Source organism: Macaca mulatta, chromosome 2, assembly GCF_049350105.2.
Source record: "Macaca mulatta isolate MMU2019108-1 chromosome 2, T2T-MMU8v2.0, whole genome shotgun sequence".
NCBI lineage: Eukaryota > Metazoa > Chordata > Mammalia > Primates > Cercopithecidae > Macaca > Macaca mulatta.
Window position 1 is genome coordinate 197585894 of NC_133407.1, and position 576716 is coordinate 198162609.

The 576716-nt window shown below is 36.3% G+C and overlaps 1 protein-coding gene, 1 long non-coding RNA gene and 1 pseudogene across 6 annotated transcripts; all 3 read left to right on the top strand.

Annotated features, from left to right (window-relative positions):
* Nucleotides 1-91863: 91863 nt before the first annotated feature.
* GBE1 (1,4-alpha-glucan branching enzyme 1) lies at nt 91864-355012 on the top strand. 4 transcript variants are annotated; one of them, NM_001266287.1, is given in 16 exon segments: nt 91864-92225; nt 142782-142951; nt 178030-178145; nt 199258-199383; nt 200193-200328; nt 202713-202803; nt 206210-206419; nt 252709-252824; nt 255892-256019; nt 260824-260922; nt 265696-265806; nt 268896-269067; nt 311161-311345; nt 312932-313062; nt 345534-345651; nt 354246-354761. In NM_001266287.1, coding segments are annotated over 16 exon segments (2109 nt in total). In that variant the 5' UTR covers nt 91864-92082; the 3' UTR covers nt 354303-354761.
* On the top strand, nt 233962-234871 carry LOC144339553 (protein SET-like; annotated as a pseudogene).
* Nucleotides 355013-395816: 40804 nt separating the features above from the next.
* Nucleotides 395817-410534, top strand: LOC114676464 (uncharacterized). Of its 2 annotated transcripts, none has more exons than XR_003727537.2 (2): nt 395817-396025; nt 410322-410534. It is a non-coding gene; the product is annotated as an uncharacterized LOC114676464 (long non-coding RNA). The 2 variants fall into 2 exon arrangements; XR_013414601.1 differs by lacking the exon at nt 395817-396025 and adding an exon at nt 405450-405572.
* Nucleotides 410535-576716: the final 166182 nt, after the last annotated feature.

Genomic DNA, 576716 nt, shown 5'->3' on the forward strand with positions numbered 1-576716 from the left:
GAGCCACTGCACCCGGCCAAGACTGGGTAATTTATAAAGAGGCTTAATTGACTCACAGTTCAGCACGGCGCGGGAGGCCTCAAGAAACTAACAATCATGGTAGAAGGAGAAGCAAACATGTCCTTTTTACAGGTGGTAGAAAAAAGAATGAGAACAGAGCAAAGGGGAAAGTCCCTTATAAAACCATCAGATCTCGTGAGAACTGACTCACATCATGAGAATAGCATGGGGGAAACCATCCCCATGATTCAATTACCTCCCACCGGCTCCCTCCCGGGACATACGGGGATTATGGGAACTACAATTCAAGATGAGGTTTGGGTGGGGACACAGCCAGACCATATCAGTCACCATGTACATGGGTTATTTACTAAGTCCTGCTCACCAAATCTAGTATGTGTGATACCTTTAGGTGTAGCAGATCAGCATGATGTTCTAAGACATGGCAGACTAAGCAAAATCCCGTTAGTTTATGACAGAAAACCTGACAAGTTAGAATTTAGACAGAGGAGGTGCTATGTATAATCTGAATGTTTGTATGTTCCCAGATTCCTATATTGAAATCCTAGCCCACAAGGTGATGATATTAGGAGGTGGGGCCTTTTGGAAGGTGATCAGGTCATGAAGACAGAGACTTTATAATGAGATTCGTGCCCTTATAAAAGAGGCCGGCAGGGCGCGGTGGCTCACGCCTGTAATCTCAGCACTTTGGGAGGCCGAGGTGGGTGGATCATGAGGTCAGGAGTTCAAGACCAGCCTGGCAAGATGGTGAAACCCCCGTCTCTACTAAAAATACAAAAAAATTAGCCGGGCATGTTGGCATGTGGCTGTAATCCCAGCTACTCCAGAGACTGAGGCAGAGAATTGCTTAAGCCTGGAGGGGCGGAGGTTGTAGTGAGCCAAGATCATACCACTGCACTCCAGCCTGGGTGACACAGTGAGACTCCGTCTCAAAAAAAAAATAAAAATAAAAAACAGGCCAAAGATAGTGAGGCATAGTGGCACACTCCTGTAGTCCCATCTACTTGGGAGACCGAGGTGGAAGGATCATAAATTTAAGCCCACTCAGAGCAAAGTAGTGTGAGCCCATCTCCAAAAAAATAAAAAGGGACCTAAGGGAGCTTTTCCTCCTCTTCCACCGTATGAGGCTGTAGCAAAAAATATGTCAACTATGCAACAAGGAACAGGCTCTCACCAGACTTTGAACACACTAGTGTCTTGATCTTGGACTTCCCAGCGTGCAGAACTGTAAGAAATAAGTTTCTGTTGTTTTAGGCTATCCACTTTATGGTATTTTGTTATAGCCCAAATGGACTGAGACAGTAGGAGTACTGCTAACTCTGCCAAATGAATTCAAAACACTTTTGGTAGTCTTTAAGCATAGAAAATAAAACATTCCCTAACTCAGTAGTTGCTTACCAGTTACCAGATGCTGCACTGATTTGTTCCAATAAAGAGAACAGATCTAGAATAGTAACAGAAATTGGAATTGCTAGTGGTTATGTTTATGATAACCCATTGTCATTCTCCAAAATTCATTTGACTTCTCTGCCAAATAGGCAAGTTAACAGATATGTATCTTATAAGTCTTTGTTGGAGGCATAAATACATGCAATCTTACTTAGAATGTTATATTCATTTTTATTTGCTATTTTGGGAGGGAGAGGAAGTTCTAGATTCCAGTGGCTTTTTTTTTTCTTTTTTAGCACTCATCTTACCATTATAGCCCTTATGCCATTTTTCAGGGAATAAAAATAGTTATTTTGCCAGCATATGGCAACTGATTAAGGTTTAATATTGGAGTTGACTTTCAGCGCAGCCAGAATACAGAAGCAATACCAGATCTGGTGGGTTTTATTTACTTTTGTGTGTCTCACCCTGAGACGTACTCTGGTATTAATATCCTAGACCATCCCTCTTCCCCTTTTCCATATAACTTTCAAAATCTATCTCTTAAACACATCAAAACATATTATTTGTTTTTTAAATAGATGAAGAGCTGTATGAATCTATCAGTCCTTACTCATTCTGTGCATATATTTTTTCGTTTGGTTTGATTTGGTTTGGTTTTACTTTTCTCAAAAACAGCATAGCAATCCAGCACATATAATAATGCCGATAATAAAGTAACATTTTTGACTAATTACTCTAAAACAGGTATTCTGTTAAACACTTCATGTTGGATACATTATCTTACTTATTCTTCGATATAGTGCTGCTACCAATAATAGCTAACACTCATACAGTCTTTCCATGTGCCAGACACTGTTATGTTTATTCACTTATTTAATTCTAACAATAAATCTTTGGTACACTATTATTATCAGTAGTTCGTAAATAAAGAAGTAACACATAATAAATATCTGTTAGTAAGTTCAAGAAATTTGCCCAAAATCACTCAACAACTAATTGGCTAAGTTGTAATTTAAATGGATGTAATAGAGAAACACTATTCAAAACGAATACATTGTACTGTTTCTGAATCTTACATCTAGCTTTATAAAATGTATTCCTGTTCAATTTATATTCTCCTTAATTTGTTTGCCATGAACTTTCCTGTACAGTAGCTGTGCTAAAGGTGCTCTGTATTCTGTTAATACGTTCTTTGAGAACATGGCATGTAATATTTATATTCTTGCAATTAACACAATACTATTGTCATATTTAAGGTACTCGATAATTATAGTTATTAAATGGATTAGCCAATTGTGCTCATCTTCAAAAATGCTGCAGAGAGAGGGCTGGTGTCGGAATGGATGTTCTTGACAGAAAGGATCATATTATGGGGATCTACCAGCTCTGAAAGTTAACAGATGTCATTAAAGATCGAGCAGTAAGTCCCAACTTACCAACTGGAGACTCCCAAAGAGTTTTATAGATTAACAAATCAGATAATGTAACAGTGTCAGTACTTAAACCAGAAAACAACAATTTTGTTATTTTTGCTACTGTAACCAATCAGGCGATTTGGGAATCCAGGTATTTGATTATTATATAATAATTTCTGAAAAGGAGAACTGTCTCAGAGCTGCAGAACCCAAAGTTCCTATATAATAAAGAAGCAATGGTTGAATAAATATAGACGAGATAGAGGCTTTGAGTAAAAGGCTCAAAGAGTAAGATTTAAAATTTTAAAAATATGTATATTTTATAGTATGTTTAACCCCCAAATTTCAAATATGTAAATCTTTCTCCACCATTTTAGCTATAATTGTTATTTCTAATCTGATTCATTATTTAACCTTATTACACACATTTATTTCCAGAAATATTATCTATAAATGCTTGATCATATTCATCATTGCTCCAAAGAACTGAATTAAAGAATGGCTGCAGTATGACAGCCATCTTTTATAAATATGATCTCATTTATAAATACGATCTTTTATAAAAAGTGATATAAGGATGAAAAATATAAGCACTTAAAAGCTAACATTTGCATTATCCAATTGAGATCTTATGTAATAATTCTTAACTTATAAACCATACTGCTTTTAAAAGTTCAAACTAAATAACATATTCTTAGCACTGACATTAGCAATTTCTAAGAGATCCAGAGGAACTAGACAGATTTCTATTTTAAGATAGATTTAAAAGTATGTTAGAAGTGTGTGCTGAATGAACCTCCTACATGCAGAATCTTTTTTTTAATACCATCTCAAAACAGCAATAATGCTTTTTATCGTTTAAAGCACAGAAATTTAACTCACAGCTTCTCTAGACACTAATAGGTTGGCATAACCAATATGATCTTTTGATCAAAATGAAAGAAGGGCTGTAGTTTGGGCTCAGCCACTGGCTGCAGAATGAATTAGACAAAATCCTGAAGGGGTAAGAGCTTTATTTTCTCTGACTGTAGATACAATTAGCAAGGCATGCTGAGAACCTTGGGTAAAAGGAACAAATAGGTGTTATTATTCTTATTTCCTGTGTTAGTGCATTTACTAGTGTAGTAAAATGGAAGGGCATTGATCTGGAAGTCAGTAAACCTATGCCCTAGTTCTGACTTTCCACCCAAACTTGCCTTAATAACAAACTCTCTAAGCATCACTTTCTTAATAGGTGAAAATAAATTTATTAGTCTTTGATCTGACTATCTTGCTTATTACTATTAGAATTTTTAAAAATTAAGTAATTCAGATAAAATATTGCTTATTTATGCAATGTCTTCCTTGTATTAAAATAGTAATGATAAATATATATTGTAGATATATGTACACACACACGCATATACATATACCTACATATATGTGTGTATATATACACATATTCATATATATGTATTAAATATATGTCATGTATTTTGTAAATGCATAAACTATAAACTGTCAGATGCTGCATATTTATTTCATTTACTTTACTAAATATTTATTGGATGCCTTATGTAAGCCTGATTTTGTGTTAAGATTTAGCTAAACAGAGAATAAAGACACTGGCTTTAGGGTGCAAGTCTAGATAAGTTAGAACATACAAAGAAATAAATAATACAGACTAAAATGTTTCAACATCTATGACAGAATTATGTACAGGCGAAAGAAAGGCACAAGCAAAAGAACTAAATTCATCATTTGAGGGGTCACTGCTGGACACCTTCCAAGAACTCGGCAAACTGTAGTTATGAAAAGGACCCTGTAATAAGACTGTCTTATCTCCACAGCAAACAAAGAACAGATTTCAGAAAGCAGAGGCTCCAGTTAACTAGAACTCACATATAATGAATTGTCCACTCATCCTTGTTATTTCTTCATTGAACCTGAAAACTAATTTCATCTTAATTATCTGTAATATATATTTGTTCACATACTTGTTTTTCTCAATTGGTCAGTAAGTTCCTAGAATATAGGGACTGTCTTCTTTATCCTCAGTACCTAGCAGAATGTATAAATGAGTAAATCATATTTATGACTGTAGAAATCGAAAGATGCAACAGGAAAAGCAGGAATTTTTATTATGTAATTTTTAACGTAGTATTGATCAACCGAGAGAAATCTCTGGTGCCAAAATTGTTCCCCGAACCTGAAAGAAAATTAAACCTCTGTGTGTGCGTGTGTGTGTGTGTGTGTGTGTGTGTGTGTACATACATATACATGTATGCATAAGTGGCCAGGTAAACTTTAATACAGTGAAGTGGAAAGAATATGGGTTTGGAATTCAAATAGACTAGAACTGGTGTCCAAATGAAATAAGATCTAGGGTTAGAGCTCTCAGAACTTTAGTTTCCCTTTGTAATTTAGTAAAACTAAAATTGCAAATCAGAGGCCTTTGTTCTTATCTCACTTATAAGGCTTAGCCATGACAGTGCAAGACTATTGAAATATTGTACATTATCATGGATATAATTTATTTTCATTTACTTTTGTAAATAGTGGCCTTTACCACTATTTTTCTTCAACTTCTGGCCTTTGAACTTCTCTACTTGCCAAAGCAAAAGTAGCAGTAAATTTGTTACAGTACTTCCATGATTCTAATTTGAGTTTTTTAAAATATGAAACTACATTACAAAATGTGCATGATTTCTTATTAAGAAATATGGTTGTGCAATAGAAAAAAAAAAAAGGGGAGTCTAGTTCTCAAAGTAATACTAGTGATACATTCAAATACATGTCAACCTGTGCCTGGGGAAGCCTTTTCTCACAGGACCAATGAGCTCAAACTGTCTCTTTACCTAAGGTACAAGTGCAAGGATAGTCTTTCTGTAAAGTCGTCTTTAAAAAATCTCTACTTATTCTATATACTAAAATTATAGAAAATATCATTTAATACAAAAGACCTAAATGAGTGAAATATATAATATATATTTAATTATATATAATTAAATTATATAATTAAATTAAAAATATATAATTGAATATATTGATTATATATAATTAAATATACATTATATATATTTCACTCATTTAGGTCTTTTGTATTAAATATTAATATATATTTTATATATATGTATTTCACTTATTTAGGTCTTTTGTAAATGAGTCTTGGATATGTGGCTTGTGTCTGTAAAAGGACTTTGAGGGCAAGTGTCACAAAACATATGCCATACCTAGAAGAGTGTTTGCATCTGAATATTTGTTGATAATGGTTTTGTCACTTTGAAAAAATAGCTAATAAATTTTCCTCTCAAAATTAGTTTCCTCTAAACTAAGTCTGCCTTAGTATCCTCAAAGCACTGTGCTATATATTCAGGAGACAAAGAGATAGAATACGTATTTCCTCCTCTAAAGAAACCATAATTTAGCTAGGAAGACAGAAAACTTCATCAAAAAGTATACTCAAGGTGACACATAATTGTCAAATGAGGACTTAGAAAGAAAATTAAACCTAGAAAGAGAAATCTATATTAAAAAGATATATGTGGAATTTAAGAATGTGAGATTTTCTTTATCATAACTTAGACATTTGTGCACAAGATATTCTAGTTTTATTGAATCCATGGCTAAGAAAAGCGCTCTGCTATAAAAATGGATGGGAAATTTTACACATTCAGTTTAGAACAGAATTTTCAAAGATAAATTATCTTAGAGACAGTAATTCATCAATTCTCTGCTCTGATGAATTACTCCACCTGCAGATATAGTAATTAATCTTATTTTTATAAATTTCATAGGTGTAGAATTCTTTATATTTTTATTAAAAATACATAAGATAATCAAATCTAATATTAATAACTGAAATCTACTTATTTGATTGACTTTCTGCCCCTCTAAATGTTCACATTGTAGTAAAAAATGTACATGACTATGAAATTTAAATTATAAACCTATAATCTTCTGAGTTACTAACAAGTTCAGTGACTTAACTATATCACAGATCCATATTTTAAATTATATTATTTTATCAAAGTAATAAACTGAAAGACTGTCAATAATGTAACAAAGCCTAGTTAAGATAGTCCAGGGAATGTATGAGAAGATTCATGGATCCAAACTAGCCTTAGGTGAACTGTGGAGTCCAGAGGTCTGTTGCTCTCTGGCTTCTCATATCTCTACGTGTTCTTCTCTCCTAAGAAATTCTCCCCTCCTGCATGGTTTGTATTCTTTCCCTGTCAGAGGCAAATATAATTGAAGAAGGAGCAAAAAATGAGTTAGGCTAGTACTATGGATATCAAATTTAGTAGTTTGGGTTTATCTCGTAGTCCAATGGGTTTTTAACTGTAGTATCTTGATATACGATTACGTCAATAATTTGTTAATAATAGCAGTAAGTACAAATTTGTTTACCGTTTCTAATAAATGAGTTCTAGTCTTACATCCCTTTCAGTTTCTTGCATTGCAATATGATTTTTTGAGTGAGTAGGAGGAAAAAAGTGGAGTAAATAGCTAATGACACTAAAGCTCTGTATGTCCACGCTGTTTATCCTTTGTATGAATACCAGCTGTCTTGCATGTTAAGGCAGAAAAAAATTGTAGAGAAACACTCCTTTAGGAAATGGGAGTCTAACAATTTATTTTAAACAACAACAAATGTTAACTGATTTGCATTTAAAAATAATCTGTCAGTATAATGATGGGTTCATTAGAGGAGAGCAACATTGAAGTAAGGGAAGTTAGGAAAAAAGAAGGTATTGTCAAAACCCAGTTGAAAGATGAAGGTTTGATCTAGACAGTGTGAATAGAAACTGAGAGATTCAAAACTGATTCATCTGTCAGTCATTTTTCTAAGCGCTGGATCAATCCTGCAAATAACTTCAAAAAAGAGAAAATAAAACAAGTTTCACAAACAGCTATTTGCACAGATTTTATTTACTAACTGAAGGTTGCTCAGAATCACTTTTTTGAAACTGTTCTTTGTAGCTCAAACTTTATCTTCACTACCACTACAGTAATGTCCTGTTTTGTCCTAGTCTTTGCTTTCTAAAATGGAGGACAGAAACTCAGCTTTCTAATGGGCCAAGACAGCTAACCAGTAGAATTGAAGTATTATTGCCCAAATTGATTTCAGAAAACAAAATCCACTCAAGTCATTACAAAAATCTACTTTTGACAAATCATGGCAAAGAGGTTTTACCTAACTCGAGTTCACAACCCAAACAGCATGGCTGAACTAGTAAATATTTAGATTTACATGAATAGATATTTCCTTTTTATTAATGTCTCCAATGAAGACTCAGACAAGGAAATAGAAACACCGAGAGCCTTTTTTAAGTGACGCATCTAATCAACCTTTCGAATAATGATTGTACGTCTACTTGAACCATTAGAATATATCTGCCAAGTTTTCATTTCTGATGAAAAACTTTTGTCTAACATTCTTAATAAATTGCACAAATCGTAGTTAATATTTATCCATGCTTTGATTTATCTTTAAATTATTGGTTTGACATTAAATAACAGCCTTATAGGTACAATTATAAATAGACTAATTCTTGCTTTAACATCTTTGAAGATATGGCTGAAGGTCTTGGTGAATTTTTTATTCAACTATGATCGCTTTGAATTTGAAAGTTGTATTTTTACTTATAATAATAATGTTTGTGTTCAATGGTGATTACTTTGATTACCTAGCAAAATGGCAGATATGTTCCATTTAAACCAACTGCTTCTTAGCTGCAGTTTCTTTGAAAAAACAATTGGTTTTAGGCTTATTATTGCTCTTTAATAAGCACGATTCAAAGGGTAAGCTGAAGACCAAACTTTATTTTTTTGAACCCACTTCGTCTTACTGTTTCTATTGCAGGTCATTTTCCAATACTGTATGAAACATTTGAAGGTTTCATGATCTTTTACTGGTTTTAGGGGAAATTTCCTCAATCCATTCACGTCACAAGTACAGTCTTGTTTCAGAAATGACACTGTTCGGTCCACAGTAATCAAAACTACGACCTTGAACTTTCCCCTCTTCCGTCAGAGCCTGACTGTAGACTAGCCATTGCAGTGGTAGAGGATGGAGGGAATGGGTCATTCTAACTCATCTCCTCCTCTACTCACCTGTTCATGGAAATTAAAAGGAATGGAGGCCAAAGGCAGACAGGGAGTTTTTACCTGGGCAGGTACTATCACAAGATGGTATTATAGGAACTTGGCCTGGCAGATGTTCAAAGCTTTTGCAGACCTTGGAAGCTAACCTTCCCTGGCTACAACATCTGTGACTGCTTGTTCAGTACCTTTCCTTCAGATGCCTACTTCTCCCTTAGTTTTAATTCCCCCATTGTCCTCTTAAACACAGACGCTAGCAGTTAGAGTACTATTTCCTTATCCTGGAAGTCCCGCCAAGCGTGACTGCAAATGGCTCTAGAATGCACTCCCACTCTTGTCATCTGCATCCGGTGTACAGGAAATGCAAATGGGTTTTTGCTGTGTTACTAGTGGGAATGCGATTATTATACAAACAAACTCTTCTTTCTTTCGAACATGCTACCTCAGAAGTCATGACCTTCCCCTGAAGAATGTTGGGACATTTGTCAGTAGGCCAGAGTTCCCTGAATTATGGAACCATTTCTCAAGCTTTCCAAACACTCCCAATGAAGCTCCTCTTTCTAAGTTTCAGGTTGAGGAGGATGGACTCCCACTCCTCACCCTTGGGAGGGGTGGTGAGATTTAGAGCCCAGCACCAGCTCCCTTCAAGGAAATCTCTCGCAAATATATATTTTACTTTACTTTCTTTACTCAGTCCTTTTATTATGGGAATTAGAGCCTTCTAGCCAGTTATTTTTCTCAGAGGATTTGTTTTTCGACCTGGCATCTCACTTCAGGACTTTATATCTGTGGAAATATGGTGCCTCACTCTAAACTTCCAATTTTCACATGCTGTTACAATAACATTGGTCATTTTAATAATAAATCATGCCGGTTACGTTTCTAAGTAACAAATGAAAATAAAGATCCTCTCATTACACACACAAAAACTGTTCGTGTCCAAATTTTACATGTACTATAAGTCCTTTTGCAGAGAAATGAGTGCACATTTACAAGCATGCCTGCTGCAGTTTTACTCTGACTTAAGAAAGATGTGTCTTTTACTCTCTGCTTCCTCTTCTTCCAAACCAGCTAGGAATCAATATGCAGATGCTAGATTTACAGACTCTCTTAGGATGACAGATCAATAAAGAATCCGATTGAAAAATGCTTGCCTGGAGGAGGAGAATATAAACTTTTTCCTTAATCTCGGTAAGGCTTTGCTCCCAGGACCAGACGCTTCTTGTTCAGTGTTAATAGTACTGAGTTTTCTTACTGCTTTTTCATGTGAAAGGCACTCTTCAAATATGTACTTAATTAAGCCTCTCTTTTAACAGAGGTGGCCCGGTTCTCATCCCCCAGCCTCGTATTCCTATCTCCTGTGTGGAGAGTTCTCTTTGAAGTCATGCAGGAGAGATGTGCAGGCATGAAGGAGATGAGAACAGAGCCAAGGGCACTTGTAACGAACTTTTGATGGAAAAGAAGTTTAGATTAATTCAGCTATTCTAGCTACCCTCTATTTAGAATTCTTATAAGAGGAAATACTAAACTACAGAAAGATAATGAGTCCGATTTTATGTTAGCGCTGAAAGTCCTGCCCTCCAAATGCATTTGCAAACATCCTGTGGATTCCTAAAGATTTAGAACCCTGCAAATTTCCAATTTTATAGGACTTATTTATTTTGTATTATGCCAGGACTCTTTATGTTTATTTCTTATAATTGCCTTGAAGTTCACAGCTGGAACTTGACTTGTTAAAAGGCACCTATTTGTCTGAATTCCTCTCCTTGAATTGATTCTTGGAAGGAAGTCCATGATCATTTGTAACTATGCATATTATCCATAACTACAATTTTGGAAATAGATGTTGATCATTTGAGAAAGTGTTTTCTAACTGCTCACAATACAGAGACAATTTCAATAGTAGAATTGAATCTGATGTTACTATACAGTGGCTGCCAAATAATTCATTTTAATTTCTTATCTCTGGTTATCTCAGTCATTTCCCAGAAAATTATTTTCTTAGATTGCTTATTTAAAGGTCTACAAAAAAGAGGCAGCGAATATATACAATGTAAGTAACTAAATGGTCATAAGTTTCATAATTAGAGTAACTTTTTCTTCACTGTATTCTTGTTCAGACATGCTGAATCTTTTTTGGGACATTAAATTTCATAGATTGGCTCATGTTGTGTTATTGCAAATATCATTTTGATATTTTCATGCACTGCAGACAGGATATAGAGGTAGAGTAAGTGCCATATTGCATACTTGATTTCCAATTTACCTGAACCTATTAAAAGAACTGTTGAGAGTCATTTTTTGTAATCCTTATATTGTTTTCCAGGTCACAGATACTCTACTCAGCAGTGAAATTGTCCTTACTAGTTTCTACAAGATACTGATTACATTTCTTGTGATATTTTAATAGGTTTCTCCTCAGAAGAGCTAAAGTTCAGGTTTTTGGAAATTTTTACGGAGAAACAGTTTATGTATTTCCAGCATGGGTTTTCAGTGATTCCTAATAAGCACTGCTCAAGAGGGACTTCCGATTTTCCTCCTTTTGCTAAGTTACTGTCTGTATTATTTAATTACATTTGTGTCTATTAGATTATGCGTCAAAGCATCAGACCTCTTCAGCTTTTTATTATTCAATCATTCCAGCCTCTTTCTTAGACTCAATCAAAAGTAAAATCACAACAATTCATGAGATTTTACTAGTCAAAGCCAATTACTTCCTAATGGTACCTGCCAAACACAACCTGGGGCCTACATTTTCCCACTAAAAATAATACAAGTAAAATAAACTATTATGGCAAACAAGATCCCTTGTTTGAATCCACATTAGATGATAACCCTTTGCCAGCAGTTAGGAAACTGGCATACCTGATTCTCATAGCGTCTAATACTAAACCAAGTGAAGACAGAGGTCTGAATATTTCAGTTGTTGCTCTCTACAGAAATAACAATTCCCTGGATTCTTATTTCATATCACTAACATGTTATTTAATATTAGATGATTGGGTAAATAGCATATATGTGGAATCTAAAAATGAATGTAAAGATTTCTAAGGACTTGAGTACCTTAGCAGAGGTCTCTCTGCCTAAAACACTCTTCCCTTAGCTTTCCAATGTCTGCCGCTCTTTGTTATTCAGGACATGGCTCCATATGACTTTCTCAGAGAGGAATTTGGGGGCACCCGTTCTAAGATTGTTTCTTTCCATTGAGTCACTCTCTAATTTACCATCCTGCTTCTATTTTCTTCATATTATTTATCAATACCTAAATATTTCTTATTTATTGACTTGTTTGTTTACTTGTATGTGCTTTTCTCTATGCCAACTGAAATACAAGTTCTACCAGGGAAGAAAACTTGTCTCTTTGATTCATTGCTGAATCTCTGGTTAACAGAATGATGCCTAACTCATGATAAACTCAATCAGTAAATACCTGTTCATTCATTCCTCAATCACACATCTGTTGAATGAATGCGTACATTATTAACTGGACTTCATACCTGTCTGCTTAAAGTCAGGCAGATGATAACTCATACAACTGCCCAGAGCAAAATAGAATTGATAGATAGCGTCAGGGTTGAGAAGACCATCAATCATCTGGAGTTTCTAGGACAAATGAAGTCAAGACCATGAAAAGTACCAAGTCTTTTTTTGGCTTTTACCTTTTAGTATCACTGTTGGAGAGCAGCACTCAGTGGGAGATCTGCGCTGTGTAATGCAGGAACTCTCAGTATCTTACAAGATGGAATCTGTTTATACACACCTGACAATTGTTAAATAACCTAAATATTTTCACCTCAACATAGGCTGAAATTCCATTCAATAGTCACTACAAACTAAATATTGTTTTCATGTGGCCACTGCTTAAATGAACGTATCACCTTTAATATGATGCACTAATCAATAGATAAAAGTAAATCTGTTGATTTTTATTTCGGAAAGAAAAGTGCCAGCATGTAAAATAATGAGTTTGATTGCATCCTGAACTAAGATGAGTTAAAACTTTTGCGGGTCCAACTGATTAGTTAGGATGAAGACTAAGTCACTATAATAAAACTGTCCAAAGGATAGAGGTTAAAAAATATAACTCTAGTTCTTTCCTATGTCACAGGTAAGCAGACAGCTCTGCCCCATGAGGTCATTCGGAGATTCATGTTCCTTACACTGTGATTCTGCCATCGAAAATGCTGTTGTTCTCACCTGTATGGCCATAGCTAAATCCCAGAAATGGCCATGTTGCAGCTCACAGGAAAGGGAACGTATAAAAACATTTGCTTGACTAATATTTTTAAGGCCTATAGCTGGAAGTGTCATTTTCACTTTTAGTTGCATTCCGTCAGTGAAAATGTAGCTAAAGGACCACATCTAACTGGAAGAGGGTCTGAGAAATGTTGTCTCTAGCTGGGCAGTTACAGGCCCAATAACAAGTTTACTATGAAAGACTAGGAGAAAATATTTTGTTGGACATCTTTCTATTTCTACCCTCAGGCAACAAGAGCATGAAGATGTTGGTTGCATTGAACTGAATGTTTGTATCCCCCCAGAATTCACCCTAATCCCATGTGATGGTATGTGGAGGTGGAGCCTTGGGGAGGCAATTAAGTTTTGAGGATGGAGCCCTCATGCATGCGATTAGTTCCCCTATGAAAGAGACCCTAGAGAGCTCTCCTCACTCTTTACACCATGTAAGAATACAACAAGAAGTCATCAGTGTGCAATCGAGAAGAGAGCACTCACCGGAACCTGACCATGATGGGACCATGATATTGAGCTATCACCTCCAGAACTGTAAGAAATAAATTTCTGTTGTTTATAAACCACCCAGTCTATAATATTTTACTACAGCAGCCTGAACTCATTAAGACAGTGGTCCGTGAAAATAGTATTAGGTGAGTGCTAGGGGTATGATCAAAGAAGAAAAAGAAAAATCAAGAATAAGATTTTAGAAACAATACACTGTGGATACCAATTTCATATTTAGTTTTTATGAATATTGAAACTGTAACTTATGCAGTAGAAAACCTTTCTTATAAATAGGTCAGAGAATCAAATTGAGAATCTCTGCCACAATGTCATACACAAAAGCACTTTTGTTTGTTCTATATAAAAGAGGTGTAAGGCAAGCCATACTAGAGCAAAAAGCCAATTCCCATATGTGAAGTGTGTTCCTTAATAAATATCATGTCATGAACTGTCATATTTTAAGTCTATTTCTAAATATAACTTCCTGTTACTCTATGAGTTCAGTGACTCTTGATCTCGTCAAAAATGTAGTTGCCTAGTATTTTCTGATTTTTTATGACCCTCCCTCTCTTTTCATATGAGTGGAATATACATGAAATTTTTGTAAAATAAAATTTTTAGTGAGTTTAATTTCTAGTTGGTGTGCATTTTAAATTTGATGCTATTAGTTGAAACCATTAGGAAGTACTATGTTACTATTCATGTATTTCTTCTAAAAGTATTTGCTAGTTTATCATTTGTACCCAGCACTGTGCTGGGTACAGAGAATTTAAAAATAAATGACAGGAAACCTACTTTCAAGAAAATCAAAATCATGGTCTTTTATAATGGGAAAAAGTTTAGTGAGGTCAGAAACATGGTCTTTTTCAATTGGGGAAGCAATGTTTACATATACCTATATGGCAACTGAAGGAAAGAGAAATTTACTAAAAAAAATTTCAACTAACTTTATTTTTTAAATTAAGTAGATAATCTCTATATAGTAATCCCAAATATATCTTATTTAAAGATCCTAAAATTAGATTTTGTGTCATCAATCATTTTTATTATTTATTAGATAAGAATATATTTTAAAACATATATATCATTTCAATTTCTATATGATCAATAATAAGTGTAAAACTGTACCTGGTAAGCTATTATCAGTACACTAACGAGAGTGTTCCTATATGGCAGATGGATGAAGCATAAAGCAGAGAGTAAAAGCACACTAAAAGTTTATGATTTCATTGTGAAAACTTATAATTCTCCATGCTGGGGAATATAGTCAGTCATAGCAGGGAAGTTCATTTTGAAGTTTAAAAAGTCAATCCTCTTATCTTCTTAACTTGAAAATAATTCTTGTGGCAATTAAACTCTTAACGAAAAGAAAAAATAAAGAAGAATCAATTTCTAGGAGTACCATAAACACCATCATCTTCAGCCTCTGAACTTCAGATAGGAGTCCATTTTAAACATTTATAGCATATTTTGGCGACCACTATAGTTTTAAATATCTGGAGAGATACTCCTACAGACCTTTATTTAAGGATTTTCTGGCTTAAAACCTTCCATATTTCTATGGATATATTTGTATCTATCTTCCCACTCAGTGTCTTAATTCTAGATACTCCTGATAGGGTAGTTTTAGATTAAGTCCCAAAATACCACACCCAATGCACTATGACATCATAGGTTAATTCAGGAACACATACCTAATATTCTTACCAGTGTCAAAATTGTCTTTAAAGAAGGATAGGAGCATGAGCTTGCCCCATTTTCTTCCCAAGTATTTGTTGAGAGTAAAAATAATTTTTAGTCATATATTGCTGAAATTGCAAAAGAACCCAGAGTGATGTGGAGAATAAAGATTATTTCTTGGTTCTCCAGGAACTCTGCCCTTAACTCCAAATATATAGGGTTTCCCAACCAGATTGAGCACTTAGCTTCCCCTAAATGCCTGCATCATCTTTTTTTTGACTGTCAACTTAACAACACATTAAAGATGCTGTAGTTAGAGGGACAAACTTGGTTGTCCTGGGTAAACTGTGGAAGAACAGCCTAATGAGATTTTTGTTAACAGAGTAGGGATGAAGGCTTCAAGATTCCCCTTGAGCTTTTTCTATGAGAAGTGACTACCTCAATATAAAACCACATGTAACAGGATACTTATACTAAGGGGGAAATATTCCAGCCAACTCAGCCATATAAATGTATAGGAATCCTGACTATCAGCGTAAACAACTGGTAGTTTACAGACTACGCAATCTATTTCCACTTGGGAAAAATTCCCCTGGCTATTTTTAGATGCCATCTTACATAAGGTACTAAAATGTACCCTATTAAATAAGTTAACATACCTACCAAAATGCTTTTTTATTTCCGTAGAGGAAATTAAATCTCTTGCAGTTTGTGACTAAGAGTCTCATGCTTCATAAAGTATCATTATCTTTTCCTACTTCTAAGTATTTTTTTCTTACTCCTACTTCTTCCCCTCCCCCATGAGTTAAGACTAGAAACTTAAAGCACTATTTTTATTCTGCCCTTCATCTTAGAAGACAGTTTCTTTGCACTAAGCTGATACTTAAAAGTTTTCAAATATTTTCTGGTTGGCGTACTGGGTGATTAGTCCATTGAAATGTGTTTCCACAGCCCTCGTTTGTAGTTCTCTATTGCTACGCATCTTTTTTAATGTTTGTCTGAATTGAACTATATTTGCCATCTGCTGTTTCAGGCTCTCAAATGATCTGAAACCTTTGAATTTTGTTAAGTCATTCCTCATTATTGCTTTTTTAGTGGTATCTATAAAGTCTATCTCTTCCCTTCCTCACTATTTCCTTATGTCTATCATTTACATGCTCCAGAGTCACTGAGGTACTAAGACACCAAACAACCAGTTTCAAATGTAAAATCCTCAGCTAGAGTATGGCTGATCTTCTATTTTGAAGTAAACTTTCTTTATCACTTTGCTTCTATTCCATGCTTTTTAAAAAGTTTATTCATTCAGCTCTGACATGAAAACCATCGATGATATTTTGGTAGTTTTACTATATTGGTTGCTTTGAATTTGTTTTAGCTATTGTTTAAGAAGTCCTTTTCTCCCACAGTATAAAAGTTATACTTCCCATGTCTTTTCTTTCAAGGCTTTAGGTTTCCCTACCTTATTTTTTTTAATTACTTCAATATTTTTTAGAAATGAAGGGTTCAAAAAAATAATAATGGGCATGATATTGCTCTGAAAAGAAGTAATTAAAAGAAAAGAAAAGCATCTGGATCTAAACCTTTGGGGGGCAAGTCAACAACACTCTTTTTCTCTCTCTTACTTTTCTCTCCATACACACAAAGGTGCAGAATTTTTCCAAAGCACCTTGGTGTCTATAGGCAATCCCAGGTATAAAGCCTCACAGAACGTACAAGCTGGGGAGGAAAAGGTAACACAACCAGTAATAAGATCTACCTCCATTTATAGAGATGTTTCTTCTAATCATTTACCCTTTCATTCTTCCATGTATTTATTCACAAGTCTTTCAATTATCAATTGCTACATAATAAATGATCCCCAGATTAGTGGCTGATACGCTTTGGCTCTGTGTCCCCACCCAAATTTCGTCTTGAATTGTGATCCTCACATGTCAAGGGAGAGACTTCTCGGGAGGTGATTGGATCATGAGTGCTGTTTCCCCCATGCTATTCTCATGGTAGTGAAGTTCTCACAAGAGCTGATGGTTTTAAAATGTGGAACCTCCCCCCTCATTCTCACTCTCAATCTCTCTTGTGACCCTGTGAAGAAGGTGCTTGTTTCTCCTTTGCCTTCTGCCATAATTGTAAGTTTCCTGAGGCCTCTCAAGCCATGCGGACCTGTGAGTCAATTAAACCTCTTTTCTTTTTTTTTTTTTTTTTTTTATTATACTTTAAGTTCTAGGGTACATGTGTACAATGCGCAGGTTTGTTACATATGTATACTTGTGCCATGGTGTGCTGCACCCATCAACTCGTCATTTACAGCAGGTATAACTCCCAGTGCCATCCCTCCCCCCTCCCTAAACCTCTTTTCTTTATAAATTACCCAGTCTCAGCTAGTTCTTTACCATAGTGTAAAAGTGGACTAACACAGGAAAGTGGTACTAAGAGAAGTGGGACATTGCTATAAGGATACCTGAAAATGTAGACAAAACTTTGGAACTGGGTAACAGGCAGAGGTTGGAACAGTTTGGAAGGCTCAGAAGAAGACAGGAAGATATGGAAAAGTTTGGAACTTCCTAGAGACTTGTTGAATGGTCTTCACAAAAATACTCATAGTGATATGGACAATGAAGTCCAGGCTAAGGTGGTCTCAGAGGGAGATGAGGAACTTATTGGGAACTGGAACAAAGGTCATTCTTGCTATGTTTTAGCAAAGAGACTGGTGGAATTTTGCCCTTGCCCTAGAGATCTGTGGAACTTTGAACTTGTGAGAGATGATTTAGGGTATCTGGCAGAAGAAATTTCTAAGCAGCAAAGCATTCAAGATGTGACCTGGCTTTTTCTGAAAGCATATAGTCGTACACATTCACAAAGAGATGGTCCAAAATTAGAACTTATGTTTAAAAAGAGAAACAGAGTAAAAGCTTGGAAAATTTGCAGCCTGACCTTGTGGTAAAAAAGAAAAACCCATTTTCTGGGGAGAAATTCAAACCAACGCTGCAGAAATTTGCATAAGCAATTAGGAACCAAATGTTAATAGCCAAAACAATGGGGAAAACGTCTCTAGAGCATGTCAGAGATCTTCATGGCAGCCCTTTTCTTCATAGCCCAGAGACCTTGGAGGAATAAAAGATTTCATGGGCTGGGTCAAGGGCCCAGCTGCTGTTCTGTGCAGCCTTGGGACTTGGCACCATGTGTCCCTGCTTCTCCAGCTTCAGCCCTGGCTAAAAGGGGCCAAGGTACAGTTAGGGCCCATTGCTTCAGAGGTGGCAAGCCCTAAGCCTTGGTGGCCTCCATGTGGTGTTAGACCTGTGGGTGTGTAGAGGTCGGAAGTTGAGGCTTGGTAGCCTTCACTTATATTCCAGAAGTTGTATGCAAATGCCTAGATGTCCAGACAGAAGTCTGTGGCAAGGGCAGGGCCCTCATGGAGAACCTCTGCTAGGGCAATGCAGAGGGGAAATGTGGGGTTGGAACCCCCACACAAAGTCCTCACTGGGGTACTGCCTAGTAGAGCTGTGAGAAGAAGGCCACTGTCTTCCAGCTCCAGAATGATACATCCACCAACAGCTTGCACTGTGCACCTGGAAAAGCTGTAGGCACTCAATGCCAGCCCATGAAAGCAGCCACAGGGGCTGTACCCTTCAGAGCCACAGGGGAAGAGCTGCCCACAGCCTTGGGAGCCCACTTCTTGCGTCAGCATGCCCTGGGTGTGAGACATGGCGTCAAAGAGATTATTTTGGATCTATAAGGTTTAATTGCTGCTCTACTGGGTTTCGGAATTGGATGTGGCCGCAGCCCTTTTATTTTGGCCAATTTCTCCCATTTGGAATGGGAGCATTTACCCAATGCCTGTACCCCCATTGTATCTTGGATGTAACTAACTTGCTTTTGATTTTACAGGCTTATAGGCAGAAGGGACTTGCCTTGTCTCAGAAGAGACTGTGAACTTGGACTTTTGGGTTAACACTGGAATGAGTTAAGTCTTTGGGGGACTGTTGGGAAGACATAATTGTGTTTTGAAAGGCGAGAAGAACATGAAATTTGGGAGAGGCCAGGAATAGAATGGTATGGTTTGGCTCTGTGACCCCACTCAAATCTCATCTCAAATTGTAACCCTCACATTGTCAAGGGAGAGTCCTGGTGGGAGGTGTTTAAATCAGTTTCCCCCATGCTGTTCTCATGATAATGAGTGAGTTCCCACAAGAGCTGGTGGTTTTAAAGTATTGTACTTCCATCCCCCTCCCCCACCCCCGCCCCTGCCGCTCGCGCTCTCTCTCTCTCCTGCTGCCTGTGAAGAAGATGTTTGCTTTTTTTCTTTTTGCCTGCTGCCATAATTTTAAATTTTCTGAGGCCTCCCCAGGCACGTAAAACTGTGAGTCAATTAAAACTCTTTTCTATATAAATTACCCAGTCTCGGGTAATTCTTTATAGCAGTGTGAAAATGGACGAATACAGCGGTTTAAACAGTAATAATTTATTATTTCTTATCATTCTATGGGTTGCCTGAGGTCAACTGGGCTGTTTTTCTGCTCCAGGTAGCATTGGCTGGCGTCACTTATGAAGTTGCATTCCACCAGGGGATTTGCTGGAACTGGAATCTCCAAGGTTTCTGTGGCACAAGCCCACTAAGAGGCAAACGTGGAAGCGTTTAACTGGTATATGACCTTCCTCTAGGAACACTGGGCGGGTAAGGGGAAAACACCTCAAGTGAGCATTTGTACGACTTCAGTAAACACACTGTGCACAGGGCCCCTCCCAAGTGCTCGTAGGCCACTGTACTGGGAGACAACCCAGCCCATGGAAAGAATCAGGGGAGAAGTAACACAGACCCCAGAAGAATGCCAACACATAAAACCCCAATTCAAAAGTCAAAACACACACTTGTGATTGTTTAGTCGCTCACTCAGCCCTCTTCCAAGTGTACTTTACTTCCTTTTGTTCCTGCTCCAAAGCTTTTTAATACGCGTTCACTCCTGCTCTCAAACTTGCCTCAGTCTCTCACTCTGCCTTATGCCCCTCAGTCTAATTCTTTCTTCTGAAGAGGCAAGAATTAAAGTTGTTCCAGACCCATGTGGATTCACTGCTGCTTGCAAGGGCTCCAAGAAAGCAAACATGAAAGCTTTCAGGCTTAATAAGGACTAGGTTCAAAAGTGGCCCTGCGTCATTTCTCCTGCATTCTATTGATTTACAAAGGACATAAAGCCAGCCTAGATTCAAGAAGGGGAAGATAAGACTCCACCTCTTCATGAGAGAAATGGCATGCATGCCTGGGCTTGGGAGAAACGGTTTCCTGGCCAAAATTCACATTCCTCCCCTATGCAAAATGTATGAATCTCCAAATAAGATCCCCAAAGTTTTATCTAATCACATTATTATCGTTTGACTCTGACTCAAAATGCAAGATCTTATGATTTAAGCTAGGCACAGATTTGGATGAGGCTCATCAGATGGAACTCCTTTTAGCCTAAAGCACTTTGAACTCAAAAATATAAGTCATCTGACCTTTAAATAAGCAACATTGAATAGCAAGACAGGAACATAGCAACCGCAAGAGATACTTCGGTGCAAAGAAAAAGGGAAATAGGAATCACAGTCATGAGTTCATAGCAATTCCAAAACCGCAGGTGGGCAAACAAAAGGAGAAAAGAAAAGAGAAAAGGACAAAGAAAATAAAACAATAAAACAAAATACAGCTGGGAACATGTTTTGGGTTCTCCAGATCCATCAGAAGCAAAAACTGTTTCTTGATGAGGCACTAATTCTGCTCTCTACGAGTAATTCCTTAATCCATAGTTCTCAGCTCTGGAGTCTTAGCACCTCCTTCTGAGATATCTTTCCTTTTCCCTAAAAAATGACCCATCTTTTCATGTGAGAAACTATCTCAACCTGCTTCCTGCTTATGTAAAGTTGGGGCCCAAAACCTTCTTCTTAATTTGAACTGTTTCTGTCATTTTGGGTTCAACTACATGGTATGTTTTGTAGTCAAGTTCCCTTTAAAACTTTGTGAGTTTTCTATAAATATTATTGATGCTCACTCCTTACTCCAAAGTCTCATGGTTTAGTTTCTGTTATGGTGCATCCAGTTTCAGATACTGATTTCTTATCCCTCAGTATTCAATAAGAGAAACCGTTATAGAGATGGGATAAGGGAGTTATCATGGGAATTAGGCTTCACACAATTGTGAGAAAAGCGAAGGTAGTGGAGATCCAAAAGGGAAAGCTGGATAATCAGAAGAATTATAATCGCCTAAGGGGTTCATCTTGCCTTCTGCCTAGACAGAGCCGATTCATCAGGATAGGGGAATTGCAATAGAGAAAGAGTAATTCACGCAGAGCAGGCTGTGTGGGAGACTAGAGTTTTATTATTACTCATCTTGGATAGGAATCAGTACTGGCAGTGGCATGTTAATACAGAGATACCAGCCTCAGACATATGATGATACTGACATTGGCCCCAGAATGATATTCATCATCATCCTCACTAGCAACAGGAAATAAGATTTCAAGTATTTTTTAATGTGCAACAGACCATTTAAAAGCAAAGAGAGACTTATGATGTAGTGAAATGTGTGTCTAGCCAAGAACAAAATCCACTGTGCTGAACTGTATTTGTCTTTATAGAAAGAGAACACTATTATTCTCTGAAACATCTGCCCAGGTGTTTGATTATTAGAGACTTTAAACAGCAACCCGCTGACACTATTACAAGCATAGTCAGAACAGATTGAAGGCGATTCTATGTGAAATGAGAGGCAGTGCTTCCATGACGGTTCAACATGAAGAAAGATGAAGGATTAAAATATTTTGACTGCTTTGAGAGGTATCTCTACCCTTTGCTCACACTTATTATTTGTAATGTGTTGAGAAGTAGTGTTATTCAAATACAAGGGAGTTTTTTGCTATGAATCTCGTAGGGCTATCCTGAGAAAATCTCAGGCGGAATACATATTTAAGCAATTTTTAAAACTAGTATGTTTACATTTCGGAAATGACTCATCATATTCTATTGTGTAAATACATATTTAGACTAGTAAAGCTCTTTATAAAGCTATGAATTAAAGCCAAATGTAAGTATTGGAGATAATCTTTTCTGCCTGCTTTAAGCGCCATTTTGAATGAGTAAGGTGAAATTGGACATTGTATGTGTATAATGATGAAAAATGGTGGGCTACAATGAGGAATAATTCTTTTGATTTCCGAAGCATAATGGCCTATGAATTATGTTTAAAATTAATGAAAGAGAAGATAGAGAATAATTTGAATCTCATCAGTAGCTATTTTTCTCTCTTTCTGAGACGGCAATGAGCCATTTTCTAGGGGATTTGAACCTTTGTGAGCAAGTTCCTCTAAGCTTCTAAAAGGTCTTAATTTGAAGCTGAACCTTTTAAATGATGATTTGTTTCACTTGAAAGAACAAACAAATAAGCAGTTGGACTTCCTGAGGGGTTTTCATTGTATGAAGACAATTTCTTTGCAAGTCAAAATAAGTTTTTAACATTTGGGAGGACATGTACATTCTAGCATATCTTCTTGCCATGAAAGATTCTTCTTCTCTCAACTTTACAAACAGCCATGAAAGGAGAGGTTATTTTCCCATGGAAAGCAAGTTATATTTCAAATGAAAAAAAAATTGTGATTTGGAAAAATTTCTTTATTTGTAATTGCATTCTTTGACATTACATAAAGAAAACCAATTTCATGCAATGCAATTAAATTAAATTTTGAACTACTGCTTTACACTATAGATTGATTTGTTTAGTCTTCTACTGGAACAGCTTTTATTTTTTTTGTTCAGTGAAAGACACATTTCAAGAAGACAAATTTTCCAGTGGTAGTGGGAAATTATTATTATTAGTTGTGTCAGACATACGACTATATGAAATGCAAAATTTTTACAACATGCTTGAAAATAAAAGTTCCATCTCTCAGAGATTCTGATGCAAATGTCCAAACTCCATGCTTCAGCATCAGCAGGCCCTCAGTTCTTGTTTCTCAAAGGTACCTCCCCCATTCTTGGTCCTATAGTTCACTTCAAGAGCAAACCAGCTCCCAAATAATTTAATTTTTTTCCTTAAAACTCAACTCCATTAAGTATTCACTATCTATCAAGAGTGGCTTCTCCTAGTCTTGAATTTCCCAAAATGTAGTACATGAACCACTGATTGTACAGAAGTCAATTTTCAGTGATATATTATATTCTCTAATTTGTTATTAGTAGTTTTCTATTTATTTTATAGAAAAGGTGTCCATATTTGTAAAAGATTTGGGGTTTTTCACAATGTGATACCATCTCACACCAGTTAAATGGCGATCATTAAAAAGTCAGGAAACAACAGGTACTGGAGAGGATGTGGAGAAATAGGAACACTTTTACACTGTTGGTGGGACTGCAAACTAGTTCAACCATTGTGGAAGACAGTGTGGCGACTCCTCAAGGATCTAGAACTAGAAATGCCATTTGACCCAGCCATCCCACTACTGGGTGTATACCCAAAGGATTATAAATCATGCTGCTATAAAGACACATGCACACAGATGTTTATTGTGGCACTATTCACAATAGCAAAGACTTGGAACCAACCCAAATGTCCATCAATGACAGACTGGATTAAGAAAATGTGGTACATGTACACCATGGAATACTATGCAGCCATAAAAAAGGATGAGTTCATGTCCTTTGTAGGGACATGGATGAAGCTGGAAGCCATCATTCTGAGCAAACTATTGCAAGGACAGAAAACCAAACACCGCATGTTCTCACTCATAGGTGGGAATTGAACAATGAGATCACTTGCACACAGGGTGGGGAACATCACACACCGGGGCCTGTCTTGGGGTGGGGAGATGGGGGAGGGAAAGCATTAGGAGATATACCTAATGTAAATGATGAGTTAATGGGTGCAGCACACCCATTAACATGGCACACGCATACATATGTAACAAACCTGCACGTTGTGCACATGTACCCTAGAACTTAAAGTACAAAAATAAAAAATGGGGGGTTTTCTCTTTTCCCTGAAAATATAGAAGATTATTTTTTAAATGTGAAGGTGGAAACTGAAATTTTAATAATGGTTTACTTAGCTAAATTTAAAAAAAAAAGTTAGAAAGTAGGTTTATTACAGAACCCACTCTCAGATATTCATGTGTATATTACCTAATTATGAAATAATATTTAATAATGTTAGTGACTCACCAGATAATGTAAACAAATGTTAGTATTAATTAACTAAAACATAGAAAGTTAAGCCTGTGATAGAATAACAGAACCGAAACGAGGCACCTTGCCCTTCTGGACATGCTTCTGAAGACTTCCCCTCACTTACCCATGTTGTTATGAAAACAAGACACCAAGACTGAGAACAATATTTGACATTTGTTCTGATTATTGAAACACATAGTGGAAATATTATTTTCTGTGACCTGGACACAGTTTCTACAATAATAATAATAAATTCTAATAATCATGTATATTTCTGTAATGTTATGGTTTTCATGGTACTTTTTTATGTGTGCCATTAAAGTCCCTCAAAGGTCTTGGTGGTAGGTGTAGAAATCTACATTTTTAATCTTTTATGTATGTATAACACCTACATACTATTTAAAAACAATAACTGTTTCCTTGGATCTTATAAAAAATCATAATGTCCTAATCATCAGCAGCAATTCTTCTACTGGATGTTCAGAATTTTGTCTTAGGTTCTAGGTACTAAGAGAAACTGACAGACCTCTGGAGGAGGGTTTGTTGGAGAGTGGAGCTGCTCATAAAATCACAGAGAGATGAATTTTGAGAGATTATCGGAAAATACAAGAAACTGCATCAGATTTTTAGGCTAGATAAGAGATTGGAAAATAGTGTGCTGAGAAATGTTCAAAACTGGCTCTCCAAAACAAAACAAAAAAAAGAGAGAAAGAGAAAAGTAAAAGTACTAATTTTTAGCATGTGTTAATTTCCATGGTATAAATACTCCAACCATAGCCAATTTCCAACCATCAGGATGACATCACTGATCGCAGGGTTGGTAAGAAATAATCAGTGCTACAGCGTCTTAGTCCTTCCAGACTGCTATAGCAAAGGACCATAGACTGGGTGGCTTATAAATAAAAGATATTTATTTTTAGGCCCAGCACTCTGGCGGGCCTAGGTGGGTGGATCACTTGAGCTCAGAAGTTTGAGACCAGCCTGGGCAACAAAACAAAAACCCTTCCCTACAAAAATTACAAAAAATTAGCTGGGCATGGTGGTGTATGCCTGTAATCCCAGGTACTCAGGAGGCTGAAACAGGAGGACTGCTTGAGCCTGGGAGGCAGAGGTTGCAGTGAGCCAAGATTGTGCCACTGCACTCTAGCCTGGGTGACAGAGCAAGACTCCATCTCAAGCAAGCAAGCAAGCGAGAGAGAGAGAGGGAAAGAGAGAAGGGGAGAAGGAAGGAAGGAAGGAAGGAAGGAAGGAAGGAAGGAAGGAAGGAAGGAAGGAAGGAAGGAAGGGAAGGAGAAAAAGGAAGGAAAGAAAAGAAAAAAAGGAAAGAAAGAAAAAATAAAGAAAGGAAAGAAAGAAAGAAGAAAAGAAAGAAAGAAAGCCCACCTAAGATAAAGGCACTGGCAGATACAGTGTCGGGTGCGAGCCCACTTTCTGGTTCATAGGTGGCCATCTTCTTGTTGTTTCCTTACATGGTGAAGGAGCAAAGGAACTATCTGAGGTCTATTTTATTTTATTTATTATTTTTTGAGACAAAGTTTTACTCTGTCACCCAGGCTAGAGTGCAGTGACACGATCTTGGCTCACTATAACCTCCACTTCCTGGTTTCAAGCGATTCTCCAGCCACAGCTTCTCAAGTAGCTAGAATTACAGACACACAACACCACACCCAGCTAATTTTTGTACTCTTAGTAGAGATGGGGTTTCACTATGTTGGCTGGGCTGGTCTCGAACTCCTGACCTCTGGTGATCTGCCTGCCTCAGCCTCCTAAAGTGCTGGGATTACAGGCATCAGCCACTGTGCCCAGTCGGGGGTCTTATTCATAAGGGCACCAACTCCATTCATGTGGACTCTGCCCTCAAGTCCTAATCACCTCTCAAAGGCCCCACCTCCTAATGTCATCACTTTGGAGATTAGGTTTTAAACTTATACATTTGGGAAGGATGTAAGTATTCAGTCTATAGCATGTAGCAATCAATATATAATGTTTCTATTAATACCATGCAGATATAGGTATAAATAACCTTAGTCATAGATAGTGGTAAAATAGCCGTATAATGAGCTGTATTTATGATCTTTGTTTTTAATATAATTTATTTAACAGGAAATTTACATAATTTATTTTTTAATAATGACCAGTTTAACAACCAGCTTGCAAGTTTCTGGAAAATTTTAAAATTGGCTCTTGTAACCTAGTATAAGCCAGTTCCAACAAATGACCACTGCAACCTCTGCCTTCAAAAATCTATCATATTTGAAGATATGATTCCTTCAAATATTGAAAGATACATCACGGGGGAGAGTAAGACTTGAGTATTTTATTCCAGAGGGCATCACCAGGACCGGTAGATATAAACATACAATGGAAAATTTAGGATCAGAGTTAAGCCCAGACTTTGTAACAGTGAAATTGGCTAATGTGGCAGCTATTGGGGCAATGAGTTTTCACTGAAATATCCAAATAGACAGTTTTTCCATAAAAATGTTCCAGAAGAGGTGGAATGACCTTAGATATGGGTTTCGTAAAAGGAAATCAGAACTGCTAAGAAGGGTTGACCTGTACATTGCCTTCCAACTCTAAGGTTTGAATAATAGTCACTTTTATAGTATTTTTTTATTTTTCTCAGACCTTGAACAAGCACTTACAGGTTTTTGATTCATGATTTCAAGTCAAGTATTCCAAAATTCACACTTGAAGTTATTTTTATTGAGCCCATGATTGCAGGGCTGCTTAAATATGAACTAGGTGGAACAGTAAACATCTCTGTACTTTCATTTACTGTCAAAAGCTTAGAAATACCAAAACTACAATAGATTCATCTGTCTGATGTCCCCCACAGGAATAAAAAGAAAGCCAGAAGGTAAATAAACATGTATTTCTCAGTGGTCTTCTAAAGCAAAGACAAAGAAGAAACAGGAGAAGTGAGAAAAATAATGTGCCTGCTCTCCCCTCCGATCTGGTGCTGGCCTTGGCTGTGGGCTTAAATGTTAGATACTCTCGGTGGGAAAAGGTGTGAGGTTAACAAGGTGGAGCCATATTGATAGATTTCTCTATTTGCAGAGATCTCTAAAATAAATGTCAGAAATGGAAAAAGATCACCTGAATTCGTGCCTTTGTCGATGTATGTTCAGATAGAAAATTGAGAGACATCCATAAATGAAAATTAGCTAAAAATAAAGCTGTCATTTGAGTAATTGTAATATGCTTGTACTTTATCTCCAACTTCTTGGTGAGTTTCAGAATATTTTAGTAACATGTAGAGATTCAGCTTTCACAGCCTTGAGATGATAACTTGGAGGCTCACACATGAAAAAAGAGTGATAGGTTACAATCAGTGTGGAGAAGAAAAGCTGAGATGCCAGGCTGGTAACGTACTACACGTAGTGTAATCTAGTAAAGGTGCTAAGGACAATTTTGCATGCTTGAAGTACTTTGGCAATTAAATTTCAAACAGATGTTTGTATTTAATCTATCAAAACAAATATCCAATAAGTATATAGTAATGAGGCTAGTTTATGGCTCGATTTTATCAAATATCTAAAAGATCAGCTTTTAATAAGCTAGTCTCAAAGCAAATTTTTTTATTGAATAGCTAGATAAATTAACCACTAGCATTAAAAACTATTGTTACTCAAACTGTGATAATAATCTGCGTAATGAAGTCAGCATTTTAGATCATACATTTTCACCTACAGATGAGCTCTATGACCATCTCCAACAAATGATAGCAGAGGAGAGGTAACAAGTGCCCCTGGAGCATCATTAGAGAAAATCAGTCCAAATTAGCCCCAAATTATTTTGAAATCTAATGTCTTATTTTTAAATTAATGCAAAATTTGTGGGTTTTACTTTACAATGCAACTATATGTTATAATAGAAAGAAAATTAAATACAAAATATTTTTCTCTCATTATTTTATGTTTATCAACATGGTAGGAAGATGGATCATTGTATTCTAAAACTTCAAATGTTCCCTGGCATAACATTCTGTACCTCTGGGGTTATGCATGTCCTAGTCTGAAAAGCACAGATTTCCAGGATCAATAAGCCATTTCCTCACCTGGCTTCTATATTTCATTTCCAATTCCATATTGCACATGCAGTTTCCTGTGTATTCTGTCATTTTCACACACACTTCACTTACTGGGGATGACTAAGCTTAGCTGCCCACAGGTCAGAATATTAAATGGAAGCTTGGTAGGGTACTTTGTCTTGTCTCTGACCTTCAAGGACAACCACATTTAAATTACGACAGACATATAAGAACAAAGATGATTCCACGGTTTCTGCATAGGAGGAATTCCATAAACTGTTCTGGAAATTCACCCTAGTCTAATATCATGAAGATCTGTTTTCAACATAGGCAATATGCATTTTAACTTTAAATGTCCTGAGATACCTGTAAGGAATAAATTCAGATAATTTTATCTAAAACAGCCACTTGTACTAAGGCCCATCAATTATATCCCACATGATGGCAACAAGCCTATGAGAATATCTAGAACATGCATGGTATTATTGACAGTGAAATTAAAACATCAGATTAATTTTCTGTTGCATTTGAAGCTTCATATTACATCTTATATATTCTTTTTTTAGTGGTTGCCAAGTTAAAATGAAGATTTTTACTGTACAAACAGTAAGCAATTTTTAAACATAAATAAACATATGCTATGCTAATAAGTTAAATTAGCAGAAAGGTAAAGAGAGATTCACTCTTCTTGTGGAAGAATAAAGAAAATCTGTTCTTTATTTGCACATTGAAGTATAATTCTGCTGCTGGCCAGACTGTGTCTATATTTCTTCATAATCTAACATGTCAGAGGGACTGAGCAAGTATTCGATGAATGTATGAATGAATGAGCAATGCATATTCAACTACGAAAAGGAATTTCTTCTGTTGAGGGATTAAATCAACCAAAAGTTTAGAAATAAATCTGTTTGGTGACTGTAGTCAAATATGCTTTAAGGAGAGTAAAAAGAAAGTTTCCATTGTAACAATGTATGGTTTTTAAAGGACAATATAATAGAAAGGAAATAATTTTAAGGTTTTCCAGCTCAAGATGGATGACTAGCACAAGACTTTACCTCTCCCGCTCCCCCTAAAAATTCCCACTGGGAAGAAATAACAAACAATTAGAAAATTAGAAAAATTCATAGCAGTACCAACCAGAAAGTAAAAGAATTTCTGAATATACCAAAAAGCTGGAAACCAATGGGAAAATTTAACAGATCTAAGTAACCATTAGTGCCATACAGGAAAAAGAGAGATTTGCTATGAAGTGAGTATTGCCATCAGAGCTCCAGAAAAATCTAGTGTAAGAGGCAGAAAACTGAGGGAAATAGGTGGTTTAAATTCATTAAAGGGCAAAGGAACAGCCATACCAACCCCTTACTCTCAAATCTGCCAGCCATCACTGCTGGAGAAACCAGAGGTGGTGCTGTCATATTCTAGCTGACCTCCACTTACTAATAAACAAACACATGACCGCTGAGAACAACCTCCCCTCATGTCTTAAAACACGACAGTTAGTTATAAATCTCCCCCCGAGCTCCGTGCTTGCCCCTACAATCTGTACCAATGCTCACAGTGATTTTCAAATGTGCCAACGATCACTGTACTGATGAAGCAGGCACTGAAACTGGAAGAAAGTATCAATTCAAGATGCAGACAGTAATTTTAAAATAAGAATAATTAATAGAGCCATTATTATTCCTGAGACCGTCAGAAACCTAAAATTAAAAGAGGCAGTAAGATAGACTAGGATCCAATAAAAATGCTTAGCTATACATTTAACCAAAAAGTGAAAGATCTCTACAACGAAAACTATAAAACACTGATGAAAGAAATTAAGGAGGGTCCTACAAAATGGAAAGATATCCTACGCTCACGGATTGGAAGAACTAATTTTGTTAAAATTAGTATCTGGGTAGATACTACCCAAAGTGATCTACAAATTCAATGCAATACCAATCAAAATACTAAGGACATTCTTCATAGAAATAGAAAAAACTGTCCTAAATTTATGTGGAACCACAAAATATTCCAAATAGCTAAAGCAATCCTGAGCAAAAAGAACAAAGCCGGAAGCATCACAGTACCTAAACTTCAAAGTATGCAACAAAGTTATAGTATCCAAAACAACATTGGTCTATGTATGTACCTAAAAACACACACATAGACCAATGGGACAGAATAGAGAACCCAGAAACAAATCCATGCACTTACAGCCAACTGATTCTTGACAAAAGTGCGGAGAACATACATTGGGGAAAGAACAGTCTCTTTAACAAATAAATGGTGCCGGGAAAATGTATTTCCATATGCAAAAGAATGAAACGAGAGCCCTATGCAGTACCATATACAGAAGTCACCTCAAAATGGATAAAAAACCTAAATGGAAGACCTGAAACTGTGAAACTACCAGAAGAAACAAGACATTGTTTTGGGCAAAGATGTTTTGAGTAAGACCTTGAAAGCATAGGCTTCAAAGGGAAAACCAGACAAATGAAATTAGGTCAAGCTAAAAAGCTTCTGCATGGCAAAATAAACAATCAATAGAGTAAAGAGACAACCTATAGGATGAGAGAAAATATTTGCAAACTATCCGTCCAACAAGAGATTAATAACCATAATACAAAAGGAGCTCAAACAACTCCATAACAAAAATAATCATTAAAAAATGGGCAAAAGACCAAAACTGACATTTCTCAAAAACAAAACATAAAAATTAAATGGCCAACAGGTATATGAAAGAAATGTTCATTATCACTAATCATCAGAGGTTTGCATATTAAAATCACGATGAAACACAATCTCACCTCGGTTAAAATGGCAATAATCAAAAAGACAAAAAATAATTGGTTCTGGCAAAGTTGCAGAGAAAGGGGATACTGCTTGTCCACTGTTGGTGAGAATGCAAATTAGTACAGCCACTATGGAAGCACAAAACAACTAAAAATATAACTACAATGTTGTATTAGTCCGTTTTCACACTGCTGTAAAAATACTAGCTGAGACTGGGTAATTTATAAACAAAAAACGTTTAATTGACTTTTGTTAATTTATAAACAAAAAAGGTCTGCATGGCTGAGGAGGCCTTAGGAAACTTAAAATCACGGCAGAAGGCAAAGGAGAAACAAGCACCGTCTTCACAATGCGGCAGGAAAGAGAGAGAGGGAGGAAATGTCACACATTAAAACCATGAGCTCTTATGAGGACTCATAAACTATCACGAGAATGGCATGGGAGAAACCACCCCATGATCCAATCACCTCCCACCAGGTCCCTCCCTCAATACATGGGGATTACAACTCAAGATGAGGTTTGGGTAGGGACAGAGAGCCAAACCATATCACATGAGATTCGGCAATCCCACTGCTGAGTATACATCCAAAATAAAGGAAATCAGTACATCAAAAAGATCCTGTACTCTAGTTTTTATTGCAGCACTATTCACAATACCCAAGATATGAAATCAACCATCAGTGAGTGAATGGATAAAGCAAATATAGTGTATATACACCGTGGAATATTATTCAGTAATAAAAAAAGAATAAAATCCTGTCATTTGAAGCAACATGGTTGGAACAGGAGGTCATTATGTTAAGAAAGGCACAGAAAGGCAATTTTCACATATTCGTACTCACATGTGGAAGTTAAAAAAGTGCATTTCACGGAGGTAGAGAGTAGAATTATAGTTAACAGAGGCTGGGGAGGGTAGAGAGGAAAGGGGGGAGAAAGATAAGTTGGTAAGTGGATACAACATTCCAGTTAAAAAAAAGAAATAGGTTATAGAATTCAAAAGTACGGTAGAGAGATTGTAGTTAACAGTAATTTACTGTATGTTTTAAAATAAGTAGAAGGGAAGAATTGGAATGTTTCCAACACAAAGAAAAGGTAAATGTTTGAGACAATTAATATTTCAATTACCCTAATTAGATGATTACACATTTTACATGGATACATGTAAAATATCACATGTATCCCCAAAATACTTACAACTATTATATATCGATTTAAAAAAAAAACTAAGATAGTTTAGAATTTTTAAAGGAGGGGTACCAAAATTCAAATCCTATTAAGTGAGCCTAGTAACAATGAACATGTCAAAGGGCACGGAAAGAAATATGAAAGATTAAAAGAAATACTTCCATAGACACGGATATGCAGCATAGATTAGCCATTTTGTATTGTGCTTTGAAATATAAACTGCATTGTCAGAGTTGCTTTAATAAAAATATATTTGTTTCTAATTTTTAAAAACTTGACATTTGTGGTCATTTCCTAATTCAGAAATGTATGTATACTATCAGCAATGGATGTTCTCAGCATTTTTTTCCTAATTCAGAAAATGACCAAAAGTCATTTTTATTTCAGTAGGTACACATATTACTTTCTATTCTATTATCCCTTAAGAGTAACAAATGCATGTCAGTAAGTGTCATCTAATAATTTCCTTACTTGTGCTTCACAACAATTCTAGAAGGTAGATATCACTATAACCATTTAATATATGAGAAAACTGAGGCTGAGTAAATTGTAACAATCAGAGAGAGAGTAAGTGACCTTTGGAATTGAAATCCAACATTTTTACCCAGTACTTGAGCTGTTTTTCAAATATTCTAATATTTTGAATGCATTATCAAGAGGAATGCAAAATAACATTAAAATTTATACAGAGTTTCAGCTTACATTTTGATAAAATTGTAGAGTAGAAATTCCATGAAGGCAAAATAATACCTGGTTACATTTTAAGCACAAAACGGAGAAGTACAGCTAGTGTTGTCTGAACTGCAGACACAAATACATTTTGTTTTGCTTTCCTTTTCATTTGTTTATTTTTAAGTATTTGATGTACTACATATCACAACTGCTAACAAATTTATTTTAAAATATTATATATAATGGGTTTATTTTGATAATCAGGTAGGAATTATTTTTTTTTTTAACCCTGGGTTCACAGATATGGACAAAAAACAAAGTTTCATAGTTAGAAAAAAGAGAAAAAGGAAGTTAAACTTACCTATGGCAGCTCAAGAAAAAAAGGAATCATTTTTTAAAAAATAAGATATTTCCAAACACAAATAAGTAAAACATAGGCTGCAGGTGTGTACTGTTAACATCTAAATTTTTTCCAGCTTACATTTGAACAGCACTTTCGAGATTAGGATAGCATTTCCCAAAGTGTGTTTCATAGAATATTGCTGGCTGGGAGCCAAATATGTTTAGAAAACACGTCACCTATGTCTTTTCTAAAAGTCACAAAACATAAGAGCATTGTAAAGACTGAGGAGTATTTCACTGAAAAAACTTAATTCCTCATTTAACTTAATGTTTCTCAAATGATTACAACCACGGAAACGTTTTTTTCTGGAAACATCTATTAACATTCATCAGAATAGTGTCAGGAAATATTATTTTATTTAGTTCATAAACAAATCATATGAAAAGAATGACCTAATCCCTACTTTTGTATCATCTACCCAGGTCACAGGGTAATGAGTTGAGCGAAGATTTGCACTCAGGTCTTCAGACGGATCAAAGGTCTTTTCTCTTTCTAGTTGCCTACAGTTCCTTTTCTTTTTTTTTTTTTTTTTTTTTTTTTTACCTATCAGCACGGTCATGCTCCATTTATTTTTAACCCATGAGGAAATTGCTTGTGCTGCCACTTCATGCAGCACTTCAGGATTTTTTTCCAATTTGGAGAGAGAATTCTTGATAACAGAATTGCTGTGTTAAGTATTTGTTTAAAGCTAAAGCAGAAAATCACTCATGAGTGACACAGGCAGTTAAATGGTACCATCTGGAGCAAGAGGTATCTCTAAGTATCCTCCTTTAAGAACCAGTTTACAAATAATAACAGACCCCTGGAATTAAGCAGTTAGCTCCTTTGTCATGGAGAACAGCATTCAAGGGAAATAGCTTTGCTTCATTGATTTTGAATCATCACAAACAGAAATACCAGGATATTTTGGCTGTTTCATTAGAAACACCAAGAGGAGGATCTTTCAAATCAATAATATTGAGAGTAACAGATAATCCAGTTGGTGTACTCTAGTTTAGAGATGCAAACAGCGAACAACATTTCATACTTAGAAGAAGAGCAAGGAGATTAAACTGACCTAAAGAAAGAATGGATGCAGTTTTGGAAAAAGAAGAAGACTTACTCCATAGCATACAGAACTACTGTATAAATTAAACCAAGTTTCTAGTCATTACTTGTCACAGTCACACACTGTTTTTACTTTATGCTTTGCTTATCTGCACAGTATTCATCAAAATCATATTTTGTTTATTTGTACTGTGCCTGGTGTATTGTATATGCTCATGAAATACTTGTGGAATAGATATAGATAAAAATAGAGATAGAGGGGCCGGGCGCGGTGGCTCACGCCTATATTCCCAGCACTTTGGGAGGCCGAGACGGGCGGATCACGAGGTCAGGAGATTGAGACCAACCTGGCTAACGTTGAAACCCCATCTCTACTAAAAAAATACAGAAAACTAGCCGGGCGAGGTGGCGGCGCCTGTAGTCCCAGCTACTCGGGAGGCTGAGGCAGGAGAATGGCGTAGACCCGGGAGGCAGAGCTTGCAGTGAGCTGAGATCTGGCCACTGCACTCCAGCCTGGGCAACAGAGCGAGACTCCGTCTCAAAAAAAAAAAAATTAAAAAAAAAAAAATAGAGATAGAGGTAGATACAACAGACTATAACCAAAGACTATCTCCATAAAATAAAGAAATATAAAGGAACTCTGAAGCCTAGAAAATCAGGGCTTCCTTAGAGCAATGTTTTCCTATCTTAAAATGGTAGTATTTGTATTGCACTCTGAGGTAAACAGACACTGCTCAACACCAAAGTAGACCTGCTAGCGCCTTTGGCCACTCAAGGGCTAGCAAGGTCATACCCAGGCCTGTGGTGATCAATGTCTGCCCAAGAGACTGAAGTATTCTTTTCATTTGTCCTCTGTCACATGTAGACATCACTGAAAGCAGATTTTTTGGTGTGACCTCCCCTGCAGCTCTTTGGGAGGTTGAGGCAGGAGGATGGCTTGAGCCCAGGAGTTTGAGACCAACCTGGGCAACACAGTGAGACCCAATCTTTACAAAAATAAAAATTAAAATTAAAATCTGAGTTTGGTGGCTTGCACCTGTAGTCCCAACTACTTGGCAGGCTAAGGAAGGAGGATCCCTTGAGCGGAGATCAAGCCTGCAGTGAGCCCTGGTAACACCACTGCCCCAGTCTGAGCAATGGAATGAGACCCTGTCTCAAAAACAAACAAACAAAGTGGACCTCATCAGTGTCTCTGAGAGATAAAGAAGGCAAATTATGTGGATTAAAACTGCTGTGAGAACTCCAAGAGAATATGTGAGAAAGGGTCTTGTATAGCAAATGGTCAAATCACCCAGAAGGGTAAGCTTTGTTTTTATATGTATACACATTGTAAATGAATATTAGATTGTTCATCATTCTTCTTTTTTCTCTTACTAGTTAATTTACAACACTTACACATACAAATATTATAATAAATGGTTATTTAGGTAGATATGCAGTTTCATTTTAATAGTAGCTGTCTGCTAACACTTAAGTGTTTTTTCATAGTTTCTGTTGTGTGTGTGTGTATGTGTATATAGGTGTGACAAGATGTTTACCCTATGAACACACCTTCAGTTGGAAAACACTTTAGAATAAATAGCACACCCACGTCCATTTTCTTCTTAAATTCTTGGGGGAAAGAACATCCCTTCTTCTTCTCCTTTCTGATTGCTTGCCCCCTTGGAAAACTCCATTGTCTATTCGCAAGTAGTATAAAGGCCTTTTCAAGCCCCTCTTTTTCTTTTTAATTCTCTATTTACTAAAGACAGTGGTTAAGACTAGATAAAGAGATAGAGAAATATCTTAGCTGTTTAAATGCCACATCTTTTCAGGTTCTGTTCCATCTCTGGGATTGTGTGCTGTCCCATGAAAATACAATCTATAGAATGAAGAGAATACAAGAGGAAGAGTTAACACTCTAAGTCAGCTGCTGTTCAAAATATAGTGACAAAATGGTCTGGAATTTCTAAGCAACTGCAGCTTTGCCCCATTTCCTCTGCTCTGTTTATGATGATTTTTTCCATCACAAAGAGATGAATCTGAAGTGCCAACGGTTACTTTTGGAGCAAGGAAAGTGTAGGATTGGGAAAATTTTTTCAAAGCCTAGTTTTATGAAACCACACTTTCTGTTTGTGTTCAGTAGTTGTGCTTCAGTGACTAGGTGTCCCTGGGCGACTTTTCCATGATATTTATATAGTGTGCCTTTAACTTTTTCAGAGGGCTTTTGCTTCTTTTATTCCATAGTTCCACGTGTCTTTGGGCACCTGGAGTGGCTACACTCTATATTGTACGGCTCACACAAAAACTTTCTATTTTGGTAACATTTAAGATGTCCTTTGTATATTGTGGAAACATTTTGGCAATTTGGGCAAAGAAAAGGAAACCATTCACTAATATAATGTATTTGCAAATAGGTACAATATACTAGCTTTGCATAATGCTCCTAGGAATCAAAGGTTTAATTTACAGAATGAATGACTACATAATGCAGTCTTTAAATATGGAGAAAAAAACCTCTAAAACTGAAAAGCAACTTGCGCATCATTTTTTTTTTTTTGCATGAATTCCTTTGGAGCTTTCATAAACTAATCATTTTCCTCAAGGTAATTGTGTTTAAAAGAAACCCGCAAAAGACAAAATAATCGATCTGTATGAGTTTAAATGGAAACAACTTATACCTGTTCAACATGGTGGGGGAAGATTGTAAATGCATGAATATGACTGAAGCATGTATTATAATTGGAAGGATGATGTTAATGGGGAGATTTCCTGATGTTCATGTGATTTACTTTTGAAGAACAATATATACATTAAATTATTCAATGGTTGATTGTAAGGGATGATTTTGATTTGACATTTTTAGTTCACCAACTCAAAGTTTAGTATTAAATTTTAGCTATCACTAACCCAAATTTTAGAATTAAGTTGTAAAATAGACTTCTAAAATTATATGAAAATAAACTTTTTTTAGTATCAAAATAATGAAATAATCAGTGTCTGATTCTTCCTGAAACCATATTATTTCCACAGGAGCTGATATAGTTTGGATGTTTTTTTCCCCTTGAAATGTGACCTCCAAAATTGGAGATGGGTCTCCTCGGAGGAGTCTGGGTCATGAGGATGTATCATTCATGAATAGTTTCGTGCTGTCCTCATGGTAATCAGTGAGTTTTCGCTCTATAAGTTCATATGAGATCTGCTTGTTTAAAAGAGCCTGACACCTCCTCCCTCTCTCTCTTGCTTCATCTCTTGCCGTATGATACATCAGCTCCCCCTTCACGTTCCACCATGACTGAAACTCCCAGAGGCCTTCACCTGAAGCAGATGCCGGCACCATGCTTCCTGTATAGCCTGCACAACCATGGGCCAAGATAAATGTCTTTTCTTCGTAAATAACCCAGTCTTAGGTACTTCATTATAGTAACACAAAATGGACAAACATAGAAAATTGGTACTGACTGAGAAGTGAAGCATTGCTATAAAGATATCTGAAGATGTGGAAGTACTTTGGAACAGGGTAACAGGAAGAGGCTAGAAGAGTTTGGAGGACTCAGAAGATGATGGGAAGATGAGGAAAATTTTGGAACTTCTTAGGGACTGGTTAAATGGTTATAACAAAAATGCTAATAGAAATATGGACAGTGAAGGCCAAGCTGAAGAGGTCTCAGATTGAAACGATGAATTTATTTGGAACGAAAGCAAAAGTCGTCCTTGTCACTCTGTAGCAAAGAACTTGGGTGCATTGTGTCCCTGCCTAACGTATCTGTGGAAGTTTGAATTTAAGAATGATGATTTAGGATGCCTGGCAGAAGAAATCTCTAAGCAGCAAAGTGTTAAAGAAGTACCCTGGCTGCTTCTAACAGTCAATGATAAGATATGGGAGCAAAGAAATGACTTAAATTTGGAGCTTATGATTAAAAAGGAAGCAGAACATAAGTTATCTTGCAGTAATGACTGAGTTATCACTCTCTGAGCTCACATGAGATTTGGTTGTTTAAAAGAGTCTAGCACCTCCTCCCTCTCTCTCTTGATTCACCTCTTGCCATGTAATATATTCTATCGGCTTCCCTTCTCCCTTGTGCCATGATTGTAAGCTCCCTGAGCCCCCCCAAGAAGCAGATGCCAACACACGCTTCCTGGACACCCTGCCAAAGCATAAGCCAAAATAAACCTCTTTTCTTCATAAAGTACCCAGTTTCAGGTATTCCTTTATAGCAATGCAAACAGATTAACACAGAAACCATGGCATGTATAAATATATACACACTTGCAGGCACCCCATTACACTGGCATATATATACTATACACATATACACATAAACTTGCTTTAGAAACCATTATCTAATTGTGCTAGAGGGAAAGAGTTTATATGAGAACACTTAGTGTCTTAATTATGTCCGGTTTAAGCTAAAACTAAAATTTACATGAAGAAGCTGAATTTCTTTAGTTTATAGGAAGAAGACACATTTTTCTAATTTATATGAAGAAGATAAGTTTATAATAATTAATAGCAATCAATTGTATCACATGTTTTATGTGCCAGGCTCTGAACTAAGCATTTTAGATGTATACACTCATTTTATTATTTCAAGAACTGATGATATATGTTTTATCATCATCCCCATTTAACAGATGAGGAAATTAAAGCACAGACTTCAAAGGATTCAAACTGTGTTAAGCTTATCAAGCAATCCCCAACCTCAACTTCAGCCTCTCTCTATCCCATGAGTTTTTATTTTTATAACACTTATACTTTAAAAAATTTGTTTATGTATTTATGTGCATGTTTATTGCCTGTCTTCTTCTATAAAATATAATCCAAGCAAGTTTAATGAATTAATGAATTTAACAAGAATCAATCATTTACCTAACACTACATTAAGTACTGAGATAACATGTTGAATAAGATCGATCTGTCTTCCGGGAGATCATTTTATAACAGAGGAGAAGCAAAGTAAAGAAGTAATAAAATCACAATATAATAAATGCTCAGAAAAAGTTCTACTGTAGAGAATGGAAAATTAATGCCATTGAAGAGAAGAATATATCGATCAGGAAAGCACCTGGGAAGAGGATACACCATTTACAAAGCTATAGGAGCAATAACCAGTAAGAACGGTCAGTAACTGTATCCTTTGAAACATGGAGTAAATCTGGAGGGAATTTTCAAGAAGTGATACTGGAAAGAGAGGCTGGGAAAAGGTCTCAAAGGAGTTTATGTGCCATGCTAACAACATGATCAGAAACATCATTCCGGCTAGATTGCAGAAGACAGGTTAGTAAACAGTAGGCTTAGTAGGAGAAACATCAATGACCAGGACGCCTTAGCTAGAGTAATGTTAAATGCTGTACAGATAACCCCAGACTTCATTTTTTCATCACAATAGAAGTTTCTTTTTTTCTCACAGAAAGTCCAAAATAGCTCTTTCTTATTGATGGGTGGATCTACATAAGTCAGGAATTCAGATCTAGTCTACATTTCCCAGTCTTTCTTGTTTCGGCTTTGTTTTGCCTTATTTGTTGTTCTTTTTCTTAAATTTGGTCACACTTTCTTTCATTTTGAATAAGGATCTTTTTGTAGACTACTAAGTTCCATAGAGTGGCAGAATACAGCAGTGTGTCTTAATCAACACTTATTTTTACTTCCTAGCATGCAGAGATTAGAAGAATAAGAAAAAACAGTAACACTTCCCAGATTCCCTTGCAGCTAAGGTTAAAGATATGACTTAGGTTTTGCACACTGGCATAAATATCTAATTTAGAACTTAGTCACATGAAAAGGCAGGCAATATAAAATCCATCTTACTGATACACCATATTACTGATATAGCTACTGGCAGAAGTACCTATTCTAGAGCACCTAGTTACAAAAGCAGCTCCCTGGTTCAGCAAATTCTTGATCACAGCAGAGGCAGCAGCTCCCTGGGTACTCCATTTCTGTGAAATGGTTTGGGGAGGTGTTTCAGCATTCAGCCTCAAACTTATTTTCAACTATCCCAGTGATTTATGAGCTACCATTATCTTTTAATAAATCACTTTCTGCTTTCATTAACTAGAGTGGATTCTGTTGTCTGTAACTAAAAACTTGGACCATTATGAATTGCATCAGCTGTAACAGCCAAAATAATACCCAAGACAGTTTCACATGAGCTAGCTGTGTGTTTGTGTGTGTGTGCGTGCGTGTGTGTGTGTGTGTGTGTGTGTACAGGCGGTGAGCTAGCTCCACACAAGCTAGCTCATCTTATATATAAAAGGCTGTAAGGCAACAGCTACATCTCTGAAGAGTAGTGCCTACAGAAACTCTCATCCCCTTCACTGTCCTCTGTTGTGGCTTTTGGATTTCTTTTTCAATTTTCTTTTCTTTTCCACTCAACTAATCCTTCCTGTGACTATCTCTTAACCCCAATTTTCTCTTAGATTTACCCAATAATAGCTGAGTAAACAGCATCAAGATTATGATGAACAACTATGTTCATTCCACATAGCCCAGTCCCCTAGTTCTAGAGTATGGTTCTTATCAGGGAAAGAGTGGCATTCTAGACTCAGATACTTATTCTACCTCCCCATTCTTACTTTTTCATAAACAAGATGTTTGACTCTGATGTAATCAAATTCCCAGGTAAGTCGCAGTCAAGTTTCATTCTAAAATATAAATTCATCTAACTTCAGTACTCAAAGCCATGATTAACATTTATTTATGTGTTCACAGATAGATCTAAATAGAAAATAATGGATCTAAAATTTAGGCATTCATGCATTTTTGGAGAGCGGGGTGAGTAAGGAGTATAAATAACATAGCAGGACCATTTTTACCCAGCTTCCCCATCCTACTTGTACTTATTAGCCACTAAAGGCTCTGGAAAAAAATCTCAAAAGTCCCATGTGCTTGTGTAACCCACATGATATCAGACTGTGTGAAAGAGGTAAACAGTAACACTGGGTCCACTGCCTCCCAGAATGACTGTTTAACGTGCCAAAAAGAAAGGTCACGACCTCCTTGTTTCTGCCCAGTCAAGTAGCTGTTTTTAGTTTGGGTTTTTTTCCACCAAAGAGACCTTAAAACACTGCTCCCATAGCCACAACATGAATAAAGAACACACACAAAGATTTCGGGGATAGGATGACAGAGAATTGTAGCATCACACAGCTCCAGCCAGCATTTGGCAGAGCATAATGGAGAAGACTAAAACCTCCCATAGAATTCAGTTGATAAAGACTCGGTACTTAAAGACTGCTTTGAGGCTGTGTATAATAAAATACCAGTGTAACAGGGAGCCTGGAATGCCTGGTGAGGCAGGACTTTAATCTGTTTTACTGAGCAGAGTACCAGCTGCTTCTCTGTTTAGGCAGAGGTTAAAAAAAAAAAAAAAAAAAAAGAAAAGAAAGAAAGCTGTCTTGGAGCCGATCTTCTCTACTCTGTGCAGTTACATAGCTATGCAAATGTAAGGCATAAAGTCACTCCTAAGTGAACAAATCTTCCACTAGATTTAGCAGGTTTCGCCTAACTCTTGGTAATCAGAGCCCCCAAAATGGGTGCACCAGTTTGCATAAGAAACTCTTGGCAAATAAAGAGAGCAAAATTTCAACCACTCTCCTGAGATTGGAAATTAGGAAAAGCCATTTAAATTAGGAAAAACCCAGGGAAAGATAGCCCTGACTAAATTCTGCTGACACGTAAGATCCCTAAGGAGAATTTGCTGTCTAGAGAAGAGAGAGAGTAAATATGGTTGACTTGGGCTCAGTGGAATTTCCTAAGGAGAGAAACTCCTTATTGTTCTAATTTATAACTGCAGAAACAGTGACAGAAAGCTATGATTTGGGGCTCAAATATGGAGTGCCAGCATAATTTGCCCAAGGATCTGAACCATTTAATGTATTATCACTAGAGAACCAATAATTTTCAATAGTAACCCTACAGTAGCAAAGATGCAATGAACTGGTTATACCCATCTGGTATACTTCTTCCACTTGGCTTTCAGAGCAGGGCTGACACGTGGTAGCCCCAGCCCAAGCCTTAAAGATCCAATGTCTTCTTGGCCTTATTTGTACTTGTGTACAGACTTCTTAGTATTACATTGTTGAAATGTGATGGTACAAGATAATGCTAATGACAAAGTAAAAATTGTAATACAGAACCTGGATCTGGTAGAAATGATAAAGGCAACTTTTGCAATTATATCAGGTAATTATTTCAGAGATGTAGAGTGTGGTTAGGATTTAATAAACTTGGTGTGATGAACAGAACTTAAGGAAAACTCCAATGATTTGCACCTCCTGGTGTCTGTTTGTGTCCATGCCTTTATGTAACCTCCCCATCTTGAGTGTATGTGGGACCTACGACTTGCTTCTGATCAATAGGATAAGGGAAAGGTGATAGAATGCCATTCTCATGATTATGTTATGTTACATAAGACTCAGTGTTAGCAGGCTAGAGAAAGAGATTCTCCTTCTGGCTTAGTAAGTAAGCAGCCATGGGTGAGGAAGCCTACGCAGCAAGAAACTGGACCTTCAGGTGTCCTGTAGAACCTAAGGGTGATCTCCAGATGACACTCAGCAAAACCTGCATCAGTCACACAGCTTCAAGAAGATGAATTCTGCCAAGAAGCTGAAAGAGCTTCCAAACAGATTCTTCCCCAGTCAAGCCTTCAAATGGGAACCCAACCCTTTGAACACCTTGATTGCAATTTTATAAAACCCTGAACACAGGACCTAGTTAAACCATGGTCAGACTCCTGACCCACAGATGTGAGACAAGAAATACGTTTTTAAGCCACTTAATTTGATGTAATTTGTTACATAGCAATAGAAAATTTTTACAATATTACTCTTGATGAACCCCCACCAAGAATGGCCCTGAGCTGGGAGGCTCCACCTCAGACAGGCAGATGACCCTTGCTGGGATCCAAATACATTTCCTGTGAAGAAACTAGGATCCTGGAGAAGGAACTTTCATCAGCATAATATTTTCTCAGACGTTTGTCTGAGAAAGTACTTTGAGCTTACTGCATAAAATGTAATTCTATAAGACATAAGGTGTCTGAGTGCTCTTTTTCATCAGCCCTCAAATCTCCAGGGAGCTCATTCTTGTCCCTTCCTTTAGAGGCAGTGGACACATAGCTACTGCAATTATAGAAGATACAAAATGAAGGTTTAAGTAAAAGAAAACATGTTGAAAGAGCAAAGGAGGAAACATTCACCTAATCCACATTGCTATTTCTTATAGTTATTTTCAGTTAAAAAATCTCTGTGATGTGCTAGAAATCCTCCTCATATTTATAAGGGTTCAGGAATTCACTGGAAATATCATAGAAGTTTTTAGGGACATACTGGATACATATCCTTTAGATATAATTTACATTTGATCAACTATGTATAGTTTTATCACTTTAATAATTTTTGTTGTTTATCACAAGAATTCATCTTTTTCTCCAGATATCCCAATGTTTACTTCATCAAAGATCTTTTCACGTCTCAAGGGCTCTGAGTGGGCAAAGGCCTCAGATCTCTGTCAGTCAACAAAAGGCGCCCCACATCCTCATTGACTCCCTCAGCTTCTGAGGAAACTCCAGAAAAGCCCTTCTCCCCAGTTTGTCTACCTTCCCCCTCCACAAGTTTAGGCTTTAAAGACAGAACAGTCCAACAAAGAGTAGACACAGTTTTCTTTTGGGACTCTGACCAGGTTAGCGTTTGTTCCTGCCACAAAAAGGGGTCAAGACCTTCACAAAGCAAGGAGTTCAGAACTCAGCACAAAATCTGATAACCTTCTCGAGTTTTTGGAAGAAGTGATGAGCAAGACTTCTCATATCTTCCAGATTCATGTGGTGAGAACATAGGACAAATTAATATCAGCAAAATATCTTGCCACTTCATACTGGGTTAAACAACCTTTATATATAGATACTTTAAGTGGTGGCCGATACCGCACCATCAACATCAAGGATGTGGTATTCAGACTGACAAAACCAGGTAAGCAGTGACACCAACACAATACTGTTAGTCCTGCCTAAAAGTGTCACAAGTTAGGAATTCTTCTGGGAAAAGAGAGTAAGACGATTGGTTTATTAGAAACCAACAGAAACAGGCAGGTAAACTCTTGGCACTGAGGAGTAATGGGAAAATAAAACATTTAGCGCTCACCTCCCCACCCCTTTACCAAGCTTCTACCTTTCTCCTGTATTACTGTCTAGCCTTTGACCTCTCACGCTGACTCCCAAGCAACAGGTATAACCATTGCCTTTGGGACTTGGCTTAATAACTGTACCTACTGCCCAATCCTTGAGGGGTGAGAAGTCCTCGATTTTATTGTTATTAGCATAATGATTTTCTGTTTCTCCAAGATGGATCTTTGAATTATTTTTCTCGATTAATTTTTGTCCCAAAGGAAAAATTGTTTTACAAGGTGATTCAATTCTACTAGACTGTACCGATTTTATGGCATTACTGGATTAAATAGGCCTTATGGGCTTACCTTGGGAACCCAGACGCCAACATTTCTGTGGGGAAAATTCATTTCAAGTTCTAAACTACCAGCTCCACAAAAAGCTCATGAGTAAACCAGTTATACACTTCTTAATTTTTAATTTTTTTGTTTTGCCTTGCATTTGCCCATGAGAGAAGCAGCCATACTGGAACAAGCTGCATTCTTTTAACTAACTTCTTTTATCAGTCAGAATGCTTTTGTCTGTAAGTAACAGAAGACCCTGCTAAATGCAGCTTAAACAATAAGAGCGTTTATTATGACATTCAGCAAGAAGTCCAGAGAGAAGTAGATCTAAGAATTGACTCAGCAGCCTAACAATGCCTTAAAGTACCTAAGCTCTTTCTAACCTCCCTGCTTTGCAAGGCTCTGCATGTCTTCAGTCTTCCTCATCCCCAACCCCTAGGCAGTAGGAACTCTATGCATCACGTCCTCATAACAGCATCCGAAGGCAGGAAATGAAAGAGATGGACGTGTTTTCTCCTCATGCATATTTCTTTTATTAGGAAGAAACCTTTCCCAGGAGTCCTGCAATCGACTTTCTCTCAGCTCCGATTGGCCAGACCTTAGTCAAAGGCAAACCCCAAATGAATCCCTGATGAAAGCAGAATGAGGTTGTGACATATATCCTTCATGTTTCATACCCTGTGCTGGGAGTAGGGCACATCTTTGCTTAGCACATTTTCCCCAAACTTGAACAAAATTAGGGTTCAGTTAGGAAATAAGAAGAGGAGGCTTGTTGTTGGTAGATAACAAATAGCATATGTCGTAGTGTAATTTTACCCCTTTATATTTCCTTTTGCTTAAGAGGTTTACTCTAGATGCTAACATATGGCACTGGGCTGCAAAGATGAGGCTTTAATGGGATACAAAACACATTAACAAAATGCATGCTAAATTACAATGCTATGGTTGTGCTGCAAACGTGATGTTGTGAAATTCTATTCCTGATTAGAAAGTATAAATTGTGCAATGCTATTTGGATGTTAGAGTGATTCATTGAGCTTAAAGACATAAAGCATAGAAAGCTCCCTAGTACTAGCAATACTCACTTTTCATTGACCTATGTCCAATGAACCAAAAGATAATCCATGTGGAATTCTCATATAAACAAGAATGTTAGTTAACATGCCACTTACTATACATTGAAATCATGGCAGGTTTTCAATGATTAGTGACACAGAAAATATTTGTCCAGGGACTGTTAGCAGTAGTTTTTTCCAAAGCAATATCCCCTGAATTAGAGCCAAGTACAACCAACAACACAATCACCAAGGATCCTCTTCTCCAGTAATAAGCCCAGAGGTTCTGTTTAATAAAAATGATTACTCCTTTTGTAAAAATTCTACTCCTTATCACAAGGTTATGTAAAAATAATTCGTGGCTTAGAAAACATACCTTAAGTCAATTCCTTTGTCTCAACAAGATTTTGCAACTCCATAGACCCTGTAGAAGAGAGCTGTGTTCCAATACCAACCCAATTCCAGTGAAGTAGTCAGACAGAGGCAAGGTTACAGCCAAACTCAATTCTATCTGTCTGCAACAAAGTTGCAACATTTCAATACATAAACGCGGAAGTCAAAGGTCTACTAAAACGTTTTCTAGGAATACAATGCTGCATGGAAGAGAGGGTAGCCCTTCTAAAACCATACTGCTATTTAGAACTTTACCACAAGATCTTGGTCTGAGAGAGGTCATGTCCTCTCTCCCCTGGGCTGCAAAGGTGAGACTTTAATGGATACAGAACACATTAACAAAACGCATGCTAAATGTTCTCTCTCCTCTAACTTTGAAATGTCATGGAGTAATGCTAACCTTGTGTGATTAGGATTTTCTTTGACTTACCGCTCTTCCTAGATGGAGCCAAGAGGAATGAAGGCTGGAATCCTCAAAACTCTGTGTTGAATTTCAATAGCGTCTTTCTTCCTAAACTTTAGTTGGAGAGTGAGGATCAAAGGATTGTCCAAAAAGGCAGAGTCTTCTCACTACACAGGGTTTAAATATATGTCTGAAAGTGAAGAAAGCAATTCTTAAAGAGCTTATAATGTTGTTTTTTTCTTTTTGCACAAAACCAAAGGAAAAAAAGACAATAAAGAAGTACTCAGAACACACTTAAAAAGAAAAGAAATACTTTTAATTGTAGTGAAAATTGTCTTCAATGGCAAGTAAAGCAACCTTAAAATTAGAAATGAAATAAATAAACAATATTGAGGTGGCCTAAACCTATCCATATCATGTCAATTTGAACCCCTGATGTATTGTTTGCAATGAACATTCTAACACTGCACTGCCCTAGCAAACTTGAATTATGATCTTAATCAATTAATCAATATTTATTTATTGAATGTTCAGCACTAGCCTTCGTTCTTTGTTAAGAGTTAGAGAGACTATAAAATGCAAAGCCTATTTCAAGGAGTTCACACCATTGTTGAGAAGATGACTACTATACTTAAAACAGTAGGGCACAAATGCAGGTGCCATATAAATTAAACGCTAAAATTGCATGCAGTCTAAAATATACACACTTTTATACATTTGTAGAATTTTGTTTTCATCTACCTTTCTCTTTTGACTCTCGGTACATGCAATTCCTTCCCACGACCTTAACAATTGATCTTTTTAATGTGAGTAAATTGCCAAGCCTAATGTGCTGCAGATTTTGTCTAAAGCTGGAGCTTGTGACATTCTCTGACTGCCTTCGTAAAGTCCAAAATAAAACTAAGCCAAAGTACTCCCAAACTTTTTATACTGTGAATACTTTCTGTTTGCTTTAGAATTGTTTGGAATTACTCCTAAGGAAAAAGAAAAAAAAAAAACAAAACAGACTTTAGTGAAGCTGAAGAATTAATTGGGCTTTCTGCAGTTCTGTCAATACATAGGAAAGCTTCTGTCTATCCAGATCCTGTCAGAAAATAACAAAAGGTTTTCACTGATGTGCAAAGCAAGAGTTCATTTAATTTTTCGGAATTCTATTTCTCAACTCTGTATTCATTAGTTGAGTTTGTCTTCTTTGTCCTTAATTATGTTGTCTTATGTGCTGCAAGCTTTATATTTTAAAAACATATATAATTAATTACAAAATTAAATAAATATTTGTGCTTAATTGGAGGATGGAGAGAAGTGGCTTGTTATGATACTGCAAAAAGAAAAACAAAGTAACTATGATCTTCAAATATCCAGGAAAACAATACATGTTTAAAAAGCGAAATATTCAGCTATAATTATTTTCTTTTCCATCCAAGAATTAACCAGCTAACTAAATATAGCTTTTACTAAATCAATTCTACATCATACATAAACTTTAATGTGAAAACCTTACCAAACAAAAATCTTCTACTGAGAACCTGTTCAAAATATTATCAAAAGATTTTCTTTCTGAAACTGAGAAATTTGAATTAGAGATGCTATGTAACAATGAAATGTTAATGAGTCTATTTTGCCATCGATAGACAAGTATGTAGAAAATGGTTTTAATCTCATAGAAAGAAAATGGTCTTAGTATCCCTTATTTCTTCCCATCTTATTGTGAAATAATATTTTATGAGGCTAATTGTTCAACAATTGCTATCTTATCTATGAAAGGAAATTGCTTTTTTTTAAAAAAGTAGGCCAAATAAAATAGGCCAACTTGTTTATGAAGTAAAGTATTTTAATCCACTTACTCATAATTCTTGGCTTTTGACAAGAAGTCTGTGACATCTGAAATGGAAATATTCACTGTATAATTACACAACTTTTAACATGTATATATATATATATTCATGCTAAAAATTTTAGATGAGCTTATTTGAATAGTGTAGGCCATCCATTAAAATCAAGAAACTTATTCAATTGGATTTGTTATTCCTAAACATATCCTCATATGACATTGGAACTATTTCTTGCCAAGCATTGGTATATAGTTTTAAAGTTACAAAATTTTTTCTTCTGCCCACTAATTCTAAACAAGTCTCCAGTAGAACAAAGGTAACTTATACACTGCATCACACTCACTAAAAACTCAATTATAAAGAGATTACAATGTACAGTTGATAAATGATATAATTTTATGAGCAATTTTTAATGCTCCGCTTTAAGATAACAGGAAAATTTATAAAATGTTAGTTTGGAATTTTCAGATGAATTGAAGTTTTTCTATATAAAAACTATGTAGCCCAGTGTTTTCATTTTGAACTTTCTTGTAGGCTTCAAAAGACTAAAAATGGTTTCCTAAGAGGACTATATTTTTAGTCATCAAAATCTTATCATCATTACTGAGACATATTTATACTGGGACATGTAATCAACATTTAATGTAGTATAACAAATCCCATAGTCTTAACGCTTTATTCATTTATTTCTTACCATTATTTGGGTAACTATAGCTATCAAAATATTATAAAATAATATATGTAATAATCAAGTATAATCAATAAATAATCAATAATCATTATGATGGATAATAAGCAACTGCTAACATATCAATGGCTTAAAACCCCTACAGATCCTCTAATTTCATCTGGGCTTCCAGGCAGGACTCGACTAGGCTCAGCTAAACTCCAGGTCTGGGACTGGGTTCAAATCTGTTGCACCTGTCTTCATCACTCTGGGATTAGAGGTTACTCAAGCATATTTTTCTCATGGAGCAGAAACACAAGAACTCAAGCCTAGTCACACTGGCACATTGAAACTCCTGTTCATTCTCTGGCCATTCACATTGGCTAGAACAGGTCACATGGCCAAGCCCAACATCAATAAAGTGGGGAAATACATTTCATCTACCTTAGTAAGAAGGAGATAATACAAAATCACTTTGCAAAGGGGTGTGCAATTCTATAACAAGAAAAGAATGAAGAATTGGGGACAATAATATTCTATAATATTTTTGCAATACATCATAGTAGACATTTTTAACTTTTACTTTCATAAATATATTTGCACACTTTGAGGAATAAGCTCATGATAATTAAGGTAAAATAATCTACTTGTAATAATAATGTAAAAATGAAAATTTAGCCAAAATTTATGCTAGTTTATATTAAGAGTTTAGGTTAAATATACATTTAACAATTAATTAGATTCTTAACATATGAGTGCATTTAAATTACATCTCCCAGAACAAACCAAATGAATATGATAACATCATTTCAAAAGTTATTTAATGATGACACTGTTTGAATAATGTACCTTTTCCTCTTGATGATTGGAAATCACATTTTTCGTAGCATACGTTAGGGCAAAGAGTAGGCAGTAATAGAAATCTAACATTTCTCTTACATGTTAACAAAAAATATTTTCTAATATGATTTATATAATGTTCTACCATAAAATTGTGTTATGTAGTAGATCTAATTTCAGTAGAAACTCAAGCACGCTGGAATGTAAAGTGTGTAACTATTTCAGTACATCACCAAGTGCAGCACTTCTCTGAGTACCCACCTCCAGGGCTAACTGAGAACCATAAATAATCCATTTGATTCTTGACACTACTGCCCAGAGTGGTGAGAAATGAAAAGGCTGTTACACCGTTTTTTATTCTGATTTTGTCTTTGTTTTTGGTGCCTGTTTTTAGTACATGAATTTTTAAACGTTGAAATGTGTTATTTAAGAATCACCCTAAGTCATATTAAAGTATAATGGCTAAAAGAAAAACCAAAGATCTTTTGTAGTACTTCTCTACTTAAAAATCTTCAACGGCTCCCAAGTTACCTACAGAAAGTACTTTTCAGCCATTTAGCTTTCTAACTTTATCACCCCTATTCTCCTATCCTCCAGCCAAATTAGGCCATTCCCTGTTGCCAAAACTTGTCCAAGGCTATCCCACCGTTTTAATTTTTTTCTGGCTGTTCCCTCTATAAGAAACTTCCTTGCCTATTATCCACAGCCCTGCTGACCTCCAAACATTTGCTCCTATCAAGAACTCAGATATAACTTTCCTCGCAAACTTTTTCTGATAACCCCAAGACTGTGAGTTCCCATTGCCTCACCCCATCCCTGCTTCTGGTGGTACTTCAAAGTGTCTACCTTCTGTGTAATTTCTCAGTAGTCATTTATGGAGTACCTGCCACGCGTCAGGAGCTTGTTCCTGCTCTTCATAAGCTCAGTCTACTTTGCATGTTTGCTCTATTGTAACAAAGCATAAGCTCCCTGGGATCAAAGACTGTCTTATTCGTTTTCTCTTCTCTGTGAGGTGCTAACATATTCACTTACACACAGTAGGAGCTCAATAAATATTTACATGAAGAAATAGTAATAGAAAAGTCTCAGTAAATTTTATTTGTTTGGTCGATGACTTCTCACAAAATGATTTAAAATGTGACTTTAGACTTCAGCAAAAACACCTGGATCATAGACACTCAATAAACTGTAGCAGGGTCATTAGAGGTAATTGGATCCATTTGAGCCAGAAAAAGACTGTGCTGTTTGCCTCGAGGCATTTAAAATTAAAGCTAGAACCTTATTTGTATGAAATAGTTTGAGTGGGGGTCTGCATAACAGTTGCAACTTCTCAAGACTATTATAACTCTATAGTAAGAATTTACATTATTCAAACAGTAAACAATCAACTGAAAAAAATGATATACTCTAACCTTTAACACTTTATTTATATAATTAGACATCTCCAGATTAATTAACTAATTTTACTTGCATAAAATAATAAAGCTGCTAAAATTTTGTATTTTTAATGTTTTTCTCCTCTTTGATCTTTTTGCTATCTTCCTTAAGTACAATTTTATATGCCACTAATTGCTCAAAAACATAAAGTAGTCCATTATTTCTTTATAGGCATGAGAGTTTAAAGCTAGCATAGACTGGAAATCGTTGAGTTTTATCTGCTAATTTTACTCAGCATCAACTGAGACCCATAAAAGTCATTACTGAAGCCTCCAAACCTATCAGAAGTTAAACTGTGACTGGAACCCAGGTCTCCTGACATAACGTTCGTTCTGCTTCACCGTCCTACACATTTTTAAACTCTCGTTTTTCAAGATCTCTACAATGATACTTCATATTAAAATTACTTAAACTTTTTCCTAACTCTCTTCCCAAAACAAATCTTCACTCAGGATGACTACCTTCTATCATACTTACTTTTGTCATGAAGAGTCTTTCCTTAAATTCCCTTCTGCCCAAACTCAAAGACTGTCCTCCTTTGTGAAACAGACTCTGTTTTGCCAACTCACAATGGTATTTCCAGTTTTTTAAAAAAGAAATCTCTATTACATGTACAAAACTCTGACAGCTAAGGTGCTAGATGGAAAGACTGTTCTCAAGAAGTTTAAAATATAGTTGGGGAGATTAAGCATGTTCACATAAATTGGGCAAAAGATTGAGTGTTGTAAGAGGGACACGATAGGCAATAGAATCACAAAAAGAGAAAGATTTAGTTAAGGACATCAAATAAGGCTTAATATATCAGTGGTATCTGCATTTAAAGATGGTAAAAATTCTAGAAAGAAGAAAAGACAATCGAAGACAAAAACATTGCACAGAGACAAGAGTGGGAAACTGCAGATGGAAAGCAGCAAGCATCAAAATTGGCAACGCAATAGAGGTTGTTAAGTGATGTAGTAGACTTGGTCATAAAAAGTATTAATTTCCAAGAAAAGACGCTTGGGCTTCATTTTCTAAGAAATGTGAACTTAATGAGAGTATTTGAGCAAGGCAATTTTCTGATCAGAGTTCTGCTTTGGAAGAATAAGCCAGATGGAGTCCATAGAACGAATGAAAAAGGACATAGCTCATGCCAAATAGACTAGTTGGGAAAGGAATGCTATAGTGGAAAGAAGAGTTCATGAGGGCCTGGAGTAGAGTTGGAAGTGGAAAAGAAAATACGGGGTCAAACGTGCAGCAACACTAGAATAGAGTCAGTAGGAATTGATACCTGATTGGATATGGGGAACAGAGAGCGGAGAAACAGTTAAGAGGGGTGGCTATAAAAAGAGAAAGAAGAAACAGAAGGACAAGGAAGTATTTAAGGGAAAATTCTTACAATCTTTTTGAAGCATACTGAGTTCTAAATTGAATTCACAGCATGTGTACTATAATATGTACCATAAATCAACATGCATATGTATTTATTTATTTATTTGTTTATTTTTAAGATAAGGTTGCACTCTGTCACCCAGGCTGCAGTCCAGTGGCATGGTCATGGCTCACTGCAGCCTTGACTTCCTGGGCTCAAGTGATCCTCCAGCCTCAGCCTCCTGAGTAGCTGGATCTACAGGCACATGCCAACATGCATGGCTATTTTTTAATTTTTTTAATTTTTAATTTTTGAGACAGAGTCTCACTCTGTTGCCCAGGTTGGAGTACAGAGGTACGATCTTGGCTCACTGAAACCTCCACCTCCCAGGTTCAAGTGATTCTCATGCCTCAACCTCCCAAGTAGCTGGGACTACAGGCATATGCCACCATGCCTGGCTAATTTTTGTATTTTTAGAAGAGACAGGGTTTCACCATGTTGGCCAGGCTGGGATTGAACTGCTGACCTCAAGTGATCCACCTGCCTCATTCTCTGAAAGTGCTGGGATTACTGGCGTGAACAACCGCACCTGGCCATTTTTAATTTTTTGTAGAGACGGGGTGTTGCTATGTTGCCCGGGCTGGACTCAAACTCCTGGCCTCAAGCAATTCCCCTGCCTTAGCCTCCCCAACTGCTGGAATCACAGGCATGAGCCACTGGGCCTGGCCCCAACATGTATATTTAGATATAGTAGCAATTTAATGCTTACTTACATGTTGACATACATTAAGTCAACTATTTCCATCTTGATGCTTCAATGATACCAGATACTCTTGAGGGAGGGAAAAAAAAAGGAGTAGGGGAATGAGTTGGGATGTAGAAAACACCTATTATATTCCACATTCAGGCACTACAATTGCTACTATTTCCATTTTACAGATAAGGAAGCTAAAATCTAAAAATATTACATTGCTGGAGATAATAACAGTGTGTCCCCAGTCTTACTGACTTCTGAATTTATGAACTTTTTTTTTTACCTTCTATCAATGGGTAGAGAATGTTTTTTACCTTCTATCAATTTGTAAAGGCTCAGAGAAGCAGATTTTAGCTAAATATAAGGGAAAAAATAACTTTCAACAATTTTAGCTGTGAAATTCAGGAAAAGAACTGAAACAAGGAAGTTTTAATGTGCTTAAGAAGGTATGCAATCTGTAAACAAAGAAAATCACAAAAGTCTTCATCCTGAATTATCTGAAGATAACAACTGATAACGTGACAATGATACGCAGAAGCAAACATAAATATTACAGCTTTTTCTTCTTCTTTGTGCTGGTGTACAGTTTTTAAATAGCTGCCTTTTGCTTTTTTCAGACTCAACTAGATTTTTTTTCACAATTTTGTTTGAATTTCATGTATATATGTGGGAGCATCTGTTGTAGTTAAAACTATATGTTTTTCTTAAATGTAAAAGCAATAATCAATTCAGGAATTAACTTCTAATGAAGATTTCAGAAAATGATTTGTCAAAGATTTCTACCTGTTTCTCCATGAATCTCTAATTTCTTTCTTTCTTTTTTTTTTTTTGAAATGGAGATATCTTAATTTCACAGATTATCAGTGGAATGAATAAATGAAAATAGGCTCTATCAAGACATAAGAATGTGAAAAGTGAAAGGTTTTTTTTGACATTAGGAATCCAAGCTTCATTGCACTTGCATGCACCAATTCTCTCTGAGCTAGTTACGAAATACAATGTAAACTAACATTTCAACTTTAAAGCCAAAGTATGAATTCAGGTCTCATCTTTTTGGATAACTACATCCCATTTGTGAAGAATACTCTCTCACAAATAGGCAGACCAACCTGAGTACAAACAATCCAATGGTCCTGCTAAAATCTGGACAAAATAAAAAAAGGAAAACAACAAAATCGAAAAAGAAATTCTACTATTGCCTTCTCGTTAAAGTTGTTTGCTTGATTTGCCTTTCATAAATGAAAGGGTGGGTGGGGTTTTGTAAAAGAGTTAGTGTTCATTTAATTTTATTATTATATATGGAAAAATATGCAAAGTGAGTGTGATTTCCACATGGTGTTCATTAACTGTATGTAGATCAGGTCCAGATTGTTATAGCTTGAAATATAGAAACAACTTAATCCAATATACAAAGGGTATCTGGTGCAAAATGAAGTATTTTGGTCAATAATCAAGTGCATTTCAATAGCTAATGTCCTTGCAAAAACCCACAACAAGGTGGGAGGAGGTAGCAAGATTTGAAGGATTAAGAAATAAATTAGAGGGCCGGGCGCAGTGGCTCACGCTCTAAATCCCAGCACTTTGGGAGGTCAAGGTGGGCGGATCACCTGAGATCAGGAGTTCAAGACCAGCCTGGCCAACATGGTGAAACCCCGTCTCTACTAAAAACATACAAAAATTAAGTGGACATGGTGTTGGGCACCTGTAGTCCCAGCTACTCGGGAGGCTGAGCTACGAGAATCGCTTGAACCTGGGAGGGGGAGGTTGCAGTGAGCCGAGACCACCACTGCACTCCAGCCTGGGTAACAGAATGAGACTCTGTCTCAAAAAAAAAAGAAAGAAAAAAAAAGAAAAGAAAAATAAATGGAAATGGAAATAAAAAGAAAAGAAAAAAGAAATTAGAGATTCATGGAGAAACAGGTAGAAATCTTTGGCCAACATTTAGTCCAAGAATAGATCTTAAACACCGTAAGAGTTCACCAGATTGTTTTTTGAGGAAACCTATGTTTAAAGTAAGACTTATTCACCTGGTTCCTGAAGTTTATCACCACAACAGCTCAGGCTGGGCAGATTGGTGATTGGTGATTGGAAATTCTGGATCTTACATCTTCATAGATTTAAGACCTTGAAGGATTGGATCTAATGTTGCCAGCTGGCTCTGGGAGAACATCTAGAGGACAGGACAGAAACTTACCACTTTCAGTAAGTGTCATGGTCTGCATCAGGGAAGACTGATATGTCTACATGTGAGATAAATGCTGTCCAACAGAATATCCCTATTTTTCAATGGGAGAAACTGAGGCTGATAGAGTCTAAGAAATCTTCCCAATGCAATCTTGCATTCAGACTCCAGAGTTCATAATCTTTTCATTGTATCAAGAAGTTGTGATATTCCCCAGGCAGGTCAAAGATTTTTTTTTAATGTTTTCATAATAGGATTCATCTTTAAATTTCTAATTTGGTCTACTCTTGGGGTGACTATATGTATCATAATATTAGCCTCTGATTTTCTGCTATCTCTTAAACTTTATTTTAGTTCCTCTTGATATCTCTGCCTAAAAGTAGGCAAAATAGTTTTAACAGCAATACAACTTTTCCCTGACTAATTTTTTCTCATAAAATCTCAGCAATCATTTAATTTGTATAAATTCTAATTCTCCTTGACCAAGTCTTCAAAAGAAAAAAATCAATCTGGCAAACTATTTACATTTCGAAATTGACAACAATACAAAAACACAAAGTCAGACACATACAAAGACAAACATGAAAGAGACCTCAGACATCAGGCAACTGTAGAATAAAGAGATTTAAATAATAAGCAATTATTAAAAATATTTTCAAAAGACCATGATACTAGGTTAAATATTGCTACACAAATGAAAGACAGGTCTGATGAGACACTTTGAACTTGGATAGGTTTCTTCTGACCATTTCCAAACACACATACCAAAATTAGGAAGGGTCCATTTGGTGTGAAACAATCTGATCAATTGCGATTAGAGCATACTATTTAGAAAAATGTCCTGCTTTGCCTTTAAGTTATTAACATGAACACACACACACACACACACACACACACACACACAGAAATACATATACAAATGTCAAATATGAATCACCTTTTTAATATGAAAACAATCACTCAAAATCTTCTGTGCATGTGATTCCATACATTTGTGTAACTGAGAATGCTGTACTAGGTATCTGCAGCCTTCGATTCGAAGTTCAAATTTACTACTTATTAAGAGGATGACTGGAGAAGTTAGTAATACTCCTGTGCCTCAGTGTTCTTATCTATAAAATAAAGGAGTTGGCCTGGATGGCTTCTGCAGTCATTTCCAGCTGTATAATTACACATGATTCTCCAACAATTGGGATGAGAAAATCTGCATGGCTATATTGAATTGCCTTTGTCCTTGGTCCTGAACAGCTTAGGACTTCGGGACTGATTCATTATGGCCAGGAAGAAACACTTCCATTTCAATTTCTAAGATAATCATGCCCAAGGTTAACCCTTTCAGATTAAATGTTAATTTTCTTATTTTTCTTAGGCCTCTATATTTGTTAGCCCAGGACTTTCTTGTAATTAGATGTCATTCTTTTGATTAATTCTGTATTTGCTTGAGGAAAGTACCTATTCTTAGCCCCTAGATTATTTCTAACATGTGCACTTCCTGCCCTATCTATGCTTTTTCTTGTGTTTTTATGTCCTTTCCTTGCACCTAAGTAGTACTTTACTTTAGCTAATAATTTCCTTTAATTTTCTTTGTCTGGTCTTGCACTTCAAAATTCACCAATTATCTCCCAATAATATACAGAATGATGCACTTGTAGCTCTATTTCTGATTCAGGCTAGAAACATTTTGTGTCAAATATAGCCAGTCCTCTTGTTATTGCATATTCTTGTTTCTAAACATCTATAATTTTCCCTAAAATAATGTGAATTAGAATTTCCCTTATAAAATATGTTCCAAAGTTTTAATTATCAAGATGAACAAGAATAGACAGGCTCCACTTACACAACTTAAAGATATGTCATCTGCCATAACTCAAAATTAGAAAAGTATAGTCAGATAACTGCTGCAGATGTACAAGTCCTTTAGGTAAAACGTAAATTCAGGTATAAGGTGACTAAATTCAAAGGTTCAGATGGCTGAACCAGGTGGTAATCAATGAATTTGTTTTTCGCACTTAAAAAAAACATATTGGTATCTTAAATGTTTTAATCTGTAAAAGGAATATAAAAATGAGAAAAATAGTTTATATATTTTTTCTCTTTTTCGGTATATCATCTAGAGGTTTTCTCCAGCCCTGAAAGAAGGGGTGGCTGGAAGAGTAAGTCCTTAGAGTATAAAAGTTTTAAATAGGAACTAATTATCATAACTAAAAGTCTCTGGTATCTCCACTGATTCATTCTAAATAACTAACTCTACATTTAATTTATTTCATAATGTCTAAAATAGAATTCCAAGCTGCTGACACTAAACAAGGACCCAGCAAGAGAATAGAGGATAAGAAACTGGCTCTTTCAGGGAATGTTTGCATTAACAAAACCATACAATGAGCATAGAAACACCAATCATCGCCACAATATGATTGTGCCATTATGTTTCTACTTTCCACACACACTTCAGAAGAAGTAGTTTTAGTTCTTTCCTAAGGTCTTTTACCCTTCAAGGCTTTTCTTCAGGAGTCTAGAGGTACAAAGAAAAAGGAACATTAACATCCTCAAGAAAGATTTCTCCAGTCTCCCAAATGAATACATCATGAAGGCTTAAATACATCAATAGTTAAGTCTATAAAAGTTGTCCCAAACGTTAGTGCTTGTATAGAATCTAGTGGATATCTAAATATTTCTACTTGCTATATGAGAAAGTGAAGGCAGATAAACTTTCTTGGACAGCTTTTGAAAGTGATATAAATAGTCAAAATCATTCCCGGCGGGGCGCGGTGGCTCACGCCTGTAATCCCAGCACTTCTGGAGGCCAAGGCGGGCGGATCAACTGAGGTCAGGTGTTCGAGACCAGCCTGACCAACATGGTGAAACCCTGTCTCTACTAAAAATACAAAATTAACCAGGCATGGTGGCACATACCTGTAATCCCAGCTATTTGGGAGGCTGAGGCAGGAGAATCGCTTGAACATGGGAGACGGAGGTTGCAGTGAGCCGAGATTGCACCATTGCACTCCAGCCTGGGTGACAAGAATGAAACTCCATCTCAAAAAAAAAAAAAAAAAAAATTATTCCCCACAACAAGTAATATTTAAAAAGCTATAGATTTTGTAATTTACGTTTGCATTGTATAATTCATGGTTATTTTGATTAGCTAATAGTTTTCAACATATTAAATTTATAATATGAAGTTGTGATTTTTTACTATGTATATATAGCTTATTGCATATTGAGTTCTTTCTAATAATTACTGTGATTAATAAGTATATCTATACCCATACTGTACCCTTCAGCATAAAATTGCAGTATCATACATTTTTCTAGAGTTTTATGGCTGTTAGATGTGAATTTTTTATTTACTAAAAAATATTTACTCAGAGTCTGGTATATGCTGGTGCCAATGATAAAGCAATGAACAAATCCTGGTTTTAACGCTTATTACTGAGAAATAATATCCATACTTCATTGGAAATGGTTATTTCTTTCTTTAATATGGTATGTAAAAATGTTCTGCAGTGAAACATAGTGACTTTTTGTAGTTTAATTATGGTAAGGCAATTTTAAAAATAGACAATCCATTACTAATGCTAAACATTCTCATGACCAATTACCTTCATATCATCTTGTCAGTTAGTTGCATTGAAAATCCAGTTTCCTCATTACTAATAATGCTTTATTGCTCTAATTTTATGCATGATGACAATGAAAAATTTTACATAAATTGTTGAATCTTACAGTTCCACAAGATGGTTCATCTTTCTATTCTACTGTGGCTGGATTGTTCGTTTAGCTTAGCTCCTTCTACTGTAGTCTCTTGTCCCCCTGACATTTGCTATTACTTTTATCCACCCTCTGCCCTATAACAAACTTTCCTGCCAAACCCGATTCCAGAGTCCCTTTGTGCCATCCTGAAAAAAAAACCCACACACTTTGTGAAATATACTTTAGTAGCATGCCCTTGCTGCTTACATAAAGACACACTGTATGTAGAATAATGCTGCATTTTTCTGTGATATATTGCCATATTGTAACATCATTGACAAGGGTCTATACTCTGTTATAGTGTTCCATCTTTTTCACATAAAGCATCTAATATTAAATTTCTCTGTGAGAACATCAACTAGAAAAATGTTCATTATTATGAACTGGGGATTTTCCTATTATTAAGCACTGAGAGTTCTATGATCAACTACATTTTTTCTTGACAGGCCAGAAGCCAATCTTAGCTTAATGGAACCTCAAGTCTTTACAATTTGGGGAGCTGTGTTTGAGAAAATAAAACTTCAAAATTATGAATACAAAATTACGTACGAGGCTGTGAAAGAGCCTCATAAAAGTTCAGGGCTTTGAAGCTTAAGCTTTATTAGCTACACGGTGTATTCACTTCTGCTTAGAACTAAGTTTTATGCTACTATTTTCCCCCCTCACCACTTCTCAGTACACTGGTTACCCTCTTGTTCTTACACAATTGGGATCTTATTGGTTGGTTGACTGCAATTTTTGAAAGACATGGAAATTATAAAATATTACATACATAAATAAGAATAGCTTTTAAACTTAAAACATTAATATACATTTACTTGTCAATCTTTTGGTTGATATTCAAGCCTTTAGGAAATTAATTGGAAGTTATTTCATAGATATTTTTCTGCTTAATTTCCCCTTCTTAATCTTTTACAATTTGATTTTTCTTCTTAATTTTGGACAAATGGTCTTGCATTCCTTCCCTATGCTTTTATTACAAGCCACCTCAAAATTATTTAAAATACATGGGTTAATGACTACCTTATGACTATTTACACATAGATTCTCTATTTTGAAGATTACTGAGGAAAATGTTGGAATGCATGGCTGATTATCTTGGACCTTTCTGAATTGCTTCATTTTGTCAGATTTGGCATATGCTATATAAATAAAATTTAACTTCACCCTACTTAAAACATACAAGGTTTTTATTTTAAATACGTGTGGACTGTCTACATTGCTTCAACTTTCTAAAATCCTAAATAGGTGATAACTGAATATGTATAAGGTATCATTTTTTATACACATGGATTATTTTAGTATACTAAAAAATAATAAAGGTGGATAGATGTGTGGGTTTTTAAAAAATAATCAGGTAAAAGCAGAAATGAGTCAATATTTCAACATAACATTTGTGTTGTAGTTAGCATATGCTTTTAAATTTGCATAGGAACAAACTGCGGAAATATTAATAGCCACTGCCAGTCTGTTTTTTCACACAACAATGAACAGAATATAGAATTTGGTACTTTCATATGACCTTGTGGTACGGAGGTTTAAGAACCAACATTAGTGCACAGATGTGTACTATCCTTTGAAATCTGTATCTGATCTTCTAGGCTCAGTTTTAGCATCAAGTACAACAAAAATAGTTGTTACTTTCATCTGTGCAGCATAACAGAAGAATTTTAATCAAAGTAAGACACATATTCTGAAAGAAATCACTGTTTACTCTTCCACGAAAACACTAAATTTTGATACTTTACTTCAAATTTCAGGGTTTTTTTTGTTTGTTTGTTTTTTGTTTTTTGTTTTGAGACAGAGTCTCTCTGTGGCCCAGGCTGGAGTGAGCGGCGCCATCTTGGCTCCCTGCAAGCTCCGCCTCCCGGGTTCCCGCCATTCTCCTGCCTCAGCCTCCGAGTAGCTGGTACTACAGGGACCCACCACGCCCGAGTAATTTTTGTAGTTTTAGTAGAGACGGGGTTTCACTATGTTGGCCAGGGTGGTTTCGATCTCCTGACCTCAGATGATCCACCCACCGCAGCCTCTCGAAGTGTTGGGATGACAGGCGTGAGCCCCTGTGCCCGGCTTCAGTTGTTAAATAAATTAATTTCACACGACTTATGTTGAGTCATCCAAGATGAAGTCACTTCATTTCTTTTTTCTTTTTCTTTTCTTTTTTTGAAGACAGAGCCTCAGTGGTGCGATCTTGGCTTACAGAAACCTCCGCCTCCTGGATTCCAGCGAATTCTCCTGCCTCAGCCTCCCCAGTAGCTGGGATTACAGGCACACACTGCCATGCCCAGCTAATTTTTTTTTGTATTTTTTTAGTAGAGACAGGGTTTCACCGTGTTGCCCAGGCTGGTCTCGAACTCCTGAGGTCAGGCCATCTGCCCGCCCCGGCCTCCCAAAGTGCTGTGATTACAGGCGTGAGCCACTGCGCCTGGCCTCAGTTGTTAAATAAGTTAATTTCACACAATTGAAGTTGAGTCATCCAAGGTGAAGTCACTTTCTTTTCTTTTTTTCTTTTTTTTTTTTTTTTTTGAAGAGGGAGTCTCAGTCGTGCGATCTTGGCTTACAGAAACCTCCGCCTCCTGGGTTCCAGCGAATTCTCCTGCCTCAAGCTCCCCAGTAGCTGAGATTACAGGCACACACTGCCATGCCCAGCTAAATTTCTTTGTATTTTTTTAGTAGAGACAGGGTTTCACCGTGTTGCCCAGGCTGGTCTGGAACTCCTGATGTCAGGCAATCTGCCGGCCCCCGCCTACCAAAGTGCTGCGATTACAGGCGTGAGTGACTGCGCCCACCACATTTCTTAACAACCAGAAGATTGTTTCTTCATAGTGTGTACCTTACTATGGGTTATAGTAATTTGCAAAATCCATTAATACATTTTTTTTTTTAAAATTTATTTATTATTATTATACTTTAAGTTGTAGGGTACATGTGCATAACGTGCAGGTTTGTTACATATGTATACTTGTGCCATGTTGGTGTGCTGCACCCATCAACTCGTCATTTACATCAGGTATAACTCCCAATGCAATCCCTCCCCCCTCCATATAATACATGAATACATGATTTTTTTTTTTTGTCTGCAAAGTGGCATAACATAAAATGTATTAAGCCCGCATTAATACATTTTATGTTATGCCACTTTGCAGACAAAAAATATATCATGTATTCATGTATTATATGCATGGGAGAGAAAAACTAAATATTTAAAAAATATTTTCTGAGGGCAAGTATTAGTAAAGGTCATTATGAAAATACTGCCTAAATCAAAAGGACTTACAAAACTATAAAATTAATGATTATGAGTTCTTTTAGAATTAACAATCATAGGTTCTTTCCCATACATAACATAATTGTGCATCATTATGAGCTACAGTTTTTGAAACTTGGTCATTGTTTACTTTTTGAATGTTTTACTGAAAATGATGCAAGATTGGAAGTGAATGCCTTATGTTATACTACCTCCCCCCAATCCCCAGCAAATGTATGTGTTGAAGCTGTAATCCCCATTGTCACGGCATTAAGAGGTGAGGCTTTGGGAGGTCATTAGATCAAGAGGGTGGAGTCCTCATAATGGGATTGGTGTCCTTATAAAAAATGGAGGCAAGATAGATGATCCCTTTCTCTCCGCCATGTAGCAATACAGCAAGGAAAAGGGCTCTCACCAGGAACTGAATCCGCCTACATCTTGATCTTGAACTTCTCAGTCTCCAGAACTGTGAGAAATAAATGTTTGCTGTTCAAGCCACCCAGCCTACCGTATTGGTTATAGCAGCTCAAAATGACTATGGCATCACAATTGAGTGGCTATGAATATTTGTGCCCTTAGGTGTGGAAAGTAGAAAATAAACGGGAAGTAGTTTGAAATACATTAAAATGTGGCAAGTAGTAATACGGAATTAATCTACAAGTGGAGAAGACCCACTTGTAGAATTAGATGACAAGTAGAAAATAATATTAAGAAACATTTTTAAGTACTGCTTTTCATAGTAAAGTTTCAAACATAGGTAACTCATCATCCTTAGGAGGTACCACATAGTAAAAATACAAAACAATTCATGCAATATTTAGATATGTGATGAATGATAGTACACAATTGGATTATTGCACAAAATGGAGAAGTTTGAAGGAAGTACATTTCTGATCAAAGCAAGGAGAGCAACCATAACTTGGTGTCCCTGTCAGAGATAGAATTTTGCACAGATGAAGAATAATTTTTCACTATTGTTTCTTTTAAAATTATGACAATATAATAGTTTTCACAAGATGAAAATGAATAATCTAAAGAAATACTAATTTCAGTGCAATGTTATAATTGATTTACATAACAATTCATTCTAGTTCTTCACTCTCAAATTTAGTTATAATCACATGTATATTTAAGACGAAGTTAAACATGTTTTAAAAATAAAGTTTAAGATATTGCATTCATTGTGAGTGCTTGCTTCATAGTGATTACTCAAGTATTGACTTCATAAATCATGGATCCAATTTTAGAATCTAAATTTCTGTGAAACAAAATTGATAGCCTATTGCCGACAAGGATAGGTATGCCATTCAAGACTATAAAAGTAATTTCTTAAGTGTCAGTTTACCTTTTCCATTTGAATTATCACAATTTTTTCATTTGTAATTCTTGTCGTGTGCATCATCCAGGATAGGACTGGTTATGCTGTGGTAACAAACAACCCTGAAAGTCTCAGTGGATAGCACAAATGTTTGTTGTTTTGTTCACTCTATATTTCCAGTGCAGGTCGCTTGAGGGTCTTGCTGTTCAGTGCTTTTGAGAAACCAGGCTGATGGATAGTATATGCACAATCTAGAGTACTGTCAATCACTGTGGAAGCCGGAAAGACAGTTCATGAGGGCTCTTACTCTGACAGTTAAATGCTCTGACCCAGGAGTGACCCATATTACTTTTGCTCATGACTCCATGAGTCAGAACTAGTCCTATGGACTCAACTACGTAAACCAAACAAACAAAAGTAAATAAGGCAGGAAAGAAAATTCTAGTAGGTAGCCAAAGGCTAGACATATTTGCTGAACAGCACTGAGGATTTCTGCTCTGTACTATAGCATCAACCTTACTATTTTAAAGACACTGGTGTTGATTGAATAATTCATTTAGTGTTGATCTCTTTGAAACACAACCATCACTAAAAAGTAGTATTAACAGGTCACTTTTCCTGACTTAGCAGAGTAAAAGAAACCACCTTCTGCTGGAATGTCTTGCTAACATTTCAGTGCACTTCAAAAGCCTTCTACTAATTGTAAGGTTGGATTAAAACTGGTATTTTAAGTGACTGAGTGATGCCAGTTACAAAAACACTTCAGCAAGAGTCGTCAGCTATGGGCAAGCGGTCAGCTCTACTGGGAAACAAAAGTCTGGAGAAGGGAATAGCAAGTATTACACATTGTTATCATTGTTTTAAATTGAGAATGATCTCAGCCTTAAAAGATGTTTTATCAAGATGTCATTGAAAACTTAGCCGTTTTAATGTCAGCTATTCTGCTAGAATGCCTTTTTGTCTGGCTGCTACTAGATAATGTATAACTAACAAATAAACAGACTGAAGTCTTTAATATTGAAACAAATTCCCCTTAAGGTTATGAAAGAAATGGACTTGAGGGATAACTTTAAAAATACAGTATTGTGTTAACTTCAGGCATATTATCTGCATGGAAGGAACTAACAGCAGAGTTCCATAGGATGCCTTAAGTTAACTTCCCCTTTTCTCTAGAATGAGAATAAATTTTGAAAATGAAATAGTGTTTTGAGGATAAAATGGCAAAGCTTTTAGTGGATGTTGCTTTTGATATGTTGTATCTATGACATGTTGATTTTACACAACAGGCCATAGATCCCAAGAAATATTAAATTAAATAATATTTGCATAAATATTCTAAACTTGGCTAATTGAAAGTAGCAAATGCTACTACTTTAAAGTAGTATTTGGAAGTTAGAATGACATAAAATATTTTAAAATTTTTTTTAGTGCTACATGATTATAAAATAAGGATGTAAAGACAGTATCACCATCTTTTGAAATGCAATAGCCTAACAATTATTTTTGTCATTAAACAGTGTTTCTTGGATGTTTACCATGTGCCACACATTAGCATTATAAAAAATTTAAGTGTATTCCAGAATTGTATTTTGACAACAATCTATTGGTGTCGGTATTATTGTTATCAGCATTTCACAAATGAAGGCATTCAGACACAATCTGGTTCCAAAATGTTTGTACTGACATTCTTTTGAGGATATGGGCTTTGGAGACAAAGGAACTGATATTCAAATCTTGCTCTGCCATTTAGTAAAGGTGTCAGTCACTTTCAACAAGTTACTGAACCTCTGTAAACATGAATTTCTTTATTTGCAAAACTCATAAGCTTTTGGTGAGAGAAAGTGTAACTAGGAATGGAAATCACTTTGCGTATTGTCTTTCTCCAGTGTCCAAAACATATCAGCAAATATTATTATTCTCATATTGTTACTGTTATTATTATTAGATACAAAGAAAAACATTTAGCAGAATCTCAGGAATATAGTAGAGGCTTAATAAATATTAGTTTTTAAAAATATATCTTCAAAAGTCATAATAATCTGAATAGATAAAAGACAACCCATAAGTGAAATGAAATCTGACTGTGATAGAATCCACAGGGCTCTGAGAATGTGTCTGTGAATGACCTCGAAATGAAAACCATGGCACTATTTTTAACCCTGTTTCTAAATTTAACTGTGTCATAGTCTCATATCAGTCCCCTTATTGCCAGGGAGTTTGGTGTTCATTTAATATACACTGAGAACATTTCTCAGTGCATCAGCTTTCAAATCTTGGCAGTGAAACAGTTTCAATGACTATTCATATTTCCTATGTAGTAGAATTTAATAACAGATCTGTGGATTGGAGAAGGGAAGTGGGTAGGGTATCAGGGTATGAAAGATTTGTGACAGCTCTGATAAATTCCTTTCCTCCTTTCAAAAGCAAAAATCGCAAAGCCCTTTTAAATTACTGAGAACATTACAACTGAATGCTCGCACTCTTTAAATCCAAGCATCATCAATGACTATTAAAATGAATGTAGTGCTAAAGTATATTTGAGATTCAGTGCTCTAAGAAAAAGTTCACTGGGAACTAAAAGATGCTCTTGCACTGTCTGATTAAGGATATCTGTATGAAGAACTAAATGATGCATCAACTTTGCAAGCTCAAATCAATTTAATTGATTTGTGTGTATTATTATTCTATTTGTTATGTTTGTGTTTCCAATTGTCAAAAGCAGGATTTGCCAACTAAGGGCTGTATTACATATACGGTAGTTAGAGGGTGCTGAGTCTAATCCTTAATCTATATCATATGGTGCTGGCCAAGAACATTAGTTTTCAGAAATGGAGAAGTAACAGTTTACAGAGTAGGTCTGCTGAGACACTAGCTCAGCAAATCCTGGAGGCTAATATGGAGGTGATGTGACAATCAAAGGGCTAGGTTAGTTTCCAGAGTTTTCAAGTAAAATTCCAAAAGTTGACTGAAGGTAAGCTGGCCCCTATTATGTTAGCCTATCAAGTTGAAAAGTGATGTCACAACAATTTCATCTGAATTAACTATGATTTGGGGCTAATTGCCATTAAAAATAATTTTTCTAAAAAGGTATATGTCATCCTTCTTACTTCTAATAAAAAGTAGCCACACATATTAAATTGTTTTTTTCTTTAACATTTGTACTAAGCATCTTGGTGGAGTAAAACACTTAAATTATGAAATTTAATGATGGCATTTTTTCCTTTATTGATGCTAACACATTTGAAATTTAAAATTTACATCTATATAAGGGATTTTAAGACTTTTTTTGGTGTTATCTCTTTGATAAACATGAGAAAAAGAGAACATATATACCAAACTGTTATGGATAAGAAGCATTTTGATTTAAAAAAAAAAACAAAGTAACAACCTTGTATTGGTTGACAAAGGCTGATTACAAAGAATATTCTATTTGCTAATGTTCCTAAACTTTGTTTCACTGGGCAAGATAAATCAATTTAAACAACAAATAAAATTAAGGGCTTCACTTCTAACAAATGTTATTATAATACTTAGCATACTTATATAAGTATACTTAATACTTATATAATACTTAGTGAACAAGCCAATGAGAAGTAATTCTCCCATCTTCCCTAGGCTGGAGTGTAGAGATACAATCATGACTCACTGCAACCTTGACCTCGCAGGCTCAGGTGATCCTCTCAACTCAACCTCCTAAGTAGGTGGGACTATGGGTGTGCACCACAGGCGTGCACCACACCTGGCTACCTTTTTGTATATTTTATAGAGACAGGGTTTCACCATGTTGCCTAGGCTGGTCTTGAACTCCTGGGCTCGAGCAATCCTCCCAACTCAGCCACCCAAAGTCCTAGGATTATAGGCATGAGTCACCGCACCTGACCCCTCATTTCCTACCTAAAACATTCTGGGAGATGAATATGTGAAGAGAAGCCCATTCTTCCAGTGAGAAAAATTAGGGTTACAAGTATATACCAAAATGGAATCCTGCTCTCCTGGTCAGGAAGTGATATCCATACAGGGTGATCTTGCTATTTTGAAAAACCGAAAAAATTAATGAACTACAAGCAAGCAGCTGGTCCAACAGGAGCTATGGCCAGCAAAGCAATCACCAGCCACATGCACAGTGAGGCAAAGACCACGCCTCATGCATTGGAGTATCATGCATTGCAAACAAAGGGCGGACATTAGGGATAATGAACAGCAGGTACCATCATTCTCTTTTTGGTGTTCTGCATCCCAAACAGAGTCTTTATTTTTTTTAAGGCTTATAATCAGTGTTTAATCTAATCTGATTGGAAAAAAGCACGTTTTTTCCCCCTGGACTCAATTCCTCTGCCTTATTCTGGAGCTTTCTGCAATATGTGAAACAAATATTTTAAGAATCTTGCCATTATTTTTCAGAAAAAAAATATATACAAATAACCAAGAATCTACTAGGGTAAGCCATTTGTCAGCTATAGCACACCTTACTGAAAGTGACTTTTGATCAATAGCAACTTGTAAAGTAACGTTATACTGCACTGTAAGGAACGTTTGTGATAGTGCAACATAGAGGGGTTTTTCTGGTGAACAGTTCTTGTTTTGTGTTCATCAAAAGATTAGTTTTTTTTCAAAACTTATTTTTTTAAACAAAAAGCTCTTCTTCCTTCCTCTGAAATTCTTAAGCACCATTGGACATATTTTGATTATTTTTGGTGCCACCAGTTTGATAGTTTTCTCTTTAGGCACAATTCACTGACATACACGGCTTGAGAAGGAAAAGGAATCTGCAAGAATTTCCCGAGACATTCACATATAGCGTGTCTTAGGATTTTCATTTTCATTTGGCATTTTCCCACTCAACCAATTACATTATCACTCAATGTAAACTTTAAAAAAGAAAGTCCTCAGTTAAAAAAAAAACCTTGAATTTCTTCTGCCTAACGACATAGATATTCCTCTCATCTTTAAATAGAAGAAAAGTATATTTGTGCTTTTACATATCTGCAAATCATGTGTTTTTTTCTCTCTTCTTTACTCTCTTTCTCTTTCACTCTTTGTATGTCTCTCCCCACCCACCTCTCTTCCTTCCACCCCAACCCCATATCTCAACCTCCATCTGTCTCTGTTTCTATCTCTGTCTCTTCAATGACTTGTTTCTCTAGCATACAGGGTCTTTACTAACCTATGCAATGATGATTGATGCTGCAGAGTTTATTATCCTTTTCTAGGTTGTTGCTATCCATGGAGGTTTTGGCATGGTGTAATTCTCCATGAGATATACCTATTATATAAGTTTCTCATCTCTTTCTCAGGCTATAACTTATGCAGAAAGTCTGCCAAATACACAAAAGTGGCCAATTGTAACATGATTTGAAAATGTGGTAATGAGCCCATGCTATCAGTATATATTTATAAGCAAATACTGTATTTCATCAATCTAAGATGTCATTGATTAAAAGACACACCATTATGTGTACTACTAAGAAAGAAAACATGTTTCTAATTAAATTGGACAAAATATGAATTGTAACATGCATTCCAATTTCACAGATGAAAAATGTGGAGAAGGGGAGCACCGCAGAGCTGATAAAATATGGTTAGCTTATATATATTTATGTGCCTTTTCCCCTTCTATTACTTTTAGTGTAACTATCAAGAATATTATATTTACTTCACTGCCTTTTTTTCTCTCTACTTTTTTTCAAATCAAATGTATGTGCAAGCAATTCTGCTAATTCTGCCTTGATTTTAGGATGTAGCTTAAGGCCTGTGTTTGGGTTCCCTCCAAACTGTGTCATAGAACTTGGCACCATTTACTCCTGTGGAGTTAATCTCATTCATTCTGCATTTAGTTGGCCAGTGATACGGAACAACAGATATCAGCGAAGCTAGCATATGGGTTCAATATCTTGGAACCACTCTGTTTTTCCAGGTTAAAAGGATTATCCCAAAAATACCTATCAATTTTAAACACATTTGGACTACTTCCACAAAATTGTGAAGGAGGAAAAGTCTTCAGTGTCATCTCTCTTTCTGATGAACAATTTTCTTCATATTCCAAAGCAGCAAAGATTAGAGGGTGCCTTATTATTCTAGGTGAAGACCACAGCCCTTATTAATCGCTGTGTGTTCTTTCTCTGATCTTCTCAGGGTTAGTAGTTTAGCAATTAGCAAATCTCATAATATAATCCTTCCAACTGGCCGAAGAAAGGGAAGTAGGACTCTGCCCCCAGGAAAAAAAAAAAAAAAAATGGCATGCACTTAACACTGGTTTTTCGGAAGGCAATTAATATTTTTATCCTTTAATTAGGGAACCCAGGTGACTGTAGGTAGAGGCAGGTAAGTATTAGAACAAACAGCAAGAAAAAGAAGTTTTGACAGGTTACCAGGTAAGATACTTGGGGAAAGGTGGGCCTTATATCTATCCACAGTATACAGTTGTAACTCTAATCCAGTAATGCCAAGAACCAGCCCAGAATTGGGGAAAGCATTTGCTTAATCTCAAAATGTTTATACTAGTCATCTAGTAGATGATGGGGAAAAAGTCATTTATTGTTTATTCATTCAGTTAATAGTTTTTAGCTGTAATATCAACCTGGCCTGTGATCAATGTTACGAATATAGAAATAAAATAGACTTGATTTCTGCCCTCACGGAGTTTATAATATAGCAGAGAGTACAGACATTAAGTAGATACTTATGTGTTATAGGTATTATAAAGGGTATGCACAAGATGCTATAGAACCTCGCCTAGTATTTGGCAGGGATCAAGGAGATGACATCTTATTTGAGACCTGAAAGGTGGGTGCATATTAGCTAGGGAAAAGTGGGAATGGTTTGTAGTTTCCAAGCTCAGGAAAGAATCAGTCCATTGGAGGTCCCATACTACTACTATTAGCTCTCTGGCCTATGGGCTAAAGCTGAAAAAGAGTAAACATGAATAAAACACAGAGAGGGAAATGCATAAGGGGTAAGGTTGAAGATACAGGTGGGGACCATCCACATTGTGGGAAATCATTTCTTCCTAAGGCATTTAAGAAATGTGGACTTAAATCGAAGAGAAATGGAAAGTTATTAATGTGATTAAACACATGTTTTCCTTTTAGAACAGTCTAGCTGGAGAGTATAGAATTGATTAGAAAAGAGATCAGTTGTATACAGTAGGCTACTAGAAGGCCATTGTAGTAGTCCAGGTGAGAAAATGACACTGGGAATCAGAGTAGGGTGGCTGGCCGTAGAGCTGGGAAAAGTGGATAAGCCTGAGAGTGATTTGGAAGTAGGCTTAAGATTTACGTGGGCAATGAAAAAAAGCAGTCATGTATGCTTTTTCTCTTTTGAGCAACTGAGTACATGGTTGATATGATTTGGTGTGTCCCCATCCACATCTTACCTTGAATTGCAATTTCCATAATCCCCACATGTCTTGGGAAGAACCCAGTGGGAGGTAATTTAATCATGGGGGCAGTTACCTCCATGCTGTTCTCATGATAGTGTGTGAGTTCTCATGAGATCTGATGGTTTTATAAGAGGCTTTCCCTCTTTGCTTGTCACTTCTCCTTCCTGCCACCATGTGGAAAAGGACATGTTTGCTTCCCCTTCTGCCATGATCATAGGTTTCCTGAGGCCTCTCCAGCCATGCTGAACTGTAAGTCAATTAAACCTCTTTCCTTTACAAATTAACAAGTTTGGGGCAGCTGTTTATAACAGCATGAGGACGGACTCATACAGTAAATTGGTACCGGGAGTGGGGCACCACTGTAAGGACACCCAAAAATGTGAAAGCAACTTTAGAACTGGGTAACAGGCTGGGGTTGAAACAGTTTGGAGGGTTCAGAAGAAGACAGAAAAATGTGGGAAACTTTAGAACTTCCTAGAGATTTGAAGGGCTCAGAAGACAGGAAGATGTGACGAAGTTTGGAACTTCCTAAAGACTTGCTGAATGGCACTGAACAAAATGCAGATAGTGATATGAACAATGAAGTCCAGGTGGAGGTGGTCTCAGATGGAGATGAGGAACTTGTTGGGAACTGGAGTAAAGGTCACTCTTGCTCTGCTTTAGCAAAGAGACTGATAGTATTTTGCCCCTGCCCCAGAGATCTGTGGAGCTTTGAACTTGAGAGAGATGATTTAGGGTATCTGGTGGAATAAATTTCTAAGAGCAAAGTATTCAAGAGGAAGCAGAGCATAAAAGTTTGACAAATTTGCAGCCTGAAGATGTGATGGAAAAGAAAAACCCATTTTCTGAGGAGAAATTCAAGCTGGCTGCAGAAATTTGCATAAGTAAGGAGGAACCAAATGTTAATCACCAAGACAATGGGAAAAATGTCTCCAGGGCATGTCAGAGACCTTCCAGGCAGCCCCTCCCATCACAGGGCCAGAAGTCTAGGAGGAAAAACTGTTTCCATAGGCTGTGTCCAGGGCCGCCATGCTGTGTGCAGCCTTGGATTTGATGCTGTGCATCCCAGACACTCCAGCAATGGCTAAAAGGGGCCAAAGTACAGCTCAGACCTTTGCTTCAGAGGATACAAGCCCCCAGCCTTGGCAGCTTCCACGTGGTATTGGTCCTACAGCTATGCAGGAGGCAAGAATTGAGGTTTGGGAACCTCCACCTACATTTCAGAGGATGTATGGAAACGCCTGGAGGTCCAGGCAGAGGTGTGCTGCAGGGGCAGAGCCCTCATGGAGAACATTTGCTAGGGCACTGCAGAAGGGAAATGTGGAGTTGGAGCCCTCACACAGAGTCCCCATTGGGGCACTGTCTAGTGGTGCTGTGAGCAGAGGGCCACCATCCTCCAGACCCCAGAATGGTAGATACAATGACAGCTTGCACCGTGTCCCCTGAAAAGCCACGGACAGTCAATGCCAGCCCATGAAAGCAGCCAGGAGGGAGACTGTACCCTGCACAGTGGTGGAGCTTCCCAAAGCCGTGAAAGCCCACCTCTTGCATCAGCATGACCTGACTATGAGACACGGAGTCAAAGGAGATCATTTTGGTACTTTAAAGTTTAATAACTGCCCTATTGGATTTTGGACTTTCATGGGGTCTTAGCCCATTTGTTTTGGCCAATTTCTCCCATTTGGAATGGGTGTATTTACCCAATGCCTGTAACCCCATTATATCTAGGAAGTAACTTACTTGCTTTTGATTTTACAGACTCATAAGTGGAAGGGACTTGCCTTCTCTTAGATGAGACTTTGGACTTGGACTTTTTGGTTAATGCTGGAATGAGCTAAGAATCTGGGGGACTGTTGGAAAGGCATGATTATGTTTTGGAATGTGAGGACATGGCTGGGTGCAGTGGCTCATGCCTGTGATCCCAGCACTTTGGGAGGCCAAGGTGGGTGGATCATCTGAGATCAGGAGTTCGAGACAAGCCTGGTCAACATGGTGAAACCTACACTCTACTACAAATACAAAAATTAGCTGGGTGTGGTGGCAGGTGCCTGTAATCTCAGTTACTCAGGAGGCTGAGGCAGGAGAATCGCTTGAACCTGGGAGGCAGAGGTTGCGGTGAGCAGAGATCACACCATTGCACTCTGGCCTGGGGCAACAGAGTTAGACTCCATCCAAAAAAAAAAAAAAAAGAAAGAAATGTGAGGATATGATATTTGGAGGGGCCAGGGATGGCATGATATGATTTTGCTGTGTCCCCCCCCAAATCTCATATTGAATTATAGTTCCCAAAATCCCCATGTGCTGTGGGAGGGACTTGGTGGGAGGTAATTTAATCATGGGTGCAGTTACCCCCATGCTGATTTCATGATAGTGAGTGAGTTCTCACGAGATCTGATGGCTATATAAGAGGCATTTCCGTTTTTGGCCCTTCTCCTTCCTGCCACCATGTGAAGAAGGATGTGTTTGCTTCCCCTTCTGCCATGATTGTAAGTTTCCTGAGGCCTCTCCAGCCATGCTGAACTGTAAGTCAATTAAACCTCTTTCCTTTATAAATTACCCAGTTTCAGGCAGTTCTTCGTAGCAGTGTGAGAACAGACTAATACAGTGGTATATCATCTGAAAAAAATTTTAAAGCAGGAAAAAAAAAGAAAAAAGGGGAAGAAATTCCAGATCTCTGACATTTAAGGATCAGTTAGGAAAGACAGAGGTGACAGAGGAGATGAACAAGAAGGTACAGTCAAATCAGGAAAAGGAAAATGCAGAAAACTTTTTATTAAAGAAACTTAAGGGCAGAGTTTTCAGGGTGAGGGTCAATGTTGTCAAATACTGCTGAAAAAAAATTTAAGCTAGATGAAAACTGGGACTGTATTACTACAGCTATTGTCATGGACCTCTCGGGGGTTTCATGGGGAACTCACTTGCCGGTTTTGGCAGTGAGTTTAGGCAAAAACCACTGAGAATGAGTGGGAATGAAACTATAGACTATAAATTCATTTAAGAAGCTTTTCAGTGAAAATGAAGATGTGAAACATGTTTACACCCATATGGAAAGGAGCCAGATGGAGGAGAGTGTGTGTCAGCCTAGCTTTTTTGGAAAGCAAGTAGTAAAGGATCACTTCAAACTAGTCTAGGTAAAAAGAAGAAATTTCACAACAGTATGCAAAGGAATCTCAACAAACCCAAGGTCAGGGGTCACGACTGTCCAGAATCCAAGTTACTGATTAACTTACCAAATGTGCTTGTTTAACTCTAGTTTTAGTTGGCCAGATGTCACTTCAACTACACAAAGTATTTTCAAGGATGTTTATTTTTTATCTCGTTCTTATCTCTATTGCTGTAGTAGGAGTCTGAAAAGCAAAGAAAGATTGAGGGGCAAAAAATAGTATAATCAAAACAATAAATGTATTCTTTTATAAATATATTTCTCTTGTGAATATATTTTAATAAATGTAGTAATAAAGAGTATATTCCATTCCAAGACTTATTCTTATTGAAAATGATATATATTAATGGGAATATTTATATTCAAAACTAAGCTCTTACTAGTACAGCCTCCTCATACCCTCCATTCTGCATGCCTTTATCTTGGTGGTCAGCAATTATGAGAATCATGGGCACCCATGTGTAGGGTTGGGACCAGCAGGGATAGCAACTTGGTGAGGCACCTGGGCAACAGATAAATTTCTCCTCCTGATTCAGAAGTCAGGGACAGAAAAGAAGGAGTCTGGTGAAGTACTAATCTCAGTTGTAAAAAATTCTAATTAGGGTGTGATATCTGTTACTATAACATCATAAGTCCTTAAATTTCTCCGTAACTGTGTGACCCAGAAAAAAGGAGAAATATTTCTATTTTTCTCCTGCCTTTCAGGGCCAAATTTCTCAAGCGGATGTATGGATTTTAATAATAGCTTATATTTATTCAGCTCTTACAATGTGATAAGCTTTTACTTTGTCTTTACAAGAACTCATGATATAGTTATTATTATACCATCCCCATTGGATTAGGATAGAAAGATTTAAAAATTTGCCCACAGTTGCCAGAGTTTTAAAAGATGAAATCAGTTTTCAAACCTGGACAATCTGATTTCAGAACCCATTCTTTTCTTTCTTTTCTTTCTTCCTTTCTTTCTTTCTTTCTTTCTTTCTTTCTTTCTTTCTTTCTTTCTTTCTTTCTTTCTTTCTTTCTTTCTTTCTTTCTTTCTTTCTTTCTTTCTTTCTTTCTTTTTCTTAAGATGGAGTCTCGCTCTGTCACCCAGGCTGGAGTGCAGTGGTGCTATCTCAGTTTACTGCAACCTCTGCCTCCCAGATTCAAGTGATTCTCCTGCCTCAGCCTCTCGAGTAGCAGGGACTACATGTGTGCACTATTGCACCCAGCTAATTTTTGTATTTTTAGTAGAGACTGGGTTTAACCATGTTGGCCAGGCTGGTCTTGAACTCCTGACCTTGTGATCCACCTGCCTCAGCCTCCCAAAGTGCTGGGATTACAGGTGTGAGCCACTGTGCCTGGCTAGAACCCATGCTCTTAAAAACCATATTCCTTTTGAATAGCGTTAGTATAGCATCATTTTTGTATCTTTATATTTAAAGTGAATTCATGTTAAGTAGCACTGAGCTGGGTCTTCCTGTTTCATCCAATCTGACAAACATTGCTTTCATTGGAATGTCTGGACCTATTATACTGAATATGGTTATTAACAGAGTTAGGTCTAAATCTCTCACTTTCTATTTGTTTTCTACATGTCTTATCTGTTCTTGTTCTGTATTTCTTTGTTATAAACTGCCTTCCTTTGGACTAAGTATTTTTTAACAATTGCATGTAATATTTTATGTAAACAATCAATTATTATTATTATTATTATTTTTTTTGAGACAGAGGAGTCTCGCCCTGTCACCCAGACTGGAATGCAGTTGCATGATCTTGGCTCATTGCAACCTCTGCCTCCTGGGTTCAAGCGATTTCCTGCCTCAGCCTCCCGAGTAGCTGGGATTATAGGTGCCTGCTGCCGCCCAGCTAATTTTTGTATTTTTAGTAGAGACAGGGTTTCGCCATGTTGGCCAGGCTGGTCTTGAACTCCTGACCTCAGGTGATCCGCCCGCCTTGGCCTCTCAAGTACTGGGATTACAGGCATGAGCCACCATGCCCAGCCTCAATTATCTTTAGAAGAAATTTAAACTACAAGAAACAAAATCGTCTTATTATTTTTTTACCCATGTAGTTACCTTTCCTTGTTCTCTTCATTGCTTTCAATGCATATTTTAGCTGGTGTTACTTTTCATGCATCTGGTAGATTTCTTTGAAAATTTCTAGTAGTGTAGGTCTTCTCAAAATAAATGTTTTAGGTTGTTGTAAGTCTGAGTTATCTTTATTTTACATTCAGTTTTGAACAGTATGTTGACTGAACATTAGATTCTATATTGTCAATATTTTCTGTCACAACTTTAAAGATGTTGGTCCGCTGTCTTCTTGCTTAAGTTTTATTGATGAGAAATCTGTCTTCCCAATCATTGTCTCTTCATAATATATCTTTTTTTTCCCTTGGCTGCTTTTACAATTTTCACTTTATAATTGGTTTTGAGTAATTTTATGATAAAGTGCCTTCGTGTAGTTTATGTCATGATGTTTGTGTTTAGGCTCATTTACCTTCCTTGAATGTGTGTGTTCGATTTCCATAAAATTTAGAAAATTTTGGCCATTATTTCTTCAGTTATTTTTTTGTGTGCTCTCTCTTTTCCCTCCTTCAAAGATCCAATTACATGTGTGTGTGTGTGTGTGTATGTGTATGTGTGTATATATATGTCTTTATATATATAAAGGCTTATACACATGTCTTTATATATGTATATAAAGGGATATATATATGCCTATTTTATTGCATGTCTGCATATATATATATGTTTATATATTCAGAAATATTGAAGATGTGAAAATAGTCAAAATTCTAGAGATGAATGCTTCAATATCTGAAATGAAAATTCAGGATAGTGAATAGCAGTAGAAATTATCCAAAATTTAAAACATAAAAATAATAATAAAAGAATTCAAAGAACTTGAAGGAGTGTGAAACAACTTTAAGCAACCATATATATATCACCTTACATATCACCTTGTATACATGAATGAAAGTTGTTTTACACTCACTTATGTTCTTTGTGTTCTTTTTTATTATTATTTTTATGTTTTATATTTAGGATAATTTCTACTGGTATTTCTTTGCTACCCTGAATTTTCATTTCACATATTATAGCATTCATCTCTAAAAGTTTGACTTTTTTCCTGTCTTCAATATTTCTACTTAATTTTTTAAACATATGGAAACCAGGTATAATAATTACGTCTTTGGGTCTGCTAATTCTTATACCTCTGTCATTTTTAATTGACCTCCTCAATATGAGTTATAGCTTCCTGTTTAATTGTAGGTGTGTAAATCTTTGATTGAATGTCATGCCTTGTGGATTTCATTTGTTGAGTAGATATTTTATATTTCTATAAATATTCTTAAACTTTATAACTTATATGCAGTTAAGTTACATGGAAGCAGATCCTTTAGGGACTTCCTTTAAGATTAGTTTGGTGGGTTCAGAATATTACCCAGTCTGGAGCAAATTACTTTCAGCTACTGAGGCAGGACTTTGTGAGTGCTCTATCCAATCCTCCAGTCTGGCTGTCGGGAACAGGTGCTTTGTCTGGCCTTGTGTGAATGGTAAGCACTGTTCTCTGTAATTCTTTTGGATGGTGCTTTCACAGCTTCTGGCAGTTTCCTCAAATGAATACAGTGATCAGTACTATGTTGAATACTCAGTGGGTACCTTCTGCATGACTCTCAGGTTATTTCTCTGTGAAGTTTTCTCCTTTCTGATAGTCTGTCCTATGAACTGTAGTCAGCTTGTTCTCTCTGAACTCTTAGCTTCATCAGGCCAGGCTCTCCCTATGTTCCTCTTCCCTGAATGATAGCTTGAAATCCTCTCACTGTAGTAAGCTAAGACATTGACACAACTCACCTCATTTGTCTTCCATCCTCAGAAATCACAGTCTTTGGTTGTCTGATGTCCAGTATCTTGATTTGATATTTTTGTTGTTGTTTCCTTATGCAGTAGGATAAATCCCGTCCTTGTTACTCCATCTTGACTGAAAGCTGAAGTCTCAGATGATCTTAATAATGGAAATGAGCTCTAGGCAGATCAAGACACTCTATATGTAGTTCTTCTATAGAAAATCCAGCTTATGGTAAAATATTGAATCAAAGTTTCTTCTACATACACTTCTACATACACAAAACACATATATATATACACATATGTATTTTTAAAATTTAAACTACAATCCCATACACTGGTGAAGTATCAATTTTAATGAGCAAGAAATTTAATCCTGTTAACTAAAGAAAGAAAGAACAAACAGATACTATAAGAGCATCTGTCATTTAATAAGTAGTGAGAACTTCACAGAAATGTGTACCTCAAATCCAGCCTCTACAATCCTTTTATATGAGAGCTATTCTTAGATCTTACAGAATTTTCTGACTTCATCCTACTGAGGAAAAGTTTCAACCTTCCTCTGTCAAACTTTTTTTCTTTCAAAAGTACAGTGTAACTAATAGAATATTGAGTCAGGTAAAATGATAATCCCTCTTCTGAAATATTATCTTACCAATAAGAGTTAATTTGGTAGGTGTTTTTAAATGTAGGGTATGCAGGAATATCTGCAAAATTAATGATCTCTGATGAAGTTCTTGAAAGAAGTTTTGATATAGGTAAATTTAGACCTAGATTGTTAGTTTTATGTAAGAACAGAATCTTTGGGGAAAAAACCCTTTAATATTCAATATTAAGCCCAATATTCTAGTTTTCACTGCATTCTCTTTGAGCACAGTGAATATTTTCAAGTTTAAAAGGCATTATTACAACTGCTAATAATAAAAAAAAATCTTAAAAAGTGAGAAGTGTTTCTAGAAAAGATGAAAACATTTTAAAGAAAATAGGTGGAAGCAAACAGTGGAAGAATTAATTCAGACGAAAGTAATGTCAAATTGTTCAATGACTTAAGTGATTCAATGTTATGAAAATTTTGTGTCAACTATTAAAATGAAATAACTGTTTAAAAAGATAGGTAGAATGAGTTCTTATTCAAAGTGTCTTAAGAATCAAATAGCCTAAGAATACAATTTCAACAAGTAAAAAATAAATTCTTAAAATTTAGGTCATTTACCTGTGATTTGCTCTATTTCCTGCAGCTCAGCACCTTAAACATTTTGGTATATCACCCAGAGACAGTGGCTTTCCTTCACTGAAGATCAAGTTATCGGCAAAGTACAAAATGGTAATTAAAAATTTCTAGTTCAGTGCCAGGCACACATTGTTCTTTTAATGAATCAGATTATCTCAACTTTGTAAGGATTAATTAGGTACTTGTAGCAGTTCCTTTAAATTTCTCAGAACACTATGCCACCAGATAACTAAGTGGCAGCCTTGTAAATGCAAGGAGTTAACAGAAACTCAGAAAATCCATTACACTTAATTCCACTAGAAGAGAGAAATTTTTGATTAACTATGACATTATTAGAATATTATTATATATTTTCATTTAAATATTAACTAAGGTTTATGTAAGGACAAACTATCATTGGAAAAGGAGGAAATTAGTATTGTAATATCTTTTGTTTAACAAAAAAGTATAGAATAATACATGAAATAATATTTTTCTAAACCTGCATGTATTTTCTCCACAACTGATACATATTAAGATTTTATCATAGTTAATATTATAGGTTAAAATATATTTTGGAATAACTTTATATTTACAGAAAAGTTGGCAACATAGCACAGAGTTCCCATATGCCCTTCACACAACTTTTTTTCTGCTAGCACCTTAAACATTTGTCAAAATGAAGAAATTGACATCAGAACAATACTATCAAGTAAACTATGGACTTTATTCATATTTCACCACTAACCCATTCTTCTCTTCCAGGATCCATTTCAGGACACTGCTTCACATTTACTCATCATGCATCCTTAGTCTCCATCAATCAGTGACATTTTCTGTCTTTTGTGTTTTTCGTACATGAATTTGACCTTTTTTAAAATTTTTTTTTATTTACTATTATTCTTTTTTTTGAGACAGGATCCCGCTCTGTTGCCAGGCTGGAGTGCAGTGGTGCCATCTCAGCTCCCTGCAACCTCTGCCTCCTAGGTTCAAGCGAATCTCCTGCCTCAGCCTCCCAAGTAGCTGGGACTACAGGTGCACGCCACAACGCCGAGCTAATTTTTGTATCTTTATTAGAGACGGGGTTTCACCATGTTGGCCAAGATGGTCTTGACCTCTTGACCTCCTGATCCGACCTCCCAAAGTGCTGGGATTACAGGCGTGAGCAACTGCACCTGGCCGAACTTGACTATTTTTAAGAGTACTAGTTATGTGTTTTGCATAATCTCCCTCAGTTTGGTTTTGTCTGATATTTTCTCATGCGAATCACAAGGTCAGGAGATCGAGACCAGCCTGGCTTACATGGTGAAACCCCGTCTCTACTAAAAAATACAAAATATTAGCCGAGTGTGGTGGCACGCGCCTGTAGTTCCAGCTGCTCAGATGGATGAGGCAGGAGAATCGCTTGAACCTGGGAGGTGGAGGTTGCAGTGAGCCGAGATCGCGCCATTGCACTCCAGCCTCGGCAACGGAGGGAGACTCTGTATCAAAAAAAAAAAAAAAAAAGTATCAATGAATGTCAAGGGAGAATATCTCAGAGGTGATATGTGTTTCTCATCACATCAAAGGTTATGTCATATCATGTCTTATCACTGGTGCTGTTAATATTGACATTTGGTTAAGGTGAGTCTGACAAGTTTCTCCCCTATAAAGTTACTGTTTCTCTCTTTCCATATTCTATTATTTGGAAGCACATAACTAAGTCCAGCCCACAGTCAAGTGAGGGGAGAATTAAGCTCCGTTTCCTGAACAGGGAGGCTCTATATACATTTGGAATTTTTCTGTAATTTTTTTCTTTCTCTCCCATTTAGTTATGTGTTTAATCTATTATTTATATTAGAATATATTCATACATATTTACTTTACTCTTTGGGCTATAATCTAATACTACTGTTATTTATTTTGTTGCTCAAATGATTTCTGCTTAGGCCACGGGGACTCTTTTGGGTTGACTCTTGTGTTCATGCCCCATGTGTGCATGTGGAATAGATACATAAATATGTATAAACACCTTTTACTTTTACTTTCTGTCACTATAAAATCCAAACTCATCTCTCACTTTCCTTACCTAGCCCTAGAGTTAGCCATTTCCTCTAATAGAGTATGGTGTAAAGATCTGGGTGCTGGGTACACTTGTTTTCACTGTTTTGTCACTGCTTCTATACTGTCTCAGTAGACAGAGCTAAGAAATATTCCTATTATACAAACCAGTGTACACACAGCCACACCCACCCACCCATCCACCTACATGCACACACATATTCTGTATTTACCTATTTGTGTGTATGCGAGTTAATACAGCTATGTGATTCTAATTTAGCACCACAGGGTTTATACTATTTTTCTCCTATTGCTTATTTGTCATGCCTATCTTACTTGTCCAACTGTAGTATACTTGAAGAGTAGCTTCTGAATTCCTAGCCCATAGCCCTGTGAAAACTAAATTTGCCAATTAGAATACAGTGTTTATGTACATTTCTTCTTGCTTTTAGCTTTCCAGTATCCAGTCAAAACACTGTTTTCCAAAGTTTACTTAGGTCAGCTTTTTTTTGTTTCTCCACTCCAGTGATAATATAGTTTTAAAAAGAATTATCTTGAGCAAAACACTACTATAAGCTATGTGGAATTTAGAAATGGAATGTTCGAAAGTTGATTCTGAAGACGATTGTGATTCATTTTTCACAGAAGCAGTATTCTAACACATTTTAATCTGTCATAATTATAATTCATCTCAATATTATCAGAGCTGTTTGTCCTTTTAGCAGGCCAATTAGAGCACTACATCGAATCCTCCTATTGGGGTGAAGCAAGAGACGAAGAAGATTACTTGCTATGACTTTTATTAGATATATTAATAGCTCCAATCGGGCAACTCTGCTTTTCCCTCCTACATTCACTGAGTTGCCTTGAGCTGGTACACTTCTACTGATTGTCTTACAACCACTGAGAGCTCATTTTAAAAAGACTAAACACATGTGTTAAGTTTGCTGAGGCTGCCGAACAAACTACACAAACATATTTTCTCACACTTCTGGAGGCAAAAAGTCAGAGATCAAAGTGCTATCAGTGCCACACTTCCTCTGGAAACTCTAGTGGAGAATCTGTTCTTTGCCTCTTCTTGCTTCAGGTTCCTGTTGGCATTTCTTGACTTGTGTCTGCATTCCTTCAATCTTTGATTGTCTCCTAGTCCTCTTTGTATCTGTCTCCTCTGCATGTCTCTTCGGTTGTGATTGGATTTAGACCACCCCTGATCATCCAAAATGATCTCCTCATCTCCAGATCTTTAACTTAATTACATCTTTATACCAAATAAGGTAAGAATTTGACTCCATGGAGGCTTAACCCAACAAATAAGGTAACATTCACAGGTTCTAGAAATTAGAACGTGGATATATTTTTGGGGAACCATCATTCCAGCTACTACAATGAGTGACAATAGTTGGAAGCATCTTCTGATTAGTACATTGAATGGAGATTTAATTCATTCATGGACTTCGTGACTTAAATTTTATGTGATAATTTGCCCCCTGCCCCCCCGCCCCAACAACACACACACACGTACACCATCACCACCACATTTCTTGGATCTTTGCTTTATTCCGGATCGGTTGAGTTTGTCAGGGAGCTGGCCTTCACTCAGGTAAAGTTAATAGATTCATAGTCTTTTAAATTTTGCTTGTCTGACTTTTGTCTTAAATACTTAGCAAACATGCTATTATCTTTCATATTCACCTTTCTGAGAGGCAGTATAAAACAGTTCTTAAGAGCATGCACTGTGCAAAAGATCTGCCTGGGTTCAAATCCTGACTCCTGCTAGGTGCACCACTTTATGCAATTTTCTTTGACTCTGTACCTTTCTCATAGGATTTTACACATACCTACACACATGCACACACACACACACCCTTTTATGTTAAAATACACACAAATATAACTTTATATTAAAATACACAAAAACACACTTAACTTTATATTAAAACACACACACACACAGTTGAACAGTGCTCAGACTGTAGAAGACACTGTGTATTATTAGCTATTATTCTAAAGAGTCCCTCTAGTCTTCTTTCAAAATAACTTCATCTTGATAAGCTCAGTTATCAAATCCATTCTTACATAATTTTATGCCTAAAATGTTTGCAAATATTTCAAAGTAGGAACAACCAAGGAGTACTTAAAATTTCAGATATAAAATAATCACTGGAGATAACAGAGGCATAAAGGAAGCCTGTAACTTTGAGTGAAATAAAAATTGCCAGTTTTTTTCAGGTAGGTTTGAGGTTCAGGGAAATTGTTTCTGTTCTAAGGGAGCGGACCAGACGCTCAGAGGATCTGTCATCCCAGTCAGACCCTTTCACCTTGAGGTTACTGGTTCTCATTCAATGTAGGACAAAAGTAATTGAAAATCATTATCATTTAAAAACTATTCAGTACCATCTCAGGAAAAGGCTGTTTGCTTTACTCTGGCTTTCAGGTGGCAAAAATCCCCATCACCCTGAACACTCGTCACTTGGCCATCTAAGTAGAGATGTTAGAGGGTGAAGAGGTCTCAAGACGGAATGACAGTATCCTTCCCCAGGGTTCTCTTGAGAAGCTGGGTAGGTGCTAGAGGGGAAGGTTAGAGGGGAAGTTAGGTAGTCACAACCTCTGCTGAATTAAGAAAATAAGTGGCTGTTTGTTTGTAGATGGGGAAGCAACGCTTACTAGGCATTAAATCTACTTTCCAATGGAGATTCTGAGATACAGTTTTATGGATAAATTTTTAAAATAGCTTTATGAGGTATAATTTACATACATAAAATTCACCTGTTTTACATGTCTAATTGAAGGATTTTTGGTAAATTTATAGATTGTGTAACCATTGCCTCATCCAATGTTAGACCTTTTCATGGAGGAATGTAAAGGAATAAATACTCAAATTATTTAATTTCAAAGAAGTTAATACATTTGAGAAAGAGAGGGGGGAACAAAAGAGCAAGAGAGAGAGAAAATAATGGGATTAAAAATATGATTAAACCTTAAATACCATTTTAATACAACTGTATAGTATTTGGAGCTGTCATTGTAGACATTTTATTTACAAAATGTCTAATATTGTGAATACCTTAGTGGATTATATCACAGGTCTTTATATCATCATAATGCTTTAACATTATGCCATATACATGGTAGGCACTTAAATATTTCATTTAGTATTTAATATGAAGTATGCAGTACTTCATATTAAATAAAGTTATCCATCCTCATAATTCCTTCATGTTTAAGTATTTCATATCCAGAATCACTGAATAAATTTAAACACTATTATAGGAAAATCTGAGTGTCTGTTATATATGCAGTGCTGAAAAAGCCACGTTTCCTTTTAAAGTAAGTTCATAGTCCATTAATAATAATAATAGCTGACACTTACATAGTATCTACGATATGCTAGACACTATCCTAAGAACTTATTAAATTATTAAATATTCTTATTTAATCCTTACCACATTTTGCAGTTAAGAAAGCGAAACCACAGGGAGGTAAAGTAACTTGACAAGGTTGCAAAGAATGAAGCGCTAATCAGAATTTAGGCAGTCTGGATCCAGAGTCTTCGCTGACATCTAAGAACAACTTTCATTTTACCAACCAGTTTTCTCATCCTTGCTAAATCAATGTCCAGTGCTAACAAAGACTTTCCCCAATTCCTTTATTGTTTTAACCATCCTTACTAGCTGAATTCCATGACTAAGCATTTGTATGGCATGTTCACGAGTGTCAGAAGTTTCTCGGCCCTACTGACCTTCTGCTGTACTCATCCTGTGCATTTCTAACCCTAGTTTCATTCAAATATTTACACTTTGAGTTGACATACTCAATCTATTAAGCAATGCCGAACAAAATCTAGTGATTCAGCCACACAGCACCATTTGAGGTGATTGATGTCCAGTCTCAGCTGGGCTCTCCCCATTGCTCAGGAATCTTCTGTTTTGTTTTCTTTATCCTATCTCACAGTGGCCGTGCATGGCCACAGCCCAGACAGCCCGCAGTGCACTAAAAACTGAAACAGGATAATATCTCACATGCCTGGCAATGAAGAAAGAAGAGTGTTATCATTAAGGGGCAAAGGGGAGAGGGGCAAGAAAGGAAACAAGAGGAGAAAGAGAGGGAGGAAGGGAGGGAGAGAGGGAGACAGAGAGAGAGAAAGGAAGAGAAGGACAAGGCTACTATCACCTACACTGCGCCATTGTGTAGATTAGGAAAAGGTGCCTTCTCTTGGTTAACACATTTTTTTTGTTGTTTTTGAGATGGAGTCTTGCTCTATTGCCCAGGCTGGTGTGCAGTGGTGTGTTCTTAGCTCACTGCAACCTCTGCCTCCTGGGTTCAAGCGATTCTTCTGCCTCGGCCTCCAGAGTAACTGGGACTACAGGTGCGTGCTACCATGCCTGTTTTTTCTTGTATTTTGTGTTTTGAGTGGAAATGGGGGCTTCACCATATTGGCCAGACTGGTCTCGATCTCCTGACCTCGTGATCCACCCACCTCAGCCTCCCAAACTGCTGGGATTACAGGCATGAGGTGCCACATCTGGCAGGTTAATATACTTCTAAGGAATTCATAGCTTGAGAAGCAGGATGCACTTTTGTGGTGTGGCGGGGGTAGAGTGAATGCTTTCAATTGCTGGGCATACCTCATGTAGTATATGGCCTATAAAACTGTAGGGGCCTTGTGTGAGGAAAGGATTTTTAAAGCTAAGGTACATTTTTAATGAAATTAGTTCTTACAATTACAGTGTGTGTGTCTGTGTGACATTCATAGCACTCTGGTTGCAGGAATGGAGAAGGCAAACTGATTAGTCCCAGACGGGGGTTTTGTCATGTGACTATGGCAAAATCACAAGGGGACAACTTAGTTAACAGCACTGGCAAGTTTCATGGGTAGTGGAATCTATGATTAATAGAAAAGGAAAATGTGGCACACATGTTGATTAGCCATCCCTTTTTTTCCATGGGAACAGAACCACCACTTTATTCATATGTTGGATAGTAATAGAAGGCTGTCCCAACTCAAGCAGTGAATCACAATTAGTTTAAGCTACTCAAAGAAGTTACATTACTCTATGCCACTGGTTTCAGGGCAGGCATGTGTCCTAGTTCTGGCCAAAGAGATACAAGAAAGTTTGATAGTGACATCTGGGAAAAGTTTTCCTCTTGGTAAAGACAAAGAAGAAATGCATTTTTCTTTACTTTTTCTGTGGCCTTATGGGGGAGTGATGCGTAGAGCTGTGGCAGCCATTTTATGACCAGAAGGAGACAAACTTGAGGTCAAAAGCATATACGATGAGAAAATGAAACAACCACAGAACCTGTGTCCTCCATCACATTGTAAAAGATAGTAGGGTTATCACTGATCACTCTCTTTTTTTCTGAAAGTTCTCCTTTTTCTTGTTAGAAGCCACATTCTCCTTTATCACCATTACCTTGTTCTTAAAAGTTACTTCTTTGGCTGGGCACGGTGGCTCACGCCTGTAATCCCAGCACTCTAAGAGGCCGAGGCCAGCGGATCACTAGGTCACGGGTTCGAGACTAGTCTGGCCAACATAGTGAAACCCTGTCATTACTAAAAATACAAAAAATTAGCAGGGTGTGGTGGTGTGCACATGTAACCCCAGCTACGCAGGAGGCTGAGGCAGGAGAATCGCGTGAACCCAAGAGGCAGATGTTGCAGTGAGCCAAGATCGTGCCATTTCACTCCAGCCCGGGTGACATACAGTGCTAGACCCTGTCTCAAAAAAAAAAAAAAAAAAAAAAAAAAAAGTTACTTCTTTTTTCTTTTAGCTCTCTGATTTTCTTTTTCATCACTAATGATTTTCAATGAGGGAGATATGTAATTTTAAAAGGTATATTTATATAGTCTAGTTTATCTTTAGTTGGTATAAATCGTTTGCCTTTTAAAAAGCATATTTACTATTATTTTATCCTTCAGAATCTTTTTAAAAACAGCTTTGGGATGTAATTCACATACAATTCACTCACTTAAACTGTACAATTAAGTCATTTTAATATATCCACAGAGCCATGAAACCATAACCACAACCAATTTTAGAAAATGTGCATTATCCCAAGAAGAAATCCCACATCCACTTGCATTCGCTCTTCATTTCCCCTGCCCTCCAGCCCTAGGAAGCTAAAAATCTTTCTTTCTCTGTAGATTTGCATATCCTGAACATTCCATATACACGGAATCATATCATATGTGGTCGTTTGTGAGTGGTTTCTTTCACTTGCTATGTTTTTAAGGTTCAACTGTGTTGTAGCACATTATCAATAACTCTTTGGCTTTATAATGCAAACTACTGAAAAGCAAACATGTGACATGAGACTCAAATATCAAGAAGAAGAGGTTTCAAAATATTTATTGAGCATCTCCTATTTGCCACTGTTAGCTAGTAACCACACATGGGTCATTCTCTAATTGCTATCTTCATTCCTGAATGATCCATTAGGCACCAGAATTACATTTCCAGCTGCCATATTGACTTGGGTATCCAGGAGCTGACGCCTTGAACTCAGTTCTCCCTCTTTCAAGGACTTCTTTATTTTTGCTAGACAGAATTCCCCCAGGCTCAGAAGCTCAATCTATAATTCCCTTTTCACTTTCATATCCAATTAGTTGCCAAATCTTATAAATTCTATTTCTCAAATATTTCCTCTGTTTTGGTGTGTCAAAAATGTTATGGGTGGAATTGTATTTCTCCACAAAAAGATACATTGAAGCCTTAACCTAACAGTACCTCAGAATATGACCTTATTTGGAAATATAATAATTGCAGATATAATTAGTTAAGATGAGGTCATACTGAAATAGGGTGTGTCCCTCATTCAGTAAGGCTGGTGACCTTATAAAAAGAACACTATGTGAAGAAACAGAGACACAGGAAAATGCCATGTCACGATGGAGGCAGAGATCCAAATGATGCATCTGTAAGCCAAGAAATGCCAAAGATTGCTGGCCATCACCAGAAGCTAGGAGAGAGGCATGGAAAAATTCTCCTTCACAGCCCCCAGAAAGAACAAAGCCTGTGGACACGTTGATTTTCAGCCCATAGAACTAGGGTAAGGTGACACATTTTTGTTGCTTAAAGTAGCTAGTGTGTGGTACTTAATCGCTACAGCCCTAGGTAACTAATACAGACACTAAATGACTTCATCATAGTTTAGGCATTCATTATATCATGCATCCCAAATCTTTATTTCATCATTTTCTCTGCTACGCCAGACCAAGCCATCATCATTTCTTACCTAGGCAATGTTAATCACATCCTAATTGTCTTCCTTGTCTCCCACAAGAAGGGCACCCCTATTGCCATCCTTGTATCCTTATAATTCATTTGCCACACAGAATATTTTAATAATGAAACCATATCACATCAGTGTTCTGCTGAAAACTCTCCAATAGCATCCCTTAAATGGACATTAAAGGGGCTGTATGATCAAACACCTGCCTAGCTCTCGCACCACAATTCCTGCTACTCCTCATTACACACCAGGTATGCTAGACTGTTCTTTTTTTTTTAAAGACCAACTCAATTCCTCCATTGCACAAACTCTGCCATTCTGGAACGCTCTTCCTCTCATGGCTCATTTCTTCTTGTCATCACAGTTCAGCTTAAATGTCAGTTCTGAACGGCCTTTCTTGACTACCAAAACCAACACAGCTTTAATTCTCGACAATGCACTTACCACTATCTGACACTGTTTTGTATTATTTTATGTATTTCACCGGTAATTGTGTCTCCTCTCCCTCCTACTCCCAACAGAGTATGACAACTGGGACTTGTCTTATCATTTATCTAGAGTATGTGGGAAAATGGTCAGCACATGGGACTTCAATAGATATGTGCTCAATGGTGAACCAGCCAGGTAGGCAGATATGTAGACTAGGATCCTGCTCGTGGAAGGCCTAGGTTCTAAAGGGAAAGGTCAATAAATCAGAGAAAAACAAACACCTAGATTCTGTTAACTGTTGCACAGAAGAGATTGAAGTTATGTAGAAGACACTGAGGGGTCTATAATCAGAAGTTTCTCAGGTATGAGCTGACATTTATGCTGAGGCTGGAATGAAGGCTGGGAAAAAATTAAGCAAGTAGAGCTCAGCTCCCTGAGAATTTCCAACAGAACAGCAAGCAAATAATCGTAGAGGCTATTACACAACAAATTCACTGAGTTCCGGGAAAGTCAGTGTGACTAGAGCATAGTAAAACTGGAAAATGATAGAAAAGTGGCTGGGAAGGTAGTCAGGGTCCAGATTATACAAGCCTTGTTAGAGAATGGTTAGCTGTTTCTATTTTCCCCTAAGTGAAATAGTATGCCATGTAACTTGCTAAATGACATCATCCGATTTACTCAGTGTAGAGCCTAACCAAACTGTGCCCCCGGTCACCAGCATCAGAATCACTTCTGAGCTTGTTAAAAATGCTATCTGAAGCACCACTCCAGAACCGAATTAAGATCCCTAGGTGATTTGTATGCACATTAAAGTGCGAGCAGCACTGGTACAGAGAACGGAGTAGAGGTGAGAAACAGCAGAAGAAGGGAAGTCAATTACAGAGCTACGTTATGGTCCAAGTGAAGGATGACAGTGGCCTGCATGAGGGACAGCAGAAAGGATGAGAAGACGGATTGGAGGTTATGTTTCGCAGACAGTTGGTTTCGGTCTCCTAGCCAGCTAAATGGAGATCTCAGAGATAGGCAGTGATACAAGCCTGGGTTTCTGCAAAAAGTTTAGGCTTGGAGATATAGATCTGTGGGTCTGTTATTAACAGTTGTCCTGCTTCGTTTTTTTTTTTAATTTTCTTCCTTTAGTGCTTTACATTTTACAAATATCTGCATGCTTTTTGTCATGTTTATGGAAAAGAAGGCACACCTTAAAGTCGCTCAAGCCCTTCACTTTTTCACATTGAGGTCTGTCTACATATCCACTTATCTTTCGTCTATTAAACCCCTTATAAAAACTTTCCTTTGAAATATTTTAAAATTCAAGGCCCAAAGCTGATTAATACTGTTTCTCCTCCATATCCCCTGGAATCCTCCAGTCCTAGGTTTTAAAGAGAAAAATGTCCTCCATCCTCTCCAGTTTCTAGGTGTAAAGCAGCTTGGACCGTCCTGGGTTGGTGGGTCCACCTCTCTTGGTGTCCAATTCTGTATTCTTAAAAACCAACTATTGACATAGAAGCCAGTCAGTTAATGGCAGTAAAAGAAGGGAATTCCAAGTGGGAGCTTCCCAAGCCAGGAGGAAGAGCGGTTTCTTGCCTTATCACTGTAAGTGGCAGAATGGAGTTCCAATTCAATGATATCATTTGTGTTATCAAAGATAGTTTAATCGCTGAAAACCTTGTAACAATTACCAACACAGGCAAATGCCTTTTCCTTTTTGGCCTTAGGGAGAATGAGAAAAGTTCTTCCCATGGTTATAATTCTTAGCTGTTGGTAATGCAGAAAATAGTACCAGAACAGCAGAATTACAATGGCATTCCAGCATTCTGTGTCTTAATTCTAAATTCACGTGACCTGGCAAGCTTAGGACAGCCCTGGTTGTAAGTGGTATTCACATTTTCAGCAGTAGTACTCTAGCTACACTTGACTGTTCACCTCTCTGTGAATTTGTATGTTTGAAATACTGCCCCCCAAAAGTCTCACAACTTTGAGAAATAAGGTCGCTTCCAAAAAAAACCCAGTATGTCCAATTTGAAGGGGGCGCTGTCAGTGGGTGTTTAAGTGGGTGCTTACAAGCGGAATCTATTCCGGAGCCAAGAACAGGTCGGGGTGAGGAAGGCCAAGGCTGAGCGAAGTCAGCTCGGGACCCACCTCCTAGAAGGACCTCCGCCGGCAGGAAAAACCGTTACGGGGAGGAAAGGGCAGGTCCCTGCGGCCTCCAGGTGCCAGCAGCGTGAGTGGGCGGAGAGGCCTCGGTGCCTCCTACCCGCTCGGGACGTGCGTCCAGGCATCACCCCGGGATCCGCTCCTCCCCGCTGGCGGGGGGAGAAAGGGCAGGCGGCCTTCCGCCCCGGCTATAAAGGGCCTTGGACGGCCGCGGCTCGCCTCGGTTCGCCGCGACACGCCTAGGCGCCCTCCGGCTCCGCCCCAGCCCCAGCCGCCACGTCCCAGCTCGAGCTCCAGTGCCCGCTCAGGCCCCACTCGACCCTCTCGGGCCTCGGCTACTTGGACTGCGGTGGAAAATGGCGGCTCCGGTGACTCCCGCGGCTCGGGCCGAGGACTCCGAGGCGGCGCTCAATGCCGCCCTGGCTGACGTGCCCGAACTGGCCAGACTCCTGGAGGTCGACCCGTACTTGAAGCCCTACGCCGTGGACTTCCAGCGCAGGTACCGCCGGACTCCCACCACCCCCAGTCAGACGGGCAGCCCGCCTCCCAGGAGCCGGTTCGGGACGCGGGCAGCCCCTCGGCCCTGGAGCGCCGACCCCGCCCCAGGCGGGGAGGAACCTGAATGGGCGGGGCTCGGGGTGACGCGGTAACCGGGTTCTGTGGCTTCCGCAGTGGCAGGTTGACAGCTCCGGTCCCCGGAGCGGGCGTTTGGGAAACTTCTTTCCTCATCCCCTTTCCCTTCTGTTCTAATCAGCGGTCTTGCGCCATAGGGTACGTGCTGTGGCTCCAACACTGAATTCCCCTAGTGCTGCTGGGGAGTGACTCAACGCCCCTGCAGGTTTTCTGACTTTGGCACGCACTAGCGTGGGCCCGTGGAGTCACGTGGGCATAACTCCTGGCACGTGTAATTACGCATTTAAAACTTTCTAGTTTATTTCATAGCAAATATTGTGATTTTATATCTAACAGGATTCCTTCAGGCAGACACTATATCCTTGCACTAGTTCTTTCCTTGCGAATATTCCTCATTTAGGGGAAGATTACACCTACATTGATCAATTTTTTCTCCCCTTGGACTAACATTGATAACTTCAATGTACATCAACATTTGTTCCTGTTTGACTTTGCCATCTTGAAGAGGGAGAAAGGTCAGGAAAGTAAAACTTTTACAGGCCAATGTCGTTTTAGCTTGTCTTCTACCATTGTGTACCATACCAGTTTAGTTACTGGGCTAATGATTCTGTTAATAAGTTCCACTAAAAAGGTACAGGTCTTTGTTGTTGTTGTTGTTGTTTTAAGTAAAAGAGCTATTTTACAAGTTGTAATAGTTATACTTGTGAGGTTACCCCATTTTGATTTAATAGTTTCTCCCCTTTTAGGAGAGACACTGCAGAATGGAAACTATCCTGGCAATAGAATATACATGGCCAATTTTTCAAGTGATGGAAAACATCCATCTAGTTAACTGGCATGAAGGAGCGTTGAGAGTAATGAAAATGGGTTGATTTGGAGTTTGAAAAAAGCCCAGCAATTTGTTTGTGTCCTAGCATTTTCAGGTATTAAATGCATTCAAATCAGCAAGTGTTTATTGAGGAAGTGCTATAGATAAAACACTGCCCTAGGGATTGTAAGGGATATGAAGTTGCATTCTTGAGCTTGTATATGGTAATGAATGAACCCTTTGTGAAATAATCACGTTGAGCTGTCCCTCACTTAATCAGATGATTGTGCTGTTATATAAACCATTTGGGGAGCAGTCTTATGAAATTGTTTTCAGAATTTACAGTATATACTTTCAAAGAAACTTAGTACATAATTGTCATAGGTGTAAGGTTGGATTTGATTTAGAAATAGAAAAACTTTAGAGAAAAAGATAGTGATTAAAGGTAGTGGTCAGATATATATATATATTTTTGATGTCTTTGTAACCATGACATTAATTTACTTGTGTGCTTTGTAAAATGACACTTAAGATATTTATTAAAGAAGAGTTGTGGAAATGTTTTATCTACACCTCCCTCCTTTTTAAAATGACACACACAGATAAACATTCTTTATTAAGTTTCTTTCATGTACTTTATTTCCAACTCCACTGGGATTGAAGCATTTATAATCTTCTTTCATGGTTTGCCAAAACTAATGAAGGGGACAAAGGCCAAGATAAAGAAGGGAAGAGAATCCAGTGTGCTTGGTGAAAAGTCTCATCCAGTGGGCCCTCATGCCTCACTCTGATCTGGATTTTACTTTTGTCCTTGGTTCTGAGTAATGGCCATTTGCTAGCACACATGTTCCATTTAAGCATATCAAATAGTAATTTGGCATTACTATTTGGTAACTTCTATTTACTATTTGGTATCTAGTTACTATTTGGTAACTTCTATTGTTAACACTCGAAGAATAAAACATTTTTCCTTCATACAGTCTGGTTTTAGTTCCTTGTCCAGTTTTCCATTTATTTCTGATAATCCATTTGGACTGTGTGTCTTTGGCCTAACACAGATACATAACCAGTCAAACACTTAGGTGCAAAGTATGCTTACTAAGGAGTGAAGAAAATTTGAGGTACCAACAACAATATTGATGAAGAAGGAAATTTCTCTTTGATGGACTGTCTCATCCTTCCCCAGCAGACATCTTTTCATTTGATTTTTTTTGGATGTTCCCTTAGGATGTTTCAGATGTTCCTTCCCTTGTTTATCTTGGCCTTCTCCCCTTCTGTATTCGTCTGTTTTCACGCTCCTGATAAAAACATACCTGAGACTGCGCAATTTACAGAAGTAAGAGGTTTATAGGACTTACAGTTCCAAGTGGCTGAGGATGCCTCACAATGGCAGAAGGTGAAAGTCGTGTCTCACACGGTGGCAGACAAGAGAAGAGAGCTTGTGCAGGGAAACTCCCTTTTTTAAAACCATCAGGTCTAGTGAGACTTACTCATTATCACGAGACAGCATGGGAAAGACCTGCCCCCATGATTCAGTTACCTCCCATCAGGTCCCTCCCACAACACGTGGGAATTCAAGATGAGATCTGAGTGGGGACACAGCCAAACCATATCACCTTCATTAGTTGTTCTGTCACCTTCTGTACCTGTGAGAATTTTGAATCAAGTATAGAGGATTAATGAGTTACTCTGCTATAAAATAAAAAGTAGTACATTATTAGCATGACTGACTGACTAGCTCCATGTTGTCTCATTGATGACCTCCCAAAATAGCATTTTCCACTTGATTTTTCTACCTTTTATTTAGTTGTTTACTTCTTGTTACACTACAATTAGTTGTTATAATTCCAAAATTTTAGTGCTTTAAAACATTTAATTGTCCCCATATTACATGTCAGCATGAGTCAGCCAGAGGACTGTCCTCATGGCAGTCACTCAAAAGTCTAGGCTTATGAAGGATTTGTTTTGAAACCTACTTCTGTAGAAGTAGTGGCAGGGCAAAGAGAAGCATGTTGAACTATGCACTATTTCTTACAGCTTTTGCCTAGCAGTGAGTCCATCCTGCTGATAATGTTACACTGGCCAGTGCACGTCAGCTTGCCATGTGGGTGAAACAGAGGATTGGCATTTGTGAACACTGTCAGAACAACACAATGTTAATGATACTACTTTATACCCTCTGTTTAATGTTTTTACAGCGCTTTCAGTTATGGTATTTAATGTAATCCTCATAACAAAACCATGAGGTAGACAGGGTGGGCATTTTTCCTGTTTTACAGGTGCAGAAACTGAGTGATGGGCTTGAGTATACATGGCATAAGTAAGTGCTGCACCTGTGATTAATCTTTCTTTGCTAAAACTGTTCTCAAGCAGTTCACAGATAACTTCATGATAATGTAGGGATACCTCTTTACTCTTCTTTGTCTCTAGCATTGTACATGTTGGACTATTTCTTGGCTCTTTGAAGCCATGATCTTGCTTTTCTTTCATTTTCTCAGCCTCTTTTTGACCATTTAATGTAAGAGATTTTTAGGTCACTTTCCTGGGATCCTTTATGTATTTCTGTTGTATATTTCCTCCCTAGGCGTTCTCATCCATCCCATGGATTCCATCTATCTACTGAGGCTACCCACATCTGTCTCCACTCTAGATCTTTCTCCTTATCTTGGACTTATTTATATCTTCATTTCGATGTTTTATAAATACAAACCTCAACAAGTATAAAACTGAACTTAACAGATTTTCATTCCAAACAGGTTTGTCCCCGTCAACCGAATCACGGTGTTCGGAATCTTCCTCTACCAAGATTCCGAACCTAAAACGTAACGAGTGATTTCTCATTTACTCCCCTCTCCTCCTTTCCTTATACCTCTGAGTCTACTCCATTGTAGCCCCTAACTCTTTTAAGTATGTACCATGCCGCCTTCCTACTGCTGCTATCCTAGTTCAGGTTGCCAGCATCTCTAGTATGGTTTACAGAAACTGCTTCATAGCGGTTGTTCTTTTTCCAGATCTGCACTCCATTCTAATTTCTCCACTCCTCTTCATTCAAAAACAGACTAAGTGGAATGGATTTTGAAATAAACAAATCTGATCATGGTACTCCTCTGCTTAATTAAACCCTTTCAACCATTCCTCATTTCTCTTGAGTTCTGTACAGCCTCCTTCCCATAACTTACAAGATTCTGCATGATCTGGTCCCTGCTGACCTTTTCAGCCGCCCTCTCGGTACCATCTAACCAGAGGGCCGTAAAGGGAGAGGGGCAGCTCGGATCTCTGGGGACCATTCTATAAAGGTACTAGAATACCAGTAAAATAAATTAGAAACGTGGTATCCATTTTCCACATGCATTCCTTTTTTCTTGAATATTGAAGATTTTCATTTCATATTTTGTCCACACACAAGAAATTGTAGTGTCTGGAAAAAATCACTGAATAAAAGATAAGAAAGATGAAGAATTAGAAAGCTTTTCTGATCTTTATCAGAAGAGTGATAGTTTTAGCTTAGTAGGAGTGGGTTAAATAAGTGAATCCTTTCCTGTATTTAATATTTTCTTAATATAAAATAATTTCTCTACCCCATGAAAGAGAAACATTTAACAAATGTTTGAGTATCAGCTGGAAAGTGTGATGACATATTATGCTGTCTTAGATGCCACATATTTTGGTTTAACTCTCAGTGAAGCTGTGCTTTTGTACATGCTATTGCTTCTGCCTAAGCATTCTTTGTTTCTACCTTAGGATAGTTCCTGTACATGTTTTGGGACACAGCTTAGAGATATATTGTATGCCTTCTCTGACTTCGCCCTATCTTGAAGCTTCTTCCGGGCTGGTTGAGGGGTCCCTCTTCTTTTCTGCCACCTTGGACCACTATCCTATGGATGCTCATCCACTCCGTAATATAGTTGTCTTTCTACTCTTTGTATCCCCCACTAGATTGTTTGCTCTCATGAATGGGTACTATGTCTATATTATTTATTCACCGTTGTAGTCCTCAGTCTGTAGAACTGGACCTGCCTTACGGTAAATACTTAGTATAATATTTGAATGAGCCAGTGGCTGACTGAATGTCTTCTGACTTTATTTTTCCTTTGTGGCATACCAGTGAGTCTAAGGTCAATTCACCTGGAGCTAAAAATGTCTGGATTACTTGGGTAGATGAACAGAGAACAGGAGTAGTTACTAGAGGTTTCATGTGATAATCTGGGGAAGGGGAATATATACTCAATTAAAGAGCTAAAGATGGCCAGAATAAAGCAAGAAAATAGTTTCTTTATCAGATACTTTCATACTCATCAGAGACTAAAAGTTTAATCTCTGAAGGAATAGTCAGTTTGAGAGAATCTGATGTCAAGTTGTAGCTGTGTGTGCAAGAATGGGAGAAGGGGTTTTATGAGCCCATGTTAAGTATTACAATTACAGTGAAGAGCTCTACTTGGTTAGAAATAAAATAATTTTCACATTGGTATCTAATTGGAATTAGAAAGTAATTTGGATTTGGTATGTTAGCAACCACCCCAAGAAATTAAAAAAAAAAATGTATTGAGGTAAAATGTACATATATAATTCACCATTTTTATCATTTTTAACCACAGTTCAGTGGTAATAAATATATTTATGTATATTTTCCTCCTTTATCTCCCTTCCCCAATCTCCTTCCTGGCCTCTGGTAACCTCCAGTCTATGCTCTGTCTTCCTGAGAAATACCTTTTTAGCTTCTGCATATGAATGAGAGCATGTGATACTTGCCTTTCTGTACTTGGCTTATCTCACTTAACATAATGGTCTCCATTTCCATCCATGTTGCTGTAATGATAGGATTTCATTACTTTTTATAGTTGAATAATATTCCATTGTATCTATATACTGTATTTTCTTTATCCATTCATCTGTTGATAAGCACTTAGGTTAATCCCATATTTTGGCTATTGTGAATAGGGCTGCAATAAACATGGGAGTGCAGATGTCTTTTCAACATGGTGATTTGATTTCTTTTGGCTATATACCCAGTAGTAGCTTTGGTGGATCATATCATATTCTATATTTACTTATTTGAGGGACCTCTATACTGTTTTTTTTTTTTTTCTATAGTGGCTATGGTAATTTACATTCCCACTAATAGCGTATGAGCGTTCCCTTTTCTGCACATCCTAACCAGTATCTGTTACTTCCTATCTTTTTGGTACAAGCCATTTTGACTGTGGTGAGATGATACTGCATTGTGGTTTTGATTTGCATTTCTGTGATGATTAGTGATATTGAGCATTTTTTCATATACCTGTTGACCATTTTTATGTTTTCTTTTGAGAAATGTCTGTTCAGATCTTTTGCCTATTTTAAAATCAGATTTTTTTTTTTTTTTTGCTATCTGATTGATTGAGTTCTTCATACATTCTGGTTATTAATCTCTTATCTGATAGTTTGCAAATATTTTCTCCTATTCTGTGGGTTGTCTGTTTACTTTGTTGATTGTTTCCTTTGTGGTGCAGAAGCTTTTTAGCTTGATTTATACTCTCATGTCTATTTTTGCTTTGACAGCCCATGTTAAGGTCTTATACAAGAAATCTTTTTGTAAGAGACCAGTGGCCTGGAGCATTTCCCCAGTGTTTTCTGCTACTATTTTCATAGTTTCAGGTCTTAGATTAAAGTCTTTATTTAATCCATTTTGATTTGACTTTTGTGTATGATGAGATACTAAGGGTCTAGTTTCATTCTTCTTCATATAGTTATGCAGTTTTCCTAGCACCATTTATTGAATAGACTGTCTTTTCCCCATTTTAAGTTCTTGGCACATTTGTTGAAGATGAGTTGGTTGCAAACGTATTTAGACCTGAATTCTCCATTGTGTTCCATTAGTCTATGTGTCTGTTTTTATCCCAGTGCCATGCTGTTTCAGTTACTGTAGCTTTGTAATAAATTTTGAAGCCAGGTAGTGTGATGCTCCCAGCTTTGTTTGTACCTTGACAAGAGGTAGGACTCTACATTGTAAAATATGTTATGCATCTTACATTCATTGATTTATTATGTAGAGTTGTAAAATATGTTACACATCTTACATTCATTATTATACAATTCCATTGTAGCTTATTTGACATGATTTAAGTTATGGTAACTAACTTATAAAACTTGATGTGTAAATGATGAGAATAATTTAGACTCTAAATTTAGTTTCTTCATGTGTAGAAATCTCTCTGTGTGTGTGTGTGTGTGTGTGTGTGTGTGTCTGTATACACAAAATATTGCTGAATGACCATGTTCTAAAGTAAAAGCAAGATGAGGCTTACATTTTAGCTCTTATAACTGTTAAATAGCCTTGAGTCCTAGGGAAAGTTAATCAACCACTCTGAACTTGTTTCTTCATCTATAAAAGACGGATGGAATCTACTTTGTAGGGTGTCTTGAGGACTAGGAATATATATAAAGATGCTCAGTAAATAATAGTTTGATGATAATATTAGCAAACTAATATATCACGTTAAATACTTACTAGAGTATTATTTTCAGAAGATTTTATTGTTTGCTTCTTTAACACTATATTCTGAAATGAATTATCAGATAAATACCATGACCAGAAATTCCCTACAGCTCTTTGTTTTACTAGTTAACTGTGCCTTACTTTAGGGGGCTCCTTCTTTTTTTCTTAGTAAGAGTGATTGTGTGAATGAGGTAAGGCAGGTGGTAATTTTAATCATAATCTAATAGAGATGGAAAAGAATATGTTTAAACTTTGATCCTTAATTTAGAGAGGAAATGATAAAGCAATTGCCCGTTTACTATAAGCTGAAGGCAAGATGAGTCCTGGGATATAATGAACACAAAGCTCCTTTTATTGAGAGAGGTAAATGTTAGCCTGCAGAAATTCAAAATCACTCTTCTCTTGATCTTCCTTTTCTGTCTTTTTCTCTTCTTTCATCTGACTGCTAAGTGTTCATATTCTTGGGCATCAAACAGCTGCAGGGATTTTCTTCCTCCTGAACTGTGGATGGTTAGAGGAATGGTCATACTGAGTTTACTAATAGCAGGAGTAACTTTGAAAATAAGACTAATGTAGAAGAAGAAAAAATATATAATAGCAGCATAAAAGTATGAAAATGAAAGAATTATTATAGTGGTATCTGAACATATCGTATGTGCATATTAATTAGAAAACATTTTAAATCCAGTGTTCTGCCTTCTCTTTTTTTTCTCCCTTGCTTTTTGATATTTGATGACTGCAGTTATTTTCAATATGTTTGATTTTGCCATAAGATGCATAAAACAAATGAATATTCATATGTATTTTAGTAGATCCATTGAATGATTAATTTTAATGGGACACAATCTCTGGGTTTATACACTAGTTCTGCAACTCAAAATATGATAATCAGAAACCAAATATACCAATGTATTTCTTGCATGAAGTTGAAGTTTTCCAAATACCCAGCAAAAAGAATTAACTGTTTGTTTTACCGGTGATATCACATGATACTCAATGTCATCAATCTGTTTTTGTTTTCATAAATAACACCTAGCCACAGGTTATATTTAATTATGAATAACTACACAATACAGATATACACACTGTTACAGAAACATGATAAAATTAGTTATGCATTTAGGTTCATGTTATAGAAAACCCAGCACACTTTCAATTAACAGAATATTCCACAAGCAGTGAATTGTAGAAGTAGAGGCTTGTGAAGAAAAGTGAAGGTCAGTGGTTTGGGCTTTAGCATAAACGCATCCTTCTTTATCTTTCTGCTATATTATCCTTAGCATATACTTAGCATATTACCCTTAGCATATGGTCTCCTTTCTTATGCTTGGAAGATGATTGGACACAGCTTGGCACCACATCCATGTTTCTAGCTGGAACATGTGCTAGCTTACTATGTCTACTTTAGTGAAGCATATGTTAGCTTTCTTGTAAACTTCAACTAGTTCTTCCCATTTACAGGTTATTGATCAGAAATGTCCCATCGTCATCCTTAGCTCAAAGTGAGCCTGGATCATCAAGGCTTTCAGTTGCACGCACATCTTCCTGAAATGTATCCTTTTGTCTCATCCATCACAACTTCCCAGGACTCTTTTCCTTTCTCCAGAGAGGAAACTACATCTGGCAGAAGATGAAAAGCCCCAGTGAGATCATGTTGTCGTCCTCTAAAATCACATCTACGCGGAAATCATTCTGTGCAGGATCCAGGCATTCCTGCTCTCCCCGAGAGGAGTCTATAGTAACACCCCTCAGTATTACCAACCTCTGGTTATGGATTTGACTTTGCTAGACCTGATCTTTGTTTTTCTGGGCTCTTCTTTTTGGCGGGGTGGGGGTGGGGTGGAGGGAGAATACAGAGACTTTTCACTGCTCTGGCTTAAACTGATTCAGTCTCTTCAGCTACTTGGCCCTAGCTCCACTATCTTCTTTTTTCACTTTCATGAATATTCTTAGAAAATATAAGAATGTGGCCAGGTGCGGTGGCTGACGCCTGTAATCCCAGCACTTTGGGAGGCTGAGGTGGGTGGATCACGAGGTCAGGAGTTTGAGACCAGCCTGGCCAATATGGTGAAACCTGTCTCTGCTAAAAATACAAAAATTAGTCGGGCATGGTGACATGCGCCTGTAGTCCCAGCTACTTAGGAGGCTGAGGAAGAAGAATCTCTTGAACTGGGGAGGTGGAGGTTGCCGTGAGCCAAGATCGTGCCACTGCATTCCAGCCTGGGCAACAGAGCGAGACTCCGTCTTGGAAAAAAATATATATATATAAGAATATTTTGAGATGAAATTGGTTTGTTAATTACTAATACTTTTTTCATCTTGGGCTCTTGAAAAAATGATCAGTTTTCAGTTATTTGGAGAATAGAAAATTTGTGTGATTAAAAAGGAAAGGAGAACAAAATTTAAAATGTCCCTTAATTTATGCTCAGTCTTTAAAGTAAAGCATGAATTATTTTTTACCTAACTACACACAAGCTTATGAGCCTTTAACATTATACCATTCTGTGCTTTTGTTTTTAAAGCGTAAGATGTGTAAGTATCAGTCTTCATGGTTGTCATTTCTGTGCTTTTTATTATTATTTTGTCTCAGCTTTTCTCTTTCTGCATTAAAATACTCTGACACTTTTGTTTGCCTGTTTGTTTTTTGCTTACACCTTGGAGTCTTCCATCCTCCTGACCATTTTGATTGGCAGTGTTATTTTTGTGGTTTAAGTTGTGCTTACTAGTGATAGGAGTGTAGTGAAACTAACAGATCTCTTTTTGCTTTACTTGTCCAAAGTGCCTTTAATTAAAAACTATAAGGTACCCATGCAGTATTAGGCAAAACTCTACTCACAAATACAACATGTAAACAGGAAGTATATAGATATAAGAGTACTATCAAACCTAAGAGTTGGTTTTAGCAGGTTCCAAGTACCTATAAAGTCAGAGGACATTTGAAAATATAGGGGAGATTGTTTAGACAATTGTAAATCGTGTTAGACTGTATTAAAAAAGAATCATTCTGAAATAATTACAGACTCACAGAAAGTTGCAAAAAGAGTTTAGAGAAGGCTCCTGTACCCTTCACTAAGTTTGCCCCACTGTTAATATCTTGCATAACTGCAGTGGTTGTATCAAAACCAGGAAATTGACATTGGTACAAACTACAGACCTTAATTATATTTCTCCAGTTTTTACATGTACTTATTTGTGTGTGTCTATACTCCTGTACAATTTTATCACATGTATATATTAATGTAACTGATACTGCATTGAAGATATAGAACTGTTCCATCACCACAAAGGAATGCTGTCCTGCTATTCCTTTATACTCACAATTGCCCCTCCCCCACCCATCCTTAACTTTTGGCAACCAGTGAGTGATATGGTTTGCATGTCTGTAAGTTTTTTCATTTGGGGAGTGTTCTATGAATGAAATCATATATAAGTTTTTGACAGTGGCTTTTTTTTTTCATTCAGCATAATGCCCTTGAGATCTCTCCATGTTGCATATATCAGTAGGTTGTTCCTTTTTATCACTGAGTGGTATTCCATTGTATGGATGTACCATCCATCCAGTTTGTTTATTTATTAACCTGTCGAAGGACATTTGGATTGTTCCCAGTTTTTGGCTATTACAAATATTGCAATAAACCTAATATATGAATATTTATGTATAGGTTTTATTTCTCTGAGGTAAATGCACAGGAATGCTGTGATAGCTGGGTCACGTGGCAAGCATTTGTTAGTTTTATAAGGAATTTCCAGATATTTTCTTTTTCTTTTTTTTCTTTTTTTTTTTTTTTGAGATGGAGTCTTGCTCTGTCACCAGGCTGGAGTGCAGTTGTGCGATCTTGGCTCAGTGCAACCTCTGCCTCCCTCGTTCAAGCAATTCTCCTGTCTCAGCCTCCTGAGTAGCTGGCACTACAGGCACGCACCACCATGCCCGGCTAATTTTTATATTTTTAGTAGAGACGGGGTTTCACCATGTTGGCCAAGATGGTCTTGATCCCTTGACCTCATGATCCACCTGCCTTGGCCCCCCGAAGTGTTGGAATTCCAGGCGCGAGCCACCGCACCCGGCCTCCAGATATTTTCTACAGTGTCTGTACAAGTTTGCATTCCACTGGATGCAGTTGATCTGTATCCTTGCCAGTATTTGGTATTGTCACTATTTTTTTTTTTTTTTTTTGAGACAGAGTCTTGCTCTGCCCCCCAGTCTGAAGTGCAGTGGCGCGATCTCGGCTCACTGCAAGCTCCACTTCCCGGGTTCACACCATTCTCCTGCCTCAGTCTCCTGAGTAGCTGGGACTACAGGCGCCCGCCACTGCGCCCGGCTAATGTTTTGTGTTGTTAGTAGAGATGGGGTTTCACTGTGTTAGCCAGAGTGGTCTCAGTCTCTTGACCTCATGATCCGCCCGCCTCAGCCTCCCAAAGTGCTGGAATCACAGGCGTGAGCCACCGTGCCCAGCCGCCACTAGTTTTTATGTTAACTACTCTAATAGGTATGTAGTGCTGTGTCATTGTGGTTTTAATTTGCATTTTTCTAATACTTAATTACATTGAAAAATCTTTTAAGCATTATTTTCTATTTGTACGTTCTCTTTGGTGAAATGTTTATTCATGTCTTTTGCCCATTTTCTAACCAGATTGATTTTTCTTTTTTTAACTTTTTGGTTTTTGTTTTCTGAGATGGCGTCTTGCCCTCTTGCCCAGGTTGGAGTGCAGTGGCGTGATCTCAGCTCAGTGCAACCTCCGCCTCCCCATTTGAAGTGATTCTTCTGCTTCAGCCTCTCTAGTAGCTGGGCTTACAGGCGCCGCCACCACGCCCCAGCTAATTTTTGTATTTTTAGTAGAGGTGGGGTTTCACCATGTTGGCTAGTGTGGTCTCCAACTCCTGACCTCAAATGACCAGCCTGCCTCGGACTCCCAAAGTGCTGGGATTACAGGTGTGAGCCACTGAGCCCGGCCTATTTTTGTGGTTTGAGAATTCATTATATGTTCTACACATAAATCCTTTGTTGGGTTTGTGGTTTACAAATATTTTCTTTCTGTCTGTGGCTTGTCTTTCTATCTTCTAAACAGAGTCTTTCACAGAGCAAAATTTTTAAATTTTAGTGAAGTTAAAAAGTTCAATTTATTCATTAATTTATTTTAATAAATCATGTGTTTGTTGCCATGTCTAAGAGCTCTTTGCCTAGCTCTAGGACCTGAACATTTTCTGTATTTTTTTTTCTAAAAGTTTTATTGTTTTACATATTACGTTTAAGTGTGTGTTCCATTGTGCATTAATTTTTTCTGTAATGTTTTAGGTTTAAGTCCAGGTTTACTTTATTGCTTATGTGTGTTTGCTTCCTTTTAATGATCATAAACTGACAAACTTGTACTGAGAAGTGACCTGACCAAAATTACACTCATCTTTAATCAGGCGTCACTGAAATGTACAAGCAGTGATAATTTTTACACATATTATAGCTTGTTGAAAGCATAGTAACAAACTGTCAGTTTTCTTATTTATGAGATCTCATTTTAAGCTTTGACAAACCCAAAACTTTAGAAAGCCAGGCAAAAATTTGTGATATATGCAGTAATTTATTCTCAAGTAGGTGTCTCGTGTTAAGGTTTTTTCTTTTCAGTTTTTAACTTTCATATTTTTTCTATCATGTCACAACATTGCTGATTTATATTCTAAACGTTTCTTCATATGAATCTGTATGAATGTATGCATTCATGTATATTGCATGACTGAAGTGGTTATCATTTTAATTTGACTTTTTATTTATAAAAACTTCATTTCTTGGCCAGATGTGGTAGCTTATGTTTGTAATCCCAGTACTTTGGGAGGCTGAGGTGGTTGGACTGCATGAGCCCAGAAGTTTTGAGACTCGCCTGGGCAGTATAGTGAGATCCCATCTCTCCAAAAATAAATAAAAATTAGCCAGGTGTAGTTGGCAAGCACCTGTAGTCCTAGCTACTTGGGAGGCTGAGGTGGGTGGATGGCTTGAGCCCGGGAAGTCAGTGCTGCAGTGAGCTAAGATTGTATCACTCTACTCTGCCTGGGTGACAGAGCAAGACCCTGTCTCAGAAAAAAAAAAAAGAAAAAAAACCAAAAAAATTTTATGTTTTATTCTTGGAACCCTCTCATTTCACAGTATCAGTCTTCACTTCTACATTATGAAAACGATTGCCTTTATTTATATCCATTGAAGTACAGAGGAAAAACAAACACCTATTACTTTAAAAAATAAGTTTCATTCATTTTGTCTGTTTACTTGACTTAAATGACAAGTAAATCTAATATTTTGTGTTATGATTTTATTTGTAAGAATGAATTGGTTAAATCTTAACTAATGTCAGTATTTTACAAAATTAGTTTATTTTATCTAAATGAAATTGGCCTTCAGTTTATTCCAATACTAATATTTTCTTTGATGTTTATCAGGGTTCATTATCCCATAAATGTATCAAAAATCATAGCATGCCACTTTCCAAATAGAAATTGATTAGTTGTTGAGAGATGGAGGTTGTTTGTACGTTTATTTGGCAAAATTTAGAAAATTTATGAATAATACAGCTAAAAATTTATCCACCTTTAAACAGAAAGGTAAAGTGGAGTAATTTTTCCACTATTCAACCTAATGTATTCAAAGTATCAGTTCAACATGTAAGTTAAAAGATTACCGATGAGATATTTTACCTGTCGTTTGTGCTAAGTTTTTGAGGAAATATTTATTCTACAATTGTAACTCATTATAATGAATTTGAAGCACTGAACATCCAAAAGTGATCTCTACCAATTGTACTGATAATAATTATCATCATCATCACCATCATTACAATGATTATTATTACAATTTATGTATACATCGTTTTATGTGCCTTAGGGTCAGAGTCTGCCTTTCTAAGAAGCTTCCAGGTGATGCTGGTGCTGCCGTTTCCCAGAGGATACTTTCAGTAGCAGGTGGTCCCATACCTCTCTTCAAAATGGAGTTAGCAAAGGGCTAAATTTTATTCTGTAAATATGTAAGCTATAAGTATGTATTTCAAATTTTTAAAAATAAGTAATACATGTATATACTGATGAGGTTAACCAAGTTACTTAATGTTTTGGTGGTCACAGTAAGTTTTCTAACTCTTATTGTAGGTAAAAAGGGTTTTATTGTTAGTATTATCAAAGTTGCTTTTTCTTACATCTGTACTATGAGTTTGGCTGTTGCAGATTTGTAAGAAATTTATTCCTAACACCCTCTTTGGCACAGACACTTTTCTATATGATAGCAGAACAAATATGAGTAAGATAGCCTTCCTGCCTAACAGGAGCTCAGTTAGGCAAATAAACACAGAGCAGATATTTCGTCACAAAATTCAGTGTAGTACAGATGAAAGCATATCTTCTTCTATTAAGGAAGGAGAGAATACATATATGACAAAGAAGTTCTTTTGAATTGCTTTAAGTTCTCAAAATTATTTTTCTATTAAAATTAGAACGAGTCTTTAAGAATGTGGAAGTCTGTGAGTTTTGTAATAGCTAAGACATTAATCTTCATTAAAACATTTAGTGAAGGTATCATTTGAACTTTTCTACAGCTTTGGTTACTTAAAGTGAAAGTTTACTTGCAAAATTGGTTCAGCTGCAAAATGTGCTTGTTTAAGAATTGCCACATTATGTGAGCACTGAAGCCTCTAAAATAGCTTGTAAATCATATCTGAAAACACAGCAACATGTTTCTCTATAACAGATAAACCCATTTTGGAAGGGATAGTGGACTGTTTTTAATGGGAGTGAGGAATTCCTGAGTAAGCTAAGTGGCTGCATTCCTGAATGAGTCAGGGGGACATTATGAGTGTTGTCTGGAGAGGAGGTTTCCAGAAAGCCAGTGAGTACTGAATGCTCATGCTCCTCCTGATCCCATGTTAAGTGTCCTGCCCAGACCAATGTTATCCGATAGAAATGTAATGTAAATCACACAGGTAATTTAAGCTTTTCTAGTAGCCCCATTAAAAAAGGTAGAAATAAACTAATTTTTACGCTATTCAACTTAATGTACGCAAAGTATCATTTCGACATGTAACTTAAAAGATTACTGATGAGATATTTTACCTGTCGTTTGTACTAAGTCTTTGAAATCTGATGTGTATTTTACAATTATAGCACATCTCAGTTAGGACTAGCCATATTTCAAGTGCTTAATAACAATGTTTGGTTGGTGGCTACCATATTAGACAGTGCAGGTGGGTATTTGAAATAAAAACTTTTGGAAAAAGAGTTGGTATCACTCCACAAAGAGATTCAAGGGGAAGATTAAGGAGGGAGAATGGTTCTGTCAGCCCTGTGTTCATAACAGAGGTAATCAGACACAAAGAGATTCTGACTTAGCCTAAGATAGGGACTCAGCAATGATTGACTAGTGGCTTTTTTATGTTTGAAGGTAAATAAATAGATGATATGTTAAGTGTAAACATGGAGATATGCTGCATACTTAACTGTGGATAAGTAGGTGGTCATGTTTGCCCTAAGTTATTTGGCATGGCTAGTCCACATTGACCTTTTCTTTGAGGTAATTCTTATTTATATCATTTTCTAATGCTAAATGTATCATGTCCATCCTTTAAAGCAAAAACACAAACAACACAAAACAAAAACATGGGCCAAAGTAAATCTGGTCTTTCTTGATAAAATGACTGAGATCAGGTGACTGCTGTCTGCTTTAATAGCCCTAGACCTTTCTGGACATTCCAACTTCACTTGGATTCAGCCCAAATTAACAGCTGTTCCTAACTTCGTTGTCCCAAGAGTCTTGCTAAAGTGAGGTGACTCATTGTGACTTGCATTATTTTTGAGTTGGACTTTGCCTGTAAGAGAGGGAGGCTGGAAACATTGATTCTCTGCTAAACTGAAAACTAGTGATAATATTGTGGGGGGTGTGTGTGTGTTCATGATTATGTGTGTGCCTTGTGTCTTTTTATATTCTTTTCTTCATGACTTGCTTTTCTTGTTTTCGCTAGGTGATAGTTTCTTCAGTGTTTATACTTTTTAATTATATTTGCTTATCTCATTTTAAATACTTAATAGTTAACCTCGTACTCATAGTAAACACATTGCCGTTTGTAAAAGTATTTGCCTTCGTGAGCAATCAGTCACATTCATCCAGTGGAATGTTGCTTTCCTGCTCTCAGCCACGTTGTGTTTTCCACAGTACGCTGTTTAGTATGTGCTGACTCACTGAGCATCTCTGGGACGCTGGCTGTGTGTTTTGAATTTAAGAAGAGAAGAATGTAGTTAGGGAACACATTATTGTCTTTTGATGTTTTCTATAGAATTTAGAATAGAGGTTTGCACTCAGGGGTGTTTTGCAAATATATATTGACTAGGGGTCTGGTCTAGCTTGTTCTGTAATATTAGGAATCTGGAAATATTTATTACTGTAGTTGTTAGAGGGTCCCTAGAAATGGTTGGGAGTAATTCTTTTATCATGTAGTGGCCTGTGGTGGGCAAAACCTGTCTCACATACAGCTTAACCTTTCTCGTGTCTAATACTGCTCGTGAAGAAGATTGTAATTTGTGCATTGTGCTTTTATCAGGTTGCTGTTCCCAATGCAGTTAGTGTAATTTTTCATTTCCTAACAGTCCTCGGGCAATTCCGTTTAACATGCTATTTCAGAACATTCTCCTGTTTAAAAAACTTCTTTTGCCTCAGGCCCAACATGCTTTTCCAGCCAGGCCAGTAGTAATTTCTATCCTTCCTGGCTTCATTCACCTTCACTGTTAAAATTCGACGTGAATTTCCTAAGAGGGTTTCCTTTTTGTGTTTATGGCATAGCAAATGATGAGGTGCCTATGCCGCCTTTGATATTATTTGGTTCACAAAAATATTATTTCATTTTTATTACTAAGGGGAAGACATGCCCAGTTTTCATATTTATTTCAAATCTATTTCAATTTGTTATGTCCTAAACCATCCTTTTTTTTAATGAATAGAATTTTAATTGTCCACCTGAACTTTTAAAATTGTTCATAGCATTTTCCTGAACAACAGTATTCACACTAGAATAAGAGACAGATTTGCTGATTTTTTTAAAAAAATTCCAGTTCATTTAATAGGTAGCAAATTCTCTTTTGAAAGTCATATTTTAAAAGTGAATGAAACAGATTATCTGCCTTTCTATCCCAAATGGATGTGAATTAGTTATGATTCTTGGGTTGAGAGGAGACAGCATTCTAAGTAGAGGCTCTTGAAGCTACTCTTTGGGTCTGAAGTTGGTTTTAATGACATCATCTAGAAGGATTTAGGTTCTTAATGGGGGGAAGTCTGGCAAACAAAAACATACAAGAGAAGGCCTTTGCTGTCTTATTTTTAAGGCACTACTGGTTTATATTGAGGTATGTTTTGAAATATCTTTTTATAATATCAAGATTTTCAAGCGATTCTAGGGAATGTAGATGGGAAGATGGAGGGCTAAACTAAAATTAGAACTCTGGTTATAATATATATTATATATATAAAATACTCTATATTATATAGAATATTATGCATTTTTATGTATCATACATGTTATGTGTGTATATCTGTGTTGCATATATGCCACATATACATATAACTCGTGTGATGTATACATGGCTTTTATATTATGCCTCGTATTATTTGGAATGTTTTCCCATTAACTGTGCCGATTTCTGTGTACAAACATGGGAGAAAATGGGGCTTTTCCTCTCTTTGGGGATACTCATCATAACACTAAGGAGAACGGAAGAGTACTTCTTTTTTAGGTTATAGTTTGCATTTTAAATTTCATTGCTGTTCCTCTCGACTTCCATCTGTGTTGACATTTGGGAATTTTGTGGTTGCTCTTTCTCAAGTGGAGTGGAAATGCTTAAAACAGAATTTACACTTTTAAATGCAACCAAGGCTGTATCACATTGTGATTCACTCCAGGTCTGAATACTTTTTCTTTGGCTTAAAAAAAAAATCAAACGATTTGTTGAACTAAATATTTCTTAAGCTTGCAACCTTACTGATTATTATACATTATTAACAACCATTTTTGCATTAATGGAAAGATCTGGCTGAAAATACAATGATAAATGTTAAAGTTTTAGACACTTAATATTTTATGGCATCAAAGATGTTTTTATACAGATGTTATTGTTGTTATTTGTTAATGACATTGTGGTTTAATTTTATTTTGATTTTTAGTTAATGTTCAGTTATAATCCAGGAAATACTACAAATTTGAATAAGCCATAAATAGCCAGATTTGGTACTGTATCACTTATGTTGGCTCTGTGTTCTCTTTTTTCTTAAGCTTTTAAGTCCCTGTCAGTTGGCGTTTTCTGTATGGGTGTGTGTGAGAGAGAGATTTTGGGGCTGAATAATTCGTGGTCTGGACCTCAGTTCGGTTACTGAGAAGGTGAATTCCCTAAGACTCCTTTTAGCTTTTAATGTTTGTGATGGATTCTTTTAGACAAAATTTGATTTTAAATAAATTGTGTGTGTGTGCGCGGGTGTGGGTGCACGTGCGTGCTTTCCAACATTCTTAGGCAATACAGTAGGAGCTTGTTGTAATTTCCAGATTCAGCCACCAGACAGGTGATATGGAGGCACTATTCTTAGCAGTTTATATAGCTGGAGAAAGACAGCAAAATCTCATAATGGCTTTAGCTGTCTTATACTCCTCATTTTCAATTCTGGGCCTTATTGACTGGCCTTTGCTGGTTATTGTTGCCATTTCCCTCAGTTTTAGTTCTCTTCTCCCTAGTGCGTTTATGAGAAAAATAGTAATTAGAAGTTAAGTGGTCTCCAACATGTGACCGTGTAGTTCATGATTATTTGTTTTTTGTTTTGTTTTGTTTTGGCTTTTGTTACAGGCCAGCTTTACATATGGGTAGATATCAGCTTTTTTTTTTTTTTTTTTTTTTTTTAAAAGAAATCCTCTATGTATAGCTGAAAATCTTATTTTCTTGGAGCTAAGACAAAATTCAGGTGTGAGTTAGACAAAAGTGGAAAAGAATAGATTAAATAATAACCAATACAATGTAATGTGTATTGGTTAATGTATTATTTTATTATTATTATTTTTTTTTTTTTGAGAAAGGATTTCATTCTGTTGCCCAGGCTGGAGTGCAGAGGCAAGATCATAGCTCATTGCAGCCTTGAACTCCTAGGCTCAATCAGTCCTCCTGCCTCAGCCTCCTGAGTAGCATATGCCACCTCTCCAGGCTGAGTTTTAAATTTTTGTGGAGATGGGGTCTTGCTATGCTGCTCAGGCTGGTCTTGAACTCCTGGGCTCAAGTGATCCTGCTGCCTCGGCCTTCCAAAGCACTGGGATTACAGGTGTGATCATCACACCTGGCTCAATTTTTATTTTTAATTGTTTGTTATGGGCTTTGGAAAGGAATTGTAGAAACTTAACCAAAAGCCATGTGTAATTTATATAATGTTTGGATATATGTTTTTGGTTAAAAATAAATGTAAGAAAATTAGCAGAAATACTTTCTAAAGGAATAGAATATATGTCAGTTTTCAAAGGATGATAAGCCAAGGTAAAAACTTAACCAGTTTTGGAAGCCTCGTGGGAAAACTCAAGTCAATAATGAAACCTCTCAATAAAAAAAGGTAACTGGAGAATCTGTGACCATGTTATTGTGTTACCTAAGCTGATGGACAGGGTAAGCTATTTTATTTTTCTATTAAGAAGAGAGAAATTCTTAGGTCCCAATGTTCTTGAGACAGGCATTAACTCACTCAATATCTGCCAGGCAATATATTATGTTCTAGAAAGTACACTCCTGTCTTTTGTTCTTGAGTAATTTACTGGCTAGTTGGAGGTAATAGGAATAATCCAGTGATAAATGATAGTATATAAAATTTACCTGATAACTAAGATGTTATACACTCAAAATAAATTTCTGGGTCTGGACGTCGCACACTTAGAAGTTTTGATGAGTTTCACGTGAAATATTTTGGTTTACATAGATCAGATCACTGATGGGGGGCTGACAATGTAGGCTGCAGTGGTTAAAAGCTGAGACTTGGGTCAGCTGGCCTGAGTTCAAATCCCAGCTCCCTAACTATTCACTGTGTGCTGTGATCTGAATGTTTGTATTCCCTCTGCCCAAATTTATAGATTGAAATCCTAACCCCCAAGATGATAGTGTTAGGAGACAGGGCCTTTGGGTGGTGTTTAGATCCTGAGGGTTTGACCCTCATTAATGGGATTAGTGCCTTCATAAGAGAGGCATGAAGAAGCTCATTTACCCTTTCCACCACGTGAAGAAGCGACAACAGGGCACCAACTATGAAACAAGAGAGATTCCTCACCAGGCATGGAACCTGCTGGCACCTTGATCTTGGACTAACCAGCTTCCAGAGCTATGAACAGTAAATTTCTTTTGTTTATAAACCACCCAGTCTAAGGTATTTTGTTATAGCAGCCTGAATGGACTGACACTATGGGTGATTTAACTTTCCTAACCCTTAATTTTATAATCTATAACATGAGGATAATAATACCAGCTTTATTGACATTTTATGAGGATTAAATGGAATAATCCATGTAAAGACTGGCTGGCAAGAAGTATGTGCTCTGTAAGTATTATTAGTTGTGATAAGGAGATATGGACAGTAAAACGACCCAAGGAATTACATTCCAGGGTATGGAATTTTTTAAGAATTTTTCTTTAGATTTCTCTCTGCAAGTAATTACATTCATTACAATAGCTTTAAGTCAGTGCCTTCCAACTTGTGGTGAAGAGTCTTTTTTTTTTAAAAAAAAAACAAAAACGTTTTTAATCTACAAGAGACTGATACTTATATAAAATTCAGCAAAAATGAGTTACTAGAAAAATTAACTTAAAAAAGAAGACATATAAAAGTACCCGATTTTAAATTAGATTCAACAGATATAAAAATTCTCTGTAAAACTGCTATAAGAGTTTCTAAATGCTTACTCTCAGTTTCAGTACTTATGTTGCCATGGACCAGTGACAAACAGTTGGCGACTCAGCAGTGGTCTGTGGTACACATTTGACTAGTATTGCTTTAAATATCAATATGAAATATATATATTCATTTACTTCAAAATTTATATCTATACCCCAGACCATTTCTCTGGCCTTTCGATTTACATGTGGAGATGACCATCTCTCTCTTAGCTAATGGCATTATTTCTACTCAGTAGAAATCTGTTATTTTTATCTCTTTTTCCTCCTCACCTGTCCAACCAATCCATCATTTATGTCCTATTGAATTTTGCCATTCTGTCCATCTTCACTGCTAGCTTCTTAGTCCAAAGCTACCATCGTCTGATATAACTTAATACCAGCCTTCCTGCTTCCACTACTCCATCCTCTTCCTTCCATTCTGCATAGAGTTACAAGAATGAGTTTTCTAAAAATGTAAATCTGTTTATAACCTTTTATTGGCTTCATGTTTTAATTACAGTTTCCTTGGGTGAATGGTATGTAGCAATTACATTTTCAAGTCATTAAGAGGCAGTACTCCAGATGGGTGGTTTAATAGCTTAGTTGGGGTGGTGGTTGTGTAAATGTTAAAAATTCTAATTTGAGAGATTGCCAGATATTAAGATTAAGAAGGAATAAATCAGAGGCTGGAGATTATTTAAGAAGCTCTGTAGCCAAAAGGATACTATTCCCTTAGTGCTCTAACTGTACATTTACCTCTCATTTCCTTCTGGTTTAAAACTGAACCAGATCCCAGTCTTTCATGGGGATGATTGGCATATCAGGTAGCAGGCTAATTTGTTTTAGCAGCAATCTAGAAGTAATGTGTGGGGTTGGATTCTAAGTAGACTAAGGAGGATGCAACATACAAATATGTGTATACTTAATTCAGATGGAGCCAAATTTATGTATAGGAGTGTTCTTAACAGGAGTCTGGATTTAATGTGTTAACTTCAGCACCTGGATATGGCTCCAGCAATTTGCCTGGTTATTTGATTCAAACTTGGGTTCAGCAATGGCTGACATTTCAATGTGGTTGAGATCCCTTAACATCTCTAGCTGTGCAGGCAGGAGGAAGGCACAGGAAGGTGAAGTGGCAGAATACATTTACTATAGGCAGTCCTCTCCTGTACCTCCTCACTCCAACCCTGTTAGATTCCAGAGGACATACCCATTATTAAGAACTGAGAAATGTATTGGTGAGGAGAGCAGACCTGTATGGTATCTCTCAGCTGGGAAATCTCATTGGGATATGCCGCCGTTGAGCTAGAACTGATTTCAGGGGGGATCATGGGCTCTGGAGTGGCAAAGGGCTTTTTTGGCAGTGCTTTAGCTTCATGGATAAGGTGGCTATCATTTTCATAATAGGCCTAGATGTGGAGTGGCAGTCAGTGTTTTGAAATGCAGCCTTTGGTGGTTGTGGTAATTGGTTATAATGTCCTTAAGCATACAATAAATTGGCCATTTACCAAATTTTTACTTCATCTCTGTAACTGGGGAAATCCTAGCTGTGTCGAGCAGAAACTTGACATTTGTTACTGCTATAGGAGCCCTTTAGAGCCCCTTGATTTAAGGTGAGACTGATTTCCCTTGAGAAAGGACATGAAATACTACCACTAATATATACTTTAAATCTTCCAAGGCTTTCTTAAAGGGACTTGCTGTTTACTGGGAAAAAGCCCAGACTTTTGAAAATTAATAAAAATGGGTCCTGGATTAATCCTTGGGGGACCGCAGTGCCACTGTGGCATATCAGTTCGAGTCAAGGCTTATGGAAGTCACCTGGTAAATTGACTTCGAGCTGCATCTGCATCGCTGTGGGTCCAATGGCTTGGCTGACTAATATGTGATTTTCCTACTTCCTGAGTGCTTGATTTCATCAAGCCTGAAAATTGGCAGAATTTTCACATTGACCCCTTGTGGAGTGAGGACTATTTAGGAAGACTAAGTGGAAGCCCCTGAAACTGTCCTTCACTAACAAAAGACAAAACCCGAAGCAGTACTACATCCCTACAGACTGCACAGAGTAGGGCTGCCTTCAGAGACCTCAATCTCAGTGGAGAATATAACATCTGGTTTGGATTTGCTGATTGGACGAATGGATCTTGGATGAATGGATCTTGGAGATCAACTATGGAGTAACGTAATCCTAATCAGAGAGTGATTCTTAGTTGCTTTACTTTCCAAAAGTCACCCCGTATCCACGGAGGATATGTTCCAAGGCCCCCAAGTGGATGCCTGAAACTGCAGATAGTACTGAACCCTTATATACTATTTATTTGATCTGATAACTGAGGTAGCTACTTATTGACTAATTGGCAGGTAGAATAGACAGTGTAGATACATCAGATAAAGGGGTGCTTCAGATCCCAGGTGAGATGGAGCTGGGACAGTATGAGATTTCATCACACTATTCTCAATGACATACAATTTAAGACTTATGAATGTTTACTTCTGGAATTTTCCATTTAATATTTTTGTACCACATTGACCTCAGGTAACTGAAACTGCAGAAAGTGGGTGACTCCTGTAGTCCTTTGCACCTGGAATGCCACAACTGGTATGGCATCTTTTTTTTTTCTTGCTGTGCCAGTTAGATTAGAGGCGCATTGTCTTCAGCTAGCGGGCAGAACTGAGCACCTTCATTGTTTTAGGGCAGGGTGATAAAAGTCTTCTGATCTCTGTCATCATATGGCTCATGGAGACCTTGATCATCTAGATACGCAGACAATATCATCTCAAACTAGTACCCTAAAGCAAACATGCTTTTGAATCTGATGATCAGGAAGCAGCATGTAGCCTAGGTGGTTTAGTAGGACTCACACATGCCAGATGTTGGATGATAAACTCTATGCTCTCAAGTTGGTAATCTTGCAAAACTTAATACTGTGTCCAAATATCGGTTCAACACTATTGAGTCTATAGGTTCTTTCCCCAAAATGACTAGTGTTTAATTAAATAAAGAAACACAAAGAACTTGATAGTAATTTGAAAAGAGGATGCTTTCTTTGAACAACTTACACAGTATCAAACCTCTAAAATACAAATTTCTCTGTAGCGTTTTGACTCGAGCTTTATTTTTGAATGGTGATTTTTTTAATTGAAGTTTTTCAACTGGAAAATACATTTAGGAAATTTAGTGTATTTATTTTACACACATACATTCATATGTAAAAGTTAACATAAATTTAAAAATACAACTCTGTAGTTTAATGCTCTGTATATAAAAGTAAGAACAAAAGTTATTTTGGAAAACTTTAGAAATAAACCAGAGTTTCTGCCTTCAAGTTATTTGTGATTGATTATACCTAATGCTCTTAATCAAATAAAATCTTGTTTATATTTAGCAAAATAACAGATGGCTTCAGAAAATAAGTACTTTAAGATAGGAAAGGCAAATTTGTACAACTCTCACCTTTTGTTCAAGTGAAGAAACAGAATTCATGCCAGCAATTTATTGAGTATCTACTATGTGCCAGGTACTGTTATAGGTACTTGGAATATAGGTGTGAACGAGGAGACTATAAAGCTCATACATTTGAGGAGCTTACTTTGCAGCAGCAGGAGACAGGTGATACTCAATAAACATCACAAAAATTGGATGATGAATGTTATGGCAAAAAGTAAACATAGAAGAATGTAATAAAAGTGGGAATTGAGTGTGCAGGGGCAGTTTTAAATGGCGTTTTTCAGGTTAGGAACTGTTGAGAAGCTGACATTTGTGGAAACACCTGCAGGGGAATTAGTCATGCACTGTCTGGTAGAAGAGTGTACCAGACCTAAGAAATGGCCAGTGCAAAAGCCTCTACACAGGGGTTTGCCAAGAGCAGGGGTCCCCAAACTTTTTGGCAACCAGGGACTGGTTTTGTGGAAGACAATTTTTCCATGAATGGGGGGCAGGGAGATTGTTTTGGGATGATTCAAGTGCATTACATTTTTTTTGGTGCACTTTATTTCTATTTTATTACATTGTAATATATAATTAAATAATTATACAACTCACCATAATGTAGAATTGGTGGGAACCCTGAGCTTGTTTTCCTGCAACTAGATGGTCCTGTCTGGGGGTGATGGGAGACAGTGACAGATCATCAGGCATTAGATTCTCATGGGAGCATGCAACTTAGATCCCTTGCATGTGCAGTTCACAATAGGGTTCTATGCGAACCCCATTAGATTCTCCTATGAGAATCTAATGCCACCACTAATCTGAGAGGAGGTGGAGCTCAGGCAGTAATGCAAGCAATGGAGAGTGGCTATAAATACAGATGAAGCTTCTTTGTGTTTATTTTTGCTACTCACCTCCTGCTGTGTGGCGCAGTTCCTAACGGGCCATGGACCGGTGGGGACCCCTGACCTAGAGTATTCAGGAAACAGCAAATAGGAGAGTTTGTATGGGACAGAATGAGCTAGGGCCAGAACAGTAAGAGAGGACATTCAGAAAGGTAAGAGAGGAAGGACCCGATGATGCAAGTACTTGTAGATTGCTGTAAAGACTTTGGTTAGCTTTTACTGAGTGACATGGGGAGCCACTGAAGAGTTTTGAGAAGACAAATGACATGAACTTATCACATAAAATGATTACTCTGGGTGACTGTATTGAGAATAGAGTGTAGGAGGCAAGGATGTAAACAGGACAGCTAGTTATGGCCATTATGTGATCCAAATGAGAGATGGTGGTGGCTTGAATCAGTATCTTAGGAGCGATGGTAAGAAATTATAAAATTGAATGCATTCTGGATGTATTATGAAAGCTGAGTCAAAAGCACTTCCTGATGGATTAGATGTGAGAGAAAGAGAAGAATCAAGGATAACTTCAAAGTTTTTGGAATGAACAATAGGAAAAAATTTAAGTGACCTGGGCCGAGTTATCGTTTAGTTAGTTATAGGAACGGTACTATAACTTGGATCTCAATATTTATAACTTGCAGATTTAAATGTATAAATCTCATAGATTGTAGGTACAAAGACCACATTTATTTGTAATATTTTTAATATATTTGAATCTGGGATTTTAGTTGGATGTGGACATGCTGCATATGTTTGCCTAATATAAAATATTATAGTATTATAGTCTAATATATCACATTTTTGAGGGACAGTCATCTTGATTAATAGCAGGCTTTCTATTTCATTTTATTTTTTGACATGGCTTAATGTAATTCGCATAATGTTATGTCTATTCATTGTTGTAACAACTATATTTTAATGCTTAATATATGTCAGACATTGTGTTAGGTGCTGGGCTATAGGAAAAACAAAGCAGACAATTGTCTTCATGGGGCTGTAATCATTGTCTGAAGTTTTTGTTTGTTATTGTTTTGATTTTTTCCCATTACGGTAGTTTTGTATAATAATTAGAAACAAAAATTAGTGTTTTTTGGGGGGATTAAGAAGAGATTTTAGACTTATATATGTAGGGCTTTGTATGTTCTCACACTGCTATAAAGAAATACCTGAAACTGAGTAACTTATAAATCAAAGAGGTTTAATTGGCTCATGGTTCTGCAGGCTGTACAGGAAGCATGGCTGGGGAGGCCTCAGGAAAGTTACAATCCTGGCAGAAGGTGAAGAGGAAGGAGGCACGTGTTACATGGCTGGAGCAGGAGGAAGAGGGTGAAAGGGGAAATACTACATACTTTTAAAACAACCAGATCTCATGAGAACTCACTATCACGAGACCAGGAAGGGGGAATCTGCCCCTGTGATCCAGTCACCTCCCACCAGGCCCCTCCTCCAACCTTAGGTATTACAATTTGACATGAGATTTGGGTGGGTACACAAATCCAAACCATATCAGGCTTCAACAGGAGGCAAAAGACAATCAAAATAGTGTCATCTAAGGAGTATTAATTTATAAAGTGAGTATTGGTAAAGATATGGTAATAGGGAAACCATGGTGGATAGTGCCAGTGGCTTAGCTTTTGAGTTGCTGATACCTGTAGGCCTGAAGGAATAAAAGAAAGAGCCATCCGTCTAATGTGAAACAAGAAAATCATGTACAGTCACCGATTTTGAGAGTAGCAATGATCTTAGTTCAGAGGACACAGTCAACTCAATTGCAGGGAGGGACCTGGAGAATAAGTGTCCTGAGCTACTCCACTTCTCCATGATCTCTTCCTGGACCTTTCAAATAGCCAAACCCTGCTCAGGCTGGAGGTCTGTGATATAGGCTGTACAGGTTGTGTTCCCAGGGCAGAAAATGGTATAGGATGATGGAAAATGGGCTTGAAGGTGTAAATTAAAGATGTCTGGTACAGCCTTTCTCTGTTGCCTCTCAGCCTATGTTACCCTTTTTCAGGGTTAAAAATTTGGAATCCTGACTCAGGTAATCCACAAAGTCCCATCAGCTACGCTATTATCAAGTGATGTAAAACCAGTTATACCTTACCTGAAACAACATATTGACTACCACCAGTACTCTTCATATAAGGTAGAACAGCAACAAAGAAAAAATAACCAACTTAAGTAATATAAACATATTTGCTACAGACTCCATGTCTGTAGATGGTCACAAGGCTCAGTTTGTAATCACAGCTGCTTCTTTATTGGCTGCACAGGGTTCTTTATGAAGTTAACCTTTAGAAGGTTCATTCCTACAGGATCTCAGTCTTCAGCTGTGTTTTTATTAGGTTGCTACAGTTTTCCTTTACTGAAAGTAAAAGGCTTCCTGCTATATTTTCTGATTCTCAGCAGTCCTCCTGGCTTCTATTGTGAAACTGCCACCCAAGTTGCTTTTTTCTTTCCATGCTTCAGTGACGTGAAGAGCACAAAATGGCCACAGAGTAGTGTTAGCTTTCAATTAATTGAAAACATGACCATGTTCCTTGGTGGAAGAATTCTCTCCTTGAACATGAGGACTTCCAAATTCACCAAGCCTAAAACTGGGGAGTGAAGCAAAATTCTTCTAGTAGCTTATCAGTTATAACAGTGAAAAGGGCTAGTCCCACCTCTTGTTTCATTCCTGGACCCACATTCTTCCTATGGGGAGATAACACCATATATTTGCTGCTAGTTTGAAGCATATTCTGTATCTTACTCGTTTGAACCTCAACCCCTCAAGCTGTTTCCTACCCAATATCATTATAATTGAAACTTCAGCAGACTCTTCTACCATTTTATAAAGCCAACTGTTTCTGGGTGATGGAGCACATAGTAATACCAGTGAATTACTTGAGTGTAAGCTCATCATGTATGCCCTCTGGTCACAGGCACTGTTGTGTCATGTAACACAGCAGTTGACAAAGGATAAGTTAAGTCTGTTGATGGTGTTGGAAACACTGTAGGCAACAAAGACAAATCTACACCCAGAATAGGTATTTCTTCTTGTGAGGACACAAATATTCCCCTTCCCTTCATGTGGGGTATCCAGTGGTATCAGCTTGCTCCCAGGTAGTTGACTGATCAATCCATAGAATGGTAGCATTCTGAGGGTTTATAGGGTCATCCTGCTCTTTGTTAGCTGCATACTTAGCATATATGGTAGTCAGATATGGTGAGAGAAAGACCATGAACCCATGTATAGCATCCATTCTTGCCACCCTAGTAACTTTGTACATAAGCAAAGCATGTATTGACTGGGGAAACTGGCTGACTGACATCCACTGAACTGACCATCAGTGTTCATCTGATGTCTAAGAGGCCACTCCTGCCTGTGTGTTCTATGATGGATATTTATATGGGCATGAATGTCATCCTACTCTGTACTTCTTCCTAGAGGTCAATATCTGTCACTGATTTTTAAATTACTTTCTTCCCAAGATTATGCCGTTTGCCAGAACTTGCACTTACTAGCTCATAAGTCAATGCAGAACTGTACTTCTAGTTTACTTTTTATTCCAAAGTGGAAAACCACATGTACAACCTAGTTCTGCTCATTGGAGAGGCTGCCACTGAGTGGGCTTACAATTCACTCTTAGCTTACGCAGGCATACTGTGCAGATGGAGCTGTTCTACAGGCTCATGCATTCTCCTTCCTAACTTCCTGGCCACTGGGACCGGCCCATGACACCAAACCTGGGGGTTTAAGGGAGAGGTGGAAACATAGTAGGAACAAATGACTTTGGAGTCCGAGTCACTTTTTTGGGTGGTTTAGCTTACTTGTGCCTTCTAAACATGCTTTGGTCTGGTCTTGTATATACTACTTCCATTTTATAGTGGAATTTCATTTTGCAAGTCCATTTTGAGGGTTTGTTTGATAGAACAGATAATGCTCAGTTCCAAACAGGCAGTTTAAATAGTCACTTAACATTTAATGGGCAGGTAATTAATCTCTACTAGCACCTAGTAAGCTAAAAACTGCCTTTGAGAGAGAGTAGCTGTCTACAGAGAAAAGCATGGATACTCTAATGCAGTCCCCACATACCAGCTTCTTGAGTCAGAGAGTGGTGTGCTGAAAAAAAAAAAAAGAGGGGTGAATTTGGAGGGGCAAACGGATGATACTCGATAGACTTTGAACACTGAAGAATTTTAATGAGAAACATTTAATTAGCTTTTCTGTTATTATACGTCTTTTTGTATAAGAAGGCAGCAGTAGTGATTTGATTTGGGATTAGAATTTGATCTTTCACATTGTACTCTTTTTGGTCAGGGATATTTATTTCTTTTTCCTTTTCTTCTTGTCTTTTTTTCCACTCTCTCTTCTCCCCTCTCTCCTCCTCCTCTCTTTCCAGTAGTAATTAGAATATATTTTTGTTGTATAATCCATTGCAGTATATGGCTAAACTAAAGGTCTCAGCTCTAGACTAGACTGGTTATCCAATGCTAGCGCATTGACTGTGTCCAGTTTCTTTTCTGTTATTACCTGCCTCTCTTGGCTCTTAGAGGAAAAATCGGATGATGTGATTTTGTATTATTTTTGTTATCTGTCTCTGTTAGGATAGATCTGTGGTCAGAGTAACTAGATAGTATATGACTATAATTTGCTTATATCATTTTTTACATTATTAAAGTTCCTCCTCATGCCTTTCTGTAGGAGTCCTACTTCAGAAATTACTCAGTTTTTTGTATTTCCTTTTACAGAGTTTAAATTACTTTCAATACATTTACTTATCTTTAGGATGACAGACGTTTTTGACTCTATGATATGTATATGAGACAGATTCTTGCTCAAGACATTTTAAATTCAGGAAGTTTGACATCGTTCCTTTTTCCCCTCAGTATTATTATATCTTTTGGTTCATTTGTCATGTTTTATAATGTTAATGATTTAACAGCTAATCTGTATACAAATAAAATAGGTACTGCCAGGCAACCAATTTTTATTGCTAACTTTTTGGTAATTGGGAGGGTTAATTGATAATTCTATATAATTATATAATTTGATTCTAAATAATATTATAGGAACAGCTTTAAAAATAATCTTTTGCCTTGACAATTCTGGCTAGGTGTCAGTTTTAGAGAAAGAAGGCTACATTTTAAGAATCTGTTACTTTGGAGGCCATCAGAACAGGCTGGAATTATGAGAAACCAAATGTCACTTCAATTTATTCAGCATGAATTTATTTTCCAAAAGAAGCTTAAAAATATACTGCCTACTTTTTTTCCTATATTTACTTGGAGTCTCATTTTATATTGACATTCATATTCTCTTTTGTACTTTAGCTTGAAATTTGTTGAAGTTTCTCATAATTTGAAGAATTTCGCTGGAGACATTTGGCTTTACATTATGCAATGAATGCTAATTGACAGCTGATTCAGAATTACTTAATTGTAAACACTTAACTACAGAAATTTGATCGGTGCACTAAAAGCCCAGACTTCACCACTGTGCAATATACGCATGGAAGAATCGGCACTTGTGCCTCCAAAATCTATAAAAATTCAAATTAAAAAAAAGTATAGAAATTTAACAAGTCTGGATTGATAACCCTTCTTAAAAAGTAGCTGTTCTAGGAATGCCTTGGTCAAATTCCCATCTGTTGGATTAAAGATCTTCTGATGCCATATGATTAATGATTTTTTCCCCCTTTCTCATGGTAGATTAGTAATTTGTGTCTCTCGTTTATTCTCTCGTTTATTCTTCAATAGTGATAAGATCCGTGGATCTCTTTTAGGAAGTTTTACAAATATCACATCAAGTGAAGAAAATGTGTAACATTTGCATGATTAAAGGACTTGTGAAGAGAATTTTGCCCAGAAATTAAGCATGTTTGCATTTTCATATTTTTATGAAGGAATATCAAGTATCCTGGACATTGAACTATCTCAGTTTGGACATTAGGTTGACTGGATGTTACTATGGCTATCATTTCTGCCTTAGGGAAGAGAACAGAAGGAAACAGGACCCCTTACCCTCCTCCACCCCTCACTACTAACTTTAAGTAAGTCACTGTGACATAGACACATAGTCACAGTGTCAGCCCCACCCCAGAACTGACACATATCCTTGGTATTAAGTGAAAGTAATTTTTAAAAAGAAATGTGCAATATCAGCCGAGTGCCGTGGTTCATGCCTATAATCCTAGCACTTTGAGAGGCTGAGGCGGGCAGATCAGAAGGTCAGGAGTTCGAGAAAAAAGTCTGCAATATCAAAGATGCCATATTTAAATAAAAACTACCAAAGAAAGAAAGTACAATAAGATACACCATTTATTTTTTTCACCTTAGATTTTTTTTCTTAAAAAAAAAAAAAAACCAGTGAAATACATCTTAAATTACTTCACTGCCTGTTGCACAGAGAGTCCCAGTGATAGATCTATTTTATTATTGTTTGCTTCAATAACCATTTCCTGTGTTCCTCTTACTTCCAGCAACATTCTCAAAACCACGCTCACAAACAATGAATACTAAAAGCAATGGCACTGAAGCATGACATACTCATGTTCAGTTACTACCAAAGCACAAAAGTCCAGCTCTGCGCCCTCCAGAGCAACATCATGAAGGGGGATGTATTATTAGAGATTATAATCCTGAGAGGAGAAATACGGTCTTATGAAAAATAAATATATTTGAATTTTACCAAACTTGGGACACCAGGTAAAACTGAGTTGTTAATGTGGTTCATATTCCTCTAAAAAACTAAAAAAAAGCCTATTGATTACCAGTTCAGGTAACCTTCATTAAGAAGCAATACGGGAGCGTTTCGGGCATCACTTTGTTGGGTGCTCAAAGCCAAGAGAGCATCATGAACTCTAGGGAATGACTGCTTGGAACATTTGGAAGAATCCCTCTGTTGGTACAAGCTTGAAACACCGCTCATGTCATGCCCCAGTGTGGCTTAGAATCTTCTGTATGCAGTTATGACCCACTGAAGATTTGTTAGTCAGTGATGGACCACATCGTCAGGGGTGGTTCCATAAGATTGTAATGGAGCTGAAAACATATTTATCACATAGTGACATCACGATCATGATGTCATAGTGCAGTGCACTAATGTGTTTTTGGAGATGCTGATGAAAACAAACCTACTGTGCTCCCAGTCATATAAAAGTAGAGCATATACAATTATATACAGTATATACTGCTTAATAATGATGATAAATGTTACCAGTTATGTATTTATTATAGTATACCTTAAATTGTTATTTTAGAGTGTACTACTACTATGTATATTAAAAAATTAGTTAACTGTAAAGCATCCTCAGGCAGGCTCTTCAGGTGGGATTCCAGAAGAAGGCATTGTTATCATAGGAGATGACAGTTCCATGTGTGTTACTGCTCCTGAAGGCTTCCAGGGGAACAAGATATGGAGGTGGAAGACAGTGATATTGATAATCTTGACCCTGGGTAGGCCAAAAGATGTAAGGAAAGACAATAAAGATATAAAGAAAGAAAATATATTTGTACAGCTTTACAATGTGCTTGTGTTGTAAGCTATATATTATTACAAAAGAGTCCAAAAGTTAAGGAAAAATTAAAAAGTTTATGAAATAGAAAAGTTATTGTAAGCTAAGGCTAGTTTATTACTGAGGAATAAAAAATGTTTAAATATAAATTTAGTGTAGCCTAAGTGACAGTGTTTATAAAGTCTTTAGTAGGGTACAGAAGCAACACGTCTACCAGCAGACATTTAAAAGAATTTAGTGTACATACTATTGATATGAAAAGGTTTTTGTTTATATGCCTATTTGTAGGCCTTATGTCCAGAAATTGAGTGTAGTAACAGGCATTTTGGCAAGCATCTCAGAAATCTTGATTTTGACAAATAGCTCAGTTGAGTGAGATGCAGATGGACAACACAGAAACACACTTTTTGAGAGTAATATGTAAGTTTAAATGCAGTTGTTGGCTTTACAGACTTTATGTAATTAGCATTTTATTTTAGAGTGTTTAGATATGAAGACATCTTTTACTTTTTTCAAATTTTAGGTTTGCATTTTTAGTAAAACTAATTTTTGCTTTTAGTGAATGAAAATTTTTTTCTTTCAATGAAAGACATCACATTTTCATGTATAAGAATGAAATCATTAAATCACTGTTTGTTAACCTAAGATGTTGTGACTATTAAAGGGGTTTAGAATGATGTAAAGGAGCTGTGGAAACTGGAAATAGAAATTTTGAAATACTCTGTAGTAAGTTAGAGCTTTTATTTATTTATTTTTCTGCAGAAAAGATTTTTTCCTTCCTGAAAAATCTGTGATTCTTTTTATTGACTAGAAAGATCTTGGAGCAGGGGTGAATTTGATTAGAGATCATAATTTTAATACACATATTGGTACTGTAGAACTGTAGGAAATAATTGGTGAACAGTATCTTAGTGCACTTATTATCATATTGGGAAGCATTTCCATCTTTTAAATTTAGAATGTTAATAAGATAATACTTGTAAATACGATCTTTAATGTGAATTTGGAGACAAATCTAGTTCTTTACAATCAGTTATATAAAATATTTTAAAGATATATATTTCCTATGGAATGAATCTTTTGTTGCATTTGGGCTTTTCTCAGTTAGAGCCATGTTCCCTGAACCAGTACAGGAACTGAGAATGGAGTCTTGTGGAGAAAAATGTCAAATACACTTTTCTCAGCAGTTGTGGAGCTGCCCAGTTCTTGATGGGGTACAATTATTGTTTAGGTGTTGATGCTAGTAGCAAGTTAAAGGGAGGGAATTTGAAACCTTGTGTTTTCCAAGGATTAGAAATAAAAACAAAGAAAGCAAAACAAGCAAACACAGGACCAAAGCTCAAGCTTTGATTTTGAAGTTGATTTTTGAGGCCACATGACTAATGCTTTTCCTAGTACTGCATACTGGCCGTGAGCAGGAAGCAAAGCTGATAGAGTGGCTGCAGATATGTCATTACATGGCTGCCTCTGTCTTCTCTGGGAGTTCTTAAATAGAAATAATGTTGCTCTGGAGGGTGCAGAGCTGGATTTTTGGGCTTTGGTGGCAACCAGCCTTAGCAGAGAATGAGTATGTCATGCTTCAGTGCCACTGCTTTTAGTATTTATTGTTTGCGAGCATGGTTTTGAGAATGTTGCTGGAAGTAAGAAGAAAGAAGGAAAATAGGTATTGAAGCAAACAATAATAAAAGAGATCTATCACTGGAACTCTCTGTGCAACAGGCAGTGAAGTAATTTAAGATGTATTTCACTGTTTTTTTTTTTTTTTTAAGAAAAAAATCTAAGGTGAAAAAATTAAATGGTTTATCTTACTATCCTTTCTGTGGTAGTTTTTATTTAAATATGGCATCTTTGATATTGCAGACTTCTTTTTAAAAATTAGTTTCATTTAATATCAAGGATATATGTCAGTTTCTGGTATAGGGTGGGGTGGACATTTTGAAAATGAATAAGGAAGTATCAGAAAGCTTTAGATATGTTATATCCTTGAGGATATGATACTGTGAGCAAATAACACTAGAGAAGCCTTACCAACCTGTAATTTCTTGAAGACAGGTACCACATTTTATTCATTTTTATTTTGTTCCAGCGATATTTTATTCAGGAGTGCCTACTATTGCTAGATATCTGTTTAGGTATTGGAGATTTGAATAGATTATATGTATGCAAGTATGGGATTACATATGTATATATATGTACATATACATATTTGCTTGTACATATGTACACATATATTTACTTGTACATGTGTACATGTACATATATATACTTGTACATGTGTACATGTACATATATATACACACACATGTGTGTGTGTCCATGCATATACCCTAGAGCCTAAACATTTTTGGAATGAGTTAATAAGTGGGTGAAAGGGGGTGGTAAAACTGAATATAGACAGAATCATCGAAGCCTTAAAGGGTCTCATACATTCCATTTCAGCAGAATGGTCAAGTTTAGCTGGCCATATTTTGGATTAGGACAGTTATGACTACTATTATAGTGATTTGAACAGTAGAATTGCTAATGAGATATAAGTTTTCATTGTTTGGCTGTCTTCATCTCTTCCTCATCTACTTTTCAATAAACTTTCAAACTTTCGTTAAAGTAGACAATTTGATTAAACATGTTCTACCTTAAAACTTTTAAATTATTTTTAAACAGTAAATTTTAAAGTAATATTATAGATCCTTTCATAATTTACTTAATATTTTGTCTTTGCATGTTTATAGTAGGAAAAAATAGAGAAATATAGATAAAAGCAAAGAAAAATCTTTGTTAACCCCATTATCAAGAGACCATAGTTACATTCTGATATACAATGTATCAGATAAATTTTCTATATCTTAGTGTACATCCATAATTAAATGGGCAACAGAAAACTCTTTAAACTTGATTATTCACTTAGTGTATTATGAACATCTTTTTCTGTCACTAAATGTAGATCCAACACTTCAATGTTAAATGTATGAATGTCACATACATAGTCAATAATATTATATCCATGATATGCATGGACAGTGCTTAATAATTTGAAGATATTGTACATGAGTATTAATTCTGACAGCTAAGTTTTCCCATAAGAATTTTGAGAATTCTTAAAAGGGATTTGAAATTGTGTTGAATTAGCCACTGTTACAAGTTATTACGATGATGATGATGACTCTTTTTAAGGTACTTTAAAATAAAAAGATCTTTTAAAATTCTGGTTCTGCTAATAACTTGCTGAGTGCCCTTAGTAAAGTAACTTAACTTTTCTGATTCTTGGGTTCCTCATTTGTGCAACAAGTACAGAATTCTTAACATACAGAATAGAAAGAATTAGCTATTGTTTGGAGGGCACTTAGCACAATGCTAGGTATATAGTCAATGCAATCATCGGTATCAGTTATTGAAATCACCCCAGGTTGTTAAGAAATTTTCTACTCTTACAAGCATCTCATGGTGAAACATGCTGAGAGAAACATTTTTTCAATCTCTGTTTCTTAATGGTTGCTATAGTAGATGCTGAGGACATAAAATTAAACAAAACATGATCCTTGGCTTTATGGCACCTATAATCTGGTAGGGAAAATATGTCAGCAGAGAAATTTATAATACTGTATAATTATACTATTGGGGCAGTTTGACCATAGCTCTCCGTGAACTCAGTCTTGGGAAAGGTTGACCCAGAAGTAATGAGGTGCCTGTGTGAGTTCACTGTTTCACTTGGTTTAATTATGAATAGGCCAAAACAGTAATTATCTGTATCAGTATGTCTGGTCAGAGTACGTTGGGATCAGAGAATTGAAAAACTGTTCCTCATAAGCAATACAAGGCTTAGGTGAATTTAAAGTTTCCATTTTACTGATGTTGAATAGGCTCCTAAATTAAGTATCAGTATGACATTATTAGCACACAGATTTAGTTGTACTTACATGAAATTTAACTTTGGGTTTTCTTTTAAACATGCTTGTAGCATTATGCTCTTGGTTTTAGTAGTTTCATTTGGTGAGGAACTTGGTAATATGGCAAGTGAAATTTATAAATGTTACTTTACATTCCTACATTACATTGTTACAAGACCTACAGAGTAGAGTTGCCCAGTAACATTTAAATACCTTATCTCAATTTCAGTTTGGGTAAATAGTTAAAAGAGTAAAATATGCGATGGAGAAGATGTAATAAATTGAGACATGCACACAATGCAGAGGACCACTGTACTTGCCAGACTGTACCTGTGCTTTCAGACCTATTCTGTTTCATCGGTGTTAGGTCATTGGCTGTAAAATCTATGGGTTTGTGTGTATAAGATAGATCTCTCTCTCTATATATAGATATATATACAGTGTGTGTGTATGTGTGTGTATGCGTATGTTATGCAATGTGATATATGTGTAGATAGATATAGATATGTCTTGAATTTTTATAAATTAAAAGAGATCTTGCCAAATGTAGGCAATCACTGTGAAAGCTCTTATGATCTTTGTAGTTTTGTGCCTGACAGAATTTTGAAACCTTTGTCTCTCTCAGTAAAGGCAAAGAACTGTCAGAGTGTTTGATAGATCTTTGATATTTCACCACTATTTAGTCCAAAAGATGTGGATTTTTTTTTGTTGGAAATATATCTATCTCCTGAGATTCTTTAATATATATTAATATAGTGTGTCCTATACCCTTGTCAAAGTGATAACTTGATTCATTTATCCTATTTCTAATATAAAAACATTCACAAAGCTAACATCCATGGCTATCTGGCTATATTTAATAAATTCATAAGTGTGATTGGGTTTGTTGATTTGCAAAGTGTCTATTTATATAAGTTTTCTGATCTTTGATTATTGTTTTAGGTAAAAAAATTAGTGTTAGTTTTTACTTTACAATTGATATAACCATCTTGTTTGAAACTATTATCATAAAGATATAAATTCTTATATCTCTGTTATAGTTTCAAACTACCTATCAAAACAATACTTCAAACTATGTTTTAAACTATATATGCAAAAAGTATTTGTTTCCAGATCTTGCTTCAGGTCAGTTAATTCAAGTTCATTGTGACAGGAACACTCCCCAAATAAAAATTCTCTGGGCAATTAAAATCATATGTATCTCTTTCTCTTTGTTGACTTTAAAAAATAAAATAAAGCCGGGCACAGTGGCTCATGTCTATAATCCCAGCACTTTGGGAGGCCGAGGCAGGCAAATTACTTGAAGTCAGGAGTTTGAGAACAGCCTGGCCAACATGGCAAAACCCCATCTCTACTGAAAATACAAAAATGAACTGGGCATGGTGGCACGCACCTGTAATCCCAACTACTCGGGAGAGGGTGGGAGGATCGCTTGAGCTAGGGAGGAGGAGCTCGCAGTGAGCCAGGATCACACCACTGCACTCCAGCCTGCAAGACAGAATAAAGCCTTGTCTCAAAAAAAAAAAAAAAAAAAAAAAAAAATCCCAAAAATAAAATAAGAAAAGTTAAAATAGTTGTGAATTTGTGCATGTACTGTAAATGATGTATTTTAATGTTTTTCAAGTGAGTTTTCTACCAGTTTTATTTTTGACCAATTGTATCACACCTATAGCAGAATTTTGTTTTCTTCAATGGTTCAACTTATTAAAATTATTTAAGACATGCTAAGTAACAAGTAATTTAAATTTAGTATAGAAGATTAAGTCAGCTGGGAAACTGTAAACTGCAAAACTTATTGGGGTGGGCCGGGCACGGTGGCTCATGCCTGTAATCCCAGCACTTTGGGAGGTTGAGGTGGGCAGATCACCTGAGGTTGGGAGTTCGAGACTAGCCTGACCAACATGGAGAAACCCTGTCTCTACTAAAAATACAAAATTAGCTGGGTGTGGTGGTGCATGCCTGTAATCCCAGGTATTGGGGAGGCTGAGGCAGGAGAATCACTTGAACTCAGGAGGCAGAGGTTGCAGTGAGCCAAGATTTTGCCATTTCACTCCAGCCTGGGCAACAAGAGCGAAACTCCATCTCAAAAAACAAACAAAACAATACAAAACAAAACAAAACAAACAAATGAAAAAACTTATTGGGGTGATATTAAGAATGGTCAAGGACCAGTGCTTTGGAGGTAAAATCTTGGATTTATATTTCAGCTTCACACACATACTAGCTGTGTGACCTTGAGCAAGATTGCTTAATGTCTTCAGTTTTCTCATCTGTGCAATAGGAATAATACTACTTTTCCCGATGTTGGGTTATTGTGAGAGTTTAAATAAGCTTTCATTTGTAAGTTAGAACAATGTCTGGAATGTAGTAAGTGCCCCATAAGGTACTGATTATTGTAATTTACAATTTGTAATATTTATAAATTATTATTATTTTTTCTGTCCATATTATATCTCTTTTTAAAATTCTCTGTGTTGGCCAGGCACAGTGGCTCACGCCTGTAATCCCACCACTTAGGGAGGCCGAGGCAGGTGGATCACCTGAGATCAGGAGTTTGAGACCAGCCTGGCCAACATGGTCAAACCCCACCTCTATTAAAAAATACAAAATTGGCCAGTCGTGGTGGTGCATGCCTGTAGTCCCAGCTACATGGGAGGTTGAGTCAGGAGAGTCGCTTGAAGCCAGGAGGTGGAGGTTGCAGTGAATAGAAATTGTGCCACTGCACTCCAGCCTGGGTTACAGAGTGAGATTCCGTCTCAAAAATAAATAAATAAAATAAAAAATAAATAAAATAAAATTTCCTGTGTCTGTTATATTTCATATGTGGTTTATACCCTGCATTTTATTTTAAGAAAAAATATAAATGTAACATTATGTTTCTTGTTCATGGTAAAATATATACACCTTTTGGTTTATGTGGGAAATGTGCAAAGTAACCTTTGTGTTGAGGTGCTTTTTTTTTCTTCCTAGGTTGGGAAAATTTAGTACCCAACTAAGAATCAAAGAAGTTTAGAGTATGGATTATAGGATGGAACCTTTCAATTCAACTTCTTCATCTGATAGAAGAAGAACCTGAAACTTTGAATGTTTATCTTTCCACAGGTCACATCGCTAGTACCTTAATTGGGTCTAGAATGTGTATCTTTCGATTCTTTAACCTCCCTCTCTATTTTGTTTTTCCCATGGTGAGTATAAAATTTTTGACAATGTTCGAGTAACTGTAGCATTCGTATTGAAAGACAGAAAAGACATAAGCATCCTCACTTTAAAACTATTCATGGTTACAATGAAAGTCACATTTGGAACAATATCCTAGTGATGACTTAAAAGATTGGAATTGCTTCTCAGCAAGTTAGTGGACCATACATTCTCAGGAGCATACTACTGTGCAGGTGTGGTCCACTCTGCAGAGGGCCTAAAGCTTCTGTCTCTCTAGCCCTTACCTTTGGTCTTTGCCACATAATTTTTCCAAAAAGAGAAACCTGAATACAGAAGAGCAGAGTATTATTTGAGCCAGGAGCTGTTGAAACATTAAGTCAGAATTCTTCCTGGAAATCAGCAGATTAAGACTGTGTTAGCTCATGTTTCATATTACACAAGAGAAAATAAACTGAAAGGTCAGTTGAACAGTTACAGCATTGCCCTTTTCCAAGGTAATCAGCAGAGCATGTAGCAAAGACCTGAACAGGAGCGTGACTGGAAAGAGAGTGGCTGATAAAGAGGCCGGCAGCTTAAAGTGCTTGGGACAATACTTGACACTTCCAGGCCTGACCAGATGGGCCATCTCTCAGGGCTTACCTTCAGTAATTCTGATTTATTGTATTCAGATGTGTGTGTGTATATGTGTCTGTTAGGCAGTCAGGTTTTCACTTTGCGAGAAGACTCTGGAAATTTTAATATTGACCATTAATCATACCTCAGTAAACTGTAAGGGCAATATATTATTAATTTATTTGTAACCAAGAGACAAGGCACAGTGATTAAAATTAATTTCTAGTTATATTTTGTTAAATTTATTCTAATTTGTTAAGTCAAAATATGTTTATATTAATGGCTTTATAGTAGGTTCTTTAAGTTGTGTCATTAAACGTGATAGTATTTCCATGATTCTGAAAGTAGAATAATGTAGTATAAATAAATACTTTATTATTAAAAGAAATGGAGAGTTTTAAGGATTTCTAAATGACACCACTAAATGGACTTTGTCTGGTTTTTTGTTAATTGAATAAGAACATTTCTTTTTCTTTTCTTGATTTTATAGGATTTAGACCTAGAAAGATCTTAGCAATGGTCTCCCTTGACCCCTCACATCTGTGGCCTAGTGCCAGAAATTAAGAAAGAATATTTAACAAGTAATAGCCACTACTTACTTTTGGGATACTATTTTAAATAGTAGCAACTTTTAGAAGATAATAGTTTTGAATTTACCTCATACTCCCCCCCGCAAATACTTAATGATCTCTTTATAACCATAACTTCTCTATATATTTTATTAATCTGAGACTGAAAGCAGCGAATTTTCATTGCACTTAACTTTAAGTAAGAACAAAACTATGACTTAATTAGCTTTTATTGCTTCACATCAGAAAATAAGAGACTAAATTTTTTCTTAAATGTGGACTGAGGATGTGTTTATTGGATTGGTCACAATGCATTTGATTGTGTTTTAGAGATGGTACAATGTGAATAAAATTTAAAAAGATTAAAATTAATCACACAGTGTATGCTTGTAATGGGATTAATGTTTAAATTTTATTTTTGTATGAAAATTAGCATAGCAGAACAATTCCAAATTTTTCAAGGTTTTAAGTTTTCTACTTAGAAATTGAAGACTAATGATTTGCTGAAAGTAGTTAATAATTTACAACTAAATGAGATCTTCATTTTTTATTTTTTTAAAAAGGAAAGATGTAACATTTCATAAAATAATCTATTTTTTGTGATCTAGTTATATATAAGCACAGCCACCTTGACATCAATGATATTATTCCATTTTATAAATGAGGAAGCAGAAATTCTGAGATTATTAAGTGAGAATTGAAGGTCAGTTGCTAAGGGGACTAGAAATATAACTCAGTCTTTTCTTTCTAAATCTATTCTTTCTTGTGTAGTACCATGCCTGGCACGTAGTAGGTGGTATATACCACTTAGTCCTAGACATATGAAACAACTCATTTGATAGCTAGTTTCAAATCTCATGAACCTAGGCGTTGATAAAGATTATAATAGTGAGAAGAGTTGTTTGAGTGAAAAACCACAGACCGGCAGTTTGAGCAGAAGTGAAAGGGTGGAAATTAACTGTCTGCATCTCACTTTTAATCAGGAGTTGTTTGCACAGAGTAGTTTGCCGTCATTTTAAAGAACAGTGAGAGGTTTGTGTTTTCGCTTCTGGAAGCAGGTGGTCTCCAGTGGGTCATCATATCCCCAGTTTATTATTCACCTGTGCAGATCTGTATACATTTGATCTTGATACACACCCAAGCTGATGAATTGAATTCTCAACTGAGAGAATACTATCTCCTTTTATAGCTGATCATTTGGTCACACAGGATGTTAAAGAGGAAGAGTGAGGAATTTATCTAAGGACTTCTTCCCATTTTCTGTCTCTTGTTAGTCAAAATTTGTCCTTTGGAGCCTTTATTCGTGTACACATTCATTTTATTTTGCTATGAACTAAATGTTTATATCCACTCAGAACGTAAATGTTGAAACTCTGATACATAATGTGATGATGTTTGGAGATGGTACCTGTGGGAGGTGATTCATTAGATCACAAGAGTGGCCCTCTCCTGACGTGATCAGTGGCTATATAAGAAGAGATTGGGGTGTGTTTAGCTTGTTTCCTGCCTTTCCTGTCTACCATGTCAGGATACAATGAGAATGTGGCCATCGGAAAACAAGGAAGAGTGCCCTCACCAAACGCTGGATCTGCTGGTTCTCAGTCTTGGACTTCACAGCCTCTAGAACTGTAAGAAATTAATGCTTGCTGTTTAAACCACTCAGGCTATGATAATTTGTTACAACAGTTCAAGCTGATCAAGACATGCAGTATCTGGCCTCTTCAGATAGTTGCTTGCAAGCCACAACCTCTATGTACAAGGAGAGCCAGTGGGACTGAGTAAATCAGGAAGCCACCTATATTATGTCTAATACAGTTACAGGAATTATATCTTTTTTATATTCTAATAGTCTATTAATTTTTCTGTTTATCTCATTTCCATCAGTCTTATTGAATACATTGTGTATCTATTCATTATTTCACATGAAAGATATTATGATAAAAAGATTAGAAACATTATTTCATTTGATTTTCAAAGCAGACTTAGAAGGTAAGTTCCATTATTCTTATTTCAGATTAGAAAATTTAGTTACAGTTGGGGAGCAGTAGGATTAGGATTCAAATTCAAACGTAGTAATTATAATCTTAAACCTAACTCTAATCATTTTATCACCATTCCCTAGAAAGAATCTGACAGATAATTGGTGCTCACTAAATATTTATTCATTGAATACTTAACTATGTGCCAATATTTTAGTTACTAGGAAGATATTAGGGTTCAAACTAGATAATTTTCCCACTCTTTGTACAATTTCAAAGCAAAGAATTCCATTTAGTTTAGTTAAAAGGAAAGAATTACTTCAGAATTACATTCTGTTTTCTGATTGTCTTTATCAATAACTTATGTAACGCTTTCCTACTCCTTGCTTTCTCTTCTACGGTCTCCCATATGTAACAGAGAATATCTTCAAGTCATAGACTTTGTAATGTCCTTTATCTCTATATTCTCAGTGACCAGCATAGTACTGGATGTACAGTAGACTCTCAGTAATGCTTATATAATAAATAGATGGATTTCACTATTCCTTGTCACCTTTGCTCAAACAGTTTCATTTCTACTGTTTTCTGATAGATGAAGTGAAGAGTGTATGCCAAGTTGAATACAGATTGGAAATGGCACTGAAAATTTATGTAGGATTTTGAAAATAGATGCATTTGGTTATTTGATAACATTTACATTTTAAAAATAAGAAATAGTTTTCAAAAATAAGAAACCATGTGTACCATGATGTCATTTAAAAAAATCTTTTCATTGCTCACTCTTGTATAACAGGAGGATCTGCCAGTATCTGTGCTTAATAGTCTACTTAATAAATACTTTATTAACTTATGGACTCCGCCTAGTAAAACTCATCCAAAATTCATCCTTCAAACTGCTCCCTGTAAAACATGTCTCTGATCACGTCAGTTATCTCCTCTGTAAAGTTTTTAAGGATTTTGTTTTTTATTCCACATATTATCTGATTGCAGACAATCTTTTTCATCCCAATTGGCCTCTGGAATACTCCACTTTCTCCTGCTCTGACAACACACAGCCAGTCGTCATGTCATCAAGAAGCATCCAGTTTTTACACATGTAATGCCCTTCTCTGGCTTTTCTCAAGCTGTCAAAAGATATTACTCATCCTTCAAGATACAGCACAAATGCCAGCTACTCCCTAAAGCCTTCTCCCAATCTCTTCTTCCAGTCAAAATCACTCGTTCTTTCCTGGTCTTGCTCATTCTTCTGTGAACACTTACTTATCTCAGGCCTATCCTGTCATGAGTTGCACAGTGTTTCCCACTGCACGGATGAACACCTTACAAGAAGGATCTTGTTTTATGTAACTGAATTATTAGCACACAATATATATAAATATGTTTATCCTGCAATAAGTATGTTAGGGTATTTTTGTTGAATAATTGCCCTGATTGAGGAATATAAAATACTCACTTTAAAGTCTCTAATGCTTAACCCTGATTTGACAGGCTTAATATATGAATAATTTTATATATTTTGGTTACTTTTCACTTAAGAAAGTTTCTGCGAGACACCTGCAGTATTTTTAAAGACTGAGTTGAAGAGCTTTTTTATCCTTCCAAAGATTCTCAAGTCTCCACTCCTTTAACCCTATTTCCTCCCTTTGAGCTGTTAAAAATTTCTCTTGAACTTTTACTTCTGTGCTTTTTCTTCTAATCCAAGTCTCCCATAGGAAGCAAATGACAAAGTAAAATCTTAAAAATAAGCTATTAAGAAAAGAATTTTCTTCATGGGTTTCTTGGGTTTCTGTCCCGCTCAGAAGCACTTGAGAATGGATTCTATACACAATACATTTCCAGGGAAGGGATTATCCATCTCCACTGACATATCTCCTGTGTTCACAGCCCTGTCTGAAATTAGAGCTTCAGTGCTGATCTAGGATGAACCAGCTGCCTTCCAGGAGAGCAAAGATTTTAGCTTGTTTCATTTTTTTTTTTCATAACTATCTAAACTGCCCCCCGCCCCTCCTCCCCACCCTGGGTAGTCTAGTCAACTTCATTTTCTTCCAACCTTTCCATAACTCATATGTTCAAATGAATTTGGAGTGTGTGATATATATTATGTGTTGGTATATTTATATTTGTGTTTTTCTATTCCAGGAAAAAAATGGAAAGCATTCTTAAACAGTTTTGGAACTTGAGGGGAAAAATCGTAACGTAGCTAATAGCTAATATGTGTTTTAAAATCTAAGCAAGTGTAATAAGTAAAAGAAAATTGATAAAGTAAAAGTACACTATAGTGTTACCACTTCAAGGTGGAGAAAAGTTCCAGCTACCATTTATTGAACGCTGTGGGGAATGCTCCTACTGTGTTTCATTGATTCCTTACAATCTGTGAGGTTCCCTCGAGCCCCCAGTTAATGTGTTAAGAAAATCAGGAAAAAGGAGATGAAGGGACTTGTTCAGAGTCACATATGGTGTATGTGAGTCTGGACTTGAAAGTAGACTATTTCTGGAAGTAAAGCTAATATCAGCTACCCCTGATTCTCTTAATTATAAGATTAAATTAATTAAATATAATTATAAGATTAAATAGAATTATAAGATTAATTACCTTAAGAGTAAAACATAAATAACTTTCTTTAAAAGTGAAATATGACTTTTAATTTGAGATTTAACTTGAAATCTACCTTTTGTGATTAATGATGTGATGTCCTTATTGCTTATTACCTTCTTGATCTTGGACAATTTATTTATTTATGTTTGCCTCTGTCTCTTCCTATGTAGCAGAGGGTTTAAAACATTGATATAGAGGTCACATCTGATAATTTTTGTAACAGTTCTTTATATCTATACAAAATGCTAGTTCCTATACTAATTTCATTTTATCTTCTTGGTTACCAAAAATTTGACCTAGTTTTTAAATATCCTCTAAATTCATAGCAAAATATTAAGAGAGATGACTATAGTAGGAGAGGGCACAGGCATGATGAGCTTGCTGTATCCTCAGGCATTTTCCTTTTTGAGCCACAGTGATTTCAAAGTGCAATGTGTATTTCTGTATCAGAAGCTGTAGGGCTGACCTTGAGGGAAGTCAAGATACTTAAAGTAATATAATGCTATAATCGTGTTTCCATTGAAATTTTACTAAATGGGACATTTGAAAATACTTTAAGAAACTTTTTTAGAAAATGATTATTTTTTAAACTTAAACTTTACATAAATCTGAAAGTTTATCGTAAGGTATTGTACCAACATTGAAAGTAAAATGATTACATTTGTTTACCCTCCCAATGTTATACCTTTTTGGAAAATCAGTAGTTTTCCTTTTATTATGAGGGTGTATGTGTGTGTATATCTTTTACCCTAAGTTCAATTTTTGTTTTGTTGATTGTTCTACATTGTTTGATCATTTTATTGCCTGTTATTACTTATATAATTTAATATGGATTATCATTTCCATATTCCAAGAAGTATAGCTGACTGATATCTGGAAGAGGTTAAAAAAACCACACACACACAGAACATTTTCTCATATGATTTAAAGAGTTTGCATATGGTGTTCCATCAGGCCTGCATATCTAGTTTGTTTGTCTAGGTAAGTATTTTAAGTATTTTGAAGCAGTTGCCACTGTTTACATTAGGAAGACTTCATAGAAAAATCTGTATTTTTTAATATTCTTGAATAATTACATGATTGGACAAAATATGCTACGTAACAATGAGCTGTAACTATTAAATAGAGGCTGTGCTATTAGATGAGGCTTGTACTTTCCATCTCAACAGTTTCTGCTTTGTTTTCCTTAATTATTTTATCATCAACTTTGCAATTTTTTGTTTCTTGTGTGTTGTCAGCTCCTCATATTTGTTACACCGGCCTGGCTCATTTGGGTGGTTCAGTTTATGTCCCCTTGAATAAAAACTATCTTGTGAGACTGGGATTATTTCGGGCAGGATTCCATATCAGCACATTTTGCCCTACTTCATTATTTTTATGGTTGTCATATAATTTATCATTTGGATATTCCACAGTTCATTCACCTAGTTTCCCATTGTTGCAAAGGTAGGTTATTTTCCATGGTTTTGTATTATAAATAATGCCATAAAGAATAAATAGTATTGTATACATAGATGTCTTTGCATCTTTGTGTGATGTATATCCAAAGGACAGATTTCTAAAAATGGAGTTACTTACTTGAAGAGTGTGATTTTGAAATTTTCAAAGCTGTTGTCAAATTGTTTTCTAATTGATATTTCAACCAAGAGCATTTGAAAATGTCTTTTCTCCTGAACCATATCCCATCCGTATAGACCATCATATGTTTCTGGGTCTTTTAGGTGGAAAATTGAATTTTGAAGTTTAGGTTTGCACTTCTTTAGTTATATATGAATTTGATCATTGTTTCTAATGTTTATTGGCTACCTGTGCTTCATTTTCCATGAACACTTGGACTTATTTTTAAAATATTAAAGTTTACAAGTCTGATCTCTCTGTAAGTTATTTTGTTTTAGAGATCTACTTTTTATGACAGACTTATAGATTTCAATATTTTATTGAATAAGCTATCCTTTTCTTACTGTTTTGAAATGCCCTTTCATCACATATTGAATTTTTACTTCGGCTTAATACTCTTTCAGAAACTCGGATTTGCTCCATAGATCTATTTCAAATGATTTAAGTTCCTCAAATTTTATAAACCTAGTTTTACATACTCAGTAAAATTCCTATAACTATTATATAAAATTATGTTGCTGTTTTAATTATGTGAAAAATTATAGTTTTAGGAAAACTGTACTTCATTTTTCTTTAAATGGTAGTTATTTGTTATACATAATTAGAACAATGCAATGGAGAAAGTAAAAAGAAACGTCACCAAAATAATCCTCACTGATATTAAGGGTATATAATTCTTGATATTTTTATATGCCTATCTTTAGATGGAAGGTTAGAGAAAATGCTTGATAGAAATACTATAATGAGACATGAAAAAATAAATGTTAACTTTAATTTAAACAATGAAATTAAAGTGAAATGAAAAGAAGAAATTATTGGAATTCATATACAACTTTCTTTACTGTAAAGTTTTATTTCAGTGCTCGTCTAAGATTAATAAAGACATGAAAGAGTATAATGATGACAACCTTAAATTTTACTCTGTGTTGAGTGATTCTCTGCTATAAAATTTCATCCTCCTTTCACTCATCTCTTTTTTTAAATACAATGTTTTTACTTTGTCAGCTGAGATCCCTTTTCATGATCACATTCACACAGTTCCACGATTGTCTAGCCAAGGTTCTATATTTAAGGAGTCAGTTCTTAGACATACTCCTACAATAACTGTTCGTTCTTGTGTTTGTTTTTAATTTTTAATTGCCATTTAGAAAAATGGAAAGTAGCTTATTTTTCTTCAAGAATGGTTCATTAGTGTCATTGACTAAAACTCAATTTTAAATTTGACAGTATTTTAAAAAATTCTTTAGATATGAATAGAAACTTGTCTCCTAGGATATTTCTAGATTACTACTTTTCCTTCTTAGAATTGTGTGGAGTTGGTTTTATCTTTTGGTTTTTAATTGATGTTGCCTTTTTCTGCCTGGTTGTCTATAGACTCATTTCTTTTATCTTTTGAATTTCAGTTGCTTAAACTGGAATATATTTTGTGTGTGTTTGTTTCCCAAACTTTTCTTAAAAAATTGTATGCTCTTTTTAACATGTGGATTTAATTCTTTAGGAAAATTTTCCAGTTTTATTCCATCTATATTCATTTTATTTAGTTTTATTTTTCAGTCAGCAGCTATCCATATTTGGATCATATTTTTTTGGTCTATGTTGGGTGTCTCTTAGGTTCTCTTTAATATATTCAAATTCATTGTTTTTCTTAAATTATTTCAATTCTCAATTATTTATTCATTTAATAATTTGCTATTTTTGCTATACTATGTACTTTTTTTTTGCTGAGTCTAAACTTATTCATCATTATCTATTGATATACTTTATTCCTCCATTTATTTCGTTAAGTCTACAGTCTTTTACTTTTCATTCTCTTGTCGTATAATCTTTCAGCTCTTATTCTTTTGAGTTTATTTTTAATTAAGTTGTATAATGTGAAACATTTGTAAAAAGGTCAATTTTCTATGTAGCTAAGTTGAGATATTGTTCATTATTCTGCATCTCAAATTTTGTATATTCCCTGGATATCCCGTACCTAGATTCCTGCCATCTTTCAGGGCAAGATTGCTTAGCCCTGAGGGTATGGGGAGGTATAGAGAAGCCTATTGGCTTGTATAGTATTGTATATAATATTGTATACAATTTTGTATAGTTCTGGAACCTTCACTTCTGACATAGAGCACCAGCCACATGGTTTAGTTCTCCAGTTGTACCAAGTTTTTCCTAGTTTGTTTCTTACTGGATATAGGGGATACCAATGAAAATAGGGTAGTAATTTTGGTATACCGGTACCTGATATAGGGGAACTGGGAAAGGATCAGGAGCAGGCATGCGCTGTTCTTGGTCCTGCTTAGGAATCTGTGATTTCTTCTTGTGGCCACTGGCTTTTGTACTTTGATATGATGTATGTTCTTGCCATGCTCAGTTGCTTTAGGGAAGGAAAAGGCTGCAGGCCAAATCTGGCCCACCACCCGGTTTTGTAAATAAAGTGTTACTGGAACACAGCCACACCCACTCATTAACTTTTTGTCCGTGGCCCCTTTCATGCTTCAGAGGCATCCTTGAGTAGCTGTGACAGAGACCATATGGCTGACAACGCCTAAAATATTTGCTGTCTGCCCCTTAACAGGAAAAGTTTGCCAAACCCTGCAGTAGGCTAATTTTATTTTTCTTGCTGAATTTTGACTGTGTTATTTCATTTCCTTAGGAATCAGAGGAGAGAGATGTAGAGATTCTGTTTCATTACACTGTCTTGACATGGAAGTTGCTATAATGCTAGTTTTTAAAAAAATTCATGAAATAGTATAACCATCATGTTTCGTCTCTCATACCAGTGCTTGAAGTTACCAAAAATGCTAGTTAGATTAGCTCAGTTTATTTTAAATAAGAGTGATTTTATCCTACCAGGTAACCTCTACTAATAAATGAAATTATTTATATTATTCCTCTTTAATAATGTCCTTTTTTTCCCTAAGTAAGACTAAAGCAGTTAATTACAGTAGCTTTTCTAGAAGACTATTTAATTTTCTAACTTATTTTCTTTCACACTTCTTCAAAGGTATAAACAGTTTAGCCAAATTTTGAACAACATTGGAGAAAACGAAGGTGGTATTGATAAGTTTTCCAGAGGCTATGAATCATTTGGCGTCCACAGATGTGCTGATGGTGGTTTATACTGCAAAGAATGGGCCCCGGGAGCAGAAGGAGTTTTTCTTACTGGAGATTTTAGTAAGTACTTGAAAGCATTGAACTAAATAGTGATATCTTATTAACTATTTAATACATATATTTCTTATATTTCATATATTTAACCATACGGACATTAATGATTGCAAATAAATATCAGACTTTTCAGATAGAACCTTCTAATTTATTAAGCTCTTTGTGTGGTGCAGCTGTTTCTGTTATAATATGATACGTGTATTCTTGACTTTCTGTTCTGTAAAATCATGTACTAGAAATAACAAGGTTTATGAGAAAAATGCTATTAGGAAGACAACTCCAAATTTACTCAACTTTGTTAGCAAGCTATGACAAAACAAGTAGCAATCCAGGTAAAAATACTGGCATAGTTAAAGCTCCACTAGCATTCACACCTGGCTGGCTGGAATCATAGTTCTTGGATCCTCTGTATAGCCTTATACTCTTTTCGGAGACTTCAATAAAATTTCGGAGATAGCTAATCTGGTGAGTAACCTCCATCACTCATTTCTTTTTTTCCTTTACCTTGTTTTAGAACACAATGGGAAATCTCTTCTCAGCCTCGTCATTTGCACTGTTAACTGCACTAGACAGAGTTAATGCTATGGAAAGCAAAGTCAGGTTTCTAGCTTAGAGTCTGGTGGGAGGAAGGACTGTAATGTAAATAACTGTAATACAATCTACTAGGTTTTATTCTTGAAGGGTAAATACATTACTAGAATGATGACAAGGAAGAAAGTTCAGTTTTGAAAGTGGAATAACTGGAAAAAAACAGGCCTTGGTAAAGGTTCTTGATACAAGGAAAAGGAATATCAAAATGATCATAATCCTTTAATACCATAGAATGGTATAATATTTAAAATTTGATTTCACTGGGTTCAAAAGTCTATATGCTGTATTATTAAACTTCTATGGCATTTTAGAAACAGCAAAACTGTAGGGACAGAAAACAGATCATTGTTGTCAGGGATTGGGGTGGTGGGTAAAGGTTGATTACAAAGGGACATGAGGGAACTTTTGGGGATAGTGAAAATGTTTCATATCATGATTGTGGTGCTAGTTACCTGACTGTATGAATTAATCAAAATTTATAGAACTGTACATGTATATAGAACAAATTTTGATGCAATGTAAATTATTCTTAAAGGAACTTGACTTAACAAAACTTTGGGTTTTACATTAATATGCGTTGTCTAAGACAGCACTGTCCTACAGAAATAAAATGCAAGCAACTTATGTGATTCAGAAATTTTAGTAACAATATTAAAAAAGTGAAAGGAGAACAGTATAATAAAAGTTAATAATAATAAATTATATTTACCTAGGATATAAAAATATTATCTTTTTAATATTTAATCAATGTAAATTTTATTGATGAGATTTTTATTCTTTTATTATACCACATCTTTGAAATCTGGGTACAGCAAGTCTTAATTCAGATAGTAAGTTTTCATTGCAAATACAGTAATCTTTCAGTAACATTAGGGGACTTGTTCTACAACTTCTCGTGGATACCAAAATCCAAGGATGCTTAAATCTCTTGTATAAAATGATGTGGTATTTGCATATAACCTAGATGCATGTTCTCTTATACTTTCAATTATGTCTAGATTATTTACAGTACCTAATACAATGTAAATGTTGTATAAATACTTGTTATACTATATTGTTTATGGAATAATAACAAGAAAAAAAGGCTGTTTCAGTGTTCAGTGCAGATGCAACCATCCATTTTTCTTTTTCAAATAGTTTCAATCTAAGATTGGTTGAATCAGTAGATGTGCAACCTGAGGGCGGACTGCACTTAATTTAAAGTTTAATAAAATTTTCAGTTTAAAAGTATGTTCATATACCCAGTTTTTTTCCAAACAAAATTAAGAGGTTTCCAGTAACTGACTTGAATAACACTTTGAAAATTTAAATTTAATAAATTAATTAAGATGAAATAAAATATAAAATTCAGTTTCTAAGTTGCACTAGCCTCATTTCAAGTGCTCTATCACCTCTGGTAGCTACTGGCTTCTTTACTGTAAAGTACAGGTCTAAGGACTGAAAATAATTCATGGTGTAGTCCCAAAAATTAGAAGTATCTGGGAAGTTGTTGGAAAATTTCATGGACACTTATGTGAAAGACCATGAGATCTAATAATTCAGATTAGCTTGATGTGGTGGTAATTATTCAACGTATTTTGAGGATAAGAGACTACTCACTTAAATAATGTTTGTTATTAATAATTTTTTCTTTTACATAAACACAGGTACTTCCCCGTCACTGCCTTGACTTTTTGTTACTAGACCACTTAGAAATCTGCCTATAATCAAGGCATTCTATTTTACTAGTTTTCTTCTTTAAAATTCCACGTAGAGGTTGAGGATATTGAGAATGTTTAAGTTAAATTTTTATGTAAAGATACCCAACTACTATAAGAACTACCATTAATATCTGATAGTTGCATTTGGTCTCCCTACCCCCACATTTATGATGAAACCCGATTAACAGTTTCTATAAATATAAAAATATAGAAAAGAGACTATATGAAAACTAGATTTGTGAACTGTCATAATGACTATTGCTCATTATTGAAAGTTGTGCTGTATGTGTTTGTAGAATTGCATTTAAAAATTGTATGTTCTTGGACTTAATGCTTAAATGTTAAAAGTCCAGTAATTTAAAAAATATTGTGTAAATAGAAAACTAAAATTACCTGGCCCATATTTTTATTGCAAAAATGTCCTCTGTTAACTTTTTTTCCCAATTTACATTGATTTTTAAAATTCCACTCTGTATAAAGATGTATTGCGTCATTTAAAATTTCTCCATATCCTTGTGATAACGTTCATTTAATGATTCTCAGTCAACAAATATTTAGTAACTAATGGCATGACAAGCAGCAGATGTAATCAGTGGGCCTTTATTTTTATTGAAGAGATAAGAAAAGACTACAGTAAATGAAATTGTGATGGAAAATAGTTAAGGACAGGCAGTATGCTGGGAAAACTTAAATGTCTAATTTATTTTCTTTTGTAGATGAAAAGATGTCTCTTTATGCCCAAAGTTGTAGGATCTCAAAGTCTCTTTGGGAATTGGGATCTCAACCTTTTTTCACTAATGGGCTTTGACTTTCAAAAACAAACAAATCAACAAACAAACAAACAATTTGAAAATTGAGAGTGGAGTCTGAATTCTGAGCCAATGATGCATTTAGAAGGTTTCTTTGTAAAAAAAAGATATACACATGGGTCAGTATGACTTTAGTGAACACAGAATTTTTATTGTGATGACAACCTACGCGAAAATATACTCTTAGACAACTGAACTAACCATGCCTTACACACACACACACACACACACACACACACACACACACATACACACACACACATATACACACACACACACATACACACACACATATACACACATACACACACACACACACATATACACACACATACACACACACACACATACACACATATACACACACACACATACACACACACATACACATACACACACACACATACACACACACACACACATACACACATATACACACACACACACATACACACACACATACACATACACACACACACATATACACACACACACATACACACACACATACACACACACATACACACACACACACACATATACACACACACACATACACACACACATACACACACACACACATACACATACACACACATACACACACACATACACACACACACATACACACACACACATACACACACACACACACACATACACACACACACATACATACACACACACATACACATACACACACACACACACACACACACACATACACACACACACACACACACACACACACACACACACTTCAGGGATTCTGTATTTCATTTTTCCCTTAACATAAAATCCATTTTTTCCTAATAATGGTTGAGCAAAAAGAAAGATTTTTTTCCTTTTTTTTTTTTTTTGTGCCTACTGACCTGAGACTATTTTAGTTACCGGTACTTAGAATAATCAAAGACAAATGCTATTTAAGAAATAAATTGCCGGCTGGCCTTAGTGGCTAACACGTGTAATCTGTAATCCTAGCACTTTGGGATGCTGAGGTGGGAGGATCACTCAGGTGTTTGAGACCATCTTGGGCAACAGAGATAGACCCTTTACCAGAAAATAAATAAATACAAATAAAAAACTAAATAAATCTTCATGAATTGGTGTGTAAAATAAAACATCATGGGATTTAGAGTTCAAAAACACAGCTGAGTTCTCTAAACAATGGTTCTTCCTCTGGCTCATTGGGGTTTAATGTGATGATATTTGTTTTAACTGCCTAACTAGTTTGCTCCTAACTAGATTGTGAATGTGAGAAATTTTGTACCTTAATCAGTGCTACAGAAATGTTAATTGGCAAGATTTAAAAAAAAAAAAAAACCTCTTATTTGCAAAGGTCTTTTTATTTGTTTCAGAAAATTACTATTAATTTCAAAAGGCAGTTGAGCCTTGCAAAAATAAAATAGTGTGTTTTGCCAAAACTCAGGCAGATTTGCCATCCACATTTTAAAACACTACTTGGAAAACAGCTTCACTTTAAATATAGTACATATATTTTTCTTTATTTGAGAGAAAATACAACAATCATTTCTTTTTCTTCCAGTCATTTTTAAACAACTATTTTTTTTAACTAACAGCTGCCGCAGCAACCTAGAAGGATGGTGTACATATATTGACATTCATCAGGATTGAACTCTTACCACTGAAAAAGTATTTCTGGTTAAACTAGAAACTTCTTTAAAGGGCTGAGATGAATTTCTAAAACTTTGAATCATCTGCAATACAGCAAAGACCCATTCTTTAGAAAATTAAATGTGCTTTAAAATATACTTGGAGTTTTGGTTCTAAATCATGTTTATTGCAGGTTGCTAAATAATTGAAAATAACTAGCTGCTTTCCAGTATCTAGATGATAATAAGAGAGAAAGGCAGTAAACTACATATGTCAATATAAAATAATTGGGTTCCTGTTTGCTATAACGGAAAGCATTTCATTTAAAATTACTAAGTCTGGGAGCTAGGCACCTTTCAAATAACCTAAATGTCTATCACTGATAGACTGAAAGAAAGGAAAAAAGAAATAAACCCTGATTTTTATGCCTACAGAAAAAGGAACCACTGATATTTTTGCAGAGCGGGAAAGATAGCAAGAAGTTTTTACCTGTTTTTTTGGGCCAATTTTGTCTGTAATTTTTTTTTCAGTTATATAAGTTTTCAGTGTCATAAAAGCCTTTATATTTCTTAATCCTTCTTGCACTGAAACCGTGCTACTCAACATGTGCTCTGCGGACCAGCGGGTTCTACGAACTGTAATCTGTTTTCAGTGATATTATCAGAAACTGGGAATAAGCATTTAGGAATGTTGATAGCAAATTTGGCAGGGTCATTTTATTTCTGTAGAATCTAATAATTATAATACAAAAATTTGGGCTTGAGTTTTAAGACTTTTTTCTTTCAGTTTTTGAATAATTAATTTTATTTACATAATTATTAGTATATGGTAAAATTAAAGTGTTTTAAGAAAGTTAATTGGTACATAATCATGGTCTGAGAAACCCTGCTATGAAAATTAGTGATCATTATTTATTGGTTTAAAGCCATTTCTGGTTCAGGGGTGTAATTCTGATACCAGCTTCTTTTGGATTTTCTTTCTTCATCTAATCTTTTGTGTCTCTGTTAGTCAGCTTTCACTGTGGCATGACATTTTACAAACAACTCCGATGTTTTGATGGCTTACAACAACAAAGGCCTCTTGCTTGTTCATGTTGGCTGTAGTTGTCAGCTGTGGCTCTCCGACAACTCTCAAATTCACTGCACAATACAGGTTAATGGAGTAATCCCAATATGGGGATACACGGATAACATCAGAGAGAGAGAAAGAGCAATGAAGAAACTCTGGGATGGCTCTGAAAACATCAGCCTAGAAGTAACATATGTGATTTGTACTTACATTTCATTAGCCAAATAACATGGCCAAGCCTTATGTCAATGAGGCATGGAAGCCAAATCATCTTTTATGGGGAGGCTTGTGATGGTTAATACTGTCAACTTGATTGGATTGAGGGATACAAAGTTTTAATCCTGGGTGTGTCTGTGTGGGTGTTGCCAAAAGAGATGAACATTTGAGTCAGTGGACTGGGGAAGGCAGATCCACCCTTAATCTAGTGGGCATAATATAATCGGCTTCCAGTGAATATAAAGCAGGCAGAAAAATGCGAAAAAGAGATGAACCTAGCCTCCTAGCCTACACATCTTTCTACCCTGCGGGATGCTTCCAGCCTTTGAACATCAGACTCCAAGTTCTTCAATTTTGGGACTTGGACTAGCTCTCCTTTCTCCTCAGCTTGCAGACGGCCTGTTGTGGGACCTTGTCATTGCGTAAGTTAATACTTAATAAACTCCCCTTTATATACCTATCCTATTAGTTCTGTCCCTCTAAGAGAACCCTGACCAATATAAGGCTCATGAAAAATTGGGAATAATAATGTATGACCCATCTTTGTAATATACAGTGTCAGCTTCCCAGATTTTTTGATATTCTAAATATCTTACAGTCTTTGTGGGAAGAGAGTTGTTTTGGCAGGGTAGTGATCCAGACGGATTGTTGAGAAGATTTCTTGACTTGTGAACTCAGATGATCTTCAAGGAGACTTTTATTCGATAGACATTTTCAACTCCCCATGGGTTCTCTGTGAATGCATTTTTGTTGTGTGGCTTCCCTTCAATTAGGTTTATTGGAAATTTTTCCTAGAAAGAAAGTTTTTGGAGGCAGTCTTGGAATTCTAGATAATGTTTCTTTTGGCACAGTGGTAGCAAACTACAAGGTGCAAAAAGAAGGCTTTAGGTTTGTTAACCAAACCAGTACCTATGCTGAGAAGTGACCTCATTGACATATGTGAACCTAAAGTAAGTATTCAGCAAATACTGTTTTGTAGAAGGTTTTTCAGTACTTCCTTTGGCTTTCCAGCCTGATGTTGTTGCTCTCACCACCTTAATCTGTTTTACCTAATGGGTTGTTCACTTTCAATGGAGTATATGTACAACAGAGGTTTACTTAACCAATCTCTGTTTACTAGACGTAGTGAACTTACTTCTGCTTAACAGATTTCATTGTAAGTGCTGCTGACTGATTCCCAGAGAATACTGAGCACAGGTAGTAGACTATAGTCTACTACTACTTTCTCCCATACAGTTCTGCTTCTACCAGTTATACTGTGTATCAGTTTTCCCCCCAATCCCATCAATGCTATTTTTTCACATTATAATTCTATAACAATTTTACATAAAGTGATGATCTATGAATGTAACAGGAACGAAAGTTACTGCATGTTGGGAAAATCTCAGTAAGGATAAGTTGTAAAAAGTATTTTGAATTAAGTATGCTTAAGTGAACTTAAAAAAAAGATACAAACCTAATTGAATTTTACATGTAGATTATTTTACATGAGTCTTTTTGTTTTCGTTCATTTTTGTCCAGAGGGAGTTGGGAATTATAAATGTTGCATTGGAGATGTATGTTCATACAAGAAAGTATGTTACAAAATCCTTATCAGAGGACCCAGACTTTAGTTTTATGTGACAAGATGGGTGAATATATATTTATATTTATGTTTTAAGTTAAAATAACATGTTTACTGTTTTGTGTATGTATGTACTTTATTATTCCCTCTTTTAACTAATATTTTCAACATAGATACCAACTTCTGGGCCCAATTGTGCTGGATCATGGAGCTTTGTTATAATGCCTAATGGGATTATTTTTACTGAAAGCATCTTTACCTTCTGGGATTTTAGGAGATTGCTGTTAGAGATCTTGTGGTGTTGTAAGATATATATACATATCTATATCTATATCTCTATATACCTAATATATATTAGATATAAAATTTTATATATATAATATATAATAGTAATATACCTAATAGATATCATACCTAAGATATCATACCTAAAATATAATATATAATTATATATATTAGGTTTTTATCCATGGTTCCTGGCTCATAACACCCATATCTCTTGTTACAGTCTTTCGTTAAAATGCTGGGTGTGTTAGCCTTTAAGGGTAGGCCTCAGGAAACAGAATCTTTCTTCTGCCTTCCTTCTACCCACTCCAAGGCAGGACTCTAATCTTTCCCCACCTTTCTGATTGTGTTTGCTAAGACTCTACCCTGAGAGGGTCCTGCTTCATACCCTGGGGGGGCATTCTTCCATAAAAACCCAAGAGAACTGGATTCTAAGAGCTTCCTGAGAGCTGAACACCTGGGGGTGGCTTGCCCGGAGAGGGCATAGCAGTTGTCTGCCCTGGGCTGGGCGCGGTGGCTCACGCCTGTAATCCCAGCACTTTGGGAGGCCTAGACGGGCGGATCACGAGGTCAGGAGATGGAGACCATCCTGGCTAACACGGTGAAACCCCGTCTCTACTAAATACAAAAAATTAGCTGGGTATTGTGGCGGGTGCCTGTAGTCCCAGCTACTTGGGAAGCTGAGGCAGGAGAATGTCATGAACCCAGGAGGCGGAGCTTGCAGGGAGCCAAGATGGCGCCGCTCACTCCAGCCTGGGCGACAGAGCGAGACTCTGTCTCAAAAAAAAAGATGTTATCTGCCCTTTCTCCCATACCTTACCCTATGCATGTCTTTGTCTGTATCCTTGCAATGTCCTTTATACAAAACTGGTAAACATAAGTAAGTGCCTTCCTGAGTTCTGTGAGCCACTCCAGCAAACTAATTGAACCCAAAGAGGGGACCATGGGAATCCCAACTTGAAGTACCAGAGGCCCAGGCTTGTGACTGGTGTTTATTGGTGTGAGGGGCAGCCCTGGGGACTGAGCCCCCAGCATGTGGGATCTGACACTGTCTCCTGGTAGATTGTGTCAGGATTGAATTGGAGGATACCCAGTTGGTGTCTGCTGCTTGATGGTGGGGAGAAATTCCCACACCTTTGGTCGCAGAAGTCGTCTTCTGTGTTGACGATTGTTGTGGTGTCAGAGTACAGGAAAAACGTGGTTTGAGAGTTTTTCCTGGTATGGACCTTAATGCTAGAAAGTAGATTTTGAACCGTGTAACATAAATATAAATTTTCTAGCCTCATATTGCTTTTTAAAAATATTCTGTTCGAAATTTCTGCTCTGTAGATAATACAGGGCTTTTTGTTAGGTTTCAGTTTTGGTATTTCACTTGTAGTTAATGTCTGTAAAACTACCTTGTTTATGGTTGTTCTTTAGCAGTTGTCTTTAACTTTTCATCATTTTATCTATCAAGTTGGCTTTGTGAAACTCACCATTTACTTAGACAAAGAAAGTGCATTATTCATATTCTCTTATCAAGTTAGATGTTTTCTTAGAGAAGTGATGTTCTATTTTATAACAGTCACATCTAGCCCCAAGTGTGACTGATTACAACTTATATCAACATTTTTTGTATCTTGATCACAACAAAACTATTCATTTTAAGTTCAGATTGCATTATTCTAAGAAGCTGTCACTTATGATAGACGTTTAAGGCAGTTTCCATTTAATTTGTTGATAATTTCTTTCTTATGCCACGGGTAGCTTATCTGAGTATCATTTTGCATTGTGAAGAGGTTTACAGAAATGTGGTAAATCTGTCACAGGTGTACAGCATTGTTTGTTTTGCTCATCCAGGCAGTTGTTTCATGCAGGTGAATTGGAATTCACTGACTAGTCTTGACGCTTGGTCTGGTTTATTGTCAAGCTTTGAATCTGTAGCTCTCTCTTCATTTCAAATTATTTTCCTCTTTTCCCTATTACTGTCTTGTATTCTTTATATTTTCAACCCCTGTTGAACTATTTTCTTTTAAGAAAAAAACTAGAAGTACTTTTAAGCTTGAATAGATCTTGGGGGGAAAAAATGAAACTTTTGCTTCTTTGTATTATAGCTTGCCAGTTCATCATGTAAAACTATGAAGGTATTCATTTTAATTATGACTGCCAGAGACCCCCCCCCCATTATGGACTCCTGAAAAAATGACTTAGCCATCTTACTCGCTTGTAAATCAGTGGCAGAATTGCTTCAAATGTGTTATTTAGCGATTAGGAAGGTGAAAATAATACCACATTTTTTTTCAGCAAGAATGAATGACCTTCAATATGGATGCCATTGCCTTTTAACAACCATGGACACATAAGTGAGTTTTAACCCAAATCTTGCAGGCCTGTTAATACTCTCGCTTTTTGTATTTATTTTGTTTCTTCCTTTTTCATTTTAATATTTTAAAAGTTAAAGGATATTCATATAACCTAACATTCACTCCTTTAAAGTACACACTTCAGTGGTTTTTACTATACTTTTTATGTTTGCAACCATTATTACTGTCTAGTTTCAGAACACTTCCATCAGCCCAAAAGAAACCTCATACCCGTTAGTAGTTAGTTCCAGTTCCCCTCTTCTTCCTACCAGCCCCTGTCAACCACTAATCTAGTTTCTGTCTCTATGGCTTTGCCTATTCTGGACATATCATATAAATGAAATCATACATGTGGGTTTTGTGTCTGGCCTCTTTCATTTAGCATAATATTTTTAAAGTTCATCTATTTTGTAGCATGTAACAGTACTTTTTATGGCCAAATAAAATTTCACTGTATGGGTAGTCCACATTTTGTTTATTAATTCCTCAGGAGATGGTCATTTGGGTTGTTTCTATTGTTTGTTGTGAATTATACTGTTATGCAAATGTGTGCACACATTTTTGTGTGGATATGTGGTTACTGACAAGGCCAGTCCCCTCCAAAAATGGAGTCTTTCCATGTTTGGCGCTGCCAAGCCAATATGCAAACTTAAAGTGGGTGTCAAGTAGTACAGGCTTTATTCAGTGGCTGTGGAATTGAGAAGAGGGAGCTTGGCTCACACATCAACTTCTCGACTAGTGAAGGATGAGGGGGTTAAAATGTAGTGTTTTTCTAATGAGGGGATTCGACATTAAAAGCAAAAGGAATATTCACGATTTTTCTGGAAGTGGACGGTGACCATTTCAGAACTGGAGTGCTGCCTTTTTTGTCCTTTTATGGCCTCTTCCAGTCATTGTCGTGGCGATTGTGAACTGTCATGGCACTGATGGGAGTGCCATTTAGCATGGAAATGAGGTTATAAGGAAGCCTGAAGTCTTTCTGACGTCCTTCCATTGGCTGTCTTGGTCCTAACCAGTGTCAGCTAGTCTGGCTACAAAGGAAACTGTATCGTAGGCATCCTGTTTTTTAAGGATAAGCAGAGTTAGGGCAGGGTAGAAATTCAGCTATGTCACATGGGCATTACACTGGGTAACAATATACTTTTGATTCTCTTGGGTTGTCTTGGTTATTGATGCTCTTTCCAAATTCATCTGTTTTGCCGTGTTGGTCATTTCCTCATTTACCCTGTGATCCTTTCACTCATCCTTCTCTGCCGTCCTCTCCACATTTCCAAGCCGCACTCCCATGGCTTCTGCTTCTCTTGAGTTGGTTTAGTGGGTAGCACTAGTGGAAGACTGGAGAGTAGACGGAGCGGGGGAGCTGGAGGATTCTCCCCTCCTCCTTTGCTCACTCTTGCAATCTAGAGTAAGGCTGTGCCTCTTGAAGCAGCTGTGTCAAAAGAACATAAATCACCAGAGCCATTTCTGATTTTATTTGCTTCCAAGTGACCCCTGCTTTCTTTAAATAGCTACATTTGTACATCCTGTTATGTATCTTTCTCTTCAAAGAGGAAGAAAACATTTTTGGTTCATTTGTTCCTCTCTCCCACCTTCTCCCTTTCTCCCTCCCTTCCTCCTCCTTTTCCTCCTCTCTTTTTCTTCCTTCTGTACCTCCCACTCCTTTTCTCCCCCCTTCCCTCATTTCCTTCCATCCTTCCTTTTTCTTAGATATCGCTTTGATCATCTTAATCCTCAGCAAGCCTGGTAACTAGTGTTAAAAAGAGTTTCAGGCTTACAAAAAGGCTCTGGGTTCTTAGGGAAAAGAAGATGGTACTTTATTTCTTAATTCACATGAAGTAAGAAATTAACTTTGTAGCAATTATCACAGACTTCTGAAATATCTAAAACAATTTATACATGATTACCAGTACACCTAAACTCTAGACAAGTAATATCAAAGTTTTATTCTGTTCCTTTTTTCCTGTTGTTACAGAATATAATCTTAAAATAAAGTGCTTACTCTGTTAAAATTGTATTTTCCTCCAAATAGTGTTGATATTCACATCTAATTCAGTATACATATAGTTTATATATATATATGATATATAGGTGGTTGTATATGTGTGTTTGTGTGTTTCAAAAATCTGTTAGGGTTCTTGGTATTAGAAGACTATATGAAAGATCCAGAATTTAAATTCAATAGCTTCTTTATCATCTACCCCTGCTTTCCTTCTCTTAAGTAACAGTATTTATTGAGTCTCTTCTGTGTGCCAAATACTGTGCTAAGTCAGTCTTGGAAATTCAAGCAATGCACAAGAGGGACAATAACCTTCTCACCTAGCAGAGGAAATGGGTGGTTTCTTCCTAACCAGCAGTCATTGCCTGAGCTCATGTATTAATACCATTAAATTGAAATTTTGATGTTATTATAAGTAGTTGTGGCCATTATATGATTTTTTAATATAAAAATAGATACAATTTTATAAAGATATGTTAGGAAGTAATTATAAATGGATACTTTCCTAAGTACTTTCTAAAGTCAAAAAATAAATCTTGGAATATAATTTAATAATAATTATAAACCATGTACTCCTTTAGGACACTGTTTTTTGAGGATTGTGTTTGATTGCATTTTTTTTTTTGGGTAATATTTTATGTGTTTATTTTTAAACCAAAACTGTTGAACTGAAAGTTTGAGGTATATTTCCAGAGAATCTGTAATTGATTTAAATGATACATGAGACCTTTTTTGTCAAGCTGATCTGAGCTAGAAAAAAACCTCTTAGAATAGCTGCATTTAGATTTTAATGAAACTAGGCAGAAAGGAGACTAAAGTGAATTTCCTTTTTAGTCTTTTAAATGAAAAAGTGCATCATTTGTCCTATATATCTTATTCATCATCAGTCATAGCAAAGCATTCATTCCCATGAGAGAGATAATAGAGTCAGAGCCGAGAGGAATGGAAGATTGTCATTCAATGCAGATGAGTTTTAGTAATATTCTTATCGTGAAAAATTGGGTTGCAAAACCTTAAGATTTAAAATTAAGTTGCCATAGATATATTTAATTAAAAGTAGATTGCTTTAACCTTTCTTTAAGTTAGAAATAGGTTTAAAATCTTAAATTAAATTTATAGTTAGTTTGTATTGAACTTGTATTCAGTACTTGCCTTTAATAGGAATTCTTTATGAAGTTTAGCCCAAAAAAGGCACATTTTAATTGAATTATTACAATGAACATATAAAGAAAGTTTCTGAAAGCATTTTATAACAGTATATTGGATCAAAATATGGTTCACTTTTTTCCTGATGGAGAACGTTACCTAACTTAGCAAACCAAACTAAAAACTGAGAGCAAAAGGGGGCTCTGCATTCTCAACTCCTAACACCTCGTTAGCACACATAGCTATATTTCCTGGTGTTTTAATGTTTTCACCAGATGGGGTGGGTTTTTATTCATAATACTGCTCAATGGACATTGTTCTTCTGAAGTGAAAGCATATGAAGCATGAAGTTACTGAGGTTGAAAAGCAAACATAAATGAGACTGTATATGGTGCACATTAGTTGGCCAAATTGCAAACTTCCCCTTTATGTAATCATTTTAGGTTAATTAGAAGAAATTAGAGGGCTCCAAACTTACTCTGTGATCCTATCTGATTGAGCACTTTTAATCCAAGGCATTAAAAATAAAAATATGATGAATGTAGAAGGATGTGTGGCCAACTACCAGTCCTCACTGTACTCCTGGCTCTGCATCACCTGGTTTCAGGATGTGGGTCTCCCTTGTTGTGAGAAGATGCTGAAGTCTGGGCTGTGTGGGTCTTGGCAGTTTTGCCACCCGAGTAAAGTCATAGGAGTAGGCATGGGTAATAAACTTCAGAGCAATTGCCACAGCTCCAATCTATGATCACACCCTTGGCTACTGTCCATCAACTCGTTATAGATCCCTTCCTCTAAGAGTTACTAAGTCAGAAGTAGGGTTTTCTCTTTTATTGGTTTACTTTTGCCTAAGATCTACCCAGATGAATAATAATACTACTTTAGGTGCTTGATTCAACTGTACTATTTTATTTACAAAATTAATTATTTATTATTTTTGAGACCTGGTCTTGCTCTGTCACCTAGGAAGGTGTACATGACCACGGCTTAATGCTGCCTCCAGCTCCTGGGCTCCAGCGATTCTTCTGCCTCAGCCTCCAGAGTAGCTGAGACTACAGGGGCGTGCTACCATACCCCACTAATTTTTATTTTTTATAGAGAGGAGTGTCCTGGTATGTTGCCTAGGCTGGTCTTGAACTCCCGGGCTTAAGTGACCCTCCCTCCCGGCTTCCTCCTGCCTCGGCCTCCTTGGGCTATAGGTGTGAGCCACTGCATCCAACCAACTTTAGAATTCAAATTTTATTATTAATTTTTTAATGATTAGGTCATGCTGACTAGCATAACATATCTCAGAGTAATTGCACATATTAAACCAAAATAAACTGTTAAAAGTTAAGTCTATTTACTATAATTTTCATTTCATTTTTAAAGGAAAAGCTTTTTTATAAAATAGTCCATTTTTATTCTCCTTTTTCTTCCTCTTCACAGGGTGAGGAATCACAGACTGAAATCTCCTGTAAATATATTATCATTAACTGGAAGGAAATTGCAACGTTACAGAGTTGTTAATCTTTTCTCATTTAAGATCAAGATTCATTCACTTTCAGAGGCTGAACAAGAAGGCATGGTCATGTTAGGCATACAGAAAACTGGAATCCATTGTTGTTGCAAGCAGATGGATTATCCTCATCTGGACTTTATTTTGTTGCCAATCTTCATCATCAGCCATATAGGAATAGCTTTCTGTGTGCAGTGCTTCAAAATACAATGAAATGAAATTTTGTGTGCTAGAGCTAGCATAGTTCCTAGAATCTAGTATGTTCACATAAATGTTTCTTTACTAATTCATTTTTGCTTTGTGTTAGTAGGACTTAATTATGCTTACAGACAATTGTAATGTCTAGCATAGGACAATAATATAGCAAGACAATAAAGAGAATCATAAATAAAATGAGACAACAATAAGGAAAACGGCAAGATGATAAAGACAATAAAAAGTAGAATAAAATAGAAACACAATAAAGACAGTTATAAATGGTTTAACCCTTTTATTAAACAACAAAACAGCAAAAAAGAGGATTTCCATCATTTAAATTTGTGTTTCATGGTGATGATGCTGTTATGGAATGGCTTGGAGTTATTAATTCTGTTAGGATAAGTGCTAATGATATCCCAATTAATTGATTAGCAAATGTTTCATAAATATATTGGAAAAATTTACTATTGTAGTTTTAAACAGGCACGTACATGTAACTATAAAATAGTGAGTAGTTCTGGTAACTGTTTATTTAATGCACATTTATTGTTTGCTGTGTGCCTGACCCAGTACCAGAGCTGGAGGAGTATCTGTCTTACTGCTTTTTGGTTGGTGTTTTTGTATCTAGCTCTTCCTGTCCTATTTGATTGATAGTGTTACAACTGAGATATAGTTTATTCATTTCTTTGGGAAGCTTAATAAGAGGAATTTAGAGACGAAGTATGCACACACAGAGCTAGCACCGAGGGGATGTACATATGACTTTGGTTGGTGTTGAGTGTCTAGCTGATGTCAGAGAACTGAAGTCCACGTTATTTCTGGAGGACACAGTTATTTCTGGCAGGACTTCATAGTTGTGAAGATCTTACTGTGCTCCTTAGAAACGTGGGGTAGGCGCAGAGGACGCACAGAGTTCTCTGTTTCTAGAGCATTCAGTTTATAACGTTTATGTAGTGGACCTCTTGTTGCATGACTTTTCCTTACTTCAGCTAAAGACAGGGCCTTGTCACACAGCCACAAAAGATTAGGCTCACAGACAATTTGAAGGGTGAGTAAGGCACAGTTTTATTGGGTAAAAAGGGAAAAAATGGGAAACAGGGATCCTCCACAAAGCCAGAATCCCTGCTGGTGTGCTTTGAATTGAATCCCAGGTTCCACCCAGGAAGAGGAGGGGCCAGGCTCCTCCCCACTGCAAACAACACTAACATCCCAGCAGGAACATACCACAGTGCATACTCCTCCCAGGGCACAGACTGGTGGGAGTTTCTCTGGGGACCCCTTCCCCGCTGGCTGCCTCAATATGGCCAGTGGTCAAGAGAGGCTGGAAGAAGCTTAGTTCAACAACTGGTAGAGTGGACTCGCCCGCCAGTGATGGGAGGCTGTGTGTGAGATGATGACGTAGGGCCTTGCGGGCTATTCTATGAAGTAGTTAAAAGTGACAAAACATTTTAATGATTTTGTTTCAAATTTAAGCGTTCTTAAAATCTAATCAGTGGAGTAGTTAAGGAAAACATGACTATTCACTTTGTTCGACTTTAAACAAATGGCTATTACATTAAAGACAGAAAACATGACAATTGTTGGTGCATTAAATGTTCTTTGTTTTAATGGAATTGCCCTAATGGCAGTCAGATTTGTTCTTGAACATGTTAAGCCTCCATATAAGTTGCCAGTATTTTCCTAAAATTGGGTCCCTGATTTCTGAAATGGGAGTGAGGAAAGATGTGAAAATTGATGGCCTCAAGCTTTTTGAAATCCAAATTGAAACTTGTACTACAAAGAGAGAAGTTTAACCTGAGAGTTTATGCCTGTATCAGCATGACACAGAGTAGCAATTGAAGTTTTCTTACACCCTACAGATCTAATAAACACGTTGGTTCATTTAAAAGTGATTCAATTTTCTTGGATTTTAGATTTCAGAAAAAAAGGAACATAGTCTAATAAATTATGTCCTGTATGTCTAATAAATGTAGAAATTACATATAGAGGTTTATTTTAGATGCTGCTAATGTTTGGGCATAGATAATTTGACATTTTGTGAATTTTTAGATTAATAGCATATTGAACATTTTAGAATATTCGTTTTTTAAAATGGTGATATTTAATATGTTGAATGGATATAGTTCATATACATAATAGTAATTGCATGTGTAATTTATATATAGTATTATATATTATATATATTATTTTTGGCATTTAGGACATAAAAGAAAATTAAGATCTGTTTTAAAATACAAGTAAATACATTCATGTCATTCATGTTTTTTAAAATTACTGTACTTTTGCTTTTAAATCTCTGTCAACATAATTTGGTTAGTGACCCATACTAATTGAAAAGGTTAACAAAAGGAACCACCTAGATCTTTTGTGCATTTTAATCATTTATATTATTTGCTAAACCCAGGTATAATTCTTATTAATGTAATCTTAGTGTATAATGGAGTCTTATTAAAAGAATACTATTTATGCTCATTTGCAGAACTAAAAAGAAATGGTTTTTTTGGGTGAATTGTATTCTTTATTACATGTTCAGTTGCCAAGTTAGCTTAATATGATCTTCATTTGGCATAAAAAGGTGAACATTTATTTTAGTAAATACTTGTTGGGTACTTACTCTGTGGGTGATTCTGTATTAGGCTTTGGGGTGCAAAGAAGAATAAAACTTGATGCCTACCTTCAGAAAGCTGGCAGTCAAAGAAGGGAAAAACAAATCAATATAGACAAATGTAGTAAGTGCTACATATAAGCAAATGTATTAAGTGTAGTTAGTAAGTGCTATGGTAGATGTAGGTGTAGGCTACTGTGGGAGTTCAGAGGGAGTTATCACTCTTCATTGATACACGAGTTGGTGATATCCACAGTAGTGCTGAGTAGCACACTATTTCCACACTTTGTGTAACAATAGTAAGCATTTATTTTCCACTCATGCATCTGCGGATCTGCTAGAATGACTCTGCTTTTTTAGAGGTTTTGATATGCTTAGGAAGGGTGATGGAGTAGCAAGCAAGATTTTTTGGTGTGGAATGAGGCTGCTGGTGAGTGATGAGGAGAATTTTGGAAAGCATTATCAAACTTTATTGTGTGAAAGGTATAAAGATTGCTATGGCAGAATTGTTTTGTTTGAAACTCCGTGATGCTAAATACTCCAGACGGAATGGGGCGTCTCCATCTACGATGTTTCGTGACGTGACTACTTTACTTTGATGCTACTCCAGACCCCTTGATCTCTTTTTGAACGTTTCATCTCTTTTGAACTTTGAGCTTCCACCGTGCTCACCTTGTAAACCTGTAATGTTTGATTTTTTTCTCTGCTTTTGCATAGCTTCTGGGAACAGTGAGGGAAATCACATAGAGATGTGAACTGCTGCCTCTACAGAATCATGGCCATCAACATTTCACAGAAATCATTTGCACACCCCGAGCCTGCTCTTTCTAACTTTCTCCATGGTAGCTATTTCAGTTTCACTACTCTCCTCAGAATCCCTGATTTTACTGCCTCCTCGTTTTTCATTCACATAATAGTTGCCTTGACTTCTCAGAGAAAAGACAAGCCACCAGAAAGGAAGATTTTTGACTTTCCAATCATTTTCTGAAAAACGTCTGTGTGTCTCTATTTATCCTTTCCTTGCGCTTTCAAAAGTTGGTAGAAGAAATTACTGTCACAGATCCATACTTTGAATCCTATTTTCTTTTGTGTCCTTAATATTGTACATCTGTTTACCTCTTCTTCTCCCCTCAGCCTCTCCATCTGCTGCTTTATTTCCCTCTGCATATAAAGTTGCTCATCATTCTTCTTCTCTAAATATATTAGAATGAAAGACAATACCTCTTTCATTTCTCTGTCAGATTTCTAGAATGATACCATAGACTATTGGTTACAAAACCTGTGTGTGAATAGCAAACATTTAGGGAGCTTATAAAAGTAAAGATCCACTCCTGGATCTGATTGACGGATCTATAGTAGAGTCTTTATTGTTTTCGAACTTTTAAAGATAACCAGGATGGGGAACTACTGTAATAAATGAATATGTATTAATACGGGTGACACTGACTGTGTAGTGTGTGACAAAAGGTTACAAAATTGTAAGTTAAAAGAAGTATGTATATACTTTTATATATATTTTATACTATATAGACACATGCATATGCATATAAATACCTATATAATAAAAAATGAGGAGATTTTATACTAAGGCATTAATAATGTAGAGGTGGATGTGGTTTGAGTATGTTTTTGTGTCTTTAAATTTTATTTATTTTATTTTATTTTTGAGTCAGAGTTTCACTCTTGTTGCCCAGGCTGGAGTGCAATGGTGTGATCTTGGCTCACCACAACCTCCACCTCCCAGGTTCAAGCTACCTCAGCCTCCAGAGTAGCTGGGATTACAGGCATATGCCACCTCACACGGGTAATTTTGTATTTTTAGTAGAGATGGGGTTTCCCCGTGTTGGCCAGGCTGGTCTCAAACTTCTGACTTCAGGTGATCTGCCCACCTCAGCCTCCCAAAGTGCTGGGATTACAGGCGTGAGCCACCGCTCCTGGCCAGTGTCTTTAAAATTTATCTATATATTTTTTTGTATGCAGAATATATCCTTGTTTTGCAATAAGAAACAAAAATAATGGTAGAGGTTAGTACCCCACATACCTGCATTCGCTATTTTATCTTACTTCCCTGCCTCCTCCATTTAGGTATCTTTTCTTCCTTTATCTTCCTGCAGTAGTAGATGTTGTAGTAGATGCTGTAGATGACTACTTCTAGTTTCTTACAATTCCCTTCTCTCTTACTTTATATTCTCTGTCCCATTTAAAGAACCACACAAGCGAAACATTATTTTTCTCTGCCACCCCTAATAACCAAACAGTCGTCTTACCAAATTTAACTGTGACGTAGCTTTCAAATGCACTCCTTCATTTTCATCTCCATCTTTATCGTTGTTGTTTGAGAGATCCAACTGAGGTGGGTATCACTGAAGCCCAAGGAGGAGGAACCAGGACTTTCAAATGCCAATGAAAATGCACACCGCTTGGAGTCGGCAGAGAACTATTGGGACTGGAAATTTACAAGTGTATGGTGAGCTTTGCCAGAGTATTTCAGAAACATCGTATCAGCTGAAGAGAGATGAGGAAGTGGAGATGGCAGCCAGGAGATCGGCCTGTCAGTGGCAGGACAGCCAGAGAACGGCTTGAATCAAAAAGAGAGGTTTTTCTTCAGTGTGTTAATGTTCTTTAAGCCAGTGCATCAATGCATCATATTTGAATGCTGAGAATAAAGAAGTTGAGAGCATGTTTGAAAACAACAGAACATTAGAAAAAAATTGTACAAAAGAGAAAAGAATGGAATCGGCTGGGCGCGAAGGCTCACGCTTGTAATCCCAGCACTTTGGGAAGCCGAGACAGGTGGATCACCTGAGGTCAGGAGTTCAAGACCAGCTAGGCCAACATGGTGAAACCCTGTCTCTAATAAAAATACAAAAATTTGCTGGGCATGGTGGCGGGCTCCTGTAATCCTGGCTACTTGGGAGACTGGGGCAGGAGAATTGCTTGAACCTGGGAGGCGGAGGTTGCAGTGAGTTGAGATCCTGCCATTGCACTCCAGCCTGGGGGATGAGAGTGAAACTCTGTCTCAAAAAAAAAAAAAAAAAAGAAGAATGGAATCAAATGATTAGCTTTGAACAAGAGAAAAACAAACAAACTAAAACAAAACAACAACGAGAAAAACATGTCTTTCTCACAGACTGAAGGAAAGGAGGTAAAGGAGCCTGCACTTACCAGTTCATAGGTTTGAGAGTGGAAAGCTGAGGAAGTTCTGGTCTCCTGGCTCCAGTTTTCTCTGTGAAATAGAAGACCTGCTGCTGCACGAAAGTAGAGTGTACAAGTCTACCTCTCTGTGGAGATACTGGAAGCTACTTGGTAAAATGAATTATTTTTGTTATTTTCTTCCTCTATCTGTCTATCTTGCTGTCATTCTCTTTTATGATATTTTTGTTGTTATCCTCCACAAGGCTATAACACCAAGATTAATGCTAGGCATGTTGTAAACGTTAACAAAACACTTTGTTGTCATTTAAGGTGGAATATCCAGAGAGTGGCCTGAATCATGCTCTTGTCACTTACTTGGCTGGGGATGGTGACTTATCCCAGCAGTGTGGTTGAGGGGATCCTGTGTTTTGACAGACTGATGTAGCTTTCTTTCTGGCATAGCTGCTATATTGACATGCCTGATGTTTTCAGGGCTTGCAAAAATGTACTAGTGAGCTTTTCTATGAAAAAAAAATTCCATAGAAAAATTTGGATTGCTAAAGCATGCAATTCCTGGATGGCTTTAATTGAGAGGGCAAACATAAAATCTAGTTAAATTTCTGCTGTGGACTGAACGTTTGTGTTTCCTCAAAATTCCTGTGTTGAAGCCCTAATCTCCAATGTGATGAAATATGCAGATGGGGCTTTGGGAAGTAATTAGATCTTGATAGGAGAGCCCTGATGAATGGGATTAGTGCCCTTATAAGAGACTCCAGAGAGAGGCTTCCTGTCTCCACCATGTGAGACAACGTGCAGACAGTACTCTGCAAGTTGGGAAGACAGCTATCAAGAATTGGACTGTCCTGCCACCCTGATCTTAGACTTCCAAAGCCTTCAGAACTGTGAAAAATAAATGTTTTTTGTTTAAGTGACCCAGTCTGTGGTATTTGTTATAGCAGCTTGAGTTGTCTAGGACAGGTATTATCCACATTTCTACCCAGTAGATAGATGCTGGGCTGGATCTAGATTGTTGTATACGTGTTGTAGAGGGTAAGAACACATACAGACAGAAGCAGGAGTCAGACTAACATGACTCACATACTGCCTGTCATGTAATAGCTCTGCGATTTGGTCTTTGTTACTCTCCCTCTTGGAGCATATTTTCTCATCCATCAGATGAAAATTGTAATACTTTATGGGACATTTGAGGTAATTGAATTAGATGTTGAAAGTCAAGCACTAAGGACAATCCATAACTACTGCTACTGGAATCAGTGTCACCACGTCTTCCTATTTTTTGTTGTTGCAATGATTTTGTTATTTCTATCACAATAAGACTCTTCATTTCCATATCATTAGTTTTGAGATGGCCTCTGCTCAAATTTTTTTTTAAAGGGAGTATATTATTTGATATAAAGTTGTTCACAGCTCTCCTTCCTCAAATATATATGAAATGTATATGTAAAATGAAAGAAAATTCCTCTCTCAATTCTTTGTCAGGTTTCTTAAATAATAACATAGGCCATTGGTTACCAAACCTGTGTCCAGATAGCAAAACATTTGGGTGCTATTTAAAAGTTATAGATTTGTGTTCCTTACAGGTCTCATTCAGAGTAAAAGATAAGTTCTTGCATCATCATCGTTAGCTTAAGTTGGTAATCACCTCTAAAGCTACCACTAACTAATCTGGGTTTGAGAAGAGTAAAGAGACTGTTGTTGTTTGTAGTTTCAAATGTGATTAAGTTGTTCTACCTTGGCAAAGCGTTGAAATTTTTAATCATTTTTCTTCATAGAGTCTTCAGCTATCCATCCTGAGTCTTTAATTCTACTTATTGACCAAGCTAACCATTCAGCATTAAATTTTTATATGTCTCACTATGTGGTCTTTTCCTTTACAGTATCTCCAACAGAACCTGATTTTATTCTAGGGCAAAAGCTCAGTGGAAGTGAATGAATAAAGGCTACCTGACTTTTTAAAAAAGTTTTATTTTTTAACAGCCTTATTGAGATATAATTCATGTAGCATATAGCTCACCATTTAAAAGTGTACAATTTGATGGCTTTTAGTATATGTAATGAAAGAGTTGTGCAACCATTATTATAGTTCATTTTAGAACATTTTCAACACCCCAAAAGAAATGCCATACCCTTTAGCCATCATCCTACCATTTCCCCAGCACTAGGCAACCACTGATCTACTTTCTGTGTCTGTAAATCTGCTGGTGTTCAATATTTCATATAAACGGTCTCATATAATATATGTTTTTGGGGTGTGATTCTTTCACTTAGCATGTGTACAAGGTTCCATGTTGTAGTGTGTATTAGTACCTCATTCCTATTAATGACCAAATAATATTTCATTCTATGAATATTCAACATTTTGTTTATTCATTTACTGATGATCATTTGGATTGTTTTCACCTTTTGACTATTATGAGTAATTCTACTGTGAACATTTGTATTGAAGTTTTTGTGTTGACGTGTGTTTTCATTTTAGTTGGGTATCTCGGCTGGGGTGGAATTGCTGTGTCTAATGATAACTCTGCCTTAGCTTTTGAGGAACTGCAGCGTTTTCAAAGGGGCTGCACCGTATTATCTTCCCACCAGTAGCACCTGAGGTTTGAAATTTTCCCATGTCTTTGCTAGCACTTACTATCCATTAGCCATCCTAGTGTGCATGAAGTGGTATCTCATTATGGTTTTGATTTGCATTTGTATTTTCCTAATGACTAATAACGTTGGATACCCTTTTTTATTACTATGTTTATTTTTATTTATTTATTTATTTATTTATTTATTTATTTATTTATTTTTTTGAGAAAGAGCCTTACTCTCCCACCCAGGCTGGAGTGCAGTGGTGTCATCATGGCTTGCTGCTGCCTTGACCTTCTGGGCTCAATCGACCCTCCTGCCACAGCCTCTTGAGTAGCTAGGACTACAGGCATGTGCCATCATGCCCAGCTGTTTTATTTTTTGTAGGGATGGGGTCTTGCTATGTTGCCCAGGGTGGTCTTGAATTCCTGGCCTCAAGCAATCTTCCTGCCTTGGCCTACAAAAATGTTGGGATTATAGATGTGAGCCACCACACCCAGCCCGTGAATATCCTTTTGTAGGCTTATTGTCCATTTGTGCATCTTGTTGGTAGAAATGTCTGTTCAGATCCTTTGCTCATTTTAAAAATTGGATTGTCTTTTTTAATTGTTAAATATTCTTTATATACTCTAGATTCATGTCCCTATCAAATATATGATTTGAAAATATTTTCTCCCAATCTGTGGACTGCCTTTTCACTTTCTTGATAGTGTCCTTTGACATACAAAAATTTTAATTTTGAAGATGTCAGATTATCAGTTTTTTCATTTGTTTCTTGTACTTTTTGTGTGATATTAAAGAACAGAAATTACAAAGATTGACGTATGTGTTCTAGTTTTAGTTCTGACATGAGTCATTTTGAGTTAGTTTTGTATATGCTTCAAAACAGGAATCCAAATTTATTCTTTTTTTTATGTGGAGATCCAGTTGTCCCAGAACTATTGGTTTTAAAGACTATTCTTTCTCTCATTCAGTGGTCTTAGTCATCCTTGTTGAAAACCAGTTGGCCAGAGACACATGAGTTTTTATCTGTTACATTGCTAGCTATATTAGAAACCATTATTTTAACATTATTGGTGTATTTTCATATGCGGCTATAGGGTTAGGAGGGAGATCTATGTAGGTCCCTTCTTGATTACTGTAAACCATTGCCATGCTCCCACACCATGGACTGGGTCAGGTGGGGCATCTTAAGATAGAAGATTGTGTTTTAGGGTATAGAGGAGAGTTCCTAAACTCAAATACATGCTGAAACCAAGGAAGTGATGAATCAGTTAAGTTGCAGTTGATAGTGATATGGCATCGAACAGGGAACTAGAGTGTGCTCCCTGTCTAAAAAGAGTCCCCCTACTGCGTCCCAAATGTTTGGGAAAATGGAGAGATAGCTAGCTACTGAAAACATACTTGAGAGCCATTCTTGGCCCACAGGATGACTGTTGCTACCTCTGGTTATAGACCAAATGGCATTCACAAGTCTCTTACATTTCTTCTCCTTCCTACTTTATCCTTTCTATGTTCTTTCTAAGCAAATAATGTCTCACTTTACAGCTGTACCCATTAGTTTTCTTCTGGTTTACTGAGAAATTACAAAATGAAAGGATAGTCATGTTCAGACCCAAACCAAACCCAAGTATCTTAGTGGGTTTGGGCTGTTATAACACAGTACCATAGACTGGGTGGCATATAAACAAAAGAATTTATTTCTTGCAGTTCTGGAGGCTGGAAGCCTGCGATCAGGGTGCCATCATGGTTGGATTCTGGTGTGGGCCTCTGCGGTGCTGCAAACTGTTGTCTTCTCACAGTGTGTTCTCACATGACCAAGCCTCTGGGTTTCCTGTAATATAGGTACTAATCCCATTCATGAGGGCTTTCCCACATGATTTAATTCCCTCTCAAAGTCCCTATCTCCAAATATTACCACATTTGGGGTTAAGATTTTAACATGAATCTGGGGGGCATACAAATTTTCAGTCCCTAATACTAGGTAAAAAGCGATCAATAATGCAAGGCACAGCAAAGATAAATGTCATTATCCTTAGATCCTAAATAATGTTTATTTTTGGTCAATTATAGATGGCATGAATTGTGTGAAATTGGATTTTTTTTTTTTTTTTTTTTTTTGAGACGGAGTCTGGCTTTGTGGCCCAGGCTGGAGTGAGCGGCGCCATCTTGGCTCACTGCAAGCTCCGCCCCCCGGGTTCCCGCCATTCTCCTGCCTCAGCCTCCCCAGGAGCCGGGACCACAGGTGCCGTCCCCGCTCCTGGCTAATTTTGTTTTTGTGTTTTTAGTAGAGTCGGGGTTTCACCGTGTTAGACAAGATGGTCTCGATCTCCTGACCTGGTGATCCGCCCGCCTCGGCCTCCCAAAGTGCTGGGCGCGCCCGGCCGAAATTGGATAACATTTCAAACTCACTTGTCATGGTAGTATTTAATATACTGTTAGCTTGCAGCGGGTCAAGTAAACTGAAAATAAATGGAGAATTTGAATAAAATGAAATTACATACTTTCAAGGATCTGTGAAACATCTACAAAGATAGATTATACACTGGAGCACTTTTTAGAACTGAGTTCCACGTGGTGGGCTCTGGAGGGAGGGTAAGAAATGAGGAGAAAGCCGGCCAGATAGAGGCATTTCAACCAGCTCAGCTCTGCCTTTATATGCTTTGCGTAGTTTTTATGTTGGAGTTCTCCATAAAATCTGTTTTGAGATAATTGAATGGTTTCTACTCCTGCAAGTAAATAGGTTGGTAAATAAGTAAATGGTTTGATTGCCCCTGTGTTGAACTACAAAGTAAGCCTCCTGACGAACTTCATTTCATTAAAACTACAAATTAATGAAAAAATCTTAAGGAAAATATAATACCCACCATACAGTTTTTCACAAATAACAATAGTATTGGAGAGAATAATCAGAGTTACAATTATAGTCTGTTTTGAAAAGAAATGAAAACTGTATCGAAAGCTACTGGTTACAGTTAGAACAATAATGAGAGGTTCTGCATCTGATCCACAGAACACAGAAAATTATTTGAGTGCCTGTTTTCCAAATTGCAATGACTATATGTAACTAATACGATTCTAGATGCACTGAAGGGGAGTTAATTTATTGCATACAATGGATTCTTAAAACATTAGGGCTTAATTCTCTTAGTGAACCCTGATTGATCAAGGCAGGTATGTCCTGTTATTAAGATGATAATTTTCAGAGTTGGCGAGGTTATGGGTAGTTGAACATCCTCATATCTGGCTGATTGGTGTATTAATGGAAACTACCTATCCAGAAAGTAGTTTGTTAATCTGTATTCAGAACCATAAGTATATTAAACCTTATGCCCTGTGCTTTATAATTTCACTTTTTATAATTGATAGCAAGAAAAGAGATTTGGACACGTATTTGTGCACAGAGACCTCATAACATTCATTTTTAAATTTTTATTACAGAAATATTGTACTCTGTGGAATAATAGAGATAAGGTTCTATATTCTTTTCACCCAGCTTTGACACTTATCAATAGTTAGCTAGTGTTGTTTCATCGCTTCCCTTGCCTCATGTACATTAGTTGTTTTGTTTTCCATAATTTAAACCAAACTGGAGGCAGTGTACAATTTTGTCATTAATACTTTTTTATGCAATTCTTTTTTTTTTTTTTTTTTTTCCTTTTTGTGGAGAACGGGGTCTCGCCATATTACCCAGGCAGGTCTCGAACTCCTGGGCTCAAGCTATCCTCCCGCCTCTGCCTCCCTGAGAGCTGGGATTACAGGCGTGAGCCACCGCACCTGGCCTATGCAATTCTTACTATCAGTAGATGTTTTTGGTAACATAGTAACTTTATCCTTAATAAAATTATCAATACTTTCTTCAGTCTGGAGTCAGATTTGCCTGATATGCTACTATTGATAATGCAATTATGTTCATTTATTTCAGTTTATTTATATTTTAAGGGCTTTTCTTATTTTTTCTTTTTTAACTTACTACATTTTCCCATTTTATGAATTATTTACATGGTTTTGAGTCAAAATATAATGAGTACAATCCTGGAAGACTACTAATCTGTGCATATTCTCATATTCAGAGTAATTTCTATTCATTCTTTGCTGTATTTTATGCTTTTGGAAATTATAAACAAGAATATTTATCACTCTCTTACATAAGAAGAATCATAGTATAAATACTGTTTATTGATGAAACATTATTAATTTCATTTAAAATTACAAGCAATGATGTATATCCATTTATCATCCCCTTTGTTACATAGAAAGTACCATAATGTAAATACTATTTTAGAAATAAAGAAACATGCTTTTATTTAAAACCCACACTTTTTTGATAATAAAATTCTTTTCTCCCATAAATACCTTAAATAACAATTTAGTAAGTGAAGCTCTAGCTCTTAGTCATATGCTACATGACATTTTGGTGAATGAGGGACTGCACATACAGAGGTGGTGCCATGGGATTATAATATTTTGACTGTACCTTTTTAATGTTTAGATACTCAGATATTCACCATTGTGTTATAGCTGCTTAGAGTACTCATTACAATAACATGTCATACAAGTTTGTAGTGTAGGAGCAATAAGCTATACCATATAGCCTAGGTGTGTAGTAGGCTATGCCATATAGGGTGGCATAAATATAATCTATAATGTGTACACCATAATGATGTCATCTAATGAAACATTTCTCAGCATATATCCCCATTGTTAAGTAATGAACAAATTACTGTATTTGATTTATTTTCTAATTTCCAGAAAGCTGGAGATTACATGACTGAGCACTGTTTCTTTAAATAATGAGATATTAGTATTCCATTGGTTCTGAATTTAGTGGCACTCTGGTATACTTTAGAGATTGTTCTTGAAAACCACACCTAAGCTAAACTAATAAGTGTTAAGAGTAGTTTCCCCAAGGTAATAGTGATAGGGAGGGGAAGTGTCTTATTACAGTCCTTCCCAGGGTACTAGCTGCCAGCAGAAGTTGAAGAAGGATGACTCCTTTGCACCCAACTGAGAGGAGGAAGAATTATCTGGAGGGGAAGAGAGAAAATCAAACAGCACAGGGCTATATGTCAGAAAGGACTACTGTCTGTCACCCACCAGACACTGTGTGCTTCCCTCATAATGCTGGGTAAGAACAATGCCATAGGAAATTCCAGCTCTGTACTTTATGACAAGATTTTCCTTGATACAAGCAAAGTCCCCAAACTTCAATCTTTATAAGCCTTTGCATTATAATTTCTTATACATTCTGCCTGATACAAAGTAATTAAATGACATCGTATGGCGAGGAAGGATGTTTCCTTGCTCCAAAGTGGTGATATTCCAAATATTTAACAACTGTTTTGTCCTGAGGATATCCTTTCAGATGGGATGGGATTGATATCTGCCATATGGGCTAGTACTGACTTTATATTAGCCTTTGTATATTAGCCTTGCCTGTTGCATTTGCCAGGCATCTTACCTCACTGCTTGTCTGGGTGTGGCAGGGATTGGCCCAAGTGCGAACCAAACTCTTTAGCACATTGGAATCTTCCTGAAAAATGGAAGACCCTACATACTAAGTTGGAACCATTTCAGTCATGTATAAGGAAAATTTATATTAAACTTAAAAACGCTGCAGAAATGAAGTGGCTAAGTGCTGATGAAGAGTGGTACTCCACTGTGAATCAAAGAGTTTGGGAATATTTGAAGGAAGCTGACATTTGAGAATTTTATGTGAGGATTAGTACATTTGAAAAGGAAAGGTTGTTGGGTATGAGATAAACACAGAGTTTGTGTGCCTGATACAGTGACCTTAGTTAATGTTTGATCACCTTTGCCGAATGTGTGTTTGCAGTTCATATTAAACTGTGCATCACACTGTTTCTTTTCCGTATCTCGATTTAAATTTTGTCAGCTTGTTTTGAGTCTGTGGACAAATAGAATCTTATGCCTCATCACATATGATGAATTTAAGCCTGTTAATAATAAAATACCTATTAAAATGTTTGGTTTAGAAATATATCAGATTTTCCACCATGGCACATATACTTATGTAACAAACTTGCATGTTTTGCACATGTATCCCAGTACTTAAGTAAAATATAAAATAAGAAAGAAAAATACAGAAGGCCAAAAAAATTAATTATTGTTAATTAGCTATATAAGACCTTCTTTAGTAAGAGAGGTTCAAATACTATGTTTGTATGTATTTTTATTTTAAAAGAGTAATTAGTACATATTAATTGCCAAGTGATTCCTAGAAATATTTTACTTTAATTTATAATTGAAATCTACCTTTATTCCAGACTTAAGACTGCAAATTAAAATATGTTGAACTCCAAGAATGCTACTTAGTCACTATCTCAACAAAAACATTAATATGCCGCTCCAAAAGTTTCTATCAAGAGAAACTAGACAGGCATAAGAGTACCAGAATCCTTTCTATATTCTTGGAGTTCCTAAATGTTGCTCCAAGACTATACAGCTGATCTGTGAACGCTGTGGGGGCTAGGCGTGCCTACTCCTCACATACTCAAAATCTGAGTATAAATTTTGACTCCCCAAAAACTTAGCTACTCATATCCTGCTGTTGACGAGAAGCCTTACTAATAATTAGGATGTATTTTGTATATTATGTATCTTATATACTGTGTTTTTACAACTAAGTAAGCTAGAGGAAAGAAAATGTTACTAAGAAAAATCATGACAAAATATATTTACTATTCATTAATGAAAGTGGATCATCATAAAGGTCTTTATATTTGTTTACATTTATCTCAATTGTAAATAGCGCCTGTATGGTCTTTATTTGTGTACCTAAATTTTAATAAATTTTAACATTTTATTGTTAAAACAGAACTGTATCAGGTTTTCTGTACTCAATAAACATCAAATGTTTTAGCAGATGTTGTAATAAAATAATTTATGAATGTAGGGAACATGTTCTTAAAATTTCACCAAAACTGAAAAAATAAGCACACCTTGTTTTGGGGGTACCTAACTTTGAGCCTAGTAATATCTAGATTATGGTAGATAATGGAGAGTAGACAGGAATATGAGTTAATATTGTTAACATTTAAAAGGTTTAATATCACTTTTCTGTGGGAAAAATAAACCTTTAATTTTTTATTCATTTTGTTATCAGTTGCTTATACTTTTTAACCAAGTTATGTTTTGTTGTGAATATTATAGAAAATATTATCTATAGACACTAATAATAGTATATTCAATAATGGTTTTAATGCATGTTGTCTTTTCATGTTCTCATTATCATTTCTGTTCCCTCACATTAATACATTTAAATTCCTTGATCTCTGAAATTGCGTCTTTAATCTGATTCTCCCTGGTCACCCTTCCTGGGCTTTATAACCCCAGTCAATCCTAAATCTTAAATCCTATATATCATGTGATTAACACTTACCTCAAAGGATTACTTAAGACATTTTTGATTTCAGAAGTCCCTTACCTGTTGATATATTATATTATTTGATAGCCTTTTAGTTTAACTTCATCTAGAAAATTACTCACAAAAGTGTTAAGTGGATTTAACCAGGGCAGTTGTTTCTAAACTGTAGTCCCTAGGCCACTGGCATCAACATCACTTGTGACCTTTTTAGAAATGCAAATTATTAGGCCTCACCAAAGATCTCTATAAAAAACTCTAGGACTGGGACCCAGCAATCTGTATTTTAACAAATCCATGTGATTCTCATGTGAGGTATAGTTTGAGAACCCACTGACCTAGATAGAGACCATTCTAGTTCTATGTGTAGTTCTATGCTTGGTAGAGAAGCAAATAATTGTCACACATGATGAAGTCATGTTTGTTTCTATCCTCAGGTCTGCATAGCAATGCAAACTCTTTGCATTACATAATTAATTCTCTCTCGTGTACTCAGCATAAGTCGTGTAGGATTAAATGAAAAATGTTTGAGTGACCTGATTTGTTTTATAAATGTCTTTAGATAGGCTCTGATATGGCTTGGTACAATTTATTATTGTTATTAATATTATTACTTTATTTTCAATTATATTCTGTAGTAGAGTCACATGACTTATTTCACAAGACATGCATTTCCCTAAAATGTGTCTACCAGCTTATATTATTTTGCCTTCTGTGTTTTTCTAAATCCAATTTTACTTAAAATCAATTTTCAGAATTTTTATACCAATAATTTGAAGTTGAATTTTATGTATTTATTTTTAACTGTGCTTCCGTGATTGGTTCCTAATATCACACCTGGATACATCTTAATGATAGTTCCTTCTTTCTTAGCTAAGTGTTTAATGTTAAGTTTATAAGCACGGATCCAAATCCAGTGATTTTCCTGATTATTCTGTTTCTGGATATTGACATATGTGTATTCTGTGGAGTTAAGCTGTTTTTATTGGGTATTTTGAGAAACTCATATTAGGCAGGAACTGGTTTTGCTGGAAAAATTCCTTTGTGTGATGTAGTATGGTAGAAGTGGATATTTTGGTTGGTGCCCATGTTTTTAATGGAAAGAAGAAACAAACACTAATAAAGGAATGAGAGAGAAGAATTTAGGGCTTTGCAATGACTAAAGAAAGAGTCAAGGAGATGGAAAATCTGATGGTAGGGTAGCTGAAGAGGGATTTATTTGGAGAGAAAAATGAGTAATGGAAAAATCTTAAGTAATTTCATACGTATATACTTGCAAACCTTCTTTCTCTCCCATACGAAATCTTTAGAATGCTCTACATAGCTTATGATGGCTAACGTACTGGGTTTTTTTTGGGTGGGGGTAAATATGTGAAGTTGTTCTCAGTCTTGCTTTAAAGATTTGTGGTTGGCAGAAAAGAGTACCTGCAGTGAAAGCCAACACCTGAATTCCCATGAGGAGAAGGGCATTACTAAAATGAAACTCTTGAAGATGCAAAGAAAACATGTTTTTCACAGTGTATAATTACAAATAATCAGCATATGCTTTTGGAGATTTTGTATCATTACACTATTATAAAAGAAAAATATGACACAGTAAAAGATTTTTTTTTTTACCAAATATTAATACTTTGCTTATTTAAATAGTCTTAAAATAATAGTTGATATCAAGCTAAAGAATTAGTTCATCAATTTTCAAAAACTGATATTGGAAGCCATTTTCACAGTGGGGAAACAGCTCTTACAAATAAATCTGCATATCTAAATTTCACCTATCATTGAATTTTCACTTTCAAAGTATCTGAATCTTTTAATAAATTTTTAGTGGATATACCATTGTACTTCTCATTTATATTGGTCTGTTATAGCCCAATTTAACCTTTTCTCTATGAGATAGGACTAATTTGGAATGCTAAATTTGGTTTGGCATTGAACAGGGCCTGCATTAAGCATGCAATACATATTTGATGAATGAATGAATGAACTAATGAACTGTACCCTGTATTTTCAGATCTACCTAACCGGGAAAAGATCTGCTGTTTGTCTTAAGTTATTAGCTAAAAAGAAATGCAGTAATCATATAGTGTTCTATTACCTAGATTTTTATATTCCAAACGTTTGTTATTTTTTTCCTCTAATTATGGACTAAACTCTTTGTTTTGGTAATGAAATGTCACAGCGTATTTAGGTGCGATGTATTTGAGGTTTTTAGGTGAAGAGGAGTATAACAGCACCAAACTTGTAGAGCTGCCCTTGGAGACAAACTGCTGTTACACATTTTCAGACTGTCTTCATGATGGGGAATAGGTAACTGTTTAGAAGAACCTTTATTTAAATCTTATTTCTTACTCCTGTTTTACCCCCATTGTTCAGACTGGCTGAGAGAGAAGAGTGAAAATGTTGGTGTGTAATGGAAGGAAACATGGCATAAGATGAGTTTCCTGATTATTCCTTTATTATGTCCTTAGTTGAGAATGTAGTCTCTTAGCAACAGAGTATATGCCACAAGGCTGCTTGATTTTTTTAATACCATGAAATATTTTAGCATAAACAAATAGCAAATTATGTAATAAACATCTATGTGTATACAACTCGCTTTAACAAGAATATTGCAGATATTGAAGCTTCATGTGTTCCCTTTCTTCTACCCACAGGGAATCACCATAGAATTTGATATTTCATATTCCTATTTCTGATTTAATATTTTTACTACATACATATATATCAGTAAGTTTCATATAATGTTTTGATAGTTCTTGATCTTGATATAAATGCTATTCTTCTGTACCCTTTTAAAATTAACTTTTGTATGTGGGATTTTGCATATGTTGGTACTCTAATCCATTCATTTTATACCATTGTATAGCATCCAGTTGTTTAATTATATTGCAAAGTTTTACCCATATTGTGGCTGTTGAAATTTTGATAGCTTCCAGTGTTTTGGCTATGGCAAAGGATTCTTCAGTGAATAATTTTGAATGCCTTCTTGTGTACGTTTATGAGAATTCCTCTAAGCTATTTCCTAGGAACAGAATTGTTGGGCTGTGGGGTTAAGATGTCTTTAACTTTGCATCACATATGATGTCAAGTTGTTTTTACCAATGATACTACCTTCAGCAGCGATGTTTTATATGGTTGCTGACTAGATGATATTTTTAGACTTTTAATTTTTTCCAATGCCCTGAGTGTGAAATGGTATCTTATTGTTGTTTTAATTTGTGATTGCTTGATTAAACAGTGAGCTTGAGTATCATTACATATGTTTATTGGCCATTCAAGTGTCCTCTCCTGAATAAATTTTTTGTCAATCTTTCTCTTGGTTTGTTTTCTTTGTCTCATTGACTTACAATGTTCTTCATGTATTGTGGATGCTCTCTGTCTTTTGGTATATTCATTACAAATGTATTCTCCCAGTTTATAGCTTGTCTTGTCATTCTGTCGATTCATCTATTTATGATGATAAGTTTACAGTTTTAATGGTCAGAATTACCAGTCTTAAAGTTTTATAGTTTTAAAAAATATTTCATTTAAAAAACCTTTTATATTCCAATATTGTAAATGCATTTCTCTGTGTTTTCTTCTAAGCATTTTATGGTTCTGCCTATCATGTATAAATATTAATCTATGTTCAAATGATTTGGGGACATACTAGTTGGTGGAGATCTGTTTTATTTTATTTTCATAAGGATAATCAGTTGTTCCAGCACGACTTATTTAATAGTGTGTCCTTGACTCACTGGTTTTTAACGCCTCCCTTATGATATGTTAATTTCTGTGTGTGTGGGTCTGCTCTTGTTTGTTTTACTTTCTTCCACATCCTGCATTCCACCTTTTCTTTACTTCCTACACTTTATATAACATTCTGTCTTTCTTGCTTAAGGCATTTCTTTAGATTTTATGTCAACTCTGTCACACTCTTATGAAATTCAGTAAATGTTATATGATTTTAATGGTTCTTCATTGTTTTTCTACCATGACATCTACATTTCTGTTTGTTCATAATGTGTCTTTTTGTTGATGGTGTTTTCTAAAAAAAGGATCCATCGTTTTTCTTTTGCATTCTGTTTATTGACAGAAGCATTAGAGTTGAAACCACAACTGAAAATGTTATAGTCTTAATTTAATTATAAAATGCAAAAGCAGACTTCAAAATGCATATTTTATAAGTAAATTAAGAATAACCTGCCTTTTCTAAACCAGTAGTATTTTGATTAAAACTTTAGAAAACAATTTTTTAGACAATTTGATTTTTTGTGCAAGTAAAACAGTATTTTGTTTTTCTTGAAATTCATTAATTATTAGTCCTATCATGCTGTTGTTAACTGATCTTCTTTATTTTTTTAGATGGTTGGAATCCATTTTCATACCCATATAAAAAACTGGATTATGGAAAATGGAAGCTGTATATTCCACCAAAGCAGAATAAATCTGCACTCGTGCCTCATGGATCCAAGTTAAAGGTAGTTTCCTCCCTCCTGTTTTTTCCTGAACTTAGCATGTTCTTTTTATCTTGTTTGCCAAGTTTGATTTAAACTATTAGAATGTGTAACTGATGAAGGATAAGTGTGGGAGAAACAGTCTAAATGTACAAATGGAGGAAAATTTAGGAGAGGGTCTTGCTGAGTTGAATTGGGTTAGATTAGAATTGTTTGACTGGTAGGGAACAAAACTTAGTTGTATTATTATCACAAGTTTAGAAACTTTATATAAGAAATGATATATTAAAAGTGATTTTGAGTAATTGTAAAACTTTAGCTTGGGAAACAGAAAGTTTAATGGAAAAATGAAACCTGTCTTCAAATCAGCCAAAGTAGAGAGGATTTTTATCTGTAAAGAAGTCGGATGAAATTGATGTGGGAGGGGATGCTGTGTTGGACGCTCATGCATTTTGGAGACTGCTTCTTCTGGTTCTTCCTCTTTCTGACCTCTGACATGGTGGTGCTGCGGTCTTGTTTATCATATTCTTCTGTGATAATGCCACCTGAATTAGCCCAGGGGTCTCTCTGTTGGAGGCAGGCTGAGTGTCCTCCACACTCCCTCTGCCTTGGTTGACCATGTGGTTTTGTATTCAAGGTCTGCAGAGCAATTAGAGTCGGCGCTCTTGTCTCATCAAGGGATGTCTGAGGGATGGGCTCCAAAGTCTGGATTACAGATTTAAGGCATTTGTTTACAAGAGAAGCGATCTAAATCTTTCCACATTTGCTTGATTTTACTCCATGGTCATATAATTATATAATATTTCCTTGTCCCTTGTTTCTTTCTTCCTCGGACATTTACCATGATAAACCCTATGATTGAGTTGTTATTTTTATTGGCATTTGTTATTTAACAGTATTAACTCAGAGTTACTTAAATATATTAAATCAAAATGCACAGTATGTTTATTTTGTAGGTTGTTAAAAATATTTTATAAATAATGAAATTATAAGTGTATATAAAATTTAGTAAGATATTGCCACACATAATAATAGTAAGCAGAGAAGAATATTGTTTGGAATAAGAAGACGTTTAACAAGAGATGGCAGTCAAGGTTCTTCTTAATCTGTAGTGAAAAAGAGAAAAATACCGATAGTCTGTGGTAAGAGGAATTAAAATTTAATATAAATAATCCCCTTCCCATGTCAGTATAAGCTCCATGAAAGCATGGTCTTTGCTGTGTGTTGTTTTTTTTTCTCCTGTATACTCTCAGTTCTTTGAACAGTGCGTGGCAGAGTAGACACTCGAAAAAAAAAATGTATTGAGTGTTAAAGCCATTTTGAGACCCAGTCTTCGAAGGAGTAAATCAAACAATTTGATTCTTCGATAGTTTGTAAGGGCTAATTTTACAGAAACTGTGGCAAGGCAACTATTATTGTTTTCATTGCTGCTTTAGGTCTTAATGGCTGTTTTATTTTTAACCTTTATTTTAGGTTCGGAACTTTTTTTTAAGAACTGAACTTACTACTTTTTAAAAAGTGTTGCGGAAATTTTTTCTGCCATTTTCTTTTTTATTTTTTTTGAGATAATTAGCAGATTAACTTTACTGAGTTTTTACTTATTACAATCAATTAACTAAAGGCACCAATCTAAATCACAAACAGCTGCTTGGCACCAGCTGCAGCTGTGAAATCCCTGAACTCCTTGATTCTGTGACCCTCAGATGTTTTAGCTGAAGCACAGGAAAGTTCCCAATCATGGTGGAGCTTTGGTTGCAGGCCATCACCTCATAAGGTTGATTTTTAGCTGCCGAGTTCTATTTATTCATAGTTTCACTAGTTCAACAAATATGTATTGGGTATCTTCTATGTACCTGTTACTGTAATATGCACAGGGAATCCGAATTATAAAAATTACTTCCTGTAAGGAAATAATCTAATACATTAGTTATTTTTAATGTTTATCTGCTCCAATAAGCCTAAGAGCTCAGACACAGTCCACTCAGTAGAAGTGGCTTCCTGTGGAAGTAACTGCCAAGCTAAGGAGCTAGGTCTGTGGAAGAGGCACGATGGGCTGTTTCAAGTTTTTAAATTGGAAAAACAGATTTTCCTCCTTTGGGTGGAGAATCACTATAATAAACATAACTAAATAGACATAAAGTTCCTTTCCCTCTCAAACAGGGATCTGTATGATTATATTGTTAAACACTCATTACCTCATTACTAGACCCAGCATCATCTATTAAAAGATAAGAATAAACAGCTCACTGGTTTTCTTGCTTTGTTAGCCAAAGTAGGAGGCATGAAAAATACCAACATAAGCACCTACCACTTATTGAATGTTTCCCATTGATAGCTAACTAATTTACATATATTTTGTCATTGACTCATTGCAAGAACTTGATACAGTAAGTACTATTATTACTGGCTCACCCTACGTTTGGCTTTGCCTGAACAGTACCAGTGTATACCTGTTATCTCAATTATTATAATTTTTGATTACTATAGCTTTATTTTTATTTTTTATTTTTATTTGACTTTAAGTTTGGGACACACACCAAAGAACGTGCAGGTTTGTTACATAGGTATACATGTGCCATGGTGGTTTGCTGCACCTATTGACCCGTTCTCTGAGTTCCCTCCCCTCACCCCCACCCCACAATAGGCCTTGGTGTGTGTTGTTCTCCTCCCTGTGTCCATGTGTTCTCATTGTTCAGCTCCCACTTATGAGTGAGAACATGCAGTGTTTGGTTTTCTGTTCCTGTGTTAGTTTGCTGAAAATGAAGGTTTCCATCTTCATCTATGTCCCTGCAAAAGATATGATCTCATTTCTTTTTATGGCTACATAGTATTCTGTGGTGTATATGTACCACATTTTCTTTATCCAGTCTATCATTGATGGACATTAGGGTTGGTGCCATGTCTTTGCTATTGTAAACAGTGCTGCAGTAAACATATGTGGGCATGTGTCTTTATAGTAGAATGATTTCCCTGATGAATATCAATGTGAAATTCCTCAATAAAATACAGGAAAACCAAATCTAGCAGCACATCAAAAAAGCTTATCCATCATGGTCAAGTTAGCTTCATCCCTGGGATGCAAGGCTGGGTCAACATATGCAAATCAATTAATGTAATCCATCATGGAAACAACCAAAGACAAAAACCACATGATGATCTCAGTACATGCAGAAAAGACTTTGATAAAATTCAACATCCATTCATGTTAAAAACTCCCAATAAAATAGGCATTGATAAAACATACCTAAAAATAATAAGAGTGATTTGTGACAAACCCACAACCAATATCGTATTGAGTGGGCAAAAGCTGGAAGCATTACCTTTGAAAACTGATACAAGACAAGTATTCCCTGTCTCACCACTCCTGTTCAACATAGCATATAACTTCTGGCCAGGGCAATCAGGCAAGAGAAAGAAATAAAGGGTATTCAAAAAGGAGGAGAGGAAGTCAAATTGTCCCTGTTTGCAGACGACATGATTCTATATTTACAAAACCCCATCCTCTCAACCCCAAAACTCCTTTAGCTGATAAGCAACTTCAGTAGAGTCTCAGGATACAAAGTCAGTGTGCGAAAATCACAAGCATTCCTTTACACCAACAATGGACAAGCAGAGAGCCGAATCATGAATGAACTCCCATTCACAATTGCTCCAAAGAGAATAAAATACCTAGAAATACAGCTAATGGGATGCGAAGGACCTCTTCAATGGGAGCAACAGACCACTGCTCAAGGAGAGAAAATTTTAATAATCATTGTAAGAAATGGGTAGCATTCTGTCTCTAGTTCAGAAAAATACTAAATTTTAATTTTCAAATAACAATCAGGAGGTACAAATTTTAGTAACTGACATCTGTCATCTCTAAACCTATTTTTCAAAATCTAAATAGCATAAGTACTTTTGGTCTTTTGTCATTTTTTTTTTTTTTTTTTTTTTGAGACAGAGTCTCGCTCTGTGGCCCAGGCTGGAGTGAGTGGCGCCATCTTGGCTCACTGCAAGCTCCGCCTCCCGTGTTCCCGCCATTCTCCTGCCTCAGCCTGGGGAGGAGCTGGGACCACAGGCGCCGCCACCACGCCCGGCTAGTTTTTTGTATTTTTAGTAGAGATGGGGTTTCACCGTGTTAGCCAGGATGGTCTCGATCTCCTGACCTCGTGATCTGCCTGCCTCGGCCTCCCAAAGTGCTGAGATTACAGGCGTGAGCCACCGTGCCCGGCCTTTTGTCACATTTTTATTCTACTATTGAGCTTTCTGTAAAGGAGCTGGAACAGCTTTCATTTTATTATTGTAGATCATATTTTTCATGGATTTAACTGTGCTTTTTAGGCAATTAAAATCATAAGGCCAAAATAAACACATAATTTAGAGTTTTTCCTTAAAATTATTTTCTTGATAAGTTGTGTATTTGAATAGATCATTTATGTATCAAATTGGTATGTTTGTGGCAGTGGAGTTATATCTCCCTCTTTTGGAAAGCCAAGGAATGGCGTTTTGATTGAGTTTAAATTGTTCTTTTCATATTTTCAGTTTATATAATTTCCTGAACATACAGATTTAAAAATAATATTTTTCGAAATTTTTTACATTAATAAAAAGTTAAACTTTCATGTATATATGCACATGTATATTTCTTTAGATGTGTAGAAAACGATAGGACTTTTGACATGTGTTTCAACCCAGGAAAACTTTTTATTTTGATATTTGAAATGCCTTTATTTTTACTTGAAGAGAGTCAGTTTTACTTTTTCTGTAATTATGCAACATGATTCATAATGTCTGTTTGAAAAATAGGACCTAATTTTAAAAAAATGGAAAGAAAAGTAGCCCTTCTTATAATTATTAATGGCCTAGCCCTCTAGGCTACCATCCACTCTTGATAGATTTTATGGGCATTCTTCCTAATCTGTTTTTAGGCATTTATAAACTGTCCTTGCCCTTGTCCTCTGCCTCCCTGTATTTATATGCTTTTTATTATCATAAAAATGTGGTTTATACTGTGCCTATTAGTCTTCAGTTTGCTGCACCCCTCCCAATATATCATGAAAATCTCAAAAGGTACATTATTATGTGAGTTACTTGGGTCAAGTCCATACACATTATTAATAGAGTGATGTCTACAAGGTATAAATTAATATTTATTCTGGCTAAGCATTCTACTTTGATATGAATGACTATTATAAAAAGAAATAAAATTTATTAATATACTTATTCTAGATCACTCAAGTCTGTTTCTTATAAAGCTAACATAATTTTATAACAATTGTATGCTTTCTTGAGGTATTAAAATCAGGGCTCCACCTTCATTACCACTGCTTAGAAGAACAAAATGTTCATTTTCTACCCTCCCTGCTTCCTGCATTTGGGCCACAGAAGTGCTCTGAATTTACCCTGTAAATTGTTCAACAATGTTGAGTATTTTGCTGGATATAGTTTTTGTTTTTATTGTGTACTCCTTGGTAACTTTGCCTACAGATTATAAAGGAGAAGTGCCTCAGATTTAAAATTTAAAAATTAGCCATTGACATATCCCAAGAAGACCACTTGCATGTAATGTGGGAAGAAAATGTTTACAAGAGCCAACAGTAGGTTATTTTACTTTAACAAGTCTCATGTCTAACATCAATCTAGTAATTTTCATTTGTTTAATTTTCATAAATTACTTAACTCATTTAATCAGCGTTTCTAAGAGTTTAAAAACACTACCTCAACCTACAGAAATTAAATGGATGTGTAGTATAATAATATATGTGAATATATACATGCGTATATATAAATATGTTACTATTATGAAACACTGTTGCAAACTTCCTTTGAATTAAAAAATTCTCTCAGAATAGGCATTATTTCATATACAAATTAGAATGTAATGAAATAATATAAGCTGAAGAATATACAGGTGATGGCTTTTGTTTGTTGTCTTTGTAAATAACAATGCCGTTGACATTTGCATATTTATATTAAACAGGGTTTACTCTATCATTATGCTAAATATAGTTAGTTTGTGATTGCCAATTAATTCTATGTCATTGACTTAAGAAGTCACATTTACAGTCATGTTGAGAGGTTTGAAGTGATAATAATAATGAAATAATAATCTGTAATGTTTTGCACTGGTAATTACAGTGGCTGATTTTTGCAAATATCTGTTCATGTGAATAGAACTATAAGCAATCTCATGAACACATTGTTCTCAGCTGAGTAGGAGCTCTTTCCACTTGATCTTGAGACATGAACTCATTTTAAAATTAATAATGAGTTATTATATAAAAATAATTTTAACATCTGAAGAAATTTTGTTGGTTTTCTTTTTCTTTTCAAAATGTTGAGGCATTTTAGGCCCAGATGCTCTCAGGTTTGGACATACCTGTACTATTTGTCTTTGTAGTGCTGGCAGTTTTTGTTTTTGTTTTTGTTTTTTTTGGACACATTCAAGTTTTCTGTTTTTGCCATTTAATTTTCCAGGCTCTGCCATTTCCTTACCATTCTTTATGGCTTCAGTCCAGATTTTGCCTCCAGCTTTTGCTCATGTGTACCTTATTCCAGTTCTTTTCTAAATCTTACTTTGATTCCAAACTTTCTGATATTCCAGATGTGTTGTGTTCTTCTGAAATGATGTCCTAGGTTAAGTCAAATTATGTTCTTATTTTTCATAAAAAGAGTACTGCTTCTCATCTTAGTTGAAATACAGATCCCCCCTCCTCTTTATCCTCTCTGCCCCGAGCGATCCTAGGTATTGCCAACTTCTGTTTCTTTTTGCATGATAACTGTAATAAACTCTGTTTATAAAAAATAAATTTTAAAATTTGAATTTTGAAACCAAAAGCACAGAGAAATTTTTTTTCCATGCACAGCCCCCTTTTATGATTATTTCTCATGAAAAAGCTGATTCAGAATGTGCACATAATTATGTGTAGGAAGGTACAAATAGAAATTATTAGTGTCATGAACTAATTAGTGGTGACATTGAAATGGGAAAGGTTCCCTTGTCCCCCTCACAGGGTGTGCGATGGGGGTGTGGCTCCCTACTTCAGTGCCCCGCTGCTCAAACCCCTGCAGGAACTCACAGAGGGGCAGGCTGTGGGGCTCCAACCCCACGGCAGTGGCTAGGGGTGGACCTTTACAGCTCATGGAGCCCCAGTGGGCGTGTGCTACCATGTGTTTTTAGTTTGCTGTCTATAGGCAGCTTGTGTTAACCAGCTCAGTTAGACCCTCTAGCTTGTCACAAGGACAGAGGGTTTTCTGTGTCCCATGTGTACTGGAAGAATTGGATCATATCTGGACTTGGAGGATGAGTGCAAGGTTTTATAGAGTGGAAGTAGCTCTCCGCTGCTGGGGGAGCTAGTAGGGAGATGGTTTTCCCCTGGAGTTGGGCCCCTCAGTGGCTCTGGCTGTCCTCAGATTGCCCCGGCCAAACTCCGCCTTGTCCCTCAGTGTAGGGCCTGTGGGCGTGCTGGTGTCTGTTAGGGTGCTCTGCGGCTGGCATTCCCCTCCACATCCTCCTGGGTTCCAGCTGCTTATGCTAATGTGGTCCTCTCGACGGCTGGCCACCTGTGTGTCTGCCCGTCGGGGTCCTGGGTTTTTATATGCCCGTGATGGTTCATGGCGGGCCAGGGTGGTATTGGAAAATGCAACATTTGGGCTGGAAGGCAGGAGTGCTCATCCTCACCTAGGTCCATGGGGGTCGAGCCCTAGCCAGGGACCCACCTTTCTCTACCCAGCACTTCCTTTCCCTCGTCTGTATTATTTAAAGGGACCATACTTTTCCCTTCCTCGCACTCCCTTATCAGCTCGATAGTTATCTTTGAGTTTTCCACTCTTTGTGACTATGTAGATAATGGGATTTTATTAGATTCAGCGTCACTCTGCATTCTCAGGCATAAACGATTGATCCCTGTATGATCTACCTCATGTACTTGCTGCTTCCTTCCATTTCTTATATGAGTTCATTTACCATATTGAAATCTAGCGGCAAGGGAGTGAGAGAAGTGTGGTTTTAAGCTTTCCATACTCTCTAATACAAGGAAAGAATGCAGAAAGGCAGTCTGACTGACTAAAGAGCCAGTATCCGCTACAATTTTAAAATAAAAATTATGTATTGAGAAGAAAAATATCAAGTTTTAATAATGGCATTTAAAGAAACATTGATAACTTTTTTTTTTTTTTTTTACGAAACTGTTAATGTTTGGCAAAATGATTGATGTGATGCATAGTATAGAAATTGTGAAATTTTTTAAAAAAATGTTGATGGGTTAGAGCAACAGGGCAAGATGAGAAGCTTGAGTAAATTTACCAGGCTCTTTTCTGATGGCATTCTCAAGTATAGTGGAAACTTTCTCATAAGTAAATGATGTGAGTTTAAGGACAATCATAAGGATGCTCAGGACCACAAATGGATAAATTCTGAGCCAGCATGGAAGCCTTCAGTGATTTAAATGTGATTAACTTAAATTGATAAAGATATTTACATTTTATTTTTTGAGAATAATAAATTGGTAGGAAGGGCCGGTTGCGGTGGCTCACACCTGTAATCCCAGCACTTTGAGAAGCTGAGGCAGGTGGATCACCTGAGGTGGGGAGTTCGAGATCAGCCTAACCAATATAGAGAAACCCTGTCTCTATAAAAATACAAAAATTAGCCAGGTGTGGTGGGGCATGCCCGTAATCCTAGCTACTCAGAAGGCTGAGGCAGGAGAATCACGTGAACTTGGGAGGTGGAGGTTGTGGTGAACTGAGATCGCGCCATTGCACTTCAGCCTGGGCAATAAGTGAAACTTCGTCTAAAAAATAAATCAATAAAATTAATAAAATAAGTAAATTAGTAGGAAGATTAGGCAATGAAGGATTAAATATAGTTGTAAATTTTTGTTAAAACATAAGAAATACATTTAAAATGCAAAGCAGAGATTGAGACAAATTGTATTGCAAAATATTTATGATTTGCAAAAGTATTATTCCCAGGGTTTTAGGAAATATATTCCCTGTAACCTGATGTTTTCAAACCTCTATGATAATCTATTATTTTTTTAAAATACAGATCTATCATTTGATTACTGGAACACTGGTACTTGTAGCTACTGTCTTTTACCTTCTCAGGTCTAGCTTTTATCTCCTAAAGCCCTGGACTGCAGATCCGAGAATCTGAATCAAGAGCGACTGGTAGGATGGTGGCAGTGGTTAGAAATCAGGCTCAGGCATCTTTCAGGTATTCCCCAGGAGTTACTACTGCTTTTCAGGGTTGAAAACTGCTGTCAAAGATACATGTAAAAGCCTAATATTTTCTTACTGAATTAAGGGGGAAGATGTTTGTATTCCAGGCATGTCAGAGTATACAAATCAATCTTAACAAGTGTTTCATGCCACAGGTGGTTATGGGATACATTTCAGAAAAATAATTATAAAAAGCATTCGTTTTCTCTATTTTATTTAATGCTTGTACAAATGAATTACCATTATCTAAAAAATTATACTGTCCATAAAGTTCTGTTTCCTAATTGATCCCTTAATGTAAACATTGATTCCATGGATACTTTAAATGTATTAGCAAACTTATTTTTCTTGTATCTGTGTACTGTGAAATATGTTGTATTTTATCAACTTTTTTTCTTTCTTCAATGTGTGCATAGTATATTTTAAATATGATTATAAAGTCTGGAAAATTGAGCACTTTCTCACATTTTTCTTTAGGAATACTTTTTTTTTTTTTTTAAGTGTTTCATGCTTTTTTCTTCTAAATTATGTAAGCATCCAATTTTTTTTCAAGACAGCTTTTGTTTAATATGTGATCTTTTATTGCCATGCCAGAAAAAGGAAGAAAATTACAGTTCGTGACTGTTTAGTTGGGCATTATTTTTGGTTATATTTAATAAAAGTATTTGCACCTTGGCCAAGTATGCCTCCAAACAATAATGAATAAAGGTATGCCTACAGGAAATATGATAAAGTGCATACTATACAATCTCATTCATGATTTAAACATTTACATTTAAGCTGGGTGCTTTTATTGAATACCACAGTTAAGTTTATGTTAAATGTCAAAATTAATGTTTAACTTTCTTTAAAGTGTGTGGTTTCGTGTGTGTGTGTGTTTTACACTTCAGTTTGTTCATCTTTATCCATCCTAATATGTCAGTAGCATTACATTTCCCCACATAACTAATACTCAAATTGAAAATTGTATCTTCTCATGAACATACAATTTTTTTAAAACAGTCAGCCATAGGTCACTGCGTCTCATCTTATGAACATTCCCCATGCCTCACTCTTTGGTCAGGTGAGTAATTCCCAGGCCTGTGCTTTATTGACTGAAGTATGTTCACTAGTTTATTCAGTAGTTCTCTCTACTTTTCCAGAGAGGCTATCACACTTAGAGATCAAGTTCAAGTTTGCTGCCTTGTGCCTTTGCTTTATCTACACAAGACAGGGGCATTTATGTTTAAAGATTTAGATATACCTGAAGAAGGAAGGATGAAAGTAAAAAGGTTTATTGTGTAGAACCCTATTATTTACCACTGTTTCTTCTCATTATCACTGTTTCCACCTCTAGTGCCTGAGTCCTTTATCTAAAGGTCACTCCAATTCTTGACCATCTTTTATAACTTACTGGAATGCTGTTAAAAAAAATCAGTTGACAAGAAATTATCCAAATGGATCTAGTGCTGCTGGTAGTCATTATCTCTTTCCCATTATACAAACTATTTCATCACTTTCTTATTTCTTAATGGTTGTATTTACTTTAATCATTGTACATACATATCTATTTCCAGTTCTTTTTCCTCTAATATCACCTATACCTTGCAAAAGACAGATTTTTTTTGTAGAAGAAAGGAGAGAAAAGAATGATAGTGTTCCAACCTGTGAGACCTTAATTTGTAAAGAATATTTAAAGATTCAAGAGGAATTCATCTCATCATTAACTGTTTATTTAATAGTCATTAACTATATTCTTGGATGTAATAGTCTTCATGTTTATTAAATACGTAATTGTATGTTTTCTTAAAAGATCCTATAATTTTTAGAATTATGTATTCTGTGTGTAATCTTTGGAATTTCTCTAGATTTCTTTTAGGGGTTATTTCTTTTTTTTCCTCCATGCTGTATATTTTACTTCATTGCAGTGGCACTTAGAATGATTGCTTAGGGGCGGGCGCAGTGGTTCATGCCTGTAATCCAGCATTTTGGGAGGCTGAGGCGGGCGGATCACGAGGTCAGGAGTTCGAGACCAACCTGCCAATATGGTGAAACCCCATCTCTACTAAAAATACAAAAAAAAAAAAAAAAAAAAATTAGCTGGGTGTGGTGGCATGCACCTGTAGTCCCAGCTACTTGCAAGGCTGAGGCAGAAGCATCCCTTGAACCTGGGAGGCGGAGGTTGCAGTGAGCCGAGATCACACCACTACACTCCAGCCTGGGTGACAGACCGAGACTGTCTCAAAAAAAATTTTAAAAATATAAAAAAGAATGATTGCTTGGGAATCATATTCTTTTCTTCAAATGATTGAATTTATCACCAGATAGACTTTTGTAATTATACTTAATAAAATATTTTTAAAAGAACTTCAACTCATCCTGCAATAGTGCTTCCCCTATCCTATCACTTCTGAAAATACTTCTTAGATTTTTTTTTATTGGCTTTATACCAAATTATAACTCTGTTTACTTAATAGAATTCTAGCCTTCACTGCACATGGATGAGTCTCTTTGAAGCACACTTTTTCAGTAATGAAAACTTACTGATTTTTTCCCCTTTTCATAGCTTTTTTCTTTTATTACGATATTGATCTTTCAATATCTTGGATGTTTAAATCCCATATTTTTGTGTCATGTGTAATTCATTCGTTTTCTAGTCTAAGACACCTAATCAATCTTTACATGATTACAACATCTCAGCATTGTTCCTTTTCTTTTCACTTAGGAGTGGTTATTCTCACTTGTTCAGGGATATCGTTTTCAATGCCTGCTTCCTAAATCTCGAATAATCCCTTTGGACTTTGTCTTTTTGTAGCGACCTCACTTTGTAAGGTTTTTGTTCAGGTAATGTACTTGAAATGAAGCAAACACTTTATCAGTCCTACTTAGTTGTTTCTTTATTTCTTTAAAGATTTGTCTCAGTAGAAAAGCAGAGAAAGAAAAACATATTACAATTGTAATACTCCTTAACTAGGCTAGAAGATAGGGAAACTAGGATATAAACCTTGGGGGATAATACTCCCTTTTATAGGTGCAGAAGCTTCTGTCTCTCTAAATCGTTCTAAGTCAGGGCCTGCTTTTAGAAGTGACTACTGATCTTTATTTACTTTCACAATATTCTGCAGTTTCTACTGTCCTATATGTAACTATTACAGAAATGAGTTTGTAATATATTTTTAATTCTTTAATTGGTGTTGTCAGGGACAAAGAAGCTATGTGTATTATACCTCAAAAATAGTCTGTTTTTGTTCTATGCATTGGTGTCTGCTATCCCAAAGTTTCGTATAAATTGATCTGACACTCATTTGTATCACATTACAGATTTCTTTTTCATAGCTAATATGCTCAGTCTTTTCCTTTAATGAAGTTTTAAAATTATGATTAGTAAGTTTTTATTTTTGTCAGAGAAACTCTTTAACTATCCTATTCAAGCTGTTGCTATGGATTCAGCCTTGGAAAGGTTTCTTGTTTTTTATTGAAGAAAAATAATACATTGTGATGGCATGTTTTAAAATAAGAAATCTAAAACAATGGGAGCTAATGAAATTTTGTCTATAGGTTATTGCTTTAGAAGTTTAACTAATTTCGATCCTTTTTCAGTTAAGCTACTAGCAAGGATATCTTCTTTTCTCCTGTGTGGCGTCCAGTCTTGCATAACATAAGAGCTCAGGGACTCAAGCTAATCATTTCATCTCTCTCTATCCACCTCTGTCAATTCCTGAATGTTGTAGATGTAAAGAGCCTCATAAGGATGATTTTATATGCATATGTCTTGTGTAAGTTTATTTGACTAATTGAAAACTATGAACTAAATTATGAGGCAAAGAAAGAGATTTCTAAAATATATGAGCTTTAGTATCCAGATAAAATTAATAGAAAATTAAAATAATTTCAAGAAAACAGTTATGTTTATTTGGTATCCATAGGAGGCTTAATATATAATGTCATTATTTATATAATGTCATTATAAATATATAATGTCATTTGTAGCCTAAATATTACCCTAATTTATATAATCTTACCAATCAACTAATACGATTTTAGAAAAATTCACCCAGGAATTGGTCCTTTATATATCAAGGTCTATTATTATTAGAAAACTACCTTGATAATTTTAATGATGTCTTTATTTTAATTCTCCATTAATAGAAATATAAACTCAAAGTTCACAATGAACTAGCAGTTACTATGAAGAGTGTTTCTGATTTTCATCTTCCTAATTAGGAAATTCAGAATGCAATTTTTTCAATAAGTATATTTTTTTGTTCACTGATTATCTGTTCACTTAAATAGTTTCATCTCTGTTTAATGAAGCAAATATGTCAGGGATTGGGTAGAAAAAAATATTCCCTTTGCTTTTCTGTATGGTAAATTTAGAGCCTTCATTTACATCACGTATGCAGTGATTGTTTTTGTCTAATCTTTGAAAGTACTTACGTTGGAAGAAGGCTAGGTATAAAAACTGTGTATTACAAATTTACTTTTTTTTTTTTTTTGAGATGGAGTCTCATTCTGTTGTCCGGGCTGGAGTGCAGTGGTGTGATCTCGGCTCACTGGAACCTCTGCCTGCCAGGTTCAAGCAATTCTCCTGTTTCAGCCTCCCGAGTAGCTGGAACTAGAGGCACCTGCTACCACATCTGGCTAATTTTTGTGTTTTTAGTAGAGATGGGACTTCTCCATATGGATCATCTGGTCTTGAACTCCTGACCTCAGCTGATCCACCTGCCTTGACCTCCCAAATTGCTTTGATTACAAGCGTGAGCCACACACCTGGCCACAAATTCACATTTTTAAAGGCTCTTTTATCAAGTCTGGAACTCAGCAATGTTTAGTTTGAAGGAGTTTGCTTCACCTGGGAATTGTCAAGGAGACTTACCTTGTTTAGTGAAGGTCACTGTAATGTATTAGTACATATTTGTCTACTTTTTGGGAGTAGGAAATGAATACAAGACAAATGTATTATTTAGACTCTTCATGAAGATAACTTATATCTTTTAACTCTTTGCAATACTGACAAATTTCAACTACGTTTAACTATATTTCCATTTTATTCATAGAAAAATTATTGTTTCCAATTTTTCCCTTATTGGCTGTATTAGTTTCCTAAGGCTACTGCATAAATATGTTGGCTTTAAATAATGTAAATGTATTCTGACATAGCTTTGAAGTCCAGATGTTAAAAATCAGTATCACCAGGCTGAAATCAAGTTGTTGTCAGGGCCATTGTCCCTCTAGAGGTTCTCGGGGAGAATGTGTTCCCTGACATTTTCAGCTTCTGGTAGTGGCTGGCATTCCTTTGCTAGTATCCTCGTCCCTCCCTCCCTGGCCACATTGTTTTCTCCTCTTCTATATGTAAAATCTCCATCTGTGATTGCTCCCCTGCAGAATCTGGAAATGGAGTAAGAATCTCTCCATTTCCAGATATGTACTTTAATTGCATCTGCAAAGACCTTCTTTTGTACAGAAGGTATCATTCACAGATTCTTGGCGTAGGATGTGGATATTTTTTGGGAGGCCGTTTTCAGCCTCGCACAATGGCAAAGAGATTCTTTCCCATATAGTCTTCACATAAGCTTAATGAATGTTAAATTGGCTCAGCAGAAATAACAAATAGAACTGTGAATAGAATTTATACAAACAGGTCCTGTTTTAAACAAAACAAGGATAAGTAGTAAAAGATTAATTCGGTTACAATGAAATTCATGAGCTTTACTTTAAATTATATTAAGTTATTTTAAAGTTTTAGTGATTACAAATTCTATGCATTTAAAAATAATGTTTATACTATATATTTGTGATATATATTTTAAATAAAACACATTTGGCCAGGCGTGGTGGCTCATCCCTATAATCCCAGCACTTTGGGAGGTCGAGGCGAGTGGATCACCTGAGGTCAGGAGTTCAACACCAGCCTGGCCAACATGGTGAAACCCTGTCTCTACTAAAAATTATCTGGCCGTGGTGGCGGGTGCCTGTAATTCCAGCTACTCAGGAGGCTGAGGCAGGAGAATTGCTTGAACCCAGGAGGCGGAGGTTGCAGTGAGCCAAGATGGCACCATTGCACTCTGGCCTGGGTGACAGGAGTGAAACTCCATCTCAAAAAAAAAAAAAACCACAAAAACCTCACACATTTATTTCTTTGGGATTCAGGTCATTGGTAGAATTGTTAGATTTTCCTCTGGAATATCACTTACTTTTCTACTTAATTACAAATTTTTGACTACTTTTTTCCTTTTTTATGTTCCTTCCACCCTCTTCTATAAATTACTTAAAAAGTAATTATAAGCTGGGCGCAATTGCTCGTGCCTGTAATCCCAGTACTTTTGGAGGCTGAAGTGGGCCTCACCTGAGGTCAGTTGTTCCAGATAAGCCTGGCCAACATGGTGAAACCCTTTATCTACTAAGAATAACAATTAGCCAGACCTGGTGGCCTGTGGCTATAAATGCCAGCTATGGCAAGATAATCACTTGAGCCCGGGAGGTGGAGGTTACAGTGAACCGGGATTGCGCCATTGCAGTCCAGCCTGGGTGGCAGAGTGAGACTTCGTCTCAAAAAAAAAATTAATTATAATATGTATGTATGCATGTATATTCCTGTTTCTGTCTCTGTGTGTGCGTGTGTGTGTGTTCAGTCTCATTGTAAATACACATATACATATATATGCACACAGAATACTGATAATTAGCATTGTACACTGGTATGGCTATACTTATTAAAATAAAAAAATTTTAATATTTAATATATAGGTACTGCTCAGGGACTTTGTTAGTACCACTCCTACCACCCTCATGTTTCTTACAGAACTTCCAGAACTCAAGACAACTCAGCTACTAAAGGATTAACAGCTGGGAAATCAGGGGGCCTGTACTCTGTGGCCATCATCTCATCAGATTGGTGGAAACATATAATATACATGTTGTTAAAATATGTTGGGTTTATGTGTACATATACCAAAACATTGTTTGACACCTTGAATATATATAATTTTTGTTAATTATAACTCAATATAGCTGAAATTTTAAAAGTCAAATTAAAAAGAAGTGGAAGTCATATTTTTCTGTAAATTAGAAATCACTTGTTTGATAATTCACTTTGACCTGTACCCTATCAGATAGTTATCTTGATCAATATGTTTTTTTTTTCACTCTGCTTTAAGCAAAAATTTTTTAAAGAAAACCTCCTCCTCACAACATTAGGAGATGTTTGTAGTATAATTGGGGCAATTTGAATTATGTGATTCAGTAACTGTGCCTTTTCTGTTAGCCTGCTACACTTTCCTTCATGAAACCTAAAGCTACATTCATTACCATCTTTCAGAGTATGCTAACACTTACTTCTAACCAGCTGAACACATCTGATGTTTTTATATAAAATTGTTGGCCACCTAAGGAACATATTATCTCAGTAATTTTCCAGTACATGGAAAATTTGTTTTTTGCAAGAAGCACTTTAAAATATATTCCAAGCATGAATGAATACACACACACACACACACACACACACACACACACACACACTTTTTTGTCTTCATCATTCACTGTTTTTTATATTGTGTATTTGAGTTTTAAATGACATGTTCTAAATAAAATTTGACTCTAAACCATTCATTAAGTTAATTTGACTATTGCAAAGTTAGAAGTTTCTTTTATTAAATTACTTTTGTAATCCAATAATGTCTTTTGATGATAACCTCCTGTAAGTCAAATAAATAATTTGGCTCATTAAAAAAGATTATTATGGTATTATTTGGTATTATTATGGTATTATTTTCATTATTATATTTCTTTCGAGTAATTTGATATATTTTGTTAGGTTGTATTTCTTAATGTGTTAATATACTTAAGGTACACAAGGGGTACACCCTAAGGAGGAGCACACTCTGCAGATGTATGTGTGATTACATGATTCAGATATCTGTAATCCTTACTAAGCCGCTGATATTTTTGGAATCTAGAATCTATACCAGTAAATGAAGTGATAACATCAAAACATATAGCTAGAGAATAAAAACTACTCACAGTCCCCTTACCCATATTTAACCTTATTGATATTTTTATATCTTTTAAAATACTTTAGACTGTGAGCTTTTGTGCATTTACATTAGAAAGATACAATATATTCTTCCATATAGCTTAGAAGATTTCTTCTGCAATCTTTAATATGCTTAAATAGTGTATATTTTTTAACAACTATACATGATTCAGTCACTCTGTCTTTGCTAATAGAAGTAGCACTAAGACTAATAGACAAGGACATAGTTTTTTGGGGCACATCTCTGATTGTTTCCATGGGCAAGCTTTTATAATTAGTATTGCTGATTCATTGAAGTTACTTTTTTCTTTTAACTTTATTTATTTATTTATTTTTTATAGACAAGATCTTTCTCTGTTATCCAGGCTGGAGTGTAGTGCCATGATCATAGTTCACTGTACCCTTGAACTCTTTGGCTCAAGCGATCCTCTCACCTCACCCTCCTAATTAATGAGGACCGTATGCATGCATCATCATGTCAGTTTAATTTAAATTAATTTAATTTTATTTTATTTTTCATTAATATTTTGTAGAGACCAGGTCTCCTTATGTTGCCCAGGCTGGTCTCAAATGTCTGACCTCAAATGATCCTCCCATCTTAGCCTCCCAAAGTTCTGGGATTGTAGGTATAAGCCGCTGTACCTGACCTGGAATTACTTTTTCTGAGGTTTTGATGCAGATTGTCAAATTGCTGTTCAGAAATTTTATACTGCTTTATACTCACACTAGCAGTGTATCAGACCTCCCATTTGACAGTATCAAGTGAACTCTTTTAAACATTACATACCAGACTTCTTGTTGAAAGATCAATCAAGCCAGCTCTTTCTTTCAGTTTGCTCCATAGTATGCTGACATTTTGAGGTTGTGAGTTAAATGACTTAAAGTTTTCTCTAAAAATTTTTCCGACTGGAATTTGAACTCATTGGAGCATAACACATATGCAGGATGTACCCTCCCCCTCACCAAAAGAGTTTTGTGAGCAAAGTTTAGTGCATAAAGGATGTAGTCTTTACTCTCTGATTGTCTCTCAAATTAAATTTACTTATATTTGTTATGATACTCTTATTTAGCTATGGAGATTACAACAATTTAGGAACAAAGTGAAAAGCAAGGTGAGATGGCTACTATAGACAGGTGTACTAGTAAGGAAAACCTAAGTTACTGTAAAAAAAAAAAATGCTTGCAAAATTCAGAGGCCTAAAGAGTAGAGATATTTATTATGTACCAATCACAGGTCAGTGTTCTGGATCTGGTAGAAAGTTTTGCTCTACTTAACATTTGGGTGCAATTCCATTAATAAGAGAGAAGGAGAAAATGGGAATATTAAAATGCTCCCCTCCAACAAGCAGCCCTAGTAGAAATGACTCTTAGAGTAGGAGAAGACAGAACTTTTGGAAACAAAATATTGAAGTGATCCACTGAATGAGCAAACACTCCTTTGTCAGGTCAGTGATTTGATTTTGCCCTGCCTACAGACTTAGAAGTTAACCTGTTACCATACCATCGATTCTGGTCCAGGACTCCTAGAACAGAAGTAAATTATTTTATTACTCATGGCACAATAGACATCATATTTTCATTGGCTCCCCTTGTCCTCCAAACCCTGTAGGGGTGACACTATATGACCCAGATGACTGCTGCTCACACATTGGGTTCACAACATAGCTAGATAATATTGAGCCTGGAGAATCCCTTCTTTTGTAGCAGCTCTGTGTCTTCAAGGGTGTCATTATGTTATCCTTGAAGGTTGCTCACTAGAAGGACAGCCCTAAGAAATGGCTGCCATTAACAGTGGTCAGGGCCTTGCCATCTTGGTGTACCCAGCAAAAGATGTAAGAGCATCCGAGAACCATGCAGGGACTGTTCTTTTCAACATTCAACACCCATCATTCAGTAGCCTCTGGAGACATTTCTGCGTACAGCAAGATGAAGGAATTAGTGTTCCAAAGGATGTGGGAGTTAAATTCTGCATGAAGTAAAAATTTCAATGTCTTAAAATTGCAAGTATTTTCTCTGCCTAGAGACACCTTCAGAAATGATTATTTTTTATGATCTGCCTTTTAGAAGCCATTTACAAAACAGAGACAGCATAGATGGATAGATTAGCCAAAGTGGTAATCACTGAAAACTGATTGATAGTATTTTGTTTCCTCGTACATTGTTCTGGGTTGATGAGTGAGCAGAAGGCCCTTTCTCAAACATATTACTGTAGTACATTATACTACAGATTCATGTAGGTTAAGGGACTTTTTTTTTTTTTTAAGGTTAAAATAATCTACAAGTAGGTTGGTCTTATTGCTTCATGTTTTGTGATAATCGCTTGAATAATAGCAACACCTGGTGATGATTAGCTTTAATAAGTGGGAGGCATAATGAAGGAGAAATAATTGTATTCATGTAAGTTAGATATTCCTTTCACCACTTACCCAGCCTCTCCATTGTAAACCATAATTTATTATTTTTTGGCATCTGAAGGAAGTGCTGGGGAAGCCTGTTCAGAGAAGAGAAGTGAGTATTAGAAGCTCTGTGTTGAGCTTTTGGCTCTGCCACTTGGTTATTTTGGGATTTTTGGCAACTTACATAATCTCACTTAATATTTGGGTCACAAAGATTTTCTGGAATCAAGTGAGATAAGAATGTAAAAATCTTTATAAAGCATTATACAAATATTTAGTTACTAAGAATTGTGAGTACTTAAGCTTTTGTCTATTAGAGGAGACTGAAGAATACATTCTCCTCAATGATGAGGGCATAATATAGCTTTTAATCTGGATTTTAAAAATTATATTCTACCTCCTTTTAGAAAGTTTAGTAAAAAAGACAACTTTGTGTAAAAGCTACAATTTCAGCCTGGTGCATTGGCTCATGCCTGTGATCTCAGCACTTTGGGAGGCTGAGACAGGAGGATCACTTGAGCCCAGGAGTTCAAAATGAGCCTGGACAACACAGAGAAACCCCATTTCTACAAAAAAAACCCAGCCCTCGCAAAATTAGCTGAGCATGGTGGCACCTGCCTGTAGTCCCAGCTCCTCGATAGGCTGAAGTGGGAGGATCACCTGAGCCTGTGAGGTCGAGGCTGCAGTGAGCTGTGATCACACCACTGTACTCCACCTGGGTGACAGAGTGAGACCCTGTCTCAAAAAATAAATAAATAAATAAATAAATAAATAGCTACCATTTCAATCATGTGGAAGTTCCGTTTATATGGCTGGATAAATTCAAAATCATTTATTTAGTTCTAAGTCTTAATAGTAGATTCAGTAAAAAAATAAATTTTATTGTTATTTTTTATTATCAAAAACAGTAGTGGTATTGTTGGCAAATATGTGAATGGATGATTAAAGGAGCTAATGCTTGGTTTTGTATGGTAAAGAATACAGCAAATAGGAGGTAAAAGAAGTTGAGAAGACGTGGAAAATATTTGTATGTGTCTGTGTGTGCACTTTGTAAGTGTTAATCAAACCTGTTCTTCTTAAGCTTCCTGAACATGTTTTCATTAGTTGCTATAGAAAGGAAACAAAATAGATGGTTATATAACTCACTAATTCCTTTTTTTAATGGAGTAGGATGATTTTCTCTCATTAATTGATTTATTGACAGAAGCTTCCAAATAATATTCTTGTCTTTTTAGTATCTACTGTTCGTTTAAGTAAGCACTCTCATGACTAGTTTGCAGTGGTGGAAATTGCCAGAAAGCCATAAAATGTTCACGCTGGAAGTTACTTTAAGGATGATATAGTAACAGCAGATGAGAAAACCAACATTGATAGAATTATGTTCCTGAAGGTCACACATCTGTATGGTGGTCTAGATTCTTAAGATCATTCATCCTCTCCTACTTGTAGCAGTACTCCTCAACCATTATGTATTATCAGAGTTCTGGACGTATTTTAAAGCAATAACATCTCATTCTCTTTTTAGGTAGTTATTACTAGTAAAAGCGGAGAGATCTTGTATCGTATTTCACCGTGGGCGAAGTATGTGGTTCGTGAAGGTGCTAATGTGAACTATGATTGGCTACACTGGGATCCAGAACACTCATATGAAGTGAGAACAACAAATCTTTAAATAAATTATTATTCCAACACTTCTAGGAAAGTTAATTTTTACTTTTATAACTTTTGTAGTAATGTTCAATGCTTCTCCTCACTGACAGTTGAGTATTTTACATCATAGTATTCCTCTTACACTGTGCATGTATCAGAGTCTGTCTTCTGTAGCCAATAACATATAGAAGCTAGTTTTTGTGTAGTCTGTTTTTGAGGTTAAGGAAAACAGAATACTAAATTGCTATATACTAATCTGTAAGGGATACTGTGTTTGTTTTTTTTAACTACAATTTCTGATTTATCAGAGACTCTTTAGTGCAATATTTCTCAGTGTCATGGGTTTGAATTAGGATAAATGTCCTTAGAAACATGGAATAGGGAAGACCATCTCATGAATGTATTAACTAGGGTAATTTTTACCGCCATATTATTGACAAGTGTTCTGTGTATATTTGAACTCACTTTCTGTCCTTTAAATCATTGGAGTTTGTTGATATATACTTTGCATTTGATAATTACGTCTGTATTTCATGGATCTTACATTTTCTCTGAGGCTTAAGCTCAAAAAATAATCTTTACTCAATGATAAGGCATAAGCTATTACATGATTTATCTTTTAAAATCCACTAACAGGACTGTAAGGACTTTTTCCTAAAATAAAATTTAGTGAGTGTAGCCCGTGCCTTTTATATGTGAGAATAGTTCCAAGTGTTTAAGTATATTCACCACTTTTTAAAAATATACTTAATCAGGTAGTGTCATCCCTGAATTCCTGGTTTAATTCTATATGTAATTTATATTCTGTAGTTTAAGCATTCCAGACCAAAGAAGCCACGAAGTCTAAGAATTTATGAATCTCATGTGGGAATTTCTTCCCATGAAGGAAAAGTAGCTTCTTATAAACATTTTACGTGCAATGTACTACCAAGAATCAAAGACCTTGGTAAGTAATAACTGTGATTTTTATTCAGATAAAATTTTAATGAGTCTGTTCTCTTATTAGAAAAGCTAATTACAAGTGTCTCTTTTTTGTGTTAGGAGATTAAATATGTAATAGAAATACATTTTATTTTAGGCTTCTCAAATTGCCCTGTAATAGTGATAGCATAGAAAAGAGAAATGGAATAAGATAGAGCATAAGAATTAAAGATATTATTCCAATTTCAATTTTAAGTAATGTGAACGGATGACTTCCAAAATTATAGATAAATATGTAAGCATAATTACTTTTTTGCTGGAGGAAAAGTTTATCAATTTAAGTGATCATTGATTATAACCTGTTCATTTTAGTCTGTTAAGGAAAAAAATCTTATATATGTAATGTGCCTGGAACTCATTTTGTATCAGAGTTATTTTATATAGCCCCTGCCTGGATGACTTATTTAACAAACATTTATAGAATATCTCTGTGAGACACATTTTGCTAGCTATTCATATATTGAACTGTACTGGCACAGATCCTGTCTTCATAACCAGCAGGAGAGTGAATAATATATTGCTGAATTATTGATTCAGTGTGTTTTAAATCTGTTGTTTTTATAGGTAATGCTATTTAAAATAATTTGACAGTATATTTAACACCTGCTTCAATGGCTAGGCAGGAGGATAAAGCACATTTAATTTTACTGCTTCTGCTAGGAGTCCAAATTTTGTCTAGAAGAAAGATTTGTAAGCCATGGTTAAAGTTTTCAGTTATGTATGGATTATCTGTGATGGTAAAGTCAGGTTCCAGAAACCAAAATTAATTAAATATATAGAGTATTTAGTATTAATTATAATTAATAGATATGCTAAATTATTATATTTGAAATATTCTTTCATATTATGGAGTAATAAATTGCTTATGACCCAGTTCTTGCAGAACGTTCAGCACAAGGATTCTCTTATTCGTCTTTGTGTCGGAATTCCCTAGCCTAGTACCTGGAATAAAAGTGAATCCAGGAATGATTAATGCCATTAAAATTAAGAATAAAACTATAAATTTGTGCTTGATACAAGATACCAACCCAGAAGAATGAAACTAATCTAATACCTTTGTTTATAAGTACATTTACAAGTATAGTTGCACATTTAAATGAACTGCCGTTAAAAACGAACTTATATAAACCTTAAGAAAATTATAAAGCTTGCATGAATTGGACTTTGAGAGCAGAGTAAGAATATTTTCTATGTATGTTACAGAACTGTAACTTCCAAAGTAATGAAATCATATTTGATCATTTTACCAAATTATACTTCAAGAAGAAAAACCTGTTTTTCTTAGCTTTTTAAAGACCAATACTTTTCCCCCTGATTATTTGCTTATATTAAAAAATATTAGAATGTTTTTAATGTTATGGATTTTTAAAACACGATATCTACTTTTTTGAGTCACTTTATTTACTGTTAGAGCAAAACATATCCAGATGGAGAAAGTAAGGTGATGTGTTTGTATGTGCACATACATGCATATATGCACTTGGAAATAATTTTATAGGTGCAAATTATATAGTGGAAAGTAGAAGCATTAATGCTAATTGCATAAAAGCTATCTTTTGGGCTGGTCACGGTGGCTCATGCCTGTAATCCCAGCACTTTGGGAGGTCGAGGCGGTGCGTCACCTGAGGTCAGGAGTTCGAGACCAGCCTGGCCAGCATGGTGAAACCCCATCTCTACTAAAAACACGCAAAAAATTAGCCAGGCATGGTGCCATGCACCTGTAGTCCCAGCCACTCGGGAGGCTGAGGCAGGAGAATTGCCTGGCAGGAGAATTTTGCAGGCAGAAGTTTCAGTGAGCCAAGATCACGCCAGTGCACTGCAGCCCAGGCGACAAAGCGAGACTCCATCTCAAAAAAAAAAAAAAAAAGAAAAAGAAAGCTACCTCTGAAAAATATGAGTTTGGTGCTATTTCTTATGCTATATGGTAAAAAGGACTGAAATATATAGAAATAAATAGAAAGAGTCAAAATAAAAAGTATATGTCATGCAATTGGTTTTTTAAATTTAGGTTTCATAATCTTCAATATGACTATTACAAATGTAACTGCTGTTTAGCATATAGAGATTGCCATCTTTAATATGCTAAAACCAAATTAAGCAAGTTTGCATATTATTTATTGCTTGTTAAAATGAAGGTATATCAAATAGCTAGTCAGAATACAGCTCTAAGAGACAATTCAATGTTATTAGAAGGTCAAACAAAAAATGTTAAAGTAGTAGAACTTTTCAAGACGATCAAAGCTTCTAGATTGTAAATTTTAATGTATTGGGAATGAGGATGCTTTTTTTCCCCATTACTTTTTTTTTAAAGGTGGCTTTTAATTTATATTTGACCATTGCCTTACATAGGATACAACTGCATTCAGTTGATGGCAATCATGGAGCATGCTTACTATGCCAGCTTTGGTTACCAAATCACGAGCTTCTTTGCAGCTTCAAGGTAAAATCAAATACTCATTATGTTCATTCTTATTTTGAGCAAATAATTTAAATAAATAAAATGAAATTTTACATTTTATATAACATTCTGTAACATTTTAGGGTTAACAGAGTTAATAGAAACTGAACATTTTCTTTTACTAAGGCCATACACTCTCTTCCCATCCCACCTTAGAAATTGTCCTTGATTTTATGTTGCTGTTCGTGGGATGATTTGTGATATAGAATGTCCAGTTACCTGCTGAAATTGTCACATATTTGGAGGCCCAAGGTTTAGTCAGAAAATCTTGTCCTATGAAAGCCATTCTTGTGAGAGAGCACGTCGTTTTCCGGAAGGAGACTGACTCATCTAGGAAGGTCACTGAAGCGGCCCTTGGCAGGACAATTACTACTCACGGAAGGACTGCCCTTCCCTCCAGGCGGAAATGGGTGGAATGTTGCTCTCTGGACGGAAAAGACACCACGGGGTTCCATGTAGTTAACGAGGTGCTGATCTAAATGACCACAGACTGAAGAAGTCCAACACTCTCAGTGTTGTGGAGTTTATGACATGTGGCATATAGACATTGCTCCTATCATCATTCATACAGATTATTATTTTTTAACCGTAATAAAAGCTAAAATGAAAATGACAGGGAGCTATAATCAGAAGTCTGATCAGTTTAGAATAGATCAGAACAAATACTGCAAGTGAGATCTAAAACACAACTAAGAGTTAACTGGGGAGAGGGGTGAAGTGGGCGTAAATAGGTGACATTCCAGGCATAGAAAAAAGATATTGGTTCATTTACCTGTTTCTCTTTATATTAGTTCTCCCTGAGTAAGTTATCTATAATACTGTCTCCAAATCCTCCACTCCGGTTCTTTCTTGAGCCCCCTCCAGGTATGCTGTCTGCCTCTTCACTGAAGTGGCTTTTGTCAAGGGTATTAGTGACCTTCACATTGTTGAGGACAATGGGCAATTCTTAGCTTACTTCAGCTGTCAGCACCACTTGGCACAGCTGGTTACTCTCACCTTCTTGAAACCTTTTTCTTTCCCTGGCTTCCAGAATAGTTTAGCCTCCTGTTATTGCTTTTCCCACCTCACTTCTTGCTTACTGTTAATTCCCTTTGCTCTTTCCTCTTTATCTTTATGACCATTAAATATTGGACCATTAAATAATGGAACTCAGTACTTAGTTCCATTCTCTTCTTCATCTGTATGAAATACGTGGGAGGATCTCATCAAGTCTCATCCAGTTTTGTAGCTTAAATATATGCTATATGTTAACTGCCAAACTTAAGTCTCTCTGACCTATCTTACGAACTTCAGAAAGTATATATTTGATGTTGGGGTATCTAATACTTATATCGAACTTCAGGTGTCCAAAATTAAATTTCTGACCTGATCTTCAAGCTTCCTCCCCCTGCCATCTTCTCTACTGCAGTAAATGGCATTTTCATCTTCTAGTTGTTCAAGCCCAAAATCTTGGCATTATACTTGACTTGTCCCTTTCTGTTCCTCCCTACACGCTAACTATTATAAAATCTAGCCATCTGTAACTTCAAAATAGATCCCAAATCTGGCTGCTTCAACTGCCCCCACTCTACCACCACCCATGTCCAACTTGTGGTTATCTTTTACCTGGATTGTTTCAATAGCTCTTTGACTGGTCACTATTTTCTCATGCTCTCTTTCCCCTTCTCTTACCTTTGGTCTACCAATTATGGTCAATTTTTCTGCCTGGTGGCCAGAGTAATCATTTAAAAATTAAAGTCAGATCGTGTTTCTGTCTTGCTCAGAACCCCTAGTGAATCCCTGTCTCCTTCAGAATAAAAGCAAAAGACATTACACTGGTCCCCAAGGCCTCATTTGATGTGCTTCTTGGCTGACTCTAAGAGCTCACCTCTTTGCTTTCGTGATCATTCCAGTTACAGTAGCCTGTTTGCTTTTTTCCAAATGCTCTTAGCTCATCCCTGCCCCAGTGCCCTGCACCTGCTGTTCCTTTCTGTCTGAATGCTCTTACCCTTAGATATTCTTATGCCTTGCTTCTTACTTTTTTTCTTGCTCAAATATTGCCTTTTCCATGAACTTTAACTTATGACCCTCTTTAAAATAGCAAACCTTCCCTTCTCTTTGTTTTCTTTAGGACATTTATTATTATCCGACATTCTACGTATTTTCCTTGTTTGTTGTCTCCCAGTGGGAATGTAAATTCCATATAGTCAGTGGTGTTTATTTTTTTCACTAGTGTATCTCCAGAACATAGAAAATGTCATGGCACATGGTAGATAACTTTAGTAAGTATTTGGCAAACAAATAAAGGAATGAATGAAGGAATGAGTGAATGGCTGAATGAAAAAAACTTTAAGGCTGTTTATTATTGAACATGTTGTTCAATGAGTGTGAAAATGGACAGGTGGCTGGAATAAAAAGAGGGTGTGGGAGAGTGTCATAAGATAATTAACATTATTGGAAAGAGCCAGTAGATGGTGCAGTAGGCCATGATCAGGACAATGGTCTTCAGTCTGGGATCAATGGGAGCACAAGTATGATTTTAAGTAGGTGACATGATCTTATTTGTAGTTTAAAAAGAGAGCTCTTGCTGCTCAGTGGAGTTGGCTATCAGGAGACTTGCTATATACTTAGCACCGTACCATATCATGAGGAGCCTGATAGTAACAGCTGCTGCCCTCAAGAAGCATATAGTCTAGTGAGGAAGAGAGACAGTAAACAATTGAAGGCAAGGGTGACTAAAGGGCAAAGTTGATGCCATGGATGACTATAATGTCTAAATTTTACACAGGTTAAGAAAGGCCTTGTTCTGTGAGTAATTTTTGTTACCTATTTCATTCAGACTGTGGGGCTACCTTTAACACAAACACACCTGCTTGTGAGCTACCCATCTTATTTACGTGGTGACAAACGTGGCACATTGTCTTGGCCCACTGGTAACTGTGGGCATTCTATTTTTGGAATAAGTGCAAGAGGGATAGCCTCAATCAAGGCACTGTGGATATTCAAAGAAATTATTGAAGAGCCCCTCAATCTCAAATGTACACACTGAAAGGAATGGGCAAACATGAGAGCAGGAATGACTTACTTGCAGGTGGAAATCGGAAGCTCTGAGAATAGAGAAGCAGAGTTTTATTATTTACATCCTCAAAATGTGAATTTTGGTTGGGGTATAAATCTACATTTAATAACCCGATTTAATAATTTGATTTAAATTATTTTCTAACTTAATGGTTTTAAATTTGCTTAATATCAAACATGAAGCAAATTTGAGTTGTATCCAAGTATCATATCACATGCTGCTTGGATATTTAAAGTGTCTACTACTGTGATGGTGAAGCAGTTCATGCACGATTGACCATTTCCTCTAAATGTGATGTAATCTTGTTTTTGCTGTGTTCTTTATTGTTAGCCGTTATGGAACACCTGAAGAGCTAAAAGAACTGGTAGACACAGCTCATTCCATGGGTATCATAGTCCTCTTAGATGTGGTACACAGCCATGCTTCAAAAAATTCAGCAGATGGATTGAATATGTTTGATGGGACAGATTCCTGTTATTTTCATTCTGGACCTAGAGGGACTCATGATCTTTGGGATAGCAGATTGTTTGCCTACTCCAGGTAGGTACATACAATATAGAAATGTTTTCTATTGTTGCATTCAAGATTAATTTTTAAGAATTTCACTAAATTCATTGTGTGTGTACTCTCTCACTGGTACTTAATGTTCTTAATTGGATTTATTTTTGTTGTACAGGGGATTTTACCTTGTTTTGTATATCACATGTATATTGCATTAAATTTCAATTTTACATATCTTATGCCATGTAAAATATATTGGTTATATGGTCACTTAAAAATTTTGCTGTGAATCATTTTTTTTTAATATCTAAAAGGCAACTTTATCAAGTTGACTTAAATCATAGCCAGTCTCGTTTTACTAGAGAAATACATTGTTTTAAGTAGGCTATTTAAAAAAATCATACTTCATTGCTTCATATCTTAAAATTTCATGCTTTTGATTACAGCTAAATAAATTTATAACTATAAAACAACAGTTGCTAGTATATAATATGTTTCATGTATGGTGCCAAGTGTTTTAGATATACTAGCTACCTATTTTATCTTATTTAATCTGCACAGCAACTCTACTTACATGTAGTAAACACTATTGTTATAGCCATCTTATAGATAAATAAACTAAGGCTTAGTGTTGAGACCATTTGTTAAGATCAAACAGATCTCTGACCTCTTCTAACATCTAAGGAGAAGGGTGTTTTAGGTGATTATATAGCTTATGGCAAAAATTAAAAAGAAAAATTAAAAAACCATGAACTTGTGTTTATTATTTATTGTAAGTGAAAAAATGAAAATGTCAAGCATATTAAAAATAGCAAAGTATGAAGTAATGTATAATACATATTTCTATAATGCATATACATATTTTATAATACATATATGAAATATGTATATGTATTATATACATATTATATATAATTATATATGTATATGTATTATATACATATTATGTATAATTATATATATGTATATGTATTATATACATATTATATATAATTATATATATGTATATGTATTTTTGAAAAAAATAAATGAATTTTCTTTCCAGTGTTGCATCATACATAAACATAAATATACCTGGAAAATAGGCTATATAGAAAAATGTCTCAGCAAATAATTTTATAAAATGAAGAAGTCTCATTTTTCAACCTAAATTAGATGACTTGTATATAAAGGAAATTCATACATTGTTTCTGGATATCATACATTATTTTATATTTCATAGCCATTCAGGAAACACTCATGCCAGATAAGGCAGTGTAATAGGTGAGAAAAGAAACAAGATGGTAGCAGGGTTCCTGGCCTAGCCTCACTGTGGTACAAACTGATTAATCATTCTTATTCTCAGGCTTTTTATTATAGAAGGAGGCAGAGTTTGGGGGCTAATATAATTTTGCTCATAAGGTATTTTGTATTCATGTCACCTTTTGAACATTAATTTTTATGCCACAGATTTATAGCAAATAAAAAAGACTAAATCTGCATTAATTCTGTGATATATTAGGTTGGTGCAAAAGTAATTGTGGTTTTTGTCCTTACTTTTATTGGCAAAAAACTGCAATTACATAACTCTATTAATTACATCATTGAGTAAATCTTATAGAAGTAGAAATTCAATTAATTGATCTCTCTGGTTTATATTTGGATGAATGAGGGTTGACTCTTTTGTAGAAGCGTGCCTTATGAAAGAAATATATTTATTAAATAGTTAGATTTTTATGTTTTAAAACAATTATTCTGTAGAACTATACCTTAAAAAGAAATACATTAAGTGGATGGATTTTTATGTTATACAACATTTTTATTTTATGAACGTGTTTATCCTAGTGTACCTTGCTGTACCAAAGTACATTTAAACTTAGCCAATTTTCTAAACAAAAGGGATCATACATCATTGTTTTCCAAAACATTTCTATTACAGAAATTGAGACAAACTCAACATTGTTATTTAATACTTGGCTTCTTTTTTATTGAATTAGCTATTAATCTTTCTCATGTGCATGCTTTTGGTAAATAAAGCATCATATGGTTTTAACTTAATTTTTATTGTGACCATTTTATTTGTTTTTTTTTTCCTGCTGTCATATAGGCTTAGTCCTCTGTAAATATAGTTTTTTTAAAATGCATTTATATTATCCTACATACCATTCTATTTGACCAATATTGAACTTTTCCCATTTTATAGAATTAGTATTTTCTATATAAGTTTATACTATTAATGTATTAGGGTTCTCTAGCGGGAGAGAACTAATAGGATATATATATATATTTATGAAGCTATATATATATATAAATATCAAGTGGAGTTTATGATGGGAACTGACTCATACAGTCACAAGGTGAAGTCCCACAGTAGGCCATTTGCAAGCTGAAGAGCCAGGAAGCTAGTCCAATAGTGCAGCCTTTAGTCTGTGGTGAAAGGCTGAAGAGTCCAAAAGCTGAGGAACTTGGAATTTGATATTTGAGGACAGGAAGCATCCAGTACAGGAGAAAGATGGAGGCTGGAAGACTAAGCTAGTCTAGTTTTTCCACGTTCCTCTGCCTGCTTTTATTCTGGCTGTGCTGGCAGCTGATTAGAGGGTGCCCATCCAGATCGAGGGTGGGTTTCTGCTTTTCCCAGTCCACCGACTCAAATGTTAATCTCCTTTGGCAACACCCTCACAGACGTATCCAGAAACAATACATTGCATCCTTCAAAATGATCAAGTTGACAATCAGTATAAACCATCACAATTAGTTATGACATTATTAAACAATATGGATAAAATCCCCCAAAGCCGGTGTATATAAATTCATTTAAACAAACATGTCTTAGCATTCATGATCAAAGTCCTACTTTGCTCTTTTGGTTATTTATTGCTGCTTAATAAACAAGCCAAATATTTAGTGACTTCACAGCAATATCTGTTTTGTTCCCAAACTCACAATTTGGGTATACCTCAGTGTGGACTGCTCTTCTCTTCTTCACCTTGTGTCAGCTGGGGTGGCTCATGTAGGGGACAGAGCATCTGCTTTCAGGATGGTTCACTCACATGGCCTACAGTTGGTGCTGTCAGCTAGGAGCTCAGCCTTGGTTGTGAGGTTGAGGACCCCAGCTCCCCTCCGCCTAGCCCACTCCACAGACAACGTGGGCTTTCTCACGAGAGTGACAGTCCTGAAAGACAGGATGTGCAAGCTGCCATTTTATATGGTCTGGGTTTAGAACGTGGCACAGTGCCATTTCTGCTGAAAGCTACTGGTCAATCACGGTTTCAAGAAAACTTGAAAACTTGTTAGTTTATCGAATAAAACTTGTTAGATATGAGCATTTTTGCACACAGCCTTAAAATTCCTTAACACCCCTCCCTTTGAAGGGGCGTTAAGTAATTTTAACCACACACAACAAATATGCTGCGTTACAAATTCAAAAGAGATGTATTGAAATACCTGTTCATGTGGAAATATTATTTACTCAACCATATTTCTCTTATGAGAAATATCAGAGAGTTATGTCTGAAATAGGCAATTTAAAAAAAAATACACCTTTCATTATAAAATAATGCCATTGTAGATAATTAGAAAATTTAAAAAGGCACACAAAATTCAAAATAAAAAACTATATTTAAAAAATGTGAACAGCATACTTGTATTTAGCTATATGTGAATGCATTTAATGAATATTCCTTACATGCATATAAATATATAACCCAATCCTTCACTTTCACCCTCTTCATAAAATAGCTACTCTGCCTGTAATTTTGAGTTTGTTCCTTATTCAGATGAAATCAGAAACTACAATTTATATTTCATATTTTAAATATGAATATTTGCACCCCTTACATTTGTTAGGCTGATTAATTTTATAGCCCACTGACAAATAGACATAAATATGGCACATGGCTTGCTTAAGACCTAAGCCTCTTCTTTGAAAACTTCTGTCATAATTTTTGAAATTATTATATTTACTGTTTGAAAAAATTGATGTTATAGAATTGCTTCTGTAGAGATATGCTACTGATGCTCATTTTATCCTATCTATATGTCACAACCTGTCACCTTTTAGAATCTGGGATTCAAGTGCCATCATCAAAGTTATCAGAATTAAATCTCTTACTCTGAGTAGTACCAGAGATCCTGACTGTGCTGTTTCATTACCTGCTATGAATACGTTTCCAATCAGGAGCTGCCCATGTGTTAATTTTCTGTCTACTCGGCTGAGCTGCCTTCTAGCTCTGCTAAATTAGTAATGACAGTTCATAACAGAGATTGGGTTGTCCTTTATTTGGTAGAGAGAACGTTCTGACAAGTAGGTCACCCATAAGTTTCAAGAGTTTCTAGAATTAGTAATAATGAATATAGTGTAGTGGCCCCAGTTTTAAATTCTGTTTGCATATTCCTCTGGCACTATATCAATGCACATTTAAGACAATGAAAATTTGTTAGGTTTAAATAACTATTATGCCATAACCATTACTAGATCTTCAAATGAATATCTTTTGTTTGTTAAATATTTCTTTCAAGGATAAAATACTGACTTCTAAAGGAGATAGCAAAGTAGATCTAATGCTCATGTTTTTCCTCCTTAAACTTATGTTTGGACACAAAATTAATATAGTTACATTTCATCAGCTTGAGTTCATAATATGGTAACCATTAGGCTGAAATATATTCTCTTTTCTTGAGCAACTAGAGTTGTTTTCGGAAACAAAAATGAGTCCAGTTGGCCTCTTTAGGGTCATAAGTATGTGGAATAAAGTACCCTTAGTATAGACACTATATGTAATATTTAGGGCTTCTTAACTATGGTAGGCGTTTTCTACAAATTACAATGTGGAAGGAAATTCAATGGGTTCTCCCTGCTCAGAGTGGATTTTTGTATCTGAGGTAATTATTCTATGATATCTTACCATATGGCTTTTCTATGGTTAATTAGAATTGAGGTAGAATGGTAACCCAGTCATGCATTCCTGAGGTAAACCCTCATGACCATAGATGCCAGTATTCTGAACACAATTTTAGCATAATTATATGTGATATTACATCATGACCAAATCAGTTCTCAATGACAAATACTAATTTGAGGATTATTATGTATCAGTATACTAGCAAATGAGTATATGACACCATCATGATTAGCAAGATTATTTAAAAACTAAGCAACCATGACATGAATGGAAAACTCTAAAATATTTTTAAGAAGATTTTTAAGCCATACACTACTTTTTGATTTTGTCATTGAATGACAAAAAGAACAGTTCACCCAATGACAAAAACAAACAAAATACAGAAAAAAATAGCATACAAAGGATAAATGTGTACAACCACGTTTGAAAACAATTTGGCATTATTTGGTAAAGGTAGAGATACATATATACTATGATGCATTAGTCAGTATATATGCTTGGAGAATTTGTTTGTCAGAAATTTTGGAAAGATAGACTTAAAAAAAAAAATCACTCCTTTCAGAGTACAGTAGGCTCCACCTTTTATCAGTGGTTTTGATTTCTGTGATTTCAGTTACTCATAGTACGTTAGCCTGAAAATATTAAATGGAAAATTCCAGAAATAATCAGTTCATAAATTTTTGATTAGTTTTCAATAGTAGCCTAATGCTACGTCACAATGAGGTCATTCACCTCACTTCATTTTGTCATGTAGGCATTGTATCATCTTCATAGCATCACAAGAATAAGGGTGAGTACAGTACAATATTTTGAGAGAAAGATATTCACATACATTTTATTACAGTATATTGTTATAATTGTTCTATTTTATTAGTTATTGTTAATCTTTTATTGTGCCTAATTTATACATAAAACTTTATCATAGGTATGTATGTGTAAAGACACGGTATATATAGTGTTTGGTATTATCCATGGTTTCAGGCATCCACTAGCGGTCTTGGACTGTATCTACTAAAAATAAGGGAGAGCTAATGTATTTGTTTTTAATTTCACTGGATAGATTTCAAAGCACTGAATTTTTTTTTTTTTATAATTGGAGTAATATAGCATCTTTTTAGGCATATAAACACCTGCCTTATATGCTTTACAAAAACAAATGATGGCTGGACATGGTGGCCCACCTGTAATCCCGGCATTTTGGGAGGGGGTCACCTGAGGTTGGGAGTTTGAAACCAGCCTGACCAATATGGAGAAACCCTGTCTCTACAAAATTAGCCAGGTGTGGTGGTGCATGCCTGTAATCCCATCTCCTGAGGCAGGAGAATTGCTTGAACCTGGGAGGCAGAGGTTGCAGTGAGCCGAGATTGCACCATTGCACTCCAGCCTAGGCAACAACAGCAAAACTCCTTTTCAAAAAAAAAAAAAAAAAAAAAAAAGCCAGAAAACAAATGATGGATGATTAAAAGACATTTTGGACATAGTTTAGCAAACAGCTAACTATTCCAAGGGAATCAGACAGTAAAAAATAAGCAGTAACTTATAACCTGTTCTTCATTGAGAATATTATAATCTCACAGTATGATTGTTAATAACTTTTGAGAGTATTGGGTGTCCCATTAAAAGTCTTCTTTTTTTCTTAGTATTTTTTCTTTCCCTTTCAGCATTTATTCCTTGTTAAAACCAGAATTTTATTTCAGCTTGATTAATGAGAACAGTTAAATTTACCAGTCTTTCAAATAAAGTAGGTAGCTTCAAAATTCAGACAGACTAATTCTCTTCTGTAAAAGAGATTAAGAAAGTTGCTGTATCAATCTAATCTGTCTGGATTTGAGTTTGAATAGTAGAAATATAACTTCTCTTACAGGATTTATGAGATTACTCAGTCTAGCAGAAAAGTTTCTATTGATGCAGAGTGTAGCACAGGAGTAAGGATTTACCGTCTTTGTATAAACTTGGTTCCTGGTATTATCTACCTCATTTATGCCCCACAAGCCTAAAATTTAGGTGCACAGGGATATTTTGAAAGTATATTAAGTATTTATGTCTGACTCACCTATAACATTCACCTTCTCAAATTCAGACTCATGCTGAAGTAGGACAGTTCTACTGGGTAGTTTACCTTAAGTTTAAATGCTGCTCATTGCCCTAAAACATCTGTTTTCTTCTCTTTCACTTGAAACAATGGTTGGTGCGTACTTGTGAAAATGGTCTTAAGGTTCCTATTCAAGTGATTACCATTTAAGTCTGGGAATTATGTGGTATCTATAATAATAATGGTTTTGTTTATGACCTTTTAAAATAAGCAGGTTAAAAGTGGGAAAAAATCAATTTTTCTGTTTTTGTCTGTGTGTAACAAAACAGCTTGTTTAAGCATGTCTGTTTTCTACAGAATGGACTAGGAGTTTTGAAGTTATGAAGAGGTATTTCATGGTTTTCTAGCTGAATGATTTCCTTAGTGTTATGCTGCAGATAAATAAATAACTCCTGTTACATTGAGCCACTTACTTTCAGAAAATGTAGGTATTTCTTATAATTTTGAAAGCTTCCATATATATATATATAAGTAATATAAAATTATTCATCTTTGAGGGCCTTATTCCCATTAACTTAGATTAGTGATCAGGCAGATTTTTATCTAACTTTTCCATTTCCCATCCACACTGTATAATGTTGAATCATCACTACTAAGTTGTAACCTGGATCTTTGGTCTTCCTTCTGTTTCTTTCAACATATGCAAGAGAAGCCGATAGCCAGAGGATTTGGTTCTCTGTCTACTTCTGGGTTTAACTGTCTCCCCAAGATAAGACTTTTACCGTATACCCTTTCAAATTCTGTCTATTCAACGCATCAGGAAAACTTGGGGGCAGTTACAGTTACATTTTCTCATAGTGCTTTAGGAAACAAAACAGCGTGGTAGCCAACTTTTCTGAGACTGGAGCTGTGTTCTTAACACTGTGTTAAGAGTAGTGAAGGAGGCCGATGAGCTGTCCAGGTGGGTTCCCTTGTCTTTGTGAGATTATGATATTCATGATGGTTACTGTCTTACGTTCATTCATGCAGTTTTGAAGCATTAGGTGCTTTACATGCTTCTCAGACCACTTGATATAAAATAATTCATCCAGTTCCTCCTGTGCTTCCCTGTCACATGTTCCTTCACTAACTTTTCTCCATTGTCTTTCCCACCATGTGACATTTGGAATAGTTGTTTATTTTTTAATTTTAGTGATATATTTGTTGTTTCCATATTAAATGTGAAAGGAAAGTTAATAATTTATTGTGTCTCATGGAATATATTTTATTTAAAGTAAAATACCTATCTTTTTTCCCTGTCTCTTGATCTCTCTTTCTCTGTCTTTTTCTCTGTCTCTCAGTCTCTCATAAACTTTTCACCATCATGCTTGCCATGGAGGCGACACTGCAAAGTGATATGATAGATTCCTGTTCTTTAGTACTGAATACGGTGAAGAAAGCCACACAAGATGTTTTCCCCCAAAATACTAATTACAACACGAATAATAGCAATAATCATGTATACTATATAGAATTAAGATTAATTGATTTAATACACAATATAAAGTGAGTGGTTTTAGAATTGGATATTTACCTCTCTGCTCTTGAAACAAGCTGCTCACATTTGAGTTTCAGTTTCATGTATAAAGAACTCATAATGCTATTATTTATGTGCCATAGGGCAGTGGTTCAGACTGCATAAAATCACACAATTGAAAATGTGCAACAAGCTAGAATATAGAATATCATGGAAAGTTTGGAGTTATACTTTCAGAGTTTTACTAAAGGATAAAAGCAGGACTCGCAAACGAGGGAGGTAACCGAGAGAAGCAGGCCAGATGGTTCTTATTGGCAACCTGGCAAACGGATCTCCTCTGAGGTGGCTGCCATTCACAAACCATTTTGAATACAATTGTCAGTTGCTTTCATGTTGAGAATGTGGACCCATGGAGCCACATCTTCTAGTTATTTAAGTCAGGAACCCACATTTTATATGAAACCTCCACATGTTAAAATGTCATACAATTAGTTTAAAGTGTTCATTCACTGTGCATACCAAAGCAACATACATGCAGGATGGATAAAAACCAGTCACTAAGGCTATGTCTGGGTTCCAAAATGTGCCTTAGGAGACACACAATGAATCAGATTCTACCAAACTACCAAATAAATTAAGCAGTAAGTCAAATCTAATAAGGACAACTATAACTTCATAGCTTAAATACAGTATTAATACTCAATTTAGTTTGTATTAGCAGTGATAATTTTATAAACCTCAACTATTAGTATGATATCACTTAGCAAAATTGTATAATATCTCCTTGATTTTAAGTAGTAGAGGAATAAACAAAGTAAGCGTCATTTAATATCAGGCTCAGTAAAGCAAAATACAAATTTATTAAATAAATCTACATAGTTAAAATTTGGTAACCTTGTTTCTTTTAATGCTTTGCATCTAAGTTGCCATTAATTTGTTTTTAAAATATAAATATAGATACTGACCTTGCAAGCAATATAGAGAATCGGTATAGGCCTGGGCTCAAGTATCAGTTCACCACTTACTAGCATGTAACCACAGCCAGATTAATCTTTCTAAGTTTAAGTTTAATTTCCCCCTCTGTAAAATATTAATAAGATTGTAGTTTATTTATCTCATATAATTGTGAAGAGGTCGTTACACACTTCCCCCAGTGTCTCAATTAGTTGTGGTAATCGTCATTGTCACTATCATCGCAATATCCTTGTCATGATTATCTGTGGTCAGACTTCCTAGCCAGCCTCATTCTCTGAAACATAACTACAAGCATGAAAACAAGTAATAGTATTTTTTTCAGGAGCCAAAACGTGTACCATAATGTTTATGGATATTTGTTCATTGTTGTATTACACTATTTTTAAAAGGATGTCAAGCTGTGTTTTGGTAGAAGGACCAAATTAAGAACAATTGTGGAACTGACCAATTGTGATCAACATCTAACAGTATTGAGAAGTCACTGCTAAAAACAATGGAAGAAAGAGAAAATGCATCAAGGTCAGAAACCAAAACCGAATGCACAGCATTCTAAGGCCACTTAGGTGCAGCGGCCAACAGCTCCGCATAGTGTAATTGTCCCTCTGGGCATCGTTAGACTGCAGTATAGTGTAATAATTGATGATAATGAGTCTGAGTCATTAAAAAAAACTTCATGTTCAAAATTTCTTTTAAGATGCCAGGACAAAGCAAAATATATAATCCTTTGGGTGTATACTTAGTAATGGGATTGCTGAGTCAAATGATATTTCTAGTTACAGATCCTTGAGGAATTACCACACTGTCTTCCACAGGATTTTATTCTCAGAACATTTACTCTAAATCAAAATTTTTTGTCTTTTTCAATAATGGAGTTAGGTGAAATTTTTTTCATGTAATGCGTAAGCTATTTTCTATAATATTGACTAGTTTAACTCTACTGATTATGTGTTTAAAGTATTATTTCAACATGTAATCAGTAGTAAACAAATGTAAAAATCAGTTGAGAAACAAGATATTTTACATATTTTAGAGGTATTAAGTTTTTGAAATTTGGTGTATATTTTGCACTTAGAGCACATCTGAATTTGGATGTTAAGTTTTCATCAGAAATACTTGATATGTATTTAATATTCATAATTTTACAGCAAAAAGTTGATTCACCTACCTGAGTTATTTCAAACATACTTAAGTTTTGCAGTAATGGAAATGAGTGTCAGTTTTTGAATCTACATCAATATAAAATACAATTAAACATCCAGTTTTCCAGCCTCCCTAGCCAGGTTTCCAGGGCTCAGTAGCCCCATGTGAATTGCATTGAATGACACAGGTATAGCAAGTAGTCTATACACAGGTATACACAGGTATAGCAAGGCTCTTGCTGTTACGGCTTTGTAATCATTACACTGGGTAAATCTACATCCATTTATTGAGTTAGGTGGTTATAATAACATTTTATTTTTCAATAAACCCTTTTAGTAGCAATAAATTAAAAAAGTATATGTTTTATGAAAAGTACTAAATGTCTCTTTCTCAAGAAATTAGACATGTAACTTAAACAAAATAGTGACTAATTATTAATCAATTGCCAAGAATTGTTTTATACAACTATCAGTAAAATCACCAATTTGTCAGCCAGTAAACACATGTAAGTAATTATTCTGGCTTGTTTTTACCTCTCAAATATGACTCAGGCAGAAGTGAATTAGGATGAATGATTTAGTTGTATAAAATTTAGTTATCCTGGGATTAAGATGAGATAAATAATTTAGTAAGATAGTCTGTTGTTCATATATACATATATATGCAATTGTTCTTTCTCCTTTATATTTTAAAGGGTAGGCTATTTGCTTAAATGATGGGTAGAATATATAAATATGTGATGAAATAGACTGCTCAATTGAGTTTTGTCATGAATTTTCCAAGAAGTTTCATTAATTAAATTTTGTAAATATGACATGATCATTTACATAGAGAAAACAATGTTAGCAGTAATGAAGAAACTCATTACTGGCTCTTTGGCATTTTGCCTAACTCTGATCAGAATTTTTGATTTCTATCATTTGCCATTCTTCCACAGTGATCACATGAATAAATCAGTTTTCAGATTTCCCAGAGCTCTTGCCCTCACTGTTAGAGTCCACAAGATTCCATCTAGGGTCTTCTTCATGTTCTTCTCTGTATGCTTTTCCTGAGTTCTCCTTCATGGCCACGATATTCATTCTTTCAAGAATTCAGTACCTTTTTGTTGTAGAGACTATGCTGCACCTGGTCACCTTGAAGAAGAGAAAGACATGGCCCCTTTTTCAGGAAATGAAAAGTCTAAAGAGGATGAAACACAATATGTGTGCTAATGCAACCCAGGGTGACGTATTGATAGTTGAAGACACATATAGGAGGGCCGCCTGAGTCTGAAAGGGGAGTGGAATTGTCAGGAAAGCCTCTGGAACAAATGGCCCCTCCCTATCTCTGATTTGGAGTGGGCAAGTCACGTAAACTCTCTCTGTCTGAGATTCTTCTTTAAAATACTAATTTAAAGGATGCCTACCTCATGGAGCTATTATAAGATTTAAAATATTAAAAATATATGGCCAAGCAATGTGGCTCACTCCTATAATCCTAGCCTGTTGCCCCCTTTGGAGGCTTAGGTGGGAGGATCACTGGAGGCCAAGAGTTTGAAGTTACAGTGAGGTATGATTGCACCACTGCCCACTGCATTCCAGCCTGGGTGACAAAGTGGAAATGACAACAACAGCAGCAAATATATATATAATATATAATTTTCTTATAACAGTTCTTGGCATATTATAAAAATTAGTATTGTTTCTTTTAACTGCCATGGTTTATTCGAAAATTAGACTTCTCCGTTGAGCTCGAATTGATGTATCATATAAACAACACACATTCATTTAGCTGTTACAGTTCCTCCCCTCTTTATTTTACTTCCACGTGATTTTTCAAATCCAGGTTCTCTTTCTTACTCCCCACCTGTGTTAAAAATTCTGTTATTATTCACCTCCACTCTTTGTTCTCTTCCATGTGAGTGTGTGTTTTATTATACCAGTTATTGGATTGCGTTATCATCATGTTTAGATTGCTTTTCTCCTTTATACTAAGCCAATAATACAAGTTTCAGCAGGGCAAAGACCATGTTTTTCTTGTTTCCCACTTTATTCCTCAGGACTGGAATGGTGCGTGACACATTTAAACACAGATTTGTTGAATGAATAAATAAATGAATACATTTATGCTAGTTCTTCCAAATTAGAATATAGATCTTACAATCCCCTTCCTTAAGCAAGTACCTCAGAACCTGCAAGAGAATAGAATGTCAAAAGTTTATCCAGATGAGTAGAAATGAAGCCCATTATTTTTTGAAGTAATACTTTTTGAATAGTTTCGGTCCTTTTATACGCAGATATAGAAAATGGTGTTTCAGTTCATTCACGAAATAACAGTGGCATCCTGGTTTATTATAGCTCTTTGTGCCATTTAACTTATTTGGGAAAACGGGAAATAATCCACCAAGGAGGAAGGTTCAGCAGGAAATCAGGAAGTGTGGTAGATGAAGGTGTTCAGTGCTCAAATACAGTTGGAACACCCCACATTAAGTCAAATTCAGCACATTTCTTTAGAATCAAAATTCTTGGGATCTAATTAGCTAATATGCATTTTGAATCTCCAAGTAAGTGCTATACAATAATACTTCATTTTTCAAATGTATTTGACCTTGAAGCACTTTAAATGAGTCTGAACATGGCTTAAGGGGTTTTCAAGGATCTGGCTCTAGTTTCATCTTGACATCCTTTTTCTCTTGCTTACTAAGCTCTAGCCACTCTAGTGCTTTTCCTGCACTGAGGCTGTTGTACATGGTTTTTTTTTTTTTGGCCTGGAGTGTTTCCCTGGTATCCATCTCCTGTTTGTTTTCTGGTCCTCAGTGTAAAAGCCCCTTCCCTTATCTTCACCAGTCTAAAATCAGTTTGTCGGGAATGCTTGCTCAAGGCTTCCTCTTTTTATCCTTCACTTATTTATAATCTGTAGTTAAAAGCTGTGATTGTATTTGCATTTTATATTCTGAAATACTTACAATTTACCTATTTTTCTTTTGATTTTTACCTTTAGGAGCTATTCCATTGCATAAGCGTACATATGTAAATTCTGTGCTATAAACATTGTTAATGGTCATTTTACTTTTGTTTTGTAAAGAATATCCTGTTTGAACCTTATGTCCTTGAAAGAAAATGACATTTTTTACGACTACCTTAACCAATACAGATATAGTGATGATAGCATGAACTAGTGAGGGGATGAAATTAGAATAGATGCGCTCTGGCATTCAGGCTCTGCTGTTTCTGAGCTATGAGCTGCTCCTTACTGAGCAGTGCTGGCATTGTTTTGTTGTTTACTTGATTGAAATCTTACCACCCCTAAACTAACATCAACATGTAGTACTATTTATTTACAACATACAAGTTAAGGAAATGAAGTCTCTTTATGGTTATTTCCTCTAGCAGAAGATAATAGTGCAACCTGCTTCAGTAATTGCACTTTTTAAAATAAAACACAATTTCAGCCTTTCCTCATCAGCCCATCAGAAGTTTCTCTGGCTGCCTTTCTTCCTCTCCTTCTCATTCTTTCTCATTCCCTTTCCCTTTCTCCCCATACTCCAATAGATATCAGCTGCACATTTGGTGACTAAGCTTTGTGATATTTGAAAGAAGATAGCCAAAAACCAACAATGAAAGTCAGGGGTCAGGCGTGGTGACTCTCCTGTAATCTCAGCACTTTGGGAGGCTGAGGTCGCAGAATCGCTTAAGCACTGGAGTTTAAGACCACCCTAGGTAACATAGCGAAACCCTGTCTCTACAACAAAATTAAAATGAAATTACCTGGGCATAGTGGTGCATGCCTGTAGTCTTTGATACTTGGGAGGCTGAGATGGGAGGATTGCTTGAGCCCAGGAGTCTGAGGCTGCAGTGATCTATGATCATGCCACTGCACTCCAGCCTGGGCAACAGGGTGAGACACAGTCTAAAACAAAAAAAAAAAAAAAAAAAAGAGAAAAAAAAGTCGAGGATTTTATTTTTTATTGGTACTTATCAATTTTAGGAAAAACGTAAGGGAATAGTTGTCTCTATGTTCTTTCTAAAAGTCTTAATTTGCCGACTCCAGGTACCTCCAGTGATTGAAGTGTAAAATATTAAAAGAGCTTAGCCAATTCAAAAGTAGGAATGTCAGACTCAAATATCCTGAGAATAAGCTATCAGTAGTGTCTAGAGTCTTAGATAGTATTCTCTTAACTGATAAAGACCCGAAAATATCTCCTATCAAGGCAGGAGTGAAGCATTCTATTCTTGGTTTCTTTGTTTTTCTTCCCTCCGCTGCCTCCCTCCCTCTCCCTCTCCTTTTCCCTCTCCCTTTCTGTCTCCCCCTCATCCCCCTCCCCCTCCCCCTCCCTAATAACAAGGGCAGGCAGGATTCCGAGGCAGGGAGGGATGTGAATCTATGTCAGGAAAAGTGTAGCCGTGGTTTTATTTTAGGGCCCTACTCTTTGTCTTCCCTGTGGTTGGCTCTTTTCCCTGCTGCACTGATTATTTTAGCAGGTAGAAAAAAGTGGCTGCTGCTAGAAAGTTTCCTTAAGAAATGTGAATATTTTAGGCTATTTGAGCATAAATGTAGCTAATTCAGACACACTGGGAACAAACCAGAAGGAGACTTGGTTCTTTTCCACTCTTTCTTGAGGATGCATTAACATCCCGTAGAAAGTGGAGATCTGCTTCTTGTATTGTGTGTGTTTTTAAGTTATGTTACCTTACAGATATGAACTAGCTCATGTAAATATCCACTAGGTTATTTTCTTACCATTTATTTACATGTTGTGTGTGTGTGTATGCATGTGTGTGTATCACATCTAAAGTCCAAAAGTTTACACCCGTTGATCATATATTATTTAATATTTTGGTTTTTTGCTGATAACTGCAATTCATAATCTCAACACACCTAACATTTATAGACAATCGGGCAAGAATATACATTTCTAGACTGTGCAAGTGGGAGGTTTAGTTTAAAAATAGGTATGAAATACTCTGTTTCTGTATTACATATATGACTATTACATGTTAGGAGCAGGAGGCTTTATAAACAAATGTTGATGCCTAAGTAATATGCTTGTGAGAATCCTGGTATGCTTAGGCTTTGTGTCTTCACCCAAATCTCATCTTGAATTGTAATCTCCACAATCCCCATAATCTCCACATGTCAAAGGAGAGACCAGGTGGAGGTAATTGGCTCTTGGGGGCAGTTTCCCCCATGTTTGCTCATGACAGTGAGTGAGTTCTCCCAAGATCTGATGGTTTTATAAGGGGCTTGTCCTTCTTTGCTCGGCACTTCTCTTTCCTGCCGCCTTGTGAAGAAGGTGCGTTGCTTCCTCTTCACCTTCTGCCATGATTGTAAGTTTCCTGAGGCCTCCCCAGCCATGTGTAACTGTGAGTCAATTAAACCTTCTTCCTTTATAAATTACCCAGCCTCAGGTAGTTCTTTATAGCAGTATGAAAAGGGACCAATACAGATCCTATATTAAAAATAAGTCTGGGTCAGGCACTGTGGCTCATGCTTATAATTTTCGTACTTCGGGAGGTCAAAACAGGAAGATTGCTTGAGGTCAGGAGTTCAAGAGCAGCCTGGGCAACTTAGTGAGACCCCATCTTTATAAAAGAAAATGAAAATTAAATAGCCAGGTATGATGGCTCTTACCTGAAGTCCCAGCTACTCAGGAGGCTGAGGCAGGAAGATCGCCTGAGCCCAGGCAACCTGGAGGCTGCAGTGAGGCCAGGAGGTGTCAGTGAGCCATGGTCGTGCCACTATACTCCAGCCTTGGTGACAGAGTGAAACCCTGTCTCAAATAATAATAATAATAATGTCTGGCATATGACAGATGCTAAATTAGCTAATTTAACAAAAGTTTGAGGACCTACTGGATACCCAACCTTCCTGAACCCTGGGAATGAAGCAGTGAAGAAAACAGATGAGACACCAAGCCTCAGAGCCCTATACTTTGGTGAGGAAGACTGACAATGCAAAGTGCATTTCCAGGTAGCAGCAAGTACTATGAAGAAAAAGGCAACCCGCCAGAAAGATTCAGTGTTGTGTTGTAAAGTGGCTTCTATTGGTGTGTGGTCAAGATAAGCACTCTGAAAAGGTGATATTTAAGCAGAGACCTGAATGAAGTGACGTACAATATCATATTCTGAGAATAAGCCAACAGTGAGCAGAAAAGCAATTGTGAAGTCCCCGCAGGGGGAATGGGGGTGGGTGTGTTGAAAGGAAGGCCAGGGAGATATAGATTGGTAAGTGAGGGAAAATTTCTGGAGACTCCAGAGAATTTGGCAGTTGTCAGATCATATAAAACCTTGTAGGCCCTTGTAAGGAGATACGATTTTCTTCTGTTTTATTCAGTTTATTCTGTGTTTGATCGGGAGCTGTTTTAACAGCTTTTTAAAGATTTGGATCAGGGAAATGGTATGACATTACTGAAAAAGATCTTTTTTTTTTTTTTTTTTATTCTAGAAGGAAGAGCGATGTTGGGCAGATGTACAACTGGTGGGCAGATTTAAGATGTTTGTGTTGCGAAAGTCCAGTGAGAAGCTGTCTTAGATCAGTGCAGTAACATCAGGGGCTTTAATAATTAATTAAATTAAACATGGAGTGCATGTTTAAAGTATAACTGATAAAAACAAAAACAAACAAAAACAAAACAAAACAAAACTTGCTGAGTGATTGGTTGTATATGAGGGGAATTAACTCTTAAGTTTTTGACCAAGAGGTAAATAGGCCTCTGAAAATGGAACTTCTGGCATAAGGCACACTGTAGCCATTCACAGATCCATGGGGAACTGGGAGGAGAAGGATTTGGGGGAAAATCAAGAGGTTAGTTTTGGATATCACAAGTGTGAGATGCATGTTTGCTATATAAGTGGAGATATTGAGTAGGCACTTAAAAATATAAGCCTGGAATTAGCCGGGCGTAGTGGCTCACGCCTGTAATCCCAGCACTTTGGGAGGCAGAGACGGGCGGATCACGAGGTCAGGAGATCAAGACTGTCCTGACTAACACGGTGAAACCCCGTCTCTACTAAAAATACAAAAAATTAGATGGGCGCGGTGGCGGGGCCTGTGGTCCCAGCTACTCGGGAGGCTGAGGCGGGAGAATGGCGTGAACCCGGGAGGAGGAGCTTGCAGTGAGCTGAGATCGCGCCACTCACTCCAGCCTGGGCGACAGAGCGAGACTCCGTCTCAAAACAAATAAATAAATAAATAATAATAATAATAATAATAATGATAATATAAGCTTGGAATTTAGTGGAGCAGTTCGGACTGGCAATTTGAGTCAGAAATCATCTGTTTTTAAAAGGCACTCAAAGCAATGAGCTTGTATCAGATCATCTGAAGAGTGTGTGTGAAGAAAGGTGTGGTTGAGCTGCTGAGCCCCAAGTTACTCTAATATAAAGAGGCCAGGAAGAAAATCAGAAGCTGGGAGCTAAGAAGATAAAGAAGGATATGCAGGTGAAATGGGAGGACCTATTTAAATGAGCATGTTTTGGAAGGAGTTAGTGCTCAAAATGCCAACTGCATTTGCAGAGTTTAATTTAGATGAGGATTGAGAATTGACCATTGATTTAGCATGATGGTCATTTATTTGGACTCAAAATGGTTTTGTTGGAATGGTTGGGCTGAAATTCTGATTCAGATGGGTTAAGAAGAAAATGGAAAGTAAGAAAGTGAAGGCAGAACGTGTGGAAAAGTTTTATGTATAGAGAGAGGATATTCTTTAAAAAGCAGTAGAAAAGTGGGTTTGTTAACTGGAATGGAGGTCAAAAGTCAAAAAGTTTCTTTTAAGGTAGGTGATAGTTCAGCTGATGGGATTGAGCTGATAGAGAGGGTTCCTAGAAAAATGCAGGGGTAATTTATCTGATATAATAAAAAAGTAGGTGAAATACATTGGTTTTATGAAGGGAAAGAGGTAGATATGATTGGGTGTTGATGTTTTTTAATTGCTTCCATTTTCTCATTTAAATAAAAGGCAAGGTCATCCAGTGAAAGTGAAGGAGGGAGAGGTATTGGAAATTCCAGGTGAGAGGAAGTATGGTATTGTCCACTGCAAGAGTGGGAGAGTAGTTCACTAAGGCAATGTGATAGGATTCCTTAGTGATCAAATTTAACTAAGGGTGGAATTATGCTAGGACTAGGAGAGTGATCTAAAGGAATGATTAGGGTAGTAGACCATGAGAATTCTAATTTGGATAAGCATGTACAGGACAGCCGAAGAAGGATAGTAAGTGCAAAAGATGTGGTTAGGAGTAATTTTCTGTTGGGGGCTGAGGAATTGTTGGATGAGATGCTGAATATTTTGGCTTATGGAGCAGCCTTATAAGGAGACCAAAGCATGCTGTGACTTCCCTTAAGTCACACCCAGGGCTCTTTGAAAGCGAGAGGAGGGCAGTCTCTTAAGATCCCCTAAAAAATGTTTGAATGACAGTGGTGTTTTGCCATTTCCTTACATTTTCATATACTTAACTTTTTCGAAATGGTAACGACAATAAAAAGTTCCACGATTTTCTAGGTCGAATCTATTAAATTATAGTATTAAATAATAAGCCACAGCAGGAGGTATAATTATAAGGCAACCTTGAGAGACAATTGATTCGAATACACTCAATCCATCACCAAATGTATTCTCCAAAGTGTTACCAGAGTAAGCTTTCTTAAATGCAAATTGGACATGTGACTCACAAATGTAAAACATTCAGTCTTTTCAGGGGCCCACCTCTGTGAGGTCCTTCTTGCTGATGGCGTCTTCCTGCAGAGTTCCTAGGTGTTGCTGTCCTCTCATATACTGAGTCTCTGTGACTTTACACATGACATTTCCTTTCATTTGGAATGCACTCCCTCCTCTACTTTGCTTTATGGACTATCTTATATTTTAAGACCAGGTATCTTTCTTATCTTATAAGAAACTTTCATGGAAGATCTCCTGTCCTCATCCTCATTCCTGCCTGGTTGACATTCATCCCTGCCACCTCATTACAACTCAGTCAGGACTTCCCCTTTTTATTTAAATACTGTTTAAGTATAATCTACTTAAATCTAATACTGTATAAAGTACACTTCCCAAAAAAATCCTCCCCATTTTAGTCTTTTTGCTGGACCACATGTCATTTCAGTGACTTGCCTTTTGGCTTTATTTCCATAGCATATGCTTGCTCTCAAATAAATGCTTGTTAACTATTCGAATTATTTCTAAAATAAAAGTATTTATACAAGTGCTCTTTAAATTTCATATATTAAAACAAGATGGTCTGTCATTAATTTTGGCTTTTGTTATTAAAAATTATTTCCATGTCTTGGGAGGCCGAGGTGGGTGGGTCACGAGGTCAGGAGTTCAAGACCAGTCTGGCCAACAGAGTGAAACCCTGTCTCTATTAAAAATATTTTAAAAAATGGCCCGGCATGGTGGCAGGTGCCTGTAATCCCAACTACTCAGGAGGTTGAGGCAGGAGAATCGCTTGAACCCAGAAGGTGGAGGGTGCAGTGAGCAGAGATCACACCACTGCACTCCAGCCTGGACAACAGTGTGAGACTCTGTCTCAAAAAACAAAAAAAATTATTTCCATGTCAAAAATAATTCAGTCGTCTCATGCTATCATATATGACAGCCTTTTAAATTGCTATGTTTTATATCATTGATTTAATTTACTTTCCTGAGCAATTTATGAAAGCAATATTTTTAAATAAAAATTATGATTTATTTTTTAATATATTAACTAATTTGCAAAGTAAATTTTTTTAAAGCATGGAGATATTTTAGCTTATAAATTTATATATTTTTTAATGGTGATGACATTTTAATGCTACACTTTTTAACTTATTATGAAAAGTTTTACTCTAAGAGATCTACAAAAAAGTAAAAAGAAAAACTTCATTTCAAATGTAAAATGGTGTTTTCTTTCCTCACATTAAAATGCATTTTAAAATGTCAAAATAAATGTGAAAAGCCAAAATTAAATCTCTTGGTCATATTTTTGAAAAGTGATAATTCTTTCTATTTTAATTAAGTCCCTAAAGAATTTTTGAATGTGAATGTCTCCAACCTAGAGGATAATTTTAAAACAATTATATACATAATTATTTGCTTTATAATTTTCTTCCATCCCACATAGTCATAATTTGAGCCTCTATTTTAATGAGCCCCCATGAAATGATGTGTTGTGTTAAATAATTTCCAACCTCCCATTTTATTTTCTCTTGATTAATGGAATCAATAAACAATTTATATTAAAATGCAAATGTAGACATATACACTCAAATGAAATAAATAATCTAATTGTCAGTTTAAAAAAATTAGCATGATAACCTATAGTTGTACCCTTAATATATGTGAAATGTTTCTTTTTATTCTAATTTCAACATGGACAAATATAGCAGAAGACCATAAAACCATTTCGTTCCATCTAGGTGAGAAAATCATAGATTATCTTAACATATATGTATGTGTAGATATATTTGCAAGATAAACTTGGATCAAGTTCATAAAGACTTGGATAATATGAAGGACAATTTTTTTTATAGAACGGATACTACATGCACAGTTTAGCCATGATGCTGAGGGTCTGCAAAATATCGTTGTTATTCTTCTTTTTATAGGGCAGAGACAAATGCTAAATATATCAATATTAGTGATGATTTTACCAGAGATTCCTTTTAAAAAATAAATGAATGAAAATTACATGTTCCTTGCAATAGATGATAAAATTATATAGTAATTTTCTACATGTTTGCATTATTTTGATATAATTTAGAGTCATTTTTAAAAAAGAATCTCATATATATAAGTTCAGAGATTTCCAAAAGTATATTAGGTACAGTGTCTTTTCTGGGTGTGTAGCAGTTTTTCAGGCTGAGAAAATGACTGATGAGTAGATTTATGAAGAGCAAATATCGGTAAAGGAACATCAATACCTTTAGCTCTACTCTTAATTTTTCAAGTAAGTATGCAAGTAACTAAGTAATTCTCCTTTTTCAAGGACTTACTCTACATGTGTAATATGAGAGGTGGTCTAAATTCATTTCTAACCTCTTAATACAAAGGGAGATTCAGGATAGGATATGCATCCTCAATGAAATTTCTGATCTGTGAGAGAAAAGTGAAGCAAAAATGCCAAAGTGAACTGGAATGTGAGGAAACAGGTCCTGATTTAGAATGTCAAAGGCGAAAGAAACTTCTCACTGCCATTCAAAGTTGATTCCTCTTTGTCCTGCCTAAAAATTAACATGATAAATGATCCTCTTCAATGGAATCATGTAGAATCATGGAGTGTGGAGTTGAGTTTTCTGAGGTCAACTAGGGATCACATCTTTAGTTTTTTTTCATGGTGTCTAATTATCTGCAAGCTTTTTGGAAAACAGTTTGAGAGTACTTATGTTAATAAGTCCTAGAGCGTGATCATTGAATTATTAAATATAAGGTAATTTATTCTAAGGCTGTAGGCCTACTATAAGTTAAAAATACTTTGTGCATTAAGATATTTCTTACAAGTTTATTAATTAGAAAACAGTAAAGATATTCTAGAATGATGGGCAAATTAAGACATTCTAAGATGAACGAAAACTAAAATAAATTATTTCCAGCACACTTATCCTAGAATGGTTAATTGAAATTCCATGAAATAGAAAAGGAAAAATGAAAAGAGTAAAAATATGGCTAAATACAATAAAGTTTCCTTCTCTTTAATTGTTAACTTATGTCACTGTGCAGACATCAAAATAATAGTAAAAGAATACTAGGAATAACTCTACATACGTACATTTGGTAATTTAGATGAAATGGATCTATTTCTTAAAAAACACTACCACAACTCACCGAATCTGAAATATTATAATTACCCTGTAACTATTAATAAAATTTAATTTGTAATTTAAAAGCATGTAGCATAGGAAAACCTACATGTACAAGTATTTTCAATGGACAATTTTCTGAAACATTTGAAGAAGAATTCACACTAATTTAATACAGTTTCTTCCAGAAAAGAGAAAAAGAAGGAACACTACCCAATTCATGAAGCCAGTATTGCCCTAATATTAGAACTAGATAAAGGAAGTAATAAGATAACTACAGGTCAATATTCCTCATGAATTAGAGGCAAAATTCTTAAGATATTTCAAATACAATTCAGCAATATATAAAAATTATATACTATAAACAAGTAAGGTTTATTCTAGAAATGTTAAGCTTGTTTTGTATTTAAAATCCCAACATAGTAATAAGTTAAAGAAGAAAAAAATTATCATAATAGTTGATGCAGAGAAAGTATTTTGCCAAATTAGGCTGGGCTCGGTGGCTCGCGCCTGTAATCCCAGCACTTTGGGAGGCCGATGCGGGCGGATCCCGAGGTCAGGAGATCAAGACCGTCCTGGCTAACATGGTGAAACCCCGTCTCTACTAAAAATACAAAAAACTAGCCGGGCGTGGTGGCGGCTTCTGTGGTCCCAGCTACTCGGGAGGCTGAGGCAGGAGAATGGCGGGAACCCGGGGGGCGGAGCTTGCAGGGAGCCAAGATGGCGCCGCTCACTCCAGCCTGGGCCACAGAGCCAGACTCCGTCTCAAAAAAAAAAAAGAAAGAAAAAAGAAAGTATTTTGCCAAATTAAACACCCATTTGAAATAAAATGATTCAGGGTAATAGGAACAGCAAGGAACTATCAAGTCTTAATAAAGAAGATCTATTAAAAACTGAAATGTAACAATATACTTAGTGGCTAAAGTCTAAATTCTTTCTAACTTTGGGAACAAGACAAAGATGTGCACTATCACCATTCTTATTTAACACAGTGCTGGGAATTCTGGCTAATGAAATAAAGCCAAAAATAAATAAAAAGAAAAGGAAATAAGACATAGAGATCAAAATGGATGAATAAAACTTTCTCTTTTTAGTTGACATGATTGTATATAGAGAATATAGAAAAGACCAAGGAATCTAAACAAAACCCCTCTAGAATTTAATAAATGAGATGAGCAAGGTTGCAGTACACCAGAAAACTATTTAAAAAGCAATTGAATTGTATTTCTATATACTAGTAATTAACAAGTGGTTATTAAAATTAAAAAATATACTATTTATAAACACTTGTTCTCTCCCTCCTTCTCTCTTTCCCTTCCTGCATCCCTCTCTTCATGTTTTTTCTGTCTTAAAAGAAGTAGTAAGATGTAAATCCAATAAAATATGTACGGGAATGTATAATGAAAACTATAAAACACTAATGAAACGAGAAAATTTTAAGTAAATGGAGATGCATATTGTGTTCATAGATTGGACAACTCAAAGTAATAAAGATGTCATTTTTCTCCAAATCAAAAGCTGTTTAAGACAATTCCTATCAAAATCTTGAAAGACATTTTTATAGATGTAGCCATAGAGATTATTTCAAAATTGTATGGTAAGACAGACATTAGACCACTTAAAACAATCTCGTGTAAGTGGAATAAAGTGGGAGGAATCAGTCTCCCCAATTTTTAGTCTCATATAGTTACAGTAATCAAGACTGTATGGTATCAGTGAAAGGATAGACAAATTGATGGAACAGAATAGACAACCCAGAAATAGACATACACAAATGTCCATGACTAATTTTTGACAAAAGTACGAAAGCATTTCAGTGGAGGAATGATAGACTTTTCAACAAATGATACCAGACCTGTTGGACATCCATAGAAATAAGCTTCAACCTAAATTTTTTACCTTATGCAAAAGTTTACTAAAATAGATTATGGATTAACACGTAAAATGTGAAATTGGAAAAATTTTAGAAAAATAAAACTGGAGAAAATCTTCAGCCGTAGGATTAGTCAAAGAGTTCTTAGACTTGACATAAGAATACTGTCAATACAAGGAAAAATTGATAAATTGGACTACTTCAAGATTGTGATTAAAGTTATTGTTAAGGTGATGAAATGACAAGAAGCACAAACTCAGAGAAAATGTTTGCAAAGCGCGTACCCAAAGAGGTCTCAAATCCACAATATATAAATGTGTCAAAACGCCACAGTTAAAATAATCATAAAATGGTGAGTAAACGGAATATATAGATAGATGGCCAATAAGCAGATGGAAATATATTCGACATCATTAGGGAAATGGATATTACGACTACAATGAGATATCACTACGTATCTATCAGACTGCTAAACTTAAAATAGTAACTACACCAAATGCTGGGGGAGGATTCAAGAAGACTGGATCATTCTTGGCGTGCGTGTAAAATACTATACTCACTCTGCAAAACAGTGTAGTAGTTTCTTGTAAAACTACATATGCAACTGTCGTGCATGCCAGCAAGCAGTTGCACTGCTGAGTATGTATTCCAAATAAATTAAAACTTTTTTCACACAAAAACATACACTTAAATGTTCATTGCAACTTTATTCATCATAGCCAGTACCTGAAAACAACCCACTTGTTCTTCAGTGTATTAAACAGAGTGTAGTACATCCATATCATGGAGTGCTACTCAGCAATAAAAATGAGTAGACACACAGCTTGAATGAATCTCCAGAGGATTATGTGGAGTAGCAAAAGCTCGTCCCCAAAGGGACATATTCCATTTTGTTTAATCCCATTTGTATATCATTCTTGTAGTGACAAAGAAATAGAGAAAAAATTAGTGTTTTCCAGGGTTAAGGGTAGTGGTGAGAAAACAGGAGTGCTTAAGGACAAGAAGAGGATTCCTTCTAGTGATACAATTGTTCTGTATCTTGGCTGTATTGGTGCCAATATCCTGGCTGTGGTATTGTACCATAGTTTTCCAGATGTTATTTAGGGAAAATGGGTAAAGTGAACACAGTACCCCTCTGTATCATTTCTCATAACTGCATATACATCTACAGCTTTCTCAAGATCAAAAGGTTAAGAATTTAGGTTTGGCATACAAATTCTAAAGCAGATGGAAGAAAATATACCCAAGGTTAATAATGATTTAAGTATTCCCTCTTGACAGCATTTGGCAGTAGTCTTCGTTTTCAAAAACCTATTGACATAGCTAATACGTTTTCAAATAGAGTATTTTTAAAACAAAAACTTTTTTTTTTTTTTTTTTGAGAAAAAAATCTCATTCTGTAACCTGTACTGGAGTACAGCTCACTGTAGCCTTGAGCTCCTGGGCCCTGGGCTCAAATGGTTCTCCCACCTCAGACTCCCAAGTAGCAGGAACACAGGCACATGCCATCACACCTAGCTAATTTTCCTTATTTATTAATTTATTGAGATGGAACGTTACCCTGTCTTCCAGGCCGGAGTGCAATGGTGCGATCTTGGCTCACTGCAACCTCCACCTCCTTGGTTCAAGCGATTCTCCTGCCTCAGCCCCCCAAGTAGCTGGGATTACAGGCATGCGCCACCATGCCTGGCTAATTTTTTGTATCTTTAGTAGAGAAGGGTTTTCACCATGTTGGCCAGGCTGGTCTGGATCTCTTGACCTTGTGATCTGCCCGCCTCGGCCTCCCAAAGTGCTGGGATTATGGGCGTGAGCCATGGCGCCGATTTTCCTCATTTTTTTGTAGAAAAGAAGTCTCGAATTCCTGGGCTCAAGCAATACTCCCCACCCCAGGCCCCGCCTTGGCCTCCCACAGTGTTGGGATTGCAGGCATGAGCCACCATGTCTGGCCTCAAATAGATTCTTAAAAAGCAACTTGTATTTTAATTTAGTCAAACCAGGGACATCTGCTGCTTATGCAATCACTTAGAACATCAATGCCAATTAAGAATATTTTGATTCAGAACTAATCTTCAATTTCACAGTTCAGAAATTATGATAGGGTTTTTTTTCCCCCTTAGATTAGATTGAGCTATAGGGGACACACACTAAATTTATAGAGAAAGAATTTTAAAAATTGTTGATCTAATAATATTAGATGAGATCGATGCTTTAAAAGTAATTGTGAACCAAGAGTGGTGGTGTGCACCTGTAGTCCCAACTACTTGGGAGGCTGAGGCAGGAGGATCACTTGAGCCCAGGAGTTTCAGGCTGCAGTGAGCCATGATTACACCACTGGACAACAGAGCCAGACCCTAACTCTAAAAAAACAAAAACGGTAACTCAGATTTTGTTCCAGAGTTTGTGAATGCAATCAGTAGTTTTAAGGGTTTTGTGTGTGTGTGTGTGTACACATTTAGTTTTATTCTAACAAAGCAACTTGTACACTTTCAATGTTTAAAACTGAGCACCATCTTTCCTTTCCAGTGAAACAAAGAGAAAATTTAAAAATAAACAAGAAGAAAATTACAATAGAGAATGTCAATACCAAATAAGATCCTACAGGTTCTGCTCATTCTCCCATTGAGTGGCAGGGCTCAAGTCATCATTAGGAGAGAATTTATTTTAAAAGTGTCATCTTAAACTACAAGGATGTCTGTCAGATATCACAATTAAACATGCCAAAGGAGAAGCCATATTGTCAAAATGCCCACTTAACCCACCGAGACATCTCAAACTCACCCCTTGCTGACCTTCTAGAAACCCATTTTTCAAGTTTTTTTTTTCTTTTTTTAAACAAGAGAAAGTAGACAGATACATATTGGTATATGCTAACTGTCCATATTCACATAGAAACACAGTGTAGTCTCTGATTGCAATATACAGAGAAAGGAGGACAAAAGCTAGAATTCTATGCACTACTACCCAGGGGCTTAGCACCCTCCAGCTTCCAGTAGTGTGAAGGGAGCAGGTTTTTTCTTTTTTCCCACAGAGCTTGGTGGTGTTGATTCCATACAGTTTTTGTTCAGACAGGAAGGGATAAAAATGAATTTTGAACAGAAAAGGGTAGAGACTCTTCCCATTGTATTTCGCTCAAGGTATTTTCCCCAAAATAAGTTGAGAAACATGGTGTAGAGAAAAGAGTCCTCAAGAACAGGGTGACTGAGGACAAGGGAAAAAAAAAAAAAAAGAGAGATTGAGAGAGAAAAATAAGACTGCAGCTTGCTCCCAGGGACTGGAGAACATTTTAAAATAGGAAGGTTGGAATCCATCAGTGTTCCATTAGTCATCTTCTCCTTCATCCTTCTCTCCTTCTTCCCTTTCATCATCTTCATCTTCTTCACCTTTATGCTCATCCCCTACTTCATCAATATCTTCTAATCCTTCCTCCTTTGCATCACCATCGTCATCATCATCATCATCATCTTTTTCTCCTTCTCCTTCTTCATCATCCATATCAGGAACCAAGTAGTACTGTAATGGGTTTGGCCAGATACCATCTTTGATGAACTATCCTAACTCACCCACACTATGTGCATCAGAATGGTCAGTAAATCAGGTAAAGAAGCTCTCTGGACCACCTCCTGCTGCGGGACCGAAGGAGACATGTGCTTCTGCAGGCTTGCTGACGAAGGGACAAAAAAACCCAGCAAGAAGCAATTGAACACATTGATGAAGTACAAAATGAAAGAGACTTAATGAACAAGCCAGTGAGGAGATTTTGGAAGTAGAATAGAAATGTAACAAACTCCACTATCCACTTTTTCAGAAGAGGTCAGAATTGATCGCCAAAATCCCAAATTTGGGGGTAACAACATTTGTCAACCATCCGCCAAGTGTTCGCACTGCTTGGGGAGGAGGACAAAGAGGCACTACATTATTTGACCAGAGTTGAAGTGACAGAATTTGAAGATACTGAAACAGGTTACAGAATAGATTTTTATTTTGATGAAAATCCTTACTTTGAAAATAAAATTCTTCCCAAAGAATTTCATCCCAATGAGAGTGGTGATGTATCTTCAAAGTCCACCGAAATCAAATGGAAATCTGGAAAGGATGTGATGAAACGTTCAAGTCAAACACAGAATAAAGCCAGCAGAAAGAGGCAATATGAGGAACCAGAGTGCTTCTTTAAGGTTTTTTTTTTCTTTTCTTTTTAAACAAGCATGGATTTAATACTATAAGAGTGGCATGATCTTAGTAGATACGTAATCTTGATAAAGTAAATGTCTTATACATTCTAATATTCCTATAATTAGAAATTTTGCATTCTTAAACTAGTGTTTGTTTCTTCCCACCACTGCTAAATTAGTACTGATTAATGCATATTAGTGAGATTAGTAATAGTATTTACTTTTACTAGGCATGATGTTAAAAATACTTTTTTTTCCCAATATGATCTCTCTTGAGGTTTTTCTTGTGTTTCTTCAATATTTCCTGTTTTTCACAATTCAAAAACTTGTCATGTTGCTTATGTTTGGATATTCCCTGACTCTTCATCAAAAAAGCATTTGTAAACTATGTCTTAGTTACAGTTATTTCTTCTACTAACTAATGCTATTCATTATATACTAGTATTTTACTTTGACATGCCCTCTTTATCAATTTGAGAGCTGTCTAATTATAGACAATTCTCATCCTAAAAAATTCAGACTCTAGACTTGGAAAGGACCTCAATATTATAGTTTAATCTTTAGTCTTTTCTTTAGAATCCGTAACTCACCTTTCCCTTGAATGTCTTCAGAAGATGAAACTGATCTTGTAAGATAGCTCATTTCATATTTGGACAGGTCTCTCCATTAGAAAATTCTTTTTTATATTGGGTTTAGAATCTGTCTGCCAATTTGTAACCCATGGAAGCTCACAAAGCAGATCCAATAACTTTTCCACATAGTGTGCCTTTGAGTATTATACCCTGGGGCTTCTTCTATTTCCAGAGTGTGTATTTCCATTTTCCCCCAATTGTTTTTCCTATTGCATTACTTGGTTTTGAATTCTTATTTATTAACAAACCTGAATTTGTCTATATCCCTCTTAAATGTGGAATACTGAACTGAATGTACTATACCAGATGAGTTCTGACTTTTCATATTATATTTTAGTCAGAAATTTCTTAGCCATTGCCCAGTACAGGAATACATCCATCACATCCTTGTTTGCTATTTTGTACTTGAAAAGTGCAATTGTGTCAAAATACTTTCAGTGTCTTTAGATTTGGTGCTGTTCTGTCTTCTAGACTCCTATAAATAATTTGTATACAAGGTAGCAGGGAAAAAAAATCACTCTTTAGTGACAATTTTTTTTTTTTGTAACCTGATTTAATCTCCATTGAGAGTACTATAGAGATTAATTTTTTTTTTTTGAAACCTCAGTATATGTCTGGCAAAGTCTTAAAATCAATCATTTAATTTAAATTGGATTTCAAAAGAAGGTCACTAGATTAAATCTCCTGCTGTAGTTAGTGAATGAAGGTTTATGTGAAAGGAGGGAAAGCCAACCACTTTTATGTTTTTAACAGGCTAAATTGGGAACTTGTCAGTGCTCACGATCCAGTTCTTCAAAATTATAAAACTAAACTTGAAAGCACCCTGGTCACCTCTGACCCACTGTGGAACATGGTGCCCACCGTTGAAGAGGAAAGTGGTGCAGTTCTTTTCAGATAGAGCCACCTGCAGGCACAGGTGTTACCCCAAGCCTTGGAGCTTCAGACAGCTATGATATTTTGTTTCTGCCAGCCATTGTGATGACTGTACCTCTGAAGTTCCTGGGCCATATTCAAACCTTGTCTCTCAAAAGTCACATTAGAAATATATATGCCACTCCCAATTTCTCAAAAATGTTATTCTTTTTCCTGTTGTAATAAGATCATCAACTTTCAAAGAGGTCTTTTCGAATTATGTAGTGTTTATGGATTATGAGAAACCAATGTAGACCTTTTGTTTATGAACATGGACAAAATTTTATTCACAAGAACATATTTGTCTTCAACTACTTAGTACTCTTTCAACTTTAAAAGAGATACTTTTCGGTTTATTGTAAAACTATTGCCAAAGACTAACAGGTGTCTGTAAAACAAAGGATTCTTGAAATAATTCACTGACTAACATGTTATATCAAAGGTCAAGGGGTAGTATCCTTGGATGATGATGACTTAGTATTGCTATTGCTCTAGGGAAAATCTCAAAATTTGAACCAATGGACAGACATGTGACATCATAATAGTTGGAAAAGTAAGATTATTTTGAGAAGACTTTATACTTTAGAGCAATACTAATTTTTGTGTAATCCATTGTTTTCTTGACATTTTCACATATTTCTGTGCCTATTGCATTATTTGCTCACATTTATATATTTATTTGAGTACCCTTTTACTCTTTCTTCCTCATTTATCCCTCTTGTAAACTGGCTGTCAATAAATTTCAATCACATTTTTATGTTAGTAACAAGTCTGAGTGCCAAATTTGAGCTATACGAGACTGTTGTGAACAATTTGTATGTTTACAATCTCTAACATCTGCACTAAAATGTTCTAATACTGCCATTCTTTCCAAAGTAGGTTGGACCATTAGCAACCAACAGTATCAACAGTGAAACACTTTATGAAGGTATAAATGAAAAGAGAACATTTGTGAATAAGTGGGCTCTAGAAAAGGCAAGTTTAAGAGGATTGCCGTAAAGTCCATGAGCTGCTTGTGACAACATCCAAAGCTTTATTAACTTCACCAATATATCAATAACAAGCAAAATAACAAAAGAAAGCAAAAAAGCAAAAAAAAAAAAAAAAAAAAAAAAAAAAGTCCTGGAGAGCAAACATTAGAAAATAAGATTTTAGAAGTCTAGACATATGTTAACTGTAATCATTGGTATATTTTCCATGTCTGAGAGTAAAATCCGACTTTAAAGTTTTTTTGTTTTTTTTGTTTTTTTGACTTTGAGCAGTGTTTTTGAGGGTGGACAGACAGACAGATGTAGACCAGTGTTCCAGTCCTTCACTTGTTTGCCCAAGTGATTTTGGAAAATCACTTAATGTCTGTTTCAGTTTCTTCATTAGTAATTAGAGGATAATAACCCCTTGATGGGGTTCAGGATGTGTCACCCCAAAATTGGCCACGTTGGCATATTGCTGGTTTTGAGTTTTCAGTAAAAGGCACTTGAAAAACAGGCACAAGAAGGACACTGTCATCCCCCCTTTTTCTTCCTGAAAGCAGATGTAACACCTATGTAAGGGCTGCCCTCCTTATACCAGGAGGAAAGAAATGTTCTATCACCAGAGATGGGACTAGAGAATTCTGTACAAACAGACCTTGTTAAAAATAACTCTACTCTTCCTTTAGTGTCTCATTTGTTTTAGTTACTTTTTCATACTTGTGATTCTCCAGCATATAAGCATTCAGGTTTTGCTACTTCTTTGAGTCAACATTTCCTTATGAAGGCTCTTATATTACATAAATTTGTATGCTTTTCTCCTGTTAATCTGTCTTATGTCAATCTAACTCTCAGACCCAGCTGGATACCCTAAACAGGTAAAGGTAAAGATTTTGCCTCCCCTCTACCCTACCAAAAGTGTAATAAGAAAATTAAATATGATTATATGGATAAAGCACTGGACACATTATGGATTCCCAATAAAAGATAGTTTTCTCTTCTTTATCCCAGCATGCAGACTGCCAGCAGCCAAAGGGGAGAGGAAATCATCTTAAGGAGTTAACAGATATATCATAACTGACAGTTGTTATCTCATGTAATGCATTGTTTGGGGGTCATTGAATAATGTTCTGGGAAGTGTTCACAGTGACAGTTCTACATGTCGGTGAAATAGCAAATATCACAAACGTATTCCGTGACCTTTAGTGAAGGTTGAAAGAGGTTTTGAAAATGTAATTTAGGAGGGCTTTTCTGAAAAGGAGAAAGATAGCGTTGCACAAATAAGCGGCTTTCCTAAATGCCTGATTTAATCAAATAATAACATTCAGAATTTATATTTCTTAAATAAAATACTTCTCAAGAAGGGTTTTCAATGGAAGAAGCACAGTGGATTTAACTAGGTGGTGTTTCCCCTTTCTTGCCTTGTGCAAAGGTACTGACATATGGCATAGCTCATAAGCAGAGATTACAGAGGAGGAGGTGGTAGGGTTGAGGTTACAAATTCCTTCATATTGGAAATCAGTGGTTTAGCATAGGAAAGTTGAACACTGACCCAGAAAACCCTTGATGGTTATATGGATAGTGACAGGCTGACATGCTGAAAGAGAACATCAGTTTCAGTGACTATCCAATTTGGTGACTTTCAACAACATGAATTTTGGTATAAGAGGGTTTAGTTCTAAGGACTTGTGGGGCTAATAGGCAAATTAATCATAGGTGAACAGGAGCATAACATTTCTTGTGTAAGCCTGGCTCTTCTTATCTATGATCTTCATTTATCTATACTTTTTATGCTGTCCTACAATAAAATTTTAAAAATAATAACAAATACAAAAAAAGTAATAAATGATAAAAATTCTAACATAGAAGTTGGATTAAAATAAAGCTTAAGTGTTAGGAAATTGAGTTAGAAAAGAGTTAAGAAAAAAGAATTAAATAGTTCCCAATTGCATAATAGATGACATTTTAGACTTGACTAAGGTCAAATAAAATGATTTTTAAACTGGGAAACATTTTGGCAAAATTACATGATGAATAGGGTAACATTATGCAAAATAAATTAAAGATAAAAATACATAAATTTTAAATAATTAAAATAATACAAGACAAAATGAATAATCAGCAGAATTATTTGCCATATTTATTTATTTTTTGTTTCTGTTTTTATTTGTTTTTGAAACGGAGTCTCGCTTTGTCGCCAGGCTGGTGTGTAGTGGCTCAATCTTGGCTCACTGCAACCTCCGACTCCTGGGTTCAAGTGATTCTCCTACCTCAGCCTTCCGAGTAGCTGGGATTACAGGTGTGCACCACCACGCCTGGCTAATTTTGTATTTTTAGTAGAGGTGGGGTCCCGATCTCCCCACCTCATGATCCGCCCGCCTTGGCCTCCCAAAGTTCTGGGATTACAGGCGTGAGCCACCACTCCTGGCCTGCCATATTTATTTTTTAAGTAAACTTTATGAAGAGATAAACAATAGTTTTTCCCCCATTTTTAGACAGCAGCAACTATCAGTTCTAAAAAGAAAAATAATATTTGTACTTTTTTGAATAAAATAAGGCACTGTGAATTTTAAATCAATTTCTGTGAGATTCTAAACAACTTTTTCTTTTCTGTGCATGATTCACCATAATAAAGTGAATAAAACCATAAATGGCAATATGGTGTAGCCTGCAGAACGATGATATGTGTCATTCATTTCTTCATTTTACAAATATTTACTGTGTGGTTTCTAAGCACCAGGCCAGCTGCTAGGCTCTGGGAATCCAGCAGCAACTAAATAAACGTGACATCCATACTTCTTCAGCATAGATTTATTATATTGAGGAAGATTGATAATCAGTTTAACAAATGCTACATAATAGCACATAACTTAAAGTAAATAATAATAAACCAGAAAAAGATCACATAAATGCCAAACAAAACATAACTGAGAGTGATATGGTTGGCAGAGTAACTGGGTGTCCAGAGAAGTCCTCTAAGAGATCATATTTGCATGAACTCTGATTGACATTTGGACTGGTGTCTGACTCAAGGAAATAGAATTCTAGGCAGAGAGAATAGCTGGTAAGAAGTACCTGTGGCTGAAATGAGCTTGTCTGTGCTTCAAGAACAGAAAAAAGGACACTATAGCTGGTCTTTAGTGGGCAGTGGTTGAAATATTAGACTGGATCAGATTATACTGGACCTGTAACCAGGACTGTGTACTGGATTTTATTCCAAGTGAAATCGGACTTTGTTAAATAGCGCAGGGTCTTCCTGCCTGGGCAGGATTTTGACCTGAACATAAATCATTATTCTTAGTCTGGCCATAACACTGTACATTTGCAAAACCATTATTCTCAGTCTGGCCATACACTGTACGTTTGCAAATGGGCATGGGCATTGATGGCAATGTATAGCACCTGGTGCATCGTTTTAGCCATTCATCCTATGTCATTATATATGAAGAAGAACCCTAAAACATTCCATGGAGCTTTAAAAAGTATATAACCTTTTAAAGAAAGCTCATTTTTAAAGCATAGACTGCATTCTCTAAATTTCACCAGATATCTTGATGTTTTGGGGAGCATAGACTTTTATTTCCTAGATTTTGCATCACTAGCATTGTAAATGCAAGGTTTGTTCTAATATTTTGTTTTGTCTTTTATAAACATATCAGTTTACCTTTTACTCCGGAATATATTTGTCTTTATTTTACCATAGAATAGCTGTTTAAATTGCTGGCAAGAAGCAGATAAATGTAGTAGTTAGCAGCTTTGATTCTGCAATAAGAGACCGGAGTTCACTGGCCAGCTGTGTGGGCATGTGAATGTTACATACTAACAGTGGTAAAATGAGAATTTTAATTGCAGGGGTCTGCAAAGGATATTGCTTGTGGGCCGAGTGTGACTGCTGCCTGTTTTTGTAAATAACGTTTTATTGAAATATAGCCACGCCCATTCCTTTACATGTTGCCTATGTCCTCTTTCTCCCTACCACAACTGAGTTGAGTCATGCAACACTGAGACCTTACATGGCCATGAAGTCTAAAATGTTTTTTTCTAGCTCTGTACAAAAAAGTGTGCCAATCTCTATTATTATGTGCACCTTTGAGGGTTATTGTGGGAATTACATGAAATAATTCATGCAAAGCACTCAGTACAAGGCCTGCCATTTATTTAGTAAGCATTCAATATATATTTGTAAGTATTAGAATTTTTACACATTCATTTTTTACTGTCAAATAATCAGGTCAAATTGACTGTCATAAATATGCACTGTTATGTGTGTATCTTTAGAGGTAAAGCACCCAAGCTTGAGGAGTATTTTTTTTAAGTAGCCATATTTTGGTGACACTTGGCCATTTCTGCATTAATAACATGCCTGGATGTTGGAACTTCTATTTTGGCCACTAGTTTATCCTTGATTCGGATATTATAAATTATATATATGTAAAAGTTTTTGGTTATATTACAGCAATATGGGTAGATTGTTAAATTAATCATTGCAGAACCCTTTGAAAATCTAGGCAGCAATGTGCAAATGCAAAATTTATAAGTGGAGCAAACAAAAAGAAGCTGATGATTCCTTAAGGATACTGATGTTTTTGTGGTTTCTTCCTTTTGTTGTCGTCACCAGAGAATTATATTACATTTGGGGAAATTTTCAATATTTAATCATAAGCATTTTTATTCCAATGTAGGCCATACATTCACCAATATGAACTTACTCTCACTAGAGGCTGGCCATATTTCTTTTTTGATTTAAAAAAAAATCGAGGTATATGTTTGCATGAATGCCCATGTGTGTTAAAACTTGTAATAAACAATGAGGAAAGGCGATCAGTGAAGAGTTTAATGATTTTACTTCTTGTAGTGTTAAACATGTTCTGAAAGGTCTAAGACAAATTGTAAGCTGTGGGGGGAAAGGAAGAAAAGAAGAGGAAAATGTATTATTTGGACATTTCAATGAAATAATTTCTTATTTAAGTTTTCCTCATGAAAATACGACCTTTGTAGGTTTCCAAAAAGTATCATAATCTTTGCTTATGTGCCTTTATTTTAGCGAAGAGTTTTGTTGTTCTTAATTTCCGGTTCCATTTCCAATGACTATGAAAACATTATTAACTTTATATATTACTTTTTAATTTGTTTATTTTTACTGCTTCAGAGTTAATGTTGTATTTAAAAGATAAATTAATCCCAGCAGTTTGGGACACCGAGGTAGGCAGATTGCTTGAGTCCAGGAGTTCGAGACCAGGCTAGGAAACATGACAAAACCCTGCCTCTACACAAAATACAAAAATTAGCCTGGCATCGTGGTGCACTCCTGTCATCCTGGCTACTTGGGGGCTGAGGTGAGAGGATAACTTGAGCCCAGGAGGTCCAGGATGTAGTGAGATGAGACGGTGCCACTGCACGTCAACCTGGGCTAGAAAGTGAGATCCTTGCTCAAAAAAAAAAAAAAAAAAAAAAGTTAATGTTTTATTATGTGAGTGTCTTAGATTTCTATGTACATTATTTAGTTCAGGTCAGTTTGTTCAAAACTAACATAAAGATATGGTTCTTAACATTTAGACAATAATTTATGATTACATTGGGGAAACAGGACTTACTTGCATGAACCAGTTTGTCTCTTGTTTTCTCTCACATGACATTCAAGTAAGAAATAAGATTTTGTGAACCTTGTGCTGGGCTTTCAATTGAGATTGTGGGATGCGGTGCTGGTTGAATTTGGTTTTGTAATATTTTTGAGTGTGGATGTCATTTTTTTTTCAGGCCATTAGTCTATCATTGTCTAAGGCACATTTAATGTCATAAACTTTGTGTCTGTATTCTAGTAGAATATAGTGAAATTATTCAAATTAGTCTGCATGTTAAAACTCAGAAATGTTAATGTTGAATTAATTTTTCAGTTTTAATTTAAATTTATAGGCCAGACATAGTGGCACACGCCTGTAATCCCAGCACTTCGGGAGGCCAAGGTGGGTGGATCACTTGAGGTCAGAAGTTCAATACCAGCCTGGCCAACATGGTGAAACCCTGTCTCTACTAAAAATACAAAAAAATTAGCTGGGCATGGTGGTGGGTGCCTGTAATCCCAGCTGTTCGGGAGGCTGAGGCAAGAGAATCGCTTGAATCTGGGAGGCAGAGGTTGCAGCCAAGATTGTGCCACTGCACTCCAGCCTGGGTGACAGAGAGAGACTGTCTCAAAATAAAATAAATTGAAATTTATAAAAATATATAAGATGGAGATCAAATAATCCAGTATCCTCTTCAAAAATTATCACACTGACGTTCAGAGAGATTATCCGTTTATATACTGATTTTTGCAAAATTGTCTAGAACATTATTTTCTTGATTTCTAATTCAGTGTTATTTCATTGTGTATTAGAAATGCTTAGTTAATTTTCATTAAGTGAAGTATAACATAATTTTCTCACGAAATTCATCAAGACAGAGTACCTGATATCTTTATTTTTGCAAAATCATATATAAATATGTGTACTTAATGAATTATAAGCAATTCCTAGAATTGCTTGACAGGCTTTTACATTTGCTTGTGCAATCAAGATTAAGAAGGAAGAGAGGCTAACAAAGAGGAAAGGGAGAGAGAAGAGGTTAGAAGAGGAAAAAGGAAGGAATGAGAATAAGAGACCATATGAATAGCTAGTTTAGGAATAGAGGAGCCACAGGGAGTAAGGAGGGAAGGAATGCATTCTCAAGGCAGAGAGAGCAGAGTCTGGGATGAAGAGGGCAAGAATTGGGGCATGAGTCAGCCAAGAAAAGATGAGACTTGGTACGGAAGGAGTATCGAGTGGGAAGTTCCTAGATGTGTTTGCTGCTGGAAAGACTGTCTCAGAAGTATTTTCTTAGAATAGAAAAATTCTGGAGAAATGTGATTAAAACAAGAAAGAATAGTTAAGCATTATGTAGGGAGTCAGTCACACAAAATTAACACATAAAGAAAAATGTCCTTTTCTTATTTCTTCTTCCTCTCTTCCTTTTGTTTCTGAATGTTTCTGTCCCTGTGAAATTTGTATGTTGGAATTCTAATCTCTAAGGCGATGATATTAGGAGGTGGGGTCTTTGGGAGGGCTCCACGCTCTGAATGGGTTTAATGCTCTTAGAAACGGGACCCCAGAGAGCTCCCTCACTCTCTTTCTACCGTGTGAAGATACAGTGAGAAGTGGGCACTTTGCAAATCGTAAGATGATCCTCATCAGAATCTGACCATGCTGGCACCCTGATTTTGGACTTCCATCCTCCAGTACTATGAGGAATAAATTTCTGTTGTTTATAACCCACTCTGTCTTGGCAATTTGATATAGGAGCTTAAACTAAGGCAGATGGTTAATTTAATAGATACCTTTCCACAAAATCTGATTTTGTTGACCATGTTGAATCTATCTTTAAAGGAAGTCCTATGTTAAGGACTACAGTAGTGAACTGATAGTATGTAATAAAAATATATTCCTGCTGTGCCTGTCAAAAGTGGATCGGGGGCTTTTCTGAACTAATGTAAGGTGATTTCCAATAACTTTGAATGAGTGTTATATCATCCAATTTATCCTATGGGCTTCAACTTTCACTATCACTTTCTGAGAAGCTTAGCTTCACTTCCTCAGAATAGATTAACCATTTCTCTCTCAATACAGTCTCACACTGCCCTGTTTATTCTTTGTGTTATTAATCACCATTGTAATTACATGTGTTTGTGTTTGTAGTTGTAAAATGTCTGTTTCTCCTGTTAGACCCTCAACTCAGCACACATTGATACTCTGTATTTGCTATTCATAGCTGCATCCCCAGCACCTGGCATTGTGCCTGGTACAAGGCAGGTAGTTAAGGAAATGCATGTTGAATGTACAAATAGGTAAATACAATAAAATTCTAGGAAAAGTAAATGCTGAATTTAAAAAAGGGATTATTTAGCTTTGATATTAGCTAAAACATGCTTATCTTTATGGTTTATTTCAGTATGAGAAAATCACAACTAATAGAACACGTTGATATATGACAGCCATAAATGTTAATTTATATGTAATAAACAAATATTCAAAATTTCTTTATTATTTAATAGGAACTCTCATTGATTGGCAGTATATCAAACACTGCCATCGCATTATACCCATTCCATTTAATCCCCATTCAGGAGGGTGCAGAAATTATCTTCCATTTTACTGTGTGGAAAACTGAGGCTTAGAGAAGATTAATGCAGCTACTATGACCACATATTAAAAGTATGGATATGTGGAAGTTACAGGGTTGTAAAAGATGTTGTGCCAGGGAAATTGCCAAAAACAAGAGATAATTTTTAATGTAGTCACGCTGAATGTGGAGTATAAAATTGTAGTTAAGAGGCAAGGTTTTAGATTCAAAAGGTTGAGCTGTACCTGTATCTATTACCTGAGCGACCCTGGGCATGGTTTTTTAACTTTTCTAAATCTCAGTTTCCCAAACCATAAAATGTCATATCACAGCCTTGTTAAATGAGGCTGTGTAACGTGTGGAGTCTGGAAGCTAGTAGACACTTGGTGACTTTGAATTCCTTTTTTCTTTCTGTATAATATCACATTTCTCCTTTCTATTCTGCTCCACTCCAGAAAGCCCACTGAAAGCTAGCTCCTTTTGCTTGTGGGAATGTATCCAAATATAATTAGAAAGATATATTATTTAGCAAAGCTAATGCAAAATACCATTGAAGAGTGATGTTTGAAATTTAAATATAATCATTAGCAGACCCTATATATTTTCCTTGATATCCTACTCCTAGAACACACACACATGCATGCATGTGCACGCACACCATTCATTTTTTGAAGAACTGAGTGCCTCTGTATTTTCACCTTGCCCTACCTCAATTGCTGTACAGCTAGTTTTTCCCAGTTCATCTCCGCTCTAAAATGCTTATCTATTTTTTGGTCTCAAAGTACATTGTTGCATCTTTAAAATAACTTACATAGTATTATCCTAAATGTCTGCATCTTTATATGCATTATAATATGATTTTCCTTGAATATTTTCCTAAAATATCATTTGGAGGTGATAGTGAAGGAAAATCCAGTTGTAGTGTATTTAAAGTCAGTAGTCTGTAAAATAATTATTTCAGACTGGAATAAAAATCAGTTTCCAGATACTTTATGTTTGTATAAGATCTTCATTCTAATTTATTGTTGATGCTGATTAGAGCCAAGCATCATGGCTCAGGCCTATAATCCCAGCACTTTGGGAGGCTGATACCATTGAGATATATGTATTTCTGTAAGTTGCCTCAAGTCATCATTTAAAATAAAACTGGCTAAATATAAGTAAATAAATACATACACAAAATTGTAAATTTAAGTGAGATAATGGGAAATTATCAAATTGAGGGATGTATTTTTTCAATCATAAAATTATTTTAATGGCTTATTTATTTATTTTTGAGATGGAGTCTCGCTCTGTCTCCAGGCCGGAGTGCATTGGCACTATCTCAGCTCACTGCAACCTCCACCTCCCAGGTTCAAGCGATTCTCCTGCCTCAGCCTCCCGGGAAGCTGGGAATACAGGCATGCACCACCATGCCCAGATAAATTTTGTTATCTGTGGTTTCACCATGTTGGCCAGGATGGTCTCGATCTCTTGACCTTGTGATCCTCCTGCCTTGGCCTCCCAAAGTGCTGGGATAACAGGCATGAGCCACTGGGCCCAGCCAATTGCTTATCTAAATATGACAGTTAATCTATTAGAAATAAATCAGAAGAGAAAAAATGAAAAAGGAGTCTATGCATTGTTAATGTTTCCAAACTTTTACCTTTAAAGGAAGCTCTTAAAAGATGATTACCAATTATGGTAATAATATGACATTTGTCATGATGTATATTACATATGATCAAGTCACTGTCACTTGATTTGAACTAGTCATTAGCTTTATTTTATAGATAAAGTAGGATTTTTTAAACTTGTTTGAAAAACATGAGTGTCTGTGTATACTATGTCTACATGTATGTACATTCATGTACTACATAACATTTTAACAAGCAACCACATGTAAGATGATGATCTCATAAGATTATAATACTGTGTTTTACTGTACCTTTTCTGTTTAGATATACAAATACTTACCCTTGCATTACAATTGCCTCCAGTATTCAGTACAGTAACATGCTCTACAGGTTTGCAGCCTAGGCGCAATATACTATATACCACACAGCCTATGTGTGTAGTAGTAGGCTAGCCCATCTAGATTTGCATAGGTGTGCTCTATTAGAGTGGGTTGTCCTTTTACACTTGTCTTTTTCCATCATTTCAGACTATTAGCCTTCACTTTTGTTCTCACTACTGTCCACTGTCAGTTCCTACACACACACACACGCACACACACACTCTTTATGTACACACACCCACCGTCGCAGACACTTCAGGTTTGCCTTTTGCTAATCTTACTTGACAGATAACCAATTTTTAAGAATACAGGTTAAATTAGAGAAGAACATGATTTGGAAATTTCTCAAGTATTTTATTATTTTAGTAAAAGTCTGATTGGAATCATTTAGCCTATGAAAGCACCATATCATCCTTTTCTACTTATTTCCTAGAGAATACCTGATTGGAATTACATATAATACAAATAGAGTTAATTTTAATAAAGTATTTAATATGCTAAGTACAATTTAGGCCTTATGGGAAGAAAATGCTTTATTTTGTTAATGGATGTAGATAACTGGAGCTCAGTGGATATAATCTGATTAAACAATATATTAATTTACATAAAATAAAGTTGCACAGAATAAAATCCAGAAAATTATGTGATATCGAAAAGAACTTCAAAACCATAATTTATAATAACTACCTACATTCTGAAATTTCTATTATTACAGATTTTTAGTAGTTGAATGAATAATTTGTCTCACTAGAGTTTTGTGCTACTCATTATCTAATAGTATTTGAAATTAATATATACAATAGCCTCTATTTAATTCTCAGTGTCTAAAAATCCAGATATGTTTTATTTTATTATTGATGATACTGTTATCTGCTACTGGATATGAATTACTACTTTTTGATCATTTCAAGTTTTCTCTTAATTCCAGTTGGCTGAGTTTGTAACATAACTTATACAAATTATGAGCAAAACATAATATTTTTAATTGTTGGTTAATTTAATTAGAATTAAATTGATTAATGAATTCTTTTAATTTTTTAAAGTAAACCAGGTAGTTCGATGTTACCCATTATTATATTAAACGGTGATATTTTAGAATATCTTTCTAAAAATATGTCATTTTTATTATAATTTAAGGCTTTTTTTTTGGCATTCTATACCTTTCTCGTCTTTCCTCACAATCTACTGCCTCAGTTGAAATACACAGATCAAAACATGAGGTTTTGGATTCATGGTTTTATGATGTACTGTTTAATACACATTCAGCCTAAAAGCCTACAGAATATCTAAGAGGAACACGATTTTTTCCTTTATATTTTTTTGATATTTAGCAGCTGCTTAGTAATGTCTCTTATTTATTAATATACAATATTAGTAGGTTTAGTAACATCCAGTGAACTAAGTTGCAAATTTTGAAAATCGCAGAGGTTTTTCTGGACCACAAATAAATAGAACATTAGGCAAATAAGCTTGGATTACAAAATGCAACATTATTAAATAAATGTCATTCTATTTGATGATAGTTGCTTACTGAGAAAATTTGTCTATATTTCATTATAAAGATTATTGGCAGAATGTGAGACAATCAACAGTTTTTGATTTTAGGGATATTTCCTAAAAACCTTAGTATTGGAATTATCTGTGTGACAAAATTTCCTTAAGAAATCCTAATTACTTGATTACAGGTTGAATATTTCAGACATCTAAGCCAATTAGAATCATGATTATTTTGATTGCCAGAAATCCTTGAATGTATGTATTATCCATCGATGTATTCAGTTTCTATATTAGGCACCTTTGATTTAAACATTTTTTTAGTGGTTTATGATTCATAAGAAAGTCAGTTGCATTTCATTTTTTTTTTCTGGATATTAGAGATTTTGTTTTGCTCCAAAAAATAGATTGGGAGTGCTCTAATCAGTTGACTATGCACAGTACAAATAACACAGTGCTGGTTTCTAATATATGTGTTAATTAGTTTAAGATATAAAGCTAAGAACTAAAATGGGTTACTTCTTAAACACATTCATTTTGACCAATGAGGGGTGTGTGTGTGTGTGTGTGTATATATGTGTATGTATGTATGTGTGTGTGTGTGTATATATATATATATTTGGCATCACCATCTAAAAGTTAGCATCTAGCTCCTCCAATTGTTCAGAAATTAGGCTTCTGGACAGTAAGTGGTTTGTAAGGACAGGCTTTAAAAGCTGTATGCCAATGGAGTAATCTAAGTCCAGGCTTGTCTGTTGGAACGCACCAACATAAAACTGTCTTAAATTCTGCTGTATATTTTTATGAGATTCTAATCAACTGGATATATCAACTGTGTTATGGGCTGTTTGATGACATTTTGAGGTAGAAAAAGTAAATTGCCTTTTTTATTGTACTTTTTACCAGACATTGTCATACTGTGACTCAAGGCAAACAATTCGGTTGAGGTGATTCAGTTCATTTACTACTAGAGAGCACACTGGACAGTATTTCTAATTCAGTCATAGTCTAGAATACTTTGTACTCCTTTTTCTGTCAACACCCCACAAAAGGAAAAATGGAATCTATGAGCTTGAATTTGGAAATTATGAGAGTAGAAGTAATATTGAACATCTTTCAGAAATCAGTATTTTGACTGGTGACTTATTCTTTAAGCTTGCTCTATTTCAAAGACAAATCTTAGATTCAGTGAACTAGTTCCTTCCTGTATGAGATTATTGTTTTCATGGTCCATGTGACTGCTGTAGGGTGGGGTGCAGAATAGGGTACCTCTGCTGGATGTCCTTCCATACTTGGATTTTTAATGTGAATTTAAGAATCTTCCACTTGATTTTGAGGTCTGGGTACCCATGAGACAAAATGATTAGGGAAGAAGTTTTTTCTCCAGTAATGTGCACTAAGTATTTTATAATTATATACATAAAGGTTGTGCTTTTGTGCAGAAAATTTAACATAGCATAACTAAGACTACTATCCTTAGAAACTGACAATTTATTTTTTCTTATACAACAAAGGCTAGTTATTTATAAAATGTTACCCTTATAAGACTGGTTATTTTTGCATAACTGATACTAATAATCTAGTTTTAGAAAGTCGACTTAGCCAGAGAATTAATGCTTTAAACTTTTGCTTTGAACTTGCTGCTACTGACTTTAAAATTTTATATTTGGCTTTTTCCTAAATCCATTTCCTGATATTTGGTTAAAAAAATAAAACTTTTTGGATTTTTGTTCTTTACTATTTTGTTCTAGATAGTTTACTTTCATAAAATTTTGTCTATTGTATTTCATTAATGATTCATAAAATATAAAAGACATTAAAAGCAGTAAAAATTTGATTTATCACTTTAATCTTGAAGTAGTTTTTAAAAGACTCTTTATCATTTTTAGACAATGTGAAAGAGTATTTCAGAGATCTGAAGAATAGAATGCGGTTTTTAACCCATGAGAACTTTTCAATTAGATGCTCCATGGTCACTATTGTTTCTTTTCTGATTGTCACTGGAATTTTTTTTGTTGTTCATACACGCCAAGAATCTGTCTAGTGACATAGTTATCCCCAAGTGTGTCTTTTTATTTTAATATTTTAAACACAGTTTATTTCCTGTTTTGGTCAAGAATAGAATAGATTAAATATTGTAGTAAAAGGAATCAATAGGACTTTCATTACCTTTGACTTTAATGAAATCTGCTGTGACACTAGGCAATTCTTTCTTTTCAATGATCAAGTTCACATCGTTTCCTTCTTCTGTTTTCCATTGAATTGCAATATAATTCACTTATCTTTCCCTTTACTTAGAAGAGTGTATTCTTTTCAAAAAATTATTTTCAAAGGATTATTTGTATGCAATTTTATTCAAGTCTTTCTGAAATTCTCATAGCAAACTCATTAAAAAATATAGATATATGTTTGGGGACAGGGAACTCTCTGTATCTTCCTTTCAATTTTTCTGTGAATCTAAAACTCTGAAAAATAAAATGTATTAATTATAAGAAAACTAGAAACAATATAGTAATGAAAATTCCTTTGCAAAATAGAGTGATTTTGATCTTATGCAGTTCTAGTATATCTGTTTGTTTCTATTCATTTCTTCTGTTAAACAGGATTTCCCCCTTAAACCGTTATGAATGTGCAATTATAGAACCATAAGCAAATACTACCTTCAAGATTGCTTAACCTTAAAATCTTGAACCTCCTGTCTCCCTTTGATATCTATTAGATTGCTTGGATTTCTTTTCTTTTCTTTGTTTTTTTTTTTTTTAACTTAGTAAGTTTTCAAAACTCAAAGTAACTTATTTAAAACAGTTAATTACTAACAACACTCATCTTTCCCCAAAGTTTGGATTTACAATTCTGAAGTTAATTTTGATGACTTCATCTTCATTTATGTCAGATTGTTCTTTAATATATGCAAGGTTTTAAAAATACATAAATTTCAACTGGGGTAAAGATTTGTGTACACTATTACGGAGCTTTGCCATTAAACTAAATGAGGTATTAAAGTCTTAAAAGCACAGTTATAATAAGATAGAGAAGTCAACCATACTATATGACTAAAGAAAATACTAATTGATGATGCCTTCGTTTCACTTGTCCAGAACAGACTTGTTTCGTGTGGTGTTTTTAATTGAGTTATACAGTTTCTTTGTTTTCCTCTTTTTATGGATGTAGGACTCTGAAACTCATAAAACTTTGGACTTTATTAAATGTGATTTTTGTTAATTAGGTTTTCTTTTTTTACCTCCACGAAACAACAGTCTAGTCAATGTAATGTTGCTTACCATGTGGTTGATTTTCTGTTTTTATCTTTTACTTTTTATTCTGAATCATATCTGTTTGAAATTGTAGCAGGAGGAACTATTTTAAGCAAAAAGTCATTGAAAGTACTTTTTGTACTGATAATGAAAATGCATTTTATGAAAGGAGAAAAATCACATAATTATGGTTATATTACGTGAAAATCCTTTTTAAAAATTCGGGAACTGGTAATAGATTTTATTCCTTTGCTTTTTTTGAGCACTACTATATAGTAATGACTTTTGTGGTTGCTGAGAACACAGCATTGAATAAGACGGGGTCTCTGGTTTTAGAGTTCATGTTAAAAAATTTTTTCCCTAAATTTTCTTAGATATTAAGTGACTTTGTGGACTATAAAAATTAATAATTTTTCCTTTTAGAATGAGTTTCATCAGCCAGCTGAGATTCTTATTAGTAGTTTTGTGACTTTTATATATGTTATATTTCTTGAACATTATGGTTCTTGAGATAGAGCCCTATAATTTTAGTTAATAGCAAACATTTATAACAATTAAGGAAAATGCTCTTTACATTTTGCTTAAATACATATTCCTCTTATATTTTAGCTGGGAAGTTTTAAGATTCCTTCTGTCAAACATAAGATGGTGGTTGGAAGAATATCGCTTTGATGGATTTCGTTTTGATGGTGTTACATCCATGCTTTATCATCACCATGGAATGGGTAAGTAACCTGATATAATCAGGTTTGGGGTCAATTGCAGAAGCTGCAATAGCCATTATGCCTTGATTTTTATTAATTCCATTACATATGCTCTCTTTGTAGTAATTTATTATCCCATTTTGGCAATAGGTAGAGTGTAGTACATTTTATAAGTAAACAAAAGATAATCATTTCCTTTGAAATGTATCTACTGGATATGCTATCATTATTGTGTAGCTTAAAATTTTTTTGACGAAACCATTTATTATAACACCTTCAGGATGTGAACACTACAGCACTTCCAATTAAAATAAAAAATAATAGATGAGAACAGTTGTGAATGCATAGGTTTTTACATATTACACATGGAATAAAATATGTATTTTAATTATAGATTTACCTGGTTAAAATTAAATTATAAATTAATTTGAAATTAAAAATATTTATCAGACTCTCAGTTTAAAAGTTGTAGAGGCTGGGCATGGTGGCTCACACCTGTAATCCCAGCACTTTGGGAGGCCAAGGTGGTGGATCACGAGGTCAGGAGATCGAGAGCATTCTGTCCAACACGGTGAAACCCTATCTCTACGAAAAATCCAAAAAAAAAAATTAGCTGGGTATGGTGACAGCCACCTGTAGTCCCAGCTACTCGGGAGGCTGAGGCAGGAGAATGGCGTGAACCTGGGAGGCAGAGCTTGCAGTGAACTGAGATCGGGCCACTGCACTCCAGCCTGGGCAACAGAGTGAGACTCCGTCTCAAAAAAAATAAATAAATAAAAAATAAAAATAAAAGTTGGACAAAGAAGTGGAATCACAGAATACTATTCCCTCAATAGATGATATGGGAACAATTATTGTTGTTGTTATTATTATTATTATTATTATTATTAGAGACAGAGTCTTCTTCTGTTGCCCAGGCTGGAGTGCAGTGGTGTGAACTCAGATCACTGCAAACTCCACCTCTTGGGTTCAAGCGATTCTCCTGCCTCAGCCTCCCACGTAGCTGGGATTACAGGTGCCTGTTATCATACCCGGCTCATTTTTGTATTTTTTTTAGTAGAGACGGGGTTTCACTATGTTGGCCAGGTTGCTCTCAAACTCCTGACCTCAGGTGATCTGCCCACCTTGGCCTCCCAAAGGGCTGGGATTGCAGGAGTGAGCCACCGCACCCAGTCAATTATTATTATTTTTCAATGGCCAAATATTCACCAGCAATAAACAGAAAAAAGTTAAAAAGGGTGAAAAACTTGACTAATTGACTAAATCTTGAAAACTGACTACCAAGGAAAGAAGCTAAACATTCAAAGTGTGCTACTGCTTGATCTTACTCATGATGCTGCCCACTTGAAATGTTCCTAGGAAAAAAGTTGCATCTGTAAAACACAACAGAGTTCATTGATACCCACTTTCCAGTTTTGGTGAAGCTGACTTATGATATGCAAAGACAAGCATGGAAAAAGTTAAGAAAAATCTTTTCCTAGATTTAAACACCTACATGCCCCTGCAGAAACTCCCTCACTGAGAGAGGAGTATATTCCAGTGATTCGTGGTATTAGAGGAGTGAACCAAAGTTTATGGATATGGGATGTGCTTTTCATGGATAGAGAATCCAAGAAATGGTTAAAGAAAAGCATTCTGAGTTATTTAACATTTTTTTTCTCCCTTGGAATGAGAGAGGAAGCAACAAACAAAATTCCTGAAACCGCACAGCAAAAGATCAAATAGAATACCAGAAAAGTTGAGATAAGGCAATTAATAACAAGCACAGTATTTAATTTATAAACTCAGTGATAAAGAGAAATTTATCAGGAAGTGATGAATTTACCTGCAATTTACTTACATACATGAAAAAAAAAAAATGGTTGGACTCATAGTATTCTATTTGCAGAAGCAATGTCTGCCAAATTCTTACAAAGTGTGACTCAAACATTTGCTAGTTGAATGGTGGTTGCCAAGGGCTGAGGAGTGGAGGAAATGGAGAGATGTTGATCAAAGGGCACACTTTCATTTTAAGGTGCATAAGCTATGTGGAATCTAATGTAACTATGGTTAATAATATTAGTTGGTATTTGATGAGAGACAACTTTAAGTATCGTTACACACACACACACGCACACACACACAGTAACTACGGTGACGGATGTGTTAATTTGAGTATAATAACAGTACACATTGTATACCAATATCAAATCAGTACCTTGGAAACCTTGAATATATACAATTTTTATTTGTCAATTAAACATTTTAAAATTAAAGAATGACAGCATCAAACAAAAGTGAGAAACTTGATAGTTATATTGCTGCTGAAATACAAACATGAAAGAACTTGAAGAATAAGAGTTCCATAATTATACTTGAAAATATCCCTCAGCGATAGAATCCGGCAAACTGAGAAAAAAAAATCAATGGAAATTAGATATAGAGAAACAGGATAAAAGGCTGACGTTGAGCACAAATTTGATTTTATTATAACAATAATAGTAAATTACTGAAAGAATAGAAAGTAAATGGTATAACCGAAGTAAGTGAAATGTGCTATAACCTACCAAGGTTAGGAGGTGGGAGAAGAGGAGGCAGGAGGAAGTTTGAGAATATATAATCTCTTTATCATAGGGAACTCCATATTGCATAAATTGAAGTACCTGTTTGAAATAATATAAATATTGTGTCTCAGTTTTATGATGGTTTTCCTATTTTCTTTTCCTTACCACAAAGGGATTTAATACAAGCTAACATTAACATCTTAATGTGACAGAAAATGTATCAAAAATTATTTGATATTTAGAATTCCCTTTAGTATGATTTCACTTTTTTGCCATATAATTTAGCTAAAATTAAATTAAATCTTTAAAGTGCTTTGTTTTTCTCATGTCTGTGCATTTGTCAAACAAAATTGATTTGCAGGATTGTCTGAACCCTGAATGTTGACATGTAGTACTTTTCTAAGTCAGTATATTTGCTCATACTTATGTTATTAAACTGCTACAATAACAAAATTCATATAAAAAACTAATTGGTGGATGTATTTGTGCAGAGTTAAGACTTGCTTTTTAACATAATATATCCATATTGATTTTCTTTTTCTAAGGTCAAGGTTTCTCAGGTGATTACAGTGAATATTTCGGACTACAAGTAGATGAAGATGCCTTGACTTACCTCATGTTGGCAAATCATTTGGTTCACACGCTGTATCCAGATTCTATAACAATAGCTGAGGTAAAGCCGTCGTGAAGTCTTACCTTCTGACCCCCTTTAATAGAGAGCATGCTGTCAGCATACAGTATTTGACTAGTCAATCTCGTGTTGTCAATAATTGCATAAATGAAATCCTACCCTGTGTATAGTGCAGCTCTCTTGTATGGGTGGCACATTATTTAGAATTCACTGTTTCCCTATTAGAAGATAATGTATACTAATTACTTGTCACCATTCTATTGTGAAAAAAGAAAATGCCAGTGGTTAGAAAGTTAAATGTCCTAATCAGTGGACAGGCCCTTCCGCTATGAGACCTTCAGCAGAGAAAAGAATTGAATATTAATGTGTGTCTGTCCATTTATTATTTTTTTTTCTTTCTTGGCTCAATCATTAGACACAGGATGGATCGCTGCCTGCAAGCTTCTCTGAGGCCTTTCTTGTTCTGATGCGATTACCTTTCTTGTTTATGTTATTGCTCTCAGATTGCCAAATGTTCACTGGTTATTCATGATTCTTGAAAGTTCATGATTAACTGTCCCAAAGCTGCACTGTAATGATATAATTCTGTATATGCATAATTGACAATTCCCCTCTTGGTGATAAATGTGATAAATTAAGAAGTTTGTTAAATGCTTATGCTAATTTAGATTTAGTGCTAAAATCCCTCTGGTTTTCTAAATTCTCTAACTAAGAATTATTATTAAAATTGAATTTAGTGTGTTAAAACTGTTCTATACAAAGTATAGTGGTTGGCATATAAAAATAGTACGACTACTGTCAAAAAGAGTTAGAATTAAGGTGTGTTTTTACATTGTTGGCGTTTAGTTTATTGGCATGAAATGGAATAGTCTCCTTCCTGTAATATTTATTTTTTGCATAGACTGTTTTAATACCCACCGTTTCTCAAAATCAGAAATCTCTAATTTTATAAATGGTATGATTTCATTGCTTGAATAGAGGAGAATAATTTTATTCCCTTCAGGCACTTTACTTCCTAAGTATTTTCTGGGAATAGAGCAGGAGCCCTAAATTCCTGAAATTGGTTCTTATGTACAATTCAAAAACAACAACCTGTCATACAATTTAGACACCCAGTATTATTTCACAGTCATGACCTACCTACATTTGATCATAGCACATCTTACTAATACTTGTGCTAATTCTTTTTGTGCTGAATATCTTTAACATCATTCAGAGTGTATTTTAAACTTTTGTCTTCTGTATATTTGAATTTTGTTTGTCAAACATCAAAAATTTAATTAGTTTGTCAGTGATATTTATGGCAATCCAAAGAGATATTACAAATGACAAATTATAATTAATTACAATTAATGACAGCACAAATCAAAAGTGGGTACTGAAGGAAAAGAAGCAATGATTTAATACATGAAAGTTAAAATTGTTACATTGATCTTTCCATTCATTTCAAGTAAAATAGTCTCATCATCTAGGGAGCTCTGGTCTGATTATCAGTGTTTCTACCAATGAAACTGAGACTTTAGCCTACTTTATATTACTTGGTTTTAGATTTTTTAAAATACAAGATGTACTTTCAATTTATTCTACTTAAATTGAAAACTACTTCAATTTCAGTACATCACTTTTCTGTCTAGTGGGAGTCTCTTCCAAATGTAGAATTGATCCCTATGAACCTTTTTTTTTAAGAAAAGGAATGTGTTTGAATGGATAAGCAATATACATTTATTTAAATTCCTTTAGTAGAAATATGAATTTATTTATAATGACAATAACAAAAAATTGAATTTTTTTGTATTTTGCTCAATGTATCTACCATTTTACATTATTATATTTGCTATATTAAAACATTTTTGATTGACGCATCTTTCCCTCTGGAATGGTTATAAGTGCTCTTTATATAGTAAAAAATTAGAACTATTTTAATTTCATCCCAAACACAGAATCATTTTCATATGCCATATGAGTAGGCATCAATTGTTTTATATTTAGAGTATGTTTATTTTGATGATCTTTATGATTTACCTTTTTTTTCTTAAAAATTTTAAAAGAACAGTCACTAACTTTCCACTTTCAAAAGGAGGGCCAAAATAATTCATATGCATTAATGAGGCAGCTTTCTAGAAATCAGATTTAGGAGTCAAGACTGTATGATTGTTACCGAATCACCAGGGGTTCAGTCTAGGTCCTGCTGCTTGCTGCACAGAAAGCCAATCACTGAGACAGTGATTATCGCCGGAGAAGAGTTTGATCAGTCTCAAATCCACCTCTCTGACCAACTAAAATTAGAGGTTTATATAGTAAGAAATAAATGTAACAATGTGTAAGAAAACAGAACTAGAGAGGGGTAAGGAAGCAGTCAGGAGGAATGACTGGTCTGGCATCTCATTGCATGCCGTGATTTGGTGAACTTCAGTTCTTTGATACATTTTTTTGAGAACCTTGAGGGACAAATACAGGTTTCAAGCTTTTCAAAAGGATTAATTTCTACGTTTATCCAAAAAAATCTATCTATGGGATGATTAGGTTTCATGATGACCATATGTTTTTCTTAGCAGATTCTATTTCCTAAAACTACATTGAGACTGGATATAGAACATGCCTTAATATTTTCTTGAGAAAATTTATCTTGATCTTTAATACCAGCCCATCACCAGTCATTCTTGACAGTTTGGTCTTTGGAAACTCTTTTTCAGAAGGCATTGTGTCTGTAATTCTAGTTCCTAATATGGAACCTGATATTTAATACATATTCATCCAATCCTGTCTGTAGAAATGTGACTTATATTTTGATAAATAGAATGGTTGAAATGGCTTCTTTTCTACTGATCATCTTTTTTCTACTTTATAAACCATAAAGAGCTATGCAGAAATAAGACATTACCGACAAACAATTTCTTATGGATGTATTCTACCATATAGCATATTTACTTATACTTTCCTTCCATAAGAAAAAAAAAAAGAGGCATTTAACTTGAGTCTCAGAGAGCTTATGGTATCTAATAGTCTTTTACAGGAAGTGAAGGATCATAATCTACGGAAGACTTTGGGCATTGACAGATATAGAAAAGCTTGCAACAAGCACATTCAAGGGTGAATATTTCAAATTGGCCGAAGTACTTAGTAATTAAAATGAAATAGTGGGAAATAATGGTGGAAAGATGTCTTTCCTTTCACTTTCTGCGCACTTTAGTTAATGATCACAACGACATCACGTTGTCATTTCATAGTTATAAGTATGTTTATGTGTATGTAGGTCCTAGTTTATTAATCTATGAAAGTCAGATATTATGTCTTATCTTTTAATCCTTCAGAGCACCTCATTCAGTCACTCAACAGATACTTACTGAATAACCTGCTTGTGCCAAGTATTATTAAACTATTCTAGATTCTTGGGGTGTATCAGTGAACAACAACTATAAACTCTTGGCCTCGTGGATCTTACACTGTAACAGGGAGTAGGGGAGTAGCTAATTGGATAGTAAATCATATAGTAAATGCTTAATGTGTAATTGTTGAATTGAATCTGAAGCTAAGGAATTTGAACTTTCAATTGTTGGATATTGAAATCTATTGAAGGGCAGACTGTCTCATAAGATATGAATTTGGCAACAGTTAGTATAAAGAGAAGGTAGAGATGGGGAATGCATTTGAATATGGTCTAGGCAAGCAGTAATGAAGATTACATAAGATTGTGGCTGTGGTAATGGACCAAAGGAAAGTAACTTATTTGAAAGATATTGTGGAATTAGAATTGATAATACTTAGCGCATATTTTCCTAATGTTGTCTTAATACTATCTTTTGTTACATCTGGGTCCCTGTACCAATCTTTGAAACCCATTTTTAGGTTAATTTTATTTGATTAATTATTGGATTACTAATTGTCTAGAGTAGAAAGGACCCTCTGTCAAAAAGCCTGATATCTGAATCTGGCTCTACATTAAGAATCCTCTATCTCGACTGGGCGTGGTGGCTCATGCCTGTTGTCCCAGCACTTTGGGAGGCTGAGATGGGTGGATCATTTGAGGTCAGGAGTTCAAGACCACCCTGGCCAACGTGATGAAACCTCATCTCTACCAAAAATATAAAAAATATTAGCTGGGAGTGGCGGTGCGCCTGTAATCCCAGCCATTCGGGAGGCTGAGGCAGGAGAATCGCTTGAACCTGGGAGGCAGAGGTTGCAGTGAGCTCATATGATGCCACTGTATACCAGCCTGGCAACAAGAAAAAAAAAAAAAAAAAAAAAAGGATTCTCTATCTTGAGAGGTCCCTTCACCTCAGTAAGCCTCCGTTTCTATATCTGCTAAATGAAGATAATCCCTACCTAATCTCAAAGACCCTTTCTAAGTGCAACCTACTTTAGTAAAAGCTGCTGCACTGTTTCACTGTTAATGTACTAACTCTACATTCCATTTCATCAAAAGCTAGTGTTCACAAAAATACACTCCCTATCAGGGCTATGTATAGAAAGAACAACTATAACAGATTTATGCCACATGTATTGTTGTGCTTGGTGAAAGCAACAAAACTAATAAATGTTCTACAGTAGTTCAAAAATAAGAAACTATGTTTTAGCAATAATAGTTTTACTCTTTTGTGTTCTCTAGGTGATACTAAAGAAAAGAAACAAATAGCTTCATGAGATCAAAGTTTGCCTGGAGTGAAAACATTAAGCAAAAATCTTTCTGGGAAATGAGATATGCTATCACAGTTTTATCGACTTTTATGTTACCAAAGCAGCCCCAAAATATATGCCCCTATTATTGTTTTCATTTATTGACCTGGGCTTTACTGTCAGAATATTTACTAAAAGTTTGATCATTATGAACTGACATTCTTTGTTTTAGGATGTATCAGGAATGCCGGCTCTGTGCTCTCCAATTTCCCAGGGAGGGGGTGGTTTCGACTATCGACTAGCCATGGCAATTCCTGATAAGTGGATTCAGGTAAGAGTCTATGTAAATATTTTTTGTTTCTGCGAATACTATGTTGCTTCATTTATCTTTATTTCTTAGTTGTGATCATTAGTTACAGATATTATAATTGAAGTATTAAATTCTTTCATTAGTCTGTCGATTCTTATGCTATTTAATAAGGTGCTTCTCAAAATGTTAAAAGTTCTGATTTAAAGTATTCATACTTATTCAGGCAAAGGGAAAATATGATTAATATAATGTTAGCTGCATAAATGGAATTTTGCATTATCAATGCAATTATATGAAACTTCAGTGCTCTATATTTAATACACATTAGACTTCATTAAAACATTCATTTATGCCTACAGATCATGCATTAATGTAAAAGCTACTCCTTAATTCCCAGTACTTGCTTAATAGTATGGTTTTTCCTCGACAGATTTGGATTGGGTTCATCCATTCCTTTATTCAGCATTAAAAAGTCCTTACCATGTGTCAGACACTAGGAATGAATACATGGTACTTTGCACATCATTTATCAATAAACTTTTATTAAATTTAATGACAGTTCAAGTAGTTTGGGTTTTTTTTTCATTTAATGTTTGCCTAAAGGACTAAAGTCATTATGTAGACTTAGGTTTGATACAGAACATTTCTTAGCAGCCATGTCGACATTCATGGGCTGAATATGTATAAGGAGTCAGATTGTGTATAAATAATCATAGCTTTCTGATGAGCCCTTTACTTCAGACATGAACTGGTGCCATGAGACCACAGTTGTAGAAGGGCTTAGTTTTGTGTAGAAAAACCATAGAGCCTACTCTTAAGGAAGTGGTTACTATAATCATTTCTTAGCTGTCTTCCCTGTCTCCCCAGGCAATTTGTGCAATGCATAGCTCTGACATTAAACTTTGACCAACGTAACTTCTGCTCCTACATCTATAATGATTCCTTAAACATTATCAGATCCAAAAGCAAATATTTTATAAAGATTTTTACTTAGAAAACATACAAACAAACAAAGGAGTATTCTTCTTTCATACATGGGAAGGTAGCCTTGTATTTGTTACTTTAAAAAAAAATGCTGTGGTCTTCCAGTTTCTCACCTTGGTATAAGGTTCCTTGTCGGCCCCATCTCTTACTATTTCTAGTTTTTTTCATGTAGATTTTTTTTCCTCACAAGTGACAAATCTTACTTTTTAACCTCCTGCTAAAAGCCTTAATCATTCTTTGTTCACATTCAATGATCTTTTAAGGTGTACATCAACCTAGAATTATTTTTCAGTCAGTAATAGCACAAAGTGAGATATTTTCTCTCTCAGTATTCATGGTGGCTTAAAAAATTGAAATTTAACCTAATAAACATTTTATCACGTTGTATGCTGAAGGTAATGTATTAGGCAATGTATCATACTTACTAATCATACATGATAAACTCTAAGAATCATAGTTATCAAATAGAAAAATATTTTATCCTAAATTTAGGATATGACCATCCTGTTTTAGATTGTAAGTTCTGTAAAAGCAGTTATCATCTTCTATTTTATGTAATTATTTAAAATTCTTATTGTATCACCAAATTGGGTCCCCCCTTAGTTAATAAAACTAAAGTTAAAATAGTATTAGAACAAAACCCTTAGACACAGTGATTTTCCTCTACTTTTATAAGTGGTGCATTTAAAAACAATTCAATAAGTGGCTCCCATTTTCCTTACATGTCAATAAAACACTCAAGAGTTATTAAATCAGATGACAACTGTACTCAGAATGTATATGGCCTGCGATGTTGTCTACCCATACAGTATGAGTTAGATTAGAATGCTAGATTTTATTCATGTTTTTGTAGTTCAAAAGCAAATTATGTATCATTTCCTAGTTGTATTATTTCAAAATCATTAGTTTCAAATATCATTCTTAGTTTAATCAATTACTGAACAAATATTTGACTATCTAAATTATGCCAAATTTCTTGTATTTCCTTTCATTTTATTTTATCATTTTTGAGGTGTTTGTGTTAAGGTGATGTATGTGTCTAGTGAACTCATTCATTGATTGTTAATTCCACCAAATATTTACTGAGCACCTAAGATAAATATAGCTTCTTAATTAAACTTTTTTGAGATATTAGGATAATTGTAGATTCACATGTGGTTGTAAGAAATAATACAGTGAGATCTGGTATGCTCATTCATCAATTTTCCCCAGTCGTAACTTCTTGCAAAGCCATAGAATGATATTTTAACCAAGATACTCACATTGATATACTCAAGGTGAAAAACACATTCTTTGCCACAAGATTCTCTCATGTTGCCTTTAGAGTAACACCTACTTATTTTCATCTTGCCTACCTCTAATAACGCCTTAACCCCTGGCAACTACTAATGTGATCTCCATTCCTATAATTTCATCATTTCAAAAATATATAAACGGAATCATGCAGTTTGTGACCTTTCTGGATTGGCATTTTCAGTTAGCAAAATTTTCTTGAGATTATCCAAGAAAACCTCCAATGTTGTTACATCCAGCATTCTTGTCGCATGTATCAGCAGCATGTTCAACAGCCCTGAATAGCATTCCAAGGCAGGGGTATACCACGGTTTAACCATTCACCCATTGAAAAACCTCCAGGTTGTTTCCAGTTTATGGCTATTATGAATAAAGTTAGTGTATGCACGTATGTACTCATTTTTTATCAATGTAAGTTTTCATAAGTATGAGATAAATGCTCAAACACTACAATTACTGAACCGTATAGTTATTCCCTGTTTAATTTTTTAAGAAACTGCTAAACTGTTTTCCAAAGTAGCTGTGACATTTTACATTCCGACTGGTGATGTTTGAGAGACCTGCCTCTACACAGCCTCACCAGCATTTGGTGTTGTCACTGTGTTTTATTTTAGCTATTATAATCAGCGTAGAGCGATATCTCATTGTGGTTTTATTATTTTTTGAATGATTTATAATGCTGGATACCAAGCATGTGCTTATTTGCCTCCTGCATGTCCTCTTTGGTGAGGTCTCTGTTCATGTCCTTTAACCATTTCCTGACTTCATTGTTTCTTTACCGTTGAGTTTTGAGAGTTATTTATATAGTTTAGACTCAACTCCTTTGTCAGATGTATGGTTGACAAATTTTTTCTCCTAGTCGGAAGCTTGTTCTTTCATCCTTTTCATATTGGCTTTCCCAGAGCAATTGTTCAAACATTTTGATGAAGGCAGTTTATCATTTTTTCCCTTGTGTAGGTCTCTCTTTTGGTATCAAGTTTAAGAACTTTGACTCTCTTATGGTTTTTACTAAATGTTTTATAGTTTTTATTTTTTGTGTTTAAGTCCATGATCCATTTTGAGTTAAGTTCTGTGCAATATATACGGCGTAGCTCAAGGTTCTTTATCTTTCTCTTTTTACCCATGGGTATCCAACTCTTTCAGCATCATTTGTTGAAACATCTGCCCTCCTTCCATTGAATTGCTTTTGCCTTTTTGTCAAAAATAAGTCTGGCACATTTGTGTAGGTCTATACATTCGTTTCTTGTTGTTCCTATATCCAATTTACCGCAAACTTAGTGGCTTAAACAGCACAAATTCACAACGGTTCTATGTGTTACAAAAATGAAATGGCTTTTACTGGGCTAAAATCAAAGCGTAAGTGGGGCTGCATTTCTTCTGGAGGCTCTAAGGGAGAAGCCATTTCCTTGCCTTGTCTCACTTCTAAAAGCTGCCTATGTTCCTTGGCTCATGGCACCTTCCTCTCTCTTCAAAGCAGCAGTATACCATCCTCAAATCTCTCTCTTATTTTGACCCTCATGCCTACTTTTTAGACAGATTCTTGTGGATTAGGCTGCAAACATTTATGGATGGTTGCTCTTCTGCCTTCCACATTCTGCCCTCTGGTGCCCAAAGATTTGCACTGCAATTATGAGAACTGCTTATGTTCTCATAATTGTATGAGTGTGTTGCATTAAAGAAGGAGAGTAAATGTAGGACATAATGCTGAGGAACATTAGCCTTTATAGGACAAACAGAGGAAGAGAATTTACAGTGTGTCAGGAGTGGCAGAAAAAACCAAAACAGTATAAAACCATAGTTTCATAGAGAAGTTCATGGGCAGGAGATAGGACAGTGTCAATACATATAGCAAGTACCTACTTCAGAGAGAGCAATTACTAACTTAAGCTTAGACCACAAGCTTAACCTCAGCAAGTTCAGTTGCATAAAAGTATAGTGTTAGAGGGACAGAGCCAGACTGAAGACTGAATAGAAATTGAAATGCAGACACAAAATGTGTGGTCTGTTAAGAGGGTAGTTATTTCATGATAATTAGCTTTAAATTTTGAAACAGTTCTTGTTTTATCATTTTGTAAAAATGAAGTGAAACCCTCTTTTTACTAATATTTTTCGTATAAACAAAAAAAATGTAACAAGTGTATCTCTACCCTGTGCAAGTTATAGAAAGTCGTGCTGTGCAATAACACATTACTGTGGACATTAATCAAGAGGTAGCAGTTATTACAGAAAAAATGTTGCAAAGATCCTAAAGTATAATGTTTAAACTGTCTGGACAAAAGTGCACGCACGCACACACACACACACACACACACACACACTCACTCTACACCACTGTCATTTGGACATTCTGTATAAAAGCTGATTTCAGTAAAAGTTTAAACAGTGATAACTTTGCTATATGGGTGGGCTAATATGTGTATATCAAATACACTGATATAATGCATCCCTTCGGATTGGGATTTAAAATAAGAAAAGTAATGGTTTACTCAGAAGCTTATTTTTCTCTCTTTTGTCTAGCTACTTAAAGAGTTTAAAGATGAAGACTGGAATATGGGCGACATAGTATACACTCTCACAAACAGGCGCTACCTTGAAAAGTGCATTGCTTATGCGGAGAGCCATGATCAGGTAAATGAATATGTGCATAAATTCATTTCTTTCTTTCTCTCTCTCTCTCTTCCTCCTTCCCTCTCCTTAATAACATTTAAATAGAAACATACCAAAATATAAACCTCTGTAGTTACTATAATGTATGTGTGTGTGTATATCAATATGTATCTTTACAGGACAACTAGGTATATTGGAAAAAATGTTAAATTTGTAGATGGAGAAACGCCAGTTTCAAAATGCAGTGGTATGTTTGTCCTGCCAAACTATAATTAATAGATTATACATTGTAGTTGCAAGTATTATATGTTTTCCCTTGTCATGATGAAGAGTATTGGTGCTGGACCAGGGTTATTTTAGTTTCCATCTTAGGCTGCCATCTGGAGGTATTATTTTATGCTTTTGACGTGCATTCTTCATTTTCTCCCCTCAATCACTGAAGTCTGCTGCTAATTGACCTCCCTGACCCCTGTTCCTTCCAGCCTTAGTCTGTCTTCTCGAATACAGCCTAAGATATTTTCCAAAGAGGAAAGTTCATCTTGTCAACCCAGATATATTGGTCAAAGCCTATAATTCAAAGCCATTCCTATTTTGGCCCAAGCCGAAGTTTCCAGCATCATTCTCTGCCCAACTCTCCAAGCCTCCTGTTCTTCAGTACTTTGAAATCCCCACCCATTCCAAATAGGTCAGCTTTTTCCAATCTTGTGCTTTTCCCCCTCACATCTGCATCTGGGAAGTTCCTACTCAGACCTAATTGCCTGGCTCTGACATCACATTCTATATGAAGCCTTCCTTGGGTCACGTAGGGAAAAATTAGTTGCCCATCCTCCAAGTTACCGTGATGTTTTAGGAACAGAATTTTTTTTTCATTGTCTTTCTATTTCCAGCCTTTAGCACTGTGACTGATGCTAGTAATCACTTAATACATATTTTTTAAATGGAGAAGAAGGGCCACTTATTCAGTCATATTCATCCTCATACACATCAACATAAAATTTACTGTTTGTAGATTAAAATGTAGACAATAAAATGAAGTTACTTAAAGTATCTTTATTAAAAACTTGAAACTAAGTTTCTCTATCATTTTGGCCATTTAATGCAAACATTATTTTTTTAGGTGTCTCCTGTAATTGTTAAGAAAGTGTAAGTAGAGCAGGGGTTGGCTAACCAAGGCCCATGGGCCAAGTCCTACCTGCTGCCTGTTTTTGTAAATAAGGTTACTTGGAACACAGCCATGCTCATTTGTTTACATGTTCCCCTTTGTGTCAAAATGATGCATTTGAGTAGTTGAGACAGAGAAAGTGGCCCACCTTTAGAGAAACTTGATGACCTCTGAAGTAAACACATGTTAAATATTGCATCTTCCAAACTGGGGCTTTGCTTTCTTATCAACTTAAATTTATAGTATCCTTGTCCATAGAGCAGATAAGGTAAATACTTATCTAAAAAAGAAGAACCCAATCTAGAAAAGAATAATACTAGTTTAATAGGTAAGTGGTGGGGGTGGGGCAGGAAAACTCACCAAATACACAACAATTGGAAAACTACGATATATGCATAGATTATAGCTTTGTATTGCAGACTCCTTGAAGTTGCAGCACAGAGTGAATTCCCAGCATATGTTTATTTTGTATGAATGAAGGTAAACAAGTGAGTGGCATGAACAAATGGAAGATGAAACAGATTTCTTACATAACTTTCTACCTAATCTGTAAAGAAACAAATTTACCAAGAATTATTTCATACTTTAAAAATTCAGGTAATCCTGTCTCATATTTTCAGGAATTCTCAGGATAGCAGAAATAATGCAAGTTGCCTAGTTCTTTCTAAAAGCAAATGTACTTTGATTCTTAAGCCAGATAAAAAATATAAATGTATATGAATACATAAAAATGAATAAATAAACATATAATTTATAGTAAAAATGTTTGTGGATGTTATTTTAAACTTTTTAGATAAATCCTTAACAATTAAATTTGTAAACTTAATTTCACCAGTATCTCAACAGGATTTTAACTTAACTTAATTTCACCAGTATCTCAACAGGATTTTATAAGAGGGCAACTTGATATGAAAATAAGCTTTATCTATGAATCTGATCAAAAGTTATTAAAATAATTTTATAATAGAATCAGATTATAGAAATAAATAGTTACAGCTAAAAACATAATTAAAGAATTCAAAACAAGTAGGAAGGTGAAGTGTTTAAGAAGTAGTGATACAAATCTTACAACAATTTTTAAAGAAAAGTAATTTTAATTAAAGTAGGTTAAAGATAGAAAAGATTGTAAACAAAAATGTTTTCTAGAAAATGAAAAGAATTGTAATAGGGTACTGAGATTATGGGTTAATTTCTATTACACATTTTACTCTCTGTTGTTTATTGTTTTGTCCATCATGAACACTGCATTAGATGTTTTTAACTGTAAGTAATTCAGATTTTTTAGGAGGTCTCTCTTCTGTTACTCAGGGCATTTCTGAGTTACCTGCCCCAGTTAATAATTATTATGTTTTCAGGTAAAACAAACTAAATTTAGATTAAATGGCAAATAAAATGAGAAAGCAAATTTATGCTTAAATAAAAGTTCTCAACTTATTTTCTCTGCTGAGGGCAGGAAGGGACTATTATGATATAGTTACACACATGTAATATTACATTACTCATATATATGAGCAAAATAATATGTATACATTATATATATCAATGATTTTCAGAAACTTCTTTCAAAGCAAATAAAATCATCATATACAAATTGTTTAAAAAATCTATTTAATATTCTCAACATTATAATAAATGTTTCAGAAAATGTGAGGTGTCAGCTCAGATATAACAGATATTCAGGTACCTTATCATGAATCTTTCACCAACCTATTTTAAAAATAAAAATCAGTCCTGAAAACAAATGTGTTGATTTCTAACATATTTTACCAGCTTACCTTGAGCCTAGAAAATCACCAGTGGAAAATACCTGAAATTAATATTAACCTACACACTTCTTCTACAATGTTTCCTATCATTTGTAACCATGTGTTGTTCTATTGTAAGTCACAACTACTTAGCGCTTTTTTTTTTTTTTTTTCATTTATTGCCATTACTTTTATTTCTATAGGCATTGGTTGGGGATAAGACGGTGGCATTTTGGTTGATGGATGCTGAAATGTATACAAATATGAGTGTCCTGAGTCCTTTTACTCCAGTTATTGATCGTGGAATACAGCTTCATAAAATGATTCGACTCATTACTCATGGGCTTGGTGGGGAAGGCTATCTCAATTTCATGGGTAAGTGTGAGTTAAACACATATCCAATTTGTGTTTAAAATGTTAACTTATAATGAGATAAATCATGTAGAATATTTTGATTTGGCTTTTCAGATTTAGAATATAAAATTACAACTATTTATTTCATATACTATCATGTGTAAATTGCAAAAATAAAATTAAATCATGATAAGGTTATTGTTATATTAATATATGATACAAAAGTATAGTCTAAAAGCTGATATTTAATTGAATATTGCTGTCAAGTGGGCTTACCTATTTTTAACATCCAGAATTATTATTCTGAATTTAATCATTCTGAGTTAATGTTATTAGTATAATATTTGCACATTAAATCTAAGAAATATATAATTATTATAGTATAGTAAGCTAGTATTATTGGTAATCTTTGAGATAATTTTATACCAGTATACTTGTGTTATAAATGTGTAAACTTAGGTTCAGAGATATTGTGATGGACAAAAAGAAATTTATTTTTTTAAATAGAAAAATACGAATACTGAAAGGTCATTTTTGTCTGAAAGCTCTTGAAATAAAATATAAAAATTGTTCTGTTTGGTGAACAGCAGACATTGAAACATTCGAGTTTTAGGAAATTTTTACAGCTTTTAGACTAGAGAAAGACACAAAGACTGGGGAATACATACGAAAGGCTGATTTATTTTTCTACAGTAGAAGACTCAGGGTGGGTGGTGCCTCACACCTTTAATCTGAGTCCTTTGGGAGGCTGAGGGAGGAGGATGGCTTGAGGCAAAGAGTTAGAGACCAACGTGGGCAATATGGAAAAGCCCCATCTCTACCAAAGGAGAAAAAAAGAAAATGAGCTGGGTGTGGTGATACGTGCCTGTTCCCGAGCTAATCAGGAGGCTGAGGCAGAGTGATTGTTTGAGTCCAGGACTTTGAGGTAGTAGTAAACTATAATCATGCCCCTGCACTCCAGCTAAGGTGACAAAGCAAGACCCTATCTCTAATTTTTAAAAAGCCCTGGATCTTTGAGTTATTCACTTCTACTTGGAAATTTTTGTAAGAAATCTCAGATTGAACTTTTAAAAGCCTTTATTGTTTACTAACTGGAGGTTAGGAAGCCGACCCCAAAAAAGCAGACACAGATTTCATCTGTACTACCTGTACCTTTGGGTGTATCCTCTATTCTCAGGGTCACCGAAATTTGTTAACATCCGTAGCCTTCCAGGAAATGACCTTCCTGACTTGTGAGACTGCATCGCATCAGCCAGGTATCAGGTCAAGTTTCCTGGATGAACTTTGCAGTGATTGGTTCCATAAATAAAGTCAGCCTTGGTTCCTTAAAAGCAGTGGTTCTACCTGACTCAGTATGCATCATTCTCCAATGTGGGCACCTTCATAAGGCCTTAGTTATGCAACTCATTTGTTTAACTATATCCTGATGAATAAGTAGACTCTATGAACCTATGCAAATAACCATGTCACCATGTAAAGTAAGGAAACTGAGGACCTAGTGAGATATTTTAAATGCTTTATTTCATTTACAAAAGTACAAAATTACTGTAACCTACAGAAGGAAATCCTTATATATCTGTAAACTAAAACAATTTTTCAAAGAACCAAAATAAAATGGACACCTAGTTCACACAGGCATTAATCCTTGTAGCCCACTACATATGAAAATACAGAAATCCTGACTCAGTCTTTCGCTCTAGTCTGGAAGCTATGTAAGTGACGTCAACTCAGATGCCTCTACCAGAGTCTAGAATTTATCAGGAAGTACCTAATAGATTCCTTTTCCTGATGCTGTCCTTTGTTGAAGATATCAGATCTGGCCTGTGGTGCACAGCAGAGCCTCCAAGCAAGCATCAGAGTAAAACCAAGCTATCTGCACATGACAGAGATTTAATAGTCATGGCCAATGTAAAATTGGTAACTTGTCAATGAAGAAAGGCCTAATGATATTTTATAATGTGACCTATTTTCTTGATTTTTGGGTAGTGTCTTACCTAGGATAAAGTGTGTTCTGGAGAGCTAGGACATTGACAAATCTACAGAAACTTTATAAAATTTCAGAAATATTTATATTAATATCACTTTAAACTGTATCTTTTCAACTGAGGGCAGGCTGAGCGTCTATTCAGTGTTAGACACTCTTCTCATGGAACTTTCAATAGTAACAAAATATAACAAATATAGCTATTTCTACCATCTGTCTTTCTATGTTTATAAATTAACCATATTTATTATATCAAATATGATTTTGAGATTATACTTTCGTATAATCTTTTAATCTTTTGTCATTGAAACAAATACCTTCTAATATGTTCAATTCCATTATAGCAACTTAAATCTTTTTTCTTAGTATCTTACCTAAATACAGTGTTTCTCTACTAACTTTGAATTCGATAATCTTCTAATGGATAAATAATTTCTAATTACTGGTGGTGTTTTATGAAATTCAATATGTCCTCATGAGCTGTCACGATTTTAAATATATTTTTCCTTTTCTGATCATGGTCTGCTTAAAAAGCCTTCTGTGTGACCCGTATGCTCTCCACTTGACCTGTGAGCCTCAGAAAGCTCCCTCATGGGTCTCCCCCTTCATCACTCTGCTGCAGCTGTGTAGCTGCCTTTCCATTCATTGAGTAGACAAACCTTCTTCCACTGTGCACTCTATAGTTTTGCTGATCCCTACCTGGAATCATCCCACTCAACACTCCCTGCCATACCTGACCAAATCCTTTATTTTCAAGTGTCATTTCCTGAGGGCGTCTTCCGTAAAGCCTCAAACTAGTTTCATTTTCCGTACAATACGTGTTTATACGGTATCTCCTTACCTTTCATGGTATTTAAGAAATTGTACTTGGAAAACTATTAAATACATGACTTTTTAAGTAAATTTAATACCCAGTGAAAACAGTTGTTATTTGTGTTTTATTTACAATTTTATATATCTGGGAATTAGTACAGTATCTAGCACATCACAAGGCTCTCACAGTTTTCTTAAGATACACACACACGCACACGAGATATATGTGATCCACTGTTGACTGAAACGTTATCCTCCATCAAATGACTCTGCATGTGTATGTGTGTGTGTGTGTATGTATACATATATAGTATATATGTGTGTATGTGTGTGCATGTGTATGTGTGTGTATATGGAGTATTGCCTTGTAATACTGTTTTAGCATTAGTTCATTAACTGCAATAACCAGTTTTAGTTATAAGCAAGGTAATGTTTTTGAATGGCATATAGAAATTAATATTTAAAAAGAGCAGTTTAAGAAAATTTTCCAAAACTAAGAAGCAACTTGATTGTTTACTCCTTTTTTAGGCATTTCTAAACTTGCTAATTTTCTGGAATTTTATTTTTTATTTCCCTCCAGAAGGGAAACAGTGAGTCAAAAGAAATAAAACAACTATACATTTTTATACCATATGTTTTTATAAAAACATGTTTACGTAAATTTATTTGTCAGGCATTCAGATATATGTTCTGTTTGTCAAAAATCATTAAGATTAATGTAGATTTTTTCAGAATACCAGTTTGGCTGATTTGTTTTGTTTTGTTTTTGTCTTGTGTATTCGAATTTTGAATTTCAAAAAAAATGCTTTTACTCTGGTTATAGCTGTGAAATATTTACTATGCATTTTTGATTTGCTAGGTTATTTTGAAGGGTTTTAGGAAGAAATAGATTTGTATTTTTTATTCTTCTATCATATATACTTATATGAAATAATTGAAGATAGAAGGGGGATCATCAGACTAAATTATTTTTGTATTTTTATATCACTAATCATAGAAAGATAATAAATACTAATAAAAGTAAGTAACATTGACATAGCATTCTATACTTTATTTATTTATTTATTTTTTGAGACGGAGTCTCGCTCTGTGGCCCAGGCTGGAGTGAGCGGCGCCATCTTGGCTCCCTGCAAGCTCCACCCCCCGGGTTCCTGCCATTCTCCTGCCTCAGCCTCCCGAGGAGCTGGGACCACAGGTGCCGCCACCTCGCCCGGCTCATTTTTTCTATTTGTAATAGAGACGGGGTTTCACCGTGTTAGCCAGGATGGTCTCGATCTCCTGACCTCGTGATCCGCCCTCCTTGGCTCCCCAAAGTGCTGGGATTATGGGCGTGAGCCACCGCACCCGGCCGCATACTATACTTTCTAGAACACTTCATATCTATTATCTAACTGAGCATTCTATTTCTTTTTTATTTTTTATACCAGATATTTGTTCAAAAGAAACCTGGGGCCAAAAATTAAAAGAGTAATAAGGTATGCTACGTAGACTTTCTAAGTCCATTTTGCTAAAACTTCGACTCAGAGACATATAGGGACATGCCTCAGTTTGCACAACCGGAAAATTTCGGCAGCTGGTCAGTTGCCTTTTTCTTCTGATTTCCAATTTGAGAAAATTGGAATAAAAATTACTCTTAGATCAGTATCTGGATTAGTTAGCCACAAATACATGGTTTATGAATACTTTTTAGAAAAAGGGTAGAGCATAGTGATTAAGAATACTACTGGGTTGGCATCTATGCTTTTCCCTTTTTAGCTGTGTGATCTGGGTAAGATGCGTCAACTATGCCTTCATCGGCTCAGTGACAAAGTGGGTGCCTGCTTCATAAGATTGTTTTGAGGGTGAAATGACTTTCTACTGAATGATGCTGCTGAAACAGCCTTAGCTTTCATGTATGAGGAAGTCTGAGGGTTGCCTCAATTTGTTTTTATTTTTGGGATAAGCCAATATCATGTTGATCAGTTAACATTTATCATGAATTGACTGTTTCCTTTGTGTGTATATAATTATGTGTGTATATATGCATCAGATAGAGCATCAGATGAAATTTACTGTTTTTATGGTACCTGTGCACAGAATTTCTACACACACACACACACACACACACACACAGAGAGAGAGAGAGAGAGGGAAAGAGAGAGAGAAGGCAAATTGACTTAGGGCAAATTCAATTTGAAAATTTAGTGTATTTGAGGTATATATCAATTTAAACTATAAATTTAATATATTCATAATGCATTATAAAATGTATTTTAACACAGTTTATAAAATTTATTTATGCTTAAGACACTTATATGTATCTACGATATATCAGGTATTACTAAGTGGTATATATTCAGAGATGAAAAATAGTTCGTGCCCTCAAGGCCTTAAAACCCAAAAGGCAATACAGGCAAGTAACAGACAGATATCTTTATACTAATGCATGCACTAGGTCAGTGATACAGGTAAGCAGAAAATGCTGTGTAAATATGTAGGAAACTTGTTTTGGAGATTGTTGGTGAAATACATGAGATGCTTTAGCCAAACCAACTTGGAATAGGAAGCCACAAGAAAGTTATGTATGAGATCAGTAAAAGTCTAAGTAAGAGCAGACTTGAAGCAATTGACTGATAATTTGAGATTACAGCCAGTTAAGATTATTAAACTTCAAATCAATGAAAAAAACTGGGCCTAAAGAAAAGAATTTACATGCCATTCTGATTGGTAAGTTTAATGAAAAGATGCGTTTCAATCACTTTAAATCACTTTAAAATATTGTTAACTCTTCAGTTAGAACTATTATCAGTGGTTATGTGGCATTATGTTGTTTTTTTTTAAATAATCATTGGCAGAGTATGTTTCATATTCAAAAATAAATATAAAATAAAACATGTCAACTTTATGCATAGGATGACCTCAGTGAATGTATTTTGATTAGCTTTCTGGAGCTTATTTGGTCATCATGGAAATGCTGTCCTTTCCTAATTCAGTCAGCTGAGGCAGAGGGATTAGTCATATGGCCTTAATACATGACCTCAGGCATGTTGCTATGGACATGCTGGTTTAGGCAGGCAAATTGACTACTATACCCAGTGATCACACTAGGGAAAAAACACCAACCCAGATACTGTAATATTAATTCCATATAATATGAAAATAAGGGCATTAAAGGATTTTCTTATTAAACACTACATAGAATTATAAAAAAGAGAAGAAACCAAATATTATATTCATTTTAAATATATAAACATATACAGACATTTTGAAATATCAAGTAAAGCATAAATTAAAATATAAGAATTAAGAACATATCTTCCTGATTTAAATATTGACAGGAAAGTTAGAATGTAATTTTAAGAATCTGCTAGCTAAACAGAATTTAAAAATTAATCATAAATTTGAAAATGAAATAATGTCTAATGGCTTTTTAAATGGGAATTTAAAAATTAACCTGCTTAAAAATCTTGCTATCATTGAGACATTAATGGTATTCTGTGAAACATTTTCTGGCTTCTCAGAAAGATCTTTGTAACTTTGTACTACATTGGGCAATACAAACGAGAAAGTTATACTGGACAGCTAAATCCACATGTTTTCTTCATTCTTTTATTAGTCTATTTTCATACTGCTGTAAAGAGCTGCCTGAGACTGGGTAATTTACAAAGGAAAGAGGTTTAATTGAGTTACAGTTAAGCATAGCTGGGGAAGCCTCAGGAAACTTAATCAAGGCAGAAGGTAAAGGGGAAGCAAGGCACCTTCACAAGGCTGCAGGAAGGAGAAGTGCCAAGCAAAGGTGGAAGAGCCCCTTATAAAACCATCAGATCTTGTGAGAACTGACTGTCACAAGAACAGCGTGTGGGAAACTGCCCCCATGATTCTGTTACCTCCACCTGGTCTCTCCCTCGACATGTGGGGATTATGGGAATTACAATTCAAGATGAGATTTGGGTGGGGATACAAAGCATAACCGTATCAGTTCTCAAGTAATCAAGTCTCTTATCTGATTCCTTTAAGAATCTTTTTAAAAAAATAACCTTTAGGTTTCTTTATGGGTACTGCAGTCTTTTTTAGCAATGGCTTACTGCCAGTTTGGTTTCAAAAAAAAGTTGTTTTGTTTTCCACCCTGGTTTAACTCCTTCTTTAGTTTCATAAAGTACAGGTACAGATTCAAATGTAGAGTGACCTGAATCACTTTTAGTACTGTCATGTTAATATTCCACTTCTTCAGAATACCTTTGAACTAAAGTAAAAATTATTCTTGGAACAGAAGCTTTACTTTCATCAGTTGTCATTTTCTTCTTCCTCATGGGGATTATAGTGTTATAGAAGAGGACTTTTTAAATGAGTAACACTTCACTCTGAAATGTAATGCTTTTTGTATGACTCTCCAAGTATACCTGGAAACATAAATGATTCACATTTCTCATTTAAAAAAATACTGAATTATCAGTTAGATAAACAAAACCAGCAACATTTCACTTCTGTAATGTAGCTAAGTGCTCCAGATAACTGAAAACCTGTCTTGTCATCATAAAACATATTCCCCGTGACATCAGATGTTAACACATAAGTTTACATATCAGAAGAAATCTGGAATCAACTGAGCCCATTGGTTTATTTGTTTGCTCATTCATTCCTTAATTCATTCAAATCAAACTCATTTCCCTGTCTGACAGAGAAAAGTAATAAAAGGAGGAAATAAGTAAAAAGGTATATGAGGAGCTGTGTGTGCAGATAACGCTCTGGGAAATGATGTAGGAAGTCAGACTCCTGGAATTCTGTCTCTTTGCCTATCTTTCCACCTCAAATTTACCTCCTTTTTCCCTCCATTTTTTTTTTGTTTGTTTCAGAGTAATATGTTGCTTTTCCTGTTAAAGACTTTAGATCCTGAGTGTATACTGTCTTGACTTTAAAAGCCTAATTCCTACCATTAAAAGCAATCATGTTATCATTATCTTTTATACAGGGCACTTGGTAGAAAATAAAAATGGAGTTATTTTTCCACTTTCCAGCATTTATGGGGACACGTTTACAAATATAATTATGTTTATGGTTTTTTAGGCTCTTTAGAAACCCATACCTTCTTTTATTCTAACTGAATTAAGAGAATTAAGAACTAGTGGTGTTCCAATTCAGACTTTTAAAGGCATACTATATACACATGATCAATGAACTTATAATGCAATGCCCACCCCTTTATGAAGGCCTGTAACATCGTTTATGATCCAACTACTGCCTACCTTTCCACCCAGATATTTCTGCCTCCTAGTTCTTGAGTACTAAGTTACAATTACACCAGTCTCCAATTTCATTTCCTGATACAAAGGAAGTAAAAAGTAGGCAGGCATAAAATCATAAAGATCATGCACTTTTTGAAAACACATGTGGTGACTTTATGCAACTTTACTTTGTGTGAAATCCATCAACCTTCATCTTCTCCCTCTTAAGATTTGGGAATATCTTTCATGCTTGGAGATTCATAACATCTTGCTCACACTTATGGGAAACATCTGAAATTTTAGTACAACAATCATATCCTGGGAGCCAGTAAATCAATTATAAGTTCTGAATCAGTGTTGGCAATCAGGATACTTTGAACAAATGGTACAAATTCTTAATCCCATGGATTTATGTAAAATATGTCAACTGCATGTTTTTAAGAATTTTTTTCTAATTTAACATTCTGTTTCTTAGGTTAATTAGAAGTTATCACTGTAAAAGAAACACCTAGCGACTCATATGTTTTAGTGTGAAAATTACTATTGTCTTTGGCTTTATAAAAATAAGTAAGCAGGCCAGGCGTGGTGGCTTACACGTGTAATACCAGCACTTTGGGAGGCTGAGGCAGGTGGATTACCTGAAGTCAGGAGTTTGAGATCAGCCTGGCAAGTTAAATCCCATCTCTACTAAAAATACACAAAATTAGCCAGGTGTAGTGGCAGGCACCTGTAATCCCAGCTACTCGGGAGGCTGAGGCAGAGAATCTCTTGAACCCGTGAGCTTAGAGGTTGCAGTGAGCCAAGATCATGCCATTACACTCTGGCCTGGGCAACAAGAATGAAAGTCTTGAAATTAAAAAAATGAAATAAAATAAGCAAGGAAAAGTGGCAATTATTTTCTTTATTGGAATTCAATGTTTGAAACAGTTTTTCAGTTAAGTGTTTACTAATGTGTTTTATTTGTATAATAGATACTCCATCTGCTCTCTCATAGCTGTGGTCATGACTGCTAGTTTTCTCCATTAACACTTTTCCTCCAAATTTTAACTGGGTACATGGATGCCCAGAATAACAAGCACATTCCCGGGGTTGTCTGGAAGCCTGCTGAGGTCATGTGACCAGCAGTTACTGCCAGTAGGATGTTAATGGTAGTGCTGTATGTGCAACTACTGGGCCATGCTCTTAAATGGCAAGGCATCTGTCCCCTTGCCACATCTTCTCCTACTCACTGGCGGAGTACCATATCATGCACATGGCAGAACAACAAGGTCAAAAAATATTAGCTGGCCTTTACATATTGCTATGTATTACTGCTATAAGAGAAATATTTCTAAATGGCATATTTCACAGTTTACATGTCCTATAACATTTTTTATCTTAGCGCTGAAACCAAAGTAAAATTTAATTCCTAATGTCCTACATTTAAATTAATTTTTTAATTCCCCTATTGTTTACCCTTATTAATACAAATGTCAGTAATAACTATACTCAAAACATTAAAAAATTAGTTTTCAAATGTAATTTGGACATTTGGGAAACATTACATTTTTATCATATAAATATAAATGTTCCATAAAACAGCTGTGTCACTAGTGAATTGAAGTAACATGTTAAGTATAGCTCCTTTCTAATGTTCGTCACATACTATTCCTTTGGTATTTTTTTTAGATCTTTAAAATGTCAATTCATATTTTTGGGAGTGGTAGCTGAAATGTTTATGGCATTTTAATAGTCAATAGTTTCTCCTGGATAGCTCACAATCTGGTATAAATGTTATCTCTCCATTTATATATGTGTGTGTGTATGTATATATAGACACACACACACATACTCATATATGTCTTCACATATACTCACATGCATATACACACACACACATTCATGTCTAACACAGATATAGACACACAATATTTTTAAAGTATTTTTTCCTCCCTTAAGTCAACCTTTTAAACAGTCCTTAAAGCATTTGGGAACTTTTGGAATGCTTGCTTTCATTCATTCATTCATTAACTCAGATAGTTACTAAGTATACATTTCGTACTAGGAATTGTTTCAGTTACTCTACTAAATGCTTGAGATGCAAAGTGGTCAGGATAAATACAGTCTCTTTCCTCAGGAAGCTTAATTTCTGTTGGGGCAATAAAGAGAAATGGCCAAAAAAAAAAAAAAAAAAAAAAAACTGCAAATGATAAGTGACACAAAGAAAACAGAAATATTGTTAAAATTGAGAATACAATTTTGGGAGGCTGAGGCAGGTGGATCACTTGACGTCAGAAGTTGGTGACCAACCTGGCTAGCATGATGAAACCCCATCTCTACTAAAAATACAAAAATTAGCTTTGCATGGTGGCACGCACCTGTAGTCCCAGCTACTTGGGAGGCTGAGGCAGTAGAATCACTTGAACCTGGGAGGCAGAGGCCTGCAAGTCAGAGCAAGACTCCATCTCAAAAAAAAAAAAAAAATTGAGAATCCAAAGATGGCTGTAAGCTAGATCTTTAAATATTGGAAACATATTTTGTAAAGATCAAAGACAAACACTCTCTAAAGAGAGGTTACAGAATGTTCAAAAGCTCAGAAGGGGGAAAATGCTTGGGGAATTCAAGGAAATGAAAGGAGACTAGTGTCACTGTAACTTAGTACTCAAGAAATAGGAAAGGCAGGCAGGAGTTCGATCATAAAGGTCATTATAGGTCTTAGTATGGAAGTGGACATTGCATTATGGCTTCAGATGCATTTTAAAGACAGTCATATGAAGGTGCAATCTGTTTGGCAAAGATAACTTTTGTTGCTTCTTAAGGATTGACTAGGCTAAGAGTGAATGCAGAGATAACCACTCAGGAGGTGGTTGAAGTAGTCAAAAGAGTGACAATGATAGCAGTGGAGATAGAAAGAGGCAAAAAGAATCAAGACATAATTTTGGAGGTAGACTTAATCAAGAGTCTTAGTAATAGTCTTTGGCCATAAGACAAAGGGAGGAATCAAAGAATGGCTTCAGGTTTTTGGCTTAAGCAGCCATTACCTGTTGGTACCACTTTGTATGAAACAAATAAGTCTACAGTCAGGTTAGCAGTGAAGCTGAGGAGTTCAGTTTTAGGTATATTATCTTCATGTTTCTTTGAAATACTCAAATGAAGTGGCAAACAGTTTGAACTCAGATGAATAAAATTGGGATTTCTCAACATATGAATTTTGCTAGAGCCATGATACTAATGAGGTCAGCTCCTGGAACTGAGAACCGTGAACCGGGAAGAAAAGAAAGTCCAGAGTCGATCCCAGAGGAACACTGATATCTCAACAAAGAGAAGGCATAAAAGCAGACTGAGAAGGAATGATAGGGCAAAAAGAAGACATATCCTGAGATTTCAACACCATGAAAACCAAAATATAGTATTTGAATAAAGAGGAGATGGCCATCCATGGTGAATGATGCTGAGCAGCTGAATGAAATGAGGACAAATAAATTGCCAGTGGTGAACTAGACAAGAATGATTCTAAGGGGATGATGAGCGTGAGAGCCAGAATGGAGTGGGTTTAAAAGTGAAAGTCAAGTAATGCTTTTGCAAACAGCTCTTTTGAGGTGTTTGTCTAATAAAGGCAGCAGATAAATAAGATAGCAGTTGGAGTGGGATCAAGAGAGGTTTGTTTTCTTATGAAACATAAGAACATGTTTGTGTTCAGAAAAGGCCTATTCAGAGGGGATGATTCCGTGGTGAGAGCAAGATCAATGTAGAAGGGAAAGGGGCTGCCTAAAGGAGAACTGTAGTTCCAAAGCACAAGTAGAGAGGCAAATGTTTATCAGAAGTCCTTCTCCCCAGAAAAAAGGCAAAAATGAATACAGGTGCAGGTTGGTTGTAAGTGGGGTTTTGTGAAGATGAAAAAGTTCATGTTTGATAACTTTTATATTCTCAGTGAGATTATCATTTGAGAGCAAAAGGAGGAAGGAATAAGAGAGGTTTGAAAAAAGAATAGAAGGTATGAAATAGACATCTCTAGGAGTGAAAATACGAGAGAACTATAGTAGCATGTCCAGGTAATGTTGCGTGTTCGTTAGATATTTGTAATCAGGAGTACAAATTGATCCAGCTTCTTGGTTGTGTGCTTTTTTTCCTAGAGGGCTAGTGTTGATCAAGGATGGTAGTTTTGTCAGGCACCTGTCAAAAAAAAAAAAGGAAAGATTTTGAAAGTACTAGCAAATAACTAACATATTAAAGAACCAATAGACACTTGGTTCTCAAAATTGCCTGTACGTTGGAATCACCTGGGGAGTTTCAAAACCACTGACGTCTTTGACAAATACCTAGAAATTGTGATTTAATTGGTCTTGGCTATGGCTCGGGCATTGAAAAAGAAGAATTTTAAAATGATTCCCTGGTGATTCTTAAGGCTAGGAAGTGAAGAGAGAATTTTAAGAGGTCGTTAAAGGTATAGGAAAGTTCTCCTGTTTTAGAACAGAAATTATAGTGAGCACAGCGAGAGGATTTTGGAGGAAGAGAAGAGAAGTTCAGATTGTGGTATGTGGTGAGTTCAACTATCAGTGCCTGGCCGGGAGGCTGAACTTGGATTTCCCGTAACAAACAAAGCAAACCCCAATGGGGCTGCTGCTGGGTATTACCGAGAAGCTTTCTAAAATATATTTTCATCAGTAAATAAGGTTTAAATCAGAAGCCTTTCTGCCTTCCTTATATTTTATATATATATATAGATTTGTATATAAATATATACAAAATGTGTGTCAATAGATTTATATACAAACAAAAATCATGGCAATAGAGAACAAACTATTTTTTGTTTATAATGTAGGTCATCTGACATGTGTACATATGGTTTTCCAGCTTTCTTGTTTAGGACTCTCATTATCATGATGTTATTCTAGTTTCTGTAATGAGTGATACCTGTGGAGAAAGAGGCATAATTACCAACTGGCAATTTTCTCTCTCAGCAGTATTAAGAAATTTCCATTACTAAATTTAAAGGATTTTCTCAATATAATTATATTGTATTTTGACATTTGAAAATTCTGTAGGACATTCTTTAATGAGTATGTTACATTCTCCCCAAAGCCACAGGGGAAGTCAGATGGATTTTGTCCTAAGTGTCAGTCTGCATTTGTTGATCGCTACATTAGACTTCAGTATAAAATGTGTGATCTTACTTCAAATCTTCCATCTGTGGTTGTTTAGTGTCAAACTTGTAAATTCTTCTATTTTTCTGATTGATAGGAATACAATAAAGATTTAAATGTCTTCCTGCTAAGTGCTGGAATTGAGGCAGTTATAGAAAGACAAAATACACTCTCCTGAACAGTGGGAGTGCTAATTTTTGGCATTTTCTTTTAGCTTGTTGAGGCAAGTTTACTGAATGTAACATGACTCATAGAAGTCTGTAAAACTGAGCTGTGAAAAACTGCAAAATTCTCAATATGAGCAGTTGTAAATGGCTTGAAGCTCTGTTAAAATGCTCAGAGATACAAATAGCATATATTCCAAATGGCACAGACTTAAAAGCAATGGCCCTGATTTGATTCACGGCACATTGTTAACCAAGGTTAGGTGGCATTTAATGAGATCCTGCCATGAGCATGACATTGCACTAGGAGTTAAGGAAGTGCTGCTACAATTACCTGGGGAGCTTTAACATATTGAAGCCCAAGAGCCTGACCCCAACCATTTGAGACAGAATTGCTGAGTGTAAGGCTCTGGCAGTAGTTGTTTTGAAAACTCACACCAAATGATTTTAATTCATGGAGGTACAACATAGAGATCCACTGATGGAAGAACATGCAAAAATGAAGGTTGAGCCAGAGACAGATTGACCTGGGTTGTGCTGGAATCACTGGAAGCCAGGCAAGAGAATGTCTTTAGCCCTCTTTCCCAGGTGATTTAAATGCCCACTACTGGAAAAACTCCTGCCAGGTTAGCTTTCACAAGAGCCATTTCATCTCAGATCCTTCCTGATAATCATAACCTTTGAGAAGAGTCACTTTAGAGAACATTGCTTATGTAACTTACCCACATTTTTTTCTACCCACCCACATTTACCAAACTGAATACAGAAAATCTTTTACAAATATAAAAAGATTATACTAATATTCTGGAGACAAAAAAAGAACCATCTGAACCGAACTATCTCCAATTCTTTCAGTCTTGGTCTCAGGATAGGATGCCGCGGAAATACTGCTACCTTTCTTCCTTTGGGATATTTGTGATTGTCAGTGGCTGTGATGGTGACTCCTTTTGAATTTCTCCTCAGTTGGGCTGTATCCAGCTGAGGACCTTTTAAAGATGGAGGGGGAGCCATAGGAATATACCCACTGCAGTGTCCAGGTGTGACCAGGTGCAGATATTTTCTGTTTTTCATACATGTAAGCTAGGTCCACCTCTGTTCTCATGCCTCTGAGGCAATGTCTGTGTGAGGATGGACATTGTATCCTCACATGGAGAAATGGACAGAGATGCAAGAAAGTGTTCCTTTAAATTTTGAGCCTTTTTATGAAGGTGTTTTTCTCATTTGTGATGTAAGAGCCCTTAGGACTTAATCACCTCCCAAAGGCCACATCTCTTAATGCTGTTCCATTGGTGATTAAATTTCAACAGGAATTTTAGAGGGGACATTGTCATTTAAACCATAGCAATTCTATCTATCTATCTATCTATCTATCTATCTATCTATATCGATCGATCAATCGATCGATCTATCTCCCTGCCTCCCTCCCTCCCTCCATTTCTCCCTCTCTCCCTTGCTGAATGTATTCATTATCCACACAACTTGGCTTAGAAGGATACCTATAGTATCTAAACCTCTCCAGCTCCATTGTTAGGTTATAGACAATTGAGTTTGCAGAGCGGAGGTACGGTGTACTTTAACAATTATATAGAAATATATACATTTTTATCAAGCCTTATTTATTACTTAATTACCTAGCATTTTATAAGTACTTCAAAGTTTCATTTTCTAACCATGAGCCCCAGTGACTCACAAAAGATTCCTTTAAATACAGGGAACTGGATAGGTCACCTTCAAGGGCTGGTCAGAGGAATAGATTGCTACCCTAGGAATAAAGATACATTAATATATAATGGGCACTAATTCCAGCCTTGAGTCTGTAATTTGTTGTTACATCTTCAATTAAGCCTTCCCTTGATTTGATCCCAAAGACCCACCTGAGTGAGAGCCTCACTTTATTGTTGGACATGCAAGTAAGTGAATAGCCCTCCCCTTTCCCCCACATCACCCTACAGAGTACTATGGTATGGGTTTCCTTCACAGTATTTCTGCCGTGTTGTTAAGTTCTTAAATCATCTCTCACCTTCACTAATTCTCGCCTTTCTAATTTTGCTATATTAGTAGTGCTTGTTATTTGGCTCACAGCCACTTAGCACACTTTTTGTAAGTTTCTAGAGGTTACCAGAAAACCTACAGATCTTCTTTCCAAAAAGAATTTATCAGAGGCTTCATTTTAGCTCAAAGACTGAATACCTGACTCTGCCAGTGTTATCCATGCAGGCTGGGAGAATCCATAGGCTGAAAAATGTCATTGATGATGTATTGTGAAACTGGTGAGCTATTTGACTGTCATCTCATAGAACCTAGTGATGAGTGCTCTAAACACAGATATTTTGCTCTGGCAACCTTTCTCCGGAACAACTCGACAATAGGAGACTAAGAGTTTAAAAGATGAACTTCTCTGCCTCTAAAATTTTAGATTATTACCTGAATCCTTACTTCTCCATCCCAACATGGCCTACCTCCCATTAAAAAAAAAAAAAAAAAAAAAAGATGAAAGTGACCTATGCATACTGTCTCAAAATAGTAAAGAGAATCTCTCAGTTACTTGAAAAATACAGTTAGTTTTCATTTTTCCTTCTCACTAAGAGAGACAGGTTTCTCTTTGGCGATATATATATTTTTTGAGAGGTTGAGGGGATACAGATTATTTTGATGACTTGTCTCAACTTGACAGTCTTTTAGCACCCTACTACTCTAAAAATGGCTATAATTTCTTGAAAATTTACTCAGAGAAAGGCAGTACACTGAGTGCTTTACATATAATATCTCTTTTAAAACTTTGTCATACCCCTGAGAGGTAGATAAGATTCCCTTCTCTTCACATCTAGGGAAATGTAAGGTTAAGTGGCTTTCAGATTTATAAAGCAACCAGAATTTGAACCCAGCCGGTCTGTCTCCAAAAGGTAGGCTCTGCATCACTACCCTGTATAAGACAGTAGTGTTATTTTGCCTGAAATGAATGCTAATGTTAGTAGTGGTGTTGGTGCATCTCTAAGTACAGTCATTCATCCAGAGGAGATGCTACAAAGAGGAAAACAGCAGATCAAATGTTATATTGTGCTGTGGTCTATCAAACAAATCAAGGGAGAAAGTAATTTGTTTCTAAATTATGAACCAATGTTACAAACTACTTAATGGTTCTCTTTGTTTACTTGTGATGGTTATTTCTTCATTCTACTCTAATTTGTCACCTACTGCTGAGCTGGGCACTATCCTAGGAACTGGGTCACAGAAGAGAACACTTAGTCTTAACTCAAGGAGCTCACTCTCCAGAGAGGGAACAGAGCAAGACAGATGCAAGTGTGTTGGGTAATAAATTTCACCTTCAAGATCTGCATATAGCACTGTGAGTACTTCAAGAAGAGCATGAAACCAATACTTAGGCAAGGAAGTGGCAGGCGGTGAAGAAAGGACTAGTTTGGAAGAAGAGGTTAAGTTTAAAGTATCCCTTTCACCTCCATCCTGATCCTCTGTGTAGTCCCATCGTTGAAATGGTGGCTACACAACTCTAAGAAGGTGAAACAGAATGAGGGCCATACTAATTGAGATCATGAATGATGAGATAAAAGGCTGAACTTAGAAGCAGAGGCCAGATCATAGAGGGCTTTTGAAGGGTTTTGCAGGAGATTGGCACGGTCAGATCCACAGTTTAGATATGTTACTTGATTGATAATGCAAAAGACGGATTTGAAGGGGCTGTCACCTCAAACTAAATACAGAAATGAAAGACCTTTTGCCACCAGAATTCTTTCATATTGGTTTAAAGTTGTGGGTCTAAATTCTTTCCACACTCGTCACTTCAGTCAGTAAATTTTATATACCGCCACTCTGGATGAGTTTGAAATCACCCACTTCATTTTTTTAAAAAAATAAGATCTCGCTAAAGATTATGAAGGAAATAAAGTTTCTGTTTTCCAGGGCCTCACTAATGCTAGGAACCCTCTGTTGACTCAAATAAAAGAGATATTCGTTAACTGTGCCTAATTTATCGTGTACAAAATAAAATACCATTACATTATTTCAGGTAAATTATTTTTGCTGCATATTTGTATTCTAGGTGATCAAATACTAGAAAATTGTTTTAGTCTATGAGACAAGAGTTGTGTTTCTTTGTACAAGTTTGAATCATCTTCTGCATTGTATTTCACAACTCAAAACTGACACAGCTACTTGATTTAAGCAATTTTAAAAACATAAGGTAGTATAGGTATAACATGTTATGTGTTATCATTGGTAATTTTTTTTTTAATTTGGTGTTTGTAAACTGAGTAATTATAGGTACAATTGAAAAATGTGTTCATTTTTTAAGGAATTTTGTAATACAGCAAAAATACAACCTGATTTATCTTTTGTAAAAAACATTTTATATAACTATGTTTCTTAAAGTAAGTTGTACCCATGGAAGTATAAGTTATAAATGAGAAAAAAACAATACTATAACTTTTAAAACCATAAACAGTTCTGTAGAAATGCCTATAATACTTGTCTTTCCTCTAAAAATACACTTAGGAAATATATCTACAATTAACAAAAAAGATTGTACTATTAAGCTTAAAAATATAAGCCTAATTTCAGTTTTTACAAAGGAATTTTATAGCATAAGAGAACCCAGAAACAGCTTTTCAACTTTGTTTGCACACAATTGTCTAATAGACTCTTCCAAGTTAGATCTAATAAAGCCAAATGTGATAGGTGCTTGAGCTTCACCAACACACACAAAACCATCCTTCAGAGATACCATTTTGAAATATACAGAGATGACCATGTGGAGATGAAAAGATGAAATGACAAAGATGAGTTAGAAAGCCTAGGTAATGCATACCTTTTCAGTACTTGAATCTTTTATACATTATGTTTTTATTTTATGTGGGTCATAGATAAAACTTCCATGGTATACTTGATAACAAATTGATAAAGCTGGCAAGTAAATTTATTATGAAATTGTTATACTGAGTTATTTTTATAGTCTTTCCTTCCCAGCATAGTAGTCAGCTGTATTATCACCTTTCTATAAACAAGAAGACATTCAGATATCTTAGATTATTCCAATATGTTTTTTATAGTTTAGTAAGAAACATTATCTGATCTATGTGGTTAAAAAGGTTATTTTAAAGTACTACGACTTTCTCCACATTTAAAATTTTATTTGCCTTTTTGTTATAATGTAGAAATGCTGTGCACTTAAAAATTTTTTTTAAAGATCAGCTTATTTTATACCTACCTATAGACTAAAATTGTGGTATGATGAGAACTTAATTATTATGTGTTGAACAAATAAACATTCATAAGCCTGGTGCATTCTGAGAAATCCATTTATTGACTTTTTAGAGGACGTTTTATTTATTAAAGCAAGACTCTCATGAAAGCTATGTGAACATAAGATCTCTCTCTTTGTTTCTTTCTTTTAATTAGGATATTTTAAAATCCTTTGTGTATGGACTGTACTGTAAATGAGGCCAAATAGATACTAGTAGAATAAATGAAAAGTTGAACATGTTATTTTGCTTGCAACATTGGAAAGCTACTATTTTGTTATTCATTAGTCATTCCAAGTATTTTTGGAGCAGACTTTTCTGATAGCTCCTAAAGAGAGTTTGATGGTATACTCCTTTTGTATGCCCTTTGAAGAGGTATAATCAAACAATTACTTGATTACCTGATGCAGGCAGAGCACCTCCTCTACACGTAAAGCACAATGTATAAACCCAATTCCAGCAACGTGACTATCTTCAAGTGTATATCATCTGTGCATCCTCAGCAGGGTGATATCAACCCCAATAGGGGCAAAAATTGATTTTTCTGGTAGAACAAATAAAACCTTAGATATTACAATAGTGTGTGGCTCTCCAGAGTGCCACAGCATATAAACAGATATGCAGTAGTATTTGGAACATCAAAACTTCATGGAGTGGTTACAATTTGGAAAAAAATGCCTAAAGAGGCTTCTACAGGGTACGTGAGGGAGTAGGTAGGGAGGATACATAATGAAAAACGGATTGAGAAACACTGCATTATTCATATTGTCATTTCTGGGCCTTCTACTCAAGGGTTGCCCACTAGAGTCTGATTACCTCAAAATAGTACCTTAATGGTAATTGTTTCAGTTTTCTAGTTTGATGTGTAAATTCTTCTTTTAGAGCAGAAGGGTAAGATTTTAGTCCCAGCCTAGGCATTCACATTTTACTCAATGTTCTACTTTGTAAAATAAAACAAAGACTTTGTCCTCATATTGTTCCTTACATTGGCATTGAGAACACTTACTCTCTTGAAAATACTTCTCAAGTAGCTAGAAGTTAAGATATGTTTTACTAGTTTGAAAATGAAAAAAACTCTCAATGACTGCCAGCCTACTTCCAACTTCATTCCTTTATTCTTCCTTGCTTTTCCTCCTTCTCTTGCCAATATATGCTGCCCCCAACTAAATGAGGGCAAGAGGTGCCTGAGCAAATGTAACATCAAAGGCCAGGCAGCTTAAGATAAAGAGCTGATACTTTTAAATTCTAATTTTCTTTCCTACAGACACCCATCACTTTTTGAGTAAAAGACAAGGACATCTGTGCATTTTAATCAGTTGACTTCAAGGTCACATATTTAAATTATAAAAAGGTCTAATATAGAACTATTACTATATGGATATAATGAAAATTATTTTTTAGTGAAGAAAATAATCATTATACACATTAACATTTAATATATTGAAATCTGTAAGTTTAAGCATGGTTTTGTTTCCTACAATCAGTACCTTGGGTACACACAAGACTTGTTTCCTGATGAGTCACAAATGTTTTCATAACTGCTGTCTTGTTTTGTCATGGAAAGATCAATTGTAAGAAGCTGATATAATTATTAGGAATTAAAGTTAGAAAACTGAATTTTTGAATTTTGCTAATTAGCAGACATTTTGCTATTTTCTGACCCTTAGCAAAAAATGTTTTATAACAACCAGAATTTCCTTTGCAACTTGATGAGAGAGAGAGAGAGAGAGAGAGAGAGAGAGAGAGAGAGAGATAGATAGATGATATATATGTGATACCTAAGTTGTTTTTGTTTTTAAATTGTAATTAAATAAAACAGTAAATGTCTTCTTTTTTAGGGTGGCTAAAATATGCAATATTAGCAGTAAGCATTGGACTGAAGATGGTTCTTTTTAACCATGATTTTAATACTCATTTGTTTTAATTGTTTTGGTAATTATAATAAAAGAACTAGGAAATGAACCTGAGAAACTATAAAACACACACACACGTGCGCGCACACACACACACACACATTGACTTAAAATACATACTTTACAAATTGAGAAATAGGTTACCAACCTGTAAAGCTCATAACTATTTTATCATTTTTTCTCTTACTTGCCAAACTTCATTATATAGTTATGTGTGCTGATCTTGCTTCCTCATACTCTACCCACCTCTCAAACCCTTGCACTTTCCCTGATGCCGTCTCACAATTCAGAAACTTTGTTTTCTAAGATCATCATTCACTTGTAGATCTCTGCACCCACTACCTGAACTCCTTTGACCTCTGGGTTCAGTTTGACTCCTCAGATTCTCCTGCTCTTTCTTCTTTGTTATGTTATGATTCTCCTGTCTCCTTCACATACTCCTTCTCCTCAGTTTCTTCTATAATGTATTAATACATCTTTCTCAGGTGTCCTACTGGTTCTCTTTTGTTGCTTCCCTACCTCTCTCAGAAAGCTCATCTACTTTTATGCTTCGACTATTTCTTTAATGTAAATAACTCCTATATCATTATCTCAAAATCCAACCTTTTGTTCTGAATTACAAACATAAATTCTGAAGCTGCCTGAGATCTCTCCCTGGTTATCTTCCTGGCTCCTTTAAGTCACTAAATCCAAAACTGAAGTCAGCCTCCCTATAAATCTTGATACCCTTTCTTCTTCTTTCTTTTTGTCCTTCTCCCTTCTCCTTTCTTTCTTCTTCTTCTTTTCCTTCCTGCTTCCTTCTTCCTCTTCCTTCCTCTTTCCTCCTCTTTCTTCTTTCTTCTCATTATTCTGGTAATTAACCATTGAAATCTAGGAGTCATTTTAGTTGTTCCTTTTATCTGTTTGTTTTTAACATCCAGCCCGTAGCTAAGTCACAGTATCCTTATTCTTCGTGACCTTTTCCCCGTACACATTTCCACATAATTTTATATGTCTGTTGCATTTGTTTAGACTTTTGCAGTTTATGAAGCATTTTTGCATGCATAATGTCACTTTTTACAAAAAATCTGCAAGGCCAGTGTCTTTTTTATAATTTTTATTTTGGAACAGTAAAAATTAATGGTTAAAAGTTCAGGTTTGGAGCCACTGCCTACATTCCGATCCTGGCTGCTTAGCTTCCTAGCTGTATCATTTTCGACTTGTTACTCAATTTTTCTGTGCCTCAACTTCATTGTTTGAGACAGGGGATTATAATGGTACCTATTTCACTGGGCATTTGTAAGAATTCAAATATTTAATGATGTTAAGAGTTTATGTTAATGCTTTTTATTTAATAAATGTTCGATAAACGAAAAGTTACTCAGCAGGAGGTTACACATTGTAAATGACATATTCCAAATTTTAAGTAAGTCCTAAAATTTATGTCTTTTGTATCTATATTCCATGCCTCACCCACTGTATGACACATCATTTTGCCTTTTAAAAAATTCTATAGGAGAAATTCTTTATTTAACTGGAGACTGGACTAATTTATATTCAGAAAATTATTTGAAAGTAAAACTGCAATATAATTTGTAATTAAATAAATCATTTCACAGGGTTTACCTTCTTGATGTTTATACTCTGTGCTCCCACCATTCCTAAAAAGTATTTCTTTAATGGGTCTCAGGAATAACATTGAAGTAAGTATGTATGTATTCCTGGATAGTAGTCTAGAATGTCTCCCGAGTTATGAATATTTAGATATTCATGAGTCTTGACATCTGTCACTTGGAGTGTTAAAAGTTTCTCTTTACCCCCAAATACGTGACACATTTAATGATTCTTTGTAAAGTTTCAAGAAGGAAAACTTTGTTAAAGTTTCTTTTTTATACATTCGTGTGCCAATTTATGAGGCACTCCAATAACTATTGTGCCATAATTCTGGATTCTTATTTTAATCTTTTTAGGGTAATTCAAGTCTCTTGGATATTTTTTTTACTCTCTAGGTGAGCAATTGCATTTATCTATGAATAGCTTTGTTTATCTTGTTTAAAGTTGAATATATTATATTTATTTGACATTAGGTAAACATTAAATACATAAGATATTTGTTCTGTGGTAATAGCATATTTTATTTTAAGTCTCCTTCTGCACTACCCAGGTTTCTTACTGGAAGATTGGAAATTTACAAGTTTTGGTACAATTATGTTAACTAGACTTTACTGTGTATCTACATGTACAAAACGTCTCACTGTACAAAGTAAGACACAAATCTGAAATGTCCTTCCTACATAGTCCAGATCAAAGTTCTAAACCATAAGGAAGAAGAGGAGCAAAAGGAGACTATTTATCATTGGACTTAACTCCCTTTGAAATAATTTTCATGTAACAACCCTGTTTGTATGTCACTGGAGAAGACAAGGAGCCATAAAAGGACATTAGGAAATGGCTATTCTCTAGAAAGCAGTTTATCCAGCTAAAAAAATTATGTTTTTGTGGCTGAAGGAAAGGTAAGTCTCAGTCAGAGGAGGGGATATTTAACTTGGTTAGTAAAGAATGGACAGAATTTCTGTAGGCAAAACCAGGCATTGCAAGTCAAAGAACTAACTGGAGAGAAGGCTTAGAAGCAGGAAACTTGGGTCCTGATCAGATTACTACATGTCATCTTTGAAGCAGGGTCTGCATATTGGGAGACAAAGTACAAAAGATAGCAAAGAACCTTTACTCAGCCCGGTGTGAATAGTAGAGATGAGCATCTCCAAATGGCATAATCTAAGTAATGAAACTGTTAGATATGACAAAAGTTAAAGGCAACACCCATTAAGTTACTAACTGTATTGCTTCACGTCTGTGTTCTTTCCTTTGCTATACGATTTCTCTCATTTAGAACTTTGTCTCCTGTAGATGTACAAAGAATGAGTTAGCCGTGTGGAAGAGTTTATGGTTTACCTGTCTGAAGGGTGGTAGTTTGTATGTTATGGGAAAAGATTTGTATTCAAGTGCCGTTATCTTGAAGACACTAAGATTGTTTGTTTATGTATGTTCGACCTATATATGTTTGAATTCTCCCTTTTATTGCCTTCAAAGCCATTTGATAGCCCAATTCATAACTTTATAGTCACATTTTTCAAAAATCAAAATCAGCATTACCTAGAGCAAAGAGAGAGGGCTGAAGCAAGCAAGTACAAACACTGAGAGCCTTTTCTTCTTATTGGGGGAAGGAGTTCACAGTGTGTCCCACCAGCTGTCATGCTGCTATGGAACTTTTTTCTCCTTTCTTTGGCACCAGTGGCCTGAGAGGAAGCAAGAGCTGATAGCAGGGAAGCAGACAAGGCTAACTAGCTGTTGGCAGGAACCTGGAGCCATAGAAGCATCATCCAAAGGCAAACCAATACCGGCTCTTTGATTAAGCTATAAGCAGGTAGTTAAGTCTCTCTACTTGGGGAATTAGAGCTCTGACTACAGAAGAAAAGCTGTGGGAGGTGGAGACCTAGAAAAGTAGCAGCCGGCTGTGCCTTGAACAAGCCTTGGATTCTTACAGAAACACTCCACTAGCCTGGAATGATACCAGTGTTCAATTAAACCCACGTCAGTTATCAGATTCTGAGTATTTAAGGAAACATGTTCTTACTAATCTTTTTTTTTTTTCCCCCTATAGCTATGTGCTTCCCTTTTAAATATCTGTGCTTAGCTCTTAAAGAGTAATTGACTAGGGAAGTTTGTTAACCTCTGTCACTATGTGTATTTGCTGTGACCACAGGAACTCACTCTGACTTAGCAGTAGCATATCCTAATCATAGGCAAACAAAGTGGCACAGTCTGTCTTCACTACTAAACTTTTGAGTCTAAACCTAAAGTTACAATAGCCACAAAGCCACATGTGTAGAATCAATTTCATAGTTGGCTAATTTATTCCTTGCTTTCATATCCAGTTTTTCTGCCTTATTTTCTACTACCTAAAATGGTGTGGAATCCTTCAGTTGGTGCCCTATTCACATGCAGAACATTTATACATTTTTACAAGGTTCTCCATTAGCAAATTATTTTCGGAGTCATTTTTAACTTACTTGCAAAAAATCTGGATTCAGTTTGAATTTTGTAAAATAACATTTTTCCCCCACCATTTCCTTTGTGTGGCTAATTTTCTCCCGAAAGAATATTTTGAGTATTCTGTTTCATGCAGCATCAAAATGGCTTCAGAATGAATTGTGAAAGTCCATTACTGTTGCTATGAAAATGTGTATTAAGAAAATAATATATAGGGCCGGGCGCGGTGGCTCACGCCTGTAATCCCAGCACTTTGGGAGGCCGAGGCGGGCGGATCACAAGGTCAGGAGATCGAGACCACGGTGAAACCCCGTCTCTACTAAAAATACAAAAAATTAGCCGGGCGCGGTTGTGGGCGCCTGTAGTCCCAGCTACTCGGGAGGCTGAGGCAGGAGAATGGCGTGAACCCGGGAGGCGGAGCTTGCAGTGAGCCGAGATCGCGCCGCTCACTCCAGCCTGGGCGACAGAGCCAGACTCTGTCTCAAAAAAAAAAAAAAAAGAAAAGAAAATAATATCTAGTTCTTACAGCATTGTTTGCAAAAGTGTAACACTCATTCTCGATTTAGTCTCATTTTCTTTGTTCATTGTCTTATCCTCAGCTTTGTTACATTTTTATTATTTATTTTAAATTTAAAAATGTGCCAAAAATGGCATATAGGTCAAAGTATCAGTAGCAACATGAACATTTGAAATTGTATCTGCTATTAGTGTGGCATTCAGAAAAGGAAACCTAACCCCTGATAATAGACAACTGAAGTGCTTTATCTGTGCTCTTCTGATTTAAATGTTTCTCTCCCTGATGGTATAGATAGGTTCCTCTGTATCCACCCTCTTTCTACCCCGTTGCACTTTCTGTTTTTTTTTTTTTTTCTTATGGCTCACATAAAAACCAATTTTTCATCTGTAAAGAAACATTTGTTAGACACTTTTTTATCTGTCTCTATACTTCAAACTGGGTATTCAAAAAAAAAAGATAGGCATTTTCCATGAGGAATACATAGTCTACTAATGGAAGCAGACATCATTTACTTCATTTTTTTTCCTTTCAACATTTATTTAATAAATCTTTGAGTGTGTACTGAGTGCTTGCTGTAGTAGAAATCATAGATGAAAATATAGGATATCTGTCCCCAGTCTAATAGAAAGATAGGCAAAAACAATGCAAGCACACACATACAAAACACAGCATAATGCTATTTAAATACTTTCATTAGTAAAGAAAAAAATATATACCCAAGATCAAGTGGAAGCACAGGAGAACACTAAAGCCTTTTTGCAGGAGTTTAAAAAAAAAAACTCTCAAGAGACTAAACAGCTACGACGTGAAATCATACAAACAATAGCAGGACATGCAAGGTACAAAGAAAGCAGAGGTCAGTAATAAATACACTTCATTTGTACACTTGATAGTGGAATTGGAAGTACACTCTTACACATATTTTTATAGCTCTTTCATTACCTTCCCTAATGCCTGTACATTCATAATAGATTTCTAGTTAATGTTGTTCAAATTATGTACTTAGTTGCCAGTAAAATGAAAAGTACACAGAGAGATATAAGTTCCAATGCTAGTTTTGATACTTCATACCGGTATAATCTTAGAAAGTCACATTACTTTCCTGATCTATTATCTGAAAACAGAAATAATGTTCCCTCCCATTTTGAAGGGTTTTTGTGAAGATTATTTTTTGAAGTAACTGTTAATAATTGTAGCACACAGCCCATGTATATAGGAGGCTCTCAGTAAATGACTGCTTTTATTGTAATATTGTGATTATTTTACATTCCATTTATTTAAAATCATCTTCCATTTTCTTAATTTTTAAAAAAAGTGTTAAGAGATGTGTAATTACCCTTCAATATAGTAATGCTAATAAGTCTTTAGCATTTCAAATAAAACTGGTTTATAAGTGTGTTTATATTCATTCTATCACATTTATGTGGAATATAGAAATCTGATTTTGCAGTTATGGACATTGCTGATGAAGATCATTTTTTTTTGTTTATTTTGACAGCCTTTTTTTTTTTTTTTTTTTGAGATAGAGTCTTGCCTTGTCTCCCAGGCTGGAGTGCAGTAGCACAATCTCAGCTCACTGCAACCTCCACCTCCCGGGTTCAAGTGATTCTCCTGCCTCAGCCTCCCAAGTAGCTGGGATTACAGGTGCCTGCCACCGCGCTCAGCTAATTTTTGTATTTTTAGTAGAGACGGGATTTCGCTATGCTGGCCAGACTGGTCTTGAGCTCCTGACCTCAGGTAATCCACCCACCTGGGCCTCCCAAAGTGCAGGGATTACAGGTGTGAGCCACCACGCTTGACCTATTTTGACAACCTTCTTAACATTGGACCTAAGCTTTTACTTTACCTACTATCCTGTCTTTGCCTTGTTGATAAGAACATAACCACCCAAAGCAATTGTAATCATGTAGATAACATAAGGGATTGATGAGTTTGGCCAGATCAACCAAAGTTCAAGTTGAAAATTGTTTTCCAAGTGCACATAGCTCATTTGACTATTGCCTCAAGATGTGATACATAATATATCAGGAGGAGGACTGGGAGAGCAGGGGTAGAGTGAGGGTATGGACCTAGCTTGCTTCCCTTGTTCTAACATTCAGCACCACATTCCTGTCCCCTTTCAGCTCTTCTGAAATTGGGGATATGGATATTTGTCACTATGGCATGATTGGATAGAACAGGAGCATTTGTTTTATATCACCGTGAACCCTGAATATCTGAGACAGGTCTCAGTTCATCTAGAAAGTTTATTTTGCCAAGGTTGAAGACGTGTGCCTGTGACACAGCCTCAGGAGGTCCCGACGACCTGTGCCCAAAGTGGTCAGAGCAGTTTTGTTTTATACATTTTAGGGGGTCATGAGACATCAATCAACATATGTAAGATGAACATTGGTTCAGTCCAAAACAGCGGGACAACTCGAAGCAAAGGTGGGACAACTGGAAGTGGGGAAGGGGCTTCCAGGTCCTAGGTAGATGAGAGAAAAAAGGTTGCATTGAGTTTCTGACTAGGCTCTCCAAAGGAGGCAACCAGATACGCATTAACCTCAGTGAGCAGAGGGGTGACTTTGAATAGAATGGAGGCTGGTTTGCCTTAAGCAGTTCCCAGCTTGTCTTTTCCCTTTAGCTTAGTGGTTTGGGGGCCCCAGGATTTATTTTCCTTTCACACCCTCCTACTACTTTCTTTAACTTTTACAGATCCTTTAAACCTTCTTTTGATCCCTCTCGTCTACCACCCCCAATCATGTTAAGGAAATGGATATTCTTATGGTTGTGTAAAATCTCTCCTATTAAATTGTAAGTTCTATGAGAACAGGGCTGCTGCTGATGTATATTGAGCGATTAAGCATGTTATCTGATACGCAGATACACTTAAGTAGTTCTCAAGTTGTATTCTTCTGTTACAGTTAAACATATGACCACTTTAACAAACACGGGGCTTAGAATATATTCTTTGGCTTGTATCTTTTAAAGGAGGAGTGTGCCTGAGAAAGACATGAGAGAACGTGGAGACCAAAGCGTTTTGCATTAAAACAGTGAATCTGTTACCAGAAAATGGTCCCTATACAGACCCCAAGAGGGTTCTTGGATCTAGGCAAGAAAGAATTCAGGGAGAGTCCATAGAGTAACATGTAAGCAAGTTTATTAAGAAAGTAGAGGAATGAACGAATGGCTGCTCCATAGACAGAGCAGCCCCAAGGGCTGCTGGTCACCCATTTTTATGGTTATTTCTTTATGATATGCTAAACAAGGGGTGGATTATTCATGTCTCCTCGTTTTAGACCATTTTGGGTAACTTCCTGACGTTGCCATGGCATTTGTAGACTGTCATGGTGCTGGTGGGAGTGTAGCAGTGAGGATGACCAGAGGTCACTCTCATTGCCATGTTGGTTTTGGTAGGTTTTAGCTGGCTTCTTTACTGCATTCTGTTTTATCAGCAAGGTCTTTATGACCTGTGTCTTGTGCCAGCCTCTGTTTCATTCTGTGACTTAGAATGCCTAATCATCTGGGAATGCAGCCCAGTAGGTCTCAGCCTTATTTTACCTAGTCCCTATTCAAAATGGAGTTGCTCTGGTTCAAACACCTCTGACATATATTCTCCCTCCATTTTATAAGAGAACTCTTAAGGGATATAGAGGGATGAAGATCCATCTTCTGTAACTTCTTCAGGCTGAATAGGGACAACGATATTCCTGCCTAACTGTTAGGTCTCTTGCATTCAGGGTAGAGAGGAGCTCGGTCAGAAAGCATTGGTATGGTATGGTGACAGCCATTCATAACTCTTGAGTTCTGAAACAAAGGTGATATCTGGAAGATAATAAGTGTTCAGTTTAAGAGAACATTGAGTAAGCTTATCCTGCATTCCTACACGTGGAGTAAAACAGCAATGAATTCCACAAGAGTAAGGTAAAATAAGTAAAATTATCCCAAGTAAACTGAATTAGAAGGTTTTCCATGAACTGGGCAATTATTGGAACCAAGCCGTTATGGGGTTGCTAGCCAGTTCCAGTGTGCCCAGAATTAGAATATTGACTCCAGATTTTTACATTACTCATCCCTTTTATTTCTTTTGAGCAGCAGCCAGAGATCACTGGTTGGTTTACAGGAGTAAGCAGGGTCAGCCTAAATTGCAGGAAAAAACTCAAAAACAACTGATGAGACTAGAATCTATTAATAATAACAGGTGTACTATAGTTCTTGAAACTTAATTTCTCTCTCCAGTTTCCCATTTTTACTAGAGACAAATTATGGTAAGACTGTTTTGCTTTATTATACTGGGCCTGTTTATTTGTATAAAGTACAGCAAGAATAATTATTTTTGATATAGACTTTTTAATTGGCTTTGATGGAATTCTGTTGCATAAGGAATCTCACATAAGACTTTTATTTTTTGAGTTGAGCCCAGCCATGGATTTGTAACCTCAAACATCTATGAATTGGATAAATTCCTCTACTCTTGAAGTCACAAGATAGCTTGGGGCTCCTGGGCTTATCAGAAAGTGACATTCTTGCTTATCACTGTTCAAGAACCCTCTATGGAGACTGTGTAGACAAGGTATGAGGCCAGTTTTCCCAAAAGGCTTTTATTGTCTTTAAAGTCAAGGTCAATTCCTTAAAGGAAAGCACATTATTCCAGTCAATGCCTTGGTAAAATAACCAGTTTCTCCAGTTGTTATTAAAGAAAACAGATTCTTCTTGCACTTATGCAAATAACTGTATTGCCATAAATTAAGAATACCTGGCCGGGCATGGTGGCTCATGCCTGTAATCCCAGCACTTTGGGAGGCCGAGGAGGGTGGATTACAAGGTCAGGAGTTCGAGACCAACCTGGCCAAGATGGGGAAACCCCATCTCTACTAAAAATATAAAAATTAGCTGGGCACAGTGGTGGGCACCTGTAATCCCAGCTACTCGGGAGGCTAAGGCAGGAGAATCGCTTGAACCAGGTAGGCAGAGGTTGCAGTGAGCGAGATCACGCCACTGCAGTCTGGCCTGGGTGACAGAGCGAGACTCCATCTCAAAAAAACAACAAAAAAAGAATACTCACAAATAGTTTCCAAATTCTGGAGAAATTAGGTAGAGAGAAACAAATATGCTCCAAATTTTGTTCACAGGAGTATACTTTACTTAATTTTTAAAAGCTGCAAGTAGCTTAAAAGAAGTTACCTTGACTCTGAAAAACAAAGCAAAGGATCAGCAATGTTTTAAGCAAAATGTCAAAAAAGTTTTTTTAATCTTACATTAGTTTAGTCCATGCAGTTAACTCCTGTTGTGCTTGATAGTCATAAACATTTCAGCTCTCCATGAGAGTCCTTAATGTTTTTTCTCTCTTCTAAAGTTATACAAAGTAATCAGAAACCTGCATTTAAGAGCAACTATCAAAGTCCTGTAGCTGATTGTGAAACCATCTGTTGAAGAGAGTCAAAACAGCACAACAATTTTCTGTGAATGACAAAATGTTTTAGGGCAGCCACAGTTAAAAACACGATTGACAAAGAAATTTGGTTACCTTTGTGGCATATGATGATTTTGTATAACAATTATAGCAATACACAGTAAGTCCTATTAGAATTAGAGGAGTGTTACATAATTTTGGAACACATACCAACAACATATTTACACAAACACAGTCCAAAGAAAGCCAAACACTATTTCACATTTGACAGTGCTTCCTGTATGATTTTTATACCAATAAGCCAAATTTCACCTTTATATTAGTGTACTGTTAATGTTAAAACGAATTCTTAATAAATCTCATTGACATATCTACTCAATTTTAATGTTTGACCATAAGGTAAGATACTCATAAACCTTTTTTAACCCTTACAATTTTTATAATCTTTACAACTTTTTGTTAAAGCGTTATTTAGTGCTCTAAGAAAAACCTGTTTTGAGCCAAATTTCGGTTGCAAGGCAGATTACTCCAAAGATGGTTCCTGGAGGGGAAGAGAATTAAAAAATGGCAAATGTCACACCGATATCAAACCAGCAAGAACTCATTTCCTAAGCCAGGAATTGAACCCTGAACCTGGGCAGCCATTGTGATAGTGGAGACCAAGAGAAAGTACTGCCATGTGGTTAAAAGGTCAAGGTCCCAAGGATATAGAAGAAGAGAAGAGGAGAAATTCATCCAGTTTTGTTTCAGGGAACTGCAGCGAAGTTTGTAACTGACCAGTTTTCTGGGCCATCTTCAGCAGCAGGCTTATGGGGTACTAGGCCAGCATTGTATCCTAAGATGCCCCTCTTTATGACTAAACAACACAAAGACACAAAAAGCACACCAGATTCACTACAGCTTAAGATTGGCCTCGCATATCCTTTTTTCCATTAATCACAACTTTACGGAGGAGATAAATAGTGACGTTCGAGCAGTAAGAAATTCTTATCGTTTTGCCGGCATGCCAGGCTTCTGGGTTCCTTAACCTGAGTGGCCCCAGTGGCCCGGCTGACTGCACCAAAGCCCTGGCGGCCAAGCTGCAACAAAGAGGAAAATTATCAAGTTTTCCTTTGAGGGAGGATAAAACTCCTCATGTCCCATGGTCCTGTACTTGTGTAATTCTGTCACCCACTACTGTCAGCGAAGACTGCAAGGCAGATTACTCCAAAGAGCATAGCAGTTAACATCCCCTAGTGCTGAACCCGTTCTTTTCCGAGAAGGACTTTACCAAGAGGGTCCACTAACCCCCTAAATCTTATAAAGGACTCTAACCTTCCTAAGTTGGGCCTCGAACCCAAGTTCAGTCAAGCGCCCTTACATTTTATTGAGAGGAGCCTTTAAACCTGTCTTAGGAGAGACTCTGACTCCCTTAAATTGGGCCTCTAATCCAACCCCACTCTTCACTCAGGTATGTGCACCCCACTTACCCAAAGTTGGCCAGTTGGTACACGCAGGTGATTTTCCTTTGGCTTGGGAATCTCTTTAGTTTGATCTTTTCCATGGACCACCAGAAAGATGTTACTGGACCCCACCACTTACCCAAAGTTAGTCTTTGGGTCAGGAGTCTCCTTAGTATTGTGCCTGCTATGATGGCCAGAAAGATGTTACTGGAAAGGGGTCCTGATGCAGACCCCAAGAGAGGGTTTTTGGATCTCAGGCAAGAAGGAGTTCAGGGAGAGTCCATAGAGTAAAGTGAAAGCAAGTTTACTGAGAAAGTAGAGGAATGAAAGAATGGCTACTCCATAGGCAGAGCAGCCCCAAGGGCTGCTGGTTGTGCATTTTTATGGTTATTTTCTTGATTATATGCTGAACAAGGGGTGGATTATTCATGCCCCCCACTTTTAGACCATAGAAGGAAACTTCCTGATGTTGCCATGGCATTTGTGAACTGTCATGGCACTGCTGGGAGTGTAGCAGTGAGAAAGAGCAGAGGTCACTCTCATTACCATGTTGGTTTTGGTGGGTTTTAGCTGGCTTCTTTACTGCAATCTGTTTTATCAGCAAGGTCTTTATGGCCTATGTCTTGTGGCAGCCTCCTATTTCATTCTGTGACTTAGAAAGCCTAACCATCTGGGAATGCAGCCCAGTAGGTTTCATCCTTATTTTACCCAGCCCCTCTTCAAGATGGGGTTGCTCTGGTTCAGACACCCCTGACAAACCTGGTACAGTTAAGAGGAATGGGAGTTAGGTGTTTGATTTTGTTTTTAATATTCCCATCAGTACTGTTGCCTATAAGTATGTATAGGTGTGTGTATTTAAAGTGAGAGTGTGTGTGAGTTTGTGTGTGTGTGTGTGTGTGTGCACGTGTACAGTGGTTTCTCCTTTTCCACTGGGGTATGTTCTTCAGTGGATGCCTGAAACTTCATGTTGTAGAACCCTATATACACTGTTTTTTTCCTTTACATATATAACTATAATAAAGTTTAATTTATAAATTATGCGGAGTAAGAGATTAACAACAATAATAAATAATAACATAGAACTATTACAACAGTATGCCAGCATCACCACCTTGTGCTTTGGGGCCATTCAAAATGGCATAAAGGTGACTTGAACACAAGCACAGCAATACCATGGCAGTCTGTTTGATAACTGAGATGGCTATTAAGTGACTAACGAGCAGGTAGTGGATAGTGCAGACATGCTGGGTAAAGTGATGATTCACATCTGGAGTGGGATGCAGGAGGACATCACAAGATTTCATCATGCTACACAGAAGGGCATGCATTAAAACCTATGAATTGTATCTGGCATTTTCCATTCAATATTTTCAGGCCACAGTTGACCATGGGTAACTGAAACCATGGAAAGCAAAACCATGGATAAGAATGGACTGTTGCTGTACAACTGGCATGTACACACATACACACACACACCCACACCCACACACACACACACACACACACACACACACACACGCTTGATATTAACAAAGAATTACATACCATTCACAGTCTGGAGGCAAAAGGGAGGCTGTGATACACTGTAGTGATAAATCCTGTTCTCTTGAGCAGTGAGTTCTCTTTTGTTGGCCTCATCTAGCATGTCATCCTTTCTCTCATCTTCTGGATCTGATCACTATATTTTGCTTCTGTGCCGCTAGAGAAATTATGTTGGACATTTAACAATTATAGAGGAAAATATCAAACCTTAACAAATATTTAAGGAGACTCTGTTGCAGGTACAGTACAGTGGAGCTTGCTGTGGAGAATGAAAGAGAAACATTAGATGTGGCCCCTTCCCACAACTATACTGATTAGTATCAAAGGGAGCAGGGGCGGTGACTGCAGGTTTATTTTTTTTAAAAAAAAGAAAAATCACAGTCCCTGGTTTAAAAAATTGTGTTGTGCTGTGCCTCACACTTTGGTGAGTTAAGTACTCACTGCAATACCAGAGAAAAGCCAAAGAATGTCATTTTAATATAGATACTTTCTTTTAAAAGTTAGTCTTTAGTACAGTAAAGAGGAGTAGGAGCTAACGTTTTTATATTCTCATTAGGACTGTACATTATTTTTATATACATGTAAACTTTGGAACAATAACAAATTATGTAACATCCACAGCATGGAGGCTTTGATAGACTTTAATTCCTAGGTAAAATTAGTATGCATTACAATTTAGAGAAACAAAATACACAAACCTGCTAATCAAAATGTTCAGCCAACAGAGCTGGGGCTTTTTCATTAGTTATATTGCCTTGAATTTCATCACTGCACCAGCTGGCTTCTTGTCAATTTATAGTTTGGACCTTTACATCAAACAGCAAAAAAATTAATTACAGGAGAAGGAGTCCCAATAGGAATTTTGCACTTAGAGGTTTTTCACAGTTAACCAGATATGAATGGGGCTGTGTAAAGAAGAAATGGAACTAGAGAGAAGGAACTTGGTAGACTTTTTTAGAACCATTAACTATAGCAATATTAGTCCCCTGCTTCCCTGATGTTGTTCTAAGGTTTAACCGAAGTTTTCAGACTTCTCATTTCTAGAAGCACCCAGTTCTGTTACTATGTTGAATGCAATGAATCATGTCATGAATTCTGAATTCTCTTTGAAAAGGCCCCAAGTGATGGCTCAAAAAATTATTATCCTCCCTTCATTTTGAATTGAGGAACATTCTATGTATTACACTACTGATCATAATCATAATTTAATGAGCAGAACGATCATGCTTTGATGGTTAGTGCCAGATTACTTGCAATGCGTATTTTGGACTCAGAACTATTGTTCTTAAGTGTCACAGTCATTGCATCTGTGCGCTTCAGTTAGTTTAAATGTGACTTTTCTAAGCCTCTTATCTGTTGAATAAACCAGCCAAAGGTTTTAAAAATGCTTCCTTTAATTTAGCTTTCTACTTTTCTTTTTTATTTTGCTTAAAAGCCCTTACTTGTGACCCATTCTTCTAGTTGCTGACATTCTGATATAGTGAATGGTTCTTTCACAAATGCATTTAATCTTTGGATGCCTGGAGAATCCAAAGAACACATTTCTCTCCTCTGAAAAATGCATGTGAACATACATACAACATTTTGCAGAAAGTATTAGAAAATCAGTAGAAATGCATGAAACCCAAGTTGTGAACACCTGTTGCATTCATTGAACATATAAAAATAGTATATACATATGTATACCTATCATATTCATATATAGTTTAGGAATATATAGCTTAAACTCCAATGCTGATTCAGATCATATGTTTGCATTCTGTCAAGTTATCTATACTAAAATAAATCAATTATATTATTGGCCATCAACTGAATAAATTTAGATTTCTGATCCATTTTTATACACAGCAGCCCTTACTTATGGGCTCATTTGGGTCACCATATTTCACTGTACTGTCTCAATTACTGCCATGTATCCTAAGTAATTTGTAGACCACAGCTGAGAAGAACATTCTTAACTTGTTTTAATGATAGTATTTTTCTTCATTAGGTTTGTGAGCTGTGAGCTAGTGTAGGACACTAACAGGCATTTTCCAGTTTTCTCTCTCCAGACTTAAGAATGGTTCACTATTATCCCAAGGTCACTTTGAAAGTCTTTCTGTGATTTGCTTCCATTTATTTTATGCTTGTGTTTATGGTTTTGAACCAAATATGAAATTTAATGTTGCGTTTGTCTGCATTAAACTTAATTCGCCCCTTGTCAGCTCGTTTACAACAGAGAAAACATTCAGAGCCACCCTGTAGAATGTTTTGTCTACAATCACTGTTACAATTTTTCTGTCTCTCTTTGTTATATGCAACTTTCTATATTTTTCAGTTTAAAAAGAGGCCTCTCTGAAGGAACATTTTCAGAAAACCTAAATGTCTAATAGAAATTAATAAATGATTTTCTAATAAAATAGAATCAACCCTATTTTGAATTTTTTAAATTAAAGCTCTATTTTCTAACTTAGAAATTTAATTTCATATTACATATTATATGTATATGCTTCTTGAGATGCTCTTTAAAGTAGTGAATTTATGCTTGAAAAAGATAAATGAAGTAAAAGTTAAAATATAAACAATGTCTTAAATTGAGTTACATTACCAAATATTTTGTGTGCTTTTTTTCTTGTTCTCAGATTTTTCCAAGTACTTAAATTAACCTCATGTAATTAAATTTCTCCATTTAAAAATTAGTTACTTTTGGCTGGGCGCTGTGGCTCAGGCCTGTAATCCCAGCACTTTGGGAGGCCGAGGTGGGCGGATCACGAGGTCAGGAGATCAAGACCATCCTGGCCAACACAGTGAAACCCCATCTCTACTAAAAATACAAAAAAAAAAAAATTAGCCGGGCATGGTGGTAGGCGCCTGTAGTCCCAGCTACTCAGGAGGCTGAGGCAGGAGAATGGCGGGAACCCAGGAGGCGGAGCTTGCAGTGAGCCGAGATCCGGCCACTGCAGTCCAGCCTGGGTGACAGAGTTAGATTCCATCTCAAAAAAAAAAAAAAATGTTACTTTTTAAAAATAATTTCAACTTTTATTTTAGATGCAGGTGGTACATGTGCAGGTTTGTTATGTGGATATATTGCATGACACTGAGGTTTGGGATATGAATGTCCATCACCCAGGTAGTGAACATAGTACCCAATAAGTAGTTTTTCAGCCCTCCCTGCTTTCACTCTCCTGCCTCTAGTAGTCCCCAGATGAATTTTTTTCTTAATGCTTACTAATTTTTCAATACCATTATGTGGTATTGAAATGATACATGAATATTCTAAATTGATATATCTTAGAGGGCACTAAAATGAAACATTAAATACAAATGATGAAAAATACTTTTAAAGTAGAATCCTAAGCATATACATTAAGGAATATAATTTCTGTGTTGAAAGTTATTTTCAGGAGCAATCTGCTAATTTGTGCCTGTATCTTCGAATCATGAGTAGTGTTCAACACTTGGGAAATGTTTGATCCTAGAATATCTGCTGTTTGCCTTTGAGCAGATATTATATTTATTCAGTTTCTGTTAGGGAAATATCAGACAGGTGTACAAAGATACATTTAAAAGACTGGTGATTTTTTATAACACGGAAATATTACAAAAGTCAAAATTACTAACTTAAGGTGATTAGTTAAATAAAATTACATTACAAGGTCCACAATGGAATACTATCATGGAGATGCATACTTATTGATATGTGAGATGCTCATTTTAAATTTCAAAATAATATATAATATGAGTCTATCTTTGTTCAAAAACAAGTTGTCAGTAGATGGTAGATAGGTACGAATATATGTATAGGTATCACTATAGATACAGATATAAATATACAGATGTGGATATAGACAAAAATAAATACAATGTTTATCAAGAGTAAAACAGATTATTTTGTAACATCTCTGCGTGTAATTGTTATTTTTAATAATATTTCTGTGTTGATTACTTAATAAATTAATAAATAAAAGAAAAATAAAACATTATAATGGAAGTCAATATTTATTGAGCACATACCGTGTATCTTATATGCTTCTAAATAATTTACATGCCTTACCTAGTTAATTGTAATTTTGCTACTCTTCAGTCCTTAGTCCTTATTATCTTAGTCTGTTCGTCCTACTGTAACAAACCACCATAGACTGGGTGGCTTAAACAACAAAAGCTATTTCTCATAGTCTGGAGGCTGGGAAGTCCTAGATCGCGGCACTGGCAGATTTGATGTCTGGTGATGCCCTGCTTCCTGGTTCACAGATGGCTGTCTTCTCACTGTATCCTCCATAGCAGAAGAAACAAGGGAGCTCTCTGGGGCCTCTTTTATAACAACATTGGTCCTGTTCATGAGGCCTCAACCCTCCTGACCTAATCACCTCCCAAAGCGCCGTCACCTAAATGCCATCACATTAGGAGTCAGTATTTCAACATATGAATTTGGGTGGGGGGAAGGGGGCAACTTACAGCCCATCACCATTATTTATGCTGTAGATTATAAGCATGTGCGTTTTTCACACTGGAATGTTAGAAATAAATAATAATGTAATTTCACATTTTTATGGAGTCCATGGACCCTCTGAGGCTGTATCATGGTGTGTGTGTGTGTGTGGGTGTGTGTGTGTCTGTGTGTGTGTTTTCCTGGGGAGCAGTTACTTAGCTTTTAATCAGATTGTGGGATGAGTTAATACCATCCTCTGATAGTTTTAGTCAAACTCACCATTCATTTCTTTACTATTGAAAACTCCACTACCAAGGCAAGATACTAAGAGCAAGCGAAACTGTACAGTGAAAATGAATTTATTGTTTTCACCTCATTAATCTACCCAAGGCAGTTGGTAAAGATAGCAAGCAGCAACAGTGTGACCTCAGGTCACATTTTCAAGCAGGCTAGGAAGAAACGGGAGTTAGGGAGGTCAGCAGGTGCCAGGAGTGTTCTAGCTTCCATGAGGGTGGATATAGGATTCCTAACATAGTTATCTGATTTACCCTATCAGTCTGGGTATCTTGTAACAACGTTATTTTTATTTTCAATTCTGTCATTTAAGATCTAAAACTGTAGGTGATTCAAAGCACATTCATAGTTGACTTTGGGATATGTGTTTGTATTATTAAAATATGAATAAACGCATCTGTGCAGAACTTCAGCACTTTAAAGAAAGGAATAAGGCCATTCCATGAAAACATGTATGAAGAAGAGCCAAATAGCTAGCTACTCTTTGGATTCATCCTTGCTACCTGTATGGGCAGCTGGTTCTCTCCTCAGAATGATGATTTTATAGATGAGGAAACTGAGCAGGAAACTGAGCGCTGGAGAGATTAAATTGCCTATATTCACATCACTCGTAAGTGGCATAGCTGTGATTTAAACCCAAGTCTTGCTGACGTGGGAATCTGCATCTATGGGCATCATGTTGTGTAACTGACTACTTCCAGAATATTACGGAAAAGTTGATGAAATATAGATTCCAGCCTAATAATCACTCCAGAAGTAATGTATCCATATCGTTGGGGGTAGGGGGGGAACATTTTTAACAGCCTTCCTTGGTGATTCTGGAATGTAATATAGATTGAAAAGCATAGCTTTACACCAGCTTATTTCTGCATCAGAGGGGAGATCGTGTAGCAAGTTCTTATTTATGATTTTAGTTTTTGGTAGCATTTAATGCTACTGACCACCCTCCTTGGGATTCTTCTTAGCCTTTTATGTTTTCTTCTAATGTCCCCTTTACCCTGCTAACCATTGCTCTCAGTCTTCCCTAACATGGCTTCTCTCTGCCTTCAGTTCCTTGGTGTGCTGGCCATGGCCTTTTTTCTCTGGTGGCTCTCATTATCTTTGCTTATTGAGGCTTTATAAATTACTCTCTCTCCCCACCTACAATTCCCTCTCAAGTTTCAGTACCTTATTTTTATCATTCTTCTAAATCTACAGATGCTGATGTATCCTTCACGTCTTAAATTTAGCAGGCCTAAAATTGAACTCATTATCTTCTTACCCCAAACTTTCTGTCACCGTTTTCCTCTAGTGTAGTTAACGCTGTCACTACTCAGCCTCCTGAACTCAAAACTTCAAAGTTGCATTCCGACTTCCCTTTTCCTCACTGTCTCTATTCAGTCAGTCAGTCATCAAATCTTGTTATTTCCATCTCAGAAATGCCATTTGAATCGATCATTCTTTTCTCTATTTCCACAGAATTTCATCATCTGTTTTACACTGGATTCCATACTGGTTTTCCTACCATTCAGCTTTCCCTGGTATCCAGTCTTTTTTCCACATGGTACCAGAAATATTTTAATAATAAACACATTTGAAATTCTCATGTCCCTACTTTAAAATAGCCTTTGATTCCCTAATGCCTGCAATATGAGGTACAAAATGTATACAGTTCATCCTAATGGTCCTGCTTTATCTCCTTACCGCAAGTCTTATTTTGTGGCTAAACTAAACTTTTCACTACATCTCACTTTCTCACTCTGATACATTTGTGCATGTCATTCCACTAATTTGGAATCTCTGTCCAGGTATGAGAAGTTGGTCATTCTTGGCCCTGGATTTCCATAGAATTTACTTGGGCACAACATGCGATAGTAGTAATTAAGAGTCAGGGGCTGAAACCAGACTGTCTGGTTCACAAGGCCCAACTTCTTAATTACTGTGTAACATCTTTGTGCCTCCATTTCCTTATTTGTAAAATTGAAATAATAATATTACCTACCTTAGACAATTGTCGAAGATAGGGTTAATTCATGTGCAATGCTTACAATGGTGCCTGGCACGTATTAAACAGAAATTAAGCATGTGCTGCTGCTTCTACTATAATCCTGAAGACAATGGTGTAACAGTCTCCATGAAAGAGGGCTAAAGGAATTGCTCATTGTGCTGCTGCTTCTACTGTCATCATGATGACAATGATGTAACAGTCTCCATGGAAGAGGGCTAAAGGAATTGCTTATTAATACTGGGATCAACCCAGAGATCCATGGCTGTCCCCCCAAAAAAGTATTTTGCCTATAGGAAGCCTGGATCCAGTTTGTAGGCTAACATACTATCTCTACCTCATGGCATTTCTAGTCTCTCGTAAATCACCGACTAGTTAAAATCCCACTAGTCATTGGATTGGTATGTGGACATATACTTGTTCCCAGACTGGAAGTCCTTTCATTATCAGTAAAGATTGCTCCAGTTGCAATTCCGGAGGTACATTATTTTGCTAGTTTCATGGTTGAAGGAGTAAGCTATGCCATGGGTATACCTTGGGCTGATGTGAATCAGACTTTAGACCTAGGCAGGACCTTTAAATACAGCAGAGGGACATTCCTCGTGTCAATTTAAAGCATCCGAAAGTAAATATAGCCTCATAAAGTCGGCTCTCTGCTATGACATGCTGTGGACAACATCATAAGAAACATCATTTAGACTGAAATTTGAATTAAGCAAAATGTTTGTAGACCCTTTAATTTTTAAGAAACTGCTATACACTTACTTATTTGGATGATATTTTTGTTTGGATGAATGTGGTCCTGAAAAGTTAAATGTAAGTTGCAGAATTTCTTAGCAAACTTCACTATTTAAAGCACCTCTGCAGTAAATTATTTTGAATTACATCCTAGCTTATTAGTTTTTATTTATTATAATATTACTATGCAGTTTATTTGAAGTAGGACACATTTGTATTGGCTATGATACTTTCTAACTCATTGGAGAAATTTATAGCATTAATTAGAAATTTGCAGCATTAATTAGAAATTTGTAGGACTAATTAGAAAATCACAGCAATAATTAATTGTAGCACATGAAAGAAAATTTTGGAAAGTAGCATTTAATTTTTAGGGAAAGAAAAGAAGGCTTAAAGTAGAGATGGAACTTGAGGGCAACAATAAGAACCAATTGGTTAGATGACTAATATCTAAAATTGCTTCTCAGAATTGAAACTACGTATAGTTACTGTTTTATTTTATTTTTTAAGTTTATTGGGTTCCTGGTTCTGATCATTATAGTGAGAGATAATATTATATAGATCCCCAGCCAGGGCTCTCAGCTGTACACACAGAAGAATAAGCATAAGCATTCGGGCACACTTGAAATGAAAGGTACATATCTAGTAGTAACAAATAGATCTGAAAAAGAAATATGGAAAGTTAATAATAAAAGTAATGGCTTGAGTTTCCTTAGCAGCTGAAGTTTATAGGGTATTTGCCTAATGTGATGTGGTAGGAAAAACTGGATTTTATTGGGAGGAACTCAATTTTAATGGTTGCTTTCCCACAGTGTGAAGCTGGGCGAGTCTTTTAACCGGCCAGAGCTTTGGATTTCTCGTCTGTGAAATGAATATAATAGAGAGTTCCTTTGAGGATCAAAAAATAACCTACATACAAAGCCTTTGGAAATTGTCAAGCATTGTACAGATTTCAGAGATTATAGAAATCAAGATTTCAGAAATTACTCTGAGATCTCAGAGATTGTTTCAGAAATGAAATAAGTATGGCATCAATAATTGTCTTCAGTTTGTGCTTGAGGAAACTGGATGTGCCACAAGTAATGAGCAGCCAAACTGAAGCTGGACCCCGGGCTTCTGAGTCCAAATGTGGTTCTTTCTGTGCTAGACCATGCTATTTTTGAGCTACACCTGTACATCATTCGCAGGACACAGGACTAGTAAATGATAGCCTAAACTGAATTTTAAAAACATTAAAAACGTATAATTATTGATTTATTACTAGTAAGAAATTCTAATATTACAAGGTGACATTTACATTTGTGTTTTAATGCAGGTAATGAATTTGGGCATCCTGAATGGTTAGACTTCCCAAGAAAAGGAAATAATGAGAGTTACCATTATGCCAGACGGCAGTTTCATTTAACTGATGATGACCTTCTTCGCTACAAGTTCCTAAATAATTTTGACAGGGATATGAATAGATTGGAAGAAAGATGTGGTTGGCTTTCAGCTCCACAGGTAAGCTCTTTACTCTGAATGCTGTGTTTTAGTCACCAGTGATGAACATACTTAGAATGGCAACCGGTTTCAATCCATATGCAGGTCTTTTAAACAGCATTTTATTATTCAGTGTGTAGTGTCCTGTAACATACTTCAGGTTGTCAAAACATGCCACTGAAGTCTCTCCAATTGATAATGAAAATCTTAAACATAATGGCCGGCTTAGTTTCCTGGTTTGTTTGTTGTTACTGTTTAAATTTAGTAATTTGTATTTTTATTGGTGAAAATAAACAATAGAAGTTCTGCAGGGAACCCATTTTGGAAATTGCTGTGGAAACATCTTAATTGTTTTGACCACTTTTTTATGTAAATAATTATGCTGTCATAAAGAAACTACTTTGACAACATGTAGATTTCTTTATTTCTTTTTTTTTCTCTTCTTTACTGGTCTCTAACTTGTAATTTCAATAGATGCCATTATACCCGCATGCTGTTTTGTGTTTTTCATGAGACTGTCTGTCCTCTGGAATTAACGTCTCAGTTTTCAACAAATTTTAGAAAATGTAATTAACAAGTGAAAATTTTATACAGGCTTCTTTTTTCTTGGCAAAAATTAACATGTAATATGTCTTTGTTATAATCCATTTACTTTATACTGGGGCTGTTTGAAATTACTGTTGATGTGTTTTTACTTTGGTGTCTATGATTCTTTTTTTTTTTTTTAATGGCTGAGCAAAGGTATTTATATATTCAGTAAGATTTGCTCCATGACATGAATGCCCTAATCACGTTTATTAGAAATGCTGTTTCCAGAAGAGAGAGCAAAATGATGCTCCTTTTCAATAGGAACAGTGTTGAATACCAGAAGGCACCCCATTTACTCTAGAGCTTTAGTTCACATTCTAAATTACCAAGAGTGCTGCTGCTGATGACATGCACAGCAATAAGTCCTCTCAGAGCTCGGGCTGAGTGAGGATGGAGTTGGAAAAGCAAAGGCTTTTCACAGCCAACTGAAAATACATGATGATGAATAAAAGAAGAGAGTTTACAGATATAATTTCTTTTCAGACCTTATCTTTTTATTAAGAAAAAAAGTATTGTAATTGACTTTAGGTTGCCATTGAATCTGACAAAGTTGGGTAAAAATGGAAAATGGTTAAGAGAGCTATAATTTCAGAAACTACATTAAAATAACAATGTTACATTACATTTTGAAAAGTAATTTTATATACCTAACCGCATTAAGCTGGAGACTAGAAGTCTTAAAGAAAATTCACTTATTAGATCTAATATATACAAACACTTTGTAGTATGTATGGGTACCATGGTTTTACTTAAAACCTGAGCCACAATACTAGTTCTCTATTTGAGCTATGAGGTCGGCAAGTGGCTGGTGAGCTTTGTATACAACACTAAGCAATTTTTGAGACTGTTCTTGGTTCACAGTTAAGTATAGCAAAATTGTAACATGTTCAAAAAAATATAGTGTTCTGAAACACTTATTTGGGGTTTAATAACCAGACTATTGAGAAAGACGAAAAATAAGGTACTTGTGGCAGCATCTAGATATTATTTAAATGTAACACGTGTATTAATTCTTGCAGGCCTATGTGAGTGAAAAACATGAAGGCAATAAGATCATTGCTTTTGAAAGAGCAGGTCTTCTTTTCATTTTCAACTTCCATCCAAGCAAGAGCTACACTGACTACCGAGTTGGAACAGCATTGCCAGGGAAATATCCTTTTTGTTACAAGTGAATATAACTGTCCACATTCACTTCTTTATTATATTATAGGACAAAAAAAAAGACTAAGGTTGATCTTGATAACAGAAACATTGATTTTCCTCATCTGAAAAATGAGGAACTTGAAACAGTTGATGGATAAATCTTTGCTCAGCTCAGTTATACTGAATTATTCCTAAGCTTCATTTTGGCTTTAAACAGAGGTTAGTGCAGATGTGGTTCACATCAAAGGAAAGAGCTGTGGATCTTGCTGTCTTGAAGGTTTCAATACGGAGCCCTGCTGTCCAGGTCCCCACATCCACCAACACAGAAGACAGTAAATGAAGTCTCCTGAGACAATAGCAGAGGCTCTGGACTTAGGGGACCAGGCTTTAAAAAGTGTAACTGAACATTTCTGAAATAACATTTCTTAAATGCTGTTTAGATCCAGTAAGCAATATGGGATACGGCTGTAGTTTTACTCTATGAAAATATTTTGTAAGTTACCTCTGAGACTTGTTTCCTTTCCTCCACTCAGTGGGAGAGAGCAACAATAGTTGTAATGATAGCTTCCTTCCTTTTTCTGTTTCTTCCCCTAAAATTCAAGACATGGCATACCTTTGTAGGCCTGAATTGGTAAGAAGACAAGGCAGGGGCAATGTGAGCAATAGAAATAACCAGGAAGAATGTTTTTGATGTTCTCTGTGTATTCATTTACTCTTTCTTTCATGCATTTTACAGATACTTACTGAGTACCTGTTTACCGAACACCTCTGTGACGACTCAGAGCTAATTACTGTAAATACAGGAATCTCCTAGCAGATACAGTCACTGCCCTCAGAGAGCTTTTAAACTAGTACAGGAGATAAACATTAGTCATTGTAAGTTTGATATTATTACAAAGGAAATATACAGTATATTTTAAAGACATGTTACTAGATCCATGAAAAAAAAAATGACAGATTCAGGACCTAGCAACAGATCAGCCCAATTTTTCCAGCAGGCAGTAGAAATAATGTGCTTGTCCCCTGAAGCCCTAACAGTGATTAGCATCTGCCACCTGAGCAAGGTGCCTGATGCCCACATGAAGTCCTGTGTGTCAGGGTGTCTCCAGCTACAATAAAGAAACCCTCCCACTCAGCTGGCTCAAATAATAAGGAAAATGTATTTGTCACTTAACAAAAATCCTAAAGTCTAGTTTCCCCAGCACTGTGACAGTATCAGGTTCCCCAGTTCATTCTTTTTGCTTTCAATTCTCAGGGTGCCAGCAATGTCCAAATGGTGGCCCCTGTTAATAATCATTAGATAAGAGCCATGACTCCAAGTGTCACCCACCTTCAGACACAACAAAATGCAGACAGATTTTTTTGTGTATCTCTTCAACAGTGAAGCTACTTCTTTAGCAAAATTTCTTTCATATTTTATTGACCAAAATTGGGTCTTACATCTCCCAGAAAAATTTTCTAGGAAGAAAAATGATTATTACCATGAGTGGCTTAATCAGGAATTACCCCCCGAGCCTCAGGAAGACATCCCTTGGTAAAGAGGACACCCAGACAGAATTTTACTCTGACAGTAAGAAGAAAAGAGCCAGTGCTTTTTGGTGTAAGTAGCCTGCAGCATCTGTCACCACCGTGTGCTGCTCATGACATTGAGGGCAGAGAGAGATGGTTCCCTACTTTCTTCCCACCCAGCTCCACATAACATCAGAGCATCTAGGAGAGGAGGCTGTAGTTGTGACAGATAGCACAAATGTGCCCCAGTTAACCTACGGAATGTGCTGTGTTGTCTGTCTCTTTATGCCTACAAATAAATCAATGTGATGGGTTATCTACACTAAAGAGTACAGTACTATTCTGGGAAACAAACGTCCTCTTCGTTTCCATGAAAAAATCCAAACAAATACTAGACACGTAGCAATTTGTATGTGATCCTTCTCACCTCCAGAGTGCTAAAGTAATGCTCCTAGACTAAACCCTTCTATACTTGGTAGTGTAATATAATCATACCAAAGTACATTTACAGAATACCTGGTATCTACTGCAACCTTTGTTATATCTTTGCAGCACTGTCCTTGACCCTTAAGTAGAGGGAAAGAAATGTATGAAACCCAAACTGTGATGTAAGTCTTAATGCAATAAATGGAAAAGGAACAAGGAGCAAGAATGTTCCATGGGAGAACAAAGGACAAGAAAAATGAAAAAATAAATGGCAGGGGAGAAGGGGAGAGATACTGAGATTAAGACAAAGACTTTTAAGCCTAGATTTGGGAAATGAACAAGATTATAGCAGGAAAAAATGAAGAAAGCCATTTCAGCTATTAGAAATCATAGACTATTCTTAGATAATGGACAGTACAATGGATTAATTGGAGAATGATGACTATAGAAAGAAGTATTAAGAGATAAAGCTGAAAACATAGATGGAGATCACATAATAGAAGATTTTAATGCCATATTAATTAGTCTTTTTTCTATGATTTTATAGTGAATTGCTGCAGGTTTTTGACTAGGGAGCTACTTGATAAAAATGTAGGCTTTAGTAAAACTTCTCATGTACCAGTGTGTAAGGGAGCTTTCATGAGGAAAGAGATTGGAAGTACAGATACTAATTATGAGAAATTGCAGTACACCTAAAAGATAATTAGGGCATGAACTAAAATAATGGCAATAGAATAGAAAAAGTTTATGAAGCCCTTGTAGTGAAGGAACTCAGGATCTGTTTGGACATGGAGTAAAGAAGGGAAAATGTAAGGTTTCACTTTGAACAATAGGAAGAATGCTGGTGGTATTATTCCTGAGGATAGCAAAGCCAGGAGAGGTAACCAGTTGAGGGAATAGAAAATATAAATTTGAGCAGGATGGTTGAATAGGACTCTCCAATGGTTGTCCTCCCTTCAGGAACACCAAATTGAACGACTATCCACACAAGAAAGCACCTTCATAAGAACCGGAAATGAGGTCAGCAGTCACAGCACCTCATTTTAACATTGTTTCAAGCAAAGAGGCACGGAAGAGGGTGAGAAGGACAATCTTGAATTCCCTACACCAACCCTCTCCCACGTCTTGGCAGCACCACGTAGGACGTGGAAAGAGAGAATCTGTTTGCTTGGGGGAGGGAAAGCACAGTGATTGTGGGACTTTGCATTGGAACTCATTGCTGCCCTGTCACAGCAGAAGGCAACATGGGCAGAATTCAGCGAGCACCCACAAAGAGAGCCTTTGGCCCAGCCCTAGCCAGAGGGGTATTGCCCGTCCCAGCATTCGGAACCTAAGTTCTAGCTAGACCCAGCACTGCACGCTAAAGTACCCTGGGGTTCCAGATAAATTCGAAAGTCTAGGCCACAAGGACTGCAGTTCCTGAGCAAGTCCTGGTGTCGTACTGGACTTAGAGCCAGTGGACGTGGGGTACGCAAGAAAGGAGAGGGAAGAGTGAAGAGGACTTTTTCTTATAATTTGGATACCAGCTCAGCCACAGTAAAATAAAACAGCAAGCAGAGACCTAAAGCCCCTATTTCAGGCCCCAGTTCTCAGAGGACGTTTCTAGACCCACTCTATGCCTTAAGGGAACTTGCTTCCCTGAAGGGAAGGACACAGCCCTGGCAGAATTCTTTACCTAATGACCGAGGTAAAGTAGCCAAGTAGCAATTGCCACAGGCCTTTGATGAGACCCAGAACTGTGTTGGCTTCAGTTGTAACCCAGCACATGCCCAGATATGCATGCTGGCCCTGAGAAGACACTCCTTCTGCCTGAGGAAAGCAGAGGGAAGAGTGAAAAGGACTTTATCTTGCAACTCGGGGATCAGCTCTGCCACAGTAAAATAAAGCACCAAGCAGACTCCTAAAGCCTCCAGTTTTAGGCCTTAACTCCTAGATGTCATTTCTCAACCTTCCCTGAGCCAGAAGGGAACCCACTGCCCTGAAAGGAGAGACCTAGGTCTGGCACAATTCACCAACTGCTGACTAAGGAGCCCTTGGACTTTGAATAAACATCAGCAGTAGCCAGGCTGTGGTTGCCATGGCCTTGGGGTGATGGTGGCCATGGAGAGAGAGCCTCCTTCTGCTTGAGAAAAGGAAAGAGAAGAGTGAAAAGGACATTGCTTGCAATGTGGGTGCCACCTCAGCCACAGTAAAATATGGCATGAAGTAGGTTTCTGAAGTTCCTAGTGCCAGGCCATAGCTCCAGCATGGCATTCCTAGACCTACCCTGGGCCAGACGGGAACACACTGCCCTAAAGGGAAAGGCCCAGGCCTGGCAGGATGCTCTCTCCCACCACTTGCTGACTAAAGAACCCTTGGCCTTTGAATAAACATCACTGGTACCCAGGCAATAGTCACCGGAGACTTCGGGTGAGGCCTAGTACTCTGCTGGCTTCAAGTGGGACCCAGCACAGTCCCAGTGGTATTGATAATGAACTTGCTTGCTTCACCCCTTCCTCCAATTCCAGGCAGCTCCAGGATGGATTGAGAGACGACCTTTGTTTGGGAGAAAGTAAGGGAAGAGAACAAGAGATTCTGCCTGATAATCCGGTGAATTATCTCAGATCTTAACTAAGACCATCAAGGTAGTACCTCTATGAGTCAACAGGAGTGGAGCCCCTTAATATAGATAACACTGCAATGACTGAAGACTTAGATCACAATACCCAAGCCTTCAAATACTTAGAAAACCTTCCCAAGGACCAATATAAACAAGCCTGAGCTGTGAAGGCTACAATAAATACCTAATTTTTCAATGCCTAGACACTGGCAAACATCCACAAGCATCACTACCTTCCAGAAAATCATGAACTCACTAAACAAACTAAATAAATCACCAGTAACCAATCCTGTAGTGACAGAGATAGGTGACCTTTCTGACAAAAAAAAAAAAAAAAAAGAAATAGCAGTTTTGTGAGGCATCTTGATGAAATGCAGTTTAACAGAGAAGGAATTCAGAATTCCATCAGATAAATTTAACAAAGAGATTGAAATACTTTTTAAAAAATCAAGCAGAAAAATTCAGTTGACAAACTGAAGAATGCATCAGAGTTTCTCAACAGCAGAATTGATCAAGCAAAATAATTAGGGAGCTTGAAGACAAGGTATTTGAAAATGCATAGAAAAGACAAAAAACAAAAAAGAATGAAGCAGGCCTACAGGATCTAGAAAATAGCCTCAAAAAAGCAAATCTAAAAGTGATTGGCTTTAAAGCAGATGGAGAGAGAGAGAGAGAGAGAGAGAGAGAGAGAGAGAGAGATTCAGTTAGAAGTTTATTCAAAGAGATAGTAATGGAGAACTTTCCAAGCCTAGAGAAAGATATCAGTACTAAAGGACAAGAAGGTTATAGAACACAATGCAGATTTTACCCAAATAATAGTACCTTAAGACATTTAAAAATCAATTTCCCAAAGGTCAAGGATGAGGAAGGGATCCTAAAAGCAGCAAGAGAAAATAAACAAATAACATATAAAGGAGCTCCAATACATCTAGCAGCATACTTATCAGTGGAAACTTTACAGGCCAGGAGAGAGTGGCATGGCATACTTAAAGTGCTGAAGGAAAAAAAAACTTTTATCCTAGAATGTTATATCCAGCAAAAATATCCTCCAAATATGAAGAAGAAATTAAGACTTGCCCAGACAAACAAAAGCTGAGAGATTTTGTTAACACTAAAACTGACCTACAAGAAATGCTAAAGGGAGTACTTCAGTCTTAAAGAAAAGAATGTTAATGAGCAATAAGAAATCACCTTAAGGCACAAAACTCACTGGTACACAGACAAATAAGTACACAGACAAATATGGAATATGATAAGGCTTCAATTGTGTTGCATGAACTAACTACAACAGCTTTTTAAGACATAGCCATTATAATAAGATATAAATACAAACAACAAGTTAAAATACTGGTGGGGGAATTTAAAGGGTAGAGTTTGTATCAGTTTTTCTCTTTGTTTGTTTTTGCAATCAGAATTAAGTTGTCATCAGTTTAAAATAGTGGGTTATATTATGTTACTTGCAAGCCTCATGAGAATCACAAATCAAAAAGCCTTCCACACAGATAGAGAAAAAAATAAAGTAAAAAGCAAGAAATTAAAACATATCAGCAATCAGTTTCACAACAAGGAAGACAAGAAGGAAGACAAAAAAAAAAAAAAAAAAAAAGAAACCAGAAAACAAATAACAAAATGGCAGCAATAAGTCCTTATCAGTAATAACATTAAATGTAAATGGACTGAACTCTCCAACCAAAAACATAGAGTAGCTTAATGGATAAAAATACAAGACCTAAATATCTGCTGCCTACAATAAACATACTTCACCCATAAAAGCACTCATAGACTAACAAATAAAGGGATGGAAAAAGACATTCTGTGCAAATGAGAAGCATAAAACAGCAGGAGTAGCTGCACTGACATCAAATTATATAGATTTTGAGACAAACTTATAAAAAGGGACAAATATGGTCATTATATAATGACAAAGGGTCAGTTCAACAAGAGAATATAACAATTATATATGCACCCCACACTGGAGCATCCATGCATATAAAGCAAATATTATTAGAGCTAAAGAGAGAGATAGACCCCAATACAATAATAACTGGAGACTTCAATACCCTACTTTCACCTTTGGACAGATCTTTCAGCAGAATATCAACAAAGAAACATGAGATGTAATCTGCACTATAGACCAAATGGACCTGATACATTTCATCCAATGACTGTAAAAGGCATGTTGTCCTCAGCTCATGGAATATTCTTAAGAATAGACCATATGTTAGGCCACAAAGCAAGTCCTAAAATATTCAAAAAAAATGAGATAATATCAGGCATCTTCTCTGACCAAAATGGAATAAAACCAGAAATGAATAACAAGAATTGTGGAAATTATGCAAACACATGCACATAAAACAATATGCTCCTGAATGGCCATATACCAATGACCATACCAATCCATGGCTAGGTGAAGAAAGAAATTACAAATCCCTATCAAAATACCAATGATATTCATCAAATAAATGGAAAAACAATCCTAAATTTTACTTGAACATAAAAGACCCAGAATAGCAAAAGATATGTTGCACAAAAAGAAAAGAACTGGAGCAATCACATTACCTGACTTCAAATTATACTACAGAGCTATAGTGACCAAAACAGTATGGTAATGCCATAAAAATAGACACAAATACCAGTAGAACAGAATATAAAACCCAGAAATAAATCCATGTATCTATAGTGAACTTATTTTCAACAAAGGTGCCAAGAACATACAATGGGGAAAGTATGGTTCTTCAATAGATGGTGCTGGGAAAATTGGATATCCATGTGCAGAAGAATGAAGCTAGACCCCTGTCTCTCATCATATACAAAAAAAAAAAAAAAAAAATCAGAATGGATTAAAGGTTGAAATCTTAGACATAGTTTATGCCTAAACTAAGCATAAGCAATCAAAGCAAAAATGTACAAATGAGATGACAGCAAGTTAAAAAGTTTCTGCACAAAAAGGAAACAAAGGGAAGAGACAATCCACATTATGGGAAAAAATATTTGCAAACTATCCATCTGGCAAAGGATTAATAACCAGAAATATATAAGGAGCTCAAACTATAGGAAAACATTTAATAATCTTATTTAAAAATGGGCAGAAGATCTGAATATACATCTCTCGAAAGAAGACATACAAATTGCAAACAGGTGTATGGAAAGGTGCTCAGCATTACTGATCACGAAAGAAATGCAAATGAAACCTACAGTGAGAAATCTCACCCCAGTTAAAATAACTTTTTTCCAAAAGACAGACAATAATGATCCTGGTGAGGATGTGGAGAAAGTAGAACCCGCATACACTGTTGGTGGGGTCGTCAGTTAGTACAGCCAATATGGAGAACAGTATGGAGATTACTCAGAAAAACTAAAAATATAACTATCATATGATCCAGCAATCCCTCTGCTAGGTATATACCCAAAAGTAATCAGTATATGGAGCAGATATTTGCACTCCCCTTTTATTGTAGCACTGTTCACTCTAGCCAAGATTTGGAATCAGCCTAAGTGTCCATCAATACACAAATGAATAAAGAAAATATGGTACATATACACAACGGAATACTATTCAGCCATAAAAGGAATGAGATCGTGTTATTTGCAACAACATGGATGGAACTGGAAGTCGTTACGTTTAGTGAAATAAATCAGGCATAGAAAGACTAACTTTGCATGTTTTCACTCATTTATGGAAGCTAAAAATTAAAACAGTTGATCTCATGGAGATAAGAGAGTAGAAGGATGGTTACCAGAGGCTGAGAAGTGTAGTGGGCTAGTGAGAAGGAATTGGAATGCTTAATGGCTGCAAAAGCATAGTTTGACAGAATGAATAAGACCTAATATTTGATAGCACAACAAGGTGACTGCAGTCAACAGTAGTTTATTCTACATTTTAAAACAACTAAAAGTGGAATAGGAATGTTTGTAACACAAAAAAGGATAAATACTTGAGATGATGGATGCTCTGTTTACCCTGATGTCATTATTACATATTGTATGCCTGTATCAAAATATCTCAGGCACCCCATAAATATATATGCCTACTATATACCCATAAACATTTTAAATTTTAATTAAAAAATTATTTCATCATTGTCAACAAATGGAAATGTATAGAGTTTTCCATGATGATATTTAGGAGAAAAATCTTGGGGCAAGCTATAAGGATCTATCTAAAATATATTAATATATTAACTTTAACAAGTAGTGAATATTATGAAAGCATACATAGTAATATATGTATTATATTTATATGATATAGTATAGGGTATTACTGTGACCCCTATATGTCAGTAAGACCCCCAAATGTTAGTTTATATATACTGACACAGAATTACACTATATTTGAAAGCCTGGTTAGGTTTTGAAAATCTTGACGCAAATTCGGTCTTTTTGAAATTTAGTTATCTGCTTAAACGTCTATAGGTACTTGTTAACACGAACATTTTCTACTTTAATAAATAAATACTGAATGTTTTTACATTAGTCACCTCTTTTGGAAGCCGTACTCATTATAAGTTGTAATGATACAGACATTGGAAAACTGAGCCATGTCTTTATATAAATTATAGTTGGATCCTCGGTCATCTATTTGGTCTCCAAGAGAAACACGAAGAAACCTTGTTGACCTGTTTCCTACATTTTGCCTGCTACAGATTTGTGCCCACTTGGACCTTAATTATTCTTACCACCCATCTCTTTCATGTCTTTCCGTTAATAAGTAGTAAATTCACATATGTTGTTGCTTTCTCTGAGAACATTTCTATTGTAATAATTCTCTTTGAATACTCACAAAGTATTGAAGATGTAATGGTCTATATAGGTGATGGGAGAATTGTATCATGATTTTTACTTTATATATTTTAAGTTTTGGGGAGCAGGAAGGGAGCAGGAGCACATTTCCAACGTAATTTACAACACACCTTCTAATTAGGTATATTTTAATAACGCCAGCTGTAACTCTGAGATTGAAATCACAACATCTTCCTTTTGTGAGGGACTCTGCTCCACCCTCCCAGTTCAGTGCAGAAGTCCCATCTAGAAATTTCTTACAAATAATCACCTGTTATTCGAATACTTTGCAGTGCCAGGAATATCACTATTTCACAAGATAAACAGTATTGTTTTTTAATAATTAAAAATGTTGTCTTAAAATCAATGCATTAATTCTGTACTCTGGGACTAACACCTGTTCTATGTGCCAGCTATTCAAATCAGAAAGGCTTTTAACATGCCTCTTAGATTACCACCTCTCCCTGGTTTTTCCTCTTCCAAACCAGATTCTGCTAGTTTCTTAAATAAATTCTCATGATACTTTCCAGACGTCTTACCATTGCATCTCCCTTATCAAAAAGCACCCAGCATTGTTCACAATCCTCCTACACTAACAGCAGAGTATTCTAGATATGGTCTGGCAAGTATGACATACAGAGCCCCATTACCTTCCTTTATCTTGATGCTGCTCTCTTATTCATATAATTAAAGTTACACTAGCTTTCCTGGCAGCCATCACATTTTCCTTTCCCATTGTATTTGTATCCAAATAAAAATCTTAAGTTTTTCTTTTGTATCCTAGTATTATGTCATATCTTCCTTTTTCTTTATTCAGTTAATAATTTCAACCTAAAACCCTAAATTTAACATTAAACATGAAAAAGTACAATGTTAACTTTGACCCTCTAACATATTAGAAAAGATAAAAGAATATTACAGGACACTTCCCTGTCATTAATCTGTTAGGATTGTAGCATCTCCCATAGCCAGCAAATGGATCTCTCCTTTTAACTTTTTGTTGTTCCAAGCTTAGCTTTAAGGTCCCTTTTTCTTCTCTCTTGCATTTTTCTTGTCTCATTTGTTTTTGGCCCTTTATCTTTCTGACTTTATTCTTCTACTTTTAACCTACAGTGTAGCTCACTGTTATAGAATGAATTCAGATATACAAAGTATTAAAAATCAGGATTTCAATGGTATATTTTGTCTTTAGCAAAATATTCTATGCCATTGGTATTTCTAATTACTGAGCAAGTAAATTGAATACAGATTTTTACTGTGAAGCGTCTACAGTGACAAGATTGCATGTGTTAATCAAGTAGCAAAATTCATCAAATTTTTAATTCCCTGGGAAGCAGGATATGGTGCCAGAACAAATTTAACTTTTCTAAAGAAGCCACTTAAACTTCCTCTGTTACTAGGAAATACAGTCCTGCTATAGGTAACATGTCTGAATTTTTGAGCAGTTCCATTTTTTTGAATCTGTAGATCTTGTATGTCAATTAGCAAGACATGAACTTTCACTCAAATCTGTGGAGAATAGATGGTGACTGCCATCCCAAAAACTGTTGCAAGGGGAGCTGTTTTGGAGGTAATGCCAGGCAAGGTAGAAGAAACACTTTAATGATGCTTTTAACTATCTCTTCAAAATAAGAGGATACATTTGGAAAACTGAGAGGCAAGACGGATTTGTATCAATAAGGCTTTGAATGTGGCCTTTGTGGTGACTGCCAAAGGACATCTTATTGTTTCTGCAATAGAATCTACAGCCATATTCTAGGAAAAAATCAGAAAACAAAACAACAGCAACAACCTTTTACCTATATACTCTCACATTTGTCTTTTTAGCTGCTAATCTTCAGTGTAATAATGACCAATATTCTTTAATACAATAGATAGAAATGTGGGTAATGCTGAGACCTAAATGTACTTAATAAATAGGCAGGTTTCATATTTCATGCTTAGAAAGATAAAATACATTTTCCTGATGTGTTATATTCACTTAAATTTTCACATTGTTTAGCTGTAAAGAAAGGAACATAGTGCCTTTTATATCATAAGAATCATTATTATATTTCTTTAGTGGCATTTCTTCACCTAGAACATTATCAGGTTGTCATTAAATCAGAAAGAAAACTCTTTTCCCAAGGCCAGAGTGCTCTTTCTAATCCGTTTGAATAATACGAATGATTATACCACATTTTAAATGATGTGGGGAGAATGTGAGTATTAGGACCCCTCTTTTGTGGGCCTTCTATTTGCTAATCATTTTTATAAAGTATACATTTCAATATAGTATAGTAATAATGAAAAAGTTTGAAACATTGCGATAATTACCAAAATGTGATGCAGAGACGTGAAGTGAGCATATGCTGTTGGAAAAACAGCACCGACAGAGTTGCTCAACCAGGGTTTCCACAAACTTTCAATTTGAAAAAAAAACACAATATCTGAAAGGCACAATAAAGTGAAGTGCATCAAACAACCTCTGACTGTATTTCGGACCACACTGTCAGGCAGGTTGTAGAGACTGAGGCCTTTAATTAACTGAAGGCTTTCCTCCAGCCCATGGCAGGTAAAGGTTAAGCAGTGTATTCCACAGCCCATGTCCTTTCTGTGACACGCTGGTGCCTCTTTCCGTTCCCGGAGTATGTGCATGTGGCTGGGGGTGGCAAAAATGGTGGTATTACTGATGATTTCTTTCTCTAATGTTCAAAATAATTTCGAAAATACTTCTGGGAATATAGGTAGAAGGAGAAAATTACATGCAGACTTACGGCCCAGGCAGTTTTCTTTCTAATCAACTCACTTTTCTCACTGCCCTGCCATCACCCCTGACAAATTCGTCCCCAGAAATTCTTCTTAATGATCTTTTTTTGCCATCTTCCACAAGAAGAAAAATAATTTTAAAGCAAAACATACATACGAAGGTCAATTATTGTGATTTTTTTTTCTGTATTCTAGAGTAGAATATGAAGGTGTCATGGTTCTATTTTCAGAGTTTAAGTTAATACATGATATACAATATAAATTTAAAACCTCCCAGCTTATGTATAAGGTATTTGTGTTGGTATATCAGATAAATATCATTCTGAGACCATAAACAACACAAGAATCAAATGTGTAAGTTATTTATCGTCATACTATTGAGGTGGGAGTAGAAATGGTAATGTAGTAACAGCCCCCTTTCCAAATGGCATTTCAAACTGTTACAATGTTGACATGCTAAGAGGAGTGGTCATGAAGTATGGCTTGTGAAGAATATGTGAATCTAGGACAAAATCTTTAAACCCAAGGGAGCAGAGGTATAAATAGTTGAATTTGACCTGAGATTGTTGAAATATTTTCATTAAACCATTGCAAGATGCACTTTTTAAAATGTAAATTCATACTCTGACATTTGCAACCTGTACACAGAGTTTCTAATAAGCAAATAAGGTCACTTGGATGATTTACTGGAGTGTGATTGCTGAAGGCAGAGGTGTTGCTGTGAGTGGCTTGGTTTACAAAAGACTTTGAAGTGTGGTGATGTAACACTCTGTGTTTATGAGAATCTATGCTTTATGCAACAAATAAAAACAAAGGACTTAATTTAGGATTAGCTAACTACCACATTCTATCCAGATTATATATGTAAAGGTTAATTTCTGGTCTGACTAAATAGAGCATCTCAACTTTCTAGTTTTCCAGGTTGTAGATTCTTTGGTAAAAAGCAAATTCAAGGTTTTCTCCAGAAGTTTGACACAGTGACTTTCACCAGATACAAGCATGTTTCTTTTTCCTTTATGTTATGCTGCAATTTATTGATGATGAGCTTTATGAGACCTGAGACAGATGATCCTACTAACAATTTTATATTTAATATAGGTCCTCCTTTTTAAAAATAGCTTCATAATGAATGTATGCTCATTGCTTAGGTTCACTTTCTTTAGTTTTGAAAGGACTAATACTTTTAAATATAGAGGTCCTTTTGGTCATTTTTTTCATTGCTAAACACTGTCTAACAATCCCTATGATTTAATGATAATGACGGACCAGTACCCTGCCCTCCCTTGGTCATAAAAAGCCTATGATTTAGCTTCATTTCTCTACCCAGGAGTTAGGGATGAATCACCAAGTAAGAAAACTATTTTGCATGATTAAAATATTGCAATGCTATAACACTTTTAGATTGCCTTAATATATATTCATGAGATTATAGGCAGTAATGAATAATGAGTAAGCCCTTACTGCACACAAATGTATTTAGTTTTAGGATTTTTTTCTTGAAGGGGGTTCAGAGTCCTGTTGTTTTGAATAGCCATCACAGTGCTGTCAAATATTTAACAGCATTTCTGTTTTTTGTTTCATAGCTCAGTTGTGCAGTGATGGTCTCTTCACTTCAGAAAGTCATCTAACAATAGCCCAGTCAAAATTCTGTCTTCTATTTCTTGCCCTTCTGGAGGAAAAATACATCAGAAATATTATTGTAACCTTTAAAGATAGTGCATAATTACCTAGTAATAGTATCCTTCATTGGGGTTGGTGGGGGGAACATTTGTGCCCAAGGTGATCATTTTCACTAGCTTTAAAAAAGGAGATACTACTATGTGTTTATAGACTTCAAGATGAATGATAAGACAGAGAATTACCCACATATCAACAATGATCTGTTTACTTAGAATACACTAGGCACCTGTAAACAGAGAGCTAAATCTCTGATAGGAGGATGTATAGAGGGTTGACGAACTGATAGACGGACTGACAGATGGAAGGATGAATGGATAAATGGAGTATGTAGCTACCTAGTGGTGAAATAACTCCTGAAGGTTTAAAATTATGTCATTAAAACACAAATAGTGCTAAAATGATTTGCTTCTCCCTTAAAACAGTAATTTAATTAAATCATATAAAAATTGATAAGGTATTATCAATAAAATATACCATAATTTTATAGAATTCACAACTAATACATTAATACTATGATGTGCTTGCTGAGCAGATGTTCATAATAAGATCTACCATCTCTTATAAACTTATATGTTAAGCCCTCTGAAAGCACTTTACAGTCATTACCACATTAGCTAACCATTTCTTTTCCTAGACTGCAAATATGGAAGAAGGCAGTCTACAGGCATACCTTGGAGATAGTGCAGGTTTGGCTCTAGACCACTGCAATAAAACATATTGCAATAAAGCAAGTCACACAAATTTTTTGTTCACAATACATATAAAAGTTGTGTTTATACTATACTGTAGTCTAATAAGCATGTGATATTATGTCTAAAAAAATGTACATGCCATAATTTACAAATACTGTATTGCTAAAGGATGCTAACGATCATCTAAGTCTTCTGTAAGTCATAATCTTTTTGCTAGTGGAGGCTCTTACCTTGGTGTTAATGGCTCCTGACTGATCAGCGTGGGGTTTCTAAAGGTTGTGGTGGCTAAGATGATAATGAAGTTTGTCACATGGATTGCCTCTTCCTTTTCTGAAAGATTTCTCTGTAACATGTGATGCTGTTTGGTAACATTTTACCCACAGTAGAACTCTTTCCAAATTAGAGTGAATCCTCTCAAACCCACCACTTAGTTGATAAAGATTACCTACATTTATATTATATTCTAAATAATTTGTTGCCATCTCTAGCACCTTCACCAGTAATAGATTCCATCTCAAGAAACCATATTCTTTGTTCATCTGTAAGAAACAATTCCTTATCCATTAAAATTTTACCATGAGACTGCAGCAATTCAGTTACATCTTCAGGATTCACTTCTGATTCTAGTGATCTTGCTATTTCCACTGCATCTGCGGTTAGTTCTCCCACTGAGGTCTTGAATTCCTCAAAGTCATCTATGAGAGTTGGAATTAACTTCTTCCAAACTCCTATTGTGTTGATATTTTAACCTCTTCCCATGAATCACAAATGTTCGTAATGGCATCTAGAATGGTGAATTCTTTCCAGAAGATTTTCAGTTTACTTTGCCGAGATTCATTAGAGGAATCACTGCTTATGACAGCTACAGTCTTACAAAATACATTTCTTAAATAATAAGAGTTGAAAGTTGAAATTACTTCTCGATCCATTAGGTGCAGAGTTCATGTTGTATTAGTTGGCTTGAAAACAACGTTAATTTCCTTGTACATGTCAGTCAGAGCTCTTGGGTGACCAGATGCTTTCATCAATGAGGTAATATTTGAAAGGAATTTTTTTTCTGGGCAATAGGTCTCAAGCTTGGGCTTACGGGCTCAGTAAACCATGCTATAAACAGACGTGCTGTCATCTAGGCTTTGTGGTTACATTTATAGAGCACAAGCAGAGTAGACTTTAGTATAATTCATAAGGGCATAGGTTTTTGGAAACGGTAAATGAACATTGGCTTCAACTCAAAGTCACCAGCTGCATTAGCCCATAACAAGAGAGTCATCCTGTTCTTTGGAGCTTTGAAACCAGGCACTGTCTTCCCAGTAGTTACGAAAGTCCCAGATGGCATCTTTCAATGGAAGCCTGCTTCATCTACATTGAAAATCTATGGTTTAGTGTAGCCACCTTTATCAATATCCTAACTAGATCTTCTGGAGGACTTGCTACAGCTTTTAGATGAGCGCTTGCTACTTCACCTTAAACTTTTATGTTATGAAGATGCCTTTATTCCTTAAACCTTAAGAACCAGTCTCTCCTGGCTTTAAACTTTTCTTCTGCAGCTTCCTCACCTCTTTCAGCCTTCACAGAATTGAGGAGAGCTAGGGCCTTGCTGGATTAGGCTTTAATTTAAGGGAATGTTGTGGCTAGTTTGATCTTAGATCCAGACCACCATAAACTTCTTCGAATCAACAGTAGGCTGGGGTTCACTTTCTTATCACTTATGTGTTCACTAGAGTAGCACTTCGTATTTCTTTGAAGAACTTTTCCTTTGCATTCACAGCTTGGCTAACTCTTTGGCATAAGGGACCTCACTTTTGTCCTGTCTCGACTTTGAACATGCCTTCCTCACTAAGCTTAATCATTTCTAGTTTTTGATTTAAAGTGAGAGGCATGCCACTCTTCTTTTCACTTGAACTCCTAAAGGCTGTTGTAGGTTTATTAATTGGGCTAAATTCAATAGGGTCTTAGACAATAGGGAGGACCAAGAAAAGGGAAAGAGACAAGGGAACTGCCAGTAGGTTGGAGGAGTCAACACACACATTTATTAAGTATTTGTTAAGTTTGTTGTTGTATATGTGCATGATTTGTGGTGCCCCAAACAATTACAATAGTAACAACAAAGGTCACTGGTCACAGATCATCATCATAGACATAATGATGATGTAAAAATAATATAATTATGAACAAACAGTCATGTATTAATATGTATTAATAATGAAACAGTTTGAAATAATGAAAGAACTACCAAAATGTGACGCAGAGACACAAAGTGAACACATGCTATTGGAAAATGGCGCCAACACACTTGCTGGATACAGGGTTGCCACAAATCTTCAATTTGTAAAAATGTGTATTTGTAAAGTGCAATAAAGTGCCATAAAACGAGTTATGCTGGTGCAGTAGTATCATTGGCCTGAAAGATTTCACATTGAGCCTTTCCTTTTAAAGTTAGGCTGTACTTAATTTATCCAAAATATATGGTTTTTTTCTATTTAAAAAATAAATAAGTCATCTTTATACCTGATACCAGTGTTTTTTAAATAGAGCATTCTATGTCTAAACTAAATTTCTAACATGGATGTTATATTACTTTTCCTTCTGTTCAGTAGAAATTACCTTTTTCAATGAGTATCTCCTGCCTGCCTAAGTGAGATATTATCCGTGTTTCTGACATTTTCCGTTAAGCTCTTCTTAATCAGAATCTCACAGGATCAAACTGAGTGGTCAGTGTTTTATTGATATAAAAGTATTACCTGAGTATCCCAGACGATTTCTTAAAATTAAGGCATGATATAATTACTGGCTCGCTAAAATTACCTAAGGGCTCCTAAGCATTTTTGAAAGCTACGACCAAAATAAGTTTCTGTTTCTCAGAGAAAATTGGAAATATTAGAGCCATAAACAGTGTGTTCTTGGAAGCAGTGGATTCAGCTGTAATTATGTGTAAGAACCATCTCTATTTCTATTAATGTAGCTTCTCTTGGCCTAATGATGGGAAAATGCTTAATTAATTCCTATAAATAAGAATTAATTTGCAAGATTAATTATGGTTATTTTTTGTAGTTATGTGGTATCAGCTGTTGAATAAGGAAGGTGTTTAGATAATATCAAATAAAATTATTTAATTAACATATAACTTAATGAAGTGATTACACTCAATACCTTTTATTGTCACACAGTGATCATTTTATTTCAAGAACATTAATTAAAATGAAAAATTATATTTGTGTGTAAAATTATAAACATTACTGTGTTGTTTTTTTTTTCTCATGTGTTCTTTACTATTTAGGGAGAGAGCCAATTTTCACTTTGTAGGCTTCCTTACTAACATCTTTCCTTTTTTCCAGCTAAAGAAAACAAAGGAAAAATAATCTTCTCTGGTAGTAGCATTATTTTCTAATTCTGAAACATTATTTTCTTCAGTTTGTTCCCTTATTCTAACATTTTTATTTTCCACTGACTCATGTAACAAAGGTCTCCAGAGGTAATAGGTATTTCTTGTTCTTATATTTGTAAACATAAAGAAATTTGCTCTCATTGCAAGGATAGTGGTTAGGAGCTTGTGCTCTAGAATATGACCATCTGAGGTTCAAGTTCCATGTCTACCACCTAGTTTTGTTTTGAAAATAACCTGTTTCTTGGTTATTCATCTCTAGAACACCTACTCATAGAATTGTTGTCAGAATTAAATTAGTTAATGTGCATGCAAGGCTTAACAACAGTGTTGCCTGCGTTTGAGCTTAGCAAGTAGTAAGGGTAATGGACATCATCTTCTAAAAATGCATTAGAAATTTTACAATAAAAGGGAATTTTTATAAAAATGAAAGACAAGTAGGTACTAATCCTGTCTGTTGTCTTCACTCTCTTGTCCTTTTTGTTTTGTTTTTGATTTTTGTATTTTCGCATGTCCTAGTTCCCATTTTACCACGACACGGTGATTCCTTTCAGTCCTTTCACACTACTGGAATTGAAACTCTTCTGTTCCCTATTAAATCCCTTCCTCACTCTTGTACTATTTGCCCACCTTTCTTTCTTATTTCCCTTTCTCTGTATCCTGCAGCACTCTCTTGATTTCTTTTTCTTTCCACCCATTCTTTGTGTTATCTTGGGTTTTTTTTTTAGATCTAAATCCATGTATTCATTTTCCTTGAGCTTTTCCCTGAAAAATTCACCCACCCTTCAGCTATTAGCTCTATGAAGATATTCCCTAATGATTCTCCCCACCTTGACCTATGCCCCGTTCACCAAGCAGTGGGCAGTTTTATGATGTTTAATAACTCTTAGGCAAAACTGGGCAGCATGGAATTATAAATTTTTGAAACTGAAAAACTCTAGTATAACCTAGCTCAGCCCATTCAAATTAAACAAAATTACTTGGATTAAGATATCTATAAGTTTATTTTAAGAGATCAAAATGAGTACCAAAAGTTAAATTTGCATGGCTATTTACAATATGTGAATACTTTGATTTACATTAACCCACCTGTCCTCACATCATCTCCAGTGATACTGGTTAGGCAAGCATTTTTTGTCTGTCCTCAGTCTACATTTGAGGATCAGAAAGATTTATAATTTTCACAAGATCGTATTTCTAGTAATTGAATAAATGTGATTTAAATCTAGTTTCTGTAAATTCAGTAGAGTTTGACATTTGGTCACCAGATAATTCATCTTTTTGTTGCCCTCTAGAAATGCCATTGAAGTACATGAAGTGTGTCTCACTAATTTTAGTTTTTTTCTCGATTTATATTTGTAGAGGTTAATGATGCCTTTGACTAAATGTTTTTCTGCAGTGTAATACTATCCTGGTTTCTGACACTCAAAAGCACAAATGAATGTAAGTGGAAAAATTTTTTCCAACTATATGTATATATGTATATTTTTAAGTTCTACTTTTGTTTAGATTTATGGCATACATGTACAGTTTTGTTACATGAGGTTCTTTTGTTTGTTTTTTGTTTTTGTTTTTGTTTGCGTGTTGCAAAGTTTTGGGTTGTAAATGATCCTATCAGCCAGGTAGTGAGCATAGGTAGTTTTTCAGACACTGCCTGTGTCCCACTCTCCCAGCTCTAGTAATCCCCAGTATCTATTGTTTTCATCTCTATGTCCATGTGTACCCAATGTTTAGCTCCCACATATAAGTGAGAACATACAGTATTTGGTTTTCTGTTCCTGTGTTAATTCACTTAGGATAATGGCCTCTAGCTACATCCATGTTGCTGCAAAGGATATGATTTCATCTTTTCAATGGCTGTGTAGCATTCCATAGTGTATGTGTACCACATTTTCTTTATCCAATCCACCATTCATGGGTGCCTAGATTGATTCCCTGCCTTTCCTATTGTAAATTGTATTGTGATAAACACACAAGTGCATATGTCTTTTTTTTTTTTTCTTGTAGGACAGTTTATTTTCCTTTGGGTGTATAGTGGGTAGTGAGATTTCTGGGTTGAATGGTAGTTCTGTTTTAAGTTACCTGAGACATTCACAAGCTGCTTTACGCAGGGGCTGAACTAATTTACTTCCCACCAACAGTATGTAAGTGTTCCCGTTTATCTGCAGCCTTGTCAGCATCTGTTGTTTTTGACATTTTAATAATAGCCATTGTGTCTGGTGTAAAACGGCATCTCATTGTGGTTTTGACTTGCATTTCTCTAACAGATTAGTGATGTTGAGCATTTTTCTTTTTTTCATGTTTTTGGTGAGCGCTTGTATGTCTTCTTGTAAGAAGTGTCTGGTCATGTCTTTTGCCCATTTTTCAATGGGGTTATTTGGTTTTTGATTGTTGAGTGTTTAAGTTCCTTATGAATTCCATAAGACTCTGGATATTAAACATCTGTCAGATTCATAGCTTGCAAATATTTTCTTCCATTCTGTATGTTGTCTGTTTACTCTGTTGATAGGTTCTTTTGCTGTGCAGAAGCTCTTTAGTTTAAGTCCCACTTGTCACTTTTTGTTTTTGTTTCAGTTGTTTGTGATGAGTTAACCATAAATTGTTTGCAATGACTGATGTCAAGAAGGGTATTTCCTAGGTTTTCTTCTAGGGTTTTTGTAGTTTGAGTTCTTACATTTAAATATTTAATCCATCTTAAGTTAATTTTTGTATATGGTGAAAGGTAGAAGTCTATTATCATTCTTCTGCATATGACTAGTCAGTTACCCAGCATCATTTATTAAATAGGGAGTCCTTTTCCCATTGTTTATTTTTGTTATTAAAGCATAACTGATAAATAAACATTATATATATTTAAAGTACAGTGTGACGTTTTGATATACATATACCTTGTGAAATGGTTACTACAATCAAGTTAATTAACATATTCCTCACCTCACATAGTGAACATTTTCTTGTGTGTGTGTGTGAGAATGCTTACGGTCAACTCTCAGCAAATTTCAAGTGTATAGCACATTGTTACTAACTGTAGTCCCCATATTGTACATTACAACTTCAGAACTTACTCATCTTATAACTGAAAGTTTGTACCTTTGACTAAAGTATCCCCATGGATATGTGTTTAAAACTCCCTTTGCTTATTTTTTATTTCAACAGGTTTTTGGGGAACAGGTGGTGTTTGGTTACATGAATAAGTTCTTTAGTGGTGATTGAGATTTCGGTGCACCCATCACCCAAACAGTATAAACTGTACCCGATTTTTTAAATGCATGTGGGGAAATGTTTACTTTGAATCTTTCTCCTGACAATAATTAATCTGATGTAGTTATGGGCTATGTGCCCAGAAGTGCTCAGAAAGACTGAAGTGATGGTGCAGATATGCACACCTGCAAGCTTTGCTTTACATTTTTTCATGGTACACTAGTTTAGTCCCTGTTCTTCGACTTTCTAAATCACTGAGTGAGACCTGTACTGGGATTTTCTATCTAGTCTTAAAAGAGAAAGAGGACTATACATTAACTATACATTGCTCCAAATAAGTTGAGACTTCAAATAAAGAAAAATGATGTTTCTTCCACCACAGCTAAAATAATCAGATTTCCCAATTTGCAAGCTTTATCTGGAAGAAGGTAGTAGAGTGGTAGGAACTGTTATTCCTAAGAGCATATTCTGGCCCTGCTAAAGTATTGGATATGTTATTTTGACAAACCCCTTTGATGTTCTGTGCTTAAGTTCAGTTGTTTTTATAGAGAAAGCTAACCAGTAAAGTAGATATGGAAAGTCTTTGAGTTTGTGCTGACTTGAATAAACCTGGAATCATGCTTCTATGTCAACTAAGAATTATATAAAATGTTTATCTTCAAGGCTCATACCAATCAGAGTAGTTAACTTGAGAATTAATTGCTTCAAACTGACATGCATTTATTATTAATTATCCAAAATGGATTTTTTGTATTACAAATATTCTATTATAAATTCATAAAGAATATGAAATCTTTTAAAATGTCTAAGTTAAACTTTATAGGTAATGAAATGGAATTGTGATAGAAGTTATATTTATACAGATCTTACATGTTAGCTCTATGAAACAAAGGGAAAAAAATCAAGTTTGGTCTTTGATGACCAAAGTGGTATGAAATTATTTCTTAAAGTTTAGCAAAAACATGCATAGATTAAAAATTAAAAACCAAAGAGGAAACTGCAATAGGAAAATAATGAAAAGATACACTCACCAAATGCCAGGTTCTAATCTAGGTCCTATATGGCAGAGAAAAGCAAAAGAAATGTCTTATATAGATTGTATTTTAATGATGAGAAACAAAAATTAATATAATGATTATATTTATAATGATTAAATTTATAATATGTTTATAATATGTTAAAAGCTGATAATAATGTTATGGTGAAAAATCAAGGCAGGTTCAGGAGAGTGTGTGGAGGTATTTAATTTTCAGGTAGGATTGTCACCAAGAGCTTTCTCAGTGTTTCTCATAAACTTGAGAAGTACCTTCTTTTTTAAAAAAAAAAAAAAAAAAAGAAAAGAAAATTTAAAAACAGACTCTAGTCCTCAAAGAGTTCTATGTACTGTATGTTTAAACTTTAATGTAAAAAATTTTAAATAGCAAATTCTAGTGAGAACAAAGACACAGAGAAAGAGGAGTAGAAATGAAGATCATAAAGGAAGAAGAGGCCAAGTCAAGTATAAAAAGTAAAATAAAGAATTAATAGAACCACTTTTATATTTTTCATCTCTTCAGACAGCAGTTTAAGTGAGCCAGGGTCTATAGTAATAATAGCCACAGCACCTAATAATTTGAGCACTTTTCCCAGTGCTAGATAGTGTTAAGCACTCAATAATAGATTGCTTCAGTTAATGTCTACACCCATCCTCTGATGTGTTACCTCCATTTACAAATGAGAGACTGAGCCTCCAGGAAGTAAGTAACTTGCTCAGAGACACACAGTTAGTAATTGGTAGGACTGGAATGAGAATGCAGTTGTTAGACCCTAAAGCTCATGGAGGCACTCACCATATTTTAGTGTTTTAGAATGCTATCTCCTATCCCTGCCTTTCTGCCTGAAATGGCTTGGATAATGCTTTCTTACTGCGTATGATTGTCTTTATTTTTCAGAGATGTCCCCATTTCTAATTATATTTTTATTTAGATATATTGCACTTGACTACATTACAGGCTATTCACAGAGTAAGTTTGTTTGGGGAAAGGTGTTTATAGCCTGAATCAAAATTTTTTTGAGTTTAAAAGCACATTTTTTTTTTTTAAAGTGTTGAGTCTGCAGGGTGTGAACTCATTTTGATAATAAAAGATGTGGTTAAAAGGTGAATAAAAATCTGTTATTTTTTTCTTTTTCAGTTCTAAATAATTGTCATCGCTTCATCAGATAATTGAATTTACAAGTTCTTTGGATAATCCTAATAGCACAGAGAGCAACAGTTTTAGGGAGAGGTTAGTGCAGAAGTGTGAGCACTATTTTTCTATTTTTCTTCCTTCTCAAATTATTGAGGAACAGTGACATTTTTTAGTTTAAGTTGCATAATCTTCTAGGATACAGAAACGTTTCTAAGTAGGTTAGTCAGAAGTATTCTGTAAAGTATTTAGAATAATTGTCTAAAGTATTTAGAATAAAGTATTTAGAATATTTGCATAGAGAAATATGTAGTACTCAATATTTTGTATTACCATTTGATTTGCTATTTACTGATGTGTGTCATTAAGCATGCTTAAAAATAAACTAATAATTTGCATGAAAATACATTTCAAAAAGCATAGTAATCCATTAATTAACCTGGTAGATAATGACATTTGAGCCCCTCATCCTTTGAGCTTGTTTTATTGCTATTTTGCATTGTACAGTTTCTAAAAATGTATGGCTGAAGAAGCATACTTGCAGGGATTGGAGTTTATTTTGTAGTCTAAAATCAGAAACCTTTTGTTGATAAAATGGGCACATCCTAGAATATAATAGAAATATGTTTCTGTTTTGCACTTAATTAAAATGTACGGTTGTTATTTAAACTTTTAATGAAGACAGTGTTCACAAATTTGAATGCATGAAGCTTATGCATGAAGATCTTGCTTTTTTCAAAGTCATTAAAATTTTAAGGTAAACTAATAACATATATATACATATATATACACACACATATATATATAAAGAAAAAAGTTGCATTTGGCTTTTGTTTTATTTTAAAATTTGCTTTGATTACATTCATTAGTAAGTTCTCTGTTTAATTCCACATTACTTTCTTATAAATTTAATTTTACAAATATTATAATATTGGGGGATTTTTTAAAACTAAAGTCAGGGAGATTAAAAAAACTAACTGGATATTTTCCATTGAAAGAAATATAGGTCACATGGCCATAAATAGTTTTGAAAAGTAATTAAAATATCAGAACTCTCATTGTTTTTAAATTTATGTTTTAAGTTCATGGGTACAAGTGCAGGTTTGTTCCATAGGTAAGCTTGCATCATTGGGGTTTATTGTACAGATTATTTCATCACCCAAGTATTAAGCCTAGTACCTATTCGTTATTTTTCCTGATCCTCTCCCTCCTCCCACGCTCCACCCTCTGGAAGGCCCCAGTGTGTGTTGTTCCTCTTTGTGTGTCCTTGTGTTCTCATCATTTAGCTCTGCTTAAGTGAGTACGTGCAGTATTTGGTTTTCTGTTTCTGTGTTAGTTTGCTAAGGGTAATGGCCTCCAACTCCTTTCATGTCCCTGCAAAGAACATGATCTCATTCTTTTTAATGGCTGCATAGTATTCCATGGTGTATGTGTACCACATTTTCTTTATCTAGTCTGTCATTGGTGGACATTTAGGTTTATTACCTGATTTTTCCATTGTGAATAGTGCTGCAGTGAACATGCACCTGCATGTGTCTTTATAATAGAATGAATTATTTTCTTTTGAGTATGTACCCAGTAATAAGATTGCTAGGTTAAATCGTATTTCTGTCTTTAGGTCTTTGAGGAATTGCCACACTGGCTTCCACAACGTTCAAACTAATATACATTCCTACCAATGGTGTGTAAGTGTTCCTTCTTCTCCATAGTCTTGCCAGCGTCTGTTATTTTTTGGCTTTTTAATAATAGCCTTTCTGCCTGGTGTGAGATGGTATCTCTTTGTAGTTTTGATTTGCATTCCTCTAGTGATCAGTGATGTTGAGCTTTATTTCATATGATTGTTGGCTGCGTGTATATCTTGTTTTGAAAAATGTCTGTTCATGTCCTTTGCCTACTTTTCAATGGATGTGTTTGTTGTTTTCCTTGTAAATTTAAGTTCCTTATAGATGCTGAATATTAGAACTTTGTCAGATGCATAGTTTGCAAAAATTTTCCCTCATTCTGTAGGTTGTGTGTTTACCCTGTTGATAGTTTCTTTTTCTGTGCAGAAACTCCCTAGTTTAATTAGATCCCATTTGTCAATTTTTGCTTTTGGTGTCTTCATCATGAAATCTTTCCCCTTGCCTATGTCCTGACTGGTATTGCCTAGGTTGTCTTTCAGGGTTTTTATAGTTTTGGCTTTCTATTTAAGTCTTTATTCCATCTTGCATTAGTTTTTGTATATGGTGTAAGGGAAGAGTCCAGTTTCAATGTTCTACAAATGGTTACCTGGCAGAACTATCATTTTTCATGATAACTGTTTAAGTTTAATGTGTATTTTAGATCACAGAAGTAAAGATAGAATTACCTAAATAAGATACACAAATACACTCACACACACACACACACACACACACACACACACCCCTACAACACCCCTCCACCACACACTAACAGACCGGCAGATTCATTATATATATATAGCAATTTATCACAAGTCTTTGCCACTCCTGCGTTTGGAAAGAGACCAGAGAGAGAAACTGAAAGTTGTAGTTTATAGCCTTTTCTGTGATTCAGGACAATAAAGTAGGCATAATTTAGCTATGTTTATAAAATAAATGGACAGATCTATTTGAGATACTAGATAGCTGTAACCTTAGATTTTGTGGATTATAACCAGCAATAAATAAAATTCAATCCATGTAACATAAAAAGGGAAGGATCGTGTTAGAACATTGTGGCAAGCCCTGTGCTGTATCGATCTCTTCAGACTACTAAAATCATAAAACTCTCCTTGCTTTTCAGCAGCTGTTCTTACCCTCCCAGATATTTGTTCACATTTACATTAATTAAAACATTCCTTAGAATTTTGAACCTAATATTTTCTGCTTTCAGTATAAATTCTCTTTCCTGGGGTCACTTAGCTCCTGGGCATTATTTTAATCATGGTAATATGAATGGATTGATTAAAGAATTAGATATAAAATAACTTATACTAAATTCATATTCCAAAAACTGCATTTTTTCACATTTTAGCCTGTCTTCAGTTGGAAAGTATCTTACAATATTGATGTGGTAGTGATATTTTTTTCTCTTCATTAGAGATATAGAAAATAATTCATCTTGAAATGGATGATGCCTTAGATTTGAAGATATATGGTAACTTACCCGCTCTGCTATCGTTATAGTCATCTAGTCACTGGAGAACTCTTCTTTTTGTCACTCAATTTGAAACCTCAAGGGTTGTACCTTACAATAAATTTCCTTAGCTTCATCAGTGGGAGTGAAGTGAGTTTAGTGCAGAATGATATAAATGATAGTACTTCTTACATCAAAATCCTTATACTTTGAACAGACACTTTATCAAGTGGCTGAGCAAACACAGCAGCTTTTGAAGTATTTGAAGAGCCATTGAATTTAAGAGTCTTCATGCCTTCACTGTTCTTTAATCTTATTAGTACATGCCTCCTTCAGAACACTGGCTCTTCCCTGGTTCAAATTTAAGGACTTGGATTATAAAATAATGGCTGAAAACTTCTTATCTACTTCAACCTGTTGATAGATATATCAAATACTTAGGAAGCTCTTGAATTTAAAATAAGAAATCATAATATTTTAAAATGCTATCCAAATTGATAGGGACCTATTTGATCTCCTTTTGAAAAAAAAAACTATTAAAAAATTGTCATTCTTTCCCTACTGTATTTTTTTTCCAGTTGAACAAGGTAAATTTTATGGCCCAGTGTTTTGTATTTACTAATAAAATGATCAAATGGATCAAATCAATAAGAAATGGACTAGAACAAGTATAGTAAATCTCAGATATTCAGACCTCAGCATTACTTTTAGAAATGGCAATCTTGTATATCTAATTGTGTCAGTAATTTAAATGGATATCATTTTATATGATTTTCCTATTTGTATTCTTCTCTTGTCATATTCGTTCTGTCCTCTTTATGCTTGGAATGTGATATGTTTTGGATATTTGTCCCTCGAGATCTCATGTTGGAATGTGATTCCCAGTGTTGGAGGTGGGGCCTGGTAGAGGTGTTTGGGACACAAGGGAGGATTCTTCGTGAATGGCTTGGTGCCCTCCCCTTGGTAACAAGTGAGTTCTCACTTACATGAGAGCTGGTTGTTTAAAGGAGCTTCACTCCTCCTCCTCGCTCTCCCTTGCTCCCTTTCTTGCCATGTGACATTCCTGGACACCTTCTCCTTCTGCCATGATTGTAAGCTTCTTAAGGCCCTCACCAAAAGCAGATGCCAGCATCGTGCTTCCTGTGTGTATGGTCTGCCGAACCATGAGCCAAAATAAACCTCTTTGCTTTATGAATTACAAAGTCTCAAATATAACAATATAAAAAATTTCAACCTGAGAAATAAACAAGAAACTGTATATGAAAACACTACCTTATTCTTGGCATAAAATGGGTGCCACATGCAGACAGTAAGGTAATCAGAGCTGCATTTGACTTATGCACACCTCCCAACTCTACCACGTAACAAGCTGTCTGCCTTTGGGCCAACTCTTCTCCCCTTCCACTTCTGTTTCCCTGATTCAGCCTCAGTTTCCTTACTTTTGAGTACTGTCACTTGTACTTCTAAAACTCAGTCTACATCTCTCCTTTCCCACTGTCAGAGATTAGACATACATAACTATCCTTGCACTGTTGTTAGACTCCTGACTGGTTTTCCCGACTTCGGCTTTCCACTGTCTGTTTCATACTGCTTACAACCTGCGGGTTAATTTTTTTGATTGTAAAACCCTTTCTCAAGAATTTTAAACACTATCACACTTAACTAACAAAATAAGTCTTAAGACCCTAGCCCAGCCTTCAAAAGCCTTCATATACGGCTTGTCCATCATAGTTTTCTTCCTTGACTCTCCCTTTCATTGCATATTGCTTTTTGCTCTACTTGTATAGGTTCATATGTATGCCTAATCTCCCTTTACAGGCTGTAAGCCACATGTAAATGAAGACCGTATCTTAGTTATTTTTGTTTCTTGCACAATATCTTGTACATTGTATGAATTTAGTAAATGAATGGGGGAGTTAAGATAATTTATTGTACTTTCCTCAATTATAAAAAACAGTATATGTAATTTGGCTTTTCTTGGTAAGTCAGTGTTGTCATTCTGAATATCAGTTTCCAAGTTTTATTGGGAACCTATTATGAGAAGGTCCTCTGCTAGGAATATGGAGGTAGCTATGGATAACAGATGACCTTTTAAGGTGTCCTGCTAAATTTATCTTGTATGCTCTGTATTGGAAACCATATAACGATGGTAGTTGAAAATAAGTATAAATTGGCTTTGAGTCATAGTTTCAGAGGTAAATTTTCACAGAAAAAGGACAATGTAGGAATTGTGGTGCTGTGTGTGTCCTGTATCATGTATGTACATGTATGTGCATCTGTGTGTATGTGCATACACATGAGAGAGTGAGGGAGTACCCGAGAGAGAACATGAAAAACAAACAAATCAGTTGCTCAGATAATCTCTTTGAAAAGGCTTGTTCTGATTCTAAGCAGTATTCCTAAAACATGTAGTTTCCTGATACTTGAATAATATATGGCATCGATTCGTGATTATAAAGCTTTTTCACACGCATTACCTCTCATTTAGTGTTTAAATTGGTAGAAATTTCTGGATTTTAAAGGCCACATTTTCTAAAGGAAGCTATTGTTTTCCCTGGCTAATGTAGACACAGAACTGGGTGATTTCACGATTGGACACAGAAAAATTTTTTCTTTAAATTATAGGCCAGAGAAACATGTCTAAACCAATGTTTTGAAACTTTCTCTATGGCTTTTATAAGCTTTTCCTGTATGGCTACCAATTATATAAAGTAAATAGATTCTAACATTTTCAATATGACAATCTCTTTCAGTGTCAAAGAGAAATGAATCCTTATATAGCAATTGTTCTTTTACTGTCCTTTGATCGAGAAAAGTATACACAAAAACTATTAAATTTTGTTGCTTTAAAATTGCATTTTTTGGTGTGCGAAGCTCAGTCTGTATTGTGGGAAAAGCATGTAAAATGATGGACACATGATTTTTATTTTACTGTAACATTGAAAATAACGATTAAATATTATTTAATTCTGTTTCAGAAAAATAATTTTGTTGAGGACATTCTCCTTTATTAAGAAAAAAAAAAAAAAAGGCATGCCAGGCATAGTAGCTTACTAATCCCAGCACTTTAAGAGGCTGAGGTGGGCAGATCGCTTGAGCTCAAGAGTTTGAGACCAGCATGGGCAACATGGTGAAACCCCATTGCTACAAAAAATATAAAAATCAGTCTGGTGGCATGTGCCTGTGGTCTCAACTACTTGAGAGGCTGAGGTGGGACAAACTGCTTGAGCCCGGGAGGCAGAGGTTTCAGTGAGCCAAGATCGCGCCACTACACTGCAGCCTGGGTGATAGCCAGACCCTGTCTCAAAAAAAAAAAAAAAAAAAAAAAAAAAAAAATGCCCCTAAGTAAATGAAGGAATTATTTTTTTAGTTTTGCAACCTTGAATAATTTTCCTATAACATTTTAAAAATTATAATTCAGGTGACTAAAATGAAAGTGTTCATAGGAGGAAATAGTCATCTCTAGTGTTAGTGAGAAGTTGAATTTGATTAGGAAGGGGTTCAGAACGTGCTACCCCAAAATATGCCACTTTGGCTTATTGATTATTTTGAGCTGAATCTGTTTGAGAAACAACAGATGCAGAAAGAGGCTCTTTGATCTCCTCCTTTCTACCAAAAAGCAAATCATAAAATTGCCCGTGAAAAAGGTGTCTTTCCTGTGCCAGGAATAGGAGGACATTCTCATCACCAGAGACTGGGAAGTCGAAATAGACCTGTACAAACAAACCTACTAAAATAACCCTGTCTTCCATCAGTTTCCCCCATATATTTCCTCATTGTGTTCCCACAATTTACTGCCTCCAGCACAAGCTCTTGTGTCTTGTAACATTCCCATAATTGATCATTCATTGTGTAAAAAGCACATTAAATGTTTGGACCTAATGGTTTCTTTTCTTTTTTTTTTTTTCTTTTTAACTTTTAGGTTCAGGGGATACATGTGCAGGTTTGTTAGTGGGTAAACTGTGTGTCGTGGGGGTTTGGTGCACAGATTATTTTGTCACCCAGGTAATAAGTATAGTACCTGATGGGTAGTTTTTCCATCCTCACCCTCCGCCCATCTTCTGCCCTCAGGTAGGCCCGGGTGTCTGTTGAATTAACGCAGGAAAACCAAATACCTCATGTTCTCACAAATGTGAGCTAAACATTGAGTACACATGGACACAAAGAAGGGAAAAATATAATCTGCATTTTAATAGTAAAAACATGTACATTCTTTGAAACACAGCGTCAAATGTGTATAACATAATTTAGTCTTTAGACAACACCTAATCGTATATAAATTCCCAGCCCCTTACAATCACGTAACTACTCACTCAGTGAGAACTTACAATGACAGGACTGCCAGTCAGGTTGGGAACCATTGCTTTTGATGATATGCTTGCCTTATTTAGCCATTGCTATCAAAAGCCTATGTTGTCAACCAGTAATTCATTAATTGATATATTAATTCAGTTGTTTTTAAAGTATTCTAGAACATTACTCTCTGAACTGTACTGTTTTAGTTTTCGGAAGATTTATCCCAGGATTTAATGAACTGGAATGAAGAACAAAAGCTAAACTTCTATTTGAATAGTTTTTTTTTATTCCACAGTATTTCATTATTTGCCATGTCTTTGATTATTTATTTTCGTTATCCATATTTCAGCATTAAATGTATTGGTAGGCTCAATCATATTCAGCTATACTGAGTGACTTTAAATGTCCCTGTGCCTAGTAGTCATCATTTGAATCTCAGTCTTTCTTTCTCAATACGGTAATATTCTGATTATCAATTTCAGTTTGAATTAGAGAAGGCTGGCCTGGATTCACTAAAATGGAGCCAACACTACTAGCAGAAGTTTCTGTAGCGTGTCCATCTTCACTTCCGCGTTTCCGTAGCGTGTCCATCTTCACTTCCGCGTTTCCGTAGCGTGTCCATCTTCACTTCCGCGTTTCCGTAGCGTGTCCATCTTCACTTCCGCGTTTCCGTAGCGTGTCCATCTTCACTTCCGCGTTTCCGTAGCGTGTCCATCTTCACTTCCGCATTTCCGTAGCGTGTCCATCTTCACTTCCGCGTTTCCGTAGCGTGTCCATCTTCACTTCCGCGTTTCCGTAGCGTGTCCATCTTCACTTCCGCGTTTCCGTAGCGTGTCCATCTTCACTTCCGCGTTTCCGTAGCGTGTCCATCTTCACTTCCGAGTTTCCGTAGCGTGTCCATCTTCACTTCCGAGTTTCCGTAGCGTGTCCATCTTCACTTCCGAGTTTCCGTAGCGTGTCCATCTTCACTTCTGACTTAGACAAAGATTTTCAAGGGTTGACAATGATGGCTTATTGTTCCTTGATCAATGTGATAATTAATGTGATAATTTTTGCAGTAATGGTAATATACTAACATTTCTGAGATTAATGATATATTTTCCAGGAAATCAAAACAAAAAGCACTTAAACTATCTGCATTTCTACTAAGGCTAGAAGAAACTTAAGATTTCTAAGATACCAATGCATATATCATTGTAGATTTTTGTATCAAGTACCATTTCTAGATACTTTGAGCCTAATAAATTTGAACATAATGATAGCTTTTATTAATTTTGCTGTAAATATGCTAATACCATCTAACAACTTATTGTGAAAAACCAGATGTTCAGTACAGATGCAACGAGGCATTTCCTTTTTTGAATATTTTTTTATCTGAAGTTGATTGAATTCACAGATGCAAAATCCACAGATATGGAGGACTGACTGTATGTATTTAGTAATATATCTAGCAGACACTAGGAGATAGTATAACTATTAGTAAATATTTAAAAGGCGACTACATGTTGAACTTATTATTTATGACTTGTCTTGGTAGAAATAATATAATCTCACAGAGCAAAATTTCTATTCAATATGGAGAAGAATTTATAACAAGTGGAATAGGTTGCTTGAAGAGAAAAGTAGATTAGGTACGTTTCATCCCAGGCTGGGTGATCACTCGATGAGTCGTGATGGGAGTATAGCAGGGATCTCATGGGTGTGTGCAGTAGATAGCCTGTAAAGCCCCTTTCAAACATAAAACTGTAAAAGAAGAAATGAGTGCTTAGCACAAATTATGATTTAACACTGCTCAAAAACTCACTTTTAAATTGCTCTCTCCGCACATATTTTACAATGTCTCATTCAACTCCTCAACTGTTGTGATTTCCTTAAAAGCCGTACATTCAAAATTGTGCTAGATTCAGATGCAGCGGAATATGGAGGGCATCAGAGACTGGACCACAGCACTGACTTTTTTTCTGAGGCTTTTGAACATAATGGGCGTCCCTGTTCTCTTTTGGTAAGTAAGTTTCTCAACATATTTCCTGCTATTTTAATTTACTCTCTTATTCTTCTAGTAATGTTTTTGTTCAAATAAACAACTCTTCAAATAAGCAACATGGAATAAAAGCATGAAGGAAAGGGATTAGGGAGAGGGGACTATGCTTGACCAGACGTAATGTGTGGTACTGGACTAAATTGTGTTTTGGAAAAACTAATAGTAAAGGATATTTAGGGGACAATTGGCAAAAATTAAATATTAATAGGATTCAAAACTATTTCTCAAGAAATGAGCAGAAGGCAGTTTTTTAATTTTTCTTTCAATTATGAACATTTCTATTCTTTATGCAACAATTCACTCTCCTTCTGTTCTTGTTTTCTCCATAACATTTTATATTAAGCAGATTTCTACATTATGGACTAGCAAATGAAGTTTCATTTAAAACACCTTAAAGGAGTCAATGAAAAATGTATCTTTCTTTTCTTTCATGTGGTAAATTGAAGACTGAATTTATTCTAGTTACAAAATTCTCTGGATTTTTTATATTACTGAAGGAAGCATTATATGACATAACTAAGTTTTACATTGTGGTGTTCACACAAATAGAATGTTAGAATGTTGTTTTAAACTACTACGTTTAAATTCTTTAAAATATGTAGAATTTAGTAAGTTTCTAGATTCAGAGGAATTCATTATTTAATTTATGGCCATATAGTGGGTTCAAAACCACATCTACCATTCCTAATTCTAGGAGGTACCTAACAAATACATGACTTTACCATAGCTGTTAACGTTCTTATGTCATTACATTCTCTCACTTTTCAAAAGTTTAGATAGAAGTCAGGCATGAGAATCTCTATGGTACCGCTAGGCCTTCCATCTTTCTACTGTTTTCCCACCTTTCAGAGTGATGCCAGCACTCAGCTTTGTAAGCTGCCATATTATACATAAAAGTGATATCCCAAAGATCACAGCATAAAATCACTGAAAAGAGCAGGGATTACAAACAGTGAGTTGTTAGATTATGGGTTGTGAGGAAAGTGCAGTGGAAAGTCCTATGAGAATTAGGTGTTACCCTAAATGTATGTGTGTGCATATGAGTGTGTGTTGATGATGACACTGATCCAGCTTTAGATATATGTGGAGAAAGATATATATTTTTAAGAGAGAGGGCTCAAGGGTACTATCACATTCTTCAAGGAATTATTACTGTAGTCTGTGAGAACATTCAATTTTGACATGTAAAATAAGATTGATAAAAATAGTTTTTTATCAAGGAAGTGAATAAGAAAATTACCATAAAGTTCTGAAATAATCAAAAGAGTTAGATGCCCTTAGGGTTTCGGAAAGATGATTCAGCTCACAAAGGGGAGTCATGGGGAAGGAGCAACTGATTGCAATAAAACTGAACTTTCACTGATGGAACTAGAATGAAAGGACTTGGAAAGACTCAGACCGCGAAATTCTTACATAGCCAGCTCTTCTAAATGTCTGTGTACCCCAACAGGGTTCTGTTATAAAGAGCCTGAAGGTATAGTGAAAATATCACAAAATGCCGTGGCACAGGACCTGGGATCCTGACCCTAGTCTGCCATTTACTCACTGAGAAATTGAGTGATTTAACTTTTTTTTTGCACTGCAGTTTCCCCCACCTGTAAAATGAGGATTATTCATATTATCTTCCCTATAGCAAGAGATTCTTAGGAAGCAGAAACTCTTTAACATGCCCAAGGTATTTGGAAACTGTAAAATGCTACTGCATATGTATTTTAAAGATGTTATTGTCATGGATAGGCAATTATTATTTAGTAGTTTAAACATGTCAAAATACTAAGTGTTTTGAGGACACACAATTAAGAATACCTTCTCCCAACTTTGGGGAATTATAATCTCAGGCGACGGCTCAGACTCTTTTGAGGTGGGCAGAAAATATCTTCACATCCTTTCAATTTTGTGAGAGTAAAGATATGCTGGCATAATTAAACAAGCCAGCCAGCCAGTGGCAGCAACATCAGGAGATTACTTTTCAAGCACTAATGGAATTGATCTCAACAATGTGGAAAATGCAGTTGTAAATTATCAGATGGAATAAAGATCTCATAAGTATCAATAATACGTAGAGGAGGACAGCACTGCAAGGACATGGCAAACAGAAAAGAGCTGAACGCTGCCTGCAGCAGAACTCTAATCCAGTGCAGCCCGTGAAATGCGGGCTAGCTCTCTCCTCCCAGCAGCAGAATCTTGTTTTCCATGACTACAGTGCTTCAGGAATTACTCCTTTAAATACACCTTTAGGCTCCAGATGATAAGATCACTCGTTTTAATGTCAGATTAAGGGAGTCCACACAGACTAGTAAAATACAGAAAATCTAGGCAAACAGGTTTTCTTTTTACCCCAGTTATTCAGCAAAGAGCCAGAGGAGAAAAAAAAAATCACATTAACAAATGTACCTACTGTAATAATGCCTCATTATAAGGAAACTCCTTATTAAACTGAGTCTTATGTGCTGGGATCCAGTGGAGTTGCTTGAACATGATCATGAGTGCTGTAGGTCCTATACCTTTTCAGTAAGATCACTCATACCTCCCATTCTCACAGACTAAAAGGAGGAAGGAAGAACAAAATATAACTTTTCCTTCTTCCATGAAATTTTTGCCCATCATAACTAGTACACAGCATTTGCCAAAGCTTAATTTGCAAGCTTAATAATCCAAAGGATCGCTGAATAAGTGTCAAATCTGTTTTCAAAGATAGCAACAGACAGCTCAAAGGAATTTTATAATAGCCGTACATGCTGCAGCATCAGCAGGTGCTGCTCTAGCCTTGTCTCTGTGTGCTCCCTCAGTTGAAACTGAGAGCCGGGGATAACTGCATGTGTACCGCCATGGAAACGTATTTGCTAAGGTCAGAGTATGTCACAAACGTCCAAAAGCGATGGGACAGAGCTCTGCCAGTCTGCTTTACTGGCAGTTATTGGAAACTCCATTTTAGCATAATCATTTCTCTATAGTTTGATTCCTGATACAGGAACCTAATATGTTAACCTATATGTTAATCAGTGCACTGGAGGCAGGGGACTTCCTTTCTCTCCTCTGATTCATAAAATCAAATTCCATGGCACAAATGGGAGAAAAGAGATTATTGAGCCTTAAATGAATTTGATTTCTTTACATTAACTGAATGATGATGATGAAAATGAGAATAAAGCAATAGATGTAGCACTAATTACTTTGACAATTAGGCTTCTTATCAATAAGAAGTAGATGTATTTACTCTCATTCTAAATTTGGAGGTTCAAAAGTAGACTTGATTTAAATGTAGGATTTGGCATAGATGTATCATCTTTATTGCCCCTCACTTGTAAGTTTTAGTACAGCTTAACAGTTGGAAAATATATTTTGCTCTATTCAAAATTATGAAAATAGTTTTTTTAGAAGAAAGAAAATCTTGATTTTTAGTTTACTTTTTTAATGTATATAAGTTAGATGAGCTAATATACATTTCTATACAGAAACACTAGCATCACTTTTCTCCCAACCCTAATGCAAAATAATGAGAATTAGAATAAAAGAATACAATTTATTTTTTCTTAAAAAAGTATTTTATGAACTAAAGCATGTATGTGAAAACTAAAATTATATCATCTTTTATTTTTCAAAAGACTGTGTAATTTTTATTATGAAAAAAATGTGTATGTAGACTATGAAGGAATCTAATGACTTTTTCATTAAATGATGTTTTGTTTGTTTTCTTGTGAGACGGGGTCTCACTCTGTTGCCCAGGCTGGAGTGCAGTGGCACGATCTTGGCTCACTGCAACCTCTGCCTCCCAGGTTCAAGCAGTTTTCCTGCCTCAGCCTCCCAAATAGCTGGGATTACAGCTGCACACCACCATGCCCAGCTAATTTTTATATTTTTAGTAGAGATGAGGTTTCATCATGTTGACCAGACTGGTCTCAAACTCCTGACCTCAGGTGATGCACCTGCCTCGGCCTCCCAAAGTGTTGGGATTACAGGCGTGAGCCACCATGCCGGGCGCACTGAATGCTGTTTTCATTCTTCCAAAATTATATGTGTATATGCTATTTCTAAACTTACAAATTTCTAAGAGAATTTTTTAAATTACCCTTTAAAGTATTAATTTTTTTTTAATTTTAAAATTTTCTTTTTTAAAATGTTTGACACTGTGTTTTCAAAAATTGTGTAATTAAATTTTGCAAGTTAATTATTAGTCCTACAGGAAAATATAGGCCTAGAGGAAAATAACATTTTGCCTGAATGACATAAAATAGACCATTGTGTGAACAGTTGCTTTTTTAGCCACACTCATGGTTAGTGTAATAATTAAGTCATTAAAGTCATCAAAATAACTGAGTAGATTAGCATGCATTTGACTCTCTTAATAAATGAATTGGATTGTACTGTGCTATTCTGATTCTTTGTGAAGAGCAGACTATTAATATAGCTAGAAAAAAATGAAACTCATGGCTGTATACTACATTGTCTCATGTTCTTAAGGTGATTCTAGATATAAAATGTTTAGGGCTTACAGGCTAATAAATGGATATAGAAGATATGTTTATCAGCATGCATGTTATGCATAGTAAGTGCCTTCTATATACAGGTATGTCAATATACTTTTTATATTTAAATATACTTAAATGATTGTGTTTAAATCTACTTAAATGTGTTCATGCTTCTTTTCTCTTGCCATATTAATCAAAACTATTGTATGAATTAAAATGATAAAATGAGAATTACAGAGCCAATACTTAGACTAAATTTTAGGAACCCCAAATTGTTCGTGTCTGTAATTGTCTCATCATAAGGGTTAGCTCTGATTGTCTTAAGTTCTTTAGTATAATTAGTAGTAATTTCCTAACCACGAAAAAAATTGATTTACATACTCAGAAGAAAACTCAAAATTCCATAAATAGCCATAGTTAAGAAAAATCACTGGCTTAGGGAAATTCTTCCATGTTGCCTATACCACAAGGGCTCTGGAGCACTATAAATACATTCTGGTAATTAACACTGCAGTGAAATATGCGTATATTATTACAAAGTATTTCTGTTAATGACATTATACAATTGCGAACCAAAGGCTTTTTCTTTGTAGCGTATTGCATTGAGAGGTCTCTGAGTATGATGGAAGTGTCGTTATAAACCTCCTTACGTGAAAAGACCAGTGTCTGTTAGTGAATATTCTTGAAGCATTTTTTAACCATCAAATACCACAATGGGAATATATTTCAGTGCATATACTGCAAACCTGGAACTTTGTTATGGCATCCTTTGAAAAAAAAAACCTCTCGGCTGGGTGCGGTGGCTCATGCCTATAATCCCAGCACTTTGGGAGGCCGAGGCGGGCGGAACAGCTGAGGTCGGGAGTTCGAGACCAGCCTTACCAACATGGAGAAACCCCGTCTCTACTAAAAATACAAAAAAAAATTAGCCGGGTGTGGTGGCGTATCCCTGTAATCTCAGCTATTCGGGAGACTGAGGCAGGAGAATCACTTGAACCTGGGAAGTGGAGGCTGCGGTGAACTAAGATTGCGTCATTGAACCCCAGCCTGGGTAACAAGAGTGAAATTCCGTCTAAAAAGGAAAAAAAAAAAAAAACCTCTTAAATTTAGACAAGCGAAAATGCCAAAACATGAAAGAGTAAGAGTGATTCTAAATTATCATTATGTAATTATTATTATATTTCATTAATGAAATAATGAGGTTATGAATGAAACAGTAGATATCACAATTGCTTAGGATCCAAATCTGAGCTATATCACTATAGCACGCACTTACAGAGACCTCTCATTATTTATCCTAGACCTGACTGATGTGTTTCATTGCCACTTTCCCAGGCACCTTGGACTTATCAGAGTCTTTTTGCCTGCATTGTAGGACAATACTCTATAAGAGAAATGTTTTCCATGTAGAGGGAGCTGAAATTACTTTGTCTAGTTTCTGGCTCTACTGAAATATTTAGATTGGTTTTCAGTTTTAGATTGCTCATGGCAGAATAATTCAGAACCGTTCAAATTGTAACCTTCTGTCCCACTGATTAGTTAAATCCAGTTACTGTGATCCCCAAAATGAAATATGTAGACTATGGCCAGCTGCGGTGGCTCACACGTGTAATCTCAGCAATTTGGGAGGCCAAGGCGGGCAGATCATGAGGTCAAGAGTTTGAGACCATCCTGACCAACATGGAGAAACCCCATCTCTACTAAAAATACAAAAATTAGCTGAGTATGGTGTTGCATACCTGTAATACCAGCTACTCAGGAGGCTGAGGCAGGAGAATGGCTTGAACTCGGGAGGCAGAGATTGCAGTGAGCCGAGATCGCACCACTGCATTCCAGCCTGGTGACAGAGCAAGACTCCATCTCAAAAAAAAAAAAGAAAAAAAAGAAAGAAATATGTAGACTAGACTAGACCCCCTAATAAGTACATGGGAAACTCCTTTAGAAGGGTAGGTCACTTTCTCAATTTGTACCTGTTTTGATAAGATGTAGGGAGGGAATGGGTTGAATCACACTGTTTGTTTGTTTGTTTGTTTTTATTTCTCCTTCTTTGCTTTGGGTTGTGTTCATTTTGTCTGTAGCTTGATTATGGAAATGTGCTCTCCTTTGGACTGGGTCTGTCGGGATCTTTGGTAATAGTCCTGCTTTATTTGTGGATGACTCCAGCTTCCTTTTATTGACTCACTCTCATAACATCTTGCGTATGACAAAGAGAAAACGTTGCATAGAAAGGATTGCATTAGCAGTGAAATTCTGATGTGGTATGATAGTTATAAGATATAAAATACAATGTGTAAACTATAGGGAAACAGCTTGTAGCACTGAAATACATGGTTTTCTCACGCTTAGTGACTGCATGGATGTAATATTTATCTTTTTGGAAATACTGTATTGCAAAACAGACCATGAGACATTGAGCTACACAGTGACTGTTAGCATTTGTTAATCTTTTTCAGATGATCTTCATTTCCTAAAACACTGTTACTTTGAATTGAAGATTAGAAAAACTGTTCTCTGGCCATTAAATCCAGAATATAAATTTCTTTAAGTGCCACCATTTTAAACCTGCTTTAACTTTTGATGTTAAAAACTAACCAAGTGTATCAATATGTCTGATTTTTTTGAGTAGTATTGGTTCTTTATTGTGAAACCTTAAGAGAAAACATTGTGTTCATTTGCAGAGTTGAGATGTATTGGACATACAAGTCTCATTAAATGAAAATCACCTGTTCTGTTTCTTTAATTTTTTTTTTCCTAAAGTCATGTTTGCTTTGCGCCTTCATTCTGGTTCTAACCTCTGAAAGCCTTTGTTTTTTTTTTTTTTTTTTCTTTAACCATCAGGCAAGCTCTCATTTAGAGATAAAGTGACTGAAAATAGTAAAATACCAGCAAAGTCAGAAATGAAGAGAGATTGTCACAATGACAACCATCTATAATATTATTTTTACTGTTTGCTTTGTTAATACTTAGATACATGGTTTGAACTAGCATATAAATAGCATTAAGCAGTTCAAATCACTTCTCAATTTTATAAAAAGATTTCAGATATATTAGAGAATATCTTGTTAAATACGCATCTATTGATCCGCTATTATTCCTTTGTTCATTGTTCATTTATTTAATTCAGTCATCATCAACATCTGCCTTGTCCAATGGCACCAACTGAGAGTTAGAAGTAAAACGTATGACTTCCGCCTTTCTAAAGCTCATAGTCTAATGAGGGAAGCAGCTGGCAAACTTGACAAATCATTCACAAATTGTGGCAAGTGTTCAGAAAGAAACAAAAAAGCTGCCATGGTTAGAAAAGAAGAACTTACCACATCTAGGGTTGTCAAGGAAAGCCTCTCCATATAGCTGGGATTTTTCCAAGAGATAAGGAACCAGCAAGGCAACGAGTGTTTACAGCAGAGGCACATCACAGGCAAAGATTCAACAAAAGGGGAGTGTTTGATGTGTCCAAGGAACTGAAAGGCTCCTGCGGCTGGAGTGTAGTGGGTGAAGATGCAAGCAAGTAGCTGAGCTGGGATACCAGATGCAGGCAGAGAGGAGCCAGTCAGGGCTGTGCACACCATGGAGAGAATCTGAATCCTGGTTTAAGTGCAATGGCAAGCTTAGTCATTGGTTTAAATTGAGAGTCAGGATTCCTTATGTTACATTTCAGTTTTTGTTCTTGAAAGGGAATAAAAGAGACAAGATTACAAATAAAAGTGTCTTGATGCAAAACAAGTGCTTTGTATATTGCTTTTCTTCATCTAACTGAAGTAGTAACATTGCGAACTGGCAGCCTTCCTTCACCACCTGATAGAGCCTCAACATGGCAGTGACAGGGCCGGTTACATCATTCCTGTGAGGAGCGTTTGTTTTCATTAAGTCGTATGGAGCCCTCTAGTGGTGATTGCTTTCTGATAGCCATGTTGCTGCCAGAACTGTAGGAACTGCGAAATTGAGCCTTCTAAGAGCATGTAAAATTGTAAAGGCAACTGTAACTTTAGGCAGATGTGAGACTGCATCGTGCCTATATCTCTTGGACATAATGACAGGCCGTTTGGTACTCTCTTCAGTTGCACTGACATAATTGTTTTGACGTAGGTGTACATTCCAAGCAGAGTGGCGCTCATCCTTCAGAACGTGGATCTGCCGAATTGAAGAGGCCTGATTTCAGCTCCACCAGACGCAGATTGGTGTTTTGTTTTCTTGTTATCACTGTCACACAGCTTATAACATGTATGCTTTTCAGAATACAGTTGTCTAGCCAAACCGTCAAGTATCCGAAGTTCAATATTGGTTTATGCAAATACAGCAAACTTTTCTTTAAGTAGATGGGAGAATATGTTTAAAATATTAGGAATCCTAGACCATATTTTCAAGTCATCTTAGCAGCTAGGATTCTCAAATGGAAGTGTTATATATAATATGTTAAAAACATTTTGCTTTCCTGGCTAATTATTTGATCCTTTTAAATTCTAATTTGAATCATTTGTCATGTGTGATTATTTCTGTTAAATGTACACAGTATTTAAGATGGATATTTGGTGGCTGTATTTGTTCTGATATCTTTTGGTCTAAATTATGAGGTACCGAGATTGTTTCTTTGTTTTTTTTTTTTCAAATTGTGTTTAGAAATACTGTAATAAATATGCAATAGTGATACAAAATAAAGAATTATATCCAAGATAATATAAAAGCCATTATGTATGAACTCATCCATGTCTCGTTTTGTGTAAGTTTTATTTTGTGATCTCTTGTCCACTATCTTGTTAAATGCCATTACCTCAGTCTTTCTGAAGCCCTGAAATGGTAATTGTAGCATTTCAGAAAATGTCTTTCATTTCAATCAATAAAAAGCTTTTGTAAAATTGCCTTTGCTAATGTTTATTTTGCTATACTATTGTAGGGCTTGATTATAAATGAATATTACTGTGCCTTATCTCAACTCTAATACCTTCTCCACATACGTTCACATCTACATGATGGACTAGGAAGCATGCAGATTAATATTTTTTTTTAGGCGCAATTTTGTAACTTGAAATCACACTAACCAATTTTGATATCTAAGCTACTCCTTCATTGTAAGCCTGAACACTTTTAGAAGCTAAATTAAGTATCTCAACTCAGTAGAATACTTCTTCATGAATGTACCCCTTGGTTAATTAAATACCAAGATAGGTCTAAGATCATTGATTCATAACTGAGAGATTATATTGTACTTATGGGACATAAAGTATCTGTTACTTTTTTAAAAAGATCTAATTTTTCCCTAATATTAATATTGACTGCTTGTTTTTTGTTTTTAGCCTGATTATTTGTGATTAATTAGAAATGAGTTATTTCATTAAAAACTCAGTAGGAGAGATAAGCAATAAACATTTTTACAGCCAGCTGTATACTGTATATTAACCAGCATCCTTAAACTGTTTTTAAATAAAGCCTTGAGCATCTAAGTGTGAAAGGTGTTATTTACTTTAACTTCTAAACAGAATAGTGGTTTGATTTCCTGAAAGAATCAGCAGTGCCAGCTGATAATGATTCGTGCTGGGGAAAATTACTGAAAGTCATCTGTACTGGTTTTCCCATTGCATGGACATTGTTAATATCTCAGCACTGGCGTGATCTCTGTACTGTGACTGTCACTGATAAAAACACAACGTAGAACCCTGAAGAATGATATTTCATGTTCTAATTTATAGTTCCTTAATTTTGCATGTGTTATATATGAAGAGATATACCGTTTATTAGGTATAGTTTTTAAATTACAATAAATTATTTAACATCTAGAACCCATTTACTTTTCATTTTGACCTCTGTGGCAGAGTGAGGAAGACCAGACTAATTATAGACCATATTTGTATTATATGGATTGATTTTGCTAATAGGTTCTTTAATTTTAGAATCTAAAGTTAGGATTTAACAATGTAATACAAGTTAATTGCCCCTGTCAAGTGCCCTTCTCCCCCACCCAGAAGAGCAGTAAATGCATGTTGCTAGGTAGGAATTACAAAAACCCATACAAACAAATAAAATATTAAGAGTCCAAAATGGAAAGCAGTTGGGTTATATCACAGCATAGATGACCTTTATGGAACATTCTAATATTCTAATGTATTTTACTGTAGGAGTTTTCATTTACGTATCAGTAACATTCTCATTGTTATGTCATCTTGTGGGAAGTTCTTTATTGGCTAAGTGTTTCAATAATCAAAACAGAAAGTTGCAAAATTTTACTCTTATAATGTGCCTTATATTGTTTTTGTCTCTGACATGTTTATTGCCAACATCAGAAATGAGAGTGACCTGTCTTTGTTCACTTTTTAAAAATAAATATTTTGCTGTTTCAGTTCTTTATGTTCTAGAAAACATGAGTACAGATTTCTTGCTCTCATTTTCTAATATTAGCAAATGAGTTCTAGTAGTTGCCCTATTATCCATAATAGGATTTACACCTAATGCTAGTGATGCATAAGGTTTTCATTTAATAAATAGCCTACTCAGGAAATACCATAGCTCGTAATAGCCAAAAATTGAATTGTAAACATTTCTCCTAGAATGGTTCCCACTTTATACCACTTGAACTCTGAGGGTCAACTTTTCTCATATTCTCTTTTCTGTAAGTGTCATGTTTCTCACTTTGCCCTGTTCTTAGCTGACATGTTTATCTCTAACCTAAAATGAGGGAGTTAGCCACCATGTTCCTCAAGTTCAAAAAGTAACCAGTGACAATAAATTGATTTTTCTTATAATAGCTATAAAAGAATGCAAGTTTTTGTTGTTGTTGTTGTTGTTGTTGTTGTTGTTGTTTTCTCTGACTGAAGCACTCCCCTTAGCAATACCAATTCAATTCAATATTTATCACCCATCAGGGTTATAGCCATTGCTATGGGGATCATATAGGAGGTTGTCTGAATAAGAAGCCTGTTCTTCAAATAATACAGAAGAGAGTGCAGACAGATCTGGAGGAAAGCAATGAAGGGTCGTGTGTTTTCCTCTCGCATTCAGCTTTCAGTTTCTGGAAAAACACCTTTTCACTGTCTCTGGTCCTGAAGCCATTGAATCTGTTGATGAAAGCAATGTAAAATAGCTTTCTTATTGGTTTTCCTATGTAGAATGAGCTGGAACAGACAGACCTGATAGAGACCAAAACAGTGAATCAGCTTGCTGGCTGGCCTTGTGCCTCTCAGACTATTTCTTTTTGCTATTTTGAGTCATGCCCTAAGCTTGAGGTCTTCAGAGTAGTGAGTTTCATTTCTTTCTCTATTCCTTATAAGGGGACAAGCACTGAGCTATGAACTTTGCGAGGTAGAATATTCTGATGAAAGAAAATAGCATAGCAATGTCATGTCCTTTATGCAGTGCAGTTCATTTATCATTCACAATGTGTTAGAATAGAAATGTAGATAAATTTTCTAACTAAAGCCAGCCTTTAGGGGGGAAAAAATCAAATGAACTCCCTGCTAATTTTTTTGCTCTATTATCTTATTAATGGTGATTTGTAGAGAATTTCAGAGAAACATTCATATTTTAGGGCAGAGTTTCTTAATTGGTAGTGTGAGGAATTATCATACAGTAGCTGTAAGTGTTTTTGTCTCCCTAAGATGTTACATCTGGATTTTAACTCTTGGCAAAAACTATGCAGAGGAAGCAATGTTTATATACATTAAAAATGTATTTTGTGTTAGATATGCTTATGCTAATGACATGTCATTCAGAAGCTTACTTATGACTTACAGTTTTTCTTGTTATTTCTGCTGGACCAGAGAGAGGTGTTTAGCCATCATATATGCTGTGTAGACTGTTTTACCCAGAAGCCTGAACTGTATTTTAAAAGAATAGTGTGATACAGTGGACAGGAGACATGGGCTCAAGTTACAACTCTTCATGCTCAGTGCCTCATTGCTTGTTTCCTCTTGGAGCATACGGATGTCCCAGTGAATTCCTTTCCCCTGTGGTCAGTGTAATGCCCCCTTAGTGTTTCAGCTACTCTCAGGCTCTGCACTAATATAGCCCAACCTTGTGAATGGCATTTAAAGGTCTCTCTATGGTAACCAAGAGGGCAATGTAAACTATATACAAAATGAAATAGTCTTAGACCCCATCATAGCAACCAAGTGTTGAGGTTCTCTATTTCTTTCCCTCTTCCCCTCCTACTCACAACCTAGGTAGACTACAGGCAGAAGGAATAATTGACAGAGAAAGCAAGAATTGCGAAAGAGAGCTCATAGGTAGAAACAATTTGGTTCATCTTTTTTTGTTATGAAAGTCTGTACTCGTAAGAACACATTGTTATTAATAAATGTTTATACAACTAGATGTTAATTTCTTGAAGATGGAGGAGAGATATCAACCATTGGCCTGAAATTTCAACAGCTGTCTGATAGTAACAGTAAGGCAATACAAAACAGAAAACTGACAAAAAAAAAAAGCTATCACACCAAATTACTTTCCACACAAGAATTTGAATTAAATGAAGTAAGTGTTCAAATTGTTTATGCATATTTGTCTAAGGTAATGCGGGAAATAGAAAGCTGCAAATGTGTGAACAAACTCATCCAATATACATATTATAACACATATAAATGTGTGAAAAAACACACATATACGTATATAATTTGTAAGTCAACTGAAAACACAAAGTCCACTAATTCTAATATTTGACTTGAACAAATGAATCACTTGATCTCTGTGTGTGATACTTGTTCTCAATTTTAGGTATTTTTCTGGTTACATACAAGCATCAAACCCAAACAAATGATTTTATTTGGATTTAAAAAAGGTTCTAGATCTGTGCAATGAAATGCAATATATATGTTTCAAATCTTTAGAAATTTCTCACCTCAAACTATTTAGCTATAAGTCTTCTATTTTTCCTTTAGAAAGGAAGGAGGAGGAGATGAAATAACTTTATCACTTCTTTATTTATATCCAGTAAGGATTCTTTTTTAACTGTTTGTAGTGTCACTTTCCATTGACTCCAGTAATATACATGAAAAATACTGTGTGCAACTTCATTACACGCACACCCCAAGCCACGCTGTCAATCATTGATTAAAACTGATCATATGATATTACACACATGCAGACACACAGTCGCTCTATATTCCCTCTTGTTCTTTCTTATGGTAAATGGGCATCACTCACTGGAACTTTTCTATGTAGAAAAAGCAGTAGAATGCCTAATTCTTTACTGAAACATCTATTTTTTGAAAGACATACTGTATTGGCTACCATGTATTGAGCCCTCTCTTTTTACTGTGTCCTGTGCTGAGCACATTTTTATTCTTAAACTGCAAAATTATTATGACTGCACCCCTTTTGTCTAGGTTGTGCTGATCTCACTGTTCTCAGCTGCCTTTTATGATATTTGCACAAAGGATCACCGGAAATCTCTATATCAGGGATCAAAAGTTGGCTGTCTCCTTTGTATTCTTTTGCTTGTTTGTCTTTAATTGAATCTGAATGTCTTTGTTGGAGGACAGGGTGGCACTTGAAGCCATGTGGGAGGGTGGGATGCCCCACTTTGCTGTGAGATGGTGAGGGATGAGTGTGGAGGACTGCCCCAAAGACTGAGAGCTTGTGCCAGGGCTCATCGTCTATCTGCATTGATTCACCATTTTCAGCCCCTGCTGTCACACTCTGCCTCATTCACTTGTTGGGTGTTTTGCCTCATGATGACTGTATACTGTTGTTTGACTCCTCAGCAAGTCATGATCATTTTCTTTATTGTCTCTGCCATAAGGAGAACTGGAAATTATTGTTTATGGTTCTCCTTTATCCTCATCATTTCTTTAAAAAATTTTGAGAATGATGCTTCTATCTTATCTTTTTTTCTCAACTTAAATTCCTCACTCCACTCATTTATAAAGAAACAAAATTATAAGTCAGATACCAAAAGACAAATAGTACTACATGTTCTCTCTTATATGTGGGATCTAAAAAGGTTGAACTCATAGAAGCAGAGTAAAATGGTAGTTTCCGGGAACTGGGGCAATGGTTGCAGGGTGGAGAGAAGTTGGTCAGAGGATATAAAGTTTCAGTTAGAAGGAATAAGTTTTGGAGATCTGTTGTATAGCATAATAACTATAGTTAATATCAGGTTGTTATATACTTGAAAATTGCTAAAAGAGTAGATCTTAAATGTTCTCACCACAAGAAAATGGTATAAGTTTGTGAGATGAGGAATACATCAATTTGCTTAATTTAATCATCTCACAATGTATACATGTATCAAAACATCACATTGCACATCATATATATACAATTTTCATTTATTAATTGAAGCTTAATAAAGCTAGTGAGTTGATTGAATGAGGCCCCAACCACACTATCGAGAGTAATATCTTTGACTTAATGCCAATTCATGGTTGATGTTAGCCACAACATCATTGGTGTTAGCCTTCACAACAGCCCCCAGATGGGGATATGGTTAAATACCTGGGCATGGTAGTCTACCCAAGTTGACACATAAGAGTAACTATCACAGGAATATTCTGCAGAATACCTGACCAGACAAGGAAATGCCAGACAAGGAAGTCTGAGAAACTGTCCTAGACAGTCCAGAGGGGACTAAGGAGGCATGACAACTAAATGTAATGTGGTATCCTAGACGTGATTCTGGAACAAAAAAGGGACATTATGGAAAGACTAGTGAAATCCAAATCAGATGTAGAGTTTAACTGTGTGTGTGTGTAAAATAAGAACAGATACCTGAATAGATAGTTCTCCTTTACTGGAGAAGTATAGTGTTACAACAAATTACATCCGATGTCCCAGGGAGACAAACCAGGGCTGAAAGACACTGGGATCAGGAGCCTGAAGACAGTTTTCTGAAGGGACTGGAAAAATGACAGCCAATTGTTTTTCAGCATCTTCCCTGACCAACAGACAAAGCAAAGGTCTAAAACCACGACTGCATGAAAGTCAATGTCTAAAATTTAGGCCTCTTGTGGATCTGCGTTGGATTACTTCCTTTAAGATATTGTGCTTATTATTTGGGTATTGGTTTACAGATGAATAAATAAAAACATTCTGAAACGAAACTCAGGATATTTGGTAAAATTTCTTTCACATTTAAGTTACTCTTAAATAGCTTAAATAAAGAGTAACAGCTTCTAGGGCATATACTTTTCAGCCATGTATCTTGGAGCTACATTTCATGTTAAGAAACAAGATGTTTGTAAATGTTCAAAAATTAGGAGCTGTGACTGCAATTCTCAGCTAGGAGAAACTAGGACGAATTTACAAGTAAATCCTAAAATCTTAATGACTGGATGAAACAAAAGTTTATTTTTCGTTTATATCACATCTCATTACAGAATAGCGAGGGACTCTCATCCATCCTGTAGCTATGCTATCTTAAATCTATTGCCTCCAGAGTCATAATGGAAAAAGAGAAAACTGAAGAACTGCAAAAAAAAAAAAAAAAAAAAAAAAAAAATCCAGGCATGGAAGTGGTTTGAACTCTTCCCACTGTCCCTTCTGTCCCATCCTATTAGTCAAAACTCATTCATATTGTCCTGACCTAACTGCAGAGTGGGCTGGGTCTTCCTGTGTCCAAGAGGGAAAGCAGCACAATGAAAATAGCATGCCATCTGCCGTAATTGCCAACAAAGTCTGGGAAATCTTACATACTTTATTCCCCCTTACAGAATCATGATGCAGATTAAATATTAAAGGCCCTGAAAATTCCTAAAATAAGGAAATTCTTCTAGTATTGTTTAATTCACTATTTCCCAAACTCATTGAACGGTGTTCAACTCAGTCCTCATTCACAGGGAACATCAATATCATCTTGGAGGTAAAAAGCTCTATTTTCCTAAACACAGTATACAGTAACACAAAGATAAATTTATCTCTCTTTTTCTAATGTGTCTATGACCAATAACTCTCTCCTTCCAACTCCTTTTTTTGTGTGTGTTGTGCATTTGCAGTCCATTTTCCTTCATGGTCACCTGATCTAGGAGTCAACGTTTCTATTAGAACGATGATCTTGTGATTTAACTGTTAACGGACGATCTTGTTTCTTTAGGTTCAGAAATCTCTTGATAGATTTTTAAAAATTGATAAATAATATTTGTACACATTATATTATAGAGTGCGTGTGATTTTTGTTACACGCATAGAATGTGTAATGATCAAGTCAGGGAATTTAGGATATCCGTCACCTTGAGCACTTATCATGTCTATATGTTGGGAATATTTCAAGTCCTGTCTTCTGGCTATTTTGAAACACACAATGCACTGTTGTTAACTAGAGTCGCCCTACTCTGCTACAGAACATTAGAGTTTATTCCTTCTATCTAACTGTATGTATGTACCCATTAGCCAGTCGCTCTGCCCCTACCCCCAGACATTCGTTCCCCGCCTCCGGTACCTGTCATTCTACTCTCTATCTCTATGGGATCATGAGAGGTGTTTAATTGGATCCCCAAGTACTGACCTCAAAGTTCTCTTTAATGAATGTTCCTGGGTTATGAGAAATCTGAAAACCAGATTAACGACCATTTTCTAGAAAGAGAGTAGGATATTAGGGTAAACATTTCATTTAATTACTTAATTGCTGGATTGATCTGCTTTTTTTTCAGCCTAACGTTTCTTGCTGATTACTGTTGCCTATATTTTAAAATTCATTTTTATATCACTTATTGCAGTATATGTATATTTGTAAACTATTTGCATTATTTTTGGAGAAAGGTAGTAAATAGATGATGGATAGATAGATCACAGATTGGTACACAGATATATAGAGAGATAGATGAATAGATGTTTTAAATATGGCTTCTGTTGTGGTGATGACATAGTCCATAGCGATCTGTTTCAATATTTTGTGACTGGTTGCTGAGGAACCACTTAAAGCTAATGAGAAGTACAGGCGCTTCCCTTGATATTTTACTAGGATAAAACCTGGATTTTCTAAAATCATGGAGATTTTTACACATTAGAGAGATATCTCACTCTAATGTGTAAAACGCTGGAAAGTTTATACAAAAAATAAAAAATGTTCTGGGTGTGGCAAAATAATAAATAATAAATACTTACATGTGCTTAATCAAACTTCCATTCCTTTATATACCTAAATCATTAAAAAATGTATTACATATCATTTACATAGATATATATGAAAAGTTAAGAGAAGCTCTTAATATGGGACAAAATAAAAAATAATATTGGATACAAGAATATATATTATACCCTGCCTTTTTTGACAGGCAGTCATAAAAGTGAAGTTAATAATGTTCAGCTTTTGTTCTGTTCTTTTGAAGAATCATTCTCAAATAAAAATTATTTTTGTCTCTCCTGGACAGTTATTCCTAGTACTTCTCGTAGAACTAGTACGAGCATAAACTGGGTCTATTCTTGACATTCTGACTAGCTAGTCAAATGTCAGTTTAAAATAGACAATTTTGTTATTGATTATTATTCATTCATATATTGAGATACTGTGCCAGGTTCTTCGAATGTAAAGATAAATAAGATAGAATTTCACAGTTTAGTAAATTGACTGTAGTCACAAAGGAGCAAATAGATTTGTTATTGTGTCAGAGTCTAAGAGTTACCTATCTAATGTCCATTCTTCTATCTTCCACAATAATAGAACCATTATTCAGGTGCCAAATGACAAGTTTCATCAATGTGTCTAAATTCTAGGCAAAAGAGGACGTTGGGTGGGACTTCTGGGATTACTGCTTAAAAGGAAAAACAGAAAACTGGAACATTTACTATTAACAAACTTCTCCTTCAGCTGCTTGGAATGTGTATAAAATGCTGGAGATCTGTATCTATCTTAGCTATGAGACAACTTTACATGCTTGGTGGCAGATGGGAAAGATAGAAGGATGCAAGATTTCCGATAATTTTAAACCAATCATATAATTATGAGCTGCCTTTACTCACTTTATATGTTTAAAAAAAAAAGGCCTTATGTATTTACTAATATATTTAGGATTTTCTGTTACTTCCAGTCAATACAATCCTAAATGGTTCACTTATCAATGAAACTAAATGATCTCAATTGATAAATCAATCAAGAAGCTGGCCTTGGATACATAAGATTCAAGTAGGTAGATTAGTGGGGCTCTAGGCACACAGAAAGAAGGCACATGAGTATATTAGAACTAAGAAATTACATTGAATGCTTTCTAAACATACATTAATTCCCTCAACATGAACTAGTCCAAAATGATGGAAGCACAATGTCTGTGAAGAAAATGATTTAAAAATAAAAGTGCAGTAAGTTAGAACCAGTTTATAAATAGCCTTCAATGTCTAAGCTAAGAAGACTGAATTTAATTTCTTATGGATTATAAAGTCCTTAAAGATTGTTTACAAAGTGAGAGAAAAATAGTATTTAGAGCTGAAGAAAGCTTAAAATCCTCTAATGTAGTGATTTTCAAAATATGCTGGGGGACATCCTCATTAACACCTACACGGTTGGCAGGGACAGGGCTGGAGCGGAGTTTGGGGCTGCTTACTGGGCATGGCTTCACGGCACTGAGAGCCCTCATTCATAGGAACTCTATTTTAATCTGTCTATAATCCCACATAGTAATGCTTTTAACAAAATATTCCAAAGTGAATAGCATTTGAAATCTACCAATCTATGCCAATGTTAAAATTTTATTTACTGGAAAATTTTGACTCAGAGAAATTTTTGCCCATTATCCCACTGTGAGTTAAGACTTGCCCACAAGTCTACAGAACACTGGCCAATCTCTGTATTATGTTGTGGTGTAAATCAGAGATGTGCTTTAAGATCTTCTGAAATGTACTTTGAGGAAAATAAATGTCAGAGGTTGGGCTACCAATTATAACCTACTTCAGTTGCTACACCAGAGATGGTGATGGGCTGAAACCAGAGAAGTTTCAGTAGAGCTACACAGTTAGGGATGTGTATCAGTGACCCTAAACAGATTCTAAGCCGCTTTCATCAACAATGTAACCAAACCTCTGCTTTTAATTCCTTGTGCTTTAAGCTCTCAGAAAAGTGTCTCTTTTTCTGGTTGCATCCTGACTTATTCATGGTCAATGCCCTACCTTTTACTGAAGAGAACTGTTGAGGCTGTGAATTTAACTTGCATGGTAATTTTGCAGGCTGCAGCCTCAAAGTTTGGGTCTGATTTTTTAATACATCAGTCCTGAGGCTACAGAAGATTAAAGATTATTCCAGTCCAGGAATAGGCATTCTAGTGTTCTGATCATGCCTTGAGCTGAGAATTTAAAATCCTGAGCATTTTCATCCTTTAATCTCAGTGTAGACATCTTCTCCCACAGTCCTTGTGCTCATCGCTTCCTTGTCATTCTTTTCCAAGTCACTTGGACTCTCCAGCTTCACTTTCATTAGGCTCTGTATGCCAGGTAACTACAAGTGACAATTTAAGTAACTGTTTTGTCTGCATTTTATGGACTTTCATCTCATTTTCCACCAATGGTAAAGTCATTACTGCCTACAAATCTCACTAAATGAAATAGCCAATAAAAAATACTGTCTTCAGCTAGGAAGTGCTTCTGGTGCCAAATGATTTATCAGTCAGGGGCAGACAAGAAAACAGACATCACTAAAGGTATTACAAACACAACATGATTTATTATAGGAGCATAGAGACAAATGTTAGAAGTGCTGGTAAAGCAAATGTCAGGAAGTTACTTCTGGCTTTCAGAAATTCCAGAAATGACAGAACTACAGAAAAACCATTGCTAATAAATGTAGCTCTCTGAAACACTAAAGTCAGTGTGATTCTCAGGAGGATGCCCAGATATTGCTAGAAGCTTCTGCTGATTATCTCAGCTGCCTACAGCACCGAAGTGGTTAATTCTCAGGAGGATGGTTGGAAGCCAATGGCGAAACTTCCCTTCTGCCATCTGCAGATGCCCTTATTCTAAAAAGAGTAATGAAGTTGCTGAAGAAGGGCACCCCATGCACAGTGCAGCCCATGTGCAAAGACTGTTGAAACTGAATTCATAGTGCACCCAGGCCTTCTTGCTTTGCAGAGTAATGAAGAATTATAAAAATGACAGTATAAGCTAAAACCATGCAAAATGATCTTAATCAAAAAGAAAAAAAGACATAATTGTTTCACAACCTTTAAATATTTTTGTCAAACTATTAGTCTGTCATTATCAGTTAAAAATCAAATAGGAAAATGAAAAAATAGTAAAACTAACATTTATTTAGTACATGGTAGGTTAAACCATCAGAAACAATGACAATTAGCCTTTTTTCTTTCTTTGTATAAAATGTCAAGAAGAGGTTTTGAGGAAAATAAAAATTAACAATAACCGTTAAATTTAAAGGTGAAGAATACTGATGCCTATAATTGACATAGAAACAGGCAGTACAAAAGTCAAGGATCAGTGAGGAGTCTGATCTCAAACTTCTTAAATTTTAAGTGCATGAGGCTAATCCATGTGGAAACACCCAGCATGCTGCTTAAATTTCAATCTCCATCTCAAGAGATTCAGGAACTAGAGCTACAAATGAAAATGCCATGTACAAAGAAGTGGTAAGTGAAGTTAGGAAATAAGATTGCTGAACTCAGACCCTTCCAGTAGCTCCCAGGTACATGGTGTGAGGCAGATAAGCCCAGAGAATGGGTAGATTAGTATGAAGAGAGACATAAGGAATGGAGAAAATGCAAAGTTATGTAACAAAGGGCAGTGAATTTTAGAACAAAAGTAACAGCAACAATAACAAAGACAGGCAGTGGTAAGAAATGCTGCTGAAAAGTAGGATAAGTCCTAAGTAAAAACTCATTAAATCTACCATTTAGAATGTTAATAGTGATTCTTTATAGAAAAGTGATGATAAAATGCTTGGAAATAAAAGAAGGAGGTTGGAAAGATCTGAGAAGTGAGTGAGCAGTCGATGACTGGCAAATGTGGAAAATGTGGACTATATTTTTAAATTTTTTTTTCTTTTAGAGAGAAAGAAAGGATAGCTTTATAATACACCTTGAGAAAATTGCATATACCTTGAGATAGTAGAGAGATAAAATTTGAGGATGATAGTTCAGCAGAGGTTGAGAGAGTTAAAATGTCTTTTTTTTTTTTTTTTTTTTCTTTTTTAGAGATGGAGGCCTGGCTCTGCTCCTCAGGCTGGAGTGCAGTGATGCAATTATACCTCAGTGCAGCCTGGAACTCCTGGGCTCAAGTGATCCTGCCTCAGCCTCCGGAGTAGCTGGGATTGCCGGTGTGGTCCACTGAACCCAGCTAGAGGGCTGGGATTGAGAGAACGGATTGAGGGTGACTTGGACAGGAGGAGGGCAATTCTTCCTGAGAGGGAGGTAAAAAGGAGGAGGTATCAACTCAGATTATTAGGTGATGAAGCAGAAAACTAGTGGACCTTCACTGGCGTATCGCTTCACCTTAAATTTGAATGGAGAGGTCCATTGCACCAACAGGAAGAGGGAGGGTCAAACTGAGAACTTGTGAAGAGCTGAGAATGATTTGCAGTATTCACTACAGGAGTTGATAAAACATACCTAAAATAATTGTCTCGTTGTTTTATCTCAGCTGGTAGGTTAGATTGCGTGAACTTGACCCATGGATAAGCCAAACTTTTGTTATGTTTTTTTCTATTTTAGTTCTTAGCTAAGAAAATTTCTAAGAGGTGGAATGAAGGAAAGGAATCTTTTAGTGTTAGAAACAGCATTGTTAAACAGGGTGTCTGCATACGAGGAGTAAAACCAGTTGGAAAGAATTGAGAATATATAGTGACTGTAGTACAGGGTGATGGTAAATACCAAGCTTATTAAGGAGTGGCAAGCCATTGTTTGTTTAAAAAAAAAAAGTCTGTGTCTTTACAAGAGTTCTGTAGATATTTACCAGTGTCGAGTACTTTATCTTCAAATTCAAATACATAATTAGATTCATACTCTAGCCTGCTTCTTCAGCCCTACCTGTACTTATCTTTTTTTCTGAGAATTTTGTCAGACTATTGGATCTTCTGCTTTTTTTCTTGGGAAGGTTTTTTCCCGTGGGCTCATTTCTGACATTATTCAGTGTATAATTTCTTTTCTATCAAATTGATTTTTCCAGAGCGGAGAAAAAAATCCAACTTATTATTCTAAGAAAAGGAAGAGTTTGCCTCATTTTCTTAAAGAAATAAAATCTAATAGCTTGGTGCCTTTTGGTGAGTGAACTGGAAAAAGTTATAAGTATCTTTCTTTCTATGTAATTATTTCCATTTGGGCATATGGTTCTTAAAAAACAATGAACTGGCTCTGAGTCTTATTTGTTCACTGTGTGAGTTTGGTGTGGATGCACATATATCAGTTCTATCAGCTAGTGTACAATTCTTGCTTTGAAACTGTCTAGAAAAAAGAAAATATTTGATTAAAAGAAGAAACCTAACTTGAATTAAGCTCTGAGCCAAGGAATATAAAGAAAAATTAATTCTTTTAAAACATCACAGTCCTAAACTGGAGACTGACCAAAAAATTATTTATAATCAGAATTAAAGGTTAAGAACTAGAACCTTAATATATTCAAGAAAAGTGGAAATAAAGTCATGGTCAACCTAAGGACCTCATGTAATTGCTGAAGCTGATATACCAGTGACTTTCATATTCAACGACTGTGTTGCCAGAATGTATTTTGCGTGTGGGTAGAGAAATCCTTTTCACAGCACAATGAAATGACACTGAAAATGGGAGAGGAAAAGATGGCCATGCTCAAGCCGCAGATCAAGAGACTTGGCATAAAAAAGAAATGGTTTAAGTGAAGGGCAATAAATAAAATTATAAGTGAATATGCACACACAATAAATCTATTTAGGTGCAACCCTAAACCTCTCCCATGTTCACCACTGTGTTACACAGCAATTCACAAGTAGTCAAAACTTTGGTTAGAAGCTGCCTTGGATGTGTCAGTTGCTATTTGTGTGCTGAATAAAGCTGCAGGGAAAGGACACTCACTCTGTGCAGCTTTTGAAATCCAGGAAGATACCTTAAAACAGCAAAATTGATGAGCTGGTGAAGGGGCCTCAGAAGGACAATCATTTGGCTTCACTGAAGGAATTGGCAGTTTTTGCATTCACCTCCTGATTAATTTCCATACTCCCCTGATTTCCAAACTTTTCTTTTCTCTGCCTAGCCTATTTATGCTTCTGTTCTCCCTCTTGCAGACCTCAGATTTTGATTACTCCTTTAGTGCGAAAAGTCTTCCTGCTCAAAGGAGATAAGCATCAAGCACATAGAAAATATTCTGTTTCAACACAATAAGTGAAATGAGTTGTGTCTTTTGACCCACAGATTTCCTGTACTCATGAACTCATAGCATGTTACATTTCCCAGTGACTTATCTTTAAGCAATGTTGTTTCACTGTTGTGATTATTTCATGTTTGTGTGTCTTCTTTCTTTAGCGCTCAAGTCTTTATATTCCATGGCTTGATTTCATTTTTTTTCAAACCACAAAGCAGTGTATCTGTATTAGTCCATTTTCACACTGCTATAAAGAAATACCCAAGACTGGGTAATTTATAAAGAAAAGAAATGTAATTGACTCACAGTGCCGCACGGCTGGGAAGGCCTCAGGAAACTTACAATCATGGCAGAAGGTGAAGGGAAAGGAAGGACCTTCTTTGCCTGGTGGCAGGAGAGGGAAGTACAAGCAGGAAAAATGCCAGATGCTGATAAAACTGTCAGATCTCGTGAGAACTCACTCATTATCATGAGAACAGCATGGAGAGACCACCCCCATGATCCATCTTGTGACACATGGGGATTACAATTTGAGCTGAGGTTTGGGTGGGGACACAGAGCCAAACCATATCAGTGCCACGTGGTTGTACAGAGAATATGCTCAATTAATTTCTATTGTGACAAATAATTTTTCCCATAGAAGAATTTGTACCCAAACATATAGTTTACCCCTTGGTATTTTACTTGCCTGTTTTACAAAAGATTCATGCAAGGCAGTTCACTAACTCCAACATACTGAAATGATAATCTAATTTTTGTTATGTAGTGGCTCATTGTAGAAGGGCTGATCAGATTTAACTATTTCATTTTGCAGGTGAGGACACAAGAATGCTTATTCAGATTACTCTAACTTATGGAAGGCAATGGAGAAAAATAATGGCAACAGCCAGAGCAAAAGCCACACAAAACTTAAGCAGAGTTGTCTTCTACCTCAAAATGTGTTGCCTGACTTCCCTTCTCCTGACTGTAGAAATTTAGTTTGTCCGATTTTTTTTCAATATAAGTTTGCGGCATAGGAATAATTTCATTACTTTTGAACCTAAGTCACTTTCACACTTAATTCTTCATAAAAATGTTTTCCAGGGTTTAAAGAGAATTATAATTTCTCGTGTTTGGACTGTCTTCTAGTGAAGAGGTGGAAAATAGAATTAACTGCAACGAAATGCTATGTTATGCATTGCTTTAAAATTATTCATTTTTTGTTTCTTTTATTGAACCGGAGTTTTTACTCATGACTGACCTTCAGATGATTCTGAATATTACTTTCTGCCATAGCACTGAGTAGCCCAGTGTCTGGCTTCTAAGGTTATGAAACTACAAATTGAATTGGCTTTCCGGAAGCTTAAGGCTGAGGTCGTTGGAGTGTCTTTTAATGGAGACTTACAAAATGAATAGTCAAACTTTTTATCTGAATGTTCACATCCACCTGTAATCAAAGTCCATTTGTGCTTTGGCTTTGGTAATTTTAGTGATGGCTTTCTTATGAGCTTATTTTAGCAGGTGACTAATTCAGAAAAGGCAGTAGTTTTTGGCAAATTCTGATATGGAAAATTATCAAGCAACATACAAATGTCATACTAAGCAGTCAACATCTGATAAAACTCATTGAAAAATATCAAGACAATTAGTCGAGAAATATGTTATGTTTTTAATGGCATACTGAGAGCACAATGATGAGAACTGAGAACATAAGTACAGCTCTGTATGATTGCCTATATATCACCAATATCATGTTCCTAAGCACAATGGCAGTAGACAAGATTGTGCCATTCAAGATGGCACTTTCCCTCACATAGCTTAAAACCTATTCTGAGAGACAAAACAAGGAGATAGTTATATGCATAAAATTGAGACAAGGTCATGGTAGGTGGGAATATTGCAAATGATTTTTTTTTTTAGTCAGGCCAATAATTAGGCCACAAAGCAGAGCAGAAGTTGAATTCCTTGACGGGAAAAGCAAGGTGAACTGAAGGAGATGAAATAGGATCAGGAAATGCACAAATGAGAGTGTAAACATTTTATGCCACAGGACAGAGAGAGCAACAGCCAAAGTAGAGTAGACCATGCTTGGTGGGGTGTGGTGGGGAATAAGGCTAAAGACATAGATTTATGAAGGACTTAATAGAAATGAATATTGTACCCAGTGGAGAATCAATACTGTGTATGTTCTTGAGCAATAAAATTAGATCATGACATCATTTTTCTGCAAAGATTAATCATACTAATGCATTAAAATGATTGAAAGGGAAGAAAGGTGAGAGTTGGAGAAAATAATGTCAGATTTCCAACTGAACTACTCCTGAGAAAAAGAGAATAGAGAGGAATGTATAAATATAAGAGATATTTTGAAGGAAGACACAATTGAGCATTATGACTTAGCTGAAGAAAATGGAAGTGAAAACACAGCCATATGCCAACCTTACAAATGACCAAATATCTCTAATGAGTAATAAAATGTTCAGTGTGTTTATTTTGCTTCGCCATCTTGACTGTTCAATGAATGTATTCATTAAAAGGTAATGTATCAACGTCAAGCCAGTATGTAGGAGGCTAGCAAGTAACAGGAAAGTGGACTCACCTGGCACTACTCTCAGACAACAGAATGCACACCCTACTGACACTACCCCCAGACAACAGAATGCACACCCTACTGACACTACTCTCAGACAACAAAATGCACACCCTACTGACACTACTCTCAGACAACAGAATGCACACCCTACTGACACTACTCTCACAACAGAATGCACGCCCTACTGACACTACTCTCACACAACAGAATGCACACCCTACTGACACTACTCTCAGACAACAGAATGCACACCCATTATGTTTTGCAGAATGCCCTTCATGACTGCAAAACAGAGATTAAATCATTTTCATTATGATAGAAAGCATTGCAGTTTCCAAACATTTATTCTTTTACCCTAGGGCAAAGCCCCTTACTTCTTTGAGTTTCATACCATATTTTACCCCTCCTCATGGCTGTAATTTTCTAATCTTCTATTACTCTAAAAAAAGTGTTGAAGCATAGATACCACAGTCATTGCTTCCTCTACATACTGAGATCTGGGAAGAGGAGCTGCTGCTACCCTTCGGAAATCTTGAAATCCCACATACTCCTTTATGATCACAGTCTCTGATTCTTTCAGTCTCACTCACACCTATATTCCTCCTGATGCTAATAATTTCTCAGTGACTACCAGTTGCTTTTGCCTTTACCAAAAACACTCATAACTACTTTTATATTTAACTTCCTTACAAACTTCCCCTGATACCAATGAAACAAAACTCTCATCCTGAATGTATGCCATAATCTACCATTCCTCCTTACCTATTTGAGACATAGAATGAAAATATCTATGACTGTTAACCTCAGCGGGTTCCTCAAATTCAAAAACAGATCTAGAGTAAAAACTAAAGACATATGTCTTTCACTTTTGTTATCTCTGCCCACTGAAAAAAAAGCAGCAAACTGCCAACTGGCTAAGGTCTCTATAATTACAGTGATTTCTGCGTGTTCATGTTCATGTATATAAGTGTATGTGTATGTGTGTTTCTCGGGAAGAATAAGGATTCAATGAAAGAGAAATCAAATTGCTTATTTTACTGTAAAGTAACACTCAACATTCTGCCCTTTTCCAATTTCCCCTAATATCTTTTACTTCTCAATTTCTTGAGTACAACTCTAGCCTTGTGTAATATCTGATCCTTTCTCTCCTGGAATAAGTGTCTAGAGGCTTTCTGGATTGAGTGTCATGGTGAAATAATTACAAAGAGATTTGAGATTTGAAAACTTCACTCCTTGTTCAGAAAAATTTGGTAAATAAAAAAATAAGGATAAGTTTAAAGATGCATATGTGTATATATTTGTGGGTTACAGATATTGATACCTCCCCAATACATAAAAGAAAATAATTTTAAATTGAATGTAAGATTATATTTACACACATCTGTACCATTCTGAATATTACAATATTCTTTTACTTAAAAAAGCCACAGTCCCAACATGGTTCCTTCATTCTCTCATCAGAAGGGATTAGCATACAAGTTTTCCTGACCTGAAAAGTAACCTTTAGCTGACAAATGCATGTTAAGGAAATGAAAAACAGCAGTGTTTCTACTCTTATCCATTTCTTCTAGTCTCTTCTGATGTAAAAATGTTTCGGCTTTCAAAACACTATTGTTTTATATCTGCATATGTTAAGAAAAGCTTTAAATAATTAAGGTGCTTTTCTGAAGTAAGCATACGTATAAATTTAAAATTTAAGGCTAAGCAATAAAGTATTCTCTTTGAATTAAAGTGAACTTGCTGAAATGATTCATTAAACCCTTAAAAATAATTCAAACTGCAAGAATATATACTAATGAATATTTCCTACACAACTTGCAAATTAAGTTAAAAAAGTCTACAAAGATATAGCTATCAATATAGGAATTCTGATAAATCATATAGAGTCATGATTTTGCTATAAACGTTCATTAACACATGACATTTATATGGTTGTATACATTTTTAGTATATAATTGGCAACCTCACAAAGCCAATGATTTCACACAGGTAGATTTTCCATTATTCTAAGTGTACCCTTAAATCTCCAAAGATATAAAGTTATTGCAACAAAGTGTTACTGAGCAAAGCAAAGAGAATATAAAGATTACATGAAAGTTACTGGTGCCAGAATGGAGTCACTTATTTCAAATTCTAACAAAATGGAGTTGAGAGGCCACGGCAGGGAGTTTTCAGGCATATATGCCTATGACAGGACTTTTCACAAGACATTTGTGCACATAGACCAGTAGCAGCACTTATCACAAGAAATTCCTCAAGACTGCCATATTCCAGACAAGCCACCCGCACAAGGTCACTTAACTAGCAATGGCTGGGTGCCGTTGACCAAATGCCAATAGCTGCAATGATTTCTATGACCACTGAACTTTGTTTTAAAGCAACTTAAGTGGATTTATTCTTTTTGGCTTTACAAATCTTCCTTTTTCCCCTATTCCCTTGAATATGCCTATGTTTGGTTACAGCATGAAATCCTGGATTGCAACCCTCTGCTATTCCCAAATAAACTAATTGGTTCTGGAGAGCCTGCCTCTGAGGTTTTTTGCTGGTTGATGATTGGGAGTGGCTTTCTTGGAAATACCAAAGCCCCAGTCTGTTTTGTCACCTTGTACTTGGCTTAATGACACTAACCAAAAAACAAAAAAGTTTGTCAAGTTAGTGTCAAGCAATGGAATAATATCAAAAAGTACTATTATTCTCCAAATGGTAATTTTAAAGGTAAGAGCTACTTCTTTTGTATCGATACAAACTGTTTACTTAAAAATTTTTTTTTTCGAGACAGTCTTATTCTGTCACTTTGGCTAGAGTGCAATGGCATGATCATAGCTCACTGCAGCCTCAAGTGATCCTCCTACCTCAGCCTCCCAAGTGGCTGGGACTATAGGTGCCCACCATCATGCTCAGCTAATTTTTAAAAATTTTTTTATAGAGATGAAGTCTCACTATGTTGCCCAGGCTGGTCTCAAACTCCTGGCTTCAAGCGATCATCCCACCCTGGCCTCCCAAAATCCTGGGATTATAGGTGTGGGATTACAGGAGCCTGGTCAAATTAATCACTTTTAATTTAAGATATAACAGTGTTTAAAAAATCTTGAGATATTAAATATTATAAAAATAGGTTTTACAGATTTTTAAATCTCTCTGGTAAAAATTAAGATGACGTGCAGAAAGGTGAGTAACATGAACTCCCTAGATAAAAAAATCTGTGGTTAAATTAGAAATAAAACAGATCTTTACCCTCCAGGAAAAAAGGAAGAGGTGTTAATTAAATACTGGGCTTTTAACTGGATGCGGGCTAGGCATTGATATGTCCATTTTTGTAATGGAAGTGATTGAAGCTCAAGTAACTGTCCACAAATTATGTGGTTTGCAAGCAGGAGGATATGATTTTTGGATTCAGACTTGCCTGACCCCAAAGGCTATGTATATTTTGCTACAGAAGATTTCCTTCACAACTACTACTTTTCTGTAATATACGCATTTTAAAACGTATCCGGTATATAATCTTTTAAAAAATAAACCCATGCTGACTTATCATGAAATATGTCAGTAATGGTGTAAATTAGTTCAGTATTTTGGAAAAGAAAATTAGCAATATGTAGCCAATCTATAGAAGAAACAAAGGGAAAAGATTATTCTGGAAACCGCCTACCCAAATAAACTGGAAGGCTAAGAATGCTGCTGGAACACCTAGAATCAGGTGCTGCGGTATCTGCAGGATTCTTTTGTTCCACCTCTTTCTGCTGCTGACCTTTGAGCTCTGGCTTTATTCTCTGAAAGCTGCTTTCTCCACAAGGCCGAAGCAATGACCACCAGCAGCTCTGGGCACGCACAGTTTTTCAAGATAACACAAAATGGGCTTTCAATCACCCTCCCTCAAGTTTCACAATTCCTACTTATAAAACTCTTTGGAAGGCAGTCAGAACTGGCTGGAACCATGTGTGTATCCCCTCAATTACAATCCATGCAGGGACAGAGGAAAGTACGATTGGCTGAGTTTGAATCAGCTGTTCCTCTTTCAACCAGTGCTTGTTACCGGAAAAGTGTAAGTGCATGTAAAAACGAAGTAAGGCTGCTCCCATTAAACATACTTTCCCTAGAAAAAGGGAAAGTATATACTGTTCTGGAAAACAAGACAATGTATCTTAATTATACTCCAGTGTTTCCTCATTTGCTTAAACAATTTAAATGGATTCCAGTCATTGTGACCCAAGAAGTTCCCATTATTAAATCAAAAACATTTTTTCTTATGTAAGGCAAACCATACCAAAGAAAAAATCAAAAGGAAAGGGAAAATTCTATACATACAATGTCTATTTTATTGCAGCAATCAATGATTGTCACTACCTAGAATTCCCCTCAAATTCACAAAAACCCAATTTTTATACAGATGTTGACTCCTCCATGGTCACCTCCGCTACCACAGCTTCAAAGGTGGGATCGAATGTCTCAGGCAAATCTCATGTCACATAGCACGGTGATTACGTCAACGATCCAGACCTAAGCCAATTACCGAGTGACATTCTGCTGGCCACAGGCCTCAGGTACATGGATTAACGTAATTCACGAGAGTGCAGTTGGAGGGAGTCTTTTTGAGGATAACAGAAAAGAGGTCTTCTGAGGCTCTATGAGAGAGAATTAAGAAAAGGAAATGTTCTCTGCTCGGCGACACATCTTGGTTTGTGGACACGGGAAGCTGGAACTGCTAAAAGCATTTGCAACCATGAAGGCAGCCATTCCTGGGATTAAACAAATGCCCCGGTCTGGCGCAGATGAGGAATTACAGAGAAACAAAGCCAGCACCACTGTGTTAAGAGAATGGAAACTTGTCCTTCCTTTCCACAGCTACCTAAACAAACACATGTCCTTCTGATTTATCCCTGGCCTTTTCTTCTGTATTTATTCTACAAAGCATCTTAAGATAGATAGCATAGTTTCAATTAGGACACTGTTGGAAACAACGTAAGTGATGGACCAAAGAAGAGTGCAAAATGAATGTTTAGGTATTCAAAGAAATATTTTGATGATACTAAATCTTATAATTATGAAGACTTTGTAGCTGTATTTCACTTTTTAGTTTACAAATCAATCGTCTGTTTTTCCTTTTATTTCCTGAGCTATGAGTCAGCATCTGGCAGGAATATTAAGTATCTTATATTCTCCTGTAAACATAGTTGGTTCTTAGTGGTCTAACGTCATTGGGAATGAGATTTTCCACAAAATAAACCTCTTGAATTACTGATGTTTATAAAAAGTAAGCTAAGTATTTTGATAAGAATATTTCTCTGACCTGTTCAGTACTTCCTTCCTTATTGGAGCAGGGTGCATAACGTAATGCTTTTCTGACAACTCAGGGTCGTCATTGTGCATGTCAATTGTACAGTATATACTAAAGTAATTATTCCAGGAGACATTTGTCCCAAAGGCTGTGCTTTTTAAATACTTGGGTCAGTTTGCTGTCCTTACTTTTAAAACGATTTTGTGTATATTATGGTTCCTCTGACATGCCCCTTTCTGTCAGGCTGTCAGCTGTTATTTCTTGCTGCTCTTTGATGGCCTGCCAATACGGTCATGCCCCCTTCTAATTTTCTGCTTCTAAATTATTCTAGATTAGAAAGTCAAATAAGCATGCCTTTTAGAACTGTATCTAAAAAAGTTTTTAGTAAGGACATTTGTCTAATATACTAAGTTCTGAAACAGGAACATGGAGTTATTTCAGTTGGGCTGTCCAGATACTTTAGGACAGATAGAGTCTTACCATTTGTAAGTTACAAAAGAGGTCACTTGTAAAAGGAATCTTAAATCTGATTAATCTCTCAAAATAAGGGATTATTTTGAGCAGTATTTACATTGAGTTCATTTGGATTTTCCCCTGAATTAGGCTTGTTGTCAACTGACATGTAAATTTTAGACCTATGATGAGTCTTAAAGCTAGAAAGCACATTAGCTAAGATCTCATATGATCTTTCAATTTACCGAAGGCACCCAAGTAGTTTCAATGCTGTTCCCTAATTGACCCAGCTAAGGACAAAGCTGGTCTGTTTTCAGTACGATGCTTTCCACAGTGCCGCGGTCTCCCATATAAAAATATCTAAGTAAACCTGCTCCTTTTCTTTCATTAAAACTACACATGTTTCTGCTGAATGGATATTTTTAAAGAAAAGTGAGTTTGAATGTATAGTACCCTGAAATGACTTTTTTGGATTGAGATTAGTTTAAATCTTAAAGGATAGTACTTAACAGAACATCAGCTTGAAGATCATAGAAGACCATATGGAAATGATGGCTAAAATGCATACAAAATGCTTTAAATACAATTATTTTTATCCTTATCTTCAATGTATCTATTTTATTTAATAACATCCTTTAGTTATTGTTCTTTGCCAGGAAGACATATAATGTGCTGTCTCATGTAATAAAGTGTCATTAGAAATAGCATCTTGTCACGTTGCTAACTGCAATTCCACAATTTCAATCTGAAATGCGGATTTGTAAATTAGATCATAGGGGAAACCTATCAGTTGAAGAAATTTTATAGGACACTTAAAAAATATATCCTTTCCCTTTTTCAAGAAGGATGAAACTTTAATTATTTTGAGAAGTCCTACGGAGTTTGAACCTTTAAACAAACAAACAGAAAAAAGGGAGTAGGAGAATTCTAGAACTCTCTGGTTTATAAGGAAGGTATTTGCTTCATGGAAAATCTCCCTCAGACTCAGTCCATATGGATTATCCTTCAAAATGTTTTCATCAGTTTTGTCTTGCTTCCTTCGATTGAAATGAGCCTACACCCGGAATGTTGCTGAGTTTATAGCTCTAGTAAAACAAACTCTTCTGGCATTTCCTACACACAATTGAGTTTCTTAGCTGCTTGAAAGATTTGAGCTACAGTAGTTTGCTTCATTATTAAAGACATAGATGCCTGTTGTACAGATTTCCCCTTGGGCAACAGAACTGATAAAAGAATAAAGAATTTCAAGAATCTGTATCTCGAAAATAAGTCCCAAGGTATCTTTCTTTCATTTTTTTTGTAAGTGGGAGGAAAGCTTACAAAATAATTACCATTTTTATTTAGCTTTGTACTTAATGTCAAGCTGCAGGAGAACACAGCATTTACCAGATGAAATTATGTGCCATATGAAATAAACATGTCTTATTTTAACTTTTGGCCCACATTTGGTGGTGGTAATGAAACCTTCCTAAAAATGGGAATCTGAAGTCATATCCTCATCAGAAGGTGTCATAAAATTCCAAAGGGAGCAGATGTGGTTTGCTCCTGAATGCTTCAGTCTCTTCACTTGAGTACTTCTGTTATCCCAGGTAAATTTTTTGTGTATGGTCAATTGTGAAGTGTTTGAGTCATGACATCTTACATCCATCCTAATGCTTTAATGTCACTTCTGTGGTTCTATGACCCAAAGTCATTGTATTAAACCTATCAAACTGCCTGGCCCTTCACAAGCAACTCTGAAGCAGGCGAGCAAGCTGCAATGAGGTACTACATGTGTGCATGTCAGTGGGAAAAAGCAATGGTAATCCAGATGTGCTTCCATCTACTGGGTCATCTGGCTTTCCACACATACATTAAATAGCTGAGAGGCTCCTTTTGTTAGCGGACAGGATGGCAGCTGAAGTAAAGAGGGGGGATTCACAAAGATAGGACATCTATTAGAAATCAGCCCGGAAGCAGGAGCTGGCAGTGTTCCCAAAGTGGTTTTTCAGCTGCCACAGAGTCGGCCATTGACAGATGGACTTGGCTCCAAAATGTTACCAGGGAGAAAAGCATATTCACGAGTAGCATTTAGTCCCCTTATCAGTCTAAGTTTAAGGTACTAGGACTATACAAATAAAGTGCTAAATCTGTGCAGATAAGGTGCTGTGCTGTCGCTATAGCTTTCCAGAGAAATTACTAATAAATACGGAATCTTACTTTTACTTTACTGGAGATATGGTGCCCCAAATTTGCAGAAATCCCTTTGTGTCCCAGTTCTGAGTCTAGTCTTTTACTACATAATCTTGCTTATACTAAATGTTCAGTAAATACTTGTTAAATGTAACAACTCCAAGCTATTGTTTAATCCCCAAGTCTATAGCATATATGGCCATGAAAAAATACATTTCTTTAACTTAGTCTTTGTCTCCAAATTTCCCTTTTAATTAGTTCGGTTTAACAAAACCTCTCTAACTGAAAAGCTATTAAAGTAATACAAGCATGGACATTTAAGGCTGAAGTAAACATTGAGAGAAAGTATATATTAGCCCTTTAATTTTATAGATGAAGAAATTATGGCCCATAGAACTGGAACATTTTGGTAAGAGTCACAAATTTAGCTTGTTGCAGAAGGCAGGACTGAAAATTAGTTCTTCTAAATCCCAATACTGTGCTTTCCACTTTTTTATAATTGGAATGTGTCCATATTTCTTAATGTGCTATAGGATGAGAGAATAACTTTGCATAATTATTCTGAAAATAACAAACAATATTTTTGAGCACCTGTTTGATAGGCAATATTGTTATATAAATTATTTCAATAAATCTTCACAATACTAAGAAGTAACTTGCCTCAATTTTAGACAATTTATATTACATATATAGAAAATATTTATGTTTATTGTTACATGTAAATATTTATATCTATCTACCTACATATCTCTACCTAATTACCTATCATCCATCTATCTGTTTTTGCTGGTCACAGAATGTAAGTAGATGCAGAACTGGTTAAACATGGCTACCGTATAGCCCACGAAAGAAGACTCACTCTATTTCACTCAATAAACCAACAAAAATATGCATAAGTTAAGTTTAAGCAAAAAAAAAAAAAAAAAAAAAATCCAAATCCAAACACTACACCGTCCTCAGAATGTACAACACTATAATTTCAAACACAAGCAGGCAAATAAACAATACAAATAAACACAACTAAGTTAATACATACTTTGGTATTTTAACAGATTATTATGAGTCTTTACTGTGCTAAAAACATAGTTGCTGATTTCTCATTTGAGTCTTGAAAAGTTAAGGCAAAATATAACTAAAGGAAAGTGCAAAGCTTTATCAGATTGAGAATGTGATCATATTGGTCTATGTAGATTCACACAAGAACAATATTTACATAGGCACAATGATGTAAACAGCTAATATGTTGAGTCAGACGCTGTGGTGTACCTCCATTTGGTGACCAGGAATGAAACATGGGTGGTTGTAACAGAAGAAAAAAATGCTTATTCTTTGATCATCAGAACAGGCAGGTGGCAGAGACTGTAAGTAGATTGTTGGATAATTCGAACTCAGTGGGTGAAAACAAGGGAGAGTAGAGGCGATTTGTTCTCTAATCACCATGTTTAAACATAATCTGTCAACTCTCCTTCCCTATCCCTTTCCAGTTACTTTCATTTAGAAGAAAAAGTTAACTGTGACTATCTTTATGTATTATGTCCAGACTACTCCAAGTTAAACAAAGGAGTGAGATGTTTGGGGGAAATGTAGCAAATGTCTTATATCATCGGTGCTTTTGTAATGCAGCCACTGGTGTCTTCTGTGTGGCAGATATTCACAGCCTGATTCTCTTGGGGATCACATTAAAGGCTTTGTTGAAGGGCCACAGTAATCTGCAACCTGCACAGTTGCCTGACATGAGAAACCTTCTTTCTGATGTCATCTCATGACACAACCCCTCCTTTAACCCAACCCCCTGGCACACACTTGTTTCGCTTTTGGAGAATCCTCTCCCACAGCCCTCATCCTGCTCAGTTGAAACTGGATGCCTTCATCTCGTGGCATACGCAATGGCCATGCTGAGACTTTTCTTGTACTCTTTCCTTGATCCTGTGTGGGGTCAGAGGGGATCCTGTGTGTTCCTAAGCACATCATTTCCTTGAAGCACATCCTCAAAGAGCTTCCTAAGAAGGGGTTCTTCAGAGTTAAATTTTCATTTCTTCCATGTCAGAAAATGTTTCTATTCCAGACATTCACTTTATTAATCATTGTGCTGAATATAGATGTTAGGTTGAAAGCCTTTTCATTTCGGAAATTTAAATGTGGTGCTTCACCAACTTCTCTAGTAGGAATTTTACAGAAGAATGAGAATGGAGATCCAAGCTCCGCTTTCCTTGGTTTCAACCTAATATCCTGCTTTCTCTCGGAACTAACTATATTATTCACAAAGAATTCAATGTTTCCAATCCAATAAAACTGAACATTACCTGATTTTCAGGAATCACAGATTACTGGCCACAAACAGCCACCTATGGTCTTAAGAGCTTATGTTTGCTTGTTGTTCCCTACATTGAGGAAAAATACTGTTAATGGCCAGGCGCAGTGGCTCACACTTGTAATCCCAGTGCTTTGGCTGAAGTGGGAAGATTGCTTGAGCCCAGAAATTCAGGGTTATAGTGAGCTATGATTGTTCCACTTCACTTTAGCCAGGGCAACAGAGTGAGATCACCTCTGAAAAGAAAGAAAGAAAAGAAAAGAGAAGGACGGAAGAAGGGAGGGAGGGAGGAAGGGAGGAAAGAAGGAAGGAAGGATGGAAGGAAGGAAGGAAGGAAGGAAGGAAGGAAGGAAGGAAGGAAGGAAGGAAGGAAGGTTGTATTGTTAATCATAACAATTTTCATTTTTTAGTGAAGGAAAAATTAGATATAAGGAAATTCAAAAATCTTAGTTTTATAATTCAGTAAGTTTTGAAGATATATACACTTACATATCCAACACCCTAGTCAAAGTCTAGAACCTTTGTATAACCCCGGAAAGTTACCTTGAACCCTTCTCAAGTTAGTCCCTACCTAAAATAGGCAACCACTGTTCTGGTTTTATCACCATAGGTCAGTAGTTTTATTGCTTTCTGCTCCTGCTAATTTATCTAGGTCAGAAATAGTAAAGATGTAAGGATTTACTGCTGCCCACAGCCCCCCAAAAACATGTCTACTTAATGTAGGGTGAAGGCTGTCCATTGCTGGCCATCTTACAAACTCTGTCATGTAGGGTATACAAACCAATGCTTCCTGTTTCCTTTTCTCCTTTCCCCTAGGGTATGATATATGGGGAAGTGGGTGGAATTGAAGCAGGAGGGAGATTTTAATTTGAGTAAGCAGAGGAAAGTCCCTGAATGCAATTGAACCTGAAATGGAAGTAACATTTTTAGGATTAGGGTTAGGGTTAAGCTAAGTGCTTTGAGGTACATGATTCATAGAAACAACCCTTTCCTGAACTTCATATAAATGGGAACACACAGTAGATAATCTTTTGTGTCAGTGTTTTATTGTTTGTTTAACATAATATCTTTGAGAGTAATTTACTACTATTACATACATCAGTAATTCTGTATTGATATTATTATTATTGTTGTTGAAAAGTATTCTAGTGTTATGACTACACATTATTTTTCTGTATATCTGCTGAGGGGCATTTAGGCTGTTTCCTGTTTGAGGTTCCCTTGGAATAAACCTGCTCTAAAATTTCATGTGCAATGTTTTGTGTTTAAAAATATATTTTCCTTTTTATTTGGTAAATATTGAAGGGAGAAGTTTCTGAACCATGGGGTAAGCAAATGTTTGGCTTCATAAGAATGTCCAGTAGTTTTCTAAAGTGGTTATACTATTTTACACTCACCAGCAATGGGTGAGTGTTCCAGTTGCCCCACATCCTTGCCAACATTTGCTATTATCTGTTCTTTCCATTGTGTTCTGCTTGGCATGATGTGATTTCAGTTACCAATTCCTTGATGACTAATGATATTGAGTATCTTTTTATATGCTTATTAGCTACTAGAATTTTTTTCTTTTGTGAAGTGTGTTTCCATGTTCTACCCATTTTTAACTGTTGTGGGTTTTTTTTTATTACTTAGTTGCAGCAGTTTAGATATTCTAGATGCAAATCTATTGTCAGATATATGTATTACAAATATTGTTCTAGCCTTTTTGTTTTCTCATGGTGTCTTTTGATGAAGTTTTTATTAATTTAGATGAAATATAATGCATTATTTCTTCATCTTTTGTGGTTAGTGCTTTCTTTTTTCTTTTTGTTTTTTTCCCAGCAATCATTGCCTAACTCAAGTTTACAGAAATATTTGTCTGTGTTGTTTTCTAGAAATGTTATAGTATAAGTTTAATGTTTAGGTCTAAAACAGTTGTTTTAAATTACATTTTTACTATTGGGAGATAGTGGTTGAAATTGCTATTTTTTTTCCATATGTTTATCCCAGTTTTCCAGACTATTTGGTGAAAGACTTACCATGTCCACTGAATGGCCTGGGTGTGACTTTGAGGGAAAGCCGAATCTATTTCTGCACATTCTTTTCCCTTCCATTAACCTATTATTTTATTATTCTGCCAGTATCTTTCTGACTTGATAATTGTAGCTTTATAGCAACAAACAAACAAACAAACAAATGACTAAATGAAAAAAAATAAAAATAACAGTATTTTCCCATCATTTCTGCTTTCAGATGTGTCAGATTTGGAGACACACCCTTGGTCTCTCTTTAAGGATGTAGGATAAAAGATGTAGCTAGCTGTCTTACTGACATTTTTATGCCTACTAACCTAAAATTCCAGTTACAGTGGGTACATCACCAGAGTCCTAAAATATAACAAAGTATATTTCAGCCCACTACTTTATTGTTGCATTACAGGTAATGTCAGTGGTCTCCCTGGTATAGACAAATTGTACCTTCCTCATATTACGCTTTGACTCAGTCAATTCAAAATTGTATAATTTATCCCACCTTCAAGTATCAACTTCTGTAAACTTAAATATTTAAGTTTTAAGTGACATATTTCCCATTATAAATGTGCTTACAGCAATAACAATACCTACACACAAAAGGGTTATTATTAGTTCACACAGTAGAAAAATCCAGGAGTAAGAGAGAGAGTGTCAGGAGGATCTATATTCAAAGAATGTCATCAGTACTTCATCAGCCTTCTCCTGTCTCCACTACCCCCTCGCTCTATCCATCTCTTAGCTCTTTTATTCTGTGTTGGCTTGATTCTTAGGTGGGCTCTAACTATACAGAGACCCATGGCAGGTCTTGACTTAGGAATTTCACTTGTCTTTCCAATGATATCTGAAAGAATCTTGGGCTTAGCTGGATGCAGTGATGTGTGCCTGTAGTTTCAGCTACTTGCGAGGCTGAGGCTTGAGGAACCCTTCAGCCTAGAAGTTTATGACCAAGTTGGTTGCAACATGGTGAAACGTTCATCTCTAAAAAAATTAAAAATTAAAAGAGGATTGGGATTAACTCACTGTACCCTAGTTCAGGTGCAGTCACACGCCTGTCCCTGAACCTCTCATTATAAGTCTGTTTGGATATAGATTACTTTCCATCCCTCAGAGCAAGATGGTTTGGAGTCAGATTTACCAAAATTGTTTTAGTAAAGAAAAATAGAACAGTAATGTAATAAATAGGAAAAATCCATGCTGAACAGACAAAACATTAAATTAGATAATCATACTGAAGTACTTATTTTTAAAAGAAGTCTTATGCCAAATATTTTTTCCTCTATTCTTCGCCTTCTACCACAGAACAAGAAGATGACACGTTTCTTTTTGCAACATAATTCAGTGGGTTTCTGATATAAAATGAATCCTCGGAGTTTTTCTGAAAACACTGAAATCATATTACCTTTGTCTTCTCAAAACTTCTGACATGTGGTAGAATATGAAACTGTGTATATTTTGACTGTTCAGTAATGTTTCCTGGCCATTGATGAGAGATCCATGAATGCAATACCATACTATAATCAGTTCTATTCTGAGTTTCGATAGTTTATAATTTCTCTGAAAGAAATTTTAGATCAAATAATTGGCATTCTGATTGCTGCAAGTATGCTTCATTTTTATAGTGATTAAAAAAGTCCATTTAGCTGATTTGTAAGCCTTGTAAGAACTTACTGTTAGAAACTCATCAGACTTCTTAGGAGAACGGTCATTTTATATGTGTGGAGATTACAGAGAGTTTAAATCTTTTTGAAGTTATATTTTAGTTGATGATGCAAATCACCTATGGTTCACATATAAATTAACTCCAACGTTACCTCAAGGTTAAGCAAGCTTGGTCTAACATCACCTCTTGATCTCTGGATAAAATGGTTTTATATTTCAGTGGACCAATGTGACTACAACAATACATCACTGTCCAAATAATATATCACCACCCTCATAATCTAAGGGTGATCTTCTAGCACCATTGCTTTGTAAAAACATGCTGGAAAATAAAACATTATGTACCTCAATAACCAACTTTATTTGGTTTTAAGAAATCACCTTCCTAATTTCATAGTCAAGGCCTGAGAGTCACAAAAAAATGTGAAAATCACTCCAGAAGGTGCATTAAAAAGTTAATTCTACTTTGCCAGCATTTAGCTCAGACACTAGCAAACTCAATTATTCTTTTCTTACTGGTAGGGTTATTTCACCTTAGCCTTTTCCAGCTTTATAACACAGCACAATATAACAGAACTCTCTGGAACACTAATTTCTCTCATCACCATTAGCATCTCCTTTTTCAGCTTTCCCCCTGCTTGGCCCCCATATCTGCTTTCACGGTCACCAATTATATTGAGTCCTTTGCTTCTCCATTGTTTTTAATAACATCCCTTTGACTCATTCAACCTCTCTCTCTCTCTTTTTTTTTTCTGTTTCTTTCCAACTTTTAGGTTCAAGGCGTTCATGTGTAGGTTTGTTACATGGGTAAATTGTGTGTCATGGGGGTTTGGTGTATAGATAATTTTGTCACCCAGGTAATTGGCCTAATACGTGATAAGTAGTTTTTTGATCTTCACCCTCTTCCCGCTCTCCACTCTCAAATAGGCCCCAGTGTGTATTGTTCCCTTCTTTATGTCCATGTGTACTCAGTGTTTAGCTCCCACTTGTACGTGAAAACATGTAGCATGTGGTTTTCTGTTCTTGTATTAGTTTGCTTAGGATAATGGCCTCCAGCTCCATCTATGTGGATGCAAAGGCCATGAACTCATTTTTTATAACTGCGTAGTATTCCATGGGGTATAAGTGCCACATTTTCTTTATCCAGTCCACCACTGATGGGCATCTAGGTTGATTCCATGTCTTTGCTGTTGTGGATAGTGCTACTACAAACATACATATGCATGTGTCTTTATGATAGAACAATTTACATTCCTTTGGGTATATGTACCCATTAATGGGATTGCTGGGTTAAGTCTGAAGAATCTCCAGAATGCCTTCCACAGTAGCGGAGCTAATATTCATTCCCACAAGCAGTGTGTAAGTGTTCCTTTTTCTCCACAACCTCACCAGCATCTGCTTTTTTTTTTTTTTTTTTTTTTTTTTTTTTTACTTTTTAACAATAACCATTCTAACTGGCATGAGATGACATTTTGTTGTGGTTTTGATTTGTCTATCCTTAATGATGAGCATTTTCTCACATGCTCATTGGCTGCATGTATGTCTTATTTTGAGAAGTGTCTGTTTATTTGAAATTGCCCATTTTTTAACAGGGCTTTTGGTTTTTGCTTGTTCATTTGAGTTACTTATAGATTCTTGATATTAGACCTTTGTTGGATTCATCGTTTGCAAATATCTTCTCCCATTCTGTACGTCATCTGTTTACTCTGTCCATAGTTTCTTTTGCTGTGCAGAAGCTCTTTAGTTTAATTAGATCCCAGTTGCCAATGTTTGTTTCTGTTGCAATGGCTTTTAGAGTTTTTTTGTCATAAAGTCTTTGCCTGGGCCGATGTCTAGAATGGCATTTCCCAGATTTTCTTCTAGGGCCTTTTCAATTTTAGGCTTTCCATTTAAGTCTTTATTTTGAGTTGATTTTTGTGTATGGTGAAAAGTAGGCATCCAGTGCCAGTCTTCTGCCTGTGGGAGCCGGTCAACCCTGCAGCGTTTGTGGAATGAGGAGACCTTTCTCCAGGGCTTGTTTTGTTGGTTTTGTTGAAGATCAGATGGTTGTACTTGTGCAGCTTTACTTCTGGATTTTCTAACCCGTTCCATTGGTCTACATTGTCTGATTGTGTAGTAGTATCATGTAATAACCTGCTTTTGTTGCTACAGCCTTGTAGTATAGTCTGAAGTCAGGTATTGTGAAACCTCCAGCTTTGTTCTTTTCGCTTAGGTTTGCTTTGGCCATTAAGACTCTCTTTTGGTTCAAAATAAATTTTAGAATATTTTCTTCTAATTCTGTGAAAATGTCACTGGTAGTTTGATAGGAATAGCATTGCATCTGTAAATAGCTTTGGGCAGTATGCCCATTTTAACAATATCGATGCTTTCTATCCACGAGCATGGAATGTTTTTTCATTTGTTTGTATTTTCTCTGGTTTCTTTGAGTAGTGTTTTGTCATTCTCATTGTAGAGGTCTTTCACCTCCCTGGTTAGTTGTATACCTGTGTATTTTATTCCTTTTGTGGCTATTGTGACTAGGATTGCATTCTTGATTGATTTGGCTGTCAGCTTGGAAGTTACTGGTGTATAGAAATGTCACTGATTTTTGCAAATTGATTTTGTATCCTAAAACTTTGCTGAAGTTGTTTATCAGTTCTAGGAGCCTTTGGTCAGAGTCTGTGGGGTTTTCTAGGTATAGTCTTATATTATCTATGAAAATAGATAGTTTGACTTCCTCTCTTCCTATTTAGTTGCCTTTTATTTCCTTCTCTTGCCTGGTTGCTCTGGCTAGGACTTCCAGTACTGTGTTAAATAGGAGTGTTGAGAGTAGGCATCCTTGTCTTGCTCTGGTTCTCAAGGGGAATCTATCTGGTCTTTGCCCATTCAGTATGATTTTGGCTGTGGGACTGTCAGAGATGGCTCTTATTATTTTGAGGTATGTAGTTTCAATGTTTTGTTTGTTGAAGCTCTTTATTTTTATTATATTAAGTATATGCCTAGATATTAAAAATGACTGGAAGACATCGTTTTCGATGAGATGTTCCAAGGTGAATGGGATTGCATTCTTGATTTGGCTGTCAGCTTGGAAGTTATTGGTGTATAGAAATGTTACTGACTTTTGCAAATTGATTTTGTATCCCCAAACTTTGCTGAAGTTGTTTATCAGTTCTAGGAGCCTTTGGTCAGAGTCTATGGGGTTTTCTATGTACAGTCCTATATTATCTATGAAATATAGATAATATACAAGCTCTTCCTCTCTCTATTTCTCCCAGTCACCTCTGTATCAGCCTTCACAGATTATGATATTTATATGCAAGGCATGAGGAGCATTCTACATTGACAGTGCTCCTTAACACAAACTCTGTTTACCAGTCAGAAGAAAATAAGAGGAAGGGCGCCCAGTAGCAAACTGGTTGTGACCCATATACTCCCAATGTGATGGGCTCCTCAAGTGGAAGATCCCCTTCTAAGTGAAGGGCACAGAGCAAGCAGAGATTCTCAAATCTCTCTTGAGACCCACAAGGACTGTGGCTCTCCTACTTCCAATGCCATGATCCCTGTCCTAGTGCCTGCTTTGGGGTTTTCCCAGGCTCTAACACAAAGATTCCAAAGATAGGTCTTTGGTATTGTTTCTTGTTTGACATCCTGAATTTCCCAAGCCCTGCCACTGATAAGGTACACTTCGCCCCTTTCCTTTTCTATCCAATATTGCTTTTTTGTGCCTATAGTTCTTAGTCAACATATTAGATTGGTTGTCAACTATCTGACAGGAACTATATTTCCTTGTTCATAATACTGTATTTTCTTACTGCTATTTGTAGGCATTTCCATTACCTTACTAGTTAACTTCATTGTTTCTCTATTATGTGTCATTATCCATACAAGAAGCAGTACAGAGTAGTGACTTAAGACCATAACCTTAGTGGCAAACTGACTATAATCAAGTTGTATCTTCAACCAGTATCAACTGTGTGACCTTAGAGAAACTATTTAACCTCTCTGTGCTTCAGTCTCCCAGCCACAAAATAAAGAGAATTTATATTGCTGAATCAAAGGATGTTGAAAAGACTCAGGCTCTACAAGCCTTGTCTAAACCCTCTGAGACCAGATGTACCCTAGAATAAGAAATTTTTATTTTTTAAGAAAAGATTATATGGAGTATATATTATATATTAAACAATACCTCATAATAGAGTTTGGGAAACATCTCATAGTCAAACACATCAAAAATTCTACAAGGAAATGTAGAAACATTTCCACTAAGTTGAATAAATAAACACCAGAAATAGCTGCACAGCAGTTCAGGTCAAGTTCTGGCATTACACAAATTCAGGTAGAGTCAGGTTTTGTTGCCAAATGAGTTACGGAAAAAAATAGGTTTCAGAGCTTGAACCACATGAGGATATTGTTTAGCCAAGTGTTTGACACATGTAAGTTCCCACCAAAATGTTGTCTATTATTATTATCAGTGAAAACATTTCTTGAGTGCCTATCGCGTGTTATTTATTTTTACATATACTATTGTTCCATGGAACTTGTTAGTTCAGGTCCGGGACTCTCATTTCTTCTCATCAGGCTCTGATTGATAATATTTTCTCTTTTTAAGACTGTGAGTGACATCTTCAGAACTTCAGGAGACAGAATGTCAGAAGAGTTTCCTAGCATCCCTTTATTTTATCCTGTAAATTACTAATATTCAGATATGGTCCATGCCCATTGCTAATCCCACAGTGAAAAAGACTGCAAGCAGAATGGGAAATACCTGCCAATCTCATCCTCACTGCTCACCCCACCCCACCCCTCCTCAGTAAAGAATGATTCATAGTCTCTCAAGTCCCTTCACCATATCTGGCTTCTGCACCTGAGGTGGCCCATCTGTCTCTGTTGTCCTTGAGATGATGGACAGTGTGGACATCCAATTACTGCCTTTTGCTTGTGATTTGAGCCACTGAGATCTGGGCATCCCATATCTTCTACTGGATATTATATAGTAGAAAGTATGCAGAAAATGTCATCTCAAGTTACAAGACATACAAGCCACAGAATGCTCCTTGCTCTTGTTTTCTTTCTCCTTAAATAAATTTTCTCCTGATGCTCAGGCAGATGAAGGCAAGAGCCATCCTTGGCTAGTGACAGTTTACTGAATCGCTATGTTTGCAGATGAACCTTATTCTAAGCCAACGGGCCCAGGCCTTGATCTTCAAAGCACGCCTCATATATTTTAAACCTGAACTTACTAAAAATCCTGTCTAAATGGTAGTAGAAGTCACCATAATTTTCTGCAGGAAGATTTCTGTAAGTACTCTGAGCCCTAGTTTTCATTTTTACTGTTTGATGATTATAGAATTAATAAAAGTAATATATATTTTTTTGTGTAAGTAGGCTGGTCCCTGATTTTCAATTGTTCATTGTTATATAATCACAAATTAAATATAAGAAATTATGTATGTATACACACATATGCTATATGTACAAATATCTATCGATAGATAGATAGAAATAGATACAGACATTTCCTGTAAAAAGGCTAAGATTTGTCCACCCACCGACCCCAAATCTTTCTTCAGGGCACATCTCATTTATACACTCATTGAAATGTGAAATTCACTCAGGCCACTTGATTTCTAGCCTAAAATTCCTAACATTCTAAACATTTGATACAGTGATGCCCTTTAGGATCACTGTGAATTGAACCTAAATTCTGTAGCCATTACTCCACAAAATATCAGGCTATGAAACAAGCTCTTAAAGGAAGGCAGTTTTTCAAGCTACATTATGGTGCTTTTAAAGGGAAGACAATTCTTAATGAGAAAATGAGCTTCCTGAAGCTCCTGGCTCCAAGGTCAGCTCTGCACACTTGCTTTCTTGGTTTGCAACAAATCTGTTAAGGGACATTCCTGGGAGCCCATTCTGTAAAAGCCCCAGGATGAAATAGGTTGGCAGGTGATTCTCTGGAGCTTCAGTTGGGCAACTTTATAATTCTCTGACAGATTTCTTCTAAAGCTGTTCCCACACAGCAATACCCTAGTACCTCAGCTTCTCCCCCTGCTTCCTACCAACCACGCAAGGAGAAACTGGGTTGCTAAGGAACCTGTTGTAATAACACCTGACGGAACTAACACTTGTCAGCTAATAACAGTTTAGTGTGAATAAACTTATCAGAATCTTCCCAAGTGAATTAATACTTTGCCAGCTTCTGAAGGGCTTGGGCCCTATTTTTATTTATCTTTATTTCTATTCACATCTAGCACAGTGCTAAGCAAATGTTTGTGGAGTGTCAGCTGAGGTCAGCCTACTCCACCATATTGCTCTCAGCTGGCTCTTCCAAATTGGGAATGTGGAGGCGGAAAAGGATATTTTTCTAGTTGCTGGGACTTGTTGCTTGAGACAAAGCTGTAAGCAGTACAAAGATGCGCAGCTTTTAGAGGAGACCTGGGGGGTGACAGAACTTACCTGCTATGATTAGGTGAGAAAGGGGAAAATAAAGCTTCAGATTCAGAATCATTCACCAAATGCTAAGATGGGTCTTGTGAATATTGCTGCCTAAAGCATAATGGAATCGCTCTAAAAATTACTGCCCATAAGTCTTTTGGAGTCTCTCTAGGTGGTCTCCATTAGTCGATGGTGTAATTCAGGTGTGACTGCCCCACCTCTAGAAGAGTGGTTAAATGGAGCTTTGATAATAGCATATAGAAATCAAGATTGGCGTCATTTTCTTCATCCCACTTCCCATGCACCCACATTTAAGGCTTCCTGGTAAGCTACAATGAACATTTCAACACTATGAGAAATGGAGATGACACTAAAATGCAATTACATGTAATTTATGGAATGCAGAATAATAACATCCTGTATACTAGGACAAGTAAGAGGAAGAGAAAATCTAATCTGGTTTGCCAAGCCTCTTTCCTTGCTACCTCTTTAGCATTAACCAAGTCTCACTGTAACATGTATTATAAGGAGATGAATTCACTGGTGGTGTTCTTTGTTATTTCACTTTCACCAGAAATGTAATTAAGAAGCAAATCATATTACTTTGATGACAGAGACAAAGTATGTCAGAAATGGCATTATTACTACTTAATTACAGAAAACACAGGCTTCATTTCCACTTCTAATTTATCACAATAGTGATAAAAGATCTGACTGCTCCTAAACAGTAAATTTAAATGAGAGTTATTGGCATTTTGTCAGTGATGAGCAGAACTAAATTTTTTTCACTGTTCCGGAATTAATTATAGAATGTATGATGTATCTTCACTGCTTTTGATGGTAGTAGCATGTATAACAGTAACAATCCATGGTGCCCTGTTGGGAAGAACTTTTTTTCTCAAGTTATTATTGTCCTATGATTTCACAGGAGAAACTTACAAATCACGAAGGTGATAAGTAGCATTTTTGATTTAAGAAAATGAGACAGAGTCCAAAAATATATGAACTTCATGAAGTTCAGATTTATACACCATTTCCCAGGAGGGAAAAAATCACCACCCACTTAATTTCACGTTGTCCTCACCCTGACCCTATGGGGCACGATGGAATCACTGGTGTACACTGTCACTTTCTCACTCTGATGAGATCTGCTGTAAGATGTACCCTTTATGTTCTTGTTCAGGCCAGACACAGTTGCCAACATCTGTCTGGAAGAGCCTCAGACGTACACTCACCACTTTGTATGCTACTTTCTCCTGTTCCAGCCCATCCAGAGGGTGCCCTTCTTATGCTCAGAGCTTTGGAAACGAACCGCAGAATCCAGCCATGACCTTCCCATTAGCTGAGGAGACTTTATGATCTGATTTTAGGTATTCCTAAGAGACCATTCTCAGCTCAGATGATGTTGTCCCAGGTGGTTTCTTTCCTCTTTAAAGACTTTCCCATGTGATTCTTCCTCCCCAACCCTTGCCCTAATACTTCAATGCAGTGACCTGGTTCTTCCAGGATCTTTGTGACAAGAGAGGAAAAGAAAGAACCTTTCTTGTTTAGGGTAAGAGCAAGAAAAAAAAGGCTCAGAGCTGGGAGTGACATCAAGACTGACAATGTTGAATTTCACCCTAACTCAGTCCTGGAAAGGAGTGAACATTAAAGAAATCCCCCCATCCTTTGTGTTCCAGAAAATAGTCCACCGCAAAGAACCCCACTTCCCCCACTTATCTTAGATACAACTCATGGATGCCCCCTTGTTTACCTATGACTAGGCCAGACACTCATAAATGATCAGCTGAACTACTTGTTACAACTGGTTAATCAGAACAAAATTCTCCCAACCCAAATGTGTGACATTTCTCTCCTTCCCTCTTCCTCGAACCTGGTTTGAAGCACCTTCTGCCTGAGCCAGCATACAACTGCTCATTTAGGACCCACCCCCGCCACGAAGAGGCTGACCCCTCTGATCTCACCAGGTCCCCCTTGTCCCATTTTTCCAAGCCTGGTTGTTACTAGCCTTACTTATTCCTGTCTATAAAAGAAAAAATCCCTTTCTGCCTGTTGTCACAGACATTTGCAGATCTCAGGATCAGAACGTTATTACTATTACAACAGTTCCCTTCCCCAAATCACACCACTGATTAGCATCTTAGGCCAAGGTAAATGCCCAGACATTGCTTTCCTAACAAGTCCGTCTCTCTCATCCTCTCTCTCTCTCTCTCGTCTCTCTGTCTCTCTCACACACTCTCTCTCTCTCTCTCTCTCTCTCTCTGTCTCTGTCTCTCTCTCACACACTCTCTCTCTCTCTCTCTCTGTCTCTGTCTCTCTCACACACACACTCTCTCTCTCTCTCTCTCTCTCTGTCTCTCTCTCTCTCACACACACACACACTCTCTCTCTCTCTCTCTCTCTCTGTCTCTTTCACACACACACTCTCTCTCTCTCTCTCGTCTCTCTCTCTCTCTCTCTCACACACACACACACACACACACACTCTCTCTCTCTCTCTCTCTCTCTCTCTGTCTCTCTCTCTCTCACACACACACACACACACTCTCTCTCTCTCTCTCTCTCTCTCTGTCTCTCTCTCTCTCTCTCTCTCTCTCTCTGTCTCTCTCACACACACACACACTCTCTCTCTCTCTCTCTGTCTCTGTCTCTCTCTCACACACACACACACACACACACTCTCTCTCTCTCTCTCTGTCTCTCTCACACACACACACACTCTCTCTCTCTCTCTCTCTGTCTCTCTGTTTCTCTCTCTCTCACACACACACACACACACACACACTCTCTCTCTCTCTCTCTCTGTCTCTCTGTCTCTCTCTCTCTCTTCCAAAAAAACTTACAATATTGCAATTTATGTTTCTCTGATTAAAAAAAAAAAACAGATGTAGTGATTGGCGAGCTACTAAAAAACAAATTTTTCTTTATAGTTGAATTTCTATCTATCTTTATCTTCCCTCATTGCCTGGCAATTCCAAACCCCTTATTGAGATTTCTGTTTGATATAGATGTGTCTTTCAAAACCCATTGGTAAAGCCAGTTAGTTTAACTCGGAGGGAAAACAAGCTTAGAACATGTAAGCAATCCTTGTTTTAATTGTTTCTTTTCCCTCTCAGTAAACAGAGTATGCGTTTGCTAAAAAATGTCGAACTGTCATATTTGACTGAATAAACTATAAGGATTTTAGATAGACTAAATAATGTTAATTCTAAGCTGGTCTTGTTGTGATATTTTCTTTTCTTATGGGGGATGATTCAGTCATGCATTTTAAGTTATAAACAGTATTTGTTTTTCATAGCATTCATTACTAGCCAGGCCCTATGTCGACTTTCAAGGTTTCAGTCTTTTCAAATGAAATTTAAAGGACCACTATTCTTTCCTATCAGAGTAAAACACATTCTAAATCCTAATAAATCTATTCCTTTAATATGCCACTTGAAGTACAATAGTGCAAACAAAAACACATAATGGGTTCCTCTTGAGAGAAAGGAAAATGTATTCACTTCTGATGAAAGATCTTTTGATAATTCACTCTTGGCTTCACCACTTGATTTATATCATCTTCCCACATTAATTTGTTTTTAATTTTTTTCTGCCTTCTAAGGTTTTTCTCATTTCAGTGACATATACGTGACAGATGAGGTTGATGAACTACAGAAATACAGATTCTAACTCAGATGAAAAGCTTAAATTATTCTGCAGTCCCATCGAATTCAAGAAAGAAACTGAGAAGTCGGGATTTCCAAGGGCTTTGAAACAAATTTTCGAAACAAGTGATGAAATCAACAACGGTCAAAGAAACATGAAAACATGGTATGTTTCTTTAGCCAATACTGAATGCCTCCCTGGAGTGAATCTTTCCCATCTTCAGGCAATTTAGTTGTATACGCTGGAAGTGATGGTAAAACTACAGAAGCACAGTAAAATTCATTCATTATTATAGATTTTAATTTAAAAATTTTTTCCTTTTTACAAAATTTATTTTAATATAGGAAAAAGTAACTTATTTAACTATCTTCAGCTAAGGAGGGAAGCAGAATAGATGACAATGCCTCAAGGTGAAACTCATTGTTTTTAAAAGTAATACCTAATACCTTTACAAGTACAGCTTATGCAGGTTCATATAGAAGTTCAATTATTTCCATCCTGTTCTGTTTTTCACCAGTCAAGTTAGAAGCTGCTTATTGGATCATTTTTCTTTACTCTGTCTCAGTAACAGGCAATATGTTTTAGTAATCTTCTTCATGATTAGATTGCATTCATGTATTTTACGTATCTCCTCAATTGTCCTTAATTTCAACCTACAGCCATTGAAAAGATGATTGATTAGAGGATATGGCTCTGTTTAGAATTCTGGCATCCCACCTCTGCCTTCCGGAGTAAGAGTCATTGCGTATCAGCTTCATTCTCTTTAAAATGGAATTATGATGGATATGAAATAGAATCATGTATTTAAAGCATCTAATACTTGGGAAACATTCATTCCTTCATTCATTTATTCTACATTTAGTACTTATTTGAGGATGATGTATTCTGTTTATTCAAATTTTTAAATTTCTTCCCCAAAGAGCATACTAGGAAAGTATTTGTCTTGTTTCTGGAGTAAGTTCAACTCATAAAATAGGAAACCAGCGTAATTCATTTTTTTTTCTTAAAAATGCATTTTTTTTCTTATGCTTTCCCTTGCATATACTTCAAAGCCACTTTATTCTATTCCATTACTGAGGGTGGGGTATGGGGAGAGAAGTAAATTCCTTAGGAATATATAGGAAAAGGAATAAAATCCTCAGGAACAAACCAGTTTAGTTAACTTATTACATAACATCCCTGGTGTAATCCTTGTGTTCAGAGCTCTGAACTAGAAGCTTTTGGCTTATTTGCTTAAATTAAAGGAACTTTAAACAGCATCTACAGCAAGATATGGTAAAGGCTATTCTATTAATAACTTCCTCTCAGCCTTATCATGGGTGTCTCTATCACGCAGAAGTCACCTGGTGATTACAGCTTACCAGTGGGATATTCCGTACAGTCTGTGACATTATGTAATGTCTTCAAAATGGATGCTTGTGACTGGACATGACCACTTAATTCTTACAATTTAATTTCCACATGGACTCATGTTTTCAAAGCTATCATATAAGTACTTTAAACTACAGCATTCCCTAGCAACCCACCTACACAGCTGACTTATTTAGATGTGTTCTATGAAATTGGATGGGAGGAGATTTCTTGAGAAGCCTTTTTTTTCCCTCTATTTTGTTTTTAGTCACTGAGAACTGATATTTTTTCCCACTGATAAATGGCTTAATAATTAATGATTATCAGTGTGAATTTTGGACGAAGATATTTACAGATACTGTGTAAGTTTTATGCATCCATGCTTAAACAGACTATTGTAATAAGGGACACCCCCGTGTTTTACTAAGAAGTTTGTTTTTTTTAAATCTGGTTCTAATATTCTTCTAACTTATTGCTTAATCATTTGCATTTTTGAAATTAAGAATTCATTTATGTGTCCTCATTATCAGGATTCTTTTTCAAAGAAAAGTGTGATAATATATTGACCAAAGTGGAATTTTATAGTTGTCATATTTATATTAAGTACTATTCATACGTTTTCATTAATCCCCATGACAACCTCGCAAATGTAACTATTATTTTATGGAACAAAAAATGTGAGTCAGAGAGTAGAACTTGCTCACCTCACACTACTAATCACAAGCAACACTGGAATTCTAACTCGGTAATCCTAATTTCAAAGCCCAGTCTTGACCTTTATCTTATATACCAATGCTGTGTTTATGTTGTACATACAGTTTCTGGCACAGACTTAGTCTCAAAAATTATTTGTTGAAAGATTAATGAATATTAAGTATTTGATATATCAATATAGGTATACGTCTATTAAATTATTTCATTGTATGTTATATTTTTATATTTTCATAAAAACAAAGGCAAATTGCCAGACCTCATACATGCTCATCTTATGGTAGGAAGAATTCTTCAGAGAAGGTTCACAAGGTAATAGAAGCAGCAGATGTGGGGTTTGGTGTTGTCCATTGCACCTTGGCTAGGACAGATATCTGACTTGGGAGAGAGATCTCAGCTCTTAATGCTGTGTGATTTTTAAGATGCATGATTAAAAAGCATTGATCCTCTCCCTGTCGTGGTCAGGAGGCTGACCCTTATGGCTACAACTATTTGGTGTATTAACTAACAGCATGACCTACCACTCTGCTGCCTTAGTTTAATTTTGTTTAGTTTTAAGATGCATGATTAAAAAGCACTGATCCTCTCCCTGTCATGGTCAGGAGTCTGACTCTTACGGCTGCAGCTCTTTGGTGTATTAACTAATGGCATGACCTACCACTTCTCCTGCCTTAGTTTAGGGAGCACCAGGTCCTCTCCTAACTTAATCATGGACTAGAGTCCATCTGTGGTGCTACCCCCAATGAGACCCCATAGATAGACAATCTATCTTGATGTGGCAGAGGCGATCTATTCACCACTTCAGCATTCTGCCAACATTATTTGCCTTAAGCACTTGTCTATTTTAACTTTCATCAAAACTTGCAGAGAATGTTTGAATAAGTGTATGTACATTCTTGTTTGTATAATTATTTTATTTTACATGTGTTCATAAAAGTTGCTGCTGCTAACGGATCTCCTTGATAGAATATGTTTAATGCTTCTTTGAGTTCATTTTACTTTCTGTTTTCTTCTGCTTGGGGGAAAATATGTAAGATTTCAAAGAAAAAAAGATGAGTCATGAAGGAGAATAGCAGTGATAATGATTATGAAGATAAGACTGAATAAGTATTGGAATTATCTCTATTTAATACTTCTTTTGCCAAGCAAGGCCTGATTTGCTAAGGAGAATGGATAGAACAGTCACCTACCTGGTATGATGTAAGAGATTCAAGGAAACTTCTTTGTTCCTCGAACGTTCCCTTTTCTATTGACTACGTTTTGTAAAATCCTAAAGTAAAAGATTGCTCTGTTTAATTAAAGGCTTAAAATGACAGTTCTCCTGGGAGAGCTTACAGTGAGCAACTGTCAATCCCTTTTGTGTGAAAGAATTTCTGAAAAGTTAATAAGAAAAGGAATTTAGAGGGGGCCACTGGCAAGGAGAGCCTCTATAAAGTTGCTGCATAATAGAATAAGATGGTGAGGGCAGCCATTCAATGGAAAAATGTCATTGATGTCATTAAGGACACCTTTGGCTCTTCAAAGATTTTTCTATTCCAAATGCTGCCCTAACCTATGACTTATTGAGTGGCAGTCGCTTATTCTATTTTTAACGTTTACTCTACATATGTTCAACATCTGGATAATCATCAAAAAATTCAATCTGACTTCCAATACATTTGGGCATTTGGAAATAAATGGCTAGCAACTACTGTTGTTTTAAACTTTCTTGCAGACTGGAAAAAAATCATCATGTCAAATGATATTCCAAGATCACCCTGAGCAATTTAAATTAATCTATTTCAGAAAAGAGTAAACATTGAAATGATAAAATGAATAACTTTTTCTCTCAACTGAATATCATGGATGAAACTATGGAGCCATCTCACTCAGCTAAATTACATATGATTTTAGTGCTACTGTGTACCCCAGGGGAATATGAAGGCAGCATATGAATTGATTTATATTCTATTGTTTTTCATTCAATGGAGTCCAGAAGTAAATAAGCACTGTGATAAAGATGTATATATTGTGCTACACAACGTTTTGCCTTTTCTTGCTTGGTCTTAGGCTGCCTTCTCATATTTTTTTTTTTTTTTTTTTTTTTTTTTTTTTTTAGTACAAACGTTAATTGTTTGCTTGGATGTAACAAAAGTCATTCATAATTATCTAGTCAGTGCCTGGAGCAATCTTGGTGGATCCCATAAAATCCAAGGACAAGAAGTGCAGCCAGGCCCTGTAAGGGAGTGAAATTGAGAGCACCCAAACAAGGCAATCAAGGCAACCCAGAAACCAACACAACCCAATTATCCCAATCTCTCCCCGCCTCTCTTGGTTCCACCTGACTTTTAATCCTAATTTCCTCAGCACTTGACTCTTCTGGAGGTGAGCTTTCACTGCTTGCCTTACAACCAAGCCGACTGGTAACCATGGTTGGTCCAGTCCTATTTTATAGGTTCTTTAGAGTTCAGCACTTGGAATCTGTTGGAACTTAAAATTCTTGAGAGAGTGAATCTGATTGGTCTAATCTACGTCAGGGTTTCATGCATTTGTAATCTCATCCCCTCAACATCACGAGCCAATTTTTGAATGATCAAGGGATTTTCTGAGTTACCTCATGTTCAGACCTGTCCAAATATTTTGAAGTAAAAAAAGATTTGAATTGGTATGTGATCATTGTGGATATTTTCTTCCAAGCCAACAGTAGCAATTCTGATAATATTTATAGGTATATATTGCAATTTCCTCAAAATAAGCAACCACTGCCTGGCTTTTAAAAGTTATGTTTAAATGACTTATTTTAGTGCCCAACATATGAAACCATGAGGTAAAACCTCAAAATTAAATCTCAGATATTTTTGTGGCACCAATTTGCTCCATTCTAATATTTCTAGCAGGTTCAGTCAGGCCTCTTCAGTGTAAGAAAGGAATATTTTAAAAACACACAAAATTCCTATGTATAAGTTAAGACTGAGCCCAGTTATTACTGTGAAGCGTATTCACTGTGCACTGGTTACCAAGTGGTCAGAGTCTGGTGAGACAAAACAGTCACATGCAAGTTCCGTGAAATGGGTTTATTATTACAGATAGGCAGCAAAGATGACAGAAACCCAAGACTCAAAAGCCGCTCCCGCAAGGTTCAAGAAAGCTGTCTAGTACAGATGGAGTCTGACCTGCACGTGCCCCACTTGGACCGCAGCTGAGGGACCCCGGAAAGCAGCCCACCCTGGGTTTTACGTCCTGGGCCACTGGGCTCATTGAGCTGTAAAGCCTGAAGGACATCCTGTTTCTAGTGGGGGAGACTGGAGCGGAACCAGGGCTTGCCAGTCCCCATCTGTCTCATGATATTACATTCGCAGCACATTCTACAGATATTCCTGAGAACTGTAAGTGAGAAAGGAGGGAGAACAGGGACAGTCCAAGGCCACCTGGGAAACTGTCTTTTATCCCTCACAATTTCCCCTATGCAGACCCCTTGCACAACTAAAAAGACCCTCCCCGCTGCTCCTGTAACATACAGAACATGCCACAGTGGGCATTGCTGTTTGTAAATGTTTAATTTTCTTTCATGAATTAGGCAACCAGCTTTGATAGGGCAAAAATTTGCCCGCTTTAGTCTGTATTCTCAGAGCCTACGTAGCTCAGTGATGAGTATATGGTAGGTAGGCATACAGTAAAAGTCAACAATCACTTAAAAATAGCTAAGCATAGCATGACAATTATAGTATTATGGTATTACAATTCTCTGTGGCCAAATGAAGGTTATCCTATTCTTAGTTACAGATTTATCCAGAAATGACTATTTATCTCAGACTTAGCCTTTGCTATACATGTTTCTTTTCATATATTTTGGAGGACTCCAAGAAAAGAGTAATATTTATGTAAAATAGTATGAAGAACATTCGTTTTATAAATGAGAACTGTGGCTGGGTGTGGTGGCTCACGTCTATCATCCCTGCACTTTGAGAGGCTGAGGTGGGTGGATCATTTGAGCTCAGGAGTTCAAGACCAGTCTAGGCAACATGGTAAGACCCCTGTCACTACTATAAATAAATAAATAAATAAATAAATAAATAAATAAATAAGGCCAGGCATGGTGGTGCATGCCTGTGATCCAAGCAACTTGGGAGGCTGAAGTAGAAGGATCACGTGAGCCCAGGAGGGCAGAGGTTGCTGTGAGCCAAGATTGTGCCACTCCTCCAGCCTGGGTGACAAAGCTGGACCCTGCCTCAAATAAATAACTGTGTGAAACTTTGTGCAACAACTATGATATCGACATGTGGCATATAGATTAGTCCATTATCAGCTTTAGAGAAAGGGGAAGAGTTAATTACTTGGTTTTAAATATATTAGCACAAAAATCACATAGTTTTTGACCCAAGCATCTCATGAAAACCCATGTTATATTTTGAGAAATCACCCTATACATTTCTTAAATTATAATGACAGGTCAAAATATTTTAATGGAGAGGGAGTATATAATGAAAACAGGGCCGGGCATGGTGGCTCACGCCTGTAGTCCCAGCACTTTGGGAGGCCAAGGTGGGCATATCACAAGGTCAGGAGATCGAGACCAACCCGGCTAACACGGTGAAACCCCGTCTCTACTAAAAAATACAAAATATTAGCCGGGCATGGTGGCGGGCACCTGTAGTTCCAGCTACTCGGGAGGCTGAGGCAGGAGAATGGTGGGAACCCGGGAGGCAGAGCTTGCAGTGAGCCAAGTTCATGCCACTGCACTCCGCCTTAGTGACAAAGCGAGACTCCATCTCAAAAAAAAAAAAAAGAAAAAGAAAAAGAAACTGAAGTATAACAGTGTCACATTTTAAGTTACAAACTTGATAATTAAATATATTGCAGCTGTTGTAGTTTAATAACAATTTCTTTCTGCCTTTCTCAATATCTTTGTGCTAAATACCTAGACTTGAGACTTTGTCTCTGCTATACCTGAGACTGGCTAATTTATAAAGGAAAGAAATTTATTTGGGTCATGGTTCTGCCGGCTGTACAGGAAGCATGGTGCCACCATCTGCTCTTGGGGAAGGCCTCAGGAAGCTTATAATCAAGGTGCAAGGTGAAGGCGAGCCAGCCGATCGCATGACAAGAAGGAGCAAGAGAGAAAAGGAGGAGGAGCCAAGCTCTTTTCAACAAGCAGCTCTCCTGGGGTCTAATATAGCAAGAACTCACTCAGCACCAAGTGGACAGTGCCAAGCCATTCATGAGGGATTCACCCTCATGATCCAATACCTCCTACTAGGCCCCACCTGAAACATTTGGGAATCACATTTCAACATGGAATTTAGAGGGAACAAATACCCAAATCATATCACTCTCCATCCTCTTCTCCTACTTCTGCCTCTGGGTGATGTTTGGGTACCATGAGAACATACATAATGTTATGTTGCCCTTACCTACTGGCTTCTGGGTACCTCCAGTTGAGATGTCATCAATCTTGCTTACTTTCAGGCCTTGGCTTCTGTCCTTGCTACATCTTCTGTGTAGTGTATCAATATCCTTTGTCTATGCAAGAAAATTTCCTTCTATTACCCAGGACACACACTTCAGTTATTGCCAGGATTCGTGACACTGGGATATCAAAGTGTCTGACTTTGAGCTATCTACCAAACACCCACTGAGTGTCATGTAAAAACTTTTGAATTTCTTTCACGTTTTCCCGGGCTGTGGAGCGTGAGAGGTCACCATGTCAGGATCTGTTCTCTGCCTAATCACATCATGTCATCATTAATGCTTCGTGGCAGCTACCTTATGTTGTCAAGCTGCTTCTCCAAGGGTTTTTGAAATTTTATAAACTTTAACATGAAAATAAGGAATAAACTCTCCTCCATTTATAAAGGTATTTCTAACAACCTCTCCTCGAATTTTGATTCCGAGGATGAAACACTACTTGCTACCTTTTACTTCCACTTTCCCCAGCTCCTTTTTGCCTCCGGGACTGGAAGGCCCTTTCCGTATGGAAGTATGTTGGTTTACATTATGCCATGGACTGTTGTGTTCCCCCTAAAATTCGTATGTTGAAGCCTTAACCCCCAGTTTAATGGTATTTGGAAATGAGGCTTTGAGAAGATGAGTAAGTTTAGTTACAGTCACGAAAGTGGGGTGCTCAGGAGGAACTCAGCGCCCTTATAAGGAGAGACACCAGGAGGTTTGCTCTCTCTCGCTCTGTCCTTGCCGCGGGAGGACACAGTGAGAAGGAGGCCATCTGCAAGCGAGGATGAGGGCTCTCCCAACCAGACCATGTTGGCACACTGATCTCAGACTCCAGCCTCCAGAAACTGTGAAAAAAAAATAAATACCTGTAGTTTAAACCACCCCCTTTGTGATATTTTGTTATGGCAGTCTCAGCTGCGTAAGAAACATTATATTCGATTTTCCTGCTATATGGCTTAATCTTAATTGACCCATGCAATTTACCAAGAAGGCAAAATATATGGGTGCTGTTTAAAAAACATCGTTGATGTTACAGACAAAAGAACACAAAGAAGACCACAAATTCAGAGGTCAAATAATGAGAAATCAAACACATTATTTTTCAAACTGTTGCTTACAACCCACTATTGGACTGAGAAAACAATTAAGCAGATCATAGCCAGTCCTTTTCTTAATGGTTTAGAATATAATAAAATAGAGTAGAAAATATTAGAGGTTGCTTGTGACATTTTTTGTTATTTAGTTGTGGATGAGAATGTTTGCTTCACATGTGTATACCAGTTAATAAGATTAAATACTTTTCTTCCTGAGACATGAGCTATTAGAGTTACAACTGGCACACTCAAAGAGATGAAGATATATGTAAACCCCCTCATTCTCAGTCTCTCTTGCCCTCCATAAAGAAACAGTGGCAACAATGCCTTCTGAAAGAGATGATAACCTTGGAAATCAGTGTGGGATTCTGGGCTCCCAGTTTGTCTCCCTCTCCATCATACACACTTTGGGTGTATTTGTATTGAGTTTCAAAATTAGTGGTGACACCTCCATAGGCACCTTTTTTTTTTTTTTTTTTTTTTAGTTCTTTGATATTTTATAGATTTCCTTCAACTTTACCCATACTCATTCTGATCTTGTTCTGACTCCTTTACTATCCACCAAGCAAGTCCATTTAGCTTCTATGAGAAAACATTTTCTGTATTTGGAAAACAAGGGAGTTGGCCTTGCTTTTATTTAAAGTCCATTCCAGCCCCCAAATGCTATAATTCTTTGCCTTTGCTTTTATATTTAAGGATTGTATCTATGGCAGTGTTTCTCAACTGGGGATTTTATGACCAGCCTCTCAGGATCTAATTTATTATCAAGGAAACAAAAACTTTAAAATGTCTTTCCATAAACATTGTTTGTTGTCTTAGCCTGGGTAACCCAGGGACATTTTTCTGGATGAGCGGCTTTGCAAAGGTTCAGAAACTTCCAGTTGTTTAGCATAATGGGAGCATATTGTATTGTATATGGGGATATAAGATGAGATAAGAGATAGAAGAGGGAGTGGATCATGAGCAGGATTGTAATCTAAGTTGAGATTTTTTCTGTTTTTTTGGAGATGGAGTTTTGCTCTTGTTTCCCAGGCTGGAGTGCAATGTCTCGGTCTCGGCTCACTACAACCTCTGCCTCCCAGGTTCAAGGAATTCTCCTGCCTCAGTCTCCCACGTAGCTGGGATTACAGGTATGCACCACCACGCCCAGCTAATTTTGTATTTTTAGTAGAGACGGGGGTTTCACCATATTGGTCAGGCTGATCTGGAACTCCTGACCTCAAGTGATCCACCTGCCTCAGCCTCTCAAAGTGCTGGGATTACAGGCGTGAGCCACCTCGCCAGGCCTGAAATTGAGAATTTTGAACTTTATCCAGAGATCAATTTGTGTATATGTAGAGTGGGTGTGGGCTGTGGGCACATTTTGTGGCAGAAGAGGATAAAAGGAATGCACTAAAAGGAAGAAACAAAATCAGATTTTTTTTTAGAGACATTGCCAAGGTACAGATTAGATTAGTGGTAACAAAAAAACCTGGGTCTAGTTAGGAAGGCTTTAATGTTATCTAAGTGATTAATGTTATTTGTCTGCACTAGGGTTTAAATGGACAGTTAGAAAGAAGAGTGTAGAAATATTGGAGAGAGATTTTCTAGGTAGAATCAACAGAAATTGATATTGGGCTAGGTTTGGAGAATAAGGGGAAAGAAGAGGTGGGTAATGACTTTGGCATCTGTTTTGTGTAACTAGGTAACTAGAGATGAACTGGTCATCTTCTGACAGTATGTCAAGAAATGGTGGCATAGGAAGCAGGAAGAAAATGGAAAGATATTAGTATGAAGAGCAGGAGAGAAATCTACCTGGACAGAGACTCTGGTTTCACCCATGTAGGACTCATTTTGATCAGCACATTAGGAATCTGTACACGTTTCTGTAGATGCATTCCACAGCCAGTAGAAGCTGAGAAGTTTATCCGCCTAGAATTGGAGAATGCAAAATATAGACACAAGTTTGGATGGCTTTCTACAAATGCTGACCAGCCATTAAAATGTTAGATAAATGTTTTAAACACATTGATTTGGGTCTCGTTGCACCCACAGGATCAACACCTATAAAGAAGGGGGAGAATGGAAATAGGATTGGACAGAGAGAATTGTTGAAATGCCAAACAATGATAACAAATGGCTCAGCCAGTTTCAGTGGGAGATCTGGAGCTGAGATAGTCCTTTCGCTTTATCCTTTTGAGGCAAGGAGGCCTGGCTTATGTACCCACAGTGGATCTGAACTGCTCCAGATGGGAAGTGTCACCTTGGGTGAGCAGATTTCTTCAGCTTAAGACCCTGGTTCCCAAAGTGTGCTTCCCAGAACAGTAGCATCGGCATTACCCTGGCGCTTGCTAGAAAGACAAAATATTGGGCTCCACCCCAGATTTCCTAAATCAGAAGTCTGGGGGAACAGCCATCTGAGCTTTAAGCTCACCCAATACACTTCAAAGTTTGAGAGTCCTGGCTTCAAGAAATTTTGAGGCAGACTCAGTTGAAAGTTGCCAGCAGTAATTCAGCAACTGGGAAATGAATCTGTCATTCCTGCAGGAGAAAAATAAGGGTCCCACCACTGCCTCATCAGCAGGAAAAGTCAGAAAGTCTAGGCAAGACACAGTGTCTTCTATTTTTACTTAGAAATACTGAGAGCAGTTTTAGTTGGAAGGACATAGAGGAAAAACTAAAGTATTCGGATATTAATTATGAAAATGGACTATGAAGCTTCTTTTACATTTATTGCCTTTTCTTTATATCAACTATTCACCTTACATATACAATTAAGTATTTTTAATATCAACAACTCCTCTGAAGTCAACTATGATTACAACAAATACTTATAGATCAGGAGTTTTATGTCGTGATTAAGGAATAGAATATTTTACCAGTTCAAATAGTTAACTGTAACTCACAATATGTTTTTCCCCCTTTATTATGTACAAGCTGGTAGTGATTTAAAAAGGAGCTCTTGAAAGTGAGTTAAATTCCATTATATAGAAATATTAATCTGAAGCAAATATATCTTTCCTTGGCTATTTAGCATATAAGTTAAATTTTTGTTATAATAAAATACCTAATAATTCATTAAAACACTCATAAGATTGTATTAAACCTCACTTTAAACCCACATTCAATCAATTCTTTTCCAAGGCCATTGGTTATATATACATTTTATTGCTGAGCTTCTGTATCTAAATTCCTATAACGCCAGCCTTGACTAGAGAAATATTCATTGGCAATGCACAATTTATTAAATGCACAGAACAATTTGATGGTTCAGTTCGTCGAAATCTAGACGCTATAAGGTGGACATCTTTAAATTTTCTCACCGCTCAAGGCTGGTAGAAAATTGCAATTCATCTTGAAAGGGGATAAAATATTTACTTTTGCAAAAGCCAGTAAGGTTTCTATGCCACTTGAAATAGAATGAATGCTAGAAAACAGAAACAAATAAAAATGTAGCAGATTTAAAGATCCCTGGAGAAGGAGATTCAGATATTTGGTTTAGCTGCTACGAAAGGATAATTAGTAGTTTTTTAGAAAAAAAGTAAGATGTAAATCTCTCAATAGAGCCAATATAAAACAAGTTAAAACATGGAGAAAACGCCCAAAAGGCAGAGAACATTACAATGCAGAAATATATGTTTCAATTTGCGTGTGTAATTTGCTTTCTAGTTTCTAAATAACCCAATATCACAAGTGGGTTGCAAGCTCAGCACCCTGGAGCTGGGTGAGCCGTTTCTTCCTTGTTGGTAATATGTTCCTGCTCTTTCTGGCTCCATACTATTCACCATATTACTGTCATGGAGAAGGGCAATGACAGAAGACAGTAAACTGGAGAGTGAGTTTGTGAGTTTGTGGCTTTCTAGAAAGAGAAGCTGACCTTGGCAGTCTCAACTGCTTTTGATTAGCAGTGGTACTTCAGGGATACCCTAAAGGCAAAAGGCAGTGGTTCTGGCATTCTGTTGCAGGTGAAAGCATATATTAATAATTTCAATCTAGTTAATCCTTTTATACTAGATTAATGGGATTTTTTAAATTGAAAACTCTACTAAAATTTTATTTTTGGTGCTTGAATAATATCCTATTCATATTACCTAAACATAATAACTGTGAATAGGAATTTTAAAATATTTTATTTTATTAATTGACAAATAAAAATTGTATGCATTTATTGTGTACAACATGATGTTTTGAAATATGTATACATTGTTGAATGACTCAATCTAGTAATTAACGTGTGCATTACATCACAAACATCATTTTTTTAATGGTGAGAAGAGAAAAATATGATTTTCAAAATGCAATATGTTGTTATTAACTATAGTCACTATGTTTTACAGTGGATCTCTTGAACTTTTTCTTCCTATCTAACCAACATTGTACTTCGATCAAAATCTTCCATTTACTTCGATCAAAAATCTTTGGTGTACTTCCAAAATCTTCCCCTACACCCCCACACCAGCCCCTGGTAACCATCATTCTATGAGTTTAACTTTTTAAAATTTCACATATAAGTGAGAAAATTCAGTAATCGTTTTTCTGTATGTGGTTTATTTCACTTAATCTCCAGGATCATCCATGTTGTGAAAAATGACAAGATTTCCTTCTCTTTAAGATTGAAAAGTATTCCGTTATATTTATATATCACATTTTCTTTATTCATTCATCCATTGATGGATGCTTAGGTAGATTTCTTATCTTTGCTATTGTAAACAATGGTGCAATAAACATGGAAGTGCAGGTATCTCTTCAACATGCTGATTTCATTTCTTTTGATATATACCCAGTAGTGGATCTGCTGGATCATACTATAGCTCTATTTTTAATTTCTTGAGGGACTTCCTTACTGTTTTCCATAATGACCATACAAATTTACATTCCCATCAACAGTGTACAAGGGTCACCTTTTCTCCAATCCTTGACAGCATTTGCTATCTTTCGTCTTTTTCATAACAGTCATTCAAAGAGTTGTGAAGTGATATCTCATTGCGGTTTTAATTTGCATTTCTCTGATGTTAAGTAATGTCAAAAATTTTTAAATTTATTTCTTGCCCATTGTATTTCTTCTCTTGAGAAATATCTCTCTTGGTCCTTTGCCCATTTTTAAATCAGTTTTTTTTTTTCTTTCTGTTGAGTTGTTTGAGTTTCTTATATATTTTGGGTATCAATGCCTTATCAGATGTATGGTTTGCAACTACTTTCTCCCATTCCATAAGCTGTCTTTCACTCTACTGATTGTTTCCTTTGCTGTGCAGAAACTATTTTTTTTCATAATCTCATTTATCTATTTTTCTTTTTGTTGCCTGTGCTTTGGAGTCATATTAAAAAAAAAAAATCATTGCCCAGACCAATGGAACTCTCCTCTATGTTTTCTTCTAGCAGTTTTATAGTTTCAGGTTTTGTGTTTAAGTCTTTAATCCATTTTCAGTTGATTTTCATATATGGTGTGAGATAAGGGTCTAGTTTTATTCTTCTGGAAGTGGATATCCAGTTTTCCCAACACCATTTATTGAAGAGACTGTCCATGTTTTGTGTCTGTTCTTGGCACCTTTGTTGAAAATCAACTGACCATAAATGTGTGGATTTATCTCTGGGCAGAAATATTTTTAATGCATATATTTGATATTAAAAGCAGAGTGTAAGGTCATTTATTTACCTCTAAATGTATTCCCTTTATCTTGGTACACTACTCTGATTTTAATGAACGTCTCCTTCCTGCTCCCACGACAACCATGTGCTACAGGAAACTGAACATGTTTGCTAGGAACAGTCATGGCACGTGGGCTCCCTAGCCATATTTGTTCCCAGATGGCCTGTTGTTTAGCTGGTTTGATCAGAGTGAATCTCAGAGCATGTAGTTGGAGACTGTGGTAGAAATGTCCTTCTTTGCTTTTGCTTCATAGCAATGCAGAAGTATGATTTTGGGGAAGCCACCGTCATTCATCTTGAATCAAGAGAGAGAAGCCTCCAAGGAGTGAAGCAAACACCCAGGAAGAGAAGTTGAGAAATGCAAAAAGTATAAAGACACGTCCTGGGAATTTCTTTTGAGCTGTCGTTAAAGCACTATGTGAAATTATTCTCAATCACTAAAGCAATAAATTATCTATATTAATTAAGCTTGTTTGAGTTGTTTCTACTACTTTTAAACGAAAGCATTCTGTTAAAAATAGTAATCTTGCATCTTTCAATCCTTAACTCAGATGTAAAACACAACAAAAAACAGAAATGAAACCAAAGTAGCAATATTTCTACACAGGTGTTAACTTCTTCTGACTTTCTGCCTAACTCATATATCCTGGGTGCATGCAATACCTAATTTTAATTGCTTATGCTGCCTCAACATAGTTAAAGCCATATACACCCAATATCAGTGTGTAATTTGGAGACTAATTATTTCCTTTCCTTAATTTGTTGCCAAAAACCAGGAATCCTGTAATCGAAGTATTATTTAGGTGTCAGAAGTGTTTCTCAATATTAACAAAAGACAGTCATCGATAAATAAAAATTCTATTTCACTCAAATATTTTGATTACGGTAATAAAGAACACAAGAAAAAATAATGGGAAATCAGAGAAAAAACAAATTCTTTATTTTTCTGTTTCAAAGATTAACTGGAGGGATCTGTTGCCCTTTACTATATAATTAGAAAGACTTGAAGTTAAAATTTCATAAGTATTAAAGGCATGTTTTCCTGGATATATTGGTCTAAAAAACTTAGAGAAAATATGTGCTTTTATTGCAGGTCAAAATTCACAAGAGGAATACCATCATTGAATAACCAAAAATGTCTGTTTTCTGTTTTTTTTCACTTGACTGCATATGTATGTTTATATAATCGTTGTAGACAGCTCCTTCTAGTGTCTGTGTTTTTAAGTTTTAAGGGAGTACAATAAGGAGCCCACTAGGAATATTACAATGGAGGAAATAATTGTCTTTCTTGGAAATAAATGATAAAATCAATATTAGATTATAGATCAGTAGACTCAGGGCAGGCCAGATGGCTTCTGGTAGAAGTATTAACATGTTTAAAGATAAAGGGTGCCACACAGAAGGGGCATCAGTCAACCATGGAAATAAACTAAAAGGGGCCATGTATTTGAAGAAATGGTAATGATCATGAAATGGAGAGGGTACACTTGTCATTGGACGTCAAGTTATTTGTGTCCCACTGGCAAGACTAGATCTTGGATTTGGAGCCAGGAAGTCTCAAGTTTTTCTAATCTGAGTGAAAAGACCAACTCTATCATGAGATGAAAACATCAGATATCCTTGCCTGTTAACATTAAACATTTAATTTATCTACTTGTCATTATTTTGATTTCATGCTCATCATGAAATCAGATTCCCAAGTTTGCCTCCCTTCTATTTTGTGTTTCTTGTCACTATAATATTTCACAGTAAATTAATAAAACAGGCTTTTATTATGATCACTGCATGACTACATAATTTGGCCACTGAGAGTCAATACCAACCTTTTTGACTCAAATATTTGTGATTTGCGTGAAAGTGATATTTTTCAGTGCATACAAGTAAATCAACCCTTTGGTATATATCACCCATGTTATTGATTATTAAATGTGGATCAGTCCTTCAGGGGTTGATGCTACTCTGAGACATAAAAAGGAAAGAGTCTTTGGGGATATAAAAATGAAGACATATTGAAGAAGGCTTTCCTTTGTATAATATCACTTACCTTCTTATTTAAGTATCCATCAGAAAATTGTCAGTCATTGTGTACACTTTTTATACAAAATTTGGTAATTTGCTTAAAATCTTTCATAGCCTCCCATTGCCTTTAGGATATATTTTGGGTTGTTTAGGGTGATATACACATCCCTTTATGGTCTGACTTTCATATCTTCATCTCTTGACATCCTGCTGCATCTAATGAATGCTTTAAGCACATTTGCTACTCTCAGTCTCTAGTCTAAACCATCTACACTTCAGGATTCAGCACAAACAATGTCTTGAGGGAGTCATCCCAAACCTTTCGCTTTTCCTCAGCTTAAATACAACCTTTTCTGGGACTCTGTTTTTTGCTCTCATAACACTATTTACAATACTATGGTGTGTTGTAACTGTTGACTTGTTTATCTTACCCATAAGATTGCAAGCCTTTTTGAAGGAGCAACCCTGAATTTTATCTTGGTATGCCCAAGGTGCTTATATATGAAACTGAAGGGAGTTTACTGAAAAAAAAATGAATGAATGGAGTAGAATAAAATTTAGCTCCAACCCAATTCACTTTCCTTGTAACTAATTAAACTCAATTGAAATAATGACCCAATTCTTTACTTCTCCCTGTACTCATACTCATTGCCATATACCTTTCATAGAGCACTTCAACTCTTGACTCTTGACCTCTACCATGTGCCTTGCATTGGGCCAATGGAACCTTGGCAAACAAGATTCAAGCAAAGAATGGTAGTGAGGCATATGGAGCACAACCACTCAGCAGAGGATGAATGAGCTCAGCCAAAGCCAGCCAAGCCTAGTATAGATCAGCCACGTCCCACTGATGCATGATGAATAAATGCTCTTTTTTTTCCTTTACCTGTTGACCCATCCTCTAAATTCCCTCCCCTAACAAGCCCTGGTGTGTGATATTCCCCTCTCTGGGTCCATGTGTTCTCAATATTCAACTCCCACTTATGAGTGAGAACATGTGGTGTTTGGTTTTCTGTTCCTCTGTTAGTTTGCTGAGGATGATGGCTTCCAGCTTCATCTATGTCCCTACAAAGGACATGACCTCATTCCTTTTTATGGCTGCGTGGGATTCCATGGTGTATATGTACCATATTTTCTTGATCCAGTCTATCATTGATGGGCATTTAGGTTAGTTCAATGGCTTTGCTATTGTAAATAGTGCTGCAGTAAACATACCTGTGCATGTGTCTTTATAGTAGCATGACTTATATTCCTTTGCGTATATACCCAGTAATGGGATTGCTGAGTCAATGGTATTTTTGGTTCTAGATCCTTGAGGAATTCCCATATTGTCTTCCACAATAGTTGAACTAGTTTACACTCCCACCAACAGTGTAAAAGCCTTCCTATTTCTCCACGGCCTCATCAGCATCTATTGTTTCCTGACTTTTTAATAATTGCCATTCTGATTGGCATGAGAGGGTATCTCATTGTGGTTTTGATTTGTAGTTCTTTGATAATCAGTGATGTTAAGAATCAATGCTAATTTTTACATGCCACTGAAGTTTTGGGTGGTCTATTATGCAGCATTATTGCCGCAGTATAGCTGGTAACACCCATGGTCACTGGTAAACTTAGTCCAGCAATACCTCTGTTAAAAGCAAAGCAGTATAACTGCTCTGACCATAGGCAGTATAAAATAATAGTTCAGGTAGCATGCTCCAAAGCTAGACTGCTTGACTTTTAACTCATCTTTTCCATTTACTAACAGTTTGATGTTGATCAAAATACTAACCTACAAAATCCTACAGTTTTCTTACCTATAAATGTGGAAAATAGCCTATACCTCATAAGTTTTGTTATGGGTATTAAGTGTGTAAATACACGTAGAATACTTTGAACTGTGCCTGGCATGGAATAAATGCTTAAGAATTTTTACTTATTGTTTTTATGTGCAAATAGGATCTTGTTTAATAAACTTACCCATTATTCTATCCCTTGGTGAATGTTATGCTATGTTTATGTTTACCATAATGTGTGGTTCTATATATCTATGAAGGATTGTTAAAATACTAATGTTTTATCATTTTTGTTCAATAATATGTTTCTTTTAAACTGAGAACTAGGCAGAATCCTAAATTGTTAAGCACATTTAGATAACTAGAAAAGTAACGATGACAGAAATTTTCAGAGATAGACACACATGATATCCTCTACTAAAATATGGAAACTTAGGAGCTGAGAAGGTGAAGCCTATTCATGACAAAGCAAATGCCCTCGCTCCGAAATCGCCTTACCCAAGTTCACTTCCTCTCGAAGTTATCCAGAGAGCAATTCCCTACAGGCAGATCAGGACTGACAGACCCTCAAGGGTTAAGAAACCTTAGACTGACCTTAAAACCTACTGCATTTTCATGATTTCTGGCTCTTACATATGTTCACTTACATCTTTTGGGCTGCCATTAATTGGTACTGTGGAGTGTCTTGTAAATCTAGTTACCGAAAGAGCAAGCATTCTACCCCTTCAGCATGACGACCTTTGGAGAAGGAATTTTTTTGTGGTAATAATTTATCAATCTCCTAAAAGTCTTCCACCACTATGCACAAGGCTCTCTATGATACAGAATACTCAAGAAGTTGCAAAGGATAATATTCAACTTTGATGGAATTTGACAAGGCAGGCAAAGTAAAAAATAGTGAAGCCCTTGGACTTTACCACATCTTTGCCAAGAATTCCTAAATAAGAAAATAATTTCACAGACATCTGGAAGAATTCTTCCCATAAAGCACTGGCGATGTGCCTCGGGATGTAGGAAGACCATCATCACCATCTGTAAAGAAGAGTCAAAATGCTGACTGCAGCAGTCGTCTGGAGTTCTCATCTCTCTTCAGCACTGGTACAATCCCTGAACGAGCTGCTTTCAGTCAGTAACTGAGCACTGCTGAATTACTGTTCCAGAGTCATTTGTTGTTTTTGTCAGCTGTAAAAACATTATCCTCCTGATAGGAGAGAAATGCAAAGAATCATATGAATAGTCTGTACAGATCTCTCAGAACTCTTCATTGACATATTTCCAATTATAGTGAGCCAGAATTGTGGTGCTGCTAAATGGATATGGATGTGAGTATAATTCATTATGAGTCAAAGTTAGTACCTAAGGACATGGCCTTGTAGATGACAACTCAGGAGCTGTGTTAGGGCCATTCTCCTTTACTAATGGTGTAGAAGTATTGCATAACTTGTAGATTTGGCTTCAGAAACATCTTTTTCTGAAAGTCTGATTAGGGAGATGAAAAATGATGATTATGTTATTAGATTATAAATTTAGCCTCTGGGGAAAGCCCTTTCAGCTAAAAAAGGTTCTGGGTATCTTTAACGCTCTCAGGAACCGCTTTTGCATACATGACAACTCAGTGGGAGTGTGGAGCCAGCCGTACTCACCAGAGACATATAGGAGAGAGTCTTCCTGTGGAAGAAGACTGAAATCACAGGCCCGCCTTACACCATCATGACCACTCACAACACTAAGGATATTATTTGAGATGCAGAAATGAAAGCTGTCTGTAACACGGGGCATTCTGCTGCCTTGTAAGCTTTCTGACAAATAATTATTGATGGCAATAGGTGAGGGAAGAGGCCCTGGCTGTGCTTGGGGATACAAAAATAGCTTGGAAATCCATGGGGGTTGTTAAACATTATTCCCTTTCCCAAGACTGCCCTTCAACGTGGTGAAAAATGAATCAATTGAACAGGTCATGGATGCCAACTTTTCACTCTGGGTACATTTGGGGAAGAATTCCTGGGTGGGACTAGTTCATTAATCTCCTTTAAGCCTTCTACCATTACTCACAAGGCTCCATTTTTCCCCCAGAAACTTCAGGGCTCTATTTACATCAGCAGGGACATCAAGTACCACAATGCTCACTAAAAATGAAATCCTACAGCTCAGCCTGTCAACTCACATGGAGAATGTAGAGCTGTAAGTGAGCTTCACAAGGCAAGTCACGCACGAGGGAGGGAAGGCAGCGAGATGCCGAAATCGCTTATGGATAGTATGAGAGGGGGGCAGACTGGGAACAGCAGGCCACAAAACCTAAAAAAACTCACAAAAGAGAAATCTTTGGCTTAGTTCTCTAGAAGCAGACAGACAGAAAGAGAATAACAGAGAGGCTACGATGGGTTTGCAAAGGGCAGGGCCAGACCCAGAGATAAGACCTGCCCAGGAAGCCTGTAGCAGTGAACACAGGGTTATATCCATCTGAACCCAGGGTTTCGAAGGACCCTGGGTTGTGTATCAAACATGACAGCTGTATTTGATATTCTCACTGTCACCTGTGTATTGTTGAATACAAAGGGCATGAAACTAAAGAATTGCAGAGGCATCTTAAATATTAAGGTTATCCAAATGACATTCTCAGCATGAGATCACAACCATTTCAGAAAAGGTTGTTTAAATGCTCTATGTATCTGTTATTTTTATATAAGCTAACACTTGCATGTAGGCCATGAAAAAAATGAGAACGTATCTTTAAGCTGAAGTCAGCATCTTCTTGTCCCTGTATTAGCTTGTTGGCCTGTGCTTCCCACATGTCTGAGACCGAACACTCAGAAACAGTGCATATATGAAGAGTATGATGGCATGTTGAGAAGCTGCACATACATGTACTCCTATTTTCTAAAATATGACCCCTTCTACACCTTGCAGGGAGTCTGGATTCTTAAAAGGTCATACAGTGCTTAATCTCTATTCATGTGAAATAAGGAACGAGCTCCTTATTTTATGCAGAAGCCATGTTTAACGGCAAAGATGAATCTGGATATGGGGAAAATTGACATTTACTTAGAATTATTATTCAAACAAAGTTCTATTTTCTTCTCATGATGATTTCATTTTTCAGAGCAGTTTTAATGCAAAGCTTGTGATCGGGATTTTTTTTCTTAAACAATTGGTGCTACCATCTGCGTCACCTGAGGCGTCTTTTTGTGGATTATTATGCATCGTAGCCTCATGTTATGTGACACGATGAAATCGTAAATAATTCCAGTCTTGTTTTGCTGGGAGAGAACTCCAGACAGTTATGTGGTGCCAGAGTACTGATTCCAGAGCGGACAGGGCAAGAAATATTCTTCCCAAAAATCACGACACTTTTTTTCTTCCATCCTCTCTTTAAAATTCTTGTTTAATTTGATTAGAGAGCCACATCAGAGACATTTTCTAGGGCATGGGACCTGTGTGTTTGGGAACTTCCCACTGTGCTGATGAAGCACCATTCACTTGGGCTGAGCCGTTGGAGTTCAGAACAACCCTAGGGCATTTTTGTTTTCTGTTTTATATCTCGTTTGTTCTTTCTCTTTGTTCTCTTCCATTCAGAGGAAGGTGTGTGCTAATGCCAATTTGTTAGAAGCATACCCAGCAGGTGAAGAATGTGAGCTGTTTGGGTTCTTTAAAATAGTTCTGGCTTATTTGTCCAGTGCTTTAAATAACAATTAGAAGGTAGTCTTTCCATAGACACCAGGAGCTCATTCCCCAAGTAGTTTAGGTTAGAAATTGTGTTGCTGGGTAAAAATCTATACACTTTGATGGTTTAACCCAAACTCATAATTAGCTCTTAGCTTCCCTTCCCCATGGCCAGTAGAAATAGTTTTGGGCTATTATTTCTGTAACAAACCTGTGCTCAAGAAAACCAGACACATTGGAGAATGACTCTGAAATATCATTTGGAGATGGCTGGATTCCATCACGAGTTGTATTTTCTGCTCTCTTAGGTTAGCAAGAACTCCATGGACTGTGCCTCTTGAAAGATCCTGGAAATAAAAGGGAGTGCTCACCTAAGTTAACGTCTAAGGATTATTTTTTAAACTTAGTTTTCAGAATGTATCTTCAGAAGGGGAGTGATAATAAATTAGCATTCTTGTAAAAAATTCTAAGAGCTAGGGTTTTGGATCAAAACTCATATTTAGCTTACTGACCAATACAGTTTCTAGATTAGCTGCTTTTGATTGATTAATTTTGTTTTGCTCTCTTACTAGAGCACAAAGACAGTCTTCTGAGACAGAAAATGTTTAGTGGTGATAGGAAGTGGACCCCCCAGTGGCATCTCATGCCACAAAAATCATCTTGTGTTGTCCATTCTCCTCCTTTACACATTTTCTCTTTCATATCCAAAAAAGAGCCAGACCAGGTTTTAAGTAGCAGGGCTTAAGACAAAGCACAGATGGACACCAGGGATTTTGATTTGCTACATACTTATTACTCAGAAAGGTTGATTAACTATGTGTTACTCAATTAACCACAGGTGTGCCCTTGTGCACCACTAGTTTGTAATTACCCTAATTGATTCCGAGGAGTGATCTTTGCTCAGAGTCAAGCCAGATGTAGGCTTTGTTAGTGATTTTGATAGAATGACCCCACAAAGCTCCATTTTTACAGCTTTGATATGAGAAAGTCCAAGAAGCTTGCCCAGGCCTCTCTGCTTACTTAATTATATTTTTGATAATTTGTTTTACCAATTGACTTCTAGCCAGGCCAGGTTATGTTTGATCTTGATGAGGTTGCACAGACTTGCAGGAGAGGAGAAAATGTCCCAGCTCATTATCTTCTGTTCTTGCTTTATCAAACCTGTTTTCTGGAAACTGTATGCAAATTATGGTTCTCAGACATTCTCTTTGAAAACCATTCCTTCCTTTCTCTCCCCTTTTCTGAATCATTCCATTAGCATACGGTGAATTTTATGTTTCCTGTCTTCTGATCACTGATGTTGGAGATTTCATGCATTACTCACTTTCCTGAGCATTGTCCTTCCAAGTCTATCCAAACTCCCCTATTATTTTGGTAAAGTGAGGCTTTAAATAGAATGTTAGATTAAGATAAAGCTTCAGTTAGATGTAGCAATAAGATTAACAGAGAATTCTCAATTAGCACTCAGTTAGCACCCAGGTAATTTTTGTATTTTCAGTAGAGACAGAGTTCCACTATGTTGGCCAGGCTGGTCCCAAACTCCTGACCTCTGGTGATCCACCCACCTCAGCCTCCCAAAGTGCTAGGATTACAGGCATGAGCCACCATGCCTGGCCTCCTGGAACTATTTTTAAAATTAGTTTCGGCATCTACAACCTCCTCTCCCCTGCTCTTGGAAGATAATAGTAGAAGGCAGAAAGTAAGCAAAAATATAGTCAGTTTTTTTGTCATGGGGCAGAATGAGGAATGAAGGTAGAAATTAAATTAAGTGATGGAAAAAGAAAGTTATTTTTGTTTTTTTAAATTTTATACCTGAGTTGGTGGTTTGTGAGATTCAGATCTACTACAGTAGTTTGTACTATATTCCGTTATAATTGTCCTTATAAACTTCTGTTGCAGGAGTGTATCTCCTATCAGTATACATAGGCATCCACTCTTAGAGTGTAGATAACTCTGGGAATTAAAACATAAAAATCCTTCCCCAATCCATTGCTTTTCCAGATGAAGATCTTGCAGAGAAAAAAAATGTTGGAATTCATAAAGTATTCATAATACGTGTTGGCTACTGATGGGCAAAGATAAATATTCTGTATGTGTCTTTTTTGGAGGGGAGGATGTTGATTGAGAGAGAGAGGGGATGAATACGGCTTTGAAGCCAAATTTTATGTATTACATAATTTTACCTAGAGTTTCAGACTTTTCAGAATTTTCTTCAGTCAGTTTAGCAGGCAACTCATAGTTCATGGACAGGTCAGTAAATATTTTATGCAAACTTTTAAATATTTATTTTTAAAAATTTTCCATCTCAACCCTTGCTATGGTGGATTTTGTGAATGTTGTCACTAGAGTAAAATGTCTGAGTGCACAGATATGTAGCAGTTGAAAAAATATAGTAGTGGCACTTTGAAAGCTGAGCATAGTGGCACTTGCCTGTTTTTCAAGCTACTAGGTAGGCTGAGGTGGAAGGATCACTTGAGGCCAGGTGCTCAAGGCTACAGTGTGTTATCATCACACCTGTGAATAACCATTGCACTCCAGCCTGGGCAATATAGTGAGATCCCATGTCTAAAATAAAACAAACAAATGAGTGTAGCAATCTTGTCGTCTAATCTCCTCACTTGCATTATTTAGCATGCTTTCAGTTACAAGTTAAAGACAACTAAACTCAAACTATCTTAAACACGTAATGGGAATATAAAAGTGACCTTTGTCAGGTTTAATATTAGGTTTAATCTAGTGACTCAACCTGGTCACCAATGACCCAGTTGGGTTCATTTCTTTACTCCGTTTCTAAGATATTAGCCCTTACTCTGCCATTGTTTCCCCCATGGTCACATAAAAACTGCCGGTAGATCTCAAGGCCAAATGCTTACAATGGGAGAAAATGAATCTTGGTCCCAGAATTCCCAGCAAAGGTCCTGATGGCCCCTTTAATTGGTCCAGAGCAACTTTCTGATATTTGCATTAATTGGTCTAATTTGGGTATTGTGTCTGTCTCTTTAGCAATTTCTACGAGCAGGAAATTCAGTACATAAATGGGCTTAATAGAAATTGTGTCCTCTACACTTGAACAATTCCAGCCCAGGATTCACCTTCACCTGTAAAACATGGCCAAAGAATCGGGTTGGATGATTCCCTCAAATCATAATTGTTTGCTCTTGCCTAAAGAAGGAAAAGTAGTTGCTGGGGGAAAAAAATGCAATGAATCATTGATTTTACCATTTTGAGAAACACTGGTTTAGGAACTATATATGTATATTAGATAAATAAATTTAGATTAAATTAAAATGTATGTAATATGTGTGTATGTGCATCTATCAATAATGTATGCTATGTGTCCTTCTATATTAAAACAAAGGTGATACAGAACTTGAAAGGGTGGGTTTTTGGCCAAAGAAAAATAGAGCTAAAGAAATATTTTAGTAAATTAGAAGGAATTCAGTCTTTGGAACAGAGTCTTGGAGATGTAGTGCCATACAATCTTAAAATTGAACACTAAAAATGTAGAAAACTCCAGTTTTTAAAACTTCCTTTCTCACACAGAGCTGAAATCCTCTTTCCTTTAAATTTCACCAAACCATTTTCTCTGGTGTTGCCATTTGAAACTACTACTACTAAGAAATCATTTTTTTTTAAATGTGACAGTCCCTCTAACATTTGGAGTTAGTTATAGATAATAACCACTGTAACTCTGTCTTATATTTGGGTAGTATTTCAAAGTTGTTAAAGTCTTGTTACATTCATCTTTTATTTCAAAAAAAAACTTACATGAAATTAGAGAAGCTAATCAGATTAGGAGTTTTCTTGGCAGAAAGTGATAGATGCCAACTTATAAGATGAAGGAAAGAAAGAGTGCTGCCTAGTGATTTCAAGGAAAGGTTGGAAAACCAAGCAACAGGTATTGCAGATGAGCTCACAGTGACTTGGATATCAGAACATGACTCACTATTTCTTAACTGTACCTCTCTGTCAGCATCTTTCTTATTGCAGGCTTCCTTTCTTTGTCTGATAGTAACTATCATCAAGAGCAGCTTCTTAGCTCTCGTCCTCCAGCTCTGGCTATTGACGACCCTCTGGCCTCTCTGGTTCATGAATTTCAGTGATGGGCCTGATAGACAGACCAGGATCATGTTTCTTTACCTGCAACAACCAAGTGGAGTTGGAGTGTTGCAGATCTCATATGGTTGGTGGATAGTTTCTAGGAAAGGCTGCTGGGGAGACAGCACACAACTATCTATTATATCAATCCAATTTTAGGGATGAGGAAGCTGAGACTTAGAGATATGAGGCAATTTATCCGAGACAGTGTCTCTTGTAGTTGACAGGTCAAGAAGTTTGGTTCAGGTCTCTGGCCCATGTCTCTTTTTTTTTTTTTAATTTTAATTTAATTTAATTTTATTTTATTATTATTATTATACTTTAAGTTCTAGGGTACATGTGCATAACGTGCAGGTTTGTTACATATGTATACTTGTGCCATGTTGGTGTGCTGCACCCATCAACTCGTCAGCACCATCAACTCGTCATTTACATCAGGTATAACTCCCAATGCAATCCCTCCCCCCACCCCCCATGATAGGCCCCGGTGTGTGATGTTCCCCTTCCCGAGTCCAAGTGATCTCATTGTTCAGTTCCCACCTATGAGTGAGAACATGCGGTGTTTGGTTTTCTGTTCTTGTGATAGTTTGCTAAGAATGATGGTTTCCAGCTGCATCCATGTCCCTACAAAGGACACAAACTCATCCTTTTTTATGGCTGCGTAGTATTCCATGGTGTATATGTGCCACATTTTCTTAATCCAGTCGTCCATGTCTCTTTTTAAATTTTTTCCAGAAGTGTCTCTTTTTCTAGCCAGTTTTTACCTAAGTATGCTTAATATAATCTTTCAATTATACTTTTCCACAAATATTAAATTTATGAATATTTTGGTACCTAGAGTTTAGCACATTACAGAACATGGAAACCGAGGAAAAATAGTCAAAATGTTATTAATGTATACTTCAGTTAAGTCGCATTAATTATTCTGAACATCTCTGCTGTAATCTAAAACTCCTCTGTATTTTTCACTTGAAGATTTGTTAGGTGGGACTCTAATTTTATGTTGCAAAAGATAAATCTTTTTGATATTTTATGTTTTAAGTTTTAATCTACTTTTTCTTTAAGTTCCTCAAGATTTCTGAAAGCTTTATTCTGTCAATCACTGTATGCCAATAACATTTTGAACACAATCATCTCTATATGTGATCTGTGGAAATGTGTACTGTTTCTATGTGTGTGATTCCATCCAGACATCAATATATTAAGGTTTCCTCTACACGTCTAATGATATGGTTTGGCTCTGTCCCTCCCCCAAATCTCATCTTGAATTGTAGTTCCCATAATCCCCAAGTGCTGAGGGAGGGACCAGGTGGAGATAATTGAATCATGCAGGTGGTTAACCCCGTGGTGATGTTTTTGTGACGGTGAGTGAGTTCTCACGAGATCTGATGGTTTTATACAGGGCTTTTCCCTCTTTTGCTCAGCACTTCTTCTTGCCATGTGTGAAGAGGGACGTATTTGCTTCCCCTTCTGCCATGATTGTAAGTTTCCTGAGGCTTCCCAGCCCTGTGGAACTGTGAGTCAATTAAACCTCTTTCCTTTATAAATTACCCAGTCTCAGGCAGTTCTTTATAGCAGCGTGAGAGTGGACTAATACATCTATATTAATTATTTGAAGACAATTTTTTTCTTCTATTTGTGAATTCTGCCTTTTGCAACCATGAAGAATGAGATTCATTGAAAAGCATGAGTCAGATAGTAGGGTTTGACTCTGTCTTTGTCAAGCCTATTTTGGTTCCTAATAAAATTGTATACAAGCTAGTTTGGGGGAAATGGAAAATTATTAGCTCACATAAACGTAAAGACAAACGGCAGGACAGGCTTCGGGCATGAGTGGATCCATGTGCTCAAGTGATATCCTCGTGACACTGCCTCTCTCTTCACCTGTTTCACGTCTCGTGAATTGACTTTGTTCTCAGGCAGGTTTTCTCTATGTTGCCGGGCTTTAGGAACTCCTAGTAAAAACCATCGGCAGTTGTTACCATCCAAAATTAAAAGAAATTTTGTGAGCATCTAAGAAGCATTTGCAAAGCAACACTCAGGGTTTTGCATTGAAAAAGAGGAAGTCTAAGGCCTGAAAAGAATGTGAGTTATAAGGAGTTTTGAAAGAGCATCTGGGGCTTATGAATTAGAGAGCCAAACTCAAGCCAGTTTCCCTTTTATATTTCATTGTAGTTTAACCTGCACTATTTGATCAATCTTTGTGTATTTCTTGGATGAAAAATGCACATATTTTCCAAAAGAACAGATTTATATTTATAATTATAAATAAAAGAAAATCTCATCTCTCTTTATTTGGGTTCTCTTTACATTTCTATGGCACAATGTTGTTGTTTTTGCATGGAAGTCTCTTAAGTTAAAGGTACTGTTTTATTTATTACCCATTAATAATTAAAGTGCTTGGATTTTATAAGAAGGTATATATCTTGCATCTGTCATATTTTTAAAAGATGTATTCACTCTCAGTATTTGTATAACTACGAATTAGAAACCTAGCAACTTAATTTAGCTCTAAAATGATTTTCCTTCAAAACACAGCTAAAAAAGAACAAAGAGCATTAGTTAAGATTCCACTGGTTTCAACTGTTCAAAATAGAACTTGTCCAAGCTTAAGCAAATTGGTAACTTAATAAGTGGCTGCTAGACTCTCTCACAGTTTGGAAGATAAGAAGGCTCAGCCTCAGAAATAACTGAAATCAGGAGCCAAATTCCCAAGAAACTCCATCCACCTGCTTTAATATTTCTCTTTGTCTTTCATTCAGTTTCCTCAACTTTTCCAGCCCCCACAGGAGGAAAATGTGGTTGCCACTAACTCATAAAATGTATATATATTATAGCTTCAGTCACTGGAGAGAAGCCTCAGCCACTGGAGAGATACTTGTTCTCCTTTTTCACAGTTTTATAAATCTTTAGAAAACACTCTTATTTATCTATATTGGGTTGGGGACCCAGCCTGGTGACAAAAGTTGGAATTTGAAAAGAACTTTGTCCCAGCTTTTGTCAAATGCTTATGCCAATTGGGTCAGATACCCAGTTGTAGTCGGCAGCCAGTATTATATCACGATAAAATATTGTCCCTGTAGTTATCATGTATATGGGGGAGGAATCATCTTTTAGAATAGAGGGTTCTGCAATATTCAGTCTGCTAGGAATTTCCCAGAGCAGTGTTAACTTCAGGAGATTGTACAACTTTAACGTGTGTACCCAGCTATAACTGGATTTTATTCTTCAACATTATTGCTAATAATATTATACACAAAGTGAACTTGTCCGTTTTGATGCCACTTGCACACTTATTTTAATTATCACCTCCTACTAATTTTATTTCAGTTCATCCGTGATAACCCTTGAATATAATTAGCATTGAAAATAAATATAACTAAACTTGATTAAAGGAATAGCAGTGATTATAGAATTAAACAGACATGTATGATATCTTATAAAAACATGTACTCTTTGGAAATTGGCCATGTGAGATATTTGTTTTGTAAAGGACATATTTGAGGTGGAGAAGATTCTAATGACAGACTCACGCACCTATCTTCTACTTTATGTTTCTCAAAGGACTTTTATTATTATCCTTTGAGATCTGCAAAATTCCTATAACAAAAGCTGTAACTAATCTTTATCATTATAAAGGAATAGTTCATTTTAGAAGCCAGTTGAAATCATTAATTAGGTAAAACTTTTCCAGAACATCCAGCACACCAAAGAGACACTGCTAGAAGTCACTGGGACACCATCTTTTTACAATTAGGTAATCACAAAGAAAAAGATTAAATTTTAGAAAAAAAATGTAATTCCTTTTTAATGCTTTGTTCCTTAAAAGCACATATGTATCTGAGTAGCTTATTAAACTGAAAATCATTTCAATAGGTGGATTACACAGAATTGCTAAGAAACTGAATTAAGGCCAGTCATAAAAATTTACTAAAGCTTGCCATCTAGAGGTGTATAGGGGTATACTTTGGAAAGTACTTTTAGAAACATTTTCTATAACCTAATGTCCTGATATGTATATGTTTAATGTATTAAATGAAGATTAAGATAAAAGGAGAACATTTCACTTATTGCTGAATCTACACTTGACATTACAAATGTTGGAACTTTAATCTTGAAAGAACACAAGGTTGCTTCTTTTTTTCCTTACTTAATCATTTTGGTAGCTATGTTATAAGAAATCTTTTAGGCAATCCAGTTTACATTTTTTTTTTTTTTTTAGTATTTGAGAAAAAGGAAAACAATACATTAAAAGTTGATAATGTACCAGCGTGCATATGATGATTAACATTTTCTTGACTATCAAGATTGATTGTTTTAGGGTTCTTTGCATTCGTGGTGAGTACTGCTGTTTGATGGATGGAAAAATGAAGTTATTCGTATTAAATAATTATAACAGTATGGAAGGAAAAATTCCCTGATAATAAAAGTGAAGGGCATCAATCTAAAGCTAAGAGTAAGGCCTACTATTACATCCTTAGATATATATGTAATCTATATATGTGTGTGTGTTTATGTAAACAATGTGATTTTGTGATGTTTTGGTACTTTAAGAAGTAGTTGTAATGCGTAGATCATTGCTACGATAGATTACACAGTGGAAGCATTTATCAAGACTGCAATTGTGTTCTTATGAATGTTTTACAGTTGTCAGCTCATCAAGGCTAAAACAGCCTTGTTTAATGTGCTTTAAAATGTAGGTTATGGGGCCACAATAGAATTTACTTCAAATGAAAACTTTCCAATCAACTGAGTTGAAGGTTTTGAACTTTTAATTCTCACTACATCACAGGGTGATGGTTTTGGCAGCAAGACAGACAAGATGTGTGGTTGCTGCCATTATTCATGCTTTGTCAAGAGGCGGTGGCGAGCATTCCACGTGATCTGGGCAAACATGTTATATCTTAACAGGACTGGGAAACACTGAAAAAGCATTTTTTAATTTTTAAAAACTATGTCTATGCCATACCAGTATTAGATTATTTCACTTCTTCCATTTTAAGAGACCTTCTTTCAAAAGGTACCTTTGAATTAAAATCAACATTTGGGGGAGGGTGTCACCTGATCAAATGTACACATTTACATGTGATTTCATGCTAAGATGTATTCTGGTGTCAGAATCCCTAAATGGGGGAAAACAGTGTTTCTTAGAAATGAGAAATTCCTATAAAATTATCTCGTAGTGATAACACGTACCTTTGTCATTAAGCATCCTACGTCATGATATAATGTACCTGGCGTCATTACACTGACCTCCAGGAAAAGAATGTCTAAATATTACAATATGATTTTAGAATTTGTTTTTGAAAATAGCCTAGTTCCTGGGAAATGCAGTGCATTGTGTTGATAAAACGCCCAAGGCAATTTACTGCCAAACTTTGTGCCGGCAGCAGTGAGGTTCCTCCTCTTCATTCCAGGAACCTCTTATATCTGGAAATCGACTTAAAAGCAGTAATAAGGTTGAGAAGATAGCTCAATCTCTGTGCTCATCAGTGTTTGGGGACTACGTGAATCGTGGCTACCCGAGGCTGTGTGTTCATTATGCACCATTCACAGCCACTAATGATAGCAACCATTTTATGTTAACAGTACCAAGATCTTATGATGAGGGAAGCTGGTTGTGAGCGTTGCCTGAAGAAAAGACACTCCTTGAACTTAAAGCAACTCCTCTACGGTCAAAACATGCAGTTTATCATAGGAAGAGTTTCTATTTACTGGTAGGTGTTGATAAGCATCATAATGCAGTGTGGGGTTTTTCTGACTACAGGAGCACATCTTACCACTGTGATTGTAATTATCTGTGCATGCTTTTGTACACATATATGTGTGCATATGTGTGTTTGCTGGGTGGGATGCTCTGCGGCTGTCTTCAAAGATAGCATTCTATATATTTCAATAGTCTTATATGTTCAAATTGTTGCCTCTGCAAGAGAAGGGGATTCGTTGTCTTTTGAAAATGGAATCCACAAATTTAAGTCTAATATGTTTAGCTGCTTATAAGTCTCATACATTTAGGTTCTTAAAAAATGTACTCAGCCTAGCATAGTGGTTAATTGCATGGCTTTGGAGTTGGATCATTGAGGTTCACATTCCAGCTCCCCCTCTCAACTACCTCTATAACTTTTGGCAAGTTACTTTAAACCTTTCTGTGATGCAATGATCTATGATGCAAATAGGGATAATAACTGCATATACCCTTCAGGATTATTGTGAGGAAAGAATGACTGAAACCTAATAAGAGGCCAATAAATGTTCACTATTAGAATGATGTTTATTCACCAGTCAATAGCCTTGAAACCTACCATTGTAGTTTATTTCCCGATGTCAACAAAAATCTCTATTACTCTCCCTGACAAGAGACTCTTAAGTGAAAATCAACCCCTGCATTTTACAAGATCTTGAGGCCTTTAAGTGTAAGAGGCAAGCTGAGTTTCAACATGACAGTATTCTACAGTAATTTTTGAAATGTGTGATTTTCTAAAGATCTAAATATACACTCGTAAGAAGGATAATATTGAAGAAGAATAAAACGAAGGCGGTGTTAGAGTAACTGTTGTTAGCATCGTACCAAAGTTAGGATTACAGGTCCATCTCTTGGTCACTATCTTTCAGTTTTATTCCTCATCTATAACTTAGAATAGTATTATTGTCTTGATTAGGGTTGCTGTGAGGGTTAACTGAGATGAATAATTAAATCTTACAAAAAAAGAGCCAAAAAGTAATGTTTTTGTTTTTGTTTTAATAAGGAGAAGAAGCCACAGGGGAGGAGATAGCTAAATGTGGGAATACTGCTTCTATATACCCTTAACAATTCCGATTCAGTTTTTCTCCATCTATGTCTCTACATACTGTTCCCTTTTGCTCTCTTTTACCTTTCTCTCTCACTAAATTCATCTTTTGTTCTAAGTATATGTTTCCTCTTCCCATTCCCATTTCTTCTGTTATGTTTCACTAAATCTGAAATATTAGTGGGTTTTAATGAATATATATATTGATTTTATATATATACATATTCATTGTTTATATATATTCATTTTATATATATATAGAGAGAGAGAGAGAGAGACAGACAGAGACAGACACACACACACACACACACACACACACACACACACACACAGTCGTGCTCTATGGCCCAGGCTAGAGTGCAGTGGCGCAATCTCGGCTCACTTAAAGTGAGCCTGCCTTCGGGGCTCAAGCAATTCTCCTGCCTTAGCCTCCCACGCAGCTGGGATTACAGGTGCCTGCCACCACGCCAGGCTAGTTTTTGTATTTTTACTAGAGACAGGGTTTCACCATGTTGGCCAGGTTGGTCTCGAATTCCCGACTTTAGGTAATCTGCCCACCTTGGCATCCCAAAGTGCTGGGATTACAGGCATGAGCCACTGCGCCCGGCCTGAAAATACTTTTTCTAATTTTGCTAAAAAGAGATTCATGTTTATAATAGCTCATTATAGTAGAGTGTAACATGGCTAATGTACATTACTAAATAAGGAAGAAAAAAGATATATGTATGTATTTATATATAAAAATCCATTGATGGTACATGATTTATATATATATATATATTTGAATTTTAAATAATTTTTACACATCACAAAATATTATTCTTTTGACTTTTTTTTTTTTTTTTTTAGCCCATAAGGACATATAAAAACAAATGATAGGCCAGATTTCGTCCACAGGCCATAGTTACCAGATCCCTGCTTTAAGTTATATGATTTATGCTGATCTTAAGGAATTATACATTCAAATCACTAGCTACTTAAAAACAGATTAGAAGAGACTATACTGTACGACTGGGTGGAAAGAGATTAAGGAAGACTTGGAATAAGAGGCATTTTGATAAATGATGTTATCACTAGGTTGCTTTATTTATTCTTTTTTTTTTTTTTTTTTTTTTTTTTTTTTTTTGAGACGGAGTCTCACTCTGTGGCCGAGGCTGGAGTGAGCGGCGCCATCTTGGCTCACTGCAAGCTCCGCCCCCCGGGTTCCCGCCATTCTCCTGCCTCAGCCTCCCGAGGAGCTGGGACCACAGGCGCCGCCACCATGCCCGGCTAATTTTTGTATTTTTAGTAGAGACGGGGTATCACCGTGTTAGCCAGGATGGTCTCGATCTCCTGACCTTGTGATCCACCCGCCTCAGCCTCCCAAAGTGCTGGGATTACAGGCGTGAGCCACCGCGCCCGGCCACTTTATTAAGCAGAAGAATGAACTGAGGAAAACAATGTATGAGGAAGATTCATCTGAAAGTGTTGTGGTGCATTGTGGATATCAAAAGGATGCAAAAGTTGAAGTAAATACTCAACATATTTTGTCCTCATCCAGGTGTCAGACGAGGAGGGCCTTGACTTGGGTGGTAGCTTTGAGAATTGTGAAGATGAAGAAAGAACGAGTCAACGAAACTTGACAAAACAATTGTATTTAAAGCTAAAGTGGAGGAGTAGCTAAATAAGATGGCGCTTTTATTAAGGCTACTACTGGGATAAAACAGAAGAGTGACAATGAAAGAGAGAAGTCATAATTTGAATTGTATAATCTCTTTTATGCCAAATAACTGAGTATATCAGGTCTTCCAAATTTTGCACAGAGATTCATAAGAGAAAACCTTCCAAAGAATTTTCTTCATCATTTGTTTTTAATAAATTGTTATTTTAAATTTTATGTTGTAATCAAGTTAAGTCAGTAAGCCTGCTAATAATTGGGGACTAAATGGGATGATTAAGTGGTCTGGTGTGAGTAAGTAAAACATGAAAAGGTTCTCATAAAAATTCCACAGGCAAAACTGATATCATGGTAGTTTTATAAAGCATAGAGTGTATAAATACATTTGTTTTACTTTGTTTTATTAGTATATAATGGTAGAAAATGGCTTTGCTCATAACCCATTTTCTAGGCATTTTTACAATGTATTATTCAAGGATGTACATTCCAAGTAAAAACATTTACCGGTACCCGGAATCACTGAGAATTAAATAACTCAACCTTTAAAACAGGAACTCAATTTTCAAACTTTCATATCTCATTCTTTTCCAGGGACGTGCTACCCCACTCATGACTCCCTTTTGTACTTTCTATCCATCAACTGGGGAAAAGTATTGTGCTTAAGAAGCAAGCAAAAAACAGGGCCTTAGGGCTATGAAGTTTCAAGCTCTTATTTTTAGCCAACGAAACCTGTGCTTTTAAGTGAAATATTCACCTAAGCACAGAGTTTAAATAACACATTAGGTGATCTCCAAGAGCTTGGGTGGTGTTATGTAGCATATCAAATACATTAGTTTCTATAGGATAATTGACATATGTGCATGTGTAAGGTAGTTGTTCTTGTGGATTGTCTTTTTGTAATTTGAATCATCCCTTCTTATTGTCCTTTTTAAACTGAGAGGCAAAACAATCTTTTTCTGTTTCAATGTAGCAAAATGATATCCATCTATATAAGCAGTTGGTATGTAACACCCTTATGCTCTTTGCCTGCATCTTTGGGATTGTGGTCTGTGGCTGGCAGAGCAAAACGCCTTCTATCCAGTGCAAGTTAGATGGCTAGTAGGTTGAAAAAAAAAAGTTGGCTTTGCTGGCACTCAAAGCTCTTCACTTAGCTATGTTCTGAGACTTTTAAGAGTTATAAGGTATAACTATAAAACTAATTTTTCTTATACACTAAATGGGTATTATTTGTTCAAAATAATGAAGTGTTATGGCTTCACATTCATTCTGGTGGGATACGGCTTTTATGCGAAACATTTTTAGAACTCCACTTTTCAAATCATGTTTGACTCTAGATTCACTTTTAAAGTCTGCCTAATGGTGGTCATATTTTTTCCTTTTAGAATATAATAAATAGTTGATTTGGGGAGGAAAACTTATTCTGAATATTAACAGTGGTGAAAAGGGGACAGATTTTACCCAAAAGTAAAACACACAAAGACAGACTGATTTTTAAGAGTAACTCAAAAATTTCAAACTACAAATTTGAATAGCAGCATTAGTGGTTTAACTGTCTAGCAAAGGAAAAAATGAACCTGGCAAATAAAATGAAGGTCTGGTGTATATGCTATAAAATACTATCATACAGTCACACCTGAAATTAAGCCTTCCTTATATTAGGTTCTTCTATTTTCAGGATATAATTGTTAACTATCATTATTTACCTGATTTAATCATTAAATTTGAAATTCTGTGCCATGGCATATATGTTCAAATTCAAACCATTTAAAAATGTGACGGATGGACTTCATGCAAGTTGGTAATGTTTCTGGTACTAAAAATTGTGGTTGTTTTTTCTGTTTATGTAACCTGTTTAGTATTGACTTTCTCTGTCAAGAGGGTCTTCCTAAGAAGAGTGCTGTCGTTATTTACTTGTGAATGAGATTTCTAAAGGGCTTTATGTGAACTGTGATATTGTCATTTTTCTAAGCATATTCAAAAGGGTAACAAAATTATGTGTATATGCTAAATCTGATCAGGAAAGTAAGCCAGGAAATGTTGATGGTATTCATTAGGTTTTAACTGAATAGAGCAGTTCCTTATATAATAACAATTGTATAGTACGGATAAAACACTAACTTAATGTGTATTCATTTTAAATTGTTCTGATTTTTAAATTGCCAAGAAAAATAAACAAATTTGTACATTTGAAGATTTTTTCCAACAGCTTTTCATCTTCAATGTCTTAATGTGGAAGTTAACCTTTACCAAAAGAAGGAAGTTAGCAAAAAGAGCCTTCTAGCCCACTTTTTAAAAATGAATAATGGTAGCCTAAACTTAATATTTTTATAAAGTATTATAATATTGTCTTATGGAAAATTGAAATCGAAAATTATCATTGAATGCAACTATTAAAAAAAGAAAAGAAAAAACTGGATCTGGTATGGTGGCTCATGCCTACCAATCCCAGCACTTTGGGAGGCTGAGGCAGGTGACTCACCTGAGGTCAGGAGTTTGAGACCAGCCTGTCCAACATGGCGAAACCCTCTCTCTACTATAAAAAGTCCAAAAAAAATGTAGCCAGGGTGGGTGGGGGGCACCTGTAATCCCAGCTACTTGGGAGGCTAAGGAAGGAGAATCCCTTGAACCCAAGAGGTGGAGGTTTCAGTGAGCCGAGATCGCACCGCTGCACTCCAGCCTGGGTGGCAGAGTGAGACTCTGTCTCAAAAAAAAGAAAAAAAAAAAAGATTCTAATGAGAACTCATGTAATAATTTGTTATATGCATTCTTTAGAAATTTTCTATTAACCTAAAACCAATAATATTGCCCCTCCCCTCTTTGTTTGGATGTAAGTCAGTAAGTTTTGGATACCAGATATGATATATGGATATCAGATATGAATAATACCATAGAGTGAATAGATGTCAAGCTAATCAGATCTTTAATTGCTGTTAAATAGCATATCATGAGAGCTTTAAGTGGTGTTAAATAGCATATGTATTGGATTTTTAAAGTCACTCTATAAATTTTCTTTGATTTTTGAAATATATACAGAATGCTAGGTTTTCAGCTCTTGAGAGCAAGGGATAAGTCTTATTTATGATTGTGTGATCAGTGCCTGTCACAGTGCTTGACATATAATAAGCATTCAATTATTTTTTAAATGGAGAAATTAGTGGATGGTTGGATGAATATCTATACTCCAAAAGGAAAAGGGATAATATACTGACAGAGTATGAATCTAGATAACCAAGTTAATTCCACTATGAATATATATTTATTTCCATATACTATGGCAGATGTTTTCTTTTCTCATTATATAATGATAGAGAAATTTCATCCTCAGTAAGCGTTTATTGTCTTTTTAAGACTAGCTCAACCAACCAGATCCCATCCTTTTTAACTACATACATTCTGCAAACTGAATCAGGCAGTTTCTCTGGGAAGCTGGTCATCTATATTCATTTCTTCATGTTTTACTTTTACCCTCTAAACCTATACATAATTTCCAAAATACAAAGCATTCATACTACCCGCAAGCTAATTTACCTTTGGTTAGTGTGATTCTCCTCCTACTGCATTTTATAATACATCCACTTTTCTTCATAAAAATAGTAAGCACTGATTCTAGAATAGTATGTGGGCTTCTTATTCGTGCATCAAGAATGACTTCCTGCTGTAGTTTAATTGTGATAGTTGGTATAAATTTCCTAACTCAGAAATGTCAATGATAGGCTTTAAATAATTCATATTATAAAGTCATAAATAAGTGCAAAATTATTTAATGTACTATTAAAATGAGGTCACTGTGGAAATCACAGTAATATCTTCAAATAGCTTCAAATAAGCACTTGCTTTTCGCCTTTCCTAAAGCCATTGATACATCATACTACTTTGTACGGACTCTATTCAGTGATCTGATGATATTCATAGGTGTAAGTAAGTGTATGCAACATGAAAAAAAAACGTTCTTCGGATAAACTGACTTCCATTCAGGTCCCAAATAATTGTTTATGGTACCCGGTGATCCCTTACGTCACAATAGATTTGTGGTGTAAGATACATTAGGTACAGCTCTTTCTCAGTTTTCCTTGATCTCTCTCCTTTCTTTTCATTTTGTCCCTGGAGTCCTCTGACAATAAGCTCTGCTAGTTCTCTTTCTAATTTTTCTCAATTTTCTGTTCTAGCATTTCATTTTCTTCCCCAAATAGAGTTGTTCCTTAGGGCTTTTTCTGTTTTTGTTTTTTGTTTGTTGTTTGTTGTTTAATTAGATCACTCATCTTTTTACACACAGTTATGACCTTATATCTCTGTCTAAAGTCATGACCTCTTTTAAAATTCTAATCCTATATGTAAAAACGTTGGTCAGAACCTCCTCTGCTCAGATGTTGGGTCGTCATCAAAACGAAAATCACCAATGAATGTTCTTCTTCCTAAACACTTAAACTACCCCTTTATTCCGGGACTCCACATTTCCGTGCTCTTTCTAGACATAAATTTAAATTCCAGCAGCAACCCTGACTTCTCATTTTTCCTCACTTCCCATATTTTAAGATGAGAACTTTTTATTGAATTCTGATATATGAGGGGAGGCACCATGTCAGGTCTTAGGGAAGTAAGTCTTGCCAAGTCATTGTTCCTGACTTAGATAAACACTTAAGTAAGGCAAAAAAAAAAAAAAAAAAGCAAAGAGCATTATGGGAAGACAAAACTTAAGAGTGTGGGGGAAAATTAGAAGTCAGTTTACAATTTGTACTAGGCCTTTAAGAACGAGTAGGATTTTCACAGATAAGGAGGGAAATAATAAACCAGACCTCATGTTTCTATTCTCTGTATATTTGTTCACATAACTTTTCTTAACAATTCCCTTCTCCTTTGTATCTACTGTCAAAATCTCACTGGATTCTATAGTTCATAATCTTGTTCAGTATTTGTTTTTCGATTGATTACAAATGTGTATGAGAGAATATATGTGTCAATTGTAAACCCTATCTTGTTTTATTAACTGTATTGTCTTTCCTGCTAGCACTAGCAGTGTGTTTGGCATTAGCATATGTGTTCAAAATACATTTGCTAAAGCAGTGACTAACTGTATAAGAGAGCAAGCTGTTTAGGATGGCAACTGATCAAGTTTTTTCTCCTACATTCACATGTTAACTAGGAGCTGATCTTAGGATTCTAACTAATTGTAAAGTATAATATAAACACGTTGGTGCCTTGAAACCAGAAATAACCAGTCTTTACATGTGGAGATAGGCACAACAAATATTATGACCTATTATCCTAGTGTGCTGTCACTTATTAAGAAGTTGAAGTTCAATCACAAATGGAAATTCAACTATAGTGAGTAACAGTATCTGGATGTTCAGTTTCTTCTCATCTTCTGTCCCATGTTTTTCAAACTGTGACTGACACATGCCTCACTGAAAAAATTTAGGAAAAGTTGATTTTTGCTGATTCATTTGCTAAAATATTTTGTGCCTGTAGAAATAAAAATATAGTGACATTTAATATTTACTGAGTGCTTGCAATGCACTAGCCACTGTACATATATTACTTTACTTAATCTTTAGAGCCACCCTATGAATTATTTATCCCATTTTACGATGGAAACTAAGGGGCAGAGTGATAAACTAATTGCCTGAACTTATAGTCCTAGGAACTGGGGGCAAAGTTTTAAGAAACTAGGTCTAACATCAAACCCAGATTTTATTACTACATACATCATCCTGAGCCACTTAAATGAACTGGCAATATAGAGGTCATAAATGTCGATGGGGCTACTGTTTGCACCTGTAAGAATGTACACAACCATTAACTGAGAAAAGTTTATGTACCTTATGCATTGTATATCATGGGCAAAAATAATTTATTTTTAAAGTTATATGTAGTTATTGTGCCCTTCTCTCAGTTCTAGATTGAGATAGAGTTAGATATTATGGCACAATATGTTATCTAAATATTTGTTCAAATTCTTTCAAACAGCAGAATTCTATGAGATGAATTTTATAGGCCCTTTAAGAATCTAAATCATCATGGTCACTAGTAAAAAGGACTGTGCTAAGCAAGAGGTAAAATAAATGTTTCTTTTAAAAATCAAGGTCCATACAAGTTTGGACATTAAGAGAAGAAGAATGTTTTTCCTTTGCACATAATATTCTATCAGTTATGGCTTTGGTTAGCATGACACTAACAAACCAGGTGAAAACTTGAGAATAAAAAATGTCAGCCAGTGGTTTGGGCTGAATTTTGGAAATAACTAAGAGTTTTTTGTTCTCTTCTCACTGAATTAATTTGTGGTTTTTATTTCACATAAACACGTTCACTGAAGAGCCTAGAACTACTCAAACTTGGCAGTCATTTCTTCTTCCACACTCCCTCGCACAGTGACTTGAAAGGTACTTAAAAAAAAAAAAAAAAACTTCCTTTTTTTCCTCTTCCTTTTGTCTTCCCGGAGTGTTATATGTCCTAGTGGCAGGAGTCTTACACATATTTTGGAAGATAAACACCCTGCCTCTGTTAGGTACAACAGAAGGATTCATACATCATTTACACATCCCCCTTCTCACCGCTCTGGCTCCGGGAGAACAATAACCCTGGATGGACTTCAGTGCATTATGGCAGATTGCTGTCCAGGACATCATTATTGGTAATCTTGTCTTATCTTTAGTTCATGGATGTCATAGAGCATACTGATCCCAAAGTGAGATTTCTGCAGCAACGCTGAGACTCATTAGATGTTGTTATTCCACTGGCAAAATGACGAGTACTACGTTAAGATTCAGTACAGCTTTTGAAAATAATTTTCAAAGAAATATACATTTAATCATTTTGTGCATGATTTTCACTTTTAAAAATTAGAGTATCACCATTTTACAAATAATTCTTGGTATTTTAAGCCTTTTTAATGGTTGAGTCTCAATATTCTAATGAACTCTTCTTTTAACATAAAATAGAAATCTGAAAAGCCTGTCTATAACACTCCTAATTGAAATGTGAAACATCCAGAAGACGAATTGCTCCTGTTTCTGTGTGAAACCAAATTGGCTATCTTTTTTTTTTCTTCCTCGGTGAATTGATCAAATTGGGATTAAATTATTTGCTTGATCATTGTATGTGCATAATTCACATTACCCAGGGAGTATTGCTCATGGCTGATTTTTCAGGAATTGAATGGACTTGTGCTTTGTGGGCCTGCTGAAAATTCTGCAGCATGCCTCGCATTTAGTTTGACAGTAGGCTGCCATTGTCAAAATCATCCATCTGAACGGCATTACTTATGGAGTTGGAGAAGGGCTACGGGGAAATCTTCACTTACAGTAAGGGGCCAACTCACAGGGGACAGACTAGTAGCCTGGTCCACAATATATACATATAACTTTCTCTCAAACCTATAACCCTGACCTCCAACCGTTATGATTCTTACTTAGGGAGAAATAGCATAAATCAATATCATTGGCTTCAAAGAGTAGCTATGGCATGAAGTCTTCTGACTTTAAATTGTCTGTTTTAGACATGGGGCTATGTTCCCTGGGCCTATTTTATCCTGAAGAGAGAATCTCCATGATTCAGAGATTATTTTGTACTTACTGCACAAAGGAAGTATTCCTGCACGCTCACTAGTGCATCTCTGAGTAACAGACGATCGCCTTTCTCTGACAACTGTTTCTCCTCAAATACATTCTATATTAAAACCCCGCTTTACACAACCTGTGCATGGCTCTGCATATAAAATACTAAAACATCATCAGTTTTAATGAAATAGTCAACCTAGTACTTGAAGAATTTATATTTATGGCCCACAGACTAGCAACCGTCCAACATGAGCTAGGTGATGCATTCCTAGTAACTTCAAATTAATCCTTTTCATTATAGGAGTAGGTGCACATGAAAATGAATAGAAATTGCTGATCTCATTAAAGACTGAGTTGAAATCAATTCTTATGGTGGCAGTAGCTACAACGTGTGATAATTTTCTAGCTGCTATATGAGTTAAGTCCTATAATTACTTTTAAAAAATTCTAAATAGCATAATTTTAGGTTGTATTGTATTTTTTATGTGTATATTTGTATGTGTGTTGGAGGAATTGGTATAGAGATATATTTTAAAAGCTTGAATTTTAATTAGGTTGGCTTGGTTTTTATATTCATAGGGCTTTATATATGTCTTTCTGCAGACACAACTTTTTTCCTCCAATTCTTTTGATTCTCATTCTCATTTTGAGAGACTGATCCTCAGATTATGGCTCTTGTTATAAATGCATACTATGCTAGAGGGCTATTTTTATGCTCACAGACTCAAATCATTCTGAGATTTAATTTCCCTTCTATAGTGTGAAACAAATTTTTAAATTTAAAAAGATGAAAACATTTGTCTTTGCCCTAGGGCCCTGATTTAAAGTAAAGACAGAGGGTTAAATATCAGAACTTTAATATAAATCAAGTGCATGCATTTCTAAGTAAAGGTCTGGCACCATCTGCACAGGGCATTGATTCCTCTAGCTAGAGGGCTGGAGAGTCTGTTTACAAAAGAATACACAATTTAGACAGAACAAGTGCCCTTCTATCAAATAGAAGAGAAGAGTCATGTTCATTTGTCATTACAAGCACACCGTTTCCTTTTTGGTAAGTTAATACCCTTCCTTAAAAGGAGATTAGTCCTGTAAAGTAAAGAAATTGAAGCTGGCAGGCAGCATCCAGGAGTAGATACAGATTCGAAATTCTTTAAAAGCCTGTGAGTTCAGACCCTTTCAGAATCTCATAAAACATCACCAGAGAATACTGGTATGTCCACATTCACCTACCAGGATTATTTCTGAATCATGACCACATAACTTCTCACAGTAAGAATCTGCATGTGAGTAGATATCAGTTCTCAGTCAACACTGTGGAAACTTGTTGGTTAATGTGGCAAGAAAGCAAGTGAAAAAAACCACAAGGGTGTTCATAAAGGTATTAATCTTAAAATAGGACAGGACGGGCCATACCTTGATTTTTGCTAATGTCTGTCCTCTATGAGATGGCCCCAGTTTCTTTAAAAACTTAGCCTTAAAATTAGACGCAATGGGTAATTATCCTTGTAGAGAATTTAAATTCGTGCCTTGATTTCTTTCATAGATGAATCTCATACTATGAACACAAGGATAGTAACAGGCCAAGGAGCATTTAGATATTTATGCATATTCTACTTAGGTTTATATTTGGAAACGTTTTAACCCTAGTAGAAGAAACGCTTCTCTTCTCATGATGTATTATATTTTCTAGGACTTTAAAAGTGGGTGTGTTAGTACAGAAAAGCAGCAAAGGAGCCAATCAACCCTGTAGCTTTGAACAAAGATAATTATATTAAACTTTCCTTTACACATCATGATTAGGAAATTGGCTGAGAGTAACAATATGCATCATAAATAAATTGAAAATTGTTCCAGGTATTAACACAATAAACTATACGTAACACTGATGCTGTATTCAAGACACCTTAATATTTTATTGGTTTCCAAGTCACTTAGAAAACCTGCATTAGTTTAGGATGTTCATTAATAGTATTGTAATCTTGGGGAAAAAATAAGGGTTTAAGTTTTCTGACTATTTGCATTTGGGACAAAACCCTACTTGTTAGGTTAATTTGTTTTATATCAATCAAGATTTTAGATTTTCTTTTAGTGAGTTAATCTGAGGGATATTATGTTAACAATGATACTGCTGCCCTTGTTTTTACAACAGTTTTGACACAAAGGAGCATAAAGTCTAGGGAGATATATTCTTATAGATAGTAAATCATTGAAAGAAAAGCAATCTGAAAGGAGGTAGTTCAATAAGAAATGTAAAAAAGAAAAAGAAAAAGAAAGCACTCTGTTAGACCTGGTTCAACCCTGGCCTTCAACTAGTTGAGTGATTTGGAGCACATACTCCTGAAAGTCACAGTTTCTTTATTCATAAAATATAAAACACAATGCATTTTGCATTTGCTTGTTGCAGAGGTTAAAGGAGAAAGTATATGTGAAGAGTATGGAGTATTGTCAGTTTCTATTCTCATTAACATTTTAGGTGATAGAAAAGTTAAGATGCGCCAATTCCTCTCATCCTAGACTACTTTTAAAGGCCTCAGAAGAGATAAATCTCTCCATTTCTCATCTCTTGGGTTTTCCTTCCAGGCAGAGATGCCAACCAGTAGGTCACGAAAAACTTCATAGGTATACAACCTCATGATTTATTTTGAGTACTGGTATGACCAGAGTCAGTGAGCAAAGAACATTGTGCACAGTGCCTTGGAGCTCAGTTGAACTTACAGATGCAACTTGGCCTTCTTGTACTTAACTCAAATTCTTTTCATAATGAACTTTCATTTTTGTCTACAATATAAATCCCTACTATCTCATTTCAAAACCTAACCCACAGTGGTGGATCTAAATAGACCCCATGTGATTCAACCTGTACTATGCACTGAATTTTGAAGCAATGTTAATAAACCATTACCACACAGATGGGTACCATTGTCACAGTTAAGGGGAGTGGAGTCTGCATTGAGAAGGCTTTGCTGAAAATCTCAGAAACATGTTTCCACTTCTACATTCTTTATGATTCTCTTCATTTTTAAATTGTATGGACATAAACATCTTATGCAGTGTTTTATTGTTTCTCTCTTGGATTTGTATTATCTTCACAAGTTTTGTATTGTTGCCGACTTGTACAGTTTCTCATTTACATGTTTAAATTTTTAATATATTTTCTAACCAATTTTGGTTCTTTTTTGCTATTGCTCCAATGTGATAGATTTTGGCTATGACTCTTCTCCACTAACCCCTACTACCCATCCCATACATATAATGGTATTCAATATATTGGCATTAGAAAGCAGTTGTCATATAAATAATATAGTCATGATTCAAGTAAGCAGTCTTTAGCCTTGTCATGGATAAAGAAAAACAAAGACTGGCCACTAAAAGAAAATGTCAAAATAAATTAATTTGGGGGTATATATACCAGGGAAATGAAATCATAGAGAAGTCTACACTCTCATATTCATTGCAGCACTATTCACAATGGTCAAGGTATGAGAACAAACTTAAATGTCTGTCAACAGTTGACTACATAAAGAAATCACAGTGTACATATATGTATACATCTAAGTGTATAGATATACAACTGAATATTCAGCTTTAAAAAAGAGATCTTGCCATTTGTGACAACATGGATAAACCTGAGGGACATTTTGCTAAGTGAAATAAACCAGAAACAGAAAGAAAATACTGTATGACCTCTCTTATATGTGGAATCTTTAAAAAAGTTGAATACATAGAAATGTAATAAAATGGTGATTATCAGAGGTGAGGTGGGGAGTTGAGAAGAAAGGGGGATAAGAATTGGAAGATATAGGTCAAACAGTAAAAATGTACAGTTATGTAGGGTGAATAAATCTAGAGATCTAAAGTGCAGCATGAAGACTATAGTTAATAATATTGTATTATATACTGGAAATTTTCTAGAAGTATATTTTACGTGCTCATGCCACAGAAAGGATGACTACATGAGATGATGGATATGTTAAATTGTTTACCTTTAGTACTCATTTTATATATATACACACACACACACCCCTACATATATGTGTGTGTATATGTGTGTGTATATGTACACACTATATATACATACACTTTATATACCTATATATGTGTGTATATGTATATGTATGTATACACACATATATATGTATATATTTTTGGGGGAAAAAATAAGAGTTTAAGTTTTCTGACTATTTGCATTTGGGACAAAACCCTAATTGTTAGGGTAATTTGTTTTCTATCAATCAAGATTTTAGATTTTCTTTTAGTGAGTTAGTCTGGGGCGTATTATGTTAACAATGATACTGCTGCCCTTGTTTTTACAACAGTATACATATACATGTATGTATATGTATATGTATACACACATGTAGGTATATATAGTGTATGTATATATAGTGTGTATATATGTATATATGTATACACACATAAATGTATATATACACAAGTATGTAGGTATAGTGTATGTATACATCTATGTGTGTATACATATGTATATTTCAAAACATCATGTTGTACACCTTGGATTTATACAATAAAAATCACGTAAAAATAAAGGCTTATGTATTAAGAAAAAGAAAAAGAGAAGGAGAGACTGAAAGAAAGAGAGAAATAGAGAAAAGAAGTTAGTTGATTACATGTCTCAAGCTCCATGAAGAAGATTTAAGGTCCACTGTAACACTTCCTCTCCTAAATGCCTCTAGTAAGCCCAGTACCAACCCTCAACATCTTCCTGCAAAATGTCTTCCCTAATATTTTACATTCCAGTGCAATTTCGTTCTCTTACCTTCCCATATTTGTGTATCACAGTAATGCAAAGGTCTGCCTGGACTTGGAACATTTCGTATTGTTTGAGATAAAGGAACAAACTTGGCAGGCAGACCCGGAAACATCTTCAGTAGGAGGGCCATAGGAAAAAACTGGAATTGTTGTTATTTTTATTTTAAAATCCACAAACTTCAGGCACCAGTATGGGTGAACAGAGTTGAAGATCGTAAGAGGTATGCAAGCCAGTGGGTATCAGCAATGGACTATTTAGGGAATTCAGTATAGGATCAGAGAGAACAAATTGTTTTCATTTTATTAACATTTGGTGACTGGAACTCAGAAAGAAATGAATTTTCAAGAATGTAAAAAAAGATATGAATCTGAGTTTGTATTCTGGTTCAGTGAAGTTCACTTCCTTTAATAGAGGACACTAGATAACTGCTCTTTGGAGACATTGATTATCTCCCTTCTTTTCAACAGTGGCTGACTAGGAAGATCAATGAAAAATTATAAAAATAATAAGTTTTTATTGTTTACCACTTACGTAAATAAACAATAACTGTTATCTGATGGCAATTTGTAAAATTGAGATTAAGTAGCTTTTCTTCAAACAAGTAGCTCCTGCAGTGGTTTAGGGTCAAGGCGAATGTTCTGTGTAACCCACTGTGAGGCCGACATTCATCAGTCTCCACAGAGCACTCAATCTTGATGTAGGCAGAAGGGCTGACTGGGTAGCTTAATGCTAAGATTCTATGATCCAAATATAATAGTGAATGGATTTAAAATTCACGTTTCAAAAGATCACAATCCCCAGCCTAAACCAAATATTCAATAAGTTCCTTTTTGCTATTTTTGTTGGGTTCCCAGTTTTTTTAGTTTTCTATCTAGTGTTTGGGGTCTTAATGCTTATTTTCTCCTTGCATTTTTTTTAGCATCTTCATTTTGTATATGCTAACATTTCTTTCTATACTCAACACTAAACTTAATGCTTATTTTTTCCTTGCATTTTTTTAGCATCTTCATTTTGTACATGCTAACATTTCTTTCCACACTCAACACTAAACACATTTCTTCCCAGTGAACACTTCTATTTCCCCTTCCCTGACCCCCCTACTTCCTTCAGATCCTCCACCAAAAGCTAATAATCTCTGAATTTATAGCTCAAAAAGGTAAAACTGCCAAACAAGAAAAACACATTGCTTGATTCATTTTAAAGTCATTTCAGAGGATGTCAAGATAAATGAGTTGGATTCCATAAACAAGGAAAGAAATATTAACAGATCAAGAGGTCATAACTGAAACACAAGGATAAATATGTTAATCTGATAAAAATGATTTAATCATTTCATATATAAGTAAACAATTTTTATACACAGCTATGGCACAATTGCATTTTATGACTTTTACAAACAATCTCATTAATATTGGTTTTTTTCTTTTTTTTTTTTTTTTTGAGACAGCCTCTTACTCTGTTGCCCAGGTTGGAGTGCAGTGGCACAATTTCAGCTCACTACAACCTTTGCCTTCCGGGTTCAAGTGATTCTCCTGCCTCAGCTGCCTGAGTAGCTGGGATTACAGGTGTGTGCCACCATACCTGGCTAATTTTTGTATTTTTAGTAAAGACAGGTTTTCACCATGTTAGCCAGGCTGTTCTCGAACTCTTGACCTCAGGTAATCTGCCCACCTTGGCCTCCCAAAGTGCTGGGATTACAGTCATGAGCCATTGCGCCTGGCTAATATAGCTTTTTAAAACTTTCATTTCCATTGCTTTATGTGTTATAATAGCAACTGTAATTTGCACTCACTTTATGCTGAGATTGGTATCAGCATTAAAAATGTTGCTTCGGTATTTACATTAACCCTGTCTAATAGGTGTTATATTAATCTTATTTTACCAATCACAAATGAGTTTTATTAAGTAAATTTCCCAATTCTGCATAACTAGTAAACATCAGAGCAGGCATTCATAGCCAAGTCCATAGAACTCCAGAGTCCTTGGCCATTGCTTTTACACAGTTATGATCCAATAACTTCACCCTCAAACATCACATGGAAAATATACTGAAAATTATGATTTATTTTCTTGAAAACTTTTTAGCCCATCTCATGAGACAGATCTACTGAGAGCTTCCTTGGAGTCATGGAATCTCGGAAGTTCCTTTGACTAACATTTTGTCTGAGTCAGGAATCCTCACTACAATATTGGTGATAGGTAAATGTGTTGCTTCCTCTAAACATTTCCAATAGCAAAGAACACCTGATCTGATAAGTCACATGTGTATATACATCAATCAAGGACCACTATAATTTTTAAGTTTTTTATCCTCTATTATTGAGCAGATATTTGCTTTCATTAACACCCATTGATTCCAATTCTGTAATAACCGGACTGAGTCATAAAAGTGAAAAGTATTTTAATATAACATGTGAGACTGAAAAGGGAGTAGAGAAAACTCAACCTAGATGTATAGGTATTCTAAACACAAATAACAATAAATTTATGAGCCTTTTCTATTCCAAAGTGGTTGAGAAAATGATTTTATTTTCTTGCCTTAAAAGATATATCGCCGGGCGCGGTGGCTCACGCCTGTAATCCCAGCACTTTGGGAGGCCGAGGCGGGCGGATCACAAGGTCAGGAGATCGAGACCATCCTGGCTAACACGGTGAAACCCCGTCTCTACTAAAAATGCAAAAAAATTAGCCGGGCGAGGTGGCGGCGCCTGTGGTCCCAGCTACTCGGGAGGCTGAGGCAGGAGAATGGCGTGAACCCGGGAGGCGGAGCTTGCAGTGAGCCGAGATCGCGCCACTGCACTCCAGCCTGGGCGACTAAGCGAGACTCTGTCTCAAAAAAAAAAAAAAAAAAAAGATATATCATTTGGAATCCTATCTGGGGTGCATTATTAGTTTAATGCAATAGCATTGTAGCAACAGAACCATATAATACCATGACAATCCTATAGAAAATGCAGAGAATTATTCTGTGTCAGATGTAACCAAGGTTATCCGGTGAGGAAATAACTTTAAATCGGATGCAGGGGTACCAAACTGAAAAAATTAGTATTTTCAAAATGTTCCATGACATTGGAGAATATAAAACAATAAAATCTATTTTTGGCATAAACAGTGTTTGATAGTGGAAGAGTGCAAGGGTGTGATAGCTTTCCTTACCCATCATAAGAGTCATGGTTGACACTCCTATAACAAAAGACAGATTAACAAGAGAATAGCCCAACAACTTCATTTAACTGAAGTTTTATGTGACACAGGAGCCATATGAAGATAAAAAGACACAGGGAAAACTATCCATTTCTATGCTTAGGTTGAATGAAGAATGGACCATATAGAAATGTGATTGGACAAAGGGTATGATTTGATACTAATAGACTGAGTGAATAAACCCAGCAAAGCCTGTCTATTCAGATTCTTACTGGCCTCTCTGATGTAGCATTCCTTCTTCCCATGTATAGACCGGAACCCCTCTAAAATGAGGGTCTTATGACCTATCAAACAAGATAATTTTTTTATAACCAACTCTTAAACACAAAGGTAGGAAAAAGTTAATGTAAAACTTGTAATTTTTATGGTTGTCTTTGGGAAAGAGGTGCTCTTGTTTCTATGACCCACCTTAGGAAAGGGGAACTCTGGTTTCTCTGACTTGCTTCAGGGAAATTTAATCTTCCCCCCTCTGAACTCCTTGTTCTTACATTCACTTGCACTTTGCCATCACCAGAATTACTCTTACCAAAATAATCAGCACCCTTAGGGAGCCAGTGACAGAGTTTATGAATTGGGTATAGCGTATACTGATCAGGTGATAGGAGCGCCAAAATCTCACAAATCACCACTAAAGAACTTACTCGTGTCACCAAACACCACCTGTTCCTCAAAAACTTGTGGAAATAATAATAAAAAAAAGAAAACCAGTGACAGAGTTTAAGTGAAAGTACTTTGAAGTACGTGTCAGAATGAAAGGATGCCAATGCTGCTGCCTCCACTACTTTGAGTATGTGATCTTGGGAAAGTAACATACATATTTAGGTTTCTATTTACTCATTTACTAAATAATATTGACCCGTACTGTCTTGCAAGTTTGTTGGTTGATGATGATCAAATAATATATGTAAAATGTGATTTGCAATGGGGGTTTGTGTGGGCATATATATATGTATACACATACACACGCATATATACAAAGTATACACACATGTGCATATATACACATATATGCAAACACTGAAATATTTAGCAATACCTTTTTTTGGCAAAGATAATAGCTAATGGTTGTTGAGTTATTCTGATAAATTTTTACCATTCTAAGTATTTCTATGCATCAACTGATATGCTCATTTCACTATTATCCCCATTTTACAGATAAAATGAACAACTTTCCTGAGATTACATAGTTAGTAATTGCAAGAATTAGAAATTACTCCCATGAGATATAACCCCAGAGTCCAGCACCCTTCATCACTCTGCTACACCTCTTGTGTAATATTGCCTATATGCTATCACTCTGGATCTTAATACTATTCAGTTTTATGTTTAGGAGGAATAAAATGTTGTATGTCCAAATCTAGATTTCAGGAAAATACGTAATTTCAATTAGCAAAATATTAAGCTTGCTAAGAATAGTCAAAAGAAAATAATAGTCAGTACCTAATATGTTTTGTTATGGTTAGTGTCCTGCTTGCAATGAGTGAATTCAAATTTTACTTTTGTTTCATTTTGCTATTTGTTTAACAGTTGGAGTCATTCTTGGACCTTCATCTATGAATCCCACGAAATTTGTTACCCCTACTAAAGAGTATGTGAAGTAGATAATAAACAATATTAGAAGACTGTAACTCATGTTGAAAGCCCTTTGTCACATATAATGTAATGCAATAGGTAGTAATGCAATAGGTAGTGTTTTGGACTAAAGCATAAGATTTCATCATTTAGAGTTATTCTTAAAAGATTTGAATTACAACTGGTTTCTCTATCTTGTTAGATTTGTCCATATTATGACGTTAAATCTAACTGTAGTAGACTATAAGAGACATATCTGAGCCTTAAGATTAATGAAATCCTTCAGGCCCACTAATATATCTCCCAGGGCCTACACTCTGTGTCACTTAGCAACATGATATAGCCTGGCCTCAAAATTTCCAACGCTGACCCAAGGATGATGGGCTTTCTATGACAGTGTGGTCAGTGTGACCTGATTGTATTATAGACAAGGTCACTTCAGCACAAATGCAACTTTCATGAAGCTTAAAACAAAGTTCACACTTACTAGAATAGCTTAAAGTCCTTTTGTGAAAGAAATACCTAGTAACTGACCCAGGCTGAATATAGGTGTCAGAAAGGGAGAAAAATCCCCCAAATTTGATAATGGTTTCCAGACGGAGACTCTTCTGTGACTGACTATCATCTGACCTCTGACTGCTTCCAGCCCAGTGCCTGGTCTGCTCCCACCATCTGTCTTGAAAAGGTGCTGCCAGCGTAAGCAGCCTGAACACCAGACTGTGCCTAAAACTCAACTTTGAAAGTGACTCAGATGAGTAGATTGCAAAAATTTTCTCCCATTCTGTAGGTTGCCTGTTCACTCTGATGGTAGTTTCTTTTGCTGTGCAGAAGCTCTTTAGTTTAATGAGATCCCATTTGTCAATTTTGGCTTTTGCTGCCGTTGCTTTTGGTGTTTTAGACATGAAGTCTTTGCCCATGCCTATGTCCTGAATGGTACTACCTAGGTTTTCCTCTAGGATTTTTATGGTATTAGGTCTAACATTTAAGTCTCTAATCCATCTTGAATTAATTTTCGTATAAGGAGTAAGGAAAGGATCCAGTTTCAGCTTTCTACTTATGGCTAGCCAATTTTCCCAGCACCATTTATTAAATAGGGAATCCTTTCCCCATTTCTTGTTTCTCTCAGGTTTGTCAAAGATCAGATGGCTGTAGATGTGTGGTATAATATCCAGAACCTACAAAGAACTCAAACAAATTTACAAGAAAAAAACAAACAACCCCATCAAAAAGTGGGCAAAGGATATGAACAGACATTTCTCAAAAGAAGACATTCATACAGCCAACAGACACATGAAAAAATGCTCATCATCACTGGTCATCAGAGAAATGCAAATCAAAACCACAATGAGATACCATCTCACACCAGTTAGAATGGCGATCATTAAAAAGTCAGGAAAAAACAGGTGCTGGAGAGGATGTGGAGAAATAGGAACACTTTTACACTGTTGGTGGGATTGTAAACTAGTTCAACCATTATGGAAAACAGTATGGCAATTCCTCAAGGATCTAGAACTAGATGTACCATATGACCCAGCCATCCCATTACTGGGTATATACCCAAAGGATTATAAATTATGCTGCTATAAAGACACATGCACACGTATGTTTATTGCAGCACTATTCACAATAGCAAAGACTTGGAATCAACCCAAATGTCCATCAGTGACAGACTGGATTAAGAAAATGTGGCACATATACACCATGGAATACTATGCAGCCATCAAAAAGGATGAGTTTGTGTCCTTTGTAGGGACATGGATGCAGCTGGAAACCATCATTCTTAGCAAACTATCACAAGAACAGAAAACCAAACACCGCATGTTCTCACTCATAGGTGGGAACTGAACAATGAGATCACTTGGACTCAGGAAGGGGAACATCACACACAGGGGCCTATCATGGGGAGGGGGGAGGGGGGAGGGATTGCATTGGGAGTTATACCTGATGTAAATGACGAGTTGATGGGTGCAGCACACCAACATGGCACAAGTACACATATGTAACAAACCTGCACGTTATGCACATGTACCCTACAACTTAAAGTATAATAATAAAAAAAAAGAAAGTGACTCAGATGGAAGGGGAAAGTCGCCCCCTGGTGATGCTGGTTAACTAAGACCACCATAGACCCCTGAAGATGACACTCACCATGCCCCGGATTAATTGGATTCTATCTGGTTTCTTCCATGATTTTTTTTGATTTCTGGATATTTAGCATATCTCAAGAGAACTTTTCAGAAAGACTTTCTAACTTTCGAGAGAGGTGGCATTCAGCTGTTACGTAACACTCATGGAAGATACTGCTAGTGGAACTTCAGATGTAGCCTTCTTTTAAAGAAACCAATCTTTTATTTTTATGGTGGGTGGTGCTGGTACTCTGAGGAAGAACGTGAGTGAAATGCTTATATGCTGTTCAAACGGGCTGCTGAAAAAAACCCTGACTAGACTCAGAATCTCCTAGAAGAAATTCCCATCCCCGAATCTTTTTTGCTTTGTTTTTGTTTTTTTTTTTGTTTTTGTTTTTTTTTAGTGTTTTTTTCAACCATGTGGTATAAACCTGTCAGGAGTTTATTTGTGATTGTGGGTGGTTTAGACAATGAAATGCTATCCAGGCTATTGAAGCGATAGTCACGAATCTAAAACACACACATTACCCAGCACTTATTGTGGTCTCACTTAGCAGGCTTTCGTGAGTGTGAAGCTTTTTTCATTTTCCCAATTGAGTCCCCAGACCTATTATTAGCATATTATGATTTACAAGAGAGTGGTTTTTAAAATAACAACACTGAGAAAGCAAAACCCATTTGTTCATCCCAAGAGGTTTGAGAGCACATTATAAGCACACGGTGGTCGAATAAAAACTGATACAAGTACACAGTCCATGATTGTTCCTAATTGGATAAAATATCCAATTACAGCCAAAAGACTGAGAAACAAATTGTTTACCACAGTAAATCATTCTCATAAATATAATTATTTTCAACATTTGAACTCTATTTAAGGATATAAACAGTGATGTGTGTTTCACAAGGAGCCATAGACAGCTGGCTGGCTTTAAATGTTAGTGGCAGCCACGTTGGAGACTGCCAGGGGCTTCTACTGTTCCATTTTAGCTAAAGGCAGGATTACTGAAGCTGCATTATATCCTCCATCTCATTTTCAGCTCTATTGCACCAATTATGCTGCATTGAGGCTTATAAGGGCTTACATTGAGTTTCGGATAGATGGAAGAAGCCAGTCTATATTCTTTGTGATAAAAATAGTCATTAATTACTGAGACTTATAAACGGCTTAGCATCCTTCTTAATGTGGCCCGTCAGGTGCTTCTTCTCATTCTATAGCTAATCAGCAAAAGGGGAGAAAAATCCCCAGGAAGTGGATGATCTTTTTTGGCTCAAACATGAAGCCAAGGTTAAAAATAGATCTAAAATGCAATGAATACCTAAGCCAATATGCCCTCACTGGTAAAATACTGTCTTGTTTTCTTTTCAATCAAAGTTGATTAAAGAAAAATTTGGTATAACATTATCTCATGGGGAAATTATCAGTATAATATTTAAACATGTCTGATACAGGACAGTGTGTTTGGATGCCTGTTAAACAATACAATACATTCTGAGGACTTGGATGCATGAAAACACGTTTACACATTTACAAATAGCTCCAATGGAGTTAGATAATTATCTAATTAAAGAAATGTGAAATGTCACAGGAATCCAGAAACTAATTTAGTAGAGAGGGAACCCAACTAGTAAAGGGTCTGCTGAAGGCTCCAATAGATAGTTTCATCCTTGAATGGACAGTTTCTATTTTCTGGCGAGATTTCAGATTAGGCTGTTTTGGAATTGACTGCTGCATCCAATATTTGAATGTTTAACAATAGCCTTATGTTTAATGGGTGAAAATGCCCATGATGCCACTTTATTAAGGCAATCAGAGTCACGGGTCAGTAAATGCCAGTATGAGAAACTATAATAGCCCTCATTTGGTAGACAAGCTATGAATGAATGGCTTTTGTTTGTAAAAGTATCCCACAGGTTGAAAAAATAGAAAGCATGCCTATATGGAATATAAACACATATTGAGGGCTTCTTTCATTAACATCGATATTTCATGAGTAAAACCACACTTTCAGGAATGCCGTACAAACGCATTTCATGCATTGTGATATGACAAATATTCATGAGCGGGGTACCGTTTTTCAAAGGAATGGGCAAAGAAAATTGGAGTGATGGTTATTGGCTAAGTTGATTTTTATAAAAGCCTTGTAGAGAGCTTTAAAAATGAACAGTGTGTGCAGAAGGAAAAAAATATGAAAGAAATTACAAGTGGGTTTCACTACATTATAAGCTTGAGATTGCTTATTAAATACATAACTTGTTTTTCTGCTATACCAGTCATTTTACACAAGCGTGTGATTTGGCTTCCATTTATAATGTGTAACTGCAGCATGCTTCAACGATGCCACAGGGAATACTTGTTATAGTTTGCATATTTGGTTAAAATCTTTGGAAAAATTCCAAAGGTATTTGCATACTCATGGTAGCTTTGGGTAAGCACATTCTTTCAGTTCACTTCTCTTCTTGGCAAGTGGGGAAAAAACAATTGCCCTCTAGACACAGGACAGACAATATATTCCCATTTCCTTTCTTCCCATTCCAGGTTTTTAGGAATCAGTAGTAACTGTATTTGAAAGTAATTTAAATTTTCATTGCTCCTTGGGAAGAAGCTTCTTTAATATCTTTCTGTAAAATGTCGAGCTATTAATGAACATTATATGTATAGTTATTTTAATTATAATTATTATAGTTTAAACCAGCAATAAAATATTGATGACTTAGTTTAGCTTCTAAGTAAAATCCCATTGCATAGCAATTCTGAAAGGCAGGGAGGGGTGGAGAGGAAGTATTATACAAGCGGATGAATGGGAAGAAATTTGCCCAAAACATAGAGAAGTGCATCTTTCCTAAGCTAGAGTAAGTATAGATTCCAGCACACATTTTATGATGGACACCTGGAGAATGTAAAAACCAAAAACTGCAACAGGTAGTTTTTTTCCCACTTTAAGCTTTTACTAGAAAGAATGACATATAGAGCCTTTACATGTAGTAATTGATTTATCACAAAGAGGCAGAGTCACCCCCAAAGGAAGCCAGATATGGGATTCAAGACTGAAAGAATGGAGAGGAAACATTTCAACACGTTCCAGCACCGTTTGTTTTCTAACTGCTCTGCTATTTTTGGTACAATTTGAAAGGCTTTGCAGTAACGATTTGTCAGCAAAGGGAAAACAATCTCATTTTTCACAAAAAAGGTGCACATGGCAACAGGTAGTTGATATAAAACACTCTTTCCTTTTCACATTGTCACCTTTCCAGGGGTGCCTAGATAAGAAGCTCACTTTGAAGCCATCTCCTTCTCTCACAGCTGTTACTGTTTTCCACCTCTCCCTGCCCCTGACACCCTGGTTTCTTCTACATCTTATCCAGTGGTTTGTGTCCTCTTCACTGGAATCTTAGGGACTTGAATTCATCCTGTCTGGGAGCTTTACTGTCAAGGTCATGAAGAAAATCCTGCATAGATTCAGGCGTAACCTGAGTAGTGACAGAAATGACTCCTCGTGTCTGTGGTTAGGAGTAGGCCTATATCTTTCGAAATAATCAAACTGCAGGATCAAAAGCCCTCCCCACCATCAGGGTTGGAAGTAAAGGAAGAGGCGCAGAAGATTCCTTCCTGTTATGCTTTCCCTGTAGCGGCCTTCTTTCAGTTCTTGGAAGAGGTGGCACTATTTAGCTCTTCAGTGAGTAGGTTTGTGTCTTTAAAAAATAATGTATTAAGAGACAAGGTCTCACTACATTGCCTAGGCTTGTCTCAAACACCTGGGTTGAAATGATCTGCCTGCCTCAGTCTCCCAAAGTGCTGGGATTACAGGTATGAGCCACTGTGTCTGGCAGAGGGTTTGTGTCTTTGGAGTTGAGGGTAAGATATCTGTAAAGCCTATGTTCTAGACAACAGTTAGCCAACTGGAAAATGTCTCCCTTGGACATTCATGGCTGATCTAAGTCAGTTATGCATAGAACTGAAAAACCAAGTGATACGGTTTGACTGTATCTCCACCGGAATCTCATCTTGAATTATAGCTCCCATAATTCCCACCTGTTGTTGGGGGGACCCAGTGGGAGATAATTGAATCACGGGGATGGTTTGCCCCATACTCTTCTCGTGGTAGTAAATAGGTCTCACGAGAGCTGATGGTTTCATAAGCGGTTTCCCTTTTTGTTTGGCTCTCATTTTTCTCTCTTGCCTGCTGTCATGTAAGACGTGCCTTTCACCTTCTGCCATGAGTGTGAGGCCTCCCCAGCCATGTAGAACTGTGGCTCCAGTAAACCTCTTTTTCTTTTAAATTACCCAGTCTCGAGTATGTCTTTATCAGCAGCAAGAAAATGGACTAATATACCAATTAAAGCTTCAGTAAGTAAAAAAGGAACAATTTTGGCTCACATTATTGAATAGATCTGGGAACATTTTTGTCTGGGATTGAAACTTTAATGAGGAACTAAATATTCTATATATTTTTGACTTCCTTATCTTTGTTTTGGCTTCCTTCAGGTACAAATGTGACAATACGGCTGTCAATGCTAAAACCGTAGCCTTATAAAGTACTCCAGTCTCTGGGGTAAATATCTTCTGTCTTTAAAAAAAAAAAAAAAAGGCACATCTAAAGAGAAAACTACTACTTCTTTCTTGCTACTTGGAACCGTGAATCTTCCTTCTGAACATTTTATGCATCTACTCTTTTTATCTAGGGTAGCAAGGAGCAAAAACAAATATAGGGCTGTGAAATCATACATTTTGTGATTTCCAGGATGAAAAAGCCCCAGGCTGCCAGACATCCCCCTTCCAACAGGGGAGAAGGCCCTCTATTTGTGGGAGATGACTGGAACCCCGTTTCCATATTTCTTATCAGTGCCTGTTGAGGCCTATGCCACAGAGTATCTGTGGTGCTAAGAGTATCTGTGGTGCTGTTGCTTAATATTGTATGACAATTAATTATAAAATTAGTACAATGATTTATAAAACTAGTTAATGTAAAAGCTTTTCCTAGTCTTTTTCACTGGGTCCAGTTTAGGGCTGATAAGGAACTGGGGAAGAATGACATTTTAAATTCACTCTTGAAAGATATTGCTATAGTTTAAATGTGTCCCCCAAAAGCATGTATTGGCAACTTAATTCCCAATGCAACAATGTTGGAAGGTGGGACCTAGCAGGAGGTGTTTAGATCATGAGGGGCCCTCCCTCATGAATGGATTAGGGCTGGTTGTAAAAGGACTGTAAGCTGTGAGTTCAGTCTCTTGGGTTTATGTGTGCTCTCTCTGTTTGTCTGTCTAACTGTCTCTCTCTCTCTCCTTTCTTACCCTTCCACATTTCACCATGAGAAAAACAGCAAGAATATCCTCACCAGATATGGCCTCCTTGATTTGGACTTCTAACCTCCAGAACTGTTACAAATAAACCTCTTGTGCTTTATAAATTACTCAGTCTCAGATATTCTAGTTATAGCAACACAAAATGAGGGCAGATACTGTTTATACATACTTCTTGCTGATAAAAGCAAAGCTAAATCTCAGTTTACAAATGAGTTATCTGCCCTCACTGCCATGTGGATACTAACCAGTAAAGTTCCCAGATTTCCTATAGAAAAGCACAGCCAAATATTCCAAGGTTCATTTTCCTGAATGGCTACAGGATGTCTCTAAGAATGCGCCCGTCATCTGGAGGTCTGACTCCTGCTGACCCGAAGGAGCTCCAGGAAGATACCCTCTAATGCAGTTGTGATAGGCGGAGGAGATCAGCATAAGCTGTGATAGATAAGCTGTCATGACTACAGAACCCCAAAATATGTTTAGCTCTTTAAAATTGGTTGTTCATAGCATATTTTATTATCTAAGAGTTGTGGGGGGGAGAAGTCAGCATTCTATTTCATCCAGCTGTTGGGAAATAGTTCTGTAGAGTAGGTTTGAATTGACAATACATGGGAGTCGTGACGTAGTTCACAGATTCTTTATTAATCCCACAAATATATATTAAGAGCCTACAATGTAACATACGCAATACAAACATATTCCCTGGCTTTAAGCATCATATGAATATTTTAAGGTCTTTTGGTTTACTTAAGTGTTTTCTGGTTTTGAATCTTTCTGAAATTCAGTAAGGACTAATATTACCAGAGAAAGAGACTTGTCTGTCTATAGAATGAAGCCACCACTATTCACAAGGAAAAGTGGCTAACCTTCAGTCAGAAACAATTGCCCACATTCGCTAGCATCAAAGGACCAGGGAAAATCTTGGAAAATGAGAGCAGATCAAGTGAGGCTCATCAAACACAGGGGTCCTTGGGAAGACTGTGGATGTAGGGGCTGAGATTTTAGTCTAAATCTATAGTTCTAAATTGCCACCAGAAAATCAAAGGCGCATGTCTGAGAGTTAATTGGGGTAGGGTTGTTATGTAACTTAGGATTTTCCTTAAATATCCTAAGAATTTATTAAGAAACATTTAAAATAAAGTAGTCGGTCTGTTAGAGGAAAAGTTAATCATTTTGCTAAAGTTGATTATTTCAGATTTTCTAAAATGTTCCCTATTGAAAGAAAAATAGTATCATGGACTGTTTAAGAAAGACTATTGACTACCATGCCTGGCTTGTTGACCCTGATTAAGTAATGAGAGTCTGATAATAAATTTGTTTTTTAAAATTATGGAAAGTCAGATTGTGTCCAAAATGTATACAAGACTTTGAGTAATAAAGAAAATGTTTAGAACCTTTGTCAGTGGTCAGGGTGAAAAATTTCCTTACTGAATCCAAGTAGAAGATATATTAACTACCATATTTTCGAGTACCTGTGTTAGACATTTTATTCCCTGTTCTCAAGGAATTCATATTTTCCCAAGAAAGACTGACCTTATTCACTCATCACCAAGTATGAAACACCAGTGTCAGACACTAAACTTAGTTCTTTTGGGACTTAGCTAGTCCCAAAAGCTATAAAGCAAGAAACACAACAGGGTTCTTGGAAGAGTAACAATCTTGGGTGGGTTATGGCTGGGTGGGTTATGATGAAAATGATTGATTCAGTTCCTGCCCTTATGTAAGTTGTACTCTATTGTTGGGAAGTGGCAAGGAGTGATGTTTAATCAAAGAATCCTACAGTACAAATACAACTGGGATAGCTGGTGTCAATAAATTCTTAGTGTTCTAAAAAGAGCATACTAGGGGGATTTTATCTAGTCAGTAAGAGTGGGAAGTGATTTCTGAGGACATGATATTTAGCTGATATCTGAAGGATGCTTAAGATTTAATTAGAAAACAGTACAGAGGGGACTATGAAGCAAAATGTATAGAAGTAGCGAAAGAGGCCCTGTGAAGAAAGGAATCATAGCTCCTTGCTGAAGGTGTGGATGGACTACAGATGTTATGTGAAATAAGGAGCTAAATGAGGGATCCCAGACTACTTGGCTTAGAGGGCACCTAATGATTTTGGACACTGCCTTAAGGCCTCTGGAAGCCACTAAAGTGTTAAAAACAGGGTGTGAGATGTATAAATTATCATTCCATTAAGATTGTTCTGGTGACCATATGTGAGGAATAGAATGGAAAGGAACACAAGTAATTATGAGCAGAGCTATCAGGCAGCTCTTGCAGTTGCTCAGGTGAGAAACAGCCATCATCCAGAGCAGTGATGATGGAGGTGGGGTCCTGCAGGTAGACTAGAGAGATATTTAGAAGCTATAATCACGAAGACTTGGTGAATTTTTGGATAAAGGCAGTAGAGTAGAGGAAGGTCTTTGGATAATTCCTCGGTATTTGGTATTTGTAACTGTACTCTTTTTGATCAATTTCATCAAGAAAGGAAGCAAAGAAAAGGATTCAGTTTTGCTACCATAATAATATGCACATGTTGCCAAAGACATTAAAGGAAGTGGTCAAAAGGTAACACAAGTGTTGGAGAGCTCACATTGAGGTTTCTCGTACACACACATACACATACACACACACAAATATGTTCATGGAGAACCGTGATGGAATTGCCAGAATTAGGGCCAGTCAACTATGGTCCTCTGTATCATAGTGAATGTGAAAAAGAAAGCATCTTCCATGAGTTGGGAGTTGGCAGTGACTGTGACTGTGAAAAAATAATCGAGGTTGCCCCTTTCTGCATTCTCCTTTCCCTCCTCTTCACCTCACACATTCTAGGGTTGACCAAGTGGCCAGATCTATTCATCTTGGTTATTGCAAATACTGAATATATCACATTACAGGGGGATGTTAGGTTAGTGGGTGAAGGTGGGGGTGTGAAGAGGGAGAACCTTCCTTTAGCACACAAATAGAAACTTGTTAAAAATTCAAATAAACTTTAATAAAAGAACTTTTACACAGATTAATTATGTCAAAATGAATTCTGAAAGGATTTCATTATGATTCAGAAAGTAAAAAAAAATTTTTTGTATGCTGCAGTTTTCTCTCCACAAAATAAGCATTTTCTTACAATTCAGTATGTAACTCTCCTATAGTTACATACTTTAAACAGAAGACGTTCATATCACTGTTGATTTACATATATTTCACAATACTTCCCCACCCCCTACAAAGACAATTCAAAGATATTCACCAGAACATTTACAGTTGCATATGGAATAATGTTTGTAAGAGTTTTGTTTGCGCCCATCACCTTCCTGTCAGTACAATTCTCCTCACTCTTCTGAGGAAAACACGTCTCTCTTTCTGAACACAATTTTGGTTCCCAACTGTGTTAAGTAATTTATCTCCAGTTGTTGTCCCAAATCCTGCATCAAATTACCTAAGTTGTCAGTCAGGTTTCCACATATTGATTCCGCAATCTCGGCCGAGCGTCCTGACCAGCTCCAGCAGAGAGTTGATTGCTTTACTCCGAAATCCTTTGAAAAGTTAAATTGTTAACAATACAAATTCACTGGAAATTGGGATAACTCTTCGCCTTAGCTTCAATCTCTTCACCTTGAGCCCTGGGCAGTTAGAACTCATCTCTGGGCAGCAGGGTGGGGAATTGGAAAGGTGAGTGTTAATGCAGTTATTGCCAGGAGCCAAAGGAATAGTTAGATGTGTACTTAATTCTGGCAGTAGGTGCTCAGGCGCCCACCTGCTCCCAAAGCAAACAAGTACTGATAAGGATGGCCAATTAAATATCATCTGCATTCCAGGGTCCCTGCATATTCCTGGCCAAATAACCAGAGAGAGACAAAAATAAATCGGCTGAAAGGGCAAGGGATCTATTTACTTTAACCTAAACCTTTGGTTAGATTCAGCTCTTGACTAAAGAGAAATTTTTTTTTTTTTCTTTTTTGAGACAGGGTCTTCTGTTGCCCAGGCTGGAGTGTAGTGGTGTGATCATAGTTCACTATAGCCTCAACCTCCTGGGCTCCAGTGATCCTCCCGCCTCAGCCTCCCTGAGTAGCTGAGACCATAGGTGTGCATACCATGCCCAGCTAATTTTTGTAATTTTATAGAGAGACGGGGGTCTCACTATGTTGCTTACGCTGCTCTTGAACTCCTGGCCTCAAGCAATCCTCCCACCTCTATCCCCCAAAATGCTCAGATTACAGAGACACATTTCCCTATAGTACTAATTAGAAACATTAAATTCTGTGGTTTATTTCCATAATAGCTAATGAAAACCATACCTGATTGCCAATATCATACCTTTATAAGAAGGCACTAAAGCCTTAAATAGCCTTGAGTGCTTTCTACTTAATGTTCAATTTGTAGCTAATATACTTTACGAGTTAAGTGCTAGTGTTTAACCTGTTAAGAGATTGTTAAGTTAACTTGGGTGTTTAACAATGAGCTGTTTTGAAACTATTACAAGTGAGCAGGTGTTTAAGAGAGTGGATCATAATTTAAAGTACTTGACTGAAGAATAGGAATCTTTAAACATTACATTTATGCATTAAAGTCTTTGTTAAAATTTCTTTACGAAAAAAAAAATGACCTAGCAAGGCAGTATAGTGCATTTGCATTGCTGTTCGTCATACGATTAGAATGCTGAGTCTTGAAGTTGCAAAGGAACTTTATTTATTGCATCTTTCTATCCATCTTTTTTAAGAAAGTGTTTTCCATTATTTTATGCTCAGCAAACTTTCCCACTTCTACGTCCTGTTTTTGTAACAAAAATCCAAAAAAGAGATGTTTATAGATGCATTAATTTATCTTTTCTTATCTGTTCCAATTAATATGTTAATTCCACTATACCATAAAAAATGCTCTGTGAAGGCCAGCAATGACCTCCACATTGCAAAATCCAATTACCTGTTGTAATTCTTATCTTAGTTTACATCTCACAGGATTTTACATGATTGATCAGTCCTTCCTTTGTAAGTGTTTTGTTCACTGGGCTTATGACACACATTCTCTATTGGTTCACCCTTTCTTCATTGGCTACTCATTCTCAGTTTCAGATGATCTCGGCTCACTGCAACCCCCACCTCCTGGGTTCAAGTGATTTTTCTGCCTCAGACTCCCTAGTAGCCGGGATTATAGGTACCAGCCACCACACTTAGCTAATTTTTGTATTTTTAGTGGATGGGGTTTCACCATGTTGGCCAGGGTGGTCTCAAACTCCTGACCTCAGGTGATTCGCCTGCCTTGGCCTCCCAAAGTGCTGGGATTATAGGCATGAGCCACCGCACCCAGCTTCCCTGATGTTTTAATGATGAAAAACCATAGATTTCTTCTCTTTTCATTCTGTGCTTACCCCCTTTGCAATATTGTCCAATTTTATGGCTTCATTTGTTGAACCTCAATAAGATATTTAGAGATAATGATTATAAATAATAGTTGGATGATTTAGTAAGCAAATACTGTATCTCAGTTAATTCTTATGCACTATCTACTTTATAAACATGAACTTTATTCCACTTAGCTCAGATACAACAGAGAATCAATATATTTTGCTGATTTTCAGGCCTGGAATGAACAGTGTATTAGGCCTGAACTAAAGACATAGAAATACGCCAAAGGATAATTAAAATGGAAGATTAAAAGGCAATATTTTGTTTTAGCACTTAAAATAATTGATAATTTTTGTAGATGCCAAAAATTCCGTTTCTTAGATGTGCAAGAAATCATCTCAAATACTTCCTTATCAAATGTTTCATTAACTTTAATCTATAGACAACAAAACAAATACTTTCTAATTGCATTTTCATCCCTGAACTATAGTTTTCTTTGTGAACTGTTTGAGTTGTAACTTGGCATCATCAGAAAGACGTACTGGCGTTTGGGATTCAATATGTGTACTGAACACCCATTAAAGCAAAAGAGAGGAGGCTGGTTTGGGCAAAGAAAACAGTGGAATGGACTTAACAAAGCTTCCAGCAATTCAGCAGATGGCTCTGGAGGCAAATTCGTTAAGAGTGTTTTACATCAGGCTGAACTGTCTAAACTTTACACCCGCTTCTCCCTCAGTAACTGCATGTGGGCTGCCCCGGAAAGGGCGTGATCCCAAACTAGGCTGCTTTTTACAGTTGAGACAAACCTTGAAGAGACTGACAGTTGGATAGTGTGCTGAGCACACTCTTCACAGAATGTGTTTCATTTAAGAATGATCTGAGTGGCACATCTTCGCATCTACTACAGCACACCCCTTGCCTAACTAGGTTCTGCCTCGACTCTCTTCGGATAGCTGCGCCATTTCCCACGTCAGGATCCAAGCTTTTCCTAATTGGAGCTCTGATGTGGTAAAACTGACTGGCCGTGGTTGGGCACTTACCCTTGCTTGTTTTTGGGCATTTAACCACTTGGTCTATTAGGTCCTGTACCTGGTTTTGGCTTTTTTTCTGACCTGCCACTGCAGGTAATTAGAGCTTCTTTGTAGACATCCAAACCTCTGGCTCTCACACCTGGCTTTTGGTTACTTGTTACTTTAACTGCATGTTATCTTTCTAAATAGAGCGTAAATGGTGTTTAGCCACAGCCATCCTACCCTGATATCTTTACACCTTCTAGATCCCTCCTAAATTGCAATGGTTGATCTTACATGTGCTAATTTATTCCCCGTGTCTCTAGTATACCCTCTCAAGTTACCACTAATACAGCATGAACTATCACCTTATTAGATAAATATTCTTGACCTACCACTGATGATAATGTTCTCATTGTCTGCTGGATGCTGAGTCATCCAGCCTGAAACTCCCATTGTATGGCCTACTTTCTTGAACCCCATGGCTGTTTTTGCAGGTGCTGAAGTGGAACTTGGGGCACAAGATGTATATTAAGGGTCCATTTGTGTGAAAAGAAGGGGAGGAGGCAAAATCTGGCCATGGAAGTAGTTAAACCACAAGGACCCAGAAAACCCCAGCCAATGTGACAGGGAGTCCTGGAGTGAGTAACGGCCATCAAACTCGTATCAGAGCAGAATTCCTGGGACTTTATACCCTTACCTTACTTAGTCATTATATTTGGGCTCAGAAACAGTGTGACTTCTGAAACTAAGGTAGACACTGAAAAAGCAGAGAGCTGAGGACTATCTGCTGAATGTGCAGGAAGTCCATTCTTGAAGGGATGCATCTGGGCAGCTTAGATCTGTGTTTACTACAGAACCTAAAAAAAAAAAAAAAAAGATACAAAATATTTTACATAGGTACATGTGAGTATTTGTTACATGCATAGAATGTGTAAAGATGAAGTCAGAGTATTTGGGGGTATCTATTCCCTTGAGTATCTAAAATTTCTAAGTGATAGTAATATTTCACACCCTTTCCTCTAGCCACTTTGGAATGTACAATAGGTTGTTGCTAACTACAGTCACTCTACTCTGCTCAATCAAATACTGGAGCTTATTTTTTCTATCTAACTGTATATTTGTACCGACTCACCAACCTCTCTTTATTTCCCCCTACTATCCACACACCCTACCTATTCTCTAGTCTCTATCGTTCTATTCTCTATATCCATGAGATTAACTTTTTGAACTCTCACGTATGGGTGAAAATATGGTGATATCTGTCTTTCTCTGCCTGGCTTTTTTCACTTAACATAGGGACTTCCAGTTTCATACATGTTGCTGAAAATGACATGATTTCATTCTTATTAACGGCTGAATAGTATTTCACTATGTATATATGCCATATTTTCTTTATCCATTTGTCCATCCATGGACATTTATGTTGATTGCATACTTTTGCTACTGTGAATAGTGCTGTGATAAATACACAGGTATCTCTTTGATATGCAGATTTCTTTTCCTTTGGACAAATATTCAGTAGTGGAATTGCTGGGTCATATGGTAGCTCTGTTTTAAGATTTTTGAGAAGTCTTCATATTGTTTTCCATACTGGTTGACTAATGTACATACCTACCAACAGTGCACTAATTCTCTTTTCTACATATTCTCACCAGCATGTTGTTTTTTGTCTTTTTAAAATAGTCACTATAACTGGGGTATGATGATATCTCATTGTGATTTTGATTTGCATTTCCCCAATGATTAGTAATGTTGAACATTTTCTCATGTACCTGTTAACCATTTGTACATTTTCTTTTGAGAAATGTCTTATGAGAACTGTCCTTTGCCTATCTTTTTTTAAGAGACAATGTCTCACTCTGTCATCCAGGCTAGAGTGCGGTGGTGCAATAACAGCTCACTGAAGCCTCAACCTCCAAGATCAAGTGATCTCCCATTTTTGGCCTTGTGAGCAGCTAGGGCTACAGCAGGTATGCGCTACAATGCCTGGCTCAATATTTAACTTGTTGTAGAAATGGGATCTTGCTATGTTGCCCAGGCTGGTCTTGAACTCCTAGTCTCAAGCTGTCTTCCTGGTTCAGCTCACAATACACTGAGATGACAGGCATGAGCTATTGTGCCTGGCCCCTTTGCTCACTTTTTAATGGATTTAATTTTTTTTTATTGTAGAGTTGTTTGAATTCCTTGCATATCATGGACATTATTCCCTTGACAGATTAATAGTTTGCAAATATTTTCTCCCATTTAACAGGTTGTCTCTTCATTCTATTGATTGTTTCCTTTGATGTATGGAAACTTTTCAGATTAACATAGTCCCATTTGTCTACTTTTGTTATAGTTGTTTGTGCTTTTAAAGTCTTAGTCATGAAATCTTTGCCTAGATTGATATATTTTAATGTTTCTCTTATTTTTTTTTTCCTGGTAGTTTTAGAGTTTCAAGTCTTACATTTAAGTACTTAATTTATCTTGATTTGATTTATGGATAAGGGGAGAGTTAGAAGTCCAGTTTCATTGTTCTGTGTATAGTTATTGGTTGTCCAGTTTTCCCAGAATAATTTATCAAAGGGACTGGCCTATCACCAGCGTGTGTTCTGTCACCTTTATTGAAAATCAATTGGCTGTCAATATGTGCACTTATTTCTAAACTCTCTTCCATTCCAATGGTCTATATGTATGTTTTTATACCAATGTGCTATTTTGATTACCATAACCTTATAACATAGTTTGAAGTCAGGTAGTGTGACCCTCTGCTTTTGTTCTATTTGCTCAGGATTCTTTGGCTATTCATGCTCTATTTTTGTTTCAAACAAAATTTAGGATTTTTTTGCTATTTCTGTGAAAGATGATGTTGATGTTTAGGTAAGGATTGTAGTGAATATGTAGATTTCTTTGGGTAATATGGTCATTTTAACAATATTAATATGATCTATGAGCATGAGATATCTTTACATTTGTTTGGGTCCTCTTCAGTTTCTTTTATAAGTGTTTTATAGTTTTTCTTATAGCAAACTGTATCTAATTTTTTGTAGCTATTATGAGTGGAATTGCCTTCATGGTTTCGTTTTTGGCTAGTGCGTTATCGGTGTCTAGAATTACTACTGATTTTTGTATGCTGATTTTGTATCCTACCACTTTACTAAATTTATTTATCAAACCTAGGAATTTTTGGTGGAATCTTTTGGGTTTTCTTTTTTTTTTTTTTTTTTTTTTTTTTGAGACGGAGTCTGGCTCTGTCGCCCGGGCTGGAGTGCAGTGGCCGGATCTCAGCTCACTGCAAGCTCCGCCTCCCGGGTTTCCGCCATTCTCCTGCCTCAGCCTCCCGAGTAGCTGGGACCACAGGCGCCCGCCACCTTGCCCGGCTAGTTTTTTGTATTTTTAGTAGAGACGGGGTTTCACTGTATTAGCCAGGATGGTCTCGATCTCCTGACCTCGTGATCCGCCCGTCTCGGCCTCCCAAAGTGCTGGGATTACAGGCTTGAGCCACCGCGCCCGGCCATCTTTTGGGTTTTCTAGATATAAGATCCTATCATCAGCAAAGAGGGATAATTTGACTTTGTCTTTTCCAATTTGGGTGCCTTTTATTTATTTCTCTTGCCTGATTGCTCTGGCTAGGACTTCTAGTGCCATATTGAATAGGAGACTTGAAAGCGGGAATCATTATCTTTTTCCAGATCTTAGTAAAAAAGTTTTTAGCTTTTTTCCATTCAATGTGACGTTAGCTATGGGCTTGTCATATATGGCCTTTATTATTTTTAGGTATGTTTCTTCTTTATAGAGTTAGTTAAGAATTTTTATCATGAAGTGATGTTGAATTTTACCAAATGCTTTTCTGCATCTATTGAGATGATTGCATGGTTTTGTCCTTCATTTTGTTGATGGAGATGTTTATTGAATTGTGTATGTTTGTGATTTGTTTGTGTATATGTTTATTGATTTATGTATATTAAACTATCTTTGCATTTCTGGTATAAATTCCACTTGGTCATGGTGTATCATATTTTTAATGTGCAATTGGATTTGGTTTGCTAGTATTTTGTTGAGAATTTTTGCACGTATGTTCATGAAAAACACTGGCCCATAGGTTTCTTTTTAAAAATTTTGTCCTTTTCAGGTTTTGGTATGAGGGTAATCCTTGCCTCGTAGATTGAATTACAGAGGGTTCCCTCCCATTTGATGTTTTGAAATAATTTCAGGAGGTTTGAAATTAGTTCTTCTTTATAAGTTTGGTAGAATTAAACTGTGAATCCATACAGTCTTGGGGTTTTCTTTATTGGTAAATTTTTTATTACTCATTGAATCTTGCTGTTTGTTATTGACCTGTTCAAGTTTTTTATTTCTTCCTGATTCGATCTATGTACATTGTATGTTTCTAGGAATTTAACATTTTCCTCTAAATTTTCCAATTTGTTAGCATATAGTTACTCATAATAGTCTCTGTTGATCTTTAGTATTTCTGATATCTATTGTGAAGTCTCTTATTTCTGATTTTATTTTAGTCTTCTCTTTTCTTCATTAGTCTAATTGGTGGTTTATCAACTTTGTTTGTCTTTTCAAAGAAACCTCTTTTTATTTCACTGATGCTTTTAATTGTTTATTTAGCCTCCATTTTGTTTACTTCTGCTCTGATCTTTATTATTCCCTTTTTTCTGTTACTACTGGGTTTGTTTTGTTCTTGCTTTCCAAGTTCTTTGAGGCGTCTCATTAGATTGTTTATTTGAAATCTTTCTTTTTTATGTAGGAATTTATTTTGATACACTTCCCTCTTAGCACTGTTTTTGTGTTCCACAAATATTGGTGTGTATGTTGCCACTTTCATTTGTTTCAGGAAATTTTTATTTCCATCTTAATTTCTTTATTGACTCAGTGGTCATTCAAGAGCATGTTGTTTAATTTCCATGAATTTGTATAGTTTTCAAAGTTCTACTTTGTATTGATTTCTAGTTTTATTTTATTGTCATCTGAGAAGATACTTGATATGATTCTGATTTTTGAAAGTTTGTTGAGACTTGTTTTGTGGCCTAAAATATGGTCTATCCTGGGGAATATTCCATGTGCTGATGAGAAAAATGTGTATTCTTCAGCCTTGTATAAAATGTTCTGTAAATATCTATTAGGTCCCTTTGGTCTAAAGTCCAGTTTTAAACCAGTGTTTCTTTGTTGAGTTTTTGACTGGATGATCTGTCTAAGGTTTAGAGTGGGGTGTTGAAGTTCTCTGATGTTATTAGTTTATTGGATTCTCTCTTTAGATGTAGTAATATTTGCTTTATAAATCTGAGTGCTCCAGGGTCAAGTGCATGTATATTTAGATTTGTTATATCCTCTTCCTGAATTTATCCCTTTATCATTATATAATGATCTTCTTTGTCTTCTTTAAACTGTTTTTTTTACATACAGTCTGTTTTATCTTATTTAAATATAGCTACTCCTGCTTGCTTTTGGTTTCCATTTTCATGGAATATATTTTTCCACCCCTTTACTTGATCTCTAAGTGTCTTCATAGTAAAGTACATTTCTTGTCTGCAGCATATAGTTGGATCATGTTTTTTGTTTGTTTGTTTGTTTAAATCTATTTAGACAGTCTATATATTTTGAGTAAAGAATTTAGTTCATTTATATTAAAAATTATTATTGATTTGTGAGGTTATGTTCTTGTCATATTGCTAATGGCTTTCTGTGTGTTTTGTATACTCTGTGTTCTTTTTTCTAAAGTTTATTATTTGTTATTGTAGTTTGATGGTTTGACACAGTGGTGCCACTAGAATTCTTTCTCTTTCTCATTTGTGTGTTTGATTCACTAGTGAGTTTTATGGGTTTTTTTGTGTGTGTGCTTTCATGATGGTAATGTCATACTTTAGCTTCCAGGTTTAGGACTCCTTTGAGCATTTCTTGTAGGGCTAGTCTAGTGATAATATATCTTTTCAGTTTTTGTTGTCTGGCAAGGATATAATTTCTTCTTCATTTGTAAAGAATAATTTTGCTGGATGTAGTGTCCTTGTGTGGCAATTCTTTTTTCTTTCTTTACTTTCATTATGCCATCCCATTATCTCCCATACGGCTTGTAAGGTTTCTGCTGAGAAACCCATTTTTGGTCCAATGGACAGTCCCTTTGTAGATGAGTAGATACTTACCTCTTTCTGTTTTTAGAATCTTATCTTTGTCTTTGACTTTAAACAGTTTGACTATAATGTACCACGGAGAAGATCTTTTTTTGCATTCTACCTACTTAGGGGTCTCCAAGTCTCCTGTGTCTGAATGCCAAATTCTTTTGCAAGACTTACGAAGTTTTTGTTGATTATTTTATTAAACCGTTTTTGTAATCCTTTCATTCTCTCTTTGACTTAAAGGACACTGATACTTTGAATATTTTGTCACTTTATGTTGTTCCAAATGTCACTAAGGCTTTGCTCATTCTCTTTCATTTGTTTTTCCTTATTTTAAATCTGAATGTATTATCTCAAATGCCCTACTTTCAAATTCTGAGGTTCTTTCTTCTGCTTAATACCCGCTATTGTTAAATGTTTTAAATCAATTTTTCATTTCATTCAATGAATTCTTCAGTTCCAGAATTCCTGTGGGTGTTTTCTTTTTTAATTTAAATTTATTTCTTTGATAAAATCTCATTCATACCCTGGATGGTTTTTCTGATTGTTTTGTATAATGTTTCAGAATTATTTTATATCTTGCAGTCCTTTTTAAAAGTGAGTGTTTTGAATTCTTTATCTGGGATTTTGAGAAAATTTTTAATTGAGATCTGTTGCTGAAGAATTATTGTTCCTTTAGAGATGCCACATTTTCTTGCATTTTCATGTTTTCTGTGTCCTTATATTTATATCTGCACATCTGATGTAACAACCACTTCTTCCAATTTTTAAAATATTCTATCTAGGGAAGGACTTTTTCCTGAAGATGTATCTATGATGTTGTTTGGATAGTGCACTTTGGGTTTAATTTTGGCTGTATGCAGTGGTATATTCTCTTTTCTATCTGTAAACAGTGTCAGTGGTATTTGCTATTTCTTTGGTAGCTTAGGGTGCAGTTATTAGTGGAGGTTGAGAGGAAGTTTTGCTGGGGACTGGAATTCCAGATGGCCTAGTCTTTGGGCCCCTGTGGTGGCAGTGGTGAGCTCAGCATGCCTGTCTTTCAGTCCCAAGCATGAAGGACAGGATCCTTTACTGGATCCAGTGTTAATGGGTCCAGGTGGACCAATTCTTGTGCCTCCAGGTGGCTTGCTTAAATACCAGTAATGGCAGCAGTGGGCTGAGCATGTGGGTGGGGGATCTTGGGCTCCTGGGCAATGTACATAATGTGGGTGATGGCAGTACCAGTGGTAGGGCAACCCACTGGAAGCCAAGCTGTCCAGGCTGGTGTTGGCAGTGGCTGTATCAGATTGAGGGACCAGTCCTGTGACCGCTGGTGGCACATCTAAGTGGGTGCCAACTTTGATGGTATCCACAAGTTGCATTGGCCCAAATTTATACTCTGAGAAAGTGCTCAAGTGCCAATAGTTGTGGGCTGGTCTGGGCAGTTTCCAGGTCTGTAGATGTCATGCTCATGTACTAGGGAGATGGGACCAGGCCAGTGGACTTACTGTCAGGCCCCTTGGTAGTTCATTCAGGTACTGATTGTTTAGGCAGGGGCAGGTGGGTCCCTAGGCTGCTGGTTGAGTGCTCAGGTGGGGAGAGTGGCAGCTGCACTGAAGGCCTGCCACTGGTGAGGGCAGGGTCATTCTCAGTGGAAGCAGCACAGACAGGCAGCTGTGTGGCACACACCGTGCCCATGACTCACTGGCACAGCAGTCCACAGCACCAGTGGTGATACTTGTCCTCAGGACACCTGAGCATGCTCAGCCTCCCTTCTCCCTCCTGGCCCAGTGGAGGCAGCAGTGGCGGCAGCTGTAGCATTGGTTCTTGGGCAGGACACAATATATTTGGGGGCTGGCATCTTGGCAGGCAGCTGTACCATACAACTTTTACATTTTGTTGGTCAATACAAGTATGTCTATAGATATAAATAGAACTTTGATTTGTAATATTTATCTTTTCAATGTTTGGAAATTCTGCTCACCCTTACTATTTTAATCAAATGCTCAGGTTTTTCTGAACCTTCTTCAGTCTCTTAAATTAATCTAATCTCTTATTTATGTTTTCACAGCATAACATTATCTTCTTATGCCATACTTGTAATAAGATCACGAGTCTAATACAGACAATTCTTATGATAAACTTCTGTAAATGTTTTGCTCACCAGAAAGAAGTGTTTTATCTCCTTGAAACCTGTCTATAATAACCCCTAAAGTATGTGGATTTATACTCCCTGGAAGAAACGTAATAATAATATAGCATGTGGTATGTATCTGCTAACAGAAAATATAATCAGAAAGTAATTCCTTTTGTCTAGAGAAGGAGGGGAATTACAGAATACATGAGCGAGAGAGGTAAGAGTGTTTTATTGAAGAAAGCAAAAAAAAAAAGGGAAGAAATGATTTTGTTCTACTTTCTATTTGAAACTCAAAAACGAAAATTCAAATGATGTGGATATATCTGAGTAGAAATAGACATGTGTTCTACTTAAGCAAGGAGAGAGAAAGAGATGGAAAGTGAGAGCGAGAGAAAGAGAGACAGAGAAAGTAAGAGTAAAAAATAGTGCTAGAGCTAGTGGTGGTTTTGGTACATGTGGAAAGGATAGATAGATCTTATTTCATGGTTTTGGCAGGATGCAAGTGAGTGATACTGCTGGCTGATAAGCTTGCCACGGAGGGAAATGAAAGGGGAGGCTTGATCTGGTGGGGCAAAGTACACACATGGCCAAGGCCGTGAGAAGACAGAGAGAACCCAAATGGCAGCAAGAATCAAAGTAGTGATGAAAGAGCAAAGGAGAAATCAGTTTGCTGAACCCTCTGCAAGTGGAGCCAGAATCCACTGGACAGAATGCAGTTCAGAGAGAGTGTCCACATTACTGGAGTCCTCTAGACTTAGCAATAGAGCCCATGTCTCTAAATAGGCATTGGTTTCTTGTGGGGGTTGTGGGGGATGGGGTGAGAAAGGTGGAACCAGGAGAAACAGCAATGATGGGGGTTAAACTTTGAATTAATTGCATAATGAGCAAATTTAAATGACAATGTCAAATAAACCTGGAGAACCAGTCTCATCACTGCTGTGCACCAAGAAGAAAATATAAGGCAGGATTAGATCAAATGTGAAAATAAATGTCTTCCATTTTCTTGCCATATATGAAAAGAAGGCTATACATTGCAATGATTTATTCATACATCCTCAGATAATTTGGGGCTCCTCTGGGTTATAACTGACCCCTCCTTTTTTTCCTTTTTTTTTTTCTTTAGACAGAGTTTGGCTCTCGTTGCCCAGGCTGGAGTGCAATGGCATGATCTTGGCTCACTGCAACCTCCGCCTCCTTGGTTCAAGCGATTCTCCTGCCTCAGCCTCCTGAGTAGCTGGAATTACAGGTGTGCACCACCACGCCAAAGTAATTTTGTATTTTTAGTAGAGACGGGTTTTTCCATGTTGGTCAGGCTGATCTCGAACTCCTGACCTCAGGTTATGCCCTCGCCTCGGCCTCCCAAAGTGCTGGGATTATAGGCATGAGTCACCGTGCCTGGCCCCCTCCTCATCTTTTTAATCCCTAGGCCTAGCATTTTTAGGTCTTTAATAAATAATTGTGTCTTTAGAGAGTGGAAACTTGTTTTATTTTTCTGTGTTCCTTACAGAACTGAGTTTTGCAAACAGAGGTCATTTAGAATGCTTTTTACATTTAATAATATAATTTCATAGTCATCTATAATTTTCTCTTCTGTGTGCATGTGAAACCACCATTTATGGATAAAGTGTACTCAAAGCATTCTGCCTACTTTTGAAATTAAATTTATCTGTCCTCTCTCATTTCCATATATTATAAAGTATTTGTGTTACTACTTTCCATTTCACCTAGGTTTTAATTATCACTAGGTTTTAATTTTAATAGTGAACTTTGTAGTGCTAATTGATTTTTCCTTGCTTATATACTTAAAAACATGTCTCTAAAACTGCTGAGAAAGAAAATTGGCCTAATAAGAAGTATTTATTGCTAATTCACTTTATACTTAATATTGCTTTACCAGATTTTTAAATATGAATGACACCATTTACTGGAACAGAAAATTTCACAGGGTTTTTACATTAATTCTTCCTCTAATTCTTGCCAATTTGCTGCAACAATGTAATTGCATTGCCTACATTATGGTTAACAGGAAAGATTAGGTATGTAGCATTTTGTTGTCTTTGACAGCTTGATGAATTGTGACTTGAAGTGAGCAAGTGCCTTTGTTCTAATTGTCTCTTTTTCATTAAAGCTGAGAACTATACTTCGGCACTGAGAGACTACTCTTCCTTACTGCTTTTAAGTTAGAGCTCTTTACACTGATGAATGTTCTCCACCTAAATTGTGGAGGTAGCTCTTTGTTTATGTTTCACCCTTTTTATCATTTCAAGGCTAAAATTGATGAAGATCAGTCAATACTAGAGACTGAAAAAGATTCTGAAGTAAAGTAATTTCAGGAAACAGAATGCCTTCTCCTACTTTCCAGAGAAGTTGATGAATAAGATAGAAGAATCCTCATGCCATTTTTGCCATGTATTCTATGCAGTGTTTTTATGTATTTGGTAGGGTGAATCTGTGGTTGATTAATTCAGTGGTCCAGCCTAATTAATATAGGATAACACCACAACTTTCATCCCTTCCAGTGCATATTTACATTTCTCTTTTCAGAGCTATAAGTTATTTCCAAGTGGTCGCTTCATGGTCATTTATCCACTCATTTATTTATAATTAATTAATTTTAGTCATTTGGTACATTTTCACTGAGAATCAACTTTAAGCCTGGCTCTGTCTTATAGGTAGTGTGGACAATAAAAATGAATGTAACATATCCATGTCCTAAAGGGGTTACATTCTGCTCATTGGGTGACCAGATGAGAGACTTTGACCCCAACTGTGAAAACTCTTTTTTTGGCTTCAAATGACAATATAGTAACAGTTTGTGAGAGGGAAGGCAGCTCCATTTGGAAATGGTTGGAAGAAGTTTGTTGGATATATTCACTGTACAGCACAATTCTAGTGATTGCCTTTCATATGTCCATAAGTACATGAAGCCCCCACCAGTGTGGGATTGGGAAGAAATATATTTGAGATTTTTAAATCTTCTTTGCTAGGTTAAGGGGTTTGGTGTTGACTTTATTCTGGAGTTGAGAAGACACACTAAAACTTTTACAGAAATGAATGATAGCAATATTTCCAAGGTTTAAAAAGCTAAGTGGCAGCACTGAGAGTCAGTTGAGGAGAAAGACAGGTTATTAAATATTCAGTTTTTGGTAAGGTAAAACTAAATGTTTTTAATACATTTATGGTAAAAAAATGACTACAGAGTCAACTGATTTAACTGGTAATGATGAGGGCCATAAAAAAGAGGGTGGCAGTCGGCGTGCCTTACTCCCTTTCTGCTCGACTTCATGTGCCCATCTGCTAATTTTGTTTTCCCAGTAATTCTGGCTACTCCATCCAAATGCCCTGTTGACTTGTGCTTGACTCCTGGCTGGCCTCAGAGGAAAGCATCAGTTTCTATTACTTGGTAGTGTTGGAGAAAATGTGTGAGACTCAGTAAATGGAGAACTTTGTCAGCACAAAGCAGATGAATCAGTTCCAGTGTGTTTCAAAGACGTTTTCAGGTCAAGGACATTCCAGTCAAAGGAATCGCAGCTGTTGGGTGGTGAATTATTACATCCCTGGGAAGAGAAACTACTTTGATGCCAGAGTCTTTAAACACCTGCCATTGATGAGCTATCCAATGGCTGGCAGAATAATGTAGTGGCCTGAGTCAGGAAGAGGTCATATTAATATTTGGGTCCCTTGCTTGGCTCACATTCCAAAGAAGGTAATTTTTGCATGCCCGCTCCTTAGTTTCTTTTTTCTTTACTCATTTTCTTTCCTAGGCTTAAGTGTCACTGGCTCCGTCTATAGTGTCTGTCTGAATAATAGATGTTTATTTGAATAGTTTAGAGCTGGAGCTGGTCTCCTTTCATTCATAGCTTCCCAAGTTGATGATTGTTAGGTCCAGGAAGGACACCTGGTGACCAAGAAGTCCTTAACATTTCCCTCAGCTTAATTTTAGATAAGCTTCTTCTTAACTCTAGGCCCCCACCTCCCTTTTCTTAGAGCATTTACTTTAGAAAATTGTAATTGTGATTTTTTTTCTGCTCCTTCTAGATCAAAATTCTTTTAAAGCTTCTTGCCATTTTTTACAAGCCAGGAATATCTTTCTCAAGGACGTGGGAGCCACCCCTTTGAAATGTAATCATCAAAAAGAAAATAGAACTGCTCCTATTTTCCACTCTCTCTGGGAAAGCTGAATCCTAACTTAAGCAGAAAATACCTTGCTCCAAGTTGTAAAATTATTACCTCTTATGAAGATACTAGAAAGTTTACTTTTTCTTTAATTGAGTAAAGTCTGTTAAACACAAATGGCCTGCAATTTCTCCACTTCCTCTCTCTCCCTGCCTACAAGTTTTCCCCGGAAGCTTTTATCTTACATTTGCAGTGGTGGGTCAATGACTCTTTTGCATAATAACAGGCGACCATGAAGGAACGTGCAACACTCTCTTTTGGGCTTTGTGTTCTTGGAAATAGCAGAGTTCAGCTATATTCCTTCTCTGGGGCAGAAAAGTGGAAGGGCTGATGACTGAATATTCTGTAGACACAGATTGGATGAGCTAACCATAATGTGTACCAAATGTGAAAGGCAGTAGGTTCTTTGTAGTGTCTGATCTTTGCAGTGATTGGGAGGTGGCAGCAAAATCCACAACCCGAAATCTCAGAGTGAGGATTTCCTGGGAAAGATACAACACAACATAATGACGCTGCTGTAGGTAACTAGTAGGAAGAAGGTGGGGTTCCGGAGCATTGAGATGGTCAGGAAGGGTGGTAGGCTGGGAGTGGTTAATTGGGTTGTAAATGGGTTAAAGACAGATGGCTGATACAATTACAGAGAGGAGCTACACTGAGGGCAGTGGCTGAGGATGAGGGGAACTAAAAGGTATTTTTAAATGTTACAAAAACTAGCAACACTTTGGTGGAGGGAAGGTCGAGACTTTTTATAGAGAATGAAAATACTAGGTATAAGCCAAGAATGAAAATACTAGGTATAAGCCAAGAACAGAAGCTGCTCAGAAATGCATCCAGATTGATTGACATGAATGCCTGGATAGTATTTGGCTGCCGCTTCTGTGAAACATGCAGACAACTCAATGAATTGAAGTGAAAACCTGAACTATTTGATTTAAGGAAATGTTGATTAAATTGCATTTCAATTGGCTACTGACCATTTTGTTGGAGGAGGATCCAGGAAAGGGGAGGGGCTCTGAACTGTGCTTGTTCTTCTCTGTTAATCCTGCCTTTGATCAGTATGATTGTGCTGAGTGCATGGACCTACTAATCAGGTGCATTCATTGTGACTGGTGTTGGTGGCTTCTTTAGTAGCTGAATGCATGGCTTAGAACTGCTTAATAGCTTAAAACTTGTCAATGGCTGTAACACTGAAACAATGTCACCTCTGACGAGATGTTTAAAAAAAAAAACAAAAAAGGTAGTCTCCTCATCCAAGCATCATTGGAGGCAAGGGTGCTATAAAACCAATCTCCTATTCTGGCCAGTGAAAGTCATTAAAAGTCACTGGTACTGGGAGATTCACTGTGGTCTATTGAGGCTTACAAATAAGAAACTGTTGTTCTTGTAATGCAGCATCTCATTACAATGACTGAACAAATAGCCGTCACCTATGCTATTTTATATGTATCCTTGGGTATTGCTAATGCTCTCTTTTTCATACCCCTTTAATAAAACCCCCACATCAGTTTCTCTTTAGTTGACAAGCAACACAATATGTTGTTTCTTGTCCAAGCTTCTCCGGCAAATGAAACTGGACAAATCTGAATACATTGTAGACTAATAGATGAGGTCTAAACATTCCAGGATATGGATATTATTTTGATAGTTGTCGCCAATGAAAAAAGATAAACCTCTTCTCATTGCATTACATAGCATCTAAACCCAAGTGACTAAATATGCATAGGACCTTAAATCTGGATAGACCTTAAATGTGGAAGACTGGCACACTTGGGAGCTAACTAGACTTCAATCCTTAGAGATAATTCAGTCTATTAAGTTACATTTGATGGCCTTTCTGTCCCCCCTGGAAAGAAGGAGGCCCATTAATTGTCTGACCTCTTTGGATATTGGAGAAAATGAATTCTATACTTGTGCATGTTACTACAATCTGTATCCCAAGGCTGTAGGTACTGTCCAAACTTGACGGGCGGGCCGCAACCTTGAAAATCCTCCTTAATCAGTGAGACAAACCCTGTTCTCGGGCTATCAGTTACTTCAGGGCCCAAATTCCTTATTCCTAAGACCAATCTTATAGCTATTTAAAGCCTTACCAAGAACGAACAAATAAAAACAATGATTACCTCCACCAGTGTTCAGTGGCTTCTGGGTTCTTGGATTTGAGAACTTTATTCCGATGTTTAGCAACAGCTGTTAGCCTGGGATCGGGCCCTACTGAAGTCAAATCATTTTCACTAAAGGAAGATTTGTGACTTTTACCTGCAAAGCATTCTTACCAAACCAAAAACGATGTAAGAATTTTAAGGTGAGGTAAGCCCAAAAATAATCTGTCGAAAAATGGACACGATACAACCGATCAACAGCTAGGCTTGGTTTCTGAGTCTGAATCAGCTTTATGAACAGGCAACTCCCTACTCATTTCTCATCAATTGGCCCACCTACACCTTTACCCAAATTTGAAAGATTGTTCACTGAAACCCTTAGCACAGTAGGAGTTTGCCAATAAGACTTTCCATCTTAGAAAAGGCATGAGTCACTGATTTAAAAAAAAAATAACTTTTCTTCAAGGTGGATAAATCCTACGCAATGCCACAATCATCTGCCAAACATAGTGACGGTAAATTGTTGATAACTCACGGCATTGGTGGTTCTATACAATAAATTAAACTTTTGTCATCTTGATCATGGAGTAGCCCATCTGAAATACAAATCGATATAGATGCATGGTACGTTATTATACTTGACTGAAATAAAAATCTATATAGATACATGGTACAGTTATTATAGACATGGTACGTTAATACATGGTCTGGCTTTGAGTCACTCGTGACTAGACTATTAAAGGCAAGAAAGTGCTGCCTTTAGCAGCTACCTCTCATTGAAACAACTCAATAGTGAACTCAATCTTAGTGTTACATGTGTACATGTCCATGTGATGTGACCACATTTAAAAGAAATAATTTGAGCGTGGTGTGGTGGCTCATGCCTGTAACCCCAGCACTTTGGGAGGCTGAGGCGGGTGGATCACAAGTTCTGGAGTTCAAGACCAACCTGGCCAAGATGATGAAACCCCATCTCTACTAAGAACACAAAAATTAGCCAGGTGTGGTGGCAGGCACCTGTAAATGCAGCTACTCAGGGGACTGATGCAGAGAACTGCAGTTTGTGCTGAAAAATCCAAACAGATATATGTGGTCATCATCTCTACCCTTGCTTGTTTTACCCAGGTTTGCACTCATCATAGTAATAGAGCTACCATATTTGACTAGAATAGCTGTCTTAACATTAATAAAATCCTGTATTTGCCACCCATTCTAGCCTCTCCATTAATAACATCTAAAAGGTTAGCTGAACTGGCTCCCTCCTGCTCTGTAAAAATTGTATACTGCCCTGTCTCCTCTATCTTAGCTGAGCAACTGTATATCCAGGACTCATAGGGTAATAAGCCAGGACAGTTTGAGCAGAAACAGTTTGGCTATCTTCAATATTTTCAGAATTTATGTTTGGTTTTACAATGGTACATGGATGTATGGTTTATGACTTTGGAGAGTGGATGGGTAGTGTATGACCTTGGTGGGTGGATGAGTGGTTTATGACCCTTGGTGGGTGGATGGGTGGTGATTGGTCTTGGTAGGTGGATGGGCAGTATATAACCTTGGTGGGTGGATGGGTAGTATATGACCTTGGTGGCTGGATGGGTGGTATATGACCTTGGTGGGTGGAAGGGCAGCATATAACCTTGGTGGGTAAATGGGTGGTGTATGACATTGGTGGGTGGAAGGGCAGTCTATGACCTTGGTGGGTGGAAGGGCAGCATATGACCTTGGTGGGTGGATGGGTGGTGTATAAACTTGGTGAGTAGATGGGTATATGACCTTGGTGGGTGGATGGGTGGTGTATGACCTCGGTGAGTAGATGGGTATATGACTTTGGTGGGTGGATGGGTGGTTATGACCTTGGTGGGTGGATGGGTGGTGTATAACCTCGGTGGGCAGATGGGTATATGACCTTGGTGGGTGGATGGGTGGTGTATAACCTCGGTGGGTAGATGGGTATATGACCTTGGTGGGTGGATGGGTGGTGTATGTTGCTCAGTCTGGGGATACCTGAAGAGACATGAATCTAGATAGTGACATTGCCTCTTAAACGGTTGTACAACTATTTTTTTTTTTTACCCCCAGAGGTTGTTTTTAATAAGAATGATTCTTGAGTCCCTGCGGGACTTTTTTTGTTTGTTTGTTTGTTTCCTTAAATGTGTATATAAAGCCTGACTTTTAATCAAAAAGGGATGACAGACCTTAGGCATTAATATCTCTGATCCCAGAAAGTGTGCAGTGGGTGTAAATTTCCCATTTCACATATGGATGCAAGGCCAAAATGATTTTTTACAATGTTTTAAGCAGTGACTTGCTATCCAGGCAGCAGGAGACCTCCCAGACAGCTATGCAAGAATGACTCTGACTCAGGATCCATTAGAGCTAGTAGGAAGGCTCACATTTAATGAACCACCAAGGGCCACAGGATAGACTGAGGAGAAAAAACTTGGGACGTTTTTGAGGCTCATCCTCCTCCCAAATCCCCCTCACAAACACCTACACACTTTTGGTGGTTTAGCAAGTGGCTGGCACAACACTTTTGAATTAGTAAAGCAGCCTGATACCAGAAGCTAAGCTCAGAGGCTCTCCCGCTGTGCTGTACCCAAGCACGCCTCTCTACTTGCTGTCAAGAGAATGGAAGAGTCATGCGCTCTGCTGCATCTCCGCTTGTGAGTTTCCCCAATAAACCTTCTTTTATTTTATATTTACACTTAGAGGGGTGGGGTATATGTGTGTCCCTGTGTGACAAACGCAGAAAGAACATGTAGGTAGACATTTCTAGCTATGGACCTTTGTTTAAATCCCAATGGTAGGAAGAGGAAGCTCTAATAAGAACCCAAAGGAAACCATAAGATTTGTCTACATTATTTCAATTAGACGCAGATAATTTAAAACCTATGAATATGTAATGCATAATTTAAAAGGTTTCAAATGTAAGATGTAAATGCATTGTAATAGGCCTATGCCTCAGAAGACAGATGAAAGTATTACAAGGCCTTTAGTGCCTGTTGATAACTCTGCTTCTATTACCATTAGATTATAACTGCAAAAACCCATACATGAAGTACAGTAAACCACTATGCATAGAGTTTCAGTTTGGTGAACAATGTTTCAAATAAAAGGATCTTACCTAATGGGAAGGGATACACATGAATTTTCTTTCCAGTGGGATTTCAATAAATATGACACACTTACTACAGATCATCCAAGCTCACACCTACTACTGCAAGTCTCATTTTTTATGGTTATTGTGAGACCAACAATGATTGATGTTTCTGTATGGTATTGAAAGGAACATTTATGACTTCAATGGAATTCTTAGTTATAAAAGTTAGATTTTTGGTTTTGAGTGACTAGGGATCACAGTAAATAAAGAAGATCCGGCCACTGCACTCCAGCCTGGGTGACAGAGCGAGACTCTGTCTTAATAAATAAATAAATAAATAAATAAATAAATAAATAAATAAAAAGAATATATTATATTGGTTCTAAACTTTTGCATATCCTGTGAATTTGGAAACATTAAGTCCAAGGGGGCAATTGCAGAGGAATTTTGCATCAGTAGTGAAAGCTCTGCTGCAGAGAACAGGCAGGAGAAGTTAGTGGAATTGGAAGATGGAATATAGAACAATTTCCTGAAAACAGGGAGTGTCTTGGAAGTTGCAAGTAGCTGAACCTCTAGTGAGGTAAAGAACTCAAAGTCCTAGAGACAGTTGTGACAGGCATGGCCACTATTCGCTTTAGACACTTTGAAAGGATTGAAATTGTAATACTCCTCAATATTGGACTTATTAAAAATACATTGGGAGAAAAATGATTACTCCTAATATGGAAAATCAGAAATAGTTACAGTTAATGTGGCTCATGAATCTTCAGGAAGAAACAGAATAAAGAAGATAGCTGGAGTTTCATCATTGTGCAAAAAAAAGAGCATTTCTTCAATCTTATGGAAATCATTAAAAATTTTAGTGGCATAACTTCTAAAATGATTAATGGTAAGGGTCAGAGCACCAATGGTCATTGTCCTTTAACAGGAACAGAATTGAACCTGAGGCAAAGTAGAAGTCTACATATGATGATAGGCTTGGCCTGTCGATTGTTAGAGATTGAGCCAACCCATTAGAAAATCATGAAATTCCTTTGACTTGATGAGCTACTTAATAATAATATTCTTGTTCAATTTTTATAATTGCCATATGTTGGGTGCACATTCTGTAAATTATAGTTATAAACTGGGAAGATGGCCAAGGTTCCCCAAAATGAAACATATCATTTGGAAAGATTTTCACATTGTAAGGAAATGGTCCCAGTAAAACAAAAAGAATATCACATGATGAAGGAAGCCTCTCTGGAAATTATTGAAGTATCTAGCAATATGACTATCCTAGATAGTTCATATAAATGGAATTATACAATATTTGTCCTTCTGTGTATGGTTTATTTTACTTAGCATAATGTTTTCAATGTTCATCTCTGTTGTAGTGTGTATCAGATATTCATTTTTATGTCTAAGTAATATTTAATTGTATGTTATCTATCACATTTTGTTTATCCATCCCTCTGTTGATACATACTTTGATATTTTCTATTTTTTTTGGCTATTTTGGATATCTTTTCTAGGAACCAGCAAACTGTTTTCCACAGTGGCTATACTATATTACATTCTTTTTTTTTTTTTTTAAATTGTGGTAAGTACACTTAACATGAGATCTACCCTCGTAACAAGTTTTTGTTAATATACTAGCAATGTACAAAGGTCCGATTCCTCTACAGTTTTACTAACACTTAGTTTTTTTTTTCAAATTATAGCTATTCTAGTAAGAATCAAATGGTATCTCATTATGGTTTTGATTTACATTTCACGAATGACTAATGATGTGGAGCATCTGTTCATGTGCTTATTGGCCATTTGTATAACTTTTTTTGAGAAATGTTTATTCAAGCTCCTTGGCCATATTTTAATGGATTTTGTGTTTTTTGTTTTGTAGGAGTTCCTTACCTATTATGAATATGAAACTCTTATCAGATATGTAATTTGCAAGTTTTTTCTCCCATTCTTTGGGTAGTATTTTTACTTCTTGATCTTGAATACAAAAACATTTTTAATTTTGATGAAGTCCAGTTTATCTATTTTTGTTGCTTTTGCTTGTGCTTTCAGTGGCATATCTAAGAATTCATGGCCCAAACCTAGGTCATGAGGATTTACTCTTATGTTTTATTCTAAGAGTTTTATGGTTTTAGTTTTTACACTTACATTAGTAATAAAATTTTAGTTAATTTTTATATATGTTGTAAGGTGAGAATCCACATTCATTCATTTACATGTGGAAATCCAGTTGGCCCCATATCATCAATTGAAGTCACTATGCTTGCCTAATTAAATAAATTCTGAAAATTTGTTAAAAATAAATTAGCACAATAGGGAAGTTATAATTATCAATAACTTGTTGTATATTTTGAAATGGATGAAGATAATTGTAATGTTCCCAACACAAAGAAAAATGTTTTAAGTGACAGATAACGCAATTACCCTATTTGATCATTGCACATTGTATTTATGTATGAAAATACTACATGCACTTTCAAAATGTGTACAGCTATTATATATCAATAAAAAATACAATATAAGCAAGCCCTAATTATCCGATATAATTAAAAATCAAAATCTGATTGGGGAAAGAGGCATGGTAGGGTGTGGCTAAAGAGATAGGAAGGAGTCTCATCAATAAAAGGCTCCCCTGTGTCTCCTCCCCACAAGACCTAAACTACTGGTGGAAGTAAATGGAGTATAGAGGAGATTCTAGCACAGAAGGGTGGACATGGGCAAACTCTTACAAGCTTTAAGCAGACGTCCCATCTGGTCAACCTATCTTGAGAAACCAATGTACCTGAAACGTGGATGCATCTTCTGCCTCAACAGTGTCAATTCACTGCAGAAAGAGCCCTGTGGAAAAGGTTTATTGTTCTTCTTTTGCATAGTGGTTTCTCAGAAAAATGACATCAGGTCCAACTGGCAGCTAGGAAAGCTGATGCCCAATATCAAGGAAATGGAGCCCCAGCTGAAAGCTTTTCTACAGATGAACCCTAGAATGCCGAAGTTCCAAGTGGATATGACCTTGGATGTTGGCACGGCCCATAACTTCCTTATTATTTCTGATGACCTCTGGAGCATCCCATGTAAGCATATCAAACAGAATCAGCAAGAGCTTGCTGAGAGATTCGACTTCACAGTTTGTGTCTTGGGCTCTCCTCCTTTTACTTCTGGTGACCATGACTGGGAGGTGGGTATGGGAACAGGCAAAGAATGGGACCTGGCAATTGGCAAAAAATCTCTTGATCAACAAGGAAAGATTACACTTCAGAGTGTGGATCCTGGACTGTGAGTTTGAGGGCAGGAGGCTACTTCTTTGCCAACACAAGGCCTGTCCCCCGTGTGGACCCCAAGTTACAGCAAATGGGGATTTTCTTGGATATGAACATGGAAAAAAATTATTTTCCTAAATAGAAGATGGATCCCAAATCCATACACCCACGTGTTTCTGCTGAGGAGCTGCCATATCCTTTTTTTTTTTTTTTTTTGCTTCAGCTACCCTAGATCAGTGTGTCCTGAGTGTCTGTCCTGTGATGAACCTGGGCATTGCCAATTTTCTAGTCCATCCTGGTAAGGATGAATAAACCTCCACTGCAAAGAAACATAAACAGAAAATTACTTGTTGGTTAGACCCAGAAACTTTCTGCTCAGTATTGTGAACAAAAGTTCTCTGAAAAGGAATTTGGAGGAAAAGGATTTTATTCCATTGAACAACTTGCAAACCAGACAGATGCAGCCTTTGATGTAAAATGAAGATGCATGTTCCAGAGAACAAAGGGAGGATTCAGTTTTTGTAGCAAAAGTTCCTTCCTAGACTCCCAATTAAGTCTGTTTATTCAAATAAGGAATTCAAACTTGCTTAGCTCTGAATGGTTGGTTTATACAGCTAAGTCCTGATTGGTTGATAAAACTGAGGCCTGAGTGGCTGGTAAAGGTGATCTCTGAAGTTCCAAAGTTAAACAGAGGTCTGGATTTTCAAAGAATTCTTTTCAAAGAAAGAGTACATGTGTGATGTCGTCAACAAATGGCCACTTGGCTTTATTTAAAACTGTGGCTCATTTAGCCACCTGGGCTCCATCTTGAATGACTGGCTCCTTAGGTTCACATTTGTTCACAGTATAAATATTATACAAATCATAGAAGAAAAATATGGAGCATTCTATGATGCAATTAACCTAATTAGTCATTAGAATATAAATTGAGTTTTAAATATTAATTCTTGTCACCACCAAACTCGTTGGGTTTTGTGTTTATAGTTTGTTTCCTATAGATCTGTCTGTATTCTCAGATTAATTTCCAAATATTTTACTTTTTATTTCTGTAAGTTCAGCTTAACACATCATAGATGTTATTAAATGCACATTTTAATGTAAAAAACTCAATTAGTCATAGATGTAAGGGGTTATTTCTGGACTCTCAAATCTATTCCGTCTGTTTATATATCTACCCTTATGCCAGTGCCATACTGTTTTGATTCTTGTAGCTTCATAGTAAGTTTTAAACTAAGGATGTGTGAGACCCCCAGCTTTGTTATTTTTCAAGATTATTTCAGCTATGCCCGATTCCATATACATTGGAGGACTGGCTTGTAATAATAAATGCAAATGCTTAAAACACACCAATTAAGATACAGACATGGTCACATCGGATAAAATGTATGCTGTCATAAGAAAACAACTTCAAATGCTAAAGATAAATGATAGACCATGGGACAAGTTTCAATACTTTTTAAAAAGACTGAAATCATACACACTATGTTGTTTGACTGCAGTAGAACTAATCTAAAAATAAATAACAGGAAAAAAGCTGGAAATACACAGGAACATGGAAATTAACCAACATACTTTTCAACAACCAGTGGTTCAAAGAAGAAATCACAAGGCTAGAAAATAATCAGAGACAAATAAAAATGAAAACACAACTACCTAAACCCATGGGATGCAGTAAAGGCAATGCTCAGCAAGAAATTACCTATACATGGCTATACAGGATTTTTTCCCAGAGGTTACTTTTTAAAAAATTTTTGGTCTAATTGTACATTAACATGAATGTATAAGAAATAATAGAGAGATCCCATACACCATTTCCTTAGTTTTTCCCCATAGTAACATCTTTCATACCTATAGTACGTTATCACAATTAGGAAATTGACATAATCCACCTGTCTTCTTCAGATTTCACCTGTTTCACATGCACTAATTTGTGTGTGTGCATTTCTTCTATGCAATTTTTTTCACATTTGTATGACTATTATAACACTCAAGATGTAGAGCAGTTCCATCACAAGAATCTATAGTCTACCCCTTTAATAATCATAGCTACTTTCGCCAGCCCTACTGTCCCCTGCTTTCTAACCTCTATCAACTACTAATCTATTCGCTATTTCTATAATTTGTCATTGAAGAAATGTGACATAAGTGGAACCATATAGTTTGTGACAATTCGAGATTGTTTTTTTCACTCAGCATAATTCCCTTGAGATCCATCCAACTTGTTGCATGTATTACTACCTTTTTCCTGTTTTATTGCTGAGTGGTATTCTTAACATGGATGTACCACACTTTTTATTTTGAAGGACATTTGAATTGTAATCTGGGCCCATTGTGAATAAAGACACTATAAATATTCCTCTACAAATTTTTGTGTAAACACATGTTTTCATTTCTATAGTGAAAATGTCGAGTTTTGTGGTAAGCACATATTTAATTTAATGGGAAACTGCTCTACTGCTTTCCAGAGTGTTTGTAGTATTTTGCATTTCCATCAGCAGTATATGAGTGATACATTTCCCTTAAAGTTTGAGGTGTCTATGCTACTGTAACAGAACAACTGGGCTGAACTCAAAGCAGGTTTAGGGAAGAAACAAAAACCAAATAAAAGAAAGAAAAAACAACCAACCCACCAGCTTTCTTCTGCATTCTGTAGCTGAAGAACTTCCTTTTCCCATTTCCTTTGCTTTAAAAATATAATTTCTTTAAGAGAATGTGCTACCCATGCTCTCTGTGAAGTTCTTGGTCTCAGCTTGCTTTCAGATCAAATGTCAGAGATAAAGGAGGAAAAAACCCTACTAAGTCGCTGCCATACTGGACTTTATTCAATTTTTGACTTTCCTACCCAATCTGTCTGTTACAGCCTATTTTTTAAAGTCTTTGCATTGTTTCTTTTTGCATTCCATCCAGAGTTTTAGTTACTATCATGGCAAGCTATAAGCTGCAGTAAACTTACTTCATCTTGGACACTACTAGAATTATTTCACACAAATTTATGAATTGTCAAACTGTTGGTATAATTTCAAATACATCGCTACTCCAGCATTTTTTTTTTTTCAGATCTTTTAGATCTCTTTCTTTTTGGCCAGCTAGGAAAGATGTTTGTAAGTGTTCTAAAGGGAACAATGGCTGAAGGATGATTGACTTCCAAGCAATAAATATCATCCAGCTGATGATCGAATAGATGAGAATACAACTTCTGACAGTGAAGAGCATGAATGATGTGAAATATATGATATGCCTTGAAACCAGGACTTATTTGTAAATCTTTGAACATGACTCCCATTGCAACACTTTAACAGCTTTACGTTTGTCAATGGGAGATGATTAAGTAGAAAGCTTGCAGAGTCAATCTTTTTATTTTTAAAAAAATTGGTAAATCCGGTTTCTATTTTTGTCTTCTCTCGTGTTCTTCCATTTAGCTTATCTTTGGGTGGAGAAAATCACTGCAGTTTCAGAAGGCATGAATTTAATCCATGATATATTAGGGTTTCGAATTCCTTCTGGGATTTTAGTCTTTCCCCAGGAGAGATAATTAACTTTTGAAAGTAGTCATTTGTATAGTTTCACCTGTGGTTTGTTTTAAGAATTGATTTACCTCCTTCACCTTTCTGTGCAATCACTTTAGACTGCAGGTCTGATTGGTGAGGATGTAGAAAAAGGTGACTTTTATAAGGACATTTCAGCAGTGGCAACCCCTAAGTATGACATTTTAGTATTTTAACTCTATTTCCGAAATCTTCTCAGTTGCCTCTTTGTATCAACATGTCTTTAAAACTAGTAAGTCTAAGATAGTTTTTCTTCACTGGTATACTGGAAAGTGCATAGAATTTCAACTGTAAAGGATTAACTTTGCATCCAGGTCTAACATTTACTAATTACATTCCTTTAGACAATTTATTATTACTGAGCCTTGGATTCCCCATCTGGAGATGGGATTAATAATATCAATCACAAATAATTTTGTTCTAAATTTTGCATTTATACAGTTTCACACTTCATACCTGTGGGTTCCAGATCTGCAAAACATAACCAAAAACATTCAAAAAATTCATACAACATAATGCAACAATAAAAAAATACAAATAAAAAATACAGTATAACAATTATCTAGATACCTTTTACATTGTATTAGGTATCATAGGTAATTTAGATACGATTTGAACTATATAGGTTATATGCAAGTACTACATACGTCATTTTATGTAAAGGACATGAGCATCTGCAGATTTTTGTATCTGGGGGGGGGTCCTGAAAACAATTCCTTGTGGATACAGAGAAACAATGTGTATGTGCGTGTGTATGTGTGTGTAGTGTATTTTATACAGCACACATAATACGGGAGTATTATTTTTATATACATAATTTATGCCTGAAGAGCAAAGATTGCTTCCTTAGTGGGAAAAGGCAGCTTAGAAATAGAAGTGCATTTCCAGGAGTAGTTTTTTGAATATTTACAATATCCTATACTATAGTCCTACTTAGTACTATCTCTAGGTAGATTGCGGAAACTGAGGATACTCTCTATTCCAGTTTATAATTATATTTTGCAGGCTCTCTTTGAGGTTCTGGGTCTTTGTACTCCCATTTTGGAATCTACATATAAATTGCTGTGTACTGTCAATTTTAGTCAAATCCATTTCAAAGCCAAACACCATGATGTTTAAAAAGGGACAGAGAACAATTATATTTGACAAACATTTTTTACATGACCTGAAAATGTCTTGGGATTAAAAACGATCATTTTATACTCTGATTTACTTGGAAGTGTTTAGTTGAAACTGGTGAAACCATTTCACTTTATTTACAGGCTGATTGAAAAAGTTGGGGAAGTCTCAACACGGGTTTTGCATTGTGGCTTCTTGCTAACTGGGATGAGAGCTCCCAGAGGAGGAGGAATCAACAAGTTTATATTTAACGTACTGGGAGTTGTTACAATGAACACTTTAATCATTTATGCAACTTTCATGAATACCCAGGAGATGGTAGTACTTTTCAGTTTTGGAAGGAATATAATTTATTGCGGAAAACACTTGACATAACTGTAAGGGAGTATGTAGTGTTAAAAATTGAAAGTCTGTAGTTACCTTTTTGTTTCATTTAGCATAAAACAGAAGCATTCATGTTTTTCTCAAAGCAGGAATTTTTTCAAAGTAGGAATGTGGAAATTTTTGTCATTCAAAGGAAAAATAAAATAAATAATTCACACTGAAAAAATAACTGCCCTGGAGCTTGGGAAATTTGTTTAAATATGAGTTTCAACTGACTGTCTTTTAAAAAAAAATCTTATTTCAATTCTTTGGTTATGTTCATTTTTAAATGAAAATTTGCAAACTGATGGAAGTTAAAGGACCACATTTAGGAAGATCAGTAAAGTTTTAATTATACCATATTTCTCATTTGTCTCCCTGAGTGTCCCATTTGAAGGGTTCCTTGATGGCCCAGTTGGACTGTCACTTCATTCTCTTTTCTTTTTCAAAGGGAATATTTTAGAATTTAATTCTTTAAAGTTTTTAAGAATGATTCAGAAGATTAAAGTCATTTTGGCAGATTGGTTCTCAAAATAAAACACATAAAATAAGCACTTTTTCTGAAGGGAATTGGAGCAGTTTTGATGTTCTCTTCCTGAGAATAAATAACTTGCGAAGACAGGGCAGTGCCTTCAAAGCCTCTGTTTCTTTAACAGAGGTCCCATAACATAACAACCTTGATTCTTTCAAATGAAAGGTTTTACCAGGTTTGAATTAATTCACAAGCGCTCTTGGAGATTAGTAAAAAGGCCACCTCTCACCCCTGTAAGGGAAAGAGAAGGAAACATTTTATTTCCAAGCTTAGAAAAGATGAAGAATAGGCTCTTAAATCCCTAAGTAGAGCTCAATGTTTGATTTTATAAACCCAGTAGATAAGGGTCAGGTTATTGTAATAACACCACCACCACCACCACCACACACACACACACACACACACACACACACACACACAAGTATTTTTAAACCTTCTTTTCTATGAGAAGTCATCAAACAGATGTCATTGGTAGTATTTTTTATTTATTTACTGTTTAAAAACAATGGATACAAGTTAGACAAAATAGTGGTAATATAGAGTGATGGTTAAGAGTATAGGCACGTGAAGTCATTCTTATGTACCGTAAGATCCTTAGTTTAGATGCTGGTTGTAACATTAAGTATCTATGTGACTTTGAACACCTTTCTTAACCTTTCTGTGCTTGAGTTTTCCTTTTTATATAAAAAAGACATAAAAATTATATAATACATAACCTTTAAGGTTTGTAGGAGAAATAAATGAACTAACGTAAAATTCTGGCACAGTTGTCCCTCAGTACCTGGCAGATTGAATCTACAACTCCCTCAGATACCAAAACCTGTGGATGCTCATCTCATAAAAAATGGTGTAGTATTTGCATATAAACCATTCCCATCTCCCGTATGCCTTATTTTTTAAATCTTTAATCTTTAAAAAAATATTGTAGAGACAGGTTCTCTGTCACCCATGCTAGAGTACGGTGGCATGATCATTACTCACTGAAGCCTCAAAATTCTGGGTTCCAGCAATCTCCCTTCTTTAGGCCTCCTAGGTAGCTATGAGTACAGGTATGTGCCACCACACCTGGCTAATTCTTTAAATTTTTAATTTTTTTCTAGAGGCTGATCTCAAATTCCTGGCCTCAAGTAATTTTTTGTCATTGGCTTCCCAAAATGCTGGGATTATAGGCATAAATCATGGCCCTTGGCCCCTCCTTTATGTTTTAAGTCATCTCTAGATTACTTACAATACTTAATACAATGTAAATGCCATGTGATATGGTTTGGCTCTGTGTCCCCACCCAAATCTCATATCTAATTATAATCTTCAGTGTTTGAAGGAGGAGCCCGGTGGGAGGTGATGGAATCATGGGAGTGGAATTACACCCCTTATGTTTCTTGTGATAGAGTTCTCATGATATCTGGTTGTTTGAAAGCATGTAGCACGTTTCCTTCTCTCTGTTTTCCTCCTAGGGGACATGTGAGACTTGTCTGCTTCTCCTTCAACTTCCACCATGATTGAAAGTTTCCTGAGGTCCCCCCAGCCATGCTTCCTGTCCAGCCTATGGAACTGTGAGTCAATTAAACCTCTCTTCCTTATAAAATACCCAGTTACAGGTATTTATAGTAGTGAGAGAATGAACTAATACATCATGTAAATAATTGTTAGACTGTATTGTTTAGAGAATAATGGTGAGAAACAAGCCTGTACACATTCAGTACAGACACGATTTAAAAAATATATTTTTGATCTGCAGTTGTTTGAATTCATGGATGCAAAACCCATGAATATGGAAAGTTGACTGTATGTGCTTAGCTTTAAATGGTTTTCAGATGTTTTTATTGTCATCCTCATCATTTTAATAATTGTTACATCATTATTACTGTGAGCCTAATTATTATTATATTCCCCAAATCTGTTTTATTGGATTATACCAAACTTTTCTCTAAATAGATTACTTTGGTTCCTATATTTAGCAGAGTAATGTACATATATTTGCATATGGTGTGTTTCAGTATTTTATAGTTTGTTCTTTAGTTCCTAAAAAGTATAAACATAAGAGTAAAATAAATTAATATTTCTTATTGTTCCTCTTGCTAATATATATACATTTTGATATAATAATTTTATATTTTAAAAATCACTCAATAATTTAAGAAACATTAAGTTTTGAAGAGTTAGTTTAAATATTCAATAAGAAGTTCTTAGATGTTTTAAGAACCTTTTTGAATTCCAGCAGCCCAGCATATTCTGTAAAGTTAAATATATATTGAACATAAAGTGAAGGTCTGTACCTTTTTAACACATGATCAAGTGAGGAGTTGAAAGGGAACAAGGACCAAAAAAGAGAAAACTCCAATACTCTAGCAGACACACCCAGAAATAATGTTTGACCTATTGTCTGGGCATCCCTTAGCCAAGTCAGGATAAACAAATCATAAAAAGAGATGGACAATACACTTAAAAATGAGCAAAAATTATGTACAAATAGCCACCAGCGTGGTGGCTCACGCTTCTAGTCCCAGCACTTTGGGAGGCTGAAGTGAGTGGATGACTTGAGGCCAGGAGTTTCAGACCAGTCTGGCCAACATAGTGAAACCCCATGGCTACTGAAAATACAAAAACAAACAAACAAACAAACAAAAACAAAAAAACACATTAGCTGGGCAGGGTGACACATACCTGTAATCCCAGCTACTCCAGAGGCTGAGACATGAGAATCACTTAAACCTGGGAGGCGGTGGTTGTAGTGAGCTGAGATCACGCCACTGCACTGCAGCCTGGGTGATAGAGCGAGACTCTGTCTCAAAAAAAAAAAGTCAATAAACATGAGAAGGCAGTTAATATCATTAGTCATAAGGGAAATTCAAATCATGAACACAAAGTTATACCACTTAAATCCATAAGAATGGTTAAAAAAATTGGAGAGAAATACCAGTGCCGAAAAGAATGAACTCTTTAGAACACTGATACTTTGCTGGTGGAAGTAGAGATTAAATTAGCCCCGCTGGAAACCTGTTTGTCTGTATCTATAAATCCACGTTTCATGCCCTCTGTTCTGCCAGTCTCACTCCTGATTATACCATACACAACTGAGTCTTATACATATGAATAGGCATTTACAAAAATATTTATTGCAGCAGTATTCATATTAGTCCCCAAAAAGAAACAATTTGTAATTTCTTCCTAATTAAAATGGTTAAAATGTGGCATATCCACACAATTTAACACACATTGCAATAAAAAATAATAAATTTCTGGTACACACAGCAACATGGATGATTTTAAATATATAATCCTGGGTTATAAAAAAGCCCAACCCAAATAATACGTACTGTGTGTATCAAGTTACAAGTAGTTAAAAAGTAGCAAAACTTATGTATGGTGATAGAGATCAGAATAATCATTACATCTGGAGAAATTTACTAGGTGTCTGGATGCTGAAAATGGTGTGTGTGTGTGTGTGTGTGTGTGTGTGTGTGTGTGTGTAGAAATTCAATTGTTGAGCTGTATGCTAAAAGTTAGTACACTTAGCATACTTTATTGTATGTAATTAATTCCTCATTAGGAAAGAGAGAGGAAGAAGAAGAGGAAAGAGAGAAGAAAGAATAAATAAATGTCTCTTTATAGTATAACTAAATTTCTATTTGCTGTTTCTCTTATTTCAAACTCTCTCATTGTTTCCTAGGTCATTAATGTTTCTTTAATTTTACCTTTGTGAACCTGAGACTGAGTTTTCCTGATTTGTTTGACTTACCTGATTAGTCTTGCTATACCCTGAATTCTTTTGAAAAGGAGTGAATCTGATTTGCATTTTCTTTTTTTTTTTTTTTGCCAAAGATGAAACTGTAAATACATATTATTTACCTTATGTAGGGTAAAATCTGGCAGAAACACAACCATTTGACATTGTAACACATCATTCTTGGCATTCATTGTGTATCCTAACTTCTTAGAATGTAATTTTAAGCTAACTGAGATTTATTTTCAGGTAAATACACTTTCTGGATATGACTGATGTTTCATTACCTGGCATAAATACAGATACTGGTGCTCTCTAATTCTTAACTACCCCTACTTAGTCATATTAAACTATGCTGAAGTTATCTTGCTTGTCCTTATATTTCATTTATGAGAGAGTAAAATTCAGATTTTTCATATCATAACTTTATCAGTTGCCAAATTTCTTTTTAGCTGCAGCCTTTTAAAAAACCTTGTTTCCCTGCTATTATTCTCTGGCTCAGCAGTTTATTGTCTACTCTTTTACTTTCATTGTTTACACCTTTGTCAGAGGATTGACATGATTAAGATTCAGGCTGCATAGAATCAAAGAGAAATGTTCTGAACCAAAATTGGAAAACATACCTAAATATTTGCGTTCAGCCTGGAGTCTCAAACAAATATATAAGGTGAGATGGTTAAGATAAAGAGGCCCAAGAGGTCCCTGGAAAACCCCACCACCTTTATAGCCTCCAATTATTATACTTAAACAAAACTTAATGTAATATCTGAGTTTCATGATTCACTCTGTTTCTTCAGAACATGGCTGTTTGTTTTGTAAGAAAGGGGTCTTGACTTAGTGCCATGGAACTGCTAAATCCATCTCCGATCATCACTATTTTACACTGTGCCTGATCTTTTGATAAGTTATTTTTTCTATGTTATTCAGAATAGTTCTGACAAGCATCTGAAATAAAGACACCAAGAAAGACAGAAGAATTATTTTCTTTTGCTAAGTAGCACACACTGTTGTTCTGCTCAATTGCCCTTAGCCAATTACTGAACTGATGAGATTATGACAGCCTAGCTCTCGATTAATATGCCAGAATTCTGTGGTAGCAGACCAATGTTACCCTTCTGGAATACTGTCTGCAATGGCATCATTTGTTAGCTTCTTCTCTGTCCTGTGTTTCTTCGAATTCCATCATCCCTATATCGCCATTCTTAGTCATCTTCTGGAGATACGTTTTTACTACATCACTAGCAAAAGAATCCTCTTCTTAGAATCTGCTTCTGGGGAACCTGGTCTAATGAAAACTGTGAGCCAAATTGCAACTGCTTCTGGTCCATATCCACAATGAATTTCTAGAGAATTTAGTCCTCTTTAGTAAAATTCCATGACATTTATAAGACTGTATAAGTGTTTACAGTACTGATATTATTTTAGATTGTTACCTTCTGAAAACCATAACTGATATTTTACATATTGAGAATGATGTTACTTTCTTTCGACTATAGTAAATGAACTTACATTCTCCTGGAAAAAAAAAAAGTCAGACTGGATGTAGCTCCCTTAATTTGCTATTATTTGATAGAGCAGTTATACTGTCCACTATGAAGTTTACTTTTGAAACTTTAGAAAGCATATATGAATTGTTAATTTTATGGGTTTTTTATGTAATAGTTGACTGCTAATCAAACAGGATCAAAATGATATGACGGTACTTATTGCTTGTTGTGTAACTTAGTTAATATGAACACTAAAAGCTGGACTTGGTTCACAGAAAGCAGCCAGCTGGGAGCAGAGGGACTGGGAGCAGCAGACTAAGCTGACCCACAGGATCAGGTACAACACTGTGGCATTCACTGTGTGTCCTACCTCTGTGGTCTAGGAACTAACCAGGCAGTGACTGCGCTGGCTCAGTTGCGTACCCAAGTACTGAGAGCTGTACCAAGAACCTTTTTTTTGTTTTTCTTTTTTTTTTTTCCAGACAGAATCTTGCTCTGTTGCCCAGGCTAGAATGCAGTGGTGGGATCTCAGCTCACTGCAACCTCTGCCTCACAGGTTCATGTGCTTCTCCTGCCTCAGCCTCCTACGTAGCTGGGATGACAGGTATGCACCACCACGCCTAACTAATTTTTTTATTTTTAGTAGAGACAGGGTTTCACCATGTTGGCCAGACTGGTCTCGTATTCCTGGCCTCAGGTGGTCTGCCAGCCTCGGCCTCTCAAAGTTCTGGGATTACAGGCCTGAGCCATGGCACCTGCCCAGATGAAACTTCTGAACCAGGAAGAGAAGCTCCTTCCTCTATTTTGTCTTTCAACATCCCGCCAGCACTCTCTATTGACAAAGCCTAACATTGTGTCAGCTGCCTTGAGGAAACTGACATTAGAGTCCAGCTTCAACATCACAAAGAGTCAAGACACGCAAATTTGGAGCTGAGAGAAAATAAATTGACAATACACACAAAATTTATGTTTATCTTGCATTTAAAGCAAAGTGTCTATTAAATGTAGTTGTTGTGATTAACTCTAGAAAGCATAAAGTAACTGTATTAGTCAAGGTTTTCTAAAGGGACAGAACATACATATATATATATATATATATGTATATATGAGGAGTTTATTAAGTATTAACTTACATGATCACGAGATTCCACAATAGGCTGTCTGCAGGCTGAGGAGCAAGAAGAGCCAGTCCGAGTCTCAAAACGGAAGAACTTGGAGTCCGATGTTTGAGGGCAGGAGGCATCCAGCACGGGAGAAAGATGTAGGCTGGGACACTAGGCAACTCTCTCCTTGTCACGTTTATCAGTCTGCTTTATATTCGCTGGCAGCTGAATAGGTGGTGCCCGCCCAGTTAAAGGCGGGTCTACCTTCCCCAGCCCACTGAGTCAAGTGTTGATCTCCTTTGGCAACAGCCTCACAGACACACGCAGAATCAGTACTTTGTATCCTTCAATCAAGTCGACACTCAGTATAAACTATCACAGAAACTTACTAGATTTTTTAAACACAAAGACAAAGTTATTAAATTTATATTATATAGAAACAGAGACTACAGTGCTCTGTGTGTGTGTGTTTTAATTAGGGGTTAGTAATGGGGCTCAATACTTGATAATTCAAACACTCCTTCTTTTTCTATTGTTTACTGTTTATTTTTGTTACTATACCACATCCTTCAGTTTCTTTCGCTGTGGTAGTATATAATGAGAAAAGCAAGTGTGAAATAAATGTATATATTCAGCTCAGAGATTAATTTCATTTTAAAAGTTTCTAAAATTTACTCATCCAGTTAAATAAGAAGTAGTAATCTTTGGTGCACCTACCAGCCATGCTCTATTTTTAAAGAAAAGGGTATTTTAAAATCCTTTTTTCTTTTCATTCTTACAGTCACGGAGCTGAATGTGGTGTTATATATCACATGGTAGTACCTTCATTTTTAATATATATATTTTAGAGATGGGGTTTCACTGTGTTGCCCAGGCTGGTCTTAAAGTCCTGGCCTCAAATGTTTATCCTATTTTGGCCTCCCAAAGCACTGAGATTATGACATGAGCAATTGCACCCAGCAAACACCTTCTTTTTTTTTTTTTTTTTTTTAACAGATGAACAGTTTGAGAGCTAAACTAGCAAAGGTTACCAACTTGCTTATGAAAAAATTCCATGAATGCAAGAAGTAGGTATACAAGGATCCAGAGATGCAAACTCTTCTTGTGGAGTAATATGGTAGCGATGCAAATGTTATATTATTTATCTATTGGTGTGAACATCACCTTAATATTTAGTAAATTACAGCAGTAAGAATTTAATTCGTAATTCTGCAGTTTGACAATTTAGTTGAGACTTAGCTTGGCAGTTCTTCTGGTTATGGCTGGGTTCCATCATTCATCCGTGTCCTTCCCGGGTTGAGCAGGCAGCTTTACTGATCTCAAGTGGGTGCCTTCATCTGTGGGCCTTAGCTATGACTTTTAGATTGGCTAAAAACCATTATTCTACCTACTGAAGATAGTCTAACTTCTTTTGTAAAATATTAGCATTCCCCCTCTTTACCATCCCTTCTACCAGTACATATTGCTTGTCTTTGCTAGTTTCATGGGAGAAAAAAAGTTTTAAAATTGGAGAATGATATAGAGGAAGGAACACACTGGAGTTGAAAGGGGTGATAAATGCTGTTGGCACACCCTACATCTCCTTGGCCTACTGTAGATGTTATCGGCAGGCAGAACAAAGGAGAACCGAAGTTCAGTTTGCAAGTGAGAGTAACCTCAAACGGAAAAAGTTTGACTTTTTAGGGGAATGTCTATGGAAAAAGACTGGATCCAATGGAAAGGATTTATACCAGTGCTTACAAACATGATACAAGCAAATACAGGAGGTGGAGGTTAAAAAAAAAAAAAAAAAAGCCTTAAAGAAATATGTGTGTGTGGGCAGTGAAGACGGGTCATGATAAGGCAAGAAGAGGCTGTTAGCTTGCAGGAGTGATGCAGAAGATGCTCAAGAATGACAGTCTGAGTTTGTGGGCATGGAAAGAACTATACCCCAAGTTAAAAAAAAAGAAAAAAGATCTGCAATTTGGGTATAATTAATGGAAGAGAAAGTTAACCATAGTAACCTTCATTTATACAACTATTATAAATACTGATTTGTTCCCTAACTCACCAACCATAATGTTTCAATTTGTTCTCCCGTAAGCCTTTTCATGCTGATATTTAGTTGTAGTACAGCTGGAAATACATACTTTTCTTCATACAAGCTTGCTGGCGTAGATTTTATTTCACTTTCACCTGGCTTAAGCATTGGTTTCGGTGACATTCAAGTGAGTGACCATTTCTTCCTGCCAATTTATGAACTAGAATGAATGGTTTGTAAGAAACATAAAAGCTTTTTTTCCAAAAAAACTAACACTAATAACTATATTTCACCTTCTGTATATTTACCTGAGGGATACCTTTTAACTTTTTTTATACCAGTTTAGAAACATAACATAATTGTAAAATGAAAACCAAGCTTATTTGATACTGTTGTTGGAGAGCAAATAAAACCTAAGTATTTGGGAAATGAAGAAACTTGGAATTTGATTAAGAAGTGCAGAGCTTTAAGTGACACTCCAGTGCCTTGGGCTGGAGTTTCAAAAAGTTGGCAAGGCAAGAATAAAGCTATTTTTATTCTCTAGGAAACAGTTTTCCTCTGCCAAATTTCCCAAGACTTATACAATGAAAGCATCCATCCCAAAACGATTAATGCAAATTTAGTAATTGTGCACATGGATCATTTCTCTGTCACCCATTTTATCCATAAAACGTGGCTTTCTCTCCACGCACGCATTGCTCATGTTTTGTGCCATTCACCTGTTGCTGGGGGCATGGAACAAATTACCTCTTTGTGTGAGGCTGCAGGAAGAAGAAATTATCACATTTGTGGCTGGCACCCCCTACTAAACCAAGCATGTAATTATTTGAATCAGAATGATTGTACGCACAACGTCAGATTTACCTTGGATATCAGAAGAAGAGCATATGAGGTCTGATCCACAGCTGGACAGTTTCCCAAAGGGAGGATGGGTGGGAGGAAATAGGCTTCTGTTAAAGAAGATAAATTTTTGGCAGAAAAGACAAATTTCAGTAGAAGGCAATGAGACCTCAGGGGTTCTGGCTTTTGTAAAATTTTAAGTGAAGTGAGTGCAAGTGCAAGGTTTTGAGTTGAAAGCCCTGGGGAAGTTAATCAGAAAAAGAAGTATTGTGTTGCCAGCCTCACAGTGCGGACTTCCTCAAAGCACTTCACACAAGAACCTCAGACTTAATCAACCAAGAAGGCTCAGAGGAGTAAGCTAGAAGGACCCTCAGGCTTGTGGTATCCCTTTCAAGTTTCCAGAAAGGATTGATGCCTGCTTAATAGGGCCTCTCTGGAAATGAGTAGCTCCTTTTCAGAGGGCACCAATCACTTTTTTTTTTTTTTTTTTTTTTTTTTTTTTTTTTGAGACGGAGTCTCGCTCTGTGGCCCAGGCTGGAGTGGGCGGCGCCATCTTGGCTCCCTGCAAGCTCCGCCCCCGGGTTCCCGCCATTCTCCTGCCTCAGCCTCCCGAGTAGCTGGGACCACAGGCGCCGCCACCACGCCCGGCTCATTTTTTGTATTTTTAGTAGAGACGGGGTTTCACCATGTTAGCCAGGATGGTCTCCATCTCCTGATCTCCTGATCCGCCCGCCTCGGCCTCCCAAAGTGCTGGGATTACAGGCCTGAGCCACCGCGCCCGGCCCAATCACCTTTAAGTTGTGTTCGGTCAGAGCTGTAAATTGACTGTATAAGATACAGTAGCCACAGTAAGGTATGGGCCACCGCCACAGAAGCCATTCGCTGGTTTAATATCCCACTGCTTTCTAGCACTCCCGTGTACTGAAAGGCTAGATGCTCACTCAGTCCCTAATCTGAAAGGCTATATGCTTACTCTGCCCTCTACTTGTGGAGCAAAATGTCTATGGAATTTTTCTTCGGTACCATAGTTTGTCAAGTAGATTTCCTGAAACCAGCATGCTCTTTTAAGCACCAATTAATGGTAGTGGATCAAAAACAAATGCATTTTTTTCATATGGAGAATGCAAAGAAACCTATACATAGAGCACATGGCTGCTTACACATGTCATCAAAATAGGCGCAGAGTCAGGTGCCCTGATGGATCCCCTTCTCAAATGCCTTGCATCTAAGCTTTTTGAAAATCGGTTGTAGGGACATTTCACTTTTAAGGAAGCTTAACTGTCTGTCTCTTCTGGTGTTAGGAGACACTGGGAAAAGAATAACAAGAACAGCAGTAGCACACAACATACAAAAATAGAAGGCTCCGGTTGACAGCATTGTAGGGAAAATTTGTGAAGGGCACAGAAATGGACAAAACCCAAAAGGTATTGAGTGTCCCGTGTAACACACCTTTCCTGGTGATCTGGTTCTATTTGGCCTTGTACCTTACATCTTCTTTGAGCTATTTAGTAACACAAATCACTCCTGTTTATACAAATTATTAAATTTTGTCCAGTAGAATGCAACTGATTATTGCCATGTGGATATTACATTCATTTGCAAATTTATTTCAGCATTCTTGATTGTCTGTATACATGTAAACAGTTTGAATTCTATGAACCCATAGTAACATCTTACTGGTGCTCTCACTAATGAGTTCAATACAATATTTGCCACGTATTCATTTTATGCTTTTATACAAGTTATCATACCAACTTTTTAAAAATGTATCTTTTATTAGCATCAATACAGAAGTATTTTTGGTTTTGTTTTTGCAGTTTTTCAAAATAATATCTGTGCTGAATCTCTTCCAAATTCATTTTCAGCTGAAGGCACGACTTTTGAGATTATAATTAAAACCATTGGTTAGCAAAGATACAGGATTAGATGTTTTTTTTCCCTTTAATCCTTCACAATATAAGGAGTTACTCAGGTAGGAAACTTCATGATTGCTTCTAAAGAAGTCTTCTATTTGTATCCTTTGATGCAACATCACTGTAATGAATGTTATCACAGAACAAAAGAAAAATAAATGAATGTTGGAGATTATTGAATTAGCTCTTTAAAATACATCTGCTTCATTACAGCTTACATATTCTCCAATAGGTATTTTTGACTAAGAGTAAAGGAAAGATCTGAGTTCAGCTAATACATCATAGAACATATTTTTGAAGTTGACATCATACCAAACTATTCACTTGAATGAGATTTATGCTAAGGGCTTCCATTGATAAACCATGAGTGTTTAGGAATCTGGCTTCCTGAAACATTTTTTCTCCTTTCTTCTTGGCAGTTCTTTTTCCCTGCCATCAGTCAAATATAGCACATCTTAATAAACCAGAATAAATCCTCCCAGGACAAGATTATAAGCCTTTTTTTTTCCAAATTTAATATTAATAAGTTGTTTTTCAGCAATAAGGAAGAGGAATGGGGGTCAGTGTTTCTCTGGTATGAAAAAGTAATGGGATGACTTGAGCTTATATTTAATACCTGATGGGGAGCTATTAAAAACCTCATTTTCTGAGATGTTTGGTGAAACTTGGGTTTGAAGTAATAATTTTTTTACAACTCATTGGCTATATAGGGAAATGTACCAGAATATAACATACTATTTGTTATTGGTTGTTCCTTCAGGCTTTGTGGTGTTGGTAGGAGAGTGAGAGAGAAGAAAGGAAAGATCACCAGTTAGAATTGTGTCTTCACAAAAAATTTGCAGCTAGAACTAGCATATTTATCTACATTATGGTCTTATTTTCAGTAATAACCTTTTCTTGCCTAAAGATTAGGAAAGATTTCTGGGACGACTTACTAATTAAACTACAGCACTCAAGACTTCCTACGTTATAACCTAAAGTTAATTTACACCTCTCTCTTTAAACTTTTAGATACATTATACTTCAATGAAACTAGACTTTGAGTTTCTACAACCTGTACAATGCTTTGCTTTACAAAAACGTTGGAATGCCCCCCATGTTTAAGTGCACATGTTATTTTATTTATTTGTTTGTTTATTTGTTTATTGAGACGGAGTTTTGCTTTTGTTGTCCAGGCTGGGGTGCAATGGCATGATATCGGCTCACCATAACCTCTGTCTTCCAGGTTCAAGCAATTCTCCTGCCTCAGCCTCCCGAGTAGCTGGGATTACAGGCATGCTCCATCACACCTGGCTAATTTTGTATTTTTAGTAGAGACGGGATTTCTCCATGTTGGTCAGGCTGGTCTTGAACTCCCGACCTCAGGTGTCCCGCCTGACCTGGCCTCCCAAAGTGCTGGGATTACAGGTGTGAGCCACCATGCCTGCCTAGACATGTTATTTGTTTTCTAACAGTGCTTTCTTTCTTTTTTTTTTTTTTTTTTTTTGAGATAGAGTCTCGCTCTGTCGCCCCAGGCTGGAGTGCAGTGGCCAGATCTCAGCTCACTGCAAGCTCCACCTCCCGGGTTTACGCCATTCTCCTGTCTCAGCCTCCTGAGTAGCTGGGACTACAGGCACCCACCACCTCGCCCGGCTAGTTTTTTGTATTTTTTAGTAGAGACGGGGTTTCACCATGTTAGCCAGGATGGTCTCGATCTCCTGACCTCGTGATCCGCCTGTCTCGGCCTCCCAAAGTGCTGGGATTACAGGCTTGAACCACCGCGCCCGGCCGGTTCTAACAGTGCTTCTAAAATGACTTCCTGTGGTGGAAGACTGTTTTTGAAAGTTCCTATTTAGTGGTAATCCAACATTGCAAAACAAACAAACAAACAAACAAAAACCAACAACACTGCAAATATAAACTTACACAGCCCCAGTTTCTTATTGCTTCCAAAACACATTTTAAAATTGTTGTAAATGTTTCTAAACCCTTTGAATCTCCACACTTAGGTCTTCACAAGCCTGAGACAAGCTTTTCAGCTGACTTAAGGCAGTGGATTTACATTGGGTAAGGAGCAGAGCATAATTTTCCTCATAAATGCTATTTCTTCCAATTATTTTTCTTCTATATATCTCTAAATAAAAGTGTTATAACCTTATTTGAAAGTCGTCGTTCAATGTTGTACTTTTCTTACAATAATCGGCTTAATCTCTACTGTCTTGGGGTTCTTGAATAATTATAATTCCCCTTGAGAGAAACTCCAGCTCAAATCTAGGACTAAATCATCAAGTAATTATTTGCTGAACAAAAGTTACTTAAGTATCTTTTTTTTTTTGAACTAGATTTTAAAAATTGATGCTAAATACTTATTTCCACCTCCTGGGTTCAAGTGATTCTCCTGCCTCAGCCTCCCAAGTAGCAGGATTACAGGTGCGCACCACCATGCCCAGATAATTTTGTGTTTTTAGTAGAGATGGGGTTTCACCGTGTTGGCCAGGCTGCTCACGAGCCCCTGACTTCAAGTATTTGCCCACCTCAGCCTCCCAAAGTGCTGGGATTACAGGCATGAGCCACCATGCCCAGCCTGCCACCATTGCTAATTCTAACACAAGGGTGGGTCTCAAAGCAGGAATCTGTAAGTTGCCTTCTGTAAGAATGCTAATTTTCTCTTTATTCCAAGTAAATCAAACATAAGAGTTCGCATGTCTGTAACTGACAATATTCTCAACTTTACTGAACCACTGACTTAGTCCTGCTGCCCTTGCCTAGTTTACATTGAACTTAGGTAGATGTGGCTTTTATTTTCATTCATTAAAAGTGTATTTTTCATTTCCCCACTATCTAACTTGGTCAAACCTAAGGCCTCATAATCTTCCTTGACCTCTTCCTATTATCATTACTCCTATCCAATAAGTCGTGTGTCATTATGGGTTCTATTGCTCAGTGTCTCTCACACCTATCCTTTCCCATTCATCTCCATCCACCTTACCCTTATTCTGGGTGTCAACTCAAAATCAGAGTAAGATCGATAGAGATGGAACTCCATTGGTTGTGCAATAGTTTTCATCTATTTTTCTTCATTACCTAACACATACTAGGGTTGGCTCATCTTTGAGGGTCCCTTTTCACCAAGAGATAATTTTTAATTATGAAAGTTCTAAAATAACCTCAACACAAGTACAGTTCATATAGTAATAAACTCAACACATCAAAGCCAAAATGATTGTGAACACTAGGCAGGTTCACTCAAGCATGAAGAGACCCAACTCTCTATTGTTTTATATGTTTTTTAATAAGCAGAAAAAGTTTTCATAATTATATCAGTTTATGGTAAAATTGATGACAGTAGCAATGCCTCATGGAAAAAAATTACTTCCAGATATAGTATCCTGCACCAATAAACACATTTAAAATGTAGGATTAGTCCTAGTGTAAGGGAGAAATTTCTTGTCCATTGCAAGGTTCATGGCAGAGGCCTCTATAACAAAATACAGATTAACAAAAGAAAAGCATACACACTATCCACATTTATACACATTTATTTAATCATAAGTTTTATGTGATATGAGAGCCTTCCACAATAAAGACTCAAGGAAACAGAAAAAAAAATTGTATTTTTATGCTTAGCTTTGATGAAAATTAGGAAGTCATACAGAAATATGATTGCACAAAAGGAAGTGTGATTTAATGGTAATAAACTGGAGTAACTCAGGCCTTTTTGTTTAGATTCTTCTTGGCATCTTTGTGTATTTTCCTTTGGATATAGGCATGGTATTTCTGGCATGCATATTTTCTTCAAGCAATATTCAGAGAATTCTGCTATGACACTCCACATGACAGCAGTGTGGGAGAAAATGAGAGTAGGCTCCTTGCTTCTGCTGTTTACTCAAATGCCAAGGTGCCATAGTTCGAGGTAGCATGTCCTTAACCCTATTATTAGCAATGGTGTATCTGGTTACACATTACTGAGTTTCAGAAACAGTCAGTTGTCTGTTTCTTAATGCTAGTGTTGAAAACTCTGGAGTCACTGTACAGAATAAGTTTCAAGATAAAAAGTATTTTCTCTTTTGGAAGAATTGGATAGAAATAAATCATATCACACTAATCATTTTGATAGTGATGCTAGCTATGAGTCCTTGTGCAGTGCCTGATCATGAAAGTGATAGATAAGCCATGCGAGTTTCCTGCAAATTAAAAGTTTTATAGATTTTTGGGCCATAATTGTTAGAAACCTTTTTCAAATTATAAATGTCAATTTTTGAATACAGCTAGTTTTGTTTGCAGTATGCTTTGTGAAAGTTGTTAGAGTATTTTGGGGAAGGTGCTAAAGGTTACTGTACTGACAGCTATCAGTAAGATATGTTAGCCTCAGGATGACATTTTTCTTTCAAGAATAAAGGAAAGCTAATCAGATACCGAAGTCCATTATCTGATGAGAAGTAAACAAGTGACAGTATCATAGCTGTCAAAATGAAATACAGTCTGTGAGAGGGTTGTCTAAGAAAATGAAGAAAAGTGAATATAAAAAAAATCTCTGAAACAAGATGAAAAGAACCGGCTTTTTCCTTTGGACATAACAACGGGTCATTTTTTTTTTTTTTTTTTACACAAGTGTGTTTAGAAATCTTTGGATTTATAGATTAAAAGTTAGAAATATCAACTGGTAAATTACTACACCTTTCTAAAATGAAAGTTTTAAATGCTATTGAAATATCAGCAGTGAATGAATAAGTAATGGTATTTGTACATTGATTATCTTACTTTCAATATACTTGTTTACTTGATCTTGAATTTTAAAAATATAAATTATATTTAAAATAGAATATGCTGTCATTGTTAGGGTATAGGCCAAGCTGCCATAAAAAGATCTCAAAATTCAGGAGCTTACATGAAATAGGTATTTATCTTTCAGGTAACAATTTTAAGGTTAGGAGATAGAAAATAGCTCAGATCGGGTGCAGTGGCTCCTACCTGTAATCCCAGCTACTCGGGAGGCTGAGACAGGAGAATCACTTGAACCCGGGAAGTGGAGGTTGCAGTGTGACGAGATCGCATCACTGCAGTCCAACCTGGGCAACAGAGTGAGACTGCGTCTAAAAAAAAAAATGTAGATAGCTCAGCTCTCGAATGCACTGTCACCTAGGTGCTGTTCTCATTTGCATGGCCAAAGCTGGCTAACGTCCATCCTACAGCCTGTTGGAAGGAAAACTACAGATAAGGAAGTACAAGGCAAGCAATTTTATTATAAGAAAAATGCCCATGAAATTGCATATTTTGCTTTTGACTCACTTTGCATTGTAAGAATGTAGTTGAATAGTCCTTCCTAATTGCAAGACAGGCTGAGAAATATAGTCTCTAGATGGGAAGCTATGAGCCTTGTTAGAAATGGCCAAACTGGCAGAAAGAAGGGGAAAGTAGGTATTGGGGGATAATCATCAGCTTCATATAGATAAGATTAAAATTAAAACGAGGAGCTTAAAATGAAAGAAATAATTTCATTTTCTCTTCTCCATTCCTTTAGTCCTCCTGTTAATATTTGTGTGATTTCAGATATTTTTATACTCATGAAAAATATACAAGTTATGGTATTTTCTCCTTTTAGAAAGTGTACCTTAACCCGCATACTGTTTTGTGCTCTGTTTTGTTACTTTCACATCTTAGAAATATTTCTTTATCTGCACACATATATGTTCTTTCTCTTTCTTACCACAGCTGTGCATTGTTGAATTGCATGACTGAATAATAACTTATTCAGTGTGTTGATTTGGAATATTTTGGTATCTTCACAGTTTTTCTTTTTCTGCCCTCTCTTATGATCAATTTTACAATGAAATTCCAATATGTACAACTTTGCATAAGTATATACACATATCTACATACACTTATTTTCTTAATCTTTATTGGATGCAGATATATTCCATAAAATACACTCATTCTAAGTGTACAATCTAATGAGTTTTAGTAACATGCAATGATTATGGCAACACAGGTTTTGAACATTTTTTATCATCAATAAGAAGTTCCCCTGTGCCCCTTGCAGTGAATTTCTGATTGTATTCGGCCTCAGATAACCATCTATTTGTTTTTTGTTGCTATAGATTTTACTTTTTATAAGTTTCACATAAATGGATTATATGGCATAATGCTTTTTTATTCTGGCTTCTTTAATTCAGCATAATTATTATTTATTAAACTTTTAATTTTGACTTTTTTATTTTTAGAATTTTGACAATTTTAGACTTACAGAAATGTTGTAAAATAATGTAGAATTTACATGCCTCTAATATTAACAACTTCATGCCATCGTACAGTTATCAAAACCGGGAAATTCACAATATTGTAATGGTTTAATTTCATGCATCTTGTATTTAATAGAATGAATCAAAACTATGGCAACATTCAAATGTTTTTATTTCAGTAATTACAGCCTATGATCTTACAGAAAAGTAATAAATTATTGTTTTAACAGCAGAATAATACACCGAATGTTAATTCACTAATTCTACTTGTCATTTTTTCCCTTCCGATATAATGCTCGTCTTGAACCATAGCATACACCATTTTGAAGAGACTGAAGATGTCTTTAGATAATAGCAGTACTCATGTTGATTCTAAGGAACATGTCCATTTTGTTCCAGGCCTCTCAGTGTAGCTCAGCAGTACATAACATTCTATTCCCATCATGCAAAAAACTGTGCAATTAGATGGCTTATTTCTAAAGATGGGAAATTAATTATTTTTCACCTTCACTAAAACTCCTAGATGACACACTTTTTAGATAAATATTTGGTTACTGATTTGTAGATGGACAATTCAGGCTGACTAGAATAACGGTGAGTATAATTACTTTGAGATTCATTCATATTGTTGTATATATTCTTAGTTCCTTTACTACTGCTGAGTAGGATTTCATTGTGTGGATATACCACAGGTTTGTCTACATAACAAGTAATAAAGAAGAAACAAAACTTGAAATCATTTTATCAAGAAATAATGAAGACTACCATTTTGCAGTATAGCTCTTGAGATAATTTTCTATGTCTACATATCTACTTATGAATATTTAGTACTCTCCCTCCAAACACAATGATATCATACATGGAGTTTGTAATCTACTTTTTAGTTTAACAAAATATAATGAAAACTTTTCCATTTAAATGGGCTTAGACCTTTTTTCATATTTTAAATATTTAAGAGATGCTTAGTAATCATTATCAATTCATTACTATTATATAAATGTCCTGATGAAAATCTTTGTAATATTGCGAGGCCTCAGTATTATTGTCGTAATGTGAATTTGTGATTCACGCATATAGTAGTGTATGTTAGGCTTTATTCAATATCAAAAAAGTAGAGTAAGTCTTATTGCTGGCCAACTGGGGAATCCAAGGCTAATGAAAATATTGAAGTGTCTATCACTATCTTATGTCTATTTTTACCAGTACAGGTTAAAGAAGAGAACAACAGGTGCTAACTCATGTGTACATGCACATGAGCCTATACACATATTCACCCACCTGAAAAACCTTTATGAATAATTAAAAATTCAATTCTTTTACTTTTCCATTTTTAGAAAAAAAAATTTAGGCTATTTAAATCTACTCCTAGTTAACCATAGCTAATGGAACATGACAAGAGTGAAGCCTGGGACAAGTCCCTTGGGCAAGAAGCTACAGATATATGGAACACGAAGAAACTAAGTCACTTCTCAGTCAGGGACAATTACACTAACACCTAAGAAAAATAGCATTAGAGTTGCTTGACAGTTGGAATCTAGTAAAGAATCATCAAAAATTCTGTACGCTAGGTTCATGCCTGAGGCAGATGACCTGGTTGACAAGCTTGCCCAAGCTAACTATATTTATGCTTCAGATCAGTGTAAGTGGAACTAGCAGCAGTTCTCCTTAACCAGTCATGTTAAAATTGTTGACAGATTTTATGCCTGTTTTTCAGCTGCATAACTATTCATCAGTGGGATGAAGAGAGAAGTTTACGTAAATTGATTAGAATATGGGCATCTTCTTTCGTTTGGAATTGTAAAGATATGTGAACTTTCTTTTCTTTTTTTAAATTTGCTAGTTGTTTCTCCAGTAAGTAAAACTTCTCAACAGGAGCTAATCTTTTTATTTAAAAAGAGAAATTAAACTGCATAATGTATCTGTCAGTTCTAAGGATTGTGCTATGCGAGTTGTAAGCTACATATCTAGGTCACATACTTCTGTCAAGAAAAACAAGTTTCAGTCAAAATTTGGAGAGTCAAGTTCTATAAAAATATATTCAATAAAAATATAAACCCTTAACCAATAGCTGCCCTTGAAGTTTACAATTGTGACTATCAATTAAGTTTATATTTGACATTAATTAGGTAGCTTCTCATCTCTTGTAGACAAGTATTTCAATCATTTTTTTCCTGAAAATAATTAGATTTTTGAATAATCTATCAATTACCTTACAAGCTGGTTTTCAAAACCCTTCAAACACATGTCTGGTCATGATTTTGCTATATTAGGATTTGGCTTTACTTCTTCATTTCTGAGGGAAATAATAATTCTTTACCTGTTGAAAGTGAAAATGATAGTCTTAGCAGTTATATCAACTCATACATAGAAAGAAGTTTGAAGTAGCTTGAGTGATATGTGCCAGTAGTATCTATACCATATTTCTCTTTGGAAAGGACTTGGATTGGCTCTTATGAAAAACAAACAAAATCCTGCTTCTGTCTTATCACCAGATCCTCAACTTTTCTCTCACTTCTGGAGATAACTTTATGTTTAAATTATGACCCCCTTCTCCTGAGAACCAGAAGTCACTACATCTATTATCCAATTGCTTCTACAATTTTTCTAGTCAGGTACTGCAAACTCAAGAAATGCTTTAAGATCTGACTGCTGCCCCCAAATATATAGGGTGTAGTCTTGCTATTTTATTTTTATCCACTAGGTGACATAATAGATGCAGCCTTTCAATATCTGTTAAGGTGTAGGTGTCTGTGTAACATATTTTATAATGTGTGATACTCTGAGTTATGTTTGCTAATGGAACTTCAGGTGCAAATATGCTGATGGAGCGATGGCTCATGAGAGTGTATTCCTAACTGCCCACTTCAGTGTTTATGCTTTGCGTCTTGGAGCTTGTATAGAAATATAATGATTGACCAAGAAAATACTAGTTTTCATTTTGCTACACAATTTCACAGTGATTCAAATGAGAAAAAAAAAATACAAGAAAAACACAAGGGATATTGACCAAAAAATGAGTTTTTGTGAGTGACTAATCTGCTTTGCCAAATTTGACTGAAACATAAAAGCAAAAAATGTGGAGAGACCAGTAAATGTTACCATAGATTTTATCAGGGTTTCCTTGGGCATGGGACTGAAATCACTCTTAATCTCTTGCTACTCATAAAGCTCATTCTTTAAAATCAGTGTAATGTGATTGCAGAAATACTTGTTACTCTGTACTAGCTCCTCTTATTTTTAATTATAGCTCAATAAGGTTATGATTTAGAGCAAGCTTGCAATCATGGAGGAAGGGGAAGGAAAAGAAAGCACCTTCTTTCACAGTGGTAGGAGAGAGGGTGGGTGCAGAGACACGTCCAGTTGTAAGCCATCAGATCTCAAGAGAACTCACTCCTTATCACAAGAGCAGCATGGGGGAAATCACCCCCATGATCCAATCACCTCCCACCAGGTCCCTCCCTGGAGATGTGGGGATTCCAATTTGAGATGAGATTTGGGTGGGGATGCAGAGCCGAACCACATCAGCCCAAATGCTTCCCACTTCACTAGGATTAAAATTCAAAGCCCTTAGAATGGTCTGCAGGGGTTTACAAGATGCTGCAAATTTCTGTAAGCCTATAAGGTACTCCACCATCAGTAGACTGCCTCCAACACAGGTCTTTATCTGTCTCAGCTCTTCTCTTGCTGTGATTCTTCCTGAGTACTAATTCTAAGCATGCTTGCTTTTGTACTGTTTTTGGAACAAGCAAGGTATCAGTGTTTTGCCCCATGGTGATTCTCAGCCCTGGCTATCTCACCTCATTCAGAACTTTGCTCATCTGATTGAGAGAGAGTAATTTCTTGACTATCTGAATTTAAATGAAAACCTGACACTCCCATCCCCATTGGTTTGGCTTTCTCTATGCGCTCTCCTTGGTTATTTTCTCACTACAGTACTTATTAGCATCTAACATACTTTGTGTTTTACCTGCTTATTTAATTTATTTTCTATCCTCTACCATTAGAATGTAAGTGCATGAGGACTGAGGTCTTTCTGTTTATTCACAACTACTGGAACAGTGCCCGGTATTTTACAGACGTTTAGTAAATATTTGATGACTGGGATAATGTAGAAACTTTACACTGACTAATCTAGACTAAGGAGGCTAAAATTATCTTGTTTATTTTCTTATACTTTTTATTCCCGCCACCCCACAGTATGATTGCTGAATAAGAGCAGGGATCTTCTTTCATATTCTCTGATACATACCCAGAAAATGGAGAACACCTAGTATGTGGCAGCTGAGAGCATGACACATTCAGCTCTGTTAGTTATGAGACTCAAATGACAATAGTCATTTTCATATTTTTGAAATAATCTTTATTAACTAATGTCAATTTTAAGAGAACACATTTAATTGCCTGTGATTCAATTAGAGATTGGAGCATGTTGAAGAAGGAATTTACCTCTCCTATCCTGTTGCTAATCCGTAAGATTGAGGACTTGAGAGACCTGAAGCTTTCTAAATCTTGCCTGCATTTTCTTGTATAAAGAAGAGACACATGCTGAGTAGACAAGTATCAGTATCCAGGAGCTGTTCTTTTACGGAAAATACTTTTTCTTTACACTGAATACTGTGGGTGGTAATGAGAAATTTATGCATGCATGTGGTGGCAGATACAATGGTGATCAAGTGGATGAGGAAGAAAGAGATGGGGGCTGTTGAAAGATACGAACTTTGTCACTGGGAGGCAGATTCAGGTTATCTAATTCACTTTTCCACTCTGGCTGGTAGTACCATGAAAGGAACTGGATTTTCCTTCTTATTGTGGCTAAAGTATTTACCTAGAGGTCAGAGAAAAAACATTGACGTCATTTGGTAGTGTGTGTGTATATTTGCACATTGCACTGTACGAATGTCTCTTATTGTTGCTTTATAGTTTTTTATATTTTTAATTCATTATAATTCAGTTCCCTTGTTCATTTCTTATATTCCTTTGAAATACATTTATTTAATGATAACATATATCTAAATGATAAAGAACAAACCCTGGTATAAATTTTGTTTTGACATAAAATAAAATCGATATAGGTCCAAAATTTAAAATGAAGAACTAAAGCTTTAATCTTTAGGGGAATTTAAGGCGGCCACATATTTTTAATATATTTAATACTATAAACGGTGACCTACAACTGAAAAACATTGATTTGGAATTGTGCCTTAATTCACAATATGTTTCCTGAAACTTTTCAAACTGTTTTTCTTTCAGTTAACTAGATTAATTTATTATATTATAATCTCTCTACCATTCTCACATTAGAAGATTGATCAGAAAAAGATTGATTAATTAAAACAATGATGAGGAAATAGAACCTACTAATACAAGGAATTAGGTCGCATTTTTCACATCTATAAGACTCCACCAAACACTGCCTAACATACATGTGTATGGAAAAGAATATCTCTATTTATTTTGATTACAAGTACTATACATAATGTATATTTATATAAGAAGTTTTATACATATATACATACACACACATGTATGTCTAGCTATCTATCTATATCTGTCATCTGTCTATATTTTGTGGACTAAAATGTTTACACCTTTAAGGATCCATTACAGTTTCCCCAGAAGCAAACAGATAAATAATGGAAATCAGTTTTAAAATATTCTAACTTCATACAAAACTCAAATGAGCAGAGGAAAAAGCAAATGCAGATTTGATAAAGAAATAATTTTTTTAAATAATAGAAGTACCAGGACTCCAACTACCTAAATTTAAGTGAACCGTTGAAGTATACCAGGACATTTAAGGTGTATCTCATTCTTGGTAGGAAAGTATAATTAAATTTGAAAAAATAAAAATTTAAAAATTCAAGTAAAAAATTGATATGTGGAAATAACATTTTTTGTAACCTAAACTTTGATGAAAGTGGACATTTTTAAATTCTTTATATAACTAGTATTTCAATTTTTTTTAAATTATACTTTTCTGGTGGCCTTTAAGAATTATAGTTTGCCCATTGCACTTCAAGTAAAATGTAGTTTTTATCAGTGCAATAAAGCATTTTCAAAGCAATTAATTTGCATTAATCCATTTGTATTTTTGATGCTGCTAGTGAAATCTTATTTGGCAGAATGTCAGCCAATTCACTCCAATATTCATAATTTTCTTGGGACATGAGTTATAGATATCAGCTTACCTAAAATAAATGTATGGTTTCTCATGATAGCTGGGTAGTATCTCCACTGAAAACCATGTTTACTAAGTAAGCTGTTATTTGAAATAACATTTCCTCGTTATCTCAGGATAACACTGTAAATTATATGTATTTTTCAGAATACTAAACAAATATTTTCAGGAGCTCATCAAGCACCTGACTTACAGCTCTGAAATTGTCGCAGTGTTACTCTGAGAACAAATCTTGTTTGTATGTATATTATGAAATTAGACTACACCAAGCCCACAGGCAGATACAATCATTCTTTCAACTGTACAATAAATCCTGCTGCTCTGAAAAGGTTGAAAGCCTATTTGCATTTGTCAGAGGTAATGAAATGCATCTTAATGGACTCAAATATGCAGCTTTAATAAGTATCAGCCAAATATAACCATTTGCTGGGTGTGATCAGGTGGGCTCCTAACATGAAGCTTTGTTTCTCCAGTTGGCTCTTGTTTAGTTTTCCTGTTTGCACAGCAGCAAATGTGAAGCATTAGACTTGCGGGTGGATTGAGCTTCAAAATTATTATCAGGTAGAAATAAACAGGAATCGCTTGTTTAGTCAGCAAATAAATGCTTCAGAAAAAAAGCCTATATTATGCTAAGGCTTTTGGATCTACTGTTAGCTTGATAAGTAAAAATGCCTTTTTTGCCAAGTCTCTGTAATCTCAGGAACAACAACAACAAAATAAATGGAATATGTGTTCCAAGAAAGTTTGCATGATTACTTTTAATTATGCAAAGTTGTTGACATACAACTCTATGGACAGACATCTGGCTTGGAAAGTTTTTCTTTAACAGAAGTTGACATTGGGAAGTTTATATTTTCTTTTTTCTCAGATTTCTCTGAAGAGTTTTAAAATTTCAGATAGATCCACTATATAAAAAACACTTTTTTTATACCGCAGTAGGCTAAGGGCAATTTCAGAATTAGTATCCTAGCATCACTCATAAAATACCAGTTGGAAATGTATATCCAAAAGAGAAGAGAGCCTACATCCACTCCAAAAATGCAGCTAGCATAAGATTTGACTTGGAAGCTTTGCATGCCTACTTGTTCTAAACAGTGCTTGAGCAGCCTAAACACAATGGCATAAATAAAAATAAACGTCCTTCAGAATAACAAGAACATCATGTTCATCACACCTGGATTCATCCTCATCACAGCTGATGTGTACAGGAGTGATTAGAAATCATATAGATACTGATGAGGAATAAGAGGAAGTTATTTAAAATTCGGCTGCACCTTGTGCTCAAAATATCTCCATCAGCTTATAGTCACTCTTATAAACAATTTAGGAAACCATGCTTTTTATACTGGAAAAGCTTAATTTTATGAATATTTTAGATACGTTTATCCAGATTGAAATTTTTGAAAATGCAAGCATAACATTTTCTTCTCTATTTCATAACAGGTGTAACTAAAAAGTGAACACAAAAAAATCCAACACATGTTACTTAGAAAGTATAGATTTTCTCTATGAAGGTAACTCTCATGTTGGTTCATCATCTTTTCAGAACACTGTACTAATAATTAGGACATGAATCTGTTTTTTAATAATATAACTTGATCATATCTACCATATTCCAAACCTATAAAACCAAAAATCAGCAAAAGAACCCGGCTTGCAAATACTTTGAATCCCATTCTTTATTGACAATGAATCAACATCATTGTCTGTTTGATGGTACAGTATGAAACACAAATATCTAAGTAAACACTGATTATCTGGTAAGCTGTCATCTCTTAGGCACAAAGGTAGTTTATATTTAGGCACCAAAATCAAAACATTGACTTCACTCAAGTTTAAACATGTCCATTTAAACATCAGTCGAAATGAGAATTGCATCAGAATTATATATTATTGGTCAATAAATAATAAACGAATGAATGAGAATGATCTATGAGTTAACTAGCTAAACAATACAAGTTTGCAAATAATTTACATGTACACATAATACTGATTTGACTCCTATTTAATCACCAGTTTTTCTCATGTTTACTAGATAGATTTACTGTTTGATATACAGGTTCTTAAAACTTTTTTTTCTATTTTTATTACAAGTACCTTTTAATATTCTTATGACTGGCTATCTTCTGCTGCTGGTAGAAATGTGTCTGATTGCTGTGGTATGTGCTGTAAAATCCTTTTTGAGTTGAATGTTGGCTTCTGTCAGTCTTTTTCTTAAGTGTCTATTCTATTTTTCTTTTTCTAATAAAAGGCCTAGCTGGGCTGATGATGTTGCTATTACATTGCTCTTTTCACCATCCTGTTTCTGACTTTTCCATTAGCACAGATACACCTTCTGTAACATTGCTGAGTAGCAGGCATGCTCCTCTGTCTCACCCGGAATACTGCAATTTGTCTTTTTGTCTGTTGACCTTTGTGTTTTGAACACTGGAGTAGTATCTCCTGACTTTGGTTTCTCTGATATACACTGACTTCTAAGTTACTCTGTGACCCGTTTCCATCTGCCTAAACACAGTTTTCATGTGTCGCCTCCTGAGTTGTATGGTTACTGGGTCAATCATTTATTATTTTTCTAGTCTTGAAGACCATTTTATAGGATCTTTCAATAGCCCCACTGATCAGTTTGACTCAGGGAAAAAAGTGCATCACATTGTCTGCAGGGCTTTCCTTTTCTCTCATTTAAATACTTTGAAATAAAATAACCTGGGATTTCTCAAATTGTGTTCCAAAGATTACTCATTTCAAGTCATCATAACCATATAATAACATAGATCGTATTAGTAGATATGATTGCATACATTTTTCTCTGTAGTTAAGCAATTTTGTGAAAGGCTACATTAAACCAAATTAATCAGGTCCTTTTAACGTAGAATTTCTCATTGTCTTCAAGATTCGTTAAGTTTTTTTGTGACTACATAGGAACTTTTCCAGGCAGAGCACAGTGCATTTTGTGGAACAGACTTTGAGAAGTGCTTGGGTAGTTTTTTTACTCCTTGCTTTCACTCAGGATTAATACAGAGTGGACTTAAATACAGTCTGTTCACCCCAGCTTGTTCTTCTATCGGATGATGAAAGAGGACATTCTAGCAATGAGACACAATGAAAGAGCAATTTTATTACATATAAACATTACATTCTATTTGGGAGCTCAGGTTTCATGTCTTTCTTCGTCAGCTACCACTTCTTACTTCGTATCTTTTCATCTCCTGTTGCTTCCTTAGACCAGTTGTGTGTACCTGTTCTTTAAACATAGGCCATATGCATCTTTGAGAAGACCCTGAAATACACTTCCTTCTCTGTTCTGTGGCATTTCACAAGAGCAAAATAAATGTTAAAGTCAAAAGTGCAATGGTATTAAATATTAATTATATTTTAAATAATGATAATTAAGATTGAAACAAAATAATTATTGGGTTACACTTTACCTTATATGAAAATTCACAGTGAAACCCCATCTCTACTAAAAACACAAAAAATTAGCTGGGCGTGGTGGCAGGTGCCTGTGGTCCCAGCTACTCAGGAGACTGAGGCAGGAGAATGGCATGAACCAGGGAGGTGGAGGTTGCAGTGAGCCGAGATCACATCACTGTACTCCAACTTGGATGACAGAGCGAGACTCCATCTAAAAAAAAAGAAAAAGAAAATCTATTTCTTTCTTGCATTTTAAAAACTGTTTTCACATATTATCTAAATCCCTAGTGAGCGTTTAGGGAAGGTAATTGAGTGGTAGCTGTTAAAATTTTTGTCATGTTTGATTCTAGAAATGACCAAATAGAAGGTTTACTCTATTCCACAAAGATTATGAAACTAGACACATTATATAAAGCAAGTATTTTAGACATCGGACAACATTCCAAGACGGTACTATGATTCTTAAAGATAACTCAGAAAGTTAGCTTCACATTCACTGCATTTTGCCTGGAGCCACTTTTCAAATTGTGGTTTAAAAAGTGAAGCCTTAGTAGAGGTCAGTAGTCTCTTTGGATGGAGAAAAGCACAGATCAGCTTGAGGCTGCCCAGGCAGCTGTATTTATCAGCACATGTTACCATAGAGAATAGTCCAGGAACTAGCACGGAGGTACCCTCCAACACTGAATTGTCACACATGTTTTAAGAATCTGAAAGTCTTGGAAGAGAACAACTACTGGTGGCTGCGAGAGGAGCCAAGATTCTGGAAGCTGAATGATGATGGGAGATGCTGGAGATTTAAATGGGCAAGCAGAGAGGTCTCAATGAACATACTGATTATTCAGTTGAGACTCCAGAAAGACTACTGTGGGAAAGAGAGTTTCTGGGGTGCCAGTTGAGTTGGTCTCCCCTGTGTGAGACACCCATGGGAAGCCATGGGCGGCCTCTCAGGAGAAAGTCTTATTGCCTCATGTCTTTATGCCCTGAGAGCATTATCCCTCAGCCGCGCTCCACAGGTTGCTCAGGGAGATCACACTGCCTTGAAGCAGTGGAGTATAACCAAACATCTTGGCTCCTCCTGAAACCTGCTCCCACCCGTGTCAGTCCCGGTAAGTTAAAGATCTTAAGTAGTTTAGACACACGCCTTTGCTCAAGGAAATTCACAGAAACCGTCACTGCTATACATCTTATCGAATGACTCACGAGTTCTCCTTCACTGATTAATCCTTTTCCTCATCCCTTCTTCCCCTTCCCATCTGCCCTAACAACAAAGATCCTGTAAACCAATAAATTGGGTGGAGCCCAAGAGCTCTGGGCCGTGAGCAAGGCTCTGATGCTCCAGTCCCCTGGACCTGTCTTTTAAACGCTTATTCTGTCTCTTTCTAGCTCCTTTGTCTCCGCCGGACTCTGGGTACCCGCTGGGTGCTGTGGGGCTGGTTTCTCCAGCAACTACAACTTAGGACTGTTCTTGGCCATGCTGTTGGCTAACTCTTTCAAGGCCCCTAACTGAGGTCCCAAAGGCAACATCCTACCAGCATAGCCAATCACCTTCATGCTCCGAATGTACATGTCAATTATACAGGCTGACAAAATAACAGCAAACTACCTACCAACCAACCAACTCACCAACAAACGAACAGGAATAATAGCTATGGAAGCTCTGATCTAAATAGCAAACCCAGCAGCATTTGGTTCTCCTGCTCTGAAGAGCAGGATTCCTGGCCCCATTGTCAGTTTTTATTTCTGTTTATCCTTTCCTTGACACTTCTAAATCCAGCCTAGGTTTTCCTTCAGCCTATTGACTAACTTGCTAGTCTTTCCATTCCACGGGAAAACATCTCTAGAAAGGCTCCCTGCTTCCATTTCTGCCCCATAGGCATGGTCCCTGGGACCTCTAGCATGGGTTTAGCTCTATAATATCCTTAGGTACCTTTCAGGCTCCTACCTTATTGGAACAGCCACTGTCCACAGCATGTCTTGCTTCTGAAACTTTAGCTGCCCCATCAGCAACCAGAATCACAGCAAACATAGCTGTTCACATTTGCATTGGTGGGTTCTTCTAAGGAATTGTTGAGCCAGGCTTCCTTCTCTTTGACTATTGGAAGTCTTAACAACACATCCGATGCTCTTTGAATTCTGACTCATAATTACGTTGTGTCCTGGTCTATTCAAGGTCCTGATAGACCATGGCCACCGTGTTGTTGGCCCTCCGAATGCTGTGCTGCTCCTCCCAGAAGGAAAAAATTCCTCCTGTCCTGATGGCCTAGGTCAATTGTGTTCTTTCCAAAATATCATAGCACTAGAGTAAGTGGAATATTTTAGTTGTGGTCATCAATAATTTGCAAAGGGAAGGAAACACGCACCACTGGTGCCTCACCACACCATGTAATGAAAAGTTCATTCTGTGAATTTACAAGCAAAGCAGCCTCACAGCACAGGCAAGCACATGTCAAGGAGTTCTGGAGAGAGGTGACGCTCTCATTCAGCTTTGCATAGTTGTATGAAATTGTACACACGAAAAAGTTGATTAGATATGTGAGAATGAGAGTTTCCTGGCATTGTAAGAAAGGAAAACGCTCTGGAGCTCAGCAGGTTGTGCTAGAAACCTTGTGTAAGCTTTCTTTGAGATCACTGAGCTCATTCAAAACTACAATGTTTCCAAAAGGTGGGTGAGTAATGAGCCTCCAGAACCCTGTGCTGGCTGTGGCTCAGCCTTCTACCAACTGCCAATTCCCTCAGACTTCTTGAAAGAGAAATATAAACTCATTGTCTCCCCTTTTAAATGTCTCATATATTTCTAAACTCTCTCTATTCTGGCTTGTGTATAAAAACTTCTTAGGTTAAAGACTGGAAATGGCCCACTTGTTTATAAATCCAAAGTACTTTTAATTTTCCTTATTTTGCTTGCTCTGTCTTGGAAATTGGTCTATTTTCTCTTTTTCAAAGTTCATTGTTTCTTTGGTTTTAAATTTTCTTTTAATTTCTATTTTTTGTGGGCACATGGCAGGTGCATATCTTTATGAGGTACATAAGATGTTTTGATACAGGCATGCAATCCTTTGGCTTCTATGATCTAAGTCTTTCTTTCTGTCAATCTCTCCTCTCTCCCTCAGTTATTGCCCTATATTCTCAGTATGTCTTTTCGTCTCGAATTCTTTTCTTTTATACTTCTCTTTGTTTGTATTTTGGAATAATGGTATTCATTAAAGTCCAGGAGATAGATCTCTTCTCTTCCTTCTCTTTTAAGTGATAACGTTTACTCTGATGGATTAATAACTCTCTATATGCGTGTAAATCTCACACCTGTACACCCATGCCCAGCCTACCTCATAGTCTCCGGACATATACCTACCTATCTCATGTGTCTAAAACTTGGATGCACCATTTATTTCTTCGACATTAAACCTGTAACTTTCTTGGTGTTCTTTTGCCCTACAATTTGCGCTTCTACTTAGTAACAAAAATAAACTTCTTGTCAATTATATGTCCCTTCTCCCTCTCCACCACGTGAAATGATTACTAAGTCCTATTGATTTCAATTCCTATATTTCAAGTCTGTCACTTTTTCTGCACCTGCCGGAATCAGGTTCTCATTAATATCTTGTTTATGGAAAAGAACCTTATAATGGAATTCCCTAATTTCAGAATTATTCCCTTCTAAACCATTTTCAGTGGTTTAGCTGAAAAGATTATTTTAGAAATAAAACGATTCTTGTTCAAAATCCTTGAATGTAGGCCGCGTGCGGTGGCTCACGCCTGTAATCCCAGCACTTTGGGAGGCCCAAGCGGGCAGATCACCTGAGGTCACGAGTTCAAGACCAGCCTGAACAACATGGAGAAACCCTGTCTCTATTAAAGATACAAAATTAGCTGGGCGTGGTAGCGCATGCCTGTAATCCCACCTAGTTGGGAGGCGGAGGCAGGAGAATCACTTGAACCCGGGAAGCGCTGGTTGCCGTGAGCCGAGATCGCACCATTGCACTCCAGCCTGAGTAACAAGAGCGAAACTCCATCTCAAAAAACAATTAAAAAATCCTTGAATGTTTCCTCAGTGGTCTGCTAGGGAAGTGTACACATTTCCAAGCATGACCATGATACTTCCTGACGCAGATCCAGCCTGTGTCTCCATGCTGCTTCTCTTGCTATGATTTAATATTTGTTCTCCAACAACATTCCAACCTCTGATTTATATCATCACACACACACACACACACATACACACACACACACGCACACCACACACTCCCTTGTGTTCTGTGCAAAAGACTACAAACAGCTCCATCTGCCTAGAACAGCTTCCTCCTGCCCTGTGCCTTGGGCTAGGTTAACTCTTACATGATTTTCAACATTCAGTTCATGTTCTACCTTCTCTGGAATGCCTTTCTCTTTTTCCCTATGTTAAAATGTATTTATTTATTCATTTTTCTATTTTTAAAGATTGTTTTGGTTACATAGTAGGTGTACATATTTATGGGGTACATGAGACACTGTGATACAAGCATGCAATGTGAAATAATCACATCATGAAGAATGGGGTATCCCCTCGAGTATTTATATTTTGTGTTAAAAACAATCCAATTACATCTTTTCAGTTATTTTAAAATGTACAATTAAGTTATTATTGAATAGAATCACCCTATTCTGCTATCAAATAGTAGATCTTATTCATTCTATTTTTTGTACCCATTAACCATCCCCACCTCCCCCCAAGGTTCCCACTACCCTTCTCAGCCTCTGTTAACCACCCTACTCTCTATGTTCATGAGCTCACTTGTTTTGAGTTTTAGATCTAACAAACAAGTGAGAACATGCAATGCTTGTCTTTCTGTGCCTGGCTTGTCACTTAACATAATGATTTCTAGTTCCATCCATGTTGTTGCCAATGACAGGAATGCCCTTCCTTCCTTCCTTCCTTCCTTCCTTCCTTCCTTCCTTCCTTCCTTCCTTCCTTCCTTCCTTCCTTCCTTCCTTCCTTCCTTCCTCTCTCTCTCTCTTTCTTTTTGACAGAGTCTCACTGTCACCAGATTGGAGTGCAGTGGTGCCATCTTGAGTCACTGCAACTTCTGCCTCCTGGGTTCAAGCAATTCTCCTGCCTCAGCTGCCCAAGTAGCTGGAATTACAGTCATGCCCCACCACGCCCAAGTAATTTTGTATTTTCAGTAGAGAGGGGTTTCTCCATGTTGGTCAGGCTGGTCTTGAACTCCCGACCTCCTGTGACCCACCTGTCTCGGCCTCCAAAAGTGCTGAGATTACAGGCATGAGCCACTGCGCCTGGCCTGGAATGCCTTTCTTTTAACATCACGTATACTATACGCTGTATTAAATAAGTGAAGTGAAATTTTTGGCTTAGTTTCCTAATACATAAAGTGGTAATGGCAGTGTACTAATGAGGATATATTAATAAATTGATAATTATAAGGTATGTACCTTGAGTAAATAACTTTGCCTACTTTTAATGAGCTTTTCACATGCTACAAATAGTAATTAATTTCATATGGGAATTCATTTAAAAAAATCTTTGCTAGTTTAGTGAAAAGACCAACACATAGGCCAAGTGTGAAAGTTTAGCTTAAATGTTTTTCATGAGATAATATTATGCACTCCATCCACGTTTTCTCAGAATCTGGCAGAATCAAGGGTAAAATTTATGTATTTATTTGGTAAGTAGTTACCTTTTGCTATTAAAATTATTCTAAATTTGCATATTTCTCTTTGTAATTTCATATATCTCCCATCACAATTGCAAGTATTTTGTGTTCTCGGGATTTATCCTGTAATTATGTTTATCATTCTGCTATTTTGTATATCCTATTTCTTAGGTCTCACATCTCTAGGGCAGCCTTGTAATTTCTATTATTTGTATATAACAGAAGTGGGTTTTTTATGTCCTCTCATTCTGAGGTTTCTCATAATGCCAAAGGAGTGTTTTATTTTTACCTTTCTAGGAAAAACTGTGTTGTAATGTGTTGATCTTTTTTGAAATAATGTCTTTTGCAGTAACATAGGTGAAACTGGAGGCCATTATCATAAGTGAAATAATTCAGAAAGTCAAATACTGGATGCTTTCATTTATAGGTAGGAGATAAATAATCTATACACAAGAACATAAAGAGTGCAATAATAGACTCAGAAGGGTGGGAAGTTGGGAAGGATGTGAGGAGTGAAGAATTACCGAATAGGTACAATGTACCTTATTGGGGTGATTGTTACACTAAAAGCCCAGACTTCACCACTACACAATATGTCATTGTAACAAAACTGCACTGTACCTCCGAAATCTATAAAAATAATAGTGAATCTTGTAGGTAGTCTCATTGCTTATATAGCCATTAACCCTAACACCTAAGTCTTTGTTTTTGCACAGTAAAAATATGGAACTCTAATTTCAGATGAAGGGATTTCAGCTGGTTAGTAACTCGGTGACCCACTCAGAAGAGAGAACACCCTCTCCTCTCCCTCCTGACAAACCCGATGAGGTGACTCTATGTGAGGGATATATTTGACTCGCCTTCTCCTAGAAAGAGATGTTGACCTCATCTGCAAGCGACTGTGTGCTTTTGCTTTTAAGCCTCATTTACTATTTTCTCTTTGTTCTTTCCTCCTTGTCATAAGGCTTAACTCCTGAATCACATGCCCCATATTCATTGCTTGGTATAAACAACAGATCTCATCAGGACTGTGTTTCAACAGGGAGGTGTTCCTACTTATTTTATTGTCTGTCATCAGTCAAATGGAAAGAAAGAGTTTCTTATTGTCAAAAATGCAACATTTTGTGGTAACGAAGTTGAAAGGAATTTTAGCAACTGCAAATGGCTTCTAGTTACCTTAGGGTCTCTAGAGAATGAAAGTAACAATTCTAATACCTCTGTTTGTGTGTGCACCTGTGTGTGCACATGCATACGTATATTGTCATGTTTTGTTTCCAGAAAGTATTATGTGAATAAATTAACATCACCAATCTGGTTCATTTTACCTGTGAATAAACAGGTCGGTTTATGGCATACTGGAGCATAGATCCGTGTCTCTGTTCTCCTCGCCCAACACGTCTTCTGCCACACTATGTTGTCTCTGATAGCTGTATCCTTTGCAAGAAGGTCCAACTTACATTTATGTGATGTCAATTATCCTGGCAGCTTCTCTGCAATGGGCAGCCTGGTGTCTGCTCCTTGACAATATGTTGAGTGATATTTGCCAGAAAGGAGCTTTATCAGAAACAAAAAGGCAAGGGATGTGCTAATTCACCAGTTACCATAATCCATATTCCCATAATGTGCCTCGAGGACTTTGTCCCGTATTTTTACCTAGAAACCTTTGGCACATGTATCAACTCTGGGTCAATGGACCTGCTCCACTGACATCCCTGCATCACCTTGGCTTGCACAAAGGTACAATTAGCCTATAGGCTGCATGTGTTCTAATTTGAATTATGAATCTCAAGTGGAGCTTATTTTGCCAAATTTGACTCTGTGCTCAGATTCTGGCTTGACAGTTTCTAGGAACCTTCATGGTTTCCCTTACTGTGATAGAAAATTATATGAGATTTGAGGAATTTCTGCATATGATCCAGACAAAATTGAGGTTTCAGACCTCTAAACGGGTGAGACTTTTGGTGAGCCAGGTTTTACTGAAGCAAGGGTATCTTCTATTCTAACCTTCACGTTTAGGATTTAGGGTCACAACTTAATACTTGTCACTGAACTAAAGACATTGTCTCTGATTCATGGTCACCAGTGTGAAATTCCAAGAGGTTTTCTTTCAAGCTGTCTGAATCGAGGTTGATGACACTGTGCATATCCAGGTGTTGATGGATCTTTCCAGTCACTTGCCAGTATACTCCCATTAAGCACTGCTAGCACTTGGAAAACTTAGGATTATTAAGGATAAAAACTTCGAGGGTCCACCTTACCCAAACACAGTTGAAAGAATGACCTTCCTGAGGGATAGTGCTGTTCTTTATTAACGGGGGTTATATTTGTATTAACCATTGACATTCATTCATCTCCTGAGGTTTTCTGGAAAGTGAACTATTTTATGAATTAAATACTAGATTTCAAGATTAATATCATCAATATGTATGTTTTCTTCTCCCTGAACAAACATTCCCTCCCTCCCTTCCTCCCTCCCTCCTTCCTTCCCTTTTCCTTCCCTCCCTCCCTCACTCCTTCACTCCCTCCCTTCCTCCTTTCCTCCTTTCCTCCTTTCCTTCCTTCCTTCCTTCCTTCCTTCCTTCCTTCCTTCCTTCCTTCCTTCCTTTTTTCCTTTTAAAGGGTTTTGCAATCAGTTTGTATTTCAAAGGATTAGCTATGGTATCTGCACATATTTCTGCCAGAGCCTGAGCCAACCTTGAGTGTTTTCAAGAGTGAATGTGTTTTGTTGTTACAAATCAAATAGTAGTAAGCTTTTGTCTTATTGAGTGAAATTTATGTAATCTGTTTTAATAGATGACAGGGATTATATGGTCAAATGAACTCTTTTTGATCCTTAACCCTTAGCTTAGCCTGCTTTGTAACTAGAGATTTGAGATACTACATCTTAAGCAGTGAAATTATTCCTTCACTATAATTCTATTAAAGTTACAAAATGAAACAAAACTTGAGTTTAAAATTAATAAATAACTCCAACTGTGCATGGTGGGACTGGAAATAAGGAAGGAATGAGGTTGTGCCTATTGTGTTTATGGGGTAAAAAGAGCATGCATATTTTTAAATTTTAAAAATGTAGGTTTGAATTTCAATCAGGATAATCTTTGAGAGTTGATAAACCTTTTAGAGCTTTAAATTCCTCATCAGAAAAAATGGATTTGACAGTCCCTATATATTAGAGTTATTTTAAAGTTTTACTATTGTATGTTGCATAGTGTCTTTAGAAGATAATTAATACTAGCTTCCATCTCTTTCCTTTTCCACAAAATTTCTTCCTTTACATAAGACATGCATTTTACCCACACTACTAAAACATGAATCCATGAGATAATAATGCCTAGGCAAGGTAGGTTTTGTAGATTGACTTAGACCTATATCAGAACTAAAGAGACATTTGGAAAGCCAAGATTTTATTTTCGGAGAATAGATATGTTTTATTACCAATTGCAGCAGGATTGCTCCGGCCAGCAGGCTCTCATCTGAGTTCCTATGGCATACTTCTGGATAGACTACAAGGGTTTAAATCCACATTGCACCACTTTCTAGCATATGATCTTAAAAAGGTAATTTATCCTTTCTCTGCCTCAGTTTTCTTACTGTAAAATATCATTTAATGACAGTACCTTTCTCAGTAGAGTTAGTATGAGGATAAAATGTGCCTAGCTCTTTGAAAATGGTAAAAAGGTGATTTGTTATATTTTGTATTATGGTAATATCGACTTGGCCATGTGTCTGTTTTTCCAATAGATGCAGATGGATGTCCTCCTGTTTTGGCCACCTCTACATCAGCAGCCTTGCTGAATATGTGATGTAGTGAGTAGTAGAGGGAGGTTTAGGCCAGTTCATGGCCACTCCCTTGAGATTTCATACTTCAGAAAACAAGTAACAATAAAAGAAGGGGTGCTACTGACATATTAGATGTATTTTTTTGAGAATCAATGATAAACAAGAAGCTGTCTCATCCATGATACCTACATTCCCTCTTTCTACAATTTCCATCTTTTGCTAGTTTGCTCTAGGACATCTACTGACAGGAGCAATGGCTGACATGACTAATGTTAGCATAAATCGCAGGGTCAGAGAAGTGAAGCAATCCCTCACTTTCCCCACATGTGATGAAAAAGTAACCATGCAAGAATGGGATGATTACAACTTGCCTAATGGTTATGTTCAGCCCACAGTGGTCTTTCTATACTAATCATTAGTATACCAGGAAATGTGACTAATAGAATGTCAAAATACAATTAAACTTTTTGTGCCATTTCTAGTATAAATACACAAGCAATATAATGTTTACGATGGTGAAGAAAGAGGATTGTTATCGTTCATCAGCAGCCAGGGATTTAGAAAGGTGATGTGTGAAAGGTAAAAAGATAACAAGTAAATTCTCATTTATCAATAACTTAAATGAAACATATGTAAAGTGAAGATACCTATGTAAAAATATAAGTACATGGACACATATAGAAACACACACATATCTGAATAAATTTTTAACTGATAACAGGGTGGGTTTTGGCAGACAGTACTTCAGATGTTACTGACTAGAAGTAATGAGGCTGAAACTAGTAAGAATTTAAGTGACTCCTAAAGTTTATATAACCTGTTAGTGGCAGACCAGGTTTAAAATTCACTCCTTGATTCCATTAAGTCCTGGAGCTTAGTCCATTAAGCCATGCTACCTCCATTTAAAACCTATTACCAGATCTTTTACATGCTTAGCATTCAGTGTTTGAAGTAACTAAATGCAACACAACTGAAGTGGCATATTCCTGGATAGATGCACACATATTTGCATATATATCTCTACTCTTTTATTTGCCATAAGTTTTAAGCTTATAAATTAATAATGGTCCTATAAAGCTAAGGATTTCTTTTTATGTTGTTAAATGCTGTCTTCCGTGATTATTTCCAGAGTGACTGATGTTAATTTTGCAGCCTGTGTAGGCTGAACTGATATCTCTTAAATCACAGTGCTTGATAAAGGGAGGAGGTTAATAAGGCATGGGTCATTACAATTGCAGACCCATTCTAATTTATACTAATGACTAATGGGACTCATAGCAAATAAGAGTCTGTGAATTGGAAAGTGAAATGGCTTGATTAAAAACAATGAGTTTTATATGTTTTGGAACCACACAAAGAGAATGATAATTTCGATGTCATCTGTCCCTGATAGAGAAACTGTCAATACAGAAAACAGAGGATTGCTTATGAATAGCTTTTGTGAATAAAGATATTCACGGACTCATAATAAATCAGGTTCTAGTACAGTGAACTCTCCAAGAGTGTGGCTGTGGTCTTTATCCTACAGTTTTGATGAACTATTTTCTGAAATAAAGGATAATCAGGTGGGGTATTTTTGTTATACGGAAAATGTTGGTTTTTGTCATAATAGGATTTGACCTATAGATGAAGTACAGTTTAGTTATTTTTTTGTGTGAATCAGCCCATATATATTATTAGGGTTTCTCTTTTATTAAGAAATACTGGGAACAGCAGAAGCCATGTAATTCAAGGGAACCTGAGGTTTCAAAGCACCTGTTGAGAATTATCCTTCCCCCACAAGCCCCAAGGAAAAGCGGAACTGTTGTCGCTTAGAACCATTTAGAAAAAGGTGGGGAAAATCCATGCTTCTGTAACCCCAAAACAAGTGGATTTACTCTGTTGACTTTTCCTGACTCCAGGAGCTTTTGATATTATCCACTGATGGTAGCTTGTAACTGTGTGTGTGTGTGTGTGTACATGCACATGAATATGTGTTTGTGTGTTGGGGGTTGGGATTGGATACACACAAGGCGGATCTTAAGAAATTAATTTTGTGCTCTTCACTAAAATAAGCCTATCTTGTGGCCACGTAACATAAAACACACTTAAAGAAGATGCTTTGGCCAGGCGCGGTGGCTCACGCCTGTAATCCCAGCACAGTGGGAGGCCGAGGTGGGTGGATCACCTGAGGTCTGGAGTTCGAGACCACCCTGGCCAACATGAGGAAACCCCGTCTCTACTAAAACTACAAAAATTAGCCGGGCATGGTGGTGCACAACTGTAGTCCTGCCTAATCAGGAGGCTGAGGGAGGAGAATCGCTTGAACCCGGGAGGCGGAGGTTGCAGTGAGCTGAGATCGCGCCAGTGCGCTCCAGCCTGGGCGACAGAGCGAGACTCCATCTCAAACAAAAAAACGAACAAACCAAAAGAAGAAGATGCTTTAGTTCTAACATTAGCAATGCTGAATAAGTGCAAAAAGAATGAAGAGAAAACACACTTTTAGGTGTGGAATGATAATCGTTTCTCAGTGTCCTCACAGTGTTAGATTGGTTTTTGTGAGGCTGTGCCGAGAAGCTCTTGTAGTCTCTAATTACAGCACTTATTATCAGTCTTAGCTTAGTACAGAGGTACCAAAATTACATTGCTTTGGTGTTAATTCCAGGTCTGTGATACCATCTCTGGAGAGTTTGTGCAGACCATTTAGGAGAGAAGAAGGATTGGGGTCCTGGGTGGGTGGTGTGGGCAGCTGTGTATTATTTGAACCTAAAACCATCCCTTCTATCACAGATGGTAGAAAAAGATCCATGATGGGAAAATTCAGAACTATAAACCACAGTGTTGAGAAGTGAGTCCTTTCAAAGAGGTGGACTGAATGAAGCCTTTTCTAAAGAATGAGTCATCCGTTCTTGGGGGAGCAAAACAATGACTAATTAATGAAGAGCTGAGTGTGTGTGTACCTATAGGTGTAGATGTAGGTGCACATACAGAGAGGGACAGAGAGAGGGGAAAGTGAGCACAGGATCCCACCATGTGTGCAGCGTCAGTTAGTTCTGCCTGAGAAATTATGCCGGTTGTGTTGAGAGTGATGCAGGATAACTAGGGAATAAATGTGGATAAGCTGGGTATATAGTTCTTAGGGTATTCAAGTATATCTACTTCTGGCCCACTATTGTGGAGGGTATTTAGACAAAAAGTAACATATTCAATTGAAAATGTTTCCCACACAGGCTGCCTATCTGAAGATGATATACACCAAAACACAAAACAAAACAAATTAATCCCCCAGTCCTTGCCTAGAATCACATTGCTTGACTTGGAACTATTCAAATCTTAGCAGTATTCGAGTAGGGATGAACCTCTGGAAATGTCACATCTGGGTAGTTACCAGTGGCAAAAATCTTTCAAGATGTGATTTGATTTGAAAAGTAGAATTCTCCTTCCCCTCACCTCCTCTCTCTTCTTCTCATCCTCTTCTTCCTCCTCATCTTCTTCTTTAAATAAGTTCTTTTGTTTAGATTTCCTTTAATCAAAATATAAATATTGAGAATTGATTACTTGGTAATCATATTACTTTATGAAGACTAAAACACCTGGTACAATTCCCCTTTACCTTCCAGAGGAATCCCAACTAGAACACTCTAATCTACCAGTTATTTCTTAATTCAAAATAGTTCACTACATAAGGTAAAATTGCAAGGAGCACTTTATAAAAGTAAGTATCTTTCCTACACCATCTGCCAATTCCTTTCTTTACAGAAATCTATTTTGTAGCAGTTTTCTCATAAGTACATATATGTATTTGTCTCTTTTTAAAATTTTACTTTTCTCACTAGAAATATATGTTAACGAATGTAACATTTGAACACTTAAAAGACATACAATCATTATAAAAGATGAAGAGATATCCTTAATCTTATGTCAAACTCCATCACCCCTACTTGCCCCAGGTACCCTTTGGGTACTTATTTTATATATTTCTAGGTTCTTAGAGTGGGTCTTTATGCCTTGAAATTAACACATTGATAGCTCCAGTAATTTATTTATCAACCTCAAGAAGGTTCTCTTTAACCTGTCTTTCTCCTATCACTGGCTATATTACCATTTGTATGTTATCTTTGTTTTTAGCATATAAATTATTTCACAATTACCATAATTGTTTAGTCTTAGTTCTATATTTCAAAGGTTTTTAAGGTTCATCATCACATTTTTATTATTTTTCAAGTGTTTTTAAATTTTAACTTTCAATTTCAGAAGGTACAAGTGCAGGTTTCGTACCAGTAACGAGTTCTGAAATTGAGGCAGTAATAAATAGCCGACCAAACAAAAATAGCCCAGGACCAGATGAATTCACAGCTAAATTCTACCAGATTTACAAAGAAGTGCTGGTACAACTCCTACTGAAATGATTCCAAGGAATTGAGGATGAGAAACTCTTTCCTAACTCATTGTATGAGGCAAGCATCATCCTGATACCAAAACCTGGCAGAGATTCAACACGAAAAGAAAACTTCAGGCCAATATCCTTGATGAACATCAATGCAAAAATCCTCAACAAAATATTGACGAACTGAGTCCAGCAGCACATCAAAAAGCGTATCCACCCATTATCAAGTTGGTTTCATACCCAGGATGCAAGGTTGGTTCAACATACACAAATCAAATGTGATTCATCACATAAACAGAACTAAGACAAAACCACATGATTATCTCAACAGATGCAGAAAAGTCTTTCAACAAAATTTGACATCCATTCATGTTAAAAAATAATCTCAATAAAATTGGTATTGAAGGAACATACCTTGGTACTTTTAATAGCTTCAAGACGGCCAAGGTGATGCCCTCAGGTGGCTAATTTCAAACTGGAGTGATGGAATAGTCGTACACCCAATTCCTTCTCTGCCAACTGAGAGAAGAAGAGGAAGAGCTGCAATCATTTTTGATGCTTCAAAGCATTTGGCTAAAATGATATTCACTCTTCAAGAATGAATCTTGAATGAAGTGGTCATCCCAATCTCATCCCCACTACTCTGTCCCTGCTGCTACCCTGCTTAGGTCTGATATATACCTACCTAAAATCAAGTAAGGTAGCCTTTGTTGGTTAATGTATTCTATCTTTTAAGTGAGCTTCTGAGGTAGCTATGTCACCTGTTGGCTCATTTTGAGTTTGTAATCAAGCTTCCTATCCCTCCCTGCACCACCCCTCAAAACACACTCTACGTGTGATGCGACCTTGGCCAAATCACCTCTCAGGCTCTTATTTCTTACGTGTAAAATGAGAAGATTGAAGACAGATGCTCTGAATTTCTTTCTATCCTAACTCTTTTTTTTAATCCTAGGAGAGTTCACTTGGTATTTTCATGTAGAATCTCTTATCTGCAGCAATGTAGCAGTGTAGATCTGCCCGCAAACATTAAGCTGATTCAACAACATAAATTGTATAGATAATTTATTTCAGTTCTACAAAGCCTATATTCACAGACGCCTGAATACTGTGTGGCTTGTGTGTGTGTGTATGTGTGTGTGTGTGTGTGTGTGTAGGTATATTCAATTGACTATGCTGACTTGTGATGGTCCAGGAGGGAGAAAATAAGTTATAAACAGAAAACACCAGTGGGCATGTGAGTGAGGGAAATCAGGTGTGGATTTCTAGGCAAAAACTGCCTATCTCTGTCTCTCTCTCTCTCTCTCTCTCTCTCTCTCTCTCTTTACTATCAGGAACAGGCATTTAATTCAGTACTATATCTGGTTTGAGGTGCTGTCAACCTCTCATCTAATAGGTTTGTACACAGGGAAGAGAAAGAGAAATTTTTAGGGCAAATAGATCACAGGCTATGTATAACACTAAGGGAAAGTCTAAAGTGGGTTTTAACCATGTGAAAGCACTAATTATCTGTATATATCTGTCATATATCAACACATCTCTTAGAGTTTGAAATCCCTTCTCTGGTCTTCATCTTACTCCCAAACTCTTTCCCAGTTTCCATCTAGCTCCAGATTTATATAAACAGGATTAAAAGGTGATTATAAATGACAAAGATGCAACATGCAGAGGCCGATTACTAAAGAGTATCTGAGAAGGGAAAGAAGAGAAGTGACAAGGGAGACAGTTTTCTCCAGTGACCACGGGTTGGGTGGACATTTGCATACCTCCAGAATCTAGAATGCCTTTCTATGATTTTTAAGAAAAGTGAATAAGAATAGAGGATCTTCTGATGTACTTCTTTGTCTTTGGTTATTTATTGGTCAGAATATGGACTCATATGCAGTACTATGTAAAGAATGGCTTAGTACATACTTCTGTTTGCTCAGAGAAAGTTTTTGTTACAGACTATAATGTGTCTTTATTCTCTACTTGAACTTACATGGAAATTATATTAAGAAAAAGCAAAAATAACCAAAAGGGACATGTTTTAGATATTCTTAAAAATAAAAATTATACAAATGCTAAGAACATTATTATAACTAGCATATTAAAGTATGAGGATATTGTCCATCTGACATTCTGTAAAAAAAAAAATTGTTACTCTATATTTTTAAAATGTATTATTCCTACAAAAATTTTATTGTAAAATATCACAATCCTGAACAAAACATCTCGTGGGATTTTATGAAATCCCAGTTGTTTTGAAAGTAAATGACAGTTTAAGTGGAATTATCAAGGTGACTTCCACTATTACTGTTATTTTTGTCTGCAGTAACTAATGACAACCTTTTCCCACAGAACTGAACATAAATTAAATGAAAGCAATGCCACTGACTTCCAGTAATAAATAGAAAGGAGACAGTAATGGGGGCTCCCTACTGTTTTTCTTTGCTAGTGCGTCCTAGGAATGAAGAAGAAAGAATATCTAGTTCATCACTCAAATTTTTATGAAATGTTCCGATTCTCACACCACCCTGAAGATAGAGCATTGGCTTATTTAAAAAATGAGCTATCCTCACATATAATGTGACAATTGACAACGTAAAACTTAAGGGAAAAAATCTGCATTTTTATACAACTTAGATGGTGGTGAAAGGATATCAGCTTTATAACTTCAATGAACGAAATATATCTTCCTAAAATAATCATCGGTTTCATCTATATTTGAATTTTGAAGGCTAATTCTTTAGTTCGGTTTAAAATATGTGAAGGTGAGGCAATATATCAGTTTAGTCAGGTGGTGAAGATGTCAGACTTTGAATGTGGAATCAGAAGCAATTGTTCTGATTCCATTTAATAGCTTTGTGCCCTTGGAGAAATCAGTCTCAGTTTTCTAAAATACCAGATGAGAATGATAAGCCTGACCTCTCTGGTTTGTTCAGAGGTTGTGGTGGACATCTTATTTGGACTATCCACTCATGGTATGGCCTAAGCCATTTTGTATGTCTGCCCCTTACTGCACCATCCCTCAGCCATGATTCACTGGACTAAGGTGAGCCGATGACCCTAGCTAAGCCAACTGGGATTCTATTATTGGACAACTGAAATTGAGGGTGAAAGAGTGATGGATAGTTTTGCTGTCTCCAAATACTTATACCTGGACTTATAGAACCCCAAACACAATCCCGTACCCACCATATGGAGCAGAGAAAAAGAAACAATTTAAGAAGAAACAATTTAAGAAGAAACAATTAATCCAACTTAGAGAGATGAGGCATGAATGAGATTTCAGACAGTTTTCCATACCTTTCTGATGCTTAGAAATCCCACTGTCCTTGGGTTTCACGTGAAACTTCTGTATAGTAATCTCTGGCCAACGTCAGCTTGAATCAGATTCTTTGTTTGCAACCTGATATGGTTTGACTGTGTCCCCACCCAAATCTCATCTTGAATTACAGTTCCTATAATCCCCACATGCTATGGGAGGGACCCGGTGGGAGGTAACTGAATCATGGGGTCAGTTACCTCCATGCTGTTCTCAAGATAGGAGGGAGTTTTCACGAGATCTGATGGTTTTAAAAGGGGCTTTTCCTGTTTTGCTCAGTACTTCTCCTTGCTGCTGCCATGGGAAGAAGAACATGTTTGCTTCCCCTTCTGCCATGATTGTAAGTTTCCTGAGGCCTCCGCAGTCATGTGGAACTATGAGTCAGTTAAAACTCTTTCCTTTATAAATTACCCAGTTTCTAGTATGTCTTTATTAGCAGCATGAGACCTGACTAACATACAACCCAAAAAGCCTTAACTAATCATAGATGAAGTGAGAATGTTCACAGATATAATTTTTAAAAACTATAGAGCAGCTTAGGAGGGTTGTCACAAAATTCCAGCAAATGTAGAGAAAAAGCCCAAACTCCTTAGTATAAGTAAATGACTTAGACTAGCAGGCAGTGACACAGAGCATAATCTATAGCAGCAATTCCCTCTGAAGCCTTCTGACCTTCATCCTGACTGTGCCCTGCCTCCAGCGAGATCACCTGATTCAGGTGACGATTCTAGAGGGTCTTTTGAGAAGTTCCATTGGCTTTCTAAACCATTACATTTTTCTAATACTCCTCCCTCACTTTTATTTTTTCTAGTAGCTCTGGCTTTTTATCTGCTGGCTCAACAGGCAAGAGTGGCTGGTAACAGTTCTAATGTGTTCATTTTTGAGTGAAACTATATCTTTGGGATCAATTTCCCAGATATACCATTCTGTTAGTAATCCCAGGTTTAAGCCTATTTGTATCTATTCCTATACCCATATAAAGGTAAGGTATTATCAAGATATTCATTCGGTTATAGTGATTAAGAGCTTCTCCTTGGAGTCAATCACCCCTATCGGTGCTAGTACCTATTATTATTTTTGTTTCTTCAGAAAATCTGGTGGGCTTGAAATAACGTGTGTTATTTCTATAAATAGCATTGGCAGAAAACTTGGGAAAATGTCAATCTAACATTTCTTTTTTTTTTTTTTTTGAGATGGAGTCTTGCTCTGTTGCCCAGGCTGGAGTGCGGTGGCATAATCTTGGCTCACTGCAATCTCCACCTCCCAGGTTCAAGTGATTCTCCTGCCTCAGCCTCCTGAGTAGTTGGGATTACAGGCACCTGCCACCACGCCAGCTACTTTTTGTATTTTTAGTAGAGACAGGGTTTCACCATGTTGGTCAGGCTGGTCTTGAACTCCTGACCTTGTGATCCACCTGCCTCGGCCTCCCAAAGCGCTGGTATTACAGGCATGACCCACCACGCCCGGCCCAATGTAGCATTTCTATAAGTCCTGGCTCGGATCATGTTCTTCCAAGGTAAGACATAATACATTACAAGTAATACATTGCAGGAAATGATTAAAATGAGCAGAATCCTGCCCATCAACTGTCTTCTACCTTCAGAAATCAGAAGAAAACAAAGGAAATTTTTCTGCTTCAGGAGTTAGCTAGGAGTCCCAGATAAGTTTGGATAAATCGTCTTCTTTTCTAGCTTTCTCCTCAGCATCAAGCGCAGGTGAAGAAGGACCTTGAAATTCTGAACTTAACTGTCAATACTCTCCCTTCTTCCTCTACCCCTACCCCAGGGCTCCTACCTTTACCATCACTCTCTGCATGATAACCAGGGCAAAGTTTCATTTTATTCTTGGTTTTACTGGCCACCCCTGCACACACAAAACTCTCGGGTCATCCTCATCATGCAGAGTCGTATTCTCATATAGCTCCGCTCATCCTCTTTGCTTACCCATCTGCCACCTTTCATCAGCAAAATGCCCTGTTTTCTCCTCCACTTTTTTTTTTTTTTTTTGAATGTTTCTTCTTTTTATGGAACAGAAGTCTGACTTTTCTCCCTGATGACATTATTTCTTCAGAAATTCTGAATTGGTAGTTTCCTGGAAACTGATTTCTCCACCTCAACCCTTATGTAATTGATAGCCCTAGATCTTTACTGTCACATATGGTGGCCACTAGCTACATGTGTCTATTACGCACTTGAAATGTGGCTAATGTGAATTAAGGTGTGCTATCTGGGAAAAATACACACTGGATTTCAAAGATTGCACAAAATCAAATGTAATATGTTTCATTAATATGTTTTCATATTGACTGCATGTTTAATTGGATAAATTGGGTTAAATAAAATATATATTTTAAAGTTAATTTTACTTTTTTTCCCCTCTATTCATGTGACTACTGCAAAATTTAGAATTATGTTGTATATATCCCATACTATTTTTCCATTGGGACATTTGCTCTTACTCTTTCCTTTACAAATTTCCTAGTATTTAATCTCATGACATAAAACACCTTCTATCACACTCCTCCTACTGTCTGCATCAACTTTAATCCCCCAAACACTCCAACACTCTTCCCAGCCCTCCCTTCTGTCCTATCTTCCACCTCCCTCCCTCCCTCTCTCTTTTTTCTTTTCCCTTCTCCTCCTTCTCCTTCCTTCCTTCCTTCCTTCCTTCCTTCTTTCCCTCCCTCCCTCTTTCCTTTCCCTTCCCTTCCCTTCCCTTCCTCCTTTTCTTTCTCCTCCCCTTTCTTTTTCCTTTTCTTCCATTGGGTCACATGTCATTCTTTCCGATATACATAAATCATAAAGTCCTTGTGATTCCACTATACACATAGATACTATTTCAATGATGTAGACCTTCATTTGAATTATTTTCCAGTGATTTATTTTCCTCTACTTTTCCTCATGCACTCATTATCATGGCCGTATGCTAGAACTTGTCACTATGAAAACTTCCAACCCCCCTGTAATTCCAGTTTTCAAGTGGTGTACTGCATCTTATTTTTCTATTTTTTTGTCTGTTTATCTGCAATAGTCTTTCCATGTATATTTTCTTATGTAATTTAAATCTCATTATCCCTTGTCATAATCACTCCCTTGCATACATTTTCAACTCTCTTGCCTCTCTCTCACTTTGTCATAATATCAGACAAAATTTCCATCCTGTTTAATTATCTACCTTCGTCATTCGTAAACCCTTGAGGCTGAACAGGTTGTATGAAAACCCCCAGCGATCTACCTGGCCTCCTTTTAGTTCTCTGACCACAAACCTGAAGTGGGTCCCTAGTACTGTTGAACAAATGTTTATTCTCCCATGTGACTATTTTTTGCCCTTTCCTCTTTTTATAAACCTCAACACCTACTCTCCTCTCTTTAAGCACATGATCTTACTTCCTAGTTCACTGGGGAAATAGAAACAATTGCAAGAGTATTATAATAAATCTTTACCATTCTTCTGCCTATCAAATACACATTAATTCACACATATTCCGCTTTGCCACTGTTATGATGGATGAAGTCCTTATGTTTTAATTCCTATCCCTTCATCTGAACACTAGATTTTATTTGCTCTCACATATCTAAGTTCATTACTCCAGAAATCCTCCTACCTTATGATTTTTCTTTTTGTTGGATCTTTCCCATTAGTATACAGATATACTATAATTTCTGTTATCTTAAAAATCTTCCCCTATTTACTGCTCCATATTTATCTGTTTTTCTTTGTAGCAAAATTCAACTAAGGCTCTTTTTTTTTTTTTTTTTTAAACATAGTCTTTCTATAAGTCGTCTGTTCCCATGTTCTCTTAAATCCCTCTAATCTGTCTTTTGTCCTACCACTTCACCAGAATCATTGCTGCAAGATTGGCAATGACTTTCATGTCTAAATACATGTCCAATTTTCATCCTACTTTAAACACAGTTGGCCACTCTTCCTTGCAACATCTTTAAGTTACCTTATCTCTACCTCACATGCTACTCTTTCTTAGTTTCCTTTGCTCATTTTTTTCCTATCATTCTAACTTGTAAGAATTGAATTGCCCCAGAGATCAGATTTTTGGACTTCTTCTCATCTGTGTCTATGTTCGCTTCCTTGGTGGTATCATTCAATTTCATGGCATTAAATGTAGTTTCATATTTATAATTCTAGTGTTTTTCCTACACTTTGAAATAAGACATTAAGTGTCTATCAATAGTTCCAATTAAATATCTAATAGGCGTAAGATCTAATAGATATCTCAGATATAATATGTCCAATATTTGTTCTTCCTCCCAAATGTATTCTTGACATTATCTGCACTATGTCAATCAGTAAATGGCAACTAAATGCTTCTAATTATTCAGGCCAAACAACTCAGAGTCATCCGTAATTCATCTTTCTCTCCCAAGCACCATATCCAATCCATTAGCAAATTCTGCATTTCTAACTCAAAACTATCTCCAAAATCTGACCATTTCTAATTGTCTCATTTACTACTACTTTGACCAATCCACCACCACCACCACCATCTCCCTTGTAGATTTATAATAATTCCTACTAAGTTCCCATTTTTCCACTCTTGTTCCTCTACCCCTCTGCCCTATTCTCCTCCCCACCTGATTTCTACTTGCCATAAAGTAGCTAAGGTGATCCTGTCAAGTCAAATTGCTCCTTAGTCAAATATCTAAAATGACTTCCCACTACACTCACACTAAAACTATACCTTCCTATGGCCTTCGGTGACATACACGTTCTCCTCTTTCACCTATTTGACATTATTTCTTATGTCATTTATCTTCATTCACTCAGTTTGTGGTTTCCTTTCTCTTATTAAAATATGACAAGCTCACTCCTAATCAGAGATTTTTAGTGGGTAAGAATAAGAAATAAAACTAAAAGTCCAATGGTAATTTAGACATTATCCTGTAAGAATTGGAGAATAATTTTCAGTGAAGCAGCAGGCAAAATATGCATTTTGGAAAGTGAACTATAAGCTAAAATCATTTAAGATCAATTAGGAGTGGGAGAGACAGTATAGCTTACTAAAATTTGGTGGTTATTTTTTGAGGTTACTAACTAGGCTTTGGAAGAGAGGCACAATGACTTTGAACAGCATTTAAAAAATGGAATTGAAAGGATTATCTCATTTAATGTGCTAGATTGAGGGATAGGAGAGTCAAAGATGGCTGAGGCATTCACTGTGCTCTGAGTACCTTGCTGAGTGGGAAAAGCGGACCAGGTGTTTGTCTTAGTCAGTTTGGGTTTCTATAACAAAGTACCATAATTGAGTGGCTTATAATGTATATAAATGTATTTCTCACAGTTCTGAGGGCTAGGAGTTTGATATCAGCATGGCAGTGTGGTAGGAATCTGCTGACGAATTTCTCCTAAGTTGTAAACTGCTGACTTCTGTATCCTCACAGTGTGGGGAAAGAGTGAGTTAACTGGTATTTTCTTATAATTGTACTAACCCTACTCATGAAGATTCCCCACTCATGACTTAATTACGTTTCCAAAGCCCCGCTTCCTAATACCATCACATTGGGGGTTAGGATTTCAAAATATGAGTCTTGAGGAGATACAATGTTCAGTTTGTAACAAGATTTTTTAAAATCTATTCTTGATATTGGTTTAATAATACATGTCCTGATATTCTGGTTCTAGTCTTCTCAAGTCTTGACCTAATATTGGTAGATCAAGATCTTGTGAAAACGATCTCCATTTCATCAATAGGTTCTTTGTTTAAGACCTAAAACCTATAAAAAGGAAATTTTATGCTCCATGAAATTGTAGTTCACAAACATCAAATGTTGATGGAATAAGATAATACTGTGACCCAATCAACTAAATACAAACACCAGTAGTCCAGCCGCTCTGGAATACAACATGTTCAATGTAAAATGAGGTACAAAAATTAGCTTGGTGTGTTGACTGTAATCTCAGCTACTCAGGAGGCTGAAGCAGGAGAATCACTTGAACCCAGGAGGCGGAGTTTGCAGTGAGCCAAGATTGCGCCACTGGACTCCAGCTTGGGCAATAGAGTGAGACTGTCTCAACAAATAAAAATAAATAAATACAATGAGGGATTTTTCCTAAATCTAAGTTTTGCCTAATTTTTAAGAAATAGTCAAGTACTAACGTCCTGTCTTTTGGATAACTCACTCAGTACCCTGTCCCTTCGCAATTGTTATGGCTTTAATGTTTCTATGTCCAACTCTGTGCACTGCTGAAAGGGTTTGGTTTCACTCTGTCTCATGCTCTTTATGATCGAGTTATCTTTTTAAGTATGGGGCTCTGATCTTGAATCCCAGCTGCCAAGTCCACACCCTCTCAGGAGAAATCTAGCAAAAGGTTCATTTATATATCACTTGAGAGAACCACTTTACAAAAGCCTGCCATGCATATCAAATATCCGCCTACTTCCTAAAAGGCCAAGGGTCTTTAGACAGGGACTCAGAATTGTTTCATCTGTAGAAGCTGTCATTTCTGAAGCAAACACTTTTGAAGCTTTGAACACTAATATTTATATCTAATGCTCTCGGTCCCTAAGGACCTAAAGAATCAATGATGTTACCTAGGTCGTTTAAAGACAGATTTATGGTTGCTGTGCAACCATCATGCCGTATTGCATGACAGATCATTTTATTTTTTATAACACATCACATGAGTTCTCTCTTTCTCTCTGCGTTTCTATGCACATGAACACATAGAAAGGACATATTTTGTGATGCAATTTAACATTTCAAAAAATGTATCAGCTAGTATAGGAATGTAGGCAGGGGAAGGACAGGACTTTTTAATTTAGACCTATTGTCTTCATTGTTTATAGTTAGCAGGGTTATTATATTATTGGGTTTAGTAATAGCTTTTATTGTTCATTTATGTTATAATGCATGGCTCAGGTGGGAAGATGGAAAATACAGAAAATAAAATTATCAGGAGTCCCAAGAACCAAAACCAACATAGGTTCTAATTACACACACACACGCAAGTATATTTTTCAAAATAGAATAATACACTGTTTTGTAATCTGAAATAAGAATGATCTAAGCAAATTTATTACTTAATCTAGGGATAGACTTATGTTCTTCCAGTAAACCAAATGAGAAGAATGAGACATTGTGGTGATAAGAATTAGGCATATAGCATTGTGACACTGGGTTCTAGGTGTTAAGGTTCAGACATACATCTGTGTCTAGAAAGATACCATGTAGGTTGAACTTTTGAGGGGTTTCAGGCTGAATCTCAATGTTATATGTTGACCATATTTAAAAACTACACGAATCCTTGGAAAATCCTACACAAGTAGGATTGATACAATATCTGTAGTTAAAAATTTGTAGCTTGTGTAACATTGTCCTTTTGGCTTACTATATTATTCATAAGTTTCTAAATATTGATTTTTAAAAAAGTTTATGTACATGCTTACAAATTATCAATTGATGCTGTACAACTGTACAGTTCCCCGATGTAATCTTTGCAATTCTAGCCTTAAAAATTGCAATAATTATTATGATCCTATGGATAGGTGAGAAGCTGGAAAACATACATGACTGTACTTTTATATAATTTGTTAACAATATGGTGTAAGCTGGCAAGCCCCAGAAAACAGAGAACGAACTAGATTTGTTTCTACCTGCATGGTTTTGTATGACAGTCTTTTTCTATACTGAGTATGTAAAACTGACTAGATGGTTTGCTAACCTTTCTTTTGCTTCCTAATGAACTTCCAGCTCATGTGAAATGTTTTACCACATCACTTATAATGATTAGAAGGGATTATTTTGTTTAAGCCTGATTATTTTCCCATGTAATCAATACAAAATATTGGATTTGAAAATAGCTTATGCATTAAGAGTATTACTTGCCTCCAAACGCAACCCAAATAGGAGGACTGTTTAGTGATTTAAAATACTTTGAAAAATGAGGCCTTTATTTGCAATGTAGCACTTCTAAAAGTAAAAATGCCGCTGGAAATTTCCTTATATTGCTTAAATATATAGAACTACAAGGCAGCTGGATATTGCAAATAGCATTGCATAAATTATATAAACTTGAATAGAGCAGATTTGAAACGAGAAGGAAGAGCGACTATCATTGGATTTTCAAAGGAAATATTGCTGTTTGACAAAACACCACACATTCCCCAAAAACATATGTTAATTAGCAAACTTTGAATCTATTCCTCATGGATCACATTTCCATAGGGGAATTAAAGACAGTTATCCATTGAAATTTTAGTGTCATATCAGCATCTAGCACAATTTTGAGTTAGGGATAAGTAAATCAATGAACTATGATTAAAGTTTCTAGTAACAAATAGTAGAGTGAAATATACATCCAAGGAATAAAGTAACCTTGGATTTCAAGCTTAAGAGATATCTTCAGATATTAATACGTAAAATGGTATTTAACAAAATTAAGTTCAAACTCTTCTGATTTTGAGATATTTACAAAACAAATTCAACCATAAGCATTATTTTAAAGTTCTTTTTCATTAGAACATTTTCTTCAGTTTTATTAAAAATGTGTGCCAATTAAAATAGTTATATGCTTTTCCTAATATTAAACTGACAAATACTGTGTATGCTTCGATTTCTTAAAATATTGATTACTTTAATGAACATGAATGACTTGAAATATGTAATCATTTTGAGTAGACACAATCTTTGGGGTATATACATATATGTAAACTCTTAAAAGCTTTTTAAAAATTTGATAACTTGTGAAAAGTTGTCTAAAATATAATAAATTATAATGATTATTAGTGATTTTTTTTTTTTTTTTTTTTTTTGAGACGGAGTCTGGCTCTGTGGCCCAGGCTGGAGTGAGCGGCGCCATCTTGGCTCACTGCAAGCTCCGCCCCCCGGGTTCCCGCCATTCTCCTGCCTCAGCCTCCGGAGTAGCTGGGACCACAGGCGCCGCTACCTCGCCCGGCTAGTTTTTTGTATTTTTAGTAGAGACGGGGTTTCACCGTGTTAGCCAGGATGGTCTCTGACCTCGTGATCTGCCCACCTCGGCCTCCCAAAGTGCTGGGATTACAGGCGTGAGCCACTGCACCCAGCCGTGATTTTTAATACAGTAGGAAAATCAGAGGTCTCAAAACTACTTGTTGGACCTCATTGTAAACTAAATTAATTTTCCAGGTTTTTGTTTTTGTTTTTTTTTTTTTTGAGACGGAGTCTCGCTCTGTCGCCCAGGCTGGAGTGCAGTGGCCGGATCTCAGCTCACTGCAAGCTCCGCCTCCCGGGTTCCCGCCATTCTCCTGCTTCAGCCTCCCGAGTAGCTGGGACTACAGGCGCCGCCACCTCGCCTGGCTAGTTTTTTTGCATTTTTTAGTAGAGACGGGGTGTCACCATGTTAGCCAGGATGGTCTCGATCTCCTGACCTCGTGATCCGCCCGTCTCGGCCTCCCAAAGTGCTGGGATTACAGGCTTGAGCCACCGCGCCCGGCCTCCAGGTTTTTTTTTAACCAATACTCTTACTAAAAGTTATTAGTTTTACATTTTCCTAAAAATAAAACTTTAGTTATGTTAAGTAAGACTTTAAATATATTAAAATCATTCTTCAGTTTTTTTACAGTCAGTGAAAACTTCAGCTTGAATACATCTTTATGTAAAAGAGCTTCTGACTACATAACTGTATTTACTGGAATCCATAAATCTCTACTAACCTACAGAGAAGAGTAAGTGAAAGTATTTGGGCTATTTTTTCCTTTTCTCTTATAATATCATCTTACTGTGAACATGTTTTTGTTGCTTTAGATACACATACCTTAAATATTCTTCTGATATTATGGACTCAAATTAAGATACAAAAAGATAACAGCAAATTGAAACAACAGACTATCTTTGTTTTGTAATGAGAACTATGAAAAACTGCTCTCAGTACAAAAAATCTAATCAAAATGAGATTGTGGAAGCTATAGCTTCTTGCATGAAGCACATGCAAAAAGACTCAGGATTTCAATTTGACTGTAAGCTTATTATGATTCAGGTGTCACGTGCCTGTTTTTAAAAGCTAATACATCTGAAGGCCTTATTAGATTTGAAAGGTGACTGAGGTTGGATGGAGGTTGAGGGTAGGGGAACCATATATTAAAAACAGTAGACAGAAACTAAGGATATTTAGCTTGGAGGAGAGAAAACTCTAAGGGCAGGTATGGTTGCTATGTAAAAATAGTTGAAGAACTTAAATATGGAAGGAAGATTAAACTGCAGCAAATACTTTAGACTACTTTACACCTGAAGACTCTTCAACTCTAAGATTGCATGATTTTGTGAACAACACTAATATTTTCAGAAAATGATTGTGATCACTAATAAATTGTAAGTAACTTAATATTTAATTAACTATTTTTCAAAAATTCCCATCACCAGTGACCCCAGTATTATCTGTGTTCACCAGCAGTGGTGAAAACATCTGAAAAGTGATGCTGAAGCAAAGAAATATAATTGGACCTTGGGGATTTGGAAAGCTTAGTAGGGTTAGCCCTTTTTTAGAAATTGTGTTAAGTATAATCTTAGAATCCCCCAAATCTTGGTATATATTCTCTTTGTGGCTGTTCCTGAGATCTAAAGGGTAGTATCTTGGGCTTATATCATTCAGTTTAAGGCTCTGAAGGATGGATGACAGGCCAATTCCTAAGCCTATTAAGTGAAAATTATGGTACTGCCGACTACAGACTCTAAAAGTCTCAGTAATTGCCACTGTGATTTAAGATCATCTCCAAATGCAACATTGTGAAACTCATTGCTATTGCAACAAGCAAAAGCGAAGCCTTTAAATACAGAAGACAATATTTACACAGCTATATTTTTCCATTCATGATTTATCAATTGAATGATTGCTCAGTACCTCCAGATTAGGCCTATTATAAATATTTACAATGGCCATGCATTTCCCTTAGCCCTCGTGTATGGGCATACGTTACCTTGGTGTTAATAACGTTCCTCAAAGGCCGTTACCGATGGCATACAGCATAAGATTCCGTTGTTAGGACAAATTCCAATTAACAGTTAGTCACTTTTCATGGATTTAGAATACCAGAAGAGACAGAAAACTAAATATATGAAGTAAAATCATCATTTGAGTTGTTCCTGAGACAGCACTAAGGTTACATAGAAACAACAAAATTGTCTTTAAATAAACCACGTAGGTAACATCATTGATTCTTCAGTTCAAAGAAATTATGATCCTTGGGGACTGGAGCAATAGACACAAATGCTGGTTTTCAGAGCCTCAGAACTGTTTGCTTCAAAGAGGACAGCTTAAGGAGATGAAACAATTCTGAGCCCCTGTCAAAGGACCTTTTGGCCTCTTAAGAAGTCAATGGAATTGGACATGCATTGCAAGGATTTGTAAAGTAGTTCCCTTGAGGTTTATTTAACAAGAGTTTTTGACTGATGGTAGTTGTTCTAAACCATCTTTTTCCTTAAATCTGTAAGAATTTACTTATTTTAAAAAAGAAGAAAATAAAAAGAAAGACCTGCCCTGGAAAAAGGGTATTTATTTGATAACATAGGGTATCGATGGCTCTGTTTTTCTGGAAACAAATCAAACAAACAAAAATAAAATAAACTGGAAAACACTATGACACTGCAGTAACAGCTGATTCAATTCGTTTTTGAGGGGCCTTCAGGGGAGAGCTACATATGAAATTTGAAAAAAATATATTTACAATAAAAGTAAGGGATAATTAAAGGCCATTCTGTGGTTGCAGTCTGGTTTTAACTTTCCTGTCAATTTTCTCTCTGTTTTTAATAATGGAGAGCTTACACTTACCATTTAAATAGCCATCTGAAAAGTCAAATCAATAAGGCTGTCCATTAATTTTTTTCATTTCCAAATAGTGAACTGACCTTGCCAAGTTTCTTCTCTAGATAGAGGTAAATAGCTTATTGTAAAGAGGGGACATGTGTTCATCATGTGGGCAGTGGAGGCAGCGAGCTGCTCAGGGCTGATTGTATGGTTCCCTCCTCCTCTCCTGATTGAACACCACTGACAGTTGTTATTACACGGGAATTGTGTCCAGATCGCACAACTGTGGATAGGTGCCCTCTGCTGGAAAGCACAAGTAGGACAATTTTAGGAAAGCAATTTCTTTTTTTTTTTCCCCCGAGATGGAGTCTTGCTCTGCAGCCTAGGCTGGAGTGCAGTGGCATGATCTCGGCTCACTGCAATCTCTGCCTCCCAGGTTCAAACGATTCTCCTGGCTCAGCCTCCTGAGTAACTGGGATTACTGGCGGCTGCCACCCTCCCCAGCTAATCTGTGTGTTTTTAGTAGAGACAGGATTTCACCATGTTGGCCAGGCTGATCTCGAACTCCTGACCTCAGGTGATCTGCCTGCTTTGGCCTCCCAAAGTGCTGGGATTACAGGCGTGCGCCTCTGCATCCAGCCGGGAAGCAATTTCTAAGCTGTGTTCTTTTCTACCCATGGCATTTGTCAAAGCCAATATATACATAGCATCAACAGATTTTTGTTTTGTGCCTATTTCGTGTAAAGTCAGGTGTTGGAATCTATATGAAATAAAAGGAAACACAAGTCATTGCCACTGTTTCAAAGAGGCAACAGTCAAATCTCATATCTTCTCCATTCCTGTGTCAGTTTAACTGGGAACGGGGGGAGACAGATAGCCAGGACACTGAGTGGGCTGACTACTGCATACTCCTACTGCACTGTCTAATGTGGTAGCTACTACCTAGATTTAGGTGTGGCAACTCAATTTTAAATTAATTAAGATTAAAAATAATTAAATTTTCCATTTTAATTCAATCACATTAACCACATTTCAACTGCCCAGGGACTACATGTGGCCTGTGGATATCATATTGAATAGTGTTGAGATAGGATATGACCTCCATCACATCAAGTTCCAACAGAGAGCATTGCAAGATATCCTAAAATAATAGAAAGAGCAGTGGCCTGAGTGTCAAAAGTCCAAGGTTTGAGTCAGGCTTATTATTATTTTGTGTGACCTAGAAGAAGTTACTTCCCTTTTCTTGAATTCAATTACCATCTTTTCCAAATGAGGGTTTTGTTTGAAAACCCATGAGAAATATTACAGTAGTGATTCAAAAATGCCGTAAGGGTTCCTTTACAGAACAGAGCTAAGAGTCACCTTGAGTCTCCTGAAAGTGTACTCTTGTTTTAAAAGTTTCCGGATGCATAATTATATCCCAAACTGAAATTTGATTTTGGTTTCTCTCGAGGGTTGGGCCCGTTTGACTTTCAGTAAGCAAATAAACACAACTTTTCACAGTGTGGCTGCTGCCAGAGTATCGCCCAATACGTAAAAACATAATGCTAAAGGAGTTTTCATAATCTGTATTATCAGCCAAGCTACCAGTGTCATTCAAACTGTAAATGTGAAGCTTGTTTTGGTAGCCATGGCTGACACGAAAGTTTAAAAGAATGCTGGAGCTACATTTGTGATTTTATTGAGAATTGTTTTCACTAGGGAACTCTCAGCCTGTCGGATTAAAATGGTAAAAAGACCTTTTACGGCAAGAGCTCTGCCAGTTATCTCCTTAGCAAAGTTTGCTTTTGTGATAATTATACCTATCCTTGTTTACCAAATGAATCACTTTTCAGTGCTGCTTTTAACCTTGACTAGTTTCCCTTTGATGATTACTCTTTGCTCTGATGAGATGTTGAGAAATAGCCCGCACATTTCACACCGGGCATTTTCAACTGATGTTTACTCTTGGTTTCCTTTAAAGCACGTTTCCGAGGTCCATTTGAGGGGCAGTTAACTTGGGGGAGGATGTCAACAATATGTTTTTCATCTGCAGGAGGATAAATGACTGTGGGGTGGTTAGTTGAGAATAATGATACCTAATTTCTGTGCCTCCCTTGGATGCAATTAAGTATCAACAGACCCACTCATGATCCTGGGAGGAAAGGTTAAGGGAATTTAGAAAGTGGTAGGTGAAGATGAAGCCAATGGTTCCTGGAAGTTAGCATGGGTTTGGTCAGGTACATTTCATCATAGAGCAAGAAAAGTTTCCGCAAGGTAGAAGAATGTTGAGATGTTAAAATCATGTGCTGGACTTAAGGTTCACACTTTGTAGCAGCAGTAATTTTAAGTATAAAACTTGATAATTAATCAAACATTACAAGTTCCAAAATAGAATTTCTGTAACAAACTCAAGAGCCTATCTCTATTTTGTGTGCGTTGGGGGAGGGTACTGAAAGACTGCTAAAACCTTCTTTGTGATGGTGGTGGCAGGTGGTGGCAGGTGGTGGCAGGTGGTCGCAGGTGGTGGCAGGTGGTGGCAGCAGCAAAGAAGGCGGAAGAGAAATATCAGTGAGTATCAAGAAGTCTGGGTGGTATGGAAATGGCCGAAACCGATACATGTGGCAACCCAGGAAATAACAATGGAAGGGGCAGGCATTACAAAAATCTACTAGACCAGTACCATTGGTTTCAGAGGCTGTCCAGATCTGGAACCAAAGTTGAAAGCAAAAGAAACATGGGAGAGGAGAGTCATGTCCTAGTAATTTGATATTGCTACTCCAAGAAAAAATGTCTGGCTCACGCTTGTTATCCCAGCACTTTGGGAGGCCTACACAGGCAGATTACCTGAGGTCAGTAATTCAAGACTAGCCTGGTCAACATGGCAAAATCCTGTCTCTACTAAAAATACAAAAAAAATTAGCTGGGCATGGTGGCGGGCACCTGTAATCCCAGCTACTGGGGAGGCTGAGGCGTGAGAATCACTTGAACCAGGGAGTCGTAGGTTGCAGTGAGCTGAGATTGCACCACTGTACTCCAGCCTGGGCAAGAGAACAGGAGTCCGTCAGAAAAAGAAAAAAAAAAAAGATCATGAGGAAGCAAAGGCAAGCATATGGCCATGGAGACACAAATATAGCATTGTGTCTGATAAACCTTCCTCATCTTCCATGCCACCCTGCCCTATTGCCTTATCTCTTGTCTCCTTTTCACAGTCAAATTTTCAAGTCACCTTCTATTCCTTTTGCAGTTTTTGGCTTCCGTGTCAACCTTTATTGACACCTCTATTGTGTATTGTGACCTCTACCTCTCTACTGAATCCAATCTCATTGAAATTACAATACACTAGGTAGACAATGAAACTACACATAATGGGTTCTGAGAATTCATAATTTTCTTAACCACAATGATTAATTTTTCACCTTTAAAATACATAATTCATTTAGGTTTTGTGGTGCTGTGCTCCTCTCATTTTCCTACATTTTCACCTTCTTTGCAGGCTCCTTCCCCTAGAGTTACTTCCTAATTGTGGGTGTTTCAACTTAGGAATTATTTTCTCACCCCATGCACTCTCGTGGGGCCATTGCCTCTACTCTCGAGATCCAAATACCATCAATATACTTGTAATACCCAGATATATACTTGCAGGGCAAATTTTCCCTTTAGGCTCATAGAGCACATCTATAACTTGAATTCATTTTTTTTTTCCTTTTTACCTTCTATTTATTCCTTTTCCATGATTTCCCATTTCATTAAATTGCTTCATTCTTCCAGTAACTCAAACAAACATACCTAAGGGTAATTGATGATTCCACCGAAGGTCTGAACTCCCTATCCACTAATGACAATCAATGAATTGCCAAGACCTATTGAATCTTCCATCTACAAGGCCACTCTCTTCTAACCCCATTTCTCCTGTCCTTGATCAGACTGGGTTTTTTTAATTTCTGTAATAGCTTCTAAATGTCTTACATACTACAGTATTTTGTATCTGCAATTCATCTACTATAAAGACAGTAATCTTTTAGAAGCATAATGTGATGTAGACAATCCCTTCCTTAAGATCTCTCAATAATTCTTTATTGCCATCAGGATAAAGTTTCAACTCCTTACAGTCACTAGCAAGACTGTCTGGGACCTTTGTCCTACTTGTATCTTCTTACCACATCCCCAGGAATATTTCCCCTCAACTCAGAGTTTCAAATTCTGATTTCTTGTAGTTCTTTGAATTTTTACATCGTCTCTTACTTCACCACCTTCATACATGTTGTTTGTCTTTCACCATTACTTCATTCTTCTGAAGACCTCCTCACCTTTCAGATCTTATCATAAATACTCTTTCTTCAGGAGAATCTTCCCGACCACTGGAACAGGTTAGGTCCCCTCAAGAGCAGCTCTCCAGAAAATCTCCAACTGCCACTATTATACAAATAGGATTGTATTTACTTTCAGTGGTATGTCTCTCTTACAAACTGTAAGTTCTATTAAAGCAGTTTTAATAGACTATGCTTTAATAGAACTTACACTTTGTCGATATTACTTTACTTTTACTTTGTCTACTTTACTTTACAATTTAGTTTTGATTAGCTATGCTTTAGAACTTTCCTTTGTCAATTTTACTTTGACAAGTGTCAATTTTCACGTTCACTTTGTCAACTTGACTCAAGTTATGAAAAAAACATTTTTTCTATAACTTGAGGCAAAGATTCACACACATAAGACGTATTTAAATCAATACATAAGATAAACATATACATAGACATATGTATAACATAACACTCATAAAAGCACATGATTTTATCAATTGTGTTAAGAAATATCAATATTAATGTCCTATAGACTCATATAAAGAGATAAGGGCATGCCTAGATATTTCTAGCATAACAGTGTGTGAGTTCTTAGATAATCTTTTCTTCTTCAAGATTGCACACCAAAAATAACATGACTTGTTGGAAATACAAATGGGCAGAGATTCAAAACTTATGTAACTTTGTTACTAGAGTTTTAACTAAAATATTAATTTGTATATGGGAATATAACACATAACAAGGCAGGCAGCTCAGTGTGATTGGTGATGGCCACAGAGGATACTTTTTTAAACATTGTCAGAACAATAGGTTGTATAACCTGGCTTGCGGGTACTGGGATGATGCAGAGCGAGTTGCACTCTGAGCCAGTGGAGCTCCCATTTAGGAGTCACAAGATCAAGAGAAACGTGCCACAAGCTGGAGGCTCTGCAAAACTGGCAGCAAACGTCTCGGGGGAGAGCCCTGCACACAGGTACTCATTTTTACTTTTGTGAAGTACAGCTGAAAGTGCTTCTACCCGTATAGCAGCTGAACTAAGGGCTTTCTCCTCTCCTGATGAAACTTACAATTGCACTCTGGCTATTCCGGCTCCTTTCCCTAGAACAACCTGCATGTGAACTTCCATTATTTTCTAGTCTTGATTATGTATAAGGTAATCAGTGTTAGGGAAGTGTACATGTGGGAGCAGAACAGACCGTATTTGCTCACTAGGCAAGTGGTACTGGAATTGCATTCCCTACATGACTACCAATTTCCACAGTCACATTTAGAAGGGAAAAAAAGAAGTCAAAAGTTAATAAAGTGTTAACCTTTTCTCACTCACAGGGCAAGAATATGTGCTTCAATACAAGTGTACATAAAAGTGTTTTAGAAGTAAGTGTGTGTGTGTGTGAGAGAGAGAGAGACAGAGACAGAGAGAGAATGAGAGAGAGAGAGATAGGAGAGGGAGGGAGAGAGAGAGGCTGAATGAGTCTGCATTTAATAAAGAAGGTGAATCACTGAGTAGCTGAGTATTATGGAATAAGGGATTTATTATAGGAAAAAGACCTTACCCAACCACAGGAGGAAGGGAAGGTCTGAAAAGGGAAGATGTAGAATCAGAAAAATGTCAATTCCTAAGACTTCTGAATCACTGATGTGGGTGGCAAATTATAACTTGCAAAAGGATCTGGAAAAGCAAGGCCCTCCAGCTGATGCTGTGGCACTGTGGAGGAGAGCTGGTGAAGTGGGTGGCCTTTATGTATCATGAGGGGTTGGAGATTCCATCAGCAGAGCCAGCAGTTGGGAAAAAGCTAACTGTGGAACACAAAGATCAAGGATAAGGTGGAGCCTGCCAGCACTTCTGTGTCTGTTTATTCTTATATCGTACTGCCATCATCTTTGGAGAAGAATGACTGTATCTTTCCTTTGCCTTCCAAATGATGAATAGAATTCTCTTGTGGCAAATTGTAACTTAGAGTCATACAGGCAAGGAGATTCTTGAAAAGGGGATATAGTCACTGCTTAGGGAAGTTGACACTTCAAATATATGTCAGTAGTTTAGCCTGCAGAGGGAGGCAAGTGCCGAATCATGGAGTGCTTCTAAGGCCAGAACTCAGAAGTAGCATGGTGTTCTGGACAGTACCTTTCTACCATCTTTGTTTTTGTAAGATAATTTTAGTAACAATAGAATGGACTGGATTGGAGAATGACTGGGAGCTTTGGAGTCCAATAATGAACTCTAGCATACCCTGGAGACCCTCCTTTGTAAGATGTTATAAAGAACTGAGCTATGAGCATGCCATTGGAAGGAAAGAAGGAAAAATCTATTTTTTTTTTAAATAAAATTTCTTAGAAAATTGTGGTGAAACAAATTGGATTCTGTCTAAGTGTCACAAAGTCCCAAATAACTAAGGATGAGAGTAAGTTCTCATAGCTCTGTTCCCATATGGCCCATATATCTCTGGGTCTTTGTTCTTGCAGATCTTTCTTCCTAGAACATTTTTCCAGATATTTGAATGTCTCATTTCACCCAAGCTTGGGCTCAAACATCACATCACCAGAAAGTATATTAAAACAGTGCATCGATGTGTGTTCTCCTTTCTTATCCAATATTATATTTCTTCATAACATTCATTACCATAATACCTTAAATATATATATATTTTAAATTTATTCTAGTATCTCTTTTTGTCAAAAGCATGTACTCCATGAGGGTTGATATGTGTATTACTTTGTTTATTATGTATTCGTGCTCCTTGAATAGAGAATAAATAGTCCATATGGCCTTGGCCATGAAAAATGTGGGAACATCAGTAACAGCCTTTAAAATATGGTCAGACTGGAAGAGGCTGTAATTAGAGGCACTGACCTGACAGTGGAGGTAGAAGTGTACCCTTTCTAATGGGATTACTTTTTGATATTCATACATTAGAGGTCAACTTTGTTGAGATTCTTAGAAATAGTGATATTTAGTGAATGTTTCTATCTGAATCAATAGATGACCACATTTATTTATTTATATGCCTGACGGTGAGAATGACAGAGACCAGCCAAGTTCAATTCCAGCTGAATGCTTGCTGGATCTGGAAATTCACCCAGTCATTATCCTAAATTGGTGGAGCACTAAAATATGTTCAACCTGTACCCACGAGGGATAGACTCCTAACTCCTTGGCAGGCATTACATTAACTGAAGCTGGTGGTGCTGGTAGAGAACCTGCCACACGTACTGTTGGGCAGGTATGGAGCAGTTGGGAAATGACAAAATGGCATGAGGCGATTACATGAAGAGTTAGAATTATTCTGTAATCATTCTGTACCTAGGTTTTGCATCTGTCGATCAGTGCAATGCTTTCAGATAGAAGGCCATTACTGCATACTGCTGTGTGTTCTACATAGTTAGACTATAGGATTTGGCTTGTGGATGGGGAATCCAGGTACTATGGATGTACTGAATGGAAGTTTGAAAACATTTACTGGGCAGAACAAGGAAATGGAACCCAGTGAAAGATGACATGTTGCAGGAGAAATTGGGAGGATTCTCAAAGCAGCCTCAGAATTTCCGTTTGTAGTCAAACCTGAAAATAACGTGAAATAGCAGTAGTGTATGTATGTGTTCCTTTCCAGGGTCGGGGAGTTGGAATGGGATTGCCTTCTCTAAACAGGAGATTGCCCTGGGCACTGAAAGCCAGGTGGAAAAAGAAAAAAGATCCCTTGGCTAGAATGCTAAGAGGACCTTATCAAATGCCAGCTTTGATGCCCTGAGTTAAGAGCCACAAATCAGTGTTGGGAAGTATTGATCAGAATGAAAACTGTTTGAGTATGAATAAAGGCATCAAGGTGATTGATGTGAACAAAACTCTGGAGTGCTGGCTGTGTGTCTTCATGTCCTGGCCAGTTTGTGGTGTTTTGGTGTGTATATGTGTATTTGCGTAAATTGCTTTAAGACTCAAGAAAAGCCTGTAATGCTTTAGTGTAGGCTATGAATTCAGTTATGTTGCAGAATGCTGTTTAATATATTACTTATCTTTCAGAAAACATAGCCTAGTGCTGCAGAATTGTACCTATGTTAAGGTACATTACCTGATTCATCACAAAAAATTACATATGCATGCATGTAGGAATGTATATGTGTATATATTTACACGTGTATGTGTCCATAAGGAATGTGAACCTCAGAGGAGTCCAGGCTTTGAAGAAGGAAGGCTCCATTGGTTCTAATATTCTCTGCATCTCCTCTCATCCGGAAGGTGCTTCATGTCTCCAGGATACCTTTGAGGTTATAAGGATGGGCCACAGTAGCTTTAGTAGTTCGTTTGTAGTTGTCAGAACCAGGGCCCTGAGAATTATAATAAGCGAAGTTTTCTGACCAGATAACTATGCCAGTATGTTCATTAGTCTTCTAGTGAGCGGGTAAATTTTTATGATCAAGATGTGTATCAATTCTGCTGTCCTGTTTAATTATAGAGACAAGAAATAGGCAGACACACTGATGCAGCATTCAAGTTTGGGGGAAAAAAAAGAGGGAAATTATTACAGACGTCTGGATGGTGTCCTCAATTCCCCCTTTAGCTATTGAATCTCAGCTGTCTGCAATCAAGAACTGAGTCACAAAATGGCTTGCATTGTGTTGCTATTTCAGTTTGACAGACGGTCTTTCAGCATGAAAATTGTGAACAATTCACCAGGTTTTAAAATTTCTATAAAAATAGCTAAATGCTGCTAGAACTTTAGCTATAAGGCAACTAAGTACAAGTCTATGATAATATTTTAATAATTGTGTGAATATTCAGTAAAACCTCATTAAATTGAAAAGTAAGATGCACAGTTGCCTACCACAAGCATATTTTAAAGTAACTGTATTCAGATAAACCAATAATTTTATCAAAGGAAAGTAGGGCAATTACTCTGCATAATATACAATTTGAAAAAAAGATTCCTCATTAATTAGGCATTTCTGAAAACAGCAGGTATTTTGAACCACTTCCTTTGCTGAAATATTTTACTGAGTTCTCATTTTCCTGATACAAATATTCAAATCTGCAACTGTTTATGTTTTCCAGTGTGCGTGTTTGCATAGGGTTTCGTCTCTGTATTTGTATATTTCTCTGTTTGGTGGACACAGGTATGCAATACATATTGGCTGGGTGCACAGGAATATTTATCATAGGTGATTAGTTTTGGTCAGTTTTAGAATGTTCCTGTCTCTCCTCTCGTAAGAGTAATTCGGGGAAAACGCAAGAAAGGAAGCCAAATAGGTTGGGGAATGCAGGCTCCTTCCCCATCATGTCACTCAAATACAATGTTTCATTTATAAAACATATTTTAAAAGATTATGAATGCCATTTAAAAGGACACTAAAGGCTGGGCACAGTGGTTCACTTTTGTAATTCCAGCACTTTGGGAGGCTGAGGTGGGCAGATTACTTGAGCTCAAGTGTTTGAGACCAGCCTCGGCAACATGGCGAGACCCTGTGTCTACCAAACACACACACACACACAAAAGAAGCCAACCATGGTGGTATGCGCTTGTGATCCCCACTACATGAGAGGCTGAAGTGGGAAGATCACTTGAGCCCAGTAGCTGGAGGTTGCAGTGAGCCAATATATATAAAAATACATAAAATAAATATAAAATATATAAATATATACATATATATATGTATAAAAAAGGCGATCAACCAAACAACAACAACCAAACACTAAAGTGACATGCTGACTCCTTGGAAAGGTGGTAAGCTCTTCAGGCTTCCTAACCAGAGAAGGCAGATAAAAAGAGTCATTTAACATCATTCTAATCTGCCCCTGTTGGAATTTGCAGTGATTTTTTTCTATTTCTTCTCATTGTTTTTCAACCTAATCACTAATAGGTAGCTGAAATGGAGTCTCTTAATGCTTTTTGCTTTTTAAGAATTCCAAACTCATAGTTTGAAAATTATAGTTCTTGCATTTGAAGTTTTTCTTCATCATGCTCGGCCTGCCTAGTGGCTTTTTTTTTTTTTTTTTTTTTTAAATTTTGGTTTGTGGTCTCTTTCATCTACCCAAAAGCAGGTGAAATAAATCAAAAGTTGTCTCACTCAGGAATTGTCTAAAGTAAATAAATGAAAAAAAAAATAACAAGACTAATAATTAGGCAACTCATTGAGTAGGCTGTTGAACCAGCTAAAATGGGAAAGAAATTATTCAGGTTCTAAACCTTTCTACTTGCAAATTCGCCAAAATCAATTGCATTTTAAGCGTTGCATCACCTTGATTGATTTTTAAAATGGATAGCACTTTGCTGTTCACATTTATGGTGAGACGTGAAGGACTTGGCAATGGGTGTCTTTTCTACTGTGTTCTGCATTAAACTCTTTAAATAGCTTCTGCTTCTTAATGTTGAATGAACTTTACTGCAGACTGAGTCTGAGTTTTTTTTAAAGGTTGAAATACATTCTTCAGACTTTACTATTTGCATGTAGCATTCTTCTTCCTTAGAATACCTAAGAGTTCCTAACTAATTTCTTTCAGCCACAGGAAATATTTCTATAATTTTGGGGTTAAAATGGAGAACTACAGGATGAAAATATAATACAAGAAAATGAGTTAAAGCCTAAAATGTATTAGATTATATGTGGGTAAAAGTAGAGGGGAAAATCACTGGTTTTGAAATTAAAAGATGAAAATTGTGAACACTTGCGTGGAGACCCTACTCGTGAACTTGGAAGAGCTTCAGTGCCCTCTCTCTGCCATCTTCTTTCATTATCATTTTTCCTCAAGGCATTGTTTTGAGGATTAAATTAGAAAATGTGAACTAGCCTGAGAGTACAGTCAGCACTTGAACAGCATGAGTTGGAACTGTGAGAGTCCACTTACACACACATTGTTTTCAAACAAACTCTGATCTAAAATACAATATTTGTAGGATCTAAAACTGTGTATATGGAGGGCCGACTTTTCACATATGAAGGTTCTGCAGGGCCAGCTGCAGGACTTGGATGTGCCTGGATTTGGGTATAAACAGGTAGTCCTGGAACCGATACACCAAGTATACTGAGAGACAATTGTAATAGGCACAAAAATGTCAATCGATAAATTTTGTTCTTTTTCCTTAAATGCAAACCAGTACACTTAGAAAACTAAATGAATAATTAATTATACATTTAGTGTCTCTGTGCTTTTCTCTTTTACCTTTTCCTACTTCTTCTGTATACTCAATTTGTTAAGAAAGCATGGAATTTATCTCCAGCTACAGGCATTCCTCATTTGATTGCCCTTAGCTTTAGTGAACTTCACAAGTATTGCCTTTTTTTTTTTTTTTTTTCCAATTCAAGTTTGCGGAAATCCTGTATGCAGCAGGTCTATTGGCGCCATTTTTCCAACAGTAGATCATGTGCTCACTTCATGTCTCTGTGTCACATTTTGATACTTCTTTCAATATTTCAAACTTTTTTCTTATTATTACATCTGTTATAGTGATCTGTGGTCATGATTTTTTTCACTTGCTAACTAATGAATTTATTTATTAATTAATTTTGCAATAATTTACCTCTCAATCATTTCCTTGTTTCCACAATCACTTCAATAATTTATTGACTCATTGATTTGACGTGATCAGTGATGTTCGATGTTACTACTGTAATTGTTTTGGGGCGCTGCACCAAAAAGCACTCCTATAAGACTGATGACTTAATCAATAAATGTGTGTGTTCTAAGTGCTCCATTGACTGGCTGTTCTACCTTCTCTCTCCTTCTCCTCAGGCTTCCCTATTCCCTGAAACACAACAATATTGAAATTAGGCCAACTCATATAACCCTACAATGGGCTCTAAGTATTTACACGAAACAGAATCACATGTCTCTCACTTTAAATCAAAAGCTAGAAATGATTAAGCTTAGTGAGAAAGGCATGTTGAAAGCTGAGACAGGCAAAAAGCGAGGCATTTTGAGCCAGTCAGCCAAGTTGGGAATGCAAAGGAAAAGTTCTTTAAGGAAATGAAAAGCGCTGCTCCAGTGAACACACAGATGATAAGAATGTGAAACAGTCTTGTTGCTGATACAGAGGAAGTTTTAGTGCTGTGGACAGATCAAACTGACCACAACATTCCTTACGCCAAAGCATAATCCAGAGCCAGGCCCTAACTCTGTCTAATTTTATGAAGGTTGAGAGAGATAAAGAAGCTACAGAAGAAAAGTTTGACGTCAGCCGAGGTTAGTTCATGAGATCTAAAGGACGAAGCCATCTTCATAATGTAAGGGTGCAAAGTGAAGCTGCGTGTACTGATTCAGAAGCTGTAGAAAGCTATCCGGAAGATCTAGCTAAGATAATTGATGAAGTGGCTTCACTGAGCAACAGATTTTCGACGTGATGAAACAATCATATATTGGAAGAAGATGCCATCTAGAATTTTCATGTCTAGAGAGGAGGAGTCAATGCCTGGCTTCAAAGGTTCAAAGAACAGGCTGACTGTTGTGTTAGGGGTTGAAAGAGTTGGTGACTATAAGTTGAAGCCAATACTCATTTACCATTCTGAAAATTTAGGGCTTTTAAGAATTAGGGTAAATCTACTCTGCCTAAGCTCTGTAAATGGAACAACAAAACCTGTATGACAGAACATCTTTTTTACAGCATAGTTTACTAATTATTTTAGTCCACTGTTGAGATATGCTGCTAAAAAAAATTTCCTTAAAAATATTGTTGCTCATTGACAATGTATCTGATCACCCAGTAGTCTGGAGTTGTACAAGGAGAATAATGGTTTTATGCCTGTTTACATTTCTGCAGCCCATGAATTAGGTCTAATTTTGACTCTAAAGTTTATTTTTTTTTAAAAAAATACATTTTGTAAGGCTATAGCTATCACAGATAGTGATTCCTTTGCATCTGAGCAAAGTAAATTGAAAACCTTTGAATTCAGTTTTAGATGCCGTTAAAAATACTTGTCATTCATGGGAGAAGGTAAAAACAAAACAAAACAAAACAAACAACAAACAAAACCAAACCTGAGTTGCCTCCTCTGGACAAGCAAAGAAATGGTTTCTTGAGATGTACTCTCTTCTTGGTGAAGACGTTACGAACATTGTTGAACTTACAACAAATAATGTAATACATTACATACATGTAGTTGACAAAGTAGTGGCAGAGTTTGAGAGGCTTGATTCCAATTATTGAAAGAAGTTCTACAAAGGGCAAAATGCTATCAAACAGTATGACATGCCACAGAGAAATACTTAGTGAAATGAAGACTCAGTCAGTGCCACTAACTTCATTGTTGTCTTATTTTAAAAAATTGCCACAGCTACCCCAACCTCTGGCACCACCACTCTGATCAGTCAGCAGCCATCAACAGCTAGTCAAGATCCTCCACTAGCAAAGAGATTATAACTTGCTGAAGGCTCAGAAGATCATTAACAGTTTTTAGAAATAAAGTGCTTTTAAATTCAGGTATTATATTGTTTTTTAGGCATAATACTATTGCATACTTAATAGACTACATTACAGTGTAAGCATAACTTTTATGTGTACTGGAGAACTAAAACATTTGTGTGACTTACTTTATTGTAATATGCACTTTATTGCAGTGGTCTGGAGCCAAACCTGCCATTTCTCTGAGGTGTGCATGTATACTGCCACGGATCTGTGTTGAAAACAAAAAGTTAGCGATTATACATGAAATAAGTGGTAATTACTATAGTTATAATTAATAGGAATGATATGATGATATAGAGTAGGAGAACAAATATTTTGTGGTTTTGGCCATGTAAAATACTTAAATATATGTTGATTATCCAGAATTAGGGATGTTTGTAGAGTTAAGGACATTTCTGGCTATTTTGCTAGAATGTTTCATGAATAATATACATTTTGTACAAATAAAAGTGGGGGAAAAGTTAGGTGAGTTACAGTTTAAGTACGTAATATCATTTCTAATGATTAGTCACTTATAAATATTGATAACCCAGCTTATTTTTAAAAACACTCTCTTGGTTGAGCTAGAATTTTAATTTGCAAAAATTGGCTGGAAACAAACATTGGTAATTAGTTTCTAGTTTGCATAAGCCTTTCTTCACAAATATTTGCTTTTTTAAAGAGTTAGCAGTGGATGTTTGCATATGTACAAGGATTTGTGGGCAGTAACAGTGAAACTCGTTATGACTTTTGTAACTGCCATCATGTATTTTACATGGGCTTCACATTTAATAAGACCTACTTGCTTCTTCACATCGCATAGTAATCCAAATTTGACATTTTTGAGAGTCAGTTAATTTTCTTTAAGAAAATATGTTCTCACCAGATTTTATATGTCCCAAGAAGCTCCTTTTTTTTTCTTGCCATCTTACCTTGTAAAGAAGAAAGTTTCAGTTCCAGTTGAAACTTTGAATAAAGATTTTTTTCTGTACAGTCATTCCTATTAATTTATTAATAGAAATAATGCCAACTGGAAATGGTTTCTCTTTTAAAGGCAGAGGTAGAAAATTCTTTTTAAAGTCTAGGGGTGAGGCCCCAGTCAGCACTTTAAAAATAAGCACTTTGGTGGATTCTCACTGGCTCAGATGATCTCACTTCCACACAAATTAATCTGTATAACAATATTGTCCCAAATTAGGCATGTTTAACACAGGGGACCTGCACCAGAAGGACAACTTAGAACTTATATTGCTATACAATTTTATTTTATCGTTATTTATTGATGTTACCAGAAAGGGACCCAGATCCAGATCCCAGGAGGCTTCTTGGATCTCACGCAAGAAAGAATTCAGGGCGAGTCCATAGAGTAAAGTGAAAATAAGTTTATTAGGAAAATAAAGGAATAAGAAAATGACTACTCCATAGACAGAGCAGCCCCAAGGGCTTCTGGCTGCCCATTTTAATGGTTATTTCTTGATGATATGCTAAACAAGTGATAGATTATTCATGCCTTTCTCTTTTAGATCATAAAGGGTAACTTCCTGACATACCATGGCATTTGTAAACCTTCATGGCACTGGTAGGAGTGTAGCAGTGAGGACGACCAGAGGGCACTCTCGTGGCCATCTCGGTGTTGGTGGGTTTGGGCCGGCTTCTTTACTGCAGCCTGTTTTATCAGCAAGGTCTTTTTGACCAAGTGTCTTGTGCCATCCTCCTAACTCATCCTGTGACTTAGAATGCCTTAGCCATCTGGGATTGCAGTCCAGTGGGTCTCAGCCTCACTTTACCCCACCCCTATTCAAAATGGAGTTGCTCTTGAAAGTTCAAATGCCACTGACATTGACATCTTTAAATCTGTATCTGTTTATAAAAATGTATTAAGACTGTTGCATTTATACAATTTATTTAAAATAACTAAATGAATATTTGTGATTGTGATGTTTTATAACTGATAGATACGCAAAATTAGAAAAATCAAAAAGTCTGATCCAGAGTTTCTCTCCTGAATTTCTTTATAACACGTCTCTGGAGTACTTTTTGGTGCACTGAAATCCTCTATCGGATAGCTCAAGCTGGGTTCAGGTATTTTATATTCCTCCCCTTCAAAAAGGTCTGATATAAAAATTTTGTGAAAGCAAAGGTGATAGTGGGGTGAAATAGGTTTTTTCCAGTAGTATTTTTGTCTAAACACCCTATGTACACGTAGTCTTTTCTACTGAGCATAGCTGTGTTTCATCAAATCATCCAAGATTATAGTTTTGCCTCAATGGCCACTGTATGTCCTAGAAATCGGGGTTCATAAGGTCAGAGGAGCATGATGTGGTGAATAATACAGTTTGATTGCTGACATTTGTTTGTTATATTTTGGCTAGCTTTGCTGTATTAATTCAACTGCAGACTCTGCTATATGAGAGTATTTTGCTTTCTCAGCCAGGAATGCCTGTCTTTGCAGTCTGGCGAAAAAAGATTTCTATGACCTTACAAGCATGAATGCATGCCACCTTTATGTAGTCACATAATACTCTCAACTTACTTCCATAAAATGGAATTCTTCTTTTAATGTTTTGCTTTACATCTTCTTCTTTAGTTTGCATTTAGTAGGTTTTTGATACATTTGGAATTTGTGTTGAATAGGCTTGTTGAGGTAGAATAGACACACAATAAAGTGCCCACATTTAACGGATAAATGCTTGAGGGGATGAATACCCCGTTCTCAGTGAAGTGCGCATTTCACATCGTGTGCCTGTATCAAAACATCTATGTACCCCATAAATATATACGCCTACTATGTGCCCATAAATAGGCTAAAAAATAAATTTTAAAAATTAAAAATGAAAAAATGCATAATTTGGTAAGTTTTGACATACATATGTATGTATACTCATGAAACCATAGTGTGATCTCGGCTCACTGAAACCTCTGCCTCCCAGGTTCAAGTGATTCTCCTGGCTTGACCTCCCAAGTAGCTGAAATTACAGGCATGTGCCAATATGCTCACTAATTTTTGGGTTTTTAGTAGAGACAGGATTTCACCATGTTAGCCAGGCTGCTCTCGAACTCCTGGCCTCAAGCGATCCGCCCGCCTTGGCCTCATTAAGTGCTGGGATTATAGGTGTGAGCCACTGTGCCCAGCCAAAATCCTTTTTATTCTGGATGTGAGGTTTTTTAAATTTTATTTTATTTTATTTATACTGTAAAGCATCCTTTATTTTTTTCTGGATGTAAAGGACTTCCTCAGTAATTTTTTTGCACAATATATGTGCTGGTGATAAATTCTTTCATGTTTTATGTGTCTAGAAAAAACTACTCATCTTTATTTTCTATAGATATATTTGCCGAGACTAAATTTTAGGCTGCCTGGGTTTTGTTTGTTACTTTTTTCATTATTTTATTACTTCACAGATATTTCTCTGTTCTTTTTTGACTTGAATTTTTTTGACTGTCATCTTTAATTTCCCTGTACACAATATGCCTCTTTTCTTTTGCTGCTTTTTGGGTTTTTTTTGGCCGGGGGAAGGGGGCCCCATTCTGTGGCCAGACTGGAGTTCAGTGGCGTGATCTTGGCGCACTGCAACCTCTGTCTCCCGGGTTCAAGCGATTCTCCTGCTTCAGACTCCCGAGTAGCTGGGACTACATGTGTGCGCCACCATGCCCAGCTAATTTTTGTATTTTTAGTAGAGATGAGGTTTCACCATGTTGGCCAGGATGGTCTAGGTCTCTTGACCTCATGATCTGCTGGCCTCGGCCTCCCAAAGTTCTGGGATTACAGGCATGAGCCACTGCGCCTGGCCCTCATGCTGCTTTTAAGGCTTTCTCTTTATCACTAGTTAAGAAACTGGTTATGATGTGCCTTCTTGTAGGTTTTAAGAATTTAATTATTTTATTTTATGCTTGTTTGCATTTGGAGTTTATTGAATTTTCTGCTTCTGTAGTTGTATAGTTTTCAGGAAAAATTGGCTGTTATTTTTCTAAATATATTGTTGGTCTCCTCACTTTCCCTCCCTCCTCACTGACTCCAATTCTGCATACATTAGGTTTCTTGAAGCTGCCCCATATCTCACTGATGCTCAGGTAACATTTTTTAGTTATTTTTCTTTCTGTATTTCATATGGGGTAATTACTATTGACATATTTTTCATTTTACTAATTTTCTCTTTTGCCATGTATAATCTACTGTTAATCCTCTCCAGCATATTTTGTTTTGATCTGAGATTTTTTATAGCTTCCATGTCTCTAATTTATGCAATCAATCTTTCCTTCAGCAGCTTCCAAATACAGAATGTAACTGAACTGTTTTATTGGACTGTTTAATAATTGTGTTATCTATAGCATTTCTAGATCAGTGTGTATTGATTGACTTTTCTTATCACCAGTTACATTTAACGGATTGTTTGAATGCCTAAACATTTTTGAAAAAGTGTCAGCTGTTGTAAGTTTTATGCTTTGGGGGTGCTATATGTTTTTTTCTATAAATATTTTTTACCTTTATCCTGGAATGTGGTTAAGTGATGTGTGGAATCATTTGATCTTTTAAGTTCTTGCTCTTAATATCTGTTAGTTGGAACCAGAGTATTTACAAAACGCATCTGAGATTTCCGCCTGATGCTTCAGGAATTACGGAATATTTTACCGTGGATGGTGGGAATAGAACTATTTCTGGTCCTGTTCATGTTCTGGATATTGCTTCTTCTAATATTCCCGCATGATTTCTTCCCTGGTCTCGGGTAGTTTCCGCACATGCATCAATACTCATTGACAACTGGAAGGCAACCCTCGGAGCGCTTTTTCTGTGCAGCTCTTTGGTATAGTGCTCTGTAAACTCTCGCCAGCTTGACCTCTCCTTACTCCAGATTCTGTCTTCGACTCACCGTGCACCTCCCGCTACCCCGGCAAAACCTTGCTGAGGTTGTTGCTCCCTGCCCCGCAGCCGGGAAGGTCTGTCCGCGCGGGAGGCCGGGACAGTCCTGGGACTCACCTCCTTGATCTCAACGTCGTTGTAGGTTGAGTTTGTATCTGAGATTGTTCCTTCATTGCCTAGTACCCGAAGTCCTACAAACGATTTTTAATATATTTTGTTGTCAAAGGGCAAAAGACACAACAAATTTAGTTTGAAGGTCTAATTTGCTCTTTTTTTGCTTTCCAGTGTTGGGAAATATCTCATTCTGTATGATAAAATGAGTATTTTGATGAGCTGAACAGAGGAGGTTGACTTTATAGGTAGAAAAAAGCTGAAGACAACAGAAATGAGGAATGAAAAAAGGATTGGTCATTTCAAAGTGACTTTCCTTACGAAGGTTAAAACAAAATGTTCCTATCATGCCAGCTCAGGAAAACTGGGCCTCTTCTGGGTGGTTGCTGTGAATCTCCTGGTTTTGTTTTGGTTTTTGGTTTTTGTTGTTGTTTTGGAAAATTGGCAAGTTTCAGAGTCCATTTCGGTTATGTGGCTATCAGCATGAGGGACTCCATTCTGGTTAGTTCCAGTCGGCTAGGGCCTACGTCGGAAGCTTAGTCCAAAATAATGGCCGCCCATGAATTTATTTAGCATTATCTATATTTTTTGTTTTGGGGACTTTTTTTTCATGTTAGGGTAAATCTGATTCCTATAACTCAATATTGATTGAAATGGAAATCTATGTGACTTAATTCTTAACACACATTTGTAGTTCCTGCCTCTCCCGCTTTTTTTAAATCTTACTACTTCAAGAAACTTTAAGCTTCTAAGAACTGAAAACCTGTCTTTTATCATTGTATGCCCATTTTCTTGGCGTAATATCTGGAATATACCAATGTTGAATGATTCTTTAATGATAGACTCACATGCAGACATAATTACAAAAAGAAACCAACTTCCTTATAGCATGACCTTGTTCCTGTTTACTCTCTATCTTAATGGTTTTCAAACTTTCTCCTAGTGATCATTGACACTTCATAGAAGCGCCTTAGAGGCCACATGGATTGTGGTTGAAACACAAAAGAAAGAAATACAAAGTTTTAATCCCGTTTGTTCAACCGTATTTATGTGTTGAGTTTCTATATAAAATTTAAGGGGTAATTTCTACAAAAAGTATTTTAAAATTTGACTTAATGTATTGCGTTACCCTAGGTCATTTATATTATCAAACTTACTTAACAGATTAAGAGTCCCTTCAAAGATTTAAAATACACAATAGCTAATTGTGAAATGACTCAGTGTTTTACTGGAGACTTGGATGTTTTTTGGGGATAAAGGCTTGCTGGTGGCATCTGAATCATACCACAGAGGTAAATCCCTTTTCTAGTAGTCAAAAATCAATTATGTTTGTTTTTTTTCCCCCCTAAACAAAAAGGGAAAGCATGCCTGGATTTTCTGTGACTAAATATCATTCTGATTAAGAAACAGAAGTTCAACTTTGTTCTGGTTTTCTCTTCGAAACAATGATAAATGACAGGTGAATTTGCCGTTCTCTGTTCAATACAAGATTGCAGTGACTAAGATAAGGAAAAAATTCAATAAGAAATCAGTTAAAAAATCAGTTACAAAATTGCTGTACTACTTCTCTCTTGTAGGGAACTGGAAAATGGGAGAGAAAAAAAGCCATTTCTGGAGAAACAATTTACATATCAAAAGGAAGATTATTCAAATTGCGTGAGGGAAAAGAATGAGCACAAAGCCAAGGCTACATTCTTGACCATCTAAGTCTTGCTTGATGTGAGACACCAACTAGAATTCTGGGCTCTAGTTATTTGTTTTGTTTTAACTGTTGCTGATTTCAACTACTTAGTTTTTACATTTTTGCCTGTTATGCAGTGAAATGTGATCCCTAGAAAATATGGCTGCTCTGTTTTTCCTATTTAATAATGAAAGATCTGCTACAAGAAAAGGTCTTTGAATGTCAGTAGCATTTCAAACCTTCCTCAGAAAGACACTAGCACTTAGGATGTTTGTTTTTTCTTGCTCGACATCATTGACCTACGTAGGCCACTGGCCTGGGCTTAAGGAAAAAAAAAGTGTTTTATCACAAAAGCCAATGATAGCTTTTGACATCTGTGCTAGATCCATTTTCTACCTGCTGTGCTTAATTTCAGAATTCAGTTCTATCATTAAACTAAAAACCTTGTTGGCCCTTCCATCGATGTGCCACATTACATCAATTTTCTCCAAGAATCATGTACAATTTCTAGGTACCAGTGCCCCCTGGATTTCCTTGAAATTTCAGCTCTTGCTGCCCTGCTGTATGAATTGATCCTGCGCACTGTGGGATGACACGTGACCTGTGGAAATACATTATTTCTTCATTCCTTTTCCCAATCTCACATCCTAGAATGACCTATTTCACATCTTTGATGGTTTTACTTGTGCAATTCCTCTCTCATCCCACAACGACCATCCTTCCACTAGGAGAGGACTGATCATTTGGATTGTTTGCAAGAGATAACTTCTCCATCTCAGCCTGCTGTCATAGGCAAAGTGGGTCTGGGCATGCAGGCTGTGCTCACATTCCAGTGTCATTCTCTATCCTATGCTGTCTCTTGAATTTCAGTTTTAAACATCAGCTGAGTGTATTAACTCAGAGCTTCATTACTGAGTGGCTGTATTACTAAAATACTATTTATGTCAGTGTCTAAGGAGTCTGTTGCTAGTGGAATTACTGATGATAGAGCTTTGACATTAATGAGAGGCATGGGGCAGGTGCTTCTGTGCTCTGTATGCTATCTGATCTTGAAGAAGAGTAACTGGTAGATTCTGGGTGCAGTAAAGAGGAGACACATACTCCCTTAAAAGAGGCAGAAGGAATATCCCTTTTTGTTCAGTCTGTGTTGCAGCTATTACTAATAAGTGTGCTTCTGAGTACATTTTCATTAATTCACTAGTTATGAAAAAGTCAGGTGCCATATATTCTTTCCATCTGTAATTCCCTCATGGCCAATGGTAGCTCCATCCATTCTGGCTCCTATGGCAGAAACATGAGTGTTGCCTTATGCTTACCTGGTGACTAAACACTCTCCTTTTTGCTTTCATGAACATATTCATGTCCATCTTACCTTTCTCTATTCCTGTGGCTGTAGCTTTCTTTCAGAGCATTGTCTGAATTTCTTCAATAAGCTCCTAATTTGTTTCTTTGCTCCTCCTCCATAGTGCCCTCAGAGTGCTATTTTTGTAAAAGACAAATACGTCTCTTCCCTGACAAAAAATCTTTGAGATTCCCATCACATAATACAGAATGTGTGAGCGGGAAAGGCTAAGCGGAAGGTGTGCAAGCCTTTCCAAGTGACTCAGACATATTTCCCTCTTCCCGGATTGAGAATCACAGACCTACAAGACAATAGCAGCTAACATTTATATCAGAAAGTATTTTAATTGCTTCACATGTAAATACATGTTCACAAATTAATGTTCACATTTAGTGCTCACAAATATGGCATAGGCCTTTTTTTTTTTTTTTTTTTTTTTTTTTTTTTGAGACGGAATTTGGCTCTGTCACCCAGGCTGGAGTGCAGTGGCATAATCTCAGTGGAATGACCTCTGTCTCTTGGGTTCAAGTGATTCTCCTGTCTCAGCCTCCTGGGTAGCTGGGACTACAGGTGCATGTCACCACGCCAAACTAATTTTTTTGTATTTTTAGTAGGGACAGGGTTTCACCATGTTGGCCAGGCTGTTCCCATACTCCTAACCTCAGGTGATCTGCCTGCCTTGGCCTCCCAAAGTGCCGGGATTACAGGCGTGAGCCACCATGCCCGGCCGTAGGTACTCCTTTTAGGTCCATTTTTTGGGTGAGGAAACTGAAGCACAGGAAGAATAATTAATTTGTCCAAGACCACAAAATGCATTGTGGCAGAAGCAAGAAGCAAATTGGGGATATTCTAGATCCAGGCCAATGCTCCTAAACCCTACACTATGCTTGTTCCCTTAAGATGGAGTTCTAGTCTCGTGCTCCTATGTCTATGTAGATATCGATGATTTGTGTTGAATATTTGCTGTATTCTCTACCTCCAGTCCTTCAGTCTTTTAAAACCCCTTTGTCTTTGGAATTTCTTCAGACAGGACTAATTTAGTTGTAAGATAAACATACAGATTTTTAAATGTAGAATGATTTACTGAAGCAGTAGCAAAAATCCTAGTAACATCCAAATTACGTATTTTCTCATTTACCCGGATGTTTTAAGTGTGAACCTAATAAGGTAAGAGGATCATTAAGGAATATCACAATGGGAAACAAGAGTTCACAAAATATACAGAAAAAAACTGTACAATATTAAATTTTGTGGAGAGGCAAGTTGCCTCAAATTTCTCTCTCCAGTAAAGTATTAGCCATACATAGATAGTAAAATAAATATCTTCCCAGAAGAAGTAACTCTGATTTAGGTTTTATAAAAGGTAAATTACCTATAATGAGAGAAGTAGTGAACACATGAAATAAATCACAGAAGCCAGGTAATCGTCTGAAAAAAAAAAAGAATCAGGACATTTGACATACTTGAAACTGCAATTCTAACATGGGCAAAAATGCTAAAAAGGGACATTTCAATGTTATAATATAATATAATATAAAGAAACATGTTCAGAAGGGATTGATATATTTGTTAGCTTTTAAATCATTGTACTGGCCATGTGGCAATCCCTTCAATGTTACAGCAATTTTGTTCAAGCATCCAGACTTTTACAATTACAAATCACTAACTGGCCACTTGAGCTAGAACATTTAGAAAAAGGACCACACACACAAAGGATGACTTTAGTTGTGCATATTGTCTAAAGCAACACAAAATACATTTATAAATTTCAGGTAGAAAGTGAGAGAAGAATATTTCTAGGGAATAGGAAGTGGTAAATACAAAATATTGGTAAAGTAGGGAACTATGTATTATGTATTAAAACACACTATATAATATGGCGTTGATATTCTCTAAAACACACACATACCCCACATTTTCTTTGTGATAGCTTCTCAATTGTTTACTAATTGAGAACAAATAAAATAATAATAAGGCGTCATTGTATGACAGTCATAGTTCCTTCCCCAAACTCTCCTCAATCAGGTTTAAAATTGTTTTACCTATGATGAGATTTTTTAAAGAACATCACCCTTAGGACTGGGAAAGAACCACTGTGCTACTTTCTCCTGCAGAGCGGCTGAAATGAAATGTGCTCTTTTTTTTGTTTGTTTGAAAAAAAAACTTTTTTGAAATATGTCTTATATACTACAAAATGTGCCTGTTTTAAGTGTACATTTAAATAAATTTTAGTATATTTATATTTACAGAGTTGTGCATTCACCATTGCAATCTAATTTAGAACCATTTAATCGCCTTAGAAATGAATCTTGTGTCTTTTTATAGTCACTCCCCATGCCCATCTCCAAGCTTGGACAACATCTCATCTACTTTCTGTCTCAATGTATTTGTATTTGTCTCCCCATATTTGCTTTTTTTTTTTTTTTGGATATTTTGTATAAGTGAACCCATAATACATGTTCTTCATAAGGCACTGTTAGAGGAATTGAGAGAGAAAGTTTAGAACTCTTTGTTACCTTTGCACTCATGCAAATAATATATAAAGACTCTTTCTCTGTAGTGGAATAGCCCTACCCAATTCTAGAGGAATGGTATTCTATATTCTAGTCAGGGGGAGAATTTCTGTATCATTTGGACTTTTAATTTTCTTTGGGCCTTTGGCCAAGTTGCTTAACATTTTTTTTTTTTTTTTTTTTTTTTTTAGTTTTGTTGTCTGAAAAACGGGGATAATAATAGTACTTATCTTAAAGTTTTATGGAAATTAAATGTTAATACGTAAAAAGTTCTTAGAATAAGGCCTGGAAAATAGTAACATTACATAATTTTTAAAAATGATTGCTAATTTTGGTTATCATCATTCTACTCTTGAAGAAATATAATAAATAGCATTGGGCAGGTTTGTGAGGTTTTTGTTGTTGTTGTTGTTGTTTGAGATGGAGTTTCACTCTGTCGCCCAGGCTGGAGCACAGTAGTGAAACCCCGGTTCACTGCAACCTCAAACTCCTGGATTCAAATAATTATCTTGCCTTAGCCTCCTGAGCAGCTGGGATTACAGGCATCCACCACCATGCCCGGCTAATTTTTTTTTTTTTTTTTTTTTTGTATTTTTAGTAGAGACGGAGTTTCACCATGTTGGCCAGGCTGGTCTCAAACTCCTGACCTCAGGTGACTGGCCCACCTTGGCCTCCCAAAGTGCTGGGATTACAGGCGTGAGCCACCGCACCCGGCCAGGTTTGTGAGTTTTGGTCAGTTGGTACTCGGAAGTGACCAGTGAAATGAAACTCTCCCTGGGGCAAGAAACTGATGGCTCAATCTGCTCCTACAGGCATAAATTTGCCACATTTGTCACTGGCAGCTTCCTAAATCACAAAATTGAACCATATTTTCCTTTATCACAAAAAGGATGAAGAATGCCCCGTTCTTCCTGTGAATCAGCTGACTTTTCATTTTTTGCTGTGAATCACAAGTGTGATTGCCTTCTCGGGAAACTCCGTCTTGATAACAGAGGAAAGGAATCAAGTGGTTATAGGAAAATTGCCCAGTTTTAGCCATTCTAACAACACGAAGGAAGAATGTCCTTTAAAAAAAAAAGTCCCGTACCAAGGCCAATTTCTGCTGCACACTTCCAAATATTCTCTATTCATCATCCATTCTGTCACTTCCAATAGGTGTTTATTTTATTTTTTTCAAAGTTAATGGAATGGCTTATTTACTTCATACTTGCTCTATGAAATTTAAGCTGGCTGACCAATCTCTGTGTCTCACAACCTTCGCAGGTGGGAAAAAGTTTGGGACAGTAGGTGTTATATTTCTCAAGTGGTGACAAAATAGGGGTACCCTTGAAAGACGAGCATTCGCTTTGCTTGTCTTTTTCCTGGAACAACTCTGACAGTCTGGTGTGTAGCCTTGGTGAAATTCTCTAACATTTTTCCGACTACTGAAATAGGTCATAAGAGAAATACATCATTTCTAACAAACGACATTTACTAGGGAGCTGCATTATCTGGGAGTCCCAAAGTGTATGTGTGTTCGCTGGTAAACAAGGGAATGTCTGGAGGAGCAGTTTGTAGCCCAGCCCTACCCATTCAGTTACTAGCATAGGTAGCGAGCTGCTTCTGATATAGTTTTATGTTAAAACAAAAAATGAAACAACCACAAAAATACAAAGACAGAATGTAATAGAAGATATATTTTAAGTGAATCAGTTACTTGAATAGGTAGCTAGCTGCTTCTGGTAAACTTTTATGTTAAAACAGAAAACAAAACAACCACAAAAAAAAAAAAACAGGATGTAATAAAATATAGATACAAACTTTTTATTTATTTATTTATTTGTTTGTTTGTTTATTTTGAGATGGAGTCTTGCTCTGTCACCCAGGCTGCAGTGCAGTGGCATGATCTTGGCTCACTGCAACTTCGCCCCGTGGGTTCAAGCAATTCTTCTGCCTCAGCCTCCCTAGTAGCTGGGATTACAGGCGTAAGCTAACACACCCAGTTAATTTCTGTACTTTTAACAGAGACGGGGCTTTCACATGTTGGCCAGTCTGGTCTGGAACCCCTGACCTCCAGTGATCCACCTGCCTCGACCTCCCAAAGTGCTGGGATTACAGGACTGAGCCACCGCATCCAGCCTAGAAGATATATTTTAAATGAATCCTTACATTGTCCCCTTGATTTCAATAAAAATCTTACACCTTTAATAAAGGCTCAAAACTTTGAGTTGCATAGTACATTAATTTTCTCGAGGTGAGCCTAATTACATTATCCAGTTTATTTTATTTAATGGTGCCCATAGTCTACTTGTTATTATTAATAATGGTAGTGGCAGTAGCACAGTGGTTTAAGTTAAACATTTGATGTATTTCATACAGACCTTCAGAGATAATTCCAAAAGATCTCTTTGGGATAATTTTTACATATGTAATTACTGTGTACATTTAAAATAAAAGTACTTACAATATGATCATCCAACTAATAGACCAGGCTATCTTATCTATTTTCATTTCTTTTATTTTCATCTAACACTTTAAAAATATCTCAATATTGAGGTCATTCCTTTTGAATTCGTTGGGTTGGACATTGATGAGCTCCTTATTCTTTTAATATTTTTCATCTTTTTACACATTCTGACCAAGAATTTCTCATTTATAATTCATTCAAAATAAGAAGCCAGATGACCAAGAAAGCTTTAAAAAACAACATCAGTATGGGTGGCTTTTTAGTAGTTAGTAAAATCATCTATGCAACTGATCAAAGGAAAAGGCCAGAAAGGTCAGAATCAGACCCCCAGATGTATAACAATTCTGTAATTGATAGAAGTGACACCTCCAATTAGTGAACAAATGTTAGGTAATTCAGTGAACAATTTTGGATCAAGTTATTCACGATTTAAGGTGAGAATTAAATATCTGCTTCATACCATGTAACATAATTTCCATGTGTTAATATTTTAAACATTAAAAAACAAAGAATCTTAGAAAAAGGATAAATTTATCTGATCTTTCTGTAGTAATGCCTTCCAATCACAAAAAGCAAAACTACAAACCATTAAAAAAAATTTAAAAAAAAGGATTATGAGATTTAAGCGTAAAATACTAAAATTTACCATGGCAAAACCATCCCAACCAAAATTAAGTACAAATCGTGAAATGGGAAAGACAGCTGTAATACATGTGGTAAACAGTGATATTCTTGAAGATGAAGAGATATTTCAAATTAATGGAAAAGACAATATCTTAATAATAGGCAAAATGTTGGCAATGCACTCTCCAAAATATAAAAGATCAATGAACATTAAAAAATATTCTAGGCTGGGCGCAGTGGCTTACGCCTGTAATCCCAGCACTTTGGGAGGCCGAGGCGGGTGGATCACGAGGTCGAGAGATCGAGACCATCCTGACCAACATGGTGAAACCCCGTCTCTACTAAAAACACAAAAATTAGCTGGGCGTGGTGGTGCACACCTGTAGTCCCAGCTACTTGGGAGGCTGAGTGAGGCAGGAGAATCACTTATACCCAGGAGGCGGAAGTTGCAGTGAGCCAAGATAACGCCACACACTCCAGCCTGGCAACAGAGTGACACACCGTCTAAAAAGAAAAAATTCTAAATTACTTATTATTAAAGAATTAAAATTAAAATAGTATTGAAATACCACCTTTATCTCATCAATTGGAAAGCTATTTGTTGTTTTAAAATGAAAATATCCTCAGTTGGTCAGTGTGGAGATAGACAGGTGTTGTTACATATAGTTCGTGATTGTAAATTGGTATAGCTTTTAAGAGGTCAACTTAGCAAGTTGTAAGAAGTATTCAAAATAGTAGGGAAATAAGCATGATTCTAAATGTTTAGTGATAAGGATGTTTGTAGGATTGTTTTATTGACAGTAAAGACAAAAATTAGAAACATTAAAAATATGAGATTTATTGGGTAAGATGTTGTGCATAGAAAGTGCATATATGCATGTACTTGAATTAAATTATAGAAGTGTTAAATTTAAGTGGAAAATGTTAAATAATAAAGATTGTTTGCAAACAACATAAAAATTATCTAATAGAAATTATTCAATAGAAAAAAAACTTGAAAATATCTCCAAAATATTTATGGTAGTTTTTTCTGTAATGAGATTATGGATGATTTTAGTCCTCTCTTTTGGGCTTATTTATTCTTAATTTTTTACAGAATAATTTATTATTTAATAATGAAACAAATAAACACTGTAATCTGCTGTAGTTTAGTCGTTTATATTATGGTTAAGCCTTGTATAATCATGTTTTCTGGATTCCAGTCCTATCTCCACCACTTACTAACTGGATGTGACGTCAGCCAAAGTGCTTACTCGCTCATTTTAAGTTTTCTCTTTGTAAAATTGATAAAATAAATGTACCTTCTCCATAAAGTTAGTTTTGTGAAAGAAAATAAAATTTCAGGACTCTCTAAACTTATTATGCCAACGAGGAAGTTAAGCCCTAGAGACTGAGTCACATAGCATGTTTCCAACCTCTGTTTCTTAGATTATACGTTAACTTTACTCCCCATTGTCCTTTTTCTGTAAATGACTAGGAGAAACCAGAGACCAGACCTTCCTGCTTTTCAATCACTGATCTTTGTTATAGATCAAATGTGTATTTATTGTCCTGTATCTGACTCAGACCAGATGTTACTCAAAACCCCATGGCTGCTACATCTTTGGTGTAGAATGTTAAATATACCTTTCCTGAAAGAAAAAGACCAGTTCAATTAATCAGATTGTCATAACTGTCCATTAAGCCTTATAGAGAAAGATGTTGAAATTCCGTTTGGCTTCCCTAAATTGTATCTATGTCAGTGACCCCAAACTTCTGCACTTCAGAACACTGACCTCCGTTCTTTGGCCTTTGTGTTTCCAGGGTGACCATCCTCAAACTTTCAGCTTGAATCTACTCTTTGTAATCTAAATTCTAACTCTTTTGATTATTTTAGGTCGACAGCTTAAAAATTAATTGAGAGTTGGCAAAGCTTGTATCATTATGCCTATTATTTATTAATTTTGCTGTAAGCATTTTCCATTGTTACATAAATAAAAGGTTGTATCATAGTTATAAACTTCAAACTTTGCTCAGAATAGATGATGAAACTGATTGTGCAGTTTGCTCGTGTTTTTATATTTTTTAGAAGAGCTTTTTTCTGGTGTTCAGGTACAGTTGTACATTTGTGCATTGCACAAAGGCACCAGGGAGAGGAGGCGAGTAGGGTTAAAACCAGCTTCCATTCTGTTACCCTGGCCATGTGGTATTCTGTTGAAAGAGGCACGCAATAGCTAGTGGAAGCACCATGATTTTCATTGTTCTGTAAAATCCAGTGTCTACTTACAATGATAATGGCTAATAATCTTCATATATTAAGTTTTATGTCTTATGTTGTTAATTTTATCTTCCTTCCCACAAAGAAATAAGGCTTTCTTCTTACTATCCTTAAATACAACAGAGCTCTCAAAACTTTGCCAGTTAGTGAAATTCAATCAGGTCACCCACTTCAGTTATGTTACCTTAACCTTAAAAAAAGTTTTAACTTTGCCATTATTTTCCATGGCCTAAATCACCTGCTTCAAAATGTTTCAGAGGAAATGCTGAATTTTGCACAGTAGCCATTTCAAATAACAGAATAATGTATCTATCAGTACTCTGTTCTCTCTCATATTCTGTGCTATTGAAATCTACCTGCTGTTTAAATTCCATAGTCTGGCACTCTGATATTAACCTTGGGCCCCAAACTCCACAGGGTTTACCAAACATACAGACAATGTCCTATTAACTTACTCTTTGCCTTCCTTTCTCTGTATCTCTCAGATATGAGCTTGTAATTTTCTGTGGTAGGGCACTTGTATGTAATAGCTCGTGCCATCTAATTGAATGAGGGGTTTAAAGAATATTAAGCGCTTCGAGGGAAATTGTGCTGGAATATAATGCCCTTTCGGGGCTGTTGGCTAGCTTTTTGGTTCCTAATCAATAGGCTGATCAACAGCTGTGGGAGAGAGACAAGGGTGATAGAAAAACTGTACTCTAATAAGTAGAGAATCAGAGAGAAAGCTGGATCCTTCTACAAGAGGAATAGAAATAAAATTAAAGAGCTGAGACAGAAGTAATTGATTTCATTTTCTACAAACATTTACAAAACACCTACTGTGTGCGTAGCACTAAGCCATGTATCAAGGGAAACTTGAAAAAGCGTTATTTTAATGTCGGCAAATCCTGGGAAGAATAGACTACTTTGGATTAAAACTAGCAGCATTGATATCACCATAGCAGTACAAAAATAATATCTCCTTCAGTGCCACCAAGGTATTTTTCTCTTTTCTTCTAACAAATGAATGGAGGTAAGCCAGAATATTTATTAATTAAAATAAAAATACAAGAGAAATCTGCCAAGTGGGCTAGGCAATGGAGGAGGGCAGCTATAAGGAACTAGCTAGTTTTCTTCTAACTTCATGTCGTCTCCTTAAAAAAATCTATACCCATCTCAAGGCCGCCAAAGTAATTAATGATATTGCAGCCTGTTTATTTATAGCCTTGTAGCATATGAAATCTTTGATTCTAAGCCTAGTTAGTAACCAAAACCTATTGTTTGATTGTTCTGCTGGTAATGAAAAGGAGAAAGAAAAGAGTGATAAAAATATAAAATACTAAGAAAGAAGAAGAAATTTCAATCCTTCTCATACATGGTAAGGAAAATAAAAATACATTCCTTCTTTTTTACAACATCCAAACCTATAGCATGTGTCAGTGGCAGATCAAATATTTAAAGCAAATTTTAATAAGTGAGACTCAAAAAGGGATTTATAAAGCTCAGGGGATTTGGAGAAGAGCGTTCAGATCAGGGAATTCCACAGCTGTGGGGCGTAACAGGTGAATGCTCTGTTGCCCATGGATGAGATACCTGACAAGGGGGTTGATGAATTTGAGATTTATTATTAGAAAGTAAGGACTGAGGGCACTTATAAATGGAGGCCAATTCTGATAGGAATGAAAGAGAAGTTCCACAGAGGTAATGAAAAACTCTGAGCCAAATTTTAAAGTCAATGTACTGACTGATAGCGATTGAGTGTAAATCTGCCATAACTGAAGTAATGTGATTGAATTTATTGCTATGAGTAAATGCATGGGTTGTGGCGGGTTGAACAATGGTGTGCTTTGCAAGTGTTTTTTGCAAACTCTTTGGAGAGTTTCCCTATTAACATAATCTAGAAGTCATAACAGTACACATTATAAGAGTAAAAGCAGCACAAGTACTTTAAAAAATAGTGGATTAACTGCTTGAAATGCTTGGACTAGCTCAGTGAAAGAGTTTTCCTTTGATAAAAGCTTTTAGACCGTTAACTATAGATGATTTAGGAAACAAAGAGTAATATGAAAATAAAAGTTTTATAAAGCAATAGCAGGACCTTCATAAATTCTATTTAAAGTGAAATTGGCAAATGTGGTAAATAACTAGAGACACACAGTCACAGGAGAAGGTAAAGGGGAATATATCAGAAATCCATGATTCTAGAGAAATAATTGTTTCTTATAATAAAGAGAGAATCACAGTTCTAAATAAAAGCTATTCTTACGAACTGAAAATTGGGAAGCACTGCACTGGATATTAGGACTGCTAATATCCTTTCATCTCATCTTCTGTTCTGCCCCCACAGTTTCTTAAGGCTAAATCATCATTTACTGCCAATGGGTTTTAAGAGGGCCACTTCACAGCACTAGCATTCCGAGTTGGAATCCGAAGGCTTGGTAGAACCACATTCAGCCTTTTCCTTGTATTTAGTCCTTCTTCATGTCCCCTTGAATAATATGTGTAGACTTATTTTTAGCCCGTGTTTTGTGTCTATTCTATTAGGGAGTTTTTAAAAAATCCTCGAGGGCAGGAAGATGGCTTTCTTTTGTTGCCACCCATGTCTAATACAATGTATTACACAAAGAAAAAAAATTTATATATTTGAAATTCTTTGAAATTCTTTTGTTGAATAAATTGATTCTGCATTTATGTTAATGATTTGGGAATACTTTTCAAAAATGTTGAAATTGATTCCCATGAATATTTTTTCATTGTCATCATCCACAGCTATAGTAAATGGACATGATTAAGGTGTATATTTTGGGTATACTAAAAGAGGAAATGAGAAAAAAGATCTACTAATTCAGCCATTTATTTCATGCTTTAAATTTATTTAACAAATATTATTGAGTATCTCTTTTGTGCCAGCACACTCTTAACTGCCTGGAATACCTCAATGACCTAAACTGACAAAATTTCCTGTTTTTATGAAGCTTAAATTCTAGTGGGGAAAGGTAGATAATAAACAACACAAAAATAAGTATATATGTAGGATGTTACAAGGTGGTGACTGCTATGGCAGAAAGGCCCAGAGAAAGGAGATCAGGATTAGAAACATGACAGGGGTGTTGGGTAGAAGCTAAAATTTAAACTAAGTTGTTGAGGAGAGGCGAAGGTTGAGCAAAACATTGAAGGAAGTGAAGTTAGCCATGTGGATTTCTAGGGGAACAACTGGTCCAAGGCACCCAAGGCAATGATGTGCGGGGAGGATTGGATTGGAGCAGAATCAATGAATGAGTAGTTGGGGAGAGATTTTTGTGGCCTTGTCAACTACACTCTAGTCACACTGGAAGCACATTAGCTTTTATTCTAAATGGGACATCTGTGTAGGATTCTAAGTAGAGGAATGGTTTGGTATAACTTTATATTTTTAAAGAATGACTCTGGTTGATGTGTTAATAATACAGTTTAGGGTGCACGGTTGGACTGTATATTTGTTGAGGTCTTATGATGCTCTACTCATTGCTAATTGCTGTGGATAGGAAAAGATGTTAGTACGAGGATGAATAACATATGGAGGGCAGGACCAAATGAGCTGCTCTTTTGCTTTAAAGTTGACCTGTTAAGTTTTCTTTTAACAAACTGTATCAAACATACAGAGTAAAATGATAAAGTATACAGAGGTACGATATTAAATGATTATATAAAGGCTTTACCCACTGACCTTTACTAAGCAATTTTAAGTCATGGAGTTTTTTTTGTGGTTTTTTTTGTCGTTGTTGTTGTTTTTTTGAGACGGAGTCTCGCTCTGTGGCCCAGGCTGGAGTGAGTGCCGCCATCTTGGCTCACTGCAAGCTCCGCCCCCGGGTTCCCGCCATTCTCCTGCCTCAGCCTCCGAGTAGCTGGGACCATAGGCGCCGCCACCGCGCCCGGCTAGTTTTTTGTATTTTTAGTAGAGAAGGGGTTTCACCGTGTTAGCCAGGATGGTCTCCATCTCCTGACCTCGTGATCCGCCCGTCTGGGCCTTCCAAAGTGCTGGGATTACAGGCGTGAGCCACTGCGCCCGGCCTCATGGAGATTTTAAAGCTGGCGGAGACTCTGGAGATCATCTGGTAACTTGACTCCTTAGGTACATCAGAGCTCTGAGCCCAGAGAAGAGTCACATAAGAAATTCTTCTGTCCTGAATGCTGGACATGGACTTCAC

What these genes read in the sequence shown, in the direction of transcription:
- GBE1 (XM_077991014.1), top strand. Translation starts at nt 139,311, where the DNA reads ATGAGGCTTGTACTTTCCATCTCAACAGTTTCTGCTTTGTTTTCCTTA. An exon ending in ATGCGGAGAGCCATGATCAG is followed by an intron (nt 265,807 to 268,895) that starts GTAAATGAATAT and finishes TTATTTCTATAG; the next exon opens with GCATTGGTTGGGGATAAGAC. An exon ending in GGCGTCCCTGTTCTCTTTTG is followed by an intron (nt 345,652 to 354,245) that starts GTAAGTAAGTTT and finishes GTTTTGACGTAG; the next exon opens with GTGTACATTCCAAGCAGAGT.